This window comes from Balaenoptera physalus (assembly GCF_965194825.1).
Source record: "Balaenoptera physalus genome assembly, chromosome: X".
In the NCBI taxonomy this organism is placed as follows: domain Eukaryota; kingdom Metazoa; phylum Chordata; class Mammalia; order Artiodactyla; family Balaenopteridae; genus Balaenoptera; species Balaenoptera physalus.
Window position 1 is genome coordinate 18,666,651 of NC_138903.1, and position 549,382 is coordinate 19,216,032.

The 549,382-nt window shown below is 37.4% G+C and overlaps 4 protein-coding genes and 1 long non-coding RNA gene across 11 annotated transcripts; 1 reads left to right on the forward strand and 4 right to left on the reverse strand.

The window, feature by feature from the left end:
* Window positions 1-176,105: 176,105 nt before the first annotated feature.
* Window positions 176,106-184,710, reverse strand: LOC309652784 (uncharacterized protein; the record flags this gene model as incomplete). The annotated part of the gene is made up of 3 exons (XM_082446773.1): window positions 176,106-176,872; window positions 183,833-184,309; window positions 184,628-184,710. 3 exons carry the CDS (start codon window positions 184,708-184,710, stop codon window positions 176,713-176,715), a joined length of 720 nt encoding a protein of 239 aa, XP_082302899.1. The 3' UTR covers window positions 176,106-176,712.
* Window positions 184,247-443,180, forward strand: CNKSR2 (connector enhancer of kinase suppressor of Ras 2). 5 transcript variants are annotated; one of them, XM_082446965.1, is made up of 22 exons: window positions 184,248-184,772; window positions 236,617-236,780; window positions 245,018-245,220; window positions 257,933-258,020; window positions 280,955-280,996; window positions 296,324-296,443; window positions 302,769-302,828; window positions 306,490-306,558; window positions 322,051-322,197; window positions 332,365-332,498; window positions 337,151-337,362; window positions 354,630-354,719; window positions 356,330-356,544; window positions 379,227-379,275; window positions 379,695-379,867; window positions 381,913-381,986; window positions 382,280-382,351; window positions 389,154-389,221; window positions 395,716-395,816; window positions 398,151-398,697; window positions 438,714-438,910; window positions 440,516-443,180. In XM_082446965.1, the coding sequence occupies exons 1-22, from the start codon at window positions 184,709-184,711 to the stop codon at window positions 440,729-440,731; spliced, it is 3,105 nt and encodes a 1,034-aa protein (XP_082303091.1). In that variant the 5' UTR covers window positions 184,248-184,708; the 3' UTR covers window positions 440,732-443,180. The 5 variants fall into 5 exon arrangements, with proteins under 5 accessions (XP_082303095.1, XP_082303091.1, XP_082303092.1 ...); XM_082446969.1 differs by lacking the exons at window positions 438,714-438,910; window positions 440,516-443,180 and adding an exon at window positions 431,431-437,038 and having other exon boundaries at window positions 184,247-184,772; XM_082446966.1 differs by lacking the exon at window positions 354,630-354,719.
* On the reverse strand, window positions 356,551-479,408 carry LOC309652982. The gene is made up of 3 exons (XR_014258941.1): window positions 468,690-479,408; window positions 376,001-376,034; window positions 356,551-375,814 (listed from the first exon to the last, which is right to left on the reverse strand). It is a non-coding gene; the product is annotated as an uncharacterized lncRNA (long non-coding RNA).
* On the reverse strand, window positions 443,736-446,665 carry KLHL34 (kelch like family member 34). Its single transcript, XM_082447153.1, has one exon. The coding sequence runs from the start codon at window positions 446,084-446,086 to the stop codon at window positions 444,131-444,133; it is 1,956 nt and encodes a 651-aa protein (XP_082303279.1). The 5' UTR covers window positions 446,087-446,665; the 3' UTR covers window positions 443,736-444,130.
* Window positions 479,409-490,987: 11,579 nt separating the features above from the next.
* SMPX (small muscle protein X-linked) lies at window positions 490,988-542,998 on the reverse strand. 3 transcript variants are annotated; one of them, XM_082447332.1, is made up of 5 exons: window positions 542,789-542,995; window positions 538,384-538,440; window positions 527,482-527,568; window positions 521,157-521,305; window positions 490,988-491,416 (listed from the first exon to the last, which is right to left on the reverse strand). In XM_082447332.1, exons 2-4 carry the CDS (start codon window positions 538,420-538,422, stop codon window positions 521,171-521,173), a joined length of 261 nt encoding a protein of 86 aa, XP_082303458.1. In that variant the 5' UTR covers window positions 538,423-538,440; window positions 542,789-542,995; the 3' UTR covers window positions 490,988-491,416; window positions 521,157-521,170. The 3 variants fall into 3 exon arrangements, with proteins under 3 accessions (XP_082303458.1, XP_082303460.1, XP_082303459.1); XM_082447334.1 differs by lacking the exon at window positions 490,988-491,416 and adding an exon at window positions 496,205-496,518 and having other exon boundaries at window positions 542,789-542,998; XM_082447333.1 differs by lacking the exon at window positions 490,988-491,416 and adding an exon at window positions 499,974-501,185 and having other exon boundaries at window positions 542,789-542,998.
* Between the last annotated feature and the right edge of the window lie 6,384 nt (window positions 542,999-549,382).

The window sequence follows — 549,382 nt, forward strand, 5'->3', positions numbered from 1 at the left end:
ATACTGTATTGCATATTTGAAAACTGCTAAGAGAGTAGATCTTAAAAGTTCTTACTACAAGAAAACTGTAATTATGTGAGGTGATGGATATTAACTAAACTTACTGTGGTAATCATTTCACAGTATATACATATATCAAATCATTATGTTATACATCTTAAACTTATACAACGCTATATGTCAATTATATCTCAATAAAGCTAGAAGAAAAAAATTAAAATAAATCAGTCCTAGGTGCTGCCAGGGGAGTTTCAAACTTTAAATAGCATGTTACACGTCATTAGTTAGCCCACTGCCCTTATCTTGGCCAAGAGTCAGTGTCAGTCAGTGTCCCAGTCTAGCTGTAAAATAATTTTATTCTTCGCAGCGAGAAAATGCTGCTTAAGCCAAGTCTTGAATAAATAGGCATTTATGCTCATTGTGAATTTAGTAGTGCCAGATATTTACCTGATAGTCAATAAATATTAAATACTTGTTAGTTGCTATATGAAGAAAGAAAAATAATTTGACTAAATTCTATAGTAGTTTAAAATTTTCTTTCTTTAGCATTTGTATTACCTGTAAAGTCTTTTGGCAGCATGTAAGATTTTAATATCTTACTATTTTGGGAATGAGCTCATTTTAGATCTAAGAAGCAAGATTTATTCTTATCATAACAAAAGCTACCTTTTTTAGATCATTCTGTTAAGTGCTTTAAGTTTGTTATTTTACTGAATTTCGACAATCACCCTGTGTGGTATCTATGTCACCTCTGACTTGTTGATAAGGAATAGATCCAGAGAGGCTACATAAGTTGTCTAAAGTCATACAGCTAATAAGAAGGAGAGGTAAGCACCAAAACAAGATCAGCCTAACTCCATAGCCAATGCTCTACAACTATAGCAGATTCTGTCATGCCCCAGTCACATCCCTTTGGCACTTGTCAGCTACTCCATGCTTGCCCACGGCATTCCACGGCAAGGACCCATGATTTTCCACCTGCACAGGGCAGACCAGGAGTACAGGGGATTTGATGTCCCAGAGAGCAGTGCCCAGCCAGGAGGGATGAAAATGGAGGATAGATGCCCCTGCTTACTTACCCCTTGAGTAGGACAATTCTGAAATGTGTTCCAGAAGTCCCCAGTAAGACTCACATTCCTACCCTCCTACTGATACTTCCTGGGATCACCTCCTCAATAAACCACTTGCGTTCAAATCCTTCCCTGAGAGTCTACTTCTGGTGCAATCCAGCCTAAGATAATACCACATTCCCTTGCCTTCCCTTCCAGCTTTAGTTCAGAAGTAACCTGAAAGGTCCCCCAGTTCAGTCTCCCACCCACTGCAGTTTTCTACAATATCACTGACAGACAACCATCAGACTCTGCTTATAGAATTCCAGGAAAATAGAGCTGAATATCAGCACGACAATCTATTCTACTTATTTCTTACTTGGATTGAGTAGAGCTACCCTTTTGTGTAACTTAAAACCTTTCTAGAGCCAGGGCAAAGTATTTCCTCTTCTACTTGCCAGCCTTTTGCATATCTGAAGACAGCTATCCAGTCCTCCCCAAGTCTTCCTTACTCCATTATTTTTCAATGTTTACTTATGTAAAGCACCTGATTAAGAGAGAACCAGAACTCTGGAAACAACTTTTAAGAGTTATCTGACACAGTCCCAGTTCCTGAAGCAAGACTAGATCTAAGTCATTGAAGACAGATGGTAAAACTATGTAAATCTGTGCTCAATATAATTTTTTACACTTTTTTTCCTGGCCACTGCCCAGAATTATGCCCCCCTTCCCCCCATCCTCAGCTCTATTTCCTAATTATAAAGTAGAAAAAGAAGGCTAATTGGAATTCATCTATGGCATGACAATTTGCAGTAAAATATTAAAATTCATTTGTATGGAATTTTCAGTTTTAGGGTTTGGCAATGATGAAAAGCACCCAGATCTTGGGAAAAAAAGGAACATGATTGCTGTCTAATTCTGTGATCTTTCTAAGAGTAGAAAGTATGTCTTTTTCCTTTGAAAAAAACTGTCCAAATTTGAAGAACTCAAAATTAACATGAAACTACTTCTTTCATGAGTGCTGGCATTATCAGCTTTCAAAGAAATGAACTACTCTCCGTCATTATGTACAAATTTACATCATTATGTAAATGTCATCTATCCATCTCTAAGCCTTTTACAATGAATTCATCTTTTATTCATCTTGCGGTTGTGCACTGGGCATTATTTGTGCCATATCCATGATAGTCATTTTGGAGAGGGACATCTTAAGAATTTTGCTTTCCTGGCTTTCTGTTAAGGTCTTAGAAAATTGTTGGACTTAACTCACCTAACAGCAAAGTCCTTACTGTTAACTTTTCCAAGTATGTGTCCCTTAGGCTTATTCTAACATACCTCTTCTATTTAAAAATAGATAAACTGGGACTTCCCTGGTGGCGCAGTGGTTAAGAATCCGCCTGCCAATGCAGGGGACACGGGTTCGAGCCCTGGTCCGGGAAGATCCCACATGCCGCGGAGCAACTAAGCCCGTGCGCACAACTACTGAGCCTGCACTCTAGAGCCCAAGAGGCACAACTACTGAAGCCCGCGCGCCACAACTACTGAAGCCCGCGTGCCTAGAGCCCATGCTCCGTAACAAGAGAATACACCTCAATAAGAAGCCCATGCACCGCACGAAGAGCAGCTCCCGCTCGCCGCAACTAGAGAAAGCCTGCATGCAGCAACAAAGACCCAACGCGGCCATAAATAAATAAACAAACAAACAAATAAATAAAATAATCTTATTAAAAAATAAAAATAAAAATAAACTGTTGGGTTTCAAGTAAGCTCAACCCTTACCAAGGCTGTGAAGAGTGTACTGAAATCTGCCCATTCCCTCTGGGAGATGATGCCCCCTTTCTCCATCATTGTACATCAGGTGCCTTCTTACTCTCCCCCCACTCACCTGTTCTTATTAAATTATCTTGTATGAATCATTTACACCTTCGACATGTTAAAAGAAAAAAGAAAGAAATTTCTTTACCCTGATGTGAATTGAAAGGTCTTGTCCACTGCCAAATGCATTTTAAAAATCAACCCAAAGATATGTGAGATACTGGGAGGCAGGAGTGCTCTTTCCCCACCCTTAAAATCACCTATGATTACTCAGCAACCTACACAGAAAGCAGGTCCTGTTTTGAAACCTCTAAGGTGTTCACAAAACCAGTGCTGGGCTGATGGCATCAGGATTACAGGAGTGTTTACAAAATCCAAATCCGTGGGATGCACCACTGGAGATTCTGAATCTGTAGGTTTGAGGAAGGAATCAAGGGAGGGAGGGAGACAGGGAGGGAAGAAGAAAGTCAACAAATAATTGTGATAAACGCCAGGTCCAATTTTTAGTAATGATATATGGGCCAAGCTTATGAGATTTCCTCCTCCAAAGCCTGCTCTGAAAGTTCATCTGCCTACATATAAGGCTGTGCAGAAATGCCAGAAGTCTCCTCAATGTAACAAGCATGCCTATTTGGGGGTCAGGGGAGGTAAAGGTAAGAGGGGATATGATAATCATCCTGCTTCATAGAAAGCAAAGTACAGTGTTTCCCCAAGTCAGTTATCATTATGAGTCCAGTGGTTTCATATTTAAAACCTAGAATTCATAAAATTAACATAATGTTTAATTAAGACCCTGAGCATAGTTTTTAATCTTCAATTCTCTCCCAAATGGACATTTGTTGAGGTTTCTCTGGAGCCTCATATCAAATGGATTAGTTACAGTGCTCTTGCTATAGTATTTCCCAGACACTCTTGGAAAATGGAGCAATATTTTAGAGGCTTGTCAAAAATTCTTCAATGGGGATCAAGAAAACTCTGCCAGGGCTTCCCTGGTGGCTCAGTGGATAAGAATCTGCCTGCCAACGCAGGTGACACAGGTTCGATCCCTGGTCTGGGAAGATCCCACATGCCGTGGAGTAACTAAGCCCATGTGCCACAACTACTGAGCCTGTGCTCTAGAGCCCGTGAGCCACAACTACTGAGCCCACATGCCACAACTATTGAAGCCTGCGTGCCTAGAGCCTGTGCTCCAGAACAAGAGAAGCCACTGCAATGAGAAGCCCGTGCACCGCAACAAAGAGTAGCCCCCGCTCTCCACAACTAGAGAAAGCCCATGTGTAGCAATGAAGACCCAACACAGCCAAAAATAAATAAATAAATGAAAATTAAAAAAAAAAAAAAAAAGAAAAGAAAACTCTCCCATAACAGAGCTGAGGCTTCAGGCCTGGTGGTCTTCAGTTCCCTTCTGCTCCTTAGCTCATTCCAGCCCTGCCTGACAGTCCCATCCAGGTGTACACGGAGATATCCAACTAGAACTTTTCAAGTAGAGACCTGCCATGATCCAAGGCTTATTTGTGTGTGTGAAGGACATGCTACCTTGTCTCTGACCCCGCAGAGAATGTTCCCCTGTACTGATGATGAAAATGGCTTTATATTCACAACTTTAGTCTGTGGGTAAGTTTCATCATTACCTCCTCCTTCTACTCACCCACCTCTTCCCTTGGTGCTTTCCTCTTCACGCTTCTCTTTTTCTCTTTGCCCACTTGTGACTCCACCGTGTCTTGTTTTCCTGATGTTCCCGCAGCCTAATACTGTCTCCTTGTTCTTCATAGACCTTTCATCCCCCACCCCCACAAACATATCTCACATCTTCATATAACTCATGTTTTCCCCTTGGCCTTCCAAATTCTCCAAAAGGAAGCACTTTCGCAGCTGGGCGTCTGGCTGTTCTCTAGTCTCCAGTTTTCTCTGTGAACATCTCACAGAGGAGTCTGTTGTAACAATTCTGTTCTATGTTATTTAGTCCTACTGCATTTTCTTAGGAAAAAAAGCTCAAAACTCCATTATTCTATCTTGTTTCCTTTCTTTTTCGCCCACTTCTTTCATTAAATCATAATGTATTTTAGAGCTTCTTTTCATTTTCTAATAGTACAAACACAGGGGCAAAAAAATGCAGTGAGTTTTTTCCCTTCCTCCAAAAAGAACCCAGAGCTGATAGCATGAGAGATTCAGTCCAATTTAAGCTCTACTGAAAGTACAGTGTAGGCTTGTGGTGTTCTATAAATAACAACCACATTTCCCAAAGCTGTCTGTGGTTTATACAGAGGACCCCAATTAAACTCAAAACAGCTGAAGGAATAAACCTGTCAAAGAAAATGCATTTATAGTGTACCAGGCAGGTTAGACTACGGAATAACTCAAATTCTAATTTCCTTAAAGTCATTGAGCTTCCATGTTTTGGTGAGATCAAATCCTAAATAATAAACCCCTTTGATTTTACATACTCCCACAAACAAGCTTTTTATTTTACAGGTTCTTGGTAGCAATTTTTTGATGAGATCACATTTAGGGCAATCAAATGTAAATAAAATCTCATCTCTCTAACCCTGAAAGTACAAATCTACCCTTTCTATCACCTCTTCTTTGATAACTAATACATGGACCTCAACTCTGTAGGTAAACCTTTGTTTCTATGTTTCAAAACATTATATTAGGACCCAGGTCAAACATGGTGTGCTAACCCTAATCCCCTGGTATGTCTATGTTAGAGTGTGGGAGATGACAGTGATGAGCACACAGTGACTCTTGACTTTCATGAGCAGGTTTGTATCCCGATTTACCAAGAGTAGGTGGGCACAAATAATGGAGAAGAAACGTGGTGGCAGTGACCGGTTCATCTGTCGATGAAATCCAGCTAAAGCCAACATTTGCCTTAGCAGGCTGGGGTATTTCTACCTGATGAAATGTCTTAATTTGACAGTTGATTTCCAAATTAGTAACCCATCTTTATTAAAATTGTCCCTTTCTCTAGTTCTGGTGTAAAGAGTTAAGAAATTATTTTGCCTCTCAGCAGGGTTTGGATAAGAAAACTCTGTCTTCTAATAAACAGGACAAGTTCCCTGAGCAACGCCCTACACAATACACTACTTGAATCATTCTTAGACTTCTGAGTATGAGTCCAGGCTTTACTATTAAGCATTCACGCAAGAACTTTCCCCTTCCCTTCCAATACAATCACTTCTTCCTCCATTTGCTTCCCCAGGTTTATCACCTAAAAATATTCACAATAAAGAGCTGGAAATAGTAAAATCAAATCGTTTTCTTCCCTGTGTATGTTAGCATCATGCCATCCAGACTTCCCCTATTTGTATGCCATCTTTTAAACCAACACTATTCTTTCAGGGAAGGACGATGGACAACCTTCTACGTCTGGTCTTGGGTTTAAGAGCAAGTTTTCCAGAATGACCTCAGAGATGAGGTTGCCAATTCTTCCTACCCATTAGTATTTGTGTTCAGCGTCCAGAAAAAAATGTCCATTTTGCCAGTTAGTTCACACTCATTTGGACACGTATCAGGTGGGGAGAAAGATGTCTTCTAATGCACTAGAACTGAAGGACGAAAAAAAAAAATGGAGATGCAGTACCAAGTTGTGAATATTTTGGGACTCACTGTGCAAATTATTTCTAAGTATTCACCATAGCAGTTTTCCCCAAGATATTTAGTGGGCAAATAGTACAGTCAGTGACACCTGGCCCTCTACGCTCATTCACATGATTTCATTAATTTGTTTCATCTAACTTTGCTTATTCCTTTCATTTTGCTTCTATTAGACTACAGAGGTTTTTCCTGCATTTTACCTAGCTTCCAAACAATCAGCATTCATCCTTCATTCATTCAATTACCTTACTAGGTACTGCCACAATACCTCTGCCTTCAACTTCCTTTTGAAACATTCATTACCTTTCTCGCTGTTTAAAATTGTGAAATATTCTTGATATGCACATTTATCCTGAGGTAGATGAATACAGTTCTATAAAATGAAACAACAGGATGTGACAGTTCTTCGAAAAAAAGAAAGTCCTTTGAAATTAGCTCTCCTAGGAGTCTATTAACCCCTTATTCATATCTTTTGAATATTCTATGTAAAACACACTGCTAATATAATCTCTGGACTGTTTTATTCTTTAATGAACAAAAACTAAAACTGAAGGAGAAGAGAGATTATCCCACAGGGGCGATACTTGAGAGCATAGTTAATATTTTAATTTCTTTCTGAACACTGACAAGTTGCCTGTATATGGGGCATATGGTTTTTAACTCATTCATTTATTCAGAATGTTATTATGCCCCAATCCGAGCCAAGTACTGTGCTAGGTACTGAGGTATACAGTTATTAAAGACAACCCTTCACTCAAGTAGTATCTAAGCTAGTGCATAGAGAGACAAAAAAATAATTATAAAACCGCATGTTGTTACAAGTTACGAACAAGCTAAGGACCAGGCGCCAGTTTAGGGGTTGAGGAAAGGCTTCCTCAAGACTGAAGGAGCAAGAGTAGGACACGTCAGAAAGCGTGAGTGGTATTCCAGGCAAGGGGAACAGCATATGCAAAGGCACAGACACTGGAGGATAAACTGTATGTATGTGTGGGAATGTTAAATTTTAGGAAGGCTTCCATCCTCCAGGATGCTCAAAATTGCAATTGGTGTGCTTGCCTCGAGTTTCCCAAATAATTTATTTGTGATATGGACCAGTGTTAGAATAATGTATAACAAAACAGTAAGTTGGCTTTCTACTGTCTGCTTATAAGGATCACTTTAATCTTCACGTGCTTGACTACTTCCAAGTGGTACTTGTTTGTAGATGCGTTTGATAGGAATAGACAAGAAGGTTATTTACCTTCTTGTCTATTGAAGGTGAGACAAGAAGGTAAATAAATTTGAAATTGGTAAGCCAGAAAGAAAAGATATATTCTTTAGGAAAATTACTCGGCTAAGACCATTGTCCTAGACCAGTAGTTCTCAAAGTTCAGCATTCATAAGAATCCCCTGGAAGCCTTGTTAAAACACAGATGGCCAGGCCCCATCTTCAGAGTTTTGATTCATCAGGTCTGGGTAGGGGTGAGAATTTGCATTTCTAACAAGTTCCCAGGTGATGCTTATGCTGCTGATCTGGGACCATACTTGGAGAAGCTGGTCTACAGACTTCTTTCAAGTCATTGCAATCATAGAACTGAAAATATCAAGTCACATGGACTCTTACATGTTAACCATAAATAAGAGTAATGCTCTCAAAATAACAGACTGCACCCAAGATGTTTTCTAACTGAAGCCTAGAGACCTTAAATCTCATTCACTCCCCAGGCCCCCACTTCCTTAGCTTTGTCCTCTGGGCTTCGAAAAGCAACGTGATTTAAATAATTTATTTCCATACTAAAAGCCTTGTTTTTGACAAGCGCACTCTCTCCTGTACTCTGGTGCTTTCTGAAATATTCTGTTACGTAAGGAACAAATTACTCCCGAATTTAAACAGACTTCAACAGCTATTACCCTTGTGAAAGCTGCTCGTGAAAATGTGGAGAGTGATCTTTAATGTTTTCTCTTTCTGGTGAAGGGGAAATCAGGCAAAATAAATATCACTCTGAGGGTCCAGATACTTGCAGCTGAATTTAAATAATGAAATAAAATATCATTATTTTCAGGGAACATTTGTCTTTAAAAAAAAAAGGCTTTCTTTGCTTTCCAAACATATATGGCATTTTGACGAAATGAGCTTTTGCTACTATTTCCACTGAGAACGTTCACAGAAACCTTCAAGCGAACCAAGCCTCAAAGTAGCCTCAGGTTTTTTAAAATGACAAAATGGCTGTGGTTAAACAAAACATAAGCAGGGAACCTTCGTTTTCACCCAGAAGAGCTCCCCACTTGCCTTGTTATGGAACTCTGCTGGCTGAGGGAGCCTCCGGTACTATGACTCCGCAGTTATTTTAAGTATCCGCGTGGGAGGGATGGGGGATGGGATGGACACAAGGTTGATAAATTCCCTTACCTACCTCTGGAGGAGAGGAACTCTGGGCACGACGCTGTCTTATTTACACAGCGAAAAGTGGAATCCATTAGATTTGGCCTTGGGGTTAGGAGGGAAGGAGGAAAAAGAAAAAGAGAACATTAAATTTAAAATATTTCCATTTGTCCATAATTTTTGAAGCAAAACCACTCAGCAAGCAGTAGGATATTTTTAAAAAACATTTTAATGAATATATCACCATTCATTCATCTCTTTCCTGTCCCAGTGCTCTTGATAAATTGAGCTGAAATACCTGTGTAGCTCTTATCATCTGTGTGCAATTGGGGCTGTCAGAGGCATGATGGAGAGCAACCTAAGTCAATCCAAGTTAGAAGCAACAGATTTCACTCTGGGCAACGTTTTGTTTTTACCTAAAAAACACTACATATACTATTTGTGGATCTCTTGGTGAGGTGATTTCTCCTACGAAACTTGCCCACGCCAGAACTTCCCTGTGTCTAGCCACTTGTACAGAGACTCCCCTCTTCATGACTGCCCGCCCCCCATACCAGGTCGGGAGTCATAAGCCCTACGCTTTTTTCCCAAGCCCCTCCCAGAACATCAGATAAGACAGAGCAGGAAGAAACAAGTGAAAAGCCACCTTCTCAAACGTCAGGATCCTGACATCCAAATCATGTAATTTAAATGCAGCCGCATAAGTTTTAGACCCAAGCCATATACCTAAAGAATACCATAATATGGTAAATACCATAATACTTAAAGAAAATATCCCTGACAACAGAGAATACGTTTGTCAAATGCATAAGCATCAAAAATAAATGAAGCATAAGTGGATTAGTGTAAGTATCCATGCTATGGGCTTTTGAGAGACTGTAACCCAAAATATTATTTCTGTTTTTTAGTATACTGCAAATTATCCATAACTAATGGCTTTGTAGAATATATTAAACCACAATAACTACTGTATTTCATAAATTCTAAGGTGCAAATTTTTTATACATTTTTACATCTAAAAATCAGGATGCATCTTACAGTCAATGATGTATCATATTGTGGTTTCATTGGCAATTTTTAAAATTTAGTTATTTTATTTAGCAGATAAAACAACAATGTGGCTTACACTCAATCGTGTCTGATTTGGTGATATGCATAATTATCTACAACAAGAAAGAGCTTTAGCATGAAGCATTTCAACTAACAAATCATAATTTGAGTGACTTACTAAGTACAAGGCATTAGGTTTAGGTGATGGGGAGGCAAAGATAAATAGAATGTATCTCTGATTTCAGAGTTAACAGCATAGTAAGGTAGAGTCACATATAAGCAACTAAATAAGTGCAAAATTTAGTGCTGTGGGAACACAAAGGAAAGAGAAAGTCATCCTGATTTAAGGATCAGAGAAGGCCCATGGAGGAGGTGATTTTTGAGATGAGTCTTAAGAAAGGAGAAAGCTTCATCATGCACATTTGGTACAAGTAAATATAAATGTAGAAGGTTGAAGGAGTAGGATCTAACCTGAAGAAGAAGAAAAGCAAATCCACAGATTCTGAAAATTGCTCAAGAAATATCAGAGCTGTGCTATCATTGACTGAATAAGAAAACCAATTGGCAAGCCCAGTTTGAGCAAGGGGTGGGAGGAGTGAAGGTGGAGTGGAATACCGATTGGTTGGGGTATGTTAAGTTTGAGGTATTTATAGGGCATTGTAATAGGTATTTGCCATTTTTGAGTGCCCATCCCACACCAGGGAATATCCTCACTGTGTAAGTCTTGTTAGAAGGTAGAGCCCACTTCCCACTACAGAAGTTTAAAAAGCCAAATATTTGCTTTCCAGCTCCTCTTGCAGCTAGGGTACAGCTGAAACTAGCTTTCGCTAAACAGACATGCCCGTCTTGGGGTTTGAATCTGGAGTCAGTGATGCAAAAATGTAAGGCTAGGGGAGACTTCTTTTGGAGGTGAGGGCAGTGGCAGGATCCAATGTCCATTAGAGGCTGCAGTATCCAGCATTCAGCAGTGCTGTCTTTACCACTCTAGCTTTGCTGAGTAATTTTGGCCAGAGTCCCAGGTATGAAACCTCTCTACAATCTTGCCTGTTTTCCACCCTGGCTTTCCAGCTTTCCCAGGGATGCTGGGAGATAGGCAACATCTTTTCAATAGGTTGTTTTTCTGCTTAAATCCATAAGAGTCAATTTCTATGGTTTGCAAAGTAAGAACCCTGGGTGCTAAAGACATATATCAGAAGATGCCTGACAAAGACTTGGAAAAGGAGCATACAGCATAGGAGGACAGTTTACCTAGAGAACAAAATAGGGGAATCATTTGATTAGGACTGAAAATTAAAACAAAGAAAGAAAATACAGATAAAGATAGAGAAAAGAGGGAGGAAGGAAATGGCATTGTTTTGGAGGGAGGATGGAACAAGAACACTCAGCACATCTGAGAGAAGGGAAGGAGGAATCAGAGAGCCATAGAAAGCACATGTCCTGAGGGCCTACGTGTGCCAAGTATCTTGCATAAGCTAACTCATTTAATTTTTACAAATATTACGTATTGCTATCCTAACTTTACAGTTGAGAAAAATGAGATGCATAAACATTAATTAAATAACTTTCTGAAAGTTACATAAATAATAAGTGGTGTGACCGGGATTCAAAGTCAGATTTTCTGATTCCAACATCACACTGCCTCCCTGCCACCAGCTTTAGGTAAGGATTTTGACACAGAAGCCAAAGATAAGGCTTAGTGCAGGAGTTCTCAACTCCAGCTGCACATTGGAAACATCAATGGGGATATGGAAACTTCTAATGCCTGGATCCCACCCCCAGAGTTTTCAATGTAATTGGTTTGAGGTGCAGCCTGGGGATCAGGACTTTTAAAAGCTTCCCAGGTGGTTCCAATATGCAGCCAAGGTTGAGAACCACTGTGGTAGGTGCTATTTCAGCAGAGGAGTGAAATGGTTTGAAGAAAGAGAGGGAAATTAGGCTACAGAGGCAGCAAGTGGTGAAGTGAGGTATTGATAGGGGAACAGTGCAGTGAGGAGGAACAGGTTTGAGTGACACGAGTTTCAAGTGGGTCGAAAAGTAAATTGGAAGTGGACACAGGGAAAGTGAATGTAGACCATTCTTACAGTAATAACCATGGAGGTGAAGGGAGGTCGATAGCCACTCTCAGCTGTAGGTTGAGAAAATGCTTTGGAAGGATAAAAACAATGAGAACATCTGTAAGCTGAGAGAAAGGGGGCCCTAGCAAGTGAGAATTGCAGATAAAAGTGAGAGGGTTGGGGTCCTGGAAAAGATGGAGTCTGTATTCAAAAGGAGAGAAAGGTTAACTTCTCTGGAAAGGAAAAGGACAATTTTCCTTTAATAAAGGAAGAAAATATATATTTTTTTTGGTCAGAGAGGCTGAGATAGGTAGTGTGAAAGTAATGGAGGGAGCTTGAGGAAAGTGAAAGGGTGGGATTGGAAAAATGAATATAAGGAAGGGAATAAAGGAGTCTAAACAAAGGAATTAAATAGCTTTAACCTGATATCATATAAAAGGAATGTCAAGTGTAACTAATCATTAGGGTTACATGACTTTCTTAAACAATACTTGGGAGTTTTGAGAAGGTGAGAAAATGGATGAGGAAGTTTACCCAGAGCTGGGGATTGCCCAGACTGAGTGGGTGGTAGGTCAAGGGAGTCAGGAACTTTGGGGTGCTACTGAGATCACATACAGATACACATCTGAAATCTAAGCAAGGCTATTTACTTTGGCATGAAATTTAATATATTAAAATTTACACTAGCCTCCATCCCTGACTTGGCACATAAAATATGTGAAATCCACACGTTCATGTTGAAATCCAAATGCATTCAAAGATAGATAATGATGACTCGAATAGAGCAAGAAGTTGTGGTTTCACATCAAGAAATGGTTAGAAGAGATTAGAATAGTGACCAGAGCCCTAAATAATTAATTTGGTAATTCATCTTTCCTGCTTTCAGACAGGCCACATTTCAGGCACTGGCTAAAACATATAGATTTAAATATAGATAAAAATCAGCCCAATAAATACAGAGTGCTACTTCCATCGATTATGCCTTTTCTAATTTAACAGGCAAGGAAGTTTCTGAAATATTGCTCACGCTGATGCATCTGTTCCCTTCTCCTAATTCAGATCTCTGAAGGCTCAAACATCCCAGTTTCTCAAGCCTCATTCTAGCCACAAACCAGTTCATAATAAGTTTTATTTGTGACACAATTTTTAAGAAATGTTCCTCCAGACAAACATGGCATTGTGCTTAGTACTTTCTGCTCTTTGAAATGCTCTCTTTCAATTCTGAAATTTGGCACAAAAGGTCCCCTCTGCTTAGAATGCTCTCCTTCCATCCTCATCCCTCACCCCCCACCCTGCCCCCTTCCTTTGCTCTTTTGTTTAGACAACTCCTTCAGGACTCCATTGAAGTATTCCGATAGGCTTTCTCTAGACATATGACCCCATAATACCGTGATCTTACTTCCTATTTCATACCGTGCATCCCAGTTTTAATTATTTGTCTAGAGTCTGTCTGTCCTGCTAAACTATAAGATTCACCAGGCAAGGACCATGCCTGGCAGGTCATAAGTATTCAATAAATATTTGTTGAGTATTTCAATGAACAACTGTGACTGGAAAATGGGTTGTATGGGAGAGAAACCAAGGCAGGAAGGCTCACTTAGGAAGCTATCACAGTCAACAGATAGAGCAGACTCCACCTATACCCACTTCACTCTTTTACCATTTTCATGCACACTGGCCCCCAGTGTGCTTTCCCTCCCAACAGCCAGCACCTGCATCTCTCGGTCTGAGGACTGCCCCCAGGCTGCCAGAGCCCTCCTGTTGCCTGCTTCCAGAGCACGCAGGGCCTGGAAACTGATGTCCCTTAGGGGCAGCCCTTAAGTAACGACTGACAAATACAAAACTATAAATACTCCAGCTCTCATGCCTGTTTTCAAAAATAGGCAAAACTAAACAATAGGTTGTTTAGGGATATATAGGTGGCCAAAATTAGAGAAACGGGAGGGAATGATCAGCACAAAATTCAGGATAGCAGTTATCTCTGTGAGGAGGAGAAGGAGGATGTGATTAGGGAGGAGCTCTAAGATACTACTAATATTTTATTTCTTGAGCTGGGTAATGGGTGTATAATGTTCATTGTATTAGTTTTTGTTATATATATACATGTGAACAACAATAGCAACAACAACAATGGTCCAGTAGGTTGAAGAGAAAATAGAGTAATAGGAAGATTTTTTTTCATACTGGAGGAGCATTGCAGTGATTGTGGACAGAAGGCAAGGAAGAATAAGGAGTATGGAGAGAAAGTGTCGAGAGAAGTGAAGCAGACTGTGCTAGCCTTGGGGAAATGTTGGACTATATGACCCAGCAATCCCATTCCTAGGTGGAACCCAACAGAAATGAATGCATGTGTTCACCAAAAGATGTGTACAAGAATGCTTAGGAATGGAGTTCTGACACATGCTACCACATGAATGAACCTTTAAAAAGATCTAAGTGAAAGAACCCAGTCACAAAAGGACAAATATTATATGATTCCACTTATCTGAGGTACCTAGAGTAGGCAAATTCATAGAGACGGAAAGTAGAGTAAAGGTTATAAGAGGCTGGGAGGAGGAAGGAATGGAGAGTTATTGTTTAATGAGTACAGGCATACCTCAGAGATACTGTGAGTTCATTTCCAATAAAGCGAATATCATAATAACGTGAGTCACATGAATTTTTTGATTTCCCAGTGCATATAAAAGTTGTGTTTAAACTATAGTCTATTAAGTGTGCAATAGCATTATGTCTAAAAAAATGTACATACCTTAATATAAAAATAATGCTGTTGGAAAAATGGCACCAATAGACTTGCCTAGCGCAGGGTTGCTACAAACCTTTAATTTATAAAAAAAAAAAAAGCCAATGTCTGCGAAGTGCAATAAAGTTAAGTGCAATAAAACAATGTATGCCTGTACAGAGTTTCTGTTTGGGATGATGAGAAATTTCTGGACATGGATAGTGGTGATACTTGTGCAACAACTGTGAAGAAAATACATGTAAAAATGGATAAAATGATAAATTTTATGTCTATTTTACCACAATAAAATTAGTTTAAAAAGAGAAAAAAGTATGCTTATAATAACACTAGTCTTAATATCCTCAACTAGAAACAACCCTAATGTCCATCATCAGTATAATAGATAAATACATTCACACAGTGGGGTATATTCACACAATGAAATACTATACAGCTTTGAAAATGCGCAAACTAAAACTACACACAGCCACATGGATGACTCTCAACAACGTAATACTGAGTGAAGGAAGCCAGAGGCAAAAGAGGACATACTGTATGATTACATGTATATAGTTTATAGACAGGTAAAACTAATTCATTATAGGTGAGGGGGAAATGTTTTAACTGGAAGGGAGAAGGGCCTTCTGTGGTGCAGGTAATGTAATGCCTGTGTTCACTCTGAGAATTCATTCAACTGTACACTTATGGCCTTGTGATTTGTGCACATTTCCGTATGTAATTATACTTTAAAGTTTACTAAAAAATAAAATAAAAGCAACATAGGGATTCTTCTACCTCTGAGAGATATACAAAAGTGTGGGAGAAGTTTGACATCTATATAGCTTTTCTTGAATTCCATTTATATTGTACTGTTGCAGAATTGGAAGTCTCTAATTGTTGAAAATATGTTAAAACTATTCTTATTCCTTAGTTCTCCTCAAAATTTTTAGTATTTCCCTCAAGATAATTTATGTGAACCTAAGTTTCCTTGATGTTTCAACTTCATTTTTCACTTTTTATTTTCAGCAATCTAAAAAATATGTTAAAATTTAGCCAATTTCATATTATGTTCTATGGAGATAAATGGATAATAAAAAATTTAAGTAAAAAGTACAAACCAATCTTTTTGATATTGCTTTGAAAATAGTTTTTAATTGGCAAAAAAAATCTATTCATTGTTAATTGGAGGATGCTATGTGGCATTAAATGATTACAAATCTCATTATGTAATATAATTCAACTATTATAAAAACTGTTGGAGTTGGAAGGAATCTTAGGGTCACCAAGTCCAACCCTCAAACTAGATATAAAAGTCTTCTCTCCAACAGCTTGTGGTTCTCTGCCCAAATACTTCCAGAGACCCTCACCCAAGGTTCCCAAATTCACTGTTGAATCACTTATTGTTATAAAGTTCTTCCTTAGATGAATTAAAATCAGTCTTCCTGTAACTTCCACCACTGATAACAGTTCCATCCTCCAAAATATAGTGGAATAAGTTAAACTGTTTTTCCATATGATGTGATAGTAGAAAATAGCATATAGTGGAACAGCCATGGGTTCAAGTTCTATCTCTATCTCTTACTAACTAGCTGACCTTATTTTTCTCATACACAAAATGAAGTGAGAAGATCATCTTGCTAAGTTGTTGAGACAATTACAAAGATTATACATTAAGCACCAGGAACAGATCCAGTTCCTCATAGTAGAAGACCAATAAACTGTACCTTTCAAAAATTATATGTGAAGATAATATATTTTCCCTTTGTCATCTTTTCTCTAAAACCTTCCAATTACTTCCAACTATTCTTTATATGACATGCTCTCCAGGCTTTTCATAGTCTTGGATCTTGTCTTTTTGATACATGCCACTTAGCTACCATGTCACATGATACAGAATACATTACACCAAATATTATCTTTTTTTAAAAAAACTTTTTTGAAATATAGTTGATTTACAATGCTGTGTTAGTTTCAGGTGTACAGTAAAGTGACTCAGTTATACATATATATATATAAATAAATATATATATTCTTTTTTTTTACATTCTCTTCCATTATAGGTTATTATAAGATATTGAGTATAGTTCCCTATGCTATACAGTAGGTCCCTGTTGGTTATCTATTTTATATATAGTAGTGTGTAGGTTAATCCCTAACTTCTAATTTATCCCACTCCCTCTCTCCCCTTTGGTAACCATAAGTTTGTTTTCTATGTCTGTGAGTCTATTTCAGTTTTGTAAATAAGTTCATGTGTATCATATCATAGATTCCACATATAAGCAATATCATATCATATTTGTCTCTCTCTGTCTGCCTTACTTCACTTAGTATGATAATCTCTAATTTCATCCATGTTGCTACAAATGGCATTATTTCATTCTTTTTTGTGGCTGAGTAATATTCCATCACATATATATACCACATCTTCTTTATCCATTCATCTGTTAATGGATATTTAGGTTGCTTCCATGTCTTGGCTGTTGTAAACAGTGCTGCAATAAACATTGGGGTGCACGTATCTTTTCAAATTATGGTTTTCTCCGGATATATGCCCAGGAGTGGGATTGCTGGATCATATGACAACTCTATTTTTAGTTTTTTAAGGAACCTCTATACTGTTCTCCGTAGTGACTGTACCAATTTACATTCCCACCAACAGTGCAAGAGGGTTCCTTTTTCTCCACAGCCTCTCCAGCATTTTTTATTTGTAGACTTTTTAATGATGGCCATTCTGACTGGTGTGAGGTGATACCTCATTGTAGTTTTGATTTGCATTTCTCTAATAATTAGCAATGTTGAGCATCTTTTCATGTGCCTTTTGGCCATCTGTATGTCTTCTTTGGAGAAATGTCTTTTTAGATCTTCTGCCCAATTTTTGACTGGGTTGTTTGTGTATTTGATATTGAGCCATATGAGCTGTTTGTATATTTTGGGGATTAATCCCTTGTCAGCTGCATCATTTGCAAATATTTTCTCCCATTCTATAGATTGTCTTTTTGTTTTGTTTATGGTTTCCTTTGCTGTGCAAAAGCTTTTAGGTTTAATTAGGTTCAATTTGTTTATTTTTGTTTTTTATTTCCATTACTAGGAGGCAGATCCAAAAAGATATTGCTGTGATTTATGTCAAAGAGTATTCTGCCTATGTTTTCCTCTAGGAGTTTTATAGTATCCTATCTTACATTTAGGTCTTTAATCCATTTTGAGTTTATTTTTGTGTATGGTGTTAGAGAATGTTCTAATTTCATTCTTTTACATGTAGCACACCAAATATTATCTTAGTACTCACTGGACAGTACTTTGATTTAATGCTGCCCAATAGAACTTTCTGTGATGAGAGAAATGGTCTATGCCTGCACTATCTAGTATGGTAGCCACTAGCCACACGTGGTCATTGAGCACTTGAAATGTGGCTGGTGTTTCTGAGGACCTGAAAGTTTAATTTAACTTATTTTAATTTAATTAGCCACATGAGGTTAGTGGCTACCATTTTTGGACAGTGTAGATCTAGACATTATACTGCCATTAACACAACCTAAACTTGGATAACTATCTTAGAGTCCATTTCATACTGAGAGTTTGTGATTAGCTATTTTAGTTTTTACTTCATAAAAACTAACTTTTACTTCATAACAACTACTATTGATATTGATCCAGTTTTCCTGCACCCTGTAATTATGGAAACTGTTTTCTGATATTCTGAATCACATTGGAACCTAACTTTAGGGTACCTCAATTTCCTCATCTGTATAATAATGATTGCTTGTACTACATACCTCACACAGTTGACTTAGTGTCAGAAAGTTAATGTATGTGAAAAAGTTTGGAATGCCATAAAGTGCTTTACAAAGTCACAATTTCAGCATCATCACCACTGTTAAATGTTATCTTTCAGGCTATCAAGATATTTATTAATCTGGATGCTATCTTTTAAGATTACCTTTCTCAGTCCATGTTTCAGCTACATTGAGCCATATGCCCTCTCTTGCCTCTAGGTCTTCACACATGCTCTCCCTCCCTCTGTGCTCCCTACCCCCTCCTCACCTGGGAGAATGATGTAGTTCTTCTACTCTTGGGGGACTGGCTCAGGGGCTGTATTAGTCTGCTAGGGCTACCATAAAAAAGTACCACAGTCTTTGTGTTTTAACAACAAAAAGTTATTTTTTCACAGTTCTGGAGGCTAGAAGTCTGAGATCAAGGCGTCAGCAGGGTTGGTTTCTTCAAAGATCTCTTTCCATGCTTGTAGATGGCCATCTTCTCCCTGTGTCTTCACATGATTTTCTCTATGTGTGTGTGTGTCCTAATCTCTTTAGGACACACACACACATAGGATACCAGACATGTTGGATTACGGCTCACCCATATCATTTCTTTTTACATTAATTACATCTTTAATAGCCCTATCTCCAAACACAGTCACATTCTGAGGTACTGGAGATGAGAATGCCAACATATGAATTTGAAGGAGACAGAATTCAGCCCATAACAGGAGTTTTTATATCTACCACCAAGCAACTAAAAATTTGAGATTACATCTGTACTGGTCAGTTGAGATGTGTGGATAAAATTCAGGGGTTTTGTGAACATAAATGGGAAAAAAAATCACATCTTTATTTTCACAAACATCTAAATGAAATTTAGGATTTCCTTCAAATATGAATGTTAAGCAATAAACCACACTAGCCTTAGCTGTACCTGTGACTTCATCATCAATAAAAATCACAGATATTTTCATATCATATTACAGTTGTTGGAGATGTCTCAAATATTGTTTATGCTCATCACTACGTTGAAATTATGACAGTTTGCATATTCACTACTGGATCTTGGTTTTTAATGGATTGGTAAAGAAATACTATTTCACTATATCACAGACTTGTTTCATAAATATTTTGATAACAATATTTCAGTATAGTTGGTTTCCTTTGCAAGTCTGCATAATTTATTTTACACATTTAAAAACATTCTGAGAAGGGGGTTCAACTCATAGGTGTCATCATATGTCAAAGGGGCTCATGGCACAAAAAAAAGGGTGAGAACTCCTGACTGATGGACCTGACCATAGATGGCAGCCCTGTCAGATGTGAAAACAAGGCAATCAGCCAAGGCAAGATAGGCAACCCATCATGTTGGGTTTAAAGTCTTTAATACAATGTCTAATTTATTCATAATTTGAGATAACGGGTCCTTGTTCTGTGTATTGTGCCTGCCAAAACTTATAAACAGCAAGATCCATTTTCTTTTACATCAGCTCAATCTGGCCTCAACTGTACCCTCTCTATGAGGTCATCAGCTTAGGAAGTGCCTCCCTTCTTCCCAGGTCCTGGGTCCTGATTTGATGCTTTGGATACATCAGCTAAGCTTTGTCCCTGAGAAGGCCAATGACCCAGGATTTTTCTGAAGAAAATGAGTCTGTTGCCTGAGAGAGGGGGTTACTGAGAGAGATGTGTGTGGGGCCCCTTAAAGATCAGTTTCACAGCCCACACTCTAGCAAGTTTTCCCTCTCTGGCCCAAACTGGAAGTTTCTAACTACTTTCTCCTACCCCAGAACCCCTGGAAGCTATATTTATGCTCTTAGTGTCCTACTATCTGTGGAGTAGAGGTGGATCCAGGTTTTGTGGATCCCTGAAGCTTATACACTTTGGGGGCCCTTTTTGAGAAAAAGGCTGCAAAACTACAAATACAAAATTAAGTGCAGGGCCTTCAAAAGGACCTATGCAACTGAGGGGCCTGAAAGCTTAAGTTCTTTTCAGTACACCTGCCTTTGTAATAGGGACCTTGGTACAACAGAAAGAATAACAGAAAGAGTATTACATTTGGAGTTAGATTTTGAGCCCCTAATCTATTTTTTAAATTTTATTGGGGTATAATTGATTTACAATGTTGTGTTAGTTTCAGGTGTACACCAAAGTGGATCTGTTATTCAAATACATATATCCACTCTTTTTTAGATTCTTTTCCCATACAGGCCATTACAGAGTATCGAGTAGAGTTCCCTGTGCTATACAATAGGTCCTTATTAGTTATCTGTTTTATATATATATTAATAGTAGTGTGTATGTGTCAATCCCGATCTTCCAGTTTATCCCTCTTCCCATCCTTACCCCCCCAGTAACCATAAATTTATTTTCTACATCTATAACTCTATTTCGGTTTTGTAGATAAGTTCACTTGTAGCCTCTTTTTAGATTCCACATATAAGTGATAGCGTATGATATTTGTCTTTCTCTGTCTGACTTACTTCACTCAGTATGAGAATCTCTAGGTCCATCCATGTTGCTGCAAATGGCATTATTTTGTTCTTTTTTATGGCTGAGTAATACTCCATTGTATATATGTACCACATCTTCTTTATCCATTCCTCTGCTGATGGACATTTAGGTTGCTTCCATGTCCTGGCTATTGTGAATAGTGCTGCAATGAACATTGGGGTGCATGTATATTTTTGACTTATGGTTTTCTCTGGATATATGCCCAGGAGTGGGATTGCTGGATCATATGGTAGCTCTATTTTCAGTTTTTTAAGGAACCTCCATACTGTTCTCCATAGTGGCTGTACCAGTTTGCATTCCCACCAACAGTGTAGGAGGGTTCCCTTTTCTCACACCCTCTCCAGCATTTATTGTTTGTAGTCTTTTTGACGATGGCCATCGAGCCCCTAACCTATTACTTCCAGCCTAGAATACTTCCATGGTCAGAGAGGCTAGGGAAAATGGAGGACCCTAGCAACCCAGGAGCATAGGGACCCATGTATCTCCATAAGAACACCATCCTTAGAAGGGTTGTTTGAGAATCTATGACAATTGATGTGAAAGGACAATAAGCTAAATAGTGCTAATAAAACGTGAATTGTGGTTTTATTACAAGAAGTCTTCCTACAGAAGGTCTCTCTTTGCAGCTCCTTGGCCGCCAAACAAGAACTCAGAGAAGATGGCAGTGGAAGCCATGGGCACTGTCTTTCACCCATAGTTGGACCATGATAAGAGTCAAAGTCACCACTCCTACTCTTTTCTTCTTCATTTGCATCCAGAATGGTCTCTATACTAGCCAAATTTTAATTAAAAGGAAGTGGAATAGTAAGATATAATTTTCCACCTATAAAATTAGCATATAGGTGGGAGTATTACAGCTTTCTTGGAAAGCAGTCTGAGAGACTGTTAAGAACTTACTTAAAAGATGAACATGTATACCTATCCTAAGGAAATAATTAGAGACCAATGAATATTTCGATAGGATTATTTATTATTCTGAATAATTGGAAACCTAAATGTACAATGTCCAATATTATGTGAATGAATAAATAAAATAGCATAATAATTACAGTGTATTCAGATAATGGGCTAATATGCATTCATTAAAATAATGCTTTAAAATATTCCTTTAAATGAATATGTTTATGATATAATGTTATAAAAAATTATGTGCAGAGTAAAATCTCAAGTGTGAAAGAAAACATGTTTAAAAGTTAACACTGGTTATCTGCAGGTATTGGCTTTTGAGTAATGTTACTTCCTTCCCTATTCTTTTATGTATTTTCCAAACTTTCCACCATAGACACATGTCATGATTACAATCAGGTAAAAAATTAATCTAAAAAATGAAAGAATTTGATCTGAAAATGGAGATACCTATTGCTCATACGAAGCTTGGTTTCAGATGCACTTCATTACCAGTATCAGTTAACAAGACTAAGACTTTGCTGGCAAGTACCTGGGATCAGGTTTGCTAGAATTTTAAAAAGGCCTCTGTCTGTGAGCAGTAGACGGGAACAGCTTAGTTTTATAACATGGTAAAAGAATGGGCAAATGGAGCCTGATTCTACCAGCCTGTCTGGCTTTGAAATTGTGTGCTATTTGTGTAACTGCTCATGCTTGGTCGACATATCAAGGGGCACCCTGCAGATCCTCACATGGCAAGAACTTAGATGGTAATTTCAGGCCACAACAGGTGGGAACTGTAAGTGCAGAAGGTCACTCAAAATATTAGTTGCTTTATCTCTGTAGAGCTTTGAAGAGAGGGAAGAAGTTACAGACCTGCTATAAGATAGTGCATTTGGTTCATTCCAGAACACTCCTATCAGTATGCTTGAAGGGCAGAGCACATACAAGGGCAGAATTTGAGGTAAGTCATTCACCAAAGTCCACCGAGAACAAGGGCAGAGAATGACAGCCTGGCCAAAAGACTGTCAATGACAGCGTGGCCAATAAACATTGAATTAGGGGTTTCCATATACGTATAATGTCACAAGGCCCTACAAATACAAAACCTATTTTGGAAAAAAGCATGCTATACTGTTGTTCTACTTAGTAATTCAGGGCCTTAAATGATTCAGAATGCAATTTAAATGAAAAAAAGTTTAAAATATTGGTAACATAATACTTAAAGTGGTCAAATTTGCCACTGAAATGTTCTTTAGAGAGGAATTTTCCTTTTTAGGACTGAGATGGTGCCAGTTTTTATAGGCAAAAAGAAAGTGTTTCAGTAGTGGAATTAAAGTATGAAAAATGTTTTTCAGATCTTAATAAGATGATTGAGTCTATGAATAGGATACTTTTAAATGAGTAAAAAGTGATGAAGTCATGGGATGTGAATTAAATTTAGAATACATGAAACCAAGTGGGCTTTGAGGATCATGGCTCATATTTTTTTCCCCTGCCTTTAGCTAGATTTAATGAAGACCTCTGAAATTTTCATACCTCCATCATTCAAAGGGCCTCTCAAAATATGCTTCATTATAGAAGGGTGACACCATCACAGACATATAATTAGATAAAGGAGAATAACAAGTGACATATAGAATTGAGATTAAAAAAGAAGTAAAAATAAACCATTTAAAAGATGCTTGCTTTTAATTTAGAATATATTTGAAGAAGGAGTTATTAAAGAAAAATAGGCAAGCCTTTTATAAGTAAAAATATTTATTTATTGTATTTTTTGAAACATTATGTCTGATGTCTTGACATCTGCTATTTGATCTTCTAAATGGACTTTTCTTAACTGATTCATAAGCTATTTCTATAATAGGCAAATTGTTAGAAGAGTGAAAACTTTATGGATTAAGAAATGATCAAACTAAATGATTTTATGCTTAAGCAAATGAGACTCTTCTTAAGCCTTAATGCAATTATATAGAAAATCTTGACTGTGGATACACTTTTAGGACTATACTTCACAAAGAATTTGAAAGTTGGAACTTACAAACTATATGGACCACTCCTTTGAAGAAAGTAATTGTAAAGCACCTGTAGACTTGGCATGGGCTTTCTTATTCACTCAAGCAGTTTGTGACACTGTTTTGAGTGTGACACCAATGGAGAGGCTCTGTGTACATATGCTGTGAAGTTGAGTAAGGAGATGGAGAATTTCTAAATACATTCCTTCTTTTTGAGTATCTGTTCAATGTAGTAAACATTGGGTTAGGTGATTACCATGTGCTGGGAGACCATGATGAATAAGACAAAGTCTCTACCCAAGTTGTTCATAGCTCATGCTGGCCTGCCTCAGCCCCCAACCCACATATGTAAGCAAAATGATGTCTACTTTGCTAATCATTGCCTTACTTCTTAACTTCCTCAACTTAATATGCCCCATGACTCAAACCCCTGGCCACAGATGATTAGACCACAGATGGACACACGGCCAAGGCTGGGCCAACCAGTCAAATTCTCTTCTGGGCATGGGAATTAAGACTCTTGAGTGTTGAATTCAATTAGGGATGGTGGACACTTAAACAGAAAGAACATGTGAAGTCAGAATTAGAGTCAGCAGTTGGTAATTAAGCCTCTAGAATCAAGTCTAAAATTAATGACTTAACATTGCTTCCCACCAAGACATCTGACTTCTCTAATCTGGCTACCACCAAGAACAGCTATATCCGTTTATATCTATGGGTTTTTACTCATTTTTCTACCATTACCTTCTCCTTTCCACCAAAATCAAAATTTTCCCACCTTTCAAGGACAACCTCAAGCCCTACTTCTTTTTTTAAAAAATTTTAAAATTGAAGTATAGTTGATTTACAGTGTTGCCTTAGTTTCTGGCATACAGCGAAGTGATTCACTTACACATATATATGTATATTCTTTTTCATATTTTTTCCATTATGGTTTATTACAGGATATTGAATATAGTTCCCTGTGCTATACAGTAGGACCTTGTTGTTTACCTATTTATATATAGTAGTTTGTATCTGCTAACCCCAAACTCCTAATTTATCCCTCCCAACCCCCTTTCCCCTTTGGTAACCATAAGTTTGTTTTCTTTGTCTGTGAGACTGTTTCTGTTTTGTAAATAAGTTCATTTGTATCATATTTTAGATTCCACATATAAGTGGTATCATATATTTGTCTTTCTCTGTTTGTTACTTCACTTAGTATGATCATCTCTAGGTCTATCCGTGTTGCTGCAAATGGCGTTATTTCATTAATTTTTATGGCTGAGTAATATTCCACTGTATATATGTACCACATCTTCTTTATCCATTCATCTGTCGATGGACATGTAGTTTGCTTCCATGTCTTGGCTACTGTAAACAATGCTTCTATGAACACTGGGGTGCGTGTATCTTTTTGAATTATGTTTTCTCTGGATACATGCCCAGGAGTGGGATTGCAAGATCATATTGTAACTCTATTTTTAGTTTTTTAAGGAACCTTCATACTGTTCTCCATAGTGGCTACACCCACTTTCCACCAAAAGTGTAGGAGGGTTTCCTTTTCTCCACACCCTCTCCAGCATTTGTTATTTGTAGACTTTTTAAAAAAAATCTTAATTGGAGTATAGTTGATTTACAATGTTGTGTTAGTTTCTGCTGTACAGCAAAGTGAATCAGTTATACATATACATATAGCCACTCTTTTTTAGATTCTTTTCCCATATAGGTCATTACAGAGTACTGAGTAGAGTTCTCTGTGCTATACAGTAGGTCCTTATTAAATTATTCACCCATTTTTTTTAATTGGAGTATAGTTGCTTCGCAATGTTGTGTTACTTTTTGCTGTACAGCAAAGTGAATCAGCTCTATGTGTGTGTGTGCGTGTGTGTATATATATATATATACATATATATATACATATATATATGTATATATATATATGTATATATATCCCCTCCATTTTGGATTTCCTTCCCATTTAGGTCACCACAGAGCATTGAGTAGAGTTCCTTGTGCTATACAGTAGGTTCTCACTAGTTATCTATTTTATACATAGTAGTGTATATATGTCAATCCCAATCTCCCAATTCAGCCCACCTCCCCCCTTCCTCCCCTGGTGTCCATACGTTTGTTCTCTACGTCTGTGTCTCTATTTCTGCTTTGCAAATAGGTTCATCTGTACCATTCTTCTAGATTCCACATATACACATTAATATATGATATTTGTTTTTCTCTTTCTGACTTACTTCACTCTGTATGACACATCTCTGCAAATGGCACAATTTCGTTCCTTCTTATGGCTGAGTAATATTCCATTGTATATATGTACCACATCTTTATCCATTCCTCTGTTGATGGACATTTAGGTTGCTTCCATGTCTTGGCTATTGTAAATAATGCTGCAATGACCACTTGGGTGCATGTATCTTTTGGAACTATGGTTTTCTCTGGGTATATGCTCAGGAGTGGGATTGCTGGGTCATATGGTAGTTCTATTTTTAGGTATTTAAGGAACCTCCATACTGTTCTCCATAGTGGCTGTATCAATTTACATTCCCACCAACAGTGTAAGAGGGTTCCCTTTCTCCACACCCTCTCCAGAATTCATTGTTTCTAGATTTTTTGATGATGGCCATTCTGACCAGTGTGAGGTGATACCTCATTGTAGTTCTGATTTGCATTTCTCTAATAATTAGTGATGTTGAGCATCTTTTCATGTGCCTGTTGGCCATCTGTATGTCTTCTTTGGAGAAATGTATATTTAGGTCTCCTGCCCATTTTTTGATTGGGTTGGGTTTTGTTGTTGTTGTTGTTTCTGAGTTGTATGAGCTGTTTGTATATTTTGGAAATTAAGCCCTTGTTGGTTGCATCATCTTAAAATATTTTCTCCAATTCTGTAGGTTGTCTTTTTGTTTTGTTTATGGTTTCCTTTGCTGTGCAAAAGCTTATAAGTTTGACTTGGTACCATTTGTTTATTTTTGCTTTTATTTCTATTGCCTTGGGAGACTGACCTAAGAAAACATTGCTACAATTTATGTCAGAGAATGTTTTGCTTATGTTCTCTTCTAGGAGTTTTATGGTGTCATGTCTTATATTTAAGTCTTTAAGCCATTTGGAGTTTATTATTGTGTATGGCATGAGGCAGTGTTCTAACTTCATTGATTTACATGTATCAAGTCCTACTTTTTGATCATTTTGGACAACTTATTTCTCAGAAACTCCAGTAGTAGTGGTAATGATAATTATAATAACAATGGCAATAATTATGGCCAGCCCTTATTGAGCACATACTATATTTGAGGCACTGTTTTTGTTTTGTTTTGTTTTTAATTAATTAACTAATTTTATTTATTATTTTAATTTATTTATTTATTAGTTTTCGCTGTGTTGGGTCTTCATTGCTGTGCGCGGGCTTTCTCTAGTTGCCGCGAGCAGGGGCTACTCTATGTTGCGGTGTGCGGGCTTCTCAATGTGGTGGCTTCTCTTGTTGCAGAGCACGGGCTCTAGAGTGCGTGGGATTCAGTAGATGTGGCGCGTGGACTCAGTAGTTGTGGCTCGCGGGCTCTAGAGCGCAGGCTCAGTAGTTGTGGCACACGGGCTTAGTTGCTCCGTGGCATGTGGGATCTTCCCGGACCAGGGCTTGAACCCGTGTCCCCTGCATTGGCAGGCAGATTCTTAACCACTGCACCACCAGGGAAGCGCTGAGGCACTGTTTTAAGCACTATACATATATTACTTAATTTATAATAACCTTGTGTAGCTGGTACAATTATTATCACCATTTTATAGACAAGGAAACTGAGGCAGAAGAGGTGAAGTAATCTGCCAGCTAAGAGATGAAGCAGTACCTAAAGGCCATTTTATTTATTTATTTATTTTTAACATCTTTATTGGAGTATAATTGCTTTACAATGGTGTGTTAGTTTCTGCTTTATAACAAAGTGAATCAGTTATACATATACATATGTTCCCATATCTCTTCCCTCTTGCGTCTCCCTCCCTCCCACCCTCCCTATCCCACCCCTCTAGGTGGTCACAAAGCACCGAGCTGATCTCCCTGTGCTATGCGGCTGCTTCCCACTAGCTATCTATTACTCAGCCATAAAAAGAAACGAAATTGAGTTATTTGCAGTGAGGTGGATGGACCTAGAGCCTGTCATACAGAGTGAAGTAAGTCAGAAAGAGAAAAACAAATACCGTGTGCTAACACATATATATGGAATCTAAGGGAAAAAAAAAAAAGGTCATGAAGAACCTAGGGGTAAGACGGGAATAAAGACACAGACCTACTGGAGAATGGACTTGAGGTAATGGGGAGGGGGAAGGGTAAGCCGTGACAAAGTGAGAGAGTGGCATGGACATATATACACTACCAAACGTAAAATAGATAGCTAAAGGCCATTTTCGATTTCACATACTGTCTCATCTTTACATACACTATCTCCCTTAATCCTTATACCAACCCTATTAAGAAGGTATTATTATCCCCATGTTGAAGATGAGAAAACTGAAGCCCAGAGAAATAAAGGACATTGTGCAAGGTTACACAGAGAGTACGTGGCATTTTCAGATTGAAACCTAAATTGTATGCCTACAATGTCTTGATTCCTAAGCACTAGACTACTCGTAAGGTCCTGAGACACAGGGCTACATCTATGCTTTTGGATAAAAGAAAATAATTCAATAAACAGAAACTAAGATACTCTAAAAACATTTGTTCCAATATGGGGTATAAAAAGAAATATTGGAATAAGTTAGCCAAAACAATAACTAATTTTTTTGCTTATGATGAAAATGAAAATTACACCTTCCTCTGAAACCATAAAGCTTCTAAAACTTAATTAGCTTCGTGTTAGTATTTTGATGCATCTCTGCACTTCTTAATCTAACTGCAAATTATTATTACATCAGCCATACTGTCTGTGGCAAAATTAGGAAGGATAACACAGCCCCCAAGGTTGCTTATCCTTGAAAGATTTTCAGCTTGATATTTTGCTCTTTGTCTCTTGGCTTATTTCAGCCAGGATAGAAAGAGAGGAATGATTATTGTGTGGGTGTTTTTGCTTCACTTCCTTAGAAGTAGAACCATATTTCATCTACCTATCGAGGGTTGAGAAACCTCAGCTTAGAAAAGGAAGTAAATACAACCTATTTTCAATAGAAAGGAAACAGATCAAGTTACACCTGACATTCAAGGAGCCCAAGGGAGTGTATTCTCCACCAATTAGAACAAAATTGAGTCTAGTTCTTTCTGCAGTTATTCTAAAGGAAGGTTTGGGGGTGAAGTTTTCTGAACCTTCTGTTCTGTTGATGAATGATGGAGAAGCCATTCTTGATATCAAGGGATTAGTGGAAATGAGAATAAAGCATTGACTCTCAGAGTTGGAAGAGAACTCGGAGGTCATTTATGTTTAAATATCTTCTGCAATGTTCCCACCAACTAGTCATTGCCTATACTTAAAAGCATTCCAGAGAATGCTTGGATTCCAAATTGATTCATTCCATCTTTGGGTGGCTCGTCATCATATTAGAGCAAAACATTTCTTCCTTTCCAGTCTCTTCATAGTAATAAAGTATTACTCTAAGATTGCCATAACTAGATTTTATCATTATATTTATTACTGTTTTATACTTATACAAAATAATACCACAGTGTGTATCTACTGTACTAACAAGATATTTGACAAGTATTTCCCCCACATATAAAATCATGATAATAGATGCTGTTTATTGAGCCATTATAATAAGAGTTCATAAACATTAGTTATTTTATTATTATTGAGCACTTAGGGGATCTTTGAGGCATAATATTAAGCACATTACAGATACTTACTCATAAAATCCTCACAATCATATTATGAGGTAGATGTCATGATTTTTGTATTGCAGATCAGAAAACTGAGACTCAAAGAAATCCATAGTCATGTTCAGAGTCATACAGCTAAGTGGTAAAGCCAGGTTTCCCTAGGTCCTAAGTTGGTGCTCAAAAAAACTAGTCTGTACCACTTCCCAAATCAAGATAGTAACTCTATGCAAACTCTATGTAAACATTTCCATTCATTGAGTCAGGTAGGTCCACTCACAAGGCTTTACGTAGTATTGCAAAGATTAGCTATGTGTGTGTGTTAGCTTTTGTGTGTATGTCTGTTTAACAGTAGCAAAAAAAACAAAAAACAAAACAAAACCTAACTTCACAAAAGCATATATTTTGCCAATGTTACTAGAATCACTAGGGAAGAGTGTCCTCAGTTCTTGCCATATTGGCAGACAAGAAAATGTCACAACATTTATGGCCCTAGTGACTATCCTTTGTTTCAGCTCAAGTACACCCTGAATCACTCTTTTCCACTTTCTCTGTGCCAGAGGGCAGATAAACATTGATTTGACATGAAGTCAACCCAATATATCCACCCAGGGTGGCATGCACTCTCAGCATTACAAACAGAGTATAATATCTAAAGGTAAAAGAAAATAAGAGAAAGCTCATGTTCCACCTGATATCACACAAACATACTTTAAAATTTTGCTACATTTTGAAACCCTATTAAATATGTAATGGATCATTTTGATGTAGTTTCAGGTATTCTTCCAGCCACTATTATCATAAACTTGTCTCTATAGAAATTGTGTTTTAGGTGCCAATTCCACAAACCTCTAACTATAGTGTCTTAAGTCAATTTTTAAAATTTGATTGCTTATTGTGTTACTATACTGGACCTCATCTGTAAAGCTTGTTTAACTGTCTGTTGTGATTGTTTGCCTGAAAATACATGTAACCTACCGAAAACCTTACAAATTAAGGCAACTTCTTGGCAATTAAATTACTCTCCAAGAATGTTGTAAACACAGGAAGACTGTCTTTTTTGTCTAGAGATTATAGTAAAATTATACCAACAGTTCCTTTAGAGCTAAGGATTGAGCACAGTATCCAAAAGTATGGTCCATCTCCATTATCTAGTATCTTGGTCACATATCACATTCATGAGGAATCCTGGATGAGAAAGCTGCTGCTGAACCACTTCACACCCATGATGATGGCTATAATTTTAAAAAATAAAATAAAATAACAAGTGTTGGAGAAGTGGAGAAATTGGAACACTTGTGCATTGCTGGTAGAAATGTAAAATGGTGCAGATGCTATGGAAAACAATTTGGTGGTTCCTCAAAAGCTAAACACAGAATTACCATATGACCCAGCAATTCCACTCCTAGGTACATATACCCAAAGGAATTGAAAGCAGAGACTCAAAGAGATACTTATATGATAATGTTCATTGCAGCATTATCAACAATAGCCAAAAGGTGAAACAACCTAAATGTCCATCAACAGATGAATGAATAAACAAAATGTAGTATATCCATACAATGGAATCTTATACAGTCTTTAAAAGGAATAAAGTACTTGGAATTAACAGATACACACTACTATATAAAATAGATAAACAACAATGTCCTACTGTATAGCACAGGGAACTATATTCAATACCTTGTAATAACCTATAATGGAAAAGAATCTGAAAAAGAATACATATATATGTATAAGTGAATCACTTTGCTGTACACCAGAAACTAACACAACATTGTAAATCAACTATACTTCAATTTAAAAAAAAAAGGAATGAAGTACTGACATACGCTACGACATGGATGAACCTTGAAAACACTATGCTAAGTGAAATAAGCCAGATACAAAAAGACAAATACTGCATGATTCCACTTACACGAGGCATCTAGAATAGTAAAATTCATAGAGGCAGAGAGTAGATTAAGGTTAACAGGATATGGGGGAGGGGGAGAACAGAGAGTTATTGCTTAATGGTTTCAGAGTTTCTGTTTGGAGTGATGAAAAAGTTTTGGAAACAGTGGCGAAGGTTGCAAAACATAGTAAATGTAATTAATTATACTGAATTCTGTACACTTAGAAATGAAAATGTAAAATTTTATGTTAAATATATTTTTACCACAGTTTAAAAATATTAATAATGTAAAATACCAAAACCATTGAACGGGTGAGTTGTACAGTGTGTGAATTATATCTCAAAAAACCTGTTATAAAAGAAAAAAAAGTTGCTGCTGAATTAGCAATGGTAACTGTGATGATGATGATGAAAGACGATAATTCTAACGAGAGCAACAACTACCATTTGGCAAGCACCATCCTAGGAGCTTTACACAACTTTACCTCACAATAGTTTCTTAAGTTAAACACAACAGTATTGTCTCACTTTTCCATGAGGTGCAAGGAGCTCAGGTAGCTGGTACAATTTGTGTAGAGTCACAGAGCTAATAAGTTGTGAAGCTGGAATTTAAATTGAAGTCTGTCTGAATTGAAAACTCCTGCTCAAACTACCTCACCAGACCTACATCCCTTGAAATTTGGAGCATTTGCTGAAATATGGTCCTATAACTCCATTTGGGGGAAAGGGAAAAAGAAGGAGTCCTACTCTTTCACTCTAATAAGGGAAGTCAAATGCCTTCATGTGGGCATCTCAAGTTCCAGAACGATGCTGGTCTTGAGCCACATACACCTCTGTGAGATAAAATCTGAGTTGGGATAAAAGATATGGGGATGACTACAAGTATGGCAGCCTGATAGAGACTAATTAGGGAGACAGAATGTTGTTGAAGTTAAGAACTTGGGCTCTGTTGACAGATCGACTTGAAGTTCAATCAGCTGTCTGCCACTTTCTCTCTGTGTCATTTTGTGCAAGTCACTAAACCTCTCTAAGACCCACTTATCTCATCTATAAGATGAAACTAATACCTTTACTAAATAAGGCTGATGTGAGGATTAAGGGCAATAATGCTTGTGAAGCATCTGGAACGGCTCCTGGCATAGAATCAACACAACACATGGCACCTCTTATTGCTACAGTGTAGGACGGGATGGTAACTATAGTAAAATGGAGTAAAGAAGCAGAAACTGCATTAGTGAGGTAACACATAGAAATTACAAGATGAGGCAAGGTCAGTATCAGAGGAAAAAAAAAAACAAACAACTGTGTTTGTCTTGTGTTTTGCTCTAAACAACAGAAAGAAATTAAAGTTCTTCTCCAGAGATATACAGGACTAGATGGATCTGAGGGGACTTGGGGGAGGAGAAAAGGGGCAGAAGCCATAAAAGTAAGGGTAACTTTGTGTGAACTCTTAGGACTTTATGGAATCAGTACAAAATTATTTTATCCCAGCCACTATACTCAGTGTATATTGAAGATAATTTTATAACTTTCCTTCTCACTTTCTCTCTCTTTTATTTTTTATTTTTAGCAATGAACTGTGTGTGCATACCATCCCAAACATTACACATAACTAAGAGATAACTAAGGGGTTACAAATATTATTATCATTAACAGTAGGGAGCACCCAGATTCCACAGATGACTCAGAGTCAGAACTGAAGAACATATACTGGGTCCTCCTCAAGTGGTTCCCATGTCTCCTAATAATCTGAGGATGAGATGAAGGGGTTCAGTAAAGATGCCCATCCTGCCTCACTTTTTAAAATTATAAATATAATATTTACATATGGGAATAAAAATTAAAGCCATACAGAGATAAATAAAAGGAAAGCTTAAAATGTTTCTCCTTCCCACCTTTGTGCCACCCCTAATCCTAATCTCCAATTGTAACGGGCAGTTTTTATGTTTAATTTTTCTGGTGGTTACTTCCATTACTCTAAATTAGTGGTTCTCAAATTTCTGTGTACACAATAATTACCTGAACAGCTTGTTGCTTGCTTAAAAAGGAGATTCCTGGGCATCACTCCAAAAACATGTGGGGTGTAGCCAAGGAATCTGAATTTTTAAAAACTACTGTGAGTAATTTTGATTCAGGTAGTTTATGGGGTGAACTTTGAAAAATGCTATTATAAATTATACATTTATATCTCTATATTTTAGCCAGTCAACTTATTAGCAGTATTTTATAATGCAACGGTCACTTATTGATACTTTACATGGTATATATTGACTTTCACTGTATGGGGTAAGAAATTTAACCTCTGTTACTGTTGTCTACCTCTCATCCTTTCTCCACCTCCCAGCCCTCTGTCAGCTTTACCTTTACTATAATCAAATTTACTATGAAATGATTCTGCAACCAAAAGCCAATAAACATATCTATATTCTTATGATTAATGTAAATCTTATTTCCTTGTGACTCAAGGTGCATGATTGTACAATAAAGACATTTAAATATATGTCACAAAACCTTCGGCACTATAAGAACCTGTGCCACTGCTCCAATTGCTGAGATTAAATTGGTTTTCTTTTCTTATACTGTATGAATTGCTTAAAATCAAATCATGCATTAGTTTGCTCTATATTTGAGTTGTGACTTCCTTGTACACATTTTTCTTTCTGGAGAATTTCTTTTATCTTAATGAGCAGAAAATATGTACCTTTATTACTATGTCACTAAGATCATACAATTTCCTAGTCATACTACTACTTTCTGGGTCTGCTGCATTCTGGGAGCTTCTTTTTAGTATAACCCTATATTATTCTATTGCTTCTTAGAAGCACCCTCTTCTCAACTTCATGTTACTTCAAAGCAAACTCAAATAAGTATTTCCAGAATGGAAAATTATCTGAACCTTTGCAAATCTGAAAATGTCTTTATTTTGCCTTCATAAATGATTGCTATTTTAGGTGTATATAGAATTCTAGGTTGAAAATAATTTTCCAGTGCTACTTGAAAATTTAAAACTTCTGTGCATCGAAGGACACAATCAGCCAAGTGTAAAGGCAACCTACAGAATGGGAGAAAATATTTTCAAATCATATATCTGATAGGGAGTTGATATCTAGATATATAAAGAGCTCCTACAACTCAACAACAGCAACAAAATAACCCAATTAAAAGATGAGTGGGGAGTTCCCTGGTGGTCTAGTGGTTAGAATTTGGTACTTTCACTGCCGTGGCCCGGGTTCAATCCCTGGTCAGGGAACTGAGGTCTCACAAGTCAGGTGGTGCGGCCAAAATGAAAAAAAAAAAAAAAAAAAAGATGAGCAAAGAACTTGAATAGACATTTCTCCAAAGAAGATACACAAATGGTCTGCAAGCATATGAAAAGATGTTCAACACCACTAGTCATCAGGGAAATACAAATCAAAACCACAATGAGAAATCACCATGTACCTGTTAGAATGACTAATATAAAAAACAAGAAAGAAAGAAAAGAAAAAGTGTTGGTGAGGATGTAGATAAATTGCAATCTTTGTACACTGTTGGTGGGAATGTAATAAAATGGAGCAGCCACCATGGAAAACAGTATGGTAGTTCCTCAAAAAGTTAAAAATAAAACTGCCATATGATCTAGTAATTTCATTTCTGGATATATCTCCAAAAGAATTGAAAGCAAGTTCTCAAAAAGATATCTGTACACCCATGTTCACAACAGCATTACTCACAATAGCCAAAAGGTGAAAGCAACCCACCTGTTCATCAATGGACAAATGGGTAAACAAAATGGAGAATGTACGTACAATGGAATATTATTCAGCCTTTAAAAGGAAGGAAATTCTGAGACAGGCTTCAACATGGATGAAACTTGAGGACATTTTATTAAGTGAAATAATCCAGTAATAAAAAGATAAACGCTGTATGATTCCTTTTATATGAAGTGCCTAGATTAGTTGAATTCATAGAGACAGAAAGTAGAACGGTACTTGCCAGGAGCTGTGGTAGGGGGAAATGGGGAGTTATTGTTTAATGGGTATAGAGTTTCAGTTTTTCAAGATTAAAAAGTCCCGGAATTTGGTTGGACAATAATGTGAATGTACTTAACATCACTGATCCATACACTTAAAAATGGTTATGATGGTAAATTTTGTGTTATGTGCATTTTACACAATTTAAAATTTTTTAAGGCTAATAATAATAGTAATAATAATTTTCCATTAGAAATCTGAAGGTGTTTCTCTATTGCCTCCTAATAATTGACTAATACAATTTTATTGGATTCTTTTGTAGCTAACATGTTTTTTCCTCTCTAAAATATTTTATGTTCTTTTCTTTATCTTTGACATTCTGAAATTGCATAAGAATACGTCTACTTTATCTTGCTGGACATTAGAGGGGTTTCTTTGAATCTGAACATTAAATTTTTCTTCAGCTCTTAAAAATATTATTATATTATTTTTCCCATAATTTTATCCCGTCATTACCTCTGTCTTATTTCTAGGAATTTAGCATGGATCAATCTTCTTTTCCTTTTTCTCATATTTTTACATTCTTCGTCTTTCTCCTCTGTTACAGAAGATTTCTTTGATTATTTTATTCCTGTCTTTTTATTCATTTTATAATTTTGACAATAATATTTCAAACTTCTATGTTGCTCTTATTTGTACTCTGATAACTTTTTTCTTAGATGAATTTTGTTTTGTATAAAACCTCTTCTCAAATGTCTCTGATGATACTCATTAAATTTTTTTAAACTTCTCTTCTGTGAAATATCTGATTCCACTGTAGACTTATTTGTTCTGTTTATTCACTTTTGTGCTGTTGGCTTTTCTCAAATATAGGATGGTCCTTGGTTGCACATTTATTGTGCTCTAAAGCCACTTCTCTGAATAATCAAAGAGCTAACAACTTTTAGTTGTGAGTAGGACACCATTAAATGGCAGCCCTCACTTGAGGATACAGAAGCAAGGTAGCACTCAGGCAGGCTGGCTGTCGACACACTTTCCCTTACCAAACCTCCTTATACATACTATACATTCCCAGCTACCATTAGTATCTTGAGGCACACAATATAGGTAAGTCATACTTCATCATCAGGGTGCATGTACCTAAATCCATATTTCAAATAGTCTATCAAATAATTTTAGGGGTTGACTTCGGCCGAAACTGATTAAATTATCATTGTATTTAATTCTTTTCTTTTCCTTTTTTTTTTTTGGCCACGCCCCTCGGCATGCGGGATCTTAGTTCCCCAACCAAGGATTGAACCTGTGCCCCCTGCGGTAGAAGCATGGAGTCCTAACCACTGGACCGCCAGGGAATTCCCTGTATTTAATTCTTAAAGAACACTTCCATTTTCTTTTTATTCATTTGTGCCTGAATTATCGTTCTTGTTGTTGTTATTCTTCATAGAAATCTTTTAAGCTATTTGTCAATTTTGTGAGGGTCATCTGGACTATGATTAGATTAATATAATAGCGATTATAATTAGAGCACATTTAAAGTACAAGATATCACAATATATTGAAAATGAACAGATGAGTGAAAGCCTGTCTTAGTTTGGGTTCCCTAAGAAGCAGAGTCTGAGTGGAGGATTTGAGTGCAGGTAGTTTATTTGAGAAGTGACTCCAGGAAGCTCCAGGGGAGACAGGAAAGGGAAGAAGGCCAATAAAGAGTACATTATTGAGCAAATGACCACGATGGGTAACTGGGACAGAATCCTGCTGGGAATTTCTGGGAGACCACGTCGGTTATCCTGTAGAGTTATATACTACATACTTTAGAGTGCCCACCCACCGGTTTTCCACTTCTTCATTTTTGATGTCTAAAGGTTTCCCTCACTTACTCGCAAGCTCAGCTATGACTCTAGGAATGTTTATAATAGTTTACCTGTATTTTCTAACTATTACGCTGTAGGAGAGTTTTCAGTTTAATTTACCGTATTATCCAGTTCCCCACAAAAATAAATATTAGAATTAAAGGAAGACCAAAAAAATCAATAAATATATATTATAAGATGTAAATGTCTTAGAAAAATGCCTAGCACACTATGAGAGCTCATTAAATGTTGTCAATTGCTAATACTTAGATGGTAGTAATAGAAGCCATAGAAGTAGATGTAGTATCGGAAGAAAAAGAGTGAAAAATTGACGGGGCTGCTCTTGGTGTTCCTGAGAGGAAGAACAACAAGAGTGTTTGTCCCAACAGTGTTCTATTTCTATTACTCCCACTAAAATCCCATTCTCTGAACACGTCTCAGTTTGCATCCTTGAACTTGAACGACATATATGAATTATGTGAGAAAACATTTCATTTTTTTAGCAGGTGGTATAAGAACATTTTGTAGGGAAAGAACAGTTTTATTAAAAGGGGCTTTGATAAGCTCATCATGGAGTAGAAATAATTCTCAGATTGCTCAAGTTTCATCAGAAATGAGAGAGGGTCACTGCATATTAAATAAGAACAAGTTTGGGAATTTCCTGGGGGAAGGATCAAGGAGATGAGGCCCCTGACTGCTAGAGTGCCTGAAGAAAGATTTGGAGCAAGAATCAAAGCATCGAATAGAGACTTATTTCAATGACTGCTGTGTGTTGTGAACTAAAACTTCTCTCCTATAAGTCCCCTTTGAAATACTTGATACAACTTTCATTGTTCACTAATCAGTTTATGTGAATGGAGTTTCAGTTTGGAGGAGCTCAAAAAGACCTGAGTGATGGAATTCCCTGCAGGTCCAGTGGTTAGGACACTGCTCTTTCACTGCTGAGGATGCAGGTTCAGTCCCTGGTTGGGCAACTAAGATCCCACAGTGCTCTTGGCGCAGCCAAATAAAAAAAGACCTGAGTGACAATAGCAATACTCCTCCTCCTTGGAAGTGAAAGCAGTGAGATATTCTATGAACTGCCCCTCCACACCAAAGGACTGAACAGAGAGAAGAAGGGCATTCAGGGGAGAAGGAGCAGAATAAGCATCTTCTTGGAACTGGAAGCAGATCAGTGAAGATAGATCTCAGGGTACAGGGGGGTAATGAGGCAAGAGGTATGACCAGAAGAGAAGGCAGGGGACAATGAAGAGCCTTTAGTGCTGAGCCAAGGGCATAGAATGTGTAATATAGATGATGAGGACCACTGAACAGTTTTCAAGCTGGGAATGTATTCCCATTTAATAGGTAATTATTGACAGTTTGAGATAACGCTTTCTAGAGAAGTAAGGACAAAGGCAGGCCAGAAAACTAATTCAGGACTATTGTAGAGTCTCAGCCTAAGGAGAGTGAGAACACAGGTAAAAGAAAGGACAGCTGGACTGGAGGTGACGGGAAGAATTCAAGAGCTATCTACAAGACAGAATTGACGAACTTAGGAATAGCAGCGTATTAGTTAGGAAGGCTAAGTTGCAGTAAAAATAAATAGACCCAAATATATACAATGGTGCAAACAATATAAAAGTTTATTTCTTGCTAACTCTCTAAGAAAGATGTTCCTTGTCAGCTGGAGGTTCTCCTTCATTTGATGATTCAAGAATCCAGTCTCCTTCCATGTTATGGTTCCAATATCCATTAGAACTTCGTGATAGTCAGCAAAAGGCGAGGGAGAATGTGAAAGGGGCACACCCTCATTTGAAAAGCTTTGGCTAGGAAATGGCTCATAACACTTCCACACATATTCCACTCACTAGTACTTAGCACCATGGCCATATCTTACTGAAGTCTGGGAAATATAGTCTAACTCCATGCCCAGGAAGAAAAAGAAATGGACTTTGGAAAACACCTAGAAGTCTCAGCATAATCAGTGAGGGAAAGAAAAGATCTTAGAGTAATTCCCAATATTCAGATTAGCTAACTGGATGATTGGTGGTAGCATTAAGGAATATAGGTTTGCTTGGAGGGAGGTGGGGTAATGAGTTCAGTTTGAAATATGTTGAGTTAAAGATGCTCATGAAATACCTGTGGGGAAATATCCACTATATCTGTCTATGCACATCTTTAAGGATTAGAGACATACAACTTTGGCCATATGCTAATTTACTAAGTCTTATATAAGCTTTAAATGTGTACCCAACTATAGAAGATTTATGTGAATCAAACCTCTGAAAACTTTTCCATTGAATCCTTCATTGGTCTGTACTCACAGGCACAGATGGGAAAAACACAACTTAATATTATTCCAAAGCAGGAAGCAAACTGATTCCCCATGAAAGCTAAACGATACATTCTATTCACAACTGAATTATTACACAGTGCACAGCCATCCTCAATGAAAAGAAAAGAGATTGGGAGCATTATCCTGGTATGGCTGTGCTCGATTTCAAATCATGGGACTGGCAGAGGTGGGATTCTTTGCTTGTTTATTTTTCAGAGGTCTCCTTTTAAAAATATGCTCTATGCACTTGAGAAAGGTGAAAAGGAGGTATTAAAGTATCTGATGCTTTGAGAGTAGACTCACTTTAGTTCTGATTCTCTCAAAGTAAATAACCTCAACATGAAATCAACTCTCAGATTCTAAGGTACCATCTTCTCGCTGTCTGTAAATCAACCATTAAGACAAATCTGAGTGTTCTTGGGTTCACTTGGTAAATCACCAAGATTTCAGCGTCTTTGAGGATTATCTTGTGGTCTGAAAGTGTCTTGTCACCTCTAAACAGAGGTTTTTCACTTAATGATCCAGGTGACTGGATGAATTTAAATATTTCCATCTTTTTCACTTTTAAGAAAATAATAAAGTATGTATATTATTAATCATTAATATAATCAATATTATTATTAATAATAATTAATAAACTGGGATAACAGTATTTAAATTAAGATTTTCTGTACCTTTTATATGTCAAACTTTGTTTCATTATTAATTGTGTGATAATGGCACAGGATGGGGGTGAGATGGAGGCATTAAATGCCTCACTTGGTATCATCACAAAACAGTTTGGTGAGTCTACATATTTCAGCACATTCAGTCAAGGTCAGCTGGAATAATATAATTCAATAAAACATGCTTAAGAATTGTCCAAAATGTTGTCATGTGAAATATAGGAAAATAGGACAAAAAAACTGAACTATAAAATAAAAAGACTATGGAAACCTGTATATCACAAATACACCCAAGCAGTTCAAGAGAGAGAGAGAGGGAGAGAGAGAGAGAGACAGAGAGAATGTGTACACAATGCTTTTTGCCCTTGGAGGGAAAAAAAAAACTCTGGCAGTATAATAGTTTGAGTGTTAGAAAAGATCTCAGAACAAAATGCCAAAATGATATAAATGAAAAAGGCTCTCTTGCTTTTCTTCAGAGAACAAATATTTTTCTACTCATACCAATGAAAACCCCAGATACTACATCCAGCCAATCTGTGTTTACTTCTCCCTGTTATGTAACCTGTCTTTCCCCTAACTCTCATGCTCTACAGGGAAGTCAGAGTTCTACAAACAGCCTGAGATGAAATCATCATTATTATGGCTTTTGCATGCCGAGTTATGGCTTGGTCCCATAATTCAAAGGGCTAAACCCATAGAGACAAAAGAGATTAGCAAAGGCTCTTTGCCACTCTAGCTGTGGGAGTCCACTTGGAGGGCTTCTCCACTGACTAACCCCCATGGAAACCCAGTGCCAGATTCTGTATCACTGCAAAACAAAAGGTTGCATTACATACCTCTTTACGTGGATGCCAAACGGAGCTGCCAGTAGGGGAAAATGACTAGGTCTTGAATCTACTTCTTCTAGGGGTCCAGGAAAAAAGGAAAACCCATCACATGTCAATTGATAGCATGCTCTCAGTCCTTGTCCTTCTCCCTCAATGGGAGTACACTGCTTCAATTAATTTCCACCTCAATTAATATTCATCAAGTGTCCACAGTGAGCTAGGCCCAGCTGGGGGTAGGGGACCAAATAAGGACAATCACTCTATCTGCCCATATTACTAGTGTGGAATGTATTCATCAATATGGAAATTTCCAGCACCCCCACTGACCTTGAATTGCTGGTCTGCATGAACTCTTCAGAAGTAATTATTAAGCCATCTGCCTTATGTAGACATATATGACCCTAGAGGAATTCCAGTGCGAATAAGAGGTACATCTGTCTGATAGATCTGCCTTTGCCTGTGCCAAAGACCTTCTTATAGAGCTCTCTGCAATAAGATGTTTAGAGAATGTCAACAAACCACAATCCCCACTATAGAAAAAATATGCACATTTAATTTTCCTCTGCAAAAAAATGAAGAGCAATAATGTTGACACTTAGAATGTATTCGGCAGTTTCAGATGAATCTGATTACAAAAAGGAAGGCATAAAGAGATAACCCAGTGTCCTCTCAGATCTCTATGGAACAAAGCTGAATTAAAGGATTTCCAAATGCAAAGTGATGACAATTTTCTAAGTTTCCTTTGCTCTGAAATTTATTGCTTAATATTTCTCAGTGGCAGGCACAGTCAGTGGTAGTCCCATGTACACTTTTCAGGATAAAAGAGCAAACCTGAATTAGCACTAACCTATTAGCTTTAGAGCTACCTATATATGGAAATAAACTTTTACCTGTGTTTTCTATATTTGAAAACTTGCACATTGATAGGTAGACATGAATATTGCTATATAAGTCCACACCAAGTTTGAGGTATTTTTAAGGCTCTTCTGAACCATTCTAAATGATTAATTCTGGCTTAAGGGAAGTAATAAAAATTATTCAGTCTCCACAGGAAATTAATTTTGTTACCTTTCTTAGTAATAAAGGCAAAGCTCTTTGGATCCAGTGTTTTGCTAGTACCTTCCAAAATGTCCATTGTTTATTCTGCTTGTTTCAAATTGAAGGTAAAATGTTTGCATTACCAACAGCTCTTCTTCACAATTAATGGGCACCTCAATTTGTCTTAAATGGCATGCAACAGTATTCTGCACTGCAGTAGTACCCACCTTTGCATAATATTCCAGCTTTCACAGCTGGGCTATAACTAATTCATTTACTGATATCTGGGGCTTAGAAAGTCAAATGTCCTTTTCTAGCAATTTAGCTTGTAGAGAGCATAATACAGTGAAAGGTCAATGATCTGACATAATCTTATAGTCCACTATGGTGTGGTGTCCCAGGTTCCTACACTCAAACTGGGTAATGGAGGAGAATTTAAGGACTGGACCATTTACAAAGGTGTGGGAATCTGAAGCCTGAAGAAACAAGGGGAGGGAGTCATTACTAGAAGCTGGGGAGAGTATCTATATGGAGACAGCTATGGCCTGCAGTTAGAGGGAAGCAGTGAGCTCCTGGTGACTAGTCAGAGAAGGAGCCAGGGGATAAATACCCTCTTTTTTATTCCTCCCACTTTCCTATTTCTTGCAGGTGCCTCCTGTTGGCCAAATGGGAAGCCAAAGGGCAAGGGAACTTACTGAGGCAGTCTGCAGAGGTCAGCCTTCCTGGGCACAGAGTAGCAGGCAGAGTAATACAAGGATATGGGATATAAAAGGGCACAAGTAAGACATTCAGCCGAGAAGCCCTGCCTCACCATTGGATGTTTCTGGACATTACTCTAATGATAATGCCAAGACATCTTCATGTCATAATGTGAAAGGCAAGATTAATACAGCATGTACTCTACCATGAATATAATAATTTAAGTAAACTGTATAATAAATAGTATACTGTATTGTAAATACAGTAGTCTATAGTTATGATGCACTGCTAAACTATTATCAGAAAATTCAGCATCCCAGAACTATACTGGTTTAATAGATCACAGGTATTTACCAACAACACATTAGAGATGCATGAAGTAAAATAATCTGTTTTAGGAGATTAATGTGCAGTTCAGAGTCTACATTAATACATTTTGAAAAACTTAAATATATTTGTAACTTAATCTTTAATTTCTTATTATGTTTCCCAAAATGTCACTATGTAAATAGTAATTATAACTTTAATTTAATGCATTGTTCATATTAACACAACTGGTTTAGTCTTGACTACAAAAAGTCAATAATCTGACAAAAATGTTCACTTAACTCTAGATCATGAAGTTACCTGAATAATCAAATAAATACTCCATCAGATACTATACATAGAGAATCCTAAAGATGCTACCAGAAACCTACTAGAGCTAATCAATGAACTTGGTAAAGTAACAGGATACAAAATTAATGCACAGAAATCTCTTGCATTCCTATACACTAATGATGAAAAATCTAAAAGAGAAATTAAGCAAGCACTCCCATTTACCATTGAAACAAAAAGAATAAAATACCTAGGAATAAACCTACCTAAGGAGACAAAAGACCTGTATGCAGAAAATTATAAGACACTGATGAATGAAATTAAAGATGATACAAACAGATGGAGAGATAAACCATGTTCTTGGATTGGAAGAATCAACATTGTGAAAATGACTCTACTCCCCAAAGCAATCTACAGATTCAATGCAATCCCTATCAAACTACCACTGGCATTTTTCACAGAACTAGAACCAAAAATTTCACAATTTGTATGGAAACACAAAAGACCCCAAATAGCTAAAGCAATCTTGAGAAAGAAAAACAGAGCTGGAGGAATCAGGCTCCCTGACTTCCGACTATGTTACAAAGCTACAGTAATCAAGACAGTATGGTATTGGCACAAATACAGAAATATAGATCAATGGAACAGGATAGAAAGCCCAGAGATAAACCCACGCACATATGGTCACCTTACCTTTGATAAAGGAGGCAAGAATATACAATGGAGAAAAGACAGCCTCTTCAATAAGCAGTGCTGGGAAAACTGGACAGCTACATGTAAAAGAATGAAACTAGAACACCCCCTAACACCATACACAAAAATAAACTCAAAATGGATTAAAGACCTAAATGTAAGGCCAGACACTATGAAACTCTTAGAGGAAAACATAGGCAGAACACTCTATGGCATAAATCACAGCAAGTTCCTTTTTGACCCACCTCCTAGAGAAATGGAAATAAAAACAAAAATAAACAAATGGGACCTAATGAAACTTAAAAGCTTTTGCACAGCAAAGGAAAGCATAAACAAGACGAAAAGACAACCCTCAGAATGGGAGAAAAGATTTGCAAATGAAGCAACTGACAAAGGATTAATCTCCAAAATTTACAAGCAGCTCATGCAGCTCAATATCAAAAAAACAAACAGCCCAATCCAAAAATGGTCAGAAGACCTAAATAGATATTTCTCTAAAGAAGATATACAGATTTCCAACAAACACATGAAATGATGCTCAACATCACTGATCATTAGAGAAATGCAAATCAAAACTACAATGAGGTATCACCTCACACCAGTCAGAATGGCCATCATCAAAAAATCTACAAACAATAAATGCTGGAGAGGGTGTGGAGAAAAGGGAACCCTCTTGCACTATTGGTGGGAATGTAAATTGATATACCTGCTATGGAGAACAGTATGGAGGTTCCTTAAAAAACTAAAAATAGAACTACCATATGACCCAGCAATTCCACTATTGGGCATATACCCTGAGAAAACCATAATGCAAAAAGAGTCATGTACCACAATGTTCATTGCAGCTCTATTTACAATAGCCAGGACATAGAAGCAACCTAAGTGTCCATCGACAGATGACTGGATAAAGAAGATGTGGCACGTACATACAATGGAATATTACTCAGCCATAAAAAGAAACGAAATTGAATTATTTGCAGTGAGGTGGATGGACCTAGAGTCTGTCATACAGAGTGAAGTGAGTCAGAAAGAGAAAAACAAATACTGTATGCTAACACATATATATGGAATCTTAAAAAAAAAAAAAAGGTTCTGATCAACCTAGGGGCAGGACAGGAATAAAGACGCAGACGTAGAGAATGGACTTGAGGACATGGGGAGGGGGAAGGGTAAGCTGGGACGATGTGAGAGATTGGCATGGACATATATACACTACAAAATGTAAAATAGATAGCTCTGGGAAGCAGCCACATAGCACAGGGAGATCAGCTCAGTGCTTTGTGACCACCTAGAGGGGTGGGATAGGGAGAGTGGGAGGGAGATGCAAGAGGGAGGAAGGATTTCTGCTTCCTTCCACCTATAGGAAGCAGAAACTACACATCATTGTAAAGCAATTATACTCCAATAAAGATGTTTTAAAATAAAAAAAAATTAACTGGTGCATTTACAGAAAACAAAAAAAAAAAAGCAAAAAAAACCCCCAAAAAAACTCCATTGGAGACTTTCAGATAGAAATGCTTCCAGACACTATTCAGATGCATTATTTCTGCTGCATTAATGACTTTTGGACTCAACATATTCAACGAAGTCATGATGTTTGGGTTAATTTACTTCTAGGCTTTTGTCTCTCTCTTCCACTTCTTGAAGCATCTCTGGATGAATAACGTTTTGAATAACTCATTTACCAGTTGGCTATTCCGCTATTCTAATGCTTCCAGTTGATTCCCATTTCCTCTTGTAGACATGAATTAGGGAACTCCATCTATAAAAGCCCAGCCATCCTTTGAAATCCTGTTCATTGTATTAAATCCTTCAGGCTCCTCCAAAGAGTGCTAACTCTTCAAGTACTCCTCAAACAGAACACTTGGCTGCTTGGCTGCTAATGTGTTGCTGCCCAAGGAGTCTTTAATGGCCAGCCAGGGAGCCAGCCCTCCTGACTGACTCACTCTGCCAATCCACCAGTGTAACTCCTCATAATCCATTTGTGCACTGAGACAAAGCCTAGGTGCTAGGTGGCCAGGACTTTGTAGCGTCCTTAAAAGTGTTCCTCAACCTTTTTTTGATTATCACTCCCCACCTAAGGAGACTTTTTTAGACATATTTGCCCAAATAACCTCTCCACACCATGAAATTTTAATACTGGAGTCACTGTGTATCTGTTTATGTACTATGTGGCCCATTGGATGGCCACAAATCATTATAATATCTAAGATTTTTTGGCCCTACCAAGAACAAGATTGTGCCCCCTTGGAGGTGATATCACCTCCATTGAGAAGGCATGGTTTACTTGGAGGACTTGGAGGACTTGAAGGACTACTTGGAGGCCTCCAAATTACAAGATACTGGTTCACTTGATTTCCATTTTATCTGGAGAAGGAAGAAGAGTAAATGGTAATGGCAGAAAGGAGATGAAAATAAGACTACCATACTTTGACCTGAGGACTTAATCAATCAATCAATCAATCAATAAGTGACTTACTGAGTTCTGATCGTGCTGTGTAGGTATGCAGATACAAAAGATATAGGGTACAGTGTTTAAAATAAAAAAGGTTCTATTCTTTAAATATCCATTCCATATGCACAGGTCCTCTTCTGATGTGCCCCATATATTTGCCATAAATTTCAAATGTAATTACATTAAGACTTCATTCTGTGGAAGGCACTCCTGAAAAATACTTTCCTATGTACAGGTATGCTTACAAAGATGTGAAAAATCACAAAAATGCAGTGGAAACTCAGGCTTAGTCATTTTGCTATAGAGTCAGGGGAAGGAATGCATGATCTGCTTTCTAAACAGGAGCTTCTAGGTTTGATGCCAGCCCAGGAAAGAGTAATTGCTATGCCAGTGATACAATTCCCTTCATTTCCAATTTAGTAATATAAATATTCCTATTAATGCCTGCTCTGTCACCATAGTAACAATGAAGTCTTCCTGGACCTGAATTTAAAATGAGTACCTAAGAGCCCTTGGGTACAGAGCTATGTCCTGGGAAAGTGATTCCCAGACACAGGTCAGTTGACCTCTCACAACAGAATCACCTGCGGAGCTTGTCAAAAGTACAGACCCAAAGGTTACAGCCAGACTTCATGGAGAAGAATTACCAGAAGTGAGGCCTAGGGATCAGCAATGTATCGAATATTTTTTCAAAAGCTTTTCAGTGATTCTGATTCACAGCCAGATTTGGAAGGCACTGTGGGATAGTCGAAGGCATTTGTTTGTTACAGAAACAGAAAGAAATATGGCTAAATAGTATTCTGATTCAGATTTTGCTAGTCACTAAGTTTGTGACCTTGGGCCAAGCACTTAGAATTACATTGACTTCACTCTCTTCTCTGTATGTTTTCTAGTTCCTCCTTATTCCTACCTTCCTCTCATCCATGAGTCCCTCACAGTCCAAGTTGCCTTGGGCCTCTCTTACCAGCCTTCTCTTTGCATTTCTTTCAGATTCTGCTGCCACTAACAATTTCCTTGTTCTTTCCTTTTGTTTCTTATTCCAAGTAACTGAAGGAGATTAAATTGATTCAATCCATCACTATCATCCCTGATAGACAATGTTCTCACAGGCCACTGGGACTATTAGCAGCTCTAGGCCAGTAAACCACTAGATAGCCTATAGTTTGGCTGCTTTAGAGTTGGATGCTCTCCCCAGTCCAGGCAGCTGAGGCCAGGCGTATGGGAATCACATGGTACACAACAAGGTCATCTGAGCATCTGAAACTGCCTAGGCCATTTTCCTTAATAAACCTTATGATGGTCATAGTTGTCTAAAATAGTCCCTTTCTTCTTTAAAATTGTATACTTTTATTAATAACTAATATCCCAGCCAAGCACATGGATAATGACAAGTGTATGCTTGATGCAGTATTATAATCCTAAATAAGTCACCTACTTCTTAAATGAGCTTAAGGAACCATGAGGCAGCCATATTGTTTCTTATTAGCTTAAGGCCGTCCTTGCTGTGTGGTAGTCTTTCTTACTTATTCCTTAATAAATAAGAGGTTATTGTGGTATCATTCATGAATATTTAAAACAATTATATTTCCCTCTTTTTATTTTGCTTCTGAAGAGGGGGATCACTATCCAAACCTAACTCCTACATGTGCGCCATGGATTCCATTGCCTCCTATCAGCTTCAGGACCAGAACTTATCGATTATCCTTAACTGTCTTTATCTTCAACTTTTCTTTTCCCCTAGCTCCTTCCTTTCAGTCTATACCCATGTTCACGTCATTCCCATTTTCAAAAGCAAACTTTCCTCAGACCAAAATCTCAGTACAAGTGATGAGTCCATATTTTCTCCCTCCGCAATACTGAAAAAAATAAAAGTGATTTGCTCTCATATTTCTTCCCAATTTTACACTCACACTTTAATCCACTGCAATCTGACTTTTGCCCCAACCATTCATCTGAAATGATTTTGTCCAAAGTGACCACTACCAGCCTACTTTCTGAGCCCTTTAATTTGGGGGTGGGGGGAGGTTCTTACTTGAAATTTGATACTGCTGAACACACTTTCCTTCTTAAAACTATCTTTTACCTTGGCTTTCATGACATGATTCTTCTGTGGTTCTCCTCTTCCATTTCTAATGGATTTCCTTTACAGACCATTCGTATACGAGGCACCACCCTTTGACTACCATCTCTACTCATCTCATGGTCTGAATACTGGTGTTTCCCTCAGATATCTCAAACTGTTTCCTCTAATATTTTTTCAACTTACAGCTATATCTTGAGAAGCATTTAAAGATTCCACTTTGAGAGAATGTAGTCAGGGGCAGCAACTGCTTTCCTTGCTTCCCCTTTCCTCCCAAGCACTTGTTCTCAAGCCAAATGCATCAACCAGATTTGGCACAAGCTTGAAGATGTGTCCTCGGATCCATTCTGAGTATGGTAGGTACTGTGTTGTGCCATCTAGATCCCTCTTCATTCCCTCAGCTTCTGGTAATGCAGCCAAGGGACAGTCCTCAGTTGTCAGCCCTCTCCAAAAATTGTAGTTGGAAAGAGCTGCTCCGCTTAAGGTCATGTGTCTTTCCCGGGGGCAACCTGCATCCCATGAGCATAATGGGGAAGTATAAACACAATAGTCCCTTTATTGTAATGTGGGGCAGCCCTTCAGGGTTCAGTACTCCCTGTGGTGTTGGTTGAAGTCTCTTTTAAGACTGTATTAACACCCAAATTCTCCCTCTGCCAGGTACACTTCCTTCCCTTACCCTCCAGGTTTTGATGTGTAGAACACTCCCCAATAAACCTCCTGCAAGCTAATGTCTCTCTTAGAGTCTGCTTCCCAGTGAGCCCAACATGTAACTCTGAGTCACATAGGCAGTCAACCTGATTGTTCACTATGTCCAGCTTATCACCACCACATGTATGTACACACTTTGTATTTCAACATTCTCTACGTTGCCAGGCCTCATAGAAGCCCACCTCTCACTTGGTTCCCAGCAATTAAAAAGGTGGCTAATAATATTCAGTGCAGGGGGTAATGCATGTGGAACACTTTGAACAGGCATAAAAGAAACTTGAAAATGCTCTTTTAAGTGAATCAGGAAAGCAAACACATCAAAGAGAAGAACGGCATAGTGGCATAAAGCTCTGAATTAAGTGAAGTTTTAGAAAGAAACAGTCCTCTACAGTGTCCCAGAATTAGGATAAGCACACAGTGAACTTCCTGAGACAGTTCCCCAGACTGACAAACCATGAGATGGAAAAGTGTGGACAGAAGAATCAACCTGATTACTCATTCTACCTCAAACAAACTTTTAAGTGTGTGAAATCTACCAGTGGATGAACTCAAAGAAAGCCTAGCGTGGCTCTGGGAGCCAGGAGATCATGACTTGCCCTTTAAGAATTAATCCCTAGCCTTACAAAAGACTTAGTGCCAAATTTAAGGATGAAGAGATGGACAAATGTTCAAGTAGTTTCCAAATTGCCCTTGTTTGTTTTCTCTCTGTAGTCTGTGACCCAACCTTATACACTCTCCAGATCTACTTTCCCAGCTCTCAGTTGTTGCCCTTGATTTCATAGACTCTGAGGCTCCTCCTTATAGCCTACTGTCACTGAAGACTGGTATTCCTGTGACATACCCTTTGTGACCCAGTTTCCAGAATCTCCCTCATACTTGTATGATCCTTCAAGAACAGTGTTGACTCATTTTAGGCTGTGCTCTTTGTTTAATCGGTTAAAAAGAAAAAGTGTGGATAAGGTTATGCAGAGCACCACTCTACTAATGAAATATGCCTGATGGAATGTTAACATTCAAAGTATTGGTTTGAACCAATGATAGCTGTCTCCTCATGCTCCATATGCATGAGTGTTGAAAAAAATGACCATCATATGGCCAAAATCCAAATGTGAAATGGCTCTTTGATTTGCAGCTGTGACCACTGTTTGCAGAGTCACTTGGTTCTCTACCCTGCCTCTCAGAGACACTGCTGTCCTCGAGCTATCATTCAAACTGGGCTCTCCTGCACCTTTCAGATTTCTGCCAGCCCTGTCCAGCAGCTGCTAGTGTTTTCTAGCCATGCCCAGCAATGTTGTCCTCTCTTACAGCTGTGATTAACAGTGTTTTTTTAAAAGGTCCCTTTGCCTTCTCAGTTTGTGGTTACTTCAGTTCTCCATTCGATAGGGGTTGGAGTGTCTGTTGCCTACCATTGTATAGTAGGACTGGATTAGCACAAGCATTTCATCAGTGCAGGCAAACTGATAATATTTTATGGCCCCCTTTTTAATTTATTTGTTCATGTAAGTTCTGGCTGCCCATTACTGCATAACAACCACTCCACACTTAGTGGTGTAAACGAGCAAGGATCATCTTTTATTATTACTATTATTACTTCACATTTCTGAGGTTGACTGGACTCAGCTGAGCACTTCTTGCTCAGAGTTTCTTGTTCAGCTGCATGCAGGTAGTTGGACTCATCTCAAAGTCTTCCTCACTCACATGGCTGGTGGTGATGCTGGCAGTTGACTGGGACCTCAGCTGGAACTGTTGGCCAGAACGTGAACATATGACCCCTCTATATTGCCTAGAGTCCCTCAAAGCATGGCAGTTAGGTTCCAAGGGCAAGTATCCCAGAGAGAAAGAGCCAGATGAAAGCTCTATCACCTCTTATAACCTAGTCTTGGAAGTAATATGGCTTGACTTCTGCTATATTCTACTGGTCTATATAGCCATAGAAGTCCGCCTGGCTTCAGGAGGAGGGAACATAGACTTCACCTCTCAATGAGGGAGTGGCAAAGTACATTTTAAGAAGAGAATGTAGAATGGGAGATATTGTTATGGCCATCATTGGAAAATACAGTATCTGACAATATATAACTTTTAAAAATTATACAAATAATAATGTATTCATTGTAGAAAAAATTTAAATACATATAGGTAGTAATTACTTTTTAACATTAAACAGGACTTATAATCTGCTAAGGAAAATAGAAGCACAGTCAACTTTGGGCTGTTTCATGCTTATATGAAAATCATATTTTCTAATCCCCATTTTAAAATCCACTGGTGTTTGTGCTGCTTCCAGATGCAAAGAGCAGTCTGAGAGATAGTTTGAGTGCTTAAATATTGAGAATTTTGGACATTTGATGGTTAGTGGGTGGTCAACAAGACAGAATATATAAAGCCAAAATCATCTCAGAAAATTCAGTGTATGCTTATTCCACTTACAGGATATTATACAGAACTATTCCTTTTTAAAACTTCACTTGAGTCAGAGCTTTATTCCACTTTGCCTTTCTTACCTTTGATATGTTTACTTTCCTGATTCACTTACAACATTTTCAGAATTGCTTTCATGCCTTTTCAGAGTGTTCCATGTGTATTACCCCCATTTGATCCTCTGTAGCACTGTCAGTCATTTGTAATGCCAACTAGAACAATTAAGTAACTTTGTATTGTCATTTAAAATACTCATTTGCACAGCAGAATCTGAGAAAATAAAAGATGGTAAGTCAATGTCAAGGCAAATCACAAGGCCACTAAAATGGTATCTAAGAATATGTATTATAAGGGGAAATGTGCATAATATATTAATTTTAAAAATCAAAACTCTATGTATATACAGTGTGATATCTTTTGTTTCAATTACATACATGTATATAAAGAAAATGACAAGAGGATAGTGAGATTATAGATGATTTCATTTGCTTCTTTGTGCTATTCTGTATTTTCCAAGTTTTCGACAGTAAACATATATTAGAATTTTAACTCAAAAATAAAAGTTTATACATTTAAAAGCCAAGGTCAAAAGAAAATAGTAAAAGAAGAAATCCTCAACACTATCCATGATGAGGCTTGTACACATCCTTAGTTTACCTAATTTTCATTATATTGCTGTGCATCCAACCATTTAACCAACCCTGAAAAGTAGAGTAACTTCCACTTCATATCTTTTTAGGGGTACATTTCAATTGACACAGATATACCACCTGGATAGATCTCATTGAAACATAATGATGCTTACAAGAGAAGCACAAAGCAAAGTGTCACCAAAAATAAAAAAATTCAACTTGTAAAATTATGATGGTGGAAATGTATTACCAGTCCAAACCACTAAGAGTTGTGAATTTACACTTCATTCTGCAGTTGTATTTGTCATCAATATAAAAGAGTGGAATGCAGTTCTTTTTGAGATGGCTTAACCTGTTAAATTCATATTCCCACTTCAAATGACTCATTTGATGAGAGCAACAATGTCACGTGCCAATTTGAATGGAGAAGAGGGAGCAAATATAAGAATGGAGGAGATAGAAGTGGTACTTTATAATTTATCAATACAGTATATGAAAGCTTACAATTAGTTTTTATTTAAAAAATAAGTACTGGAAGAATAAGTGGATGCTGTGAATATGTGGTTACTTGTGGTATCAGACAGTATAGGATGGGAACATGGACTGTAAGGATGAAGCAACCATTTGAGCTGTGAGTCAAAGTGTAGCACATATACCTCTATGTGTGAGTAGAAAAACAACGCTTGTGTTTCATTCCTGTCTTGCATTGGACTCATTTAATATGTCTACCAAGTATTATAAAGGCAAATTTATATATTTTTAACCAAATAAATGCAAATAATTATAAATTCCAAAGGATACTTTCCAAGGATTTATGGGGGACATTTATTCAGTCAACAGATGTATGCATTTGATATAACTCATAGAGAGAGCACCTCTTGGTGCTTCTACTTATCTGGCAACTCTTTCCTTCTACTTATCTGGCAACTCTTCAATCTCCTTTACGAGTACCTCCTCCTCTCCCCTCCCCTTTAGCTTTTGCTGTTGCCACAAATCCACACTCTGTCCTCTTTTCTTTTCACTCTGGATAATCTTTTGGGGAGGTTCTACCTTCAGCCATGGCTTCAACCAATACTAATGACTAACATCTATGTCACAAGCCCAGATATCTCTCCTGTGTTTCAGACCCATGAATCCAACAGCCTCTAGACATCTCATCTGAAAGTACCAGAAGGACTTCAAACTCACAGAGTCTAAAACTGAGCTCATGATTTCCCAATCAAACATGCTGTAACTTCAGCTTCAGGCCTTCGTTTTTTCTTGCCCCGATTATAGAAAAAAACATCCAAACTACTCTCTCCACTTCCCATCTTTCAACTTTCAAATATTCAATTCAGCATTCGGGAATTTGGAGGGAAGCATTCCTTCATTTAAAATTCTTCATTATCTACCTATTATCTTCAAGATAGTTATTCTAACTGCCTAGGTCTCCAGTCATACTTCTTGCCTCTTATTTCAGCCCCTTACTGAACTACTTGCAATTCCTTGGACACAGGTGATGTTAGACTCTTTAGATTACAGGAAACAGAGACTAATTCTATCCATCTAAGGTATTCAGGGTTTATTGTAAAACTTTATGAGTTAATGTAGCAGAAAAGAATCTCACACAAAACTAGGAATAGCTGCCACTCAGGACGTAAGGCATCAAGCCATTTGGTCAACCCTTAAGCAGCAAGATTCTATGGAACTTTGCAATAGTGTTCCACCACTATTCTTTTCACTCCCTGCTTTCTTTATCTTTCTATATATCTTTTCTCTCTTTCTACTAGAAATTGTCTGATACTTTCCATTATTCCAGCTCAGATGCCAAAGGTACAACCTATGACTGACCCACTTAATTGTCATTACTTTTCTAGGTACAGTTTTTGGCCACAAATCTCCTCATATATTACTAGCCAGCAAACCAGGGTTGGCAGCTCTTGAGCCATATGTCCATTTCCAGCCCAAGATGCTCTTCACCAAGACGCCTTCCCTCAGTCTGGAGATTTGAGTCAGGTTATTCTCCTCAAAAAGAGATAACAGGCTTGTCAGTGACAACTAGCATGTACAGTGGATAAGATAGTTACAGACTACAAATTGAGGTAGGCTTGTTGAGAAACAGAGAAATAACTTCTATTTCTCTATAACTGAATTCTTATTTTGAAACTTTATTCTGCTGATAGCAAAAAGTTAGGCTTTGTTAATTTAAGGTAAGTCACTCAATTCAGGGTTTTCTCAGTCAAATAAGAGTTCTTCCCTTACTGCTTTTCCATACGTCTTAGTTTGGGTGACCCTAAAAGCAGCATCTTAGATGAGGAATCGGATTCTGGTAGTTTATATGAGGTGTATCTTTGGAAACTAACAATGAGAGAGCAAAGAGAGTGAGACATGGGAGAAGAAAAAACAGTAAAGAGTTTGTTATTGAGCTGTTGGCAACTGGGTCTCTATCCCACTGCAACCCCTTAATCGCTGGTTAGAATGCAATCCATAATTGCCTCTGAAAAATAGGGTGTTGGAACACTTATCCTCCAACTCTCACTCCACGTTGGTTGAGAATTTCCCCTGGAGGCATTCACTGCCCTGTACTTCTGCACTACCCTGTGTATGCAGGTTGAGAAAACCCCCACATCTTCAGAAAACATCCTAAGACAGTAAAGTGGGGTAGCCTGCTGACTGTATAAGAACCATCCACCGGAATTGCAGTTAATATCTGAGGATAGACAAGAGAATGTGGTATGGGACACCAAAATTTTCTACCCCACTCCAGGAGAAAAGCCATGGTGTACCACTGTGTGGGTGATATTCAGGTGTCATAATCTATCCAAGCTGGAATCTACTGAGACAATTAAGGCTCCACTTATCTAGTCTTTATCTTCTAGCTCTGCTAGTAGATTCTGAGGCATCCTCATTCCCCTCTAGTCTCCAATTGTCAAGGATATGCAGGGAAATCTGTGCCCTCCTTCCCATGACCATACAGCCCCACACATTCTTTACCCTCTCTCCACTCAGCTCCTTCTTCATTCCTCTCAGGGAGAGGCCTGGGATGGGGGTTTGAGGAGCAGTTCTCAGAAATGAGACCCGAGGTCCCATTCTCAGGGACACACACCAAAATCTATCTCAATATTTGTATCTCCTGATCCTCCACTCCTCTACACCAGTCTGTGAGAACCCTATCTAATTTAAGCAGGTGGGAAAAACTGACTTGACTCACTTTGTATTTTTTCATGTCTTCTATTTATGTCATAAACTTTGTCTCCTGAATCCTTTGAGGCTCTGACTTTTGATACTATTCAATTCAAAAGTTTTTACTCTCAACATTATCATCTATTCTGGGAGCTGTTTTGAGCCTAAAAAGCTGAGCATTGACTCCTTTCTTTCCCCTTTGTATTTCTTTTGAAGTAACTGTACCCTGATAGCAGTAAGTAGAGAATATTCTCTCATGTTGGGTTTCCAGAAGCAGACCTTGAGATGAGGATTTGTGTGAAAGTAATTTATTAGGATATGTTCCCCTAAAAAAACAGTAGAGGAATAAGAAATTAGAATACGAAAAGGAAGGAGGCCAAGCAAGGGTGTAATGTTAAGCTAAGTCCTGTAAGAGGGTATTTGTGGCTCTATTCCAGACTCTATCCCTGGAGACAATGGAGGTCACTCCTCACAGTTTTCCCCCTCAAGGGAGGGACAAGGGAGTTGGAATACTTATCCTCTCATGCCATCAGTCATTGGTTAAGAGCTGCCTACTAGGAGAGGAGGGAAGAAGGAGAGAATGTGGGGGCTGTGGCATAAAATCCCAGTCACTTCTGCAAATTATGTTCTGTCAGCATCTGTTAGGAATACCTTTACCATTATCTGAATGAGTGATCGGTTTGAGCAGCAGGAAATAGTAGGGAAAGAAACACAGGATAATGTTTCAGAATATAATCTTGCCATGCATATGTAGTAGGTTTAACTCCCGTGCCCTCTTGCACCACCATGAATTTCATAGGAGGATATTAAGTTTTGTGTACTCTTCTTTTCTTCCAGGTCAATTGCTCTTTCTGCAAAACTTAGTCTCCCCAGTCACAAGCTCTTTTTCTCTCTGCTCTCATAATACCCTCAGAGAATAAGTCTATCAAAGTTGGGTTTCCCCTATTAGAACTGGGAGTCCGTAAGAGCAGAGACCAGCTTGCTCTTTTCACTATACCCAGGCCTAAGTGCTCTGTAATGCTTATGAAGGAATAGTTGCAGGTGTACAGTTTACTCAGGGACTTGGAAATGTGAAGGCAACCCCTGCCTTGTGCCTCCATGCATTTTTGTTCTGATCAAATCAGTTTACAATGAACATTAAGGGAAATCATTAACGGGACAACATGTCAAAAATGGTGACAAGTGGTTTCAGGGATGTGTATGAAAGGGGAAAAGCTGGTTTAACCCACTTTCCTTTGATGATGAAAAGGCTGGCTGATTGAGGGTGGTTTGTTTATGAACACAAGGGTGGTTTTTAGCACTGACCAGGAAGGCCACCGCCTTAAGCTATCTTGACAAATGTGGGATTCACCCTAAAAGGGTCAGGTTGTTCTCCTAGATTTGCTACAGCCTGAGGATAGCTCTCCATGCTATCTCATGTGTAAAGATTAATAATGACATGAATAGATGAGTTGATGAGTAGATGGGTGGATGATGTGTAAGTACATTTGACTAGACTACCAAACTCTAATAGAAATAAGGCATTATTAACTAGGAAGAGGGTTACTTTTAGGACAGAAACTTAAAATCATGTAAAAATAAGATTTTTAGAGCTTAAAAAGTATTCATAGATTATGATAAGGCACTTATAAGAGGAAAAATGAGAAAGCTGAGCATGACGTGAGCAATCTGGTTTATTTAATAAATAGAGGGTAATTATTGCAACCGAATGATTTTCAAAGCAAACAAATCCTATAGTTGTCTCTATTAAACCAGACAAGAACATAATAATATGTTGTTATTCTAGTGGACTGTAAATAAAACTACCTAGCTGGACCCTTCATCTAATTCTTAGGATTGATGACATCTATGCCAACTTAATGGAGGAAGACATTCAGTGAGTGTTTCCCACACACCAAAATGTAGAACTGATGGATTTTTTTAATATCCTGTAATCCACATAGAATTTTGCTGTCTGGTCAACTTTCTTTAAGGGAATTTACTGACCTGTGTCATATTCTGGACCACACAAAGAGATTTTTGTACAGGAATTTTGTTTGTAGACATGAAAGTTGAGATGCACTCCCCTCTACATGCATTCCTCCAGGTCAGACTATATCTCTACATCTCAGTCCTTTCATTGCACTCTGTGCTTCTAGAACAGTAGGACTGCATCATATTACAGTTTACATCTATGTCTGTTTCTTTTGTTAGATTAAGACTTCCCCCAAAGTATCTAGAATTGTGTCTAGCACATAGTCTCTGTCTCTTCTTTTCTGTGTAGGGATCCCTTACTGATCTTTAAAGACTTAGCTCAAAAGTCAACCCTCATGCTCCTCCAGAACACTTAGTTGCTCCCTATGCTGAGCTCCCACCACACTTCATTCATAATGCTGTTAAGGAGCTTATCTCATTATACTATCATTTATATAGATATATGACTCCCCTATTGAACCATGAACCCCCGAAGGGAAAAATGTTGCATTTTCACCATTTTTCCCTTAGTGCCTAACATATTGCCTGTCACACAGTAGATACTAAATAAATATCTGTTGAATTAAAATGGAGTGAATAGTTTATCTAACAGTACATAACAAACTAAAAACAAAACTCCCTGAAATAGAATTCCAGTTCAAATTAGGAACTGTGAATAAATTCCAACTCTCAGGATAATGATTAGGGCTGAAGAAGAAATGCTCTTGGGCTTGATAAAAGGTAAAGGTAAAAAATTGCACTAGAAAATTATTGTGTGTGCTTTCATTTCTGGTCCTTTGCTAGGAGGTGGTCACTATGTTAGCATCATTTTGTAATATATATATTGTAGGAATAAACTCTTAATCAGGGGTCTCCAGAAAATTAAATCACTTAGCACATGTAAAAATCTAAAAACTAAATCTAAAAAAAAAAAATCCATTTTGCTCCTCTTTATTCTCTAAAACTAACATGTCAATGAGAATAATTCAAGTAACCTAGGAGTACTCACTCTTGTTTAATTAGACATCTACAGCAGATTTGGATTTTTATATAATTCAAGAAGGAATTTAGAGGACCCTTTGTTAGAAATATTTCACATATAAAATTTAAAACTTGGAAGAAGAGAATTTAAAAAAGAAAGGAGCTAACTTTAATCTAGTCATGATGAGATAGTTGGCAAATTCAAAGTAAGGAATAGTTTACAAACCAATTGACCTCTACTCTTCAAAAAAATCAACATTGTGAAGGTAAAATTCAGTCTGAAAAATTGTTCTTAATTAAAGGAGACTAAAAAGACTTGACAAATAAACGCAACAAGTGCCCCTGGATCAGAAAAATAAAATGCATTAAAGGACATCAGTAAAACAATTCAAGAAATTTGAATGACTATGGTATATAAGATAATGCTATTATATCAATGATAAATGTCCAAAATTGGATAATTGTATCATGGTTATGTGAAAGAATGTATTATTCCTGGGAGACACAAGCTGAAGTATTTTTAGGTCAAGAGATATCATGTCTATAATTTCTTTGCAAATGATTCTGTAAGCAATAACAATTATGAATATAGATTAATTTATTCTTGCAATTTCCCCATAGGTTTGAAATTTTTCAACATAAAAAATTAAAAATTATAAAAGTAAATAAAGGGACTAATCTAGAGAAACTCTTGTACATGTATACCAGGAGACATGTATAAGTTTATAGCAGCAAATGTGCTCTCATATCATCAAAAAGTTAAACAACCCAGAAGTTCTTCACTAATAAAATAGATAAATAAATTATGGTGTATGTATACAATGGAATACTACAGAGCAGTAAAAATGAATCAGCTAGAGTTACACATCACAACATGGATGAATTTCTAAAACATAAAAATCAGAGAATGAAGGAAGTTGGAAAAGGCATCATGCTGTATGATTCCATTTATTTAAAGTTCAAAAACAGGCAAAAGTAAACGTAACTATAAGGTAAAACTCTAAGAAAAGCAAGGGTAAAAAGGTCATTCGTATAAAACAATTATCTATCATTTGAAAAAAATAATAGCTTCATTTGGACTAAATACCTTGCTGCCCCTTACTAGTTGTTATCTTTTCCCCCCCTCCCCTTCCCCTCCCCCTTCTGGTCTTGTTAACTCTTTATGGGACTGTGCTCAGGAAGCTTCAGAAATTATGGTCTCATCATCACCTGTGTTAGCTCAGTTGAGGGTTTTTGTTTATTTGTTTCATATTTACAGTCATTCTAATGAGCGTTATAATTCATGAAAGAGGCTGGTGACAGGAAGAAAAACCATAAACTATCCTGCTGACATCCCTACCATATATCTATATCTATATCTATATCTATCTATCTATCTCTCTGTACATACTCACATCTAGATAGATACATACATACATAGATACATAGATAGATGTGTGTGTGTATATATATATACATATATACATATATATATGTATATATATATATATTTTGTTTGTTTGTTTTCAATCTCAGCACTGGAAACAGGATATACAAGGTTGTATTAGCAATTTGTTCCTAGGATCCATAATTCTTTCTCCACTCATATTCTCCATTCAGTGCCACGGCCTTTTCTTCTAGCATTGTGAAGTTACAGTGTTAAATATCTACATTCACTCTCAAAATAGCACCTCCCCTAGCAAAGGACAGAAATAGCAGCCTACTCATAGCCACAGCTAACACAGCCACTAATAAGTGCTTGGAGACACATTTTGAGCTTGGGGATAGAGATAAACAGACTGGAGGTTAAGATACCCAAAACCATATGACATGGTAAACATTTTAAAGAATTTGGCTATTGAGCTCTGGAGAACATGGGGGCAAGGGAAACACATTTGATAACACATATTTAACTGAATTCAAATATCTAAATAAGTGTCACACGGAAGCTGGATTTGACGTGTTCTTTATGACCCCAAGGGACGGAGCTTGGGCCAATGGGTGAAAGCTTCAAGAAGACAGATCTGAATCAACGTAAGGGAGAGCCACACAGAAATGTAATAGCATCACTGGGAAGTGAATTGCATATTTCAAGAAGCATTGTAAAACAAGTTAGCCAAGCAATGGGATGGGACTGAAGGGTAAAATGATTGCTTTCTCAGGGTTCTAAGTGTCTGGGTTCTGTGCAGGTTCTAGGTATGAAAGAGGATGCTGAGCTAGCAGTTAGGAGCCCTGAGTCATTGCCCTTGCTCACCAACTAACTAGCTGTATAACCACCATTTGGGGACTTAATTTCTTCTCTTCTAATGAGGTAAGAGTATGAGGAGACACTGATGTCACTGTCTTGATAGACAACAACCCCATATCAGGTTAGTTTGACACTGATGTCAGCCTTATGACAGGAAATCTGTTTCATTGAGGACAACCTAATTTACTAACAGTGGGAATCTCATGTAGATCAACAAGTTTTAGAGGATTTCCTCTCTGAGGAAACAAGAGTGAAAGCAGAATATTCATAACACCACCATGGAGTTAAAAAACCGATTTAATCAAAGGGAAAGATTACATGGGAGCTATGCTTGATGCTCAAGAAGAATCAATTTGCCTTTGAGAGGAATTACCCTCCAAGAGTAGTTTTATCTTTGGCGTCTATGAAATATCAGTATATTACCTGGAACAAAGTATCACAAACATTTTCTTTTTTATTATTTTATTGTGTTACTAAGCAGTACATAATGAGCAAAATTAATTGCTCACATATTGCTCACATTAGAAGTCTTGATAAGAGTATGCATGAATAGCTTACAGTATCCTTGATATTCCAGGAACCAGAAAGTCAGCTGTGTTTGTGTTATATTATAAATTTTACAGAGGAGGGAAAACTCTTTTTCTTGGCATTAAGATTTAGGACTATGGACAGGAAAGAAGCCTCATTTCCTGTCATACTGTTCCCATCCCTATATAAAGAATACAGTTATTCATAACTTTTCAACTGCATGGTAGTTTTAGCTACCATTTCTAATAAAGAAGTGTATCAGTCAGGGTTCTGGCAGGAAATAGAATTCTATTCAGGTGACTCAATGAGGAGATTTTCATAAAGGACTACTTTCAGATATGTGAGTGGAGTTAAGGGAAACAACAAGGAAAGCTGAGGTATCCAGAGATGGGTCATGGCTGGAAGCCATTACCAACCCTAGGACTGAAGAGGAAAGGGGAGGAAATAGTATTACAGAAACCACTGAGAATTGGAACCATGGAAGAGGAGACACCCAGAAGAAGCTGTAGTCATGTAGAGACTCAACCACAGTCAGAACCAAGGCACAAAGCTGGGTGGAACAGGGAAGAGATATCCTAACCTATCTCACTCTTCATGTTCTGTGGTCTCATGCTGGTGCCTCCCTTTAGCTGAGTCAAAGAAGCAAACTCAGAAACTCAGTACATGTTCATAATTGCTTGTTGAATGACTATCTCCTAACTCCCATTTCAGGTTTCTTCCCATGGTGGCATATTCTCATGGGGAAATGGTCTAGAAATATTTGGTGATGATACCCAACCTGTAATTCAGTCCATATGTCACTTGGAGAGAAAAATGATGCATGGGGCCACATTTATTGAAATTTCATCTTCATCTAAAAATTAATTCATTCTCTATTATATGGTGCTAGAGACAGAAATGATTTCAGACCTCATGGATCTTGTGCAAATATAAAAATATCTGGAGGCATTCTCAGCAAAATGAAGAGGGGATATAGACACTATATACAGATATAAAAGTTTGGCTATACAGATGTATCTGGGATATGTGTGTATGGATGTCTGTGTGTGCTTTTAGTGAGTATGCATATATATGTATATGTATACTGGATATCCTCCATTTCCCTTCTCCATATCCCTCCCTAGATCCACTCTCCACTCTTCTCTACCTGCTTTGTATTCTGGGAGACTGAACTATATAAATTATGTCAATAGGTTTCCTCACCCTCTGGCTTCCTGTTCAGGCCACAGAAGGAGCACCAGCAGAAGATCAGAGGGCAGTAAAAAAGAAAGGTCCGAACTCTTAGAGGAAAACATAGGCAGAACACTCTATGACATAAATCACAGCAAGATCCTTTTTGACTCCCCTCCTAGAGAAATGGAAATAAAAACAAAAATAAACAAATGGGACCTAATGAAACTTAAAAGCTTTTGCACAGCAAAGGAAAACATAAACAAGATGAAAAGACAACCCTCAGAATGGGAGAAAAGATTTGCAAACGAAGCAACTGACAAAGGATTAATCTCCAAACTTTATAAGCAGCTCATGCAGCTCAATATTAAAAAAACAAACAATCCAATCCACAAATGGGCAGAAGACCTAAACAGACATTTCTCCAAAGAAGGTATACAGATTGCCAACAAACACATGAAAGGATGCTCAACACCACTAATCATTAGAGAAATGCAAATCAAAACTACAATGAGGTATCACCTCACACCAGTCAGAATGGCCACCATCAAAAAATCTACAAACAATAAATGCTGGAGAGGGTGTGGAGAAAAGGGAACCCTCTTGCACTGTTGGTGGGAATGCAAATTGATACAGCCACTATGGAGAACACTATGGACATTCCTTAAAAAACTAAAAATAGAACTACCATACAACCCAGCAATCCCACTACTGGGCATATACCCTGAGAAAACCATAATTCAAAAAGAGTCATGTACCACAATGTTCATTGCAGCTCTATTTACAGTAGCCAGATCATAGAAGCAACCTAAGTGTCCATCGACAGATGAATGGATAAAGAAGGTGTGACACATGTATACAATGGAATATTACTCAGCCATAAAAAGAAACAAAATTGAGTTATTTGTAGTGAGGTGGTTGGACCTAGAGTCTGCCATACAGAGTGAAGTGAGTCAGAAAGAGAAAAACAAATACAGTATGCTAACACATATATATGGAATCTAAAAAAAAAAAAAAAAAAAAAAGATTGGTTCTGAAGAACCTAGGGGCAGGACAGGAATAAAGACGCAGATGTAGAGAATGGACTTGAGGACACGGGGAGGGGGAAGGGTAAAATGGGACGAAGTGAGAGAGTGGCGTGGACATATATACACTACCAAACGTAAAATAGATAGCTAGTGGGAAGCAGCAGCATAGCACAGGGAGACCAGCTCAGTGCTTTGTGACCACCTAGAGGGGTGGGATGAGGAGGATGGGAGGGAGGATCAAGAGGGAGGAGATATGGGGATATATGTATATGTATAGCTGATTCACTTTGTTATAAAGCAGAAGCTAACACACCATTGTGAAGCAATTGCACTCCAATAAAGAAGTTAAAAAAAAAATGTCCGGATATTTACTCCTCTGACTCTCTTTATTCCTCTCTTTATAGGGTCACTATGGCTGGCCACCTCCTCAACTGAAAATCACAATTTCTATCATGCAGTCTATCTTTCTCTCCAGGTTCCCTTGTCTCTTCTTCCCTTGTCCCTTCAGTGTTGATGGTACCTTGCTGTGACCATCTCCTGTAACTCTGTGGTTTCCCTGTACCCTGCCCACATCTTGTAAATAGTACCTTTATTAAACTCTTCTCAGATTACCCAATTTGTGTGTGCCATCTGTTTTCAGCAGAGACCCTGACTGATACAACATGCCCTGACAACTCACAAGGATTAATAGGGTTTTCCAGTCTGCTGCAACATTCCATGTTTTAAAAAATCATATTTGCTTGGTAACAATCTGGGTGTGTTAGACTGTAAGGTCTTCAAGAGCAGGGATCATATCATACACACGGTTGTAACATTTGCAGGTCTAAATAGCTCCTGCCCCACAGTTGGCACTCAGCAAATATTCTGAGGAATTGAATTGAACTAAAACACAACAGCTATTCCTAGGCTATGATCTTGAATGAACAAGATAAATATTATCTTAATCATGACATAAAAATCATGTGATCCTAAAGAATTTGGGGATGTTAACTTGCTGAACATAATACCCATTTTAATGTCTTCTTCATGCAGAAATAAATGGTGTTTAAGGGTATTATAGAGCTTGCTGTGTAATTACATTAATCAGAGAGTGCCTCTTCTGCTGGTTCCTTTGCTGTTGCCATGGTAGCGACTACATGTTTGCAAGTAGAGAGCACATGTAGAACCCATTCTTAATTACACGTGTAGCACTACATTTCAGAGAACACAATAAATACAGAGGTCATGGAGTGCATAGAAAAGAGATATGATGAAAAAAGATTTGTTCTCCAGCTTTTCTATCTCTTGGTTATTCCCAAACCCTTTATTAATATGTTCTGACTCCCTATTGCCCTTTTTCTTTCACCACAGTAAAAAGGCCTCTGCAGCCACCACCAAATTATAATCCTCTGTACCTGAAATGATCTAGAACTGTTCCTGGAAAAAAAAAGTCAGTAGGAAATTAAGTCCTCTCATAACAAAAATACAGTGGAAAGTAATTGTCCAGTGACAATTTTCTAAGAAAACTGACACTACATTCCATCTTTTCTCATATCATGGCAAAGCATCAAGGGCTTCCTTTCTAAGCAGTCTTTTTTTTTTTAACATCTTTATTGGAGTATAATTGCTTTACAATGGTGTGTTAGTTTCTGCTTTATAACAAAGTGAATCAGTTATACATATATATATGTTCCCATATCTCTTCCCTCTCGCATCTCCCTCCCTCCCACCCTCCCTATCCCACCCCTCTAGGTGGTTACAAAGCACAGAGCTGATCTCCCTGTGCTATGCGGTTGCTTCCCACTAGCTATCTATTTTACGTTTGGTAGTGTATGTATGTGCATGCCACTCTCTCACTTTGTCACATCTTACCCTTCCCCCTCCCCATATCCTCAAGTCCATTCTCTAGTAGGTCTGTGTCTTTATTCCCGTCTTGCCACTAGGTTCTTCATGACCTTTTTTTTTCCCCTTAGATTCCATATATATGTGTTAGTACACTGTATTTGTTTTTTTCTTTCTGACTTCACTCTGTATGACAGACTCTAACTCCATCCACCTCACTACAAATAACTCCATTTCGTTTCTTTTTATGGCTGAGTAATATTCCATTGTATACATGTGCCACATCTTCTTTATCCATTCATCCGATCATGGACATTTAGGTTGCTTCCATGTCTTGGCTATTGTAAATAGAGCTGCAATGAACATTTTGGTACATGACTCTTTTTGAATTATGGTGTTCTCAGGGTATATGCCCAGTAGTGGGATTGCTGGGTCATATGGTAGTTCTATTTCTAGTTTTTTAAGGAACCTCCATACTGTTCTCCATAGTGGCTGTATCAATTTATATTCCCACCAACAGTGCAAGAGGGTTCCCTTTTCTCCACACCCTCTCCAGCATTTATTGTTTGTAGATTTTTTGACGATGGCCATTCTGACCGGTGTGAGATGATATCTCATTGTAGTTTTGATTTGCATTTCTCTAATGATTAATGATGTTGAGCATTCTTTCATGTGTTTGTTGGCAATCTGTATATCTTCTTTGGAGAAATGTCTATTTAGGTCTTCTGCCCATTTTTGGATTGGGTTATTTGTTTTTTTGTTACTGAGCTGCATGAGCTGCTTGTAAATCTTGGAGGTTAATCCTTTGTCAGTTGCTTCATTTGCAAATATTTTCTCCCATTCTGAGGGTTGTCTTTGGGAGGAATCAGGCTCCCTGACTTCAGACTATACTACAAAGCTACAGTAATCAAGACAGTATGGTATTGGCACAAAAACTGAAACATAGATCAATGGAACAGGATAGAAAGCCCAGAGATAAACCCATGCACATATGGTCACCTTATCTTTGATAAAGGAGGCAAGCATATACAGTGGAGAAAAGACAGCCTCTTCAATAAGTGGTGCTGGGAAAACTGGACAGGTACATGTAAAAGTATGAAATTAGAACACTCCCTAACACCGTACACAAAAATAAACTCAAAATGGATTAAAGACCTAAATGTAAGGCCAGACACTACCAAACTCTTAGAGGAAAACATAGGCAGAACATTGTATGACATAAATCACAGCAAGATCCTTTTTGACCCAGCTCCTAGAGAAATGGAAATAAAAACAAAAATAAACAAATGGGACCTAATGAAACTTAAAAGCTTTTGCACAGCAAAAGAAACCATAAACAAGATCTAAGTAGTCTTTGTATTACTAAGAGTTCTTATTTGTGTTTAAATACGTTGCTTGGCTGTGCAATGTGGGTAATAGCTCTTGCCATTCACAAGGATATTGCCAAGATTAGCTAATTACTGCAAATTTTAAAAATAAACAAATCAAAAGGCATAGTAGCAAGGCTAAAAAGAATTTTCCAAACAAAGGTTTTTCATTAAATCAGGGCTAAATAATACTTTTTCCTTCTCTCCTTCTACTTTTCAGATATTATTTAAGGAAGATAACACATTCTTTGGAGAAATAAAGAGATGGTCTTTCCTTAATTCTAATTAAGTTCTCCAAAGAAGAACCATATGCCAACTCAATCTAGTTGAAAAACTTTCATTTATTTTAAATAGTATCACAGTTTAATCACATAATTTAGCATTTCTTTTTTCCAATAAAAATTAATCTTATATTTGCAATAAATTATTATGCAACAACATATTTGTTTTGCCTCTTTTTGGTCTTCAACTCATCAATGTTGATCATTTGTTTATTTATCCTTTCTATTAGCATTCTGCCAACTACTTATGTACCTGACATTTTCCCAGACTCAGAGGATACTGAAATGAATAGTTCCAACTCTCCAAAAGCTCATATCTACTGATGAGATGGACATGAAGTCAACTTGCAAGCCAGCTATTTATGATCTATGAAAGTCTTAGTGGGAACCACTTATCTCTGCTCCCTGTGCTTGCTCATCCTCCAGCAGCCTAGCCCAAGACAGTTTTCATGGAAAGGGGCAGAGAAAAAAAGAAGGGCATAAGGGCTCCTGAGGCCTAAGCTTGAAACTGGACCACTGTCACTCCCACTGTATCCTTTTCGCCAAGGAAAGTCACAAGGCCAACCCAGATTTATGGGGTAATTATATGGGCTCCAACTCCTGATAGAAGGGGCAGCAAAGTGTCAGTGCAAAAAGAGTGGATGCAGGGAGGAGTGAAGGATTGGGGCCATTTTTGCAATCACTATAGAACCAAATGCATAGTAAGACAAGTCCAACCGAGTGGGAATCAGAAAAGGCGGAATATAGTCTTGAAAGATGAGTAGAATTTTCTATAATGAAATACATTAAAAGAAAAATAAATACTTAGATTGACAGTGTAAAACAAAGAGTCCAAAACATATAATTGAGTAATACCTTTGAGGCAAGCATTCCCTTGTTACATTTCTCACTTAGCTATACCTCTGAAAAGTAAAGTAAGACCTTTTTTTCTGAGCTTTAGCTAAATTTAAACTCTGATTAAAATTAATTAAGATCTTACATTCCCACAACCTCTTCAAATGTGGGATTGTAATTCTTAAGAACACTTAAGAATTCTTATCTGTCAACAACTGAAGAATCACAAAAATTCCAGAGACTAGCCTATAGTGAGTGCCCCATAAGTATTTCTTTACTGAATAAATGAATAAATGAAACGATGAGTAAAGTAACTTTAAAAGACTTTAAAGACTTTATTAGGCCAGCCAGGCAGTACCAAGAGAGATGCTGCCACAAAACGCAGCCGATCTGGGAAGCCTCTTTATCCCTACAAGCTTGAGATAGAGTCTCCTCTCCCATCAAAAGAAACTGGACATCCCAACCTGGAGAAACTCTTTCCACCTCCTCAGGCACCACCAGCTGAGACCAGTGGGAACCCCAGTGGCACCAGATAAACCGAGCAGACCGAATTACTGTAAAAGCTCTGAAAATTGAACTGTCATTGGAACTAGAGCCCACAAAAGTAGAACAAAGCCTTCTTGCTAAACCTAAAGAGGGTGACAGCCTACTAAAATAAAAGATTTAAATAAGACTCTGAGTCTCCTAACCCAATAGCAAAATATACAGTACACAATTTAAAAATCACCCATAATTCCAAGAAGCAAGAAAATCACAACTTGATTGAGAAAAAACAATCACCTGATACCAACAACAGGATGAGTCAGATGTTGGAATTATCAGAGAAGGATTTTAAAGCAGCCATCATAAAAAAAAAATGTTTCAGCAATCAATTACAAATTCTCTTTTAACAAATGAAAAAATAGAAAATCTCAGCAAAGAACCAAAGTTATAAAAGAACCAAATGAACCAAATGGAAATACAAAACTAAAAAATACAATAAGAGATTAACAAAATACCTTGCTGGATGGGCTCAGTAGTAAAGTTGAGATGATATAAAATAGAATCAGTGAACTTGAAGACAGATCAATAGATTTACCTAATCTGAAAACCAGAGAGAAAAATAGACTGAAAAGAAAAACAAACCAAACCTCAGAGACTTGTGAGACAATGGCAAAGGATTCAAGTTTCCTATCATCAAAGTTATAAAAAGGGAGGAAGAAAAGAATGGGGCTGAAAAGTATAAGAAGAAATAATGGCTGAAAACTTCCCAAATTTGGCAAGACACAAACCTACAGACATCAGAAACTGAGTAATACTCAAGTAGGATAAATCCAAAGATATCCACACAAAGACACATCATATTTAAACTTCTGGAAACCAAAGAAAAAGAAAAAGTCTCTTGAAAACTCACCAAGAGAAACACCAAATTACCTATAGAGGAACACCAATTAAAATGATATCTGAAACTATGAAGGCCAGAAGGAAGTGGAAAACTTTTTCAAGCACCAAAAGAAAAGAACTGTGAACTTCAAATTCTATATCTGGTGAAAGTATCCTTCAAGAATGAAGGGGAAATAAAAATATTTTCAGATGAAAGAAAACTACAAGGATTTGTCACTAGCAAATATACCATTAAAGATTGGCTCCTTTAGCCAATCCGAATTTTATCTGAATTTCTTCAGATAAAAAGGAAATAATAAAAGAAGGAATCTCAGAGCATCAGGAAGAAAGAAAGAACAATGGAAAGAACAAAAATATTGGTATATAAAATAGATTATCATCTGCATGGGTGTTATAAATAATACTTGATAATCAAAACAAAAATTATAATACTACCTGATACTCAACACAATGATATTTAAAAGGGGGGAGTGTAAGTGAAATGGTAAATGGAATAATAGTGGTAATAGAAAATGGTAAATGGAAGTATGCTTTCATATTTCACTAGAAGTGGTAAAATGTTAATATCAGTAGATATCATATATATATAATGATTTAGATATCATATATATAATGATACACAGATAAATTGCTATAAAAACTATTACAGATATACATTCAAAAACACTATAAATAAATCAGTATAGAATCCTAAGAAATAGTCAAGTAACATGCAGGAAAGCATAAAAGAGAAACAAAAGAATGAGAACCAGTGAAAACAAACAGAAAACAAATAATAAAATGCCATACTTAAGCTCTAAAATATCAATAATTACTTTAAATGTAAGTGGGCTAAATAAAACAATCAAAAGACAGGGATTGGCAGAATCACTCCAAAAGCATGACCCAACTATATGCTGTCTACAAGAAACTTACTCCAAATTCAACAATATACATGGGTTGAAAGCAAAAAGATGGAAAAAAATATACCATGAAAGCATCAAAAACAGGCAGAAGTGGCTATATGAAATATAAGACAAAGAAGACTTCAAAGCAAATAAAACCACAAAAGATAAAGAGGGAAATTACATAATGACAAAAGGATCATTATACCAGGAAGACAAAATGATCCTAAAATGTATACATACCAAACCAAAGGGCCTCATAATATATAAAGCAAAAACTGATAGAGCTGAATGGAAAAATAAACAAATCCAAAATTATAGTTAGGTACATCAAAACACCCCTCTCAACAACAGATTAAACTAGTAGAGGGAATTCCCTGGCAGTCCAGTGGTTAGGACCCTGAGCTTTCACTGCTGAGGGTCCAGGTTCAATCTCTGGCTGGGGAACTAAGATCCCACAAGCCAGCATGGCCAAAACAAACAAACAAACAAACAAACAAAAACTAATAGAAAATCAACAAGGATATAGAAAATCTGTACAACACATTCAACCAATAGGTTCTAATTGACATATATGGAACATTCCACCCAAAAACAGCAGAATACACAAATTTTTCAACATCCAACATTCACCAGCTAGACTATATCCTAGGCCATAAAACAACCCTCAACAAATTTAGAAGTGAAATCATACACACTGTGTTCTCCTACCATACCAGAATCAAATTAGGTATCAATAACTGAAAGACAATAGGAAAATACCTAAAGCACATGGAAATTAAATAATGCACTTTTAAATAATCCATTTCCAAGAGGAAGTCTAAAAGGAAATTTAAAGATAGATTAAAATTAAAATACAACATGTCATGAAAAGAGGCTTAACGTCACTAATTATTAGAGAAATGCAAATCAAAACTACAATGACGTACCACTTCCCACTGGCCAGAATGGCCACTATCAAAAAGTCTATAAATAACAAATGCTGGAGAGGGTGTGGGGAAAAGGGAATCCTCCTGCACTGTTGGTGGGAATGTAAGTTGGTGCAGCCACCATGGAGAACAGTGTGGAGATTCCTCAAAAAACTAAAAATAGAGTTGTCATATGACCCAGAAATCCCACTCCTGGGCATATACCCAGACAAAACAATAATTTAAAAAGATACATGGACCCCTATGTTCATAGCAGCACTATTCACTATAGCCAAGACATGGAAACCACCTAAATGCCCATCGACAGATGAATTGATAAAGGAGATATGGTACTTATATACAATAGAATACTACTCAGCCATAAAAAAGAATGAAATAATGCCATTTGCTGCAATATGGATGGGCTTAGAGATTATCATACTAAGTGAAGTAAGTCAGAAAGATAAACACAAATACCATACAATATCACTTATATGTGGAATCTAAAATATGACACAAATGAACCTATCTATGAAACAGAAACAGACTCACAGACATAGAGAACAGACCTGTGGTTGCTAGGGGGGAGGGGGGTGGGGGAGGGATGGATTGGGAGTTTGGGGTTAGCAGATGCAAACCATTATATATAGAATGGCTAAACAACAAGGTCCTACTGTATAGCACAGGGAATTATATTCAATAGCCTCTGATAAACCATAATGGAAAAGAATTTTTAAAAGAATGTATACATAACTGCATCACTTTGCTGTACAGCAGAAATTAACACAACATTGTAAATCAACTATACTTCAATAAAAAAATAAAATACAACATGTCAAAATATGTGGGATACAGCTAAAGGTATTGAGAGAGAAATTTATAGTATGAAATGCTTATATTAGAAATGAGGAAAAGGGGCAAATCAATTAATCTAAGTTCCCACTGCAAGAAACTAGAAAAAGAAGAGCAAAGTAAACCCAATGCAAGCAGAAGGAAGTAAATAATAAAGATAAGAGCAGAAATTAATGAAATTGAAAATTGGAAACAAAAGAAAATCAATGAAACAAAAAGGTGGTTCCTTGAAAAAAGTCAATAAAATTGACAAACCTCTAGCAAGACTGACAAAAATTAAAAAGAGAGAGAGGACACAATCACCAATATCAGGAATGAAACAGAGGCTATCACGAGAGATAATGAGCCACCAGAATGATAATAAGGGAATAATACTGTTATGGTTGAATTGTGCTCCCTCCCCCAAAAGATATGTTGAAGTCCTAACCCCTAGTACCTCAGAATGGGACCTTTTTTGGAAATAGGATCTTCACAGAGGTAATCAAGTTTAAATGGGGTCATTAGGGTGGGCTCTAATCCAATGTCACTGGTGTCTTTTTTAAAAGGAGAAATTTGGACACAGAGATAGACGTGTACAGAGGGAGAATGATGTGAAAAGATACAGGGAGAACACCATGGAAAGATGGAAGCAGAGATTGGATTTATGCTCCCACAAGCCAAGGAACAACTGGGGTTACTAGAAGCTGGAAGAGTCAAAGAAGGATCCTTCCCCCACAGGTCTCAGAGGGAGCATGGCCCTGACAACATCTTGAGCCTCCAATAAGAGAGAATATATTTCTATTGTTTGTGGTACTTTGTTATGGCAGCCCTTAGGAAATCAATCCAAATATGAACAACTTTAGGCTCATAAATGTGACAACTTAAAAGAAACAGACCAATTCCTACCAAACTCAACCAATATGAAATAGATCATCTGAATTGCCCTATTCAGGAAATTGAATCTATAATTTAGAAGCTACTGAAAAAGAAATCTCCAGACAGTTGCACAACAGAATTCTGCAAAATATTAAGGAAAAATTAACATCAATTTTATATAAACTATTCCAGGTAAAAGAAGAGGAGGGAACACTTTCCAACTCATTCTATGACAACCAGTATTACTCTTATAGCAAAACTGATCAAATATAGTACAGAAAAAGTTACAGAAAAACTTCTCTTATGAACTTATATACAAAATTCTCAAAAATAAATATAAGCGAACCAAATCCAGAAGTGTGTAAAACATGACCATGACCAAGTACGATTTATTACAGTTATGAAAGCCTGATTTAACATTTGAAAATCAATGTAATCCACCATATAAACAGACTAAAGAAGAAAGGTAATATAATCATATCAAATGATATAGAAAAATCATTTGACAAAATCAAATATTCATTTATGATAAAAACTCTCAGCAACTTAGGAATAGAGGGGAATTACCTCAACTTGAAAAAGAGTATCTACACAATACCAAAAGCTAACATCATATTTTATGGAGAAAGATTGAATGTCTTCTCCCTATTATTGGTAACAAGGGAAGGATGACCATTCTCATCACTCTTTTTCAAAATAGTACTTGAAGTTAGATCCACTGCAATAATGCAAGAAAAAGAAATAAAAGGGTACAGTTTGGAAAGAAGAAAATAAAACCATCCCTATTTGTGGATGAAATGATTACCTATGTAGGAAATCCCAATGAATCTCCAAAAAAATCCTAGAACTAATAAGTGAGTGGGCAAGGTCATAAAATACAATATTAAGAAAGAAAAATTGGGCTTCCCTGGTGGCGCAGTGGTTAAGAATCTGCCTGCCAATGCAGGGGACAGGGGTTCGAGCCCTGGTCCAGGAAGATCCCACATACCGCAGAGCAGCTAAGCCCATGCACCACAACTGCTGAGCCTGCGCACTAGAGCCCGCAAGCCACAACTACTGAGCCCACGTGCTACAACTACTGAAGCCTGTGCGCCTAGAGCCCATGCTCCGCAACAAGAGAAGCCACTGCAATGAGAAGCCCACGCACTGCAACAAAGAGTAGCCCCCGCTCACCACAACTAGAGAAAGCATGCGTGCAGCAACAAAGACCCAATGCAGCCAAAAATAAATAAATTTTTAAAAAATAAGAAACAAAAATCAATTGCATTTTATATACTAACAAAGAAATGCAGAATTAAAAACATGATATAATTTACAATCACTCCAAAGAAAAGTAAATAGTTATACATTTACTAAAATGCATACAGGTTTTGTATGCTGAAGATTTCAAAATGCTGATAAAAAAATATCAAAGATGATCTAAATAAATGGAGAGACATATCATGTTTATGTATTAGAGGAGACAACAAAGATGCCAATTCTCCTAAAATTGATTTATATATTTAATATAATTTCTATCAGAATTCCATCAATACTTTTGTAGATATGAGATTATTCTAAAATTGATATGAAAAGGCACAGGCCCTAGAATACTTAAAACAATCTTGAAAAAGAAGAATAAAGTGGGAAGAATCAGTCTACCCAATATTAATACTTACTATGTAGCTACATAATCAAAACTATATGGTATCCACATTCAATATTCTGTAATAAACCATAATGGAAAAGAATATGAAAAAGAATATATATATATAACTGAATATATTATATAATATATATATTATATATATATAACTGAGTCTATTAATATAATATATATATATTATATATATAACTGAATCACTTTGCTGTACACCAGAAACTAACACAACATCGTAAATCAGCAATACTTCAACAACAACAACAAAAAACCCTGCACACCCCAAAAAACTGTGGTATGAGCAAAGGGATAGACAAATAGATCAATGTAATTGAACAGAGAACCTAGAAGAAGACCCAAATCAATATATCCAATTAATTTTTGACAAAGGTACATAAGCAAAGCAATTCAAAGGAGGAAAGATAGCCTTTCCAACAAACAGTACTACAGCAATTGGATAGAAATGGGGAAAGAAAAATCTTGATTAACCCTCACACATTATACAAAACTTAACTCAAAATGGATGATGTACTTAAATGCAAAATATAAAACTGTTAGGAAAAAACAGGAGAAAATCTTCAGGATCTAGAGCTAGGCAAACAGTTCTTACACTTGACATCAAAAGCACAATCCATAAAGGAAGAAACTTGATAAATGTATCCCCAAAATCACATCATGTCAAGTACATGAAAAGATGTTCAACATCATAGACCATCAGGGAAATGCAAAATAAAACCATAATGAGATATCAATATATACCCATCAGAATGGCTAAAATAAAAAATAGCAACAATACCAAATGCTAGTGAGGATATGGAGAAAGTGAATTACTCACACATTGCTGGTGGGAATGTAAAATGGTACAACCACTCTGGAAAATAGTTTTGGAAGTGTCTTTAAAAACTAAACATGTGATTACAGCACAAGCCAGCAATTTCACTCTTGGGTATTTATCTCAGAGAAATGAAAACTTTTGTTCACACAAAAACCTATACCCAAATGTTCATAGCAGTTTTATTTATAATAGCCGACAACTGGAAACAACCCAGATGTCTTTCAACAGGTAAGAAACAAACTATTGTATATCCATACAATGGAATACTACTCAGCAATAAAAAGGAACAAACTATTGACACACAAAACAACTTGGATGAATTTCCAGGGAATTATGGTGAATAAAAACAGCTAATCCTAAAAGGTTACAAGGTGAATAATTTCATTAATATAATATTTTGAAATGACAAAATTATAGAAATGGAGAACAGATTAGGTATCTGGATGCAGGCTGGGTAGGGGGAAATGGCTGGGCAGTACAAGGGATCCTTGTAGTGACAGAACTATTTTTTATCCTTGACCATAATAGTGAGCACACGTGATAAAATTATATAGAACTAAATACACACACACACAAGAATAAAGGTAAAACTGTGGAAATCTGAATTAGATTGGTGGATTATATCAATGTCAATGTCCTTTGTGATACTGAACTATAGTTTTGCAAGATGTTACCATTTGGAGAAATTGGGATTTCTGGATATCCTGTGCTACTCTTATGACTGTATGTGATCTACAATTATCTCAAAGTTTTCAATTAAAAAAAAAAAAGGTTACACAGAATCACTGAGAACAAGTGGGATGTAATCCAGGCATTCTGTTTCTTCCCTTAAACAGAGACCTACATTTTTGTTGGGATATGTCCTCAGGACTTTAAAAACCACTCATGTTGCCACCTGTTTTGCCAGCTCCTCCTCTCTGAAGTGAAATTTACATAAGGCTTTGAAGTACTAGAATTTCCAAGTAACAGTAGCAGAAAGAAAAATGTCTTCAAATACCTTGTCAGAGTAGAAAGTAAAGCAGCTAAGGGTCTAAACCAATCACCCATACTCTCTCAGCATAATATCAAACCTTCAAGAAACAGATTAGGTAGCAAATCTAAGAGAATTTTTTTCTTCTTCTCTTCATTTCCTGGGATAATTCGATTCTATGATTAAAATTTAGAATAAACAAGACAAAGAAGGAAAGATGAAAAGAGGCAGTAGACTCAGGATCCTGGACTCTAGTGCCAAATTTGCTCCTCTCTGTGTGAGTTTAGGCAGAACTACTCAATTTTTTTGAAGCTCAATTTCCTGGTAAAAATAAAATCATGAGCCCAAACCCCAAGATGCCTTCCAGCTTGAAAATATTCTATGATCCCATGAAATTTAAAATGTTGATGAAAATATAGTTGATGATGTTTTACCCCATTCCATCATTAGACTTAATTTAATAAGGTTCTCCACAGCAACTTAAATTGGCAATCTAAGCATTCCCTTCAGCTGTGTAAATGATGCCCCTCATTCCAGCATAACTGTTCAGGTTTCATTACCAAGTCTCTAAGTGCTAATTAACTTTGAAGCAGCTCTCCAATATGGGATCCATTACAATTCATACCAAACTGCTTTTCTCTGCTTCAGATTTTTCTGCTCAAATTTTTTTCAGACAATTGGAGTGTCATTTTACTGCTATTCCTAACCACTTCCTTTGCAGTTCCTCTTTTTCATTCATTCCAGTGAATGAAATAATTTTAAAGTACGAAGAGGACATCAATTACATAGCATCTTTGATACTTCTAATGCTTTGGGAGGAATCTTGCCCAATAGGCTTCTGGGACTCAGATATCACCATTCTCAAGATAAGAGCTACCCTTGATACAGTGCAAATTTTTCTTTTTTCATTTGACTATTGCTTTATTAGACTGCCCAGTCTCTCGAGAAAATCTAAGCTAGGAAAACTCTCAGTGGTACTCATCTCTTCTTACTACCTGATCCTCACTCCCTGGCAAAAACCTAAGTACCTTACTGAATCTCCAAGTCAGAGCCTCTTTTTCAAGGGGCAAACCTGGCTGTTGACCACAACAATGTGTAGTGTCTTCCTTCATGATGTTGTGAGGGGCCTACTATGAAACTAGCCTGCTGTATTACTCAGGTTTTTTACATTAATGCTGCTTAACGAAGACTTCTCCCTCCCCTCCCCTCTCCAATTCTCAGTGGCTTACAACCACAAATATGTATTTCTCTAGTACAGTTCTACAGTAAGGTCAGCTGTTAGTCAAATGGACTTGACTGAGCTTACCTGGCTTGGCTCCTGGCTAAGAATGACTGCCTGACTATTTTGCACATCTCTTCATTCTAGAACCAGCAGCTTTTCAAAAGTTCAAGTTCTTTTCATGACAAAGGATAGGTTTGCAAGGGGGCTGACAGAAACTTTCCATGTTTCTTTGAGGCCTGTAACTGAAAACTGTCATACTCTCAATTCTGCCCACGTTAAATCGGCTAAAGCGAATCACATGACTAAGCCAAACATTAGTGGATTGAGGAAGTACAATCTATACGTGGAGAATCCATGGCAAGGCAGGGAGGGAAAGAATCATAAACAAATAATACCATCTATCACTTCTGCTTTCTACTATAAAGAGAAAAAAGGACATGCAACTAGCACTACTCTGATATAAGTTGAAGGCATTTTACTTTTTCACCTTCCTATTGGAGGGTGAGAATCTGGGTTTTGGAAATGTGCTCTCAATTCTAATGATGTCTTCATTATTTCTCTCTGACTAGACCCAGAGGGCCTGATCAAAGAGCCTGTGCTGACATCACAGTGCTTCCAAGGCATAAGGTGGGAAACAGGCTCTGACTTGGAGGTCCAGTAAGAATTCTGAAGGTTTGGGGTAGGGTTTGGGAATCAGGTAGTGTGAGGAGAGTACCAGTGAGAGTTTTCCTAGTCTTGATTTTCTCAAAAGACTGGGTGGTCTAATAAAGCAAGAGTCAACAACAACAATGAAAAATTTTAACTATATCAAGGGTAACTTTTATCTTGAGAACAGTGAGGTCTGAGCCCAAAAGAATGTTGCACAAGATCCCCCAAAAGCGCTAGCAGTTAAGAATCTTGAAACTGCTATATGGTTGGAGAGAGTCTCTCTCCACCTTAAAATGCAGAATAGCCTTTCTGCACCCCTAGTTTTATTCCCATCCTTCGCCCTGTTCTCTCAACTGAGATTCAAAAAGATGTACTGACTTGCCCAAGGGCTGAGAATGCTAGTGTCAGAGGTAAAACAAACCATTGGCTGAAGTATATGGCTGATCCCCAACAATCATCAGGGCAAGAACTGCCAATAATGAGCATTTTGGTAACTTGAAGGGGAATTTTTAATTTTCCCAATGATCTGGGGATGGTACTGGCATTCGGTGGGCTAGGGATGATAGATATTGATTATCTTACAATGAGCACGACACTGACATATAACAAACAACTGTTCTAAACCCCACATGAGTTTCTAATGTCTTGTCAGATAGTCATGTAGATGAAAATTCCATTTATAAGTATTTACACTTAGAACCTAACTCACACAAAGTGTTTTTTGCAAAGTGTTAATTTGCACTGAATTTTCTAGAAATGCAACCACTGCATAAATCAAAGGAAGACTGCATTTTGTTTCATGAGTTTTCTTTGTAACTTTACCAAGAGTTGTTTACATTTCAGGAAAATCATATCCCTAAGGCAATGCTGTGTATGTATTTGAGTTACCAGTACAACACACCTGGATCTGTCTACAGCTGTAGCTGTTGTACTCACACTGATTATAATAATAGATAGATGCAAGCAATGGACATTGTCTTAAAGTGCAGTCATGCCTAAACACATACTGAAATATATTATAAACTACATATTTCTGTGTAATGAATTATATGTAATAAAATACATTGTTGAAACACATTACACATTATAAAACACATAATTGAAACACATTTACTATAAATTACTTTCCTTTTATTTCTCTTTATATTACAATTTGGATATCTTACTGCTTTTTAAAAACTTATTTGTGTGAAGACAGGATTAAGATAGCAGACTAGGAGGACACGGGGTTCACCTCCCCCCCATGAACACATCAAAAAAATCTATGCATGGAGCAATTCTCACTGAAAACAAACTGAATACTAGCAGAAAGACTCTTATGTCAATACAACAAAGGTTGTAGGAAAGATCCACATAGGAGCAGGTAGGAAGGGAAGAAAAGCAATCAGGTAGAGACCTGTGCCCCCAGGAGGGGACACAGAAGAGGAGAGGGATTACACAGGCGTAGAGATCCTCCCTGGGGAGTGAGCCCTGGGGTCTGACATCAGGAGGACATGCCCCCTTAGCTGGTTAGAAAACCACCGAGATTGACAGTGGGGCTGTAAAAAACCTAAACACCACTCATGAAGAGCGTACACATGCTGCTTGCTCCAGAAACCAGGTTGAGGAAGCAAACTGAAACTGCCTGAGACTCTGGCTGGTTTCCTGTGACTTCCCTGGAGCATGCCCCAGCCTGAACTGAGCAACCAACCCCAGCTCCAACCTCGCTTGCTATGTTATGCAGCTCGACACTAGGGTGAGTGCTGCCGTGGTTGAGGGGAGTGCGTGGCTGTGACAGAGCCACCTTGAACCTGGAACAGCATCCAGGACTCTGACTATGCTGGGACTGCCACATCCTGCACCACGACCCATGCTTAGTGCCTGCTCCAGCCCCTCTTGCACCACCACCGCTCTGGGGTGAGGGTACCTGTGCTGGGAGGGGGGAGAACACACACTTAGAGGGAATGGAGCCAGCTCAGACCTGATCCTCAGGGATTCTGCTCCAGCAACTTGGGACCCGCCCTCACCCCAATAGGGTGGTGTTGGCCACTGAGCAGAGGAGAAGGCTAGGCTCACACTTGGCTCTGGCTCTAGCCCCTCCATCTCCAGCCCCATCTCCTACCAAGGTGATAGCTGCCAGCACACCCTAAGGGAAGATATTACTTAGGCTCATGTGAGATCCACCTCTCCCACCAAAGCCACTGGGCACACAAAGAATGTATAGTAACACTCTTACACAAAGATGCTTTCAAGACCAGAATAGGTAACTGTTTCACCTAATCTCACAGAGACAGAGAAAGTTAAGCAAAATGAGAAGACGTGGGAATTTATTTCAAATGAAAGAATAAGAGAAAATCCCTTAAAAAGCAATTAATAAAACAGAAATAAATAATTAATGAGATAAAGACTTCAAAGCATTAGTAATAAGAATGCTAAATAAATTAGGGAAAAGAACAGATGAACACAGTGAGAATCTTAACAAGGAAATAGAAAATGTAAAAAGGAACCAGTCAGACTAAAGAATACAATAACGGAAATGAAAAATACACTTAGGAGGAATTAACAGCAGACTAGGTGATAAGAAAAACACATAACTAATCTGGAAGATAGAATAATGGAAATCAAATGATCAGAACAGCAAACAGAAAAACAAATTTTAAAAAATGAGAACAGTTTAAGGGACCTCTGGAACAACATCAAGTGTACCAACATTTGCATTATAGGGGTCTCAGAAGGAGAGGACAGAGAGAAAGTGGTCAAAAATGTATTTGATGAAATTATGGCTGAAAACTCTCCAAACGTGAAGAAGGAAACAGATATCCAAGTATAGGAAACAAAGGGAATCCCAAACAAGATGAACCGAAACAGACCCATACCAAGACATAACACAATTAAAATGGCAAAAGTTAAACATAAAGAGAGAATTCTAAAGGCAGCAAGAGAAAAACAAAGAGTCACATACAAGCGAACCCCCATAAAGCTATCAGCTGATTTTTCTGCAGAACTTCTGCAGGCCAGAAGGGAGCGGCATGTTATATTTAAAGTACTGAAAAACAAAAACCTGCAATCTAGGATATGCTGCCCAACAAGATTATAGTTTAGAATTGGAGAGATAAAGAAATTCTCAGACAAACAAAAACTAAAAGAGCTCATCAATACTAAACCTACCCAGACAGAAATGTTAAAGGTTCTTCTCTAAATTGAAAATAAAAGGGTACAAAAGAAGTAAGAATCTATAAGAAAAGGAAAAATCCCATTAGTAAAGGCTGTGGATCAACCATTTAAATAAGCTAGGATAGAGATTAAAAGACAAAAAATTATAATATCAAGTATAACTATAATAAGAAGTGAAGGGACAAACATGAAGATGTAAAATATAACATCAAAACACAAAATGAGGGGGAGGGGAGAAAAAATGTAGATCCTTCAGAATGTGTTTGAACTTAAATGACTACCAGATGTAGTAAAGGTCAACATATATAAACCCTATGGTAACCACAAATCAAAAACCTACAATAGATACACAAAAAAACTAGAGAGAAAGGAACACAAGCATACCACTAAAGAAAATCATTAAACAAGGGAAGAATCTAAAAGAAGAAGAAAAATACAGAGAAGAAGTACAAAAACAATCAAAAACAAGTAACAAAATGGCAATAAGTACATACCTATCAATAATGACTTTAAATGTGAATGGGGAGCTTCCAAGTTGGTGAACGTGTGCAGGTGCTGGCCGTGTGGCTGACAGGGTCTTGGTGCTCAGGCCGGGAGTAAGGCCTGTGCTTCTGAGGTGGGAGAGCCGAGTTCAGGACATTGGTCCATCAGAGACGTCCTGGCTCCACGTAATATCAAATGGAAAAAGCTCTCCCAGAGAACTCCATCTCAATGCGAAGACCCAGCTCCACTCAAATCAGCAAGCTATAGTGCTGGACACCCTATACCAAACAAATAGCAAGACAGGAACACAACCACACCCATTAGCAGAGAGGCTGCCTAAAATCATAATAAGGTCACAGACACCCCAAAACACACCAGCAGAATCGGTCCTGCCCACCAGAAAGACAAGATCCAGCCTCATCCACCAGAACACAGGCACCAGTCCCCTCCACAAGGAAGCTACACAACCCACTGAACCAACCTTAGCCACTGGGGGCAGACACCAAAAACAACGGGAACTACGAACCTGTAGCCTGCAAAAAGGAGACCCCAAACACAGTAAGTTAAGCAAAATGAGAAGACAGAGAAACACACAGAAGATGAGGGGGCAAGGTAAAAACCCACCAGACCAAACAAATGAAGAGGAAATAGGCAGTCTACCTGAAAAAAGAATTCAGAGTAATGATAGTAAAGATGACCCAAAACGTGGAAATACAATGGAGAAAATACAAGAAACGTTTAACAAGGACCTAGAAGAACTAAAGAGCAAACAAACAATGATGAGCAACACAATAAATGAATTTAAAAATTCTCTAGAAGGAATCAATAGCAGAATAACTGAGGCAGAAGGACAGAGAAGTGACCTGGAAAATAAAATAGCGGGAATAACTACCACAGAGCAGAATAAAGAAAAAAGAATGAAAAGAATTGAGGACAGTCTCACAGACCTCTGGGAAAACATTAAATGCACCAACATTTGAATTACAGGGGTCCCAGAAGAAGAAGAGAAAAGAAAAGGGACTGAGGAAATATTTGAAGAGATTATAGTTGAAAACTTCCTTAATATGGGAAAGGAAATAGTCAATCAAGTCCAGGAAGCACAGAGAGTTCCAAACAGGATAAATCCAAGGAGAAACATGCCAAGACACATATTAATCAAACTATCAAAAATTAAATACAAAGGAAAAATATTAAAAGCAGCAAGGGAAAAACAACAAATAACATACAAGGGAATCCCCATAAGGATAACAGCTGATCTTTCAGCAGAAACTCTGCAAGCCAGAAGGCAGTGGCAGGGCATATTTAAAGTGATGAAAGGGAAAAACCTACAAACAAGATTACTCTACCCAGCAGGGATCTCATTCAGATTCAATGGAGAAATTAAAACCTTTACAGACAAGCAAAAGCTAAAAGAATTTAGCACCACCAAACCAGCTTTACAACAAATGCTAAAGGAACTTCTCTAGGCAGGAAACACATAAGAAGGAAAAGACCTACAATAACAAACCCAAAACAATTAAGAAAATGGTAATAGGAACATACATATTGATAACTACCTTAAATGTAAATGGATTAAATGCTCTAACCAAAAGACATAGACTGGCTGAATGCACACAAAACCAAGACCCATATATATGCTGTCTACAAGAGACCCACTTCAGACCTTGGGACACATACAGACTGAAAGTGAGGGTATGGAAAAAGATATTCGATGCAGATGGAAAAAAATATTCCATGTTAATGGGAAAAGATATTCCATGCTAATGGAAATCAAAAGAAAGCTGGAGTAGCAATTCTCATATCAGACAAAATAGACTTTAAAACAAAGACTATTACAAGAGACAAAGAAGGACACTACATAATGATCAAGGGATCAATCCAAGAAGAAGATATAACAATTGTAAATATTTATGCACCCAACAAAGGAGCACCTCACTACATAAGGCAAATACTAGCAGCCATAAAAGGGGAAATCGACAGTAACACAATCATAGTAGGGGACTTTAACCCCCCACTTTCACCAATGAACAGATCATCCAAAATGAAAATAAATAAGGCAACAAAAGCTTTAAATGATACCTTAAACAAGATGGACTTAATTGATATTTATAGGACATTCCATCCGAAAACAACAGAATACACATTCTTCTAAAGTACTCATGGAATATTCTCCAGGATAGATCATATCTTGGGTCACAAATCAAGCCTTGGCAAATTTTAGAAAATTGAAATCGTATCAAGTATCTTTTCTGACCACAACGCTATGAGACTAGATATCAATTACAGGAAACAATCTGTAAGAAATACAAACACATGGAGGTTAAACAACACGCTACTTAATAACCAAGAGGTAACTGAAGAAATCAAAGAGGAAATCAAAAAATACCTGGAAACAAATAACAATGAAAACACGACGACCCAAAACCTATGGGACGCAGTAAAAGCAGTTCTAAGAGGGAAGTTTATAACAACACAATCCTACCTTAAGAAACAAGAAATACCTCAAATAAACAACCAAACCTTACACCTAAAGCAATTAGAGAAAGAAGAACAAAAAACCCGAAAGTTAGCAGAAGGAAAGAAATCATAAAGATCAGATCAGAAATAAATGAAAAAGAAATGAAGGAAATGATAGCAAAGATCAGCAAGACTAAAAGCTGGTTCTTTGAGAAGATAAACAAAATTGATAAACCATTAGCCAGACTTATCAAGAAAAAAAAGGGAGAAGACTCAAATCAATAGAATTAGAAATGAAAAAGGAGAAGTAACCACTGACACTGCAGAAATACAAAGGATCATGAGAGATTACTACAAGCAACTATATGCCAATAAAATGGACAACCTAGAAGAAATGGACAAATTCTTAGAAACACACAACCTTCCAAGACTGAACCAGGAAGAAATAGAAAATATGAACAGACCAATCACAAGCACTGAAATTGAAACTGTGATTAAAAATCTTCCAACAAACAAAAGCCCAGGACCAGATGGCTTCACAGGCGAATTCTATCAAACATTTAGAGAAGAGCTAACACCTATCCTTCTCAAACTCTTGCAAAATATAGCAGAGGGAGGAACACTCCCAAACTCATTCTACGAGGCCACCATCACTCTGATACCAAAACCAGACAAAGATGTCATAAAGAGAGAAAACTACAGGCCAATATCACTGATGAACATAGATGCAAAAATCTTCAACAAAATACTAGCAAACAGAATCCAACAGCACATTAAAAGGATCATACACTATGATCAAGTGGGGTTTATCCCAGGAATGCAAGGCTTCTTCAGTATATGCAAATCAATCAATGTGATACACCATATTAACAAAATGAAGGAGAAAAACCATACAATCATCTCAATAAATGCAGAGAAAGCTTTCGACAAAACTCAACACCCATTTATGATAAAAACCCTCCAGAAAGTAGGTGTAGAGGGGACCTACCTCAACATAATAAAGGCCATATATGAAAAACCCACAGCCAACATCATCCTCAGTGGTGAAAAACTGAAACCATTTCCACTAAGATCAGGAACAAGACAAGGCTGTCCACTCTCACCACTATTATTCAACATAGTTTTGGAAGTTTTAGCCACAGCAATCAGAGAAGACAAAGAACTAAAAGGAATCCAAATCGGAAAAGAAGAAGTAAAGCTGTCACTGTTTGCAGATGACATGATACAATACATAGAGAATCCTAAAGACAATAGCAGAAAACTACTAGAGCTAATAAATGAATTTGGTAAAGTAGCAGGATACAAAATTAATGCACAGAAATCTCCTGCATTCCTATACACTAATGATGAAAAATCTGAAAGTGAAATTAAGAAAACACTCCCATTTACCATTGCAACAAAAAGAATAAAATACCTAGGAATAAACCTACCTAAGGAGACAAAAGACCTGTATGCAGAAAATTATAAGACACTGATGAAAGAAATTAAAGATGATACAAATAGATGGAGAGATATACCATGTTCTTGGATTAGAAGAATCAACATTGTGAAAATGACTCTACTCCCCAAAGCAATCTACAGATTCAGTGCAATCCTTATCAAACTACCACTGGCATTTTTCACAGAACTGGAACAAAAAAATTTCACAATTTGTATGGAAACACAAAAGACTCCGAATAGCCAAAGCAACCTTGAGAAAGAAACACGGAGCTGGAGGAATCAGGCTCCCTGACTTCTGACTATACTACAATGCTACAGTAATCAAGACAGTATGGTATTGGCACAAAAACAGAAATACAGATCAATGGAACAGGATAGAAAACCCAGAGATAAGCCCACGCACATATGGTCACCTTATCTTTGATAAAGGAGGCAAGAATATTCAATGGAGAAAAGACAGCCTCTTCAATAAGTGTTGCTGGGGGGGCTTCCCTGGTGGCGCAGTGGTTGAGAATCTGCCTGCCAATGCAGGGAACACGGGTTCGAGCCCTGGTCCGGGAAGATCCCACATGCCACGGAGCAACTAGGCCCGTGAGCCACAATTACTGAGCCTGCGCGTCTGGATCCTGTGCTCCGCAACAAGAGAGGCCGCGATAGTGAGAGGCCCGCGCACCGCGATGAAGAATGGCCCCCGCTTGCCGCAACTGGAGAAAGCCCTCGCACAGAAACGAAGACCCAACACAGCCATAAGTAAATAAATAAATAAATAAAATTTAAAAAAAAATAAGTGGTGCTGGGAAAACTGGACAGCTACATGTAAAAGAATGAAATTAGAACACTCCCTAACACCATACACAAGAATAAACTCAAAATGGATTAAAGACCTAAATGTAAGGCCAGACACCATCAAACTCATAGAGGAAAACATAGGCAGAACACTCTATGACAAATCACAGGAAGATCCTTTTTGACCCACCTCCTAGAGAAATGGAAATAAAAACAAAAATAAACAAATGGGACCTAATGAAAATTAAAAGCTTTTGCACAGCATAGGAAACCACAAACAAGATGAAAAGACAACCCTCAGAATGGGAGAAAATATTTGCAAATGAAGCAACTGACAAAGGATTAATCTCCAAAATTTACAAGCAGCTCATGCAGCTCAATATCAAAAACACAAACAACCCAGTCCAAAAATGGGCAGAAGACCTAAATAGACATTCCTCCAAAGAAGATATACAGACTGCCAACAAACACATGAAAGAATGCTCAACATCATTAATCATTAGAGAAATGCAAATCAAAACTACAATGAGATATCATCTCACACCGGTCAGAATGGCCATCATCAAAAAAATCTACAAACAATAAATGCTGGAGAGGATGTGGAGAAAAGAGAACCCTCTTGCACTGTTGGTGGGAATGTAAATTGATACAGCCACTATGGAGAACAGTATGGACGTTCCTTAAAAAACTAAAAATAGAACTACCATACGACCCAGCAATCCCACTACTGGGCATATACCCTGAGAAAACCATAATTCAAAAAGAGTCATGTACCAAAATGTTCATTGCAGCTCTATTTACAATAGCCAGGACATGGAAGCAACCTAAATGTCCATCATCAGATGAATGGATAAAGAAGATGTGGCACATATATACAATGGAATATTACTCAGCCATAAAAAGGAACGAAACTGAGTTATTTGTAGTTGAGGTGGATGGACCTAGAGACAGTCATACAGAGTGAAGTGAGTCAGAAAGAGAAAAACAAATACTGTACGCTAACACATATATATGGAATCTTACCAAAAAAAATGGTCATGAAGAACCTAGGGGCAAGATGGGAATAAAGATGCAGACCTACTAGAGAATGGACCTGAGGATACGGGGATGGGGAAGGGTAAGCTGGGACAAAGTGAGAGAGTGGCATGGACATATATACACTACCAAACGTAAAATAGATAGCTAGTGGGAAGCAGCCGCATAGCACAGGGAGATCAGCTCGGTGCTTTGTGACCACCTAGAGGGGTGGGATAGGGAGGGTGGGAGGGAGGGAAATTCAAGAGGGAAGAGATATGGGGACATATGTATATGTATAGCTGATTCACTCTGTTATAGAGCAGAAACTAACACACCATTGTAAAGCAATTATACTCCAATAAAGATGTTAAAAAAAAAAGAACACAAATAACAAATGTTGGTGAGGATGTGGAGAAAGGAGAACCCTCCTACACTGTTGCTGGGAATGTAAATTGGTGCAGCCACTGTGGATAATAGTATGGAGGTTTCTCAAAAAACTGAAAATGGAGCTACCATATGACCCAGCAATACCACTCCTGGGTATATATCCCTTGTTTCATTGCTCCTTTAAAATCCATGCCTTTAGGTACTCACCATTCACACACAAAGTAGGTTATCAAATTTTCTGTGAAACAAGTAACTATCCACTCCCCAGATAAATTATACCTATACCTATCCCTTAGAGGCACTACTGTCTTAGTTAGTGCAAGTTTTAAATATAAATTATTTTGCATTTTTATACACACATCCCCCCTTCCCCTTCCCAAACACTTCCCAGTTATATCTGAACATCCATAAGGAATGCTTACAATCAGTTCATTTTAGGAAACCACTTGTCACCTTTGCCAACTTACTCAACTCTAAACTACTGCTGTTCTGGCATTTTTGTGAACCTTCACAGCCTCTTAGCACTGGCCTGTTCTAGGCTGCTTTCGCTCCCCAGGCTTGTCTGCAAGAGAGAATACATTCTCCTTCAGAGTTACTGGTAGTATTTACTCTCAGGATTCATGGACAGTCAATGACATTATAGAGTCTCTGCAGGCAGACTCCTAAATGGGCAAGAAAAGGGACAACTCAACCCACTTCACTGGGAGAATACTGAGACCTCATTATACACAGAAGTCACTCAGTCCTTTCTGATGTAGAATTTATATTCTTAAAAGAATACTTAGCATTACGGACTTAAGTATTTGGGTAACTTCAGTCATATCTGGACGCACCAAAGAAAAATGAATGACTGGTTACATGTGTCATTTGGGTTGTCATCCAATATGCTCTTAAGTCTCCACCACCTTTTAAATGTAATTTGATTATGAAAGAGACCAGGAAAAAAAGTAAGTCACTTGAAGAACTTTAGGAATCATTGTTGGAATTAATAACCCTTTATGTGCAAGTGCTGCATAATCTGGAAAACACAATATAAGTAATATAAATAAACATCATCTTATCCTAGAAGGAGTATGGGTTTTGGAAGTAAATGTATCTCCATCTTAAAGCTACTTTTTTGTTTACTTTCTGTATGACCTTGAGGGGATTACTTAAATTTCTTAAATTTTATTTCATCAAATAAAATGGGAAGAAAGATAACTGCTTTATATGGAGTTGTGCAAGGATTAAATGGGATTTGGTATGATAAGTACATTGCGTAACAAGTCCATTTTAGCTTTCTAATGTAAGCTAACAAAATTAATATTAAAAACTTTTATAAAAGAAAAAAAGATGAATGCATAAAGAAGATGTGTGTGTGTGTGTATGTGTATATATATGAAATGTATATATATAGTATTCCATTGTATATATATATATATATATATATATATATATATATATACACACACAATGGAATACTCTTCAGCCATAAAAAAGAATGAAATGTTGCCATTTGCAACAACATGGATGGACCTAGAGGGTATTACAATTAGTGAAATAAGTCAGACAGAGAAAGACAAATACTATATGTTATCACTTATATGTGGAATCTAAAAAAAATAAAACAAATTAATGAATATAACAAAACAGAAACAGACTCACAGACATAGAAAACTAACCAGTGGTTACTACAGGGGAAAGAAAGGGGGGAGTTCAAATTAGGGATATGGGATTAAGAGATACAAACTACTATGTATAAAAAAATAAGCGACAAGGATATATTGTATAGCACAGGGAATATAGTCAATATTTTATAATTACTTTAATTGGAGTATAATCTACAAAAACATTAAATCACTATGTTGTATACCTGAGACTAATATAATATTGTAGATCAACTATACTTCATTAAAAACAAAAAGAATCATATTCTTTCTCTGTCACAACTGATTATTTATTGTAGCCTTTTGTCTGAATTAGTGTTGAAATAACTAATATAAACTTTTAATTCTTATAAAAAACTTATCTGCATAAGTGGGTTATATTATATATGAATTTTATCTCAGGGTAATAAAGAGAACCTAGAAAACTATGTTATAAAAAGGGAACACTGGCTTTGATAAGTTTGATAGCCCCCTCTCTATGTCATCCTGCTGTTTCTCTTCCCCCTACCTCCTTAATTCTTGATAAATAATTTAGAATTTTGAATTAGTGAAATCAGATTCAATGAAGCAACCCTGATAAATGTCTAGTTTATCCTCAAATTCACAAATTCAAGTGTCAACAATTTTTTCTTTTAAAAATGTTTTTTACAAATGCTTTTTTGACCCCATTCCTTTTCTCCATGCTTTCCCTTCTCTATCCCATTCCATTATTATCTTACTCTCTTCTTAGCCCTAATCATGTGTTATAAGATCTTTCAGAAAAACCAAGAACTAACCTGTGTTTGGACCAGTAGAGAACTCATTCTATAACAATATGAGTGTTTAACAGAGTCAGACTTTCTGATTTCTTATTTCATTCCTTCTATTCATCTGTTATTGAACATTATATCTGATTTATTTTCCCTATCTCTGAAGAGATCCTATTCCTTTCTTACTAAATGTTTAAGTTTTGTGATCCTCTGAATTAAGATAATTGCTTTGGAAATAAAGCATTCTTATTCTATCTGATTCACCTATATGGGTCTCTACTCAAATTATGTTCCTCTACATTAGTCGAATTTATTACTATGTGCTAGGTCAAATGGTAAGCCCTGGGTGGGAGGGGAGTGAAAAATTAATAATCTCCATTTGTGATTTTAGGAGCTTACCCTCCAGGTTATACCAAACTGCTCCGCCATTTCTTAACCAGAAATAAAAAGAAGACAACAATATATGTACATATAGCAATGTCATTAAAAGTCCACATATCAACACATCAGCTTCTCACACATTTTTTCAGTTCTTAGTACCATGGTATGACATTTTCAGAAACTAAGTAGAACCTTTGAAAAATATATAAGACTAAATAGTGTCTATAAGTGTCCAAGCCCAGCACTTATATATTTTTTTAACATCTTTATTGGAGTATAATTGCTTTACAATGTTGTGTTAGTTTCTGCTGTATAACAAAGTCAATCAGTTATACGTATACATATATCCCCATATCCCCTCCCTCTTGCGTCTCCCTCCCTCCCACCCTCCCTATCCCACCCCTCTAGGTGGACACAAAGCACCGAGCTGATCTCCCTGTGCTATGTGCAAGCCCAGCACTTTTAAATGGAACTACATGCCATAAAGATACTGTCAAATAGAATGAGTTGAACTGCTTTCATACGTCATTCAAATTACAATTGCTTTGTTTTTCTGCTTATTTGCTGTTCTATGATTATATGTGAACCCAGGCCAAAGACATACGGTTCAAATAATAATTATTTCCTAAAGGGTCTCAGTTCTGTCATACAATAAACAATGGGTTTATAAAGATTACCCATGTATTTGTATGTCTTTGTCTGGAATTTCTGCCTTAGTCCAATTTATAAGCAAGAATTATGCCATTTTAACAGATGGTCCTACATGTAAATAACCAAAAGAACAGGAAGAATTGGAGGAGTGTGATAATGGCATGCTCAGAAAGAGAGAATAAGGAACAACTAGGTAAATTCAGAGAATGAGAAAAGCAGCACTACCCTGTCTGTACGTTAGAATCACCTGTCTGTGTATTAGAATCATTAAAAAATCTATACAGTGATTCAAATTTAGCTAATCTGGGGAATGGCTCGAGTACTGGGACTTTTTGAAAGCTCCCCAGGTGATTCTAAGATATAGCCAAGGTTGAGACCTACTGCACTAAACAAAACCTACAACTCAGCTCTATTACCAATCATATTTAACTGGATATTTAAAGTAATTATTTGAAAGATAGTTTTCTCAAAGCAAAAAGCAATTCTATCAGCATAATAAAATATTCTTCACAGCTGTAGATGATAATATATATATTTTCTTCTTGACCATCAATAATAATTCATTTTACCAAGATAATTTAGGTCAAAAAACTATGATGTATAATATATTTCTTTCTATCCTGGTTTTCAAAATATCTGAAATGGACACATTTAATTAAATGCAATAAAAACAGGTACTTAAAATTGTCAGTGAGTTGCTAAAACTCCATTATTATGCAATAACTCTACGTATGCATGTTTCTAACTGCTAAAAATTTTATGGACATATTTCATGCTGAGCGCTTAGGAGAAATTAGACAGGACAGCAGATGGTATCATGGCTTTCCTCAAACTGTTTAGATTACTGACACAACAATAAAGCAATTTTTTGCTTTTCTCTCATTACCCAAATCTGCGTCAGTTTAAAGATTAGTCATGTTAATAGCTAAGCAAAATAATCTTTATACAGGAAATCTTAAACAAAGGTCAGTGCAGTTGAGAGAGTGAAATAGGTGTGATGTATGCAATTCTAATTCAGTTCACCCAGTAACAACTCACTGAAGGCTAATTCCCTATAAATCTATGTTACACATAATGTGGTCTGAAGCAAGCAACATAGGCATCACTTGGGTGCTTGCTAGAAATGCAGACTCTCAGGCTCCACCCAGACCTACAAACTCAGAATCTGCTTTTTAACAAGATCCCCAAATGATGCACACTAAGGTTCACATGACCACCTCACCAAATTTGCTAAATTTATCAAGTTACCAAAGCAAGTTTTAAGGAATAGGCTTGAATTTATCAGTTAATATATTCAGTAATTATATGCTTCCTAGTAGCATTTTAAGGAATGTTCAGTTGGTCAAAAGCTAAGGGTCATACGGACTTCCCTGGTGGCGCAGTGGTTAAGAATCTGCCTGCCAACGCAAGGGACACAGGTTCGAGCCCTGGCCCCGGAAGATCCCACATGCCGTGGAGCAACTAAGCCCGTGTGCCACAACTACTGAGCCTGCGCTCTAGAGCCCGTGAGCCACAACTACTGAAGCCTGCACGCCTAGAGCCCCTGCTCCGCAACAAGAGAAGCCACCACAATGAGAAGCCTGTGCACCGCAATGAAGAGTAGCCCCCGCTCGCCGCAACTAGAGAAAGCCCACGTGCAGCAACGAAGACCCAACGGAGCCAAAAAATAAATTAATTTTTAAAAAAAGCTAAGGGTCATAGACTAGCATAGTCTTCAATGAATCTATCCTTTTTTTATCAACATATTTATAAGGAAGATAATTGTGAATAATATGGAGTAATTTTTTAAAATTCTCAAATGTAAATATATTAATAAAGGATATATTAGTACACTCATTTAATGTATATTCTTAGTCTTTGAATACAAATCATATTTTTTTTAAGTTTCTAAATTTGGTATATTTGGCAAATTGGCCATTTGGGGAAATAGTCATTTGACAAATTAGCTTCTGGTCAAATGGCATTTGGTAAATTGATTCTCAGGGATCAGCCTGCTTCCAATGGGTAATACCCAGCATGGCAAATCTATCCACATTTTGGCTATACTTCACTTTTTTCACTGTGGTTTTAAAACCTCAAAAGTAGGCTGATTAATATCCAGGCAACATTAAGTAGGATTAAAAGCAGACATGGGTTTGTGTACTACACCCACTCCCTGTATGATCTTCATTAAATTATTTAACTCTCTAAGACTGTTTCCCTAGTTCACAGGGCTATTGTGATAATAATACACAAGTCCCTAGTACATATTAATTATGCACTAATCCTTGTTTTAGTCATTCTATCATGATTTTTATTTGTTTTCAGATGAAGAAAATAAAATGAGCAAAAGTCATGCTGCTACTCTTCATTTTATTTCCCAACATGGAGAAATGATTTAATCCACTTCTTCAGAAAAAAAAAAATACTGGCAAAGATGATTGATGACCTGTGTCTTTTATCTTGTTTTTAATTTCCTTGGTTTGTATCTATGAATCCCTGCTCCAGATACAACATCTTTTCTAGGAGATTGTCAGTCATTCTAGGATGCAGAAGACAGTGCTGTTTGCTTTCAGCACTCTCAGCACACAATGACAGAATTTTCTACAGAATCTTAGCAAACAGGAGAATGGGCCAAGTGGATAAATGGGTTTAAGGCCAATGGTGTGACTTAGGATTGGAGTACCAAAAAAAATCTCAACATTTCAAAGTGTCTAACCCTAATGAGAGATAACTTTGCCACCTCTCATGTATTTTAATAAGGAAGATTTCAAGTAGGTAAGACAACTCAAGTTATCCATAACAATCTATACTATAACCAATTCATTATCTGTGTTTTCTTAGATGGTGTTGGGCTGCACCCGGAAGGCCTACAAGCCTTGTAACTGCCCAGCCTCAAGACCGAAGAAAGAGCCCACAGACAGTGACAAAGACATCAGTGGTTTATGGGATAGGAAATCTTACAAGTCTGAAACAAAAGGTCCTGGAGCAACACCCCACTGTGTAACACAGCAGGCAAGACATGGCAGCACTCTTTACTACTGGGGGAGAAAGAGGCTACCATTTATAGGGAGAATTGATGTCAGGTTGGCTCATTAATTACCAGGGAAACCAGCAGCTGGGGCAGGGAGCAAGCATGGAGGCAGTTACAGATTAAGCCCTATAATTAAGAGGATTGGATAGTCATGTGAGTGAAGCAGGGACTAGTTGAGCAGGAGATGTACAGAGAGCAAGAGAACAGCCATCTTGAATGGCCTGACCATACAGATGGGAAGACAGTGAAATGAAATTTCCTATCATGGAAAATAAAATTCTTACCTTCAGATAGCCAATGATATGGTAAGATCAGCTCTGGCGTTAGTTTTAAATTAAAAGTAAATTATGTAGGCTCTGAACTGATACCCTCTGTTCACATAATTCTTTTACAATATGCTACATCGAAGGCAGAGGAGGGAATTACCAATTCATGTTTACTCTTTGCCAGCAGAGTACATTACACAAGTCACATCATTTACAATGGCCCTGTGAGACAGATGTCATGACATTGATGAGAAATTAAGGTCAGGTTAAATGACTTGCCAAGGAATACACAGCTGGAAAATGCAAACTGAGCTCCAAACCCAGGTTTCTCTGCCTCTCAAGCCCATGCTCTTTGTAATGCCCTACACAGCTCTCAGGGCCTAAGGTATATTGGAGAAAGCCCATCTGATTTGTCATGGAAAGAAGGGAAATCATTAAGAGTTTTGGACTATCATCAACTAAAATTGTGGTCAAGCAAATTATTTTACCTCTATTTCCTCACCTACAAAATTAAGAGCTAGATTACAACTTCTTTAAGGTTTTCTGGCACTTCTAAAAGAGTGTTACATTATGTAACCTGGTGCATGGAACACAGTTCAATATACGTGCCTTGCTCATTCATTTAATCATTGATTCATTCATTCATTTAAAAAGTCATCATTAATTTATTTAAAAATGAATTTAACAATTATGTTTATCAAATACCCAGCTTTTTTCCCTTCACTGTACATACAGATAACATTTGTGCTCAAAGGATGTTTTTTAAACGTTTAGGAAAATGCCAACATAGATGGAATCTGTCCTGACTTAGTCTCTAGCTACCAAGTACACAAAGAGCTAGTTATGGGAAGTTGGGTTGCTTATTAATCCTATGGTACTAATGAAGCTGAGATTTCTGCTCAGAATAATAATAGTAATAATAATAATATCAATAACTAACATTTATTCAAGGTCCCTTTGGGGAAAATGCTTTGTGTTCATCATGTCATTTTAATGGCTTACACATCAAATGCTTTTTGTACTATTTTATAGATATTGGTTCAGCACAGGAATTTGAAAAAGGTAATAAGATACAGAAAGTAGAAAATATTACAGTCTTAAAATGTGCAGCAAATTGTGTCTTGTTCACTGCCAAGTCAAGGCATAAGTATTAGCTGTATTATGATGACAAATGATATATCTACTCAGCAATGCTTTACCTCCATTGACAATTCTCTTCTGATTCAACTGTAAAATTTTCATGCATTTAATATATGCATTTTGCCAGTGATATATAAAAAACATTAATAATTGACTTAATCCCTGTTCAGCTGAACCCCCAAAATCATAGCCTTGAGTAAATTAATTTCTAAGGAACAGACAGCCTTGGAGTCAAGTAAAGAAAGTCACTCTTGTATTATGTCAAAATATTTTAAGCTTGAAGCTGCCACCGCATTCCCTTGATGAAACAACAGTTAGCCAGTTCCTGCCAAAAAGGAAAAAAAGTAGTTGCAGGCAGCAACCAACGTAGCATTAAACACCACACATTGTAGGACATAGATTTGCTACTCATGGAGTCAGCAGGATGAGCTGTGTACCTGGATTAACAAATTTCAGGTTTTCATAGTAATGATTAGAGTTGATTGAGTGTAACAAAAATGGATACTTTGGTTGTGAAACTGAAGGCAGCTGGAACAGATTTTTCCTTTATTTCCATTGGAAAAAACAATTCTTGAAAAGGTAGACATAATGTAGAAAAGTTTCTTTTAACAAAACCATATATTTCTCTTCAACAGAAGATGTCCATAGTGTGCACTTTCAGATCTTAAACATGCTTATCCTTTGTTGTTTACCAAAATAATGGCCATATGTACAGGGCCAGCTTAATACCTAAACAAAGCAGGCAAGCTCTCCATTAAAGACCTTGGCCTCCCTCTCCAAAACATTGCTCCCACCAACCTAGTGAAGGGCTTGAAATTGCACCAGTTCTCCCTTTAAGTTAAAAAATTTCATCCTCCACAGAGTGCCTGTTAACATAACTCCAAGAGGTTAAAATATTAAATCATCAACAGTCTTTAGTCCATAAACTCAAATAAATTAATATGTCAAATCGTTACAGTAAGACACAGGGCATAAAACAGGTAAATTTTGACAAGAGAAGGGCAAACAAGGTATGAGGCCGAGTCTAAAGGCTGTAAGCTAACACAGTATACGTAATTTAATGGAGAGACTCTGGCAGACAAGGGAAAGCATGATGACCTATGTTCCCAATGGCAAAAGAGAGGCATGAAAAGGGAGAAAGAAGGAAGATGGAGATGAACTGTGCCTATATTTCAATTTTGCCTTAGGGAAGCACTGGCAATTCTGTTTGGATGCATCCATATCACTACATTCTGCTTTACATATTTTTAAAAAATTTAAACTGCCTCATTTGAAAACTCTGGCCTTTCTAATTTTTAAGTATGAGATGCAGAATGAATAACCCATCCTTATATTACAATATGGTTATGAAGGTACCTAGGGGAGCTGTTGGTTCAGAAGAGAGATGGCATGTAAAATGGCATAGCTGTTGTTTTGGAAGAAGAGATGCGAATGTCCTTTGGCAGTAGAAGTCTATTTTCTGCTGTCATTCAAGGGCACAAATGTGAATGTTTCTTGCTCTTGAGAGAGCCTTGGGGCTCTCTGTAAGCAGATTTTAGGGGTGCACCAATGGAAACCATGAAAGGGACATCAGATTCAGTCCTTGCCCTTAAAAAGTTCTTCCCGCAGAAGACTTTGATACATCATTAAAGACACAGAGTATCTGTCAGTTGATTACAGCTATTTAAAATTCATCTAAAGGGTCGTGTTTGATTCTTACAGAAAGCTTTGTTTTGTGTGCTTGGTTTGAGCGGTGTTCTACTATAAGTGAAACATAAAGTGACCTGTTTTAGCCATGGCTGCTTTTACCAGGGCACACTGGCAAAACAACACAAGAAGTTATCCTGGGGAAAAGTATGTATTATGGGGGAAAGTATGAAGGGTGACAAGCTAGGGGCAGTCACAAATGTACCAAGTTTAGATGTGACCCTCTTTTCTCAAAAACAAAAAATCCATAGGTCATGAAAATATGAGTTTTGCAGAATATCTCCTGAATTTGGGAGCAGGTCAACAATTGTTAAAGCATTAATTTAAAAGGCACCCACTGAAAGTGAGTGAGGACCTAGTAGCTCAACAGTCAGTAGCACAGAGCCTCTGGCCTCCAGAACAGAATGTCCTCCACAGTGACCACCTCCCGTTTGATTTTCTTTCCAAAAATGTGGGTTTTGTCAGGTGTATATGAACTAAGGGTAAAGAATTTGTGAAACATATGGAATTGGTAGCTCTATATTTTTTCTGTTAATTGTTTTTCAATCTTCTTGAACTAAGAATGCCAGTAAGAGATTTTGACCATTTCTTTGTTCCATGTAGAGTAGGAATTCAATATTTGCCACTAAGGGGGATATTGGCCTAGAGAGCTTTGTGAGAAGGGCATTCCAAGTACACTTTTTACCATATACCATTTTTATCCACGTTTTAATTTAGATACCTTAAATCTTTTCTGGAGCAACCCAGAGAAGGAAGGAAAGGAGGACGGGAGTGAAGGAAGAAGGGAGAAAAAGAGGAAGGGAGGAAAGGGGGAAGGGAGGAAGGGAGGAAGGAAGGAAAGAAGAAAGGAAGGAAGGAAGGGAGGTTTGTTCAAAGGAAGGAGGAAGGTTAGGGTATTACAGGTTAACCATTTTACCTATTTTTCAATCCTATAATTTTAGATGGGAGGAAGAAGTTCCACACAAGGGGATAATTCCAATGATAAACAGCCCCCTAAACCAAAAAAGGAAACTAGGATCTTACTCTCTAATGTTAAAAAGAACTGCCCTAGTGAAGTAAGTCACAAAGAGAAAAACAAATATCGTATATTAACGCATATACGTGGAACCTAGAAAAATGGTACAGATGAACCGGTTTGCAGGGCAGAAATAGAGACACAGATGTAGAGAACAAACGTATGGACACCAAGGGGGGAAAGGGGGGGTGACATGAATTGGGAGATTGGGATTGACATATATATACTATTGATACTATGTATAAAATAGATAACTAATGAGAACCTACTGTATGGCTCAGGGAACTCTACTCAGTGCTCTGTGGTGACCTAAATGAGAAGGAAATCCAAAAAAGAGAGGATATATGTATATGTATAGCTGATTCACTTTGCTGTACAGTAGAAACGAATGCAACATTGTAAAGCAACTATACTCTAATAAAAATTTTTTTGAAAAATGAATAAATCAATCAATGAAAAAAAAAAAGAACTGCCCAGTCCCCCATTTGATTTCCAGTTGACCCATGTCTTAGATCAGGTTCGCAGAAGCAGAGCCTGAGATAGAAATTCCTGTGCAAGTGATTTATAGAGGGAGTGCTCTCAGAAGGATCCTGTAAAGGAGTGAAGGAATCAAGATAGGGCAGGGGAAGAGCTAACCAAAGATGTGGTGATGTGGTGTCAGCAGGAGATTAGCTTCATTTTTAACCCCTGGGCAGTTCCAAGGTTTGAATTTCACCTCAAGACAAGAATGGTCAGGCTTTGATACCTCAGTTTCAGTCAGTCATTGCCCTCGGGTTGTCCCCTGCCACACAGGGAAGTGTGCTAGTCTCCCAGGCAAGGCAGTTCTCCTCTGCCAAGGTCAATTCCTTCCAGAGAAGGGTACAGCTGTGAGCCTTTAGCAGGCAACATTCACAGCAGCTGGCAAATGGATGCATCAGTTCAGTAAAGAGGATCTGAGTGAGGTAGCATCTACTACAACCCCTTTAGCTCTAAAAACAGACAGCTAGATGGGGCTAAGGGTTTAGAGCAGTAAGGACAGCCTCATCGCAGGAATGCTTTTGGACTAGTGCTGTTGCCTAATTTCCAGGACTCTTATTCGAGTCCTTATATGGAAAAATTTCTGACCAAATTATAGGAGCTATGGTATAATATGGCATTTTCCTATTAACCATACCTCTGCAGCTCATGCTATAGAAGAGGTACCTAACTGTAATCCCACAGGCATAATCTTAAAAATTATAATATAGTTTTGAACCACTCTCCATAAGCCCTATCAGAGGAAAGCTCAATAAGGATATGAGATTATGCTTTGAGATCCCTTTTACACCAAGTTGTAAAAGCAAAAGCTTTTTGGCTTTGTTTTTGTTTTTTTCTAACAGACCTTATTTCTGGAATGAGGGCTATGTATTTACCATCCCTTGTTTGTATTGTTTCTTCAAAGTCTTTTAACAAGATGTTGAAACTAAGATTGTGATTTGATTTCTCACCCTCAGGCCCCATAATCCCAATTCTGTGTCTTTCAATGAGAGACCTATTTCCCCCATTCTTCTCAATGGGCAGCTGTCATTAATCTTGCGTCATCTCTACCTTTGCTTTTTCTTATTTGCCATGTAAAATTTTAAAAAGAAAATTTTACATAACTGTGAAGAAGGCATGAGGAAGACTATCTTTGTTTATTTAGTTGATCCCCCTTCTCAATTCTTAATAGTCTCAGACACTTGTTGCCATGTTTTACTTAATCTTTAATATATTTTAATAAAAAAAAATGTTAACAGTACATTTTGGCCTGAAGTGGTCTCTCTGCTGAAATGCCAGGTGCTATTATTCTGGCTTTAAAAACAAAACCTTGAATATTTAATAAATCAAAACTAGAACCAGTTGCCATTCTACTCCAAACCAGCTAGCCTAGGGGAATAAGCCTTTCTATAAAAGAAGTGTAGTAAGCAACTTCTAAGATGGGCCCAAATCATCCCTGCCTCCTCATATCCACAACTTTATGTAATCCTCTCCCCCTCTAGAGTGGGCTAGACCTAGTAACTCACTTCTAATGAACAGAATACAGCAAAAGCAATGGTATGTCACTTTTGAGATCAAATTTCATAAAGATTCTTGCTCTCCCTTTCTCATTCTCTCACTTGCTTTGAGAGAAGACTGCTGCCATGTTGTGAAATGCTCTATTGAGAAGCTCATGTGACCAGGAACTGAGGAAAGGCCCTGGCCAACAGCCAGTGAGGGACTAAGCCTTCAATCCAATAGCCAGTGAGAAACTGAATCCTGCCAACAACTAGAGTGAACTTAGAAACAGGTAATTCCCCCAGTTGAGCCTTGCGATGACTGCAGCCCCTGCCAACACCTTGATTACAGCCTTATGAGAGGCCCTGAGCCAGAAAACCAAACTAAGTCATGTTTGGATTCCTGACCCATAGAAACTGTGATATAATAAATGTTGTTTTAAGGCATCAATTTTTGGAGTAATTTGCTATGAAGCAAAATATAACTAATACTCAAGGCTTTGGTAATTTTTTTTTCTGTTTAAATTTGTCCCAAATCCCTCTTCTATTCTTAAAATGAAGAAAATAGATACATCACAAGTATTTTCGGCAGGTGGTGACAAATGCTGACAGTGATTGACTATCTAGATTTAAATTACCATCACTATTTTCATAGGAAATATAAGAGTTTTATGTAAATGTATGAAGAAAGAGCCTAAATTTGATACAGAAAATTTCTAAAACATGAATTGAAGCTCTTTTGCCTAAAATACAGATAAAAGCAGTGTTCTTTTATGCCACCTTAAATTTCAGTGACTTGTTTGTATTATTACAACTTTTGAGCATCAGTAATGATATATTCATTTTTTCTCAAAGACATCCTGATGAAGCAGTAAGCATTTTCACAATGGCAAAGAAAAAAAATCAAATATTGCTGGAAAAAAAAGGAAACCAAAAGAAATATAAGAGGCTAAAAAGCAGACTAGTAAGTAGAATATTTGCAAGTCTTACATACCAACTATCTTTATGTTGTCTATCACCATTTGGCAAAAAGATATGAGTTCTTGTGATATTTTGAAAATTCTTTTTTGAGGGACTTTTAAATGCATGGTTCTTGAAAGTTAGCTTGATCCTTAACAATAATGAGAAAAGGATTGTTGAATAACTTTGGAATTTCTCTAATCCTGGTTTCAGCCACTCAAGGGTCAGATGTGGATATAGTCAGTAAAAGCCTCTAGCTACAGAACTCAGACCTGGCTACTAGATTATCTTTTCCCATTCCTACACAGTCATTCCAAAATCGAACAAAAGAAAATGGCTAACCTTTAAGAAAAGGATTCCAGAAATGAAAGTGTTCATGCATAGGCTATTTCATCCTGGTCCCTTAGGCAATATATTCACTAGATGTCAACAAAGTAGAGGTAACTTAAAATTGTATGTATAATAGAAAGAAACAAAAGCATGAAAAATTATCCATGCATTCATTCATTCAACAAATACTTCTTGAGCATTTCTATGTGTCGGCACTGTATTCAGTGAAGATATAAAATACAAAATGTATACACCACGGATTTCAAGATGCCAAGGAATTTACAGTGAGGACTAGGGGTAGGGCAAATAAATGTACAAATAAACATTAAAAAGGCAAAAAAGAGAGGCATATACCAATTTAGTGGTTTCAAATGGCAAGAAATAAGTTTTATTTAGTAATTTTATGATTGATTCTGACAAAATGTTCTACCATAAAATGAAATGATTAAATAGGTTTAGTACCATGTTGGAAATTTTCTACAAATAAGGTGGGTGCATTCTGTTGAAGACTATTATGTCTATGTACTAGAATTACAAAGATGAATTAGATATTTAAACAGATACATACAATTTAAGTATGGCCATGTATGCACAAGTACTTATACAACACTGAAGAGGAAGTCTTATTGAATGAGAAGTAATTATCCACATAAATGTTTGTGTTGGTTAGGGTGGCAGCGTTGAGAGCCTTCCACAAAGAGTTGACAGCATAAACTAAGGTTCAAAAGCAATAAACAGTATGCTACATTACAGGAATCTATGCCAGACCAAAAAACACAAAATTCTCTAGTAACCCTGGCAAATGATTTTCACCGGTTAACAAAGAGGAGCTAAAATTTTATACTAAAACTTCCCCTTTTAGCCCCATATAGCTGTTAGAGTTTATTGTTTATGTTTATGTTGAAATTTATCATAGTGAAGAACTATACATAAATTTCATGTAATTCTGAGGGGTTCAATCATTTTCAACAACTCTTTTGTTATATCCATAAGGTCTTGAATTACAAAACAACTCCAAAATTATAGATCACTATCTAGATTGGGTCAACCCTGTTTGAATCTTAGAGGAGGCAAACCAGGTAAACACCACCCACTGGAGAATACTTCTTCAGCAAGGGTTGTTTAAATTTCTGGATGTGTTGCAAGTTATCCAGGATTTCTGCAAGCATTTTCCTTATCCTATTCCAAAATATTGTGATTCTACTCTAGTGCTGTGCTTTTCTAAGGCAAAGACTGCCAATTCTACCCAAAATGTATTTCCTTAGCTGCTTGATTATTTCTCTGGCACGATTTATTATATCACGGCCTCTCAACTTTTACATCACACTTGGCAATGCCGTGATGGGGATTGACTCTCCTTGGGTTTGCATTTGGCCCAGAGAATAATTTCATGCTGAGAAATAGAAGACATCAGTGAAAGATATAAATGGAGTATAATTAAAATCCCCCAAATTTAGTGTTTGTTTATAGAAATTTCCCTTATTGTTTATCTATTTATTTTTGTCACTGCTCAAAAACATTATTTCTAACCAATTTAGTGAAAAAATGGTTGAACACATTTTTTTATTATTCATGAGCTTTCTAGTAATTCATTTTTCTGCTGTAGAAAGATTTCTTCGTTAGTTTAAAGCATTTTACCTGGAGATGGCAACTCTGTAGTATTTCAAATGTACTTTCATTAAAAGTAGTGTTGTAATTTAGAGATTTTAGTACTTCTCCACATTTTTAATAAAAAAAGAGGTCCATGTGTACTTTAATGAATTATGGCTAATTTAATTACTAGTATATTTCATGGAATAAAAAAATGAAATAAAAACAGTGCTGGGTTTCTTTTTCAAGACTCACAATATTTATTTCCCTTTAAATTGAAGGTGCCATATGAATATTACTGATCTTTTCATTAATCTATGAGGCTTAAGTTTGTAGAAAACAACCATTGCTAGCCCTATGTTTATTTTCCCTTTTGACTCTCAAGAAATGTGGAATAGAAATTTTATGAAATTTATGGGAGTTCAATTTATGAAAGCTTTGGATCTAACCAGGTGGGAATCAAAGTAATAATAATAAAGGTAATGTATTTTAAATGGGATATTTTTTTCCTTCCTGGGATGTAATACTAAAACTAGCAACAAAATGCTACAATAAACTATAGTAATATTTAATCAAGTATTACTCTTAGATTTAATTTTGCATTATAATCTCATTACTATTAGGTAGATGAGAATCATTTAGATGAGAAGTAAAATTTTATTCTTTTTTCCATTTGAATTTTTTTTAAAAAGAAGACTTACAGATTTACTAGAAATCAGGGTAAAAAAATGTTAACAAGATAAGAATGTTTTCTATTATATTTAATTGCAAATTATTTTACTATGTATATGACAGAGTATACAGACCAAATATATCTTGGAACTAATTATGGCCTTAACACATAAAAAAGGTAAAAATAGCCTGAGATCTGTCCCGATATCAGTTTTATAAGGGGTTTCTACTGTATTTGATGGGGAATTTACTTGCAACGGAAATTATAGTTCATCCTTAAGACAAGTAGCATTGATCTTATTAGTCTCAGGTGAAGGTTTTAACTTATACTATTTGTTTCTATGACTAAAACTTTCAAAGGAAGCAGAAATGACCATATATTTCTTGGAAGGTCAACTGCACTATTGAATTACTGGGGACTATAGCCAAGTGATTGCACATTTGCATAATTCCTATCTCAAAAATTCATATAAATGAATAAACTGAAAAAGAGAAGAAAATTCCATGTGAAGTAAAGCAATGGAAACCACCCCACGCCCATGCCACAGCACATGACAGATACTTGGAGAAATATCTGTCATATACAATAAAATCTGGATCAAACTAAAGAAGAATTCCAAGACTGATGCACAGTGTAGGGTGACATTATCAGGTAATAAGTGAAAAACTATTGAATAGTCATACCAAAATCCCTAAACCTGGAAATGAAGTTTGAGGAATATTGGCAGGCCATAGTGGAAGCATTCCAGTGGGAGCAAGTTTCTGCACAGCAGTATCACAGGGGAGACAGGGCTAAAGGAAAGTCCACCATGCAGTTACATGACTTTTACTTTTCCGTATTCCGCCTTTGAGCCAATCAGAACAGCATGAAGATGAGGTGGGAGAGAAAAAGACTAGGAAATAGCAATGTACCAAGCAAGTGAAATATGGTTAAGGCAAAAGGAGGCAACAATAACCTTGTAGCCAAAATATATAGCTGCTTAATAAAGTTCACTGAGCAGAGGTAAATAACACCAAACAAACAATGACAAAAGAAAGTCTTTGAGCATAAAGTCCTTACATAAAAATCAAGAGAAACAAAATTCTCTTTTCCATCCCTCCCCCTCCCAAATACTGAATAATCATCTGGAGCAGAGAGTAGAAGATTCCAAAAGTATGGTGAGGAACCATTTAAATTACTGCAGTCAACTTTCTGTTGCCTCAGCTCACCAGCCCTGTTTTTCAAACAACTGAAAGACTATATAAAAAAACACATATCTCCCAGTACAATTCTAACAGAATGATTCAAGTAGTGACCAGGAAAAGATGGTAGGATTAAGCAGAATACTCCATATATTATTTAGTGGCTAAAAAAGCCTGGATACTATTGCACCATTATTAGACACATATTCAAAAGTACTACAAAATACAAATCATACACTTACTAGAGGAAGAATTATTCAAGGAAACTGGGGAAAAAATAGCCAAAAAATAGTTTGCACTGTTATACAAATTAAAAAATTAATCCTTTGAAATAAGAAATCCAAAGGAATGTACAACTTAAGAAATTAAGACAATGAAACTTAATTTTTAAAAAGAAGCTGGTATACTTAAGGGAAGAAAGTGAAGAGAGAAATATAACCTTTAATAAATGAAAATCATATTACAAATAACTAATGTACAAAAAAGATAATAAATCATGGACAAATGAATTTATCATAGAAATGAAAGATTGGCTGACCATTAGAAAATTGATTAGGGGACTGAGAGATTTAAATATACATTTTCATCTTAACTGATGTAGAAAACATGCATTTTAATACTCAATATCCATTCAGAACAAAGTCGCTAAGCCAAAAGTTAAGAATTCTAAAAATAGCAAATTTAATATAATTTTTTAAAAACCCTACTGCAAATATCATTCTAAATGGTAAAACAGTAAATCACTTCACACATAGGTAGAAAGTGAAGGGATAATATAAAAGAATATCAAAGTGAATTGAGACAACTTTCACACATCAGATGACTCAAAACTAAAAATGTTAATTCTCTTTATATTGATGATCCATAAGCTCAATAAAAGTCTAATCAAAACTAAAATTAGGCATATTTTTTGCAGAACTTGACAAGTTTATTCTACAATTTATATGGGGAGACCTTCAAGAGGGTGGAGGAGTAAGACATGGAGATCATCTTCCTCCCCACAAATACATCAGAAATACATCTACATGTGGAACAACTCCTACAGAACACCTGCTGAACGCTGGCAGAAGACCTCAGACTTCCCAAAAGGCAAGAAACTCCCCACGTACCTGGGTAGGGCAGAAGAAAAAACAGAGACAAAAGAATAGGGACAGGACCTGCACCTCTAGGAGGGAGCTATGAAGGAGAGAAAGTTTCCACACACTAGGAAGCCCCTTTACTGGCGGAGATGGGGGCAGGGGGTGATGGGGGGGAAGCTTCGGAGCCACGGAGGAGAGCACAGCAACAGGGGTGCGGAGGGCAAAGTGGAGAGATTCCAGCACAGAGGATCGGTGCCGACCAGCACGCACCAGCCCGAGAGGCTTGTCTGCTCATCCGCCGGGGCAGGTGGGGGCTGGGAGCTGAGGCTCGGGCTTTGGAGGTCAGACCCCAGGGAGAGGACTGGGGTTGGCAGCGTGAACACAGCCTGAAGGGGGCTAGTGTGCCACAGCTAGCCGGGAAGGAGTCCAGGGAAAAAGTCTGGAACTGCCTAAGAGGCAAGAGACCATTGTTTTGGGGTAGCAAGGAGAGGGGATTCAGAGTGCCGCCTAAACAAGCTCCAGAGGTGGGCACGAGCTGTGGCTGTCAGTGCGGACACCAGAGACGGGCATGAAACACTAAGACTGCTGCTGCAGCCACCAAGAAGCTTGTGTGCAAGCACAGGTCACTATCCACACCTCCCCTCCTGGGAGCCTGTGCAGCCCGCCACTGCCAGGGTCCCGTGATCCAGGGACAACTTACCTGGGAGTACACACAGTACGCCTTGGCCTGTTGCAATGTCACGCTGGCCTCTGCTGCCGCAGGCTCGCCCTGCACTCTGTACCCCTCCCTCCCCCCTGGCCTGAGTGAGCCAGAACCCCCTAATCAGCTGCTCCTTTAACCCCGTCCTGTCTGGGTGGGAACAGATGCCCTCAGGCGACCTACACGCAGAGGCGGGTCCAAATCCAAAGCTGAACCCCAGGAGATGTGCGAACAAAGAAGAGAAAGGGAAATCTCTCCCAGCAGCCTCAGGAGCAGTGGATTAAATCTCCACAATCAACTTGATATACCCTGCATCTGTGGAATACCTGAAGAGACAATGAATCATCCCAAAATTGAGGTGGTGGACTTGGGAGCAACTGTACACTTGGGGTTTGCTTTCTGCATCTAATTTGTTTCTGGTTTTATGTTTATCTTAGTTTAGTATTTAGAGTTTATTATCATTGGTAGATTTGTTTATTGATTTGGTTGCTCTCTTCCTCCTTTTTAAAAAAATATATAGATATATACATATTTTTTCCTTTTTCTCTTTTTGTGAGTGTGTATGTGTATGCTTCTTTGTGTGATTTTGTTTGTATAGCTTTGCTTTTACCATTTGTCCTAGGGTTCTGTCTGTCTGGGGTTTTTTTGTTTTGTTTTTTTGGGGGTTTTTTTGTTTGCTTTTTTTAGTATAGTTTTTAGCGCTCATTATCACTGGTGGATTTGTTTTTTGGTTTGGTTGTTCTTTCTTTTTTCTTTTCTCTTTTTTTTATTTTTAATAATTATTTTTTATTTTAATACTTTATTTATTTATTTATTTTTCTTTCTTTTCTCTCCCTTTTCTTCTGAGCCATGTGGCTGACAGGGTCTTGGTGCTCCAGCCGAGTGTCAGGCCTGTGCCTCTGAGGTGAGAGAGCTCAGTTCAGGACACTGGTCCACCAGAGACCTCCTGGCTCCACGTAATATCAAACAGTGAAAGCTCTCCCAGATATCTCCATCTCAATGGTAAGACCCAGCTCCACTCAATGACCAGCAAGCTACAGTGCTGGACACCCTATGCCAAACAACTAGCAAGACAGGAACACAACCCCACCCGTTAGCAGAGAGGCTGCCTAAAATCATAATAAGGTCACAGACACCCCAAAACACACCACCGGACATGGTCCTGCCCACCAGAAAGACAAGATCCAGCCTCATTCACCAGAACACAGGCACTCGTCCCCTCCACCAGGAAGCCTACACAACCCACTGAACCAAGCTTAGCCACCTATCCTTCTGAAACTCTTCCAAAATATAGCAAAGGGAGGAACACTCACAAACTCATTCTATGAGGCCACCATCACCCTGATACCAAAACCAGACAAAGATGTCACAAAGAAAGAAAACTATAGGCCAATATCACTGATGAACATAGATACAAAAACCCTCAACAAAATAATAGCAAACAGAATCCAACAGTACATTAAAAGGATCATACACCATGATCAAGTGGGGTTTATCCAAGGAATGCAAGGATTCTACAATATACACAAATCAATCGCTGCAATAAACCATACTAACAAATTGAAGGAGAAAGACCATATAATCATCTCAATAGATGCAGAAAAAGCTTTTGACAAAATTCAACACCCATTTATGATAAAACCCCTCCAGAAAGTAGACATAGAGGGAACTTACCTCAACATAATAAAGGCCATATATGACAAACCCACAGCCAACATGATTCTCAATGGTGAAAAACTGAAACCATTTCCACTAAGATCAGGAACAAGACAAGGTTGTCCACTCTCACCACTATTATTCAACATAGTTTTGGAAGTGTTAGCCACAGCAATCAGAGAAGAAAAAGAACTAAAAGGAATCCAAATCAGAAAAGAAGTAAAGCTGTCACTGTTTGCAGATGACATGATACTATACATAGAGAATCCTAAAGATGCTACCAGAAAACTACTAGAGCTAATCAATGAATTTGGTAAAGTAGCAGGATACAAAATTAATGCACAGCAGTTTCTTGCATTCTTATACACTAATGATGAAAAATCTGAAAGTGAAATTAAGAAGACACTCCCATTTACCATTGCAACAAAAAGAATAAAATATCTAGGAATAAACCTACCTAAGGAGACAAAAGACCTGTATGCAGAAAATTATAAGACACTGATGAAAGAAATTAAAGATGATACAAATAGATGGAGAGATATACCATGTTCTTGGATTGGAAGAATCAACACTGTGAAAATGACTATACTACCCAGAGCAATCTACAGATTCAATGCAATCTGTATCAAACTACCACTGGCATTTTTCACAGAACTAGAACAAAAAAATTTCACAATTTGTATGGAAACACAAAAAACCCAGAATAGCCAAAGCAATCTTGAGAAAGAAAAATGGAGCTGGAGTAATCAGGCTCCCTGACTTCAGACTATACTACAAAGCTCCAGTAATCAAGACAGTATGGTACTGGCACAAAAACAGAAATATAGATCAATGGAACAGGATAGAAAGCCCAGAGATAAGCCCACACACATATGGTCACCTTATCTTTGATAAAGGAGGCAAGAATATATAGTGGAGAAAAGACAGCCTCTTCAATAAGTGGTGCTGGGAAAACTGGACAGCTACATGTAAAAGGACGAAATTAGAACACTCCCTAACACCATATACAAAAATAAACTACCAATGGATTAAAGACCTAAATGTAAGGCCAGACACTATCAAATTCTTAGAGGAAAACATAGGCAGAACACTCTATGACATAAATCACAGCAAGATCCTTTTTGACCCACCTCCTAGAGAAATGGAAATAAAAACAAAAATAAACAAATGGGACCTAATGAAACTTAAAAGCTTTTGAGAAGATCAAATACAGCATAGAGAATGGACTTGAGGACACGGGGAGGGGGAAGGGTAAGCTGGGACGAAGTGAGAGTGTGGCATGGACTTATATACACTACCAAACGTAAAATAGATAGCTAGTGGGAAGCAGCCGCATAGCACAGGGAGATCAACTCAGTGCTTTGTGACCACCTAGAGGGGTGGGATAGGGAGGGTGGGAGGGAGACGCAAGAGGGACGAGATATGGGGATATATGTATATGTATAGCTGATTCACTCTGTTATAGAGCAGAAACTAACATACCATTGTAAAGCAATTATACTCCAATAAAGATGTTAAAGAATTAAAAATTAAAAAATTAAAAAACAACAACAGCAAAAAACTCCTTGATATTGGTTTTGGCAATAACTTTTTGGATATGACACAACAGCACAAGCAACAAAAATTAAAATAAACAAGTGAGATTACATCCAACTAAAAATCTTCTGCACAAAAAAGGAAACTATTAACTACATGAAAAGGCAACCTACATAATGGGAGAAAATATTTCAAACTATGTATCTGATAAGGGGTTAATATTCAAAATATATAAGTAACTCATACAACTCAATAACAAAATAACAAATAACCTGATTAACAATGAACAAAGGACCTGAATAGACATTTCTCCAAAAAACACATACAAACAGCAAACAAGTATATGAAAAGGTGTTCAACAACACTAATCATCAGGAAAATGATGCAAATCAAAGCCACGATGAGGTATTACCTCACATGTATTAGGATAGCTATTATTAAAAAAACAAACAAGTATTGGCAAGAATGTGGAGAAAAGGGGACACTGGTACACTGTTGGTGGGAATGTAAATTGGAATGTAAATTGGTACAGCCTTTATGGAAAACAGCATGGAGCTTCCTCAATATATTAAAAATAGAATTACCATATGATCTAGCAATCCCACCTCTTGGTATTTATCCAAAGGAATCGAAATCAGGTTCTTGTAGAAATAACCGCACTCCCCCATGTTCACTGACACGTTATTTACCATGGCCAAGATATGGAAACAACCTAAATGTCCATCAACAGGTGAATGAATAAAGAAAATGTGGAATGTACATGCACCGGAATAGTATTCAGCCTTAAAAAATAAGGAAATCCTGCCATTTGTGACAACAAGGATGGACCTGGAGGACATTATGCTGACACAGAAAGACAAATACTGTACAATTTTATGTGGAATCTAAAACAGTCAAACTCGTAGAAGCAGAGAGTAGAATGGTGATTGCCAGGGGCTGTGGGGAGGTGATGATTAAAGGGGTACAAAGTTTCAGCTATGTAAGATAAATAAGCTCTGTAGATCTACTAAAATGCATAGCACCTATAGCTAACAATACTGTATTGGACACTTCAAATTTGCTAAGAGGGTAGATCTTTTTTTAAAATTAATTAATTAATTTATCTTATTTATTTCTGGCTGCGTTGGGTCTTCGTTGCTGTGCGTGGGCTTTCTCTAGTTGTGGCGAGCAGGGGCTACTTTTCATTGCAGCGCGCAGGCTTCTTATTGCGGTGGCTTCTCTTGTTGCGGCGTGCGGGCCCTAGAGTGCGCAGGCTCAGTAGTTGTGGCTCACGGGCTCTAGAGCACAGGCTCAGTAGTTGTGGCACACAGGCTTCATTGCTCCGTGGCATGTGGGATCATCCTGGATCAGGGATCGAACCCGTGTCCCCTGCATTGGCAGGAGGATTCTTAACCACTGTGCCACAAGGGAAATCCCTAGAGTAGATCTTATGTTAAGTGTTCTTAACAAGCACAAAAATATGATAACAATAATAATATTAATAAATGGAGTGGGAGGAAACTTTGGGAGAAGACGGATATGCCTACAGCCTTGATGGTGACGATGGTTTCAGAAGTTTATATTTATCTACAATTTCATCAAGTTGTATACATTAAATATGTACAGTTCTTAACACGTCAATTTTACCTCAATAGGTTAAAAAAATAGGCTATAAAAAAATACAGCCCCATCTTGTTTTATTGCGCTTCATTGTATTGTGCTTTGCAGATATTGCATTTTTTACAAATTGAAGGTTTGTGGCAACCCTGCATCGAGCAAATCTATCAGCACCATTTTTCCAACAGCATTTGCTCACCTTGTGTCTCTGTATCATGTTTCGGTAATTCTTACAATATTTCAAACTTTTTCATTATTATATTTGTTATGGTGATCTGTGATCACTGATCTTTGATGCTACCATTGTAATTGTTTTGGGGTGCCATGAACCTCGCCCATATAAGACCACAAACTTAATCGATACATGTGTGTGTGTTCCGACTGCTCCACTGAACAGCTGTTCCCCATCTCTCTCCCTCCCCTCAGGCCTCTCTATTCCCTGAGACACAACAATATCGAAATTAGGCCAATTAATAATCCTACAATGGCCTCTAAGCATTTAAGTGAAAGAAAGAGCTGTACACCTCTCACTTTAAATCAAAAGCTAGAAATGGTTAAGTTTAGTGAGGAAGGCATGTTGAAAGCTGAGATAAGCCAAAAGGTAGGCCTCTTGAGCCAGTTAGCCAAGTTGTGAATGCAAAGGAAAAGTTCTTGAAGGAAATTAAAAGTGCTGCCCCAGTGAACATATGAGTAATAAGAAAGCAAAACAGCCTTACTGCTGATATGGAGAAAGTTTTAGCGGTCTCGTTAGAAGATCAAACCAGCCACAACATTCCTGTATAACGAAGCCTAATCCAGAACAAGGCCCTAACTCTCTTCAGTTCTATGAAGGCTGAGAGAGGTGAGGTGCCTGTAGAGGAAAAGTATGAAGCTAGCAGAGACTGGTTCATGAGGTTTAAGGAAAAAAGCTGTCTCCATAAAAGTGTAAGATGAAGCAGCAAGTGCTGATGTAGAAGCTGCAGCAAGTTATCCAGAAGGTCTAGCTAAGATAATTCATGAAGGTGGCTACGATAAACAACATATTTTCAATGTAGACAAAACAGTCTTATATTGGAAGAAGATACCATCTAGGACTTTAATAGCTAGAGAGAGGTCACTGCCTGGCTTCAAAGCTTCAAAGGACAGGCTGACTCTTTTCTTAGGGGCTAATGCAGTTGGTGACTTTAAACTGAAGCCAAAGCTCATTTACCATTCTGAAAATCCTAGGGCCCTTAAGAATTATGCTATATCTACTGTGCCTGTGCTCTTTAAATGAAACAACAAAGCCTGGATGACAGCATATCTGTTTACAACTTGGTTTACTAAATAATTTAAGCCAGCTGTTGAGATCTACTGCTCAGAAAAAGATTCCTTTCAAAATATTACTGCTCAGTGACAATGTACCTTGCCACCCAAGAGCTCTGGTGGAGATGTACAATGAGATTAATGTTGTTTTCGTGCCTGCTAACGCAACATTCATTCTGCCATCCATGGAACAAGGAGTAATTTTGACTTTCAAGTCTTATTATTTAAGAAATAAATTTCATGAGGTTATAGCTGCCATCGATAGCGATGCTTCTGATGGATCTGGGCAAAGTAATTGAAAACATTCTGAAAAAGATTCACCATTCTAGATTCCATCAAGAACACTCATGATTCATGGAAAGAGCTCAAAATATAAACATTAACAGGAGTTTGGAAGAAGTTGATTCCAGCCCTCATGGATGACTTTGAGGGGTTCAAGACTTTAGTGGAGGAAGTAATTGGAAATGTGGTGGAAATAGCAAAAGGACTAGAATTAGAAGTAGAGCCTTAAGATGTGACTGAACTGCTGCAATCTCATGATAAAACTTTAATGGTTGAGGAGTTGCTTCCTATGGATGAGTGAAGAAAGTGCTTTCTTGAAATGGAAACTACTCCTGGTGAAGATGCTGTGAAGACTGTTGAAATGACAACAAAGGATTTATAATATTATATAAATTTAGCTGATAGAGAAGTGGCAGGGTTTGACAGGATTGACTCCAATTCCGAAAGAAGTTCTACCATAGGTAAAATGGAATCAAACAGCATTGCACGCTACTGGAAATAGTTCATGAAAGGAAGAGTCAGTTGATGCAGCATACTTCATTGTTGTATTATTTTAAGAAATTGCCACGGCCACCCCAACCTTCAGCAACCACCACTCTGCTCAGTCAGCAGCCATCAACATCAAGGCAAGACACTCCACCAGCAAAAAAATTATGACTCGCTGAAGGCTCAGATGATAGTTAGCATTTTTAGCAATGAAATATTTTAAAATTAAGGTATGTACATTGCTTTCTTAGACATAATGCTATTGCACACTTAATAGACTACAGTACAGTGTAAACATATCTTTTATATGCACTGGGAAACAAAAAAATTTGTGTTACTCGCTTTACTGTGATATTCACTTTATTGCAATGGTCCGGAAACACACCTGCAATATCTCTGAAGTACACCTGTATACATAAATGACCCTTTAAAACTCAACAACCCAATATAAAAGGTAAAAGTCATAAAGAGACATTTCACCATAAGAATAAATATGAAAAACATGTGAAAAACAGCTTCTCCTCAAGAAAATACAAATATAAGCCACATGTCATTGAATGAAGAAACGCAAGATGCAAAAGAACACAAAGTTATTATTTATTCAAAGTTCCAAAACCAGTAAAAGTAAACATATATTTTTCAGGAGTTCATATACATATGGTAAAACTATAAAGAAAAGTAGAGGACTGAGAAACTCAGAATTTCTGGTAGTGATTACTTCTGGTTGGGGAGGTGGGGCAGATAGGGGTTGTGTTCAGAACAGGGCACAGATAGGGCTCTAAGTACAGGTAAAGATATTTCTTAAGTTGGGAGATTAATACATTGGTGTTCATTTTATTATAAGTCTTTAGGACTTATATATAAATTATACATATTCTTTTATTATTATGTTTTATGATAAAGGTGTATTTTAAAAATCTACTGAGTTATTTAGAAATAAATTTAGTAAGGACTGTGAAGGATCTATATAAGAAAACTATAAAAGTACAGAGGGACATAGGACTCAACAAATAGAAAGTCAGACTTTGTCCTAGGTAGAAAGTTTCAATAATAAAAAATATTAATTTTGACCACGAAAATATAAGCATTTAATGAAACCCAGTCCCAAACCCCAAACCATTATAAAGTACATCTAGAAAAAGAAACTTGTGAAAATAACCAGGAATTTTCTAATTTTAAGAATAATAATAAAATACATAATGATGCACTTATCCTGTCAAAATGTAAAATATAATATATACCTTGGTAATTAAAATAGTAAGTTACTGATTTAGGAAGACACCAAGAGATAAAATGAATAAATTGGTTAAGTCTAATATCTATAAGAATTTAGCACATAAGAATGGTGAAATTTCAAGCCTAGAGGGAAAACATGAATTGTTCAATAAATGGAGTTGGGAACTGGCCAGCCAAGTAAAAAAGAAAAATACATGTTAAAAACAGTGCTTGCATTGAAATAAACTTAACATAAATATAATATTTAGATGTAAAATATAAAACATAAAGATACTAGAAAAAATTATAGAAGAGTTTTTTAATCTTGAGGTGATGCTAATTTGACACAAAAGCCAGAAACACTTTTAAAAAAACACTGATTGTGTGACTACACAAAAATGTGATTATGGATTTAAAAGAGAAATAAGAAACAGAGCAAAATATCTGTAACATGTATAAAGAAAAAGTATTTCTGCAAACAACAACAACAACCAACAAAAACCAGGAATGACAGCCAATAATAAACTGGGCAAAAGATGTGAACAGGTAATTCACCAGAGAAAAATTGGAAATGGATAATAAAACCACACCAATGATAAACAACAAACTAAAGCAAGAGTTTTCTTTCATTTACCAGATCAGCCAAAATTAAAATGTGTAATAACACCCAGTGACAACAAGTGTACAGAGAATCGGGCACTCTCAGACACTGTTGTTAGGGCTATAAATTGGTACAAGTGTTTGGGCAGCAATTCAGCATTTTCTATTAAACTATAAAATATGTATTGCTCATGACCCAGTAATTCCACTTTTAGAAATTTATTCTATAAAACTCTTGTGCCAGTGCACAAGAACATGTGTAATACATACTGCAGCACTGTTGTAATAGTGATTAATTATAATGTCCATTAACGGGAAGGAGTAAATAAGTTATGAAACAAATATACAATGAAATATTGTACCACCATTAAAAGAATGAGGGAGGGCTTCCCTGGTGGCGCAGTGGTTGGGAATCTGCCTGCTAATGCAGGGGGACACGGGTTCGAGCCCTGGTCTGGGAGGATCCCACATGCCGCGGAGCAACGAAGCCCGTGTGCCACAACTACTGAGCCTGCGCTCCGCAGCAAGAGAGGCCGCGACAGTGAGAGGCCCGCGCACCACGGTGAAGAGTGGCCCCCACTTGCCGCAACTAGAGAAAGCCCTCGCACAGAAACGAAGACCCAACACAACCAAAAATAAATAAATAAATTAATTAATTAAAAAAAAAAGAATGAGGGAGAGCATGTACTCTAGAGAGCGAGCGCCTACATCTCCATTCTTTGATCAAAGACTAAAGTTTTCCTTAGGGGGGAAAGAAAAAGAATGAGGATAGCTATATGTACTAATATGGAAAGCTGTCCATGAAATATTGCAAATTGCACCTATATATGCATTGTATGCACCAGTAAATGCTATATGCTATATACATGCATATGTATAAGTCAACAGGTTGTTCAGAACTGCAACAGCTATCTTGCCTCCATGGAGGGATGACAGAGAGAATCTCAGGAAAACCAAGTCAGACACAAATATGTCATTGAGCCACTGTAATCTGGAAAAATCTCACCTTCAAACTTCTGGTTATGTGGCATAATAAACATCCTAATTGTTTAAGTCCCTTTCAGTTGGGTCTTTTGCTACTTAGCCAGAAAATTTCTAACCATCACAGTTGAGTTATCAGCACAACTTTAAACCAGTGACATGATGATTTAAAATAAATTTATGGGATATTCTGGTGTTACATACACAGCCTCAGAAGTTTTCCAGAGCAAGGAACTCTAACGGAGAGAATGGAGAATGAATTTTACTTGCATTTTTCATTGTTTCTTTTCATTGGAATAAGATTAAATCAAGGGCTTCCCTGGCGGCGCAGTGGTTAAGAATCCGCCTGCCAATGCAGGGCACATGGGTTCGAGCCCTGATCCGGGAAGATCCAACATGCCGCGGAGCAACTAAGCCCGTGTGCCACAACTACTGAGCCTGTGCTCTAGAGCCCGTGTTCCGCAAGAGGAGAAGCCACCGCAATGAGAAGCCCGCCGGCACCGCAACGAAGAGTAGCCCCTGCTCGCTGAAAGTAGAGAAAGCCCGCGTGCAGCAACGAAGACCCAATGCAGCCAAAAATAAATAAATAAAATAAATAAATATTTTTTAAAAAAGATTAAATCAAGACAAATCTCTGAGATTCAGATATCATGTAACATAATTCATATAAATATAAATTATAAAACATGAAGAGTTATTATTTCTAAAATATGAGTAAAAATTACAGTATTATTTGGTGAAAGAGAAAATTTTTAGGAGCTATTTTTCCCTTAAAATTCATTTTGCTTAATACCACACATCAAACTTTATTTATATTAGTGATATTCTGAAAACTGTATATCCTAGCTTGGATTGCTCAAAAAAGCAGAGTCTGACACAAGGGCTTATATGCAGGTGGTTTATTTGGGGGATATGGGAAGGCTGAAATATGGAAGGAATAAAAGGAAATCAAAGAGTGCCTTTTTGAGCAAGGTAGTGCTGTGGGTAATTGGGGCTCAAATCCAATGGGACCCCTGCCAAGAAACATGTAGAAAGCACCTCAGATCTGCATCCCCAGGGGCTTCTTGAGGCTTCACTTCCTTCAACTGAAAAGTAAGAATTTGTTCTTTTCATGAATTCTAAAATCAGATACAGCTCTAAAATTTGTATTTATATATAGGCACAAATGCTGCTTTGATTGACCAAAAACAATACAACAAAATTCATACTGTAAGCATAAGTAATTTTATTCATGTATTTTGAAATATATGCCAAACTCCCAGAATATTGTTGCATATAATAATGTACAATGGGAAATGCAGTAGGAAAAAAAAATAACCTTCAACTTACCAAGGTTTTTTTTTCTATTTTATTGTAAAGAATCTACTATGCCCAGGCAGTACTGGAAATAAACCCAATGACTACAGTTATGACTGAGAATAGCTGATCCTTCAGTTGAGAATGTTTGGGATACTTTCGCTCTGCCAATAAATATCTCAATATATTTTAGCTATAAATTGATTCAGTCATAATAACTATGTGGAATCAAAAGAAAAGAGAGGAAACAGAAACTGCTATATCTAAAACAAGGGTTTTCTAGAGTGATCCGAAAGAGTAGAATAATTTCAAAGAAGCTCTATCAAAACTAACATTAAAGTATTTGGAATTGTTTATTCCAGTTGTTTACAACTGCTTTCTTTATGCATACACACACACACACACACACGTCACATCATTATTTAATTATTTCAATCCAATGTTACGTGTTCATCTTAACTTACTTTACTACTTACCACAATAAATGGGCACCTATTATAATTTTATAGGTTAGAATAATACTATAATGCCTTCTAATTTATTAATTCAACACTATATCTAAAATAGTAAAGCTTTTTTATTAATATGCTTATGGAATTTCCCCTTTCTTAAGAAACATAAAATCGTTGATATATTTTCCCTACATTTCAGCAATTACCTTTATAGTCATAACTAACAATGACAAGAGAAAATTTAAGAAACTTTAATTTTATTTTTATATTTGAATAATGGAAGAAATTTCACAATGCATAATATCATTTTTATAGTCAGAATTTATCAAACTATCTGATGGCTCTGAATTTATGTTTATATGTCTATGCTAAAATCTTAAAAAAACATATTTCTGGAGAGATTCTTATTTTCTCTAATGATTTCAACTGTGCCTATATTTTAATTATTGAATGAAAATCTATAAAATAATATCTGTAAAACTAGGCAAGCAGGTTTTATGTACTCTATATACACTTACACTGTAACTACTCAACTTATCACTGATTGTAATCAATTCTTTTTCAAATTACCTTTGAACTTTAGTGGACATTTTGTGTATTATAGGTAAGGCCTGAGTTGAATGTCCTAAAAAGTATTTTATTCTAATACCAACAGTCTCTGCAGTGTTCATGGTTTGTTAATATCACATACAATTCTCTAATGTGAACAGAAAATGTATACCAGTGTCTAGATACTTCACTTTTGAAGATGGGTGTAAGTCTTTTCTTAAGCAATGGAATGAACAAAAGACTTATCTGTTCACTGTGGTGGGTCTCACAAGATTTTGCCCCTATTAAAGTCCTTTCCCAGTGTTAATTCCTTGGTAATCCATTAGGCAACACAAAGTAGTCTGTGTTTTGGTTACTGTTTAAAGGGCCTCATAACTGAATTCATAAGAGAATTCAGAATTCTTTCATTTTTCTGTAGATCTGTGTTTTGGAGAAGTGTCACCCAGGGAATTTTGAAAAACAGCCTAAGTGTGAAACAAGAGTTTCCATCTCATCAAGAATTTGGGATTTTATATGAATTGTCTCTGACAAATGTTTGGCATACAAACATTTATATGTGAAGGTTAGGAGGGGTCATAAAAGGAAAACAGCTGTGTTAGAAACCTCTTAGTCACCTAACCACTGGGTAAATATAGACGTATTTAGACTTTTAGCAGCTCACTTCACAGCTTTGTAAAGATCAACACTTGTACAATCTAGGGTCTGAAAAGATGGAGACCCTTCCCCTTTGGAAGTTTCTCTTCTTATCACATAAAATTTTCAACCAAAATAAATTTATGCAACCAATAAATTTTCTTTTTAATTCCTCTCCCTACCTCAACCAATCCTGAATTACCCAATAAACAAATTAAGTACAGTTGGCCCTTAAATAACACGTGTTTGAGATGTGCAGGTCCACTTATACCTGGATTTTTTTCAGTAAATAGGTACTACAGTACTATATGATCCACAGTTGGTTGAATCCACGGATGCAGAACCATAGATACAGAGGGCTGACTGTAAAGTTTAAGGGGATTTTTCCACTGCACAGGTGTTAGCACCCCTCACCCCTGAGTTGTTCAAGGTCAACTGTATATGCTAGGAAACCAATACAACAGCAGTATCCAAAAACTCTTTATGTGTAAACATATTCCATTTTTTTTTGGTGAGCCATGTAAGAGTAGGTTTAAGTTGCAGATATCATGACCCTCCATATTTCAGCATGTATCTCTTAAGAATAAGAATATTCTCTTATATAACCATATTACAATGATCAATTCAGGAAATGTAACACTGATACTGAAGGGGAGCAAAATATGCCACCCCAAAATATGCCACTTTGGCATATTGATTATTTTGAATTAAAATTACTTAAGAACCAGCTGGTACAAGAAGGACACTCTGATCCTCCTTTTTCCCCCTGAAAGCAGAAAATACATCTCCCATGTGAAAGGTACCCTTCCTGTACCAGGAGGGTAGAAGGTACCCATATCACCAGAGATAGGGAATTTAGGGCCGAGAAGGCTGTATGAACAAACCTTGTTACTTCCTCAAACTTACTACCCCAAGCCCAAACTTGTCAATTCTTCACAAATTTATTGTTTCTTTGTCTAAAAGATATAAAAACGTCTTGCTTTGGTCACTTCTTTGAGTCTCATGTTTTTTATGAGCTCCCATACATATGAAATTATATGTTTTCTTCTGGTTAATTTGTTATATGTCAATTTAATTATTAGACCAGTCAAAAAACTTAGAAGGGAAGAAAGGAAAAGTTTTCCTTCCCTACAATACAATACTACTGTTTAATACCTAGTCCACATTCAAATTTCTCCAATGGTCCCAACAACGCCCTTTATAGTAAATATTTTCAATCTGGGATCCAATCCAGGATTGCATTTAGCTATCATATATCTTTAATCTCCTTTAATCTGAAATGATTCCTTCGTCTATTTTATTTTTTGTGATATTGACATTTTTGAAAAGTATAGATCAATTTGTCTGTGGAATATTCCTCAATTGTCTTAATATAGCCCTGATATCAACCATCTCTACCCCTATTCTGTAGGCCTTTGACTTCTTTTGTGGATGCCATAGAGATAGCTGAAGTTGTCTTCACTTAGAATCTCTCTTTGATTTAAGATAAATGTATTTGGATTTGTGGGGAAGCATAAAGGCAATGTGGGGAAGGAAACAGGGGTGGACACTCTTAAGTATAGGCTTAAAGTCATTAAGATTCAAACACTTAACATTTTCATTACAAGCTTTTTCAATTGCTTCTTTCTGTTACTATTTTTATAACTTCTCTTGACAAGTGCTCCAAGTAGAACATCTTAATAAGCAAGCATGTGTATCTGATGAGATTTGGTGAGCAAGCTGAGACCGTTGCTGTAACATACTAGTTTGCTTTCTACTTGCCCTAGGCCCTGTCTTGGCCTCTTAAATCCATCCTCCCACTGCAGTCAGAGGAACCTATTTAAAAACACAACTCCGGGCTTCCCTGGTGGCGCAGTGATTGAAAGTCTGCCTGCCAATACAGGGGACACGGGTTCAAGCCCTGGTCTGGGAAGATCCTACATACTGCGGAGCAACTAGGCCCGTAAGCCACAGCTACTGAGCCTGCGCGTCTGGAGCTTGTGCTCCGCCACAAGGGAGGCCGCGACAGTGACAGGCCCGCGCACCGCGATGAAGAGTGGCCCCCACTTGCCGCAACTAGAGAAAGCCCTCGCACAGAAACGGAGACCCAACACAGCCATAAATAAATAAATAAACAAATACTTTTAAAAAAAAGAAAACGAAGACCCAACACAGCCAAAAATAAATAAATAAATAAAAACACAACTCTGCCTATGCTATTCCCCTGCTGAAAAATCACCAATGAGATAACGTTCAAGTTCCATAGCATGACACAAAAAGTCTTCCATGATTTGATATATCCGAGCTACTGCTCCAGTTTCTCATATTTCTTTCTGAGCTTCCCAAAGAGGAATATGTATGTGCTCAGAGGTATGGAACAGTATGCTGGGGGGATCAGTATAGTGCAGGTTAGAATTGGCTACATATTTGCGGGGCCCAAAGCAAAAGGAAAACGTGGAGCCCCTCGTTCAAAAATTATTAAGCATTTTAAGAAAGCAAAAGCAGAGCATTAAACTAAGTGCAAGGCCCTTCTGAGTCCTTGGCCCTGTGCAACTGCACAGATCACATGCTCATGAAGCTGACCCTGCCTCAGGTCATGTACTTTCTCAGAGCTTCCAGGTGTTCTTAGGTCTTTCATACCCCTAGATAATTACTGTGAGGTGCTGAGAATTCCCCATCCTGATTTAGCACGGTGATTATAAGTCTTTATAATTATAGGTCCTAAGTAAAGGCTCTGCTCTTTCATTAAGCTGCTAAAACCATATGTTTTCTTGAGTATTCTCTTGAGTCTCTTGTACCATCTCTGAATGGAGCATTCCTGGCCACAGCAAAGAGGAAGTTTTTACTGTCACCTCAAAACAGATATATCTCATTCCCTTAGCATTCTTGATACTTGTTTGATTAAATTTGAATTAGAATGTTTTTCATATTGAGTAAGAGACAGTGTTTTGATGATAATTATTTCTTCACACAATATAACGCCTAAATGACCTAATGAATGTTAAAAGAAATGTGGAAGGCTGTCATTGTCGCTATTTCATTAAAATATAAGAAATACTAACAAATGTGTCTTAATACCCTATGAGCTTTTGATTCAGTTTAAAATATCATTATTTTGCCAGAGAGCTGCTTAAGAATGATAAAAGGAAGGTGCTAATGTTTCTCCTGAATTTAAAAAAGTGAGTTTTTTTATTAGCAGAATACAAAGAATTGGTCCTAATTAACTTTGGGCAAATAAATCGAGCATTGATTTCACTACAATAATAAATATTGATCATTTTTGTTCATAAACTGAACTGAAAAGAACTTCTTCCTGAAAGTAGAGGAAGTTTAAAACTATGTCCTTTATTGTGGAATATAATAGCAGCTAGCACATGGGAATAGGCATGGATGATGGAGGTGCAAATGTAGAGGAATGGAATGATTCAAAGATACAATAAGAGGGAACCATTTCATTGAACTGTCAGCTACCATAAATCCCATGACATGATTTCACGCCAATGACAAATGGTTTACTTTTAAATAACTTATGCCCTATACTATGCTTGCATTCATTTTAAACTTAGTTGGGTATGAGCTGAATACAAAATAAAATATAAACTTTTAAATCAAGGTATATAGATGTCAAATCTGTGCTTGAAAACCAATAAAATATAGTATTAAACAACTTTCATGAAGCTATCTTGTATTCTTATAATAAGGCATTTATATAGCCAACACAAATTCCTAATATTATGTGTAGTCAATTAGAATATCAAAAGAGCAGAATCTACTTTTATAATGACATGTCACCGGGCAATTCAGTGTCAAAAGTTATTTGCTTTGGGTCATCATCTGTCTACCCAAACATACAGAAAATAAATTAGCAGTAAATGCCCAAGTGAAGTGTGCCCTTACTTTTACTAACCACTGATTGTCTACTAAGAACAAGACACTTGTTTCATCTCTTAAAAATAATCATAATGCCTGCCCTCTTAACTCACCAGCTAATGAGATACAAATGAGAGAATAAATATGAAAAAAGTTTAAAACCTACAAATCACTGTGTGACTACATCATATTTGTATATCTTATATTCTCAGGACTGATTTAGTTCTGGGCCTCACCTGGAGTCTCTTCTCAAGCAATTTCTTCTTCCTTGTAGTTTCGGGATTATTTTTTGAACTATGCTGCCTCTGTCTTCCAACTGCTACCATAGCAAGATTCCTCACACTGTGAATAAGCATGTGGTGAGTATGATATCCCTCACAGGCATAACACAAAGCAATTCAAATTTTGTGGTGCTTCTTGGTTAACATGACTATTATTTACATAAAGCATTATAAATAAGATTCATCTGCATATGTTGCCTAAGCAAACAATCCCACCTAGTCACTATAGTTGAACTTCCAAGCTAAGTGAGTTAAGTAAAAGAAGAATGGATCTTAGCAGGCTGCATTTTCTTTGGAGAGATGACTCATTTCTCACATGGTGGTTGATTCCTTTGTGACACATGGAAGACAGCAGGTGAATGTGAATGAGAAAGGTCACTTTGTTCAAAGTAGGAAAAATAGCTGTGATGTGATTTTCCTAACAGTCAATCATATTTATCCACATAAATGTAGATAGTGACAAAGCCAATACCAAAATGAAACACTTCCTGTTGGATATCTAGGAGAAAAGGAAAAGGAACTTCTCCCTGAAGATCAATCCAGCCATCTCCACTGGCCATTTAGTTCTCATTCCAATAAATGGGACATTATCCGTATTTTAGTTACATATTGTAAATGTGGTAGGTATGCTTTTGGGGGAAAATCTGCTTATCCAAAGTTGTTCTATCATGATAGGCTGGATATGGTCAAATAAGCCCTAGCTTGGGCCTGAGCTAATTACAGCACCCAAAGAATTGGTGCCTGCTACTTGTTAAGCACTATAAAGAATATGCACACAGTACTGCCTCTAATTTTTTTCTGAATACTCAGTTTCATTTTCAGTCTGACATTACAACTTCTCATTCCAAAACAGAGTTTCAAGGGACAAATTTTTTTTTAATTTATTTATTATTTATTTATTATTTATGTTTGGCTGTGTTGGGTCTTCGTTTCTGCGTGAGGGCCTTCTCTAGTTGCGGCAAGCGGGGGCCACTCTTCATCGCGGTGCGCGGGCCTCTCACTATCGCGGCCTCTCTTGTTGCGGAGCACAGGCTCCAGACGCGCAGGCTCAGTAGTTGTGGCTCACGGGCCTAGTTGCTCCGCGGCATGTGGGATCTTCCCAGACCAGGGCTCGAACCCGTGACCCCCGCATTGGCAGGCAGACCCTCAACCACTGCGCCACCAGGGAAGCCCCAAGGGACAAATTTTTAAAAGGCAAAGATCACAGTCCACATATTATTACTTGGTCCATATCATAAAATCACAAAATACTAAGCTAGAAGAAACCATAGTGATCATTTTATTTATTTTAAATATATATATATGTGTGTGTGTGTGTGTGTGTGTGTGTGTGTGTGTGTGTGTGTGTGTATGTATATAGACACTAAGGCCTAAAGATTTGAAATGATTAATAGAGTAAGTCAACGGCAGAGCAGAGCCTAAACTTGGGCTGCTGAGATCCTAATATACATGTTCTTTTTCTATGAATTAAGTTGCTTTTATTACATTTGAAAAAAAAAGCTATTAACCTGTTTCTTTCTAGGATTTTGGTTAAATCGGGTAGAAACTTGATTAAATCCTAAATTCTGGATTTTTTCCAGTATGTTTTCTCCACCTTATACACTTGCACCATTGTAACAACAACAACACAAAGCTAAGTAATAAAATATTTTATATCATCCAAACCTCACCCTGACTCCTTCTTCCCTGAAATTGCTCTACTCTAGGGTCCATTTCAGCTTAGATTTCCTAATATTATTCTCTCTGGAGCCCATTCTGAGAAGAGGTAAAGAAGAAAGCCCTGGTTAGAGAACAATGGGGACCTGTAAGTGCATGAAGGCACTCTCAGTCCTCTCAGCGGGGCTATCTTCCTGAGAAAAAGCTATCAAAAGTTGTAATTTCTCCTATGGCTTATACCAGAGCTACCCAGGACATCAATTTAGATTGACTGTTTAGCTGGGTGGTTGTTATAAGTAGACTGCAGGGTTTCATTGACAATTGTAAACTCCACAATATACCATAGGACTTCTTTTGGCCCCTGCTTCTTGGTTCATACATCATTTCTACCCCTATCAGTCTCTTTCCAACAATAAGTATTTGGCAAGTATTTTGTATGCCAGGAACTGTGCTGGCAGTAAAGATAAAGGGATAAATAAAATAAACCAGGTACCATCCCCCTGGAGCTAATATCCTAATCTGGCATGAGAAGAAACAGAGATAATAACTGGTCTTGATAAAGAGTTTGAGGGAGATTAAAATGTTAATATGATAATGCCTGAGTAACTTACATGAGGTGGCTTAAGTTAAATAAACGGGTCAAGGAAAATCTTTCTGAAAAGGTAATATTTGAGCTGATTCCCTAAAAGGATAGCAAGTTGATGTGGCCGGCTAATAGTGAGCACAGGATTGCGGCATGAGATGGAAGTAAGAGGATGGAGGCAGGGCTAATCATGCAAGGCCTTAGAGACCATGGAAAGAGGTTTTGATTTTATTGTTAGTGTAGTAGAAAGACATTGAAGGACTATGGAGGGACTGACCTTTTTATAATCTCAATATATAAAACTGGAAGAGACCACAGTGATTATTTTGTTTAAATATTTTATTGTATTATAGCAATAAGGGCAGTAATGCCTAGACAGTCAAAGTGACTAATAGAGTAAGTCAATAGCAAAGCAGAGCCTAAACTTGGGTCTCTGAGTCCTAGAGAAAGACAAAAAGAAGGTAAAGTTCAGAAATGAGTAAAGAGGAGATTTTTTTTTAGATCATTATATAAGAGTAATGAATAACCATGGGACAAATATGATTTGGGTCATTTCTTCTAGATGAAGAAAATGGTCAGGCCAAAATATAGCCAAAGGGCTCACTTCCAAGGTCCAAAAACCTGTAGCACCTTTCCTCTGGCAGAGACAAGATGGGACATTTGGATGTTTTTAGGTCATCATTCTCAAAATGTAAGAAATACGCTCCCAAATAACCCTAGTTTCCCCTATTAATCAACTATGACTGTAATTAATAAGCTTTGTGCTATTACATTTTCTGCCATTACCATCTCCTATGATTCCACTTCCAAAGTTTGCTACCTATTATATATAACTCAAGAGTGATATTAAATAGGATTCTGAAAGTTTTCTTTAATTTCTTAAGCTTAGTTATTCTCAAACATGTTTCCAAATGCCACAACAAATGTATAACAATGACCATTAGTGCTCAATATTTGTTGAAGGCTACAATACACTAAGTATTGAAGAAAAATATATATTTTAAATAATTGATTGTTTCACACATTTTAAAGAGAACAAAGTTTAATTTAGCAGAAATTTATTATTTATTTATAAATTTGTTTAGATTTCTATAGCCCTTCATGCTATCAGCCTTTTGGGCAATCATGTTCATTAGTTATTTCTCAATACCTATAAGTACTTTAACACTTTACACATATTTTAAATATGGAAAACTAGGTTAGCAGGGACGGGAGTTCCTAGCATGAGTGTAGGATGTTGTCTAGCTGAAAAGCACTGAGATAGACTAGGATCCTTTCTGTAATCAAGAACAACCTTTGGTCTGTGAGTGCTGCCTTAACACACTGGAAAAAGCAAACTTTCTACATATCTGCACAGAAATGATCCACAACTTCTGACACATCCTTCCTTGGGAGTAATCTGGGAAATAGGCAATTCCTACTCTCATTCTCTTGCCAAGTCATTATGTCTTATTTCTAGGCTGATGAAGCATCTAAATGGGGATATGTACACTTCACATATTTGATAATAAAGTTTATGCCATTAGGATAATGAGCCGGTCATGCCATGGCTTATTTGGTCTGTCTTTACCTTTACTTATACACATTCTGCAGATTCTGCAATCGATTCATAACCAATTAAAATGGTAATTATTGTAACTGCTTGTTGTTTAGTAAGAAATCAGGAGTAAGTACAATGCTGATTATAGAAGAAAAAGCAATTCTTGTGACACCTTCAATACCAATTAAAGCAGCAAAGTGACAAATTGTTATTAAATGTATGCTATAAACTTAAGAACTTTATCCACTGACCCCAGTTAAGGCAATTCTAGGAAATTATCCCACAGATACAATCATACAAGTGTACAAAGATATATGTACATGGATTTTCACTGCAGAATTTTTGTATAAGCAAAAAAATTTACAAAAATCTCAAATAACCTTCAATAAAGGAACAGTTAAATAAATGATGGTACATCCATAAAATGGAATATTGTGCAGTCATTTTTAAAAAAGACTATGAAAATGTCCAAGCATATTGTTCTTGAGTTACAAAATAGTATCCATGGTATAACTACACACACATTAAAATTTTCATAGAAAACTACTAAAAGGGTTTCTTACTAAGTAATAGGATTATAGGAGATTCTCAGTTTCTACTATTTATATACCTGGTATTCTTTGAGCTTTTGTTTTTGTTGTTGCTCTTGTTTTTAATCTAGCCTGTACTGCTTTTGTAATCAAGAAAGAGTAAAGATTAAAATACAAAGTATCTGATTAAGAGTTGCTATATCTTAACAGTAAAATATAAGATTGAATATGTTGAAAGTTAACTTTGGAATTCATAGATAAAAATTCTATTTACTTAATAAAAAAACATGAATAGAAGAATTAGAAAATAGAGTTGAGGGGGCTTCCCTGGTGGTGCAGTGGTTGAGAATCTGCCTGCCAATGCAGGGGACACGGGTTCAAGCCCTGGTCTGGGAAGATCACACATGCCGTGGAGCAACTAGGCCCGTGAGCCACAACTACTGAGCCTGCGCGTCTGGAGCCTGTGCTCCGCGACAAGAGAGGAAGGGAGAGTGAGAGGGCCGCGATAGTGAGAGGCCCGCGCACTGCGATTAAGAGTGGCCCCCACTTGCCGCAACTAGAGAAAGCCCTGGCACAGAAAGGAAGACCCAACACAGCCATAAATAAATAAATAAATAAATAAATAAATAATTTTTTTAAAAAAAGAAAATAGAGTTGAGAAAATCTATGGGAAAAAGTATAAAAAAATAAAGAGAAAATAGAAAATACAAGAAAATTAGACTCCATGCTACATGTCTATTAACTGAGAATTAGGAGATCCAAAAAGAGAGAGGAAAGAAAACAGAGGAGAAAAAAAAGATCAAAGAAATAATACAAGAAAATTTGCCACAATCGAAAAACACAAGTTTCAGGACTTCCCTGGTGGTCCAGTGGCTAAGATTCTGCACTCCTAATTCAGGGGTCCCGGGTTCCATCCCTGGTCATGGAACTAGATCCCACATGCCGCAAATAAAGAGTTCGCATGCTGCAACTAAAGATCTCGCATGCCACAATGAAGATCCTGCATGCTGCAACTAAGATGTGGTGCAGTCAAATAAATAAATAAATAAATAAATATTTTTTTAAAAAAACAAACAAGTTTCTTCACGGACTAAACAAGTGTTCAACACAATGAATAAGAGACCCATATCAAAGCGTGTTGTAGTGAAACTTTAGAACACTGAGAATAAAAGGATGATTCCAAACCTTCCAGAGAGAAAATACAGTGCACTTATAAAAGATTGGAAATTAGAATGGCATTGCACTTCTTAAAACAATACTGGAAGCTAGAAGAAGACATTGCCTTCAAAATTCTGAGGGAAAGTTACTTCCAATCTAGATTTCTGTATATAGCCAATCTAATGTGACAGTTGTAAGAATTTTTAAAATGTATCTCTCATGTTCCCTTCTTCCAAAAACTACTAGAGGATGTGCACCACCAAAAGAGGAATAAACCAAGAAGACATGGATTCCAAGAGAGAAATTACTTCACACAGAAAAGGGATGAAGGAAATTCCCAGGATGATAAAGGGAAGTTTCAAGAGAAGACTGGGCAGCAAACCTAAAAAGCAACCAATCAGGAAGAGGGGGACAGTGGTTTCCAGGAAGGAGATCTCCAAGGGGGAAAAATAAATGAAGCTGATGGTTATCTGATGTGTTTGAATAAAGAGAGAAGATGAACAGATCTGTTAATTTTCTTAAATTTACTTTAGACCAAACTGACTATAAGTTTTGCCTAATAGACGAGTTACCTTGTCAGTCAAATGGAATTCACTTTGCTGTCAATTGTATGTTCTTAGAATGTTTTATTCTATGGTGAGTGACCAGGGGATTGGAAATGAAAAGTAGTTTGTGCTTAGAGTTACCTTCTGCTTTGCTGATGTGAAACACTGAATCCTTCACTGCCAGAGTTGAGGATCTTCCTGCGGTACTGCTAATTCAATGTCTAGCACTGAAAATTCAGAACTGGGTATTTTGTCTTGTCCTTTTAACTGAATGCTGATCATGCTCATTGTTTTCAAGTGTGTGTGGGGGGAGCAGTATTTGAAGAGGGGGGAGGGATGCTTGATAAACAGTTCTTTGTCCACCCAATGTCTATAAAGACTGTCCTTAAATTCTCAGCTGTAACAACTGAATTGTAAACATATAAATATATGTATTTACATGTGTGTGTGTACTCAAAACATAGCAATGTGACAACTAGTGAGCTACAAAAGGAAACAATAGCCAAATGCTCTCCCCTCAAAGACTTTACAGTCTAATGGAAAAAGTGATAATACATTATTATAAGCTTGATGAGTATAGTAAAAGAAGAAGAGCACCTAACAAAAGGATTTAACCTAATCTAGCCACAAATGCAAAACCGATTGCTATTCACAGCTCTGTCTCCTTAACCAACATGTCTACTTATGCAAAAAGCATGCCATGAATCAGCAAACAGGGCTAAACACTTTCTTTAACTGCTTAGTTTAGCCATCAGTATGCCCCAAAGTAAACATATTGACCCCTCAGAAATACAGTATTTGTACTCCTGGGCAATTGTATTTTTCACTGGATGTAGATATAGTCTAAGATCCACTGTTTTTCTTTTGCATATTCAAAATAATCAATCCAGCCTAGAATTCTATACCTGGCCAATCAAACAAGCAAGCGAGCAAGCAAAAACCTTTCTACATGTCTAATTGCTACAACCCAGATTGGTCTGTCTCTGTCAATATCTCGAATTTCACAGCTATGCTGCCTTACTATTTTAATTTGTGACTGCATAGTTTGATATTCTATACGTTCAAATAATATGTAATAGAATAAACCTTAATATAACTGACTTTAGGTGGAACTAAGGTACACTGAGAGATGTGCCAATTTTGTGATGGGTAGTAGGTCGTCTTACTTAGTGAAAACCATAAACCAAAAGAGTTTAAATAAACAATAACTAATACAAACAAAGATGATGATAGTACTGAGCATCTCTTCTGGCTCAGAAAATTTTCATTTTCTAAATCTTAGTTAAGAAAACCAGACAGATGATTTAAGAACAAAGGCTTGGGCGGTCTTCCTAATTCTGAAAACTTAAAACAATAATTTTGAGATTTTTTATCTCAAGGTTTTCCATTTCTACCAATGACTTTGATACCTAAGCTAGAACTTCAGATAAGAACAATGCTAAGGTAGTTCCCAAAATTAAAGAAATATATAGAATAGCTATTTCTCAGAAGAGTTAAAACTTCAATGCTGCAATCGTATTATGACACGTTGTTTTCATCCTAAAGCTATCATCCTGAATGAATCAATGAGTGAGTTTCCAGGAGAGTCAGATGGCAGACCGACTATCCTGGAAACTAGGGTAACTAGGGTAACTAGTTACCCTGATCTACCTCTCAACTAAAAAAGAACATCTTCTTAAATGTACTGATGAGCTGATACAAAAGGAAGAATTCTGTGGAAGTAAAATGAAGTGAAACCTTGGATTTAAGTTAACATCAAAGGCAGCCTTATCCTGAGTTTCTACTGGATCCTAGAGACTTTAGCCTTTTGCCTCGACAGTTGCATGGACATGGAAGGAGGACAGGAGATAAAGTCCAGATGCCAAGAAACCCCTCATAAAAATGGGACCCAAAGGTGTAAGGGTAAATTAGAAAGAAAAATCAGATAAAAACTAAACTAAACTAAAAAAAACATGTAGAAGGGACAGCAAAAAAAAAAAATTGCTGGTCTTAACCTTGACATTGGGTGGAATGGAAAAACTATCTCCCTTGAGAACTCATTCATAATGACAAGCTAGTTAACCCAGGAATTTGTAGTCCAAATTCATATTACCTGCATGATCAAAAAATATCTTGAGCAAAGAATATGATATAAAGTATCAACAGTTCAAAGTTGAAACTGCCCCCAGTTTCAACTTCCTCACTATAGGAAGGCAACACCAACCTAGGCTCAAGAGTTCTCACAGATTAAGTTTCAAGGATAAAACCCAATATCAATCTCATCAATTCCAAAGCACATATTTTTTTACACTTTACATCTCTGTAATTGAAGTGAATCTCATAATTGAGGTATTTTACAATTACTGTCAACCAGGCAGCAATTGGAATGTAGCTGCGACTGCCTATTCATGCATGAACACAAAAAGGGTCAGCATCAAGTTTTATAGAAAGAGAGTAAGAGACTTGGAGAAAGTCCTGGAGACAATAGTGAAGCACTCTTTTAATCCCTCCCAAACAAATGGTTGTATGGAGGGGAAGTATTGAATAAGAGTGTTCAACATTCAAAAAGCAGGTATCAAAAGACTAGTTCTTCATGAAGTACTAGAGACCCAGTACTCTAAGGTACTCTAAGGTACCAGTAATGCTATAGTATTTGCTGGGTAGTTTGTGAGATTCACTCATTTTGGGTGTAATAATAACTGGTTCATTCTTGTCGCTATATAGTATTGCAGTTATAAATGTACCAAAAGTTATCTATCGTTTCTACTGTTGATAGACATTTGGAGAGAAATAACCCACTCACACTTAAGGGGGTAAAGACATATAAATATGTATCTTCCTGTTCTTTTGAAGGTTCCCATCACTGAGATTATCTGACAGTTAGAAATGCCTTAAAAATAACTATTGTGTAGAGAAAATAGAAGAAGCAAACTCTGAGCTCTTCTGGGACCTGAATGCATTAGAGTGTACTTTTAGGGTTTTTTTAAAGAGTGATTCAGCTCACAGGCATAGCAAAATCACCTCACCAGTGATTCAGAAAAATTTAAGACAAAGTAAAAGAAAATCTGCAAAACCTCAAGAGTACCGTTCTTTCACTATTGGATTGGCAAATGGCTTTCCAAGTTTAATGTTCATTAAGTTTGGGAAGTAACTTCTCTCTAAACAAACTTCTTAAACCTTTAGAAGGAAATGCTCAAATCTGAAGAAGAGTGCATAAGAAATGTGGTAACTCTAAAGGAGTAAAAGTCAGCACAAAACTTAGTGCATCCACATAGGAAAAAGAATGTTTCACTTATTCAAGAATATAGTTATTTTGCTTTATAAAAACACACTAAGGCCAGAGGAATTCATACTATTTTTTAAAAGTAAAATTGACTTAATTATAAGTCTCTTAAGTCATGCTAGTATAGAACACAAAGATCTGTGCATTATTTTTTGTGCATCTCAGTTGAAGTGTTTAATTTTTCATCTGCTACCTATTCACTGAGTATGAAAAAAATTAAACTATAAATTATGAGAAAATATACTTTGCTGATGAGAGAAAATAATATTCTAGAAAAAATGTATTATATCTTCTCAGATGATACTGGACCTTACCAACTTTTGTTTAGTGGAAATGTAAGTAGTCCAACTTGAAGGAAGTGGACACATGAGTTCTGGAGATAAAGCTGGAAAAGTAATTTGAAGTCAGATTGGAAGCAGCTTGCTGTACAAAAGCATTTGAAGTTTACATTGATAGACAGTGGGAACCACTGGAACTTAGGAATAGGTTTATAAAGTGAGATGATTAAAGCTGTGGATTTAGGAGGATAACTTGGCAGCAATATACACGGAATTTATGAGAGAGGTAGGGAATGGAGAGAAGAATGGAAGAAGGATGGAGAGAAGGTGGCCTGTTAGGATACGTTACCAAAAGTAAGGGGTAATAAGGATCTGAAAGAGGACAGCAGCAGTGGGAATAAAGACAAGGAAACAGATGCCAATTATGTATGCAGTCTTGTATCATCATTACATCTACCATGGACTGGGCAAATATCTAGCCACTATCTTAAATAATTTGACCTCCTCGAACATTGGTGGACAATAAGTTGTTTTGTCTAAATTCTCCTAATGTGAGTTGAATAAATATTTCCTATAATGGCAAAAATATATGTTAAGGAGGAGTCTGGGCAAGATGGCGGAAGAGTAAGACGCAGAGATCACCTTCCTTCCCCCAGATACATTAGAAATACATCTACACGTGGAACTGCTCCTACAGAACACCCACTGAACGCTGGCAGAAGACGTCAGACCTCCCAAAAGGCAAGAAACTCCCCCAAGTACTTGGGTAGGGCAAAAGAAAAAAGAAATAACAGAGACAAAAGAATAGGGACGGGACCTGCACCAGTGGGAGGGAGCTGTGAAGGAGGAAAGGTTTCCACACACTAGGAAGCCCCTTCGCGGGCGGAGACTGCGGGTGGCGGAGGGGGGAAGCTTTGGAGCCACGGAGGAGAGCGCAGCCACAGGGGTGCGGAGGGCAAAGCGGAGAGATTCCCGAACAGAGGAGCGGTGCCGACCAGCACTCACCAGCCCGAGAGGCTTGTCTGCTCAGCCGCCAGAGCGGGTGGGGCTGGGAGCCCCACAGGGAGAGGACTGGGGTTGGCGGTGTGAACACAGCCTGAAGGGGGCTAGTGTGCCACAGCTAGCCGGGAGGGAGTCCGGGAAAAAGTCTGCAGCTGCCGAAGAGGCAAGAGACTTTTTCTTGCCTCTTTGTTTCACGGTGCGCGAGGAGAGGGGATTCAGAGCGCCGCCTAAAGGAGCTCCAGCATGGGCGTGAGCCGCGGCTATCAGCGCGGACCCCAGAGACAGGCATGAGACGCTAAGGCTGCTGCTGCCGCCACCAAGAAGCCTGTGTACGAGCACAGGTCACTCTCCACACCGCCCCTCCCGGGAGCCTGTGCAGCCCGCCACTGCCAGGCTCCCGTGATCCAGGGACAACTTCCCCGGGAGAACGCACGGCGCGCCTCAGGCTGCTGCAACGTCACACCGGCCTCTGCTGCCGCAGTCTCGCCCCGCATCCATACCCTTCCCTCCCCCCGCGGCCTGAGTGAGCCAGAGCCCCCAAAGCAGCTGCTCCTTTAACCCCGTCCTGTGTGAGCGAAGAACAGACGCCCTCAGGCGACCTACACGCACAGGCGGGTCCAAATCCAAAGCTGAACCCCGTGAGCTGTACGAACAAAGAAGAGAAAGGGAAATTTCTCCCAGCAGCCTCAGAAGCAGCGGATTAAAGCTCCACAAACAACCTGATGTACCTGCATCTGTTGAATACCTGAATAGAAAAGGAATCATCCCAAATTCAGGAGGTGGATTTGGGAGCAGGATATATTAATTTTTCCCCTTTTCCTTTTTTTGTGAATGTATATGTGTGTGCTTCTGGGTGAGATTTTGTCTGTATAGCTTTGCTTTCACCATTTGTCCTAGGGTTTGGTCCGTCCATTTTTTTGTTTTTGTTTTTTTACTTAAAAAAATTTTTTTTCTTAATAAATGTTTCCTTAATAATTTTTTCCTCATTTTCTATTTTTAAAAATTAAAAAATTTTTTTCTTAATAAGTTTTTTCATATTTTTTATTTTAAAAAATTTTAAAAATTTTTTTCTTAATAAATTTTTTTCTCAATAATTTTTTTCTTATTTTTTATTATAAAAAATTAATAAATTTTAAAAATTAAAAGAAAATTTTTTTTCTTAATAATTTTTTTTATTATAATAGCGTTATTTTATTTTATTTTATTTTATTTTATCCTCTTTCTTTCTTTCTATTTCTTCTCCCTTTTATTCTGAGCCATGTGGATGAAAGGTTCTTGGTGCTCCAGCCAGGCATCAGGGCTGTGCCTCTGAGGTGGCAGAGCCAACTTCAGGACACTGGTCCACAAGAGACCTCCCAGCTCCACATAATACCAAACGGCAAAAATCTCTCAGAAATCTCCATCTCAACATCAAGACCCAGCTTCACTCAACGACCAGCAAGCTACAGTGCTGGACACCCTATGCCAAACAACTAGCAAGACAAGAACACAGCCCCATCCATTAGCAGAGAGGCTGCCTAAAATCATAATAAGGCCACAGACACCCCAAAACACACCACCAGACGTGGACGTGCCCACCAGAAAGACAAGATCCAGCCTCATCCACCAGAACACAGGCACTAGTCCCCTCCACCAGGAAGCCTACACAACCCACTGAACCAACCTTAGCCACTGGGGACAGATACCAAAAACAACGGGAGCTACGAACCTGCAGCCTGTGAAAAGGAGACCCCAAACACAGTAAGCTAAGCAAAATGAGAAGACAGAAAAAAACACACAGCAGATGAAGGAGCAGGGTCAAAACACACCAGACCTAACAAATGAAGAGGAAATAGGCAGTCTACCTGAAAAAGAATTCAGAATAATGATAGTAAAGATGATCCAAAATCTTGGAAATAGAATAGACAAAATGCAAGAAACATTTAACAAAGACATAGAAGAACTAAAGAGGAACCAAGCAACGATGAAAAACACAATAAATGAAATTAAAAATACTCTAGACGGGATCAATAGCAGAATAACTGAGGCAGAAGAACGGATAAGTGACCTGGAAGATAAAATAGTGGAAATAACTACTGCAGAGCAGAATAAAGAAAAAAGAATGGAAAGAACTGAGGACAGTCTCAGAGACCTCTGGGACAACATTAAATGCACCAACATTCGAATTATAGGGGTCCCAGAAGAAGAAGAGAAAAAGAAAGGGACTGAGAAACTATTTGAAGAGATTATAGTTGAAAACTTCCCTAATATGGGAAAGGAAATAGTTAATCAAGTCCTGGAAGCACAGAGAGTCCCATACAGGATAAATCCAAGGAGAAACACGCCAAGACACATATTAATCAAACTATCAAAAATTAAATATAAAGAAAACATATTAAAAGCAGCAAGGGAAAAACAACAAATAACACACAAGGGAATCCCCATAGGTTAACAGCTGATCTTCCAGCAGAAACTCTGCAAGCCAGAAGGGAGTGGCAGGATATACTTAAAGTGATGAAGGAGAAAAACCTACAACCAAGATTACTCTACCCAGCAAGGATCTCATTCAGATTTGATGGAGAAATTAAAACCTTTACAGACAAGCAAAAGTTGAGAGAGTTCAGCACCACCAAACCAGCTTTACAACAAATGCTAAAGGAACTTCTCTAGGCAAGAAACACAAGAGAAGGAAAACACCTACAATAACAAACCCAAAACATTTAAGAAAATGGGAACAGGAACATACATATCGATAATTACCTTAAATGTAAATGGATTAAATGCTCCCACCAAAAGACACAGACTGGCTGAATGGATAGAAAAACAAGACCCATATATATGCTGTCTACAAGAGACCCACTTCAGACCTAGAGACACATACAGACTGAAAGTGAGGGGATGGAAAAAGATATTCCATGCAAATGGAAATCAAAAGAAAGCTGGAGTAGCAATTCTCATATCAGACAAAATAGACTTTAAAGTAAAGACTATTACAAGAGACAAAGAAGGACACTATATAATGATCAAGGGATCGATCCAAGAGGAAGGTATAACAATTGTAAATATTTATGTACCCAACACAGGAGCACCTCAATACATAAGGCAAATACTAACAGCCATAAAAGGGGAAATCGACAGTAACACAATCATAGTAGGGGACTTTAACACCCCACTTTCACCAATGAACAGATCATCCAAAATGAAAATAAATAAGGAAACACAAGCTTTAAATGATACATTAAACAAGATGGACTTAATTGATATTTATAGGACATTCCACCCAAAAACAACAGAATACACATTTTTCTCAAGTGCTCATGGAACATTCTCCAGGATAGATCATATCTTGGGTCACAAATCAAGCCTTGGTAAATTTAAGAAAATTGAAATCGTATCAAGTATCTTTTCCGACCACAACGCTATGAGACTAGATATCAATTACAGGAAAAGATCTGTAAAAAATACAAACACATGGAGACTACACAATACACTACTTAATAACGAAGTGATCACTGAAGAAATCAAAGGGGAAATCAAAAAATACCTAGAAACAAATGACAATGGAGACACGACGACCCAAAACCTATGAGACGCAGCAAAAGCAGCTCTAAGAGGGACGTTTATAGCAATACAAGCCTACATCAAGAAACAGGAAACATCTCGAATAAACAACCTAACCTTGCACCTAAAGCAATTAGAGAAAGAAGAACAAAAAAACCCCAAAGCTAGCAGAAGGAAAGAAATCATAAAGATCAGATCAGAAATAAATGAAAAAGAAATGAAGGAGACAATAGCAAAGATCAATAAAACTAAAAGCTGGTTCTTTGAGAAGATAAACAAAATTGATAAACCATTAGCCAGACTCATCAAGAGAAAAAGGGAGAAGACTCAAATCAATAGAATTAGAAATGAAAAAGGAGAAGTAACCACTGACACTGCAGAAACACAAACGATCATGAGAGATTACTACAAGCAACTCTATGCCAATAAAATGGACAACCTGGAAGAAATGGACAGATTCTTAGAAATGCACAACCTGCCGAGACTGAACCAGGAAGAAATAGAAAATATGAACAGACCAATCACAAGCACTGAAATTGAAACTGTGATTAAAAATCTTCCAACAAACAAAAGCCCAGGACCAGATGGCTTCACAGGCGAATTCTATCAAACATTTAGAGAAGAGCTAACACCTATCCTTCTCAAACTCTTCCAAAATATTGCAGAGGGAGGAACACTCCCCAACTCATTCTACGAGGCCACCATCACCCTGATACCAAAACCAGACAAAGATGTCACAAAGAAAGAAAACTACAGGCCAATATCACTGATGAACATAGATGCAAAAATCCTCAACAAAATACTAGCAAACAGAATCCAACAGCACATTAAAAGGATCATACACCATGATCAAGTGGGGTTTATCCCAGGAATGCAAGGATTCTTCAATATATGCAAATCAATCAACGTGATACATCATATTAACAAATTGAAGGAGAAAAACCATATGATCATCTCAATAGATGCAGAGAAAGCTTTTGACAAAATTCAACACCCATTTATGATAAAAACCTTCCAGAAAGTAGGCATAGAGGGAACTTTCCTCAACATAATAAAGGCCATATATGACAAACCCACAGCCAACATTGTCCTCAATGGTGAAAAACAAACCATTTCCACTAAGATCAGGAACAAGACAAGGTTGCCCACTCTCACCACTATTATTCAACATAGTTTTGGAAGTGTTAGCCACAGCAATCAGAAAAGAAAAAGAAATAAAAGGAATCCAAATCGGAAAAGAAGAAGTAAAGCTGTCACTGTTTGCAGATGACATGGTACTATACATAGAGAATCCTAAAGATGCTACCAGAAAACTACTAGAGCTAATCAATGAATTTGGTAAAGTAGCAGGATACAAAATTAATGCACAGAAATCTCTTGCATTGCTATATACTAATGATGAAAAATCTGAAAGTGAAATTAAGAAAACACTCCCGTTTACCACTGCAACAAAAAGAATAAAATATCTAGGAATAAACCTACCTAGGAGACAAAAGACCTGTATGCAGAAAACTATAAGACACTGATGAAAGAAATTAAAGATGATACAAACAGATGGAGAGATATACCATAGATATAGATATTTCTCTAAAGAAGATATACAGATTTCCAGCAAACACATGAAAGGATGCTCAACATCACTGATCATTAGAGAAATGCAAATCAAAACTACAATGAGGTAGCACCTCACACCAGTCAGAATGGCCATCATCAAAAAATCTACAAACAATAAATGCTGGACAGGGTGTGGAGTAAAGGGAACCCTCTTGCACTGTTGGTGGGAATGTAAATTGATACGGCCACTATGGAGAACAGTATGGACGTTCCTTAAAAAACTAAAAATAGAACTACCATACGACCCAGCAATCCCACTACTGGGCATATACCCTGAGAAAACCATAATTCAAAAAGAGTCATGTACCACAATGTTCATTGCAGCTCTATTCACAATAGCCAGGACATGGAAGCAACCTAAGTGTCCATCAACAGATGAGTGGATAAAGAAGATGTGGCACATATATACAATGGAATATTACTCAGCCATAAAAAGAAATGAAATGGAGGTATTTGTAGTGAGGTGGATGGAGTTAGAGTCTGTCATACAGAGTGAAGTAAGTCAGAAAGAGAAAAACAAATACAGTATGCTAACACATATATATGGAATCTAAGGGGAAAAAAAAGGTCATGAAGAACCTAGTGGCAAGACGGGAATAAAGACACAGACCTACTAGAGAATGGACTTGAGGATATGGGGAGGGGGAGGGGTAAGATGTGACAGGGTGAGAGAATGGCATGGACATATATACACTACCAAATGTAAAATAGATAGCTAGTGGGAAGCAGCCGCATAGCACAGGGAGATCAGCTCGGTGCTTTGTGACCACCTAGAGGGGTGGGATAGGGAGGGTGGGAGGGAGGGAGACGCAAGAGGGAAGAGATATGGGAACATATGTATATGTATAACTGATTCACCTTGTTTAAAGCAGAAACTAACACAGCATTGTAAAGCAATTATACTCCAATAAAGATGTTTAAAATATATATATATATATGTTAAGTAACATTAAAGATAGATGAGTAAGGCTACTCCCTGAGGAGCTGATAGTTTAATGGAAGGAATGTTCTAAATGCAATTGAGTAATAGAAGACAGATGAGAAATGATGCTGTAGTATAATATTTATTATTCCTGAGGCTTATCTTTAAAATTCCGCGATGTATTTTTACACCTGTATGCTTGTACATGCATTTCTCTGGAAGGAAACAAATAACTAATAATGGTGATTATCTCAGGAAAAAAACTGAGTGGCTATTGAAGGGTTGGAGAGAGACTTGCTTTTCACCACGTACTCTTTAGTACCATTCGAATTTTGTACCATCTGCATATATTATCTATTTTAAAATACTTTTAAAAATATATGATTCTCTAAATTCGTTCTTGTAGGATATTATGAGCACTTGGAAAAATATAACACATTCTATAAATGAGAGTGGTTATTACATTTTTCTATTCTTTTAAACATTGAGAGTGTTTTCTTTCCATCTTCGCCATTCATAGCTAAATTCATCTTTACAGGCAGAGAAAGAAAGTCGATTTGCCCAGATTTTGAAGTTATTCTCAAGTGTAAGATACATTTTATCAAAAATTACCAAAGTAAGGAGAGTAGAGAAAAATTCTAATAATCACAGTGTCTAAGAGTTGATCTAGGCTCCAGCACTTATAGCTTTATGCCCATGGCATAGTCCTTTACACACTCTGAGCCTCAGATTGACCTATCTATAAATTATATAAAAGAGAAAATAACACCTACCCTGTGTATTTTATAATATCATGTGTGGTAATACCCATAATAATCCATAAAGTGTATAAAGTGACTAAGAAATGTACACAATCACAGAAATCAGGTAGGTGAACATGCAACTTTATTTACTTTTCTAAAAGTAAACATAACCTAGATTTCTGGTTCTCTAGTTTCATTGATCGCATAAAACTTAATCTTGTTAATTCAGTCACTTTCAGATTTTTTCTTACCCTCTGTGTGTTAATCAGTCAATTCTTCATTCTCCCTCTTCCCCTTCTTCTTACATCTGGTTCAGGGTGATTGGAGAAGCTGGTGAAAGGTGTTGATCTAAGTTCTTAGAGAGGGTGAAGGAGGAGTCATAAACATATCTTTGTATCAGGGAGGCATGGGATATCTGATTCCCAAACCATCCCATCTTCACTAGCCTCTGCTGAGGTATAACTCATGTCATTTGGTTTTCTTCAAGGATAGGCTGGCATCTACTGATGTCTGCTAGCTTGCCATGGCCCTTAACCACCAGGTCCATCCATGTATTCTATGTCAATTCTGACCTCAGACTCCTCTCAGTAATTTAGTGTCCCAACCACCCTGAAGTGCAGAAGAATGCTGGGCAGCTTTCCCACACCACACTGGGATGCTTGTGGCTCAGTGAGGCTGCCTATCCCTCCAAAGTTAGCCAATACTATCTCCCCTATCAGCATCAAGCTGGAGATTGATATTCTCCAGAAGAATTGCCAGAGAATCATGATTCTGGTTCCCTCTATTCTTGGCTCAACCAAACTTATCTGGTGTTTTTATCAATCCTCTCAACTTAGAAGGGGCAGGATAAAGAATTCCCACATTCAGGATATGTATCAGGGATACACACCAAGGACTAGCTCTTTTATTTTCATCTCCTTATTCTAACTCAATATCAATTTCTCTCAGTGATAACCAGCTCTTATGCTAAAAGTTTCATGCTTCGGGTCCTCAGCCTTTTAGACTTTTGATACTCAATCTCTCCTACTTTTTTTTTCACAAAAAAACTCAGGTACTTGCCTTGGCTTTCAAGATTATTGCCGTGAGTCAAAAAAGAAAATATAAGTAATCATTAAGACTGTACACAAATTACATTTCTCCTTTTAGAAACATGGTAGGATGAACTTTCCCACTTATTTTGAAGTTAGGCTTAGCATAAGATCTGCTTTTGCCAATGAAATGCAAGAGGATGGTACATATATACAATGGAATATAACTCAGCCATAAAAAAGAAGGAAATAATGCCATTTGCAGTGACATGGATGGACCTAAGAGACTGTCATACTAAGTGAAGTAAGTCAGACAGACCAAATATCATACAGTCTCGCTTATATGTGGAATCTAAAAAATGGGTACAAATGAACCTACTTACAAAACAGAAATAGAGCCACAGATGTAGAAAACAAACATGTTTACCAAGAAGGAAAGGGAGGGGAGGGATAAATTGGGAGATTGGGACTGACATATACACACTACTATATATAAAACAGATAACTAATAAGAACCTACTGTATAGCACAGGGAACTCTACTCAATACTCTGTAATGACCTATATGGGAGTGGATAAATGTATATGTATAACTGATTCACTTTGCTGTACAGCAGCAACTAACACAACATTGTAAATCAACTATACTCCAATAAAAATTAATTTAAAAAAGAAAAGAAATGCAAGAGGAAGTAACATGTCACTTCTGGGCAGAAGTAAAAGCCAGTGTGCATTTTACTGCAACCCATTTCAATAGCCCTTAATATAGAAGCATGTGTTGAAATGGCGCCTCCATCAACCTGGGTCGCTGATTGCAATAAACAGAGCTCCTTCTCCCCACCTGTTCATGTTTGACATCTAGTATGAACAAGAATTAAAGTTTTTCTGGATTAAGCCACTGAGATTTGAGGGTTTTTTGTTTTTTGTTTTTTTTGCTACTGTACCATAATCTAGACTATCCTGAATGATAATTAAATCAATCTGGAACTTTAATTCAGCTGTATAAAAACCTCTACAGACAGTATAGAAATATCACTGATTTAATTTGGAGAGCCATGGAGCAAAAAGAAATATCTAGGAAAAAAAATCTTGAGTTATTTGGAAATATCATCCATTTGTATGTATGTATCACCCATTTGAATGTTGAATTATTTGGAAATATCACTCATTTGTAGTCACATCATATTTTAGGTATGAATGCCACCTTATAGGAAGAAGGTGATCATTTATAAAGGAAAGGTGAAAACTGTTTACCAGGTTGAAGCCTTAGGGAGTAGTTAGAGGAAAGTAGCTAAGGAGAATTTAAGCTGAGCCAGGGAGAAAGAATAAGAGCAGAAGCTTCAAAATAAAGTAACATAGTACATGGTATACAATGGTTGAATGACGCTGGAGGGACATTATGCTGCGTTATAAATCCTTGCTGGAAAATATGGAGAAGAGTCTATGCTTTTGTTCCCTTATTAACAGGAGACATCCATATTCATGATGGCCATTTAACTATGTCTTTCAGTCCCAAATTTATTCTTTTATACTTTGTTTTGTGATGGTGGGGCATGGAATCTGCAAACTACGTTTCCCAGATTCACCATGCCAGCCGAGAACTAGCTCTGGGGCACCTGCCACCAGAAGTCCAAACACAATCCATAGGTTACCCCAACCAGAAGTCTGAACAACAGAAGCTCCCAACATGGCACCATTCCTCAGCTGGACCACCAAGCAGGTTGATTATATGAGACACTTTCCATCATGAAAACAGCAACAATTTTCTCACTGGAATAGACATTCTGGTTATGGATTTGCTTCTGTGGTAGGTAGAATTCTAGGATGACCCCCGATATCCTCCAACTCCTGGTATATATACCCTGTATAATCTCCAGGATTGTGACTTTAGTGAATTTTACTCCTCTGATTAGGTTATGTTATATGGTACAGTTGGTTTTAAGAAAAAGAGACTATCAGAGTGGGCCTGACCTAATTACAAGAGCCCTTTAAAACACAGGATTTTCGGGACTTCCCTGGCAGTCCAGTGGTTAAGACTCCGAGCTTCCATTGCGGGGGGCACAGGTTCGATCCTGGTGAGGAAACTAAGATCCCCCATGCTGCGTAGTGCGGCCAAAAAAATAAATAAATAAGAGGGTTTTCTACCACTGGTCACAAGAGAGGAAGTCAGTCAGAGAGACAAAGCATGAGAAGAATGCAACACGTGCTTGCTGACTTGAAGATGCAGGGAACCACATCATAAGGAATGCAGGTGGCCTCTAGGAGCTGAGAACAGCCTCTGGCTGATAGCCAGCAAGGAAACAGGGGTCTCCATCCTATAGCTGCAAAGAAGTGAATTCTGCCAACAAGAATGGATGCTGAATTTCCATTGGAAGCTGAATTTCCCCCAGAGCCTCCAGATGAGAACTCAGTCCAGCAACGCCTTGACTTCAGCTTGTGACACTATTAGCAGAGAACTCAGCCACATCATGCCAGCTTTCTGACCCACAAAACTGTGAGCTAACAGATGGGTGTTGTTTTAAGCCAGTAAGTATGTAATCATTTGTTATGCAGCAAAAGAAAACTAATATACCTTACCTCTCGGCAAAGGCCAACTGAAGACTACAGCAGCAGTTGGAAGTTATAGTTGTAGTTAAAAAAAAATACCTGGTGAGGTTACTATAGTATTCTACAGGATGTGGAATATGCTTTGACCCAACCACAAATACATGACACTCTTTCTCCCATAGATTCAGAACACAGGAATCCTGGAATTACAAGAGGGGGCAATGAGAGTGGGTCCTGATTCTCTTATGTCTAATAACACAATTTGTGGTTCTACTGTCTACCTGAGAGGACAATGTTTCCATTCAATTGGAAGCTGAGACCATCACCTGGTCATTTGGGGCTCCTCATACCACTGAACCAGAAGGCAAATAAGGGCTAGGGTGATCAATCCGTATTACCAGAGGACATTTCTACAAAACAGGGAACAAGGTCTATAATTCAAGGATTCTCTGGGGTACCACTTCATATTTCCGTGTCCAATAGTAAAAGTTAATGGAGAACTAGAGCAACCCAATTAAGAAAGGACTAATAAGGACTCAGACCCTTCAGGAATGAAGTTTGGGATTACCTTACCATGTAAAGACCCAATCAACTGATTTTCTGTCTCACAGTAAAGCAAACATGGAAAGAGTAGTGGAAGAAAGAAGTTATAAATACCAACTATGACCTTCTGACTAGTTACAGAAATAAAAATGTAGTAGCTATGCATATTACTTCCTTGGTTGTTATGAATATATTAACTATATTGTTTTTCTTTCCTCTATTATTTTAATTAAAAGAGTTACTATTATCTGAATGGTTATTTCAACTTCCCCTTGTGCTCTTTCAGCCTTCCAACATCTAGGTTACCATTTCTCTATGTTAAATCCCTCGTTCAAACACCTAGCATGGTTTCTGTTTTCCCCATAGGACTCTGACTAACACATCATCCTCGCCTATCTTTCTCAGGCCTCAGTTGTTCTGACCATAGCTTTGCATTATACTTTCCCCTCCTTCCAAGTTATGTATCAATTCTGTTAATTTCTTTAATAAACAATTCACTATACATATTGTATGTCAACTTTCATGTGGTAATGCCCAGAACTGAATCCTTCAAGAACTGTGAATGATGGTAGAAAGGTGGTAGATGAGTGATGAGGAGACACAGTTGATGTGGAAGGTAGGTAAGGGGGAAATATGTCACACTCTGATATACTGGCATTGGTATTTGGACTTGGGCATCAATCAGGGATTTAAATGCTAACCTTTACACATAGGAGGTAGGGTTAGGGTTAGGGTGGTTACCAGAACTAAACTTTCTTCTTTTTCCTAAAAATACCCTTTTAAAAAGAGATTTCATAAAAATTTTATTATGCACAGCATATATAGAAAAGCAGTAGGTTTTTTAAAGAATCCTGGTAGTTTAATTTGGGACTAACTAAGGAAAAAGTCCAAGTTGGTTGCCTGACCTAATAAAATAAAATCACATAGCAAATCAAATTGCCTGTTTGATGAAGCCAGATTGCTTGACTTTGCATAAATGATATTGTTTAAAGAAATACTTTTTAATAGAAAACAACTGTCTGCTATATAATAAGTTTGTTTTCTTCAAATTAAAACAAAGGAAAAGAAAATGAAAAGTTATGCAACCATTCTGCAAGCTTATTGGCAAAATGAATAAATGTGTGTTTTGGTTGCTCTGCAGAGACGACTTGACCTAATTGAAAGAGAAATGTGTCTGGTGACAGAGCTGAATAATTGTCTTTTAGAAAAAGAGAGTGGAATAATTATCCATCTTTTATATTTCTTTCACATAGAGTTTATGATGACTATTTCAACTCTGTGAAATAACTCATACCGTAAAAAGTCCAAACCAGAGACTCTAATATTAGTAGTTTACTTCAGGGCCTTTACTAGTAAAACAAGTACTTCTTCACCACTACAATCACTGATGAATCAGGAACCGTCCTTCATCTAGAAAGGTGATGTACTGACTCACTATCTGTAAGACATGAACTTTAAGATTGTTTGGGGGTTTGGTCATTTGTTTTTATTTTTGTCTTGTGTTTTTGTTTTGTGTTTTTTTGAGTGTCTTTGCTTTTGTTTTCCCAGTAGCGGTTTAAAGTTTTTTCTTACGCATGCACAATCCCTGGCAGTTTTCCTCTTGACCAATGCACTGATTTGTTATGGGGAGTCTGTAACTAGAAACAGATTGATGTGAAACAGATATACAGAAGGAAAAAAATCCATCAACTCTGCCTCCCTACCCCATAACCAAAATAAGCTGCTCCTCCCAGTTATTTGCTCATTTCTCTTTAGGTCCCAGGAAAGTGTGAGCTCCTTTGGGAATTAATCTTGTTTATCTTTTTATTCTCAGTTCCTAGATAATGCACTCAATAAATTCTGGTGTTTATAGGGGATCACCTACCCTTCAGAATAGTGCCATTAAAAACGGAACAATATCAGTTATTTGACCAGGCTGCTAAATGAAGTTCATGGAAAAATTCAGAAGGTGAAAATGCATTCTTAATTTGCATTCTTGCCCTTATTGCCATTTGGAATGGTAGTTTTTCAGAAGCTTAATTTCAAAACCAGAACTCCATGCTTTATGCTCCTAAAAATGAGAGCTATTAATGTCCAAAAAATGAGAGCTATTATAAATAATTAAACTTGTTAAGGGGTCAGTTTCTTTGATGAGATCGGCTGCACAGAAGTAAAATCAACAACGACTCATTCAATTCATTTGATAAACATTTATTGAATAGCAGGTTGTGTGCTAAACATCGTGGATACAAAGATGAACAAAAGATAAATCCAAGTTTTTAAATACTACACAATCTTGTTGACCAAATAGATTTCTACAATGAAAGATAGAGTCATACTACAGGGTATTATGGGACAGCAAGGTGAGGGCACCTATTCCAGCCCAGAGGGTTCAGGGAAGGTTTCCTAAACTGTGCCTTAAAGAATGAGTAGGAAACAGTCAGGCAGAAAGGATGGCTTGAGAAAAGACATAAAGAATAGAAAGAACATGGCATGTAGGAGGAAATGTAAACATTTAGATGTCACTGAAGCACAGTGAAGAAAGGAGTGGCAGAAGATGGCAGAAAAGGCAAGCAGTATCTAGATAACAGAGGGCCAACTTTTCCATATTATGGAATTTGGAAGTAAAGGGAGCCCTTGAGGAGTTTTAAGAAAAGCAATGACAGGGCTAGATTTGCATTTTAGAAAGATGATCTGAATTGGAATGAAGATGGATTTGAGGAGCACATTATTGAAGACAGGGAAAACAGTATTACAATAACCTAGGTGAAAGATTGTGAGGCCTTGAACTTGGAAAATAGGGGATGAATTCCAAAAATATTTAGCAGGGTTTGGTGATTGATGGAATGCGAGCTGTGAGGAAGAGACTCCCGGGTTCCTAACTGGGACAGATAAGTGATTGTACTGCTTGCAAAGGAGTTACAGAACCAAAAAGAAAAGGGGAGGTGGTTTGGAGAAAGGATAAGAAGAATGTAAACAGACCTGCTGAATCTGAGATAATGCTGGGGTATATGATTGGAATTGTATATCAGAGAGTTAGATATGTAAGTATCCCTCCATCACATTTTGGCAGTTGAAACCATGAGAGTAGACCTGAGGGTAGAACAGAGAAACTGCTAAGAGGAATAGTATCAACAATAAGAAATGAATTTCAAGGAGGGAATTATCAACATGTCAAACACAGCAAAGAAGCTCAATTGGATAAGAACTGAAAATGTCCAGTCATATTTGATAATTAGTAGGTTTTGTAGAACACAATGAGAGAATTTTCAGTAGGGAATAAAGGCAGAAAGCTGACTGCATTAGCTTCATTGATAAATGATAGATGAAGAAGTAGAGGTGTGTTCAGACTTTTTAGAAGTTTATATGAGAAGAGAGAGATGATGGTGGCTCAATTTGTTCTTTTATAAATTGCTCTTTTGGTGTCATATCTAAGAACTCTTTGTTTAATCCAAAGTCACAAAGATATTTTTCTTATGTTTTCTTCTAGAGATTGTATAGCTCTAAGTTTCACCTTTAGGCTTATGATCCAGTTTGAGTTACTTTTTCCATAAGGTGTGAGGATTAGGTAAAGGTTTATTTTTTAGCATATTGATGTCCAATTGTTCCAACACCATTGGCTGAAAGAACTGTCTATCCTCAATTGAATGCTTCTGCAACTTTGCAAAAATCAGTTGGTTGCACTTGTGAGGGTCAATTTCTGGACTCTATTCTGTTCCATTGATTTATTTTTTTTAATATTTACTTTATATTGGAGTATAGTTGATTTACAATGTTGTGCTAGTTTCAGGTGTACAGCAAAGTGATTTAGTTATACATATACATATATCTATTCTTTTTCAGATTCTTTTCCCGTATAGATTATTACGTAGTATTAAGTAGAGTTCCCTGTGCTATACAGTAGGTCCTTGTTGATTATCTATTTTATATATAGTAGTGTGTATATGTTAATCCCAACCTCCTAATTTATCCCTCCCTGCTATCCTTCACCTTTGGTAACTATAAGTTTGTTTTCTAAGTCTGTGAATCTGTTTCTGTTTTGTAAATAAGTTCATTTATATCATTTTTTCAGATTCCACATATAAGTGATATCATATATTTGTCTCTGTCTGACTTACTGCACTTAGTATGATAATCTCTAGATCCATCCATGTTGCTGCAAATGGCATTATTTCATTCTTTTCAATGGCTGAGTAGTATTCCATTGTATGTATGTACCACATTTTCTTTATCCATCCATCTGTTGATGGACATTTAGGTTGCTTCCCTGTCTTGGCTATTGTAAATAGTGCTGCAATGAATATCAGGGTTCATTTATCTTTTTGAAGTACGGTTTTCTCCAGATATATGCCCAGGAGTGGGATTGCTGGATCATATGGTAGCTTTATTTTTAGTTTTTTAAGGAACCTCCATACTGTTCTCCATAGTGGTTGCACCAATTTACATTCCCACCAACAGCGTAGGAGGGTTCCCTTTTCTCCACACCCTCTCCAGCATTTATCATTTGTAGACTGTATCTAATCTTTCACCAATACCATACTATCTTGATTAGTTTTTATATTAAATCTTGAAATCAGGTAGTAGTGAGTCCTCTAACATTGTTGGGGGTTTTTTCCCCAAAACTGTTTTGGCTATTCTAGTTAATCTGCCTTTCAGTATAAATTTTAGAATCAGCTTGTTGATGTCTACAAAATAACTGCTGGTATTTTGATTGGAATTTTGTTAAATCTTTAGATGAATTGGGAGAGAACTGACATTTAACACTATCAAATCTTCCAATTTGTAAACACGGTGAACATCTCCATTTATTTAGGTGTGATATTTTGATTTATTATATAAAAATATATACTTGGTCTTCATCCCCCATTTCTGGCACAGAGCTCCTAAAACCCTTGTAATTTCCTAAATAATGAGAGTGATAAAGGAGTTTCTTTTCATGTTAAGGAGGTGACTTTTGGAATGCCCCTAGGTCACGTAAGGATGGGGGCTGGTCACCAGAGGAACCAACCACGTGATTGAAGCTTTCAGTTCCACCCTCCCCTCACCCCACCCCCAACTCCAGGGTGGGGAGAGGGGCTTGAAATTGAGTTCAATCACCAACGGCCAACAATCCTGCCTATGTAATGAAGCCTCCGTAAGACCCCAAAAGGACAGAGTTCAGAGAGCTTCTGGGTTGGTGAACACGTGGAGATTTGGGGAAAGTGGCATGCTCAGAAAGGGCATGGAAGTTCCACAGCCCCTCTCCATACCCTGCCTTATGCATCTCTTCCATCTGGTTGTTCCTGAATTATATTCTTTTCATAATAAACTGGTAATCTAGTAAGTAAAATGTTTGAGTTCTGTGAGATGCTCTAGCAAATTAACTTAACCCATGGAGGAGGTTGTTGGAACCGAAGATCTATAGCTGGTTGGTCAGAAGCACAGGTGACAGACTGGCACCTTAACTGGGGGAGGGGGGAGGGCAAACCCTTAACCTGTGGGATCTGATACTATCTCCGGGTAGATAGTGTCAGGATTGAGTTGAATTGTAGGACAATCAGCTGGTGTCCCAAGAATTGTTTGATGGTGTGAAGGAAACCCCCCTCCACACGCTGGAATTGGGTTCAGACCTCAGTTATTAGGTGTTCTTGATTTCTTTCATCAGTGTTTTAATTTTCACCATACAGATTCTGCACACATTTTGTTAGATTTGAACCTAAGTATTTCAACATCGTGGTACTGTTTTTTCAATTTTGTACTCTAATTGTTCATTGCTAGTATACAGAAATACAAGTGACTTTTTATATTGACTTTGTACCCTGCAACCTTGGTAAACTCACTTATTAGGTCTATGAGCTTCTTTGTAAAGTCCTTGAGGCTTTCTATATAGACACCATATCATTTGAGCACAGAGATAGTTTTGTTTCTTTCCTTATAATCTGGAGATCTTTTATTTCTTTTTCTTGATTTACTACACTTAATAGAATTTCCAGTATGCTGCTGAATAAGAGTAGAAAGAACAAGTACCCTTGTCTTGTTCCATCTGATGGAGAAGCATTAGTCTTTCATCACTAAGTATTATATAATGCTGGCTGTGGTGTGGGTAACTCCCTCAAATAAAGGGAGTTGCCTTTTATTGCCTGTGTGCTGAGAAAATTTTTTTAATCATTAATACAGTAGTCCTCCCTTATCTGTGGTTTCGCTTTCTGAGGTTTCAGTTACTCTTGGTCTACCACAGTCTAAAAATAATAAATGGAAAATTCCAGAAGTAAACAATTCATAAGTTTTAAATTGCACGCCATTCTGAGTAGCATGATGAAATCTTGCACCATCCAGCTCTGTCCCTTCGGTACATGAATCATCCCTTTGTCCAGCATATTCATGCTGTATATGCTACCCACCCATTAGTATAGGAAAAATATAGAATATACAGGGTTTGGTACTGTCTGTGGTTTCAGTCATCCACTGGAGGTCTTGGAATATATCCCCTGCAGATGTTAAATTTTGTCAAATGCTTCTTCTGGATCTATTGAAATGATATGTTATTTTTCTTCTTTAGTCTATTAATATGGTTAATTACATTGATTCTTTTCCAGCTTTATTGAGATATAATTGACATATAACATTGTGTAAGTTTAAGGTGTACAGCATGATGATTTGATACTCGTGTATATTGTGAAATGATTACCACAGTAAGGTTACTTAACATATCCATCACCTCACGTAATTACCATTTTGTTGTGGTGGTGGTAGTGGTGAGAACATTTAAGATTTAATGTTAACTACAGTTGCCATGCTGTACATTAGATCCCCAGAACTTATTCATTTTATAACTGGAAGTTTGTAGCTTTTGACGTACATCTCCTCCCCATTACTCCCCACCCTAGCCCCTGGCTTCCATCAATATACTCTTTCTGAGTTTGGCTTTTTAAAATTCCACGTGAGATCATACAGTATTTGTCTTTCTCTGACATTTCGCTTAGCATAATGGCCTCAAGTTTCATATATGTTGTCACAAATGGCAGGATTTCCTTCTTTACTATGGCTGAATAATATTCCATTATAAATATATACCACATTTAAATATACACACACATATAAATCCATTCATCCATTGATGTACACTTAGGTTGTTTCCATGTCTTGGCTATTGTGAATAATGCTGCAAAGAACATGGGGGTACAGATATCTCTTTGAGGTAGTGATTTCATTTTCTTTGGATATATACCCAGAAGTGGGATTGCTGGATCATATGGTAGCTCTAATTTTAATTTTTTGAGGAACCTGCATACTGTCTTCCACAGTGGGTGTACCAATTTGCATTCACACCAAAGTGCAAAAGCAAAGCTTCCTGAATATTGAACCAGTCTTACATTCCTGGATAAACCCCACTTGGCCATGATAGATTATCCTTTTTATATACTGCTGGACTCAATTTGCTAACATTTAGAAGAGGATTTTTGCATCTATTTTCATAAGGGATATTGGTATGTGGTTTTCTTTTCCTGTAATACCTTTGTGTTTGATATCAGGATAATGCTGGCTTCATAAAGTGAGTTGGAATGTGTAACCTCCTCTTCTATTTTCTGGAATAATTGTAGCATTGGTGTTATTACTTTCTCAAATATTTGGTAAAATTCAACAGTGAAACCATTTGAGCCTGGAGTTTTCTTCGGTGGAACATTGATACCTATAAATTCAATTTTTAAAAACAGATATAGAGCTGTAACAGGTTACCCATTTTGTATTTTATGAATGAGTTTTGTGTCTTTCTAGGAATTTGTTCATTAAATCTAATTTGTCAAATTTATGGACAGAAAGTTTTTTGTACTATTCCCTTATTATCCTTTTAATGTCTGTAAGGTCTGTAGTGATGCTCCTTCTTTTATTCCTGATGGTAATTCCTGATTGCCTTTCCTTTCTTGTTCAGTCTGGCTGGAGGATTATCAATTTTATTGATCTTTTCAACGAGTCAGTATTGGTTTCATTGTGTTTTTTCTATTATTTTGATATTTCGATTTCATTCATTTTTGCTCTTTATTCTTTTCTGTTGTCTGCTGGCTTTGGGCTTAATTTTCTTATTTTTCATGTTTTTTATTTTGGAAGCTTAAATTTTTTGAGACCTTTCATTTAATGCCAAACATCTCTTTCTATGCACTATTTCCCACAAACTTTGAAGTGTTATATTTTCATTCAGTTGAAAATAATTTCTTGATTTACGTTGAGAATTACTCTTTGATCCATGGGTTATTTATAAGTCTATTTTAGGGACTTCCCTTGTGGCGCAGTGGATAGGACTCCGTGCTCCAAGTGCAGGGGGCCTGGGTTCGATCCCTGGTCAGGAAACTAGATCCCACATGCATGCCACAACTAACGAGCCCTGGAGCCACAACTAAGGAGCCCACATACTGCAACTAAGGAGCCGATGAGCTGCAACTAAGGAGCCCACCTGCCATAACTAAGACCCAGCACAACCAAATAAATGATAAATAAATATTTTTTTAAAAAGTCTATTTTAAAATTTTTAGTTCTTTTTTTGAATTAATTTTTATTGGAGTATAGTTGATTTACAATGTTGTGTTAGTTTCTGCTGTATAGCAAAGTGAATCAGTTATACATATACATATATCCACCCTTTTTTTAGATTCTATTCCCACATAGGTCATTACAGAGGACTGAATAGAGTTCCCTGTGCTATACAGTAGGTTCTTATTAGTTATCTATTTTATATATAGTAGTGTGTATATGTCAATCCCAATTTCCGAATTTATCCTTCCCCCACTTCCCCCTTGGTAACCATAAATTTGTTTTCTACATCTGTGACTCTATTTCTGTTTTGTAAATAGGTTCAGTTGTATACAATTTTTAATTCTTTAGAGAGTTTGATTCTTTAGAGAGTTATTGATGCCTAGTTTAATTTCATTATGGTTAGAGAATATATTTTGTACCATTTTTTTAAACATCTTTATTGGAGTATAATTGCTGTATCTTTTTTTTTTTTTTGGCTGTGTTGGGTCTTTGTTTCTGTGTGAGGGCTTTCTCTAGTGGCGGCAAGCGGGGGCACTCTTCATCGCGGTGCGCGGCCCTCTCACTATCGCGGCCTCTCCCATTGTGGAGCACAGGCTCCAGACGCGCAGGCTCAGTAGTTGTGGCTCATGGGCCTAGTTGCTCCGCGGCATGTGGGATCTTCCCAGACCAGGGCTCGGACCCGTGTCCCCTGCATTGGCAGGCAGATTCTCAACCACTGCGCCACCAGGGAAGCCCCTGCTGTATCATTTTTAATCTTTTAAATTTGTTAAGGTGTTTTTATTGTCCAGAATAATGTCTATCTTAACGAATGTTCATGTACATTTAAGAAGAATTTCTATTCTGCTGTTGTATATAGTAGTGTATAAATGTAAATTAGGTGAAGTTCATTGATACTGTAATTCATATCTTCTATATCTTTGCTGATTTCCTGTCTACTTGTTCTACTGATCACTGAGAGAGGTGTATTGAAGACCTCAAGTATAATTGTAGATTTTTCTATTTCTCCTTTCTCTCATTTTTTGTTTCATGTATTTTTAAGTTCTGTGGTTAGTTGCATACATGTTTAGGATTGTTATGACTTTTTGGTAACTAAAGCCTTTCATTATTAAATAATGTCCCTCTTCTATGCCTGGTAATTTTCCTTTTTCTAAAGTCTACTTTGTCAGATATTAATATAACCACTCCAGTTTTCTTTTTACTAATGTTTACATGGTATACCTTTTTTCATCCTTTCACCTTTCTTTTGTAGATTTTTTACATATAGTATATTTATATTTGGTATCTGATATATTTATATTTTTTTCCAGTAGAAATAGTGTATTTATATTTGGAGTTTTTTCCAGTTTTTGCTATTATAAAAATGTTGCTATGAACATTCATGTATGGAATTTTGTGTGAATGTTAAGTTTTTATTTTTCTGGGATAAATGCCCAAGAGGACAATTACTGAGTTGCATGGTAGTTTCATGTTTAATTTTGTAAGAAACTACAAAGCAGTTTTACAGAGTGGCTGTACCATTTTACATTCCCACCAGTAATCTATGAATAATCCAGTTTCTCCACATCCTTGCCAGCATTTGGTGTCGTCATTCTTAATTTTAGCAATTCTGATAGGTGTGCAATATCTCATTGTGGTTTTAATTTGCATTTCCCTAACGGTTAAGGATTTTGAACACCTTCTCGTGTATTATTTGCTATCTGTATATCCTCTTCAGTGAAATGTCTGTTTCTGCCTTTTGCCCTTTCTCTAATTTTTTATTGTTGATTTTTGAGAGTTCTTAATATATTCTGTATACTAGTTCTTTGTCAGATATGTGGTTTGCAGTGTTCTCTCCTAGTTAGTAGCTTGTGTTTTCATCTTTATTTTTTAACATCTTTATTGGAGTATAATTGCTTTACAATGTTGTGTTAGTTTCTGCTGTATAACAAAGTGAATCAGCTATATGTATACATATATCCCCATATCCCCTCCCTCTTGTGTCTCCCTCCCACCCTCCCTATCCCACCCCTCTAGGTGGTCACAAAGCACCGAGCTGAGCTCCCTGTGCGATGCAGCTGCTTCCCACTAGCTATCTATTTTACATTTGGTAGTGTATGTATGTCCATTCTACTCTCTCACTTCATTCCAGCTTTCATCTTCTTAATATAGTGTTTCACAGAGCAAATGATTTTAATGAGGTCAATTTTTCCTTTTATGAGCCTTTTGGCATCATGTCTAAGAAATCTTTGCCTCAGCTTAGATTCTGAAGATTTTCCCTTATTTCTTCCTGAAAATTTTATAGTTTTACATTTTACATTTAAGTCTTTCATTCTTTTTGAGTTGAATTTTGTATAAAGTGTGTGGTTTAGGTCAAGTTTCATTTTTTGGCAGGGTCTACATATGTCCATTTGCTCTAGGCATCATGTGTTGTTTTATTAGTGCATTCCTAAGTATTTAATTTTCTTTGGAGTGATTATAAATGATATCATGTTTTTTAAGTGAATTTTTCATTAAGATAATTGTAGATTCACATAGAGTTGTAAGAAGTTATACAGAGAGCTCCTGTGTACTCTTTATTTAGTTTCATGCAAGGGTAACATTTTACAAAACTATAGTACAATATTACAACCAGTACATTGACCTTAATGCAACGCACTGATATTATTAAGATTTAGAGTTTTATGTGGACTTATCTGTGTGCATGTGTGTGTATTTAGGGCTATACAATTTTATCACATGCATAAGTTTATGTATCCACCACCACAATCACGACACTGAACAGTCTGATTAACAGAAGGACTGTTGTGTTGCCCTTTTATAAATATACCCACCTACCCTCACTGTCCCCTAACACCTGGCAACCACTAATCCATTCTCCATTTCTAATATTGTCATTTCAAAAATGTTATATAAATGGAATCATATAGTATGTAAACTTTTGGGACTGGATTTTTTCACTCAGTATAATCACCTGGAAATTCATCCAGTTGTCACATGTATTAATAATTTTCTTTTTTATTGCTGCCTAGTACTCTGCGGCATGTATGTACCACAGTTTGTTCAATCATTCAGTTATGAAAAACAACTGGGCTGTTTCCAATTTCTGGCTATTATGAATGAAGCTGCTATGAATATTTATGTACAGGTTTTTGTGTGAACATAAGTTTTAATATCTCTAGGGTAAATGACCAAGAGGGAATTTGCTGGATTGTATGGTAATTGAATGTTTAGTTTTATAAGCGACTGAAAAACTGTTTTCCAGAGTGGCTATACTATTTTATACTCCCACCATCAATAGATGTAAGTGATCAGTTTCTCTGTAACCTCTCCAGCATTTGGTGCTGTCACTATTTTTTATTGTAGCCATTCTGATAAGTGTGTAGTGGTATATCATTGTGGTTTAACTTGCCCTTCTCTGATGACTAATGATATTGAGCATCTTTTTATTCCTTATTTGTCTTCTGTGTATTTTCCTTGGTCTCTTCATATCTTTGCTCATATTCTAATTGTATTGTTTTTTTTTCTTACTTTTGACTTTTGCAAATTCTTTCTACATTCTAGATATTAGTCCTTTGTTGGATATGTGCTTTACAGATATATTCTCACAGTCTGTAGCTTTGTCTTTTCATCCTTTTCACATCGTCTTTCACAGATGAAAAGTTTTTAATATTGATGAGGTCCAACTTATCAATTTTACCTTTTATGTATCATGCTTTTGGTATCAAGTCCAAGAGTTCCTTGCCTACCCTAGATTCCAAAGATTTTCTTTTAAGATTTTTCTAAAAAGATTAATAGTTATAAAATTTATATTTAAGTCCATCACATATTTTGAGTTCACTTTTGCATAGGTGTGAACTTAAGGTTGAGGGGTTTTTTTCCTCTTGGTGTATGGATTTCCAATTGCTCCAGCACCATTTGTTGAAAGACTATCTTTCCTCCATTGGATTGCTTTTGGATCTTTGTCAAAAATCAGTAGGGCTTATTAGTGTGGGTCTATTTCTTGGTTCTCTATTCTGTTCCATTGTCCTATTTGCCTACCCCTCCACCAATACCATGTTGTCTTTATTACTGCAGCTATATGGTAAGTTTAATATTGGGTAGGGTGTTTCCGCCCAATTTATTTTTTCTTGTCAAGATTGTTTTAGGTATTCCAGGGTCTATTCCTATCCATATCAATTTTAGAGTAAGCTTGTCTATATCTACATATAAATTTGTGGGAATTTGATAGGAGTCACACTAAATCGATATATAAATTCAGGGAGAACTGAAATCCTTATTATGTTGAGTTTTCCAATACATGTATATGGTATATCCCTCCATTTATTTTGATCTTTTTTAAATTTCTGGCAGCAGCATTTTATAATTATCAGTACACAGATCCTGTACATGTTTTGTCAAGTGTATTCCTAAGTATTTCATTTTCTTTGGAGCAATTTCAAATGGTACATTTTTAATGTTGGTTTCCACATGTTAATATAGAGAAATGAGATTGATTATTTATCTAGATCTTGTGGCCTGTGAACTTATACCTTGCTGAACTTACTTATTAGCCCTAGGAGATGTTTCGTAGGTTCCTTGGGATTGCATTTTATTTCTTGATTTTATGCCTGCCAAATCTGTCCATTTCTGATAGAGGGGTGTTGACGTATCCAACTATAATAGTGGATTCATCTATTTCTCCTTGCAGTTCTATCAGTTTTTGCCACACATATTTTGATACTCTACTGTTTGAGAGAGTTAGGTGCATACAAGTTAAGGATCATGTGTCTTCTTGGAAATTGGACCCTTTTATCATTATGTAATGCCCCTCTTTATCCCGGATACCTTTCCTTACTCTGAAGTCTACTCTGAAATTAATATGTCTACTCCTGCTTTCTTTAGATTAATATTAGCATGTTACATCTTTCTACACCCACTTACTGAATCTAAATATGTCTTTATATTTCAAGTGGGTTTTTTGTAGACAACATATAGTTTGGTCTTGTTTTTTGATCCACTCTGACAATCTTTGTCTTTTAATTGATGCATTTAGACGGTTGACGTTCAAAGTGATTACTGAGATAGTTGGAATAATAGCTAGCATATTACTGTTTTCTATTTGTTGCCCTTGTTCTTTGTTTCTATTTTCATCTTCCACTCTTTTTCTGCCTTTTGTGCTATAGCTAGGTCTTATTATTTTATCCACTTTGACAGTCTCAGCCTTTAAGTGTTAGTGGTTGTCTTAGAGTTTGAAATATACATTTACAATAATCCAAGTACACTTTCAAATAACACTATACACTTCTTAGGCAGTGTGGGTACCTTATATTACCAATTCCTCCCTCTTGTCCCTTATGACGTCCCTTATCACTTCACTTATCCATAAGCTATAATCACCCATTATATTCATTTGGGAAGTTTCTATTAACATATGTTCAAGCTCACTAATTCTTTTCTCAGCTATGTCTAGTCTACTGATGAATCCACGAAAGGCATTCTTCATTTTTGGTACAGTGTTTGTGATTTCTAGCATTTCCTTCTGAGTCTTTCTTAGAGTTTCCATCTCTCTGCTTACACTACCTATTTGTTTCTGCATTTATCCAATCTTCTATTACAGTCCTTAGGATGTTAATGATCATTATTTTAAATTATCACTGTGATAATTCCAAAATCTCTGCCATATGTGAGCCTGGTTCTGATGCTTGGACTGATTCTTCAGACGGCTTTTTTGTTTTGTTTTGTTTTGTTTTGTTTTGTTTTGTTTTGTTTTGCCTTTTAGCATGTCTTGTAATTTTGTTGTTGCTGTTGTTGTTGAAAGCCAGACATGATGCATCAGGAAAGGAAATGAGATAAACAGGCCTTTAGTGTGAGGTTTTATGTTTATCTGGCTAGGAGTTAGGCTGTGTTTATTGTTTGCTGTAACTATAGGTATGGGAAGCTAAGATTTCTTCTAGTGTCCTTGTCTTTGTCTTCTCTGTTATCTTTGGGTTTCCCTAGAAGCTCTTTCTTAACTTCAGCCTGAGACTTGCAGTTCTTTCAGCTGTAATTCCCTATTATTATACAGAAGCCCTGTTGATATTGTGGAAAGACGTGGAAGAAGGAGAAGCATTATATATTCCTACCAAGGGAGCTTCATCTTTCACTTGTCCTGGGCCCCTGGGCTATAACCTTTGTGAGTGCTTCTCAGCTTTTTTCCTTTCCTTAGGTGAGACAGGAAGGCTAAAGGAGGATGGAGATGGGTATTTCCCTTCTTTCACATTGGTTAGTCTCTGGTAAAATCCATGTGGGTTAGGATCTGGTAAAATAGTTTCTCTTGAGAACAGGTCTTTGTTAATAAGAACAGAATGCCCTGGGCATATTTCAAAATAATTACTTTTCCCCTTCCCCTGCCAAAAGCAAGAGGGGATTTTTCTCCAACCTTCACCCTGAGAATCTGGTGGTGCTCCTGGAGATTTAACTCAGAAGTATGGGTGTCCCCCTAAGGCTGAGTCCCTAGGAGTTTTTAATCTCTCAAGCTAGTCTATGCTCAGTCTCCAGCAATGTGTTCCTACCAGGCTCCAGCTCCAGCTTCTGATCCTGGTAAGGTACAAGTCTCTGTATTCAATTGTCTCTCCAGTTTAGGGAGCTATGATTTTCCCTGTAACTTCAATTCGCTGACAGATCTAAGAAGAGTTGTTGATTTTCAGTTTCTTCAGCTTTTTTCTTGTGAGGATGAGAATGACAACTTCCAAGCTCTTTACATGTTGGACCAGAAACTGTAAGTGAATTGTGGGGGTTATTTTTAGCCATTCTGCCAATCTCTTTTTTAATTGGTGTATATAGACAATTTACATTTGTTATTTATTGATATGTTTTGGCTTAACTTGGCCATTTTATTATTTGTTTTCTGTTTGTTTTCTCTGTTTCTCATTCTGCTTCTTATCTTTTCTTATTTCTCAGTGGCATATTTGAACATTTTAAAGAATTCTCTCCTGATAAATGTATAGTGTTTTTGAATACATTTCTTTGTGTAGTTTTCTTAGCAGTGTTCTAGATATACGCAATATACACATATATGTGTATGACATAACAATGAACTGGTTTCAACATTTTACCATTTTGAGTTAAGTATAGAAAAATGACTTCCATTTAGGTCCCTTTATGCTCACCATTTAAAAAACATATTTTTAAAAAGTGTGTCCTCTACTTATGTTAAGCACCAAGCAGCTGGTGTTATAATTTTTGCTTCGGCCTTCAAATATGATTTAAGAAGCTCATGAGAAGTAGGATAATCTGTTATATTTACCCCTATATTTACACATTCCAATTTCCTTTCCTTTCTGAAATTCCACGCCTCCTTCTGTTATCACTACTTTTCTGATTAGAGAAGTTACTTCAGCCATTCTTTAATGGGAGGTTTGCTAGAAAATAATTATCTTAGTTTTCCTTTGTCCCAGAATGTCTTTATTGACCCTTCATTGCAGAAGGATGTTTTTGTCAGATATAGAACTTGCTGTTGACAATTCTTTTTAATTCAGTGCTTGAAAAATGTTCTGCCACTTACTCCTGATCTCCATATTTTCAGATGAGAAATCTGCTGTCATACCAATTGGTGTTTCCCTATAAGTAATGCAGCATTTCTCTCTGGCTGCTTTCAAGATTTATTTATTTGTCTTTAGTGTTCAGAAGTTTAATTATGATGTGTCATGGTATGGACTTCTTTGGGTTTATCTTATTTGAGACTTGTTCAGCTTCTTGGACCTGTAGGTTTGTTTCTTTTTCCAAATTTGGATCATTTTTAGCCATTATTCCTTGGAATAATATTTCAGTCCCACTGTCTCTCCCCTCTCCTTTTGGAAGTCTGATGATACAAATGTTCTCTTTTGTTATTCTCCCATAGGTCCCTGAGACTCTGTTCAATTTTTTTCCAATCTATTTTCTCTTTGATTTTCAGATTGGGTAAATTCTACTGATTTGCACCGTGGTTCATTTATTCTATCTCTATTTTCTCTACTGTACTATTGAGCCACTGAGTGAGTTTTTCATTTTGATTATTGTGTTTTTAGTTCTGTCATCACCATTTATTCTTTGTTATAGATTCTTTTTCTTTGGTGAGATTTTTACTTTTTCAAGAAAATTCATAATTGTTCATTAAGTCATCTTTGTGACAGCTGCTTTAAAAATTTTGTCAGATAATTCCAACATCTGAGTCCTTTTGATGTTGACATCTATTAATTGTCTTTTCTCATTCATGTTTGATTTTTCTGGTTCTTACTGTGCTGAGTGACTTTTTATTATATCCTCAACACTTTGGAAATTGTATTATGAGACTATGGATCCTATTTAATCTTTATTTGATCAGGCAGTCCACCTGTTGAGGTGTAACTCCCACACCAGGTGGAGTGTGTGTTATGTTTCCTGCTGGTCCCTGCAAACACTACCTCAGCAAAAGTGGGGCAATGACTCACACTGTCTCATTGCAGATAGGTGGGGTGGAAGGTCAGCTCTACCTTCAGTCCTGCTGACCCCTTCCTGGTGAAACTAGGATGCTGTCAGGTGGGTGTAGAGGCTCAGCTTCCTACTAGGCCCCCTTGACACCATCAGTGAGGGGACAGAAGTGTTGTCTAGACTTGCTTAGCACCACATCATTCAGTCTCACTGTTACTGGGTGAGTTTGGAAGTTCAACTTGGCACTGGCCTTGTTGACACCAGAGGCAGTTGGAAAGCAGGGTGCTTACTAGGCTTGACTTGCACCATTTATTTAGTCTCATTGATCTCAGAAGAGGTGGAGGCTTAGTTTGCCACTGAGTCCTTTGACATTGGAGAGGGGGTATAGCCCCACCTCCCACCACCTCGTTAAATCTTATTGCTGCTAGGTACAACTGAAGGCTCAGCTCACCTCTGAACCCCACTGAAACTACCCTGTTGGAGGAGTCTGAACACTGCCTGATTCTGCCAGGTGGGGAATGAAAGATCTGCTCCCCGCTCAGCCCCACTAATAGTACCTTGGTAGGGGAATCAGAGCGCCATCTGCTTCCATCAGGCAGGGGATGGGCAATCAACTGCCCGCTTGGTCCAATCATTACTACCTCTACAGGAGAATCAGATAATTGTTGTCTGCTTCAGATCCCCACTTAGCTTGCTAACACCACCTAGTGGAGAAATCAAAGTGCCACTTACTTGCGCCAAGAGGACTATCACTGAGACATACTTTTCCCCATGTTGTTTCTCTGGTATAGGGTGGGTCTTGCCCAAAAGGTTTTCTGTTCTTAGGCCACGCTTTTCCTGGTACTTTGGCTAGAGAGTGGGAATTGGCTTTTCTTGCAACTTTGTTTTATCTTTGCCTGTTGGTAGTTCTGGGTGGGAGGCTTCTGCCATACCCTGTCTCAGCCTGGATGGGAGGGGAGTTTTGTGGAGAATGGATACACATATATGTACAGCTGAGTCGCTTTGCTGTGCACCTGAAAATATCACAACATTGTTAATCGGCTATACCCCAATATAAAATTAAAAGTTTAAAAAAAAAAAAAAGAATATCTGGGAGACAACAAGGAAACCCAGGGAACTCATCACTGTGTCTTTCCTCAAGTCACAAGTTACCTAGACTGGGGCTTCCTTGGTGGTATAGTGGTTAGGAATCCGCCTGCCAATGCAGGTTACATGGGTTCGAGCCCTGGTCCAGGAAGATCCCACATGCCACAGAGCAACTAAGCCTGTGTGCCACAACTACTGAGCCTGCACTCTAGAGCCCACGTGCCACACTACTGAAGCCTGCGTGCCTAGAGCCCGTGCTCTGCAACAAGAGAAGCCACCACAATGAGAAGCCCATGCACTGCAATGAAGAGTAGCCCCCGCTCACCACAACTAAAGAACGCCTGCGCACAGCAACAAAGACCCAACGCAGCCAAAAATAAAATAAATTTTAAAAAAAGTTACCTAGACTGTCAGCCTTCTTTTTACCTTTCAGAGTCTATGATTGTTTGTTATGTTATGTCCAGGATTTTTTAGTTGTAAGAGGGAGAACCTGGAAGGAATGGGGCTAGAACTAGAGGTCTCCCCAAAAGTTATTTAAAGAAGACAATGTTTTCTGTTGTACCTTACTAGAATTTCTTTACAATAGGGATTGAATATTTAATTTTACCAAAATTTTTTCCGTTATATATTTGGAGGTTGACTTGTGTTTTGACCTTTAATCTACTAATTAGGGTTAGGAGGGACATTTAGGAAAACTTCACATAATGGCCTGAACTTTTTTTTTCTATAAAGGAGGCAAGGCAGTTTATTGACCACCAATTTTTAAAATTTAAAAATAGACTTTAAAATTCGCCAGTTTTGTGGAGAACCTGAAATGTGTACTAAAGGCTTTGATATTTAATGTTACTAGGATATATAAGTGAAGGCTAGAAGGTACTGAAGAATCTAGTAAACCTAGAGTCTTCCAGTGAAGCTGCAGTCTTCTCAAATAGAAGTATGTAAAACTTTACTGGTAACCATTTTAATACTTCTGTGTGGGATATATTAGTATGAGAGCAGCTGCTCAGCCAAGAGGCTCCCAATATTTTGCTTCAGCTGACATCAACATGCTATTCCTCTATATGTCATCTAACAACTGCTTAAAGCCTTCTTTATTTCTCAATGTTCCAGAAGTATTTAAAGATTATGATGAAGGCAATATTCAGTCTTTAATTGGTTCCTAGACAATGGTCATATGTTGAACCATCAAAAGTCCATCCTAATTTCCTGTATGTGCAAAATTATGGGATAGAATTTAATTCTTAGATTTAAATTACTTACCACAAACAGACCACAATTTATCAGCTAAATACATAGGGTAAAACTATGCCTTTAAAATCATGTATTAAGGGGCTTCCCTGGTGGCGCAGTGGTTGAGAATCCGCCTGCCAATGCAGGGGACACGGGTTCGAGTCCTGGTCTGGGAGGATCCCACATGCCGCAGAGCAACTGGGCCCGTGAGCCACAACTGCTGAGCCTGCGCGTCTGGAGCCTGTGCTCCACAACAAGAGAGGCTGCGATAGTGAGAGGCCCGCGCACCGCGATGAAGAGTGCCCCCACTTGCCACAACTAGAGAAAGACCTCACACAGAAGCGAAGACCCAACACAGCCAAAAATAAACAAATTAATTAAAAAAAAATCATGTATTAAGTAATTAAAATTAAACAGAATGTATAAAAACTTGATTCCTAATATTTCTTTTCAGGGATTTTTCGGAAACAAAAAAGAATGAACTATAGATCCATGTGTCAATATGGGTGAATTTCAAAAACATTATACTGAGTAAAAAGAAGCAAGACACAAAAAGTATACATTGCATAATTTCATTTACATGAAATTCTAGAATGGACAAAACTAATAACCTATGATGACAGAAATCAGATCATGGTTGTTGTGGGGGACATTCACTGAGGTGGGGCATAAGGGAACGGTGATGAGAATGTTCTGGGTCTTAGTAATGGTATGGGTTATAAAGTTTATGCATCTGTCAAAACTGAACAGTACACACAGAGTATTTAGCTATATTTAAATTGTACTTCAAAAAAACTCAAGATCTATATATAAGACTAAAAGACTTAGGAAGTGTACTGGCTAAATAAGTTTTCTACTCCCCCAGATTAAATAAAAGCCTTAGTGATGGAGGGCAAAGCAAGGAGGAAAATCTGAAGAGAGAAAACAAGAGAGCCACGTATAGTGGAGGAAGGGAGGGCTGCTCTAAGTGTGAGTATGTGAGACGGTATAAAGAATCCTGGGTAAAGGCCAAGGAGATGGCAAACCTTTAAGAAAAGTCCTTCAAACTATTAAAACTGCAATAGCTATTGTTTGCCCATATTGGAAAGGGCCAGTGAAAACCCACTGAATTTCCAGTGGGGTGGCATCTGAAAGTCCTGGAGAGTTAGAGTAGCTTTGAAGGGAAATAGTTAATGAGCCTATGAGAGATCTACAGGTGTTACTAATGACCACTAAACTAGAGGAATGTACAGCTGGGATCAAGACAGGTATATAGTTTGACTTTAGCAGACGTCAGCATGCCAGGGATAGGCCCAAGGATTAGATAGAAGAAGTCACATTACAGAGGACGTCAGTTTAGGACACAACCAAATCAAACATAACAAGTAGATGTGCCTACTTTATGGAAACTTTTAAATATTTAAGCTTCCTTCCAGCTTTACATCTACCTTGGGGAGGGGGAGAAGGCAAAACCCATGAATTTCTTTAAGAAAAATCTTAAAGGTGACCAACTTTACCTGGTTGTGACCAAATAAAACTTTCTGAGACATAAATAATTTTTCTGTCACTAGATAAAATTTTCTGGGCACTTGAGTTAGAGATTACATTTAGTTATATAAAAAGTAAAGCTTCTCTTTCTGTATGTGCCTGTGTTAAACTTACAGAAAAGTTGCAAAAGTAGTACAGGGAGAGTTCTCTTATATGCCTTATCCCTCACCCTGCTTCCCCCAATGTTATAACCATAGTTTGATTATCAAGAACAGGAAATTAACATTGATACAATATTATTAACTAAACTACAGACTTTATTCTAAATTCACCAATTTTTTTCCACTAATGTCTTTTTTCTGTTCCAGGATCCTATCCAGGATCCCACATTGCCATCACAACTGAATTTGCAGTCTGAGAAATATGTACTCATTAGATAACTGCAGACATTCTTCATTTCTCCAACACCTTTAAACTGAATTGAAAATTTGGGTTGGCTGTTATGAACATTTTCACTGATCATTATATGTGTACAAACGCCTCCCCAAAAGTCTATTTGTGATAAATACTGGGGGAGGAGCAGATTGCATGGTGATTTCTTCTATTTTAATGAAACCTTGCATTTGGTTTCATCATAGCAAACAACTTTCTAGGAGGCTTGCCTTCTACTTCAATGATTTTGCTTACTTTTTCTTGAAAAGTCTTCTATGTATCTCTATAGGTGGTTACAAATTTTTCTTGAATGCTGATGCTATGGCAGTAAGTTTTTCTTCTGAAACAATCAAACCTTCTTTTCTCATGATTCTGATATGTCACTATACTAACTCATTTCTCTTGAACAGCAAAATGTTTTGGCCACATATGTTGCTTAGATCTGAGGCATGAGAATTCACTGCATTTGATCACAAATCTATGCAACCAGAAGTGTTTTGACGTGCTAAATCAGCCCATCCCTATTCAAATTACCACTGATCATATTGGTCCTCCTTCCAAACTATTTGATGGTAGAGCTTAGCTGATGTCTATGTCTGAGGAAGTCATTAGGTACTGGTCAATTTGGAAACAGGTTTTGACTATACTCATTTGGGAAAAGAAAGATCATTAAAGTAGAACATCAAAGTCAAATTGTCATAAATTTCCTTGCTTGAGAATATTTTTCTAACAGTTCATGGAGAAAGTGACACAAGTTCCACTTACCTTGAGCTTTTGATTCTCTCTACCGATCTTAATATATTTCTTCCAGGCCTTGACTGTAGGATAATACGTAAGGTAATGAAAGGAAGCAAAATATGCCACCCCAAAATATGCTGCTTGGTATATTGATTATTTTGAGTTGAAGTCACTTGAAAACAGCAAATGCAGGGAGAGGCTTTCTCTGAACTCCCCTTATCTGCCTAAAGATAAATCCTCCTAAAGGAATTCAGTTATCATAAATCCCCTCCCTAGGAGTTTCATCAACCAAAGAGGGCTGACTCCTACCACAGGAGAGTCTAGAAGTACACACCACACCCAGACAAACTTTGTCACAAACTATCATACCTCCCATCTCTTCTTTTAAAGCCCCCATTCATCTTCCCTAAAAATCATTTTATCTCCCCTAAGAGGCCTACTACCCCCCTCCCCTTTCCCTATTAAGGTGGTGTTTAATCCTGAATTCTAAAGCCACCTCTCTTGTTAACCCATTTTTGATTATTGAGGTCTCAGCTAAGAACTCAGAAGGGTAGAGGGAAAATTATTTTGTCTCCCCTACAGTGATAATGGCAGCTATGTTAATGTGCAGAAACTGATTTCTAAGAAGCACAACTAAAGTGTTAGCAAATTATTTAATTCTTTGATCTATTCAAAGTGAATGCAGAATACAATTGTATAAATGGCAGGTATCAGTTGGAGTCATCTTTATCAAATGCATACAGGAACTCTTTGTATCAATGGTTGCTTTAGGTTGCTTCTTTTATGTGATTTAGTAAAACAGGTAAATTAGTACTAACAGATGTTTCATTTTTACATGGCTGTTGAACCAAACCTCCATAAGATCCCATCAGAGCCCAAGTATATTTTTCATACTAAAAATGAGGTACACTGCATGTTAACAGAACACTTCTGATTATACTAACAGTTTTTGAAAAAGACTTAATAGCCTGCTATTTTTACATATTTATGTTCTAATGGACCAAGAAAAATTGAGTAATCAATACAATATTAAAAAGCCATGATACAAGAGAAACTCACTGCATGTAGGAAAACAATATCTCTACCCCCAAAGCAAGATCACATTGGGTACCTAATATAATTTCTGAATAGTGTTTTTAAACTAAATATTGGATTTAGTTATTAATTCCACCATCTTTCTAATCTCCTTCCCAATTAGCTACAACTTCATCTTCCTGTTCAGGTATAAATTTTGCATGCGATCAGTCTTTCTTTTTCCGTGAGATTATGCATACCAGAAGTTGTGCCATTAAGGAAATGAGGTTCTATATTTTCTAAGCATGGTACAGTTTTTGTTTTTGCTTTGTTTTGTTTTTTGTTTGTTTGTTTGTTTTAGCTGTACCGAGAGGCTTGCGGGATCTTAGTTCCCCGAAGAGGGATGGAACCCATGCCCTCTGCAGTGGAAGCGTGGAGTCCTAACCACTGGACTGCCAGGGAATTCCCCATGGCACGGTATTTTTTTTTTGAGAAAAATACATATAATAATTCTATGACCTTTGCTTTCCCCTGCCATGTGAGGATTCTGACAATGCTATGTAGGAACTACAGGTACATAGGTTGGGAGGAAGAACATTAAACCACAGTTTACCTTCATCTAGCCTGCAGAAAGGGTATTTCCATAAATGGAAAGCAAAGGCAAGGTTTAATTTTTTAAGCCAATTTTGTTTTATTCAGGTATTCATTAAATATGTTGATAGTGAAGTGGTACTTCAGTAGTGCAAACATTTTTCTCCTTACTCCCCTCCCTTCCCCTTCCTATCTTTACTCACAATCTTGACAAAAGGAATAGTTTATAGGAGCTGACCTTTTATTTACCTTTCCATAACCACACAAGAATAACTGAATATTTCATATGTCTCATTTTACAAACATAAATTTACTTAATTATCTTGTGCTCTACTTTAAACTTTTGTAGAGCAGTATCTTAAACGAAACATGTAGACTTAAGATAGAATAACTTAGGAGCTTACATGGAAACACTATTAAAAAGCAGATAAACATATTCTTTTGAGAAACATAACCAAAGAAATGCAATCAATTAGTGTTAAGGCTTCAAACTAGTCATCTTTGGGATGATGATATAATTCAAAACATTTTGGGAACTTTTAAAACATTGCTTTCAGTAATTTTATGTGACTGCTTTTAAAAATATCTATTTTATAGCTCTTTTTTTTCTTAACCAAAAACAGTATTAGCTAATTGGAGCATCAAATTTACTGACCAGACATGGCTTCAGATGAATTTTGACTATCAAAGTTATCCTTAAAGAAAAAAAGGTTGCCAGTTTTGAAGATATTTAGAAGACTGTGCTACAAATTCTATGCAATTTGAATAATAACATTACCTTATATTTGTAAGTTTACAGTGATTTTGAATACATTTTTTCATTTGAGCCTCATGACAATTCTAATAATGGGAATTCCCATATTGCAGATGAAAATACTGAGGATTAGTGGAGTTATATGATTTGCCCAATATTGCAGAGCCTTGAACTTGAAGTTTAGACAGAAGGCCCAACTCTTCTCACTCCTAATATAGCTCTCTTTCTAAGTACACCATATCACTTTGCAATTCTACATGTTCTGGCAAGTTTATTTTTCTTATAATTTTATATGAAATATATTTTTGTATAAGTTGTAATAATATAATTATGTAGCTGCTCTATAATTTTGAGGACATATACTTCAGTGAAAACTAAAGTTTGCTACTGAAAACATCCTTAACTTTGCCTTTTGAATTTACACATTCAGATTAATAACTAAGCATATGTAAATCCTCAAATCATTGTTTCAAAATTTCCGGACATATGGTACTATAAGAGTCATTGCATCAGAACAACCAGTCCTTGATAACAATTTAAAAATCTGGACACATTCACAGGAAAATAAATAATAATGTACCCTTTCACTGAATGGCCATAATCTGCCATGAAATAAACCACAAAATAAGACTGTTTTCATAGAATATTAGAAGTAGCCACATGCCAATGGAAAAAAGCTTGGTAATTATGCCTTCAAACAGGACTTTTGCAGAAAGTTATTTGCTTGGGAAGCAAGAAAATGCTGTCAGATTCTCATTATCAACTGATTCCTGTTTCTTCTATCACATTCCAAATCCCATTAAAATTGGGTTAACATAATTATTTGACATTGGAAACAGTATATCTCCTCTAAGTAGAAAAGATGTGTGGCTTGAAGTCAAGCTTAGAAATAATATATTGCTCTAAAAATAAGGTTTGTGACTTACAAGACATATGGTGAATCTTCATGAAGTCAGGGAGAGAAGAGGAGTTGTCATGAAATGTGCTCCATTAGAATTGCCAGGGGGACAGACTGTACTTTCCCACTAACAAATGTCCCTTTTTTAATGTGGTTGCCCCTGTATTTTCTTATTACATGCACAGTCCTCTCACTTTTTCCCTGTGAATATGTGAAATACTTCCTATTTTGAATTCCCAGAATTTATGTTTCTGTTTACTTATTAGAACTCAAAAGGTATATTGTATACCCAGTGCATATAAAAATGGAATTTAAAAAAAAACATGCTAGAAAGGAGAAAATAATTCTACCCTTGGGGGTGGAGCCTGCTTGATCTGAGAAAGGCTCCACAGAGGAATTTACATTTCAGTAGGGTCTTGATCGGTGAGAAGGTACTTGAAGAGCTAACAAGAGAAGTAAGACTTTGTTTTCTGATGTGGCTAAAGCAAAGTGTTCTAGGGAATGGATAGAAATAGAGAAATGGATAGAAATAGAGAGGTAAAACTAGCCTGTAAATGATTTCAAACACCATGCAAGGGATTTCAGTCATTATGCTCTTATCAGTCACAGTAGACACTTCTGGTTTAATTAAAATATTTTTAAATGTTTACTAAAGTAATACACGCACAAGACTTAATAATCTAATGGTATAGAAGGACTTAAATGAGCAAACCATAGTCATCTTCCCCACTCTTAAGAACTCCCATTTTAACTCATTTAAGCCGATTGTCACTATCAATAAATTTGTTAATTTAGGACACTATCCATGGACTTTCTGCCAAGGCAGAAGAGGATTTAGCTAACTCATACCAAATCTACTGCTTCCTTAATTCCCCCCAATGTGATTATTTTCAGCTCCTATATTTCTTACCATTGTAACTTTAAGGAATATATTTACTGTTTATTTCCTTTTCATCAACTCTATAAAGTAACTCTTGACTCTTTGCCATGCAAAAGGAGTGTCCCAGCACTTCTATTTTTCCCCCTTAGTTTTCTTCCCTCCTTGAAGTCTACTTTATCTGACATTAATATAGGCACTTCTGCTTATTTTTAATTAATATTTGCTCAATATATCTTTTTCCATCCTTTTACTTTCAACTTGCCTATATTGTCATATTTGGAGTTTCTTGTAGACAGCATATAGTTGCATCATGGTTTTTTTCCCACAAATTTTTATTTCTTCAACAGGAGTATGTAGAATATTAGGTAGAATAATATGCTTTACGACATTAATTGAGAATCAGGTTGTGATATATTTTGTTTTACTGTGCTAATGAGGGTTCAGTGGAAAGGATAATGAATAGGATTTTTTTTTAATTGAAGTATAGTTGAATTACAATGTGTTAATTACTGCTGTACAGCAAAGTGACCTGGTTATACATATATATATACACATCCTTTTTCATATTCTTTTCCATTTTGGTTTATCACAGGATATTAAATATACTTCCCTGTGCTATACAGTGGGACCTTGTTGTTAGCTGCAGCATGTTTTTTTAAATTCACTCTGCTAATCTGTCTTTTAATTGGTGAACTTAGATCCTTTACATTCAAGGTAATTATCATTATGTTGGAGCTTAAGTCTGCCATTTTAATTCTTGTTTTCTGTTTGTTCTGTTTTTCACTTCTTTTTTCTTGTTCCTATCTTCCTGTAGGTTACTTGAATATTTTTAGAACTTCATTTTATAGATAGTTTTTGAGTGTAACTCTTATATAGCTTTTTAGTGATCGTTCTAGGTATAATATTATATATACATAACTTATTACAGTCTAGTGGTGTCATCATTTTACCAGTTCAATTGAAGTTTAGAAACCTTACCTTTCTTTATATGACTTTACTCTCCCTCATTTATACTATAATAGTCTTATATCCTCTACGCCCTATATCAGACAGCATTATAATTTTTGCTTCAATCATCAGCCATAATTTAGAAAATCCGAAGGAAAGTCTATATTATACTGTATTTACCCATATTTTTGCATACCATGTTCTTTCTTCCTTCTGGATGTTCTACCATTCCTTCTTTTATCATTTCCTTTCTGTTTAGAGAACGTCTTTTAGCCATTCTTTTAAGGTAGATCTGCTGGCAAAATTTCTTAGTTTTCTTACATCTGAGAATATCTTGATTCACCCTTCATTCTTGGAGGATATTTTTGCTGAATATAAAATTCTGGGTTGACGGTTCTTTTCCTTCAGTGCTTGAAAGATGCTGTGCCACTTCTTTCTGGATTCTATGGTTTTCCTTTTTTTTTTTTTTTTTAGTATTTTTTTTATTGTGATAAAATACACGTAACATAAAATTTACCATTTTAAGTATTTTTAACTGTAAAATTCAGTGGCATTAAGTACATTCACAATGTTGTATAACCAACACCACTATCCATTTCCAAAACTTACCAATTAGACAATAACTCCCCATTCTCCCCTGCCCCAGCCCCTAGTAATCACTATTCTCCTTTCTGTCTCTGTGAATCTGCATATTCCAGGTACTTCATATAAGTGGAATTATACAACAGTCATCCTTTTGTGTCTGGCTTATTTCACTTAGCATAGTGTTTTCAGGGTTCATCCATGTAGTAGCATGTATCAGAACTCCAATCCTTTTTAAGGATAAATAACATTTCATTGTATGTATATACCACATTTGTTTATAAATTCATCTGTTGATCAACATTTGGGGTGTTTACACCTTTTAGCTATTGTGAATAATGTTGCTATGAACATTGCTGTACAAGTATCTGATTGAGTCACTGCTTTTAAATTCATTTGGATATATACCTAGAAGTAGAATTGCTAAATCATATGGTGATTCTTTTTAATTTTTTGAGGAACTGCCAAACCATTTTCCACAGTAGCTACACCATTTTACATTCCCAGAAGCAATGTACAAGAGTTCCAATTTCTCCACATCCTCACCAACACTTGTTATTTTCTGGTTTTTTATAGTAGCCAACTAAATGAGTGTGAAGTACTACCTCACTGTAGTTTTCATTTGCATTTCCTTAATGATTAGTGATGGTGAATGTTTTTTTCATGTGCTTTTTGGCCATTTGTATATCTTCTTGGGAGAAATGTCTACTCAAGTCCATTGCCCATTTTTTTAGATGGCTTGCTTATTTTTTTGTTCTTAGGTTGTAGGAGATCTTTAATACTCTGGATGTTAATTCCTGATTGGATATATGATTTGTAAATATTTTCTTCCATTCTGTGGGTTGTCTTTTTACTTTCTTGATAATGTCCTCTAACACACAAAATTTTTAATTTTGACTAAGTTCAATTTAACTATTTTTTCTCTCATTGCCTGTGCATTTTTTGTCATATATAAGAAATCATCATCAAATTCAATGTCATGGAGATTGTCTCCAGTGCTTTCTTCAAAGAGTTTTATAGTTTTAGCTCTTACATTTATGTCTTGGATCCATTTTGAGTTAGTTTTTGTATATGGTGTAAGGCAAGGGTCCAAATTCATTTTCTTGCATGTAAATTTGTTGTTGTTTTTTTGCTTTTTTTTTTTAATGTTTCTGTTGGGGAACAAGAACTTGAAGCTTCCTAGTTTGCAATCTTGCTGACATCCTTCTGGATTCCATGGTTTCTGATGAGAAATCAACTGTCGTTCAAATTATTTTTCCCCATAGGTAAGGTCTTGTTTCTGTCTGACTGCTTTCAAGATTTTTGTTTTCTTTTCTTTTGCTTTAGTTTTCAGAAATTTGAGCATGACATGCCTTGGTTTGAATTTGTTTGGTTATCTTGTTTGGAATTCATTCAGCCTCTTGAATCTGTAGGTTTATGTCTTTTGCCACTTTGGGGAAGTTTTCAGCCATTATTTCTTTGAGTCCTTTTTCAGTACTGCCCTTTTTCTCCTTTCCTACAGGACTCCAATGACATGAATGTTAGATCTTTTGTTTTTGTGCCACAGGTCCCTGAGGCTCTGTTCTTTTTTTGTTTTGTTTAAGTCTATTTCCTCTTTGTTGTTCAGATTTGGTAATTTCTATTATACTATCTTTCTTTTTTTTTTGATTATTATTTTTGCCTGTGTTGGGTCTCTGTTGCTGCCTGCAGGCTTTCTCTAGTCGTGGTGAGCAGGGGCTACCCTTCGTTGTGGTGCACGGGCTTCTCATTGTGGTGGCTTCTCTTGTTTCGGAGCACAGGCTCTAGGTGCACGGGCTTCAGTAGTCATGGTGCATGGGCTCAGTAGTTGTGGCTCATGGGCTCTAGAGCGCAGGCTCAGTAGTTGTCGCGCACAGGCTTAGTTGCTCTGCGGCATGTGGGATCTTCCCAGACCAGGGACCGAACCCATGTCCCCTGCATTGGCAGGCAGATTCTTAACCACTGCGCCACCAGGGAAGCCCCTATGCTATCTGTCAATTCATTGATTCTTTCCTGAGTCACCTCCATTCTGCTGTTTCACCTCTACATTGAATTTTTATTCCAGTTATTGTATTGAGTTCCTAAATTTCATGTTTCTTTTTTGTCTTCTATTTCTTTGCTGAGCTTTTCTATTTTTTCATATATTTCAAGTGTGTTTTTAATTGTTTATTGAAGCTTTTTAATGATGGCTGCTTTAAAATCTTTGTCAGAAAATTCTAACATTTCTGTTATCTTGTTGTTGGCATTTATTGATTGTCTTTTTCCATGCACTTGGAGATTTTAACGGGTCTTAGTATGACAGGTGAATTTCAATTGAAATCTGGACATTTTGGGTATTATGTTATGGGCCTCTGGATCTTATATAAACCTTTGTTTTTAGTTGTGACACCACTCCAAAAGAGGAAGCAGGGGTGTGGCCCTCTTTCAGCCAGGTGTTGTAAAAGTCCAGGTTCCCCACTCAACCTTCATTGACACCTGAAAGTGGGGCTTCTCATTACTGTTGGACCATGGTTGGAGTTCTGACTTTCCTACAGACTTCCACGAATACCTCCCAGGCTGGGAGGGGTAGAAGTGTTTCATTACTTAAGCTCACCATTTGGACTCTGCTGACATCATGGGATGCGAGGTGGTATCATTATTGCTGGGCAGTGATCAAAGTCTTTACTCTCCACAAGGACTCCTCCAACACCACTACAGCAGAGAAGGGGATACTCTGTTACTGCTGGGTGGAAGAAGCAATCCATGTTCCTCTGACACTGGAAGTGGGGTGGGGGAGATCATTACTGCCTGGCAAGGATGAAAGACCCAGTTCCACTTTGGCATTCTCTGAAACCACCATGGCAGGGATGTTGGAGTGCCTTGCTATACCCTGGCAAATTTAAAGAAGTCTAGGTGCACCTTTGCTGGCAAAGGTGGGGGTGGGGTTCAGTTTTCCGTGTGGTGTTTGGCTGGAGTAGAGTGGTTACTGTCTCAATGTTTTCTGCCTTCCTAGGCTGCCCCTTTCCTGGTCATTTAACTAGAGAACTCAGGCTTTTCTTGGGACTCTTTTGTCTGTGCCTTTGGTGTTTCCAGGTTGCTAGCTTCTTCAGCTCTAACTCTGTGATGAACAAAAAATAAACAACCTGGGGAACTCACCACTGTGTCATTCCTTGGGTCTGAGTTCCCTTGCTTGTCTTCTTTCTTCTCTTTACCTTTCAAAGTCTTCTTATGTTTGTTTTATATATACTGTCTAGGGTTTTTAGTTGTATTTAGTGGGAGGACTAGGGAAATGTACCTCTCCTTGGTCTTTCTGTAAGTAGAAGCGCCCCTCCTTAAATTATAAACATAAATCAGATCATGTTTCTGACCTGCTTACAAGTCTTAAAGGTTTTTCACTGCACTCCAAGCTAGTTACCACATGGACTTAGAAGACCCTGTTTTTTCCAACTCCAGCCTATTTCTCTAGCCTCTTTCATGCCCTCGCCCATTCACTATGATTCACGCTGACTTCCTTTCTGTTCCTCAATCACATCAAACTCTTTATTGCCCCAGGGACTTTACAAATGCTTTTACCTCTCCCTTGAATGAGTTATTTCTGATCTTGGCCTGCCTGTATTTTTTGTATATCTCAACACTGTGCCTAAAAGTCACCTACTCAGAGAAGTCTTCTCTGATCACTGTAAGGAGTTTCCTCTCTCCCTTGCTGCAGTTGTTCTCTATCACTACACTTTGTACATTTCATGCCAGTATTTTTCATGATTTGCATTTATATATACATATTTTGTTTGCTTATGAGTGTATTGTATGTTTTCCACTAGATTGTAAACTTCACAGGCTCAGAAGCCATATTCATTATATTCACTAGTTTATCCATGGTGCTTAGCCAAGTCCCTGGTATACAGTAACCATTTAATAAAGGTCTGCTGAATGAATGAATGGAGACAAAACATTATACAATGTACAAATTACATTGCCATTTTATAATCTAGAAAGATGCTTATTTATTTATTTGGTATGCATTCATATTTTCATATTGTGAAATACACCAAAAACACTTTTGTTTGTCTCTGTCATTTTGCTTGCTACCTTATGTCAAAACTATCTATCTGTATGCTTTGTTTTGTTTATAGGATTCAAGGACAGCTACCATGTTTTACTCATTTTTGTATCTATATTCCTTAGCACATGGCCTATACCGAGTAGATGCTCATGATGAAAAATCAATAAATGATAGCTTCTGCAATGTGCTACAAAGTATTTGAAATAGTTCCTAAGAGACACTAAACAAACCAAAATATTTTCATTACTTAGATGACCCAAATAACTAAGTTTCCTTTCAAAATCAAGAAAATGTCAAAAGCAGTGACAAACTTACATGCCTCTCTCTCTTTCTGGATACAGTTCTTGGTCAGTGGGAATAAATGATTTTTTCCACTTGGTATGAGCATCCTTAATTTTCCAATCTTCCTAGAAGTAAATAAGACCCATTTGAGAAAAAATGACAATATCTATGGAGAAAGAAAGAAATCTTCTTTTCCCACTCCCCATCTTTATTCCTCTGTAGTCTGTCAATTATTAGCCAAGGACCAAACAATTTGTCTCCTACCTTAAGTACTTTTTATGTTTAAAATTTTTGATTTATAGATCTGTATTAATTTATAAATAGAATCTCTGAACTTATCTAGCACCAATTTTGCCAGTTCACATTTGCAACTACAAATAAGACTGCTAAATGTTCAGATGAAAATGGACCTAACATCTTGAATATGAGGGAATTCCCTAAGAGCTAGATGTTTTGTAAATAAATAATGTTAAAGCTCAGAAGAAAGGGTTTAGATCAGGGTTTTGTTTTTATCCTGCCATATTAACACAGAGTGTTTCTTTCATTAGTTATGGGGTTATCTTAGGGAGCCCCAATGATTGAAGCAAATGCAGTCTTTTCAAATTTGAAATCCAGCTCCTGCTGCTGCTGTTGCTGCTGATTTACTAGGCCAGGGCTGGACTGGCCTAGTTTATCCAGGCAGAGGTTCAGCAGAACTCACTCCTTTTGGGAGTATTTATGGACTTCCGAGATCAGATCTGTGCCAAGTGGTCAAGCAGTACCTAAGCAGCAGCGTGGTGGCAGCTGCTAGATTGGTTTATCACACCTCCATAGATTCAGCCTGTAAGGCAAAAATGACCCCAAATGAATTTAGAAAGTTTATTATTTACACAGACAGCAACACAATATCAGCATGGTGTCAACTCCCCATGTCCCTAGTCCCACAGGATGATACCAAACTGGAGGGGCCAGATGATAGATGATACAAGTGGTGGGTCACTCTGTCATTGAGGAGCCAACTCTAAACTATAGCTGAATGGTTCTTTAGTCTGAAGCTGTACCTGAAGCTGCTGTGAGATGGCAAGTCCCACGCCTCATTGGAACCAGGGTGGCAGATAAGAAATGGACTTGGGATAGCTCCTCACAGGATCATCTTGCCATGTTCCAGGAAAGATCACAGGGCATTTTGCCATGACATGTGTCAGACTGGTTGAGCCTTGCATACACAGCCTATGCAGAGATGTGCAAGATGACCAGAGTGCCATGGTAAAGCTGTTCTCCTATAATCTGATGAGGAGGTGAGGATTTCAAAGTCAGCCTAGTTAAAAGGGCCATCATTCTATAAGTGGTGAAAGTATAATCAGATAAGAGTAGGGATCATCAATAGCTCCTGGGATTTCATCAGAAAATAGTATTGCAAGTGGTAGTGGTAAACTGAAGAATTGTTACCATTCATCATGGAGCCATCTGAATAAGATATACACCTAGGTGGGTTATGAGGAAGAAGAAAAACCAACTTGTGAAAAAGTTGATGGCGTATATACCAAGCCTTCCCATTTTGACATCTGGTTCTTCCACAGGTATCAATAAGGCCACAAAGGATATCTAAACTGACAGAAACACCAGATTTTTCTTCTCAGTTCTTACTGGAACATCATTTTTGCATTTCACACAATTTTGCACTCTTTTCTATCTGAAACTTTTTTCATTGGGTTTCCATGACACTGCATTCTCTTGGTTCTCCTTATAATTTTTTTCTCTTTCTCTTCTGTGGGCTTCCTCCATGGGCATCTCACACTCTCCTGGTCCTCATTCATATTCTTGTTTTAGTAGTGACTTTCAAGTCTCTATCTTCAGCCCTTATATGTGAATGCAGAAACTGCCTACTGGAAAACCCTTCTCAGCTGTCCCATGGGTATCTCATGTTTAGAGTGTCCACAAGAGAATATCTCAGATCACTTTCCTCTTCCAAATCCACTTTTATTTTTTATTTTAGATGGAGAAGAAATAATTTACCCATTCACCAAAGCTAGAATCATGCAAATCATTCTTGATATTGCTCTTTTCCTAACCTTTCATATCCAATCAACCACCAAGTTCTCCTGAATATTTATTAAATTCATCCCCTTCTCTCCATCCTCACCTCCACTCATCTATTTCTGACCCAAGACATCTCTTCATTGGTCTATTGCTACATCCTTCAAACTGACTTCTCCCTCCATCCTGTCCCTCTCAAATCTGTGCTCTCCATGGCTGTCAGTCAACATAAAACATAAATATATAAATATGACCAAGTCACTTTATTGCTTAAAATCCTTATATGGCTCTATCTTTTTAGGTTACCTTTTAGTTTGAATTTTTCCCCCTGATCTGGCTATTGCCCACCCCTCCCACCTCATCTCCCGTTACCTCTTGCTTTGCTTTTCAACTCCAGCCATCCAGGCACCTCTACATAGTGCTCTATAACTGCTCACACATATAGTCTTCCTCCCAGTTGTTAGGTACCCTTCTGTGCATAGTACAGGGCACATCTATCATTGCACTTATCACATTATCCTATTAAATTAATTGTGAATGTTTCTGTTTCCCCTACCAATCTGTGAGCATCTTGGTCAACTCTGCATTCACAAAATCAAGCTCATTTTTCTGATTAAAGTATACAACTTGGGCCACCACATTGGTAGTGTTCAAAAAATGTTTATTTAACAATAAGTTTATATGTTTTTCATTAAGGGCTGCTAAGTGCACCAGAAACTTCCCTGGTGGGCTAGGGCTAGTTAAGAAAACTAGGTTTCCTAATCTTAGGTGGGCTCTGGGATTTTTATTAGATTGTGATTAATAAAAATCTAACAGCAGGGAATACCTGGAAAGAGCCCTACAAAAAACCCTATTGGGATAACTTCAACTCCAGCCAATTTTTCTTCACTCAGAGATGACTGTTGTGAATCTTGGTCTGGAAAGGACATGGCTTGATTTAATACAGTTTACCCTTGAGGCAGAACAGCAAAGAAAGGATTCTACTAATTTAATTATAGTCTCAGGGTGCTTCTCCCTGATAATCTAAAGGGAGGTTTGGCCCAGAGAAGCACACTTGAAGGCCCATTTACAGTTAAAGATCTCTTCCTACTTGCTTCTCTGACTATTGGAGGCATAGACAGATTGCTATCAGAGGCTTTAGCTCTTTACTCATAGCTATTAGTTGAATTATACTACAAGAAAATAAAAACATTGTTCCAGAAATTTTGCTTAACTTTCTCTGGAGCAAGTTTTATATACTGTTCCTGAGAATAACTTGTATCTTGTTTAATCACTACTAGTCTTATCAGAATTGCCTAGCTCATTTTTCTGATCAAGGTATACAACTGGGCCAGCACAGAACACCTGCTTTTAGAATTATAGGAAAGGTTTGGGCAAAACTAAGTGGAAAAAAGAGGGCTCCCATCCCTTCCTATCTTTTAGGACAGGGACGACCCACACAGCTGTTCTGTGTTGTCACTTCTCACTAATCATTCAAAAATGAAAGATAAAAGAGAGAAAAAAATTTCTGATAATATATTAATCATTAAAAAAGCAAGAAATCTAAACATTAAACAGAGAGCTATAGCAAAAACACAATCTAAGCAAACTGGGACAATCACCAGAAAGGGCTCTGCAAGACATTTTGTCTAAATGTTAAATAACTAAAAAACATTAAAATATGTCTTGCCTGGCAAGTCTGAGGTCTGATGCAGAGCAAGCTTCTTAGCAGAAGAAATAGGAAGTGAAGATTAAGGCCCCTATAAAAATAATCTAGGTTAGAAATCTTTAACTTGCAGCTCCAGAAGAAACATTCACATTATTTACTCCTGTCTTTGGCCCCAAAGAGACAAAGGCTTTAGGCTCCTTCCCCATCTGCCCTCATCCCTAAGAGTCAGAGCCATTGAGCACCTAGATTCTAGTCAGAGAACCTTTGTAAATTTCATATCTGAAGTACTTAGACTCATTACATATACTACAAAATCTTAACTGAAAATATTTTGGTCAAGAGATTTTAATTTTGTATTGAACTCTAGAAGGTCTAAAAGACAAAACAAACAAAACTATAACAATTGGGTTAAATGATGATTTAAAGTGGTTTATTTTTTATTTTTTTTAATTAATTAATTAATTAATTGGCTGCATTGGGTCTTCGTTGCTGCGGGCAGGCTTTCTCTAGTTGCGGCGAGCGGGGGCTACTCTTCGTTGCAGTATGCGGGCTTCTCATTGTGGTGGCTTCTCTTGCTGCGGAGCACGGGCTCTAGGCACGTGGGCTTCAGTAGTTGTGGCATGCAGGCTCAGTAGTTGTGGCTCGTTAAAGTGGTTTATTTTGATATGGTTGCAAACATCTCACAAGTTCTACGTCTCCAATTAATCAGTTTAATATTTCTCCTTTGCCTGCTTCCAAAAAGAATCCAAGTCTGCTTCCAAAGAATTAGTTTGGCTTTTATATCTAGACTGTTGAAGTATGTGTCACATATCATTTAGTGCACTGTTTTGATATGTAGTTTATGATAACATACCTTTTCCCCTAATCTTTGAGATTTGTTCATTAAGAGAAGGCAAAACTAAGAGGTTGAAGTTTGTATGTAATAACGTTATACTAACAAAAATGGGTCAAGACATTAACATTGTGAATAATAGGCAAAAAAATATAAAAGCCAGTTTATTTGCAAAGTTGTGGAAAGAAAAATGCAGGAACGATTTACCTGAGTCATTTGGAGTTAAGAATAAAAGAGTGAAGGCAAAGATGATTTAATCATTTTATTTTTCTTCTCCCCAAATCAAGACTATCTGAGTGAAGTCAGTTGTGTTCTTAACAAACTAAGTGAAATAATTAATGCCTATTATACTGTCAAAATCTAAGGCAAATTTTTGATATTTTGTATGTTTTGTAGGGGAAACCTCAGGGAGGAGGACTTGGGAAAAATACCTCAGGCCTTGGTGAACGCTATTAGATAGTATAACCCCACACTCACATTTTGGCTCAGTCATTCCTAGTTTTTACAATTACTTTTCTAATAGTTATCTCAGGTGATTATATTAAATAAATTCCTTACTGTAACATATATAGGAGGAGAACATGTACAACTTAATTCTGTGACGTAATTCTCAAAATCCTCTTTCTCTAGGACTGTTTTTTCCATCTTCTTTGGTACTGGTCTTTCATGAAATACGTATCTTTTATTTTTACCACATCCTGGTGTTTGGCATTTGTTTTGATACTCCATTCATTATGCAAACAATATCTCACTTTAAGCTTGCTTGCAATATGACGTAGTCTGGTTGCTTGTCATACAAGCACAGTCAGGATATACTGTTTGGTGTTTCAGCCAAATTTCTTCACTTCCTATATTCTCACAGTGGGTACCGCACAGGCACACTCATGGTGACTCTTAGCCTCCTTTGTAGTTAACTTTCTGATGAGACATATTCAGTTAACTTTCAATAGACCTTCACCTTCCAAAGTACTGTTCATTTTGGGACACTGATACAAACCGTTTTACTAGTTTTAAAAGTCATATTCTGGAATCACCTTAACTTGGTACTACAATCATGCATCATGACCTCAAATTACTTAACCTCTTTAAGCTTTACTCATTAACTTATTCAACATTTATTGAACTATGTGTAATAATAGGCTCTGGGGATAGGAAGTGAATGTGATAGCCAAGAGTTTCTCATCTGTAAAACGTGGCTAATGATAGAGCTGTTTTGAGGATAAAATATATGTAAAGTACTTAGCACAGTGCTCAATAAGTGTTCATTGTTATTATTAGCAGTATTATTTTGATCAAATTACTTTTAACATCTCCCTGTGACTGTAACCTCTAATGATTCACAATGCATCCATTCCATTACGTTTCTGAACATAAAGCTACTCCATAAAGTACTGATGCTGGAATTGATCTTTTCTAGAAATATTGATGCAATGTTCCGAGAACACTGGAATGTAGGCACTCCAAGATACAATACCTTTCACACCTGGTCAGCCAAGAAAAAAACTGTAAATCACAACCACGGTCTGGATTATGAAAGGAAAGTGCTATACCTGTACCGTCTGAGTGTAGACTTGTCTAGATAATCTTCTACATTTCTTTCCAAAATCTCTCATATACTTTTAAGTTTGTATTATTAGAAAAATAAACAACAAGCCTACAGACAGGCCATCTTAAGTTTTACTTGTTGTGTATCACTAGCCTGAAAAGATCAAAAATATTTTTACTGTGGTTTCAGCTTTTTGTGGGGGGGCGGGGGCAGGTGGGGGTGATGTCAACTCATGTTAGTTGAGAAAAGTGGCAGTTCTGCATCCCATGCAATTGAACTAGAGAAAATGGGTTACTGCAAGAACTGGCAAATCCTATTGCCATTATTGCAATGGTTATAGAAATAAAGTGAGTTTCTCTTTTACTCAGTGGAACTATTTAAGAATGACAAAGAGAAAACATCTACAACAGTGGCAGAGACTTTGCGTCCAAACATTCTAGGATGAATTATTTGTCGTTTAAATCGAGCCTCATTAGGCAAACTGTCTGTTTTACTAAGGACTGCACAGGAGCCTGTGTAAGATTTCGGAAGAACTGGAGTTTTGAAGAACCATGTTGTTTACACTTTGTCACTCATTTTCAAGCCCAGTGTTACCCTTCAGTTCTTATACAAGAATATCTGAAAACAAAAGGACATCCTCTAAAATGGGCACTGGGTGCTCTGAGCGTCAGAAGAGTTGGCCGAAAACCCGACACCAAGCCCTTCAAAAGGCACGTGGGGCCGAACCTCCCTCGGAATCGCCGCGGCCGGCGCTCGAAGGCTCCAGGCTCCGCGCCTGACTTCCCAGGGCCGGTGCAGCACCGGGGGCGGTCCGACAGCACCGGCCCTCCTGCCTCGTCATCGCTGCGTTTCTGGCTGGCGGAGCCCGGTCCCCGTCCGCGGCATTCCACGCCTCCGTCTCCGCGGGCGTGCGCGGGGCTCGGGAATCACCTCGGGAGCCCACTCAGCAGCGTGGAGGGCGGGCGCGAGGAAAGCCCGGGCTCCCGCTGTAACCCCCGCACTCAGCGGCGTCCCCCACCCCTCGGCGGCGGGGCCGCAGGTACCTCCTCAGCCGCCTCAGCAGTCGGCGCTCAACTGGTGGGCAGCCCGTCCCGCCGCCGCCACGTCCGCTCAGAGGCCCTTCGGAGCCGCGCTCCCGCCGCCGGCACCTGACTGACTGACTGACTGGCTGACCGACCGACCCGAAGCTGGAACCCGCGCCGCCGCCGCGGCCGCCGCCGCCGCGCACGCGCTCCTCGCCCGCCTCCGTCCCGGGGCGGCCCGCAGGGCGGGAACGCGACGCTACGAGCCGCCCGCACCTGCCTGACTGACAGGCAGACCCCGGTATCGGGCCTCGTGCCGGCGCGCGCACGCGCACGCGCCTGGCGCGGCTGCCGTCGGCCCCGGGGGCGGGACCGCGCGGCAACGAGCGGGCGGGGGGCTCGTGGTGCGCGCGCCCCGCACCCGAGGGCTGCGGAGAGATATTTTGGGTGGCAGGAGGCCCCTCGTCATTTCCGCCGGGCTGCTGGTCGTGCCGGGGGCTTCACTCTCGCGCACGAGGCGAACGGGCAAGTTGGCTGCGGGCGTGTGGCGGCAGCTCCTTCCCTTAGCGCTGCGACCCTCGGCAGTGCAAGCCATGAACTGAAGCCCCGAGGGACGGAGACCCGAGCGGAGTTGCGGAGCCACGGCAGCAGCCGCCGCCTCAGCGGGGAGCGAGCAGACCCGGCGCGGAGCCGCGACCCCGGCGCCTTTCCCTCCCCGTCGCCGCTCCCACCGCTGCAGCCGCGAGACTCGACACACAAAAGCCGCCTTCTCCACGCCGCCCGCCCAGCGAGGCAGCGGCCAGCGAGGGACCCCACCTGAGGGCGGCTCGGGCTGCTGAGTTCGTTTTGTGTCTGAGCTCCGAGCTCCGCGCCGCGCGCGGAACCGACCCTGTGCTCATGGCTCTGATCATGGAACCGGTGAGCAAATGGTCTCCGAGTCAAGTAGTGGACTGGATGAAAGGTAATGCCCGCTGTGCGGAGGGCGAGGCGGCCCTGGGGCTCGGGGTCCCGGCGCGCGGGAGGGAAGGGGCGCCCGCCGCGGCCGAGCCCGCCATCGGGGCTGCAGCCGGCTGATCGTGGGGCGCCGAGGGCGGCGGGGGACCTCCAGGGCTGACGGGGGCTCGGGATCCCGGTCTCCTATTGTCTCCAGTCAGTGGCTTCCCAGCCGGAGAGGGGCGCGGAGAGCGCGGGGGTGGCCGGGGCGACCCGATGGGAGGCTGGGAGCCGGACGGTGGAATCCCTGTCAGTCTTTCCGGCTCCTAGCTCCCCTTGGTGCCCCCAGGGAGGACGTGTCGACCCTACTTTCTCCCCTCAGGGAGGAGCCCCCAGGGACGGTCGCCCGTTCCCCGGCCCCTTTGTTCCTGGGAATCCTGACGCCCCCTTGGCGGCCGCCCCTGCCAAGTGCCTTTTCTTGCGCCAACTCTCCCTGCAACTTTTAAGCCCACATAATGGTGTCAGGACGCGGCCGCCGGGATTTGGACCCGGGGAGCTCCCCCTCTTCCCCAGGTTGGGCTGAGGATGCTCGGGGGATGCGCTGCTTTGGGGGAGAGGAAAACATGCTTCCCCCGGGACAGCATCTGCGCTGGTATCTGTGGCTCCCTCCTGTGCATCCCTCCGCGTCCTTTGCCTCCTCCTCTTCTGGCCGCTTGAGACTTTGAATCTTAAGGCTTTTTACTGGGGGCTCGACCCCAGGTGTAAGGTGATGCACATTCAAGTGCTCCCTCATTTATTCCATCTTGAAGACTCTCCCCTTTTTTCCCATGGGCAATTTCTAATAACCATACTTAAAGACATTCGCCCTCTTAATCTCAAACGTGGGCTTTTTCTCTGTCCCTGGGCTTTCCTGCCTCACTGTCTCCCTCTGTTGTCTGTTGTCTGAGTTAGAGGACCCTCTCCTCACGACCACTGCGCCCCCTCCCATCCCCAAGATTCCTAAGATTTGGGGAATGCTGACGAGATGGAGGGGATGGACAAAAAAGGATTGCTCGCCACACTTGGGAGATGTTAAGAGTTTTGCTCGTGGTTATTCCTAGGCACAAACTCTGGGTAGATTAATCAGGGACCAAAGGCTTATCATTTGCAAATGCCGTTCCAAAGATGAGGGAGCCCCTTCTTAGGGCTTGCTTAGCAGTCAGACTTTCTAAGCTCCAGGTACTTTAGAACGAAAGTAGGGTGATTGGAAGTGATTGAGAACGACAGAGGGAAACTCAGTTTTTTTTTTCTTTTTCCCCCGAGCCTTTTCAGCCTCTTGCTTGTCTTGTGGATTTTCCTTTATCCATTTGCTTTCCTTTTATTCCCTTACTTGCCCCTTTATTCTTCATTTATTTCGTTTTTCTTTTCTAATATGTGGAAAGTGCTTTGTAACTGCAAAGCGCAGTACAAATGAGAGTGTACTGAATTAAATCGAATTCATTATTTATCGACTGCCCCCCTGTGTGCGGTGCATTGTGCTAAGGTGCCATGGGTGCCATGACTAAGACAAAGTCCTGCAGTGGCTCATTTTTTTTTTCTGTTCCTTCTTCTGTTTTCATATTGCTATTGAAATTCCGCTCTCCTAGATTCCCACCAATTTTTCCCCCCTTCGCATTGTCAGATGCAGACAAACATCTGTCTTCTCTGTTTCTCAGTCATGGAAGAAAGAGCCAGAGCACATGCGAAAAGCAAGAATGCTTACTTAAAACCCTTTCTTTGAATTTGCCTAAAAGAGTACTTCAGTTTGAGTCTTGTTACTGAAATACTCAAAGAAAAGCTATCTTGGCTCCATGGGAGTCAGATTACCTTCAGAGACTACCTCTCACAAATTCCCATGATGCCTGTAGTGAGTGCTGCATACTCCATCTTCTTCACCTCCCACCCTCCCAGTACATTCTTGCACTTTCCCCACTCTCTACACTTTAGGTCCACTGAAGCACGTAGAACATATGATGTACATATTCTGACACACATTTTTAGTTTCTCAGTACACTAGTCCTTTAAAAATCTCTCCAGCCTAAAATGCAGCTTCTTTGGAGTTGGGCTAACATCATTAGCTGTGATTTTAAGTGATTGTTATATTTAAGTTGAATAACTTATTTTCATATCTGTTGGTGATGCATCTTAGAGCTATTTGAAAAGACAGAATTTGTGTATCTCTGTATACATTAGACTGGAAGAGAATAACTCATGTCATTATCTGTATACTTCAAGTCCCAAACTGCTTACTGCTGAAATTTCCATAATCTTTATATAAATTTGATTTGAGATATTATCAGAAAATAAGGTTTAAAAAAAATACTAAGATGAAACAAACATTTCCTCAAATTAATTAACTTAATTAAGGTAACTTACACTATTAGCTTAATTAATCCCCCCCCCACCCTTTTCCCCAAATAAACTTTACGAAATACATTTAAAAAATACTTTTCACCCTTTTTTCAGATGCACTAATGTTTAAAAGTCAATTAATTTAGGCTGTAGCTTTGGAATGACCAAACCTCATTTAGTGTTGTATAATGTATAGTGTTATAAAGGCAGTACCAAGGACTTTTGAACAACTGCAGCATTGTGGGAGTTCTTTAAAACATGCTTCTAATGTGACAGTTTCATCATCCTTAACATTTAAAGCATATATATGGCATATGCTTTCACCTAGTCACAATGGTAGATAGTTATAACTCTCTTTAGTAAGGTATATGCTTTATGCTCTTTCTAGGGTATTTTTTTCTTCACTAAACAGAAAAGGAACCATTAAGCATATAAGAATAGCATGGCCATATGTTTAATGCTTCCAGACAGTTTATTGAAGTGCTATAGAAACTCAATCAGCAGAGAGGGAAATGAAGGGAAAACCACCTGGCTGGCAAGATTATTAAGCTTTGGTAGAATATATTCAAGATTAATTATGAAGGACCATATATACACTGCAATTCACTTTAATTTGTTACTTTTTATTAAAATATATTTGAGGGACACATAAGTATTAAATTTATGTTAATTATTATTAAAAAACGCTATGAGGAAATACTTCCTTTTTTTTTTTTTTTTTTTTGCTCACCCCCAACTCCACTATTTGTGAAATACAATACTCATTGAATTTTCTCCTGACAGTAAAAATTTGATGTGACACAGTGTCAATGTTAGTGCCAGTAAATATATGAACTCCTCATGAGTCAGTAGAATAAGCATTTATATCCCACATTATCCTGATAGTACTTCAGGCTATTTGGAAATGTCTCATAGCCTTCAAAATTAATTTAAAAAATTAATTTTATGAAAATATTTTTTGAGAAAATCAAATACTCATCATTTAGTGCTTGAAACTAACCTTTTTCAGTTGGAAATTGCATTCAGTCCTCCTGTAGTTTTGACAAAATTTTAAAACATAAACCTTTTTACAGTGAATAAAAGCAAAGCAGTTATTAGGAAAAGCTATAGGTAGAAAAGTAGGCCAATAACTGTTTCTAATTTTTGCTCAGTCTGTTACTCTAAAATACATTATTTCTCAACTCCTGTCTGTTCACTTGCAGGGCCTGGAAATATTTCATAATCTGCAGTTGCTTGAGTCTACTTTTTTTGCCTTCTGAAATATAACAAAAACCTTTGAACACGTTTGGGCCCCTATTATTAATTTTATCATTAATTTTCCTTGTCCTTGTCACACCCAATAATTCCAGTTTTTTTCTCACACCTTTTCTGCCTTTTGAAATTCTTTCAAAATATCCAGATGTCTAAGATAAAGTTATTTTCCGGGGCCAGCTCCCTTTCTGACATTTTTTCCAGTGATCTTTAATCCCTTTCTGGATCAAATAAAATGGATTATTGTTTTCAGAGTCAACTGACAGGCCCCACTTTGCTGATCTTCTCTTATGGTCTCTGTGACTTAGCTCCATGCACTCTTATGTTATTATGATTCCTAAAATCATCTAAATTTTTAAGATAGCCTCTGAAGCCATCCCACAATTAACTTCTCTGGTCTTTCCTGTTTACTGTAAACCATTTTCTTTAAGAAGCATTCACTGACTTCTAATTTCTGCCCTGATGACTCAGCCTTCTTGAGGACAGAAAATGAAATACATTATTTTAGGTATTAAAAAACAAAGATAAAGCCAACGTTTTGCATGCAACCCTAAAAAGAGGAAAATGCAGTGATGAAATAAGGTCTATTTAGTATAAAAGTTTACATGCTCTAAAGGAAAATGCGTCCGATAATGGAAAGCAGTTTTGACAGGTACAATGCCCTTTAGTAATTTTTTTCCCCCTCATAGGACCCAGAGCTGAAGTTGAAATTTATCTTAATCAGGTGAAGGAAAATGTCAACATTTCGAGTTAAACTGTTTTGAGAGAGAGATCAGAAATAATTTTGTGGCAGGAACTTGAGAAGTATACACCGTAAGGGAAAAAAATATATGCTAAATGTTTAAATTGGTGCTATTACCTCTTTTCGAAAAATTAGTTTTTTTTCTCAATTGCAGCGTGACTAGATAGTAACCAACAATCACCTGCTTTGGATTTGACATTTTTGGAACAGGAATTCTTGTCATTTTATACAAAGAGGAAATTTACCTTTTTGATATATAGAGTTTAGTTCACAAGAAACGTTTTGTTTGTAGTGTCATTAACATTTGCTCCTTAAGGTAACACGCATGATGTAGTGCATAGTAGGAAAAAAAAGAGTATATTTATGTAGATGTTTTCTAGTTCTTAGATATTTACTTGGTACTTCAGCATGGAAGGTGCTTTGATGGATGAATTTAAATAATTCCCTGCTTTGGAGAAATTAGTCTCTAAGGGATGGCAGTGACATTGGCAAACCTATGCCAAGACAGAGACAGGTACCAACTAGTACATTTGGTAAATTTTAAGAGTTTGCATATGTATACAAGCACCAATGGAAAGAGAAGATGATGATTTTAGTAAGTCAGGAAGGAATCCGTGGGGAAGGTTTGAGCAACTGTTTAAGCAGTTTATTTATTTAAGGTATATTCTAAGAGGGATGTATTCTAAATGTAGAAGCAGAACAAGAGACTCCAGAGTTGAGATGGGGCGATTAACCAGAGGAGTTGAGTCTACGTTTGTCTGGTTGAAAGAGAAAGGTGGGCAGTACAGGGAAAGTGAGGGAGGAGCATGAGTAGGTGGCACAAAGTACAAGAACAAATCTGCATTTCACGAAGACAATAAAAGTCTCATCATGTCCTGAGTTTAAATAAATACCACATTATAAAACTTTGGCTGCCAAAAATAAGCCCATTTCTGTTTCTCAGGAATAATTTGGAAATAATGTTAAAATGAGTTATTTTGAAGATTAATTACATCATTAACATTATGTTGTTGGATATTTAGAATGTTACTGATCCAAATTCTTACATGAAGAATGCAGATTGGCTTTTAAATGTTGATGTTGTTCTTAAAGCAATGATAAATTATCATTTTCATTCATAGCAGAGTGACCTCAGATTAGAACCTAACATTTTCTTAATGACTTTTAGCTTTCTATATGACTTCCCTCACACACAAGGCTTATTGTGAAAGATGAAGCATTAGCTTCTCTAAAGAGTCCTAGAAGGATGGATCATCAGTACTAATTTAAAGGTGGGGGAAAGGGAGGGTAAGTAATTTGAAAAACAAAATGGAGTCTAAAGCTTTATGTTTATGAGTTTGTCATGGATTAGTGTCTGGCTGAAGAATAGGCTCATTGTTTTGAATAGCATTCAGTGAGTGAATTCAGTTTTCATGCATAGCATAGGCCTGTGCTACCCAAAATGGTACATTTCTCTGGTTGTGAAAACCAAATGATCAAAAGCCAAAAAGTTGATTTTTGCTAAGTATTTTAAAGTATTATTTTTATATTAAAATAAACATAGATATTATATTCATGGTATAGAAAGCAAAATTGGCATGATTTTAAAGATGAGACCAGAGGCTTAACAGGAAGTTTAGGCTTGCAGCAGGCTGTTTAAAGCTGCATTTCCCAGACCTCCCAGGGTTATGAGTACACTCTGTTCAGCAGTTATGGATACATCAGTGGAAAAGTTTAAGAAGTGGTGGTTGGGTTTAGAAAAGGTAAAATGTATGTACTCTGCTTCCTCTTTTTCTCCTCTTGCAAAGGATAAAATATTATCTTTTCAGTCAAGGTCATGATAATTACAGCATCTTACTTTGTTTGATCCATAAACCTGTGGTCAGGATGAACTTCTTGAGAATGATTCCCATCTAATCCTGTCCTCCCCATCAGCTTAAAAAATTTAATGGTTTCTCACTGTTTTTAGGATAAAGTCCTTAAAATGGCCTATAAGACCCTGGAAGGTTTGGCTGTTGCCTGTGAGGTAAACCTCATTGCTAGCACTAGCTACTCGGGCCTTCTTTCAGTCCTGTTTACCCAGCCCTTGAGACTTTGCACTTTTTCTTCACCCAGTTAAATCCTGCTCATCCTTCAGATCTCAAGCCTTCCCTCCTCTGCCTCAGAAAAGCCTTCCTGAATCCCCAAATCACATCAAATCCTCAGTTATGCACTCTCTTGGTACCGTGTATATCTTCTTTGTTCCATTTGCCAGTTTTATTTTTTACCTTGATTTGTATGATTATTTGATGAGGGCAGGGAACCCATCTTTTTGCATAACAGTGCATAAGAAAGTATCTGGTGAAAAGTAGGCACTTAGGAAATATTTGTTGAGTAAAGGAATAAATAAATTTATTCACAGATTACTGGTCTGTCAACAAATCTGCTTTCCTAAATGACGATGCACGTAAAGTCCCTTATAATGAAATGCCCTAATGGATACTTCAGAGACAAGTTGTATACTGTGTGCCAGAATACAGTGTAAGTAGGGTTGCTTTGTCCGTTTTTCATAGTTGTGTTGCTGTCTAGCCAATTCAATGATCTAAATCATGGTGTAGATTCATTTTGTTAAGAAATGTTAATTTCCGTGAATCTGTAACATTTCTGTGTTTATGCTATAAATATTATTTGCTGATGTCATTTCATAGGCCAACACAATAGGCAAACTTCTACTTAAAAAATTAAAACATACCCCTTTTCTTAAGTATTTTCTTTCATACAAATTTTCTAATTGTTTCTTCATTTTGGTGTTTTTAAAAGAACACCATATATTTTGGAATGCATGGTAGAATGAAATTGAAAAAAAGGCCTTACATTTTTCCTCTTAAAAAAGTAAAGAAAATAAAGTTCATATAAGAAATTAAAATGTATTTTTCTGTTGTGAGAAGAAAATGCCCTTTATTTGTTAATGTAGAGGATAAAATGAAAAAAAAAAGCCCGTTAGCTTAATGAGAACCATTATCTTCTCATTATATTTAATGTTGAATTTACATTTTTATTAATAGGAATAAAATTAAGATATTTAAAGATGCATCTTAATCAGCATTTCTTATATAACTTCATCTCACTCTGATTTTGAAAAATAAATTTTAATTTTTCAAGCCAAATATAAATTTATTTGGACTAATTTTTGAAGAGCACTCATTAAGAACCTATGTAGAGAGTTACTGTAAAGCGTAACTTGTTGAATACAGGTGCCTCATGTGGATTTTTTGTGAATTACATGCTACTGGATAATCACTAGTAGGCATGTTATAGAGATTTTTCTAATAAAGTGTGCCCCTCCCCCTAAATTTAGAATTGTTAAAACATAAATCAGAATAAGTGAAATTTTTAAGACTTTAACATAACTTTGCCTGTCTGTTAACTCTTAATAAAACAACACCTTCAGGCTTAAATGTTCTAGCTAGTACTGCAAATCAGTGGATTGCAATTGTGCCCTGGTTTGAATTACAAATAACCATTAAACATGCTAGAATTTTTTTTAACTTGAAAGATGTATTTAATTTCTTGTTCAATTTCAATTTAAATTACAATCATTAATTCTAATAGAAGTTTTCATTATCTTAATCTTATTCTTGCAATTTCAGGAAAGAAAGGGTTGTGGGTATTTGCATAAATTTATTCAATTTTAAATTTTACTAAAGTACAATAACTGCTGTTTTAGTTTTCTGTGTTCATCTATTGAATATTTTGTCACAACATAAAATTGTTTTAAAAACCAAGATTTGTTAAATAAACCAAAACTCACAATGGCATTAATGTATTCTAGTTTGCCACAGTAAAAACACTGTTACATAACTAATATCAAATGTAGCATACTTGTCTGTTTTATATTTACTTGACATTAATGTTCTTGGAAATTAGTCTTATTAGGTAGGTTGGATAGTCTTCCGATAAAATGATAGATAGGAAGAAACTGCATTGTTACTTGCTTTTAAAGTGTTACCCAATATCCTCTTGTTTGTTTGTTTGAACTTTTTATTTTGTTTCAGCCATATCTGCTATTTTTAAAATGGGCTTGCAACATGGTTTCTGAAGTAATATCTACAAGAAATCAATGGAAGGCTGACTTAGATCCTGGATTTTACTTTTTCCAACTTGTTTACACAAAGATTACGAAAGAATCTATTTTTTAGCAAGGTGTTAGACTTCTAATTAATTTATTAATAAAAAACCTTTGAAATACTGGTTTTAAGTAATTATGCTGAATGAGTAATTTCAACAGCATTAGCTGAATTCTTGTTATAATTTTGGTATGTTTTATATGTGTATGTGGGAGTTTATTTCAGCTATCCATATTATTTTCAAAATGTTTGATAGTCCTGGCGACTTGTGATTTTTTTTCACCTGGCTGAGCAGAAAATTCATGTTTTAATTTTGTGTAATTCACTTATATTTTGGCTGTGTAAACAAGGTAGTGAGGTATTAAAAATACATATATAAAAGAAAGAGTTGTAGAGTTGTTGCTACTGGTGCTCAAAATAGACATTGTAGTCCAGTTGCTAGTTTTCCTCCCTGCCTGCCAGAGCCTGTGTGGAAACCAAGTTCAGTGTGGTGCGAGCCAGCATATGGATGGCAAGGCAGGTTCTCTTTCCCCATTTCCCTCTGCATTGGTGACATGGTGAGTTTTGCGACAGACTCTGTTGGCACCAACGTTGCATTAAATTAATGACAGGTTTGCTTATCTAGAAGGCTGCTACCTTGCCTTCCAGCTGTCAGACCAGAGGCTTTCAATTTGATGTTGAATTGTGACAAGCAGAGAGAAGCTCATTCTATGGAATGTTTAGAGCTAGATAATTTTTCTTTCTAATCTGTCCCTAGACATAATGTTTTAAGTCTATTTATGGGAAAAACATGTTAATTCAGATTCTGTTTATTTGGGATTTGTGATAATTTGAGTAGGTTCCTATTGAACTTTACTTTTGATATGTGAGGAAAGGGCTTGCTGATCAATCTAATAATGTAATTAAGATTGGAAAGAAATTGTTTGACCCTGGAGGATGCGGTGTTTTCAAGTATCGTACTTTGCCAGGAGCCATTTCCATAGTGAAAATATGCAAGCTAGAAATGAGTTATATTTTTAGTTAGAATTTCTGCATACTTGGTTGGAATCAGTTTTTTGACTTTTTGGAATATTTTTGCAAACATCCTGTAGTACAGCTTGGTTCTTCCCCTCATTGGCCCATGTTATAAAGGTCTCATGCATTTCACATCTATTATTAGTAGTAGTACTTAAAAGTGAAATAAGGGACAGTTGTTAACACCCTTAAACAGGTAAGTTACAGAAGTTAAGCAGCTCAACAGAGATGTACAGCTGTTCAGTGATGGAATTAGGTTGAACATTAACTCTTTTTTTTCTGCCTACTGGATTGGATTTACACTTTCGTGGATGAAGAACATAGTTCAAGTTTATACGTAATTATCTTCAGACTTGACTTTTTAAAAGTTTCTGAATTTTCTACCTTTTAAAAATTGGCACCATTTAGTATATAATAAAGAGTACTTTGAAATCAGATGCCTGTGTTAATTATATCCAGGCTCCATTACTTCTTAGCTGTGTGATCTTAGTGAGGGAGAGTTTAAGTAACTTGCCAGGTTTTCTCATTTTTGTAAAATAGGGGTGATAATATTACCTACCTCATAGGGTTATGGTATGCGTAAAACGATGCCTAGCACACAGCAAGTGCATGATAAATGTCAGCTTTTTTTTTAATTAAGGAAGAAGTTTCATTCTATTGGTAATCTTCAGAGGCAGAACTGTTAATAGATAATATTTATTGACTGCTTACTATATACCATGTACTGTGCTAGGTGCTTTCCCTGCGTCATCTTATACTTATCCTAGCCCTGAAAGGTTGGAATTATCCCTGTTTTACAGATGAAGAAACTTTTTCTTAGAAACATTGAATCACTTGTCCTGTATACCCAAATATTTATCAAGCAGGTGTTCAACAAATATTTTGAAGAATGAATAAATATTAAGTGGAAGAAGCAGAATTTGAATGAATTTCTAACTGGTTCTAAAACATAATATGCTTACTTTGCCTTTCTACCAGAGGTAGATGTGACATGAGAGGAATTCTGGGAACATTTGCAAAGATGTTGACGTCCTCTCCGTCAGACCTACTTTCTTTAGTGTGTGGTAAGGTGGTTTGTGGTCATTGGGTTCTTTTGACCTCTATAGGGGTGTGTGTGTGTGTGTGTGTGTGTGTGTTGTGTGTGTTGTTTGTTGGTGGTAAAGCGTTTCCACTCAAAATAGGACTTTGGCCAGTGACAAAAATGCCACATACAACTATAGTATTGGTGACTTTTTTTTTTTTTTTTTTTGACCATGCTGCATGGCATGGGGATCTTAGTTCCCCGACCAGGGGTTGAACCTGTGCCCTCTGCAGTGAAAGCACGGAGTCTTAACCACTGGGCCCCCAGGGAAGCCCCTCATCTTTCTTGTTTTGAAGTGAACTCTAGGAGTTTGACGCTCTCCTCTTCTGAGTCTAGACCTAGGCAAAAGATCTACTTTAGGCTACTACTACTACCAGCCCAGTTCTGAGATGTTTTGTTCTCAAAGGATTGCTAATAAAAGTACATGGTGCCTCATGAATAGATGCTCAACATCACTAAGCTTCAGGGAAATGCAAACCAAAACCCCAATGAGATATCACCTCACACTGTCAGAATGGCTGTCATCAAAAATACCACAAATAATAAATGTTAGCAAGGATGTGGAGAAAAGGGAACCTTAGTTCATTCGTGGTGGGAATGTAAATTGGCACAGGCACTATGTAAAACAGTATGGAGATTCCTCAAAAAATTAAATAGATAGAACTACCATATGATCCAGCAATTCCATTCTTGGGTATATATCTGAAGAAAATGAAAACACTAATTAGAAAAGATACATGCACCCCAGCGTTCATAGCAGCATTGTTTACAGTAGCCAAGATATGGAAGCACCCTAAGTGTCTGTCAACAGATGAATGGATAAAGAAGATGTGGTATACACACACACACACACACACACACACACACACACACACACACACACACACACACAATGGAATATTACTCAGCCATAAAAAAGAATGAAATTTTTCCATTTGCAACAATATGAATGGACCTAGAGGGTATTATGCTTAGTGAAGTAAGTCAGACAGAGAACGACTTACTTGAAAGTGTATGTTTTCACTTATATGTGGAATTTAAAAAATAAATGAATGAGTATAACAAAACAGAAACAAACTCATAGATACAGAGAACAAACTAGTGGTTACCAGTGGGAAGAGGGGCCGGGGGAGGTACTGATGGGGAAGGGGAAGGGGATTAAGAAGTACAAACTACTATGTATAAGTTAAAATAAGCTACAAGGATGTAATGTACAGCACAGAGAATATAACCATTATTTTATAATTCCTCTAAATGGAGTATAATCTGTAAAAATATTGAATCACTGTGTTGTACACCTGAAACTAATATAGCATTGTAAATCAACTATACGTCAATAAAAAATAATAAAAAAAAATTTGTAAAAGAACTGATACTTCCAGTAAGTATGAATAAACACTTAGAGTATTTAAAAAATATATTTAATATGCACATATAAATTTAAAAATCCCCTCCCCCCCAAAAGTAATGGTGCCTGATAATAGATGTTCCTAAGGAGCGTTAACATTTTACTACGAATACAGGCATACCTTGGAGATACTGTGGGTTTTGTTCCAGGCCACGGGAGTAAAGCGAATATTTCAATAAAGTGAGTCACATGAATTTTTTGGTTTCCCAGTGCATATAAAAGTTGTGTTTACACACTACTGTAGTCTATTAAGTATACGATAACACTATGTCTAAAAAAGTGTATATACCTTAATTAAAAAATACTTTATTGCTAAAAAATGCAAACTGTCATCTAAGCCTTCAGCAAGCTGCAGTAGTAACATCAGAGATCACTGATCACAGATTATATTACAAATATAATAATGAAAAAGTTTGAAATACTACGAAAATTACCAAAAGGTGACACAGAGACATGAAGTGAACAAACGCTTTTGGAAAAATGTCACCGATAGAATTGCTCAATGCAGGTTTGCCACAAACCTTCAATTTGTAAAAAACAAAATGTCTACGAAGCACAATAAAGTGAAGTGCAATAAAATGAGGTACACCTGTAAGGGCCTTGGTTATATTCTGTTGTTTATATTTACCTAGTAGTGGTTAGCATTGTTATCTATTGCAATACATTTCATTAGTGTTTCTTTGAACAGCAGACTTTATTCAGTACATTTCTATAGCTTGGAAACCCTTACCTACCTAGTAAATGGTGATTGTTCTCCCCAAGTTATTTTGTTTTGTTTGGAAATTCTTTTATCATAGACCAAATTGTGATATGATACAATAGCATAGTGAATCACTCAAAAAACGTATATGCTGGAGAAAATTTAACCATTATCTGTCAAAAAACTATTGTGAAATCGTAAGATACAGAGTGGTCAAGTTGAGCTAGAGATGTTTGATCAATTGAGTACTTGTAAAATGGTAATGATAGGTACAGTTACATCCACATTATGTTTTAAAATGGTACACATGGTTTTGCCTGTGTATCTAAAATATATATTCTAGCATGTATTTTTGAAACTTAAAGTAAGATTTGTTCAGAGTAAAAAACACATGATATTTTCTGTTTCTCCTTATTTTCCTTTAATAGATTTGAGGTGAGTTTGCTTTAGGCTGGAAGTTTTAAAATAAGTGAAAACAACTTAATTGTTCTTTGGTTGTGGAGAGAATGATTTGAAATCTCTCACTTTTTATGAAAGCTACAATAGCCAGGACAATAGACATTTAAAAAATAACATCAACTGTGAACTGTGGTAATTACCAACTATTTTGAAGTTGCCTTAGCATTGTCCATTTGATTCTGAAGAAGCACTTTTTCTCTCGTAATGTGCTCATTATCTTTCAAAATCCACACAAATTAAAATTAATTTTGTTTGGGCATGTTTTTGAGAATTTTGTCACTTTTTTTGAAAAAGTTGTTGACATCCTGTGTTGATAAGTGGTCTGGTAAGAGATAGACTTTTAAATATGATAACATAATGACTCTCCATCTACATTAATTTTAAGATGTGTCTAATTTAATATTCAAACAAAATGTTTTCTAATTTTGAGGGGTTTTTTTTTCAGATGAGACTGTTTTGCCAGCTTGTTTTTACAGTTGTGACCAACACACACAGAGAAAATAAATACCAGTTTGTAGGGCAAAAATAGAGACACAGATGTAGAGAAGAAACGTATGGACACCAAGGGGGGAAAGTGGCGGGGGTGGTGGTGGTGGTGGTGGGATGAATTGGGAGATTGGGATTGACATGGACACACTAATATGTATAAAATGGATAACTAATAAGAACCTGCTGTATAAAAAATAAATTTAAAAAAAAAGAAAATAAATACAGCAAAATTATACCTAGGGATCTACTAACATTTTTCTTCCTACTGATGTACCAGTAATAAGATCACAAAAAATTAAGGCTGGTTATGTATCTCTAAAAAATAAGAACTTAAAAATATATACATCACACACACTCACCCCTACAACACTATTATTACACCAAAATTCATTTCTTAATATCAAATATTTAGTTAAAATTTCTAGTTTCATAAATGTCATAAACATTTTTACAGTTTCTTTTTTCCTTAAATCAGGATCCAAATAAAGCCCACACATTGTAGTCTACCTTATTTTTTTTCCTACATCAATCCTTTTGGACTCAGTACTCGCTTTACATGACAGACATTATTTAATGTCTCTTGAAATAAAATTCATAGATAATAAAACCTAGCTCATATTATTAAAAAATTCACTGTAATGCCTTTATTGTAATAAAAAGGGAAAATAATTTAAAAATAAGATAGGTTTCTATTGTATGTAGGTGCTTAAAATAACTGTACTATAAAAAACTATAATTGATATGTTTGCCTACTTATAATGAGCATACCTGGATTTAAGACAAGCAAGCAGTAAGTTCAGAAGTCATTCTGTAAGTACAAGAAAATGGAAGAGCAGATGAATTGATAGACACTGGAATAAAAATGAGTATTAGAACAGGTAACAGGCTAGACTCATTTGATATGTCACTCAAATAATTCCTGTTGAACATTTAAAAGTCATATTAAAAGGAACCTCAGCTTTTTGGAGAAATGGCAGATTCTAGAGCTGAGAAGGGAGAATTTAAGATGAGTCTGGAGCATCTTGTGTCAGAAAGTAAGGAAGTGCTCAGAAAACACAATGATGAGAGCACGTCACAGACTTGGAAGCCATTCTGAAAGAGCTCTCAGTGGCTGAAGCTGGAACAATTTGAGCAACAAAAACAGTATTGGATTTTAATTCAGTGCATAAAATAAATACCTATGAGTCCATACTGATGTAAATAAATGTCTGAATAAAGAAAGAAATGAGGGAGGAGAGAAAAATCTCCCATAAAGATAATTCCAAATAATTTATGTAGATACTCCCCTCTCAAGGAGGTGACACTTAACTCCCCACTTTTTGATGTGGGCTGCACTTAGTGACCTGTTTCCAAAGAGTAGAGTGTGGGAAGGGGAAATATAACTTCATTGGAGGAACCTAGTGAACCCTACGTCGGCCAGGTGATCAAGGTTTGCATCATCAGTGATAAGTCATGTTGATCGCATGTACCCTTGATATGATGTGGTGAGAATGGCACTTCACCTCTGTGGTCTTCCTCCCCCAAACCCATAATTCCAATCTAACCAGGAGAAAAACATTAGACAAATCCAAATTTATGGACACTTTACAAAATACCTGACCAGTACTCCTTCAAAACTGTCAAGGTCATCAGAAACAAGGAAAATGTGAGAAACACAGACCATAGGAGGCTAAGGAGACATGAGGATTATTTGTATTATGGTGTCCTGGATAGGATTCTGGGACAGAAAAAGTCTGATAGGAAAAAACTAGTGAAATCAAAATGAGGTGTGGAGTTTAGTTAATAGTGATATACCTGTGCTGTTCCTTAGTTGTGACAAATGTGTCGCAGTAATGTGAGCTGTTAATAATAGAATATGGATGACAGGTATGCAAGAACTTTGTACTATTTTTGCAACTTTTCTGTAGACCTAAAACTATTCTGAAATAGTTTATTTAAATAAAAAAATTAGAGTTAAATTTATTTTCAAATTTGGTTATACCAAAATGTAAGCAATATCTCATGCGAAATAACTTAGGTTTGCCCTTTTGTAAGTGTTAATAATAAACTCTTTCAAATGTAAACAAAAAAAGTCATGTGGGATACAGGCAGTTCTTCAGTGTGGGACTGTTGCATTCATTGGTCTAGCAATCATTCAGTAACCCGATCATTGTGATAACCTGAAACTCCTCACAATACTCAAAATGCATCCAAGGGACAACATTGGCCCTGGCCTGGCAGCAAGAACCTCTGCCTTACCTCTTCGCTCCTGTGTAAACCTCATGCTCTTCCACATGTGAAAAAATAATTCTTTGAATGAATGTCATACCTGGTTTCCCTTCAACTGAAATTAATCTTTTACTTGATTAGCTTTTGTTTTTAACTTTTTGCTAATCAGGAAATGTGTTTAAGGAAACTGAATGTACATGGGATAGGGTGGAGACCACCAAAATTTAGCTCCATCTCCTTACGTATTTTACTTCACTGCTAACAGATTTGCAGTTAAACTCTTGGACAGAAGAGTGTGCTATTCTAAACCTTGTTAACAAAGCCTGATTCCCAGCACTTTTTCTGATTGTAGTTTCTGTTTCCTGCAGACACTGTGTAGGAATGTTAAACAAGGCGTGAACATTTTTGAGCAAATAAATGTGGTTTATCATAATTGATTTTAGGCTGAATATATAAACGTGTATATAAATGTGCATGCGTATTTACGTAGGCAAGATATTTGCCTAGGGCAGATATGTTGAAATGGAATATAACCAAATGAACTTCTCTCATTGCTTTTCTACGAGAAAGTCAGCATTTTTCTTTTTGTCACTAAATGTAGCACCTTATTTTCATTGTATTATGGGGTCATGTAGTGTGTTTAGTAGTTGAGTTCTGGGTATGAGAGTGGCTGTAACTCAATACCTCCTTTGGTCACATCTCTAAGAAATTATATTTGATTTCAAAACAGAACTACTTTAATATTTGCACTTTATTCCTGTGTCTTTTTTATTATTATCTTCCTTGTTTTCTAGTTTACTGGCATGAAAATTCGAAAAGGAACAGGCTCTGGTAATAAGTAGATAAAATTGTGACCGGGAATTTAACGCATTAACCTGATGTGGGTTTTTTTCTCGCCACAATAAACTGAAATGTTATATGGATCACAATTTCATCTTATTTGATTCTTTGTTATTAATCCACTTCTATGAAAGTGTGAAATTCTGCTGATATTGATGTGAATGTCTTAGAATTGCCTCCCTGGCTTGTCCTGACTTCATGCTCTGAGTATCAGCCTGGATATGCATTAACGTGTTCTCTATGAAATACTTCTGTTTTTTGTACAAGGCATTTCTTAAGGTATGCTCACAAGAATGAAGGAGAGTTTATTTTGGTTTTTTCTGCTTTGATTTGTTTTAGTAAGGTAAGAATGTTTTGCATTTAAAGAAATCTTAAAAAAAAAAGTCTGTGTAGATTGTACATTAAATATCAAGGATTTGAAGCTGTCTTTGAATATGTGACTGGAAAAGATGGGTTGACTTTCCAAGATTCTCCCATATCTATCCCAGGATAGAATCTATCCCAGGGTAGGTGGGCAACATTTAGATTGAAATTGTTTTCACAACTTTCCAATGATACTTTTCATAACAAAAGTACACAGATTTAGGATGACTAGCTATTATGGTAATACAGTCTCAGAATAATTAAAAACAGAATGTTAGAAGCAAATTGTGTGATTTGCATGACTTATGAAATACAGATGGCAAGAAGTATACTTGGAAGCTTTTTCAGAGTGCAGATGGACATGAGTTCTTCAGAGAAGTTAATTAAGAGTAATCGTTGTATAGTAACCACTGTCTTGTAGGCTGCCATGAATTTAATATTCTACTTTCCCCAATAAAAATGCCAGATGATGCCTTTCAAGGCTGCTGAAAACATCTTTATTACCTGTAGCCATGCCAAAGGACTCACTCCCCTACTGTACCCCTCTCTTCCCGCATCTCTACATTTCATACAGATGAATAAAAAAAAGATTAAAGGGACAAATATCTAGTAGGAAGCACTGTATGTAGAAGACAATACAAATTATCTGTAGTACTGAGTTGGAACTGGAAGTCTCTCCAGTTGTGACCCAACCTAAATTCTGTCCCGTCGTGTGTGTTTAACTCGCCTCTTCACTTCTCAAGCCCTCCGTTTCTTTATCTGAAAATGAGGGTAAGGAAAATATGCTTTATAGGGAATTCTGAAGAATAGTCAACATGTAGTCCGAGTAGAAATGGAGTAACGTTTTGACACTGGCAAAAATAGTTTATTAATTACTGAACAGGATTTTTAAATGATATTTATGGAAAAGAATTTTTAAGTATTCCAATTTAGAAATAAATTGCTGGATATAGCTCACATATGTTTGCCTTAAGACAAAGAAGATTATACTGATTTTAAAATGTATTTGGAGTATGGATTTCAGGTGGCTGGCTCTCTCTTGGAAACGCTTTTCCTCTTACTAGCTTCTTTGTCTTGTGTGTAGCCACTTCTCTAACAGCTTTATTGGAGCCTTTCTCTCCAAATTTTTCCTTATGTGAGTCAAATGATCACTTAAGTAATTCAGCCTAATTATTAGAATGGTATATCTCACTCTTCCTGGCAGGAAACCCAATACAAAAGTCCTAAAGGCATTGCTGTTGATGCTCCACCATCCCTGTCTAAGTCTCGACCAGTATGAGCCTCATCTCAGTAGTAGTCCTTGCATATCATGGTTCCTCATACTTCTCGTCTTTATTTTACCAAAAGGTTCATGATCATTGAAATTTCATTTTTCAGCCATTGTCAGAAGATTGGAATATAAAAGTTTTATCAACACAGGCATATACAAGGTGATCAAAATTATTAAATACTGAATCTGTGCAATGAAAATAACAGGCACTTATGAGCACTAGAGCTCCATTTAAGTGGTAAGAATGTATTGACTTTTCATAGGAGAAACAGTCAATTGTAAGAAACAAATGAAGCAATTCATTTGAGCTTGGATCACTGAAAACAAGGGGGAATCACTGGCAAAACAATGCCTTTTCTCATTCATGTGTCGCAAGTGGTATTTGGATTGAGGACAATTGAGAAGCATTAAGACTACAAATTAGTTCCTGTATTTTATATTATGGAATGGTTGTTGGAAGGTGTACTTTCCCAGTGCTAGTATGCTAGATTTTTTTTTTTAATTACAAGCAGTTTTGTTTTTCTCCTTATGTTTCACATCTGCACTTGTGTTTTCCTTGGAAAAATGCTCCATATATCTAGCATTGGTGCACTCATGTAAATGATGTCAACTCATATATAAAATTTGGTTTAGAAGAATTTTTAAAATACAGAAGTTGATTAAGAGCCTCCTTTTAATCAGTGTAATAACAATGTAACAATGTTGAGTTTAAAGCTTTTGAGAAATATTTTTCTCCATGATTTTATTACTACTTTTCCTCCATCTTTTTGATTTTGTATGATAAATGACAGAGGACAATAATATGCCATATTTTATTCTTTCATTCAAAGTTTGAAGATCATTTGGATTTTTTTTGGTCACCCCTGAGCCATTTATAAGTCATTTTTTAAAACCATGTAAATTTTAAATTAAATGAATGTCTTTTAAAAAATGAGATCATGTGGTTGAGACAGCTATACTTCTATCAGAGTTACCTAGGGTAAATAATTTGGACTTCCGGTTTTCTTTAAAAAAAATTGGGTGACACGTTCTCCTTTAAAACTCTAAGATTCTCTGATTCTAAATTTTTAATTCCTTCTCATATTTGGTTTAGAAGCAATGAATGACGAGCCTTCTTGATTTTCTTTATATCTACTTTAGTGACAGTTGGGACTTCTGAATTTTTAGAAGGTTTAATTTTTTTCTAATCTATAAATTGAATGTCATGCATAAAACTTCATGTACTTTACATAAAGACTTGTTATGTAACAAAAGCAGAAGGTGTATTTTTGATGTTGTAGGTGGATCTGAATCCTTCAAGTCTGTGCCATCAGTGCCAGATCACTTTGACAAATTCTGGTTAGCAAATTCCTAAGATACTAGGTTACAAATCTCTCTCCTTTTTCCCTTTTTCTATAATCTTTCACTACTGAAAACTGTAACTCACAAGTTTAGCAAGGAGCAGATACCTCCTGGTCCCTTGGATAGTCTTAACTTCTCACATTCTTTCTCTGCCTACTTGGTAATATTAAAAAAAATTTTAAGGTAGCTGACAAGTCCTACTATATAAAAATAAAAGTATGAATTACAAATGCACTCACAAGACCAAGGAAAAAATAAATTAGAGTATGTGGTATGTGCAAGTTGACATGGAATATCTGGAAAAAAAACAATGCTTTTTGTTCGTGGTGTTCATTTTTAAATCATCCCTTTAAAATCAGGGTCTGTGTAATGTTCTATTAAGTGATTTCTAGATATGTGCAAATGCATCAAACAGATTTGTATTAATGAATGTAGTACAAGTACGTGCCTTAAATTCTTAGCAAAATTTACAGGTATTTTTATAAACCTTTAACGTTTATGGTTTTAATTATATCTGATAGGCAAATTCAAAATAAACTCAAATACAGTACTTATGTCCCTTTATTGAAACACATCATTAGTTAAAACAGCTTGTAACATTTCTTTTATAAAAGAACATGCTTAGTTTGTGTACACTGACACTCTTGTTCTCTATGAGATGAATTGATAGATGAATTGATAAGAAAGAACTTACAGAAATCTCTTGGTCCTCTGCCATCATCATGTTACATGTAACCAACTGAGCTCAGGTTGGTTAAAGGACTTGTCTAGATTCACATATCTTTCTAGTACCAAAATTACAAAAAGACAGCTCAGAAAGAGTATGATGCATAGATCTTTTCATTGTTATAAGGACATCTCTGGTAGGAACAAAAGAGAATGAATTCTTTTGATCACTGGTGTCAAAGCTAGAACACGTCTTGATTAACACATGCAACAAGCCTACTTCATAGAATAATCCCCTCATTAAGAATGTTTAGTTTAGATTTCATTTTATCATAATCGAATGTAAGATTCAGAGAATGCCAAACCCCATTTACAGGGAGTTAAAATGCTATTAACTGCTAGAAAAACTTCTCCTGATGGTCTTCTAATCTCTGTGTGCTATGACTCAGTGATTTTAAATGTCATTTTCTAAGGCTTTGCAGTTTGTTAGTATAGTCAAGTGCAACAGGATTAAATCCAAATCTGGACACACAGTAGATTTTGTGGTCTGTTTAGAGCTGTAAATGGTTTGCTATGCTGAATAGTCTATTACAGTTCACTGTGTATTTTTAATAATTTTCCATTTTAATTATGAACGGTATACATGTACCTAAAACTCTAAATGTGGAATAATTTTTGACCCTGTATTCTTTAACTATATAACTTAAGTAACCTCATTCATACTACTAGAATTAGTGTATTAAAATAAATTGGTCCCAACCAAATACAAATAGCTGTCTTTGATACATCAAAAAAGTGTATTTGAATGATCAAGGCCACTGAGTTATTTTAAGATTTGTTCATAGAGTTTATTTATTGTGTTGTCCTCCTTGTCCTCCTTGATGCCTATTTTAAACATTGCTTCCTTCTTCTATGTAGTAGATACTGCATCATTTATACGGTTCTCATTCCTCCTTTCTCTTTCCAACATTCCTATATCTGTGTTAAAGCCTCAACAAGTTGGAGTCCCTGACTTCAAAGAATATTTACTTATTTAAAATCTACAGTAACTTCACAGTGTGACATCTGTATTTATCAGTGGTTTGATAAGGTAAGTAAATTTCATGACCATAGTGAGATTTCGGTAATTATTTTTTAATAAATATATGAATGCCAAATAGGGAGAAGTGACTAAATAAAAGTATTTTAAAAAATGGAAACAAACATATTAATGGATTTTTTTCAAGTTTAAAATGTGTGTAGGTCTCTTGTATTAGGTGTGCTGTTGCGTATTCAATAACTAGATGAAAATGTAAGGTACTTTTTCTTTCACCACTGAAATGCCATTGTGTTTCCTATTCTAAATTTCTAGTGGTGTTTACTGTCCTTTAGGAATTACTTTCTTTTACATGTTAATTTTTAGGTATTCTATTTTTCAAGCTTTGTCATCCTTTTAAGAAAGGCAAAATTATGTAACTTAATCACTTGAGAATGAACTGTAGCGTTATGCACATTTTCTGATAGCTGCTGTCAAAGATGGAATAATAACACTTTTCCTGCCACTGTAAGAAGTGTGGTCACCTCAGGACAAGCACTGAGTCATACTTCTGGGGCCAGTCGGAAAAGTTCGCATCATTGGCAGCCACCTGGGCTCTTCATGTTCCATGACAAATGGCAAACTGGCACATGGTTAACTGAAATGTTTCTCAAATGTCTAAGTCCTAGGAAAAATTAATGTTAAGGAGTGTAAAAGCTGAAGTCTGTGACTTATTTTGAACCAACAGCTTTGAATTCTTAATTTAGTTATGCTTTCACAAATTTGTAATTGTGTTTTAACAAAATTTATACTATAACTTGAAATGGTAAAACTAAAGCACCTTGTATAGTGAAGAGCTAAAGAATTGGGTCTTGTTCCTATATTTTTTTAGTGTGTTAACCCATCTCAACAGCCCAGATAACACTGGAATATGACCTTAATGTTTTTTCCTATATGTCTGTCATAGATACACAGCTGTTAATTTAGCCTAGACATTTGCTGGACTTCTAATTTATGTGTATATCTAAAGTATTTATGCAGTTATGCAGAACAGTAATACAATAGTAGAAAACTTGGTTGATTACCTTCATAAATACCAATAAAGTTTGGAACCAGAAACTGCTCACTTCCACCTACTCAAATAGACAACCTTAAAGCATAAATGCTATTTTAGAGTATTTTACTAATATCATTATCAGTGTCAGTATGACTAAAATAAGCACCTTATAAAAACAAACAAAACCTTTAACTGAATGCCTTCTTTCTTTTTTAATGTACATCCTCAAGTTGCACCTTATATTTTTTATATGGAAGTTAATTGTACGTATATCCTTCAAATAAAAGGAAATTTGTTTTAGAGACATTTTTCTCTCTCTTTTTGTAGTCTTACTTGAAACACGTAATTTGCTAACTATATCAGAACTAATTCTGTGGGTTGGGTAATATTTTCATTTATATGTGGGTTGTTGAGTTTTTTAATAGTAAAATACAACATGTGTTGCTACATAATTACGTATTTTTAAAAGTTGCTCTGAACATTGGAGTCTAACATGAAAACCTTTTGGGATAGTTCAGTTATTTTTTTCCTTAGGTGATCAGAATGCCCCCATTCTAATTTTAAGTCTTGTTAGAATGTTTTTTACTATTTAATCACATTAATTTAAACTCCCATCAGCCTGTCCACCATCACCATCGTATAACCACCTCCAGTAATCTGCTCCAGTGGTCACTGTATTATACAGTCTACCCCGGTAGTCACTATATTACAGTGGCAAAAATGTAGGCTTTGAGGCTAAATATACCTAGATTCAAATCCCAGTTTTGCTACTTACCGGTTGTATGGATCTGGGCACATAATAACCTCTTTCTCCTTTTTAAAATGAGGAAATAACACCACCTACCTTAAAGAGCATTGAGGTTTAAATGAAGTAATCTATGCAAATGATATACCCCAGTCATTGGTACTTAGTAAGTTATAAATAAACATTGGCTATTATTATTTCCACCACAAACACCACCTATAAAAGAGGGTTGTAGTCAGGGGGTGATAATGTATGCAAAGATCATAGTAGGAGCTGGAAAAGTATTGGTTATTATTGTTACCACTGGCAATACAAAGTCATGACGCTAGCCTACAAATAATTAATTACTGTAATTGATGCTGAATGTAAATAGTCAGGTATTTTTTTGAGCCACTCCAATTTAACTCTACTGAAATAATAATTGAATTATAAGTATAATGAAACTGGAGAAAAAGAAAAGATTACTGAGAAAATTAAAATAGACATGAAGATTCCATAAGCACTTAGTTTACATTTGAGTCAGAATCAAGACTCTTGCCAGGAATGGACCATTCAACTCAACATGGCCTACTCATACAAAAATTTCTGATTATGTGGTTCATGCCTTAATATAGTTGAATAATCCTGTTCTAACCATGAAAAAAATCATACTTCTGAAATGTAGAAGTATACATATTTTCATTTGGTTATATATAATATATTTTTTTAATCAGTCATCAATTTTATACACATCATTGTATACATGTCAATCCCAATCGCCCAATTCAGCACACCACCATCCCCACCCTACCGTGGTTTTCCCCCCTTGGTGTCCATACGTTTGTTCTCTACATCTGTGTCTCAACTTCTGCCCTGCAAACCAGTTCATCTGTACCATTTTTCTAGGTTCCACATACATGCGTTAATATACGATATTTGTTTTTCTCTTTCTGACTTACTTCACTCTGTATGACAGTCTCTAGGTCCATCCACGTCTCAACAAATGACGCAATTCCGTTCCTTTTTATGGCTGAGTAATATTCCATTGCATATATGTACCACATCTTCTTTATCCATTCGTCTGTCGATGGGCATTTAGGTTGCTTCCATGACCTGGCTATTGTAAATAGTGCTGCAATGAACATTGGGGTGCATGTGTCTTTTTGAATTACGGTTTTCTCTGGGTATATGCCTGGTAGTGGGATTGCTGGATCATATGGTAATTCTATTTTTAGTTTTTTAAGGAACCTCCATATTGTTCTCCATAGTGGCTGTATCAGTTTACATTCCCACCAACAGTGCAAGAGGGTTCCCTTTTCTCCACACCCTCTCCAGCATTTATTGTTTGTAGATTTTCTGATGATGCCCATTCTAACTGGTGTGAGGTGATACCTCATTGTAGTTTTGATTTGCATTTCTCTAATAATTAGTGATGTTGAGCATCTTTTCATGTGCTTCTTGGCCATCTGTATGTCTTCTTTGGAGAAATGTCTATTTAGGTCTTCTGCCCATTTTTGGATTGGGATGTTTGTTTCTTTAATATTGAGCTGCATGAGCTGTTTATATATTTTGGAGATTAATCCTTTGTCCATTGATTCGTTTGCAAATATTCTCTCCCATTCTGAGGGTTGTCTTTTCGTCTTGTTTATGGTTTCCTTTGCTGTGCAAAAGCTCTGAAGTTTCATTAGGTCTATATATAATATTTTAATCAGACTTAGCAATGTCTGAGTTTCAGAAGACTTTAAGAGTTGTATCTGGCACATTCATACAATAAGTATTTGTGAATGAACTAATGAGTAAAATCACCCAAGCTATTAAAACCTGATCTAAGATAACTACTGCTCGTATTTAAATTTAGCTACAGGGCCAGGAATATTTTTCTTCCTCTCTTTTAAGACTTAAGAAAGATAAATTGTATTTAATTTCAGGAGCAGAGACTTTCTTTTTATCTGTTTGTATAAATTAAACATTTTATTGAAAGCTTTTCTTTTATGAACTGAAAGTTCAAAGGTTGTTGCCTGAATAAAAACCCAGATCAAGGGACTTCCCTGGTGGCACAGTGGTTAAGAATCCACCTGCCAATGCAGGGGACACGGGTTTGAGCCCTGGTCCGGGAAGATCCCACATGCCGCGGAGCAACTAAGCCCACGAGCCACAACTACTGCACCCGCATGCCACAACTACTGAAGCCTGCGCACCTGGAGCCCATGCTCCGCAACAAGAGAAGCCACCACAATGAGAAGCCCGCGCACCGCGACGAAGAGTAGCCCCCGCTCGCCGCAACTAGAGAAAGCTCGCACGTAGCAACAAAGACCCAATGCAGCCCAAAATAAATACATTTATTAAAAAAAAAAAGATCAAAATATATAAAGAAAATACTTTAACATGAATACATTTTCTTAATTATTTTTGGGCAAACTAGCCTGAATTTGAAGGATTCATTATGAATGAGAAGAAAGAGTGGATGAAATAACATTTAAAAACTTTTATGTGTTTTAGTCACTCCTTTCTTCCTTAGTTCTTTACAAGTGTTTTGCAGTGGTAGAAGTATGCAAATACATGTTAAAATCTTTTAGTCCTTCTTTTTAAGAACACTCTGGAATTTAAACCTACAGCTATACCTTGTTCAAGCTTGTTCCTTTTGGCCAAGTTGTATCTTTTCTGAGCAGTGATTTGCTAAATTAGGAGTTCTATTATAAGTGAGGATGTTTGCGATACTAATAGCATTAGAATGAATGAGCTTAGAAAACTGGGTTAAGAAATGATCAGGAAAAAGTAAGAAGGTTGGATAGTCCACTAAAAGGTTAGTCCAATAAAATTTTAAGCATAGACAGCAACCTTTTGACTTTCTATATTATGTGGTTAAAAATAGAGGGTTTTAAAATTGGAAGTAATATATGTTCCTATTTTTTTATATTTATCTAACTCTGCAAACACTTAACCAAAATTGTGATGGCATGAACTACTAAGATCTGGCTCAGAGATAATTCATTTTGGCCTTTTTCAAAACCAGAAAAATATTGCTTGTGGGTTCAGGGAGTGTGATATATAATAAGAAATATATATTTCCTCTTCCTTAGTTTCTGTCCCAGAGCTCCCAAAAGTCTTGGAATTTCCTAAGTGAAGAGATTAATAAAGGTGTCTTATGTTAATGAGGTGGCTTTTGGACTACACCTAAGGATGTGGGCTCCTTGCCAGTGGAGCCAACCATATGTAGAGGGTTGGAATTTTCAGTCCTACCCCCCAACCCCTGGGGAAGATAAAGGGTTTTGAGAGTTCAGTCATCAATGGCCAGTGTTTTAATCAGTCATGCCTATGTAGTGAAGCCTCTGTAAAACCCCAAAAGGACAGGGTTCAGAGAACTTTCAGGTTGGTGAATACTTGGAGATCTGGGGAGAATGGCCTACCCAGAGAGAGCTTGGAAGCTCCTCGCCCTTTCCCCGTATCTTGCCCTATGCATCTCTTCAATTTGGCCGTTCTTGAGTTATATCCTTTTATAGTAATGGTAGTCTGGTAGGTGAAATGTTTCTCTGAGTTATGTGAGCTGTTCTAGTGAATTAATGGAACCTGAGGGAGGGGGTTGTGGGAACTTTTGATTCATAGCCATTTGATCAGAAGCAGAGGTAATGTTACCAAAAGGAACCTGGGTCCACTCTCCCACCACACAGCAAAGCCAATCTACTGACACCGGGTTGTGGTGAAGGAAAGTACAGCATTTATTGAAAGGGCGCCAAGCAAGAAGAATGAACAGCTCATGCTCAAAAGACCCGAACTCCCTGATGGCTTTCAGGGAAGGGTTTTTAAAGGCGACATTTAGGTTGAGGGTTGTAGGGTGTATGACTTTCTTCTGATGGGTTTGTGGTGAGGTAACAGGCTGATGTTTCGGGAATCTTAATCATCAACCTTCTCGTTCCAACCAGTCTTGAGGTCTATGTGTTTGTGGTTAGCATGTAGTCACCATCTTCTACCTGGTGTGGGGTGGGGGTGGGGGAGTGTCTTAGTTTCTGCAGAACAACTCAAAGATTTGTGTCTGATTGTTATGTATATCCCTTGAGGAGGAACTAGGACCCTGTTATATCTCTGAACTATTGTTTAAGCTATTATTATCTTCTTGCTTGACAGCTTTTCCTATGTTTCTGCATTCCCTCACTTCCTTAATTAGTAACTGTTTGAGCCTGCTCTTTGGAATTCAAGGAAGGCCCATGAGACTAAAGCCTTTTTCTACAAACAAGAAATGGGAGACAAAGAGGGGCTTTTGTGCCTGGGAGGGCCCTGCAGGGTCTTACTCTATTTCAGTAACAACCTGGACTTGTGGTTGGCATCCTGAGTTAGAGGGGATCGTTCAACACTCCCAATTTGTAGCTGGTTGGTCAGAAGCACAAGTAACAACCTGGGCTTGCTATTAGCCTCTGATAGTGTCAGAATTGAGTTGAATTGAATTCTCAGACGCCCTGCTGATTTTGAAGGAGTGGTTTTCTACTCTGATAGCAAAAAGCACAAAAACAGGGCTGCCAGATTCACTTGTGTAGCTTTTTACTATCCTATATATGGTTGTGCAAGCATACAGTGCACAACCTGCACAACTATATGTGGTGTCCTTGGATAAGTAAGGACATGCAGTTGAAACCTAGAGCAAGTAAGGGGAAACTTCATAAATTTCCTGGTTTTGCTTATCTAAAAAAAATGAGAATATTAGAATAAATCATTAATATTTTAGAATGATTTAGTTTATGTTCATATTTGGTTTAGGTAATGTAAATGCTTATGCCAAAGGCTATATTTGGATTTATGATGATACGTAACAGGTTTAATAATTTTAAAGAAAACTTATGTTTATGATTTTTCCATTTCTAATCTAGCAACTAATCTGAAATTTAAATGGCAAATGATTACATAGATTATACTACATCTTACAAATGAAAATACATTTTTTAGTATTCTGGAACATGAAAATAGTTGACATTTAGTTAGCTCTTAAATATTTATGCAAACAAAAGTTAAAATAGGCAGTGAAATTTTTATATTTATTGGACATAATTTAATTTTTTGTGCTTGGTTTACCATCCTAATTATGTTTAGGACATAATTCTTAAACTAATCTGTTGAATCCTTAAGCTCATGATTGAGTATATCAATCATCAAACCTATAAACGTATAAAAAAAAGAAGAGCTGGGAAAACACGGAAAAAGAAAAACTATAAAGTGGGATTAGCTTTACGAGATACTAAAACATTATAAAGCTTCTATAATAAAAACAGCATGGTGCTGGCCCATAGACAGGCAAATATACCAGTGGAATAGAATGGAAAGCCCAGACCCCAGCACATACAGAAATTTATTATGTGATAAAGGTAAAATTAGAGCCATAACTCCTACCATACACAAAATATCCTCCAAATGGTTTACAGAGCTAAATGTAAAAAATGAAACTACAAGAGTACTGGAAAAACCAGATTTTAACCGCGGTCTACATTTTTAAAGAAAATTTCCATACAATAGAAAAATTTTCTTTTAAAATGGAACATTCTTTCCCTCATTTTGCAAATATGGTCATTTGCAGATAACAGGCATAGGGGAAATCAGTTTTCCTGTACTCTCAATCTTACCTCCCAGCATATGTATTCTCTTTTTAAAAACATCACTGTCAAAACTGTGAATTCATACTGGTATTATTTAAGAATAGATTCACTCCCAATGACCATGATATGTTTATATACATTAGCAATTCTGCCCTCAATTCTTTTCCCATGAACTTTAGTATGAACTTATCTAACTATAAAATATCAGTGACCACTCAGACTCCAAGATGGTAAGACAGGGAAAGTATGTTAAATTCTACTTGTGACTAGGACTGATGAGTGTAAAGTTCAGTTATAGAGAAAAAAGAGTTAACTGGTGATAGTTCACTAAATAAAGATTTTAGAAGGAGTAAATCTCATAAAAGTTTAAAAAACCTCACAAAACTAACTTTAAATCTGTTGAATTTTAAAATAAAGGAAAAGATATTTATTATGCAAACATATATTAAATACCTTCTGTTCTGGAAATACAAAAATAGCATATCGTCCCATAGCCGGTCTTACTAAGTATATGGAGTTAAATGTATAATCTTAATCCTAAATAAGGGTTATTATATTGACTCCAGTATAAAAGTTTCCATTCTTTATACAGCTGGTATATATTTCACTTAGACCACATGCTACTTGTCAGAACAAAGGGTAAACTGGAGCATTTTAAAGAAACCTGCTTCCAGAAAATAGCATTATGTAACATACTATTCCACATTGGATCTTCCATTGCAACTTCTGTATTCATAAATAGAAACATGCAGCAATATGTACATAAAGTAAACTAGATTTCAAGAATAGCTTAATTAGTTGAAAGAATCAATTGGTAAACCTCAATCATGTAAACTAAAATTCACATGGATAGGTTTGTTTCTGGATTCTCCTTTTTGGGTTCATTTATCTATTTTCTATTCAGTGCAGTTTTGAGTTAATGTTGCTTTACATAATGTTTATTATCTGAATGACAAGTCCTCCCCCCACCACCATGTTATGCTGTTTCAAATATTTCTTGGTTATTGCTTATTTTTCTTTTCATATGAAAATTTGGGTTCAGTTTGTCAAGTCAAACAAAAAAACATCGCATTAGGATTTTGATTGAGATTGCATTGAATTTATAAGTTAATTTGCGGAAAATTGATATCCATCCACTATTGGGTCTTTATATCCAGGAATGTGTGTGTGTCTTCTTTATTTACTTGAATCTTCTTTTATATTCTTCAGTGAAATTTGAAAGCTTTTTAAAAAATAAGTGTCTGCTACATTTTTTGTTAGTTTTTTTCGTCAGTACTTTGTTTTTATTCCTACTGTGAATGGAATTTCTTTCATTACATTTTCTAATTGGTTTTGCTGTGTATAGGGAAGTTATTGTATACTGCTCTTGTTTTTGGCCACTTTAATAAACTTGCTTATTCTAATAGTTTTTCAGTTGATTTTCTTGAATTTTCTAAGTAGACAATCATATTATGCATATGTATGTTGATAGTTTTTTCTCTTAATATCCGTAACTTCTACTTTTTCTTACCTTTTTATGTTGGCTAGAGCTACTGCTCAGTGTTGAATATTCTTGACCTTACTGAGAATGCTTCTTAAGTTTAACTTTTATGCTGATCATATGATTCTGAATTGTTCTAAATGTGTCTCTGCATTTAGTAAGGTCTGGTAAATTGACATATTAACCTTTAAATTTATAATTAAAATTTGTCATTAAAAAATAAATATCCCATATTTATATAAGTCATAACAATTGGTTTAGAAAAGTTAGTTTAAGGAAATGATCATTAGTGGTCTCTGAGGCTTAAGGATTTAGCTTCCTATCTTCTAGGAAGCAAATTTATGTTGAGGATGATTTTTACATATTTTCACTTAGTAACTTAGTTTATCAAGTAACTTGTTTTCATATGTTATAAAAATATGGTTTTAGCTGTAAAAATTAATTCTCTTGAGTTTATTTGAGTTTATTTATATGTACTGATGATACCATTAACATTTTAATTATTGAACCATTAGGGCCTCTGCACCCATTATTATGTAGACATTTCCTGAAAACTTTTTTGTATTCCTCTGGAAATGCATAACATAAAGCAAGCCTCTGAGAATAAAGAAGTGGAGAGGTGAGACTATTGGACCACTCCCTGTTGGGCCAAAGAGTATTCCATTGTTTCTGATCTTCCCCTTCATTCCTTCCTGTCAAGACTAGAAGAAATGGGAGTAGGAGAGTCAGTGTCATGTCTCTCTTCAGTTTGTAGAGATAGCGATTTGAAATACAAGTGTACAGTCTTCTTGAGGTCTTCCACATATGCAAGGAATATTAATCTGTTGCTAATGTAAGTCCTATTTTTAAAAAACAGAAGGTAAGTGTTGTCTGTGTTCTGCTCTTTTTCTTTCTTAAAGATCAAAATGTATAAGAACCATAAATTGAAACGTTTCATTGGTTCTGTTCCTCATTGTAATACTTTTGATTTTGTGGCTTTACTAGGTCTTAGTCGCAGAGTAACACTACTGTTCCTATTTGACAGACTCTGCCGGAGCTTTTAATTGTGGAACATTGTTAGAACTTTATTATTTTTAAAATAAACCTAAGAGCTGTAAGGTATTTTGAAGCAAATGTAAACCTGTAGTTAATGTTGTACTCTTAAAATTATTTGAAGGTGGAAATGAAGGATAAAGAAATAAATCTTATTCCAGGGGCTTTCCCTGGTGGCACAGTGGTTAAGAATCCGCCTGCCAATGCAGGGGACATGGGTTTGAGCCCTGCTCCGGGAAGATCCCACATGCTGCGCAACAGCTAGGCCCGTGCGCCACAACTACTGAGCCCGTGCGCCACAACTACTGAGCCTGTGCTCTAGAGCTCGCGTGCCACAACTACTGAGCCCGTGTGCCACGACTACTGAGCCCACGTGCCACAACTACTGAAGCCCATGCACCTAGAGCCTGTGCTCCGCAACAAGAGAAGCCACTGCAATGAGAAGCCCGCACACTGCAACGAAGAGTAGCCCCTGCTCGCTGCAACCAGAGAAAGCCCGTGCACAGCAACGAAGACCCAACGCAGCCAAAAATAAATAAATAAATTTATTTAAAAAGAAAAAAGAAAGAAATCTTATTCCAGAAGAAAAGCCCCTAATTTAGGTATTCATTAGCTGCCCAGGGTTAAACTAGTTAAAGTTAGCCTCAAGGCTGGAATGCACTGTATGTGTTGAAGAGAAGATGCCATAGTAAAGTACCTGGGCCATGTTTTCTTCCAGAGAGGACCAGTTTCTCCAGATTAGCTCTATTCTGTTTCCTATGGTAGTCTTTTAAATCATTTTTTTTTCTTTTTCTTGTTGTGTCCTTACAAGATAATCACCAACTGCATGTCTCTCCTATTCAAGCAGAAATAATTTTGGTTGTTTTTCTCCTCCTTTTTGGCAAGGTTTGGGATTGCTATGAAAAGTAATGAAATCAGCTTTTGACATGACACAGTTTGGGATAGAAGTGCAAGGTTTTATTTTGAATTCTTTACCTTTTATTGGTTTAATAACACTGGGAGGTCAGGATCAGAGTGCTTTGTTCATAACTAGAAGTGTCCAAAACTTTAACAAGAACTTAAAGTTGCCTTTATCATTATCGAATGAATCACACTCTTTCTAAATGACCTTTAATCTGTGATGCTATAACCAAAGAACATGTTTCCTGGGCGGCTGCTGACAATAAAAAGTAATTGTAGCTTTTCTTGCATTGTTACATATTTTAGTACAACTCGTATTTTCTTTCTTGAAATGAAGAATTCATATTCACCCTAGGTTCCTCCAAATTTTTTTCCATTTCTGGAAAAATACCTTGAATTCCACCGTCTGCTGTTAAAAGTTATGAGTAGTGAACTATTGCCTTCGAGAAAGGAGCAGTTTTGACTCAACTATAAAATTAAAATAGAAAGACAATATTAATTTTTCTCATATACATTTAGAAATGTCTGCCAGTATTTCTGTAGCTTTCACCGGGGTTGTTTGTAATGCTTATCACAATTAGTTTTACTTTTTATATTTATAGCATTTGCAAAAGAGTGCAGGAAATAGCTTAGTTTGTGGCTGCTCAAGATGACTCTTGGTAAGTGCTTGGTTTGTTTCACAGGTTGATTTATAGCTGTCTTGAGTATAGGCCTGTGCTGTAGTCAATGGTAGCATACTTATATGTATGCAAAGCTTGCATCCCTCAGGGTCTTTTTATTGAAATTAACCAATGGAGAGATTTGGGATTGAATTGAAATAAAAGCTTGCTAAAAGATTGTTTGCACAGCTGCTTTCAGGCAGTGACCAAAGTCTCATAGGAGAGTGTGTGAATACGCTCTTGTTGGACCAAGCTCAGAAGTTTTTGGGTAGTGCTTTGCATAATACAAAGTCATTACATGTGTTGGGTCTTTGCCCTTGCCCTAACCTCCCCCAGCCCTTACATTCATTTTTTCCCCTTCTTCCTTAGTCTCCTTTCCCTGGAAGAGCTGACTGTTTATTTTTTGTATCTTGTGGAGGTAATTTTTAAAAAATTATGTTCTCATATGACATCAGTATCTAGTGATCTTAAGTTAAATTTCATGTTAGGCAGTTTTTAAATTGTGAGAACTGAGTGAAATGATGTCCATGTATCTTTCTCTTATAAACTGCTGTCTATGAAACTAGGCTTGTGAGCAGTAATTTAATCAAAAGAATCACGAGACCATTAAGCTCCATTAACTGTTGGGTCGCCAACAATATGAATCTAGGATTAAATTTTGACTTGGAACTTTGCAAATGTCATCTAAAAGTTAATTCTTAAATTCCTGGCAAGTACTTGCCATCTCCATCTGCTAAGAAACAGATGTGATGGAGGTTAATTTGTGACTAGAGAAGCAGTGTTGTCTCTGCAGTAAGGAGTGAGGGCAAGATTAAGCAAAAAAAAAGCGGGTCTATCAAATTGTTTCTTTGACACAGTATTTAGCCAAGTCTCTGATGTCCTCCCTCTGTCTCTCCCTCCTCCCCTCTCTCCCAGCTCTCGTCTCTGCCTCCCTCTCTCCTTGCTCCCCTCTCTCCTTTCATTCACATACATCTCTGTAGAACGTTTTCCTCCTTCCTTTCTAATTTCTTGGTATTTCTGATTCTGGTCCCTGGGTAGGAATTTGGCATCTGGAAGGAACGAAGTGCTCACTGACACCATTTTCCAGTTTGGAGAAAGGAGGAACCCCACTTCCCTAACTGATGGTGATTGCGGTAGAATGCTATCACGGTGAAAGAGAATTTTACTGAGCAGAGAGGAATTATGAGAAATATTAGAAGATTCTCATATTCTAGGAGCTCTTTGAGAAATGCTTAACGATAATGAAACCGAGCAGGACCTGTGGGGCCCTCCCAAGTACAAATCCTTTCCATGTCCCTCATTTCTTATTTATAGAAAATAGGCTTCATTCAGCCTCCTAAGACCTTCCCTGAGTTCCAAAGGGCAGATTCAAATGGTTGTTAATCAGGGAAGTGAGGGAATGCAGAAACAAAGGAGGAGTAGTCAAGAAACTGTAGTGCAGCAATGAAAGCTGCGTCCTGGTTCCTCCTCAAGGGATACAGATAGCCTATATCTCTGAGTTCTTCTGCAGGAACTAAGGCCCCCACCCAGGTGGAGGATGGTAACTTCAGGCTGAGCACAAGATTCCTGGAGCATCGCCCTGTTAACCTCAACACCAACCAATCAGAAGAAAGTTACACACCCTACAGCCCTCACCCCAAATTTTGCCTATAACTACTTCTCCCTGAAAACCTTCTGGGAGTTTGGGTTTTTGAGCACAAGCCGCCCGTTCTCCTTGCTTGGCCCTGCAATAAACCTTTTTCTGCTCCAAACTTGGCCCTGCAATAAACCTTTCTCTGCTCCAAACTCCGACACACAAACTTGGGTTTGGTAGCAATAAGGAACATAAGTTTGTATTTTTTGTGGTTTCTTTTCGTTTTTTTGAAGAACTTCCACTGCACTCTTTTATGATTGATGATAATATTGTGAAGGATGAGACTAATGTGCTCATTTAGGCTGGTGAGTTTCTCCATAGACTTCATGTTTTGGAAAATTAGGACATTTTCTAAATACCTATCCTTAAAACATGCAATTAGGGATCTATTCAAATAAGCATAATTACAATTAGTTTTGAATAGCTTTTTTTCTTTCCACTTGGTTAAAATAATTTGCCTAAGTTACAGTATGAGAATTTGTTCCCTTGTGGTTTATAAATTTATGGCAAATATTTGTTGATCCTTGGGTATCATTATAAATATATTTCCTAATTAGGACTGGTAAACCTGTAAATGGCATGGCTAGATATTTAGCAACATAAGCCTACTTGTGTCTGTTTATGTGTATTACCGGTCATCATTATTGTCCTATTTGATAATGACCTCATCACTTGTTGAAAAAAATCATCTCTTTTTGCCTCTGACAAGCTTTGCTGTAGTAATGGCCATTGTTACTTGGGAGCTAGTTAGAAATACAAAATCTCAGGCCTCACCCTATACCAACTGAATCAGAATCTATAGTTTAATCAGATCCCTAGATCTTCTGTATGCACATGAAGTTTGAGAAGCAATGGAAAACTGACATTGTTTTGAGTTATAATTATTAGAATTATTTTGAGGAGGTCTTATGAATTTTAGGAGAAAAATCAGCCCCTCCAAACAGCCTGTTTTCCTAGGCAAAGTAAAATTTACATCATAGGCTAATAAAAATAATTTGGCTTTTAATATAATTGTATGATATTATGTATTGATTCTGATACATGAAGGAAAACAAATATAAAATTCAGTATCAGCACTTACGTTTTTATTAGATAACCCAGAAATGACTGTGGGATAAATGTAGGATTCTTTTTATCTTGAAAATAAATCCTTATGAATACACTTTAACTTTGTGTTAAAAGACCAAAAGTCATAGCTTTATTTTCATTTTAATATTCAGTAAAACTAAGTGATATAAGCATTAGATGGAAGGTAAATGTTGACTGAAAATTAAATTGGGTCTAATACTTTAGAACTTGTTTTAGGAGTCATAAAAATTTTAAAACACCAAAGGTTTCATTTTGGCTTGGCCTTGTCAAATTATTGAATGGTTAATAATGCTGACATTAGTTTATCGTGGAGAAACGTGTGTGTGTATGTGTGTGTGTGTTTACCAGAGGAGGAGGCTCCAAACAGTGGATTTGGAATGCTGAATAAGATTTGTTTTGCAATTAGGGAAGGATCATAGGAGATGTATTGAGATTAGGTTTACCAGTGGATGGTACCCTTTGTTTCTGCAGTAACTTTTATGCTAGAGTTTTCTTTTGTGGAAGTTATTTCAGTCAGAATTAATGAGCTGCATATGTCTGGATTAAAATGATCAGCTGTAACTTCTAAAGGCAGTTTTTTACTTCCCTATTACCATACTGTTTTTCTCGAATCACCAGTTTAAAAGATGTTTCTACCTTTTATCATATTTTTTCCATTGATTTTGATTTGTTATTCAGGAGACCATAGATATAAATAACATGGAATAGGTTCTACTTGTAGGTTTTTTCCTTACCTTCTGTTACCAGGAGACTAGGTGGTAGTGGGGGGATGTAGATAGCATGGAGGAATAAAACAGCCAAAGAAAGGACGTGTTTGGGAAAGCTGTATTCGACGCATAGCTGGAATAACCAATGAAGTGAAGGTACTGAGCAGGAAGATGAGTTCCTGCCAAAGATGATCTTTTCTTGGCAAAAGGCAAACTGGCCACAAGTCACTGTGCTACACATTGAAGCCAGAGGGAGCTTTTGAGAACACAAGTCAGAATGCAACTTTTAGTCATGCTGGCCTTCTTTCAGTGCTTCACACTCTCCATCCTGTCTCCCACCCCTGGGTCTTTGCTGTTTCCAGAGTCTAATGCTCTTCCCTCCCCCTTTGCCTAACTGACTCACACTCCTCTAGACCTCACTTCTTACCACACTTCTCCCAGAAAACCTACCCTTGAGTGTCAAATTTGGTCATATCCCCCTATTACAGGCTTTTGGAGCACCATGCAGATACCTTTCCTTCCCTTCGATTTACTTGTCAAGGTTGCTGTGTGATTCTTTACATAATGTGCTTCTTTCCCATTAAACTATTAGCTCCATGAAGGAAGAGACCATGTCTGTTTCTGCTTACCTTTTATTCATACTCCCTAGAATAATAGCTAGATCATAACTAGGCATTTGATAAATATTTGTTCAATAAATAATTGAAAGTTGGTATCAGGAATTGGAAAAGCACCTGGGAGGGATCCTAATATTGGGGACAGGAAGGGAGATATTCCTAGCTCAGCAAGCTAGTTGGTCAGAGGAAAATCATATAGAGGTCTGTGCTATGGTGGAAGTATAAGGAACAGTTATTGATTTAGGAACCTGATTTAAATCTGAAGAAATCAAGAGTATTAAGGGAAGCCTGGGGGCTGAGAGAAACCAAGATTAGATGTCTCTCCAGAAGTAAAGTTGCATCAACAAGATTTGCCCTTTTCAATGGCATGACTCAGGGTTGTCCCCACATCAACACTGCGCAACCCCCCGAACACACACACACACATACACACACACACACATACACACACACACACACACACACACACACACACACACACACACAGCTGCCCATGGACATGTCCTCCCTGGAGAAAGAAGTCTCTCCCAGCACTCAAAGATGACTGATTAATCCTTTGTGCTACTATTCCTTCAACATTTATCTGGATGGCATTTGGATACAAAATTCATTTCCCCCCTTGGTATAGCTAATGTACAGTTTTTTATAAAATTCAAAATCCACACATTGCTGAAACTTTGTGGCATGTCTTCACATTCAACAATATTTTTTAGACGTTAAATGAAAATAGTAAAAAAATGATAGCAGCTGTATTAAATCCCATCGTGATTAGGCTAAATATTTTTTCACGATGAATTAGCTTGGTTGAGATATACTGAGGAGTTCCATGTAAGATTCACTGAATTTAGTAAATCATTGCCTTTGATGGTTTCTTTGTAGTCAAAGAAAAGAAAAATTGTGTTTCTGTTAGAGAAATCTGATTACACAGGGACATAGCATTAGTAATCAGATATAAAATGGTAACTTACAGGTGTGGCTTTCATAAACCCATATGCCTCCCCAAATGCTTAAGTCTAATTAAAATTCGAAAGTAGCAGATTTAGGCTAAGATTAATTTGTTAGTTGACTTGTACTTTTTTATATATACATAATGTAAAATTTACCATTTTTATCATTAACATTTTTTAAATTATAGGGTACACATGACATCAAATTTACTATCTTAGCCATATTTAAATGTACATTTCAGTGATGTTATGTTCATTCACGTTGTTATGCTACCATCACTACTGTCTATCCACAGAACTCTTCATCTTGCAAAACTGTACCCATTAAACACTAACTCCTTCTCTCAGCCCCTGGCAACAATCATTCTACTTTCTGTCTTTATGAATTCCACTACTCTAGGTACCTCATATAAGTGGAATTATATAGTATTTGTCCTTTTGTGACTGGTTTATTTCACTTAGCATAATGTCCTTAGTGGTCATCCATGTTGTAGCATGTGTCAGTATTTCCTTCCTTTTTTTAAATTAATTTTTAAATTTAAAAATTTTTTTTGGCCATGCCAAAAAAAAGATCCCACAACATGCGGGATCTTAGTTCCCCGACCACGGATTGAACCCGCGCGTCCTGCATTGGAAGCACAGAGTCTTAACCACTGCACTGCCAGGGAAGTCCCATTTTCCTTCCTTTTTTTTTTTTTTTTTTTTCCTTCCTTTTTTTTAAGACTGAAAAATATTCTGTTGTTTGTCTGTTCATCTCTTGATGGACACTTGTGGTGCTTCCACCTTTTGACTATTATGAATAATGCTGCTATGAACATGGGTATACAGATATCTTTTTGAGACCTTGCTTTCAATTCTTTTGGATATATATCCAGAAGTGGCATTGTTGGATCATATGGTAGTTCTTTTTTTCATTTTTTGAGTAACTATTGTACAGTTTTCCATAGAGGTTGCACCATTTTACATTCCCATCAGCGGTGTACAAGGGTTCCAGTTTATCCACATCCTTGCCAACACTTGTTATTTTGTATTTTTTTTGTTTGTTTTGTTTTTTTGGATCATAGCCATCCTAATGGGTGTGAGGTGGTATCTCATTATGATTTTGACTCGCATTTCCCTAGTGATTAGTGATTTTGAACATCTTTTAATGTGCTTATTGGGCGTCTATGTATATATCTTCTTTGGAGAAATGTCTTTTAAGCCTTTTGCTATTCTTTAATCAAGTTGTTCTTTTGTTGTTGAGTTACAGGGGAGTTCTTTTTCTATTTTGGATATTAATCCCTTGCCAGATTTGTGATTTGCAAATATTTTCTCCCATTCCGTTGGTTGCCTTTTCACTCTTGTTTATAGTGTCCTTTAATGGACAAAAGTTTTTAATTTTGATGAAGTCCAATTTATTTGTTTTTTCTTTTGTTGCCTGTGACTTGTACTTTTTTAAGTTAAAATCTGTAAACATGCTTTTCGAGATAAGAAGTCTGACAGTAGGACTTTCTCATTTTCAGTTGTCATTAAATGAATATATAGTATGTATCCCAAAACATTTTAGGCACCTGTTGACAAACTATCAATTTTATGAAGATGATTCAACTCCAACTCACCTATTCATTTTTTTACCATTTTAAAAGAGAAACTGCTAGCTATTTTCTCCTTAGAATTAGAAGTTCTGTTGAGAAGTTGTAACATCTTTAAAGCCAGTAAATATAAATATTTTTCTGTCTTCATGATAATCAGTTACTGTTTGGTGTACAATACAATATAATTTTTGGAAAAATGTATTTCAACATTGCTGTAAGAGACTCCAGCTGGAACCTGTAGTTGTATTTATTGAAGGGGTTTATTGAAGGTGGTATTCATTACATCACACAAGGATTTCTTCCAGTGGGAAATCTTTTTTTGGCTTTAGTATCAGGAATAGACGGACTTCCCTGAGAAATTGGCTTGCTTTTATCTAATGAATATTTTTAACTGTGTACCTGATCTTGTTTTCCTCTTTATTAGCTTCTAGACAATTTACAGGCAGTGTTCTAGCTCCTCCCACACTTTAGCAAGTCTAATATTTTTCATTGGTATGAAATTTTTGTATTACCATTATTTCTGGCTCCCATTTTATGACTAATCATATTTTCCCTCAACCTTATTTTTCTCATCTACTTTTAATTGGTGTTATCCTGCTGAATTGTGTGCGTGTGTGTGTGTGTGTGTGTGTGTGTGTGTGTGTAAACGACATACTTAAACCCCTTTTGATACAAAGTAAAATTTAAATAAATGGATTTTAAAACAATGTCTTTAAAGTTTTAAATGGAAAATGGAAAAAATATTTTTGGCGTAATGTCTTTCTGGTATGGTACAGATGATCACTTTGGTAACAATCCCAATTCCTTCTAATTTAGCATAGGCTTTAAAGGTAGAGATTTGGTGTCAGATGGACTTGGTTTTAGACTTAACCTTACTATTTATTAAGCTGTGGGATCCAGGGCATGATCTCTAAATCTCAATTTTCTTATCTGTAAAATCAAGATAATGATATGTAATTCATAAGATTGTCCTACAGATAAATGAGAAAATGTTTGTGAAGTCCTTAAAACAGTGCTTGGCACACAGCACAAAAAATAAATGGAAGGTATTACTGTTAATCAGCATCAACTCTTCCATTTGGAAATAATGGAAAACTATTGCCAGCTTAGCATTTTCTAAAAGAAATTAGGACAGAGTAAATGAGAACAGACCCAGAAGAAAAGTGACCTTCTATTTTATTTGGTTTTCTTGGGAATCCTTGTGAAAAGAAATCATATACTATTTGTAGTAGAGGAACTGCTTGTTTGTAGAAGGAGGGTGACTGAAGGATGACATTGAAGAATATAAGGAAGAGGAGTTCTCAAGTCAGCATGTATTGTATTGGTTTCAGTGATATCTAAAAACTTGGCAGTGTTTCTCCTTTCATTCATTTGAATGCAGCTTCAGATCAAATGGCAACCAGGTACCCTACGCTGTTCGATTCATCAGAGTATACTTACATGGAATTCATTCCTTGGTAGTTTTAAATAATTTTTTCTTGTACTTCTGGAAGAATATGATTTTATTAGCCACTGTCCTATGTTATCCTTTCTTCATTTTAATAACCGTATGTTTCTGTCTAGCTCCATTTACCTCTTTCTTTTTGCAAGCATACAGATTATTGTTGAGGTCTGTTTTTCTCAATCTTGAAATGGTCTGATGTAGTCAAAACAGACTGGACTTCAGAATCCTCTGGGACTAGGTTTTAATCCTTGCTTTGCTGGTCAGTTACTGTGTACACTTAGGGAGTTACCTAATCTTGCAAATGGATAAATGGTAACATTATTCACCTTTAGGTCCGTTCACCATATATTCTTTAGTTCTTGCATGTCTAAAATTGGTATAACAATAGGCCCTTTGCCCAGCAAGGTACCTCCTTATCAACTCTCCATCCTCGCCAGTACCATATACTCTCCGAAAGGAATATTCTGTATGCAAGGCCTCTACTTTCTCACCCTTCAACTCCATGCTCTGTCTGGTTTGTTTTTACTATTATGATATTCTGGTTAAAGTCCCTGATAATCTCCTTATTGTCAAATTCACAGTGGGCTTTGAATTCTGGCCACCTGACCCAGAGTTTTCTTTTTTTTAATAAATTTATTTATTTATTTATTTATTTATTTTTGGCTGCGTTGGGTCTTCGTTGCTGTGCGCAGGCTTTCTCTAGTTGCGGCGAGCGGGGCTACTCTTCGTTGTGGTGCGCGGGCTTCTCATTGCAGTGGCTTCTCTTGTTGTGGAGCACGGGCTCTAGGCGCCTGGGCTTCAGTAGTTGTGGCACGTGTGACCCAGAGTTTTCTCTTACCACAGTCCTGTAACTGCTAGTCTTGAAACATTTTTTTTTTCTTGTGTTCACCTTCATGACACCACACTTTTCTCATTTTTTACCATTCCTCTCTGGCTGTACTTCTTCATGGTTTTTTTTGCCTTTACATTTAGTTTTGTTCTAAATCTTCATTTCACTCTATTCATTTTCCCTAGTTAACCAATTTTCTACCTATATACCAATGACTTTCAAATATATATCTCCAGAGCAGACCTTTATTTCTGACTGACTACTTAGCATTGCTACCTGGCTGTCTCAAAGGAACTGTAATCCCAACACGTCCAGAAGAGAGCCAGCTACTGTAAATGGCTTCTCCTTTGGTGTTTCCATTGTCTGTGAAAAATGTCACCATTTATCCATTTCTGTAATCCAGAAATGTAGACATCATCTTACCTCTTGTGGCCTGCTCTACCTAACACATCCAATCCAGCACCAAGTCCTGCACATTTTATCTTCTTTCCAATCTGTCTCTTCCTTTCTTGCCATCATCCTAGGACAAATTACTAACATTTCATACTTAGATTATTTCAAATGTCACCCAACCTGCCTCCCTCTTGGCAGCCTCCAATTCGTTTATCATACTACAGCTGCAGTAATGTTCACAAAACACAAAACACCTTTAATGCTACCTGTTTCAGACCCTTCAGTACCTTCTCATTGCTCTTAGAGTCATGATCAGGATTCTGAATATGGCCTACAAGACCCTGCATCGTCTTGCTCTGGCCCATCTCTTGAACCCCATGCTGCTCCATTCTCTTCCTCATCTCTGAATTTCAGTCACACAAACCTCTTCCAGTTTTTTTAATACACGTGTTCCTTTTGTAGCACAGCCTTTGCATATGTCTTTCTTTTGCCTACACTGTCCCCTCTCTTCCTCCCCTTTGCCTAGTTAACAGTGTTTAAGCTTATAGATCATAGTACAGTCATTGATTCCTCAAGGAAGCCATTCCTGACTTCCACCTCAGCCTAGGGTAAGTCTCCATTTTTGTTTCTCACAGTACAGTGTATTTTTTCCCTCATGATAGTTATCGCAGCTTGTATTTATACATCTATTTTGGCAATTAAATGATTAATGTTTGTCTTCAGTATTATACTATAAACTTCATAAAGTCAATAGCCATGTTAGTTTTTGCCTGGCATTGATTCCTAGTGCCTAGCACATAGTAATCACTTCAGTAAATATTGATTAAATGAAGGAATGACTGAATATGTATCAGGCGCCTGCTGTGCTCAGTGTTGTGTGAAGTCAGTGATGCTACCCTTCAGGGCTCTATAATCTATTGGGAGAATAAGACACTAATAAGGAGGTTATAAAAAACAGCATGGCTAATAAGTACCATAGTGTAAAATCCAAAGATATTAAGAGAAGAGGGATCCATCTGATTCGATGATCAAGACCTGACAGGATTTCAGCAACTAAATATGTAGAAGAGGATACTCTGGGTAACTGGGATCCCGTGAAGGAAGCAGTTGAGTTGTTCAAGTTGTCTGCAATGTAGGATATATGAATGTATGAGAGATAATGTTAGAAAGATAGGTTGGGGCCTGAATTTGGAGGTCATTGAATGCCAGAATAAAAGATGAAAGGCTTAGATGTCCTTAAGCTTCCTTAAATAAACAAACAACAAATGTTTACCTATAAGGTTATAAAATGAAAGACGTTACTAATCCCTAGGTTTGCAACTAATTTCTTATGCTGTGTCTCCCTGTGATTCATATTAAAGTTGTTTTCTGTTAATAAAATATTTTTAGTAAGGACTATGAAGACTTGAAAAGAGAAAAACAGTTTCAGTTTTAGCTAACACTGTCTCTGAAACTGCCTATTAATTTGGGGGACTAAGTGTGATCCTTTTAAAATTATTGTATATGAATTCCTAAGTATGTAATAGCTTTAAGCCCCATGACAATAGCAGGCAGTCTTTGTTTATTGAACATGTCTTTAAAATCATTTTAGACTTTGTTTTAAAAATTAAAATATGGAAGTGCAGCATAATTGTATAATTATTAATAAAACTCTAACAGTTTATTTCATCTTTACTTAAGAGCATTTAAAAGTTTGTGTAAGCTGTCTTAAAAATCACTTTGAGAAAAACTGCTTGTCCAGCTGATTTACCATGTTCTGAATCAAAAACTTTAAAAATTACAAAATTATGAAACCATTCAAACATTGCTTTGTGTAATATGCATTTTAAGGTTGCTATCTCAGATTACCATATCTCAGTATTTTAAAATTGAGCAGTTTTAAGCAACTTGATAGCATGTCTGTGGCTTTCTTTGCCCTCTTTAGTTGACCTTGATGTGATAAATCACTGGAGATATTTTAAGTACTTCTTTTGTGAATGTTCTGGTTTGATATGTCGTAACAAAAACCTAATTTTTGTATACTCAAATCTATGTCACGTTCTTTACTGTTTCTGGCTTTGGTTTGATACAGAACCCAGTTTTCTTCTAGTACCTAGTTTTTATTTTTTTAATATTAAATCTTTAGCCTGTCTATTATATGTTTGGCACTGTCTCCTAGTTTCAGTGCTGACGAAGTTTTCTTTCTTACTTTTGCTTTCTTTTGATCGTTTTCTAGGAGAGGGGAGTTTTTTTGTTTTTTGTTTTGTTTTGGTTTTTTTTGGCTGCGTTGGGTCTTCGTCGCTGCGCATGGGCTTTCTCTAGTTGCAGCGAGCAGGGGCTACTCTTAGTTGCGGTGCGCGGCTTCTCATTGCAGTGGCTTCTCTTGTTGCGGAGCACAGGCTCTAGGAGCGCGGGCTTCAGTAGTTGCAGCATGAGGGCTCAGTAGTTGCGGCATGCGGGCTTAGTTGCTCCGTGGCATGTGGGATCTTCCCAGACCAGGGATTGAACTCCTGTCCCCTGGATTGGCAGGCGGATTTTTACCACTGCGCCACCAGGGAAGTCCCTAGAGGGGAGTTTTAAAGCAGATATTTCTCTGAAATTCCTTTTAAAGTTGCCTGGCATTTAAAACCTGCTCTGGTTTAAAATGAAGAACCAGAAACAGATTGTAAAAAGGCTGAATTGTTTTGCAAAATGGAACAATTGACATATTACCACCCAGTCACCCAGTCAAGATCTGTTTTTTAGTCTCTGTCTTAAAGACAACATTAAGTTTTTCGAGAAAAAAGTTAGGTTTGAGGAGAAGAGTAGAAATGGTGATGATCAGTATAGTGGGGCTTGGCCATCTAAAAAGTCTTCTAAAGACCACAGGCACTGATTGATTTTCTACTGCATCAATCTGCACACCCTACATCATATACAGCTTCTTAGAGAGAATTCTGTTTATAGTGTCTCAGCACTGCTAATTAACAGCGTGAAGGAGTCTTTTCAAAGGTAGTTAAATGCATGAATGCACACTGCCCCAAAGTTAGTAGCAGGTACTTAATAAATAGTTGCTGAATGGATTGCTGGAAACATTATTCCCTGGTCTGGGTCTTTTATATCAGACACTACGATAAAATGATATCAGAAGGGAAATTTCTTCAACTAAAATTTTAGTTTAATAGTGTTTTCCAAATGTTATATAGCCTGTAGTTCATTTGTGATTTTTTTAATTTTTAAAATTAGCAGAGTAAAATTGACTTTTGGGGCATTACAGTTGTATGAGTTTTAATACGTGTATAGATTTATGTTACCAACACCACAATTGAGATACAAAACTGTTTCTTCACCCCAGAAAACTCCGTCCATGCTGCTTTATAGTCACAACCTCTTCGTTTTCCCAATCCCTGGCAACTACTGATCTGTTTTCTGCTGCAATAGTTTTGCCTTTTTCACTATATAATATAAATTGGATCATTCAGTAACCTCTTTCAGATTGGTCATTTTCACTCAGCATAATACTCTGAGCTCCATCCAAATTATTGTGTATGTCAGTAGTTCCTTTTTAATTGCTAAGTGGTATTCCATGGTATGGTTGCTCCACAGTTTGTTATTCTTGTTCACATTATTTCCCATTTCTTAAAGCAGATATTGTGTAATTTTTGTTGGAATTTAGAATTATCTAGTGGCATTAAATGCTTTTGAAGAAAAGTTTTTCTTATTTTTTTTGGTTGAACAAAATATAAATTTGAATATAGTAAAAAGCAGAGCAAAGAGTAAATACACTTTTACTTACGAAGTAAGAGTGTTGGCCAGCTTATTGCTGAATTAAATCAAGAATTTACATGGCTATATCATCCCAGAACTATATGGGAATTGTTAAAACAAATTTTAACTGCATGGGTTCTAGAGCAAAATCTCATGTTTCTAGAATGCTCCAGGAATTTGATTTATTAGATATGCTAGGTATCTGTTAAGTAGCCTATATATTGTTGTAGTTTGGTCAGTTTTCCACTAATTAGAATACAGTAAAATTCTCTTAGTGCTGAAATGCTACTGAATATAATTTCATCCTTTTTAGATGATTTAGGAGGTACCACAAGATCTTAAATGTGAATTATCTTTTGCTAGATCATTTATCATTTTATACTATCCTATGTATAGAAGAAAAAGATGGTCATATGAGCTTTCTAGCTGTTTATATTATAGAAAATGCTTGTATTGTCTATAGTAGATGTCACAATTAACAAAATAACATCCAGGACCAAAAAAAAAAAGTTTTAATAGTTAAAAATTTTTTTAAAGATCTTTGAATTTTAACCTTTTGGCAGGAGGAGTTCTTGAAGTTTTTGAATCAGGAAATGGCTTGATTGAAGAGTGTTTTTAGAGATCTGACTGTGATAGACTGGACAGACTGATGCCAGGGGGAGCAACTGGGAATCAGGGCAGGCTATATACAGCATGAGTAAGCTGGTGACAGTGTGATCAGAAATGAAAGGACAGAGCAAGAGCTATTTTGAATGAATAAATTATGTTCCTCACTAAACGACAAGATAAGGAATTAAATTGGGAAGTCATCATAAATGGCTCTGAGACTGGAAAAATGGTGGTAGAAATAAAGAAATAAGTTGCTTATAGGAAGATTGAGATTGGAAATGGGGCATTTGAATCAAGTGTTACCCATCATTGTCGATCTTAGCAAAAAACAGTGTCAGTGAAACGAGGGGGCCGAAAACTAGATTAAAAGTAAGATATTCTGCCTTGAATTATCATTCATGTATTAGAGTAAGCAAAAGGATATTGGACTGATGCATGTTTGTTTTAATAACTTCCTAACCTTATTTTACAGAAGTGGGACATAGGTCCTCACAAACCTTCATATGTCAATCTTTGTTCTTCACAGTGAATCGTGAGTGGCAATAGAACTCTAAAGAATTTACCTTTTTTTTTTTTTGCTATAAACATCAGAGAGTGTTCTGTTTTTAGATGAGAGCACGTGTTGTGTATAAAATGATGTAGAAAGTAAAATTTCCTGGAGTAGGGATAGACTCATCCTCTAACATCAATTTTAAGTGGGTTTTTAAGATTTTGAATATTAAATATAATAATTTGTATATTCTACTCTACTTCCACATTATAATGGATTTATGTATTTATTTTACTCCATCTTCTGTAATATCATTGATTTACTGAAAATTTATACATCCTTAGGATATCTCTCAGATATCATCATCATTTTGTAAATGTTTCATTATTTTTGGAACCTCTTTCTAGAGCTTAGATTATGTTCATTCCTTTCCCTGCAGATGGCAGAAAGCAGTATAATTTACTGAGAAAGTCAGAGATATGTCATAGTAATGATTCCAAGCCTTCCTTCTGATTGTTTTAGTGTATAGTTTGTTTAATATTTCAATTGACAAAAGTGCATGATTGTCTTCAAGGTAAATTTGTGTGGTTTAAAGTATGGATCAACACATTTTCTGTATGTTTTCTTAAGAACAATAGGTAGGAATTTGTACGTGGATGTTATAAATTTTACTTATAATTATTTAGAACATCAACAAAAGAGGGTAAAATTTGGTGGTACCTAAGGAAAGAATTCATACAACATTAAAGCTTAAAATCTTAGGAAAATGGGATGGATGATAATATTTTAAAAACCTGGTATATATTAGTTCTCATTTTATCTACTTAATAAATGTTACAGTGTTGAAGACTAGACACATAATCACTAAAGAACTTCTCCTTCTTGAAAATGGGATAGTTCTACTTTAAATAAAACAGTGTATGAGTGAGGGGCGTTTAAATGATCACATATGTGCTGCATAGATCCTAGAATCATGAGGTTCAGACCTTTAGCCCAATTTTGTAATGTATTCATTTTTGTGATTTTTGTAGGCAACTCTTTCTGGACCATATTTTCTCCATACATAGATGTGAGGTGTTGCTTTTGACCTTTCAGTCAAAACAACAACTCTAAAATATTATAAGGTCATTGATTACTTATAATTCAGTTGAGAAAAAAATACATATATGGTTCATAAATACATATATTGACATAAAGTGGCATTATTGTGATTGTATTATAATACCCTAGCTGCATATTTACCATATATTTTACATTTTAAATAGAGGAGCCAAGATACTTCCTATATTATGGGCTAATATACCTTGATAATTAAATTAGGCAGCCATTAATGTGATACTGGATAAGTCTCTCTTCCTTATTTCTACCCGGCCAGTTAGTATGTGACTTGGTCTGTAACTTTAATAATGATGCTGTCTTTGATGCTCTAGGAAACCCTTTATCATTCCTTTACATAGAGGAATTGTAAGAAAAGTCAACTCAAAATAATAACAGTCTATCTATCTCATATTATTCTGCAGTGTATCAAGACATGAGTGCTTCAAAATGCCATGTACCAAACGTTCTTTTGCCCCTCTAATTTTAGAATTAGCTCTTATTTAAAATGTTCCTTTTTTTCTGAAACTAGCACAACATTGTAAATCAACTATACTGCAATAAAATTTTTTTAAAAAAGAAAAAAAGTTCCCTTTTTGCTCTGACCAGGTTATATAGCATAAAATTAAATGTCTATTAATTTATTCAGTTTACACATTGAGCATTAGTCTGTGTCAGTCACTGTGCTATAAGCCCTGGGTTCTCCAAATTCAGAAGACACAGTGCCCAACTTCAAGGAATTTCCAGTCTATTTATTGGGCACACAGACATGGGAACAAAGAATTATAATGTGGGCATTGTTGTGATGGAGGTCTGTGGAGTGGTAGATTGGAAAGTGTGGAGGGTGTCTGAAATGAGTCTGTATAGGAAGGCAAGGTCCAGGTCAGGGAGGGCCTTGAACACTATATAAAGTAGTTCAGATTTTGTTCTGTCATAAATATGAGGAAACATTGGACATTTTTTTAACATCTTTATTGGAGTATAATTGCTTTACAATGGTTAGTTTCTGCTTTATAACAAAGTGAATCAGCTATACATATACATATATCCCCATGTCTCCTCCCTCTTGCGTCTCCCTCCCACCCTATCCCACCCCGCTAGGTGGTCACAAAGCACCGAGCTGATCTCCCTGTGCTATGTGGCTGCTTCTCACTAGCTATCTATTTTACATTTGGTAGCGTATATATGTCCATGCCACTCTCTCACTTCACGCCAGCTTCCCCTTCCCCCTCCCCGTGTCCTCAAGTCCATTCTCTACGTCTGTGTCTTTATTCGTGTCCTCCCCCTAGGTTTTTCAGAACCATTTTATTTTTAGATTCCATATGTATGTGTTAGCATACTGTATTTGTTTTTCTCTTTCTGACTTACTTCACTCTGTATGACAGACTCTAGGTCCATCTACCTCACTACAAATAACTCAATTTCGTTTCTTTTTATGGCTGAGTAATATTCCATTGTATATATGTGCCACATCTTCTTTATCCATTCATCTGTCGATGGACACTTAGGTTGCTTCCATGTCCTGGCTATTGTAAATAGAGCTGCAGTAAACATTTTGGTACATGACTCTTTTTGAATTATGTTTTTCTCAGGGTATATGCCCGGTAGTGGGATTGCTGGGTCGAATGGTAGTTCTATTTTTAGTTTTTTAAGGAACCTCCATACTGTTCTCCATAGTGGCTGTATCAATTTACATTCCCACCAACAGTGCAAGAGGGTTCCCTTTACTCCACACCCTGTCCAGCATTTATTGTTTGTAGATTTTTTGATGATGGCCATTCTGACCGGTGTGAAGTGATACCTCATTGTAGTTTTGATTTGCATTTCTCTAATGATTTAGTGATGTTGTGCATCCTTTCATGTGTTTGTTGGCAATCTGTATATCTTATTTGGAGAAATGTCTATTTAGGTCTTCTGCCCATTTTTGGATTGGGTTGTTTGTTTTTTTGATATTGAGCTGCATGAGCTGCTTGTAAATTTTGAAGATTAATCCTTTGTCAGTTGCTTCATTTGCAAATATTTTCTCCCATTCTGAGGGTTGTCTTTTGGTCTTGTTTATGGTTTCCTTTGCTGTGCAGAAGCTTTTAAGTTTCATTAGGTCCCATTTGTTTATTTTTGTTTTTATTTCCATTTCTCTAGGAGGTGGATCAAAAAGGATCTTGCTGTGTGAACATTTTTGAGATAGAGAATGATATCGGAATTTTTATGTTGGGGAAGATAGAGAGGATAATGACTAGCAGCAGGAAAACTGTAAAACTGTTTTAGGCCCACTGTTTGTGGCCTGATTTAGAAAGATGGCAGTGGAGAACGAGAGGAAAGGATATATATATATAAACGATGTTTCGGAGGACCAATTGTTCAGACATGGAGATTGGCTGGATGCAGGGATATAAGGAAGATAGATAAATCTAAAATGGTTCCCATGCATTTAGTCTTTATACTGGGATAGATGGTGGTGCCATTCATTGAGACGGTGAATGCAGCAGAGACTCCTCTGGAGGGGAAAATGAGTTGTGTTGTGGACATGTTACGATGTGTCAATTTGTAGGTCTGGCATTCATGAGAGAGATCTGAAATGAAAGTATGAGGTATTAGATCGCAGTTGAAGACATGGGCATGGATGAGATTGTTCAGTTAGAATGTAAAGAGGAGAGGTAAGGGGGCCAGGAATGGGTCCCTGGAGTGGAGAGCAACAATATTTTAGGACAGTTGGAGAAAACATCCTGAAAGGGTACGGAGAACGAATGGACAGAGAGAACCAGGAAAGAGTGATGTGCATATACCAATGGAAGGTGAAAGAAAGGTAGTATAGAGAGACTGCAGGGTAACTCAAGTTACTTCAAGAAAGTTTGAAAAGACAATAAGGACATGTGTGGCCTGGTACTAAACTATCCTATCAGGAACCAGGTGTCTTTTAGGAGTGTCTCTTTTCTTCTCTCAATGGCTACATAATTTCTGTTATGGGACTTTGCTTCCCTTTGCACAATTGTTGTAACCTCGTCTCTGCTTTCTCTACTTGCTTATATTTTCTGCTCTGTCATAATTTCAGCTGGGTCGTTGCCCATTATGGCCTTTCGTCTCCCTCCTTGACATATAATCAAGACCTTTTAGATTTTATGATTGGCTCATTGTCTTGGTATTCCTTACTTAAAAATCTGGAGAGAAGTAATCTTGTTAGTCCTGTTCATCATTTATATCAGGTCATTTCATAGGTGATTGAAGCCACCCAATCTGTAGCCTGGCCAATCACTTATGAAGTGCCCTGAGTAATCTTGAAAAACATATCCACTGTGGATTTCCATTTTTGGATCTGGGTAAATTCCAAATGATGGTGGATTAAGGAGTGCATTATAGGTGAGAAAATAAAGGTGTAAGGGGTTTGGCTCTGAAGGGAGTAACAGACTGGTGGTGAACACAGGATCAAGGAAATCAAGGAAAGATTTTTGTTTTGTTTTATTTTATTTTTTAAGATGGCAGAGGTTTGAACATAGGAGTCAATAAAAAAGAAATGGTTGAAATAGAGCATTTAATTTTTTAATTGTTGAAGTAGTGTTAAGGTGGCAGAAGATTCCAGAGCAGAGAAAGATTGATTAGCCTTGTATAGAAAGGATACCTCTCCCTCTGAAAGAAGAAAGGAGGAGTGTGGTGCAGATAAATTTGGAAATAGGGGAACCTGCGCATTAGCACATTTTGAGAAACAGGCAACAAAGAGAACTGCTGAGAAGAGAGGTGAAGACTTCCAGTAGCTGCTGAGGAAAATTCAAATAGGAACCTAACAGCTGGGATATGAGGAAGTGATTTTTTTTTTCCCCAGTGAAGCCCATATATAGGTTGAGGAAAGGTGGATGATTGAACTAGTCCAGAGCTGAAATGGACTTAACTTGTGACTGGGTAGGAGTTAGTGCTTGTTTTATTATTTTTAAAAATTTGTTTGGTTCAACTGTCTTTTTTTTTTCATTCTGGTCTTCCGTATTTTTCTTTTGCAGGTCTTGATGACTGTTTGCAGCAGTATATTAAGAACTTTGAGAGGGAGAAGATCAGTGGAGACCAGCTGCTGCGCATTACACATCAAGAGCTAGAGGATCTGGGGGTCAGCCGCATCGGCCATCAGGAACTGATCTTGGAAGCGGTTGACCTTCTGTGTGCACTGGTAAGGACATCATAAAACTGGTGGGAAGGGAAACTTTGCTTTTTTTTCCTTTAAAAATTTTTTCCTTAAAATTTGTTTGTCTCTTCTCCTTCAAGCAGAAAAAAAAAATCCCCTAATTATCAGCCAACTGGTTGTGGTGATATTTTCCTCCTTCATTGAATTTGATGTACTATGCAGTACCAAATTACAAATTAAAGGGGCTTATTAACTCAATTGGTGACATTTTTTTTAGCTACTTGAAAAACTAAGAGCTCACCAAGGGAGTTTTCACAGAAGCATTTGGGATGTACGATTGCATACAATCAGTTATAAAGTTCATTTCCTTCTAAAAGTTTTGCTTTAGTATCCCAAATATTAAGTAATCCTATTTTAGAAAAACCATCCTTAAAATAATTAAATTATTTTAGTGTTCTTTGTGTATACATCAATGAAAATTGAATATTGTACATTATATGTCTACTTTTGTGTGTTAAAAGAGCAGTGCCTAGTCAGACAAGAGAAATCAATGTGAAAAGAATCCTGCAAGATTCTGATAGTACATTAGATATTCTGAGAGGAACATAGACTTTTTTTTCCCATGTTAGGTAAGATGACACTAACATATGCCTGGGGCTAGAGCTACAGTGAAAAAGAACATGAGTCTTAAAATAATATGGGATTGAAATTTGACTCAGTCAATTACTGACATTTGTGGGCAAGTCATTTCACCACAGCCTTAGTTCTTTTTTAAAAAATAGAGATAATATCAACTACCTCTTGGTATTGGTGTGAAAAGCAAAGGAGATAGTGTTTGAATAGCACCTAATTCTGTGCCTGGCACACAGTAGGCATTCACTAAGTAGTCACTATTATTAAGATGATGATAATTAATAATAAATGTGTAGATAATTAAACGTAATTCAAGAATCAGTACAGTCAGCACTGTGTGTGTCAGATGTAAGATCTAGTTCCTGCCATCTTGAAAAGCCTAGTGGGGGGAGAGTGACATATAAATAATCACAATATTGTAGTATAATTACTAAAATAAAAGTATGAGCTGAGTATTAGGGGCACAGAAGTTTTGACTAAGATAAATGGGTTCATATTGCAAAAGAGGTGATCTTTAACAGCCTAGTGGAGGACGAGCATGTGTCCTAAGAGGTGGAGGGACAGAGGGAAGGAATTTCCAGGTAGATAAAACAGCACATACCCAGGCACACAGAATAAGGAGCATGCCTGGTGTGTATGAAAAATGATAAGCTATTTTCCCACCAAAAATAAGTGGGAAATAGTGGCCTAAAATTAGGCTTTAAAGATAGAATAGGGCCAGACTGTAAAGTACCTTAATATCCTGATAAGAGATTAGTACTTCTTCATCTGGGCACTGGAGGACTATGCAAGAATGATCAAATACTTGCTTAAAAAAGGTAACTGATGGTAGTGAAAAGGGTGGAGTGGACTGGGCATAGAGTGAAGACAGGGGAACAATTAGGAGATGTTTAAAATAATCTACTTAGGCTGTGATTAGGGCTCAAACTAAGGATGTGCAACAGGAATAGAGAAGATCTGGTGACTAGGAGTGGTGAGTGAGATAAAGGAAGTTGAGGAAGATTCCATCTTATTAGCTGCAGAGATAGAGTAGAAGATCTTCCAATAATGAAGATAGGCAATAGCAGCAAGAATAAATTTAGGTGGGAATATAAATTGAGTTTTGGATTTGTTGAATTTGAGGCATCTCTGGGTTATCCAGAAAGAAATACTCATCAGACAATTGAATTTATGAATTTAAAGCTGAGAAGTGGCTGAAGATAGAGATTTGGGAGTCTCAAGTATATAGGGATTGACTCCATAGATAGATCACCCAGGAAGGGCCTGTAGAATATAAAGAACAAAGGACACAACTTGACACTCCAGCTGGGAAGGAAGAAGGGTAGCCTGCAGAGGAGATTTATGGAGTAGTCAGAGAAGCGTGAAGACAACTATGAAAGAGTTGTCACAAAAGCAATGGGAACTGTTATTTTCATTAAGGAACACCAATAATGTCATCAAATTTCACTAAAAGCCAATAGAATAAGCAAGGGAAAAAGACCTGATTGAAAATAGTTTTTAAAGAATCTGAAACCAGATTGGTTGAATAGTACCTCCCACTTACACATTTCAATCTTACCTTAATTGTCCTTTCCTCAGAGATATTCCCTGATCACTCCCTCACCCTGGCCTGGTCTAAAATTGCCCCCCCACTGTTCCTCTCTTTCTTAACCCTCATCTCATTTCGTAATTATATACTTATGTGTGTATTTATTAGTTTAATGTCTGTTTCTTCTGCTAGACTACAAGCTATGTGGGAAAAGTGACATTGCTTATTGAACACCTAGTGTGTAGCACAAATGCCTGGCAATAGTAGATGCTGAATAAACATTTTTTGAAAGTGGTGATGAAAGAGACTTGACATATTTTTCACATGATAATTTGGGGACCTTCTTGTTTCCTTATTCCTGAGATAAGAGAAATTAATTCAGACCAGAGCATGCACTTGCACTCTCCCTTATCTGAATCCGATTGCAGAAATCATGCCTGAAATAAAAGCTAGTACTCAGGGTAAGGTAAGAGTCCACAGTGTTTTTGCATACTGGTCTCCAAATCTGAGTCAGAATGGCTATGAAGGTACAATATAAGTGGCTTGGAGATGGGTATCTGACCTAGCAGTCCCCTATTTGCCACATCTTCTGTAATAGTAAAGTTGAGTGTGTCACAGCTTGAAGTCTAGAGTGTATGTGTCATAAGCAGGGCTTCTCTTAGATGAACCACTCACATGCTGAGCGCCACTCTGCCGCTTTGAAGAAGGAAATAAGATTGGTGATTACGGTACTACCTACAGATAGTCTAGACCTGTAGGCTTTGGAGTTTGGCCTGGGATAAGCTCTGCTGACCTAGACTTACTTAAAAGGATGGTATCAGAGATACAGACCACTGCCATGCAGTTCTGGGTTTAAGCACCATAGTGTTGCATCATTTTCTTGGGAAAAAAATAAATCAAAACATTAAATTCATTCTTTCTACGTTTATTCCCCAAGGAGGTCAAATATTAAACTTCCTTTTCACTGCTTCCTAATGGCTATACATCAACATGTTAAAAGTGCACATATCTTACAGTTTATGCACCAGATGTTTTCCAGTGAATATAAAGCAAATTTCCGAGCAGTGAATTCTGATTTACTTCTACATGCCATTATAAAATCAGGAGGTGACATCCCTCTTCAGCAAGCTGAGTTGATTGCATCAGGAGTTGTGCTGTTGGCAATGGGGAACTATGTTTTGTCTCTTCAAAACTGTAATGTCTCTACTGACTCTTCTACTTTTTCCTACATCTACTGTATTTATTTCTTCTTTTAACTTATATATTCATGCTCATACAGTGCTACCACAGGGAATACAAAGATTAAAAAGGCACAGTCTGTGCTCTTAAGATGTATACAGTCCATTTTAGAGACTATTTTTTATTTCATTACTCATGAACCATCTAATACATGCTTTAGGAAGGATGTGGATGGACTGGTAAGGGAAAAGGAGACAATTATTTTTGCCAAACAGATAAACTTATTCCACATTAAAGATTAATGGATGAGTGTCTGTTATATATTTTTACTCTACCTGTCTATATAGAAAGAGTTTGAGTGAAAATTAACTGTAGATATTATACTCTGTCTTTAATACTCCATATTTTAAAACACTGATGTTAATTGTGAAAATTTCTGATCAGAAACTGAGAAAACTCTCATTGATTTTAAAGTGTTATCTAATAATTAAACTTACACCTTTAAAAAAAATGTATACAGTCCAGTAAAGACAGTCATTAAAAGATAATATAGATTTTTTAAAAAAATCCCAGGGGAGTGCAGAAGGAGATGATGAACACTACTGAGGGATCCAGGAAGTGTAAATGGGATTTGCATTGGGACTTGCAGGATGCGTAGATGTTTGCCAGATAAAAAAGTTGGAGAAAAGTTATCTAGGCAGAAAAACTATGTGTAAAGACAGAATTGTGAAAGAGTATGCAGTGATCAGAGAAAAATAAGAATTTTGATTTAGCTGCTGCAGAGTGGGAAGTGATGGGAAGAACGTCAGCTTACACTTTGTATCACATTATAATTCTTTGCTTAGGTTTTTTGGTCCTTGATATGCTTTCTGCCTAGTGATTAGCAAATAGAGGATATTAAATTAATGTTATCTTACTGAATGAAGTTCTCTGCCTTTCTCCAGAGAACTGTAATTTTTTTCTCTTGCCGACACAGCCTCAGACTCTGAAGTTTCTGTTCCTAAAATAAGGAAGACACAGAAAAATTACCAAATTCCTTTGTTTTTTTTGAGCAATGGAATATTTTCATCTGCCTTGTCTTGAAATTAGTCCTGATGGGGAATAAATGTTATGGCAGCTGTTGAAAATCAAAGGTTTATTTAGTAACTTGTTCATTCATGCAACATATATTTATTAAGCACCAACTATACTGTTTGTACCATATTATCCGAGAAAGAAATAAGCTTTTCATGATTTGGAGTTATATTAACTCTTTCAAGCTGTTATGCTATCATTTGGTGTGCTTCAATAGAGAGCACCTTGTATTAACTAAAATAGTAGAGCATAAATAAAATACATATAGTTTAATGTATACCCCTTAATTTATGTTTTGACAATGCACCTTTTATTGAGACGTACAAGTGAATCATTTATGACAGGATAAGAACAGTTTTCATTTCATTCTTCATATACTTTTCATGTAATAGGTATTTTGCAGGAAAAATTTGATGCCTGCCATTGCTAGGATTTGTTTCTTTGCAACATAATTGCTTGGTTCATTCATCTTAAAATAATTCATTTCTAAAAAAAATTCATTAAAGCAATCTTTTTAGGACTCACACATATTTACAAAGCAAAGTATTATAAAACCTAAACACCTGCTGCATGATGCATTCAAATTAAGAGCTCTGAATAAAATAGCATTGACATTGTAAAATACATGGTGCCAATATTTCCAGTTAAGTGTTTAGTGAGAATTTGCCGCTAGTGAGGGTATAACCAACTCGATTTTCTAAAATGTTGTTTCTTTCTTTCATGTGCTTTTGCATGCGTATAACTGAGAGAAGAACAGTAGAAACTTAGCACCAGTTCCTTACGATTAGACTGCCTATGTTGAATCAGTGTGGAGTCACACCTGGTTCCTGGCATGAATGTTACTGGCCACGTAGGTAACATATAGGATAAAGAAAGTCGCTAAGTACATTTCATGTCCAAGCTTTTGTTTACTTGATGTAGTCCTTTCTATACCAATAGTAATGCCTAGTTGTCCCATGCATATCCAGTAAAAAGCAAGTCTGTAGTGAATAAACCTGCATTTTTAAAAAATTGAGACAATACTTCTCATCTGCGTACCTTTGGCCAAAAGCAAAGGGGCACTTCATATACTTGTTGCTTCTTTACATGGTAGGCAGGGGAGTGTGATTTACTGGTGACTTAGTGAGTCACAACAAACCGTCCACTTTCATGAAGGAAAAAGCAAAAAGATATCTGTGTTGTCAGTAATTGATTTTGAGCTACTTAGAACTGAGAACTGTGATGATGAAAATTAACTTGAGAGATCGACTAATCCATCTCTTTTGTTCAAATAGTATCACACAGACACTGTTATATACAGAGAAGCTTCTAACCTACTTTTGTACTCTTCTAGAATTTTTAAATGCTTTTGAATTATTGATTTAACTAGTTATATTTGTTAACTAGAATAAGTTTTAAGAACTTCCTTCTCCATCCTCTACTACGCATTTTTTGTCTCTTCTCGCTACTGGAGTCCTCTGTGGCCTGTATTTTTTACCTGAAATTCCTCCATATAGGATATTTCTTTAGTAGGCTTCCAAGTTAGGAGACCTCAGGGTATCTTACCAGGTTTTGTCCAGAGATTTTTCTATTCTCTAATTCTTGAGTTGTATTTTTTTTTTAATGTAATGCTATCTTAAATTTTGGAATCCTCAAAGTATTTTTACTTTGCCTTCAGATTTTTATTTATGAGAAGATCTGTATTCTTTTAAAATCATTTTTACCTTTTCTAATAAAATATTTGAGATGGTAATATAGGAAGAGATAATTTAAATGACTCTTTTGTCGGGGCTAATGGCTACAGAGTTCAAGTTATGTTACCAGGTTGATTGATTAGGTTCCTCACTAATAAACTATTTAAATTTGAGTTTCTCTGAGAAATTTTTATAATTTGTTTGTAAACAAATATTTTCTCATTAAAATCATTAATACACAAAAATGAAAAAGGCAAACACTGTTGTACTTAAGGGAAAATGCTTTAACACAGGGAAAAACTTCTGAAAATACTTTCAAGTACTTCAGAAGTATCATTTTCAGTTTAGCTGATATAATTATAAGTTATCTAGTCACTATCTAGTCATTAGAGAATATCTCTTATAAGAGGATACATGCTGGATAAAATCTCCCAAATGTTTCACAAATAATCCATGCTCAGATGCAATAGAATTTGAATAGAATGTTGTTTTATTTGTGTAAACCAAACCTTTTAACTTGAGAGACTATTGCAATTCAAATTTAGCGGTGAATATATAATATACTATGTTTTTTAAAAAACAAATCCATGGCTCCAAAACAGTGTTCTTTTAGTAAAAATGTAAATTCTCAGCAAAGAACAATCAGATTTTTATCACTATTAAATCTTTAGTGGTAACATACATAACTTGCTATTAATGTTTATGCATTCAAATCCTCCTCTACGCCCTCCTTTTTTCTCCTCTAAGTTATTTCTTTTCTTAAATAGAAAAAATAAACCTAAATTTCATATAAACTAGCTACCCAGTGATTGTTGACTTGATAATATAGCTAAATTCATTGTGCCATTTTCTTCCCTTTTTCATTTCCCCCAGTATTTTCTTCCATTTTGTTTCACTTGTTTCTACTACCCTGCTTGAACAGGAATAGATTATTGGTGCTAAGGAGTGGGGGTAGAGGTATTCCCTCACAGGTGGCCTGGGGACTTGTAGTCCCATTCTGATTTCTGTCTAGTCTAAGCTCTGAGCTCTAAGCAAATCAGAAAATCACCCTGTGTCTCACTTTACTTAACTGTAAAAGGAGGGGATAAATCAAACTTAGAATTTATTTGGGCCTCAGAGGCTACCTAACATTCTTTGGGTTTTATGATTTTCTGTAAGTTAATAATACTTTTAATTTTACACATGACGGTAACGTACATGCTGCTAAGTAGTTTGATCAAGGTCATCCTCTGATCAGGTTAACAACTCACAATTATCTGTTTTAAAATTAATTGTGACTTGTGAAATCTTTCCCTAAAGTTTATTTGAGGGGATCCGACAATATTTTCCTATTGAATATGGTAAAAAAAAAAAAAGCTTATTTGTATTTATTCATATAAATCCTTTTTGCAGTAATTTATAGATAAAACATTTAGGGTGAAATAATATATATTAATAGAAATTGAAAAGTGAGACCAAGGAAAAGAAGAACAATTATACTTACCAAAAAGTCATTATGATTTCTTTAGATGTGCTTCATATTTGACTGTGAGCTAATGCAACCATGACAAAATTATAAATAAGTTTAGTTTTATAATTTGTATTATAAAAAGGAGAAAGCGTATTGGTTTCCCTGAGGATGCAGAGGTTTTCCTGGTATACCATATAATAAAAGAAACTTCTTATGTGAGTCATTATGAAGAGGACACAGAAGAAAAGTTATATTGTATATGATTTATTTTTTGCTATTTCATTTTATTGTTGGATTGTACTTTCTTTCTCATTTTGGGGAAGCAGAATTTTTCCTAGTGCCTACATTCATGACTATGCATATGCTAATAGAATAGATACTCAAAAATAATTGTTGATAATAATGAATTTCACAAGTAAATGAACTTAGGTTTGGGTTAAAAAAGAAACTGCTTATGAGTCCTTATAATCTTTCTGTCTTGGTTGGCATAATTCCAAGATATAATGCCCTCATCTTTCCATGTTCATATTAGTACTTACACATTTTCTTGTAATTTGTTTATCTGATGTTTCCCCAAATCCTCATTTGACTATGGGTTCTGCTAGGCCAGGAATCCTATCTTATTTATGTGTAACTCTTAATACTTGTTCCACTGTCTATACATATAGTAAAGTACTCAGTAAATGTTTCAACGAATGAATAAAATACTGACTTTAAGTATATTCTCTGTCTTTTTCTAATTCAGAATTATGGCTTGGAAACAGAAAATCTAAAAACCCTTTCTCACAAGTTGAATGCATCTGCCAAAAATCTACAGAATTTTATAACAGGGAGGAGAAGGAGTGGCCATTATGATGGGAGAACCAGCCGAAAACTGCCAAATGATTTTCTGACTTCGGTTGTGGATCTGATTGGAGCAGCCAAGAGTCTGCTTGCCTGGTTGGACAGGTAAAATCTTTCACATGTTTCATAAGATATCCTCCTCAGGCATCAGTGTGAATATAGCGTTATTTCATTTTTTTCTTGTGAAAGGATTAGATAAGTATGAGGAATATTAACAAATGCCTAATTATGATTTACCGCAATATAAGCATATCATCAAAGAGATACTAACTGCTTGCAAAATTTTATATCCAAGTAGCTAATCAATAATTAGTCCCTGACAGTTTCAAAATACATTTGCTGCTCTATAAGGAAAATCATTTTTGGCTGTCATAACAAGATTTATAATACTGCCTTGTCTCCTGATTTTCTGTATTCTTTTCATTCATTGGTCATATTTAAGGAAGTGACCATCAGTATTCTATTTATTGTTTTAAATGGGTAATTAGACACTGACACTTTCATAGCATGCCTTGTATGTCTCATTACCTTTGCTTTATTCCTTCTTTATTATTATTCACATTGTACAGTCAGTTTTGGATATTATAAACACAATTTTGGTCCTTTTTTTGCTAATTTAGTTAAGTTTCATTTGTCTTAGAACACATAAAATAACATAAAAGTTTTCATAATATAAAATGAAAAAAGTTAGATTAAAATTGTATATGTGATTAAACATTTAAAGGTAAAACATTACAACTATTTAAAAAAAACTAAGCTCTTTCATTTTTGAAAATTGTTTTGTAGGGGACATGTACTGTGTTATGATGGTTAAATAATCAAATCTTAAAAAACATTTTGTCTCTTATAAGAAATTCTGATATGTACAATTTTACTAGAATTCTTTCTTGAATAAATGTCAGTAGGATTTACATACATATACATATATATGCACATATATACACAGTGACCCTTGAACAACATGGGTTTGAACTGCATGGGTCCGCTTATATACAGAGTTTTTTCAATAAATACGCACTACATTACTATATGAACATAATCATCCATTGGTTGAATCTGTGGATATGGAGGGCTAACTATAAAGTTACACATGACTTTTCGACTGTGTGGGGTTGGCACCCGTAACCCTCTCTTTGTTTGAAGTTCAACTGTATTATATTTTGGCTTTTTAAAAATATGAGACTTTATATTAAAAACAAAGTATTTGTATGTCTAAGGTAAAAGTTAAGGTAATTTTACTTAATTCTATATTGTCTAAATTTATATATATTACTAATAACATATAACATGACAATACTAAATCCAAATCTGAACACTAAGCTACAATTATTAGCTTTTTGATAATTAATTGGTGGACAGCATATTTCTCTTGTATTATGACATCATGAAAATTCTCATAATTGTTTAAACCACATTTATCCATTGTATGAAGTAATTGCCGTTTAAACATGTAAATTCTACAAGTTGTATAATGGTCAATAAGTAAATATATTTAAAATATGGCTTATCCTTAAGTAACGTAATATACTTGTTTCAGGAGGCTTCTCAGTAATCAGGAAACTTATAGAAAATATATTTGATTTTAGTTATATCTTCTTATAACTATCACCTGTCCTATAATTGTAAATTAGCTCAGCCTTGATATTTATATTTGGTAAATTTCATTATTTTCTTTTTACACTAGTACTTGTTAAATAAATAAATAGAATGATTAGAGAATGTTTTTACTTCTTAATGGCAGGTATGGTTGTTTATAAAATCACATAATGGCTTCTAGAACACTATATAGTAGTTTCTGAGATTTTATTGTATTATATAATTTTTTATGGTGGCATTATTTTTATCATCTAATAAGATGTCCTTAGTAAATGCCAATTCATCTACAAACATACATGATTGTACACAGACATACATAGTAATCCATGAAGTCAATCAATGCTGTTTTGTGTTTGTTTCATAGAAAGCGAAAATGTGACAAAAAGTCCGAAGGAAATAATTTAAATCATCTGTTTGGCTTCCATTACTGCAAAGGTTCTCACAATGCTTATTTTGTGTTATATCATACTACCTATGGTGATCATTAAATCAAAGGCCATTTAACATTTTGATCATAAAAATAAAATGTATACTTAGAAGGAAAAGAAACAACTTTGTGATAACTTTAAAATCTTCTGCTGAGACTGTAAATTTAAAAAAGAAACTGAAGTTTACATTTTGAAGATTTTGCTCAGGAAAGTTCAGCTCCAGGCTGGCTTGTCTATAATGATTATGCTTTAACAGCTTTAGTTTTAAAAAGGAAAGAAGAAGGAGAAAAAGAATTCTTTGTCATTTTAAGGCATTTGGACTTCATGCTGAAGGCAATGGGGAGCTGTTTAGGGTCACTGTTGTGTTCAGACCTTTGAATTTTGAAGATTACTTGGGCTATAATGTTGGGAAAGATTAGGGAAAGAATAAGGCTGGAAGAAGGGAAACCAGTTAAGAGGTTGTTTCAGGAATATTTGTCCCTTGTTACCTGCCCAGGACCCCCTCAGATACCAAAACCCGAGGATTCTCAAGTCCCTTATATAAAATGACTTAGTATTTGCATGTAACCTATGCACATCCTCCTTTATATTTTAAATCATCTGTAGATTACTTATAATACCTAATACAGTGTAAATGCTATGTAAATAATTGCCTTGTACAACAAATACAAATTTTGCTTTTTTGAACTCTCTGGAATTTTTTTTCAAATATTTCGATTCGAGGTTGGTTGAACCCATGGATATGGAACCTGCCAGCATGGAGTGCCAACTGTTATCATGCTGCTGCTACTATTGGTGATTCTGATGCTACCAGCCACACTCAAAGCAAACCTAGGAGAGTTGTCTTCATTTTACAGATAGGAAAACTAGCACATACAGAGGCAGAAGTTAAGTTCAAAACCAAATAGGAAGTAAGTGGTGGTGCCAGGATTCATTCCAGGCACCTGACTACAGAGTTGATTCTCTCCATTGCTATTTACTGAGATCTTTAATTAGAGAAACAGCAGTGAAGATAGAAGACTGTTAGACAGAGAGACTAAAGAAAAAGGAGACACCTAGGGTGAATAAGAGGTATCTGACTTGGCTGACCCAATGGATGGTGTTGCCATTATCAAAACAGGAGGAATGGGTTATGGTGGAGGACAAGTGTTGAGTGTTGGCCATGATAGATTGTGAAAAGGTCTTTAGAGTATTGCTGCTCAGAAAAGATATACGGTGGATAGAGATTTGGGAATAGTTAAAATATAGGTGGTAGTTAAAGTCCTGAATACATTAATATGGTGGTGTAAGGAGATTTTTAGAATGGATTCCTCTTATCCTGCTCTATTTGTTTTCCATAACACAAGCCCTTCTAACACAGTATGTAATTTACTTATGTGTTATTATTGTTTTTGTCTGACTGCTCTATATATATTGTATGCTTCTGGAGAGCAGGGATTTTCATCTGCTTTGTTCACTGCTATCACAATTATCTAGAAGAGCTCCTGTCCTGTAGTGGGTGCTCAATAAATTTTTTTGAGTGAATGAAGAGAACTGAGAAAAGGAATGACCTCTGCAGACCACCACGAACCGAAGGATGATTAGAAGTTCAGCTTATGGAAAAAAATAAGACATAACCAGAGACTCCATAGGATAGAATTAGTTGAGAGTGGTGTCACGGTAGCAAAGGGAGTAAAGAGTTTTTTGGTGGGGGGTGGGGGGAGTGTTGATATTTTAGTATTATTTTTTTTTCCAACTTTATTGAGATATGAGCGATATATAACATTGTGTAAGTTTAAGGTGTACAACGTGATGATTTGATACACATATACATTGCAAAATGATTACCATGATAAGATTAGTTAATATAATCTATCACCTCGCATAATTACCTTTTTTGTGTATGTGGTGAGAACGTTTAAGGTGGGAATAAGGAGTTTTAGGGAAAAAAAGGAAGTGGTCAGTAGAGTCAAATGCTGCTGACAGGTTAGGCAGGGTAAGACTGAAAGTGTATGGTAAATTAGGGAATCAGGATATATGTGATCTTACCAACAACAGTTTAGTGTTTTTACTTAGAATTAATGAAAACTGGAATTCTTGGGTTGATTGTGAGTTAAAGGTAAGTGATAACTCCTCTTTGAAGAAATTTTTCTGTGAAATGGTTTGTAGTTCAGGATAGTTTTATATAATATTAACTTCTACTTTTCATAGACTCCATCTTTTAGAGGTGTTGGAAAAGAGGAAAGGCAAATGATGAGGGCTACTTCTATATCTGGGAACTTACTTTGCTTCCTTCTCTTCCATGGATTGTATGAATATCTTAACTGCTCCTTGGCTAATATATATTTCAAAAGGTCCCAAAATCAATTTAAATGTAATAGGATTTTATCTATAACTGTGCCAAGTGAAATGTTTACGCTCTTTGTTTTCCTGACAAGTAGCCCAGACTTTTATAAGAGATTGTTGTTAGTGGATGTGAATTTAAGTTATATTTTTATTCCTTTCAAAGAAAAAATGTTTTCTAGGTAGCAGCAAGAGCACAAGACAACATTCCATATGCCCTCTTGTTTCAGTGTGTTCTGCAAACTACACAGGAAGCAAAACACATTAATCAATGCTAGAAAAGCCAAAAGAGCAGTGTTCTCCATGACTGCTGTTGTGAATCCCTGCCGAAATGCATCGTGAAATAGTATAAAAGAACAAAGGGCTAAGTAAGAGAGAGTTGAGTTTCAGCTCTGCCTCTGGCCCTGTGTAACCTTGAACCTTAACCTCTGTTTTTATTTTCTTTTTAGAATAAGGATGTAAGACCTGCAGAATTTGAAGTTCTCTTCTGAGCACTAATATTCTATAAATCATTGACCTTGTTCACCAAAGCCATATGAGGAATATATTCGTCTTATTTCCCTTTGCATAATTTCAAAGAATAAACACTAACAAAGTTTGTTGGTGACTTGTAGAATCATGATTTAACTCCCTACCTCTTCTCTGACTAAATTTAGTTAATATTAAGTTCTAGACCAAAACTAATCTGTTTTTGTGCTTTCTTTATATAAGGTAAGAATGTATCTTGTCTTTTTTATTTTTATTTTGAAGAACTTAGAACTTAAGTACTTAATTATAAAAGTTCCATAGAAATTATATTGACCAAAAATTTTTAATATCTTGATTTGTCATGGTAGATTGCCTTTAATATGGAGGGTTTAAAATGGTCACTGCAATCGAATATTGCCAAGCATTGGATCTTTAACCTTAGTTTATTCCTTTAGTGTACAATATAGTATAACTCTTCAGTTGAAAAAGGAAAAATTCTGTCGGTTAACTATGGTTATTTTGATGCCAAACAACTGGCTTAATTTTTTAAAAATCTGACTTTTTTGGCATTAAATTTTTTTTACATTTTGGGGAGAACTTGCATGCACAGCAATATGATGAGCTTATTGCAATTTTTATTTTATGTCACTTGAAGGGGGAGAAAGGAAAAGAAAGAATAAGAAAAAATCTTTAATTTAGTTCCATACTGAACTAGACGCTTTACATGTATTGGCTCATTGAATTCTCACAAAGCAGGTATCATTATCCCTATTTTACATATGAAACATGAAGTAATTTGCCTGAAGTTATTCACTAGTGTGAAAATTATAATTTGAATCTATTTTTGTTGTGATACCAAAGCCCTTCTTGTTTCTCTTTTATCATGTTCCTTTGTCATACTACATCTCCTTTTGAATGTGGACGAGTTCTTAAGGATTTTGAGGAAGCGATTCTTAGGAATGCGGCATATATAAACATTTATTTGTACTTTGGTGTTTCTCCTCAAATGCTAAACAAGAATACCACTTTTCTTTTTCTGGCCTTGATACTTCAAATTGCTATGTAGAATTTTTTTATAGAAAGTTTATTTCTCATTCTACTTTGAAGACATCAGTGAGATATCTCTTAATATCATTGAAAACCTTTTGAATGTTTAAGGCAAAAGCATTAGGGTGCTAGGGAAAATGTTTACAAATCACAAAAACTGCAATTTCAGTGGCGCTTCCATTTAAGTAACATTTATTTTCAAAAATTAGCTCCTTACATTTCTTAAATAAAATAAAATCTAAGGCTAACAGAAATCCCCTTTTTCGTCTTATTTTAAATATTGACTTGAGTGAAACAACAGACTTTCCCAGAGGAAAAGCCTCAGAGGTGAATCACAGTTGGTAGCTTTACTGTTTATTTTCAATTCATGGTTTACTTGTCTATTTTTAACCTACATCCTGCTGTTTTTCACACCTCATCTTTCTTGCAGTTTTATATGGCTTTGCCAAATCAATCTATACTTGGAGGTTTCCAGATCGCTGTATGTACCATGTTGTACAGTAACATCATTAAAAAATATTCAAAAGTATTATATATAGAAAAAGTTTATTTTGCTATTTAAAATGAAAGTTTATTCTTTTCTCTCATTTTTAGCATTAATACCTATTTCTAATTGTTTCTGAAATACATTTTAAGATCATTCTGTTTTGAAAGCATCAATGAGATATCTTTTTAGATCACTGAAAACCTTTTAAATGTTTAAGGCATAAGGGTTAGGATGCTAAGGGAAAAAATGTATTCGTTGAAATCTTTTGCTTTATCTACGAAAGTGGTTGAACTAATTTCTTCTTCCATGATATGAAACTATAGGACAAAAATTATTTCTATACCAGGGAAAAATTACAGAGACAAAGAAAACTACCCCAAACACTACCAAATGCTGTGGCTCGTTGTTGTTTGGTCTTATTTCCTCTTGTGTGCTCAGTGCTCTCATTTGGCACCTCTTGTTCCAGAAATGAGCAGTGATGTTAGCAAGGCTGTTGTTCATAGAATGCCCCTCAGGCTCAGCAGTGCCAACCTGAGAAACAGTAAGGCCTTCCAGATTTCCTAATTAACTCCTTAGCTTTTCTTGTTAGCTTCTAATTTGTTTAGGATTTCTGAACCATTAACCTTTCCATAAATGCTTTTGTTTGAAAAGAATGTACAACAAATAATTTTTTATAGGGTCAATAACTTTTGCACTAGAAAGAAGTATAAGCATTTTATTATCCATATGATGATTTGAGGATAGTTGTGTAACTTTTAAGATCTAAGTAGGATGGTTCCTGTAATGGCCATTTATTAATGAGCCAAGGATTTTATCTTTTTTTTTTTTAACTTTCTGGCATCAAAAAGTTTTCCTGCCATGAATTTTATTTTCTTTACCTTGAGTCAGCCACGTGTTTTTTTCTAAGTAGCCTGAGCTCTAACTTGGGGTTTCTATAGACTGAGGAACAAATTCCTCTCTTAATTTTGTTTTGTTTTCAAGTTGATCATGTTCAGGTATTCTATAGAGATCCATTTCTTTATCTCATTAAGTCATGACTGAGTGTTCATCTTTGGTAACTGACAAAGATTGGAACCTGTCAACCTTCTTTTATTTATGTATGTGTATAGCCAAAATCATCATTCCAAACATTAATATGTGCTGGCTAAGAATGGTTCTTAGTGTGGTTGTATGTGATTTGCCTTTAAAATGAAAACTTTAGGGGAGTTCACTACAAGATAGAATGCATGTTTTCCTAGGTATATCTTAGATTTTTTTTCTAGTTTATTTTGACATTTAATCTTGAGCGAGAAGCTTGTCCCACTTGAAATATGAGTGCTCAGGAACGTGGAAAACACGCCTTAGAATTCAGTTTGCTACAGGCATTCAGTTATCAAATAGATTTTTCTTTTGGTACATTTTCAAGATCAAATGAGTCTTTTTTTAAGATTTTATGGAGAAAATCATGCTGTACTTCATCTCGTCACTTTTGAATGAAGCTTTTAGATTTTATTAACAGACTTTGACCTTTGCAAAACTAGGAACCCAAGCTCTTTCTAATCATGCCAGAAGCATTTTTGAATTCTTAATTAAAATGCCGATTTTTATGCTTCAATGCAGCAAAAATGGTCTTGGGGTGGTTTTTTTAAATGATGTTTTCCTAGAAGTGCTTATATCTTAACATCTTTTAAAAAATAGTTTTATTGAGGCCTAATGTACATTCTATAAGATTTATCCATTTTAAGTTTAATGAGTTTTAATAAATTTAGATATAGATGTGCAATGACTTCAGATTAATTACATACATTTTGTTCTAATTATCATTATTTGAATTCTTAATGACTCCTTCTGTTTTAGTAAACTATGTTGAAAAATATACCATTTCGGAATAGGAATAAACAGTAGTGGAAGACAGCACATAATAGACTGCAGTATATAGAATCATTTAGAAAACAATATGTTCAAACCCCTGGAAAAAGAAAGGGTCATTTAATAAGTGGAATTGGGGCACTTGATTAAGTCTTTGGAGAATAAATAATGATAGAACACTACCTGTTCACTAAAGTAATTTTAGGCATATCATTTATTTAAGAGGGAAAAATAAATCCGTAAGAAAACTGGAGAAAATATAGACAAAAAATGATTTCTAGATGTAGACTTATTATTAAGTATTTTAAAATATGGAATAAAATGCAATGAAATGTGCTGTTTGACTACATAAAATTGAAAAACATGACTAAGTATAAGACAGATGACAAACTGGGGAAAATACTTGCAACAAACAGTTATGAGAAGCAGAGGGTTAATGTGTACTATGTGAATATTACATTTAAATTAAAAACAAAGAACACCAAAGTGCAATAGATGAGCCTATAAATAGACAATTCAAAAAACAAGAAACAGAAACTGCTAAGATGTATATACCATACAATAATTTCAAAGTACTTGAAGCAAAAAATGACAGAACTAAAAGAAGAAATAGACAGATCCACAATTACAATTGGATACCTCATCTCCTCTCTCAGAACAGAAAGTAAGGATTAGAAGAGCTGAACAACACCAGATAACAAGATATAATTGACATTTTGAGAGCATTTCATCCAACAACAGTAGAATACAAATTCTTTTCAAGTGCCCATGGAACATTCATGAAGGTACACCATATCTGCATCATAAAACAAACTTCAACACATTTAAAATAATTTAAATCAGTTAAAATCTCTTCTTTAACCATAATGGAGTCAAACTAGAAATCAAACAACACACTTCTAACTAATCCATGGATAAAAGAGGAAATCTCAAGGGAAATAAAAAGAAATACATTGAACAGAATGAAAATTAGAACAAGTCATAATTTTTGAGGCACACAGCTAAAGCAATTCTGAAAGGAAAATTTGTAAGCACTGAATGCTTATATCAGAAAAAAAGAAAGATCTCAAATCAATTATCTAAGCTCTCATCTCAAGCAAGTAGAAAAATAATTGCTAATCAACAAACGTGGGCATAAAGTTTTAGTTAAGCAAGATGAAAAAGTTCTAGAGATCTGCTGTAGAACACTGTACCTATAATTAATAGTATTGTCTTTTACAGTTAAATTTTTGTTAAGAGGTTAGATCTCATGCTAAGTATTCTTAAAAAAATAAAATTAAAGAAAAAAGAAAGTAGAAAATAAGCCCAAAGCAGCAAAAGGGAGCAAATAATAATGATAAATGAACAGAAATCAATGAAACTGAAAACGGAACCACACTATGTTGAGAAGTCAATCAAAATTAAATGGATAATAAAGGAATACTACAAATAACTCTTTATACATACATTTGACAGCTTAGATGAAATGGACCAATTCCTTCAAAAACACAAAAACTACCAAAACTTACCCAAGATGAAATAGATTCTCTGAATGATCCTGTAACTATTAAAGAAATTGAATTGTACTTAGAAACTCTTTGGAGTAGGGGAAAAAAGGTCCAGGCCTAGATGATGTCACTGGTGAATTCTGTGTTTAAAGAAAAAATAACACCAATTCTACAGTCTATTTCAGAAAATAGACATAGAGGTAATCCATCCCATCTCATTTTATGGTACAATCATTATCCTGATTCCAATACCCGGCAAAGATAGTACAAACTTACATGTTATAATCCTCCAAAAAATATTGGCAATCCAAGTCCAACCACATACAAATAAAACTGTGCACCTTGACTAAGTGGGATTCATTCTAGGTAAGCAAGGCTGCTTCAGTACTTGAAAATAAATCAATGTAGTCTACCATGTTAATGTGCTGTAGAATAATAATCATATCAGTTAATGTAAAAAAAAAAGCATTCAGTAGAATCCTATACCCGTTCATGAGAAAAATTCTCAGCAAAGTAGGAATAGAGTAGTAATATCTCAACTTGATATAAAGCATATATAAAAAGCAACAGCTGACCTTGTACTGTGAAAGACAATGCTTTCCTCCTAAGATTGGGAATAAGGCAAGGCTGTCCACTCTCATCCCTCCTGTTATATCCAGTACAGTAGGCCAGAAAAGGAAGTAAAAGGCCTAGAGATTAGAAAGGAAAAAATAAAACTTTTCCTATTTGCAGATAATATATGTCTGTGTGTAGAATATTCCAAGATAGCTACAAAACATCTTTTTGAACTAGTAAGTGAATTTGGCAGGGTTGTAGAATATGAAGTCTACACAGAAAAATTTATCACATTCTTGTATACTAGCAATGTACAGCTGGAAACAAAAAGTAAAAACATGGTATAATTTACAGTTGCTCTAGAATTAATGAGATGCCTACATATAAATTTAGCAAAATATCTACAGGATTTGTATGTGAAAACTGTAAAACACTGATGTATAAAATCAAACAAGACCTAAATAAATGGAGAGACATACTGTGTTCATGGATTGGAAGACTCAACTTAGTAAAGATGTCAATTCTCAAATCTTCCTGTAGGTTTAATAAAGTTCACATAAAAATTACAGCAGGATTTTTTTTATAGCTACAGACAGTGTGATTCTAAAATTTGTATTAAGAAGTAAAGGGACCATAATACTTCACCAATTTTGAAGTTTTTTAATACTATTTTAAATATTATATAACTTCAGTAATCAAAACTGGTATTGGTGACAAGATAGACACAGAGAGTCCAGAACTTTATGCATATGGTTAGCCAGTTTTTGACAAAGGAACAAAAGCAATTCAGTGGAGAATGGTTAGTTTTTCCACAAATGGTGTTGGAACACTTGCATAGGCAGAGGGAAAAAAGTGAACCTCGACCCAAACCTCACATCTTATACAAAAATTGACTTAAAAATGGGTCATAGATCTAAAAGTAAAATAAAAAACTTTTCGAAGAAAACTTGAGTTAGAGTCAAGTGAAGATTTCTTAGATATAATGCTAAAGGTACAATCCAGAAAAGAAATTATCGATAAATTTGACCTCATTAAAATAAAAAACTTTTGACCTGCTAAAGATCCTGTTAAAGGATGGAAAGAGAAGCCATAGACTGAGAAGAAATTTTACAGGTTACCTATTCAACAAAGGACTTGCATACAGAAAATACCGAGAAGTCTCTAAACTCAATAGTAATACCAAAAATCTAAATAAAGAATGGGCAAAGGGCTTGAGCAGACATTTCACTAAAGAGTATATATGGATAGCAAATATGCACAAGTCAGCATAACCAGTTAGAAAATTATTAGGGAAATATAGTTAACGATTAAATATAAATAATATATAAATAGAGCAAATACATGTAACTTGGGGGAAATGCAAGTTAAATCTGTGATAAGCCTCTACATAGCTATTAGAATGGCCAAAATACATAAGTGAAAAATACGTTTTTAAAAAATTTAACCAATAAAGGGCCTCTCATATGGACCCCTGTGACAATGGGAGGTGCTTGAGTTGTAGAGTTTTCTAGAAGAAAGACAAGTTCAGTTTGTAACCAGGAAGTAGTCTTATATAATCATTTATAGTAAATTGCCTTAAGAGTTATCAGTAGAGAGATCCAAAGCACTAAAGTTCTAGTAATCTGACTAAATTTTTACCCCCATACCTTCTTTTTTATTTGTGATTTTGTTTTCTTTAAACTGGGCTTCCCAAATCATATAAGCTTTGGCCCCACAAAAACCTGATTAGCGTTCATAGACAAGAGAGAGGATAAGGACTAATGGAAAGCCACTGAGTTCATTTGGTGGCAAAACACTTGCTTGGGAAGACTGCTGCTGTCTACAACATTCTTGAAAATATAAACCTCGTACCAATATATATTATTTACATGCCACGTTGTTTGAAAAGGGATGTGAAGTGATGTAAGTAACATCAGTAAAACCTACTTAAGTTCATAGAGGTGGTATATTAGTGTTTAACTCTGGGGTGTGGAGTCTGGAGTCAGACTTCCTGGGTTTGAATACTAGCTCCACCACTTACTAGTTTTCACTTAACCTTTCTCTACCTCACATTTCTTATATGTAAAATGGGAATAATAATAGTGCCTATCTTATAAGAGTTGTGAAAATTATTTGGTACATGTAAAGCATTTAGAAAAGTAACTGGCATATAGTAAGTCCTCGGTAGGTGATAGCTGTCATTAGACTAGCTCTGAATTGTGACTATTTCAAGAAGATACTGGACTCAAAATCTTACCTTCATTTGAAAATAAACTAAAATGTCTTTGCTAAACCATGCCTTTTTGGTGTTGTTTTATTTTAGATGTAGTGAAGAGACCTCGTAAGAAGTACGAAAGAACTTTTAAATATTAAGCACTAAAAAAAGAGAAATTTGATGGAAAGCAAACATTTTTCTTGAATTCTCTTCCAAGCATTTCCCTCAATTTTCTTCCTTAAATATGTTCCGAATATTGTTTATCACTATGTAAACTTCAGAACAGTTCATTTCATATTATTCAAAATCTTATTTTAGGCTGTTGTATTTGGGGACCTTTCAAAAGCTGTTCCTATTAATCACAGTTTTCCTTTTTCCTTTATAGATCACCATTTGCTGCTGTCACAGACTATTCAGTTACAAGGAATAATGTCATACAGCTCTGCTTGGAATTAACAACAATCGTGCAACAGGTATTAGCTGGAAAATTTTTCTTCAGTTAATTTATTAGCTATCTCATATTCTAACAATGAGAAGTACTTGTATTTACCAAGAGTTTATAAAATACTGGTTTGGGATTTTTCTCATTCAAAGACAAATGGTTCAAAAGAAACCAAATACATAATTCATTGGAAAACTATGCATATAGCCCAGTAAACAAGAGTTTTATTTATCAGCAGATGTAAAAGTAATCTGAACCTCCAGAGACAGCTTTATAGTAAATAAGTCGGTTACTCTCACACTTTTAGTGGGGATGACTAAACTGTATTGCCTTTCACAAAATTAAATTAACCCATTTGAATAACAATTTGAGACTTTTGCTCTAAGACACCATTAGTTCCTTATTAGTACGACTATAGTTTCATTTATATAGGTATACATACAAACAGATATACATAATAGCCTTTAATTATCACCTTAATCATTTAAATGATCTATTTACATGACCCAGTTTTTTTACTTTGAATATTATTTAAGCCAGGGACTCCAAATCAAACGTGTTCAGTAGTGCAGCAGCTGATATAAATGTCCTGGCATAACATATGGAGAAATGGTAGAGGAGTGAATTGACTAGTACATATCCTGCAAAAATTTGTTTAAATCTAATAACAAAACACATCTGAGAGGTGTGAGGCTAGTGACCACCACTCTGTGTAAGCCTCATGTCAACCTATTGCTGCTACTGCTGCTACTTTCTCAGGGTGCCATTTTTTGTTAAACTATCCAGTGATGCAGAAGTAGGGAAAGCAGAGGATAAAATGTGATGATACAGAAGATTATTGGGGAAATTCATGATTTAATTTATCCTTCTACTCCCTGTCCTTTATGATGAGGGATAATTAAGTTTCTTAATATTGCCTGTATTTTCTCAAATAAGAAATTTTTTTAATACAGACTTAAATCTTTCAATATATTTTCTGTTATACCGTATAGATTTTATTAGCACCATTTCTCTGAAATTGCAGGTTTATAGAAAGGAGAGTAAGTTTGTGACTTTTAATTGTGGAATACAGCAGACATTCATCAGGATTATATCATAGCAGTAAGAAAGTCAGTAACTCACTGCTGTTAGTCACAAACATGGATGAAGATGATAAACATTTTATCAGCCTTGAAATGCTGTTGTCTCACTACATGTCTTCATATTTGTTATCAGTGAATTTTATTTCTGAATGTCAAAGATTTCAACTGGATATTAGGGAGAAGAGTGGCATTTTAGGGCAAAGGTCAGCAAACGTTTTCTGTGAAAGGCCAAGTTTTAAGTCTGTAAGGTTTTGTAGGCTTTAATGATACAGGCTCTATGGTGTTTGATCCAACTATTCAATTGCAAAAGCAGGCCGCAGACCATGTGTAAGTGAAATGAATGGACATGGTGATGTGCCAATAAAACTTGTTTTACAAAAACAAGCAGCAGGTTGAATTTAGCCCTGGGCCACAGTTTGCTGACTCATGTTCTAGGGCTATGCTAGTCCAGTGTGGTTCGTGGGCCAGTAGCATTATCATCACACAGAAACTTGTTAGAAATTCAGATTCTTGGCACATACTCCAAATGTACTGTGGGGAATGCCCAGGAATCTGCATGTTTACTAGTTTTCCAGGTGATTCTGGTTCTCATACACTGTTCTAGGGCATAGGAATGAAAGAACAATAATATAATCTATGGGTAATTTTTCTTGTAGATCTGTATTGTCAGTGACATTTCTTCAAAAATATGTTTTCCAAAGCTGTTTTTTTTTAAGCCATTAAACTTGACCAGAGATTTGAGATGTGGATAATAGACTATTAGTTTCTTCCCTTTTACCATGAGAGAAAGAAATTTTCTCTGCTTTAAGGGTACCTACTGCACAGTATTTATATGATAATCATTCATAGTATGTTAGATATGTGTTCAGTAGCAATCTATATGCCAACAGTCATAATAATACAATAATTATTATTATCCACTACATGACAAGATCTGTGATAACTAGTATATGTATCACTTAAGGTTTTCATTTATACATGAGACCCAAGATAATTGAAATACTGTGGAATTAAATGGGAGAATTGAGTTTATTTTTCAACTGTTTATACATGAGAAGCTCATACGGATTGTCCATTCTATGAGAATACAATCCATCTGATGTCACCCTCTAAAATAATGTCATTTCCATGCATAATTATGACAGAAAGTGGGTGTTTTTAATTTCTTGTGTCTCCTTTAAACATCTGGATCTGGATGGCCAGTTTAAGGTTAACTTTTGAGTAATTGGCCCACTCTTTGTTGCTTTGTAAACAGAGACTGCAATTCTAAATGGCAACTCTGATAAGTTTTCTTGAAAATCTTGAAGGAGAATCAGGTGTATTCATTTTCACTGAATTCATTCATACTTAATGTTTTCCCATATCAAAAGTAGATAAACAAAGTGATCTTTAAAAAAAATTACCTTTCTTTTTACTTTTACCGTAGAGTGAAGTCAAAAATGGAAAGTTTTCTATGTTTAGAACTCACAGGTTCCAGAACATACCTCTGTCACGCTAACCTTCAAATGTTACATTACGAATGGCTGAAATGATTTTCAGTGACTTAAAATTTCCTGTAGCGGCATGTGCAGGGGTGGAAGTGCAGTTTGTGTAAGGTAGGACTAACCCACCCATTCTGCTATTTTAAGAACCTACCATCTAAGTAACAAGTGATGCAGTTTTTGTTTCCAGAATGTATGAACACCTGCTATAGACATCTACTTCATGGAAAACATATGCCATTCTGATATTGCCCTCAGAGGCTTGTTCATGCTCACAACAGGACCTTTTAACAGCTGCCCTGTTTGGCTCAGCATTCTCTTTAGGAATCTTACGTCAAGGCATAACAGGTTTAAGTTTTGCTATTTACAGATCAGGAAACATTAGGTAGAATAGAGAGAGAGATACTTTTACAGATTGAACTTTAAGTACATTCTGTCTTGACCAAATAATTGAAATACTCCAAGTATACTGAGGACGTAGAAGGACTTTCTGTACCCTCGACCACTGTACACTCTGTTTTGAAGAGGATGCCTTGCCCTTCTTGGGAAGAGGATGCCTTGCCCTTCTTCTTGCCCTTCTTTTGAAGAGAATGCCTTGCCCTTCTTGGGTAACAGAAACATTACCCATTTCTGTTATTTTAAAGTTCAGTAGCTCATAACATTTCTCACAGTTCCTTCTACCTCACTCTCATTTTCCCATCACATATCCTGTCCCATGTGTCACCACCTTTAAGATGCTTCCAAACAGAAACTTCTCTGTATATGGGTGTTCTTGGTTCTTGCCTTGCCTACCCGCTCCCAACATGTTACCTGACTTGATATCTTAATTCACTTACTTTAACCAGGTCTTTTATGTGGTACCTTAAAGGAAATATTAGATGTAAATTTCTCTTAATAAAATACATCTTCATGACATTCTGATTTAATCTACTTATAAGTACAGAATGGATCACTTTCAGACTAGTCATCCCAAAGCCCAGCTCCAATTTTGTCGCTTTCAGCAATTTCCCCTAATTTCCAAACTGATTACAAATTCCTCTCTTTGGAATTCAAAGGACTCCAAGTAAGGTTCTAACATAATTTCAATTTTATCTTCTAGTACTCCTTTGTATCTTAATTGTACTCCAGTTCATGTGGATGAGTTATTGTTGGTAAAATAGATCTTGCAGTTTCATCTTTTTATGTTGTGAGGCCTCCTCAGAACATGTCCCATATATCTTTTTATCTCTGCCTGTCAAAGTTATGTCCCATCCTTTAAGGCCTCTAGGAAATGCCATCCCACTCATGAAACTTTTACTATTTCTCATAACTGTTTGTATATCCCCTACTTTGACCATTTATATTTAATCAACCGTGGTTGATGTGGTTGGGATTAAATTAAATATACCACCTTGCTCTTTGTCTTCTACGTCTCCAATCTGGTCTTTGTTCTTTTTTCTGTATTAATTATTTTTTATGATTCCAGTTTGTCCCCTTTGTTGACTTATCAGCTACAATTGTTTGTTGTATGAGCAAAGGTAGAAATCCCTTAAACTTACTTTACATGCATTTTACATCTTGTCAGTTATATTCTGCTGTGAATCATAATTATCTGACTTCCATTAGACTGTTATCTCCTTGAAAGTAGGAACAATGTTGTGCTCATTACTTACTTGTTAAAATAAATTGACCTGAGCCCCAGTTATCCCATGTGGTTAGCACATACTCATTTATACTCTTCCAGAAAAATCTAGAATTAAATGCTTAAATCGTTACTTATTTTTATTTCAACTCCTGTGTAAAAGCTGCAGTTCTGTCTCTGCTACTCATATCAAGAACCCCAGGGATATCCAGAGATACCCATCACTTTACATCTCAGTTTATTCATTAATTAAAATAAAAATATTATCCTCATAACCATTTTCCAGTGCTAGAATGAAAGTGAACAAAACTTCTGAAACACTATGCTGTTATATAACACTAACAGAATATATTTTTTAGAGGAAACTTAATTATAGGCATGATATGAATGTTTGTAAATCATCTCTTAAATAATCTATTATTTTTCTACTGTTATGTGATGTCATATCTTTGATACCAAGTCTCTCTGGGCTCTGTGGTCTGTTGCTACCTATCTTGGCAATAGGAATGAGGATGATAATTAAAATGATGAAATAAAACAGTTAAGTGTTTGCTTCTTGATGATGAAACTACAGGTGATTTTAGTTTATTTAGACTCTACGTTTCTGTATTTTTCAGATTTTCTACAATGAATTTGAGTTATCAGAAAAACATAAAATGAATGCTATGTTCATTGAAGAAATACTACTTTCAGTTTGATGAAAGAGCACAACATAGATGAATACTTATTATATTTTAAAATACATTACATAGTTTACAAACAGTCAGTGTCCATCTAATGGTCTCATTCAGCCATTAAATACACACTAATCATCTCATTCACTTGGAATTGTATGCAGTATCTAAAGACAGAATTAAACTTAAGCTGCCAGTAAAAGAGGCCAACTTGAATAAGCAAAGTGTAGATTTAAAAAAAAATATCTAGGGCATGCATTTATTACCAGGCTTTCAAGAAATCTCATCTGAACAGTTATGATGATAGTTATGCTTTGAAATATGCTATACTTCAAATTATTTTCACTCAACTTTAATTATTTTTATTCCCTTTGAGCAAGATGAGATGATCAATATCTAAAAATAAACTGTCACAAATAGCTTTTTTTCCCTTCTTAACACAAAGGAGTGGTACTATGAAGTAAGTGGAAAGTGCTTCTTGATATTGGCTACTTATAATTAAAGTAATGCAAACATTAGAGGAGAAAGAGAAATTTCTTTTAACAAGCTCTGTTTGGAAGAATTTATTTAATCTTACTGTATCTGTTTTTCTTATTTCCAGATGTGATGGGTTTAGACAGTTATAGTTGAAGTCTTTTAAAGAGATTCTTCCCCCCAACACCTCTTCCCCACATAAGATTGACTATAATAACACATTTGAGAAAAAAGGGAAACTGGTTTTAAAATCTTAAATGGGAAGAATTCTCACAAAGAACTGAAGCTTCAGATATTTAGAGCACTGTCAGCACCTGAAACAGAAAAATGAGACAGGTACCCACGCACTTCTTGTCAGCATTGAAATAATTGCCATGATGCCTACCCTAATGAGTATCAGCTTAACCTAAAATTATTCTACTGCACCATTTAAAATTTTTTCCAGTTCAGACACAAAAAATGATTAATTAGATTGTCACTAGTTAAGAAGTGGGTGCAAAAGTATCGGTCTGCAAGGTGAAACTTTGGTGGAACTTAGAATACTTGGGGCAAGGGACGGAGGGTGGGGACAGTGAGTATTGGGAGACTTGAGGCTTAGCCCTGTTGTTTCATGAGCATTTCACCTTGGGCAAACCATCTATAAACAGAAATAATTCTATTATTGTGAGAATCAAATTAGATGTATTAAAAATGGTTCACAAATGTGAAGTGAAAAACAAAAGTAAAGTAATATTAATTATAAAATGGATGAGAAAAAGACTTGATACAAAGAACTAGAATAACAAGTTTGTTTTAAATAATAAATGTACACAGATTTTTTTCTCCATTTGCTGTTAGTTTTCTTCAGCTGCATATACAGTGAAGGAGATACTGAGAGAAAAATTTCAACATGTGAAACATTTTAAATCAGGTTTTGAACTGTTAAATGCAAAGTGAAAACTTCCTTTTTTGTTTATTTAAAATTTTTTAAAATTTAATTTGTAAGTAAACTTTTTATTTTGAGATAGTTGTAGATTCACATGCAATTGTAAAATGAAGACTTCCTTTTAAAATTCAAGTTCTGCTGATATACTCTTACCTGAAATGGTCCCTTCTAAATTATATATTATAAAATGTTCTTGTGTTTTCTCATGGGCTTGCTCGTTTTTCATCCTTTTAAGACTCACTTTACCATGCCCTTGAATATCACTGATTTTCTGGATAGTGTTCGAAACATACTTCTTTCCCTTACCATTCCCAGCTGAAAGTTAGAAAAAAAAAAGATCAATAGTCTTTCACCTGAGATGGTTATAAATAATTTTTGAGAAGAAAAAATACAAAGAAAAGAGAAATTTTAGAAACCTTTCTAAAAACATCAATCTATTTTAAATATGTGAATTTTACCTACTGCATGGTCAACAATTTCCTTTCCCACCCTCTAAAATTTGAAGAAATAGCATGTACTGTTCAAAAAATCTTAACTGAGAGAATCTTCACTGAGAACTGGAAGTTTTTTTAGATGTTGAAAGAGAGCTTTTATGGTCCTAGCTTGTATTCGTTCCGTTGATGTTGTATGCCATCTGTGTAAAGGTTTGTATGTAGCACACTCTATACTCCTCTAATTATTTTCTATATTTTTTTAAATTATAAAAGCAGTGTAATATGCTTTATAGAAAAATTTAGAGTAATGAAAAGAAAAAAAACATTGCTTGTAATCTTTCCACCCAAAGAAAACGCCTGTTATCATTTTGCTTGTTTTACTTGCCATTTTGCCTGTTTTCATCTACATACACATATATATTTTCAAAATGGTCTTTTTCATTTAGTATTGTGCCATAATTTTTTTTTTAATTTTACTGCATAGTTATTAGGTCTTTTGTCCTTTAAAAAAGTTTATAAAATAATAATACTCGTTAATTTAAAAAATACAGAAAACCATAAAGAAGAATAGTTACTGTCATCCCAACTTAAGCACCAGAAACAACTGTGCCACTGCTTTGGTCTCTCCTATAATAAATGTCTTTATTTAAGTTGTTATTCTGACTTTCTGACAGTTCATTTGTTTGATTTTTTTTTTTCCATATTTACCTGTCTGATGTATTTTGTTTCTTGCTAACTCTTTGTTCAAGAAAATGGAAAAAATAGTCTTCAAAGGTCAATAGTGGAAATGTTTCTTTTTGATGGACATCTTCCTCTAAATTATGTGTGTGTGTGCTTTCTAATCACTTTTGTTACCTTTACACGGTTTTAAATACATATCAGTAAAAGTAAACTATTTATGAGTTATTCTTTAAATATACATTTTTAAATAAAAATGTAAGTGAACATATTGAGTATATAACCCTTTTTAAAAAATATTCCTGCTTGAATTTAATCTAACCTGTTTTATCTTAATCGGGTTGTTATTTACTCAAGATAAATACCCAAGAGAAAATAAGAGCTTTTTTAGGACTTAATTGAACTGGTATTTGTGGTTTAAATTGTTAGGGCATGTATTTATAAATAGTAAAAAATTAAAATAAAAGATTACAGAATTTTGTAAAAATAGCCTTAGAAATGATTTTTTTATGTTTTATTAAGGATTTAAGCAAGAAAATTTGGCCTATGAGTTTATTGACAATAGCTATCATATTTTACTTTATTATGTTTTATCTATATGAATATTACCTCCTTTACCTTCCTAGTTGACACTTTATATTATTTACTCTTACATTTTATGGCAAAATAGGTTAGTGGGCTTTGACATAAAGTAGATCTGAATTCATTATGGCTCTGCTTTTTACAAACTGTATGAACTTGGACAGATTACTTCATATCTCTGATAACTCTGTCTTTATTTGTAAAGTGGATCACCAACCACCTTGTTGGATTATTGTAGGTGAATTTATGTGAATATTGGAAATTGATCTAGTTCATGATCTGGCATTTTAGTGGGAGCTTAATAAATGGCAATTTTAGTTACCTTGTATAGCAAAAGATCTTTGGAAACTCTAAACTCAGTTAGTTTGTTGTTCACACAAAATTTAAAGGAGTGATTCTCTGCTTGCTTTTGGTACTGAGTGGCAATGAAGAAAGACCTGTTTCTACAATGAGTGATTTTTTAAAAAGAATTTTGGTTTAATTTCGGTTGTTTTTTAGAATTTAAGGCAAATTGGTAACTATGTATGCTTCATATTCTGGGTGATATTTTGAAATGTCCATGTTCAAATGGAATACAGAAATTAATTTTGGTTACTTGTGAATTTGCCATCCCTATCCACATATTCAAGCAACCTAGAGTTGAAAATGGAAAACTCAAAACTTGTAAAGGTAAAAGGCTAGTGTATAATAAATAGTCAGTCATACAGAATGTGTGTTGTAAAAGGGATATTAAGATTCAAGTAGTAGTAAAATACATGTAAAGTTCTAAAATGGGGATATAAATTATACTGGGGTAGGCAGGCTATATTCTGTGGTTCATGTAGTAAGTATTAAACCATATGAAAGCTCAGCCAAGACAGTCTATCATTCATCTCAAACACAGCTTTAAATACTATTTTTGCTATATTTTCAGGGTTAGTGTTTAAGCCTTCCTGAATCAGACATTCTAGGTGACCTGAAAAATGGACTTGGGCTCTTGGGATTTGAAACTGGTACATTTCAGACCAAAAACGAGGACAAACTTTATATGTAATTTTTAAACAATATGAATTACATTACTTAGCATACCTGTTGAAGGCAATATGAAAGATACTGTTTTCTTATTTTATATTTAAGCAGTATATTTTAGTTCAATACTCAGTCCTTTAAGTTTTCTTCAGTTGTTTCAGTTGATGATGAAGAAGCAAAGCCATTATCTTTTTAAACTTTTATTTATAATCCTAATGTAATGAATCAGGAGTTAGATATAGAACTATTAGGCATAGTACCCAGATAGCTTGAGGACTTTTTTTCTGAAGACAAATATAAAACTAAAAACATATAGAATTTGCAAAGCTGAGATTATGCTGTGTATATATGCCTGTATCCCTTTGAAGGCCTAGAATATAGCATTATAATCAGAATAGATATAAATACACAAACAGAGAGAAAGAGAAATCCTCATTCTTGATGTTAAAAAAAAACATGATTATTGGTAGCTGCAAATTTTCTGAAGGCTCAGACTGAAAGGTAAAGAAGAGTGATGAAATTATTACATGATAATAAGACTTTAGGAAAGCATCTTTCTGACACTTTTTTTGTGAAAAAAAAAACTTTAAAACTTACTATATATTATATGAAAATGAAATAGGCTGTTTTTATAGGTTTATTCTTTTACAGACCTAGACTATATTGCATGTTATCTGAGCATCTTACCAAAACACTTTTAAAGATGTAGATAGTATCACCATTAATAATAACAGAAGAACTAGATGTGTGGTGTAGTATACTAATCAAATTCTTTTAGATAGCAAATGACAGGATACTGTTTCTCAGACATCTGTTTTCTCACTATTACATTTCTAAATTTATGTAATATTATATATATACACAAAAGAATGCATGTCATATATATGTTATGAAGCATAAGAATAATCAGATACTCATAAATTGGCCATTTAATTTAATAACTAGAACATTACCAACATTGTCTTAGTTATAACTGTGCTCCTCCGCATCTCATTACCCTGCCTCTTCTCAGGGTGTTTCTTTTTTTTTTTTCGTAAAATAGTTGCATACATTTTCTAAACATCTCATTTAGTTATGCTTGTCTTTGAGCTTTATAAAAATAGTATCACTCTGCATATTACTTTTTTCACTTGATGTATTTCTGAACTCATTCATGTTTTGTTTAGTCACTGTAGTTCATTCACTTTCACTTCATATAATACTTAATTGTGTGTATATACTCCAATGTGTATCCCTTCTCCTGACCGTGAATATTTGGATATATACTTACATTTAATTATGTATGTAGGAGGGTAATTGCTGGCTTATACAGTATACACATGCTCATCTTTACAAATGTACCACATCCTGTTCTCCAAGTTTTATTGCTTATTTATGTAATGTACTTTCATTGTCTTCCTACCTTCTGAATTACTATATTTTGTCTTATTATGCAGTTCACCTTTTGAGAGGCTTTTAAAATTTTCTCACAAAGACTCCAAGAAGATAGAACTTTTACCATTATTGCTATATTATATACAAGGAAACAGATGTAGAAAGATGGGTTAGGTGATTCTTAACCCTTGTAGGTGGTCAGTTTTTCGGAAGAGAATCCCTGATATGCTCCCATTTGTAATGTACTGTGATGATTCTTTTTAAAGAATCAAGCCAAAAGTAATACTAATCCATTTAAGAAAAGATTTGCAGTGGTGAATGCAAGTTGTCTGCCTTTTGCACCTCTGTGTCTCCAGTGCCTGGCAAATAAATGTCTGTTGAAAGAATGAAAGGATTAATTTTCCCCTTAAAATTTCACCTAAAAAAGGGTTACAGGATTTTAAATGTAGCTGCTGTAACTCATTCTGATGCTGATGAAAACCTGAGAGAGAACTAAACAGAAAATACTGTTTTTTCAAAGTTGATAAAATCCAAGTATATCATGATTATTACAGATACAAAATTAGTCCTTAAAATTTTAAGGCTGCTTTTTCCTATTTCTTCTCCTTTTAATGCTTGTAACTCCAGGGAGATGAGTTGGGAGAGACAGTGGTGATGGCACCAGTCTCCTTGTGAAACTAGTAATGAGCTAGTGAATTGGGGAGGGGAGGGAAAAGAAATTATTGTGGAGAGGATCAGAAGCTTGGAGGGGAGGGCTGGTTTTGGAGCTAAAAAAGGTTCCTATTACTGTCCAGTCTGCTTCCCACACTCCCCAAATAAATCCATGTGTGCATTTCTGAGTATCATTTAGAATGCTTTTGTAGCTTAAAAATTCCAATTTTGATCTGATAGCAAATTTAGAAACCTGAGCCCTAAAGGAATATAGAACATGATGTTACTGGACTATGCAATGCCATAGCAGGAGTTATCAAAGTACCTAAAGGGAAAAATCAAAAGGCTTGATTAGGTAACTTTATTGGTTCTGGTTCTGCAGATATTTTCTTGTGTATCTTGCTCTTATTTAAGTGCTATCTGCAAAGTTTTTAATGCCTTTTGAAATGTCTACCCTAGCACTATTCAGCAGTTATTAATACCATAACTATTAATTTCCTTTTCAGTGTCTCACTGTTTTCCACAGCCCTCCTCACGCCACTAAATATCTCACTAGGCCTCCTGTTTCCTCCCATTTAAACTGTCTGCACAAATGTTCTCCTGCCCTGTCTCCCCACAAAGATTCTGAACTGCCTTTTAAAATTGAAATGTATTCGGCCCTTGGCTCTTCTGTTCATCTTTTTAACCCCTCCCTCAAACCATATCATCTGGATAAATCCTATTCCTTATGACATTTAAAAAGTATTAGCAAGGAAAAAAGGGCTATATAAAGTGTAATAGGCAGGCAATAGTATCATTACTATTTTGAGGTTGGCAAAATGCTTTTACAATATGTTATCAGATTTGTTCCTCACAATAATCAAGTGAAGTAGGTATACCAGATGTCATCCCAATTTTGTAAATGAGTAAATGGAATTTTGGAGAGGGACAGTGACATAGTCAGTTAGTGACATGGCCAGGACTTAGATCCAGGTGCTTTGACATGGTTTGTAATACTTCTTGCTGATTGTTTCTCAAGTTTGGCCTCATCTTAGAATCAAGTAAAGAACTCTTTATTTAAAAACACTGATATCTGGGTCCCATCCAAGACCTATTAAATTAGACTCTCTGTGGTGGGGTTGTAATCAGTATTTTTTAAATGATACCTCAGTTGATTCTAATGTGGAGCCAAAGTTGATAACCACTGTGATATAGTCACACTTTACTGGTTTAGTATGAGATGAACGTGAGGTGGGAAGAAAATGTATGTGATCAAGAACAGTGTTTACCAATGGTTGGTCCATGGACCATGATTCACCCAGGGAAGCTTGCTAAACATGCATGTTCCCTGGACTTTACCACAGCACAGTATGAATGACTGAGAACTATGGATCAGGAGGTTCAACTATTGATAGGTGATATCAGCCCAGAGCCCACACTTTTATAAAAGAGACTAGTTAAAGTTTTGAATTTACAACTGTAGTTATCAATTCATAGTCTATCTGTGCCATACATGCATATCCAAAAGGATTAGACTTGTTCTTTGAGACATCAAATATAAGTTATTAACAAAAATGGTCATTGTGCATTTGTAATAAGGGGAGAACCAGTGCTAGAAACTAATGTGGTGTCAACAGACAGAGGCAGGAACTGGAGTTACTAAAACTGTATAGAGAAGGAATAATAATGACATTTTTAGCATTTATTATGAATCATATTATCATACAATCATATTATGCCTTACATGGATTATATCATTGAATCATTACACAAAATCTATGACATAGATTTTCATACTTACATAAGATGAATGCAGCAAATCAAAGAAAATATAGAGCTACTAGTTATAGGCACTGATTTTCTGAGGCATTTTGCCCTGCTGCCGAAGTAGTTTTTAATAACCCAGGCCTCTTGAGCTGGGTCAGAATAACCACCAACATCAGATAGGTAATTCAGATGAAATTAGGCCCTAACACAAGTGAAATAATGGATTGAAATTGTAATTGATAGTGGCAGGTTGAAGAACTGGTCAGAATTAAGTAATTAGGACAAGTGAGCATGAATCAAACTTAAAAAACTGAGGCAAAAATTCTCCAAAATACAAGATGGGAAAAGACTAGATTTGCATGAAGGTAGCAGAATGTAATCTGAGGTTAATTGTGAATTACATTGTGTGAGGAGTGATATAGCACCTCATATTTCCTGAAATGAAGAGGTACAGTATGTAAAATTCAAAGAATAGTTATTGCATTAAACTCTGCATTGGTTAGGTCTTCATTTGCTTGAGTGTTCTGTTTTTCCCTCTTTTCTTTTATGGAGGATTGTATCAGTCAAAGGAAGCTAGATGATGCTGTACTAACAACCTGAAAATGTTAGTGGCTTTTAATAATACTCATGTCCAGTGCTCATGTTCCATGTGCATCCTGGGTTGCTATAGCTGTTCTGCACATCCTCTTCCCTTCAAAGCTCAGAGTAGCCTCTTCTTGAACACTGCTGGCAGAGGGAAAAGAGAGCATGGTGAACTATGTACTGGTTCTTAAAGTTTCTGCATGGAAATAAGACATAGCACTTTGGCTCACAGTTTGTTGAACAAAATAAGTCATAGATCCATGGCCAACATCAGTGGCTCCAGGAAGTTTACCTTTCCCTTAAAAAAAGAAAGTATATATTTAGAAATCATAATACAAATCTGCTACAGTAATGAATCTCTAAACAATTCCAATATAGCATTATACTAGAATTTTAAGGACAACAATATTTATTTGACTATAAGGAAAGAGACAATAAAATTAGGTGCTGAAATTTTAAATATCAAGAAAACAGCTTGGTAAAGGTTGAATTTGAAGAATTTCTTCTTTTCCCTCAATGGTGTGTTTGTATGCACGTGTGTGTCTCTTGGTATTTTAAGTGTAATCTACTGGAATATGGGGTGGTAGGTTTGGTGGGAGGCGGAGACTTCTCGAATTTTTTCAAAGCATAAAATTCTGCCTTATAATCACTCAGTGTTATGACTAGGAAACACTAAATGGATACTGATTCTGTGTAATATCTATTTTGAAGGTGTACCACGTTAAGCCTAGATTTGAGCTAGTAGTATTACTCGGACAATGTAGTATTTGCTAGGATTTAAATAGCTTATCATCATCAGTGATCTATAAATATTTATTGAGTGCCCAGGTAAGTGGCACTTTTTCATATGTTGGACACAGTTACTGAAATAAATGGTATCATTTTGTCCAAGAAAGTGCATTCTAAGTAGATAAAAAGGACAAAGATACATGAGCTTAAGGAATTTTTTAAACTAATACTTAGAATTTGTTTCACATATACTATAACTTGCATTTATTTTCTGGCAGCCAAGTGTATGATCTTGAATTGAAGAATTAATATTTAATTTATATGTTTATTTGTAATGGGGTGTGGTATTTATCTTTGCTTGAACTCTTTAGTTGAATTTGTCACAAGGGAAAAATTGTCTCCCAATTTTAGACCCAATAGATTTTCTTTTCATTGTGATATATTAGATGGTCATTACAGTAACTAACTTGAACATGTGGAAGCTAGAGAGACTTACGAAGAAATTTTAGCTTCGTTGAATGAATATAAAATTCTTGATATCTTTTGCATAATGTGAATCTTCATGCTGAGAAAGGCCCAATTATTTTTGTTGAAAATATCTGCTGAGATCATGCAGATTAAAGTTTAAAACCAAACTCATGTTTAAAGTTATTTTAAAACTGTGAAACTCTATTTTTGTACAAAATAGGAGTATGAAGAGACTAAGTGTACTGTACTAGTTTGTATAGCAGTTAGTTTTGTTTTAAAAATATGGCTTTAAAAGTTTCATTTTTTTACACCTAACCTATAAAACCAGTGTTAAATATTTACTGTGGAATATGAAAATAGAGAATCAATGGAAGAAAATAATCATAACTGATAAATTCACATTTTATTTATAGAGTGTACAGAGCACCTTGAGAAATTAAAGAGACAGTGCAGTTGAATATAAGATTCCTTCTTTGAAAATATTGACAATCTAATGGGAAAGACTAAGACTAACAAATAGATTACTGATGGAAACATAAAATATGTACAGTTAGTAGTTATCTGATTGGCCATTCAAAATCATTTAGGTCTTGACTGAAGACATGCAGAATAAACAAACTTGGTTCATAATGGGGATTAGCTCATTCACTGCCCCTTCAAGTTGTCAAAACAAAGCTATTAAAGTTACAGGATCACAATCTCACTCTAATGAGTTTTCTAGTCAATGCTACATTGACTTGACATTTTTACCTTTTATGCCTTTTGACAGTTCAATCTTGAAAAGCCTCAGAGGTTTTTGGATTTGTTGGAGGGCCATTTAGATGCTGAAAAAAACAATCAGAGTCACTTCTGCTTGTACCCCCAAGTCTCTATATGCTAAAAGATTAGTTTCCACACCCATTCAACTGTTGGAACTTTAGTCTTTCATTGTCAAGTGGAAGGCGAGAGTGATTAGAGTCAAATGGGGTTTCATTTTAGATGACCTCCTGGGGGAGAACTGGAGCAGAATTTTGAAGAGGAATATGATCCAAGATGCAGAAGAATATGGTTATGTTCACCAACAGAAAGACTAAGATGGCCTCTAAGGTCGTGCCCACCCACACATTCTCCTCCCATTCTTTGTTAATTGCACTTTTTATGTTACAACTTGTAACCTTATTTAACCTAATGAAAATCTTAGCTAATTCTTTTAAAAACTGGTCATTTTAAAATTTCAACAGATACCATCCTTCATGAACATTCTTCTCATTCCAAAATAACATCAGAAAGACTAACAAGTATGTGGTCATTGAGTCAGTCACAGTGGTGAAGGGATTGCCAAGGAGGTAGTTGTGGGGTTATTGTACCTCTGCCTTGTTTGCCAAGAACATTTATCTGAAATTAGAATTAAACTATGGCGTTTTGATAACACGTTCAGGAAGGATGTCGATGCCTGTCTATTCACCGTGGACATTCTTCTTTGCACTCGGGACACTCAGTCAGCTTTCTGTCTCTGATGAATCTTTATTTAGTTTCGACTTTTATCTTTCATCCATTGTAAATCTTTTATCACTGGCACTGCTTTCTCTGTGCCCACAAAGCTATGTGATGGGTACTTTGGATTCATTTTCATGCTCTTCCATATATTATCTTACAGAGAGAATTGGTGTCATTGTACTGTGTGGCTACTGTAGATGTCATAGTAGACTGGAATCTGCCCTTTGCTAAAGGAAAAAAAAACTGAAGGATCTGGTTAATGACTGGGAATTAAATCCCTTTATGTTTTCTTCCCAGATATTGCTTTTACTGTTATTTGTTTCTTGGTAAATGGCTTCTCCCAACTGTTGGATGGACTATAGTATATTTCTCAAGACCTGCACTGCTGTCTAACATGGTAACCACTAGCTGCATGTGGCAATTTTTGGGGTTTCTTTGGCCGCACCTCGCGTCTTGCGGGGTCTTAGTTCCCCGACCAGGGATTGAACCTGGGCCACAGCAGTGAAAGTGCAGAGTCCTAACCACTGTACTGCCTGGGAATTCCCTGCATGTAGCAGTGGAAATGTAAATTTAATTAAAATTAAGTAAAATTATAAATTCAGTTCCTCATTTGCACTAGCCACATTTCAAGTGCTTAATAGCCACACATGTCTAATGACTATTGAATTAGATAGCACAGACATAGAATATATTATTATAACTCTATTATCACTATAAGTTGTATTAGATATGTCTCTGTAACACCACTTTCTCCATTTACTCCTGGCCACACAACTAACTCTTCTTCCATCTGGCTCTTAAACATAAGCATTGTCTGATCTTGTCCTTAGCTATCTTCTCACTACACATATTCTTTTTTGATGAATTCATTGTTGTTTGTTTTTCTTGTACCTTTAATTGTCTCTTTAATGTAAATATTTCCCAGATCTGGTTGTATTCTAGATCAAATTCAGCTTTTTCAGCTACTTGCTGGACAGCTTTGTATATGTCCTCTCAGCAACTTCTAATTTTATATGCCCAAAATAGAATTATTTTATTCTCCCTAAATTCTCTCCTCCTATCATCTCTACAGTGTTATTCATCCATTAGCCCTGGGGTAATGTTTAACTTTCCTCTCCCCATTATTCTCTGTATGTAATGAATCAGTCACCCAATTCACTCATTCCTGGCTACATGTATGTCATCCACCTCTTCTCATCTCCCCTTCCACCATCATAACCTCAGTTCAAGTCCTAATTACATATCACATTTTCTATTGAAAAAGTATTGCGACTGACCTCCCTGCCTCCAGCTTTTCTCCCTTCCAAATCCATGCCTTCTTCCTCATCATTTTCGTAAAAACATACGTTTGATCACATACTTCCCATACTCGCACATCTGTGAGCACTCCCTTGTAGCAGAGTAAAGAGCATACTTCTTCATCCTCCCTAGAGTTGAAATGTCTACTTGGTATGTCTAGAAAGGTACACAACTTTCCAGGTCTCTTCCATCTGAGACCTGGCACCAAAGTTACTCCTGTAACTAAAGGAAAGGAACAAGAGGAAAGGAACTATGAGAAAAGGAACAAGAGATGTCTATTTGAGTTGTTAAGCTAGACCAGAGAGTTTGAACTCCGCTCCCACCCCGCCCCACCTCACCCCTTTATCCCCCCAGCATACACACACACACACACACACACACAAATACACACACACACACTTATCATTCACATTGCTGTTTAACACCAACCATGGCACTAGGTAAGCTACCCTGACTTCAACCTCGCCCAAATGAAAGTCACAAGAAGTTCTCAATCAACTGAGTTAAGTCTTTGCTACCCTAATAGAATGGGTCTTCAAAATAGATTGTTATACAAAAATAAAGCTTTTATTCCCCTTAAAACAACAAAATTCCTCCAGCCTATCATTAGTAGCTCTCCACAATATGACATTATTTTCTAAGCTTTCTTTCTCACTGCACTCACCCCACATACCTTACAGTCTAGCCAAATTGGTTTGCTTACTCCTGATTGTGCCTTTGTTCAGTGTGTTCACATAATTTGGAACAATCTTTCCTCATGAACCCCCAATTTCCAGATTTAAAAGCTATTTAAGGCCAGCTAAAATATCATCTCCTCCAGAAGGTCATTCCAGAGTTAACAAGTAAGGATTTATCTCCTTTTTTATGGGATCTTCTGTTAGCATTTATCTTGTTTACCTTGTATTATTATTTGAATAGTTTCACCTACTTCTCTACTAAATAATGAAATAATGGCCAAGGACCAAGTTTAATTTATCTTTGATCACCCAATAGTCCCTGACAGTGAATTGCATTTAGAAGATGCCAAAAAAAAAAAAAAAAAAAAAAACCTTTTTGGTGAATGGTATTGTGACTTGAGTGAATGAATGAATGAATGAATAAGAGTATAACACTAACTTATTACATGAATTAATCACTGAAGCAGCATATGAAGAAATTTTGATACCTTAATAACAGAATATGTGAAATATTCATTATGCAAGTACCATTATCAAAGGATTGCATAGATGGATTATTTAAATATTACTTGTAAGCAAAGCAATATTTTTTATATTATTTGTATAAGTGTACTATAATATATGTACTAAAAAGATACAGATGAAAATTTATAGCATTTATAGTTATAAAGTTCCATGGAATAGTATATAACATTAGAGACATACACTATTTCTCTTCACTCTCTCTTTATGTATTCAATATTAATAACCTATGTACTGTTCTTGTGACTATCTATAATACACGGTTGATGAGAAATATTACTTGTACTGAGCATCCTAATCCCCAGGTGACAAAGTATTCAACATTTATGGTAAAATATAGGATGGAATTTTTTTATGTATTCTGCTCAGTATAGCAACTGGATCATTGTTTCACAGAAAGGGTAACTGATTATGATCCTGTGTGGGTGATCTTATTTTGCTAAGAAAAAAAGGGATCAAAATTGAAGAAACACTCCTCTTTTTTATGAATATTGTCATATTAGGAATTTGGGGTATTTAAATGTACATCACATGGTTTGTATAAGCATTATATGTAAAAAGGATAAAGAAGAAATGCAAGTGTTATTTTGCATGTACAGTAAAAGACAGCATGAGCTACTGAAGAAAATTCCTGGGAGTATATAGTGGCATAGCTCTAAATCCAATTTTAAAAATCTAAATTTAATCGTAACCTAAAAATAACTAGAACGTCAGAGGTGTACCTTTCCATAGTATGAATAAGTTCATAAAATGGAGATTTCTCTATATGCAGTGCGATTTTATTTTTAAAACTTGGGGGTATGACCTTTTGGGAAAAGATTTGGCCCTAAGTGGTAACAAAACCCACACTTCAGAAGCAAATACTTTAAAATCACAATTTGATGGAAATAAAATAACTTACTGATAAGATGACTCCCTCAAAGTACCTAGGGCTGTTTAAATATTTAGCATGATAAAATGAACTCCAAGAAATTATAGCTTAACTAAATAGAACATAGTAATTTAGTTTCTGTTCTTCTCCCTAATATAAAGCAGCAGGTTAATATGTGCTTTTTGTGTTGTTCTGCTTTATTGTTTTGTTTTTATTATGCTGTGTCTCAACCTTTGTGAAAGCCTTTGGTTTTCAATAATGAAGAGGCATTCTGGCTGAAAGAAGGTAGAGATACAGACAAGTAGAAGCAGCATTCAAAGTAGTAAGCTATTTAAAGAGAAATAAGCTTACTAGCAGGAAAAAAGAAAAACCAATCAATAAATTGGGGGAACGTGTAACCAAAACACAAAGCTCTGAGAAGCTGAGAACTGTTTAGAGTGAGCTAGCAGATACTGTTTTTAAATCAGTTTACTGTTTTATGGATTCTATATATTTAATCATTTTTGGTTTGATTTGGTTTGGTATTCTTCTATCACATGATATCCTATAAAAAAGAATACGTGTTTCTCAAAATATTATCTTTATCAAAATCATCTTGAGGACCCGTACTCCGGATCTACTGAATCTCTATTTCTGGGGATGGACCTGGGGATCAGCATTTTAACCCACTCCCTAAGTGATTCTCACATGTATACAGAAGTAAAATCTGAAAAATCACTGCAGTAGCTTAACTGTGTTTGGGTGTACTTTCATTGCTTTTGCAGTAATGCCTTTATTTTCTTTGCCTAAAAGACGTACTTTTTCTAAGACCCAATTAAAAGCCACCTTTCCTGATTTTATTTTAAGGCAAAGTTAAAGTTGTTTCCTCCTCTGTTTCCCCAGCCCCATGATCCTGCCTTTATTATAGTAATTATTGGTGTCCCAAAAGTCTTAGTGCATATTTAAGCTTTAATAACTTCACATATATAAATATGGTACAAACATCATTTGAATTTTAATTATTTCAATTTCTTTTACAATCATTTAGTTTTATTTCAAATGGTAAGTTTTTAATTTTAATATTTGTGTGTGACAGTTTTTTAGACCCATGGAAATACTCGGCCACCTTAGTCACCTGATGTAGCTCCCTTAGACTTTATCTTGTGGGGTCATCTCAAAATTGTCAAGTATGCATCAGTACTGCATTCTTTGAATAATACTAAGGCCAGGATCACAAATGTAATCCTTTTAGTTACTGAGGAGGAGCAGCTGATGAAAGTTTTTACGAAGTTTGAAATTTGACTTGCACAATGTATAGCCCAACACAGTGGTTTTGTTGAATTTTAATAAGAAATATATTAATATTTTTAAATTTTAAATAATTGACCTTTCATATGTTGATTTGTGTAACTTCATGGCATTTATACTTCTAAAGTTATTAAAACTTAAAACTGCATGAAGACTGTAGAATTCTACATATTTTAACTTATTTGTGTGAATGCCTATCTCCTTAAACTGCACTTCTCTAAGCCATGTTTTATTCATCCTTACATCCTTAACACAGATGATTAATATTTGCTGAATCAAGAGAAGTACATCTATTATACATTATCCAATTGGTTTAATGTATTCAATATTATTAAACTGTTACTAAATATATTTAGATACATTTAGTATATTTAAAATTTAGCTTCAAACATATTAATATACTTAATATTCAGTAATATTTACTGTTTCCATCCATTACAGTTATCCTTTTAGATGCTCAAATTGCTCCATCTCTGGCCAGTGAGAATGTCTTCATGTTGGCTTCTGAGTCCTACTGACACAATCCTCGTAGTCTTTAATAGCTTCTTTCTATCTTGTGTCACAGTATAATCCGTGCTCCTCTTGTACAGTTCCTATCCCAGATCTGGTATTAGCCATTTTCCAAGAAGGCTTGGGAAATGGTATTTGAAGACCACCAATTGTGGGGAGTTCATTTATTACTAAATTGGTCATTGTTTCTATGCTTTTTCAGTGGACAGAACTAAGAGAAGCATACATACATACATAATACATCAAGAGACTCTAAGGTTTTTACCTAACTTCTTATATATGTATCTGCTTTCTCCCATGTTAAAATTACTTACCAATGTCACCAAGAGTGATAGAATGATACTGTCATATAATTGTTCAATTGCTTCATCCTGTAAAACACACACAACAGTTTCAACAAAACAGTAACGGAATAACAACACTACTACCAACAATATGGTTACTGAAAATAGTATAAGATTTTGGTTAACAGTTCTTTTTCTTATATCATACTAGGGATGTACAAGTAGAGTATATTTTAAAGAGACTTGAAATAGTTACTCTGTGTGATTATTCTATCACTAGCAGAATATTCATTTAGATCATATTTACTTTTTTCCTTGAGAAGAATCCCTTTGAAGTTTGAACATTTAATCATATCCTCCGATTCTAGGAAGGTAGGTAATTAATGAAACTTGCATCCATTACAGCTGAAGCTAGCTGTAGAGGCAGCATGGGGAAACTGGGCAGCTTCCCAGCTTTTCCCAAATCGTCTCTTCCCAGTGTAATTGTGTTTGAAGTTAATTCTGTAAAATTGGACTCTTCCAAATTCAGATGTAAGTACAAATGCACTTTCCAAATATAAATGTTTTATCTACACCTTGGCTCCTCTGTACACATAACTCATAGTTAATTATTAAGAGTTGACTTTATATAGACACAGATATGATGGTGTTTGTAACAAACTTCTCCTTTGGCACAGAATGGCAAGGCCCAATCCTTAAGTATTCCTATTAGTCTGTGAAATGAATTAGCCCAAATTTAACTTTAAAAATTTTGGCCCAATAAGAATATGTACTTCTTCTGACAAGGTATTGTGGTGAAATGGCATTACCAAAAGCTATGTTGAGTAAGATTCCTTTTTGTCAAAATTAAATTCAGGGGAAAAAATGGCGTGGATTCTCATTCCTCGAAATATGCAGTATTGTGGAATATGGATATTTTTTTCAAAGTTAGATAGCCAAATAATAACTTGTTAACTTTATATTTTAACATAAAACTAATTAGTTTAAAATTTTTAAATGATACAGAGCAACAATAATTCATAGTTAAAATGTATTTATCATTTACTGTATGCCAGATAGTGCTAAGCCATTTATTTCATTTCCTCATTTGATTCTCACACATCCTTATTGGTTTACTTATAATATCATGCCCATTTTATAAATTCCTTGAGTAAACTGAACCATAGAAACACGAAGTTTCTAAGCAAAGATCATTTTGCTATGTTACTGCTTATTGTAAGTCTAGCAATTGCAGATAAAAAGACAAATCAGTATTTGAAATGTTGGAAATATTTCAACAAAATACATTTATCACATGTAAAAGTTTAGACAGGAAATGATTATAGTAATTTTTCCAATATTTGTTTTTATATCTATTCAATGTATATTGTCCTTTATTATGTGTGTTTAAAATTAGTAAAATTAGAAAGCACAGTTAAGCAAAAATTAAAATATCCCTGTAACTGACCATCAGAGCTAACCAATGTGAATATATTAGTTAAAAGGAATGCTTGATTTTTTAAAATTAATGTATATGTTTCTTTTTTTTAGGATTGTACTGTATATGAAACAGAGAATAAAATTCTTCATGTGGTAAGTATACTTGGATTTATTTTCACCTTCATTACAAAATATGTATTCCTTTGTTTAACTAGCTATTAAGTAAAAAGCTACAGCCTATAAAAAAGTGAGCCCTGTATATTTTATAGGAAAAGTACAAAAAAATCAAAACATAACAGGTTATATTAGTTATAACCATTCTGTTGTAACTTAATAGAAAAATGTGACACAGTACTTTAAGATTGTAGTATGTAGCAAGGTTAAAATGCAATAAAATAAAGAATCTAGAGAAAAGGAAATTTGAAATAAGAATTTTTCACTCTTGACCGGTGACAAAAAGAGATCAGAGAAAAGTATTTGGTTGTATAACAGAGATAATTTACCTCTGTTGTCATTTGGATGAAGTACTTCATAAAATAATCAAACTGCCCTTACTCTGATTCTGTGTTCACCAACCTTCTAAATTTTAGCTTGGCCATATTTATTGAATCAATTCATGACTTTGCATGTATTTTATTTTACTACTAGAAATACTGAGTATGAGTACATTATACTTTGTAGAAAGGCATCTTCTTTCTTCTTAATGAAGTTTGCTGCTTTTCTTTTTTTTAAAATAAATTTATTTATTGTATTTATTTACTTTTGGCTGCATTGGGTCTTCACTGCTGCGCACGGGCTTTCTCTAGTTGTGACGAGCAGAGGCTACTCTTCGTTGAGGCGCACGGGCTTCTCATTGAGGTGGCTTCTCTTGTTGCAGAGCACAGGCTCTAGGCGCGCGGGCTTCAGTAGTTGTGGCATGCGGGCTCAGTAGTTGCGGCTCGCAGGCCCTAGAGCACAGGCTCAGTAGTGGCGCACAGGCTTAGTTGCTCCACAGCATGTGGGATCTTCCCGGACCAGGGCTCGAACCCGTGTCCCCTGCATTGGCAGGCAGATTCTTAACCACTGCGCCACCAGGGAAGCCCTTGCTGCTGCTTTTCTTTGTTAATCCGTTTCGTGGTTGATGCTCATCTGCCCTAATAACTTCACCTCTATTAGAGATGAGTGACAACATAAATAACATTGAAGAGGTTTAGAAATGAATGCAATATATTTACTTCGGCAATTCTGCGTTTCAGCTAGTGAGAATTTAAAGATCTTGTCTGATAATGATTGAGACAGTGGATGGCATTAACCAATCAATTCAGCTCAGAAAGCACTTGTATTTTCATATTATTATTCCCCTGCCCTTCCTGGCCTTTTTATGCAAGGATGGCCCAGCCTTCACTAGAAGGTTGTATACTTGTATATTACTTTTCTCACAGTAAGAATTATTTTTTAAAAATAATAAAATAGTATAGTATTCCACTTGGCATGTAATACTGGGATACTTTATTTTTATTTATTTATCTATTTATTTTTGAAGCATAGTTAACTTTACAATGGAATACTTTCTTTAAAACAAAATTTTCGGAAAAGTCTCTTTCTAGGTTTCCTGTAATATAGAAGAAATCACTTGGAGTCTAAAAATCTGTGTCTGAATCCTAGTTCTATCACTTTCTATCTCAGTGACCTTAGTCAAGTGATTTAACATTTTTTGAGCTTTTGCTCTTTTTTTAAGGTAAATTTTAACAATTAAAAAAAAAATTACTGAGATAAAATTATGTTAGTTCCAGGTATACAACATAATGATTCAATATTTGTAAGAGACTTTGTTCTTAATATGTAACGTGAGTATGTGTACTCATATAACCTAGTAGAGATTACAGTAGCTTGAGATATGCACTAGAACATAAACCGCCTCAGACCAGACCCAATATCTTTATTTTGTCTGGAGGGTAAGGGAGGCATTTGTCAAGAGGAAGGAGAACTTATCACTTATGAAAACCTGCTCTATCCTAGGAATTCCAGAGGCAATACAAGCATCAGAGTGTTCTTCAATACCTGGGCAAACTGAGATAGCTCAGGAAAGTTGTGAGGTGTGTCTTTTCCTGACATAGATCTCTATTTAAAGTTGAGTAAAGAAAAAGAATGGGAAAGAGAAGAGGAAGTATTCTCTCATATATTAGAAGAAAATCTTTCCCCATGAAGTAAGTTTATTAAGAACATGTATTTAATGTTCTCAATGAGAACTAAAAGAACATTGTTTTATTAAAAATAGAATACCATACTATAAAGAAGGTAAGGCCACTATAAACTGAGCATAATATGGACTAAGAAAACAGTCTCTAAAACTCAGAACATGGAAAAAGAAATTAAACCATGCTGAAAGCAGCAAAAAGCAGACTGGATATTGAAGAAAATTGAAACAGTGAGACACAAGATAAACTTTAATGATGCTCAGATATTTAGTAAATTAATGAAAAGACAAAAAATGAGAGAAGATAATAGCTATAGAGTATAGATTATGGTTAACCCACCTTCAATTAATTGTTAGTTTCTAAGAAAGAAAGTAATAGGAAACAAAGATATAATAGAATAATTTAGAAATAGAAGTAGGGAAATTTGGATTACTCAACAAAGTCAGAAAATGTGTTGGAAAGATAACAGTTTCAACACAAATGAACTTATATACAAAACATAAATAGAACCACAGACATAGAAAACAAACTTATGGTTACCAAAGGGGAAAGGTGGGGGGAAGGATAAATTAGGAGTTTGGGATTAACATATACACACTACTGTATATAAAATAGATAACCAACAAGGACCTCCTGTATAGCACAGGGAACTATACTCAATATTTTGTAATAACCTATAAGGGAAAAGAATCTGAAAAAGAATAGATATAAATGTGTGTATAGCTGAATCACTTTGCTGTACACCTGAAACTAACACATCATTGTAAATCAACTATACTTCAATTTAAAAAAAGAACAATTTCAAGATATTTTCTGTAACATTTTACAATTTCTATGGCAAGAAGCAACTTTACATTCATTCAACCAGTGGCAAGAGAGAGATGTGAGGTTTTGACTTCAAAGAAACAAATTTTAGAGTGTATTCACATATTTACTCTGAAACCCTAACTGCCAGAAGACAATGGAACAAAATCCATAAGCCTTTGAAGCAAAACTGTTAATATCTAACTAAATTATCATTCATAAGTGAAAGTAATAAAAAGATATTTTTAGATCAGCAAGATCACTAAAGGACCATTTTGAAAAGTATACTTGAATATGTTTACCAAATAAATGAAACAAAAGTTGAATTCCAGGATAGGAAGGTTGTGGTAGCAAAGGCCTGAAGGTGAACAACAAAACCAGATGAGATGGTGTCTTAGTTCATTCCTGCTGCTTTAACAAAAATACAATAGACTGGGTGGCTTAAACAACAAACATTTTTCACTCTTCTGGAGGCTAGGCAGTCCCAAGATCAGGGCACCAGTAGATTTGGTGTCTAGTGAGGGCCTGTTCCCTGATTCATAGAGGGTCTTCACATGGTGGAAGAGGCAAGGGGAGCTCTGTGGGGTTTCTTTTATAATGACTCTAATCCCATTCAAGAAGGCTCCAAACTCATGACCCAATTAGCTCTCAAAGGCTCCACTTCCAGATACCATCACACTGGGGATTAGGTTTCAGCATATGAATTTGGGGGGGGGATACAAACTTTGAGTCTATAATAGATGGAGAGGAATAAAAAAGTATATGAGTTCTAACTACTATTTTTTAAATGAGGGTTTTTAATGATAAATCAAAAATATAATGCAAATATCATTGAATTTATTTATTTTTTAAAGAGACAAGCTCTGTATTTCTAAATTAAACCACGAAGACTAGACTACCATTACTTTCCAGTGGCAGTTATCCTCAGAAAACAAGGATTTCCTGTAAAACTAATGAAATACAAATTTTCACCTATCGATTCATAAACACAAATACACACACACATACACACACTACCACACACTAAAAATATCCAAATGCTGGTGAGAATCTGATGAAATTAGAATGGACACACCGTCTTGCTAGGCATGTATGTTCATAAAACCTTTTTAAGTTTTAGTCAATTTCAAGGCTCAAAAACATTAATACTGTACTAACATTTATGTAGTGTTTAACATATGCCTTAGGCACTATTTTAAATGCTCGGTATAAACTAACTCATTTGGTCCTCATAACAACCTTATGAGGTAGGTATTATTACTATCATCTCCATTTTACAGATGAGGAAATGGAAGCATAAAGAGGTTAGATGACTTTTGCCAAGTGACACAGTTGGTCTGGCCCCAGAGTCCATATTCCTATACTATCTTGGGAATCTAGTCTAAAAATAAATTCTAAAACGCAATAACGTTTTCTGTAGAAAGAGTTTATAGCAGAATTATATGTAATAATGAAAAATAGGCAATAATAGGTTAATGCTTCAGTAAACTATGGTGCATTCACAGGATTAAATATTCATACTATTTGAAGTTGTATTTGTGAATATATGATTTATGAATAAATTATCCATAAATAAATTTATGAATATACCAAAAATATTTTGTGACAATATTAATGGAAACATTCTAAATGATAAGTAAAAACCAGATTCAAAGCATTATAAACACAGAATAAATCACCATTGAAAATTGAAAAAGAAAATATTCTATATTAATATTTACTGTGTTTATTTGGTAAGATGATAGCTGATTTTTTTTTTGTTCATTTCAAGTGTCCTCCCAAGTTTCTTCAGTTAGTTTATGTTACTTTTATAATTTTTCTTTATAAAAGTAAATATTTATTATGTTTATAATCCTGATGGCCTTGAATGTGTAGTTTTATTCTCTACATAGTGAAATAGTCAAAAGAAGCTTGGACAATCCATAGGTTACATTTCCTGTTCAGCTTTTTTATCTTTAAAATTGGAGAGAGTTGTTTATGAGAAAGTAGTAGACTCTGAGGACCAAAAAGCTGGGTAGAAAAGAGGGTTGGTTGGTTTCAGTGGTAGACAGAGATGTCTATTAATATGAAATGTGAGAATGAATAAAAGGAGACTGGACAGCTTTGGGTTTCCTTGGAACTTGCCGTTAAATATAATGGAACAGATGGCAGAGTGTGACCGTAAAGGACGAAAGGAAATGCAGATATCAATGTACTATATATCTGAGTGCTTGTCACCTGATGATAAAGAGGAATATATTTCACCTCTCTTGATTTGATATTTCCTTCTCAGTTAGGCTTTGTCGCTGATTACGCGTTCCCTGGCATGCTGGAGCCCATCTGTTTTTGCTCTGCACAGATCCTTGTTTTATACAGGAAATCAGATGCAGGGAATCTGGAGTTCTCTTCAGTTCTGTACCCTACTTTCTCCTTACTCCCACCTTTCACTACAATCTTTGAATCTGGAGAGAGAAGCATTCCTGAGAAGCCATTTCAGACCTTGTGCTTTAGCAGACTTATTCTGCTTGTCACAGCTCTGCTGCTCTCGCTGGTGAACCGCAAACACTTGTCAGCTTTGATAAGCTCATGGAAATCCCAGGCCAGGCATTGATCATTAAAGTCACATTGTTTAAATCAGATTGTACTGAACTCAAATACACCTTTTACATTAACCAACAGTGTGATCTTGTATATGGCACTTGCTTTGTGCTAGCATTTTACCCTCATCGTTTTTATAAAGATAATGAGAGGAACAAATGAAGTAAATGCCTATTTTATTATTTTAGTGTTAACACTATCTTTTCATTGTATAGTACTTTACAGTTTACAGGGTATTTTCATGAATGCTCTCTCTTCTCTCTCCTCTCTTTTCTCTCCAAGCTATTTTTTTTCATTACTTATTTAGGTTTGATCATGAATTAGGCTTATTTTGGCTTGTTAACTATTTGTTTTATTTCATGAAAATTTTGTATGTACTTTTTTCCTTCCTATAAGTGTATGCGTTCTTTACTCCTAAGCTCCATTTGGGCTGAGATTATTGTTCCTTCTCTGCTATCTAGACTAGAAATGGCTAAAACCGCATAGAACCAACAGTTAGGTTAAGAGAAGAGCCTGGAGGAGAAAATTAAAAGGTCATTTTAGACTTTGCCCCACCATCTATATCATATCATTTATGTAAGCATAGTTTCCCTCTTCTAATCTCCCAAAACCTTGCGGATGTAAGTACTAGGGCAGCAGCATGCCCCATAATAAAATAAAAGTCATCATATTAATATTTTATCTTTAGAGATTTCTTGAAAACAGTGGTGGTCTAATTACTTTATAAAAATAATCTTATATTGGTCCCTGAAGCTGAAATGGCAGCTTTGCCAATTATAGACTCTTCTCTTAAAGCTGTGATCTTGGGCCATTGCAAACTGAATGTTTTTGTATGGTTGACATTTTGGTTGTAACTGTAGCATTTGAACATACAAATTATGGTCAGTCTCATTAAAACATGAATTCTAATACTGAGTTTTGTAGATAGAAAGCATTAGGATGCTTCTTTATTTTGAAAGTTAATGTGACCCTTCTATTTTGGCCCCCTTCACTGTCTTTGTGGTCAATCTAAAGAAGCACGCTAACTCTATTACTGAAATAGGCATTGATTTCGTGAGTGTCGTATTAGATTATCTTCAGGTTTTGGCAGTTTGGTGCTTTATCGCTTTATAAATTTTTTAACTGTAAATTAAGTTCTCCACAACTGTTGTCTTGTACAGGAATGAAGGCATCCAGATAGAATATGATGGAGTTAGAAGATGTTTGTCTTTTATGGGACAAAAAAAAAAATGTGTATATACTAATGGGAATGTAACCACACATAAAAAAATCAAAATAATCTGTTTTCACTGTGTCTTTATGATTTGGATAGACAGTATGTAAGTTGGTATATTATGGATGTTTTTGCTAATATCACATTTGCTGAAAACATTTTGCATTGTAAAATGCTTTCATATTCAGATTGACTGAGTGTACAATCCTCGCTCTCAAAGAGTATTCATTTTAGTTGTTGAGTCAAGTGAGGCTGAGTAATGTAATAGAAAGAGCAGCAATTTGAGAGTTAAAAAGATTTTGTGTCCTGACCCCATTCTGGCACTTACTAGCTGTGAACAAACTAAATTAGCCTTTCTGATTACGCTGGGGGATTGGAGTGTCTGTGATTTCAAAGGTCTAAATGCCATAAATCTTTGGTGACTAACTCACAAGATCAGTAGAAAACAGTATGACCACATAAAAGAGAGAGATTGAAGGACTATCTTAATCTAAGACCATTCGTTATGTGATCAAAGACACTATGGATTTTTTAAAACTATAGTTATTGTCACTGTAAATGTAAAGATTTCTTCAAAAAGGTAATTGAATCAGTCTGGAGATGGATATCACATGGTAACTTAAACAAGGGAAGTTTAATCTAAACTAAACTGCGATAGAAGAGTACCGATATAGATGTAAAGAGACTCTAAAAGCATGCCCTAGGACTGGGGGAGAGTACCCAAGGAAGAACAGCTTGAGGTGGACACCTTCCCCCACACTGAGGGTCAGAAATCATTAGAACAGTCAGGTTGCGGCTTCACTGAGTTGCCTAAACCAGAGCTGGTCCAGACAAGCAGGAAACAACCTTCCAGGATACAGGCAAGTGATGCTGGTAGGAGAGCTCACAGAGAGAGTGGGGTGCTGCCGTGGGTATGAGGCTGAGAGGGCCACAGGATGGTGGTCACTGAGCCCAGGCTGACGCTGTGAGGTCACTGAGGGACTGCATAGTCTGGGCATCACGGATGTCCCCACACACATGTGTCACTGATGGACGTTGTAGCAGAAGCAAGAAAAAGCAAAACACTGCCCAAAGGGAAGAGAAGCCTCCTTCTCCCTGCAGTATCCCTCCAGCACCCTCTACTGGCACAAACTTAACATTGTCCTTACTGTGAAGTAGAAATATTTGAAGAGACCTGCCTGTCATCATAGAGCAGACACTGAAGGGTGAATTTGGAGCTGACAACCAGTAAACTAATAGCTGGTACAATGCAATTAGCTCTTTTCTCCATAAAATCATATATGGCAACTTTGAATTTCTCTACTATATGTAAAGACATTGCTCCCAGGTCTCTGCTGTTTTTCCCCTATTTGCCCGTAAGCTGTATATATGGTGCCTGGATTTTCCAGAAGCTCATCCAATCATAATGAACAGCTTCACTCTTGCTGTTTGAATCTAAAGTAAAATGAAATTATCTTCCTAATAACCTACATCTTATTCGAGCCACTAATATGTCCAGACCCTTGTTAATCTTGAGCCTGGAAAGTAGTGTGCCCACGAGTGAGTACTCCTCTCATCTGTCAGGGGACTCCCTGCAAGCCTGCCTGGCTCTGCTTCCTGCCCCTGAGAGAGCAGGCAAATAGGGTGGAGACTTTCCCAGATCCAGTTCTGGTTTCCAGCTGACTGTTTCCCTATCAGAAATCAGAGGAGCAATGGAGGCTCTTGTCCCAGCTTTAATTCAGACCAGGATGTCTCAGGAAAGTAGTTGTAAGTTGGAAGTGTCATGGGTCCACTTCTTGCTCATCAGTGTAGGTGCACATTTGGGACTGATGTTCTCTCACTGTTTGGTACTGACTTCATCATTCTTAGATGACTATTATTTTAAAGTGTTATTGCTTCTTTTCTGTGATCAGGAACACAAGGACAGCATGGTTAATGTCAGTGATGTTAAGGACAAAGCCAAATACATCACCGGAAACACTGTCCCAGGTTGAGAAATCCTTGAGCATAGCAGTGGCATTTGAATCATGGAGCAGATACTCAGTGATTGTTGAATGAATGAATGGCTTAATGAAGCAGTGGTGGTGGTGATTTCTTTCCATTTTGCTAATTGTTTTGTTATGTTTTTTTCCCCACCATCAGAGTTTGAAACCTAAAGGGATTGCAGAGTTTTCCAGGCCTTGTTGGAACAAAGTTCATATGACCTTTATTATTTATTTGCAAATACAGTTGCTTGCTGAAGCTATTGGAAACTCTTTAATCTTTGCTGTATACAAATATAATTTTTACATGGGTTTAAAGTTGAAATTTTATTCTGTTGTATTAGTTTTTTAAGTTTAAAAAATTGTTTCTATTCAATTCTCTTTACTCATATGAGCAATAAATTCTTCCTGTGTTGGGGAATATGTATGTAGATTAATACTTTTTAATATCAATTTAAATTCTCTTTATGAATTTTACCCTTTCAGATTTACCTGTGATTGTTCACTCTTGTGTCTTTTTTTAAAATTTTTATTTTATGTTACAGTATGGTTGATTTACAATGTTGTGTTAGTTTCAGATGTACAGCAAAGTGATTCAGTTATACATTTATCTATTCTTTTTCCCATTTAGGTTATAATAGAACATTGAGTGGAGCTCCCTGTGCTATACAGTAGGTTTAGGGTACCATTATAATTAGAAATGCAAAATTGCTAGCTCAACAGAGATCTGGCAAGTACTACAAATACTGTATTTCTGAATGAGGCTTATATAATTTAGAGTTCTCACTGTTTAATATGGAATAAATTTGCACTATTTTATAAAAACAAAGCCTCTCTTGTTCACCAAATATGATGCAAATATCATGCTCAGTTGGCACAGAGTTGCATGATTTATAATACTGAATTATACTAATATATAAACCAAACAATAAAATAAAAATATGCTCTGTCCTCTAGACTATTTTAATTGAACTATTATTTATATCAATAACTTTTAATATGTATACACTATTTATCAAAATTAAACTTTTGTTACTGTTTTCCATGTTACTGATAAGAAACCTGGATTATTTAAGCTATACTTAAATTGTAGCTTTCACATCATTCTTGCCATCTTAAAATGCATATTCATCTGTTTATTATTTCCTCAGTTTATCTTGGTTTTATACTCTTGTCCCTTTTATGTATGTGTATATCTGAAAGTAGAAATTTCCTTTTGTAAAACCTTTTGTTAAGCTTATGAACCTGAGGTTCTTTCCTACGTCAAATGAATGTCTGATTTTTGAATCTAAAGATATTTCCATTCATTTCCTCCAATATACTCAGAAGAATAGCCAGTATTCCACTTATTTAGAAAAACATAAATAAAAATACTTTAAGTAGCTCAGTCATGTCTGGCTGAGTGTCCTCTGAGGCTAAGAGGCTAACTTAAGACTTCTTACCTACTCCTTAGCTTTTCACTATTGTTTGTACTTAGAATGCTTTCTACATTTCCTTTTTAAAATACAAAAGCTAAAACTTCACATATTAATCTAAAAAGTGTCTGATAAATTCAGTGATAATGAAAGAATGCTGTTCAGAGATAATGAAATAATGCTATCTGCTAATTGGTTAGTATATTAATGTAGGGTTGCTGTTTTTCGAATCTTCACGATGACTAAAATGTTGCTTTTATGACTTTTTAAAAACCGCTGTTTATTTTATACTAAACGTGCTATGTTCAGATCTTTTTTCCCCTTAAGAACTTTTAGATTTGAGTGAACCAGCCATACACTATATGCAAACCTATATAAAATATAGTATGTATACAGAACAGAGTATGAAAACGTCCCATTTCTTCCTGAGAATATGCTCTATAATTATATTAATTCATATTTGAAATTAATGTAAACAACTGGAGAGAAAAAAAAAGACAATACCATTAAATCCAGCCCATGACACTCTTCTGTTTTAAAAGTTTCTTAAGTCACAGCTAGCCCTCTCTGTTAACTGCTATTCAGTCACAAATCCTTTGTCACCATTTTGGGTAGTATAAACAGAATCCAGAGGATCAGTTATAATACTCATTGCCATTTTATGTTCCCTTTAACTTTACTAAAGACATATTATTTACTAGGCTTTAATTTAAAATTTAAAAATTTCCTTCTGCTTTTAGAACTAAAGATAAATAGAATTTAAAATCCTTTGGTATTTATATTGCAAAAATAGCAGAAGAATCCCCTTTATACAAGTGGTTACCAGTTATCTTCTTGCTAGGAAAGAGTTGTCCTTTTGCTGTTAAAATTTCAAGTTTTCCCAGAGAGCTGTGTCTTTCATAGTCTCAGATCTACTAGTCCTTATCTAAACTGCATTCTAAATTGCAAGAACACTTGCAGGCTCACCTTATATTTCATTATACTGTGTAGTTTAAACATGTTAATACAACATCCATTTAATACTGACATAGCTTTTAAACAATACAAAAATGAAATTGATCAGAAACAAATGGAGATTTAAGGATCGAAGTAAGAGATGGTAAGCATAATGATTAAGAATTCAAGTTGTGGTTTTTTTTTTTGCCAAGGCAATGACCTTTGTCTGTTTATTTAGCCTTGCTTTCTCATCTGCTAAACTGGCTATAATACTACCTACTTCAGGAAGTTGTTAAAAGGATACATGAAATAATGAAGTATTTAGCGTTGTGCGGGACACATGGTAGGTGCTCTATAATGTTAATGTTAACTTTTAATAATAAAGGATACATTTTTCTTGCTATATTATAGTTAATTTCTTTTTTTGGACTATTAGGTAGCAATAGATAATACTGTGTTTTAAAACAACGTAATACCACAAATTCACTGAAGGAAAAAATTCACTTTTTACAAGGATGTGGAAGGCATTGTGCTAAATGAAATAAGTTGGACAGAGAAAGACAAATACTGTACGATGTCACTTATATGTGGAATCTAAAGAATACAACAAACTAGTGTCAGCTGAAAAAAATGCACAATCTAAAAGCTGAGAATTGTGTTTTATTTGGTGGACTTTCTGAGGACTCAAGCCCTAGAGGCAGCCTCTCAGATAGCTCTGAGGGACGGCCCCGAAGAGGTAAGGGAGGGGCCAGTATATGCATGGGTTTTTGCAACAAAGACCAGGTAGTGGGAACATCAAAATATCATGTTAATTAAAGAAAACCAGACATCTCAAGTTAATGAATTTAGTACTTTTCTATGTACGGGAAGATGCAAGAGCCTGGGCTCATTGAAATCATTCCTTTGATATGTACCTTAGGCCAGTATCTTGTTCTTTCCCATCCCGAGTCACCTCAGGGTGCACCTTTGAGGATGGCTGCAGTGGCTGAGGGCTTGGTAGTGGGCAGCCCATTTGTCTCCATTCTGAGTTCCCTCAGGGCTCACTGCTGGGGGGCAGCAGTAGTGGCTGTTGGCTTGGTGGCCTCAGCATCCTTTTTATGCTGATATGGCAGGCAACATTTTTCATTCGCACTAGTGAATATAACAAAAAAGAAGCCGACTCACAGATATATGGAACAAAGTAGTGGTTACCAGTGGAGGAGGGAGGGGCAGTATAGGGGTAGGGGAGTGGGAGGTACAAGCTATTGGGTGTAAGATAGGCTCAAGGATGTATTGTACAACAGGGGGAATATAGCCAATGTTCTGTAATAACTGTAAGTGGAAAGTAACCCTTAAAAATTGTATAAAAAAAGAAAAGGAAGTTCTAAACCCTACTTCAAGTTCAATAAATAAGTAAATAAATAAATAAAAATAAATAACTTCCCTGGAACTTTGCTGTAGTACCCTTAATGTGGTTTCCTGCAGTGGCTTGATGTATGATACAGTAATGAGTATAGAATTAGCATTTAAAGCCAGGCCATTTTATACCCCTTCTAATTGGCTTATTTAGCCAAGTGCCAAATTGCTACAGTATAAAAGTTCTAGTACATTGTCTCTAAAACAGGCAGCAAGGTTCTAATGGAGTTTCTTTTCTAAGTCTTTCTATTATTTTTTCCAAAATCTTTAATCTGTTAAATCCTGATAGCTTTGCTGGTAAAGTCAGTGTTTTGCTCATCTTTGGTATTCCTGGCAGACTTAGCACATTGCAGGCATTTGGCAAACAAAATTACTCAAGAAGAGAAATCTGAAAAAATGATTTGCAACTTAATACAGTAGATTTAATTGGTTTTTTTTTTTGTAAAAACACCTACAATGTAGTATTTCTGCCTTTCTTCCTTCTACTCCACTTTTAAGTGCTTCCAGTGCTTGAATAGGAGAGCTACTATTGCTCATTACCAGCGTGTCATATGAGGCCCTGAATGTTGTAATGCACGCGTGTTGAGCCATTTTTGTATATCCATTACCTTCCTATTTATTTATGCGTTGGACTCTTTTGAAATATGCTTCAGTTTGTAGAAACCACAGAGCGTTCTTTTTAGCATACTGATTTACTAATTTTCAGATTATCATGCAATTTAAGTATCCTATATAGAAACCCTTCACATTAGCATTGTTTTCCACCCCCTTGAGATAAAGAGAAAATAAGAATGAAGATGAAACCACATATGGAAGGAAAGGAATAGTTACAAGATTTAAATCGGCCCCAAATTGTTTTTCTTCCTGCCAAACAGTAGCAATTTGAACTGTAGCCAGTTTTTGTAAAGTGCTGCCGTTCTGTCTTTGCCCCCGTGGCCGCTGATGAATATTTTCAAGAGAAATTTAAAAAAAAACACACACACACACACAGAGACTGGGGTCCCAGGATGGGCTATATAATATGGGAGTGCAAAATGAAAATATGGAGCCCCTTGTTCAAAAACAATTAAGAATTCCAAAATGGTACCAGCAAAGCATAATGATAAATGCAGGCCCTTGTGCACAGGTCACATGCCCATGAGGCTGGCCCTGTAAGGTTCCCTATTTCTGAGAGGTGGTCTTCCTGTTGGCACTTTGCTTAGCAGCTCTTGAATGAAGGGTAAATACCTTCATTGTATCTCCTGAGAGTGCTGAAACTTGAATATCAGAGAGAGTGAAGAGATGTGAACTTCCATCATGACCATGCAGTGTGATTACTGGTCATTGTAAGATGGTCAGCAAGGCCATGGCATTAAGAATATGACATAATTCATCCCATGAGTAAGAGCTGAGCCCTTTGAGCTTATGGAAAGCAACAGGGGAGAATAAGCATTTATTTGGTGTCTTCTTTGGATAGGAGCCATATCAGACTTTTTTTTTTAATACATTATCCTGATTAGTCATGTAAACCATATAAAGTAATCTTTATTACCCCATTTTCTACATGTGTAAACTGAACCTCAAGGATATAAAATAACTTGCTCACAGACACACAGCAAGTAACTGGCAGTGTGATGATTGCCTACATCTCTTCATACCAAGCCCATGTGCTTTGCATGCTGTCCACTGTCTGTCCTTAGGAGCTGATAGCCACAATAAAAGTGCAGCCATGAGAAGCAAAGAGCAGGACTGCAAGAAGGGGGAGAAATTTAGCCTGGCAGTTTCTGTGGGGTGAGGAAGCTGAGCCCAGCAAAGACTGAGGCCATGGACCATGTACAGAATGCAGCAAATAAAGAGTCCTGACCAGAAGGAGGGGACTGTCTCCCTTACAGTGGAGTAATGCAGTGGTCAAAGAACAAATGTAACATGTTGGAGATGAATACAAAGTGACACCTTGAGTGCTGCAAAATTGTAGCTCCTCCTACAGTAAAGGCAAGAAAACAAAAACAAAACAACCTCCAATGTTGGACAACCAGGCTTCAGTAAGTAAATGAGAGTCTGTGAAGCATCCAAGGGCCAGAACATTTTAGAACAGTATATTCCAAGCTTCATTCACTTATGTTCTACTTTCTTCATGATTTTACCATGTCTCAGTCTTAACCATACTATTATGGATGTAACATACATTAAATCTATTATTCTCTATCAGCATGAATAGATTTATACTAACTAAAGCACTAGCTTTCTGTCCTCAATCAAGCAAGTCTACTAATTGTTAAAGCTCATTCGCTCTTCAGTTTATTCAACTCATATTAATTGCCTTATATGTTCTAGGATCTGTCTACCAGGGTTAGGGGAGGAAGAGAAGTCAGAGATGAGTAGGACATGGTCCCTGCCTTAGAGAGCTTCAGAATGAAGTTATCATACGATTTCAGACTGTTCATAGAACATTGAGAAAGCAGGATTGAGGGAGTGCCAAACTTTGCCTGGAGTAAGGGGGAGCTTGGAAAGGTAACCTTGAGCAGGAGAGTCTAGACAAATGAGTGGGAGGAGTTCACCAAGCAGATTTGGAAGATTCATCTTCCCTGGATTTTGGCTGGATTTTTTTCTAAACTTTTCTGATCATGAAGTAAAAATCATCAAGGTTTTTGAACTTATTGAATTCACTTCCATCTAACGGTTGGCATCAAGAAGTTTTCAGATTATTAAGATTGTTTAGAAATAATCATTTTATTTTAGGTCTGATGAATCAAATAATAGAAACAAAACATAACCATAACTTTCTTGAATATTTTGATGTATAGTTCTTATATCCATAATTTAGAATATAGGTGTGTTTTATGTGTGGGTATTTCTTAACCTGAATACCTTTTTCATACAGACTTTATAAAATAAAATGCAAACTACTTTCTTCTACTGTTTTTTATTTTTCCTTGTAAAAAATGTTATAATAAAAAGTGATTTATATGTTACTTACAACATGTATTTACCATAATGTTTTTTTGCTTTTTGTTTGCTTTCAGTGTAAAACTCTTTCTGGAGTCTGTGACCACATCATATCCCTGTCATCAGATCCTCTAGTTTCGCAGTCTGCCCACCTTGAAGTGATTCAGCTGGCAAACATCAAACCAAGTGAAGGGCTGGTAAGAGATACCATGTTTATCAAAGCCACCACCCATCAACAGACAGCTAATGGTATGGGCAGAGCAGCCCCCAAACATGAGAATCCCTGAATTTTAACAAACTTTGAATGGTTTGGGGTTTTTTTTCCCTAGAGGAATTGAGGTAGTGGGAGTCAGTCATGATAAGAAGTTTTATAAAGATAAATGAAAATGAAAGAGAATTTAAAATGGTGATTTCTGAATTATCCTGTTTACTTTGCTAAATAAATTAGCTTTAATTACATTTTTCACCCCCTACCAAAGTTCCTTAGGTTTAAAGGAAGTTTAAGTTATGAGTTTTATAATAAGAACCACAGTGTTACCTGCCCATGCAAATGAGTGTTTTGTTTATTTTGCTTTTGTTTGTTCCAGTTTTAATAGGTCTCTCTTCCCTTAGGTTGTGTAAGCTAAACAAACCCGATATTCTTTATAATTCTACTCTTTCTTTTAAGGGTGAGTAAGCAGGTGGATATTGCTAAAACTAGGCTAACATCTATGAGATGTATTTTTTATTATGTCATAATAAAGATAATCATCTTCTATATTTTGTTCACCTGATTAAAAATTGTATTGGTTCTAAATTTAACCCAAGGGAGAGCTTTTCCTTTAATGAGCCTCTAGAAAGAAAGCGTATAATATTAATATTAATGAGGGAGAGACACAAAACAAGAAACTGGCTGTAGAATATCTTACCTACTACACAACTATTACATGTTAGTTTGGTGCTACAGCGTTTCTACTTTCTCCCTAGAGGTGAATTTTCCAAGGATACTATTAATGATGTTTAGAAAGTAGAAATCTTGAAAACTAGTGTTAACAACTTAATTCAGATAATATATTCTTAAAGATCTCTATGCAGGTTTAACTTTTTATGTGGCCTTTCTTCTTCAGCTGTATGTATGTGTGTGTGTGTGTGTATAACTGTTTCCGAGGGCAAAGCCTTCGTTGGTCACCAGTGATTTTTTGGTTTGAAGCCCTCTATTCTATAGAGTGACTTTTCTCCTGTTACTTAACAAATTACTTTTGGGTAACTGTAGCTCCTTGTCTTGTTGTGGCTTTTATCTGTATTTTCCTGGAAAGATGGAACTCAGCATCTCAGACATAGCCAAAGTATGTCATCATTGTAACCTATAAGTGTTATATCTATGTTATATCTTTGATTAGTTTAAAATTTTTATTTTAATGTTTATAAACTTATTTGAAGTAATATTTATGATTTAAATTCTTACTATTCTTTTTGGTCACATTTACAACGTCCAATTTTATTTAAAGCATCTTTCCACCCATAGTATTAAAGATTTTCCTTTCAATATCTCCCCTTTCAGTAGTTCTGAAGGAAAGAAAGCTCTCTAAGCATGATTTGCAGAGTGGAAAATTATGAACTAATTAGATTAGGAGACAGAAAACCTGGATACAAATCACTTACATAAAATAGAGCTGTGAGTGTGATCTGGGGCAGGTGAGGGAGTAAATTTAACTTCCTTGGCCTTGATATTTCCATCTGTAGAATGTTGGGGGTAGGAAGGGATGGACTACATCCTCTTTAAAGCTCCCTCTAGCTCTATGAGTTTGCAGTTCTGAGGATGGTATTGTTCTAAGAAAAGAGCTTGTTTTTTTCCCTCTAATTACCACTGAAATAATGGGGGAAAAATAACCATGTGAAGTGAGTCAACACATTGCTCATTAATGGACTTGATGAAATCTTGATTTTCATTTTCAATGAAGGTATAGCCCTGGACAGGTCTTTTATTTTTTAAATTTCAAGTACATAGAGCTGGGTCTGCTCTTTGAAATAGTCATGAACTTAAAATGCTAAGAACCAGATTCAGTTAGTCTGGAAGACAGCTGGTAGAGAAAAGAGAACAAGTGAGTGCCTACCATTTTCCAGGTATCATCCTCACAACTCTATAGAGTAGGTATCCTTACCTACTCACAGATCCTTACCAGTTTGCCGTGTATGACATAGAGGTAATATACAGTAGAGGCAGGGTTTAAATCCAGGTAAATCTAAATGAGGTACAACTTAACAAAGATTGTTCCATTATCCCACATTTAAACTTGGGATTGCTAAAGGGAGGTATGAGATGTTTAGGAGAATGACTTTAAAACTAGAACTACTTAGAGAAATCCATTTTAAAGGACGATCAGCAACACTTCATTGGGAAAATAATTCCAAGGGAGGAAAAGAAAAAGCTAACGTGTTGAATATTAATAAAAAGAGTTAAGTGTAAAACCATTTCTTGTGATTCATGTTAAAGGGGAGATGACTAAATGGAAATTTTATATGAGTTACTCAAGGCATCATTTTAAAAATCAGCCACCTTTAAGTAAGTTTAGTCAGTCACATTTGAAATAGATTTGAGGATTTCGGTAACATTTAGCATGTGCTTAGCCATAGGAAGTGTTTAAATGAAGGAAAGAAATAGAAAGATGTGGGAGAATACCAAGCTTTAATGAAGTTTAATCAGCTTAAAACATCTGCAGCCGGTCTTTGGCTCTTTCAAAACAGAACATCTCACATAGGTAAAAGGTAACTGCTTTGTTCTTGCACTGATAAACTGGATAGATTGTTCATCAGCTTTCTACCTAATTAGTCAAATCTCCTAGGATTTCTTAGTTTTGAGAGTCCTGAGCATTATAAGGAATGGTGGGAAATGTGCTTAGTAATGGTTAAAATATATCAAACTAGCTTCTAAAATGCTTTTAAACAACAATAATTAGCAGAAAGTTAAAGGAAGGAAAATGAGAGCTATTGGAACATATCAAAACTAGATCAGAGCCAAGAGATAGGTTGAATAGAGAGGAAAGGGCTTGGGGAGCATCCTTGGGGAAGCCTCTTTGCCTCAGAGAGTTCTTTTGCTGTTTAGGCACTTGGACTATCTCCAAATATGCCTTCTTCCATTGACTTGACTGTGAGGTGGCTTTGGCTCCCGTTGGTTAACCGCCATTTGGAGATGGTGAAGCAAATGTCATTTTGGCAAGCTGAACAGAAGAGAGGGAGCTGTTGGAGTCAGCTCCAGAATTAATTAATTGGTTAAAAAAAAAAAGCAAGAAGGAAGAATGAAGATTTTGATGAAATGGAAGACCAGATTTATCTCAGTTCCAGAAAAAGAGCCATTTGAATTACATGTCCTCCTGCTGTTTGACCCTTTCTCAGAGGTGACCAAGTGATCAGATGTATTTCTGTGGACTCTTCATTATTCAGAAGATGATTAGTTTGAAAGTCATCCAAGCAACTTGTTTCTTCTCTTACTTTCTTTTGGTGCCTGACTTTTGGCCATTTTTCTCATTAGTACTACCAGAGGGAGATAAAAAATCTGAAGAAGTCAGTCTTGATTATTAAAAGCAGTTAAAACTAATGGTTTATTGAGGTTAGAAATGAAAATACTGCATAAAACAAAATATCTTCATTCTTTGTGGCATTTTAAAAATGTGCTTTATTTCTATTTTATTGCTCATAACTGTGAAGTTGCTAGAACTGAACTCTGTATACATAGCTCTATCCTTCTTTATTTAAGCATTTAAAAAATATTTTTTTCATCTGAAAAAAATTAGCTTTAATATAAATTACATAACATTTAATTATATATAAATAATGATGAAATCCTCTTCCTATAACTAATAGATACTTGCTTTATCTTACAATTGCCATTTTAAAAGTTCCTGGTATGTGCAATAATTACATAGGAATTTTATTTCATTAGTCATAACTAGATTATCTCCATGAGTTCTTATGATCCCAATGAATATAATGACTTTTCTAAACATTTTTCTTAGGAGACTAGACTTTCTCTATGACCCAATCATTTTAAGAAATTATATAGAGCTTTTTGTCCAGCACCTTAATTCATAATCAGTAATGCACAGTGTTGAAAGAAGTGTGGAGAAAAATATAATAAGCTTTTGCTTATAATTGTCAGAAGAGATGGGTGATTTAAATAAATTTGTAAAATATCAAACCCAGTTACTCTTTTTTTTTTTTTTTTTTTTTTTAGAGCTTTTTTTTTTTTTTAAGGTTTTTCTAGTGTGGACCATTTTTAAAGTCTTTATTGAATTTGTTACAGTATTGCTTCTGTTTTATGTTTTGGTTTTTTGGCGCAAGGCATGTGGGATCTTAGCTCCCCGACCAGGGGTCGAACCCGTACCCCCTGCATTGGAAGGCAAAGTCCCAACCACTGGACCGCCAGGGAAGTCCCCCCAGTTACTCTTTATAACCACTTTGCACGTAGTATATGTGTGCTAGAGAGGTCTTAGTCTTTTTAGAATAGATGTTAAACAGTGAATGTTTGACTCAATATCTAGTTTCCAAATATTATGTTCTAATAAGAAAAGTGAAGGTGTACAACTCTCTTGTTAATAAATCTGTAAATTAGGAGCCTCATGGTGGAGAGTGTGGTTAGGAGTCAGATTGCCTGGGCTTGAAACCTGGCTTCACCTCCTTTGGCAGACTCCTCAGTTTCCTTATTTCTGAAACAGAGATAATGACAGTTTGTACCACACAGGCTATTGTGAAATAAATGTCAAACACTTAAAACAGTCCTTAGCACAATAGAATTCACAGATAAATTAACATCTTTTAAAATTACATTCATTTTGTTTCACATCAGAGATCCAGGCTCAGCCATTTTTCTAGGTACCAACATCTTAGACATATGACATTACTGAAATGACTTTTCAGAATTAAAACCTACCCAATGACTTCTTAATAGTTCCATGCCATGAACTTACTGCTTCTTGTTTTTATTTGTTACTTATTTTCAGTGAAAATACATGTGTATTCAGGTATAGAAATATATAATTGACATAAAGTTATAGGAAATTAACATAGTAATTGTCTACTTCACATAATTGTTAAAATATATGCTTTTTCTGAAATGATTGTTGTTAGTTATTAAGCCCCTTATGTTTCAGACTTCAACTTTATTAAAATTAGTACTTTTTAATTTTTGAAGTCAATATTTTGAGATGCAAAGCACTTTTTTTTTTTTTTAACATCTTTATTGAAGTATAATTGCCTTACAATGGTGTGTTAGCTTCTGCTTTATAACAAAGTGAATCAGTTATACATATACAATATGTTCCCATTTCTCTTCCCTCTTGCATCTCCCTCCCTCCCACCCTCCCCATCCCATCCCTCTAGGTGGTCACAAAGCACCGAGCTGATCTCCCTGTGCTATGCGGCTGCTTCCCACTAGTTATCTAGACGTAAAACTCAGTTAATTTTTACCCGAAGAGAATTTAAAGTAACAGAATCGTCCTTAAACAGGAAAAAAGGCCATTCACAGAATCATCTATTTTTGTTCTGATTTACTTAAGTGAAAATATTTCAATATTTAAAATGTGAATACTTTCTTGTGATTTTTTTTTTAAGGTCCTGTCACTATGCATAATTTAAAGCTTTCATTTGCTCTTAAAGCTTGCACAATTTGAAGGTTTCTGGATAATCTTTAAACTTTAATTAAGCTTTTTCTAAAATCGCTTTATTTAAATGGAAATGGAATCTCACCCTCTTTGTTGGAAGGAGGGGTTGCCACACATTACCTCTGAATTATTTTTTTTAATTTTTGTTTAGAATTAAAAAAATTTTGTGGGGGCCCACTGTGAGCCTTGTGGGATCTTAGTTCCCCGACCAGGGATCAAGCCCGGGCCCTCAGCAGTGAGAGCACAGAGCCCTAACCACTGGACCGCCAGGGAATTCCGCCTCTTAATGATTGATATAGAGATGATTGGATGTAATTATTAAAACTTCATCAATAAGAAATTAAGGCAGAAAATGTAGGATACCACAAAAGAGGAACAGAAAAAAAATTTTATATAAACAATATTTTATCATTCTTCTGTCTCCAGTATTTCTGTAGTGGCTCTGGAGAAACCTACTTTTTATTGTGTAATATGAATCAAGTATAATAAGCTAATAACATCCCAATATTTGAATTTCCCATTGTAACTTTTATTTTGCCACAGAACATGTAGTATGGATTTTGAGGGGAGTGAGGTGTGTTATTCCTTCAGGATATTGAATTACCATGCTGCATTTCGTAAGTTTCATAGGCAGTGCACTTTTCAAGAAATCATTTGATTAAGCTGAGTACAGGCTTCTTCAGGCAAACTTTAGAAGCCAGAACATTCAGAGAGGAATTTCTTACCAGTTTAAAGACAGCCTTATTGGATCATGGATTCATCCCCGGGGCAATGGCAATTCTAATTTGATAGGGCTTTTTTTTTTTTTTTTTTGTAAATGAGGTTATAATATACTTGAAAATATTTCAGTTGCTTCACTTATTTTTCTATGCTGTCTTTTTCTTAGGGTATGTATATTAAATCAACATATGATGGCCTCCATGTAATTACTGGAACTACAGAAAATGTAAGTATTCTAACATTTCATATTTTGGTGTGTGTTTTTCCTTTTATTGTTAAACAACTTATATAACACATAATTGAGGTTGACTTCTGAGGACATGAACAGATTAGGATATAAATTAAAAAGACATATTGAGTTAGTAGGCGCTTTTTTGGGGAGAATTTCAGTCATTTTAGTTAGTTTAGAATAGCTGTTTACCTGAAGTAAATCGGATGTTTTTTGTTCACAGCCAGAGATTTGTCTTTGTTAAGTATTTTCTGATTCATGACAAGTTATTGTGACATCTAAAAGAATCCACTTCCATCTGTCAGACAGTTTAGTTTTATTAGGAAACTTAACTCATGTAAGAAAGAAACATCAGATAAGTCAGGCTTTCTGAATACTTGAAGTATAATTGAACTTAATTCAGTGGAGGGGCAGCATGGTATAGATCAGTGTGTTTTCACAGTGAGGTCCGTCCCTGGACCAGAAGCATCAGCTTCCCGTGGGAATGCCCCACCCCAAACCCACTGAATTAGCTCTGGAGACCAGCCTGTTTCTTAATAAGAGATTCTGTTTTAACAGGTGGTTCTGAGACATGCTCCAGTTTGAGAACCACTGCAAGCAGTGGGTCAGAGTCCCTAGGCCTAGGCCCTACACCCAATTTTGCATTTTAAGGGCAGTGTAATATTTGGCAAGTCATTTACTCTATCATTGCTTTAATTTCCTCAACTGTAAATTGGAAATAATATATCAAATAATATATCATCTGCATTACATACCTCACTAGGTTGTTGTGAAAATCAAATAAGCTAATAAATATGAAATACTATGCTATAAAGAAAGAGCTACAGAAATGTGAAGTGATTGTGTTGGACATTAACACGATCAGTGTAATAGATTTGAATTTCATAGTAAGTCATTTTTTCTGCATTTGGTTGTCCCAGATTTCCATCCCACTCTCTTAAGCAGGTTCTGAGCTTTGAAATTTTTTCTTTTAGAAATTCTGACAAGTTGCATGTTTATACCATGTTCCTTCAAAGAAGACTGAGGTGGAATTAGTTAATCTCAAGTTATTATTGTTCTCAACATTTTACCAGCATTTTCTCTTTAAAAAGACAACATTCTTTTCACCTGATTCACCTATTACTTTAATCATTTATTGATCTTTTTCCCCCTCCACTTCGCTTAGTTTCTTGTGCATGGTGAAACATAATATACATTGCAGTTGGATTGTTTTACTGGCTTCACATTGATATTAAATATGAGAGTTATATGGGATCAAGAATATCAGTTATATGCATATTGTCAACTATTTAAAATTTTTAAATGCAGTGAGATGCTGTATAAACTATGCTTCTGTCACTGATTGATCATTCTCATTGGTGTGTACATTCCCCTGATACTTTGTTTATTCATTTGTTCATTTAACAAACCTCTGCCTCATGTCTGCTGTGTTACAGGCTTAGGACTAGGTATTGAAACAATTTTTAAGTTAAAGTAGCTTGCTGCCCCTAAGGAGTAAAAGTAGGGGTTTATCTGTGTAAACAGGTAGTGAAATTTGCATAGATAGACAAAGGAAAAAACAGTAAATGTTGCCAAGTGAAATCAGGGAAGGAATCACAGAAATGGTCATTTTGAACTAACTGTATCTTGAAGTATTGATAGGAACATATCTCTCTATATTGTATGGAGTCTGTAAAAAAAACTTGAGCCCTATATGCATTGCTTATATTACTCGGTAATATTTGATAAATGGATGAGTGACCAAAGAAAGATTGATTCTATGAGTAGTTCAGATATAAACCATATATTAAGAGGTATCATTTAATTCTTTTTTCTTGAAAATATTTAATTATTTTTGGTACCCTCAGTCATTTATCATTAGATCTGTGTTGAGTCTTAGTAAAGCTGCTCACTAAGTGGGTAAGTTATTTTGCTTTGCTGTGCCCTAGTTTCTTAGTTTTCTCCTATGTAAAATGAGGGGTTTGAATAAAATAGCTCTTTTAACACTGAAAGTCTATAGTTTGTATGAATTATTTCCTTTTTTACTCATCCGTGCAAAAAGTTGTTTCAGTTTCTTTGAATTTTATGTACCAACTGTCATTTTCTTTTACATCATGACTTAGAGCCATTAGCTTGATTTTTTTTTTTCATACTCTCCTTTAGAAAGATCAATTGTGAGCCAAAAGCACAGGAACTGACTCTATAGTTACAGCTCGGTTTACAAACTTTTCAGAAATGTTACATGGTACTTGTTTGATTTGGTAGGTGCTGCAAAGTAAATACTTGTTTTTTCTTGTTATGACACTATTCTTAGGGTTGGGTTCACATCCTAGATGAACTACCCTCTTAATCATATGGTTGTGTTATTACTTCAGTAACTGGAATTCCCTGAGATACCATCTAATCTCGGATTCCAGCCTCTGACAAATAATTTTATTGTGAATTTTTAAATTCGTTGAATTGATTGTTTTAAGACGTATTTATTTTGGAAATAATTGGAAATTGGAAATGAATAAAAACTAAAGGAACTGGAAATCACTTTTAAAGAAAATCCTATTCCAGTGTCTCAAAAGTAGCATTTTACTTTGCAGATTGCATCACCATATCATTCTTCTTTAGCTTTCAGTAGATACGAATGAGTAATATTACAGTATTTATAGTTGTGTTTGATAACTTAACACACATATGAATACCCAAATATATTTTTTCATAAAAACACATCTGTATATTCAAAAGTCCATATGCATATTATCATTAAAATGTCTAATAATATGCATAATCAATAATCGATAGTCACTAGAGGGAAAATAAAGGATAGAATTTTAAATTCATTATCCATACCTACAATATTATAAAATTTCTGTCTTAAATCTCATTTTAGTTTCCTAAAGACTTCATAAAACTTCTCAACATTAGCTTACCAAAGTTGTTTTTTGCTTGCCTTTGTTTTTAATGTCTTTGGGGAGTAAAGGAAAAAAATGATAAAATTGTTACATCCTGTAGAAATGCTGGCATTTTAGTTTATTTAATGTGATTTTATTTGCCTATACGTTACACTGTATGAAACATAAGAAATAGGATTCTCTTGTAGTTAGATACTTAGAGAGAGAATGTTATATAATGTAACTTTGAACAAATGGCAATCCATCTTTTAATTTGCTTTTCTCATTTATTCAGGATTGATGGTATTAATGATGAAATAAATTAGCAATTTCATCATTAGTTGACAAAGCTTTGATGCCGATCATAAGCATGTACTTGAAAATATGTGTTTGCTGACGTTAATGTGAATTATTTGTATTAAATGAAAAAGATCAACGTTTAAAAAATAATGTTTTGACATATATATTTTTGAACCAGTTGCCCAATAGAGCCTGAGAGGGTTGTCTGTTTAAAGTGTGCAATTATCATTTTCCCTTAATGCTGTCAGAAACATATTGGTCTTTTACAACATAAATGCCTATATATTGTTTTACATTCCTGCTTTCTATCATTAGTTATACGTAGAATACAAATAGTATATCAAATATTAGTAACCATTTTTGCTAGTTTATTTTCTTGAAGATTATAATTAACTCTTGATCTAATTTAAAGGGGTGAACTTACTGTAGTGTTTCCATAGAGAAGAAATGACTGATAAAATTTATGCTCTTTATCATTTCCTTTATGTTAAATTTAGTCACCTGCAGATCGGTGCAAGAAAATCCATGCTGGTGATGAAGTGATTCAAGTTAATCATCAGACTGTGGTATGTATAAATTACCTTACAAGTCAGTGGGAGGAACTAATATAAAGATTGCCTAAAGCTTTGAAAGAATACCAATGGAATGAAAGGCCTGTTTGTGTACAAAATAATTGAATAGCCTTTTAAAAAATAACTATTTTTCTTAATTATCTGAAGAAATGTAAGGCATAGTTTTAAAAGAACATGAGGAAATATTGGTGGTGGCTGAGTTTAGATGTACATTTCTATATGGACAGGTGCAGGATAATATTACCCTATGAACTGGGGTGATCATTTTGGTATAGAAATTAAAGTGACAGTGCATACAAATTCAACCTTTTCCCGATATAACTTTTAAGTTTCATTTTATAAATTATCAAATTACCTAGTAGATATGTTTTGTAACAGCATACATTCATTCATCTACTTTAACATTGATTTGTTCATTAAAGTGTCTGGCAGATTGGTTTATTTTAATGTCAGTTTTTAAATTTAAATTGGAATAGCTGAATTGGCTTTTCATTTCCCAAAAGAGGACTATAGCTTAAGTTTTAAAACTATTGCACTTAACTAAATAAGTTCATATAATTTTTTTGCTCTATGAACCTCACGATTCCCTTTCTAGCTAAGAATGACAGTGGCATTCTGTGCCTACGGTAGATTTTCAAGGGCAATTTTTCTTAATCTTAGATTTAGAAAATGAACATCATCTGATTTTCATTTTGGACTATTTTCTGTCTCAGTTGATCTATCTCTGCCAAAATAAAGTATAAAGTTTTTAAAAAATGAAGTTAAAATTAAAATAATCTGATTATTGATTAATAATCCTCATTTTAAAAGAAAGTGGTTTTTTTTCCTGGTAAATATTCTACTTATGGCTCACTAACTCTTCAGAGTGAGTAATTATTTCCTGTTGTACCTTTTAACTAAATTTGGTTTTGCATGTTCTAGTCATAGAAGAAAGGCTGTATTTTGGGGGTAAGAAGACTCATGTGAAAAGTCTGATCTTTCTCGGTGATTCTGATATTAAGGCAGACGCTATTTCAATTTTGGTTTTGAATAAACTGAGAAGTTTGTGATATTTTGGAGAGGCTCCTGAACACTGATAATTAAAGTTATGATGTTTCTTCAATGAGTTCATTATCTAAGTGAATAAAAGTTAATGAAAGTTTGAAAAATTAAATGTGTGGGTGTAAAGTTAATACTAATTATTGTTAGTTAATGTTAATTAATGGAGAATATTGGTCATCGACAGAGCCTGTCTACACTATGACAGTTTTGATGATAAGTTCTCATTACTAGAAACTATACAAAGTGATTGTCTTGAGTAAAGTTTCTTGTCCCCTAGGATGAGGATTTTGGGCAGTGGGATAAAGCAGCTGCTGCTTCTAATGTTCATGCTGCCTCCATTTCTACAATGTGACCTTAACAAATATGACATCTGTTGGATAGTTGGGCCTATTTCCAGTTGGTCAATTCTAAGAGGATAGAGATTAGTCTCTAATGAAAAATAAAATTGTTAAAATGATACTCTTTGTGGAGCAAAGATTCTCATGTCTATTGTATATGAAAGTCTTTAAAAGACTTCAAGTGAACTAATAAAATCTCTATGGATTGGTGATATTTATATACTGTGAGAATGTGTCAACACATCTTTGCATCACAGGGATATTCTAAAATATTAAAAACTACACAGAATGATGGTTGGGGGAACTTGCTTTCGGTTTTTGCTCTGAAACTGACTTATGGTTTTAAGTGAGTCGTGGTAACTATTTAACTTTATCTTTTTAATAATAATAACCATAGCCAACACTTACTGTGTTCTTACAGTGTGCCAAGCATCATGCTAAGTAGTTTACATATTTTATGTCATTTACTCCTCACAATAATCCTATGAAGAAGGTGTAAGTGGAGATTGAATGATTATTTAACCCACCCACAGCTCAAAGCTCACTGACTACAAGGCCCATGCTCTTACTTCAGTTTTATTATACTCCCTCCCCAAAGTCAAATTATAAAATTATCAAACAAAAGAGGAGGAATTCTAATAATCCTGTAAGTAAACCCCAGGATTCAGGGAGAGACTACATGGAGCCAAGGGTAGAGAAGAAGACAGGAAGTGAGAATTTACGTAACTGGGGTAGTGCTTCAGCTGAACTGAAATTAGAAATGGGGTTGAAATTTAACTTGACTGCCACTTCTTCACTCACTCCTTTCCTTCAGATAGACAAGATATGTAAAACACAATGCCAGGCACACATTAGGAGTTCAACAGAAACTAACTTTCCAACCTCCCTTCCTCCCTTTTACCTACTACAACAGTTGGGCCAATTGGAGTCCAGTTCCTTGACAGACTGCTACTACAACCTACAAATTGATTTTGGTTGATAATAGAGACATTCTCTGTCAGGAAATTATGTTGAATTCCATGAAAGTAGCCTTCCTTAATAATGTGATCAATTACCAGATTGTCTCCTTTGTGTTCAAGTAGAGGCATAGTTGTGCAAGAATGGTACCTTTCATTAAATGCACCCTACTCTGTCCTCTTTTTCTTGCTATTGCCTGCATTGTGGTCTGTGCAGTGCTTTTAACTTCTTACCAGACAATATACAGACGTGGGGAAATGGACATTATCTGAGTTTTATTACTATGAAAGGTTTGATAGGTTGATAAATTAGTTGAAACAAATATAAGTTAATTGCAGTCTGCAATTACCCCTTCTGTCCCTGCATTCATAACCAGGGACATTAGGGGTTGGTTATGAAATAATAATTACATTAAAGTATGGCCTAATACATCTGAAATACATATTTAATGATATTTTAATCCAATAATTAACTGACCAGAATAGTGAGATTTTGCCAATATTATTCTATACCAATCTAGATTCAATAATGAAAAGAGTAATATTCAATTTTATATTTTGAATGTTATTAGCCCAGTTAGTAGTTTTCTGTAATTCTAAAATTTCCTACTGCTACAGGTAGTAATGTACAATATAAAATTCGATAACTTTTCTTATTATAAAATACCTGTAAAAGCAATGTGAAATTTTTCCCTAAAAGTCTGAGAAAGTTAAATAATCACAGATGAATTCAAATACTATTTTTTGAAATTGCTAGTATGGTATATCTTCAAGATGTCCAATTAGATGTGTGTGTTTGTGTGTTTCTAGTTTGCTCTTTTTTTAAAAAAAGTACATTTTCTTATTTGAAATGAAACTGGAAGTTTTATGTCCTTTTTCACGTTGCTATATTCTTTATTATAAGTGGCTTTTAAGCTTTTCTAATCAACATACTTCTGTGGCTGAGAAACTGTGGCTGCCAGGTAGGAAGAAGAAAAAATCATGAACATCCAAGCAAAGCAGACTGAGTCCTATTGCATGTCTTCCCTGCCAGTGAAGATCCAACTCCTCAAAGGCTGCTGGAATCTCCCAAGATTTTTTCCACTTCATCTGCCACTACATTCCTCTCTGGGAGATACCTCGGCATAGTTTGAACCAACAACTCTGCCCTCATGATGCACTTTTAACACTTTTTTTTTTTTTAGCTGATGAGACTACTTACAGTTATTAAATCTATCTGGGCATATTCCTAATGAATCTGTTAAAATTTCATGTCAATGCTGTTTTTGGTGTGTAAGTGTTATAAAGATTCTATCCATACTAAAAACAGATATTTTCTTCTTAGGGATATCAGTTGAAAAGAGTGAGGTATGTGATGGTTGAATCCAGCATTTGGAAAATTTTCCTTTTATTTTGTGTATATACTAAAACATATTCACTATTATTTTGGAAGGTCTTCTGGAACCTGGTGACTACATTATGGCAAGAAATGGTTCAATAGATGGGGCTATAAATCCTACTGGGAAATAACGGGGTTGGGATAGTCAAGAAGAATATAGACTACAACAAATAGGGTGTTAGACATTGATCAGTGAGAGATGGAAGATGAACACTGTAAACTAGTGTGTTTTGTTACCCCCAAATGGTAAACGTTGCTGAACAAGAATGCAGGTGATGGCAGAGTGGGTGGGGAGAAGGGAACAAGTTAAAGGACTATTGAGTTATCTTGAAAGGTCATTCTAACTTCATTTATGTAACTCTCAATGGCGTCTCCCTTATTCTCTCTTATTCTCACTCTAGTCTCTCATTTTTTACTCTTTCTTCACCCTCTTGTTCCTTCAACCCCAGAACAACAGGCACGTATTGTTTGAAAGGGAAACCAACGTAATCAGAATGGATGGAGAGTGTGGTGACCCATTAAAACCCAGCTCTCCCTTTCCCTCCCTCTCACCCTACCGCCCTGCCCCTGGACTTCAGCAGGAAGGAAGGAGTGGCTCATTGAGTGGAATCAGTACCACAGTATTGGCTAATAACACTGATGTGCTTTTTCTCTCTCTTTTTTAATTTGTTTAATTGTTGTCTTTATTTTTTTAGGTTTTTCTTCTAATTCAGTTTTCTTCTCCTTTCCTTTACCATCCTCATCTCTTCTCACTTGACTATTTCTCCTCCATTCTTCACCTCTTTCAGGTTTTTTTTTTAATTCTTGCCTATTTTCTTCTGTTCTCCTTTCTCAAAAGAGAAAGTATTTATCTTATGATTCCTTATAACCAGAATATTGAAAACTGAGACCTCAAATGGCAGTATTTGTGGTGCACCTCCTTTCTTATTCCTGTAAACACAAGATGTTGTTGGAATACAGAGATTAAATATGTTAGCATGGTGTTTAACATATTGCTTAATAAATGGTTATGATAATACCCTAAAATAACTCCGTTAGGATACTAAGAAATTGGTATTCTAAAACAGAGCACGTGAATTGTTCTCTTTTGGAAGGGAAAAATATCATGAAGAGACACTTACCAAAAAACTGAAAGAAATAATGCATCATAGTTTTTAGTTACTCATAGTAATATTTTATTTCAGGTTCTACCTTATATAGTATGTCATTTATGAGATGGTGGTAGATTGTTTTTCTTTTATTTTACCTTGAATATCGTGGATTTGATGAGATGTGTGGAAACTGGTTTTGAATTGCCACATATTGATATAAGTTATATATTTTATTTTCCCTAGAGAAATCAATTCATTACTTTATTATCCAATATAATATTTTATGATTTTTCTGTTATCAAACTACAATTATCTTAAGTCTTTATATAAAGGAGATAAGTTGTATGATACCTTAACATTGGTAACTTCCTGTGAACCAATTTATTTTTTCTGCAGATCTCTGCATCCTGATTTCTTTCGTATTTATGCAGTTCTTACTAGCTTCACCAGGAAAAGACTAATTGGTTTTAAACATGATCAGAGCTAATTTATTTTTATTATTAGAAACATCTTTCAGTGTCAACATACAGTTAATATGGTTCAGTTATTTTACATGGAATTTTAAAAGGTTTCCATATTAAGTGATTATTTTGTATGTTTCAACTGTATCTGTTGGCTGATGTTCTTACCTACTCTGGCTTATTAAGTGTGCAACTCATTTGCAAATCAGTGTCAATAACTATATCCCTTTTCCTACATCTATCAGAAAGGCAAAAGTTGGCCAGTCACAATTCCCTGATTTACTTTCTGTCTGTAGTAGGGGTGGGCAATTAATAGATAACAGTTAACTGCCTAATGAAGATAAAAAATTATTGCATGAAAGGGAAACACATTAGAACATCATAAAATAGGAAATTCAAGGGATAATTATAAAAGTCTCACATTCTTTTCAGGTTATTTAGCCCTAGGATTTAAATATATGTTTCATCCACTAAATTAATATTCTGATCAGCTTGGTGGCTGAAATTTTAGGTAATGTAACCACTGATCACTTTCACATTCCCTCTCATCTTATTACTCTAATACTGGGCAATAAGGGGAATTTAAAATTGAGACAAATGGCAGAGAGAGTTCACTGTGGCCCCATTTAGAGCTGACCCTGAGTTACCTTTTTTGTCTGAGTTGTTGCATTTCTGATAAAATGATTTCTAAAGATAACTTCTACAGTGAAAGTATTTATAACCATTATGGAAGTTCTTAAACTAAAACTTTTTATTAATAAAGATGTAGAATGCTGTTTATTTAGCTATATAAATGCATATATACACATTCTTTGGTTTTGTTTTGATAAATATAGTCATCTATTGCAATATTTGCTAGTATTTTCAAATACACATATCTGTTAAATGTCTACCAGTAAATGACATTATAAAAATTCATAGAAAAGCTGTAGATTTTAAAACATGTTACTTTTTGAATACTAGGGCTTTGGTTCCTTTTAATTACGTTTTTCGTTTGGATTCCTAAATTAAATTTAAGCTGAATTTTTTCATAAGTATAGACTTTTTTTTATTCTTTCTCAGAATTCTTATAAATAGGATCTATAGATTTTTAGATAACAATGCTTTGTTTCATCCCTTAGCTTTGGTGACTAAGACTCTTTATTTTAAAATACACATATTTCCAATGTCTTTGCAAGGAGAACAGAAATGAAACATAGGAAGGAATGGCTGAAATGTGATAATTTCCATATATATGCAAATACAAAATGGTGTTAAAATTTAACCTATGCAAATATCTTTATAAAAATTTTAGTTAAAAACCTGTATTATTGTGGTTCTTTTAAAATAGCTTACTGATTTTGGGGGGAATGAGGTTCTATGATATGACCAAAGATTCATCCCCACAGTCTTTCACTGTGATGTGATTGTCTTCCTTCTCCACGTCTCCCTAGCAGGATCTTTCAGACTCACTCAATTTTATGTTTTGGAGAAGTTAAAGAATACCATGAATGATAATGAAATAAAAATAAATGGGCTTCAATTTAGTTTTCTATAGCATATACGAATGTAAACCATGAAGCCCCCAAAATAAACTTTTGGCCTTCAGAGGCCAAAATATTACCAAATAGTGTATTGAGCTGGAAGAAGGGTGAGACAAGCAGTAGGTTCAAGATGCTAAACTATACCCATAGTTTTTAAATCAGCTTGCCACAGAAGCAGAGATACCAGCAATACAAAGGCTGCAGTTAATATAAGTGTTGGTAACAGGAGATAATGCAAGTAACAGGATATGGAAATGTATCACCTTTGGTGAAAACATTGTGGGTGATTTGTAGAACTTAATGGAAAAAATTATGATTATTATTTTCTTCCTCCCATGAGCTTCCTCATGAGCCAATCAAGAAATTCTGATTTAACCCTCAGAACTTCTTGGTTACGGAGAAAGACTCCAGGAAGGTGGTGTACAATAGGTGAGAAACAAAGTACTAGCTTCTTGTAGTCTCCAAGTTGGCTTTCTCTCTTGGACTGCCTGTCCATCTTCAGAAGTGAGGAACTGTGTTCTCTATGCTTTCTCTTTAAATATAACACACACACACACGCACACACATTATATATGTGACTGTCTGTGAAGTGCACATGAAAATATTAACTACCAAAACATATGTTTAAATTCAAATTGTGAGCAGCTCAACACAGTCCAAGTTTTACCGTAAAATTAAGCCACATAAAAAACAAATGCTTTGATGTATGCAGTCTTATTTCACTGGATAAGTGCCTTTTAAAGTTAAGGAGACTGTGAGGTGAAGAGTGGCTCAGTGAATAACGACATAAAATTGTGGAGTTTTTCCTCTAATGAAAATAAAACTTTTTAATTCCCATATTCCTTCTTTTCGAATGTTTGTTCCTTTCATGTTCTCCCAAGATTATCTCTTCTAATCATGTTTGTAAAAATATCAGTACTAAGGTTTTATTTAAAATAGATAACACCTTGGGTCATTTCTGAATACTCTGAATTACCTATTTAAATTACTCCATGTTGGAATTTAAGGTCACTTTTTTTTTTGCATTTAGTTAATTAACCAAATGCATACCTTTCAGCTTATATTTCTTTATATTTGAACCGTAGGTAATTCTTTGTTTCTATTCAGTAAATGAATGATTGTGGAAGAGCAAAATTAGGATATCTCCAAATATACTATAGTTTAACATTGTAAGACTTTATCATTAGTATTATGTGAAAAAAATAAATTTAGGTGAAGGTGAAGTTTGTAGATTGGTACTCAAATTTAGTAGTTCTAGGATCTTTGAAAAATATTGTGTATCAAAATTCATTACTTCTGAAATGTTTTTAAATGTTTTAGTAATGCAGGGGAACAGAGCACTATAATAAATATCTCAGCACCAAAAAATTTGGCAAAAACAGTGTCATTAGTCTCAGGGTGATGGGTTGTATATTGAATTAAGTCTCTTCAGTGCTTTTAAAAAGAGCAGAAGAACGTTTGGGTATAGTGTGACATATCATCAGACATTCATATAGGCACACTTCAAGTCTCTTTGAAATTTCCTTTGTGAAGAGGTATCATTTATACATTACAAACTGTTAGTAAGAGCCAGTGTATACACAGGAGCGTGTGTAATTGTTAATGAATGGATCTGTTACTTTGTCTTCTGAAGGATAATAACTTTGAAAATCTGTTAAGAATGTCCTATCTTCCTGCTTGTATGTGTAGAGATGTTTTCTTGTAACTCCAAATACAGTTGTGACAAAGGTAAAGAAGGTCTAAGTTGATAGGCTTACATTCTTACCTTTATGTTTATTTTTTAACTTTGCCTACTTGGGACCATAGAGTAGAGATTCTTTTCATATCTTGGTCAAATAATTCACCAGCTATTGTTTCGAAATCAGATAGGCTAGAGAAAGTCCTAAAGGGGTCAGAGACAACTTCTTCCCTGTATGTACAAAGAGGAAAGGAAGAGTGTCACCTCTTCAGCACCAACCCCAAAGTGTTTTGTGCATCTAATCTGGGCAACCCATTGTCCAAGGACCTGCCCACTTATGTTGTGTTAACCCAAGAACCCCTGGTATCCTCTTCAGCCTGATCAAAGCAATTACAAGCCCCATCTACAAGAAAGCAGAGCCTCTGGCTTTTAACTCTTGGGATACCTTAAAAACTTTCTTGGACAATTTTAATCCTGTTTGTGTTGTATATAAAATGCATTTCAATGTCCAAGTTGGGGATTACATTTAACTAGTAAGACTTGCCATTGTTTAGGGACACTGACTTTTGCTACCTGGACAATCAGGAAGGTAATAGTAGTAGTTCGGCATATGTGAAAAGCAGATTATCTTTAATAATAAGGCATATTTTGTGTAACATGTATAAGTGGGTTTTTAAAGGTTCATTCCAATCCATAAACTTAATGTGAATGAAATATTCTATTAAAATATTGAGAAAGAGAAACTTGGACTATGTACAACCACTACAAAATATTTTTCTAGAAGAAAACTTTCCTAACAGTGTTTATATAATAATAAAGCAGAATCTTTCTATGACAAATAGCAACTATATCCACGGTTATATTCCTTGTCATAAATCACTATGACTTTAGGTCTGAAGTATCCAGGATATAAATACTGTTTTTTTTTAATGTTCATTTATAAGAAAGTATGTTTGGTAATTTGAGGGAAACAATGTCTATTATAGCTTTAGTATCAAGTATATTACATTTAGAGAAAAATTTAAAACTACATCTTGGTTTTACATACAAAACTAAACTCCCTTTGGAGTTTTAAGGCACTTTATTGTCTCTGAAACATTTACATTCTCATGTCACCATATCGTTTCACTAGTTGAGTTATCAACAAATACTGATTAAGTCTCTGCCATTTGTAAGGCATTGATTGCAGGTATATCCAGACAAATAAGACTCAGTTTTTATCCTAAAAAAAAAAAAAAACCCTCAAAAAGTTTTGTGAGGGTAGATGAAGGGGGGGGTGAGGAAAAATATATAACTTTAATAAGAGGCAGTGCATGAAAAAAATGCCACTGGAGAGATACAAACAGTGTACCATGAGATCACATGAGGAAAATAAGGTTCTAGCTGTAAGAGGCTTTATGATGGTACTGCATTTAATAAGTGCCATTATGGATACGTAAGATTTTATAGGTGGGAGAAAAATTGCAAGTAGAAGGAAGAACGCTTTTGCAAGGATATAGCTGAGGAGAAAAGCACAGTGTTCGAGGGGAACATAATGCTAACTTCACCAACTCTTCCACCCATACTGAACTACCGAAAGTTGCTCAAACTGGTTTTACCTTGTCTCACGGCTTTCTTCACTCCCTCAACCTCCACATCACCTTCACGTGTCCAATTCCTAAGAAATTCAGCTTAGACTAATAGGAAACCTTCCCTGAACCCTCAAGAATGGGTTAGATGCCCCTTTGGGAGGTTCCCATTTCACCCTGTATCCATTCTATTGACGTACTTCTCTTAATTTATTGTGAATGTTCATTGACCTGCTCATCTCTCGCCTGTTCATTATGCTTTTTAATGAGTCACAGGTTGCACTGCAAGTACCATTGTATCCATAATAAATAGAAGGCACACAATAAATACTTAGTGATTCTATAAGTTATAATATCTAATCTTAAAAACATATTAAAATATTCTAGACATGAGCAAGTCACTGCCTTCAAGACACTCATTGTCTGGTATAGCTGTTCTTAAAATGTGGTTCCCAGACCTGTAGCATCAGCATCATTTGGGAACTTGTGAAAAAAAATGTAAATTCTAGGGCCCCACCTCAGACCTACTGGATCAAAAACTCTGGGGTTTCTAGGAGATCCTAACATTCTGAAGTTTAAGAACCACATTAAAGAAAAATAATATGAGACAGCTATGGCCATATTGGCAAAGGACCTATTTGAGGAATTGATTCTTTAGTTAGGCCTTTGGAGAGCTTTTCAAAGGTTTTGAGGGGAAGAACACTTCTATACTGTAGCAGTATTTTGGAGCTGCAAAAGATCAGAGTAGAAAGAGCTGTTAGGACTCTGTTTTAAGTCTAACAGTCAGGTATCCACGCCAGAAGTAAGGCAGTGAGAGGAAATATTAATTGCTAGAATCTATTCTTTAGGATACATGTGGATTAAAAAGAGGGGGAACTGTCAAAGGTGACTCCATACTCAAAACTTGAGAGGATGATAGGGAACTTTTTGTTATTGCTGTTGAATGAGAACAGGGAGCTGAGTTTGGTTTTTAAAGTGTTGCATTCATTTGAACTACCACTACTACTATGTTTGTAATCTTGGCCAAGAAAACTTAATCTCTTTTTGCTTCAGTTTCTTCACATGTAAAATGGGTTTAATAGTTTACTTCCTAGGGCTGTCATAAGAATGAAAATATAAGTAAAAGGAATGTAATATAGACAGAAGAATCTAGCATAGTGAATTACTGGTGCTTGATTATTCAGTAGCTATTAGTATGGATGAACTGAACTGTTGGAAATATGTCACGAGTTCTTGATAGGGAGCAGGGATGATTAGAAAGATTTGGGATTCATGCAGCAAGTTGTTAGTGGAAGCTCTGGGAAGAGAAGAAATTATTGTAAGAAGACAGCATGAAATATTAGGGGTAGAACACTTAGCCTAGAGGAAATACCTGCATTTATTGGTTGTAAGGAGGAAGAAAAGATGGAGGACAAGTAATCAGAGATGTACCAGGACCACATCCTTTTACTAAAGCTCATCTCTGTTGTCATCTATTTGCGCTTTCCTACCCATTCTGTGTATTAGAGTTGTAATGTATTGTGATTTTGGAAGTCTAATCTAATCCTTTAGCCTGTGCAAGAATATTTAAATGTCTCTTTTGGTGTTGAGTTCACTTTTTCACAAGTCAGACAATTCCTTTTCGGATGTCTTTGATTATTAAAATGTTTTTCTTCATATGTATCCCAAACCCATTGTCTCTTAAAGTTTTGTATCTTATTTAATTCCTTCCTGTGTTAGGATCCCACTAGGCTCCCTTCTTCCTTCTTTCAAAGCTCCCTGTATCTCCTTGTACAGAAAGACTTCCATTGCACCCAATGTAAAGAATACTTTACAATCATTTTTCATATTAGTGTTGTATCTTCACATGGCTTTTCATTCAGGTCTATCACACTTAATACTTTAAAATCATAGCCAGAAACTCAAATGAGGAAATGGAAAACTAATCTTGAAAAATGATTAATACACATTGATATATTTTACCTATTTGGACATGTATGTACCATTACATTTAGCTCCAAACACGGGGCTCCCAAATTTCTTGAAGTTGTAACCCGTATACTTGCCTCATTTCATCATACCATCTACTCATGTCCCCCTATAATCTGTCAACCATAAATATCTCAATAACAGTTAAAGAGAAATAAATTTATTTCAATAATTCATTACATTTAATTATATGTTCGAAGATATGTGAGGGTATCACAGAACCAGAGCTGAGAATTATTTTTCCTGGAGCTCTAAGACCATGCCATATTTGCCCTTGAATAGAACGTGGTACAACCCAATAAATGGGGACAGTTGTTAAGAATAATATGCAGTAGAAAAGATAGAAAGTAATGAAGAAATGATCCAAGTCAGGGAGCTTGAGAAAGGACTAAGGAAAAAAGGATTATTCGCATGAGAGGCATGTTGTCTGGCTGCTGTTTATATGTATGCAAGTCCTGGGATGGGACTGATATAGCTAAAACCTACCTGTTATTAAGGAAAACGTTACACATAGGCTCGGAATTACTCAGCCAGCTTCATTCCTATTCAATAATTTCCACATGAACCTGAGTTAACACTTAAGTGAGGTATCTACTGAAATCGTTCATTGAATAAAAAAAACAACAGATAATGTAGTTCTTGACTTATTGTGCACAGTTGAATAATAATTTTGTTTTTCTTTTGATAATTATATAAAAGTATAATGCCCAGAGCAGATGTCATTTCCCCATCACCACCTTTTACTGTTTTAAATAGTGTTATCTTTCTGGTTCTGTTCTTTTTTGTGGGAATTTTCCATCCATAACAAACAGTCCTAACTAGATACTTCATAAAATTCACGATTTTCTAACTGGAATATTACTATTCATACACTAGGTCCATTTATTTTATTGATTTTATTGTTTATAAAAATAACATGTTTATTGCCAAAAGTTCAGGAAATAAAAGAATAAAGAAGAAAATATATATTGTAGTCTGTACTCCCCTTTAATGTAACCATTGTTAATGGTGTTGTATAGCTTTCTGTGTTTTCTATATTTATATAAAATTTTTTACAAAAGTAGAATTGAAGTACATTAGCTACTTTTAAACTTTTTTCTACACAATTTTTATACCCCATGCTAATGGGCATTTACATAATGTACAGTTTTTCATTGGTTTAAACAGTACTGCAACACACATGTTGCACATTTATCTCTGTGCTCTTATCCAATCATTTTCTTTTGGCAGTGAAAGTAGAATTTGGGAGTCAAAGATAAATACTTCATATGGGTCACTTTTTTAAAGATATTGCTAATCTTATGTTAGTGAGTGTGGGAAGGTTGATTAAAAAGTAGTAAAGTTATATAATTTTCTGCCATTAAGTAACATTCAGCTATAAAATTTAAGAGTAACCAAATTATTACTTTCTCATCAAAAAACAATTTCACTTTCTCATGGAGAAACAATTCTGGTTTTTGGAATTGTGTATTCAAAAAGAGCATAGAGAAACTGAAAAACCAGGATGAATCAAATTACACTGAACGTTACACTGGAAAACACCATCTAGCCCTAAAATTTTCAACTCGTCACAATGATTATGTCATACAAGAAAATGGAAAGAAATTGGTGGGTAGAAATCAATGTGTAATTCGTTGTCAAGAGTAGATAGGCTGAAAGAAGGGTGCAGTCATCATATTGACTGCTTTAGTATAGTTAGCAATTATTTGAATTGCTTTAGTATAGTTAGCAATTATTTGAATAAATAAAGTAAATGATAAAAAGTGGTTATACTCTTTGTATAAACAGTATGTTTTCTCTCTCCAAACCTGGAACTCAGAAATCTGCTCGCATATTTTTTTGGCAAGCAAAATGAATACTTGGATTTGAACTAACTTTACTTTGACTCTTGGCTCATAGAAATGGCTGTAGGGACACTACTTAGCTATCAGAAGAATCAGAATCAAAGTAATGTACCTTTGGGGACATAATAATCTCCACTTATATAGAATGGGAGACATTTGACCAGTTCCATTACTGTAGCTGATCCACATTAATGTGATTTTTCAAAAAACTGGCAGCCTCTTATTCGTGGTAGGCAAGTATCATAATGATCATTTTGATTCATATCTGAGACCCCTGAGGTTTTAAGTATTATAATGTCTTGCTTCTTTTTTGTTCTAACTCTTTCTCTTCACCATCACTCAATTCAGCTATAGTAGAGGTTATAGTTTAAATGAATGGTCACTCATATAAACTAAAGTCTCCCATTATCCTACAGTGGCTGTGGTCCAGAGTACCTCTTCATCATAGTCTCTGGGATCTGTGCTTCTTTTGATGGAAGTGCTCATTCTTTACAGTTTGAGCATTATTTTCGAGGCAAAAACATGATGAATAATAGGCAAAGGCACCCATTCCCTTTCATTTAAGTACCTAGGAAGAAACTAGATCACTGTTCAGACCATTTGCTAAGTCCTGCTTGCAATCCAGGATAAATTTTGACCCAAAGTATTTATATAAAACACCCTGGAAAATTCTAATCCATTAGTGTTGGAATAAAAGGTTATTCTCTCTTTTAAATGTGAAGTGTATTTCTTAAACCTTGGAATAATAGATATTTTTAATGTGTTTCTTTAAAGCATACTTCTAGGATTTCAGATAACTGCATAACCAGCATGTCTTAAAAGCAAAGTAACAAAACTTATTCTGTGTTCAAAAATTTAAAAGGATGATAAGTAATTTAACATGGATAACAGTAGAGCCAGGTTTCAGGACATTTATCAAGTACTTCTGTTTAATTATACAGTATGTTTTGAGGTGATATTCAAATAGAATGGCTTCATTAAATTTAGCACATTATATTTTAAGTTTATAGGGTCTTTTGGAACACATTTCCAATAGCTGCTGCATTAGAGCAGCATTACCTTGTCGTTTCTTATTCTATCTTTATACCGTGGTTAAAGGTTTATTTTATTGATGCTGTCTTCCCCGCTCAGAATGTTTCCTTGGTGTGTCACTACCAGCTACTGGTAGTATAATGTCAGTCTAACGTAGGGACACTTATCTCTAAAAGATGGTGATGAGAAAGCATGTGGTGTAGTTCTTAAGCTCAGGACATTGCCAAATCCTTGTTTCAGGCATGCGGATTTTTAAATTGTACTTGTGAACAAAGCTTGGATCTAGACCTTGTGCAGCATTAATGATGACATAATTTCTTTAAATTCTAAATTACTCCATTGGTAGGATACCATTTTAGTCTCTGCTTCAACTGGTAAATGTCCATTATGTTATCTCATAATGATATGGACTCTAAATGCAATAACATGGTTAATCAACTCAAAAATAAAATTTCTTTCTTGAGTTTTTATCTCCTGAAAATTGATAGGATGGTACACCAATTATGTGATTTTCTTTTTTTTTCTTACTAATCTTATTAAAGGGGGAGAACATTAAATCTTTGAATACTGTACCTCAATTTTATTGTAATGATTTTGCTGGTTACCAGGTGGGGTGGCAGTTGAAAAATTTGGTGAATGCACTACGAGAGGACCCGAGTGGTGTTATCTTAACTTTGAAAAAGCGACCTCAGAGCATGCTTACCTCAGCACCAGCTTTACTGAAAAATATGAGATGGAAGCCCCTTGCTCTGCAGGTAATGAAGCTTAATCATAAGTCATACACCATCATTTTAGCCATAGATTATCTCAGTAATGCTTCTTTATTGTGCCTCATCTCAGCAGCATATAGATTAATCTTGTATGCTTTTGAAAATTTGTTTATGAAATGATCTCTTCACAGCTTATCCTAATAGGCTTAATTGTGATGAAATCTCAAAGTTACTATAATTAAAACCCAAATGATAAAGAACTCTGCCTTAATTTGTAAACATTTAAAGCATAATTCAAAAAAACCACAAGTTCTTTGAAGCCAAAATGTGGATAGAAATGAAAGTGAGAGGTTTCACTTTGTGATACAATCTTCTATTTAAAAGTTTTACCCGCATATAATTCTTGAGGAAACTAGATGATAGTTTATAGAATTTTTTAAAAACAGGTCATGAGATAAAAATAGTTGTTTATAAACAGTAGGTAAAGAAACTTAGATAGTAATTAAAATGTACCTATTCATTCTTCCTGACTGATCATTTTTCTCTTTTCTACCATGTACGGAGGCAAAAATAGGGAAATTGATGCGTTAGAATTTCTGCATTTTTCTTCAATGTGAAGCGTCACTCCAAAATATTACTCTGGATGTCAGTAAATTACATTCATTAAGAACCAGAGGTATCTAGGAAGTTATAAAAATATTATTCTGATTGATAAAGACAAGGAAGTAATACATTTTCTTCCATTTCAGTCAGGCTATAATCTTTAAACATATCATAGAAGAAATTCTTGTTCTTCACAAGACCTGCACTTTTAAAATAGAAGACCATCACCTTCCATAGAAGGTTAATTTTTAAAAATTAAAATTGCCCATTGAAATAGAACATTGCCTGTTGTTCAGATTAAAAAGAAAAGCAATAAATGAAAATGCCATTGTTATCACTGCTATGTAAGTTGTTCTATATTAGTACCTTACACCATTCTTAGATTTTTTTTCCCTAAAATCCTAAATTCTTCATTACATAAGAATGGCCTTATAGATTATAATGATTTCTCATTGTTTAAAACTTTCCTACTTCTTGGCCTCAAAGTTGCGTTATACTTAAATAACATAAAAACATATAAAATATACTAACATTACGGTCTTTAAATTTTTAATGTGAATCTTTCTATTTTTCAAATATATGTAAAACTATATTTTAAAACTATATTAATATGTCCAAATGCATTTGACTTGCAGTATATGTTTATTATCAAAGATTTTTGGTGGTCATTAAAGTTGAGAGATCAGTGTTTGACTCATTAATTCGTAGATTAGCAGATCAGACCTTCCCATCACATCATTTTATTTTCTCGCTGCATTATAAGTTGCTTTGTTGTTCCACTCTGTAGTTTTCTATTGACATGTCTTCCCCAAAGATGCTTCTTCAGAGTCCGAGAGGTGGGAACCCTGAAGAAGAGACCCCTTTCAGCCATTAGGTTTCCTTCTCTATATGTGTGGTTAAATTTAACAACTTCTCTCTAGTACCTTCTGTTTCATGGTGAACACCAAAAAGACACTAGTTTCTTGTTGATCCGTGAACTCTATTTGAGGGAATATCTCTAGAAAATAAATTGGTGATTTGGTCCTCTTTTAGATTCCTTTCCACAAGCACAAACTGGAGAATTAAGGTAATGATAATATCTAGTTAAGAAAATTTTATAGAAAATGCTGACATAATTGAAAGACCTGCATTTTTTTTTTTTTGCTACACATACATTTGGTGTGTGTATTCAAAGCTAGAGAACAAAGACTTTAATTTTTTAAATTACTCTACATCATTCCTTAATTATAATAGATGTTTAAGGCACTGTTTCTAGTTTCATTCCTAAATGCCAAGAAATGTGCCTCATCAAATCACTAATTATATTTATTTCTCATTGCCTATTCAGTTACTCTGAGTATATTTGTAAATTTACTTTTTCAGAATGCTGAAATCAGAAAAAAAGAAAATCAGCATTTACATAAGTGCATATATGTATTGACGTTTTTGTAAATTTGTTATTTCAACTGAATTTAGTTCACCTAAAATGTATTGTCCAAGTTCAACACCTTATAGATAAACAATACTATTAGTGGGGGTGGGGGAGGACCCTGCTTTCAACTTCTTTGAAAATTGACTTTTTACAGAGCAGAAGGAAGAGTATTAGTTTTAATTAAGTACTTTCAAGTGGTGGTAAAACAAAGTCTTAGGAGTAAGGGCAATGGATAAGTACTCTAACATACCACACCACCAGCACCAAATCTCCCTGGAATCTATTTTGAAGACCTGAAATTGTACCATTACAGAGTTCGTTTTTGATCTTAAGGCTTTGGCTTGTGCTAAAATGCAAAAAGAAACCAGGAGCATAATGGAAGCTATGTGGTCGGAATTTTTAGAGGATGTATACAACCAAAGATGGACAAAACTTGAGGGTTCGCTTCCAGAAGGGGAAAAATCAAAGAAATAGTGGGATGAGAAGGTCTTGCAGGCAGTTCTGGATTCTTTGTGACTTTGCCTGGGGCCACATATTTTTCCTAGTGGCTAAGAAAGGACCTGGGATGTGAAACATAAGTGCTTAATGTAGCAACAGTCCTCTGTGCAGACATAAGTACCATTCTTACTGTATTGCTGCTTCTGGTATGTGTATGAAGACGTTGGAGCTAAAATGCCCATTAACTCACCTAAATATAAATTTTCAGTGTTCGAGCCTGAAGAATTGGACATTAGGTTATTCCTTTTTTCATAGGCTATACCAATAGGTTACTAAGAATTATTTAAAATAGAGTTTACAAAAAGAAACAATCTGTGGCATTTATTTAACCTCAATATGTCTATTTTATCTTTTTCTTATACAATACCAGGCTTAGCATTTTCAGATAAAATATGGCAAAGTTTGTATAATGGGGAGGTAGATACTAATACATGCCTCTAAAAAAAAGAACAACTTCATTCTAACAAAGGAGTAATTATTTTTTAAACTAGTAAGGAAATAATTTGTACCTGTATAACTAAAACATAACCTTATCTACCCTAAGCTACCCTAAGGTAGAAGATTTTTGAGGAATATCACATGTTTTAGTGGAAGTTCTAGAGCAAATAGTAGCTTCTATTATTAATTAACTGCAATGATAAATTTTAATTTGGATTTTCTTTTGAAAATCATTCATGGAATTATAGCCAAATAAGCAAAAGCATACAATTCAGCTTCATGCTCACAGAGCAATTTCATTAGTACATTTCATGAAATTTGGCAGCTCTTTTGTTAAATTCCTGACTTCTCAGACATTTTGCAATAGAACTGAAGGACTTAAAGATACTTTAGTCAAATACTACAAGCAGATTTAATCTGGACTTGAATTCTGTTGTTATCGGCACCCATTCATATATAGTAGAGATGTTTTACCTGAGGTAGAATCTTTATTGTAAGAAAGCAAACTAGCAATTCCTTGCTTTCTGAGAACTGTTTTTAAAACACGTCCTTAGTAGCACCCTCTACTAATGTCCTGGATTTTGGTAAGCATGGTGATTGCTTATGGTCAAGTTCTTCCAATTCAATGACACAAATCCCGGGGAATTATGGATAGCCCTCAATGTATATTTTTTGATGTTTGTGGTTTTAAATTAGTGTGCATAGGTCACCATCTTGCACGGGTGGTGTCATTTTCTTCTTACAAGAGATGTATGGGAGAATTAGCTGGACACTGGCAAGAATGTTGATTGAAATCATCACTGGGAATCAACAACTTTTAAAAACATTTAGGAACCCAGCTTTTTTTTTGGTGAGAATGCATCTCAAAACTAATCACTAAAATCAATGCTGGAATTCGATATACTGATATAGGTTTCATTAAACACATTTTTAATATAAAATGATATAAAGCTGTATCATTAGAATTGCTCCTAAACTGTTCTAATCCATAAGTCTCTTAAGTCGATGTGATAGTTTCTTGTGTGGTTTTTGTGCTTTTCACTTTAAATTTTATTGCTTAGCATTACTTTGATGCCATTTTTACAGGACATTTAAATTAAATTTGAGCAGAAAAAGAAATGGAAAGCAAATAGTCATAGGAGTCAATTTTGTCTTTCAACTGGTGTAATGACTGAAGAACATTAATTGATTGTTGCATTTCAAATACATACAGATATGAATGGTTAAAGTCATTCTGTAAAAATAAAAAACGTAAGCAATAATAAAATTTATTTTAATATCAAAGTTACAGGTTGGGGTGACTGAAAAAAACATTGGTAGCAAAGTTTATATGTTTCTGAGAGTTTTGTTTTAAAAGCATGTTTTGAAGAGGAAGACAAGTAATATTAGATATGACACGAGAAGAAAATAAGTTTTAACTAGAAATGTAACGTGCTGACTGGGAGGCAGAAACAATTATATGTTTTACATGCTCAAATTAGTAAATAGCTGCAAGCAATTGTCACATTACATTTTTGTTCACCAGTGTTTAAGCAAATTAATTAAAGGATCTAAATCACATTTGTGTTTTTCAACCAGATGCTTTCAAAATGTTAACACTGACTACAAATAATCACCTAAGATGAAAAATTATTTTTAGTTTCTTTATTCTTTAGCTTCGTATTCTTTCTTTAGTTAACTTCCTAAAAATGATGCTTACTGTAAATTGAAAAAAATGCAAGTCCAGTTTCAATGTTGCAGTATCAACTATGCCAATAAGAGTGGACAGCAATAAATACACTAGTGGTAGTTTCAGTACAATGTGCAAATTTTGATGATTAATTGGAAAAAGCCATTTTGTAGTGTGACACTAAAGTCTAGATTAGTTGTACATTGTGTAACTACATACTTACTTTTAGGCCCATATATCTATTTTTAACTTATATAGATATAGCTTCCTGATCAAATATATGCTTGGAAAAAATGTTTGTTTTCTTTGTAGTCTGATAGGAAAGGGAAGATTACATGCTTAAAAAAGAAGACTCAAATCTTTTGTATTTATAACTTCGGATTCTAGAAAAAGCTGTGAAAAAACTGAGTGGGAGAATTTTGAATACAAGTGTTTCTCTTGCTTAAGCTCTTTTCAAATAATTTACTACTTAAGAAAAGTTTGCCCAGGAAAAATTATGCCCAATAATTTTCCAAATTACATCTAACATTCTTTACATGATCAAGAAATTTACGAGATTGTATGCAACTTCTTGCCTCCCAAAATCCAGAATGCATTTTCTCTGGAGCATTTGTTTAGATGACTCAGAGTTGCTAACATAAAACAATATTTTGGTACTTGTATTGGGAATTATAATAAAAACGTGTTTGAACTGAATAAGGACTTGTGTGAATGTTCTGTGCTAGAATAATGGGATATTGTGATCCATTTGAGTCTGTGCTTATTCCCAAGAGTGAATAAAATAAATGGCCAGGTTTTATACTTGATGTAATCATTCATATTTCAATGAGTATTTTCCCCCCGGAAGACAAAGCAAACTCTTTGTGATATTTGCATTAGTGAATTTTAGAGATAACTACATAATGTGTAATGCACTGTTTTAATCTTCAACATGGGGCTGTCTTTATGTCATTGGTTTCATTCAAGACTTTATATAGCTCTATGAAAGCTGGGTCACTTACCAGATAGAGGACAACTAAATTAAGATACGCTTGCCAAGAGTTGTTAAAATGTAAAATGTTTCAAATAAAACCTTTAACATCAGATGTAGTTTTTAAAGTATAGACGTTCTTTTCTCATAGTCTTTAAAACCGTAGTGTTTTCAGAGGTACATTAATACCTTCCAGGTGTGCTCAGTTACCTTAGAGATGTTAGAATCGGGGACACAAGGAAAAGACCTGAGCCATAAGAGGATTTAACGTGAGATTTCAGTGATCCCTTTCCAAAGCTGAAAATTTTATTTTATAATAATCACAGTCTCCCAATGATGTTTAAACTGGATGAGTAGGATATTATCACTATAGTGAGTCATCACTCATGATTCAGAGGAAGATTTGTGCCGTACCATATTGTGGGATACAATTTGAAGGTATTTATGTAGTTTAAACGGACAATATGAAAAATGTATGTGTACGTAACCTAATAAATTTCTGAGTCCTGTTCACAGTAGTAAGTTATCATTAATTGACCTAAGGTTATAAATGTATATTTGAAGAGATGCATATGATCATTTTATTTAGGATTTGGATATTTTAAGAGATGCATGCCAGTGCCCCCAAAATCTATCATAGATTTATTTTAGAAGAGTAACAACATATGTGCAAAATGTGTCCTCCCTGTTGGAGCCTCATTGAATCTGGAAGGAAAACTTTATGTCAGTAGGACGATTTAGATATGAAAAATAAATTTTATGGCAAGGTCTTTCCAGGAAATAAACCCTCTTGGATAGAATCCAAAATGGATCCATATCATACTTGATTGCATGCCGTAGTGGATCAAGTTATACTGAAGCTTCATACTTACTTGAGTAAGAAGATGCAGTCTTAAAATACCCTTGTATTTTATCCCTAAGTGATGATAGCTCTTAATTCTCTTCCTATGCAGATATTACCAGTTAAGAGAAAGAATCAAAAGGCAAAGTGGTAAAATAAAAAAGTATTACCCTTTAGTTCTATTTTTTTTCCTTATATTGGAAATTCTTTATAGTACAACGGTAACTACTTCTCTTATACTGTGTTACGAAGAAATGATTAAAACTAAATGTTGCCAAGGTAGGAAGAACTATCCTTCTGCACTATTATACTTACATATTTAGGTATTTTTTCTGAAACTAAGGCATATGTCTATTAAATTTTGAATTAAACGCTGAGAGAATTTTTTGATTTGAGGGAAGCTGTATTTGTCATTTTTTGTGTATTTTCACGTACTTGTTGGTTATCGGTAATAGGTGTAATTTTAATGGCAGTTGTTACAACTAGGAATTTCTCACTGATAATTTCAGCTTATAGCATCATTTATTCTGTGCTTCATTTAGTCACATTTTGCCTATCTTTCTAATGTTCTTTAATGCCTTCTTCATTCTTTTAGTCATTTAATTTTGTACCCTTTCAATTCTTGTCCAAAGTTAGAACATTTTTAAGACATTATAATTTTAAATTATCACAAATTTCCTTTGGGGTTAAGTAGCTATTTCCATTTTTCCATGAAGCTTCTATTTTACCGTATTTTATTTTTCCATTGCTTAATGTCTTTTTTTAGATGAGATTCTCAAGAATAATGTTTACTTTTTAGCTTGGATTAGCTTGACAAAAATAGTACAATTAGTAGACAAAAATACAATGAATATATTTAGTATCTACCATGTGTTTTACTTGTACAAGGGATACTGATTAGCCAGATGATATCTGCATGATAAACCAGTTTAAATGTTTTCTATGATTTACCAGTTAATAAAATAACTAGCCAGTAAGAGTTAAACAACACGATTGACTAATTTCTTCTTTCTCTGAAAGAAGTTGTTTTTTTCAGCCACTTCAATTAATTGAACCAGCTGGCACAATCAAACCTGTTATCTGTTTAAGCCTATCTAAGAGTCTTTTTCTTCTACATTTTTGCTAATTTAACTAACTGTGTTAACTGAGGACATTAATAGCAACTCCGTGTTGAAAATAGAAACCTAGAGAAAATATCAATTTGAAGGAAGTTGACAAGGCTAATATTTAAATTTCCTGGAACGAGAAGGAACAAGTACCCTAAATAGACAATCCTGGTAATAGTCCAGGCAGAATAAAATATTTTGTTGGTCCTTACCTCACACTTCAGAGGTATTTCAAATATACTTGTATTCATTGACTACTACTTCTCCTTTTTTCCTTTTTTCCTTCCTTCCTTCCTTCCTCTTTGTTTGGGGAGGGCAGGGATAGGTACTAACCAGGAGAAATTACCTTTAGTTCTACAGGTGGTAAAATAAAAGGAGAGAGGTCTTCAAAATAGAAGTAGTGACCCTAGAAAAGAAGAAAGAGAATAAAAGTTTGTTAGATTATTTTTTTAAATGCTTGTGTTTTTAGAACTTGTTTTTAAGTTCACTTGTAGTGTTAGGATATTTTAAAATAAGAGCATATTAGAGCATTTTAAAAGCATACTGAATATAAGTTTTTCTCTCACAGTGCATCTGTTATAGAAAGTTTTGGCAAGTAATGTACTGTGTAATGAATGTTTTCTTTACAGTTCTATAATGATTAAATTTTGGTTAGACTTGTTCTTTAACGTCATTTGTATTTAATACCAAGATGTCCTGACAGAGAGGAAACAATTACAAACAGAGTCACATCACAGATCACACTTGATCTAAAGGTCCTATCAAACCTCATAAATACACTACCATGTGTAAAATAGATAGCTAGTGGGAACCTGCTGTATAGTACAGAGAGCTCAGCTTGGTGCTCCGTGATGACCTAGATGGGTGGGATGGAGGGGGAGTGGGAGGGAGGCCCAAGAGGGAGGGGATATAGGTATACATATAGCTGATTCACTTCAATGTACAACAGAAACTAACACAACATTGTAAAGCAATTTTACTCCAGTTAAAAAAAAAAAGGTCCTATCATTCAAAGATCTGTTGTAGAGGCATGTAATACATCCTTAGAAAGAATATAATTCTTTATTTCCTCAGGCTTCATGGTGTTCATCTGTATAGGTAACTCCTGATTACCTATATAAATTTCAGGATTTCCCATTGCCAAAATTTTTGTTTCTAAAAGACACGCATAGTTAAACATAACAGTCTTTACTGTGTACTTTCAAAATATATCAAAATTCCTCAACATGTAAACTTCCTATTTTTTTACATCATATAAGATAGAATATTGTAGAGTCCCAAAATAAATTATCAATTATTTTTCCCTTCTCTCTCTCTTTCTTTAATTTCTATTTCACATAGATTAAAACTTAACCGTCATTTTGGCAGGATGTGTGATTTCGAGCTATTAAGGTGAGCTGTGTAAAAAGGAAGGTCAAAAACCATGAACTGAGTCATAAACTATGTAGCCTACCCCAGTGACCTACATTGTACATTGTATTTATGCTTGGATTTTTGAACAAATTTTGTTTATCTGTACAAAAGTATTGTCACAATATAAAATAGTTGTACTATGCCATTTTTTGAGTGTCCAGCAATACGTGTTAAAGTAATAGAACTATGGGTCTATATAGGTATGCTAAAAAGTGTTTTCATACTGGCTAAAATGGCAACATCTTGTCATGTGAAGATACAGTTAATTTTGTGATCATTACTTTTGTTTGCAATTGCATTAAAGTTCTTATTTTTTAATATGTTATTGTATATGTAGCTAAGCAGTAAGATCTGTAAGATAAACATGAAAATTTGTGAATTTTAGTTTCACTTTAGAATAATTTCTCGAACCACAATATCATTTCCAAATGCTGTGACGTTTAGAATTGGGAGTGCTCGTAAGTTAATGCATCCTGATGTATTGCTTCATTCAGTATATAGAGAATCTTAATTTTTTAAAAAACTTATTTAATAAGTAAATACAGGCATGAAAATGAGATCTATAGGTATGCAACTAAAAATTATTTTAAACAATGGTAAATGTGTGTGCCTATGAAAAATGAAATGATTGTGTCACACTAATCACCATACTTTTGAAGATGTACCATAAAATGACTTTGAGAGGACAGTATTGTTTATATTTATGAAAAAAGTACATTTTCCTAGAAAATATTCTCTCGTATTGGCCTTTCATACTCCATTTTTGTAAACTTTTTTGAGAATCTGTCACATTCTACTGACTTAGGAGTGTAATGTATCTTTTTTGGGAAACGATCTGAATTATCTTTCTTGTATACCAGTCAGGATGTGAGTGAACTAATTTTTTTGGAAGTTACTCTTTATTATCTTTCTTTCAAAAGTGGGGATTCTAACAAAGCAAATTTAAATACGTTTCTGACTGTGAGATAAATCTCCCCATTATGAAACACTGCATGATAGATTTACCTTATAAATAGCTTTTACGCGGTTATGCCATACAATAAGGTGAGTTAGGAACTAAGTGAAAACCTCTAAAGTGATAAATTTTTTGTTTTTGGAGACTCAAAGGAATATCCATGTGCTAAATAACATGCTTCTTGATTTCAGCCAAGTTCAAAAACTTTGTAGAAATAGATCATTTAAAAATGATAACTATGTGTCATTGTTGTTGTTGTTTTGTGTGTTGTTTGTGTGCGTATGTATTTTCTTTTTCATTTTAACCAGCCTCTTATACCTAGAAGTCCCACAAGCAGCGTTGCCACGCCTTCCAGCACCATCAGTACACCCACCAAAAGAGACAGTTCCGCCCTCCAGGATCTCTACATTCCCCCTCCTCCTGCAGAACCGTATATTCCCAGGTATAAAACTAACCATCATGTTGTTCTACATAGCTTCTAGCTGAAGACTAACCTAAGTGCTTGTAAACTGTGAAGTAAATTCTCACGAAACACCTTGAACATTTTCTCAGTTAAGAATTCTGAGCACATTCTGGAAAATCGTTGCATTATAGAGACTGTGCTCTAGTTAATAATAACAATAACAATAACTAATTTGTATTAAGCACTCTACATTAAATATCTTATAAGCATTATCTCACATAATAGGAAACTAATATAAAATAACAGCTAGGATTATTTTAGTAAGGAAAAAATAAGTGAGGCTCTTTGGTAAGAAGCCCCAGGAAATCTCAAGTTACTTTGAAGCATTTCATACTTTATTTCTAAAAGAGAAAGTTAGAGATAACTTCTATGCTTTCTTAAATGTATGTAATGAGGAAGATTTTTTTTTCTTGGATGATGATGAGGGAGAGTGTTTCTTCCCCCAATACCTCTGTATCTACAGTTTCCACTTGGTTAGTTCATTAGTGTTTCTTTCAGAAAGTAGAGAGAGTTTGCAAGAGAATGAGTTGCCTTTAAAGTCTATTTTCAGATTTCTGGAGGCTGTATCTCCATTTCATGTTCCAAATTCCTATTTGAAATTCTTGGCAGGTGGAAGACTATAACTTTGTGCCATCATGCATTTTGTCCAAAAGCATTATGATTTCCAGCCTTGTGGAATACAAAAATTATGGAAAAGGGCCAGCACTAAATGGGGATAATTAATACCAATCACAAAGTATTTGATTCAGTTTTTAAATTAGTTGTGCAGTCATTCAAAAACAATAATTTAAGGTCTCTTGTTTTCAAGCTATACTTAATATTAAAATTCTTTAATAAATAAAAGTACTGAAATTCCTTGTTTTAATTAATTTTCACTATTCTTTACTTTAGTACACCTAATGTTTCATTCTGTTGGATATGATGGTACTGACATTTTACCATCTAAATGCTACATGACAACATGGCATGTCTGCAAATACTGTGTTGTCATCTAGTAATAAAACTGCAGTCAATTTTATTAACATTTTAGGTCTTTTTTTTGAGAATTAAATGTGGTTGTGAGAACATGGTTTGTGAGAAGATACAATTTACTAAGCTGGTGTTTCAAAAATCGTTCTAATATATAATTTACAGTCTTATGTTAAATTTACAATCAGATGTACAAATTCATCTGATAGCCTAGTCAAATTCAAGTTGAATTTTAATTCTATTAAGATAGTGTCAGACTTTTTGAATACTCTTGTAAGAGGAGCAATAAAAGCATGTGTGTTTCAAATAGGAAATGACTCTTTTGGTTTGTTTTCATTTTAATGGGAAAGATTTTTATTTCAGTGCAAATGATTATTTAAAAGACCTTATTCTTCAGAGGGCTACATGTACAGATAAACATCAGAAAATTATTTTTAGCAAGTCTCTGCAGTTTTTTGATGTTCTTTCCTTGTCTCTTGGATAGGGAGGAACTTATAATAAAGAGAGTATTTCCTAGACAGAATGTATTTAAAATGTACTTCAGAAGACAAAGGAGTTAAAGAATCCAGTTCTGTCCTCTAAGTGTGGTGCAGATATGATGAAGGCAATATATTGAAGTCAATAAAAAGCTTTAAACATGCTGTTTACAAAAACAGGAGAATGCAAGAGATTGAAGTATCAGCATAGTGGTACTTGTTTTGGTAGTATTGCTTGAACGTTCCATACTTTTCAGTAAAATTCATAATTAGGGTATTATCTGTCGCCTTAATTGATTCTTAGTCTAGTGTGTAATTTAACAGAATGTTCTAAATACTTTTGAGCCAAATTATTAGTTCCCTAGTCACACAATCGTTTGATATAGCCCAGTTAGAAAATATGTGCGTGAGAGTCCCTTTGTACCACAGCCTCATATAAATTATCTGCATCTTCTGGTTTGACTTGAAGTTATAGTCATAAAACTTTTTGCATTTGTCATTCTTTTATAGATACAGCTGTGGCTTTTTTTTTCTCTTTTTGAGGATGAATGAGGCTCACCTAATTTAACTCATCTGAACGTTTATTTTTTCCTACATTAAAAACTTTTGTTTATGTAAGATAGGCATTTTGGTGATAATTTGAATTGTAAATAATAAAAGCTTTCTCATCTTAAAACCAAAAAACCTTAAAAATGGTAGGACTAGTTGTCAAATTAGGTAGACTTTTTTTCATGTGATTATAATTCTTTGAACACATTTATTCCAGAAAAAGAATGTGATTGCAAAAGTGACTTTTTCTCTAAAAGAGAAAACACTCATGTATGTGAAGTGAGTGAAATTTGGTCAGTTTTTTATTATATGACTGTATACAGTTTCATTATCATAGTATACAGTGAACTTTTATACTTAACCAAATTTCTTTTTGTTTCATGAAAACCAAGAATTTGTAGGTCTTGCACAACTATGAAGTTTAAATACTAATTTCTCTTATTAATTTTACTGTGAGCCATTAAATATAAAGATAGTCCAGTGAAGCAGTGCTCTAACTTTCCATCTGTTCCCTTAAATCCTTTTTAGAGCAAAAGTGTAGATTTATTATATATATGTATAGATGTATAACATTAATAAAATTTTTATAGCAGTACAAATTAATATGTTGAGTTATTCAGGGCTCATAATGTGAGTACATATACACATGGGCACACCCACTTATATACGCAATACATGTACCAATTCATTCTACTGCAAAGTTTGGTTTTGATCTGTACTTTTCTTAATTCAACTTTATTGAATTCATTCCATATAGATATGTCTAATAAATCTTCTTTGTTGGTAGAAGGCCTCTCTTTCATATCATTATGGAGTGAGGAATACCAGCCCTTCCCATTTTCTACCACAGGGTGTGTCCTTATAAGTAGAGCATGGTGAATTAACTAGGGCTGAATCACCCTCTGATCTCAGCTGCATTAACATTCATGTCACAGGCCTGACAGAAACGTCTGCCCATTTATGGATAGGCATAACCTTCCCCAGTGCCCCAAGTTCATTAGGGCTGTTTCCAAGCTAATTGCAGTGTCAGTTTCTTTTTGCTAGAGGACTAACTAACAAAAAGCGCCAGGCAATTTGTTCAGGAAAAGTTTTTAGCTAGCCGAAAATAAAATTGTGCCTGGATTTTATATTCATTTTCTTTGTGTTGCCTAAGAACTACTTTCATAGTTACAATTTGGTAATAAGAAATACTTTTATTTAAAAAAATAAAAGAGTGACAGCTTGCTGATTCAGTCAGTCTTGAGAATATTATTTACTACTTTCTACATAGTTCAAATATTAGGAATATAGTTCTCTTCATTTGGACAAACCCAACCTAGACATTTGTATACTGAGAGAGAAGTATAGTATACTGTAGTGTAAAAGTATAATATTTTTGCTGAACTGAAACTCATATTTTAGAATTCACATTAGATTTATAAGCTCATCACCATCTCATAAGACTTAATAGGTCACTTAAAAATTTGTTATTTTTGTCTGTCTTGTTATAATTCAGTTTATTCTGTGGATTTAAGATTTCAGTCTTGGCACTTAAAATTAAATTTTAGCTGGTTTGATAGTATTCATGGCACTGTTTAGGGTAGAACTGGAAACAATTAAGAACTAGGAAGAAATAAAATTAGTGATAAACAAGGAAAGAAACATTGCATTTACATCCATAGTCATGTTCTAGAATATGAGCTTTTCTAACAGAAATTTTATAGCTAGTCAGTGAAATTATCATAAAATAAGCAAGGTTCATTTTAACTAATCCTAAATGGAATATTTCTACCAAAATACCACTCATTATTGTCCCAATCACCTGGGCTGTGTGATTAATATTTACTATGTGTGAGTAACAGTTTTAGGGATCCCATAAATTTAAATTAGAGATTTTTCACTTCAGAATCCTATAGAAAAAAAAAATCAACTTGCCATCATCTTAAATCCCATTTTTAAACTCTATATATGATAAGGTTTCTCCACCCTCTCTCCACAAGAAATGTTGCTGATGTGTAATTAAATTTTGATATATCCATTTAGAATGAGTTCCATGAACATATCTTTTTTTACTATTAAATGAGATAATACCGTTTAAATACAGAGAATAATTCTTTTCATTAAGGTTTATTTTAAATTAATAACAAGCTGTTTGAAATTCATACAACACCAGTTTATATAGTGCTAACTTTGTTCTTAAGGTCACAGTACCCTCACAGAAGTGGCAGTTCTTAAATACATCTTTGTTTTTAAGCAGTGCAAATATTACCATGAATCAATTAGATAAACTGGCAGAAGAAAGCTACATTGTTAACATTGTTAACATTATACCTATTTTCTTAAGCACTAAAAGCAATTTATGAGCTAAGATGATTTCTTTTATGTGCCATAGTATTGAACATGGACTAGAGCAGGAGTTAGAAGATCCATGGCCCATGTCTAGCTGTGTAACCTTTAGGCTAGTCATTTAACCTCTCTGAGCCTTGGCATTTTTTTTCCTGCAAAACAGGAATAATTTAAAGTTGCCCTATAAACCTCAAAGAAAGTTTGGAAAGATCAGAAGATATATAGGAAGGATATTATTACTACTTTAGACTGTCTCTGTCATTTTACCACTGTAACACTTTTCTACATCCTTCTCCTTTACCCTTTCTTTAGGGATGAAAAAGGAAACCTTCCTTGTGAAGACCTCAGAGGACACATGGTGGGCAAGCCAGTGCATAAGGGATCTGAATCACCAAATTCATTTCTGGATCAGGAATATCGAAAGAGGTTTAATATTGTGGAGGAAGATACTGTCTTGTATTGTTATGAATATGAAAAGGGAAGATCAAGTAGTCAAGGAAGACGAGAAAGCACCCCAACTTATGGTAAGAGTTCTTCTCTTACATTGACGAAAGAGCTTATGTCTGGTATGGGAACCTCAATTTCTTTTCCTAGGCTTTTGGGTTGTGAAAATTACTTGATAGCTTTTGAATCTTTATAATTGATCTGTGTCTGTCGTGTGCTTCCAAGTGGAATCTCAACAATATGAGGCATGACGTTAAAAATTATTCTAAGTTTTCCAAAAATAAGCAAGAAGAGTAGGTAGCATTTTAACTCATTAATGATTTACGGAAACTTTTTTGACTCACATGTAATTTTTGTAGATCAGGTGTTGCCAAACTGGACTAGTTCAAGGGGTTTTTCCCCTTTCTTTAATGAATATTTACTGTTAACATGACTTATTTAAAATAAAATTTCCTTATTTCTCAGGTATTAAAAAATCTTTAGATGGACTTTTCTGGGTAAAATCTCATGTCAATTTTTGTTTTTTATAAGAAGCTGTAAATTTTGAGTGGATTTTAAATAGGAAGGACATAATGTATTTAAAGCAAAGATGGGCCTAGAGTTACCATGTCCCAGGATTTTTTATCTGACTCCTGTTTTTCCATGCATGACCAAGAAAGTAACCCAGTCACAAATACTTAAAATTGATATAATGTAGCTGAAAGATTTGCAGATAAAGTTGCCTAAAGTTAAAGTAGTAACACCTATGGTCCTATTGCAAGAATGAGTGTATTGAACTGGAATTCTATGCTCCTTCCTTTTCAGTTTTGGGGGAGGGGCAGGATCCTTGCTGATTAGTCCAGACTTGATCAGTGGGAGCTGAGCAGAAGGAAAGTTGTTTCTAACTTTCTCTTTCCACCTGCCTCCCTTACTTTTTCACTATGGCCATATGCCTCCCTCCTGTGGTTCCGAAAGATTACATACCTTATTACCCACGCCCTATTTCCTTACATCTCTTTGGTAATAATTAGGTATGAAAAGTTTTGGCCAAACCGATCCTAAATAATAGGAACCGTACCTATCTTGCTTTGTGTTATTCTCTGTACATGTGCTGTTTTATCATGTGCTCCTCCTCAATTATACTACTCTGGTGGCACTTATTTTGAACTGTCATAAATTGAAGGTATTTGCACTTTTGCTTTTCTCCACTATTATATTGTAAACCTCTGCAGTATAGAGGCCTGCCATCTTTTTATCCCTGCCCCTGCCCCATCACATGAGATTTTTATTTTTGTTCATTCGTTCCACAAGTACTTACTGACTACCTATTATTGGATAGGCACTAATGTATATCAACTCTTCTTTTGTTATGTCCCAGAATTTTCTGGCTATTTTCTACTTTTGTTGAAGTAGATAAGAATGTTTAATTTAAGGGGAACTTATAGTCACCAGATGAAGTTGATTATTGACAGCTTTATAAAAAAATAGTTTACTAAGTGCTTACTTAAATGGCTATGAATTGTTAGTTCCTTCAGACTATGGTTTAAAGCACCTAGTGCTATCATGTTCCACAGATCATATCTCTTCCAATAAAATAGAATACCATTTAAATTTTAGAAAAAGTAGATATCCTATAGATACTTGATGTACTTTTATAAACCACTTAAGAGAAAAGAAATGTATATATGCTTAAAAGAGGGATAAGGAAGTAAAAGCAAAAGTTCTTTTACTTTTGGTCATATAGTCTGAACTTTCACTAGAGATACTTATAGATACTTCAGTAGATATTCCCTGGCACAGCTTGAAAGTTGTTCCAGGTAACTAGCAGTTTAATGTATATTTACCTTTTTAAAATCAGCTCTTAAATAATAAAACTTACCTTTCACATACGTGAATTTGTGGCCATAGTATTCCCAAAGATTAATTCATTTGTTAACTCATTCAGCTAATATTAGTTGTGTACATCAGGTCAGCCAGGCACTTGGGATGCAAAGATGAATAAAACATAAATCTTCCCTGGAAGGCAGTCACAATGCAGAGGGAAAAAACAAAGAGATGCAGTGCAGCCACTTTAGGCAAGTAGGAAGGTGTGAACAGAGTGCTGCAGTAGCCTGGGAGCTGAAGCCCCAGAGTCTTCCTGGGAAGTCACATAAATAAAAGTGACATTTATGCTGAGTTTTCAATGATGAATAGTCATCATCCAGGGTTTCTAAATGCTAGTTATCCCCACTAAATACCTGACACCTTCTCAAACCTAGATCTGAGATCTGAGGGTTTATATAAATCTCCCAGCCCAGACCCTAAAGGCCCCAAGTAACTTCAAACCTTAAAAAGCAATAATCAAAAAAAAAAAAAAAAAAAAGCAATAATCGATGACAACTTCTCTATTTAACCTATAAAATGGTCCCATTACATGGACCCCCAAGTGTGACAATATTCTCTTGGATTTAAAAACAATGATAATGAAATACTTGATCCTGCTGAAGTATATTGGAAAAAAAAAACCTGAAGTTACAAAAAAGTCCACATTTTATATTTTCTGAAAATGACAGTAATTTAACCTGTTAGCACTTGTGTAATGCCTTAAAAGGCATTGTATAAGTCCTTTAGCCTTGCAGTGTTCAACTTAGTTCTTAGTTACAAATACCCTTATCTTCAAGTATGTGGACTTAGTCACCATTACTACCTATTAACTTCCCAGCTTACCTGTTTACTCAAAGAGGTTTAGAGTTATAAGAGTCTAAATAGGATTTTGAGAAGCAAAGGAGAAACATGATACAGTTTTTAGTGTGTGCTTTTGGTTTCATTCATATGATAGATATATAAGACAAAAATATTTAGGGAAGCTCTGTTATTAGACACTGTGACAAAGAAACAGATGGAAAGAAAAATACTTGAAAATGTCCTAATTGTGAGCTTTAAAATGTATTGATTAACCAAGGTTCTCATTTAATATCATGAACCCACTCTTTGTGGCTAAGAGTGAATTAAAAGATCAGTTATTTGCCCTAAGCTGTAAGATAAATACAGTATGGGTAGACAGTGGATGGCCTGTCTAGAAAATAAGTAAATAATACCTGTTGAGATTTATGTATGCCAGGCACTCTTCTAAGCATTTAAAAGTCATTAACCCATTTAATCCTCACAACAACCCTGTGAGGTAGATACTAATAGAATCCTCACTTTACAGATGGGTTAAATAACTTACCCAACTAGTAAGTGGTAGAGCTGGGATTAAATACCTATGGATATTTGTTGACTCTACCAGTGGTACTAGATAACTAACTATTATGAAAATAATTTGCAAAATTGTAGGAAAATAATTTGCAAAAATTTCATTACCCCTTCCAAATTCAAGCATTTGATTTCAGGCAAGCAGAACTAGATCTGATTGTATATGTTCTTCTATATGTTTTGTATTTCCTGACACTATAATAAACATGCATTTACATAGACAGGGCCTTAACACACCTTAGGAAAAGATAGCTAAATTGAGGGGTACAGTTAGCAACAATGTGTATGCCCTTTTTAAATGACAGAGCATATAATAGGTTTTAATTTCCTAAAACAATAAACAAGAATGATTTCTGGAAATACAGATATAGTAGGTGAGGCAACCTAGATTAGTGATTGCTGGCATTGGCTTTATCATCAGCCATACTTGGTAATCCTGACTGCCATCTAATTACTCCAGTGTGACCTTAGGAATGTTACTCAAGGCCTCAATTTTCTCATTTGTTAAATGAAGATGATAATATATGCCTCATAGACTTTTTGTGAGAATTTAATGACAACACACTGTAAATTGCCTAGAAAGTGCCCAGTATGTGCTAGATATTTCTTTTCAGTGTTGTCATTATTACATAGAGACTTCAATGTTGCTGAGAAAATAGATCTTGAGTGTTTTTACCACAAAAAAAGGGTAACTCTTTGAGATGATAGATGTGTTAAATAGCTTGATTGTGGTAATAATTTCACAGTGTTTACATATAATATCAAATCATCATGTTAATATATGCAATTTTTATTTGTCAATTATACCTCAATAAAGCTAGGGAAAAAAACAAAGAACTGAAATATCTCAACAGATAAATAATAATAATATGAGCCATTTAAAAGTCTTTGAAGAATAAGATGGAGTGAATAAACAGAAAGTTCAGGGGAAAAAAAAAAAGAAACTTTAATGTGAAAGTAAAAGGGTGAAAAAGGAAGGATAGCATTAAATCACTTTAACTATTTGGTCTCATCTGCTTATGCTTCAAAGGCAAAGGTTCAAATTTGATGAGATCAGTTGCTTGGCAACTTTTCAGAATGGTAATATTTCCCATCAGCTTTCCCTTTTCACTGTTCACAGACTCCTTGCCCTTGCTGTTCCATCACAGCACATTTCTGTGCATAGAAACCTGCTAAAAGGTAGACACAGTTGGCTGAGTCCCTTTGTGGTTGTGAGTGGTCATATTTTATAAGACTAGGATAAAAACATATTTTTTACAATAATATTATAGAATAGTATTGGTTTGAAGGAATTCAGACCTTTTCTGATTTATTGAAAATCCAGGACCTCACAAAAAGCACATGAACGAATGCAAGGTTGGTATTTTACAAGTGCTCCTCAGAAATGTTATTTGTACACACTGTGCATTGAGGAAAATTAATTTCTGTAATATTATACCTGAACATTTTCCACCGGAGTAGTTGGAACAAGAGAAAACCAAATACCATGTCCCTTTTATCCACATGAATAGCAAATGGCTTCAAGTGATTTAACAGTAGCATGGTGAAGGACTTATGGGCAGTGATACTGTGAACTGAGTTTTATCAGTGTGAGGTAGGGATATGGTCTGAAGGTTCCAGAGTCTCTCATACTTCAAAATCACCTTTCTCTGTCTTACAACTTCATTCCATCTTTTGGGCAATTAAATTATAATTAATAGCATTATTTCAAACATTTCTTAAAGGTACACATAATACATTCGCATTTCTTTATTTCCAAGTAAAAACTTGTTCCCTCTCCTGTGATTTTTGAATATAAATTATCTTCCTTATCAAATAAAAGTTCAGCTGTCATTCATCAGCTATGCTAGAGAGAAAAGAAAATGGGATTCTAACCACAAGAAATTTCTGTGCTCAAGTAAAACGCACTACTTCCAAAGCAGAACTAAACATAGAAATAGAAATTAGTGAATCAAAAATTCAGAAATATGAGATATGTACTATACTCACAGGAATTCTTATTCCTTTGAACTTATTTAATACACTTCATAAAGACTGCATGTTAGTTAGCTTCACAAAATAATTTTGAATATCAAGCTGATGGTGATAAGGGACCATGTAACTGATGGAAAAGTAGTTCAGCAATATTTTGGCATAGAAATAGAAAATAGTCTGTTCCTAATGTAAAAATTAGAGTAATCACCTAGGGAAGGCACTCTTCTTTAATTTGTATAATTTTACTGATAGAAATAGAGCATGAGTTTTGAGGTCAGATAGACCTGAATTTGGCGCCAAGGCTTGGCCTTTAATAACTGATTGACCTTGTAATTGAGCCTTAGCCTCACTGTGTTTTTGTTTCCTTATCTGTAAGATGGGATAGCAATACTACTTTTAGTGGTTTTATGAGCATTAAATGAGATACTATATCTCAAGTACTTAGCACTGGTCTTGCCTCATAGAAAGTACTCAAGAAATGGTGCCTAGGGACTTCCCTGGTGGTCCAGTGGTTAAGACTTTGCCTTCCAATGCAGGGGGTATGGGTTCGATCCCTGGTCGGGGAGCTAAGATCCCACATGCCTTGCCGGCCAAAAAACATAAAACAGAAGCAATATTGTAACGAATTCAATAAAGACTTTAAAAAAAAAAAAGAAACCATGCTTACAAGAAATGGTGCCTAAATGGCATAATAAATTACTGCTGCTCATAAATAAAAGTGTCTCAAAGATTCTGAAGTGCTGATGGATCAAATTAACACTTCCTCCTTTCCTGTGGAGGGACTTAATAAAGAACAAAAGGAATGGAAGTATTCCCTCGGTTTGGACCCTCTACCTACCCAATAAATAACCAGCCATTTAAATCGTACCAATTAAAAGAAATATACAGTTTGCTTGTCTCTTTTGGTTTGGTTTTGAAAAGTAGAAGGAAGAGCATCAGATAGCTCATAACACTAGAAATCTTCGTGATCCAAGTCTTCTTTTAAGTTCTGTTATTGAAATCACTACCTCATATGCTAGGCAGAAGGGCCTAGTTATAACCTCTCAGCATCAAAATTTTGAAAACAATTCAAACCCCACACCTTTTTAAAGTTTAAGATTAGTTGCTTTTAAAAAAGGATAGTGAAAATAATATGTGAAATAAGTTAAATAGTTGGAGACTTTCAAAGAAATGAAACCTGGCAAGATCAGATTGCCCTGAAAGAATTGAAGGTACTAGGTAATAGATAAAACAGTAAGCTTAAGAAAAAAAAAAACTTTTTTAATAAAGTTCCAGAATATTAATATGTGGATAAAAAGGAAGGATTAGCAAACCAAATCAACAAAGCTGATGCAACTATTAGAGGAAAAGAAAAACTCTTCAAATGAATTAACACAAAGATATTAGTGCTTCCCTTAAAGACAAAATGGGAAAGCCAAGAATAGAAACAGTCCAACTCAGAGATTCTCAACTGGGGTCAGTATTGCCCCCTAGGGGCATTTGGCAATTTCTGGGGACATTGGTAGTTGTCATAAATGGGAGTCGAGGTGCTACTGGTATCTAGTGAATAGAGGCCCAAGATGCTACTAAACATCCTACAATGAATAGGACAGCCCCCAACGATAAAGAATGATCCAGTCCAAAACATCAAGAGTGCTGCTGTTGAGAAACCCTAGCTAAATTAAGAAGAATCAGTTGCAGACAAATTGAATACAGAAGCAGATGTATATGACTAGAAAATCAAAGAGCCCTTGTATGACATAGGGCCAATTGCCTTTTTTGTATTCAGAGTCTGGGAACTTATTGCTCTGGAAAGATAGACCTGCATTTACTCAAACTTAGCGTATTCTCTGAGCAGAAGTAGTATAAGGTTGTGAGTATCTGAGATGACTTACCCTGCTCTATAGTAGAAAACCTAATCCTGACATCCCCTGGAACAGGAGGGAACTCATTGTCCCTAGTTGAAATCGGAATGCATTTTCCCTCAATGGGAAAAAGATATAATAAATGACAGCAAGGTGAAATTTAAATAGAGTGGTTAGTGTCTGCTTTCAAATCACAATGTGGCTTAAGTAATCCAGCATTTTCCTATGTATGTTCTTCAGATCACTAGTCCTGAAAGAGAATCTTTGTAAATGAAAGAGGTTACGTGGTTAAATAAGATTGGGAAGCTCTTGCATATTTTATCCCCCTCTTGGAGATTAATAAGTGCACATTAGCATACTAAAGGCTTTGAAAATCTTGTTGAATTGGGGTTAGCTTATTGTTTCCCACATGTATTTGTACATTGCATCTTTTTTGGTTTTGGTCACAAAATACTTATTAACCTCCCAATGGAACTAATGTTTGAGGAATTATATTTTGTAAAGGCTGAAATAGAGTTTCAGCTCCTCTTAAAGACCCATATACCAGTGATAAAATTTCTTTGTTTTAAGTTGCGAACAGCTGACCTAACAGATAAGCATTTGGAAAAGCCTCTATTCTTAACTTGAAGTCTGCCCCAGCAGACAGCTTGGTGAATGTCATCTTCATTTTTATTGTGCAGAAAAGCCATTTTCTAGAGTAAATCTTATTTGTGATGAAAGTCCAAACTAAAGTAATAAATATTAACTGGAAAGATCAGTGCATGGCTCCTCATAGAATTACTGGTATCACTGCAAAACAATTTGCTAGAATCATGAAGGAAATAGAACCCTGGGGATAGAAAATGTCAAGTGTGTTATATCCAATCTTGTTAAAAGAGAGATGACGAAAAACTATACACTGATTATCTTAATGACTGGAGACATTAGAGGAAATAATTAAAACAATATACAGCCATTTAAAAGTATGACAACCTAGCATCACTTTATAAATAACACATCATGTCAAACCAGTTTATTTTCCATCTTTTTTAAGGGATGGACAACAAATACAGTTACATCTACAGTTTATGTTCTAATCCTCCATTAGTTCTTTACCTAGCCTTTAAGAACTTTTTGCAAGAGTTGCAAACTGGCTGGGAGTATACCTTTTTAAAAAGCAGTAATCATACATGTCAGTGAATTATTTTTGGAGAAAAATGAATTGGATTTTTGTGTAATGCAATGGGCTTGAATTCATCACTGAGGCAATTTAATGCAGTGAAAAGAGTACTGAAATAGAAGTTCAAAGTCTACATTCACGGGCTGACTCCAAAACCAATTATCGGTGAAATCCTAAGAAATTAACTGTGCTGTGTGCGAAGTTTTTCATCTCTACCTTTCTTGCTAACTTCACTGACTAATATGATCCCAAAGAGAAAAATATGTGAAAGGAATTATAAAGTTATTATGTCGTTTTGTTTATTTCAAATGAGGGTCTTCAATTGACGGTCTTAATCATTGTCCTTTTCGCTTTTCATGAGAAGGGGTGACTGTCTTCTATATGTTGATAAGATTTTCAAGGTACTGCTTTACTAAGATCTTTAAAAATAGTTTGCTTTAATTGTAGTTTTTAACTTGAAAATGGGCTGTTTTTAACCAAATACTATTTACCCCACATCATCTTTCTTTCCCACAATTGTATTGCTGAGCACAGCAGGGGGCAAAAGTATTTAGCAGAGCTCATTGTTTTTTTACCCACCAGAGCCTTCAGAAGAGAACCCAGAACTCTTTTGCCACTTAGACAGTATTTAAACCATCTGAATCCTTCCCCGTCTCTATGCACAGTGGCAACATTTCGACTAAAATAACCTTTCTGAACTCCAGTGTGTACAGCACATTTGCTCTCTTGGTAGAACGTAATTTGATTCAAAATGTAATTAGCCTTGGAAGCAAGTGTTAAAAGTTCCCTATAATTTTTGATGCAGTTCAAAATTTTCTCCTTCAACAATTTTTATGTGACTCCCCATTTAAAGTCTAGATCACTTTTAGGAAGCGATAGGAAAATTCACAAACAAGATGTAGCTTATTCTTTGAAATGAGATTTTAATTGTTTTTGTTCTCCATTAATGCAACTGAAACGATTTCAAATTAATAATCATTAGGTTTGTATTTGATTTATATTATAAGGCATTAAATCCAGTACTTAAATAATCATCACATTGTGATGATTACAAGCCACTTTTTCCCCAAGCTCTTTTATCCAGAAATGAAATTTTAAAAATATGGCCCTAGGGATCAAAGTGCCCATTTTTACTTATTTTACTAGATCCAGATATGTTGCCTTTATCCTTAAAAAATTACTGACTTTCCATTTAATTCAATTTTACTCCTCTTTAAATGTGTGATTCTCTACCTTAAATAATCTCGGGATGTTTTCCTAGAAATGCAGTCAACCATCTGAAAGCAATTTTTCTGTCTGGTATGTGGGGAGTTTGATGGGTGTATGTGGCATGCTTATAGCTTAACATTCCTTAATACACTCATTTTCATCAAAATATTGGCTAAAATATTCAGAACAGATGTGTATATGTGTGTATGTATATATTTTTTCTCCTTAGCCTCTAGAGAAAGTTTCTTTTGTGAGCATTAAAGGATATATCAGACGTAAGGAGAAATTTCTCTGCAGTCTTTTTTTTCAAGTCTTTGGCAACTGTAATTGAGAAGATCACTTCTCAGATGCTGTATATCACCCTGAAACTTAATGATTTTAGCATGTTGGGGACAGAGTTTTAAAAAGGTAGGGGAGGGATACAATTGAAAAAGGCAGCAATTCAGTAGTATTTCAGCATATATCATGGGTAGCTTAATATGGGAATGTTTCTAGATAAGAAATCAGGAGGCAGGACTTCTAGTTCTGGCTTGATTACCAAACAGCTCTGGTTAGGCCCACTTTGTTAGAATAATGAAAGTGGTTGGTTAGGTTCTTTAGAAGGAAGTGAGGGAGGGAAAGTGAAAAGGAGGGGAATGGAAAGTTGACAGGAAGGAAGGGGAAGGAAACTTTGAAAATAGAAACTAACGGTATAGCTTGGACGTTTTTAGTCCAATGTATGAGGAAGGTCCCCTGTTTACTTTCTTAACAAGTAATCAGTTAACAAATATTGAGCTGTTACTATGTTTAAGGCACTGTGCTAAGTGCTGGAAATACCACGGTAGACAGAGAAATTTTTGTTCCTTTGTGAAATTTACATTCTAGAATAGGGACAGAATTGAAGCAACTAATTTTTTTTTTAATTTATTTACTTATGGCTGTGTTGGGTCTTCGTTTCTGTGCGAGGGCTTTCTCTAGTTGCGGCGAGCGGGGGCCACTCTTCATCGCGGTGTGCGGGCCTCTCACTATCGCGGCCTCTCTCGTTGTGGAGCACAGGCTCCAGACGCGCAGGCTCAGTAGTTGTGGCTCACGGGCCTAGTTGCTCCGCGGCATGTGGAATCTTCCCAGACCAGGGCTCGAACCCATGTCCCCTGCATTAGCAGGCAGATTCTCAACCACTGCACCACCAGGGAAGCCCTGAAGCAACTAATTTAATAAATACTTATTTGACTATAACTGGCATGCTATTTAAAAAAAAAACTACAAAAGAAAATAAAAACAAACATAGAGGAACCCAACCCTAGAACAAGGTCAAGAAGAGTATCCCTGAGGAAATGACATTTTTGCTTAGCTCTGAAGGATGCATGTGAGTTTAGGAAGAGAAGAGGAGACAAAAACCAGAGGAAGACAGAATCCTGGGTGCCAGGTAAAGAAAGTGTTTCAAGAAGGGAATAATCCTCTGTGTCAAATGTTGCAGACAGATCAGAAAAGTCAAGGGTTCTGAGAATTGTCTATTGGATTTAGCAACATGGAAGCACTAGTGACGCTGACAATAGTAGTTTTAGTGGAGTTTAGGGGGCAAGAGCTTAATTAGAGAAGGTTCAAGAGAGGAGGAAATTCCACATATAAGTGAGATCATACAGTATTTGTCTTTTTGTGTCTGGCTTATTTCACTAAGCATAATGTCCTTCAGTTTCATCCATGTCATCACAGATGGCAAGATTTCCTTCTTTTTATGTCAGAGTAATATTCCATTGTATACATATACCACATTTTCTTTATTTATTCATCTATTGATGGACACTTGTATTGTTTCCATATCTTAGCTATTGTGAACAATGTTACAATGAACATGAGAGTGCAGATATCTCTTAGACTGATTTCATTTCCTTTGGATATATACCCAGAAGTAGGGTTGCTGGATCCTATGGAAGTTCTATATTTAATTTTTTGAGGAACCACTGTAATGTTTTCCATTGTATACTTGAATTTTGCTAACAGAGTAGATCTTAAGTGTTCTCACCACACATAAACGCGCGCACACATGCAGATGGTAACTATATGAGGTGAAGGATGTGGTAGCTTGATTGTGATAATCATTTCGCTGTGTGTGTGTGTGTGTGTGTGTGTGTGTATATATATATATATATATATATAATCACATTGCAAACCTTAAAAAGTCATGCTGTACAGCCTTAATGTATAACATTTGAATTTGTCAATCATACCTCAGTAAAGCTAGGAAGAAAAAGAGAAGGAGAGAAATTGGAGACTGAGAATAGAAGTGAGACTTCAGGAGTTTTTCCCTAACGGGGACCAGAGAAATAAAGTGGTAGCGGGGTGGCTGTTTATTGTCGAAGAAAGGTTTTTTTTTTTTTAAGGTTGGAGAAATTACAGCATGTTTGTATGCTAGTGGGAATCATTGGGTCGATAGGGAAAAATTGATGCTACAGGAGAAAGTAAGGTAGAATTGCTCAAGAGATGCCCTTGAGTAAGAAAGAGGGAGTAGAATCCAGTGAACAGTCCAGTAATTTGGGATCTCCCTAATGTCTAGCATCCTTTCATTCAAGCATTCAAAAGAAATTTAATGAATACGTGCTCTGGGTCAGAATCTTTGCCAGGAACTTCCATAACAAAGATATATAAGCTCCTGCCAAAAAGTAGAAAAACCCATAAACAGACAGATACAATACAGTATAATTAAGGATCATATATACCAAAGGCACTAAGAAAGAGCTAAGGGAGCCCAAGAGAGTGAGCAATTAACTCTGCCAAAGAGCACTGTAGCATTTGTAATAGCATTGAAAATGCTTTACTGTCTAAGGAAAAAGTTGGTTTATTTTTAAGCAATTCTGTACACTAAGTATTAAAACATAGCAATTTCATATTAAAACAGAGTATTAGATCATTATAAGGCATTCCATCACATCAGTATTCTTTTTTTTTTTCTTAGTAGATTACCAGTTTATTATAAAAGGATATAACTCAGGAACAGCCAGATGGGAGAGATGTACAGGGCAAGGCATGGGGCAAGGGCTTGGAGCTTCCATGCCCTCCCTAGGTGTGCCACTCTCCTAGCATCTCCACCTGTTCGCCAGCCTGGAAGCTCTCCAAACCCTGTCCTTTTTTGGTTTTTATGGAGGCTTCATTGCATAGGCACAATTGATGAAATAATTGGTCCTTGGTGATTAAACTCAATCTCCAGCCCCCTCTCGTCTCTGGAGGTTGTGGGGGGGTGGGGGATAGGACTGAAAGTTCCAACCCTCTAATCACATGGTTGGTTCTTCTGGCAACCTGCCAATAATTGGAATACTGACCATTGTCTTTGCTTCCAACAGTGGATCCCTGTCCTACCCTATCTTGTTAATATCACTACTCTCCTGAATTATCTATTTATTGTTTCTTTGCTTTTTTAGAATAGTTTTTATCAATTTATATATGTCCCTTATAATATGCTGTTTCGTTTGGCTTGTTCCTGGACTTTCTAAAACTCCTATCTGCTTTTTTTTTTAGATTTAATATATCTTTATTTTATTTTATTTTATTATTTTTTTTTTATTATTTTTTTTATATATATATATTTTTTATTTTTTTTGGCTTTGTTGGGTCTTCGTTTCTGTGTGAGGGCTTTCTCCAGTTGCGGCAAGCGGGGGCCACTCCTCATCGCGGTGCGCGGGCCTCTTCATTATCGCGGCCTCTCTTGTTGCGGAGGCCAGGCTCCAGACGCGCAGGCTCAGTAGTTGTGGCTCACGGGCCCAGCCGCTCCACGGCATGTGGGATCTTCCCAGACCAGGGCTCGAACCCGTGTCCCCTGCATTAGCAGGCAGACTCTCAACCACTGCGCCACCAGGGAAGCCCTCTTTATTTTATTTTTTAACCATTTTTAAATTGAAGTGTAGTTAATGTACAATGTTGTGTTAGTTTCAGGTGTACAGCAAAGTGATTCAGTTGTGTGTGTATATATATATATATATATATATATATATATACACACACACACACATATATATACATATATATATACATATATATATGTATAGATTCTTTTTTGAATTCTTTTCCATTATAGATTATTACAAGATATTGAATTATAGTTCACTGTGCTAAATAGTCTTTAAATTATGTTTAAGGTTCTGTTTGTGTTTAATTGCAACTAAATATAGTTCATTATTTTTAAAAAGCTACTTGCCATTAATTTCAGAATAAAATTCAAACAAAATCCAAAAGTATTTATCTTTGACCTCTTGTACATTTATTAGACTACAATAAGAAATACAGTGCACAATTCCTGCCTCTATAGAGATCTCAGTTAGAATGCTCCAGATGTGCAACAGATATGAAAAGCCAAGTAACAGAATAATAATTTAACTATGAGATACTAGCACAGATTTATCACAAGGTTTATGATGGCGTGTCAAATGAACTCTATAATTAATAAATGTTTCATGCTTAGAGGAATAAAAAATTTCTGTAAGAGGAAGTGGTCAGCAAAATTTTTTTTTCTTTTTTCTTTTAAAGTTTAATTTTTTAAAATTTATTTATGGCTGTGTTGGGTCTTCGTTTCTGTGCGAGGGCTTTCTCTAGTTGCGGCAAGTTGGGTCCACTCTTCATCGCGATGCGCGGGCCTCTCATTATCGCGGCCTCTCTTGTTGCGGAGCACAGGCTCCAGACGCGCAGGCTCAGTAATTGTGGCTCACGGGCCTAGTTGCTCCGCGGCATGTGGGATCTTCCCAGACCAGGGCTCGAACCCGTGTCGCCTGCACTAGCAGGCAGACTCTCAACCACTGCGCCACCAGGGAAGCCCCCAGCAAAATTTTTAAATGGGCTTTTATCTTCATGTTTTTACTATATTCCTGAGTATTATTAATTTTTATTATGAATTAGTAAATAGCGTTATTACATAAAGAGATACCTTTCAATTTTCCAAATTATTTTTCAGAGATTTATTACTAATTTATGTACAATTACGTCGGAATGAGTTAGATGTGTTTAATAAGCCTTAAAAGGTCATACAAGCATAAAAATACTTTGCCTGTATTAATAATAGTATACATTTGATTTAAATCTAGCAATAATAATGCATGTAGAACTCTTTTTCTTAGCATCACTATAGCATAAAACCATAAAGATTTTTTTCCATTTGAACTTTGCTGTTATGAAATTAAAACACTGCTATAAATACACAGTTGCAAACATTTCCAAGCTGCAATCAAAGATCTGTATATTTAGAATTAGAAATAATTTAAGCCATTGTCTATTTTTTAATTTGCCAAAGACTGTTGTTTATATAAGAATGCTACCTTATGTTATTACTTTAACTGTTTTATTAAATCTATTTCAATATTTTAGCACAATAAAAAATTTATAAAAGCATTGTTTATAAGCAACATTATTTGCTATAACTAAACAAATAATACACTTTACTTTTAAAAATACTTATTTTGATTTTCATTGCTAAAATTCATAGCTTTATAACTAGTAAAAGCAAAAGCTTGATGTCCTATAAAAGTAAATTTTAATTAAGACTTTTTATCTCAGTTTTTTGTCTGGTTCAATATATTTTCCTCAATTTTGTATCAGTAATATACAGTATACTTCTGCTTAAAAAAAAAATCACTCCATAAAAAGTCTGTTTAAATCTTCTGCAAATTTTTTTCCTATGGTGAGTGATATAACCAGACATAGCAAAGGCTTAATTACATCCTTTCATGGCTTAGTTCCATGAAAATCTCAGAGAATATGATGTAAAATACAACGAATACAATTATATATTTCGTATTCTATGTGAGAAGTTTCTTCTTGTTTTTGTGCACATATATTTGACTCCAAACAACCAATCAATTCTTCAAAAACTATCAGACTATTTTCTTTCTTAGCGAGAGAAAGTTAAAACAACTGCTTATTTGTTGGATTTTTCACTTTTCAAAAGATTTTCTTGGTGACATGTAGAAACAGTGTTAGAGCTGTTCACTATTTCAGTTTCAGTGCCCATGCTAAAATGGAGTTTATCCTTAAAACCAGATTCTAAAGAAATGAGTTGTAAGAACTTTGAAAATATAGCACTCATAACATTGAAAAGCTGGAGGACTGATTTTGGAAAGCAGTTGAATAGACATGACAAAATGAGACCTTTCCTAAAACCTTTATGCCACCCTGGATGGGCAGAATATATTGACCTGCATCAGCTTACCCAAATTCCCTCTGTAAAACTGCAGAAATCTACCCCATGAAAATTAGGAAACTGAGGTGATGATTTATAAAGTCGTTTGCACACCTTGAAAGGAAGCCATTAAATAAATACTTCGTTGGGGGGCTCATTAATAATTTTATCATGTCTAGTTCATCCTCAGACTTTCAAAGAGCTTAGGAAAATACACTAAGTAAGCTGTATCAGCATATATAATAAAATGCCATAAGGTTGGCACATTTTCCTTAAGAACATAATGAGAAAGAAGTATCTTGATGGATTTTTTTAACTCCATGGAGTGTTCATAGCAATTTGATTGTGAAATGTATCTGGGCAAGGAGGGAAGTGAAGAGGACGTGCAGTGACCAGGAGGTGTTGAAAGGTGGGAAGATTGGTAGATTAAAGGAGGAAGAATTGTTGGACTGCTGTAGGGGGCGTGCTAAAAATACAGAAGGTGGTAGGAAATTGGGGTACTGGGAAAAATTACAGCCTTTGCAGGTGACAAGATTAAGCATATGACCACAAGAATGGGTGGAGGAGAGAACCTCAATAAACTGAGAGGCCAAAATATTGGAGGGTGAATATTGAAGTCACCAAAAATTACTACAGAAGTAGTGTTTGAGTGCCTGGGTTTGAACCCTGGTACTACACACTTACCAACTGTGTGTCCTTGGGTAAATTACATAACCTGTCCCAGGCTCTTCATCTGGTAGAATGAGGGTAATAGTATATTTCTCATAGTTTTGATAATTAAACAATTTAATACTTATAAAACCCTTAGACAATATGTGGCATATGGTAAATGATATATACATGTTAGTACTATTATCATGATCATCATAATCATCATTATTATTATGACCCAGTCCCACATGAGTCTTTAATTTTCATTCATTCAGAATTTATTAACCTTCACAAAGACCAACCATAATGTTGGTTAGTAAATTTATATGCCAGGCATTGTGCTAAGTATCCTTTTTAAACTTTGGTATGATTTTCTTTTGGCTGTTTTGTACTTCAAGAATTTCAAGTTGATCAGAAATAATACACTGCAGCCTCACCGAAAAGCTATCCTTAAAGTCTGTGCCATGAGTTCTGCTTGCTAAAGTAAAATTAAAATGCTTTTTAGTAAGAACACAGACCCAGAGGGAAATGGGACAGGCCAAAACAGTGATTACTTGGAACTAGAAACTAGAGTTCACAATAGGAAGAGATGCTTGGGGCAGACCCAGCTTTAGGCCATAAAAGAGAGTATAGCCGTATTGCTGAAGAATGGTGGTATCCAAAAAGCAGATAGGAGTTAGGAGGCAGTGAAGATGGGAAGTTAGTAGTGTGGTGTTTCAACATGAAACGATGGGTTAATGTTCTGGCAGGCAGGTTAAACACAAGGAGCTACTATCTTGGAGACTGGCTATCAAGATAAAGACACTTGGGCATTGGGGAATAAGACAGATCCAGTTATTGAAAATGAAGTCACTAAAATGATCATCCTCTTTGTAAAGGGCCACATTCTTAAAGCCTGGAGCTCCTAAGAGAGCAAACCTAGGCTGTTCTTTATTATTTATAAAAAGTGCCTTAAGTTTGCATTATCACCTGGCCAATTGCCACAGGCAGTTTCACCTTCTGGCTCAAAACACACATATTTTTCACCTTCACAAATGCCAACCATAATGTTGCATATGAGTGAGTGTGTTTTGCAGACTGTAGCTAAAAGTCCGTTTAAGTTTGAGCGGACGTGGGGAAGAAAAACAATGTGATGTGAACTTTGTTCTCTGTGTTTAGGCAAGCTACGACCTATATCTATGCCAGTGGAATATAATTGGGTGGGGGACTATGAAGATCCAAATAAGATGAAGAGAGATAGTAGAAGAGGTAAGTGTTCTAGAATTTCAGTGTAGGCTGGGTTGTTGAAACAAAAAGCAAATTTAAATGTTTTTTAAATAGGATGTTGTGGCTTCAGTGGAAAACTGTTCATTCTCTCACTGACTTTATGATACACCCAAACCAACTCAGACTAACCTTTAACTATCTTGATCTGTTATTAAGTAGATATCTTCTCTGAATGCCTCCTAAGGGATTCAGGGTAGATAAGTACAATGTAAAAAATTAATATCTGAGTGTTATTTGAAAGTTAATACTTGGAAAACAAGGTCAGAAGTGTGAAACTGCATAAAAGAATTAAGTTCAACAAATAGAAAGAGTTTGTGATCAGTCCCCATTGGTCCGCAATGCCAACCTCACTACTTTTGTATTAATATAACGTTAAATTGAGCTTTGAAGCACATGGGTAAAAACTAATAGAAACTGGGCCAGTGACTCTAATGAAAACCATATAGAAATGGAAAAAAAAACTGCTTTGCTTTTTTTTCTCTTCTGTTTGCTGTTCAGGGTTATCTTCTTACTTGGGGGTGGGCTACACTTGAAGTATCTACCAAAAGTAAGTTTTTATGTTCACTTATCCTGCCATTGAGGTGAGCAGTAAAGAGAGCAACTGGAAGTTTTGCTACTAAATGGGATTCGACCAAGTGTGGATATGGTGGGCCCAGTGGGTCATGCTGCTACTTCCATTTTCTGAAATGAGATCCCTAAGGTTATAGATGAAAAATAAAATTATTCAAAACAAAGCAAACAACTTTTCATAGAACCTAGTCACTAAGCTTCCTTTATAACATGTTTAACCCACTTGCCTGTTATTTCTAGCCAGTGTGCAGAAATTATTTCATTAATACACAGATCCACAGACTACACAGGGATAAGTAAGCATGACTATCTGCTTCATTAGACTTCTTAACACTTGTTTCATGGAGCGAGAATTTCTGAAAGTGTTGGTAAATATAGGAACATTGACAGATTCCTTTACATCTATGTATTCATTCCGTCTTCCAGACTTCAGTTTCTAACCTCATTTGTTTTATAGAATTAATCAAGAAAAATATAAAAAGGGAAACACTTATATGCCTTCTCTGAGTCACTCTTTTGGGAGTTGATATCATAGTGACATCTTGGGGGGAAAAAGGCCTTATGAAGCACTGTACTAAGTTCTGGCTATCAATTTAAGCATAGGTTTTATGAACTAAGTTTCCTCACTATTGGTCCATAGTGTGGGTTTTAACTTCTCCACGGATGCTCCCTAGCCTGCCGTAGGTCAGTGTTTGTCATCAAATTTTAGCAGAATCTCCCTGGGGGAGCTTGTTAAAAATTTTATGAGCCGCACACCCAGAACTTCTGATTCAAGTTCCGCAGGTGATTCTGATATAGTTTGTTCAGACCTAAAACTTGGAGAAATAATCTATAGGCTATGTATTTCCTGTTTCCCTATGATCCCAAATAATTAAGATCCTCTATATTTTCACTACAAAGGTATTTCATAAATGAAGTCAAGTTACATTTCTGAAACAAAATCTCATAGTACAATTAAGGAAGAATAGAAAGTTTGGAATATTTGCGTATTTACATTGGTGTATTTATCTTCTTTTATATAGAAAACTCTCTACTCCGATATATGAGCAATGAAAAAATTGCTCAAGAAGAATACATGTTTCAGAGAAACAGCAAAAAAGACACAGGGAAGAAGTCTAAAAAGAAGGGTGATAAGAGTAGTAGCCCGACTCACTATTCATTGCTACCTAGCTTGCAAATGGATGCACTGAGACAAGATATCATGGGCACACCTGTGCCGGAGGCCACACTATACCATGTAAGTAAAATTTCAAAGACTGTATGATAATACTTTCATTGGCAGACGGGCAAATGACTCTTTTTGGTAAATTCCAGATTATTTATTTTTATCCTCTTGTCAGATTTTCACAAAAGATCCTAAATTTAGATTTTATGCCCTGAAAAAAACATTTAAAAACAATGATGGCTTATTGATTTGTTCTTCAGTTCATATGTTCAATGAGTTCATGTGTTGTAGCAGGTTATATTTTTAATGAAACAACTTAATATGCGCAGAATTTATGGAGACTAATAATTAATTAGCTGATTAATCATTAGTGTGATAATACCCAGTAAATGAATAGCTGTAAAGTTCAACATTAAAGATAAGATTTTTAATATATTTATGATATCATTTAAAAATGAACATCTACTATGCACTAGACTTGGAGCATGGTTCTCGAGGTAAAAATGAGAAGACATAGCACACCGTAATATGGAAAGAAAGACACACCGAGAGTCCCAATACAGTTTGTAATGGGTGGGTGCAAGAAGTGTAGGAGAAGAGCGGCCTTTGCCTTCTTGGGAAGTGAGAAGAGGCTTCAGAATGGGGAGCATTTGGGTGAAGCGTGAAAAGCAGTGTTTTTGTGGGAAGACGTATGAAGGTGTGCCACAAATGTGTGCGAATATGGCATGTTCCAGGGACTTCATGTGGCTCAAAATTACTGGTTCATTAAAAGTTGAAGGAAAGCATGTGAGAAGGGGTAGTAGATGGGCCCCTGGAGAGGTAGGTGGGGCTTAGATCAGGAATTTTATGATAAAGTACTTAGGCTCTTTCCTGTAGTAATAAAGAGCTACTGAAGAATTTTGACCTGGGGATTTGCATGATGAGATTGGCCTATAGGATCTCTCTGGTGCAGAGCATCAATCAAGAGATGTGAGGCCAAAGGCAGGGCCATTAAGGCCAGGTGGATGATGAGAAACTAGGACAATGGTAGTGTGGAGGCTGAGAATCTTGTTAGCCAAAACATTCAAATCACAAAATCAACCCATTTTATGACATTTTGGTTAAAAGGGAGTTTGTTGTGCTTCTTATTAGAAGCCCTTGAAAAACATGGACTACAGGTTTTTAAGTGAGTTGAACAACTGTGCTTAGTGTACACAGCATCAAAAAAATTTAATCTGCCACTGCTGTGGAAGACAGACCATCTAGATATACAAGATGTGAAAGATTTAACAACTCATAGTTGAGTTGCTTTCCTGAGTATATCTTTTAAATCATCTAATTACTTATTCGCTAGGTCTCTCATAAAACGAAAATGAAGAAAAATGTTTTCATATTTGGGTTGACATAGGAGTGCAGTTAGCACTCTTGGGTGCTCGTTCTCTATCCTCTCCTGTCCCCAGTTACATACCACCAGCCTCTTCCTCTCCAAGAGAATAATGCCCATATCAAAACCTGCTACTTTGAATAAGTGGCAAATCAGGTTATTATTTTTTCCATAGACATTTGCAGTCATTCTGAAATCAATACTTGTACCTGTATGACGGGGGCCACTTTTGCTGTCACTAATCAGAAATGCTATCGTCACACTGAGAAGCTGGTGTTCTAGTCAGAAGTAATAGCCTGAACAAAGATCTAAACATAAGAGACAGCTGGCCTATTCGAGAGGGAAGTTGGTAGTGAGAGATGAAGCTAGAGAGGGAAGAAGAGGCCACTTCACCCAGAGCGTGTAAACTATTAAAGTGTTTGGATTTGTCGTTAAGAGGAGCGGTAAGCCATTGAAGGCTCATTTAAACACTCAGCCTGTGTCATCCTGTCATGCACGTCCAGACAGGAATATACTGTGTGAGGAAGGAAAATAGCTGAGTCTTGTGGATTTTGAGTAATTAAATTATGGAAGACAGTAAAAGGTAAAACTGCTAATCAGGAATATTGTGAGTATTGGCTAGTATTGTCTATAAGTTGTTACCAACTTTCTGAAAGGCATTATTTAGTTAAGTGTGCAAAGAACCTGGTCTAGTAACTTCACTTCTAGAAGTTTATTCCAAGAAAGAAAGCAGAGCCTACCTTTGCCTCCTATTTTTATTCTATATCCTGAGTCTGTAACAGGGTATTTCCCAGATAGATGATATTTATCCCAACTAATTTTTAACAGAGAGACAGCACAGGGTAAGGAATATTGTTAATCATGGAGGAGGTCCTCCCATGTAACACTAACCCACTAATTTCAGAGTGAAAAGCTGGACATTTTCTAACTATTCTCTGGTTTAAAAGAAGCTAAATAATTGTTAGCCCCAAAGTGTATGTTCAATGTCTATAACCAGTGTTCAAAAAGAAAGAACATTCATTGGTGAGATTTTTATTAGACTCTTAAGTTCCTTAGAGGACTTTACTTGCATTTATTTAGTACTTTTACAGTTATCAAGGGAGTTTCCACATTTGTTATGTCTTTTAAACCTCACAACAACCGCGTTTGCAAATGACAAAACTCAAACTCAAAAATGTTAAGTGATTTATCCAAAGCTGTGTTGCAAAAAAGTGTTAAGAGTAAGGACTAGAACCCAAACCACCTACTGCAGGGATCTTTCCACACTCTGCCCTGGTCCTCCATGCATGGTAGGCATTGCACACACAAATGAATTTGTGCTTTAATAACTAAATGAGTGAATTTTGAAAAAGTTTCACTTGAAGAAACGTGTGCGCTCATATGTTGATTTTAATAACATTTCTGGTAGCTGGATTGATTTCTACCCAGGTTTCTCTTTTGCTCTATATTACTATTTTTTATTAGGTTCAGAAAAACATACAGAGCTACTGCTGTTATAAAACACAAGTAGTTATTCAGCATGATATATTACTGAGACTACAGGGTACTATAGTTAAAATTGCCTGGACCTGGGAGGCAAAATAAAATATATTTAAATGATTGCTTTTTATATTTCACAGGAATTTTTTATTTTTTAATCTGTATATATGTACTTATTTAAAATAAAAGGATGTTTACTTATGTTAATTTTTTTAAAAACACAAGATCAGTATCAATATGTACTCCAGTCACCTTCATGATGAACCATTAATCTTCATTCTTACCAATTATTCCTTTGGATAGCACAACTATTTTTAATGAAATAGGACTTAAGTGGAAGAGGATTATAAAGATGGAATACTGAGTTTCGTAAGGCAGCTATCTCTGCTATAATACTAGCTCCATGTGGTCTGGGTCGAAATTTAGAGAAAATTTAGTTGAATTTAATAGCAGGATCATATCAGCATTAAATACCCTTAAACAATTTACTAAAGGTGTGTGTGCGTGTGCAGGGTGTTCCTTTTTAAGCTCCTAGATTATAATCCCCATTCGTCTATTCTGGAAAGCAGCCTAATAAAAATACACAAAGCCAGGCAAGTACAGTTTGACTTCAGCATGACTCATTCCTCTTAGCAATTATAGCAGAAATGTTTATATAATAATAAAGAAGATTTAGAAGTTTATGGTATTGTAAAATACATAATTTTTTAATTAATTCCATATATTTGTTATTCCAATTTATGTATTTTTCTTAAACTTATTTGAAAAGAAATTATTCACTATGCTCTAACTACCCTAATTATCACCAGTCTTTGCCACCTCTTTCCTTTTTGACATGTCCCTCCCTCTACTGAGAATGCTTCTACCCCGTCTTTCCCCCGGCTGACTCCTATCTAAACCTGAATTTGCAGAGACTTTCCCTGACCACTACACCCTAAACTAAATCAGTTTCTCCTATTATAGTCTCTTAGCACCCTGTATATGTACTTCGAAAACTTTCTTATGATTCATAATTACGTATTTATTTGTGTGATTATCTGCTTAGTATCTTTCTTCACTATACATGGTAGGGAGGGCATGTCCGTGTCCATGACAGGAAAGGATAGTTTCTCCATTTTGTTCAGCACTATATTTTAGTACCTAGTCTAGGTCTAGTACCTTATAAGTGCTCAATAAAAATGTGATGAATAAATGAATGAATGAGTGAGAGAATGTGACAGGAACTTCAATGCCTTTCTCAGTATCTCTCAGTTGATATCTTCAGCCTGCAAAAACAAGAGCCACCTCCATGACCAGCCCTGCCCAGCACAAGCTGACCTTCAGTTGGGGTGTGTTCATAGTGGGAACCACCAGGAACCTATTACCATAGGCCCAGTGTCCCATGTGCCTGGGGAGAGGCATAGGGCTCCGAATGTCTTCTATCATGTTTGTCTAGTCCACATGACTAAATTCTACTTTGTTTTATCGATTAGGTTTCCATTTCACTCCAAAGATGGGAACTCTGCCCTTATTGGCGCCTCCTCCAACGAGGGTTTGGCTGCTTTACTGATACAGACGACAGACCATGTGGAGCCTAACTCTGACCACCCACCCATTTAAAAGAGTATTGGAAGCACCTAGTAATTTACACTCACCATGTTGGACTCCCTATCAAAGCAGGTCTTAAGTTTGTACCTTTAATCAGGGTGATTTACAAGACTTCTCTGCTCCACAGGTGCCACCAGGGCAACAGGATTAGCTCCCCCTCAGCCTGGCCTCATCTCCTCCACTCCAGCTAGTTCTTGCCCTTTTCCTATCACTGCCCTCTCATTATGGAGGTCACAACATGCCTGTCAGCCAAGCATGTGATGGTATTTTTCAAAAGAGTATAACTTTATTTTACCTACTCACTGGTTCTCTGTGAGAAAATGTGGGAGTTGTTAGCTGCCAAAACCCTCGTCTGACCTGAGAGCACATGAAGCAAAGGCAGACAGCAGTGTCTGGTGTGTGTGTGTGTGTGAGAAATCCAAATGTAGTGAGGAAAGCCTTTAGATAAGGGATGATTAGATTCAGGACTTTTTTTTTGCTTAATATGATATACATATGACACCTTGCTCTCACATTAAAGCTGCTGAACTAAATCCAAAAACAAAATAATGATATATTTTAAATCTACATGCTGAGAAGCCAGAAAAGTAAAATTTGATAATGGATCTAGGCAACATGCAGGTACACTTTCATAAACTGAATAATGTGATTTTAGGTGGCTTATTTAAAACAGATTTTGAGTAGGTGTTAAAAAATCTGGATGATTTGTTTCATAACATTCCAGCATTTGCGTGGCTTGTCTTAGTTATTTAGGATATAACTGCAAACACTCAGTTACTATTTCACTTCTGATAAGTACTTTTAGCCATTTCCATCAAATTGTGAAAGGATTTTTGGTGGAGCTTCTAGAGGAAGGAGGTGGAGAGCTGTTAAAAGACATCTTATTTTTAAAAATTTAACAAGTAAATAAACATTATGAAACAGACACTATTCTAAGTAATTTGCAAATTTTAACTCACTTAATCCTCATAAAAAACCTATGAGGAAAGGTGCTGGTATTTTCCCCATTTTACAGATTAGGAAGCTAAGGCACTAACAATAAGTAGTTAAGTGGTGGAGCTGGGATTTGAACATTGGCAGAGTTTCTCTCTCATACACCAGATGGGCAAGACTACCATCAACAGTAAACTTGTTCAATTCTATGCTGTTATTTCATGTAAATGGAAGATTTCTTGATTTAATATTTACTCCCATTACCATCTTACCCCACTTACTCATGTTTAGATATTTTCTCTGCCTACACACAATAATGAGAAAGTAAGGGAAAATACTTTTCTTTGTGAAATATTTAAATCTCAAAGTCTTTTGTTTGTTTATTTAAAAAATTAAATATATAGAAGTATTTATCATTTATCCCAAGTGTTTCAAATTGCCCCTCAAAAAATAACATAATTTAGCAGAAACTCAACAGCAATTCTAGTAGTGCCAACTATCTTTAAGGCCCAATAAGTGGTGTAGAATATATATAAATGATAATAATATTGCCACTGCTACTACTAATAATAGCTAACATTTACCTATTGCTTACTAAGTTCCTATGCTAAGAACTTACATACGTTATCTCATTGAATCTTCAAATTGACCTTCTGAGGTTGCTACTATTATTATATCTATTTTGAAGAACTGAAGCACAGAGTTTACCTTGCTCATGGTCACACAGCCAGAAAGTAGCAGACTTGAAATATGAGTACAAGCAGTCTGACTCCAAAACTCACATTTTTAGATGAATAAAGCCATGTCTACTCATAAGGATTTTACCATCTATTAGAGAAGCCAGAGCTATTATTATCACAAAGATGAAAAATATGCTATATTGTCAGCCTATAAACATTTATAATTAAATTTATCTACAGTTATAAAGACTGATTTGTCTAATATAGGCCTGTCTTAGCTGCATTGTTTCAGGATCAATGTAGCTAAAATAAGAGGGCAGTTAGTTTCAGTGGCTAGATAACCATCTCTGAGCTAACAATTGTTTATAATAACCACTTTCTCCAGGCTTTGACTTTACTCACCTAGATGGCAGCCATGGTACAGTGTGACATGATGTTTCTCCTCACCGGGGTGCATGCAGATATCCATTCTAAATATCATTGTATTCATATCATATGTATTCTCTGGTTCCTGTGGATGACTTCACAATTTCTAGAGTGTTAATGCCAACTTCGTAGTAGCACTGGCAAAGCCTACGTGGGAACAGCCGGGACTGTGACAAGTGTTTCCCATTGGAGCACTTCACTAGAGTAGTGATTCTGAAACTATTGGGCTGTCCTTAGCAAACGGCTCCTGGTGACTGAGGCTTTATGCGGAAATGGCAGTCCTTCCTTTGATTCTTATGGGCAAATAACACATAATTTCACAGACTTTAATTTTCACTTGTGACTAGATATTGCTTATTAGTAACCTACTAAATGATTTTAAAAGGTTATAAATTGAATAATCATAAAATAATGCATTAGTAGAGTTTAGTGAATATTCTAATTCACTATTTTTCCAAGATGCCTAGTACAGTACAGTTGTGCTCTTATTGCACAAGCCCAAGTGTAGATGGTTCTGGTTCCCACAGTTTTCGGGAGGAATGCTATATTGGTACATCATCGGGATTTTTTTAAGTTACCTATAGTTTTCAGTTGCTTTTTTTATTATGAATTATCACTAGACTATTGACTTTAGTTTGCTTTAGGTTGCTTGCTTTACCTTCTAGCATGTTGTAATTCACATTACCCAGATTTTCTAAAAGATGATACTATGAATTATCCATACCCTACAGTACTTACAGTCATTTTCTATTGGTATCACCTAGTTAATTTTCCATTGGAAAGTAGGGACAAATGGACCACAGGGCCTACTGGCCTAAGAGGGTCACAATCAAAAATTGTTGAGACCCACTGCCTTAAATACAGTTATGTGGTTTTAAAAAGTAGAAGGAATGAAATCTTGGCTTTTCTTGTCTATAAATATGAAACAGTTTTATAGAATGCAAGTCCATGAAGAAGTCTAGGAGGAAAATTCACTTGTGTTTCCTGACCCATTTATACTAATAGTTATTTTAGTGAAAACCATTAAAAAAAATCATGCTCCTCCTCCACCACAACAGGTGTAAAAAGCATCTATTCACTAAGAAGGCATAAAAATGTTAAATTTTTTATGCATCTTAAATCTTATATGCATCTTAAATGTATATGCATTAAGAGATTCAAAATACTAGAAGCAAAGTCCAACAGAACTGAAAAGAGAAATTGACAAATCTATAATTATAGTTGAAGTCTTGAACACCCCTGTAAGTAATTCATAGAGCCACTAAACAAAAACTCAGCAAGGGTCTAGAGTGCTGAACAACTACCCACCAACGGTATCTGACTCCCCAAAACATCAGAATACACATTCTTTTCAAGTGTGCATGGGACAGTCATCAGGATAGACCATATCTTGGGTCATAAGATAAACCTTAATTTTAAAAGAACTGAAATCATACAAAGTATGTTATCTAACCATAATGGATGGAATCAAACTGGAGATCAATAACAATTAACAAGTAAGTCTCCAACCTCTTGGAAATTAAAGAACGCATTTTAAAATAATCCGTAGATAAAAGAGGAAATCTCAAGGAAAATTGACCTGAATGAAGATGAAAACACAACATATGCTTAGGGGAAAATTTATAGCACTAAATACTTATCTCAGGAAAGGAGAGTGACTTCCCTGTTGGTCCAATGGTTAAGACTTGGCGCTTTCACTGCCAGGGCCCGGGTTCAACCCGTGGTCAGGGAACTAAGATCCCGCAAGCTATGTGGCATGGCCAAAAAAATAAATAAAAGAAAATGAGAAAGTTGTCACCTCAAGAAATTAGAAAAAGAACAACAAGAAATAAGCAAGCATAAGGAAGACAATAGAGAGAAGAAATGAAATTTGAAAACAGAAAACATAGTAGAGAAATTCAAAAGCTGTAAATTTTTTTGAAAAATCAAAAAAGAAATTGATAAATGTCTAGCAAGACTGACAAAGGGAAAAAGGAGAGAAGACTAAAGTTACCAGTATAAGGAATGATAGAGGGGTTATCACTACAAACCTCATAGACATTTAAAGAATAATAAGGAAGTACTATGAACAACTCTCTGCACTTAACTTTAACAGTTTAGATGAAATGGACCAATTCCTCAAAACCCACTAGCTACATAACTCTCCCAAGATGAAGTAGATGATCTGAATAGTCCTATAACTATTAAAGGAAATTAATCAATCATTAAAAGACTTCCAAAAAATAAGTACAGAAATACTGAAAAAAAGACCAAACATATTGCACTTTTATATTGCTTAAGTGCAAGAGTAATCCATTTGACTTTTATTATTATGTTCTGTGGTGCCTTTAAAGTGTTGGCAGCATGTAAAATATTTGATGTATAGGGCTTGTGACTTAATGGAATTCCTAGGAGACTGATTAAAATTCATAACTTTTATTAATTGTGAAAATATTGTTTAAATGTTTGAAAAATTTGTTTCATAAATTTTTTTAAGTTTAATAAATTAAGCATTATACAAACAAACAAAAAGATTCACTAATACGCCCTCACTCTTGAGAGAGGTTTCCGCTTACACTGTATAAAACAGATTATTTAAAGCCAGTCCTTTTCAGTTTTATGCTTGAACCAATGGGGGCCTCATTCTTCTAGTTCCTGGTTAGATAATAGCTGCCAGGAAGGAAAACACAAAATCTGGCTTAATTAGTGAGGCATCATGCAAAACAGGACACAGAAGAATTGAATTTGGAATTTATTAAGTTGAAATTTATTAAATTCAAATCTTATTACAAATTCCTTGTTGCCTTCTAAAAAATAAAATAAAACCTAAATTCTGATGAGAGGCCCTTGATCAGAGAGGTTAAAGAAACCCCATTCTCTTTCATGTTGTAGGCCTGTCTCTCCCAGTTTTATAACCTCAGAAAATTTCCTCAAGTTTTGTTGGGAGTAGACCTTTTTGCTCCCATAATCACTTCTACCCATATTACCTCACCACCATAACTCATTTCATCAAGCATCTCAGGGTTAATGAAACTCCAGGTAAGATTATTTTATCCCTAGAACTGCTTAAAACCTCTTCTGATTGAAGGGCCATAACCTATATCAAATTATCTTCTTCACTCAACTCCTAAAATGCGTTACTTCCTAGATGGTTTCAGCACCATCCAATTCTACAAAACTATAGGCCTAATGATTTGCTGTATATACCCAAATCTCATCCAAAGATTCCTCTTAATACACTACATGCCTGAGACTCTTGGCCCAGATCTCATGTGAGAATGAAGTTTAAGGCACAATTATTGACTACTGTTACATTCTGGTTTCTTGAAGATAACTTCCAAGAACAATGTTAAATTGTTTGCAGCCTTCAGGGATTCTTCTTTGGCTTTTGGCTCAGACAGCAACTGGCAGCAGGCCAAGTGCATGAGCTCAACCTAGAGTCTCAGTTCTAAATAATACTGCTAAATCTGTTTCTTAGCATCTCTACAAGTATCAGGTTAAGCCAAAACAGTATCCTAATAGACCTGAACCCAAAACAATCTGCAATGTTGAGAAATAGATGTGTTTCAATCCCTGTTCTTTATATGCAAATAATTTTAGATTAACTAGATGCAAACTTTCCTGAAACTCAAAATAGAATAATTTACCTTCTTGTGTTTTCTTTTATTATCATAAATTCACAGTGGCCTCAAGAGACAATGACTGTTGTATCTAACCACCTCCAGGTAGAAGGGCCCAACATTAAAGAAAAGAATTGTCTTTTCTAAGATTCAGATGGCCAAGAATAATGCTGTAGTTAATAGAACATGAGCTGTTTGAACTTAGACATATTTCTGAATCTCATTTTCTCATCAGTATAAAGAGGATAATAATACTTAATTCACTCAGCTATTTCAGAAGTAAATCATACACTGTATATAAAGTTTGTTCCACTGTGCTGGGCACATAGTAACTATTCTTAATGCCATACAGAAAGGAAATGGATTCATTTACATGGATGGGGATTTGCTTCCTGATGAGCAAATCAGAAAGGCTTCTAGGACTAGAACATCTGTCCTCTTTGGGCGTTAATGAATGTATCGGCTAGGGTTCAGTCAGGGAAGCAGAAGCACTAAGTGGCATGGAATAAAGGACTAGATCTTACTCCGTTGAGGAGCTGGTGAAGAACCTCAGCAGAGCCAGTGGTCATGAAGAAAATCTAGATGTGAAGCCAGGGAGAGCAAGACAAACTGGAATCCATGAGCACAGACTGGAAGCCTGCCTCCAACTTCAAAACGAAGCTGGTGCCCTTTGCCATGGAGATTTACAGGCTCCTGGTCCAGGACTTAGAGGAGCTGAAGGAGTTGCACACCTGGCTACTGACCCATCCCAGCAAGGTGAGCCAGCAGAAAAGTGGCAGTATGTGTGCGCTGGTGCAGTGACTGGCACCCTACGCTGACCTTCAGGGCAGAGAGGCTGCTGCTTCGCTTGTATTCTCCAAAATTCACACAAATTTACATTGGCCAGCCCTAACTAGCACCAGACAGGGAGAGGAATTCTGAAATAAATAGTTACAGCTTTGCTAAGTTGACATAGTAGATAACCACCACACTGAGTTTTCCTTTTCTGTTGGCACCACAGGTACCTGCCAGGTAAAACCTGCTTTGAAAATTCTAGTGACAGTCTGTATGAGGATCAGTTGTAAAGTGAAAAATTCTAAATGATCATAAATTTGGAGTGGACTCAAGGTGCAGCCTACCTCTATGGAGGTATCATCCCCACAGCCTACTTACTTAATTCCCCAGAGCATATAGGAAAATATAACTTCAAATTGTCTTTTATCTATCTTAAATCAAAAGATTGACTAGTATAAGTAATAATTAGGATAAAATGTCTAATTTACCTAAAGAGGTTTCTACTTGCTAAAACACGTAAGGCAATTCTTTAAAGAATTTCTTTGCATGCTCTGTTTAAGGAAGAGTACCAGAAAGCTATGTACCTACACCATCTTATCTTAGCCAGTTGTTGAATCTCCTTCACTTAGTTGCGTTCTAGCATCATGTCCTCAATTTTTATCAGATGGCTGGTACAAGAAACAGCCATATGAAATTCACTTCTTTGTTTGCTAGTAAAATATTTTTGAGGAGGTTGTATTTTTCCCTTGTGCCCCCCATATATATTTTTATAATTGGGTAAGAGCTTTGGCTCCCTGTGATTATGATGTATATAAAGTATCTGATACAGTGTCTGGCACTATGGTAGTGCACAAATATTCTTAGCATCCTTCCTCCAACCATACTACCAAAATATCCTCACCAGTGGGCTGAGAACAAGCCAAACCCTAATCTAGGTGCATTTGAGGCAACGAGTTCTGCAGAAGTGGCAGCAAACATCAGGCCCTGCAGAAATCTAATTTTTCATATCTGAGCTTGCATAAATTGCTTGCTTTCTCTTACTCAGTTTTCTCATTTACAAAATGAGCATGGCACTGCAAAGAGGACTATGGAAAATGCCATCTAAATTGACAGCATCATGATGATTTGATTCCTGTTGCAAACACAAATTTTTTTTAAAAATCTCCCCATCAAGTTATTTTTTCTCTTCTGTTAGATAAAACCAATTTTGCTTTTTTAGTCTTAAAATCATGTCATACTAGATGGTTCAGTATGGAAGAGAAGGAAGAGTATGATTTATCTCTCTGTTATTTTACTATAAAATGAATTGCATATAGTGACTTTTGAAACTTTCTAAACTTAACTTTGATTTTTATCCAATATTATCTTTGAGAGATTTTCTGTTACGGAAAAACAGTCTCTGGATCAAGAAAACTGCAGCTAAAACTAGCAGATGTAGAAACATTTGAAGTGGTTGTCTGGGAGAGCTTATCTATTCTATAAGAGCAAAAATCTCAGAATAAGAGCCTGATAAACATACTCTTAGCCATAAAGGTATTTAGAGAAAAACTGGCATTCTTGGAACGAATTACAATGACATGACAAGAATTCCATGATGAGAAAATATGTACAACCTATCAGAGCAACAAACCTAGAAATGAAGGTGACCCAAAACTCTTTAGTTTCAGATTCTTTAAAATGAAGCCATAAAGTCAGTAGCCAGAAAATTTTCCAGTAATTTTGATTGTCATAAAACTGCTGACAAAATTATCATGCCATATACATTGACTTTATTTGAGATTCTTAGGTTTTGTACGTTCTTCATTAGAGGTGATTCTTTTGTATTATTTTTTCTCTATTTTCTTTTACATATAATTTATTTCCTTGTCATTTAGTAGCCTTCAGGAGGCAAATCTGCTTCTCTCAATTTTTTCTGGTCATAAACGTTTCTTTGTCATAAAAGATGGGCAAGCCTACCCTGATTTCTCTGACACCTAGATGTCGACATTTTGTCAAACAGAAGTGTCAGGAGCAGGCACTGTCCTAGTTCTGCTTTTCACCTATTTGAACTTTCTGCCTCTGTCTCATGTTGTACACATTAATCAAGCACCCCAAAATAGCTGTATCGAATATGGCTGGTGATAAGTACTTTCCGTACATGGTGGAGCTTAAGCATAAACTAAGTGCCTTTCAGTGAATAATCTAGCATTGTGTTAAGATTGACACTGATTGCAGGTGTATATAATTCCTACAACATCAGTAATTGGGTGTACATTGGTAACTAGCCATTTTTCCCTTTAAGTCAGGATCATGTACAGTTAGTGCTCTGTGAGATATTCTAAGAGCATCTGGTCCAAGTCTCTGGTCTCGCAGATGAGGAAATTGAGGTCAAGATTAGTTTCAGTGACTTGTCCATAGTCATATCGCTGGAATATGGAGAAGTAGAAGTCAGGTCTCCAGATCACTACCACAGTATTGTTCTCCTGGTACTGCGCATTCCATTCTTGCTGAAACATAAACATTCAAAGTGTATCACTCCAGCTGGTGTGTTGAGAATAGGCTGGAGGTGGCTGGGGGTAGTGTGGAAGCAGGAAGACAAGATAGGATCTGGCCAATTCAGGTGAGAAGTGATAGGGGCTTAGCCCTGGGTGCTAAAGTGGAAGAGGTGAGAAGGGCATGGACTCTGGATATGTTTTGAAGGGAGAGTGGACAGGATGTGCTGACAGATTGCATATGAGGTACCATAACTCATAGCGTCACTGTCCGCACACATAGGTGGTCAGTTAACTGTTTGATTCATGCTTTCAATAGAAAATTATATGTCAGGTCCAGTGTTAGGAGTTGAGCAGAGAGTGGTGAGCTAAGCAGATGGTTTCTGCCTTTGTAGAAGCTAATGCAGTAGTTAAAAACCACATGTTGAGAAAGTGAACCAAGTAATTTTAAGGCATTGCATAATAATCAGCAGTGTATCAAGTGAAAAATTGCATAACACAATGAATCAGCTCCAAGAGATTTCTCCTGTGTAAAGAATTAGTGGAGAGGCAGGCTTGCCTTATTTGGATCACTGATTTCCTCATCAGTATTGACATAGGGCTTTATGGTTGTGCTGAGTTCGATTAACACTGTTAATAGGTTTGGAATAAAATATGATTGCAGTCCCATCCTTGTCTAACTTGGCTGAGCCTTATTACCTTTCTGTACCTTAGTTTCTATCTCATTTGCAAAATTAAAATGTTAACATGAGCCTTCCTCTCATGAAGATATGATTAATGGTTGCCAAAAAAAAAAAACTGCAAATCTTTTTTTTAAACCCACAGAGCAGTATAACTTGCTAATTAAAATCGACAAAAGCATGAAAATCAGAGATTGATAAGATGTTACTGGTTTGAATTATCTCCATTAATATAAAAGTGTCTTCCTAATATCTTTTTATTTTATAGAATCTTTCCATATAGCAATGTACTTATATCACATGGGAGGTTTTCATAAATGGGTGTCTTCATGTCAGAAGCAGTTTTTCTTTTCTCTCACATGGTTACCATGACTACAGAATATTTGCTTGAGAGGCAGTATTGCACAGAGTGGTTAGAACGGGTTTTGGGATTGATAGACCTGGGTTTGAACTTTGACTCTGCCACTACCTGTGAGCTCCTGAGCAAGTTGTTTACTCTGTTTTCACCTCTTTGAAATGGTGTTAATGATCACCACGGAACAAATTTATTGTAAGGATTAAGATTGATAACTGATATAAAGTCCCTAATACTGTGCCTCACACATAAGCCCTCAGTAAATGATAATTATTACGATCCAAGAATGACAGTTCCTGTTTCCCAAGGGTGGTGACTTTTGTAACCCTTCCTGACCATTCACCACTATAATCGCTCTTCTTCCCACCTTACCACTTACTGTCCAATAGGAAAGGGGAATCGCCTTATGGAATCTTGTATAAGATTCACTTACCTCCCTCCTTCAGAATCTGATATGCATGATATTCTTCTGATGAAACATTGACCCTGCCCAACCTGAGTTTGACCTTCTCTAAATTCCCCCCAATTACTGCCTTTTTGTTCTTGTTTGACTCATAATTTATTAGAATGCTTGTTATTTTTAAAAGCATGCTTATTTTTGAGTGTGTGTAGAGCCATTTTCAGTCAATATAAAGTCAGGTTAACTTTATTGACAGAATCCAGAGCAAGCTCACCCACTGTCCTCAAAGACCCAGCGTGCATGCAGTGCCTCATCCCCACCCCGTTCAGCGCAGAGTTTCTCTCTCATGCGCTAGAATGGCAAGACCACCATCAACAGTAAACTTGTTCAGTTCTATGCTGTTATTTCATGTAAATGGAAGATTTCTTGATATACTATTTACTCCCATTACCATCTTACCCCGCTTGCTCATATTTAGACTTTTTCTGCTGACACACAATGAGAAAGTAAGGGAAAATACGTTTCTTTGTGAAATATTTAAATCTCAAAAGCTCTTGTTTATTTGTTTATTAAAAAGATTAAATATGTGGAAATAGTTGTCATTTGTCCCAAGAGTTTCAAATTGCTAAGCACCTTTTCTTATGTATAAGAAATAAGCTATTGGTTTGACTAGTCACTGAAGAAATCTTGGAACTTTGCAGAAGATTACAGTAAGAGGAAGTTGCTATATTGCAACAAGAGAGTATTTTGATTGCAAATTTTTCTGTAAGTGTGGCAATTTGCAACTTGAGAAGAATTTAATAGTAGCTGAGCTTTCAAAATGTAACACAGAAACTGTCATTTTCTTCCACAATTAAAATAAGTGCTTCTGAAAGTTTCAGGATAAGAATGACCCAAATTACCCTCCCCCTCACTTCCTCATCCAGAAGAGGGGGGAATAGAGTTTGAACAGAACATCTGTGGACAAAATGAAAGACAAATGCTCTTTTCAGGCAACTGTCTGAAAAAGGAATCTTTTATAGCCAAACAGAATACTGTTGCATGCATCGCCATGGTTAAGAAGAGGATCAACAATGCTTTCATAATGGCCTTTTATTTTAGCACATTCTATTTTTATGGATTGAATTGTGATTTCAACACATCCATTCATAATTCATCATATAATTATATGCATAAATATCTTTTGACACATTTAATGCGCTTTGCCCACCACATCTTGAATTCAAATTTAAACTGTTAAGTGCACTAAGACAATCTCATTACAAGTAATGTTAAAGGAGATTGGATAAAAAGGAATTTTTTCTTATCTACCAAAAGGAACAGTCTACTAAAGAACAGAACATCAGTAATATGCTGTACGTGGATTACTGGAGAAAAGACACCTGGCTTGTTTATTTCCCACTGAAGGGCTTCAGGTTAAAACAATCAGTTAATTAAGACTACATCCTGTGTTCTTTGAGGGTGGTTTGTTCAACTTTTATGCACTCAACCAGTATTTATTTAGTACTTCCTCTGTCTTACACAGAGGAAGTACTAAAATCCCTGTTCTAGTCAAAGGATAAAACAGTGCATAAAACAGTCAGAATTCCTCTTCTTTCATATAGTTTATATTTGGAGGGAAGGCTGAGTAATAAACAAGAAATATACGTACTTTTGGTAATGTTAAGTTCTAAGGAAAGAAATAAAGCAGGGAAGGAAAACAGGAAGTGTTGAGGATGATAAGGATAACAATTTTAGATAGGGAAGCCTGGGAAGAATTTACTAAAAAGGAAGCATTTGACTAATGATCTGAAGGAGGTAAGGGAGTAAGCCACAAGAGTATTGCTACCAAACCCAGGTTCGGCTGCTTGCTGCTCATAAGCCAATAATTCGAGAGGCAAGTGTCAGTAGAAAGGAAAGGTGCTTTAATCAGAAAAGCTGGCAATCTGGGGAGAAGGTGGACATGTGTCCAGAAACCAACTCTGAAGATTCTGGTCAGCCATGACAGTTTTTAAAGGGAAAAATGGGGCTGAAGAATCTCAGTGAATCATCAAGGCAGGAGGTTGGGTTCTGCATCATTCTCCATTGGGTGCAGGCTGGCTGCCTCTTTCTTCACATGTTATCTTGCCTGCATGATCTGCCTGCAGGATTGCTAAGGGAGCTTTTGGGGGTAGAGAGCGAGTCATTTTTTAACTGCTTAATTCTTCATTCTTTCTTCTTTTTATCTAGGAAAAGAATCAACAAGTTAGACAAGGCATGGTGTGCATTCAGGAGAACATAGGTCAGGAGTTAGTTTCAATTGCTTAGTCATCTCATTCTTATAATTAGGTTATTTTAAGGTTAGAGGGGAACAGAAATGGGCCAACAGGAAAGGGGCAAAAGAGCTGCTTTCAGTATCTGAGCAAACATTTCAGACAGAGGGAACAGCAAAGGTATAGGCCCTAAGATGGGACTGCACTCAGCAGAATCTAGGAACAGCAGGTGTGGCTGGAGCAAAGTTAGTAACAGGGGCCAGGTCATACAGGGCCTTCAGGGTCAGTGGAAGGATTTGGGCATTTATTCAGAGTGAGATGAGAAGCCATTGGAGAGTTTTCATGATCAAATCATATTTTAACAGGATCACTCTGGCTCTTATGTTAAAAATAGAAGATGTGAGAGCAGAGGAAGGGAGAACAGTGAGGAGATATTTTAGTGATGCAGGTGAGGGATGATGGTGGCTTAGACCAAGGTGATAGTAGTAGTAGAGATGGTAAGAAAAAGTCATATTGTAAACATACTGTGAATACAGAGCTGATACAGCTTGCTGGTGGATTGACTATGGGCTATAAGAGAAAAGAAAGAGTCAAGATTGACTCTAGTATTCTGGGTGTGAGCCACTGTGGGGAGAAATGGAATTGCCATTTACTAAGGTATAGAAGACTAGGAGAGGAGCAGATTCGGTTGATGGGTGGTAGATATCATGAGCTCAGTTTTGTACACATTAAATCTGTTGAGTTAGGCAGCCTGCAGCTCAGTCAAGAAATCCCAATTGACAATATAAATTCATAAGTAGCTAAAGCTCAGAGTTTGTAAACATTCTTAGGGAGAAAGTTCAAAGAATTTTCACCCAGATGCTCACTACAATAAACAGAATGTGCTAGTGATGGTGTTAGAAAGATTTTATTGAATGATGATTCAGGAAAAAAGATAAAAATATGTTTTTTAAGAGAATGGACCTTCACAAATGTTTACAAAAGGAGTCTATTTTTGGTGGTCAGTAAGCCTTATGAGCTTATACTTTGAATTCTCTCTCTCTCTGTCTCTCTGTCTCTCTCTCTCTCTCTCTGTCACACACACACACACACACACCCTACCCCAAACACAAAAAGATACAGTCATGGTCAAAAACAAGATCTAGTCTCCAAGGACTAGAAGAAAGAACAAAATTGCACACAACAATAAATGGGAACTAAAGCCATATACCTGGTAGGCTCTGAGTCCAGAAAGAGCTAGAAATGACTGGGAGTCTACTCTAATGGGGATCAGAGAACAAATGGACCACAGCTATGTCAGGAAACTGAAGATTGACTCACTGGGTGAAACCAACTGGGAAGGCAAGAAGAGCTTCCTCACCCACGAGTATAAGGAGGTTGAAAAAAGATACAGCAATTGACCAGAGTGCTGACTCGTATAAAGGTGATTCTTTCCTTAGTAAATGGAAATTATGGGAAATCCAGAAAACCCCTTAAAATAAAATTTGAAATAATAACAAGATGATTAAGAACACTGAATATTCAGAAGCACTAATACCAACTAGACATCCTGGATGTGTAAAATATAGTCAGTGAAATAAACACTCTGTAGGTAAGATATACTTCAGACTGTATAAAATCAGAGAGAGAATTAGGAAATTGGGAAACAGAGAATGAATTCACCTAAAAAGCATTGCAGAAATATGAAAGATACATAGATGATAAATTGAGAGGTACCAACATAAGTCTAGAGACAAAAAGAGAGAGACTAGTAAAGAAGGCCCTTTGAAGAGATAATGCCTGAGAATTTTCAGAATTGAAGAAATAATACCTTCAAGTACAACACAATGAATGTGAAATGGGATTAATTAAAATCAGTTATAACCTAGACACATCATAGAGCAATTGCAGAATATCAGGGATAAAGAGGAAAATATTTTAAAAGCTACAGAGGGACTAAAGACAAATTATAACTAATGACAGAGTAGCTACAGATTTTTTTAAAATTTATTTATTATCTTTTTTTTTTTGGCTGTGTTAGGTCTTTGTTGCTGCGCATGGGCTTTCTCTAGTTGCGGCGAGTGGGGGCTACTCTTCGTCGCGGTGCATGGGCTTCTCATTGCAGTGACTTCTCTTGTTGCAGAGCATGGGGTCTAGGCCTGCGGGCTTCAGTAGTTGTGGCATGCAGGCTCAGTAGCTGTGGCTCGCGGGCTCTGGAGTGCAGGCTCAGTAGCTGTGGCGCACGGGCTTAGTTGCTCCACGGCATGTGGGATCTTCCCAGACCAGGGCGTGAACCCGTGTCCCCCGCATTGGCAGGCAGATTCTTAACCACTGTGCCACCAGGGAAGTCCCTAGCTACAGATTTTTTAAGGGCAATGATAGATGCTAAAAGAAAATAAAGTGATATATTCAGAATGCAGAGGGAAAATTATTTTCAACTCAGAATTCTATACCCAGCTAAGGTATTATTTTATTTAAGAGTAAAGGGTTTTTATATTTTCAAACATAAAAATCTAGAAGTGTTTGCTACTCACAGACTGCTATGAAAGAACTTCTAAAGGACATACTTACTTGAGCATGAACCAGGAAGAAGGGTGATCTGAAACTAAGAAGAAAAATACAGAAATAAAATATATTACAAATTTTCTGTCTCATGAGAAAAACATTCATCATCATTAAAGCAAAGATTCCAGGCCTCTTTCTTTTTTAAGTTGGTCATAATACCTTATATGATCTGCTATGTTATCCATTATAGTCATGTATCTGTTCTTAATGTCTTGCTCTTATTAAATATTTCATGATATCACTAGAAACTGGGAAAAATGATACCAATTAAATATCTGTCACTCAGAATGAATAATTCCATCAGTTCTACTAGAAAAGACTACACAAGATTGTAAATCTGCACCTCAAGGTATTTAATCATACTTGCTGATAACTTGAGGAAACCTTCACTGTCAGGATTTATTTATGTGTATGAATAATGAACAATTTCTGATACAAGTTTTTAAGGAATCTTTGAAAATGAATCTGTTTCAGGGGTCCCCAAATCACCCACATGTCCAGTGATTCACTAGGACTCAGAAGCCTCAACATATAGTTGTACCCACAGCTAAGATTTTATTACAGTGATGTGGCAAGGGTATACAGCCAGATCAGTAAGGAAAAAAAGATACCCATGAAATCTGGAGAAATCCATGTGCAGGTTTCCTGTGCTCTCTCCTTCTCATGACAGATCATGCAGAGGGCACACTTCCCCAGCAGCAAAAATACAGTCACATGTGTGTAGTGTCTCTGCCCAGGGGAGCCCATTGAAGACTCAGTACCCAAGGATTTTAATGGGTTGGTTACATAGGCATCCTCTGCCTAGCAACTACTTTTCCTTTCCTGAAATGAAAGCAAGTGTTTAGTCCCCAGGTGGGCAAAATCATCTTATCGCTTAGGGAAGCTTCATGTCAGTACAGGGAACTGTTTACCAGCCAAGTTCCCAAATGTCAGCCGAGGGCCAACCTTGCAAGCAGGCCTTTCTAAGATAGCAGCCTCAGGCCTGCTATATTACTCTTTTCTACACAAAGACCTATTTCCTTAACGGTAGTTTTCATTGTTTTTTCCATTACTTTCGAAAGCATATAATTCAATTAACTCTTTCATTTTAGAAAATGTCACATCACTTGGAAAAATAATGACGTCTCTCTTAAGAGAATTTCATTGTAATGTTTACAATATTTTAAAAAGACAGCTAAAGCTTTGCTTCTTTGAATGATGGATAAATCTGTATTGTGTGCCTAGGAGTTCTTAGGTTCCAACAATATGTATACTGATTATGCTCTGCAATCATGATCAGTATGAGAATATATTCTTATAGGGAAAGAAAAGATAATCTTGTTAAAAAAGAAAACCTGGAGAGCATAAAATATGTTTTTGTGTAGATTTTAAAGTAGACCTTCAGGTTCTAAGAAATAATGTGCAAAAAGCATAGGAAGTACATTATATAACTCAATTCTTTTGAGCTGTCTGTTACCCATGTAGCTTCCTAAAAACAAACCACCCCCATCTTTGTCATTTTTAAAAATAATGAGCTGTAAAATTATAATGATTACTTGTGGGAACACAAAGGGAAAAAAACCCAATCAGTAATTTTACAGCCAAACAATTTAGGGAAAATAACTATATGTAAATTAACTATACTTAAGCACACTAGCCTGAGTTATTATTTGAGTTATTATTTTGAAGCAAAGTGCACTCAAGAAAATTAACATAGCATGATGGCTTTTATCTTTTATGCTCTGTCTCCAAAATTGATTGTGAATTTCTGTAGCCATGGATCCTGCAAAGTTTTATACACACACACACCCCCGCATATATATGTATTTATATTGCTTTGACAATTGGGTGATTATTTCTGCGTTACACTGAATGTCAGCCAATTATCTGACCCTTATCTTTAGGACTAATATCCACCCATAATATTATATTCCTAAGAATTATGTAAACCATATATAAATCATGAAAATTATTATGTAAGTAGAATGTTATTTTACAAGCAAAGATACTAAATAAGGAAGTATGTCACAGAATACGAATTTACTTTATAAAACCAAGGCCAGCAAATTTTATGTAGACAAAATCCAATTGCCCCTTACAGATATAAAGAAGAATCTGTTACCTAAAATTCATTTTGAAGGATTATCTGTGAATTAAAATTACACATGCTATCTCTCTACCCTGTTAGCTAGCTAATCATATGAACATAATTAACCTTATTTAGACCAGTGAACAATCTAGTTTAGTAGACTGTCTGACTGGAACCAGTGATTTATAGTCATTAATTGAAAGCTAGACCAGTCATACAGTTGTGGGTTTTTCTATTAAGACATTACGCTATTCTGGTCCTTAGAGTGGAATAGACTGATATGTGGGTTTAACTGGGATGGTTGTTAGCTAGGCAAGTATGATGCAGGAAGTATATAGCTCAAGGAAATGGTTATAACGATGTCCCATGGAAAGCAAGTGGAAGAAGAGAAATAAAGGCACAAAAGGTGGTAAAGTCAATAAATTGGATGCCTCAATGAAGATTTCCTAAAAATTGCTGGGTTGGAGGTATTATACTATGTAAAACGGAGATAATGGAGGCAGTTGTTGGAGTATGCTTAAGAGTAACAAACATAGGGTCATGGGGGTGACCCATGGAAGAGTGGAGAAGAGTGGAGAAGTAAAAAACATTGGAGATGAGGGACTGAGGAACCAACATACTGACATCACCTACATGAAGATTAGTTCCCCATAATAGAGACAGAAGTAGGTGTGAGAAGAAAATATTGATTCAAGTGCTGAAATATTTAGCAACTGAAGGAGATGGCCCAGGAGATCAGTAGCTGATGGTGGCTTATGGAATATAATGAAATTCAAAGGAACAAGTGATAGTCATACTTGCTTGACAACTTCATAAGATTTTGTGAGAATCAAATGAGATATTGCCTGAGAAAGCACTATAAACCCCTAAGAAAGGTAGTGCTCTGCATATATGAGCCCTCAGTTTCAGGCCTGCTTTGTGTCCCTATTTCTCTGCCTACAAAATAAAGACAAAGATAATATTATTCTCTCCTGCTTCATGAGAAATTAGAAAGTTTAGCGGCATGATATATATGAATTTGTTTTGAGTCTTTGGAAAAAGAAGGTACTTTCGCTGACCGGGGTTCAGAGTCACCGTTCAGCTTTTGAGTGTTTTCTGCAGCTTGTTGGCACTCCGATGGCACCCTGCATATCAAATAACATTCTTCCCTATCTTTGATTTCAGACATTTCAGCAGTCTTCTCTGCAGCACAAATCAAAGAAGAAAAACAAAGGTAAGAAAAGGAAATGAAACATTTAGCTGCTTAGTTTGCACTGGGATAATCACCAGCACAGTTCACCCATCCTCTCTTGCCTGAGCCCAGTGTGGTTTGGAAGAGAACAACCCCCTAGCACAAGAGCCACCAAGACCGGTTTCTCCTTCAGGTCAATTATGATACAAGGTACCTTTTGCAACACATGGTCTCAACAGGTTTTCAGGCTGGGATCACGCACTTCGGATTAAATTGTATGTCACTCATGTGGGTGAAAAGGTATTAAAATTTTCCATAGTTTTTTATTCTGATACAATGAGAAAATAAGAATTTTTAAGGTTGTTAAGTATCCAGACTTATTTTTATAATCTATAGATTAATCTTCTACCTTCACACCTATACAAAATTTAAAGAGCATTTTTACCCACTATTATCTTTAGGTCCTATAGCCGGCAAGAGCAAAAGACGGATTTCTTGCAAAGATCTTGGCCGTGGTGACTGTGAGGGCTGGCTTTGGAAAAAGAAAGATGCGAAGAGTTATTTTTCACAGAAATGGAAGAAATACTGGTTTGTCCTAAAGGATGCATCCCTATATTGGTATATTAATGAGGAGGTAAGACAAAGCACATTTTGTTTTCTCATGCATTTTATCTTTAACCAAAAGAATCATCGTTTTGAGACTTACATTTTAAAATCATATAATCACCTTAAGGCTAATTCAGGAGACTTCTGCTGGTTATTTTTCAGTCTGCCTTCTTAAAATGGTTGCATTGTGGGGTTCTGGAAAGGCAGTTGTCTCAATTATTCTAATGTAGCAACATATCTGAAATGTAGATAATGTACAGTAAAATTCTGTATATCTAATTAAAAATACCAAACTAATTCAAGCAAAAGCTTACTCAAAAGGATTATACATGGAAATTTGATAAAGATTTTTAAATGTCTTGCTTTTGTTCAAAGTTTTAAATTTTTTTCTGTTTGCTTTTTTGGGAGGAAGTCCTTTAGTAAGTTAAGTAAATTAAATTAATACCACCTGCATTTGTTTCAGTTTTTCTTAAGGAATAAATGAACTAGTAGACTAGTTTCAAAAACCTTCAAGTATTCATTTCATTTGGCCCAATAGGGACAGCAGGGGGAGGGTATATAATACATGCAAATTGTTCTTATGATTTCCTGTTTCATTTCCAGTAAACAGATTTATATCCAGAGTAATTATGTAACCTGTCACATATCACAACAGATATACAGTATACCTTATTTTTTGATATTCCCTTAACTCTACATTTGCTTCGTTTGCCATAGCCATCTATCAGTTCACCTTAAGTTTTTTAAACAAAAATTTCTATTGTTAGCTTGTTTTTTCATAAAAATGTATGTGGTTTAATGTAGTGTGCTGGCTAAAAACTTTTTGTATGCCAATCAAATAGTATAAAAACATAACGTCTTTATGTTTCTCTTTATTTTAGATCACTTGTAGATTGTCTGCTGAATGCTATTCTGTCTTTCAAAGTTTAATGGAGAGATCATAACTACCCCAAAAGTATTTTAAATTGTTCAAAATTTTTAATTTTAACATTAAAGACATCAAGGGTAACATAACACAAATCAAAGTTAAGAAATTTGAGACTACTGTATTTACCCTAAGATTGGAAGAAAAAAATGCTCAAATATTGAAAAATATTGGAAGTTATACTGCTCTTGCATATAACACACACATTTTAGTCGCTATCATTAGCATCAAATTTTATTAAGTTTTACATATAAACATACACACACACACTAAAAGAATTGAGAACCCCTATTCTTTTTCTTTGAGATGGAAGATGGGAGTATAATGTCTCTTGAACTTGATATATAAGGAGCCATGAACTGGTACAGCACAGATCAAAGTTTGGGAGTAAAAGTCTGAGGAGTTGGCTCATGAACATGAAAGGGACAACAACATTTAAAGGGTTTAGCCAAAAATAATCTTAGCCTAGTTGTAATAACTTGCATCTGACGTAAGATTTTAGATAATTCTCCTATCTTGTATTCCCATCCCACATTAGGGGGAGGGGCATTTTATGGATTTCATTCAGTTTTCCAAGTGAAACATGACTTTTATGTATGTATAGCATGTAAACCAATTCAGATATTTGAAAATCAAATTAATCTCTTCATTTGTAAAATCTTGAGCACACAAAATAATTATTTAATTCAGGTTTAAGAGATTTTTTTTGGAGACAGAAAAGGAATTGAATTAGTAAATGTCCCTACATTTTATATCTGAACATTTAAAATGGTAGAAAATTGAATTGTAAATGTGGACTACAGTTATTTTATATGTTATAAATGTGTATATACATTTTGAGGGAAAAATTACTTATAAAACAGGTTTCACTTTGAGAATTAAAAATTTTTCTATCTTTACTTTAATATAAAAAGGATTTTTAAACATTTCTGTATGTATTTTAATTTGTACTATTCTAAATGTTCAAAATATACCTTCAATTTAATGGACTATAACAGGTAAGACTGAAATTCTGATCTCTAAAATGTCTAATTTAAAGGATTAAATGAACTGATTTATTAGTATAGATATTTAAGGCATAGTTATATAGTAGCACCAGCTTCAAACCTTTGTATATAATACCCTAAACAAGAGTGTTGCCTCTTTAGGATGAAAAAGCAGAAGGATTCATCAGTTTGCCTGAATTTAAAATTGATAGAGCCAGTGAGTGCCGCAAGAAATAGTAAGTTGATTTTATTTGGGGCGAGGGAAAGAAAGGAAGGATAGTTTGGTTTTTTTTTTAATTTCTAGCTTTTAAATTATAGGTTGCTTGTCTAATGCTTTCAAATTGAGGTAATAAGAAAGTAGTTTTGTGGGCAGAAAATTGAATTTTTCACTCATTTCTGTCATCACGGCAGAAGCATTATATATGTGAACTCAGATTAGATCTGAGGTAATTTTTATCCATAAAAATTGTTTGGTTCTAACTTATTTCCCAATTTGAAATAAATAAATGTACTCTGTTTCCTTTTGCAGTGCATTCAAAGCCTGTCATCCTAAAATCAAAAGCTTTTATTTTGCTGCTGAGCATCTTGATGATATGAACAGGTAAAGTTACTTAAATTTCAAAATACTTAGAAAGTCAGTTAGGCTTAGAATTCTGTTTTCCACATCAATGCCTAGAGAATAATGTCACTGAAGTTTCTAGATCAGTTTAAAATAAAATGGACCCAGCCATAACTCCATGTAGCCATACCTAATTTTAAAGAATGGCATTTTAAAAAGTCAAAATAAACTCATTGACTTTTCGTCAAGTTTACCAAAAATGTGCCAGAATCCATACATAAGCCAAAAAAAAAATCCACTGTAGAAAAAAAAAAATTTTTAAGTCCATTTCAAGAATGGAATGGTCTTCAAATTTATTCCCAAGTGAGGAAAAAAGGATACCCACAAAAAAAGCTGACTTTTCCAAGTGCTGAGTATTTATGACAGAATATCCATCTCAATAATTCAGGCATAGGTGTAGTTGGTATATCTCTCTGTCACCTTTCTTCTATCACTGGACAGGATTGTGCAGCCAAGTGATTAGATGGCACGTGGTTATTTGGTGGCTCTGGGAAAATCTGGATATATATTTTTTCATTATCTGCAACATACTGCTTCTTGTTTCCATTTTGGCTCTTATGAGTTTGATCCTTTCTTTCTTTTTCTTTCCTTTCTCCTTTCCGTTTTCTAGATTTGTAGAAATTGGATTTAAGATTCAAAATTTTCCCCTTCACAGGTCTTTAGTTGGCAGTGCATGTTACATATATGATGTGCCAACAGTTAGGAAGACGCAGAATAGCATAGTAGTTAAGAGTATGAACTTTGGAACCAGGCTGTCCAAATTCCAGATGTCCCACTTAGTAGCTGTGTGACCTTGGGTATAGAACTTAACCTCTCTATGTCAGGTATTAACTCTTTTTAAAAAATGGAGATAATAACCATCTCCATCCATAGAACTTTTATGAGGAGCAAATAAGAACACATAAAGGGCTTAGAACAGTACCTGCTAAATTGTAAGTGCTATATAAGTGTTTGCTTTCAATATATATTCCTTTTATATACTTTGGGTTCTCACGCCATATAACTTTCTTTGTATATCTCTAAAGAGTTAGTGTTCAGATATTTGTAAGCACAAAATTTTGCAGCTTCATAAATGTGCTTGAACTTGCTAAATGGACACTTAATATGCTTTTATAAATAATCTTGTTCTTTGACACTTCAGAGTATAGGAGTGATTTTTCCAAACCAAGGATATGAATACAAGGAGAGGGCAAAGAAAGGTGTTGAGAAAACTTAATAAAATCTTTTATAATTAATAGGAGAACTGAGCCTTTCTTTTATTGAAATATAATTGATTAACAATGTTGTGTTAGTTTCTGGTGTACAGCAAAGTGATTGTTTTATATATTTTCTTTTCTTTTCCATTATGGTTTATTACAAGATATTGAATATAGTTCCCTGTGCTATAGAGTAGGTCCTTGTTGTTTATCTATTTTATATATAGTAGTGTGTATCTGCTAATCCCAAACTCCTGGTTTATCTGTCCCCCCCTTCCCCTTTGGTAACCATAAGTTTGTTTTCTATGTCTGTGAGTCTGTTTCTGTTTTATAAATAAGCACATTTGTATCATATTTTGGATTCCACATATAAGTGATATCATATGGTATTTGTCTTTCTCTGTCTGACTTACTTCACTTAGTATGGTAATCTCTAGGTCCATCCAAGTTGCTGCAAATGGCATTATTTCATTCTTTTTTATTACTGAGTAATATTCCATTGTATATATATATACCACATCTTTTTTATCCATTCATCTGTTGATGGACATTTAGGTTGCTTCCATGTCTTGGCTATTGTAAATAGTGCTGCTGTGAACATTGGGGTGCATGTATCTTTTCAAATTGTGGTTTTCTCTAGATATATTCCCAGGAGTGGGATTTCTGGATCATATGGTAGCTCTATTTTTCGTTTTTTAAGGAACTTCCATACTGTTTTCTATTGTGGCTGCACCAATCTGCATTTCCACCAAAAGTGTAGGAGGGTTCCCTTTTCTCCACACCCTCTCCAGCATTTATTGCTTGTAGATGTTTTGATGCTGGCCATTCCTACTGCTGTGAGGTGATACCTCATTGTAGTTCTGATTTGCATTTCTCTAATAATTAACGATGTTGAGCATCTTTTCATGTACCTATTGGCCATCTGTATGTCTTCTATGGAGAAATGTCTACTTAGGTCTTCTGCCTATTTTTTGACTAGGTTGTGGGTTTTTTGTTGTTGTTACTGAGTTGTATGAGCTGTTTGTATATTTTGGAAATTAAGCCCTTTGTCAGTCACATCATTTGCAAATATTTTCTCCCATTCCTTAGGTTGTCATTTTGTTTTGTTTATGGTTTCCTTTGCTGTGCAAAAGCTTATAAGTTTGATTAGGTCCCATTTGTTTATTTTTGCTTTTATTTCTATTGCCTTAGGAGACTGACCTAAGAAAACATTGCTGGGATTTATGTCAGATAATGTTTTGCCTATGCTCTCTTCTAGGAGTTTTATGCTGTCATATTATATTTAAGTCTTTAAGACATTTTGAGTTTATTTTTGTGCAAGGTGTGAGGGAGTGTTCTAACTTCATTGATTTACATGCAGCTGTCCAGCTTTCCCAACACCACTTGGTGAAGAGACTGTCTTTTCTCCATTATGTATTCTTGCCTCCTTTGTCAAAGATTAATTGAGCATAGATGTGTGGGTTTAATTCTGGACTCTCTATTCTGTTCCATTGATCCATATGTCTGTTTTTGTGCCTATACCATGCTGTTTTGATTACTGTCGCTTTGTAGTATTGTCTGAAGTCTGGGAGTGTTATGCCTCCAGCTTTGTTCTTTTTCCTCAGGAATGCTTTGGCAATTCTGGGTCTTTTATGGTTCCATATAAATTTTAGGATTGTTTGTTCTAGTTCTGTGAACTGAGCCTTGTATTTGGTTTCCATAATCTTCTCTTGATTTGCATGTTACCAATCTTGAAATTTCACACTAGCCAATCAGAATTTGGAGAGCTTATTCTCAAAATGAAAATGTTTATGTACTTGTTGGGGAGAGGTGGTACTCTATTTTGTGTTTTAACTATTTTATAATTCTACTGTTGTAGTTACTCACTATCCATTTTACCACAATTGCGCTCAATGCCCTTAGGATAAATATGAAGGATTTACATCATAACCAAACAGAAAATAAGTGGTATATATAATCATGTCCTCTCCTACAAGATAGATCCACTAGAACACAGTTACTTCCATCCAGGAATTAACATAATTTAATCATTTGTGATACTTGCTAATCAGGGTCTTTTTAGGTTTAGAAAATAGCCTGTTCAAAAATGCATTTTTATGAACTATAAAACCATTCTTGATCTCCATTCTCTACCCTGTGTTAGCAATAACTCAGAAGTGTATGATGTCACTAACTCTTCCCTAATACTCCTGTGGATGTATCTGGTTCAGGATATCAGAGAAGAAGCTAAACCAAACCCATATGTTTCATTTTGTTGCCTTTTCTAAGCAATGGGTCAAAGAAAAAAATAAATAAATCTGATCAAGTATGTCATCTCCACATGGTACATTTAAGAGTGCTGTTTTATGTAAGCCTTGCCATGGTGTACTACAACCTTCAGAATTAAATTGTCCTGAAATACTGAATCTTTTTTTAAAATTTAAGTATAGTGGACTTTTATTGTTTTGCCTTGCTTTTTATTTTTTGAATAAGCATATTCCTAATGTCTACTTTCAATAGGCAAGTTTATTAAAAATTACTTGTCAGTAGGACAGAAGAGAGTCAGTGCTGGCAATATTCACAGAGGATTATTGATGGGGAGAGACAGCCTCCAACAACTTTATTTAATAAACTGATTGTTACATAACAGCAAGATGATCTGGGTGTTGGTTCATTCTATATGTAGTCCTTTGAAGGCATGTACCTAAGCCTTCAAAAGATGATATAGTTATAAATAATTATAATTATATTATAATAATTATAAATAAATGCCTTACCTGGTTATTTCATACTTTCTAAAGTATTATCATATGTATTTTTTAAATGTAGTGCTAGTTTTGACAGGACCTAGTAACTGGAATGAAAAAGCAATCCTTAGATTTAATTTTCTTCTGTAAAATCCGCATGTGTGTATACACATACATATGCACACGCATACATGTACATATACCCAAATATATATAACTTAGAATATTAAAATCTCACCATCTATTTTTTGAGTAGCTTTAAGTTTGATTGTGAGGTAATCTGCAAAAATACTTTTGAGCACCCTACCACCAATCCATCTGTTCCATCCTCAGAAATGAGCATTGAAACATTAAAAAAAACTTTTTTGCCAGCCTGTGTGAAATCTGTGGGAAGAAAACAAAACATCATGTTTCTCAAGTATTCTGAGACTTATTTACTGAATTCACTTGGCCTATGTATTCCTTTTCATGTCAGCACATATGTCCTTATAATTGTCAGGACTCACCAGTTTCTGTTTAGTGTGATTATTTTACATTTCTTCCCTAGTTCTTACTCTTGTTTCCCTCTCAGTACGTTATTCTGTGTCAGCTGTTGACAGCTTCATTGGAACATTCACCATAGGCCCAATCCTCTTATCCTTAAATATTGTCTGTCTCCCTCACTGAAGATACAGGCATCATGAAAACAGATACTTTGTTTCATTGATCTCTCTCTCTCTATCCTCAGTGCCTAGAACAGTACCTGGCACACATTAATATTTCTTAACTCAATTAATGCATATATATCTGCTGTTCATAATAGCATATAAACACCAAACCATAACTGCAGCAAGTGTTTGGATAAGCATCTTCTAACTGAGGCCTAAGGACAACTTTATCCAAGACAGCAACAACAGTTGTGTAGCATTCAGCCTTTTGTGTCTATACATACAAGTTTATGCATACACTTTGTAAAGAGTTTTTATCGTGGACAGAATTTTTCTTCCTAAAAGTAGTTTAATTTTTAATTGTCTTGTGGAATTTAGGAATCCTGGAGCTCATCCAAAGCAGAAATTATGTCTTATTCATTTTTGGACCCCCAAAACGTAGCTCATTGTTCAGCATACAACAGGCATTTAATAAATGTTGTTGAGCTGAAAAATTAAGAAGCCTCTTTTTAGTTTCCTTATTCATCTCATGAAGACCTCACTGCTCTTAAGACTTCTGATAAAATGAAATTTCAGTGATATATTAAAAAGTAGTAAATATGAAGTACTGAATTAAAATTCAATAACAAGTGTTCCTCTAGTGGTATCAACATCATTTCCACCCAAAAAGCACCAAGCCAGTCTTTCCTAAGAGTGCTAATATTCACCTTGTAGTACAAATTCAACCCCTTTCTTACTACAAATGACCTATAGACTAGATTTTAATTTTGACCTTTTACTAATGATTAGAGTCATTTTTAAAAGGTTATTTGTCATGAAGTTAACTTCTTGACTTACAGTTTATAATTTTCTGGATCGTGTGTATATATCATGCTACTGAATTCATTTGATCCATTTTTTTTTCATTTCTGCTCCAGTCCCTTCTTTACTTCCCATAGTTGAGGTGATCATTACATTAGGTGATCATTACATTGTAGGCTTTGTCAAAATAAAGTTGTGCTTTAAGTGACTTATTCTTAAAATTAAAGCTTAAATTTCCATGGATGTGATTTTGTCCATTAGAGAAACAACTTTCCTCCCTCCCTTTTCAAGATATTCTAAGTATCTGATGCACAGTTAACACCACTTGGCATAAATGATGAAACGTATGAGTCACTTCAAAGAAAGTCATCTTCCACTTGACAGGGGAGATAATCTCCTAGGAGAAAAACTTCTCAAACACAGTTTTTTCCTAAAAACGTTTCGATCAGATTATTCCACAACTTAATGATGTTAACTATACTAGTGATTCCAAACTTACTCAAGCTAGTTTGGAAGGTTGATTCTTCCTTACTTTCTTATTTGGGAAAATATATGGATCATAGCTCAGGATTGACCAGTGGGAAACTGTCAGGTGAGTTTAAAGATTTTGTGATTTGATAATCTGATGCAGTGTAAACAGTTATCCAGAATAATGAACACAGGGAGTGACCTGGTGGGACAAAAGACGGAGATTGAAATAGTGCTTTGCTTCAGGCAGTTCCCTACATTGGCAATAGCAACTCTACTGAAAGAGGAAAGAACTAAGATTTATTTTTAAATTACTATTGTTCATGGAAATAAATTTTCAAGATCTAAACAGAGGTTAAAATTGTATATGCTCGTTTTGTCTTTGGAAAAACCTAATACCCTTGTATTTAGAGACAAATTTCCAAAGTATACTACTACTGAGATGTGTTTCCCTTTGGATCATTAAACTTAGAGGAGATTCATCAAAACTAATATTTCATAGTAAAACATATTTTGACAGGCAAGGTCTATAATTTTTTCCCTTCTCAGGACAAATTATATCTGATATTGTTTAAATATCTCTAAAGGAGCATTTGTTCTGAAGAAACAGAACAGCAAAAATATTTGGAGTGCTTTTACATTTAGAGCAACAGAATTAATAGGGCTTTGGTCATCTCAAAACCCTTTAAGTTACAGATGTTAACAGGTTTGCCCAAGACTTTTCTAGTGAAATAGCATCTTTAGTGTGGGAGCAGTCTGTACTACAGCAAATTATAGCTCATTGAAGACTCCATGTGTTAAGAGTAGCAAAAAAACACACCCTTTATCTAGGATTATTCCATAAATTCTTATACATTTTAAAATAACTATTCCCAAGAAAATAGTTAAGTATAAAGTATAAAAAATTCAGTTGCAATGTTACTGATTTTAATATTTGTTTTTTCAGGTGGCTTAACAGAATTAATATGCTGACTGCAGGATATGCAGAAAGAGAGAGGATTAAGCAAGAACAAGGTAAAGAAATACTTTTTTTTTTACTATTGTGTTACACTTCTTTTTTCTTGCTGTTTTCCTATACAGTGATTCACTGCTATCACTTGAGAGAAAATGCGTATGTCAGTCTGTGGTTATTTCTCTTCTGTGCACTTTGAATCCAAACCATAGCATCTTATGGGTAAGGTTTAGTAAATTAAACAGGAAATAAACCCAAATTTTTGGAGCAGCTAATGTGGAGCTCATTCCTGTTTGTTGCCATCTTCTTTAGTCTACTTCCTATGGAGGAAAAAAAATCTTAAAGATTAAAAAGCCTAGGGTGGGAGGGAGGGAGATGCAAGAGGGAAGAGATGGGGGGATATATGTATATGTATAGCTGATTCACTTTGTTATAAAGCAGAAACTAACACACCACTGTAAAGCAATTATACTCCAATAAAGATGTTAAAAAAATAAATTAAAAAACCTAGAATTGGTCCTTTATATTGACCCAAGTCAAGGTCCTTGGTGGTGAGTTGTTTTTTCTACTTAGTGGTTTCACAGACATTTAAGTGCTCTTTTATGCAGAGAGCTCAGATGAATGATCCCTTCTTCCATAGATTATCTCATTTGCTTGTGTTCTTCAGTTCTGTTACTATGTTAGCTCTGTAATCTTATGGAACTTGCCTTAGTATTGACCTCACATTTATGAAATACAGTATCCTGATGCAAAATTGAAATCTTAACAAAAGTTGTGGTCACCGTTCTAAAAGTAGCTTCAGGGCTTCCCTGGTGGCACAGAGGTTAAGAATCCGCCTGCCAATGCAGGAGACACGGGTTCGAGCCCTGGTCCAGGAAGATCCCAGATGCCACGGTGCAACTAAGCCCGTGCGCCACAACTACTGAGCCTGTGCTCTAGAGCCTTCGAGCCACAACTACTGAAGCCCGCGTGCCTACAGCCCGTGCTCCACAACAAGAGAAGCCACCACAGTGAGAAGCCCGTGCACTGCAACAAAGAGTAGCCCCTGCTCGCCGCAACTAGAGAAAGCCCGCGCACAGCAACGAAGACCCAACGCAGCCATAAATAAATAAATTTATTTAAAAATAAAAGTAACTTCACATTTCCCAAAGAATGTTTGCTATACATCCCTTGGAAGCATAAATAGTTCTTTGAAAACTTTTGAGACATCCTGAAGTTAAAAGGATTCCACACATTGATACACATATTTCTAGTTGTGTCTCCAGTGGACATAACCTGTTGGTCGACATGAAGATTCTGAAAACCTACTGTTTCCTCACGGGGAAGACTTTTTAAAACATCTCAAAACTAACGGTTAGAGAGATGTAAAGAAGATAACCAGATTCCAAAACCAATCTTTCAGCAAATATTTAGGTCAGGGGTCTGCAAACTTTCTGTAAAGATCCAAATAGTAAATATTTTAGACTTTGCAGGCCTTAAGGTTTCTGTTGAAACTATTCAACTCTGCTATAGACACATGAAGGGAAGTGGCTGTACTTCAATAAAGCTTTATTTACGGACACTGAGATTGAATCTCATAACATTTTTCACATTTTGAAAAATATTCTTCTTTTGATTTTTTTTATCCACTTAAAATGTAAAAACCATTCTTGATCCACAGGCTGTATAAAAACAGGCAAAGAGCCTCATTTGGCCTGCAGGCCACAGTTTATCAACCCCTGGCTTAGAGCCATGGGGTGAGAGAATGGGGGTGACTAGAGCAGTGAAGGGTGAGGAGATAGGGCAGGAAGATTTCCAAGAAAGAGCAAAATATGGTTACTGCCAATGGGAATTCAGCATCTTATTGAGACTCTAAAAATTTCACACTTGAAATTGCCTAAGAAAAATTAAAGAGCAACATAAAGTAAATGAGTACTAATTTTTGCACCACATGCAACTGATTTAAAAAATTGCTAAGTGGCTGCAAAATTTTTTTAAAAACCTGAGAAGGAGGCAGGATTAATGAGGAAATACTTGGAGAAAGTAATCAGTGAGCCTGATATAAAGTTAGCGGTGAAGAGGCAGAGAAGATATTTTGTTAAATATTAAAGTGTTTCTGAATAAGGCCTTCAGCTAACACTCTAATTGTATTAAGGTGAAATAAGCACCCATCCTGCCTGAAATTACATTGAATTCTAGTAGAAAAGATACTCTTAGTACAATATGGAAAGTGAAACATGGGAAAGTACAAACCAAATTCCATGGGAATGAGGCTGGAGAGATTCCTTCTAGGAGGGAAATGGGAAAAAAAACATTATGTGGACTCATTATCTGAACTGTTCTCGCAGGATGAGAAGTAATAAAATAAAACATTCCTGGGAGTGGAAACAGCATGAGTACTTCCACAAATAACATGGAAACCATCTCTATCAAATCACTGTGCACAGGCAAATCCCGGCCAGGACTATGAAGTGTCAGGCCAGTTATTGTCACATTTCTTCATTGTTAAAAGTTTATTCTCCACTTTCATACTTCTACTTAATTTATAGGCCTACAATTATAGTAAGGGAGCTAAATACACAAACACACACACACACACACACACACCAGCCTTCCTTTTCAAATTACTTTAAAAAGCATGAAAACTGTTCTTTAAAAGTGCATATAGATTTATTTCTCAGTTTTTTAAGATGCAAGAATTAGAAGTGTGGGCAATGTGCCAATAGGAGAATGAATCTTGAAAAAAGTCAATTTGCATGAATAAGGAACCTTGGATTTTCAGGCTTCTGTATTTTATCACTCAACATTGCTTTGAAGCTGAGCATGGCCTTGATTTTAGTGGATTTCCTTTGTACTTGGCATTATATAACCAAATTTCATTATGGATGAAAGAACTGGTAAGTCATATTGCACATGCACGTTCCAAAAAATACTCATTCCATGGATTCATGCTGCCATAGTCTGTCATGTGAGTATTTATTTTAGTGCCTACTGGAACGTGGTAGACAATCATAGGTAGAAGCTAATAGTTACAGTTCAGGTCTCTACAACCAGAATCTCTGAAATAATTTAGATTTCCACCTAGAGTATACATTCATCAGGTACTCTAACATAGGTCAGAAACATATTAGACTTCCTACCTTATGCAGGATTAGGTCTTACGTATTCTATATAGACAACTACTGGATGCGTGTGTCTGTTCCACACTTCTATAGAATTGTTTGACATCTAAGTACCATTCTCAGTAGTGAAGTTAAACTTGATACAAAATATAGCTCTTTGAGAATTGGGAATATTTCAGAAAGATGCAGAGGAATAACTGCCAAACACTGTTTCTATTTAAATACTCAGTACAGCTTGGAAGTGACTCTTTCATTGACTTAAATAAAAGTTTAGTGAATTGCTGTCTTTAACTACAGAAGTATAAAGGATATGGGGTTCTTTTTCATTATGCATTGTTTTACTTAGAGAAAACAGGGTTACACTAAATTCTGCCAAGATCATAATTTAGCTAATTGTCTGCTAATCATTTTTCTATATTTTTCCAGCTTCAAATCAGACATTCATGACACATTATTTTCAATCACACACGAGGTCTTTGTAAAGCTTTAGTTACATAAAAGTGAATGAAATACATTGTATTTCTTTGATAGTTCTAGATGAAAAAGTCAATTTCAAATTATCCTTTTGTATCAACATGAGAAATAAAGTAGAAATTTTCCTCTTCTATTGATGGCACTGTTTATTCATGATTAGTTACTTGTAAAATTGAATATCACTGCAAGAGACATTAAAAGTATCCATTTATTTTGTGCTAAATAGAGAGCTAAGAAAAATAAATTAATTTGCTCTTAGAATGAAAATCAGACTGGTTTCAGCCTTTGGGCAGCAATGTGCCTGTAATTTTCCACGCAAACCCAAAATGCCTAAATTTTCTGTGTAGCCTCTTCCCTGGCATTGCTCTCTCAAAGACACACAGCTTAGTGTGTGAAATGAAGTTAATTTGCAAAGTGGTATTTCAGCCTTTTCTTAGGCAACCCAAGAAAACTTTGGTTTGATGGTGTTTTTTCTTTAATAAACCAAGAATTACATCAAATAAAGGATTAGAATTCTTCCTAATTTAGCAGGGGTTGCGGTGGGGGGGTGGGGGCTGAGGAGAGAGAGAATCTCCTAAATCTGCCACTTGTAATGATAGCTATAGGGATCTTGATAAAATGGTGATCATCTCCTTCTCAGTGTGCTCATAGGACCCCTTGAGGTGCTAACTCCTTGAGACCCAAGGTCTCAGTGCAAAGGTGAAGGGGGAGCTCAGCACAGGTGCCATAGTTTCTGGAAATAGTGGGAAGGGTAAGAGCAGAATGATCTTCACAAGCCTACTGCTTGGGAGCAGGGTGAGGGGGTGCTTAGTACCTCCACCTCCAGCAATAATTTCCCAGTAGTATTTCAAGCTCCCACAGAACTACCCAACTGAGGCCCCAGAGCTCCAGAATTCACTTTTCATTGCTGGAACTTGCTACAAGAAAAAACTAATGTCTAAGAAGATGAACACTAGGCATTTATCTCCTGTGTGATCTGGGTCAGACTGTCCTGGCATGCTACCTACAAATCCACCCAATATTAGGGATCTTAATATTTATTGAGTGCTTTCAAGATGCAAAGCGCTTGAATATATGTTACCTTAGTAGCCCACTCACACAACTCTGAAAGGTGGTTATTATTAGCCCCCTTTTACAGATGACAAAACAGACTCAAAGAGATTAAGTAACCATCACAAGAGCACAGAAATGGTAATTGGTACAGCCAAGCACTGAACCTACATCTGCGCGAGTATATAGTTCATGCTTTTCCCACCAGTGTTTACTGGGTCCGTTTCTGGGCAACTATATCAATTCATATTTGAGGGGGAGACTTAGTATGCTGCCCATCACTGATGTGACCCAATGTAAAAACCAGATCTCAAATTTAAGTTAACTAGTGTTTGCTTATCCTTTACTCAAAGGGAATAATTAAAGTAGGAATTGGATTTTCAGAGACCTTGTATTTTGAGGCCTGAATATAATAATCTCTATTGCTAAAGAATTTTGAGCAGCAGGAGGAGGGGGGCTTGAAGGATCATGAATATATGTCACATTAAATTCTCCCGCTAAGTCGTACAAAGAGTCCCAGTGACTTGGCCCTTCGAGGCTTAGAGCAAGGCAATTTCTTAGTTCAAACCGCAGTTCTACTACTTTCTATTTGGCATATTATAGTAAGTACTCAGTAAATGTTAGCTGTACTTATTAATCAGCACCACAAGGAAAATATATAAAAATATTACAATATGGGAATTCCTGGGTGGATAAGGGTACCTGTAAAAATACGTGCCATGATTTTTCACCTACATCTGAATATTAGTTAAGGTTCTTTTGTGATTTAGATTTTCATAAGAATAAGGAAACTTTTGTTTTAATAACTTTTCTTTTATCATTTGAAATTCATATGGATAATACTTCTAGGTTTTTCCTTGTAAATCACATAAAGAATTAACCCAGCAGTTACAGGGTGGTTGAGATATTGGTAGAACAGATTCTGATGATTGGCCTTTGTGCTGTATTTTACTTACTTGACTAATGTATCTCTCGGAGTTTTTCCCCTTCCCTCTTGCCTGAGGTCTGCCAAGTCACTTTGTCTAGAGGCTTACATTTTCTACCCTTTTAAGTAGTTCTAGAAGTTTGAAACTTACAGCCCACATCAGCAGATTTGCCCTTTTGCGTTTGGCAAGAATCAGGGTTTGCCATGTGTTTCCAAGTAGAGGTGGGAGTATGGTGTTATAGAGATTCATGTCAGCCTGACTCTGGAAACAGCGACTGTTAGATAACCAGTGAACTGAAGCCACAGAAGAGGATTGAGAACATTATGTTTGAAGCTGTTTATACCTGTAGAGATCTACAGCAACCTATGTATTTCTTTTTTTTTTTTTCAACCTATGTATTTCTTCTTTGAGTGTTCATCTTTAGGATAAAATGATACACCTTTAAGAGGCATCATGTGACATCATTCATTAATTGAAGCTTTAAGTAATTTGGTCTGGAATCTAAAATACCCTAAACCTTATTTGACTTATGCAGTGTCTTTGTCTTAACTCCTTTTTTTTTTGACGATGACAACAACAGAGCAAAATTTAATTTGTAGTGTTTGCCAATTTCCATGGTATAAGTACTCCCACCACGGCTGATTCTGAACTCCCAATGCAATATCAACCGTTGGCAAAATTCCCGAAAATTTAATAATCAGCCTTCTCAGGCTGTGACAAGTCAGCTCCAGCACCCCACTGGAGGCATATTGCCCTACCTAAAATTGTGGCTATGTGTAATTGCTTGCTTTAAAAGGAGGTTGGAATTAGGTGATTGTACTCTTCCTTCCTCCTCAAAACCCAACTGAAAATAAAAGTTGGTGGGCCTGGAGTAGCGAGTGCTGGGGAGCAGAGTGTCAGAATGGAATTTAAACTTCCTTTTGTTAGCTGGTAGTGTGTGTTCCTGAAAATATGGCTAGAAACTTTTAATGGGATGTTGATGTATCCATGTGTGTGAATTTTCAGATTACTGGAGTGAGAGTGACAAGGAAGAAGCAGATACTCCATCAACACCCAAACAGGACAGCCCTCCACCCCCCTACGATACATACCCACGGCCTCCCTCCGTAAGTTGCCAGTAGGAATATACTCAATATAGCATCAGATTCTTTGACCTGAGACATCCCCTTTGTATGTTAAAAAACATTATGTAGTTAATTACATGTCAGACCTTGGTGTTTTTAGGGGGAAAGAAAACAGGGAGTCTAAAAGCAATAAGGGAAAAAAATTTTAAGTATACAAAGAATATTTAATCAGGAGAAGCAGTCACCACAGATTCCACACTAGTAAATATCTTACCAGTTTTATTAAGAAAACATACCATTTGTGTCAGAGTAGCCTTCATGAAAATATCAACAACAACAAAAAGTCTTCTTAGAAAAAGATATATAAATTGACCTTATCTATTCTACACTAACAAAGTTAATTCCTATGTCCTTTAGAAGCAATTGTAAAAATTTATATTATATCTGTATTGAACATGTTTTGGCATGTAGCTTTTCAGGCAGCCATGGGGTCTGGTTTAATGTATATGTGTTTATGTGGTGCTCTTCTTCTTAAGACTTCTTAAACCTGTGTAAATTATTCTGTGTATAGACTGTACCTTGATCTTTACAACTGTCCTGGTTTGTTTCATGCCCATTTCCCATCAGAATTACCGAAAGAGTCTCAATGCTGTCACATTTTAGGCAATACATTGCATGGTCACAGTACCATAAGAGTCAATTCTGCCTATCTTGAGACTGAGTCTTCCAAATAGGAAATGGAAGCTGGATTTAAGTGACAACAGCAGCCACCTAATTCTACCTCCGTATTACTCCAGGGGATTTTTAACAAGAAGGGTGCTATGCAAGATGTTCATATAATTCTAGGCCACTTCTCAACCTTGGCTGTGCATGAGAATCACCTCTGGAATGTTTTAGAAATGCAGATGCTCAGGCCTCATCCAGAGATATTAAATCAGAATATTTGGGACTGTGAACAGCTCACTGGACTGGACTGTGAACTTTTTGAAAACAGGGACCCCCTTCTATTCATCTATACATCCCTATGGCCTGGCACAGCACTGGTACTTATTTATTAAGTGCTCAATAAATATTTCTGAAATGAATGAATGAATACTTTTGGCTAAGGACTAAAAGGGAAGTCACATTTTTAATTGAAATGTTTGATGACAGTATCTCTTACCTAAGGGAAAAAGGAGAAAAGTAGACAGAAATGCAGAATTGTTCCTCTCCATATACACATTTCCTTAATAGATGCTGCAGTGTACCAAGTGCAACAGACAAATGAAATAATGAAGTCAGTAACAAGGTATAGTTTATATCATATTTTCCCTCTTTCCCTAAAACATCAGGGTCTAAATAGTTCCTTTAAAATATTTGTAAACGTGGGAGAAAGGGAAACTGCAGCTTGACCAAACCGCTCTTTAATCATAGCAACTTGTGAATTTCAAGAAGGAAACCACTCATATTGTGATTAACATGTGGGAAGAAAAACTGGCTGCCCACAGAAGATGCCACTTAACTTCTCCTTTACCCAGAGGGGAAGGTGTACTTTCACCTTAGTCGGGCTTTTCCTGGCCACAACCTCAGCCTCAATCGTAATGATCACATCTAACAAATCTGGCTCCTCCTGCCTGGAAGGGGCCTGGGCTGGTCTGCTAGCCCCCAGAGCTAGAGTAAGGCTTGTCCCGGTAGGGGTGCCTGCAAGTCTTTTATAGCATTCACTTGATGCCTGTCCTTTTTCTTGGTTGTGCTTTGTGCTGTAACATATATTCCCAAACTTTAAATTCCAAGGAGAAGAATATTCCATTTTTCTTTTGTGTTTATGTGCTCTGAAGTGGCTATGCTCAAGGCAAATGCTAATTCCCATCAGGGTGTAATCTCATCCTTCCTACATTTTTAACTCTCTAGAAAGTGCCACAGAACTGACAAGACTATAAGAAAGCTTATCCTTGACACTCTAGGAGGAGACATTCACCTATGAAGAAGAGGAAGGCCTGTGTCCGATTAGAGGCACCTTGTTTTCACATCCAAAATCCTGTCTCCTTGCTCTCATCCCCAGACTCCATAAAATCTGGAAATACGAATTTGGCAACAATTCTTCAGGATTTTGAATGCATAGAGATTTCAAAACTTAGGATTTTTTTTTCTTTTTAGTTGCTAAATATTTCTTACATAGGCACTCATGTTGCCTTATACTTTGTTGTAAAAGTTTGCACTAGTATGTCACATTTTTCACGAGAGCCCAGCGTAGCTGTATTTCAATACATCCACGTTTCAGTCTCTTAAAGTGTCAGCTGGGGCCTGACTTTGAGATGGTGGAAATCAAATGTGTTCCTTGGTGACAGGCATGGTCTGCTATTTCTGTGGAGACTGATCAGAGGCTCCTTTCCACAGATGAGTTGTGCCAGTCCTTATGTGGAAGCGAAACACAGCCGGCTCTCCTCGACAGAGACCTCTCAGTCGCAGTCCTCCCATGAGGAGTTTCGCCAGGAACTGACTGGGAGCAGTGTGGTGTCCCCCATTCGCAAGACAGCCAGTCAGCGCCGCTCCTGGCAGGATTTAATCGAGACGCCTCTGACGAGCTCAGGGTTACACTATCTTCAGACTCTGCCCCTGGAGGATTCCGTCTTCTCTGACTCCGCGGCCATCTCCCCAGAGCACAGGCGGCAGTCCACCCTTCCAACTCAGAAGTGCCACCTACAGGATCACTATGGGCCGTACCCCTTAGCCGAGAGCGAGAGGATGCAAGTGTTAAATGGAAACGGGGGCAAGCCTCGAAGTTTTACTCTGCCGCGAGATAGCGGGTTCAACCACTGCTGTCTGAACGCGCCGGTTAGTGCCTGTGACCCGCAGGATGACGTGCAGCCCACAGAGGTGGAGGAAGAGGAGGAGGAGGAGGAGGAGGAAGGGGAGGCAGCAGGGGAAAACATAGGAGACAAAAGTAAGTATGCTGATGGAGATTCTCAGCCTGTATACACACATTCCTAACCTTTTCAGACTTCTTATTTTAAGAAAATAGAATTTTGTTTCCCTTTTTTCTTAAAATAATGGTTTTGCTGCATAGGAAGTCAGGTATCCCTTGGTGTCCCGCTTTCAGAACTTGAGTAAATTGGGGGAAAAAAAGATGAGTAATGAAGCCTACATCCCAGGACACCCACAGCTAGAGCAAATAATTTTTTTTTTGGCCCATCTGCCTTTTAAGGTTGATGGCATTCATTTGTTTTTCTTCCTCCTCTTATCCACTTTCTTCTCACTTGCATGCATCATCCCTTTGGTCCACAGTTGTTGCCCCCTGAGTTTGGGTTAAGAAGCTATAAATGCTTCAAGCAGGGTGTTAGCAGAACCTTGGTTGAATAAGTAAGTGAATACACATACACACACTCACACATACATACATATAAAACTTCCCTTTTCACCATGAGAAGATTGAAAGGAAAAATCCAAAAGAATTTTTCGAAGAAGAAATTTTACATAGCATTTCTGTCAACTTCAAATAGCAGAATCTGTTTCTAGAAACCAATTTGCCAAAAGCATCCATTTACTTTCTTGGTATGTATGTTGATTGCAAAGCTCAATTTATGTGAATCAACTCTTGAGAGAGACAAGTAATTAAGTAACCCTCTGATTGGCATTAAAAGAATATGTTTACTAGTTATCAAGTTATTTATCCAACATGCCATACCAAGCTTCTGTTTATAACTAATGTGATATACCAGTCCAGAAACCCAGGCTAGTTTAAGAGAAAGGCTATAACTCAGTTATTTTACTTAGAAAGAAAATCTAGTTCTGGCTATAAGACTTGAATATAAAATACCCCCAAAAATAGTATAGAAGAAATAGTATGAAATCTCTTTATTCAAAATGAAGTATGGGCCAATTAGTGCAGATCACCCAAGCCGGTGCTGATGAAACTACAGTTACTGCTTTGGTCCTACTAGGGCATTAGACTTCTCTTTTTAAAGGATACAAACAGACTGTATTCTTCGGCCCATTTCACACAGTATGGAGACTTTGATTACAGGATATATTAGTGTAAGTTCTTCTTTACAACTGGAAAAACAACTCAAAGCTCACAGGCTACCAGCAGGTCAGAAGCCTCATGTCAATTTGAAGCTTGGCTCATTTAAAATGAGGGTTACTTTGGAGATAATCGACAAGAAAATACAGTGGACCTTTTCTACTATCAAATTATGAGTTGCTTATAATAAAATTCATATGTTAAAGCAGTTTCCATGTAAAGTATATTTTAGCCATAATCTCCATGAGGAGCCTTATAAAAGGTATACTGTTGGTTCAGGAAAGGTGATTACCTGCCACGCCCTCACAACACTCACGTCTATTAGAAATTATAGAAGAGTCTTGTGGAGGAAAGATCTAGGAACCCTGTTAGGCCTCTGTAGGAGTTCTGGCAAGCACGATAATATATTTTTAATATTAAGATGATTAGTATAAGTTGTTTCCTAAAACTTAACTAAGGATGCATTAGAAACCTCCTTTCCACTGTTGTCCAGGTGCTGCACAACTGCTACAACTAAGTATGTGAGGTTTATTCAGCATTCTACAAACGCATTGGGGAAAATACTTCATCTCTGCCATTTTAAAATAAATTGTGTTGAAATTAGGCACAACCCTCTGAAATAGAGAATCCTGTTCACAACACATTCCATCATTGCCACGGGTACAAGTCTTTGAGGCTGTCTTTTTCAACTGGCCAGATACTTAGCAGTTCCTCCTGGGCGTTGTGTAGGGAGGACTAGAATGGAGAATACGTGCCCTAGGACCTGAAAGGCAAACCTAGCCCTGGGCTCACCCTTCCTTCAGGCTCCACTAGCCCACAGAGCATCCCTAGTTAGATGGCGTTCGATTATTTTTTCTTCTAGTGTCTGTTTTTTGCTGTTTTGTTGATTGGATGTATTTTTAACCATACAGATGTACTCCCAAGTTGGTGGGTTTTTCCTTTAGGTTCCCAAATGAGTCAAGTGGGCAGTTATTCAATACTTTCCATCTTTTTCAGCAGGCTCTCTCTTTGTGGAATGATTGCGATAAGGCAGAACCACCCTAGGAAGTGTGTCGGTAAACTTGGTATTATTGCACATTCTGTCTTTGCGGTTCGATATCGTGGGGTAGTTCGTGTTATTTCAGTCGGATCTGTTTCACTAAAGGTGGCCTTGCACTACCTTGCAGGGCCCCATTTCTTTCTGGGTATTTTTCTATAATCTTGCCACTTGATGTCTCAGTGTCCTTTAAACCATTCTCAACAGGGCAGTACGTTTCATGCTTGCCTGGAAGATGCTTCTTAACTTAATGGAGTACATGTTCGCCTTCACAATGATGGTTTTTCTGCATTACTGTTTCTAATATTTAGGAGTGTGCAATTTGATGAGCACCTCCTTTGGGAAATATCAGCTCTAAAATCAGTGTTTTCAAAAGAATCTTCAAGGTCTAGTTAAGGAGTGTCTTGTTCATGACTGCCCTGAGTCGGCCATTAGGAGTAAGTATTCCAGGCTGCCTATTCAAATCAAGCTGTTTGGTGTTCTGTCAGTAGAGTCAAAATTATACATGGGAAAGAAGCACACTTACAGCGTGCCCTCCGCCCGGAGCTCTCACTGTGCTACCGCTCCGGTCAGCAGGCTCCCGTGCTTGTTAGAATCAAAGACCAGCAGTGGTGTGTTACTAACTGTCCTGCTCGAGGCCAGCATGCACTGTGACCTACTAAAGCGAATTTGCACTAATCAAGTACAGACCTGCAGAGCAAATAAGTTTCACGTCCCTAGCTCCAAACATTTTTCTCAGTTTGCCAAGAAATTAAAAATACGAAGTGCCAGGCAAGTGAGCAGAAGGAGCCATGGGAGAAAATATGAAAATATAGCTTATCTTCAGCTTTAAGGGTGAAGAATTACGTCACCAACCAAACCCCTTTCGTGATCTATATTATATAGTGCTTATGAGTTTACAGAGCAATCTAAGAAGCAAGATGTACCTAAATCTGTGACCTAGATGTTTTTTCATTTTCTTCGTACAGGTGGAATTTGGCCCTGCTTCTGAGGTGTAAATGTAGTCTTCTTTAGAGCATACTTCAATCTCCGTTCTCATGGTTGAACTACCTTTTGTCTTATTTTGAAATTCAATTCTTTAACTGAGTCATACTGTGATTTTTCTGAGGCTGAACTCCTTTTAGTCTAAAGTGGATGATACTAAAAGTACACAGATGAGACCTGTTGTGTTTTCCTTTGACAGAAAAGTCAGCTTGAATATTAATTATCCTGACCTACTTCACTGGCATTTGGGAGAAGACAACTAATTTCCTATTATCCCAATTAGCAGTTTCGAAGCTGACTGAGGTATAGGCCTTATAATACCTCAGTGAAATTAAATTATAAATTGTGTCAGCCTATGCAGCTTTCAAGGAGTATAAATCATAAAAGTGTGGGACAAAATATAAAGATATTATATTTATTCTTTATTCAGAAATCATCTGCCATAACACTAAAATACGGTTTTGGTTAATGCAGCTTGAAGTCTGCTTCTAATAGTTCTCTTTCCTTTGCCATACTAGGCAGTTTAGGTGAGGTTTTTGAAAGCTTTATCCCCTAATCCTGCTGATTTCCCTCTTGGCAGTTAAAAGAGTCCTCTTTTCTAGCCATGCATTCTTGGTGCCACCATGTACTCAATGAAGTTATAATGTGCTCTTTTTCATTGCCTTAGGGATAACCTATCAGCATTCTTACTTAATTTACACATTTATTAGCTTGGTCTTAGAAATCTAAAGCAAAACCTAGGGTTTTTTTTTTTTTAGGGGGCTGAGGGTGGGGAAGATAAAATGTTACCTAGTAGCTACAGTACATATCAGGTTATCTGGCTAAGATATTTACTGATGCTTTCAAAATGAAATCTGCCAAGAAATGTATTTTAAATTTATTTTTTTAAATCTAACATCCATTGCACACCATCGGTAACTTAAGAGCTGTACAAAATGTGCACCTCAGTGCCCTAATATCTTAAATTATATAGGCAGAGAGCCTAGATAATGACTACCAATATCGTGCAGAAGAAGATAGATTAATCTTCTTCAGTCATTTTAAGGGTCTTAGAGTAATTTCCTGAAGAGTTTCTAAAAGCCATGAGTTTTATTTTTAAGAACATTCAGGTAGGAAGTATGTGGGCCAGGGGAAGATATTCCCCGAATATGGAATTGTGTTAAAGGAAAAAAAGGAGCAAGCTGAAAATAAAGAAAAATGTTGCAGCACTTTTTACTGTTTTATTTATTGTCTAGATAAATTATGTTCAAGCACGAAGAGTTTGGAAGAGCATAATCATCAATAATATCTTAAATTATAGTTCAGGTCTAAAGGGAATAGATGGAAAAGATATACAAGCAATGTGAATAAAAAGACATGCACCAAAAAGTCAGAGAAAGAATAGTAGAGAACCTTAAATATGTCACTTTTGTGAAGTTTAAGGGCACCATTCTTCGCTGGTTATGTAACAAGTATATATTAAAAAAAAAAAGGAAAAATCTAGAAAGCAGTAAACAAATATTCTCTTAATACTGTATTGTCTGATTTTGAAGAAAGATTGTTAGGGAGACAGAAAACACTAAAGACTGGATATAAAGTAGAATGTAGCTATAATTTCAATATTGGTTACAGGTTGTGTTTTTAATCACACACCTCCCTTGCTTTTTGTCTTAAATAATGAGGAAAAGCTAATTATCTAACTTACTGAAAGTTCAGAGGTGGGGTTGTTCTGGAGTAAATGTCATGGCTCTGCAGTGTCAGGACTCAGTTAACTTTTCTGTAATGCCAGCAGCTCTGAGCATCACTTCTCATAAGATAGCATCCCTTCTCATAAGATAGCATCCAAAAGAGCCAAAGACCAGGCCGTATTCTTATTCCTTTTTGTAAAGTCAAAACTTCCTGGATCCTTCTGGCAGACTTGGCCCTAGATTTCATTGGCCAAGGCTGCATCATATGCCCCTGCCTAAACAGCAAGGGAAATGGAATGATTATGAGTTTAGACTAACCTTGATTTGTTATTAAAATCATGAAGAAAAGGAATATACCAGACTGCCTATCATTACTATCTACATGAGCCTCTCTACTATTATGCATGTTATATCCTCAAATATATTTGTTCCAGTAATGTTTCACTCTTTCAGTGTGTATATGCAAACATACACCCCAGATCACATCATTTAAAAGTCTTGGCCCTAACGAAATGTTAGATAACAAAAGGGGGGTATATATTATATAACCCTGAAAATATAGCAAGTTAGATATAATTATTGTTGACCTTTGAAATGAATAAGCATGTTTTCCTATAAACACTAAGTGATCAGAGGTTAGAATACAGCCTCTGGAGACATTCCTCAGTTCACATCCTTGCTTTGTCACTCTACCACTTCCAAGTGGTATGACTGATCAAATTATTTAACACCTCTAGACCTCAATTGCTTCGTTGTTAAATGATGTGGTAACAGTACCTACCTTTTGAGGTTGTGTGAGGATCAAATGAGGTAATGCCTGAAAGCACTTAGTTTCCATTTCTGACACTGTGAGTCTATCCAATAAATGTTTTATAATTATGTAATTTATGTAGATTTCATACAGATTTGGATTTAAGCAAAAAGGGCAATTACAATACTTAAATAGTGAATTAGTCCTGGCAAACCTCACTAAATAACATTTACCTGACCACATGACCTAACTTTGTTCAGCTCCAGCTACTGAGTTGAACCATATGAATTGAGGTTTTTGTAGCTCAAAATGATGAAATATCAGCAATTTTGTATATTTCAACACAATATATTAGCTGTGCTCTAGGAGCTAAAATAGAAATGTCCCTCATTTCACATTATTATCACTCACTCTTCCTTTCCTTTTTGACTTTAGACATTTGGGAACTCAAAAGAAACTTTGTGAATTCCAAATAGTAATAACCTTCTCATATATATTTATTGAAATATGTATTTATAGACCTTGCCACTCAGGTTCAGATATTTTCCCCTTGGAGAATTCTACCCTAACAACCTGGTCTGACCTAGATGCCCCTTCTCCCGCCTACCCCACCACTATTCATCCTTGAGTATGTTACCCTGTTTTATAATCTTCGCAGCTTTACAATTTGGGTATAATATCAAATATTGTTTGCTGATTTATTTTCCATTTCCACTCACCAGAGTATAAGTTTCTTAAGAACAGGGATTTTATTCCTGTCTTGTATACCCAGTGCCTAAAACATTATATGGCCCATAGTAGGCCAGGCACTATTGGATGAATGAGTCAGTGAGTGAATGAATAGTAGCTAAACCCTTTTATCACTTATTCTTTTCCATTTTATTATATAGTAGTTAAAGCTAAAGTTATTTTTTATTCATTGTGTGACATAAAGTCAAAACATGACAAAATTCTTTATTTGGGGTATTTTGTAAAGGGGAGGACAGGACTGCATGTGTTCAGCATATCCTCTTCATGCTGGGTACCACAGAGCTAGGATACTAATAACTAGAATCACTGATCTTTGTATTATGGCTCATTTATAGTCACTTTCTCTATGCTGAAATCATTTTCTTACTGTTCTATTCCCATTTCAAAGATGAAGGCCACAGAATATGACATGTGAGATAAGCAATTCATTGTTAGAAACTGGATCTTCCAGCACCCCTAGGCAGTTGATTTTCCTACCAAAATCTGCTGCCTATCGAAGGAAGTCTGGCTCCCTCAGAAGTCACTCATCACCTAGCTTCATCCTGATTCATTTGTAAAACGTGTTGAAATTGCAACTTGTACTTTAACGAATAACCAATAGCCCGCATCAGCCAGGAAAATGTTCTCAGAAGTTTTATAATAAGTAATGAAGCCAGATTCAATTGGCAAAAGAATGAATTCTAGATGCTACAGTCATACCAGCAGAAGATGTGGACAGATAAGAGTTAAAGCTCACATAAAAGGATGACAACCCCTCACCAGTATAGGTAAGACAAGTTATGATTTACAGTTTGTTTTACCAAGAAATATGATTAGATTCAGCCATACTGCTACTTGTTACTATTTTCACACATCAAAAAGGCAAACCACTTCCTTCAGATCAGTGGTAGCACATAGTCAGTTTCTCAGCAGAGTTTGTTCTAGCTCATTTTATGAGAACCTGTTCTAAGTTTAGACTCCTTTTACCTTGGTCACCCTTGCCAGAGAAAGCTGAAGGTCACAAATGCCTCCTTTTTTTCCCTCTACATATGAAGTCTACCTCCTGTGGTTACCAACTACTGGAAGATAGTAGGTTAAAAACATAATAGGAATGTACCATAAAACATGCCTTGGAAGTTTTTAAACTTCCCTACATGTTTTTCTTTTATTGTTTAATTGAAAAGTAACTTGCTTGTTGCTAAATAAACAAACAAATTAATTAATTAAAAAACAGTGATGACTGATGAACATAGATGCAAAAATCCTCAACAAAATACTAGCAAACAGAATCCAACAGCACATTAAAAGGATCATACACCATGATCAAGTGGGGTTTATCCCAGGAATGCAAGCATTCTTCAATATACGCAAATCAATCAATGTGATACACCATATTAACAAAATGAAGGAGAAAAACCATATGATCATCTCAATAGATGCAGAGAAAGCTTTCGACAAAATTCAACACCCATTTATGATGAAAGCCCTGCAGAAAGTAGGCATAGAGGGAACTTTCCTCAACATAATAAAGGCCATATATGACAAACCCACAGCCAACATTGTCCTCAATGGTGAAAAACTGAAACCATTTCCACTAAGATCAGGAACAAGACAAGGTTGCCCACTCTCACCACTATTATTCAACATAGTCTTGGAAGTGTTAGCCACAGCAATCAGAGAAGACAAAGAAATAAAAGGAATCCAAATCAGAAAAGAAGAAGTAAAGCTGTCACTATTTGCAGATGACATGATACTATACATAGAGAATCCTAAAGATGCTACCAGAAAACTCCTAGAGCTAATCAATGAATTTGGTAAAGTAGCAGGATACAAAATTAATGCACATAAATCTCTTGCATTTCTATACACTAATGACGAAAAATCTGAAAGTGAAATTAAGAAAACACTCCCGTTTACCATTGCAACAAAAAGAATAAAATATCTCGGAATAAACCTACCTAAGGAGACAAAAGACCTGTATGCAGAAAATTATAAGACACTGATGAAAGAAATTAAAGATGATACAAATAGATGGAGAGATATACCATGTTCCTGGATTGGAAGAATCAACATTGTGAAAATGACTCTACTACCCAAAGCAATCTACAGATTCAATGCAATCCCTATCAAACTACCACTGGCATTTTTCACAGAACTAGAACAAAAAATTTCACAATTTGTATGGAAACACAAAAGACCCCGAATAGCCAAAGCAATCTTGAGAACGAAAAATGGAGCTGGGGGAATCAGGCTCCCTGACTTCAGACTGTATTACAAAGCTACAGTAATCAAGACAGTTTGGTACTGGCACAAAAACAGAAATATAGATCAATGGAACAGGATAGAAAGCCCAGAGATAAACCCACGCACATGTGGTCACCTTATCTTTGATAAACGAGGCAAGCATATACAGTGGAGAAAAGACAGCCTCTTCAATAAGTGGTGCTGGGAAAATTGGACAGATACATGTAAAAGTATGAAATTAGAACACTCCCTGACACCATGCACAAAAATAAACTCAAAAGGGATTAAAGACCTAAGTGTAAGGCCAGACACTATCAAACTCTTAGAAGAAAACATAGGCAGAACACTCTATGACATACATCACAGCAAGATTCTTTTTGACCCAGCTCCCAGAGAAATGGAAATAAGAACACAAATAAACAAATGGGACCTAATGAAACTTAAAAGCTTTTGCACAGCAAAGGAAACCATAAACAAGACCAAAAGACAACCATCAGAATGGGAGAAAATATTTGCAAATGAAGCAACTGACAAAGGATTAATCTCCAAGATTTACAAGCAGCTCATGCAGCTCAATAACAAAAAAATGAACAACCCAATCCAAAAATGGGCCGAAGACCTAAATAGACATTTCTCCAAAGAAGATATACAGATTGCCAACAGACACATGAAAGAATGCTCAACATCATTAATCATTAGAGAAATGCAAATCAAAACTACAATGAGGTATCATCTCACACCGGTCAGAATGGCCATCATCAAAAAATCTAGAAACAATAAATGCTGGAGAGGGTGTGGAGGAAAGGGAACACTCTTGCACTGTTGGTGGGAATGTAAATTGATACAGCCACTATGGAGAACAGTATGGAGGTTCCTTAAAAAACTACAAATAGAACTACCATACGACCCAGCAATCCCACTACTGGGCATATACCCTGAGAAAACCATAGTTCAAAAAGAGTCATGTACCAAAATGTTCATTGCAGCTCTATTTACAATAGCCAGGACATGGAAGCAACCTAAGTGTCCATCGACAGATGAATGGATAAAGAAGATGTGGCACATATATACAGTGGAATATTACTCAGCCATAAAAAGAAACGAAATGGAGTTATTTGTAGTGAGGTGGATGGAGTTAGAGTCTGTCATACAGAGTGAAGTAAGTCAGAAAGAGAAAAACAAATACAGTATGCTAACACATATATACGGAATCTAAGGAAAAAAAAAAAGGCCATGAAGAACCTAGTGGCAAGACGGGAATAAAGACACAGACCCACTAGAGAATGGACTTGAGGATATGGGGAGGGGGTGGGGTGAGATGTGACAGGGTGAGAGAGTGTCATGGACATATATACACTACCAAACTTAAAATAGATAGCTAGTGGGAAGCAGCCGCATAGCACAGGGAGATCAGCTCGGTGCTTTGTGACCACCTAGAGGGGTGGGATGGGGAGGGTGGGAGGGAGGGAGATGCAAGAGGGAAGAGATATGGGAACATATTGTATATGTATAACTGATTCACTTTGTTATAAAGCAGACGCTAACACACCATTGTAAGGCAATTATACTTCAATAAAGATGTTTAAAAAAAAAAAAAACAGTGATGAAAGTGAAAAGCAACCCTCTCTCCTCCTTATTCTCCAGAGGTAACTTCTGTTAAAAGTTAAAGCTTTAAAAATTCTTGTATGAATTTGTTTTTCTCATATGTCTTTTTCCTGTAACTCAATGTGAGTAGCGAGGTGAGGTATGGTTTAGTTGGTTTCAAGTTAGTGTATTTCCTTAGAAATTTTTTTAACATCTTTATTGGAATATAATTGCTTTACATTGTTGTGTTAGTTTCTGCTGTATAACATTTTTTGATGTGACCTTAGTTTATAATACAAGCAGCAGTCTTGTGAGATTATTTACATACCACCTCAGAACCCAGCCCCAATCCCAGCATATATCACCCTAGAAAATGCAGCAGTTACATGTTGACTATTTCAAAAACGATGGAAGAAATGTGAGAAGGAAGAAGTGACAATGGCTGTATATGCACGCTTACACCCTACACACACACACACACTCATAGTCATGTGTCAGAAGCTTCTTGCCTACCTGCCTAATGCCTTAGTGCTCTATGACTTTTGCCCACCCTCCTTTATGGGGGTCTTCCAGTAATGTCGACTTATCCCAAAGCTCTGTGATGAAAGCAGCTAAGCCAGAGCCAACTAGCTAAAAAACATAGCAAGTCTAGCCTTCAAAAGCCAGAATGTAGAACTCAGAGATGGGCTTCAGAACCACTGTGTCCGGTGGTCAGAGCGTTTTCACCCGTGACTTTGGCGTTAAACCTTTTACTAAACCATCTCCCTTACTTCTTTTTTCCAGCGTTCTCACTAGTTCCATTCTTCTGGCCTCCCAGACTTTCTTATGTTTAGCCATAGGCACCTTAGACCTAATATTTGGTCTTAATGGCTCAATCTATTACACTCTGAAATTTTTCCTTTAATGTGAAAATATTCTCATTAATATAACATCCAATAAGGGAAAAGTACCTATTACTATGTATTTTAAATGCAAAAGTGACAGTTGGTCATTAAAAAATATTTTAAATTTTTAAACCTCATCTTTGAGAACTTCTAGAAGGTTCTTGTCTCAGGTATGTACTATGACAATTTCATATATACTTGTTTCTATTACAAACACAGAGTATACCAATAAAATCAACTTTCTAGGCTATTTCACAGAAACTTAGAGTACTTGAAAATAAGAGTGACAGTTATTAAACTCATGGATTCATTTCACAGTTATAAATTCTTTAACATTCTTAGTCATGGATTCCCTAATATTTCAATATCTACATTTAGCCTACTAAAATGTAAACTAAACCTCCATTTTGTACTTTTAGTTTGCTGTTATCAATATATACTCCAATTAGTTCTAAGCATGGATTTATTCATTCATTCAAGAGACATTTACTGTTTATTTACTACGTGCCAGGTACTATGCTAAGAGTATATCAAGCTCTTCCATAAGTCTACTTACAACAAAAATTTGTAAATAATCTTTGAAAAATAAGAAAAATCTTTCTGATAACATAAAGCAGAGCAAATAGTTCAAATTATGCAGCCTCTTTGTTACGTTGTGCCAATAATTTCCCCTAATAACCAGTTGATAATATTATAAAAATGATTCTTTGAGAGCTAGCACAAGGTATTCTATGTTCACTTTAAGGTACTTATCACTTATACAAAATTTATAAAACTGGTTAGAATCGGATGAGATCACTTTTAGAGCTACTTCTGATTTGGCTCATTCCTTAAACATTATGGTTGGGGCAGATACATCCTGGTTACTCAGATAAGCTGATTAACTCAAATCAGATGTCTAAAAATCCCCATTGATTTCTATAAAATTAGGAAGTATTTTCTCAATCATCAAAGAAATATCAATCTATGGTCAGTATAACATTATATATAGGCCATGATATTATACTGACTTAATACTATACTGACCACAGATAAATATTTCTTTGATGATTGAGAAGATGCTTCCCAGTTTTATAGTACAACTAATATGGAATTTGATTATCAGAAAAACCTATTATTAACCAAATGCAGAAAATTATACTGTATTTTGAATGTCTATTTTAGGGAAATTTGAACCTTAACATTTTAAACAGAGTTTTTCACTTTCTTCCACATTTATAATACCATATCTTCCATGATTCTGAATCTGATATATTTATTGTGCTATTTCTCTTTTGATAAATTATCTGTAGAGTTTATTGACTTAATACCCAAGATCTATTCATTTAAGACCTCTGAATTTTCTCATCCATGACTTTATTGGTTCCTTTCTCTTAATATTTTCCTTAAATTGTTGTTGTTGTTGCCCTGATTTTGAGTCTATTCTGTAACCTTATGAAATGGGTATTTTAAAGCAGTCATTCACTTTAGGATTCTTGGTGAGAAAAAATAGCCCATAACTTCAATACCACTAAACTTAAACTTTACTCTTTTTCCTCTAGCATCTCTGCTGTTTTCTCCTTGTTCTTTAACAATGCCAACAAACAGGGGTTTTCATGCCTTTTCTAAAAAGAACAGGGAGGAGGGACAGCTTGGAATCAGTGTGGCTGCAATATGACTCACTGCCAACTCTGACAGTAAGCCCCACCCCTCACTTTGTATTCTGTTGTCTTATACCCTATGTGGTTGCTGGGCAGCCATCTCTTGATTTTAGCATCCTGGCTTCTAAGACTCATGATAATCTTTTATTAACCTAATTAGAAGGATTGTGCCTCAGCACTGGAGGTAGGAAAGATGTTTACCATTCCAAAAATAATTCTGTACAAATGTTGAATATCTTTGCTGAATCATTAAGTGAAAAGTTAGCCTTAACTTTGAAATCTTCTTTAAATGTATAACACCTTTTTTTGTTTGCTTGTGTTACTGTGAGTAGTGTCTCTCTGGTAAATGCTATAAAACCCATTTTAAATGCTTTATATTAAGGTAAAGAATTCATTTAATAATAGATAAATTGTTTTTTATTGGAGTAAGCATATAACATGTGCCACACTATGTGTAAATATGCATAATAATTAGCTATTGCACCATAGAAATTAGAGTTTTAAATAATCCGTCCTCCCACCCAATACGGAAATACCTTTTACTCACTTGAAGAATTGTTATTGAGACTCTGCTTGAATGTTTTAGGGACTTAGAGCTTAGTGCCCCCAAAGACAGGGCATTCCATGTTGGACAGCTCTAGTTTAAAAGGTGTTCCTCGTAGTAATATAAAAGCTGACATAAATTTTCTACTCGTTTGTCGATCTTGACATTGAAAATTGGAAAAATACAGAGCAAGGATTTGAAAGGCTGACATGTGGAACAGGGATGAGATAGTCTTTGAAGTTCCAGAGGACGTAATGGGTACAGGGATGCTGATTTTAGATTGATATGAGGGAGAACATTCCAATGGTTGCATTTACCCATGACTGTAATAACTGGTCTTTGTCAGTTTAGAAGGCTCCCCGTTACTCAGTGTTTAAGAAGGGGCTGAAAACCAGCTACCAATCAGGGCTTCCTGAGCCAGCAGGACAGTTAAACATGATGGTTTCTTCTAACTCTAAGGTTTTTATGGTTCTCTTCAGCATAATGGCCTCACCTTTGCTCTCTTGTGTGCTCTGCACATTGTACATGTTCAAAACTATTCAATGGAATTGTGTTATCAAACATAATTTATGTTGCCTCATCTCTGAGCTGAATGCATATAATCACCTTAACTTTATAACCTGTGGCATAAGTTCTAGATAACTCATGATCCTGGTTACCCACATCTGTACACCTTGTTTCTCTTTAGTGTCTCCAGGCCAAGTGTACTGGAACTGTTACAGTGATCTAGACAACATATTTTTGTGGGCATGATTACCTTAGTTATAACCTACTCACTGTTGATTCATATGATGCTTTTATTGTTACCAATATGTTACCAAGTTGCAAGTTAGCATCCCACACTTATTTATTTTTTAACCTAAATGCAACTATTTATATTTCTTTCTGTTAAAATTTTAACTTCTCAGCTTTTCACCCAGCAATATTCAATCCTGTTAAGAAAGTTTGGACTCTTAGTTTTATTATCCATGATACTAATCATTCCTCCTGTTGTTGAATAACCCTCCAAAGTTCTAAGTATCCTTTCTATGTTTTTAACTGCTTCACTGAATAAGGAAAGAACATTTGTAACAAAACATTTTAAAGAAGAAAGGAGCAAGGACAGCTGTGAAGCATTCAGTCTGAAATTTTACATACGTTAATTTCATTCAGTCATTCAACATCCTTATCTGGATCCAGCTAATAGTAATATCACTGAGTCCACTTTACAGCACTTTGTTCATAAAGATATTATGCAAAATTTCATCATATGCAAAGCATACTGCCCTTGGCTTTCCGCTTGTCTCCCAACCTAGAGATACTGTCCAGGAAAAAAAGCCAGTTTAAAATGCTTCATTTTTATTGAATCCATGTTAGTCCTTCAATTGAAATTAAAAAATGAAACTCCTCCCAATAATAATCTATTCTAAAACTTTACCATGTATTTATATCAGGTTTATCATTGTGTTCTCTGAAGAACCCATGCAGGGTTTTGTTTGTTTGGATAGGAGAACTCTCCCTTTAAACAATAAGTCTCAAGGCATTCTGATGGTGGCCCTGAGATAATTTCCAAAAAGTTCATTCAGTTCCTAAGATTATTCTACTAGTTCAAAGAGACCACAAAATGAGTCTTTTGATAAGATAGTCCCTTATCTCAAGAAGCATGTCTTTTAAACTTCCTAGTGTAAAGACTTTTCTCCTTGCAGGAAACACCTAAAATATCATTGAAGTCATATACTTCCACTTTCCTTTGTCATTCTTTTTTCTTTAAAAAAAAATTTTTAAGCTCTGTCTTCAGCTTTTTCACAATCCTCAGCTGAACATTTGCCTTCCTGGCACTCTTCTTACAAGCAATTGATATTATTTTCCACTCGTTCATTTATAGTAGCCTCTTCCATCTTTTATAGAAATCCTCCTTAAAGCTTTTTCTAAGGAATATCCTTGTAACTGTCTTGACTGGAGCTGCATCTCCTTTCCTTCTCTCATTGGGACAGTTTATGTTTGTATTACTAGAATTGCATTTTTTAAAACTACCGATCATTCAACATTTATATTTGCCTGTCTGAAGTTTTAAAATCATATTTCTTATCATCTAGGGTCCGTATCCGACTATGTGTTTTCTCTCCTCACCATTAGAAAAAAACAAAAACAATTAAGTTTCTTCTAGTCACATTCATGTCTAGAGTGCCACTTAGTTCTTCCCTGTTGTTCAGTGTTAGATTCCAAATAGATTTTACTCATTTCTTTATATTTTTGAGACATGAAATTACCAGGGCTTTAATGCACTCAGCAATTACAAGTATTAATCTCGTTTTTAATGAATTAAATCCTATAGTTAGTAAACTGGTGACAAGCAAAAAATATTGGAGCTCAGGTTATATTGTTTCATATTTTTTCCTCTTCAGAAGGTTTCATAGAAGCTGATCGCCAGTTTTTTTATTCTGCAAATAATTGGAAAACCGGAGCTATAAAAATTAGGTTACTTCATTAGGACAGTTTGCAAGATTTTTAATCTTTTGTTCTTACATCATTCAGTCAATACCAGAATGTGCCAGGATAGAGTATTAGAACCACACAGACCTTGGCCATTTATAGAATCCTAGGAAGAGTAAGTAAATAAGAATACCAGAGATTTCTAATAACTTATTTTTTTAGCCCAGAGTCCTATCCCTGATCAGCCATATTCCTTGGTCAGCTGCAATCAGTGGTTCCTGAGAATTAGCATTTCTACACTGTAACTAACTCACATCTTCTATCAACTGTAGCTTCAAATTACAGAAACAAGCTGCATTCAAACCTCTTCATGTTAAGCCCTTTTATATAAAATAATAATATCTTGGTAGTAAAAAACTGTACTACCAATTTCTGCTCTAAGCAGTTTATGGGGTGACACTTTCATACTTCTGTTTATTGGATAATCTTGCTATAATGTGCTATCCAGTGCTAGATATGTGGTGCCTGTCTATAAAAGACAAGGATATTTCTTGAAGATGATTTCTTTTATTTTGATTTTTAGAGAATACATGGTAAGATTTCATGTGTGGTTTAATGAAAAGTAGTGTTGAGCTGCATTGTCCATGTTCCTTGATATTTTCACACATAGTGATATATCTCTCCTATCTGAATAATTAACACAATAATTAACGAACAAACTAGATTTAGCCCTTAAAAATTACTTTGCTAATAGTTCACTGAACATATGTGTATTAAACAAGGTTTATAGCATATACTTCATTGTCATAGAACCAAGGCTACAAAGATACTGAATAAAACTATTTGGAGGATTTATAGCTTACAAAACACTGCGTGCTGTTGGAAGAAGAAAGGCACGGGTATCCAAAAATTGATTTCTGATTAATTATAATATGGAGAATAAAAAAAGGGAATGGAATAACTATTCTATAATTCCAGCTAAAATTTAGCAATTCCACCTATTATTTTGAGCAGTGATCTTATTAATAACTTTCGGGCTTTTAGAGTTTAATACATACACCCCAACAATAATAATGAGACAGCCAAACTATATGAATGACTCACTGTTTAAGCATCGGTAATATTTCCACTGGTGACTTCAAATCACTCTTCAGTTTCTGAAATATATAGAGAAGTCCTATGCATTGCTGACATTCAGAACTATCTTTTTAGTATATTGAGATGATTGACATCAAACTAGGGGCTTTCAGCCAGTTAAACTATTTTCACTAAATGCAGAGCTATTCTATTTCACACTATATCTTAAGCTTAAAAAAGAAAAAGAAGGAAAAGGGACATAATGCAGTTTGTTTTACTTGACAATCATCAAAAGCCTGCTATGCAGGGCTTGGTTATCATCCCAAAGGTAAATCATAAAAACAGTAAACTGGATGTTTTTAACAGGTCATATATCTGACCAGTGACTAAAAACTCAAGAACATTTTATTGTATCTGCAATTGAGTTTAGTGGAGTTTAAATGATGAGAATTGTGCCTATGAAGTTATAATTCTTATGGCTAAAGAATAAGAGCAATCTGGAATCCTTTCATAGTTTTCTATCATGACTTGTTCCATTGGTTTCCAAGTTAAGTAGAATTATGATGTATTAATTTGTCTGCCTAACCAAACTTTTATTCTATTCATTGCTCAGTCTCTAAAATCAGAGCTTGTCTTAGATTTCAGATATCTGACAAGCTTGTATATTATACCCAGTAGCTCATAATTCAGGTGGTTATTGCCCAATTAAATGAAAGTGTGAGTGATACAAGCCATTAGGTTTCAGAAAGGTAGAATACTAATTTCTGTGTTATCATTGTCTCTAATAAGATGACTGAATCTTTAGAAAAGCCATTTAATTGATCCAGTGGTACTATAATAAATCAAGTATTTTTAGTGATTGGAGAATGCTTTTTATTCATTTAGAATTCATTTAATTGTAAATGGATTAAAACAATCTCAATTAGGTTTTCCAAAAAGATTATTAAAGTAAAAGCATGTTATATTCTAAAAGTTTAAAAAAAGGAATAAACAAATAGGTAAATCATTGAAATATTTGGGTAAATTTTGGCTACTCTTTATCTGTTAATTTTTTAATATTTTACAGAAATATAGAGATGAATCGATATATAATATGGCATTTTTAACTGTTAAAACAGTAACTAGTGGTTGTGTTATAATGGTATCTATTTTGCCTGATCCATGTGGTATAGAAACCTAGCCATTCAAAATCTTCTTAAAGGACTAAGTTTTGGACATAGCAATAAACCCATATCAAGTAATTTGGCTGCAACACCTTCCAACATCTCTCCCAAGTTAGCAAGGTGATAAGATTTTTTTGCAGTAGTTCCTTCTAATCAGCCTCTGTGAACAGAAGACCTTTTGAGAATGTAGTTATAGGCTACATTTATAATTAAAAGCTAGCTCATCCTGAATCTTAGTAAAATTTTGACTCATCTCATCTACTCTGAATATGAATGACATGTGAATAACTTGACAATCTAGGTCATTCAAAGAAAACACCCTTTAGCAGTGGTTAGGCTATCACTTCATGTAAGGTCTAGATCATTCTTCTTTGACATAACAGTGCCATAAATGGCATTCTTTGACCTCAGTGACCTATATTCCTAAGGTTTCCCCCTCTGCCACATAATTCACATCAGAGACTTGAAGTAGAGACATATATACACTAATATGTATAAAATAGATAACTAATAAGAACCTGCTGTATAAAAAATAAATAAATAAATAAATAAATAAATAAAAAGACGAAGTAGATCTTCTTACTAAAATGGAAGATCGAGTGAAGTAAAGCATTTTATCTAGTTGTTTAATAGAATACTTTATTCAGTTTGCACCTCATATACTTAGACATTAAATTAAAATTATTTTAGTAACAATTCAATTTAAGTAATATTTATAGAACAACCACAATGTCCTGAGAACGCACTCTGCTAAGTGCAGGAAAAACAAAGATTTTTAAAAATCAAAGAATCAGTAAGTTTGCCATCTAATGGGAGAGAAAAGCATCCACATGTAAATGTACAGTATATTAAGTGTTTTAAAAGATGGAACATGTTAAGTTCCACGAAAGCAATTAAGAGGTCTTCATTATTTCTACCTTGTGAAATTAGACAAGGTGTCAGAGAGGATGTGACTTTTAAGCTTGATGAAAGATTTCACCAGGAGGAAAAGAAAAAAGTGTTACATTCTATGTGGTTAAAAAATATATAGCATCAGCAAGGGCAGAAATGAAGAAAAAGAACAATTTAGAGAAATATAGTATAGGTGAGTAGAGATGAGACAAAAATTATGCAAGAACTAAATTATAAAAGTCCTGGTATTCCATGCCCAGAAGTTTGGATTGTATCCCAAAAAACATGATGGAGAGCCTTTGGAGATCTCAGTAGCAAAGTGCTGTAATCAGACGTCAGTTTCAGAAAGGTCACTGTCATGGCAGTACAGAAGATGTATTGGTGTGAGAGAATGCAAGTGATGGGGAGACCAGTTAGAAAACTATTTGAGCAGTCCAGATGAAAGCTATTATATCCCCTCTACAAATGTGGAGGCACATAGTTATCTGTTCAAAGGAAGATCCACAGGTAGAGAGTACAGCTTGAAGAATCTAATGGAAGCTTGGAGCACCCCAGTGGGGAATTGGAAATTGAGCTAACCAAGCACTAATAAGAGGTCTGCCAAGTGGTCCTGAATAACCAAAAGTCAGAAAACCCAAATTTAGAATGGTGCCAGTCGGCATGGATAGACAATTTTTTCTAGCAATGCTCAGTGGCCAGGTAGGAATAAGAAAGCGGGAGTTGAATACTGGAAAGTGTATGGGTAGTTCCTATCCAAGAGGGTGAGGAGATTGAGGGTTCTAGTCAGAGTGGTTCAGGTTGGATAAGGAAGTGAATGCAGGAGGGGGGGCTGTGTTCTTAATTAGATCAAAGATTAGACACAGTGGAAAAGATAGAAGAAGAGAAAGCTGTAATCAGGGAGAGCTGTAATACTTCAGAGGTGACATGGTTCCCCATGATGACAAGCTGAAATATGTGTTTTTGGATTTGACAGTAAGAATCCAACACAGAGGGCACTTATTTCAAAATAACTCTTCAATATCCCTCTTTTATGTTTGTATCTTGAAGAAAAAAATAAATTTTGGAACACTTTGCCACATTAGTGTGTAAAGTAAGCTGTCTAATGGTAAGAGGGAAACACCCATTGATATGGGAAATAAGTTCCATTTGTATTAATATGGTTTATTATATCTTTCAATTATTTGGTGAAATATATTTAATGAACATAACTTGAATTATAAGGAAGTGAAAATTGAAGATGTTTTAACTTGCTACCTCCATTCTAAGTAAATCTCAATTCATTCTAGTCAAGTTTACAACATCATTAACTGACCAGTCTTTGAATAAAATAATTTTAAATGATATCAAGGACATTCTGAACAGAATGATTGGATTATATGTACTTGTCCTTTTACTTTCACTGTTGTCTTAGGAAAACTCTTTTCATCTTTCCTGTGGACTATACCAGTCTGTTGAATGAAAGACATTTTAGTGATTTACCTTTTCTATAAAGGTATGCTACATAGTCTGGACCTGAAATGCAATCTGCAAAGCTAGGCATGCCCATAAATCTGAATCTTTCATTCTTTTCTCACGTAGAGAGAAAAGGTATTTTTCGACATGGAAAAAATACTATAATAGAGTTGCCTTCCCTAAGGTAAAGCTAACATATCTGTAATATGGTGCATTTAGTTTAAATCTTGTAGGCTTATTGAATACATTAATCTATCACAAATAATAGGTAACATTTTTTAATGAGTGCTAACTATTCTAAGGCATTAGTCTAAGGACCTTGCCTAATATAACCCATTTAATCTTCACAACAACCCTAAGAGGTAAATACTATTATTACCCTCATCTCCTAGATGAGGAAACTGAGTTTAAATAACATGATCCAGGACTCCTTGATAGTTAATAGCAGATCTGAGATTCAGACTAAGACATTCTGACAGCAGAGTGAATGCTCTCAACCACATATTGCCTCTCAGATCTATCATTTTAATTCAGGCTAAAATTTAGCAAAATGTTTCCTTTTTCTGTATATATATTAGACATATATAAAAGAAACTAAAATGTTTAAGTTTTATTACAGCAAGTCAGCATCACCATTAATATGCTCTTTCAAGTAAATCAAACCCTGCACACCACTTTACCCTTTATTACTAAAAATTGTAATTAGTGTACTTGCCAATTTTATCTAATCAGTATCCAAAAATCATGTACCTCAATTTGTATAAATAGTGGAACAATTCCACCACTTGAGTCAAAACTCATAGTATTTTAAACTTTGACATGATTCCTTTTATAGCTAGTTTGTGTCAAGATAATACTGGGATATTAAAAAAAGAACTAATTCCAAAGAATTAAGTCTTGACACCAATTTGAAAAGTATTTCACGTGGTAGACAAAGTTACTTCAGTTTTTTCTTCCAAGTTCCACTTTATCCATCTTCTTTGAAACAATCCAAATCTTTCTGCCCTTTTTTTTTTTTTTTGGTATCAGCTAAAGGATCTTTTTGTTTATTAATTTTTTTAATTTTTTGGTGGAGGTAGGGAGTAGAGAAGCGACAGATTTAGGAGTAAGATTGGAAGATGCCACTGATCTTTCCAGTTCCTACACACAGGTACCAAATCTGATGTATTGTGGATTACTATGTTTTCTCTCATGATAAAACATTGCTTCCTATCACCTCTTACAAATCTGAAAAGTTGATTCATGTGCCCTGAAAGGAATTATTAAAGAATGCACCATTCACACTTTCATCTGTTTCCAACTTCTAATTTCTCATTTGTACTATGCAGTATGTAGTATGTAATGAAAATTCATTACCAAAGTGAACTCTAGTGAAATTCTCATATTTTCCACATCTTCTTTGGAGATATTGCATATAAAAGCACTTTATAAAGTGGAAAGCAAAACACAAATATTAGTATCATAATTGATTTGCCTTCAGAATATTTACACTAAATTGAGGAAGAGTAAAAGTTGTTCAGGGCTACTTCCTAGAATTTTTTAAAATACTAATTAGATTTTATGAATTTTGTAAAAACAATGCCAGTATTAAACTCCTAAATCCTATTTAAGAAAACCAAATTCAGAACTAGTTTTAACCCATATGTTCTGGCTTTTGATTTGATGTCTTAGTAGTAAATGATGTGGGTATCTGAAACCCGCCTTTCTTAGCAGATTGCCATGGTAACTCCTGAGGTAAGGTACCATTTCACTGGAGCTTCAGGCTTTGTCAATGCTAGATACAGAAGCTGCATTTGATTTCAGCTTGTCTTGTTTCTACGGGGAGCAATGTACTACAGTTCGTTCCACTTCCCAGGCTGACTTTTTCATCACCATGGAGACCAGATCTTCCCACACAAGTAAGATCTGCAACCATTCCTAGTATGGCTAAAACTAAGGCCTTGGAAACCAAGGCCTTCTATAATTAAAGTGTATTGTTTTGTTAAAGAAGAGTTCCTGCTTCTGCTTTTGCAGTATTTATTGATTTTCTACAAAGAGAAAACAGGCTTTCTAGTGCTGTGCTGAAGATTTACAATAAGGAGAAAGAAAATGTCATCATGACATTTTCCTTGGTCAAGTTCTGGTTTTGTGTGTATTCATGGTGTATACTCCACTTAGTTACTATGGAGGAATGTTTCCTTTCAAATTAAGTGACAGTTTTCCTAAACAGTAGTAAACATATTTAATCTACACTTCATGGTGGTCTTAAAATGCTGCTTTTAATTTTGGTTTTGGATTGTCTAACTTTGTTTCTAAATCCAGTATTGGAGTCTTTTAGATTAGTTCTGCACTTGGTCACAATAAAATCAGTATGAGAAAACTTATTCTAGGACCTTGATCATAACTCTACATGGATTTAACAAGAAAGGATTGGTATAATGTATCACTGTAAATCCAGTTATAGTACATCCAGATAGAGCAGCTCAACTATCTATAAAAGATCATATACACCACTACAACTTATTGTAATGTGTTCTCTTTTTTAATTTTATTTTATTATAGTAATAATGTATTCTTTTATATATATAAATTAGTATCAAAAAAAAGGGCCAAATTTCTGCAGAGTTCTTTGATGGTCACATTTGTTTAGGAGATACTAATTACACCGTAGCTGCTATCATTGTTTCCTCACCTCCCCCACAAATGGCACCAGTCAAAAGAGATGGTAAGGAGGTCTTAAGTGGAACTTGAGAATTCCAAATTCACCCCTTGATTTGCACATCCTTACAAATTCACATATCTAGTTTGATGGTTGTTTTTTCACCTGAGAGAAGACAGCATGGTCCTTGTTTAATATAAATACACTAAATAGGAATTACAAAAAAGCCTGACTTCAATTAAATATGGAATTGTCCATAATTTTTAAAAGATATTATGAATAAACTGGCACCATAAAGTTGCTGTAAATTAATTAATTTACAAATGGAAAACAAATTTGTTAATATAATTGGATTTTTTGTTTTGTTCACTAGCGGGAAGTTAGCAATTCATTGCTATATTTGAATACAAATTAAGTTGTACAATATGGAGAACTTTCTGACATTTCAAACATTTGAATTTTGCAAAACGAGCTCTCACCCTAATGAAGTCCCTGTATGATTCTAGTTTTCTGTAATTACACTGCGGAGTGTGAAATTCAACATATGATGCTAAATGTTAAACACAGATATAGCTAGAAACCTTTTGCAAGAGCTATAAAGTCATTTGTATTTTTCCATAAGAACACTGAGAGTCAGCATATATCCAACTCTTTAGTAAAACTTACTTTCTTTAAAAGGGCAATGCTATACAATTTTGTCAGGAGTGGAAAAAATGAAACACATATATAATAGGGCATTTTATAAAAAATATGTTCTTAGATCCCATAGTTTTCCATCCCAAATGTAAAATGAGCTTGTTGGTGCAAAATGTAATAACCAATAATTTCAAGACAACTAAGACTGAGTAGGAATATTCATTATTCTAACCTCTGAGTTTTTTGCTAAGATGGATGTTTGTGCTAATTTGCTTACATCCATGCTGTATTTCTAATAAACATGATTTTATAGTGGTTTTTACCAAAATAATTTTTTCTTCTTATCATGTACACAATACATTTTAAATACCTAAAAATGTAATAATTTAAATATTACAGTATGCAGATGACTCTAACAATGGGGATTTATGAGAATAGTCTCTGATGTAATTATTATAGATGGAGAAATCAGAGAGAATATGAAAATATTGATTAAGTGGAGAGATTAGATTTATAACAGATTTGAGGTAGAGAAAAATATGAATTCTGATAAGTAACTGTTGAGATAAAATTTTAGATTATTACAAACGCCTTTTGAATTTTCTTTTTACCTTTCTTGTCATTTGCTTTTCTGGGGAAGGTATTTTTGGTTGTCTTTATTGCTAAGAAATTCAGTTGTCAGAACCCCCAAAGTAGCTCCTTCTTGCCAGAGCTGTTAATGAGCAAATGATCCCAAATGTCAGGCTGGTATGCCAAGGAGGTGAGTAATAAGGCATTAACATTTAGAAGTTATAGAAGGGGGAAAATCAATATTGCAATTTTTTGTAATATTGTAAGTTCAGCCAGGAGAAGTAAGCAGAAGTCCATTTCAAGCTTCTATAATCATAAACAATGTTATAACGTGAGAGGAAGTAGTGTCTTTAAACTTTTAGCATAAGAATCACTCCTTTTATTACTCTACTCCCAACCCACACACATGCACTCATACACCCATTGTTGTACTCTTGTTGAAAAGAATTTATTATTTCACTCACTTCTGCAGATCAGTACCTCTTTTTCTCCCTCATTTAGTCTGGTGGGATATCATGATACTGGAGCTGATACTGAATGATATTTTTTTTTTAAAAAGTAATCTCACCAAAATCAAGACGGCAGTACTTAGAGGATAGTATATGAATCTAGTATGTGAATAAGAGTAGGGTGGAACTCTATAGAGCAAAAGTTCTCAAAGATCTATGTTACTGTTAATTTGAAAAAAATATATGTAAGTATTTATTTTAGATCAAATTTTCAAGAATTAAGGAGTTATGCCATTGACTGTCTACTTTTAGTCTACCTTAGTAGCAAGCTGGGCAGTAAATGCACAATTTGTATAGCATCAGAATTTACCGATCCTAGATCATGTTTGCTGATCAGCAACTTAGAAGAGGACATAGGGCAAAGTCCTTTGTTTACTTTGAGTAGGTTCTGATGGACTCAACATACTAAATGTATCTTTACAACTCCAGTCCCCCAGGTACAGGTACCCTTACCTGTTATTCCATCAGAATGTCCAGTTTGGAGAATTCAAGTCAAGTGCAATAGGCAAATGAAATAGTTTGCGTCGTGGAAGTATAATCAGCGTTCTGAAGACATTTTTACCACCCAGTTGCGTAAGTGGTTCAAGGTTCAGATGACATTGGAACTGCTTTTTAGAGTGCCTATCAGCTAGGAAAGAGAATGCCCTAATAGGGTTGGAAGGACCAGAGAGGAATCTATTGAAAGAAATAGGCAAGAAAACAACTGAAATGTAGTTGGTCCAAATTTACCTTTTCATTTCGACAGACCAGACATAGTCACAGACGAAGTGTTGTGACACATAGGATTTACATGTTCACCCCATTGGCAGTTCTCATCACTGAGTTACTTCACACTGATTATCATCCAGACTGAATATCATCTATTGAATTTCATCCTTTTAATATAACCATGTAAGGTGGTGGTAGAGGTTGAAAATTCTCATAAATTAAAAATATGCATTGTTCATCTCTACATTATTGAGAGTAAAAAAGTCTCCAGCTACGTTGCCTCTGTAGCTATTTCATTTAGAAATGAGTATTTTAAAGAGATTATTTTAAAATAAGTAACTAATCATAAAATAGGTTGCAACAGCAACCCATTCTGCCAATAAGCTGCCATCTATCCACGTTGCTGAAAGTTATTTCAAAATAACTTTATCTATGAAATACATTACTTCATATTTAAATATTTTAAAATATGGATGACTTAGGATGGAATGGTTTAAGACTTGATTTTAATGTTTTATAGGGAAAGAAAGAAACTTTTCCTCTACTCTGTTAGGTTCTTTACCTGGAGCCTGTGAACTAAACTGACAAATGACAGATTAACAGGAGAAAAGGCATATAAATTTTATTGTGTTAATTTAATTTTTATGTGCACAGAGGCCTTCATAGGAAAGAAATGAAGACCCAAAGAAGCACTTAGACCTGAGTTTTATACACCATTTTAACAAAGCATGATAAATTATGGAGAACTGACAAGATAACCGGAAAAGGGGTTTGGGCTTCTAGAGCGGTAAATTTTGGAAAAGTTTATATATGGGGAAACTAAAAGATAAGGGCTATTTTAGTAAGATTTGTTTGTGCAGACCCATCTTAATGCCAACTTCCTGTCTTTAAATGTTAAGGGTTGTTCTCCTGGTATGTAAGAGGAGAGGAGGAACACCTTCACAGTGGGAAATTTATGTCCTGCTTTAAGGCAGATAGGGGGATGGCCAAAGATCTTTCTATGTCTACTGCTTCTTAATTACCTTCAGCTAATCCTTAGGCCAAAATGGCATATTTTGAGGTGGCGTATTATGATCCCCTTCAAGTTTTTTTTTTTGAAGTTGGTTTTGTTTTGTTTATTTTTTATTGAAGTATAGTTGATGTACAATATTATGTAAGTTACAGATGTACACAGTATAGTGATTCACAATTTTTAAAGGTTATACTCCATTTATAGTTATTATAAAATATTGGCTATATTCCCTGTGTTGTACAGTATATCCTCATAGCTTATTTATTTTATACATAGTAGTTTGTACCTCTTAATCCCTACCCCTATATTGCCCCTCGCTCCTTCCCTCTCCCCACTGGTAACCACTAGTTTGTTCTCTATATCTGTGAGTCTGTTTCTTTTTTGTTATATTCGCTAGTTTGTTGTATTTTTTAGATTCCACATATAAGTGATATTATACAGTATGTCTTACTCTGTCTGACTTATTTGACTTAGCATAATGCCTCCAAGTCCATTCATGTTGCTACAAATGAAAATTTTTCTTCTTTTTTATGGCTGAGTAGTATTCCATTGTATGTATATATACCACATCTTCTTATCCATTCATCTGTTGATGAACACTTAGATTGCTTCCATATCTTGGCAATTGTAGATAATGCTGCTATGAGCATTGGGGTGCATGAATCTTTTCGAATTAGTGTTTTTGGTTTTATTTGGATATATACCCAGGAGTGGAACTGCTGGGTCACATAGTAGTTCTAATTTTAGTTTTTTGAGAAACCTCCATACTGTTTTCCACAGTGGCTGTTTCAATTTACATTCCCACCAAGTGTACGAGGGTTCCATTTTCTGCACATCCTCACCAACATTTGTTATTTGTGTTCTTTTTGATGATAGCCATTCTGACAGGTGTGTGAGGTGATATTTTATTGTGGTATTGATTTGTATTTCCCTGATGCTTAGCAGTGTTGAGCATCTTTTCATGTGCCTGTTGGCCATCTGCATGTCCTCTTTGGAGAATTGTCTATTCAGGTCTTTTGCCCATTTTTTAATCAGGTTGCTTGTCTTTTTGATGTTGAGTTGTATGAGCTGTTTATGTATTTTGGATATTAACCCCTTATCGGGTCATATCATTTGCAAATATTTTCTACCATTCAGTAGGTTGTCTTTTCATTTTGTCAGTGGTTTCCTTTGCTATGCAAATGATTTTAAGTTTAATTAGGTCCCATTTGTTTATTTTTGCTTCTGTTTCATTTGCTTTAGGAGACTGATAAAAAAAAAAATTTGCTATGATTTATGTCCAAGAGTGTTCTGCCTGTTTTCTTCTAGGAGTTTTATGGTTTCCAGTCTTACATTTAGGTCTTTAATTGTTTTGAGTTTATTTTTGTATATGGTGTTAGAGAATGTTCTAATTTCATTCTTTTACGTGTAGCTGTCCAGTTTTCCCAGCACCACTTATTGAAGAGACTATCTGTTCTCCATTGTATGTTCTTGCCTCCTTTGTCATAGATAATTGACCGTAAGTGCATGGGTTTATTTCTGGGCTCTCTATTCTGCTCCAGTCCTCTTCAGTTTTAAAGTCTATTGTAAGCATCAAAACTCAGCTGTTTTATATCATATATATATGTATATACACACATACATTCATATTTTAATGATCTTCTTTAAATTTGCCCTAAAATTCAAATATAATTTATTTTCTGTGTATTCCAAATATACTTATCAATTTAAATTAATATATCCATATAATATATATCATTAATGTAATTATACGTAGTATAATTACATATAATATACATTGTTAGGGTAATGGTATAATTACATTACAGTCGTATAATAGAATCTGTATATATGTATGTATGTGTATATATATATATATATATATATATATATATACACTAATAAAGTAGAGCTTTATTTTACTGATAATCTGTATAAACTATAAAATTATAAGACAGAAATGGGGAAGATACAACTATACCATGAACTCTTTGAGGTCAGACTGTCATCTTCGTATATTTATCCCTAACATTTGATATAGTATATATACCCATAGGCACCCATTAAATCCTTATTGAACCATGCACGTCTATAAAAATGAATTCCTCCCATTTTCTGTTTTAAAATCTGAAAGATGACATTTGGGATGACAATATAATCTGGCAGAATTCCACAGTACATTTTTCTGGTATATCTATAGATGCTTCATTGAAAATAAACTCGGGGTAAATTGAATTAACGTATTAAGTACTTCTGTGACTACTAAATATAAAAGACCTTTTCAATTGTTGCTAATATGTAAGCTTCAGTTAAAGGGTATTTTAGGTGTACCTTTATTTCAGATAGTGGTTTTAATGCAGACAGAAAAAGCCAGAGTGTGTGGTATACTCATAAGTCCTAAGTGCTCTCTAAGGTCATAATATAGTGGTAAGTAGTTTAAGATGAGATACTACTTTCATAAGGAAATACTCTGTCTCCCGTGAATCATACACAGAGAATGGAATTGTTATTTGGCAATTTAGAGGAACATTCTGATCTGCAAACAGTATTTCCTTATCTGTTTTGCCTGTAGCTAGGTTCACCAAATATTTTTATTTTACCTGGAATTTCTAATTAAAGATCTCCATAAGTGTTATAAGTATAATCACAAACTATATTACTTTTTGCTATTTATCACTTTATTTTGAAAAAGAATACTTTATTATTCATAAAATAAAAGACTTTCTAGTTCCTTCCCCCATGGTATTAAAAATAAGCAAACAAACAAATTTTTTAAAATCTGATATTCTGTCTATTTGAACTCCACCTTTACAAGAAAATAGGCCCTCAAAATTTGGACAGCTACCACTCAAGCCACAATTAAGTCTCTCTCTTGGTCCGAACATTCTGAACCTAGGTTTCAGCCCACTTTTTCCAAGACTTTCACTGAGAAAAGTAATTATCACTGACGGTCAACTCCTGGTGTTAGATACTCCTGTTTTACAAAAAGAAAAACTTAAATCTGAACACATACATTTAGAAGAAGGGGGAGATCCAGATAATTGTGATAAATTAGATTTTTTTCAAAAGCACACAAAACAGTTCTACTCTCCCAGGAGCTCCACGTGTGTTACTATTGACAGGCTTGGATGTCTGCCTTGTTATCTGCAAGCAGCTTAAGACCAGTTGTCAGTGGCTTTGCCCTTAAATTTGCCCTCAAGCTCACTGATAATGGAAGTGGAGTATATGGATCCAGTGTTCTCTTAGAACTCAGAAGTAGGAATCTTTGAAAATGCTGTTCTGGCTTAAGCACTTCTTATTTCCATTTTCATATATTTTCTTCTATTTCATTCATTAAGGAAAACATTTTTTTTTACCTATTTTGTATTCAAACTTAATCATTCTCTTGCAAATGTTTGTGCCTCCATCCTTACCCTATAATCTAATAGTCAGGATTTGATTGAAGGATCATCAGCCCTTCCTAGCAGGTACACTATTAGAAGCCTGATTACCTTTCTAAAACTTATGTTTCTAGAATTTCTATTTCTGCTTATTATTTGAGTGGAAAGAGTCTTAAATTCATAAGACAAAAAGGGAAAGAAACATTCTTCTCAACATATCCTACATAGATTCAGTCCTTAAAGAGCTTGCATGAGAAGTGGATCAACACTGGAAGAAGTCATCCTATACATGACTCAACATGGCATTACATCTGGGTGCACCATTCAGGTCTCGAGGGGTTTAGTAACAGGGAAACAGGATCTTTTTCTTTCTGTCTGGCCTGGTGGCCTCACAATTGGGGGTTTCAGTGATGAATGGAAGCTCAATAAATATTTAAGTAAAATGCCAAACAGAAGCATTACTGATTTTCTTGGGGTAGCATAGATATGTTGCTGTTGTTTCAAAATGTACTTGATTAAAAGCTTGGTAAATAGTGAGGTATATTTTAATAGGAAGTAGGAAATATTTTTTATAGTCAGGATATTGACCAAAAGAAAACAAAACAATCAAGAGCCATATAATTTAATTTTTAGGGTCTTTAAGAAACATGCAATTTCCACTGGTCCTTTAAAAAAAAACAGGCATAAAATTAGTCTGTCACTATAATAAGTAATTTTAGCTGGTTTGAATGTTTTGACTATTTGAGTAGGGATAAATGAAGTTGTCAGCTACAAAGGAGAAGAGTAGAAATAGGGAGAGAGAGAATGCCCAGTGAAAACACAAAGGGAGAGAAAAGGAGTGTTGAGAACCAGAAAGGAACTTGCAAAAATTTAAAGACACATAAATATAAGATTCACGGAAGTCAAAGATAGGCTTTCATCAAACAGTATCTTTATGAAGTGGGTTTTTGTGTTTTAGAGATTTCATGTAGATTAGCCATACACCAGTCCATCATATCTGACCCTCCTGGCCTGCCCATGCTGTTCATACTTGGGATTCAGAATGCACACACCAAGACGTAGAGTTGATTCAACGGGCTTGAGTCTGGAAGTATCTGTATATTTGTTCTGTTTGCCTCAAAAATAAAGAGGAACTATTTAATGCTACCTAAAAGCATAGCTTGAAAGAATTTATTCAAGCAGTTTACCACGGCCTCTTTCATTTTGCTGTATTCTCAGTAGACCTGGATATTTCCATCAGATTCCTCAGCAAAACCTTGAAATCATTTGAGTTACATAATACAATGTTATACCGGTGACGAGACTAAAAATAAAGCCCTATGTGACTTGCCCAACTACAAAGGCTTCTGACTTACAGACTACTTATATGTGTAATACAAAAAATTGGCATCACTCCAACCAGCCCTCACAATGTGACTGGCCTAAAGCAGGAGGTCTCAAACTGCAGTGGGCACAAGAATCACCTGGGTTGCTTGCTTAAAATGCAGATTCCTGAGTTCCACACCCAGAAATCCTGATTGAGTAGATTAAGTGTAGGGCCCAGGAATCTGTATTTAACAAGCCAGCCTCTGCCCCTGAGATTTGGTAGCCAGTGGTCCTGACCACTGCTAGTTGAAGAGACACCTTGCTGAAGAGAGTTATCTTCTCTTATGTTAGTACATACAGACTAGGAAATAGCTGTAGTCACTCTGAAATAGCATTCCACCCCCCACCATCCTGCACTTTGGCAAGGCCTCCACTGAGGAGGTGTTTCCAGTCTCTTGAAATAGAATTTACCAATCCTATACAGTGTCTTTAAATGTAATTAAACGTGACTTAGTTACCAAGGCTCTAGTTCAGGTTTAGTATGGGTTAAGTGCACTAGAAATTAAACCATTCATGTGACATTGTTTCTGAGGCGGAAATGTTTGAATTGCATAGATAAACTAGAAACAGCTTAAATTTAGGAATGACCTTGTGCCCAGCATTAGATTGCCTCCGATTTTGCAGTTTGAAGTTCCATGACCTTATGAAACAAAGTAGTAGAATCCAGAGCTAGCGTTCCAGTATTATAATTTTCTAAAAAATGAGATGTTATCTTTTGTTTCATTTGACCTACCTATGAAGATTGCTTAGTTCCCAGCCCCTTTTCTGCAAAAGAAGGTTATGATATGATAAAAATTAGTTCTGCTGATTTCTGGACCAAGCTGCATCCTATTTTCTAAATACTGTGCTATGGGCAGCACACTCCCTTCCCATTTTCTGAGGGAGCTAGTAATGAACAACATGCTGTCTCTGTTCCCTCTCCCATTTTGTTCCTTCTTCTTGATGTAACTCAAAAGGTACTACAGGATGTAGCAGATAAAGATCTGCCCTAGGCTAGAAAGTAAAAATATCACTGATTTGTGCCTGGTGACAATATTTGCATTCCTCAAAATCCAAAATAAAATGAACTAAAAGAGACTAGTTTATTTTAGCCCAGTTGTTCTTAGTGTCCCAGGTCATTCAGAAATTTTATTCTCTTCTAGTTTCTTAATTCCTTGGAATGTGGCTTGTGCGCAGGTATCAAGTCACCCTTTCATCACGTTGACCCTGTGAAGCTTTTCACTTCTCTTCACTTTGTGTTGGTCAGCATTCGGCCACTTCCTTGGAGCCACACTAGCTGGGCTTTTCTATCTCACCAGTTAGCACCTGGTAGCATGTGAATCAGGGTAGTTAGATAGAAAGTAGACCAGAAAACTTTTCCTCATACTTCTTGATTGGATGAATTTGAGGAAACATCTTGTATAGAACTACAGTTTAATTTTCTTGAAAGACTGATCATTTTACATGTGTGTGGAGAATACTATTAACATAAACTTTTCTGATTAAAATTATAGATATGCATATACAGGTACAGAGGCAGGAAAAGATGTATCTGCACTGTGTATTATTTTGTATACATAAGATTGGCGTTTCCAGATAACCAAGCTTAAAACAAAAAGTGTCCCATTTTTGGCCAAGTAGACTTGCATGCCAACAGAAAGACATTATGGTATTAAAACCATATGCAATTCTAGCCATATTTTTCTCTTTTCTCTTCATGGGTATTGCATGATGGTGTTTCTAATACAAATACTAATATGCTTTGGAAATAATGGCACTCGCAGGTCTTTCATCATATTGTATCACTGCTTTATCATATTAGGCTAATACACTGCGAGAGTTGGTAGAACCTCTCCATGCCAAATCGGATCCACTTCTGTTGGCACTCAACCCATTGGACTCACAGATTGATAAGCTAATGTTTAGAGAATTTAGATCGGAGAGAGTCGGCACGACGCAGACTCAACATCAACCTCTTGCAAGCAACTAAAATGGCCTCGTCCTTGCTGTTTATAACAGAAAACAGACTTTTAAAAGCTTAGATCATCAAGTGTTTTGGATTGGGGGCCTCCCTAAAGGGATATTAAGAGGGACAGGCCACTCTTAAGAAGAATGCGAGCTTTCTCCACTGGGACTAGCATAAGATCAAAGCCAATCAAGATGGAGCACAGTGACAGAAAACTGCTGTTTCTGTGGGAGAACAGAGGGGAAGGGTATTATTGACTGGGGAAGGGCTCAGTTGTGTTCTCCTGACACAGGAAAGGAGAGGGATCAGCTCCAATAACTAGAAAACCCTGGCTGTTTAATGGACTCTTCGGTGGCCTCTTTAAGGCAAAGCAGAGAAAGCAAATTCTGTGTATTAAGTGTATTCTGCATTTTTAAAACTTGACGTGCTGTATTGTACTAAATTAAGTGTAATCTATTAAGGCAAGGTATATACAACCTGCTCTGAAACTTACTATGTTTATTCTATTATAAAGTGTATTCAGGTGCAACACAGAGACTGCTTTCAGTGACACTAATGAAGAAAATTCCACATGCCAGGCTTTATTAGATTCCTCAGCTAAAATCCTAACTTTCTCCTTATTTCTTGGCACTTGTATACAAATGGTGTTGCCTCATAGGACAGGCATGAGCTATTCTTTTCTGTAAAATTTTCCAAATCTATAGGCTGTGGTTTTCACTTTTGAAAAAGTATTTTGTCTGGTTGTCTTTCAAACTAGCTTCAGATATTATTTAATACTATGTAACTGGGTCACTTATGGCTCAATATTGCTTATTTTTCTTCTGTAGTGGATGTGAAATTTCCTTTAGTTGGATAAGATACTCTGTAATAATTTCAATGCTAATTAATGGATATTTCATACTGTGCAATGAACAGATAATTTAACATTGTATTTGAAAATGTTTTTTTTTCTTCCTGTCACCACAGTGTGTAGTATTGCATAATGTGAATACTTGTAAAAATATAAATTACGTAAAAATAAAAATATGGCCAATTGGTATCAGATCTTTTTAGATAGCTAAATAATTTGCTAAGTATGCTTGATAGTAAATATCTTTCTAAAGAGAAGTAATCTATGCTTCTTTCTCACAAATGGAATTTGTGTTGTGAATAAAATCACATTGATCTGCCTTACAGTTGCCTCTGTGCTCTAACCATTTTAATGTGTTTTTTAAGTATATATAAAAATGATGGTTCTGGTATATAGAAATGCATCAAAAAGCATTTTGTTGGCATTTAATATTAGTGGGATTGTCTTGGGTCATCCTCCCTGTTTGTCATAGTAAAATTTTATGATATGAAGAATTTTAGTTTTTTCTCATTAAAGAATATGGGGACTCCACATTAATTTTTAAATATGATCATCTCTTAGCTTTGTTTTTAAACTGTCCCCTTTATGAATTCCTGCCTAAGAACCAGGTACCTTGACCTCCATGTCTCTATTAGTTAAGTTTTCTAAATTCTGTGGGCAAATATAGAATCTGTCATTTATGTTTGAGATTGTCCTTCAAAGAACCTTCCCTTTGGGACAATAAATCAATGCCAAGGACACCAAGATTTTGCCATCTGAACTATTTGTCATAAAAACTACCGTAATACCCTGAAAATGCAATCACTGTCATATATTTGTGGCATTAAACAACATAATTCGGCAGAAATTACATGCTTAGAGAATGAAGTGTAGCATAAGCTTCAGCTCTGTGTCTTTTGTTAACTCTTTATGGAAGTAAGCTTTACTGTTGTGCAGAAGGAATTGACAGACACTGGTATGGGCTGTACTTAATTTTGGTGAAGCACAAGGTCATTCGTACAGGGATGGGTTTCACATGTTCTTCTGTAAAAATACACTTAGCAATATTGGTGGACTCACTCAAGCTGTCCTTTCAAAAGAAGGGTTTTTTCCTCAATTTTTTTCATCAGAGAAATTATTGTTATTTTGCCTAAAAGAAAATAAACCAATTACTTCTAATTATGAAAAGGGTAGTTGATTACAGAGTGACAAGTAAAAGCCAGGTTTTAAAATCTTACGCTTTTTTTCTGATATAACAAACTGCCCTCCCCCAGTTTTACAATGCAAGGCATAGCTAGTTGACTTATATAAAAACATGAATTAAAGAGAGCAAATCTTTAATTATAAAACAATTCAAATTACAGTGTAAACTCCTGAATACATAATCATCTTTAGCATAAAACCTACAAACATTAAACCTATCTACATTAAACCCATTAAAACTTTAATTGTCACCTTACATATAAATAAGTTGTTCATTATGGCGCACTGGTAAATTAGTATTCACAGAAAGTAGTCCCATGTCTCAATACAAATGTTAATTGCCTTTCATGGCGAGAATAGTGCTCCACATACGTGATGCCATTCGTCTGGAAGCCTTGGAGCACTCTGTGGCCGTACAAGACCGAATGCCTCTCACACTTGACTGGTGACTAATGCTACTATGTCCAGCCTTCTCTCCACTTGTGACTTAGCCTTTCCCAACCTTCTGTGCTCATTACCCAGCTGTGTTGTGGAAGGAACAACTGTTTCCACGAGGACATCATTGTCCAATTTTAAAAGAGCACAGTTCCCTTCCAAAACATGTACCAGAACTGATTATTCATTGTTGGCTTGGTTCTTCAAGAGCCCAGTTGGTATACTCGTTTTGTTTTGTTTTGTTTTCATTTTTTCTCTCCTTCCACACTATCATTGCAGAGGCAGGGAAACAGCAAGGACACCAGAATGACATTTTAGGTCGCCACATTTGTATTCTGCTCTCCTTAATTTTCACCAAAGAAACATGAACGAAATTACACAAGAGACTAGCGTACAAATTACACAGTCACCTGGTAGGGAACCCTCTTTGGAGTACTTAGTGTCTAAAGTAGAGAAAACCATCACTCAGTTTAAACGTTGGGTGCATGAGACACCATGCCAGGTAGAAGATTGGGAAATGCAAAGGAGAGCGAGGCGTATACGCTCAGGGAAAGTCACAGTCTAAGTCTCTGAAGGAGGGTTCACATGGGGTGAGGTACAGGAAGAAAAAAAATTGGGATTTCTCCTCAGGCTTCATATCTCATTTTCTCGAATTTCTTTTCTGTGTCTATCTTATAATAGGCATATCTATTAATATAGAGTAATACGTATATGTAAGTTATCAACAGAAGTGTTTTAACTGGTGAGGGTGTACAATCAAAAAAGTTTAATAACCACTGGGCATGAATGTAAGGAAATACATCAACCAAACACCTCGTAGTATTTGAAGAAATGCATTATCATCTGCTAATAAGCCATTTGCAAGAAAGTTCCAACCGTTACTTTGCATTGGCTAATCTTTTCTTTGGGCTTTTCTTTATCACTACGTGGAGGTCATATGCAACCTGCAAGAACCAGACAACGAACTGTTGTGATGCTCAGCGTATTTCTAGCCTCACAGTGTTTCATGGTGTAGCTAGAGTATAAATGAAACCAGAAAGAGGATCTTCTTCCAGCCCTGCCACTTATGACACAGCCAGAAATGACCCTCCCTTGGCTCAGAGTACAAGTTATCAATAACTTCACTGTGATCCTCAAATCTGTCAATGACATTTTATATAGGAAAGAGAACCTTATATGTTCTCTTCGCTTTAATAAAATTGGAATAGAAAAGCGTGTCATCTGACGCAGGATAAATGTAAATATAATTTGAGAGGGAATTTACTCCTTCATAGGCCCAGAATTCCTGAATAAGTTAGATACAAATTAAAATTTCATTGTAGCTGTGATACACTTCCTCATTAGGAATCACAGAAGGTTCCTCTATATGTCCTGTGGTTTGCATGTGGTCTTCAACACTTTGCCAACTTGCAGAAAACATTCATTCAAATTACAAACGAGCTGGGTTTGGGCCAGTGCTCCAAGGGCTGAACTGGCACGTTGAAAGAAAGTCAATCAGGAAGCAGACCTGACCGAGTGCTTGCCTCCTCTTCCAAAGCAAGCCTCTTCTAGAAGAAGAAAAGCAAGGGTTTAAAAGAGAGAGAAACCAGAAGAGAAGTGAGAAGGAGACGAAGAAGAAGAGGGCAAAAAGAGAAGATAAAGGTGCTTTCACATTTTCAGTTGCAGCGGTAGCCCCAATTGACTTAATTGGTATTCATCTGAGAAAAAAAAATGAAGGAAACCAATTGAAAATTATAAAAGAAAATAAAGGTCTGTTTTCGTCTTGAATGTTGAGTTCTGTGTTGTTTTGACTGTTGAGCACAGTGAATCAGATTTATAATGTGACTCTGCCGCTCACTCCCCCTTCTTTGAAAAGAAAAGGACTCTTTGTCAAGTCTTAAAATGTTAAGTAATTGGTGGCATTTTGTGGTAGCCTGGCATCTCAATCCTTCATCCTTCCTCATCCCACTACTGTGTCTTGTGTTGCATATGTGTATGATGTGTAGGGGTGGGGGAAGGGGGCCTGACTTATCTCTAATATCTCTATTCCATTACTCTACTTGGAAATGTTTCTGTGTTCCGTCTCATTGTGATTCCCTGTTCAAATGTGCTGCCCAGAGATAAATCCATACTCGATTCTTCTTATAGCTGTCAAACCAGGTTCTTTGTAGAATTATGTTGTCCTTTGGTTGAACGCTTTTTCCCCCCTTAATGGCAAGAAGGAAAAAAAACTTCCAGTTTTTAGCTATGTTTGTCACTTTTTATATTAAAGCTTTACTTACACTTCTAGAAGTAAAACTACATTGAAATTTTATTTAAAAATCAAGCACCTGGCTCAGTATTCCACAAACTATAAGAATTGAGGAGAAAGAAAACTGGGTAAGAATGTTTTTTCAACAAAATATATACTCCCTACAGTGTTAGGTAATATGGAAGAAGGTTATCTTAAAATAAAAGTTTACTATGTGAAAATACTTCTGCCTCCTTTAAATCCTAAAACTATAATCTGAATCCCTTTTTTCTTTACCTTCCTTCAAGAACTGAAAAACTAATAATACATTAGGCTACCTGATACCTAGACTACTATAATTCACATCTGTTAGGCCTACCATTTCTCTCCCACCCTCTGCTCTATGAAATTACATCTGGCTTAAGATGCAGTCTTGCCTTGAGGCAGAAAGAATGGTAACTACTAAATAATTCCTCAGGATTCTTTCCTGGCCTATGATTTTATGAAATGGAATTATGCCATTCAAAAGTATCCTTGTTTTTACAACTCCATTTAGCTACTCTGAATGACGTTATAATTTTGTGCCTTTCTGGCTCCAAACCATTCTCGGTTAAAATTCCTTATCTCATTTCAATCTTCTTAGCCCACAAGGCAGTTCCTCCTTTTTACAGTCCTCTGTCCCCCCACCCCTCAAAATCCTCTAGGTGTTGCAAACATTGAAGGATGAGCCAACAGAGAATTAAAACGCTGTTTAAAGGGATTTTTGTATTTTTAGATTATAGTTCTAACTTAGATATATGATTAGGAAGTTAAAATTTGTTATAGAGGAATTAGTGATAGCAGGTGCTGATAACAAAGAACTTTCTAATAGAAGGATTCAACAATCATACTTACCAATAGTTGCCAACCTCAGCAGCAGAGCCAAAAATTGAATATGAAACTTAAATGAAGTTACTTTTTCATCCTAAAGATGATCCCCTCAAGTTAAGGTACTGTGTTGGTGGGCTTTGGGGGCAGTTTTAGGTATACTCTTTAAAAAAGTTTTTTTTAGAATGCTGCATTTTAAGCAAGTGTCACAAATTCATTAACATCTACTGTTAAATACACAGCTCAAATGATTCCTGACAAAATTGGCAGTCTAGAATTCTTGTTAAAATCATGGATTCTGGAGCCAGACTGCCCAGTCGGAATTCTAGCTCTACCACTTACTAAATGTGACCTTGAGCAAGGTACTTCCCTGCTATAAAATGAAAATCAAATAGATCTAGTTCTAGTACTGCTGTGAGGATTAAATGAGATCATGAATGTTAAGCATTTACCCTACTGCCTGGCACTTACAAATGTTAACTACATTATTACCAATTAGGGCGTCTTTTTTTTTTTTTAACTATGACAGAAAGCCTAAAATATTTACATGGACCATGGTGGAATGAACAACATTCCATATTTACTTCTTGGGCCAATGTAATTAGTATTCCTCAAAAGGACTCTTAAGCTCTCTATTAAAGGAAATGTGATATAACCCTAATCCTATCTCCCAATCCAAGCAAAATCCAAGTTCATCTTTGTTTATCATTGAGAAAGATATGACATCAGTATATTCAGACAATTCAAGAATAATATGGGAGTTTTTTGATTTGTTCAAATAGATCTAAGATCCTTTCCTGAACCAGTCTCTAATTTTTTTTTTCTCAAAAATATTTAATTGGAGTGTTTTCTTCCCAGGTCTTTCAAATGTTAAGTAGCTTCTTTTAGTACATGCCAGATTTTTGCTTACATCTGCATATAAACATTCCCATATCTCATTCTAATTAAAGCATTATTATTGATGATAACTTATGATCATTTACTATATTTACAATGTGGCAGGCATTTCTATGGCAGTCACATGAAACCTAATAATCCTCTACGGCACACTATTAGAAGATTTTTACAATGATATATACTCCAGTGAATGCCATTCCATCTTATGAAGTCTGGAAAAATGTAAAAATCAGTTCATTCAGTATTGCTAAACCAGGAGAGCTCTGTTACTTAGCACTTCTATGCTTATCAGTATAATGATAAGGGATATTCACTAATGTTTTAAAATATTAAATTACGTGCAGGATTGTTTCTGTGTTGTGTACCTTTTGTACTCTAATTCTTTGAACTTAATGGACTCAAGATATGTACAGTGATTTGCTACTAAGAGAATATTTTCTTAATCAAAGCATCCTATTAATTGATCATTCTAAAACAATTGGCTGCCTGTAGCTAGTCTTACCCAGTATAACTAGCAACTGTGGGTTTGGTGGGGTTTGTTGTTGTTTTTTTTTTTTTTTAATGTAAGAGAGTGTTTTCCCAATCATTCATTATCCTGTTTTTCAGATTTTTTTTTTAGTAGATTTTTGGAGTGTCAAATAACTGTTTATTACACTGGATTTATTTCTCTCTTATTTTTTTTTTTTTTGGACATTGCAGGTGAAAGTAGGGAAGAAAAGTTAGGAGACTCTTTGCAAGATTTATATAGGGCATTGGAGCAAGCCAGTCTGTCACCACTGGGAGAACATCGCATTTCAACCAAGATGGAATACAAGCTATCATTTATAAAGAGATGTAATGATCCTGTGATGAATGAAAAACTACACAGGCTAAGAATTCTCAAAAGCACTTTAAAGGTAAGATATGAAATGGAAGGAGAAATTCCTTTTAAGAGATTCATTCCTGAACTCAAAGTGGATTATCAGATACTCCAGGGGACAAAATACAAAATGGCGGGGGGTGGGGGGAGCGGAGGATAAACATACCGAATGTGAAGCCGAAGCCGAGCTGTTTCTTTAGCGTAATAAGTGTATTTGGCCAAAAGGAAATAATGTTAACTTTTTATTAACATCTCAAAGCACTGACTAAATGTTATATGACTTAGTTCTAGGAGAAAACAGGACGTAATTAATTTTTTTTCCAAAAATGCAGGGCTGGTGTTATTCCTCAGCCTTTTGTTTTCCTAAGATAAATACGCCATGTCATGGAATTAATATAGTTACTAAAAGAACACAGCATGCATGCAGAATGCAATAGTGGGTGCTTAAATTGTTTGAGATATTTTGTGAATATCTCCTGCAGCACATTTGGAGTAAAGCCACAGTGATTCATGTTCCATGTAGAAATTTTATAATTGTTCTGTATACACCATCAGTTCCCAACTCACATGTTACTTTCTTATTATACATTTCCATAAGCGTTTACATAGCCTCCAGTCTTCTTATGCCACCCCCAGATTGGGGAGGAGGTGGTGAGGAAAGGGAAACAGAGGCAGGAAGTTGAAGAAGGAGCCAGAAGAGTCAGCCCCCTCACTGTGTGTGTATCAGGGGAGAGGGTGTGCCATACACACTCTCCCTAAGCAGACCCTGCACCCTGGAAAACTCAAAAACAGAAAAGAAATGTCATACAGACTTTGTGACGCAGTAATTTCAGGAAACAAAAGGTCAAAGAGCTCCTTTGGGAAATATTGCAGATCTGTAGTATGCTGCTGAGGTCTTGTGATTTTTGAAACAGAGGTGAATACCAAAGAGATAAACAAAATAGGAAATGCATGATTTGAAAACATTTCTGGTAGCAGGTAGCCAAGTTTTCAGTCAATTAGCTTTCAGTTGGTATTCATGCGAATACTATTGCAAATCCATGGGATAATTTAATGGCCTATTGGTAACCAAGACCAGAATTTTTAAAAGAACTATAATATTCATAAGAATAATTCCAGTGCCCAATTCTAGTCCAAAGATATCCTAACCCTCCCTCCTCCCAGAGCCACACACCCTACCCCTATTCAGGTCCAAACCACCAAGTGACCATCTAGCAGAAGGAAAAAGGACAGTGCAAAAGTAACTCAAGACATAGAATGTGGTAAGTCCACTCAACAGCAGTGATCAAGTGTTACGGGGACTTATTTAAATGAAGGAGAAAACATTTTTTCCAGTTGTCGAAGGAAGGCTTCAAGAAATGAGAGGCATATGAACTGGATGTTAAAGAATGAGGAAGGTTTCCGAAGGCAGAGATGGGAAACAGGACAGGCCAGAAGAAAAAGTAAACCATACAGAGTGGGCAGTACGAGGCATGCCTGCGTGTAGGAAAAAGTACACTAGTATTTGAGTCTAAATAGCTGAGTTTGAGTATACCAGAGCTCTTTCTTGTGGGCTTCTTAATAGTTTGCCTATTAACTTTTTATTTTGAATTCGAAGAACAGTCTGTCTCTATTGTAACTGTTGAATCCTTTTGCTTTTCAGGCCAGAGAAGGGGAAGTAGCCATTATTGATAAAGTCCTAGACAATCCAGACTTGACATCAAAAGAATTCCAACAATGGAAGCAGATGTACCTCGATCTTTTCTTGGATATCTGTCAAAACACCACCTCAAATGACCCATTAAGTATTTCTTCTGAAGTAGATGTAATCACTTCCTCCCTAACACACACTCATTCATACATTGAAACGCATGTGTAAGTGTATTCTGCCCTCTGGCCATGTGGTACCTTCTGGTACTTTGAACAAGTATATAAGGTAGTTTTTATATCAACGTGTGGGACACTTGACAAGCTATACTTCAATGTTACCAAAACTATATGAAACAAACCCTATATGGTCATAATACCACTGTCTTTAATGAGCATTTGTATATTTTATATGCAGTTAGTGCTCAGCTTATGTTTACCATGTGCAAAATCAACTGTCTTCAATGACTTAAAATTAACTTTTGCAAACAACTCTGAAGACAGGTGGTCTTCAAGTAGAAAAAACACAAAAAGGTGGTTTTCTATCTAAGGTCATCTTTTCTCCCTTTAAGTTAATTTTATATAAACAAGACTTCAAAACTAAATCACATTTTTTCAGGTGCAGACATCCTTGTGGGTGGGAAAGAATTTAAACCTTTTTTATATTTATTAAAATGTTCTAAGAATTTTCTTAAACATTGCACAAAGTTTAATGCTGTAGTTTTATTTTTGTGAAATGTAGATGCGCATACAAGAGTTAAGCAAAACAGAAGAGCATCAACATAAGAAAAGTTCAGGTATCTAATATTCGTCTTAACAGTCTATTAACTTGTGAAAGCTGGTTAATGGAAATACTATTCCAAATCCATGGGGACACTTAATGGTGTATCAGGGCAAAGCTTTGTAAGATGTTTTTGTAACTGAGACCAAAATTGAAGATAGAGCTGCTTTATTTTCTTGGTTTAAATCTTCCTTTATTTTTGTAGTGATGAAATGCTGATTGTGTATAGAGGACTTTGAGAGTGGATTTTTTAAAACACACTTAACTCACCCAGAAAGGCAGCTAACAATATATATGTGTATATGCATATATATGTGTGTGTGTGTATAGTGTGTGTATATATATATATATATATATATATATATATATATATATATATATATATATATATATAAAATTTCAGCCCAAACTCATGTTTTTAAACTCCAACTTCTAAAAAGCTACAAGGTATAAACGTAAATGAATCAACTTCCCAGTTAGGGTCAATTTTCCCCCTAGTCCATTAGTTAAACTTTATATATAATTATACTTCAGGCAGGGAAGTAAAATATGTTTACTTACAGGCTGATGTATGTTCTAATATAGAAAACAATGTTGAAAAAGAAAAATGTACCTCTCTCCTGAGGAGCAAGAGGATGATGGTCATTCAGAGATATATTACATTGAATTATACGAGAGAAACAATTTTTAGAGGTTTTTCCTAGTTTCATGATTTGTTCTATAGAGTGGATGAAGTCTATGAAAAAATCCTCTTCATATATTTCCATTTATAAGCATCTCGTTTTTGAAAGTGATCACAGCATGATAATGACTGTGCTGCTTTTTAGTGTCTGGCTGCATAACGTATAAGTCACAATTTGCTGGTTTGGGGTTTTGTTTTTTTAGGAGGAGGAAGAGACCCTCCTTTACTATTCTATATCCTAAAATCTACTTCTAATCAGCTTTATACTGTTGCCTGTACAGCTCAGTGAATGAATGTACTTTCATCTCTAAGAGTTCAGATATCTGCCAGTGAATATTTTTGCTGTAGAGGAGAAAGTAAAAACTCCACAGCGGGGATCTTTTCCTTTGCTTTTGAAACCACCATTGAATCACTATCGTTTTGCAGACTTTGCACAACTGTACAGGAGAGTGGCCTTTCTACAGCACATTTTCAGTAATCCTATATTTAGTCAAAATGGATGAGAAATCATGTATTAATGTTTGTATGGAATTTTGGGTCCGGTGTAATATTTTTATCATTTAAAAAAAAACTATTTGTAAAAACATTTATTTACTGCATGGGTATTGACGCACATTAAATTTGTGGGATTTTGTATATGTAAAAAAACAAAAACAAAAAGCAAAAAAACAAAAACCTCTTGTCCTAAAATGAAGTGTGCTTGTTACAGGTGTTTAGACTTGTTAATGTTTACTAGACCAAATGTGTACATTTACTTAAAAATATCTGTACCTGATGGATGTGTCGTGGATACAGTGGCCAGGTTGTGCCCTGGAAACAGTGAGCAGTTGATGGAAAGACTAGCTGTGTTGCTACTAAGCGGCTTTTACTTTGGTAAAGTTGGCTCTGTTGTTTTAAATGGTAAAAATTAAACTAATGAATTTTAAAAGACTCGTGGCTAGCCTAGCATGAAAGAGACCTTTTAACACTATATATCTGTACATTTTATTGCATTAGTTTCAAATCTAGGAGAGAGGCAGCACTGTAAACTGAAGTCAAATAAATTCAGCTCTTAATGAATCCTCATAAAGCACCTATTTTATTCATGCAGTCCTCATCACATTTCTTTGTGACCTAATCACACAGCCGCCACCACCCCGCCACCCCACCCCCGGTTACAAGTTTTAACTTTGTCACTCCATTGGTGGTACAAGCCAGAAGAAGCACCTGTCCAGTGTATACAAGAATCTTCTCTGAGATCCTGCAAAATCAAGCTGGTTTCCCATTTACCTGACAGGAACTTTAAAATTTCACCTACTCCTCTTTCGTTTCTCTGTGATTCTTTTGGGAAGGTGGGGCAGAGGGTGGGGGGTACCACTAAAAATAAACTTAAAAAATATTTTTTTACAAATATTACCTACAGCATGTCTGCAGAATGAACATTTAAAGAGGATGAACGAAATAGGGTTTTGATTTGTTTTTGTTAGGTGTTCCACTAAACCAAGGAAGCCTGATTATTATGGCTAAGGGCTGCAGAAATAAAACTTAAAACCAATGAGCTGCCAAAAGCCAGGGCAAAAGCAGACTAGGGTAAGTAAGGATGAAGTACAGAAAAACTTAACCTAGGTTATTTTCTCAAAAATAAATGGTGCTTTCTTAGAGATTTTTTTCCTCTCAGTTCCGTATCTATATTAAACCATCAGAGCAGAACTATAACCATGATTCTGGATCATAAAATCATAGTTCTCCCTACAATGATTGCATGTGTTTAACCAAGGCACTTTCCCTTCACTATTTATTCAGATAAATATTTATTTATTCAGATAATGCCATCTTCTAGAACCATTTATTACAGTCTTTATAGCTAACAATTTTCTGGTCTTGTACATAACTTCTTATGGTACGTTTTTTGGCTGTTTGGCACAAAAGTAATCACTGTTTAGCGCCTGGGAAACACTAACTACAAGAGGGAAAATAGGGTCATGTTTTATTTTCAAAGTCCATCTCTAGCCCAGCATGAGAATTTCTAGAAATCCCCAGTTCACTGAAGATGATTCATATATCCTTCTAAATTTGACCCGTCCTGTCTCCCATTCTCAGAGTAAGGGGAAATGTTCCTCTTTGGCCAAGCCTAAGGAAAAGCCCACGCACGGGTTGCTCTGTAAGCCTGGTCAGGCGCGACTTGCTCACTAACCCATTAAGCCCAGCACTAAATCTGGCGCCTCTCCGGGCTCTCCCTCCCTCTCCTCGTCCCCACCCTCGGCCAGCTGCAGCACTGCGCACTGCAGGCCGCTCCAGGCCCAAGGCAGCGCGCAGCCAGTGTCCTCCCAGCGGTCCAGGTCGAGGTCATAACCCACCACGTTGCGGGTAGGCACCTGGCGTGAGTCCCGCCACTTCAGGCCGCCCAGCAGCAGCACCGTCTCCTCCACCACGGCCAGCCCATAGCAGAAGCGGTCGTAGTGTAGCGGCCGCAGCCGAGTCCACTGGTCGGTGCCGGGGTCGTAACGCTCGATTTCGGAGAAGGGCTCGTAGCGCCCCAGAAAGGCGAACACCGCGCCGCGCAGTGCGGCCATGTGGTGCCCGAAGCGGGCCGTGCCCATGGGCGCCCTCTTGCTCCACGCCTGCTCCCCAGGGCCCAGGGAGAACACGTCCCGGAGGCTGCTCGCGCCGCCCTCGCCTCTCCCCGCCTTGCCCCCGGAGATGTACACGACGCCGCACTTCCCGACGGCCCCCGCGTGGCCGTGCAGGGCCCGCGGCAGCGCCCCGGCCGCCGTCCAGCGGTCCCGGCGCAGGTCGTACATCTCCACTGAAGCCAGCGCTTCGCCGCCCGCGCCCAGGCCCCCGACGGCCAGGAGCCCCTCGCCCACGGCGCCGCACCAGAAATGGGACCGCGCTTCCCGCATAGCGGGCACAGTCGTCCAAGCGTGAAAGCGCGGGTCATAACGGTGCACTTGGGCCGTGACCGCCCTCAGGCCGTCGGCTGTGGGGGAGGAGCCGCCGCCCGACGGGCTCTCCCCGCCGAGGACGAACAGGAAGTTGCCCGCGGCGCACACGCTGTGCCCCAGTAGCGGAGCGGGCAGCCGCGTGAGGCTGCGCCAGCGGTGGTTGTACACGTCACAGGCCACCACGTCCTGGGTAAGCTCCCACTCCTCCTCCTCCTCCGCCTCCTCCTCCACCTGCTCCTCTTCCTCCTCCTCTTCCTCGGGCTCCGCCGCGGCGCCCCTCCCCCTGGCTGCCCGCCGGGGGACCACGACCTCCTCGGTCACCACCTCCCGCCCCCTGCACCCCCCGACCAACAAGATGCGGGTTTGGGGGCTCCGGACGCTGGTCTGCTCGCCCTGCATGAGCGGCTGGCGGGAGGGCGACGTGTGGTAGTTGAGGGCCTGGATGATGAGGCCCTTGACCCGGGAGGGCAGGGTGAGGCCGGAGCCCGAGTACACGCGCCGCAGCACGTCGGTGGGCACCAGGCCGAAGCGGACGCGCTCGAGCAGCGCGGCGCAGTGGGCCAGCCGTTCGGCCTCGGGCTCCTGCCTCAGCCAGGCCAGGGCCAGGCCCAGCAGCCGGGCCTCGGGCACGCGCGCCACGTCAGGGGCACCCAGCACGGCCCTCAGCGACTCGGGGTTGAGCTCCAGCAGCCCGGCGGGGCCCGCGCCCCGCGCCAGCAGCTCCCGCAGGTGGCTCACAATGCAGCGCTCGGCCGCGCCCAGCGTGTGCACCAGGCCGAAGCGCGCCGCCACGTTGGCGGCGAAGCAGCAGTTCTCCAGGCCTAGCTGGCGCTCCAGGTAGCGGCCGCACAGCCCCAGGGCCTCGGTGACCTGCAGGTAGCTGGCGGCCTCCAGCGTGTCCTCCACGGTGTCCATGGAGAGCGGCAGCCAGGCGGTGTAGATGAAGTCCAGCAGGCGCTGCAGGCCGGCCGCGGACGGCACATACAGGTGGATCACGGGCGCCCGGGATTCCCGGGTGTGGCTCTTGAACAGGGCCCTGAAGTAGTCGCTGGAACACGCGAGGAGCGACCTATGCGCCGGGAACTCGCTGCCCTCGGCCTCCAGAGTCACGTCGCACAGGAAGCCCTCAGCGCGCAGGGCCTGGTAGCCGGTGAGCAGCGCGCCGCCATGAGCTTTGCAGTAAGACAGGAAGTAACTCATGATGCCCAGGGCGGGAAGTGGCCGGGCCAGGGCTGGGGCCAGCAGCGCGCGGCCGGAGACATCCCGGGACACGGCGCCGCCGGGTCCCCCGTGCGAGCCGAAGAGCCCCTAGCAGGGGCCCATTTTTGCGTGCTCAGCTTAAATCCCAGGTCTCCTTCATACAGGTCCGCAGATCTCCCCTTCCCCCTCTCAGAGCAAATCCGGTCGGGGAACGGTTTCCAGAAGCCCCTAGTAGCGGAGGACACGGAGTTTGGAGTCTTCCGGGAGGTGCAGGGCTCGGTTTCGGCGGCTGCCGAGGCTGCCAGAGCGTTGCCCAAAGCCCCCTCCCCGGCCCAGTTTGGGGAGCCCACACCTGCGCGCCAGGGGCCGCAGTGGCCGCGCACCATCACCTGGAAGGGCGGAGCTGCAGGTAGACTGACTCCAGGGGGGTGCTGGATCTCCGACGGCCCAGATGCGCAGATGTGGCCCGACTCGGGCCGTCCGGGGAGTGCGGGGCGAGGGCTCTGACCTCCTGGGGGTGGACAAGGAGGGTTCTGCGGGCACCCGCGAGGGCCGGGGACAACTAGCTACGGGGCAAGGGGGGTGAGCTTGTTCCGCGCGGAGGATCAAATCAAAGCCTAGGGGATTAGGGAGGGGGGCCTCGAGTCAGCGCGGAGGGTCGGAGGCGTGATTGGGCGCCGCACATAACATGCCGGTAGCTCACAGCGACAGGAATAGCGCGCGGCCTCGGCCTCCCCGGCGCGCCCCGCCCCGCGCCCCGGCTGCTGGCTAAGAACGGAGGGCCGGGACACGGGAGTAAGCGGCCCGGGCCTGGGACATGACTCCGGCGACCCCACAAGCCGCCGGTCACCAGGTGGTCCCGGGAACCCGGCTGGGGTGCGGGAGGCGCTCACTGGAGAGGCGCGAGTCGCGAGGACCCTGTGCCTGGTGGTGTCTGGGGAGGGGCGCCCGGCTGGTCTGGAGGAGTGTCGACCCCCCGGTGTCTCTGCGCCTGGGAAAGAAGCCCCTGGGTCGCAACTTTCTGCTTTGAGGAGGCCCTAATTAATCCAGCGAGAGCGGGGATTAAGCGGTGATTTTGCGCGCTGACACCCAGGAGGCCACTGCGCTCAGAGGAGCCACTGGCGGGAATCACGCCGGGGCGAACCGAGGCTCCTCGCCAGCGGCGCTCCGGAGCACGCCCCTCACCTGGACTCACCCTTGCGAGATGCTGGGCCTACTCTGCGCCCTTCCCGAGGTCTCCCTGGCTTGTCTCACATTCCGCTTTCAGAAATTTGCTCCCACCCAGCTCCCCGACCCCGGCTGAGTTCCCCCTTCCTGTTCTTAGACCCCGCCCGGCCCATCCCTTGGCAAAGTGGACAAGGAGATTGTAGGTGACTTGGGTTTTCTGCCTTTGAATGACCACTTCATTTAAGAAAACAGTTCTTTCCAGTTTGTCTCCCTGACTTTACAGACTCTGATGTAATTACTGCCTGCTCCATTCTCTGCCGTGACGTGATAATGGGCAGTAAGTTTGCAAAGCTCGGTAGAGGCTGGAGTTTTGAAGGGCCCATCTTCATGAAGTTGTTTTTATAAGATGCACCCAGCACGGAAATGATGACTAAAACCACACCAATCTTGAGACATCAGGAAAGCATTTCTCATCTCTGACACCCTGCTCTTAAATAATTAAATGATTAATATAGCTGTTCTTTCTTGCCAGTTTGGAGGGTTCTGTGTGTTTTGCTTTCATCTAGAATTGATTTTTCTATTTTCTAATGCAACCCTTCTGGTAATCTGTTTTAAGTGCACCTTTTGAAGGCATCTGAAATAACTTGAATTTCTGAGAGTTAGGGTTGTATTTCATTTAAAAAAAAATCCAAGGAAGGATAAAAGTCATCATTTTCTGCCTGGTATGCCATCGGTACTTACAGGGTCTCCAGTTAGAAGCAATTCTTGAAGTACATAAAAATATTAGTAAAATGATTTTGCTTTGTTGTTAAAGATGAAACTGATTTATGATTTAAATTAGTCAAATTATAAAATGCAAGCAGGGGCTCAGGTTAAGGGCTTGCTTAAACTCCAGAGACTAAAAATACTGCAGTTTGAATTCCTAATGTTAGAGCTACAGACTGGGGGGGGGGGGGGACAGTGCTAGTTGGTTTGGGTTTTTCTTTCTTTTTTTTTTTTTTTAAAGCACTAAGATTCTTAGTTCAAAAATAAAATACCAGTTTGGTTCGTTGTGCACAGATGTGTATGGTGAAATTAAATGGCCTTTACTCAACCTGATAGAATTTTGCTAGAAGGGATATTTGAGATCATTTAGCCAAACCCTCTCCCTTTCCTCCCCAATTTCTTGTTTTTCTTTTTAAAAATGTGGCAAATGAGCCCCAGAGAGAGTACGGTTTGTCTGGGTGACTTGGATATTGAGTTACAGAGTCTGGACCAGAATCCAGGGCTCCCTCCCCACTATATTATGTGACCTCATGTATGATAAAAATAAAATAGTGCAACACACAGTCAGTTTATTTAAACCAAATTTCAGAGAGATAAAGTTTAAATACAGTTTTTTAAACAGCATATTTCTCACCCTGAAATTGGACCACAGCCCATCAGATCTGTCCATCACCATGCATTCAGTCTGAATCCAAAATGTCACACTTACTTGCGAATAGAGATGCTGTGGAAGATTTTTAACTCTTGACATCAAAAATCCAGTTTTATACAACAAGTACCTGTTCATTGCTGGCCCAACATGCCACCTCAACATGTTTTGCCATTGAGGATATGATGAAATGTGTTAAGTGAAGAAATTTTCATATTAGATGTGTCTGCAAGGTCTTGTTTAGAAAATGTAACTGTCAATCCATCCAAGAACATTCTTGTCCTTTGAGTAATGTTTATGGAAAGTATTGATATTTTAATTTCTGGGCAATATTAACTAGGATGTGATTGTTCTGTTGAAAATGATCTGCTTCTAAGTTGTCCTCCCCCTTTAGACTATGAACTCCTTGAGGCTGGGGACTATTTCTTGGTCTTTGTATATCCAGCCCCTGTCACAATCTTTGGCATAAATAATGTAGAGTTGAACAGATAGAGGGAATGAGACTGTCAGTGGGAGGAGTAAAGGGTTGTTAAGAGGAATTTGACTGAGACAGTTACTTCTTTCTCTCTGCTTCTCTTTCTTCCCTTCACACAGCTGCGGTTGCAGACACACCCTGGTATGGCCATGAGCTAACATCCCTAGGAATCAAGTGGGTCACCATGGGTGGCCTGCAACTGAGAGAAGGCCCTACCACTTCATCCAGCCCCCTGCTCTACAGCCCTAGTCCTTTACCAAGGCCAGCCCCACATGGCTCTTGGCATCCAGTCAGACGCACTGCTACTCCTCCTCCCCGGACACAGGGCCCCCGGTGCCCCAGCAGCCCCTCCACACCCCACTTTGTATGGCCAGGCTTCTGCCGAAGGCCCAGCTACACACTCCAGCATGCCTGTTGGGACCCTGCAATTTATCCTGAACCCCCCACCCCTTGTCAGGACTGTGACCTGCTGTCTTTGATCCCTTCCATACATCTGCACCTCCTGTGACAGAGCCTAGAACTGAAGTCCTCCAAGCACCCGCCTCACTTCCCACATCAAAGTGGCAGTGCTGGTCAGCCGTGGCACTCCACTTTCCCTGACTTGGCCCTACCTAGCTAAATGTAAATTCCATAGCTCTCTCCTCTAAAATAATTGTATATGTCAAAAAAAATTGAAAACTACAAACGTCCATGTATAATAGGCACTTAAAATTTTTTTTGCAAATGTAATGTGCTTTTTTTGGTAACAGCTTTGTTGAGATATAATCCACATACCATACGATTCACTCATTCAAAGTGTACAGTTCAGTGGTTCTTAGCATATTTCCAGAGTTATGCAAACATCTCCAGAGTCTCATTTGGGAACATTTTCATAATCTCAAATAGAAACCCCGTGCCCTTTAACTCTCGCTTCCCTGTACCACCTGTCCCGCAAGCCCTAAGCAACCACTGATCTATTTTCTATCTCTACAGATTCTGGATATTTCACGTAAATGGAATTATGTAATACATGGTCTCCTGTGACTGACTTCTTTGACTTAGCATAATGTTTTCAAGGTTCATCCATTGTAATGCACTTCTGAGGAAAAGAAGGATTTGTATAATAATAACATTGGGAACCTTTTCTCAAAACCACAACATTCTAAAAAATATGCCCTGTGATATTTAGCATACAGTTTTTGGCAGGTTAACTCTTTATCATCTATCATTACTGACTCCTTTCAATACCAATATACTTTCAACACACGGCTTCTGGCATCCTCCATAGAGAGCTTATTATTAGAAATTGACACATTAACTAAACTAATTGTGAAAACATGATTACAAACAATAACAGACATGCAGTAGAGAAAAAAATCCCATGTTAACTTCACCCAGGTTAACAAGACCATTTTTTGTGTATGTGAGATGTTATTTTATCTTTGTGACATGCAGTTCAAGTGAAAGGTTTCCAGGGGGTGGAGTGTGTGCGTGTATGTTTTAATCATGAGTGACTTTGGCATTCTGGCCCAGCTGACAGCTAAAGAAGCAGTGTGGTAGGTGGGGAAGGACTGGGCTTTGGGCTCAGGCAGACCTGAGCTCCAATTCCAGATCTGCCCCATTAGACTTTAAACAAGTGACTTAAGTTCTGTGAGTGTCATTTTATTATTTTTAAAAGGAGTATACCGCTTCTACATTCATAGCACTGTTAAAACAAAATTAAGTTATGTATCTATGACCATTCCTGGCCCGAGTATACACAATAGATGTGAGTTTCTCTTCCTTCTCCCTCTCTTAAAGCCTTCTGAAAACTCATAATACCAGAGGCCAAGCAGCCAGGAAATGTAATAAAGCAGTGGTTTTCAGTGGTCCTCCTGCAGCATCACCTGGGAACCTGTCAAGAAGTGTAAGTTCTCAGCCCCGCCTCAAATCTACTGCATCAGAAACCCCAGGAATGGGCCCAGCAATCTGCTTTGCAACAAGCTCTCCCAGTGATTCTGATGCACATGAAAGTGTGAGAACCGCTGTCATAGAGAATTGTTCATAATTTCTGCTACATCCCGAATTCACTAGTCTCACTAACAACTTGTTCTGGGCGTAATGTCAACATTTTCCCCCCAAAAAAGAGAGGAAGCCCACTAGCTCCAAAAGGTCAGAGGTTGGAGACTTAGACGGGAAAATTCAGTGGCTGTGCCCCACATCATATGACTTTAAAATAGATTGTGGACTTGTTTGCCCTTCCCTACCCCAGACAAGCTGACAATATTAACAACGATCTCTGTGGCATGAGATGATTTGGTAACTGAAGCATTTTCTCAACACTTGATTGAATACTCAAATCAGAATGTAACTGTAGCCAGTTTTCCTATCTGGATGCCACATGTTAAGAGGCCCTTTGATGAATCAGGGAATGCCCAAAGAGAGCAACCAGAAAGAGAGAGTGTCTGGAAATGTTCTTTCTCATGGAGAGAGCAGGTGAAGGAGCTGGAGATTTTAGACTAAGAGGAAAGAACCCTCTGGTGAGTTAAATGATTGCTATTTTCAACTTTCTGAAGGGCAAGAGGCACAGAAGGCAGACCCAGGACCAGTAAGTGGAAGTTACAAAGAAAAATTTTGCCACAGCATAAATAAGAACCTTCTAGCAATAGAGAACCTTGAAAGAAAACATACAAGTAGAAGTTGAACGTGCCAGGCCATAAGAAGAGTTATCTGAGGCTCTGGGAAAACAGGAAACTTGTCCAAGGTGACGTGATTTAGCACACCTTGTCAGAGCCCTGCCCATATCCCCTCGATCCCTTTACCGTTTTTGTGCACATCAATCCCAGTGGCTTTTGCTCCCAGCAACCAGCACCTGTGTCCTTTTGTGGGCAGGCACCCCTGGGCTGCTGGCGGCCACCTTCCTTGTGCACATGAACAGAAGCAAAAGTGCCCGCAAATTTACATCTCCCAGGGGCTACCCTTGACCAACGACTGACTGACAGGTGGAGGGCAGCTCCCTTTCCAGGTGTGGCTCACACTGTTTCCAGAGCTCCCCTATCCGATTGAGCTACAGCTATCTTCTGTGGGACCCTGTTTGGTGTCACACACTCGCTTGACCTCCTTCCCTTCCCTGTCTCACATTGCCAGCCTCCTGCCTGTCTTTTCTGGGAATACTTCCTAATAAATGACTTTCACAGGAATCCTTGTCTCAGAAGGAATCCCTGCCTCTGGGCACAATGAAGTGGGTTTACTCTTAGTATCTGACCCCAGAGGGCCAGCTGTCAGCACATGCAGGTGTGTACAGGCAACCAAACCTATAACTTCCCACGGTCAGACCTTCTTCAGAAAGATGAAACAACGTTCTGACATCAACCTCAGAGTCTTTTATACATCTTTCCACATGAGTGCATAGTACAAACCAAGTCATACAATGGGAAGTGGCTCAGATATGTCATCTGAGCACAACCAGAACTAAAATCGTAGAACACCCTCGGGGTGTTAATAAATTTCTCCAATCACCGGCACCTGTTTAAGGAGTTGTTGAGCCTGGGACTTTAAATGCTTTTTTTTTTTTTTAACCAGTACTCTTCTATAGAGATATTATACCCTTTCCTGAATTTTTCTCTGTCTGACCCATGGCCAGCATGTCCACTGTGCCAGTTACTTCTGCTATGTTTTCAGAATCTCTTTCTAATGATGCTGGTCAGTGACTAACAGGGAAAAGTTCTACACAAGATCTTGCCAGCACCAGGGAGCTTACAAGATAGTTTTGTTCTCAACTTCTTATAATTCGTAATCTTAACAGCCTGAAAATCTTGCGGCATTTGTCCATTTGTTAAGAAACATTCTGCAAAAGTATCTACTAAGACTTACCTATAGAATCATGGGCAAGAAACTGTCATTAAACAAGTGGCTGTTCTCTGAGTAACGTTTAATGTCGTCACTCAGGATGTTTCAGTTTGAACCCTAAGCAGGAGACATTTCCCAGTAAGCAGTTGGATCTGCCCTGCCCTGTCACCCTGCAAAGAGCACAGTGCCACCAGAATATGAGGACACAGGGGCAAGAGCAGTGTTTCCAGAGCCTACCCACTGTAGGAGGGCCACTCACAACCATTCAAGGTACAACAAGCATAATCCCCGCCTCAGCCACCTGGCTGGCCCGAAATCTTCCAGCTTCCTTTAATAGTTTAGTAAAAAAATGGCACCAGCCGCCTTCCCATGGATGGTGGGAAAAGCCAGCATTGCTCCAATAACTTTGAGGAAATTCCAGGGGCTTACAACTCTCCTAGTAACTCCTTGTTTCAATTCATGCTTCTGTTGATGCCCCATTTCACTCATGTTTTGCTTCTTGGGGTTGTTCCATGCTCTCTACTCTGCACTTACCCACCCAAGGAACAGGGCCCCTAAGCCTTTTTTCTCTCCCTTGACTTCCCATACAACCTGTGATGGATTAAAAAATAAATAAAACTTTTACTGAAGACTTGGGTAGGACAGACACAGAGAAGCAACAAGCATAAAATAGCAGATAGAATTTATAGCTATTCTTGTTTTTAAAAGTGCCCACCTGTCAGCTTTTCCTCCCTAGGGGCCACTATGCCACGTTGCTGGCCCTGTCTCTTTGCCCTCTCCTCTTTTACCCTTCCCCCACCACCCCCCTCTCTCCCAGATTGTTCTCAGAAACCCCAAACATATACCATTTCATTGTTTAAAACATTTTAGTTTTCTCTTTCTCTGGGTAGTTTTGCCTGGCTAGACCTGACCGTGTTGTTGGCATGGGGTGGGAGGGGATTCTTCAGGCTTTCTACATAGAAGATCATTGTATCTGTGAACAGAGATAACTTTTCTTCTTCCTTTCCAATTTGGGTGCCTTTTATTTCTTTTTCTTGCCTAATTGCTCTGGCTAGAACTTCCAATTCTATGTTGAATAGAAGTAGAGAATGTGGGCATGCTTGTCTTGTTCCCTGACCGTGTCTTGGGTCTCCCTTTTCAGACCCAGAGGAGCCTTCAAGGAACTTTTGTACGCATATCCCTGACTGACAGAGCCTGCACTGTGCAAAGGGGATGTAGGAGTCTGGCAGAAACTAAACACCAGGGCAGACTTGGAAGCAATCTGAACTTTGAATGCACTCCTAGCGCATGGAAGTGATTTTGTAGGAAGCGTTCCCAAGAAAAACACTAATGTAGAGGTGAAGGGCCCAGGAAGGAAGGAGGCCAAGCAACGGTGCAGCAGCCACCAAAGCCCACGGAGGGTAACTTGGGCTCAGTCCTGAGGGAGCTCTGAGGACAGTGGAGGTCACACCTCAGTTGTCCCCATCAGGAGCACAGAGGCTGGAGTTGCTCCTCCTGGACTGTCAGTCATCCAGTTCTCTCTTTGCACAGGCAAAGCAGGTGCCAGCAGCTGGGGGTGGTCCTCCAGAAGGGAGATACAGGTGTTTGTTGTTGGGAATGAAGGCACCTCCACCAGAAGCAGGTGGGCACAAAAATGGTAAAGGGGGCCAAGGGATATGGGTGGGCACTGACTGCACCTGCCATGCCACATTGAACTAACAGAAAGTCAGCGACATCTACATACATCTAGGGAGGTTCTGAGACCCCAGCATTCCCACTCCAGGAGAAGACTGGATGGGTATATCTGTGGTCCCAGGAGCGTCACCTATTGATGGTATCATGAGGATCAGACACATCTTACCAAGGTAATGCTTGGCATGAAATGCTGAGTAGACCTGTTGCCCATTAAGCATTGAACAGACTTGTCCTCAGGGCTGCGTAACTAAAGACTGGTGATGCCAAAGATGCTGCTCAATGCCCAAAGATCAGTAAATAGACAAATCACAGGGCCAAGTTAACAGGTGCTGCGAGGGAGGTTGGAACATACTCACTTTCATTCTTATGCTGTCCACCACTAGGGCAACAGTCATCTAGCATCTCCCAACCCTCACCCTCCAGGTGGACATTGTGGACCACTGAAGGATGGCAAGCTCTGGGCACATTCCTATCCAAATTAGACTCCTGAGGGTGACTACGTGGACCTGTCCTGCTCTTTCTCTCTCATCCCAATCTGTCCCTATCTCCCTCATTGATATTTCTTATTCCCCTGAGCCTAGCAACCAGTTGTGACTCCCTCAGTAACTCATCCCTTTGTGCTTTTACCTACAGAAAGAAATACATTTAGTACAGTGTTAAAAGGGTGGGCTCTGGGACCAGCATGTTCAGTTTCAAATCCTGGTTCTACCATGCTCAAGCCATTTAATGTGGGACAGTTCATGTGACTCCCCAGTTTCCCCCAGTTTCAGCTTTCTCATCCTAGAAATACATAGGACAGGAGTGAGGGGTATGTTAATAGCACTGGGTGCAATGTAGATAATAAACATAGATAGACATTCTCCCTAAATACATTAGGGAAATATACATAGTCCTGGAAAAAATGACTTTCAGTGTAGAGTTTACCGATATTGTTCATTCTTCCTCAGGCAAAATATTCAAGCACCTTACAGAAAAGCATAGAGTAACCCTTGAACTATGGTATTTAATAGCAATGTGCTGGGAAGCACACAACATGAAAAATAGCAGCAAGTGAGGGTATCCTTGCAATCGTGTTCTCGGATTAAAATAAACAGCAGAAAGGGATTTTGCAAAGCATTTCTTTCAGCCAAAAATCCATGAGGAATGAGTTTGTGTAGTACAGATGTTTAATAGACAGTAAACGTTGAATAGTTTTACAAATTGGCATTGTAAGGAGAGCACATCATATAAGCCTGTGACTGTTAATTGGAGGGTGCACCTGACACCATGGTGGCCTGGTAATGACGTTCTGTGTCAGTGTTCAGACTAAGGATTATGCAGGAGATCAGCCATCTTCCTGTCTTTATGGGCATGGAACCACATTTCTTACAACTGACTCATTGCATAATAATAGATAATAAATACTGTTTGCATTTTTCTAACATACACACATTTTCCCCTTAAGTAAACTATGTTGTAAATTTTCCCCATCTCTCTTCAAAGATATAGGAATTTCAAAATCTTGAATGAAACAGAAAGGAATAACAAAGCAAAAATGCCAGAAGTCTTTCCATTTAGTAACCACTAACACTGGTGGGATCACGCCACGTGTGCTATTTTAAAGTCAAAATTTTTACTTAACTATATGTTTTGAGGATATTCCCAAGTAAATGTTTATGGCTATAAATACCCTTTCTAATGTTTGTATACTGTTATTTAGATGAATATAGCAAAGTTTAACAAATCTTCTAATAGATATTCAGATTACTTCCAGGTTTTCACTCTTTTTTTAAGTTTTTATTGGCATATAGTTGATTTACAATGTTGTGTCAGTTTCAGGTGTACAGCAAAGTGATTCAGTTATATGTATACATATATCCACTCTTTTTTAAGATTATTTTCACATGTAGGTTATTACAGAATATTGAGTAGAGTTCCCTGTGCTATACAGTAGGTCCTTGTTGGTTATCTATCTTATGTATCGTAGTGTGTGTGTGTGTGTGTGTGTGTGTTTGTTTGTGTGTGTGTGTGTTTTCATCCCAACCTCCTGATTTATCCCTCCCCCCAGTGTTTACCCTTTGGTAACCTTAAGTTTGTTTTTGATATCTGTAAGTCTATTTCTGTTTTGTAAATAAGTTCATTTGTATCTTTTTTTCAAATTAGATTCCACATATGAGTGATATCATATGATATTTGTCTTTGTCTATCTGACTGACTTCACTCAGTATGACAATCTCTAGGTCCATCCATGTTGCTGCAAATGGCATTATTTTGTTCTTTTTTATGGCTGAGTAATAGTCCAGTGTGTGTGTGTGTGTGTGTGCGTGTACCACATCTTCTTTAACCACTCCTCCGTCAATGGACATTTAGGTTGCTTAAACATGCCTTTGCTATTGTAAATAGTGCCGCAGTGAACACTGGAGGGTATGTATCTTTCCAAAATATGGTTTTCTCTGGATATATGCCCAGGAGTAGGATTGCTGGATCACATGGTAGCTCTGTATTTAGTTTTTTAAGGAACCTCCATATTGTTCTCCATAATGGTTGTACCCAGGTTTTCACTCTTATAAACTAAGCTGCTGAGAACATCCTTATACAAACATCTTTGCATTCCTGTGTGATTATTTCCTTAGGATAAAGTCCATGAGTGGAATTCCTAGATTAGGAAGAATGTATTTTTTAAAGGTAGGCATATATATAAGCACTTGAATATGCAAATAAAAGTCTGGAAGGGTAGGAGCCAGAATATTATCAGTAATCCTAACTGGGTGAACTGTAGGTAATTTTTTCCTCATCCATATTTTTAATTTTCATATATTTTATCATATATTTTAATATTCATAGAGCTATTAGCTAAAACCTAATTATGGCTATAGAGAAATACTTGGGACAATCATAGGAATATAGATGAAAGGATTAGAGATGAAGACAATTAAAAAGAAGTGAATATATGTGTAAGACAGATAATGATGATCCAATATAAGGATAATTGACATCCCTGAAATAGAGAAGCTCAATAATGAAAGAAGGTATATTCATGAGTATTATACAAGAAAATATCCCTGAAATAAAGAAATAAATGAACTTGCTGATTGAAAGGTTACACTTCATTCCAGGGAAATATGATGCAGAACATCCAACACTGAGATATAGTCTCTTTTTAAGCTTTTGAACTTTGAAATAAAGAAAAAACTCAAGTATCCAGGAAGACAATGACAAGCATCTACAAGGGGGAAATAATTGGGCTGCCTCATACTTACTCATACCCATTACCCAACAATTCTATATCTAGGAATTGAATCTAAGGAAATAATCAGATGAGTATACAAGATTTACATACAAGGATATTGATTATCATATTATTTAAAAACATTTTTTCAAATATGTGAAATTCAAGAAAGATCCAAATGGCAGAGCACTAGGTCACCTTTAAGATTATTTTTAGAAGAATATTTAATGACATGGGAATATGCCCAGAATATATTATTGTCAAGTGAAAGAATAAGGTTACAAAAGAATAACTGCAGTATTAGTCTGACTAAATCTGCACACATATATAGAGAAAAAAAAAAGACTGCGAGGATATACATTTAAATGAAGAGTAGTTATATCCAGGGGAGTATTACAGGGGATATTTTTTCTCTTTGTGTTTTTCTACATATACCAAATTCTCTACCATGACAAGTATTACTTCTACATTGGGGAGAAAGTGATCAATTTTATTAAAAATATTATCAATAATAACAAAGACTCTTGCCTTGATATTGCTATAACAAATCAGAAAGATTTAAAATGTAGAGTTACGACATTTGGGGACAGTTTCTTTGACTGGACTTTTGGAAAACTCAGCTGATCATATTTGTGAGCAACTAGCCTAGAGATGTGCTGATAAAGAAAGCTTTGAAAGCTTCAAGTTCTGCACCTGCTCTGGGTCATCATTAACCAGCTTTACTTGGATTATGCATCAGATGAAACTTCAGTCTGGCTGTAAATTTAAGCAAGCTGTTAGATGGGAACATGGAACATCACTGTACATTGAGATAAGCACCATTTTCTTCATGGTATGAAGACATATATCTATAAGATGAACTTCTTTTTAAAAATCAAGTTTCTGACCATCAGGACACACACCATTAGTGACACATGGTGCAAGTAAAAAAATAGCATTTATTGAGGGAAAATGTATAAAAGAGGAGATGGAAAGCATGTGCAATCCCTCCAAACTCACTTTGTCGCATTGCTTGCCATGGCCAGTGTTCCACTAGAGGACCCTTCCCTCCCCAAGATGCTCCACATACTGTAGTTCTAGGGTCAAGAGGCCAGGAGACATTGATGCAACTAGTTAACATAGTGGAAGCCTCCTGGGTGGACGAGTGGCCTTATTAGAAAGGGGAAGCCTCCAGACCCAGTAGCTGCTATCAGCCTGTCCCCTTCTTGAGTTAACTAGACCTACTGAGACAGTCTCTCCCTAAGCTCCCAAAAGTAAGGAGGACATCAGCCTTCAGAGCCATTCGGATGGGTCTTGTATCACTGACCTTGGTGGCCTCTCCTGGCGATATTTTATTTATTTATTTTTAACATCTTTATTGGAGTATAATTGCTTTACAATGGTGTGTTAGTTTCTGCTGTATAACAAAGTGAATCAGCTATACATATACAGATATCCCCATATCCCCTCCCTTTTGTACCTCCCTCCCACCCTCCCTATCCCACCCCTCTAGGGGGACACAAAGCACCAAGCTGATCTCCCTGTGCTATGCGGCCGCTTCCCACTAGCTATCTGTTTCACATTTGGTAGTGTATATATGTCAGTGCTACTCTCTCACTTTGTCCCAGCTTACCCTTCCCCCTCCCCCTGTCCTCAAGTCCATTCTCTACGTCTGCATCTTTATTCCTGTCCTGCCCCTAGGTCCTTCAGAACCTTTTTTTTTTCTTAGATTCCATATATATGTGTTAGCATACAGTATTTGTTTTTCTCTTTCTGACTTACTTCATTCTGTATGACAGTCTCTAGGTCCATCCACCTCACTGCAAATAACTCAATTTCATTTCATTTTATGGCTGAGTAATACTCCATTGTATATATGTCTGGTGATATTTTAAATTTCCAAACCATTTCAGTCATTTAGTCAGTCCTTGATCTGCTGTCATGAATCTGCTGTTTCTTTGATTTGAGTCTTGGGATTTTACGAAATAATTTTCTATTTGTTTATTGCCTTTTGGATACTTCTTTAACTGATTTATTCTTCCATAGTGAAGCGATGTACTAAACTTGAACTGTGCAGAAGGGCTTCTTTCTCAAGATTGTTATGCCCTAAAAATCTACTGAAGACAAAAGCCCCCTCACAGCTCTCAGTGGCCTTCCAAAGACAGTACAGAGTTGTGTTTTTTCTTCTCACAAGAATTCCTTTCATGATAAGCTTAACATTTCTCCAAAGAAAATGTTACAATACCAGAAACTTCTAAGTTGACATTTACTTAGTTTTTACAAGAGGGATATTTAAAATTTACACAAGTCTTACATCTGAACATCTTCAGGTTTTGTAGGTATAAACCTCAAAGGGTAACTCTAAAAACAAAACTTAAGGCCACCGCATTTTCACAGGTAAATAGAAGCATGTCCATATGACTAGTTCTAAGTCAATATGCTCAAATCCTTGGAGCTTCATTGTGTTATCACCCCAGATGGCCACCTGCTTGCCAGGGGAAGCATACTGAGTGAGCCATGTATCCAGTGTGTGATTCACCCACGAGAAACAACACATGGGAGCAGTGAATTATTTATATCCCTGTCCCATCAAACTTACCCATAGACTCCCTCAGGAATTTTGCATGAGTAGTTTAAAGGGGGCTGGGCCATGAACTCACTCCCAGCCTTTCATTATGAGGCTCGTATTGCAAAGTAAAAACCTTTTACAACCCCTCACTTAATAGTGGTCCTACTCTTCAAATTGTCCTTGGGGAGAAAAGAGACAAAAAGCTCCCATATCCTCAGCAACACAAAAAACAGTTTTTGAAAATCTAACGAAACAAGAAAGTATAAAGGAGAAAATAAAAATTGTCCATATTTACACATCCAGAATAAACCTCTGTTAATATCTTGGCCTGTTTGATTATGGTTTCTCTTTCTCTCTCTCTTTTTCTCTCTCCCTCCTCTCCTTTTTCTTCTTTCTCTCTCTTCCTTTCTTCGTTTCTTTCTTTTTTCACTTTTTTTTGGGTGGGGGGTTGTTTTTTTGTTTTAATTTTATTGGAGTATAGTTGATTTACAATGTTGTGTTAGCTTCAGGTGTACAGCAAAGTGATTCAGTTATACATATACATATATTCATTCTTTTTCAGATTCTTTTCTCATATAGGTTATCACAGAATATTGAGTAGAGTTCCCTGTGCTATACAGTAGGTCCTTGTTGGTTATCTGTCTTATATATAGTAGTGTGTATATGTTCATCCCAAGATCCTGATTTATCCCTCCCCCGCATGTTTCCCCTTTGGTAACCATAAGTTTGTTTTTGATACCTGTAAGTCTGTTTCCGCTTTGTAAATAAGTTCATTTGTATCATTTTTCAAAAATCAGATTCCACATATGAGTGATATCATATGATATTTGTCTTTCTCTGTCTGACTTACTTCACTTAGTATGATAATCTCTAGGTCCATCCATGTTGCTGCAAATGGCATTATTTCATTCTTTTTTATGGCTGAGTAATATTCCATTTTATATATACATATATATATGCCACATCTTCTTTATCCATTCCTCTGTCGATGGACATTTAGGTTGCTTCCATGTCTTGGCTATTGTAAATAGTGCTGCAATGAACATTGGGGTTCATGTACCTTTTCGAATTATGGATTTCGCTGGATATATGCCCAGGAGTGGGATTGCTGGATCATATGGTAGCTCTATTTTTAGTTTTTTAAGGAACCTCCATACTGTTCTCCATAGTGGTTGTACCAGCTTACATTCCCACCAACAGTGTAGGAGGGTTCCCTTTTCTCCACACCCTCTCCAGCATTTATTGTTTGTAGACTTTTTGATGATGGCCATTCTGACCGGTGGGTTTTCTTTCTTTCTTTCTGATTTTTTTATTTTTAAAGAAAAATTAGTCTTCTTTTGTCAACATAAAACATGCTTATTTTGAAGAATTCAAATAGTTTAGAAAAGTACAAAGTTAAGGAAGTTGACAGTAACCCCCAAAACACCATCCAGAAGCAATTATCACTGATATTAGGAGAGTTCCATTCAACTACCTAGGCTCATGCAAAAAGATAGATTAGTAGAGAGATGGACAGATACAGAGAGGGAAGCTTTTTTAAAAAATGCTGTTTCTTAATTAAAGTAAGAATAAAATAGCTAAGTGCTATTTTAATTAAAATGTTACTTTTAATTTTACTTGAATATCATAGAAGAAAAGAAATTGAAGTGAAACTGAAGAACTCCTAATTGATATTTCTTCACCACGAGATAGTATTTTCTAAGACGTTCCTGAGTTTAAGAAAAAAAAGATTCAGAAATATTCTTAAGTGGTTGGAGTTAGAATGTTTAAACTACCTGTTTAGACAGTATTGACTCCCTGCTACAAACAATGAGGAGGCTCATACTTTCACACCACCTTACACCTCTCTTTCCCCACTTTCCAGTGTTTGATGGTTGTATTATTCTTTTCTCAATGGCGGTTTAGAGCCTTCTCATCCTACCCTGTGATGGCTGAATAGGTGAGAAGTCTTGCTATTGACCCTTCGTGAACTCCTTTTTTTTTTTTTAACATCTTTATTGGAGTATAATTGCTTTACAATGGTGTGTTAGTTTCTGCTTTATAACAAAGTGAATCAGTTAGACATATACATATGTTCCCATATCTCTTCCCTCTTGCATCTCCCTCCCTCCCACCCTCCCTATCCCACCCCTCTAGGTGGTCACAAAGCACCGAGCTGATCTCCCTGTGCTATGCGGCTGCTTCCCACTAGCTATCTATTTTACGTTTGGTAGTGTATATATGTCCATGCCACTCTCTCACTTTGTCCCAGCTTACCCTCCCCCCTCCCCATATCCTCAAGTCCATTCTCTAGTAGGTCTGTGTTTTTATTCCTGTCTTACCACTAGGTTCTTCATGACCTTTTTTTTTTCCCTTTAGATTCCATATATATGTGTTAGCATACTGTATTTGTTTTTCTCTTTCTGACTTACTTCACTCTGTATGACAGACTCTAACTCCATCCACCTCACTACAAATAACTCCATTTCGTTTCTTTTTATGGCTGAGTAATATTCCATTGTATATATGTGCCACATCTTCTTTATCCATTCATCCAATGATGGACACTTAGGTTGCTTCCATGGCCTGGCTATTGTACATAGAGCTGCAATGAACATTTTGGTACATGACTCTTTTTGAATTATGGTTTTCTCAGGGTATATGCCCAGTAGTGGGATTGCTGGGTCATATGGTAGTTCTATTTTTAGTTTTTTAAGGAACGTCCATACTGTTCTCCATAGTGGCTGTATCAATGTACATTGCCACCAGTAGTGCAAGAGTGTTCCCTTTTCTCCACACCCTCTCCGGCATTTATTGTTTCTAGATTTTTTGATGATGGCCATTCTGACCAGTGTGAGGTGATATCTCATTGTAGTTTTGACTTGCATTTCTCTAATGATTAATGATGTTGAGCATTCTTTCATGTGTTTGTTGGCAATCTGTATATCTTCTTTGGAGAAATGTCTATTTAGGTCTTCTGCCCATTTTTGGATTGGGTTGTTCGTTTTTTTGTTATTGAGCTGCATGAGCTGCTTGTAAATTTTGGAGATTAATCCTTTGTCAGTTGCTTCATTTGCAAATATTTTCTCCCATTCTGAGGGTTGTCTTTTGGTCTTGTTTATGGTTTCCTTTGCTGTGCAAAAGCTTTTAAGTTTCATTAGGTCCCATTTGTTTATTTTTGTTTTTATTTCCATTTCTCTAGGAGGTGGGTCAAAAAGGATCTTGCTGTGATTTATGTCATAGAGTGTTCTGCCTATGTTTTCCTCGAAGAGTTTGGTAGTGTCTGGCCTTACATTTAGGTCTTTAATCCATTTTGAGTTTATTTTTGTGTATGGTGTTAAGGAGTGTTCTAATTTCATACTTTTACGTGAACTCCTTTTAGGAGGGGTTTCTGATGTTCCTGTTGCTCCTGCCCTGGGTCCCTGGCTTCCCACCCGCTGCACTGTGTCACTGAAGCCCCAGCTTCTGGCCGCCTCAGCACCGCTACCACTAGCCCCTCATGTGCTGGTGGTAGAGTGGGGACAACTCCTTTAAGATGAGGGGAACTTATTTCCCTGCCATTTTTTCCCTGTCTCTTTGTTTCTCAACCAACTGAATAAAGCATCATTCAAGACTTTGGAGGCCAGGGACTTCCCCAGTGGCGTAGTGGTAAAGAATCCGCCTGCCAATGCAGGAGACACATGTTCGAGCCCTGGTCCGGGAAGATCCCACATGCCGCGGAGCACCTAAACCCATGCGCCACAACTACTGAGCCTGCTCTCTAGAGCCTGCGAGCCACAACTACTGAGCCCGCGTGCCACAACTACTGAAGCCCGTGAGCCACAGCTACTGAAGCCCGCGCGCCTAGAGCCCGTGCTCCGCAACAAGAGAAGCCACCGCATTGAGAAGCCCACACACTGCAACGAAGAGTAGCCCCCACTCGCCGCAACTGGAGAAAGCCCGCGAGCAGCAACGAAGACCCAACGCAGCCAAAAAATTAATTAATTAATTATTTTTTTAAAAAAAAGACTTTGGAGGCCAAAGCCTCCTTTCCTTCTGGCACTTTCCATAACTCACTGCTGCGGGGCTTGTGTCTTTAAAGAAAAATAGGATCATAAGAAAAATATGGCTTAGGAAAAGTATGTGTAATATTTCAAAGGGTAAACGCAAGCAGTTTACCTAATAAAGGAGATTCCTGGTGATGTTCAAAGCCCTTCATCAGGGGAAATTATAGGTGAGTGCTAGGTAACAGGAAAATATGTAAATAAAAAACACAGCAGGGGAAAGGAGTCTCAGGAGGATCAATGACAATACTTTTAAGCTGATGAACATTTTATATTTACATGCAGCAAAAACTAATACAGGACATCCTTCCCCCTACCTCCCTGCACATGTGGTCCTGGGATGGATAAAATTTAGTCCCTAATGCCTTTTTAAAATGATGATTGACTTATTAAAATGTATGTTTTAAGAAATATCTGCCCTCAAAAATAAACAACAAAAATGTCCAGCAATCACAATTTCCTCAAAGCACTCACTTTTTAGAAAGTCAAGAAAGAATGACTCAGAGATACTATGGATCACAGTAAGCCCAAGGTTTGTTTTCCATCTCACTGAGAACAGCCTGTTTTTGAAGGACTGTGACACTCCATTCAGAACCGTGTCCTTGGTGTGGTAGGCTGCTTTCTAAGATGGCCCTCAGTGATCCCCACCTCCTGGTGTTTATACTTTAGTGCAGTCCTCTCCCCTGGAGTGTGGGTGGGACCTCTGAGTTGCTTCTAACCAAAAATATATGGCAAAGTGATGGGATGTCACTTTCATGATTAGGTGACAAATGATTGTGACTTCTGTCTTGCTAACAGACTCTATTGACTTCTCAATTTGCATGTTTTGAAGGAGCACGTGGCCGTGTGCAAGAAGCTGAGAGCAGCCCCAGCCAACAGCCAGCAGCGAACAGAATGCTTCCAACAACCACAGAGTGAGCTTGTAAACAGGTCCTTCCCTGCTGAACATTCAGATGAGACTGAGACCCTAGACCACCAACACCTCGATTGCAGCGTCGTGAAAATCTATGAAGCAGAGGAAACAGCTACGCCATAACTAGACTCCTGACCTACAGAAACGGTAAGACCTTAAGCGTGTGTTGTTTTAAGCCACTAAGACATGGGGTAGTTCGTTACACAGCAAATATAACTAATACACTTGGATTCACGTATACTAATACACACCACCTCCAGGCAATTCACCCTGATGGAGCATTACTGAGCCAAGACAAAGCATGTGAGAATGTCAAGAGTAGTTATGGGGAGTTTACAAAAAGATAGTGAAGTTAATGTGGATCACATTTTTAGTTCAATTGGCTATGACAGACCACTGCCATTTAAAATTAACGTTCTATCTCAGTAATTTACGCCCTGTTTCTTTTTACTCCTGACTCTTCTTACTGTGTTTTCAGTACAACCCTTTAAATTATTACTGGAGTTTCTTCATGAATTCAGTGTAAAGCTCTCTACAGATAAATGACCAGTCCAGGACAATTTAAGATAGTTGTAGCTTTAGATAGTAACATTTGGATGCTCTTGTTGACTTGACTTCTTGAAGTGACTTCCAAAAAAATTTATTTGGGTATATTTTTCTATTTTTTTAACTTGAGTTTTCAGTACATCTTTTATCTTCAAACAGTTCAGTTCTAATACACTTTCTTATAACATTTACTTCAAATTCCCATCCTTCAAATGAGGAAAATAATACATCTTTCAAACATGTCAAGGGTATTAAAGATGATGCTTAAAGTACCATAGAACTGAAAAGTGCTATTAAATTCATTTTTATCAAGTCTGCTCTTATGAGCCATTATCACATCACACTTTTACACAGGCTCTGGATTATCTACTGCCACCCAGAGAACAGGGAGTTCAGGCTTATTATGTGAATCATTTGGTGCTTATATCAATCAAGGTCCTTGGCTACAAGCAACAGACACTCTGGCTCACTTAAATGCACAAGGAATGATTAACTGGTGTCGGGTGGCTCATAAAATCCTCAGTAGGGCTAGAAAATTAGGCTTGGGAGGCTATGCAGCTAGGAGAATGCCTCAAATCACACCCCAGGGCTGGAACCACATAGATACTGTTAGTGCTTCCCCTGGGCTTTGATACCCTGTGCACGGCTGCCTGCTGGACACCACCATGAAGACCACTGCCTTCCTTAGAGAAATGGCTGATTCCAGGCACGGGGCAGGTACAAAGTGAGCCTGGAGCATCCTCTGGTGCAGAAAGCAGGGAAGTGCTCAAACAATGGGGACACATCCGAAGGACAATGGGCTGGCTGGAAGGGACTCCCACTGGCTAAATTTGGGATAACTTGAGGATCACAATGAGTAATGATAGTAATGGATTATAACAAAAGGAAATCAGTGAGTCCATAGTAATACTGTACACAAAGGATAAAGGTGGGAGGAGGGAAAGTTCTTCTTTACAAAAGGATGTCCATTGAGACATATAGAAGGAATGATAGAATTTGAAAATCACCATTTCACAGCCAACAGTGTAATGATTGATTCAGGCAAAAATCATCAATGAATACTAAAACCAATGAGTGAGAGGTTATTGGGGAACAAGATATTCATATAATCTCAAAGTATCACCTCCCAGATTACTTATTAATTTCAAAGGGAAAAGTTATCTTCATACTAGAGAGATATGGTGGACGCCACCCTAAACAAATGATCAAACTTAGCACGTCCAGTAATGGGACAAACTGATACCATGTTCCTCCTGATATGATGCAGTGGAAGGACACAGTAGAATTATGTAGAATTCTTGTCAAAAATGTTTAACCAATATCTAATAGTGAGGAAATATTTAGACAAATCCAAAATTTCAGTAGTCATGAAAGATGAGTAAAGATGGAGAGACTGTTCTCAATTAAAGAAGACTACACACGATAGCTACATGTAATTTGTGATCCTAGACTTGACCCTAGATTTTTTTAAAAGATACAAATGACATTTCAGGGACAATTGGAGAAGTTTGAATGTGAAATGGATATTAGATAATATTATTGTAGCAACATTAAATTTCTTGGGTGTGACAGTGGTCTTGTGGATATGTAAGAGAAGGTCTATTTTTACGAGATGCATGCTGAAGCATTTAGAGGTAACGTGCCATGATATCTACAACTTACTTCATTGTCTGCAAAAAGAAAACAAAACATTTGTGTGTTGAGGGGGGAGGGGTAAAGATTAAGCAAATGTGGCAAGATGTTAAACAATTAGTGAATATAGGCATAGGTTATATGGAAATTTAGACTCACTTACATTGCCCCACATTTCACTTATTCTCTGTTCCTTTTTTTTTTTCCATTTAATAAAATTCCAAAGAGGGAAGGACCATTCCTAAGTAAGGAGAGATCAGCAACTGCTTTCCTCCCAGAGGGCATTTGCCAAGTGTGGGTAAGGACTGAGGATCAAGCCTGCCGTATGCAGAAAGACATTGTAGGGGTAAAAATAAATGAGGGAACCTTCTAACAGTTGTGTGGGCTGGCATGACTGACTGGAATCAAAAGGAACCCCAAACATATAGCTAGTTTTCTCCAACAGGCCTTTTGCTGAGTTCTGGGGCAGTGAGGGAGGCTGGGGAATAGAGTCAACTTGGTAGACTTAAACCCAACTGAATCATAATTACATTAAATATAAATGGACTAAACACTACAATGAAAAGACAAAGAAAGACAGCCCAGATGAAAAATTCAACACCCAATTATATGCTGTTTATAAAAGACAAACTTTAAATATCAGGGCACAGCAAAATTAAAAGTAAAAGGATGAGAAAAATACACTGAAAAGAAAATTCTCTGGCTATGTTAATGCCAGACAAAGTAGACTTTAAGGAAAGAAGTATTACTAGAGATAAAGAGGATGGTCCATAATGATAAGAGTTGACTCAACAGGAAGGCATAATGATCTTAAATCTGAATGAAGCTCTAATAACATAGCTCCAGTATATAAAAAGGAAAACTTGACAGAACTAAAAGTAGAGATAGATCAACAATCTTAGTTGCACAGATTTAAACTTCTGTCTCATTAATTGCTAGAACAAGTAGGGAAAAAAATCAGTGGAGATATAAAAAATTTAAATATACCATTAACTGACATGACCCAATTGACATTTGCAGAACACCTGTGGAAATCTCATGGAACATTAACCAAAATAAACCTACATTCTAGGGCATAAACTAGTCTTAATAAATCAAGGGTGGAAATCATACACAGTAAGCTCTCTGACTACAGTGGATTAAACCAGAAATCAATAGGAGAAATATACCTAGGGGAAAAAATAAGCAAAAGCTTACAGTTGATGAAAAGCATTTGGGTCCTTCATGCTTCTGCCACAGACCAGAAGAGGGGAAGCTGGTTGAATGATGCATGTGGGTCATCATTTTTCCTGCCTGCAAGTAGAGTAGAGTTCCTGAAATGGGATACATGGGTAGCGTGACAAGATATGTGCCTTCAGAGCAGCCTGCAAAGAGGAGACTCCCTAAATAACACCACCAGGTAACTTTCTGTTGTCACTGTCTGAGGGAATTGAGAGGAAGGGTGGTGAATTTCCTATCCAATGATAAGAGCCCTCTACATTCTGAAAATTTATAAATGAAGTGGAATTTACTTCAAATTCTTATGGGAGGGGAGATCTGAATGGGTATATAGATGAAACAAGATCAGCCACAAGTTGGTAATGGTAAACTAAGTGGCTAGGTACATGGGAGTTTGTTATACTATTCTGTCTGGTACATGTTTTAAATGTTTCCATAATAAAAAAGTTTTTTTAAAAAGAAAAGAAAAAAATCACAAAGAATTGGTATGGATAACTGGTTTGAGCCATGGGGGTGATAAGTGTCTCTTAAAAACTGTCCTGGGCAGAAGGCAAATGAGAAGGGACAGTTCCCTTCTTCCTTTTTCCACATCCAGAAATATAATCCACAGGAGGATGATGGGAGAACAACGGAAAGATACCAGCTGGTTCTGAATGAGAATGTATGGGTTGCACTCTGGGATGAGACTGGTTTCCAGTTGATTTAGAAATTGATTCCAGGGTCAGGAGTTTTAGAGGGAGCACCATAAATAACTTGCATAGTGGAACTTTGTGTAATAATCACTCTTTTGACATTTTCTCCTTTCCAGTTTTTATTTTTAAATGTATATAAAATTTCTCAGCCATGGGCCTAATGTTTTTTCCCTTCTTGCATCTGGTGCTCATGGTACTTAAAAGGCCAATTCTCTATTTTTAGCTTCTGTGGGTTTCAGCAATGCTTCCAGGTTCAAGGGATAAAGATTGCTCATTAATATTTGTTTAGAGGATGAGGTAATTTCACAAACCAGGCTGCGAAGATCAACAGTGTATTGAATCTGATGAAATTATGAATATCAGGTCTAGTGAGGAGAAGAAATTCAGTAGAATTATGCAAACTTATGGTGACATTGATATGATATATTTTATTAATCTCTTACAAACTGCATGAATTATTGGAGCATGTATATAACCATGTGGGCCATGCTTTAATAAGCACAGAGTTGGAGGCATAAATCAAAATCAAAATAATGGCGATTTCTCCACTCATGTTTGTGAAACCAAGAGATGCATGCAGCTTAGTGGCTGTATTAAAACACCCTTCTATTTATTCATGCTTTTGTTCACTTGATAAATGTTTATGAAGTCTCTATTAGTAAGCCAGCCACTTTATTTTTCAAATTAATGTCCAATTTGCAAAGATCTCCGATACCCTTCTTTGAACCCTAAAAAAATTAGTAAGGGGAGTAAAATTTCACCCATGAAAAAACTGAATGTTAGGATTCAGTTTGGTGGCAAAGCCACCTCTAACATTTGCTACCTGCTTGTCCCACCCCTAACTCTGCAATGGACTCATTGGGAAGGATAAATTGTAGCCTGGCCCTTACAGAAATCATGATCTAAAAATTGCCCAAACTCTTAAATACGGTTGACAGGGTCCTTCGTGATCTGGTTCCCAGTGCCTCATCAATGATACCAAACCAGCCATCCCCACCATCAGTTAGCTTTCTGTACTTCCCTCAGGTCACAGAATATTCCATTCTCTTTCTTGCCTCCTAGACTTCACACATACTGCTCCTACCTGCAACACTTTTCCCACATCCTCCTTCCAATGGCTAACCTTTGGCTCTCAGTTAACTTGTGTATCAGCCAGGATAGGCTAAGTCATGCCGCAGTGACAAAGTCCCAATCTCTGTAGCTTAAAACAACGGGGGGTTGTTTCTCTTTCACACAAAGTCCTTTGCAGGCCTAGCCCACCCTTTAGGTCAGCTTTCCTCCTTGGGCTGACCCAGCACTGCACCTCCATATCAGCTTGGGCCTCCACAGTCACTGTTGCAGGGGAAAGGGAGAGCTGGGTCCCCTACCAACCAGTGATTGCTCTGGCCTAGAAGTGACACATGTCACTTGCATTCACAACCCATTAGCAGAATAGTCACAAGCCCAAGGCCCTGCCTAACATGCAGTGGACAGGAGCATAAAATCTTTCTAGGTGCCAAGAGTGACAAAACCCAGAATTATCAATAAGATGCACTAACACTTATTACAAGGTACCACTTCCCATGAGAAGCCTTCCCTTGCGCTCTAAACAGATGGAACTGGTTTATTGAGGGGTCTCAATTTGTTCGTTTGGGTTTTGTTCAGTTACTGCTTCCCCCTTCTCTACTCGGTAGCAGGTCCTTTAAAACATCTTGACCAGTCACTTTTGATTATCAGAACAGTTTCCATTCAGCTTAAATACTCAGTCCTCTTCACTCTCAAATTTCAGTCTCGAGGTCAATTTCAAACTCATCTGATTCCTCTACCCCCAGGTCAGGCTTGGAATAGAGAGAGGATGGTGCAGTCTCTTTGTACACATTCCCTTCCTCCCTGCTGTAGAGACTAACTTCTCCATGTGCTCATTAAGTATTTTTTGACAAGACCAGGCCAGGTAACTTTAGTGTGGGAAGGTTTTAAGAAAAAGTTTTAAAGGGATTTGAAAGATAAGATGTACCTGTTTTCAGAAAGAAAATGGAAGATATTCCAAATAAGGGAAATAATTTGAGGGGTAAGTGTGCAGATAGAAAAATACTGCGCTTATGAATAGAGTTAGGTTTGTTTAAATAGAACAAAATGCTGATTACATACTGTATCAAGAAAGGACAAGTGCTTTATAGAATATATAGTTTCATATTAATTTTGTAGAATCAACTGCCTCCATTGTCTATATCTGGTGGAAATATAATAAGCTGTCAATATCAAGACATATGGTCTCAATTGTTATGGCAGGACTAACCTCGACCCACTTCCAGAATTCCTGGAACAGATAGACTTTCCAGGTAGAGATAAAGAGTATTGCAGTTCATTCCTTACAGCTATTGATGCAATCAAGGTTTGCCGAACAGTATAATTACCACTTTAAAGTTACTGTTGGTTCCCTCCAGTAACTCAGTATATGCTGAGTGAATTCTGAAATCATTTAGGGCCACACATTTGGTCATGAAATAAATTCCCTGACCATAGTTTATAACTGCCTAATTAAAAACATTATTCTTGCTGAAATTCTCTGTATACCTCTGTTCGGTGTTGCCTATCCTGGGTCCTTTTGTGAGTATTCCAGACCAGATGTAATTTACCTGGACTGGATAGGCATTTGTAAGTTATTCTTACAGAGATTTTCCCAGAGTTAGGGGAAATGTGTGTATGTGTTGAACTATGTATATTTGAAACAGAATGGTAAAGCTGATTTTCTGGATCACCTGTCTCCACAAGAAATTCTCTTCTTGGACCAGGCTATGCTGTTTGACTCCTTTGGAACTTTACATAATCAGTAGACTGCTTCATGTCTGTTGGGAGAAATGGCAAGACTTGAGTGTAGACTTAGTTAATGTCATCTGCCCTTGGAAAGTTGCCAAGTGGTGCTCCACTAGGAATAGAGTTTTCTCTTAGACGTGTCCTTGACTGGCTGTGGTTGATAGAGACCTGCAGAAATAAGTTATTTGAAGAATCTGGTTCACATCATTTCTAGTTGCGAGCTGCCATTCTCTCTCCATCATTACTTTTTGGAGTGAGAATTTGAGCTGACATTTTGTGCAGCCTTGAGTTTCCCTTGGTGTTTTCTTGAACTCTTTTTTCTTAAAATCCTAAAAAGTCATCACATATTTCCCCAAGTATTTCATACCACTGCCCCATGATTTTCCCTCTTTGGCCCACGTATATGTTCTATCATGAGGCAGTTACAGACGAGGCAAGAAAGGGTCAGCCTTTCAACGAGACAGGCTCTTAATGCTGTGAAGGAATTCTTGGCTTATGCCTCTCAAACTTCCAACATTCCTTTTATGAATGCAGACCTCCCTTGCTATCTGAATCTAATCCATTCCTGAAAGCATGTTGGATAGCAAATTTTCAGATAAAGGAAGCTTATAGTCTATTATTTTAAATGGCAAAAATAATAATAATAATAATGTATTCCCAGCCCACCCAAAATCCACAACCAATTTTCTTAAATATCACTAAAATATTCTTAAAGCCCTCTAAAACCATCCACCAAGGATTTCTACATAATGTAAAAACATTTAAAACATCAACTATCTGATTTTTTGTGTACAATACTCCATTATATAGCAGGGCTTTTCAAACTTTGGCGTACATCAGAATCATCTGGGGAGTTTGTTGAAGCATGGAATCCTGCGACCCAGAGTTTCAGATTCAGTAAGTCTGGGTTGGGACCCAAGAATTAGCATTTCTAATAAGCTCCCTGGTGATACTGACACAGCTGGTCCGGTCCAGGACAACATTGAGAGGAGGAATGTTGTGGAATAGATGAAGTTCATCTTTCTTCGAACTCAGTGAATATTACTGAAACATAAATAACTGTAGTGGAAATAAAATGTTCAAGATACTTTAAATAATGAGTGAAAATTTCACTTAGAAAAATAAAATGAAATAATATGGTAATTTTCAAATTCTGGTTATTGACCAATGGAAGAGTTGCCTGAGCAGTGTCTGGTGGCCAGAGGAAGGAGATGGAAGCTTCAGTCGCAGTTGGGGTTTGGGGTTGAGTGAAAGACTGAGTAGAACGGTAGATGTGTCACATCCTACAAGTCCAAACACAAGGAACTGGGGACAGCTATCTCTGATTGGCATGCAAGACTCTGGAAGTGGTTGTGGCTCTGACCCGTCATCTGGAGCTGTAGATGAAACAGTGTGTAGGGGGAAAACTCTCAAATGAACATCTGTTCATATTCTCTTTGCTGAAGGTTATACAGCTCCCGATAGCATAAGACAGGGCTTGTCATTGCATTTCTGGAGTGCGGTGCTTTCTTTGATATCATGATCACATTCACTTGGCTGCAGCAATGGTTTTGTGCGTGTGATCGGCTTTTTTTTTTTTTAAATTCCGCACATGGATCCTCTTCTTCCCTTTCCTCCAAATGATGATGAACATGAAGCTGAATGAGTACTACTTTCTGAGAAGACATTTTCACTTAATAACTGGGAACGCTGATCACCTGGATGTCGGTGGTACACATTTAAATAAGTATCCGTATCAGGCAGCCACTGAGATAGGACTGCAACATAATCTACATTCTCTTACCTGGACTCACTTGCACCTTAAACAAGCTTTCTGGCGTTTGTTTGCTGGTATGCAATAACAGGTTTTGATTCAGACAATAAATCTGGAATTTTTGCAAATCATTTTAGTGGGTAGCTGGATAGTGAGTTTAGATAATGAGGGACACCTGGGTGAATTAAACCTTTACTGCATGGTAGGCATAGGCCTGGGTGCTGGGTGTATCGTAATCAACACAATAAATATGGTGCTGCCCTCATGGCCTTACAGCTAGTGAGAGAGCAAGAGAGAGAGAGAGACAATAAACCAGCAAACAAATAAAATGTAAACCACTGCAAAGTGTGATAAAGACCAAGAGAGGAAAATAACAGGATGCTATTAGAGATAATAATGTAAGGATGGGGAAGGGGAGGGGAGCCCTTCTGAGAAGGTAACGTCTTATTTTTGCTTTTGTTTTTATGGAACATTTTGTTTTGAGGTTTCTATGGAAAGGTTTAAAGTGCAAAAAAGTACCAGGAAGAAAATAACATCCACCCACATTCCCACCATCCAGAAATAACCTCTCAGCATTTTGGCTGTGTTACTTCCAATTAAAGCTTGTAAAAGATGTATTTTGCTGCTGCAAGGAGCAGTGGATTTAATGGAGAGATCAGGGTTGCCTGGCTCAGTAGTTACTGCGGCTGTGGGGTAAAGGGAAAGTGACAGAAAGGATTTGGTATATACCCGGGCTTGGGGATGATTGAGTAAGTGGCTGAGAGTGGGAGAAGGAAGCAAATAGGATGAGTCCCAAGTGTTTGGCATAATCAAATAGCTGATGATGATGTCATTAGGGAGACAGGAAAGGGGTGTTCTGATTTCATTCTTTTCCATGTGGCTGTCCAGCTTTCCCAACACTACTTGCTGAAGAGACTGTCTTTTCTGCATTGTATATTCTTGCCTCCTTTGTCATAGATTAATTGACCATAGGTGTGTGGGTTTCTTTCGGGGCTCTATTCTGTTCCATTGATCTAAATGTCTGTTTTTGTGCCAATATCATGCTGTTTTGATTACTGTCGCTTTGTAGTGTAATCTGAAGTCTGGAAGGTTATTCCTCCAGTTTTGTTCTTTTTTCTCAGTATTACCTTGGCAGTTCTGGGTCTTTTGTGGTTCCATATAAATTTTAGGATTATTTGTTCTAGTTCTGTGAAAAATGTCATGGGTATTGTATTAGGGATTGCATTAAATCTGCAGATTGCTTTAGGTAGTCCAGCCATTTTAACAATGTTAATTCTTCCAATCCAAGAGCATGGAATATCTTTCCATTTCTTTGAATCACCTTCAGTTTTCTTTATCAATATTTTATAGTTTCCAGTTTATAGCTCTTTCACCTCCTTGGTGAAGTTTTAGCCAAAGCTTAATAGAAGTGGTGGGAAACCCCATCTTGGGATTCTTTGGCCAAGACTGATGGTGAATTACTGTGGTAGGCAGACTGTCCCCCCAAAGATGTCCATGTCCTAATCCCTGGAACATCTGAGTATGTTATCTTACATGGCAAAAGGGGCTTTGCAGATGTAGTTAAGACTATAGGCCTTAAAACAGAGAGATTATCCTGTATTATCTTGATGGGTCCAGTCTAATCACATGAGCCCTTAAAAGCAAAGAACCTTCTCTTAGTGGAGGCAGAAAAGATGCTGCACCATCACCGGAATGAAGATGGAGAAGGCAGTGTGGCGAGGGATGCAGATGGCCTTAAGGAGCTGAGAGAGATTGCTAGGTGACAGCCAGCAAGGACATGGGGGCCTCAACCCTATAACTGTAAGAAACTGGATTCTGCCAATGACCCAAATACTGGAAGCAGATTCTTCTCCAGAACCTCCGGAAGAGAACTCAGGCCAGCCAAAAATCAAAGTGAATGTCACTAAAACTGTTTAACACAAACCACAAGTTGAAAGATGAGAAACCTGGCAAGTTTTGGTGTTCAATTTACTTCTGGAACATTTAGCCTGACTGTTGACTTGCGAAATATGAGTTGTGATGGTGACAACTTAGATGATGTTCCTTTCTACAGAGTCCTCCAACATAATAAAGGGAAATGCTGATGGGCATCAGAAGTTATTACTCCTGGCCAGCCCTGTTGTAAAAATATGACACAGAGCTATGACTATTGCAAAAAAAATGTTCAAAATGAAATGAATATTTGGAAAAAAGAGGTTTAACTATCATCAAGACAATTTTCTTCTGTAATAGATGTATGAGAACAGCAGGGACTTTTGAGCAATTTATCTTGGTCATTTCCCATGGATGTTAGGCTAAACAGTTGGGCACATCCACAGCCTTAATGCTCTTCTCAATTTCCCAGCAACAGATTTCTAACCAGGAGTCTCATTAGGAAATACCTGCATTTTAGAATCATGGTATGATCCTTTAAAAGGCTTCCATCTGGGCATATTTTATTAACTCGAATAACAGAAACTAACTGTACTTAAGCAGAAAATGCATTTATTGCAATAATTTATTAAATAGTTCACAGAATTAACAGGAAGATTTGGAGAATCAGCTCTGACAATGAGCAGTCAACAAAGGAAGCCAAGCAGTTGGATCCACCGCTAAAATTACATCACAGGAAAAGTCGATTAAAGAAGCCACTTCTGAACCACCAATGCTGCCCACCCACCCCCTGACTGTCACTTCTGGAAGCTGGCTACTGTGGCTGCAGCTGCAAAGAATTCTGAACTGTTCCCCATTATCTCCAGATCCAAAATCCCAAGTGGACAGATTTAATTTTTCTCAGCTTAGATAACATGCAAAAAATTTTAGCCACCAAGGGTCAGGAAAAGCACATAATTTGAGTTTCTTCAGTAGGAGGCAGGACTGTTTTTCCCTCCAAGACTCACACTGTGGGCCGTTCCCCAGACATAGAAAAGGGTGCAAGGTAGACAGAGCTTTCCACCCCTCCAGCTGTCCAACACCCCAGAAGACTCATCTTCTCATGTGTCTTTTTTTTTTTTAAGAGCTCCCACTTCAAATAATGCAACCTACTCTATTTCCAAAGAAAATATCCTGCTATTTCATCAGTCACTTCTTCTAGCCCTCGCCCAGGGCACCTGAGGGATATCTGTTTCTCTCATAATCCCTTCTCAACCACCATCACACTCTCTGTGCATTAGTGAAGTAAAGGAAAAGGAAAGAAAGGGCAATCACTTCAAAATGTGTAAATAAATAGGTGGCACAGTGAGGAAGAGAATCTGGGTAGAGGCTATGGTCCTTGTTTCTGCACCTGATGATGAGGTATTTATGACTTCCATCCGCTATTACCCCTTCATGGTCCCATTATGTTCAGCCCCACCTGGGCTGGCTGCAGTGGTATGCTGGTAAGGCTTAACCAGCTCTCTGAAAAAATAGATATTCATTACAAATTTTACTAATATAGAGGATGTTTAGCACACACTTTAAAACTAATAATAAAATATACAATGCTCTTTATTATAAATTCCATATAGCCAATTGATTGTCAATGGTTGGGGTTTTTTTGGGGGGGATGGTTGTTTGTTATTGCTGTTGTTGTTTTTACCAGCCTATGGTCATAGCTCAACCATGATTTGACAAAATCAGAGTAGAAATAAAGGCTTGGGTACTGTCTGATTCAGTCAGGAAGTTGCTTGAGTCATCAACTAATGAGTGTAGTTCTGACATGGATATTGGTTGATCATTCTGTTTGCATTAACAAGTAAGATGGAAGTAAAAAAATTGAAGATATATAATGGAACTTCATTCCTTCATCAGTGACATGAATGACTGCTTTACTGGATCAGATAAGTTTTGAAATATTGGAACAATATTTCCTCAAATTTGTGTGTGTGTGTGTGTGCGTGTGTGTGTATATATATGTATAATCTTGACTGGAATTATAAATTTTAAATATTATCTCTAAGTGTTAAAATATTCTTCTGGATTAAGTTATCATTAGAATTATTATTTGTACACAGTTGACCAAAACAACATAAATATAAATGTTGACAATCATAAGACACAAAAGCAAAATGTAATTGAAATTGAATTTCTTAGTTATATGGAAGTGGCTGACTTTTAAAAAATTAGCTCATGTATCCATGGATGAATATGACTTATTGCTAGAATGAGGCAGGGTTCGGCAACAATTCAACAGTTTATTCTATTTTTTCATTGTTATAGATGTGAGTTCTGAAATCTTACTCACACAAATAAGTATATAGGAATGGAAGAGTTTTGCCATACCAATGTCACTCAACTTGTTGAACTCTTTCCAAGTATGTGCTAAGTGTTATGTGGTGATCTATCAACAAAAATTATTTTTAATAATGTACCAGCTCCCAGCTCATAGGATTTTCAACTTTTTTAAAAGCAAAAACTTAGAACTATATGACTTGAGAAATTGTCATCTACTCTTTGCATCATTTACTTTCTCCATTTCAGAAAGTATACTAAAAAGACATTACTACGACTTAGAACAAGTAAAATTAATAGTTGTGTGATTTCTCCAACAGGAATCTCCTTTAGAAAAGTTTAGCAAGTTCTTTTAACTATTTTTCACCACACTATAAAGTGCTTTTATATTGGCACATGCTTTAATTACATTTTTACCAAAAGCTTGAAACTGCAGCTTTAGCTCATTCAAGTTAAAGTGTCTGCCATATCATCTAAGTGGGAAAGCCCATCCTCATTGTCAAACCAGTTGGTCAAATCAGACTTGTCTATGTCTTTTTCCACATGGCATCTCATGTTGACTTGGGCTTCTCCCAGTGTAGTGGTCTCAGGTAGTTGCTCTTCTTACAGGGCGGCTGCCTTCCAAGAGGCAGGAAGCAGGAAGTGCCTGGCCAGTTAAGGGTTACACGTAGAACTGGCATGGCGTCACTTCTGCCCTATTCTATTGACCAAAGTAGTCACTGGGCCCACCCAGATTCAAGGCGGTAGAGAAATAGACTCTTCCTCTTACTGGGGTATTTGCAGGGTCACATTTTCGAACACCATTGGGATGGGAGATAGCATTGCAGCTATCTTTGGAAAATAAAATCTGCCACAGTTGCTGAGAATATGTTTCATCAATACTCAGGAACTGAAGAAACAACCTGGGGGTGGGTTCAGTGTCTCAGGTATCACCATGGGGTGGACTCCTGTCCAACATCCATTTATCTTCTGACAAATCTAACTAAAGAGCCACAGTAACTCTCCAGGTCCTCAGGAATTAGTGTTATCTTACAGCCAGTGTCCAAAAATCCCCCAAAGATGTATGTGAGTCCCTTTTCCCAGCATGTATTTACTATGGTAAATGATGAAGTCTCTCGATGAGGGCTAGAAGGAAGATCCAGGAGATACTAGGGAGGTCTTTGCAGGGTTCCTTCTTGGTGCATGCAGCCTCTCCTTCGTTCAAGGAGCTCTGGTCTGGGAGCTGGGTGACTCAGATTTTAGAACTGGGTGAGAGGTCTCAACTCAGTACTTTTATTTGGGGGCACATGCCTAACCTCTGTTAAGTGGATATGGAGTTTTGTTGTTGTCATCAGAGTCAAATAGGGCCTTGGTAGACCACCCGTGATCTTCAGACCTGGCAATCCCATGGTCATTCCATTACTGCCAAAGATGCCTGTGGCTCAGACCCTTCTGATTCCCACTCTAGTAACCATGATCATCTTGCTTCTGATGGTTAAGTAGTGCCCCTTGGCCTCTTGATAGTAGGACACATTGATATCGGGAAGCCCATTTCCACATATCATCTCCTGTCAGTAATTCTGGCCTACTGAGAAGAGCACTCCCCTCACCAGTTGATTTCTCAAGGCCATGGGAAGGGACTGTCTTCTGGGTAGTTCTCAAGTGACATTAGTGGAAACACACCAAAGAATGAACTCAAGCTTTACTATGTCCATAAGTCTTTAGAATCCTTGCAAATCCTTGCATCTCAACCTCATTTAAGGTGAGCCCCAATTGAATCAGGTTTTAGTCCACCAACTAAGTAAACTATTAGAACTACTTTCAGCTTCTATTTTTTTTCTTTTTAAGAAATTTTTCTTTTTTAAATTTATTTATTTATTTTTGGCTGCATTGGGTCTTCGTTGCTGTGCGCGGGCTTTCTCTAGTTGTGGCGAGCAGGGCTACTCTTCGTTGCGGTGTGCGGGCTTCTCATTGCAGTGGTTTCTCTTGTTGCGGAGCACGGGCTCTAGGCGTGCGGGCTTCAGTAGTTGTGGCACGCGGGCTCAGTAGTCGTGGCACGTGGGCTCAGCAGTTGTGGCTTGCGGGCTCTAGAGCGCAGGCTCAGTAGTTGTGGTGCACGGGCTCAGTTGCTCCGCGGCATGTGGGATCTTCCCGGACCAGGGCTCGAACCCGTGTCCCCTGCATTGGCAGGCGGATTCTTAACCACTGCACCACCAGGGAAGTCCTACTTTCAGCTTCTTTAGCTAGGCTACAGGATCCAGAATCTCTGATAACTGGGCCCATATTGATGAATTCAGCCTAATATAAAGTATGTCTTTCCGTTTTTGGTCTAGCGCCCTCATTTCTAGATATATTCCCCAAATTTTTGTGAACAATCTACAATTATTTTGGTGTATAAGCCTTCTTCTGGGGTACTTGATCATTGGCTACCAGAACATGCTGATCTGACTCTAGGGATCAAAGGAGTAGAGAGTGAGAATTGGTTTTCTATTGAGTTGCTTGCTTTAGAAAGTTAGGAGACAGAAACCACATAGTAATTTGGGGGGAAATTTGAAGGATTACTAACTAGTAACAGGAGATTAGGTGCTAAATAGTATGGAGATCTTTAAAGAATACAGGAATGGTGGATATAGGGAGCAGCCACTACCTCTAAGCTAAGACAGAACACCCAGGGAAGGAACAAATCTGGAAGAGGCTCCATCCACCAAGCCTGCAATTCAGACCTTGGTGGAGGGAGCATGACTGTAGTCCTGGATTGCAGAGAAGTTCCCTGAGATCTGCAGGTCAGATGGGGCAAGCAGGAAACAACTGCTGGAACGTCAGTGAAACTCGCTAGGAAGCCAACTGTTGAGATACTGGTGGAACCTTCTGGAAAGCACCAGCAGGGGTGCACTGAAACTTGCTGGATAGTGAGCCCCACTGGGTGTCTTGTACTTCAGCCACTGGATGCTGAAGAAACAAGGCAAACACACCAGGATCAGGAAGAGAAGCCCCTTCCTCCTGCAGTGCACTTGCAGTACCCCTCTACTGTCAACCCTTAGGATCATACTAGCTAGCAAAGGAGAAGTGTTTACAGGGTCCAGCTCTAGAAGACAATGAATGGACAAATGGGTAATTGGCACCAGAATGACCTTGTCAAACAAATCCCTGAACTAACTGGACCTACAGCCAGTGATCCTACCATCTTTTCATATTTCCCTTTTAGGTCCCCATTGTCCTTTCTATCCAGCTTAATTTCTTTGGTCAATCACTCCATTCACCTACCCTGGTTAAATCCAGCTGTCTGCCTAGTCCATTTCTGTGCTCACACAGCTTAATGTGGCTGGATTGTTGCAGTCTGGGTCCTAAAGGAAGTAAGCTGTAAATACAAGAGGTGATGGTCAGAGAATGGATCTTTGAATCTGAGACTATGGAGGAGTTGCAATTTTGGGTGACTATTTTAAGGTCTGTGTATGAACATGAGAATGAGTGGCTGAGGTAGTGTGGACAACGAGAGAGGTCAAGGAACTGAGAAACTAGGATATAGAAAGGAATATACCAATACACATACATCATATACCTGAATCCTCAAGAAAGACAACAGTACTGGAGAGAGCAATAGAGTCAGGAGATAAAACCTTCAATAAATGTAGGAGAGTGGCCACCTGCAACAAGGAGGGCTGGTGGGAATGTAGTCTGATGTGAGACTCCAATTTGGAGGGAAGAGGGAGGAAGAATGGTCTGGAACTGGCCATGAGGAGCAAAGAAGACATCTAGGCATCTCCATGCCCTGTGCTGTATGAAAGATGGGGATGAAAAAGAAAAACAGCCACCATTTGAAAGGGTTGCAGAGGAAGCAATGTACTCATGCAAAAGCCCTGAGGCTTTCTAACAGTTTCTGTTAGAACATGCCCTGTGCTCCATTGGGGAACCCTGTGCTAAGGGGTCATTCAGAAAAGAAACTGAAGCCAAGGGGGTTCTGCTGATGACCAACTAGGGGTTACAGAGGGCACCTCGAAGGAGCTGGGAAGGGGTGGGAGGTGGGATCTGAATAGGGGATATGCAGAGCCATGAGGGATTGAAGCACAGAAGATGAGGGTGATGTGGCAGTCTGGGCTTCCTGTGATGAATGAAGGACACAATGAGATTCGTCCCGATGGTCCTAAGGCAGATAATGGTAAAGGGGTGTGAGTAAGGGGAGGGCGAGAGAGATGGGGGCCTAGAGCTGCTTGCCTCATCTCTCCTGCCAGGAGAGAAATGATTCTTCTCATGAGGGAGGGTTTCACTCTTGATGCTGCCAATGGAGATGTGGCAGTCCAAGGAGGAGCACGTCTTCAAAGAGGACATTATTCCAGGTGACCCTAGATGAGTAGTTTGCTCGTTTGCCAGTGGCTGCCACAGTCCCACCCCTTAACACTGCCTTCAGACTCAACTAGGACAAATAGCTCCCTTCAGATAACCTCCATTTCCCTAAGGCTATTTGTTGAAACTCATGCCCAGATACCAACTTATGTGTGAGTCAAGGTTTATGATTGTAAGCAGTAGATACTGACCCATCACTGGAAGGATATTGGATAATTCACATATTCAGTGGCAGTGCTGGAGAAACAGGCTTGGAAAAACAGTAAGAGAAAGAGGTGAGCATGACAGAAAAACATGCCATAGAAAAGTTTGGTTAGGACATCAGTGTACCACTGCCCCGTCCTGAGCCTTGCCTCAGACACTGCTGCTATTAGACTGGGCAGGCCACTACCATCAATCTAGAATGATTTCTAAATAAATTCTAAACTGTTCACTGTTCCTTTTTCCATACTCAAATGGCCTGCCTTCACGCAGCCCACACTCTAGCTCCCTATGGAGGCAAGTATTTATCCTTTCTGTGTGGGAGGCAGGGAGAGATTCAGAATGACTGCACCTCTAAACGAAGAACTGGATACGGTTGTTGGTCAAAAAGGGAAATCTGTTTCTAGTAAATAACTTGCAGGATCCCATATTCATTTCCATGGAAGAACAGCCAAAATAGTTTATAGCTAATAGTTTATATTAGTATATAGCTAATAGTTTATATTAATATATAGTTAATAGTTTATATTAGTCAAAATAAACTTCAGCTCTGAGTAACAAAACCCCCGAAGGACAAGAAAGTGGTTTTGTTTTCTCCCTTCAGAAATGTAAGCAGCCCAAGTCTACTATTTTGGCTCTATGGACCTAGGCTCCTAACAACATGCAGCTTCTACCTCATGGTCCAAGATGGCCACTCCTGCTCCAATAATTACATCTGCATTGCAGCTAGAAGGAGAGAGGAAAAGAGGAGGAAAGAAGTAGCTGACCTCTCCCTTCAGGGACATTTACCACGAATTATAAATACTGTTTTGCTTAATGACCCTTAGCCGGAATTTAGTCGCAGGGCCACCGTGATCTGCAAGAGGAGTACTTGTGCAGCCAGTTGAAATTCAGAGGTTTCATTACCGAGGAAGAGGAAGGAAAGTGAATATCAGTGGACATCTACCTCTCTCTGCCACTTTCAAGACATTTTTACATTTAGAGGTGAAACTACCTTCTCCCTTTTCTGTGCTCCCATCACCCCCAAATCACCGTGGCAGGGAAGCCATTCAATGGAAGAGACTTGCTTGCCACCCTTCAATCTCAGGGCATCTCAGGATATCATATAATGATATACTCAACCACATTTCCATTGCTGGTGCTTTCATTTCCTATTCCTTCTTGATGCTGTTACCTCATTTGCCATTTTCACTGCAGAGCCTAGCAGGCTACCAAATCATTGATATCGATTACACATTATATTCAAGTTCTCTTTCTCTTTTGCTCTTTTTATCAATTTATTCAAGGGTGCTTTCTTATTGAACTGATACTTAAGCCCCAAGTCGTGTACAGTTTTGCAATGACTTACATAAACAAGACTGACAGTCTCCAGTGCTTTGGGGTCATGGGGTTTAACCATGAGGATATTTTATTGGAGCTTTCAAAAAATCCTAATAGATGAAAACATGCTGCTTTTACAGAAAAGGGAAATCTGGGTCTAATCAACTGATTTCTAGGGATACATCTATTTTAAAAATAAAAACAAGCCCTCATACTGATAGTAATCTTGTGTGTTAATTGTATATGGAGAGCAAGTATTGTTAATCATGTAATATTATCTATACTTGTATAGGTATGTTTTTTAATATATTTATGTAGAACTATATTTACTATAGATAGATATAGGCTTCCCTGGCTTTATTGCTATAACGTTTTGATGAAAATGTAGTTTGGAAAATATGAGGGGATGGGGATATTTGTGAAATTAATTGACATAGGATGCCCTGTAGAATTTCTAGTTGTTAATTTATTTTCATCGTGAATACTGTTTCAAAATGGTTACCCTTGTAGGAAAAAACAAGGATGCCACTTCTCTATCCAAAAGATATTCTACCCCTCATTTGTAAAGGGAAAATACCAGGAATAATTCACTTTCTGATTTAAAGTAATGATGTATATTTAGCCAGTTACATCTTCAGTAGAAAATGTCTATGATCTACAATAAGAATTTCATTTTTTCCATTTGTACCCTGTACCTCACCCATATCCTCTTGGCTTCCACATTTCATCACATGACCCAGCTTCCAACCTGCCGGTCACCACATAACCTTTGTCGTGGGGCTTTCCCTGACCTGCGAAGTGTACTTTGCCAGCTGGTGTGGCAGGTGGCCCTCAATCAGTGATGGATGGGAGCTGGCACCTAAATACTCCAGCTTCCTCGCTCGAGCTGGGACCACTCTGGAGCGTGTGTTCTCTTCAGACTCTGAGAGCTTCCCCTGCGGGATTAAGCGCCAGTTACCCGTCATTATAACTAGCTTCACAGCCTCCTTCTTCAGCTGCCTCCCCTGCCTTATTTCATCTTCCCAGCCTCTGCTGGTATTTCCTTCCCTGCCCAAATAAGCTACCTTTACTTAATTCCTTGTCTCAGAGTCTGCTGCTGGGGAAAGAAATGAACACAGAAGCAAACAAAAAGAAATGCTTATTGATTTGCTTATTACCCTGGAGGAATCTGGACTGTGGGGGATTTAAATTAAATCAAAATGACTTGAAGCATGACTTAAATCACTAGATGGATAGATTGATTCTACATCACTGTTGATAATTTTTTCCCTATAATTTAGCTCTCCATATACTCATCAAACATGGCACTCAGTGTAGCCCTCAGACATACTCATAGAAACTCTGGAAGTGTCTGAGTGAAGGGACTCCACACTGCAGTATTGTTTGCTCCAACAGGGCCTGGCCCTGTACTGGATCGAGGCTCATCGGGTTGTAGGCTTCGTTTTGAAAACACATGAAGCATTTTAAATGATTGTTTCTCTTTCTAATAGAGCATCCAGGATTGAAATGCAGATCAGCCTCAGTTCAGAGACCAGACTCTTGACTGTGCAAAACCTGGGTACTGGCCCCTGAAAGCTAAGAGCAGGAGGGAGGGCTGCTCGGAGCTGCTTGGCGGGCCAGGGCTGCGTTAATCTAGCTGGAGTAAGGAGAGCAAATAAGGGATTAAGAAAGGGCTGGGGCCTGAGTCACCCCAGGGCAGTTCCAGGTCACATGTGCATTTGAGACTATGTGACATTTAAATGTCTCGGGTCACCCCAAGCCAGATTATCTTTTAGTCCTCGCTTGGCTTCACCACATGCACTTGAAAGCTCTCCCACATCCTCCTTAATACCCTTCAGAAGAAAATAGATGATGAGTGTTCGATTGTGCATGAAACAGATAGGCTTCCCCTGCTCAGCCAGACCGCAGAGAAGCCACGGAATCTTCTTCGGTCACCTCTACTTTAGAGCAAGTGCACTCACACTTTCCTCCTCTCCCCTTCCTCTCTCTCCCTGTCTCATGTTGTTTCATTCTCTCTCTCCCTTCCCCCTTCCTTCCTACTCACCTTTCTCTTTACTGCCTCTTATGCAGCAAGACAGCTCTGAAGTTTAAAAGCAGATGTGCTTTGACTGTCTTTGTTTGGGTGAAGTCGTGTGACACCAGGCCGTTCCCCACTCCCCAACCCCCCACCCCGGCCAGCCCCCCTTCACAGCTCCCACCTCTCTTGGACCCGCTGACCTTGGGTCTGGGTCTCTGTAGAGCTCCTAGTACATCAATAATCAGGTCGAGTGCAATCAAGCCTCCAGAGGAGAAGTCAGTCGTTCTGAAAATCTGATTCCCAGAACACAGCAAGTGATTTCTGCTTATTACTGGGATCAAAAGTTGGCACATAACCATGCTGTCCGAGGACGAGAGACTGTTACATAATCATCCTTCGGCAGACACAATGAGGTCACATGTTTGCCCATCTAATCGCTGATCGGAGACATGTTTGATTGCAGATAATGTGCTTGCTGGCCCACAACTTAATTACTGAGTGTCTGAATCAACAAAGCTTTCAGATGTAGGTCTTGCCTAATGGTGCATCTGTTAGAGATCATTGCCTCTGTTCGGCCTCTAAATGAAAGGTCTGGGGGATACCACGGGCCATTGCCAGCGCTGTTCCCCATGACCTCTCACTGACAAACATGCCAATTCCCACAGTTTATTTTCCAGCCAGCAATAGGCATTACTGTTTAGATCCGGGGCCAAATGGAACGAATGACTCCAGGGTGGCAGATACTGGTAAAGCCTCTGGTAGAAAGAAGCACGCTCTCCAAGGAAATTAATGCCACAGTCATTTTGGTATAGTATCTGCAGCTAGAGTCCAGTTATACAGATGGGAAGGTTGCAGAGCCACAGAGAGAGTGGGGTTCCTTTCCCAAACTGGTGAAGAAAATGTCGGGAGAAGTCTAGGGAAATAAGCAAGCAATGAGTAAAGTAGGGTCACAATGTTGAATCTATAGGTTGGGGGTCCCAGCAGTTCACCACGATCTAACTACAGAGTTTGGAGCCCATTGGGTCTCTCATTAAGCGACATCTCTCTGGCTATTTCCTCCTTGTGAATTACCCACCACGTGTGTGTGTGTGTGTGTGTGTGTGTGTGTGTGTGCGTGTGCGTGTGTGTGTGTGTGTGTGTGTGTGGTTTGCCTGTATTCCAAGTGGAGCTCCCACCCTCCCCCTCCTCAGCCATCATTATCACAACCATGATACCTGGCAATGACTTCAAGATTTGGAAAACACTAAGTTTGGGGCGGGGTGTTCGTCTGTTTAAGATTTAAGGAGTCTTGGTCTATGCACAATTGTTATTAATCACTGTAGACGGCTATGCCTGTTTCCTTGCCTGCAAGTTTAAATAAAGGCGACATACCATTTTCAAGACATTATAACAAAGTTGGACTCACCCAGATGATTTTAGAACACTAGGCAAAGGCCTAATTTCCAATACTAAGCAGAAATGTCCATGCGCTGGTGGGTATCCAGCCCCCTAGAAGTGGGTGAGGGAGGGTGAGAATTGCCTGAACCCAAAAATCTTTGTGTGGCTGGAGCCAGAAGACACAGTATAAAACAAAGCTGTAAATAAACCTCAAAACCTTCCCCATTTTTGTTTTGTTGTTGTTGTTGTTGTTTTCGTGGGGTTTTGTTTTGTTTTTGCCTAAAACCTGCCATTAGCTGTAAGGCAGTGCGGCTTGTGTGGGCGGGTGGATTGAATGTCGGTGTGTTCCAAAATGCTTCTGAACAGAAATTCCTCCAGGACCCTGCCTTGTCTAGTGCACTGTAGCGTCCTGAGCAATATTAAGGAGCAGAAGGGGTTTGCAGAGAAGCCTAGAGCCGTCTTTCTGTTTGTCGAGAGCAGCCCGCCCACCAGGGTGAAATCCTGCCTGCGCCTCCTCTCCCCGTCGCTCCGCCCAACTCGCGATCGGATTTGAAAACTAGATGTTAAGAGTGCAGACCTGCTTTTGCTTTGTAGCTCATCTGCAGGTATCTGAAGCCCAAGGGTAGAGCCCCGTTTCCTCCTGGACCCTGCTTGTTGACTGTATCCTCATTGAACCAGGGGAAGAGCAGGTCATAAAAAAGAGCCTTGTTATAGTGCCGTCTCTCGTAGTCCGGGGTGGCACTGAATTATTTTGCACTGAAGTCAAATGCTATGGGAGTTATTTTCTCCTCTAATAAACAAGCATAGGGTCGAGAGATATGAGGCCAAGTGCTTCCCAGAATCTGAAAATGATTGCTCAGTTGAGGTTGTTTTTCTTTCTCTGAAGAACACCTTTAGGTGATGGTGTTGTTAAGGCTATAATCTTATTTTACAGCCGAATTCCCTCTTTTATAATCAGCACATTTTTTTTTTGGACAGTATGATTTGCCTTCAGTGCGGGATTTGAGCAGGTTTGGTCATTTGCTTAGAGAAAAAATGAACTCAGTGTATGAGCTTTAAGGGTTTTCTTCACCCAGCAACATGCTGGCAGGTCGTGTTACCCTGAATGGTAGCACTGTGCGTGGCTTGTTGACTGAATACACGATCATGTCTGAATGTTAGGACAATTTATCATCTCCTTTGGAGAAGCACAGAAATTTCACTGATGGTGTGTGAGGCAAGGAACTAGCTGTGGGCCCACTGATGCATCTATTCAACAGCAGGTTGAAATCCCAAGGGAACATCAATTACCAAGTTAAATGCAGTTTCTATTTTAAGCTAGAGACTGCAAAGCAATGGGAGAATGCCACATTGCCTTCTAAGGGAAGTTTTAATTGATCAACCTGTGGTCTTTGAATCCAAATGAGCTCTGTTTTCATTCCCCTTGAAACTTTCCACGTCTTATCTCAGAGGGGGGGACCCTAATTCTAGGTTAGCCCAAGAGTGTAGGAGAGGGAGTGTCACAGGATAGCACAGTCACATCCCGCTCCTTCTGGGGACCTAATCATAACAGGAGGCTTTGTGTAAATCCTCTAACTGCTCTAGTTCAAAATGAGCCATACATTTGGGTAATTATCATCCCCCTTGCCCTGGGCCTCACTTTAAAAATTCTACTGTGTCATTCAGCTACTCAGGAAGTAACCTTGGAAGCAAAGCTAATTACCCTCCAATCTGTGCTCTCGAAATGTAAAGATCTTAAAAAGTGAGTGGTTGAGACGATTCTGCAGAGCCTTGCTTGTTCCAGATGGCTTCTGCTCCAGAGGGAGAAGCTTTTCAGGTGTTCTGCGCAGTCCTGGACCCTGTGGGGCCTTCTCCTTTCACTCGGGCCTCAAGCATAGAACACAAAATCCCGTCCCGGGGAGGGGAGAGACGCAAGGGGATGTTCTAGGTGAAGGTGCTGTGTTCCCCCCAGCACTCCCTGTGGAGCCCGCCCGAGGTGGGCAGCCAGCTGAGGCGGGTGGAGGGACTATAGTTTGCCCTCAAACATCCTCACCTGTCAGCAGAGTCGCTGATAGTTGGACCTTTATATAGCACGTGCACTAAAAACGCCATTGTACCTGTGCTTGCTTTTTATTACTCAAACCGGTGTTGTTTCTAGTTTTTTCTCTCTCTCTCCTAACAAAACTTCAACTACTTGTACCTTGTTCCGCCCCCACGGAAAAGCTGCATAATAATCAGTTGTTTACAAGCCTGTAAGATAAATAATCACACTGCTTCAGTGTGATGTATGAGTTTTTAAAGAGGCATTTAGCATGACACGTGTGAATTTTTAAAATTATAACTTCATTGAAAATAAAATCTGTCTTTCCCTAGATTATATGTACTGTCCAATGACTGATAGACTATGGAACTTGCTAAATCCCATAAAGTGAATTTGAGTCTTAACAAAATAAAATACATATTAAGTGAAAAACTTTTTAAAAATACATTGAATTTGTCTAATGACTCTGGTCTCTATGCTGCAAATTTGACTTGGGAGACTGCATTAAAATATGAAGACGGTTTTTATAACATGAAACCAGAATTTAATTTTGAAACTGAACATGGATCATTTATATATAAACAAAAGGAACACTGGGGCAAATTTTGTAACCCTACCCAACTACCCTAATTAGGAAGGAGTGGAAGGCCTGAGGCAACACGTCACCATATTACTTAGGATCTGTTCTGTTGACAGATGATGATCTGGTATATTTTGTTCTGCTTGATATTCCCCGCCCCGTATGTCTACATTAGATTTAGATCATCAGGCTAAGCCACAGCCCAGCGAGGTGCCTGGGACCCACGACCAGGTGGGCGCCCCTTCACAAAACCTAAGCTCATCAGGCCCACCTTAATCTGCAGCCAGTCACGTGTGTGCAATAATAGCCCTGCTTTTGGAAACCTATCTCTACGAAACAGAAAAGCTAAAGACTAATTTGTGCTTGGGATGTTTGAAAGGACATCTGGTTTTTTTGTAATGGCAGGCAGTGAAGTGAGGAAAAACGTCATGGTGTTGGGGTGTCTGCCTACCAAGTGGGTGATACACTTGTCTCTAAAATGGTGTGATCTCGAGAACCTGGTCCCTCAAATCTTCGTATTGTGAAGTTACAGGGGCATCTGGGAAGATGAGCAGACTCTAGAGTGGCATGGCTAATTCTTCTTGGCCTGTGATTGTTTCATAGAGACTCTCCATCTTAGCACCAGGAGACACATTTCATCTTTCTTTGGATAGCTAAGGCATGAGCTGCCCCTCGCTTTCATTCTGATCTCTCAGCTTTACTTTATTGTGCCTTATAATGGACTCTACTCCATCTGGCCAAAGGGAATTTCTGAGCGTCTATGGAAGTAAAATGCACTCACCATAAAAGCTGTCCTTGGAGGAAATGTCAGTGATGCCCAGTTCCTCAGGCATTATTTAACTTAATTTGCAATGATAAGTCAGCCATAGCTTTACCCGTGGTCCCCAGTAATTCAGAATGAGAAGCCCCCACTTAGGCAATGTGGAATTTGGTTGGCACTTACATCTCATTTCTATCCATGTGGGGGAATATGTAGCTATCTGAAGGTATGAAAATTAACGTAGTCTAGATTCACATTTTACATTTACTCAAATATTTATTTGAACTCATAAAAAGTTTATTGACATAATTTAGAAGATGAAGAACTAAAATACATTCCAAATATTGACCAAAATAGTGTGGGAAGTAGCTCAGAGAACTTTCAATCAAAATCATTGCTATGCATATTGCCATATCCTTCTCCATAGAATCATATCCCTCCTCAAAACCACACCCTCCAAGTGGTGAATTCTTGAGCTGATTTGCTCTGCAAGCTGCCAAACGTGAAGATAAAGTAAGTTGTGCAGCCAACTAGAAGGAAGAGATATAAATGTACAACCAGGACGTTTCTGCTAGAGTCTTAGGCATTCGGGAGGTACATAATCTTCATACAAATATATAAAACTTTTCAGTGAGCTATTTTCATTTGAATCCATTCTCTTACTCTTCAATTCTTCACATCAAGCCTGCAAAGGAAAAAGCAAAGGAACCGTTAGTTTAGTTTCCATGAGATACTTTTAGGGACAGCTTGTAAATCAATATGACAGGTACAAGTCAAAATTGAAGGCCTCATTTTCACTTGAAAACTTCATTTCTCGATTCCATGAAGGTAAAGTGAACTATGAGTAGAAGGTGTGACCATCAACTCTGGCTCTAGTGATCTGAGTAATTCTAAACTAAAGGAGGATGGCTTCCTTCTGAAGGATTAGACTATAATGCCGACCTTAGGATTATGACTTGCAAGACCTTTGGTGCCTTGGTAAATTTGCATTCATGGCTCCCATCCTCCACCCCTCCCTAGAGCCACCCCCATTGCCGTGTAACTTTTTAGTTTCCTACCGTCATGAGTAGGGTAGGATTCCTCATGCCTGAGGTTAGCCATGTGACTTGCTTCGGCCAACAGAATGAGGTAGAAGTGACGGTGTGACAGTTCTGAGCCTGAACCTCAAGAGGGATCACGTGTTTTGGTTTTCCCTCCTGCACGTCTGCCATTGCCACAAGTAGGGTATGCCAGGCTTGCCTGCGGGTCCCCGGAGAAAGGTGGGCAGCATGTGGAGCAGAGCCCCCAGCTGACACCGATATGTTAGTGAGCCCAGCCTAGATCAGCTAAGCCACAAACACATGAGCCAGAGTAATAAATGCTTTTGTTTTAAGGCATTGGATTTGGTGACAGTTGGTTATGCAGCCATAGCTAATTGATACGGTGCCATTTCTTTTAAAGGCTCTTACAGTGCCGAGATGGTTGAACATTATTCACCCATTTGTTTTCCATTATTCTTTGCTGCCTTTTCTTGCATGTTTTACTTATGTGGATGGGCTGAATCTTTTCTAAGAAATAGAATGCTTACTTTTTTTAGTACCAATGGCTGTAGAAACAAAGCTCCACAGACAAGGATCCCCCCACCCCCGCTGAGGCAGTCACTATGACTTGGCTCTCTCCATATCCATTCACAATCCCCTTCTCCCTTGCTTTTCTCTACTACAAAGGCTGGTAGCCAAATACTCTCTTTCCCAGTCTCTCTCATGGCTTGGGGCAGCCATGTGACCCAGTTATGGCCACTGAGCCCCGAGGAGAATTCTGCAGCAGAGGTCTTTTAGAAAGTTTTGCTTTCCTGTGTATTTCTTTAGAGATTACAAAGCCTGTTGCATCACTTAGCATTTATATAGCATTGCTGTGATGCAGGTTGTATTATACTCATTGTTGAGATGAAACACCTAGAGGTTCAAAGAGCCAAGTGAGTAGCTCAAAGTCTCATAGCTGGTAAAGAGAAAAGCTGGGATTTGAATTCCTGTGTCCTGACTGTAGGGCTCCTTCCACTCTGCTAACGGGAAGGTTTGGATGGTTCTTGAACCGGAGGGGAAGGTAGGAAGGCATCACTGACTGCAGAACTGAAAATGTTACCAACAGCTGTCAGCACTGGCTCACGTATTTTTTCTAGCATTTATTTCTCTTTTTTAGAAACTCAATTTTTAGTCCAGGTCATTCACCAGGAAGAAGCAAGACACCATCTCCTTCCCAGCCCAGGATTTCCTGGCTGAAATGTACTTTGTTGACCAGCAGCTTCCCAGCGTCACCAGGGCGCCCTCCTCCCCATGCCAGTCTATTTCTCCCTCGCGCACCCTGAACCGAGTCTGTTGGACACTCACTGCTTGTGTAACGTGATTCAAGCCTTCAGGCCACTCCCTCTTGCCTGATAACTTTTGACTAAAATCCTCCCCTCCCCCCATGGCTCTCCACATCATAGGCTGCGGTGTAATTAGTTGCCTATATGCATCCTCTCTCCCCGCTCTTCTCTTTCCCGCCATAGCTGTCCTGCCTCTAGGCCGTGACCTTCTGAAGGGTATGAACATGCCCTATTCGTTTTTGCATCCCATTTCCTATCATGGCACCTGACACAAAGCGAGAGCCTAGGGATTGGTGAGGTGGAGCGCTGGAGGGGTGAGAGCAGGACATGAAGTGGGATCGGAGTGCTGGTGAGGCAGCAGGAGTGGGCGAGGGGCCGAAGACGCAGGAAACCGGCAGTGCTGATGAGCTGCGCTGCGTCCCCACTGTGCTGTCACACCTGTCCTAGGCCCCAGCCGTAGCCCCATCATGGCCAGCGTGTGCCCAAGCCATCTTACTGCTGTGGTCACTGTGCTGGGTGACATATGGCCAGTCTGTCTGGCCGGGTGAGAGGCCCAGCACAAGCTGCCCTTGAAACCGAGACATTCCTTGGGCTTCTCTGAGCAGCATGGAAGGGGTGATGATTCACAGTAAATTGTCACTGAAGCCTGTTCTATGAGGTGGCATTTCTCTCCAAGAAGTGTCCAGACTGTGAAGCCTCATCTGCAACCAGAAATAGGAACCATTTCTATGACAGGCTTGATATGGACTTTGACCCCCACGCATCTGTCTCACATCGGTGGAATTATAGCTATACTGAGAAAGAGAGCATGAGCCATTTGCAGTGACCCTCCAGTGACTGTTTAAAAGCCCTAAGATGCCCCTCGTGACCGGCTTCAGCTTGTGGACCTCTCTGACTTTAAGACCGTTTTGGAAACATAAGGAAACCTTGATGCAGTTTGCCCAGACCACCATGGCCACTGAGATCACCATATTATTTAGGAAAAGCAAATGCACAATTCTTTATGCAGTACTAGCCCCAGGGGAACTGTGCTTCATATGGGGAAGGAGGAACCACTGACTTTACACAGTAACCTCGTTTAATCTACAGAGTGAGCCCTGGTCTTCCTTGTAGAAGGAACTGGGCAGGAGGCAGCTGATGGAACAGAGGAGTCACTGCAGTTGTCGTTCTGCAGACCACCCTTCCCTCCCCCAGCTTCCCCTCTCCCTCCCAGATCCCAGGAGAATTTGAGAGGGCCCAGCAGCCCTGGACACAGGACACTGCTGATGGCCAAGGTCACAGATGGTCCTTCCAGGAGTGCAAGGCCCCGAGAGGACCAGAGTCTCTGTCCTTGGCCTGGTGGGACTCCAGGTGTTCTCAGAACGCCTTTATGTTACCGGAATACCAGAATCCAGGAATTCAGAGACCTGGGTGAGGGCTCGAATTTAAAAATGGGAACAATGGGAAGCGATCCAGAGCTAAAATTGCCCCTGCTGTAAAGCACACTTGTTTGTCAGGGTGCTGGAATGCAAGTGTGTTGGGCGGTGTCCCGGGCCACACTGCTTTGCTGTCTAGACAACAGCTGTCAGCTATTCTCCTGTGTCCTGTTCTCCTGTCGGGGACACTGGTGAGAATGATGGCGAATGCGAGGCCCCCTGTGGAAAAGTCACTCTCCAGCTACTGCACACCCCTTTTGTACCCAAAGCAAAAAAGTTTACATTGGGAAAGGCACACCTTGGCTGGTGCACGGGTGATATGCCAGATATCTCCCGTGTGTCACTCTAGGTCCAGGCTGAGCAGCATGTGATGTTTACACCTTGCCCGACCCATTTATAGCTGCGTTACTCATACTTGGCGCAGCCCCACACACATCATTTAGGAAATGGAGTCCACTCAACACTGCTCTGCATTTGGTCCTTTAACCAGACACTTGGGGGCGGTGCAATGATTACTTCCTCCTATGTGGTGCTAAATCATAGAGCCATAAACACAGTGGCACTCAAATATGTCACCCAGCACAGTGACCACAGCAGTAATCGAGAGAAAGGCGGTGCCTCGTGTTCCATCTGGTTCCATATGCAATGACTGACCAGGCACCCAGAGCAAACTGGTTGAAGCTTTGGAGTTTGTTAGAGGGCATTTGTGGAGTCCCCTAGAGCTCCTACCACACCTCCACGCCAAGGTCGGGGACACGGGAAGTGCACGGCGTGAAACTGCACCCGGGTAACTCCAAACCCAAGACTATTTTATCCCCACCAGCCACTCATAAAGTAAAAGAAACAAAGCTCTAAGTAAAAACTTCTAAAACTTTTTTCTTAAACTGCAAAATATTCACCCAAATTGGGTTTTGTGCATCATGAAGCCTTTGGTGGCTAAAATAAAAATGGAAATGTTTCTACCAATAACTAGTAAAAGCAGGGAAGAGCGGAAAGACACAAAAAGCAGGACATTTTTGGGGTAAAATTCTGCTCCTAAAATCTAGAGTCAACAGTGTTACGTGCTGGGTGAGGAGAATTTGAGTGACCTTAAGGAGAAGGCAAATTGCATGTCCAGGTCAAATCATTAAAAATAAGCTCAAAAGGGGTTTTTAAATCCTACTGTATTGAGAGTTTGTTGCCTTGGATATCAAGTCAGGGTCCGGCAGGTGAGACAACATTGAATTTGTTTGGGGAGATCTTGGTGGAATAAGGGGTATAATCCAAGACCAGTCACCACTGGTGGCTGCTCGTTTTGTGGTCAATTTCTCCATCTCTCAGAGCACAGACCTCCCTGTTTCTAAAGGGGCCACGGATTTTACTGGAGAAACACCGGCCGGAGACTTCCTAGCAAAGCAGAGCTCAATAACGCGCAGAGGTAGACAAAGTAATGAACAAGTCGAGTAGACTGCTGTCTTAACAAGAGGTTCCAAAGATGGCAAAACCCTTCTATGTTGTTTAGGCTTGAGCATTTGAGACCTAGGGACAATGGCGCTTACATCAGAAATACCCAGTATCCTCTTAGAACTGTCTGGCACGGTCTCTGGCAGTCAGAGGTCCTGGGACATCCAAACGGAAAAGCAATTTCTTGACATAAAGTTAACATATGAAATAAACGTAGGCCTCCCTGTCTCTCTCTAATAAGACATCCTGGAAAGCACATTGTCACAGAGATCCCCTTAGAGCTGATTGACATTTTGTTTGTTTATTTTTACAGTAACAATTATGGTAGTTAGTGGTCCATAGTCTCAGTATTCAAATTAAAAACCTGGCCGTTGGTACACCATCAGGCAGATATAAAAGCTTTATAATCCTCTAAAATAGTAAAACTGTTTTCGAAGATGAATGGAACTTGAGTTTTCTTATTGCTCCTCCTTTTATAAATTAGGAAATTAGGGAATTCCCTGGCGGTCCACTGGTTAGGACTCCACGCTTTCACTGCCGAGGGCCCGGGTTCAACCCCTGGCCAGGGAACTAAGATCCCACAAGCTGCGCAGCACGGCCAAAAAAAAAGAGAGAGAGAGAGAGAAATTAGGAAATTAAAATCCAGAGAGGTTGAATCCAAGGTGAAGGTCCAAGGTCGCACAGCTAGTTAATGGCTGGTCCAGGACTAAAAGCTTGTCTGGAGCTCTTAGCCCCTACAATAAATCTTTACATGTTGACGGTATTAGAGGCACCTTGCATGAACAACTGATACATAGAAATGTATCTGTAATGTAAAAATAATTTGACTTGGCATTCTTGTACTTGTTCTAATGAACATCCAATTTTAATTTCAAAAGATATTTTTGCCTTGTCAGAATTTAGTAGAGTTTTTAAAATATTTTTATAGAGTAAAATGCATAAATCTTAAGTGAACAGCTTCATGAATTTTTTTATGTATGTATATACCCATGTATGGCTCTTATTTTTACATAACTCTTAAATACTACCCAGTATGCCAGTAATATATCATCAAGGTTTTGTTTGTTTGTTTGAGAAATACTAGTTCCAAGAGACGATAAAACAAGTTTCACCTTTGAAAGAAAGGGAGGGGAGGGGAGGGGAAAAAAATCTTTCCATGGTCAGATAAATTGAGGAATACGGGGTTAAGCAGAGATAAACCATTTTCTTAGTTTTAGAGCTCCTCAGAGCTTTAAATATACAAATATATATTGTGTATATTGGGTGTGAGGATGATATCATGTAGCATTTCAAAATTTACTTGATTACTGAATCATTTATCCAGTTTTCTACTGTTTGTATTCTTTTTCATTTATCATTCATTATAGCACAGATAGTGTGCATACTATTCCATCAGGTGGATATATGAGAGTTGAATTAATCGTAATCCTATTGTTGGACACAGGTTCTTAATCAATTTTGCTATCATAAGTGAACAAACCTTTTCCCACACGTTTTCTTTAGGATGGTGTCCATCAAGGCCTAAGTGGGTTGGAGGACATACAAATCCGCAATGGCTGGAACTTTCTCCATTTACTAAGCCCCACACCCTCATCATCTAGACTGGCATAGTGCCTGCTGTACAGAAGACAATATCTGTTGAGGGAATGAGCAAGTGTCCATTTCATGATCATTTTCCCACTTATTTTTGTGAATATTGCAAGAGAAAAATTGCTAACTCTTTTTTTATTGAGTATCCCCCTTTGAATACTAATGAGGCATATTTTCTCATGGCTTCTCTACTAATTATACATCTACTTCTGTGAATTGTGAGTTCATTTCCTTTATTTATCTATTAAGGTGTTAATGTTTTGCTTCCCAGTTTGCGTGGGCTCTTTATACAATTGTACACTTCATGCAAAACAGTTTTCTTGATAGAGTTCACCATTTAATGTTTGGGTTTTTTTTTTCAAGTACAGAATTGATTTTTAATTAGCAAGATTTTGAGGGATGATTTTGATGGCTCTTCTTTAAAAAGCTATCTGGGCAAGCTTTAATCAGTGCCCTCGTTTTTTTCCCCAAATCATTCCAACCATTATTTTTAAAGTTATCTATAGCCAAATCCTCCCTTTTGAAGCCATCATCAAAGGCCTTTAATTTTATCACCTTAAAAGTGATAAGAGGTCAAAAAAGAAGGATGTTCATGGAAAGAAAAGCATCGCCTTGGAGATGTGGGGTCTTATTTAGAAGCTGTGGTAAATCACTCCTAAAGTTGGGGAGGGGGTGAGTTTTTTTAAACCCCCCAGAACAGGAGCTCAAACTTGGCTACACATTAGGATCATCTGGTGAGTTATTAAAACTTCCGAGGCCCAGGCTGCCCCAGAGCAATGACATCAGCGTCTCTGGGGGTGGGCTCAGTATTTTTTAAAGCTCCCAGGCCTCTGATGTGCAGCCAAGGTTGCGAACCGCTGGCCTAGAAGCACTTCTCAGACTTTAATGTCCAGAGGAAGTACTTGGTGATCCTGTTAAACTGCAGATTCTGACTCAGGAGGCCTGGGATGGGGCCTGAGGTTGTACATTTCTAGCAACCTCTCAAGGGATGCTGTTGCTGTTGGCCCATGGACTACGCTTTGAGAATCGAGGGTCTAGAGCAGTGGTTCTCAATGAAAGGGATGGTATTTTGCCCCCCAGGGGCCATTTGGCGATATGTGGAGACATTTTTGGTTATTAAAACCAGGAGGAGGGAGTGCCACTGACATCTAGTGGGTAGGGCCAGGGATGTGCTAAACAGCCTACAGGCCCCAGGACAACCCCCACTCCAAAGAGTTATCTGGCCCAAATGTCAATAGTGCTGAGGGTAAGAAACCCCACTCTAGAGAGGGCTGGTTCTGTGAACGAAAATGATCCCAAACCTGAGCTGGAAGGCTGTCTGCTCTGGTGTGATGAGTGGTCCCTTCTGAGAAGCATTTCTGATAAAACATACGAGTGATTTTTTTCTGATCAACTTTAATGAGATTAAGAGCCCCTTGTGGGAAATTAGATTTACCTGCCTCACTAAATTAGCCTTGTGACAGAGTTTAAAGACCACTTGTACCCAGTCTAACAGTGTTATCTAACCACATTTTTTCCTATTCCAAGTTTTTGAACTGGCTTTTTGAAGCCTCTTTAAGCAGCTTTGAAATAAAGCTTTGACATGTGCTGGCAATGAATTCATCAGAGAAATTGCTTCAACACCATTTGCCTTGCCAGCCTCCAAGCTGCTTTCCAGGTGGACCCTGTCTATAAATTCAACTGTTTACTGAGTGCCTTCTGTGGAGACATTGTAGTGCAGACTCTGCTTTCAGATCCCAGCAATCCTACTTTCTAGCTGCTTCACCTTGGGTAAGTGTTCTATTAAGTACAGGGAAGTAACAGTACCAAACTCCCAGGGCTGTTGTGAGGATAACATAGTAAAGTGTTCAGCAGAGTGCTTCCCACATAGTAAATGCTCGATAAATGTGAACTGTTACTATTACTCCAAGCTGAAGACCCAAAAAAGTTTATAGATCGATGTGCCTGTCCCCCTCCTCTGCCGTCCAAGCAAGACTGAGTCTTTGTTGTCTTGGCGTCAAGCTCTTTGGGGTGATGGTTGGTGGAGGTCTAAATGGGCGGAGAGCACTGAAAGTAGTGAATTGAGTTGAAATTACAGAAAAAAGAAGGGCTGGAGCAATCAGATAACCGGATTCTGGGGAAAGAATGAAGAGACATTTGGGGTAAGAAGTCTCTAGGATGAAGGACTTTCAGGCTGATAATGAATCAAGAATGTTTATGTCACTTTACAATGTTAATCATAGGTGAAAATTTGCATTCCTTTTTGACACTGCTTTCAATGATCAATTTATGTTTCTTTTGGAGGAGGCTCTGTGCTTAAATGGTCTTAAAGGTGGAAACCAGATGCCTGGTTTTATTTTAGTTACATTACATGCCAGAAAATGTATTAGGTAGGCACTGTGGATACACTAGTGGGCAAGTTATCCCCCTTCATGGAACTGAACATCTAGAAGGAAAGTCAGACAAGAAAATAAGTGATGGCAATCTATTCCTCCATGGTGATGGGTGCAGCTGTGATGGGGCAAAGGCAGCTGTGGATGCTTTATCCAGTTTAAGGGGCTATGGAAAGGCTTTTCCAAAATTGTATTTAAACTGAGACCTGAATGATGGGTAGGAGTTAGCCCGCTCATGGGTAGGGGAGGAGAGAGATTGGAAAATAATATTCTGAGCATGTATAAAGGCCTAGAGTCAGCATGACACCTCCCAGAACTGGCTTGGAGCAAGGGATGCCCTGGGTGGGCAGAAATGCCAGTTGGGAGAACCTGGTGCGTCTGAGCCAGTTAGTGCAGGCCCTGGGGGCAGTGGGGAGCCACTGAGGCCTGTTCTTCAGGGCCGTGACATGATCACTTTTGTGTTTTTACTTTTTAAAAAAACCTGTTTACTGCAGGGCTCTGGTGACGAAAAACAAGGGAGAAAAGGCTTTAAGGAGTGAAGGGCAGAGGTCACTCTGACAGCTGTGGGCTATTAATGCTCCGATTGTTCGGTGAGGTCATGTGCGTGGCAGCAACAAGCATGGTGGATGAATAGAGTTTGCAAACCTTCTTTCAAGGTGAAAGAGGGGTCAAACATTTCAGAAACTCACAGCACTTATCCAAGGGCTCTCGCCTGAGGATTGAGAGAGGCAGCCCCTCACCATCAGCAAAGGCCCAGGGACTCCCCACCGAAGGATCTCTGCTCCAGATCTCAGACTTCCAGCAGGGGCTTAGGAAAATTCCCACGGGCCTCCCACTTTACTTGGAGAACTAAATACGAGACAAATCACAAGTGACCACAGACTGCCAGGCGGGCTCTCACCTGGCAGTGCGCAGTATTTTGTGGGCTAGGAAGAATCTGAGCTTAAACAAAGCAGAAATGGACAGTTTCTCCGATCCCATGGCTTAATTTATTGAACAGGGGAAATAAGCCTTGGGAGGAAGAAGGACCCATTCCTAATGATTTAACCATTAATAAAGCCCTACTATAAATGGAACTCAGGAGAGAAGGTAGCTTGTCAGAGGGCGAAGGAGTGGGCCCCATTAGGCAAAATAGGTCAGGCAGGGAGAAAGTCGTCCTGTCTCCTGATAGTTACGTTGATCAGAGATGACAAGCCTTGTTGTTTTTTAACTGTTTGAAAAGGGATAGAGAATAAGAGGTTTCTTTCTGGTTGGTGTCCTTCTTAGAAGATGGCTGTTTCAAAGAGGATCCTGAAAAGAGAAGAACTGATAGTATTTATCACAGTTTTGAGTTTTGTGCTTAAAAACCTGTGTGTATGTGTTTTCAGAAACATAAGTTTTTACCGAAAAAAATTCTGTGCTTCTCCTAGGGAGTCCCTATGGCTGATCACTGTCTTTCATTTGGGATTAATGAAACAGCAACTCCTAAGGAGGGTGGCCTTTCCACTGATTTTTGGTGTTACTCTCTGCTTTTTTTCCACCCTCGGAAATCAAGAGAGAACAGGAAAACTATCACAATAGGAGAACAAAGCGAGGAGAGGGAGTAGTACACAAGCTAAGATTTGTCCCTCCAGCCCTGACTTTTTAGTTTACTTCTGGATTTGCCCTCCCTAAGAGGTTCCACTTTCTTCTCCTTCCTTTTGGAGCACCTCCTCCCTAATGACTCAAGGAAGTGAAGAAAAACGTTTCCCAAGTGCTCAGAGTTTGCACTTTGCTTATATGTTGTCTGGTTTATAAAAGCTTCTGCTGTTAAAAACATCATGGAAACTGGCTTCACATTTGGAAATAATCTTTCTAATCTCCCCAAAGATAAACAACATTTGGTGTTTTAAATAAATACAAGAACTTGTGGATGGTGAGGATCAGTAAGGTTAAAAGAAAAGCAAATACTGAAATGTTAAGGCTGTGTGACTTTGGGCAAAACCTCACTTCTCCAGACCTCAGTTTTCTCATCTGTAAAAAAAAGAAAAGAAAAAAGAAAGAGAGGTAGGCTGCTGTTTAGGCATCCTCCCAGATGGCCCCCAGTGAGTCTTGCCACCTGGCATTCTTACCCTTGTATAGACCTGTCCAACACCAAGTAAAGCTGACTTGTGTAATCAATAGCATATTACAGAAATGACAGAGTGTGACTTCCGAGACTGGGTCATAAAAACCAATGCAGCTTCCGCCTTGCTCTCTCTTGGATCATTGGCTCTGGGGGAAGCCACCTGTCATGTTGTGAGGGCACTCAAGCAGCCTAGTGGCGCCAAGGCCTCCTGATAACAGTCATCACCAATCAGCTAGCTGAGTGTGCCAAATTAAAAGTGGATCTTCTGGTCCTAGTCAAGGGTTTAGATGACTGCAGTCCCAGCCAGTATCTTGACGGAAACCTCATGAGGGATGCCAGCCAGAGCCATGCAGCTCAGCCACTTCTGAATTCCTGACCCACAGAAACTCTGAGATAATATTATTGTTTTAAGCTGCTAGGTTTGGGGTAATTTGTTATACAGCAATATATAACTAATACGGTTGCCTTAAGCCAAGTCCAGCTCTTATATTTTATATGTCAATGAATAGGTGTTATTTCTGGGAATCATGAAAAATTGGCATTTCATTTATGTCAAAAACCAGATCCTAGCTGCACGGTAGGACTGTATTGCTTCAGGCATTTCTAAAAAGATGAGTAGCCAGTCTCTAGGGACCTGGCATCCTGAGAACTCATGGATTCAACTTTGTGGAAGCAGGCCAACACAGCTGGCTGACCTTGAACCAAAGCTTACAGTACGATAGTTCAGCACCCAGCAATTAGTCCTTAGCACATTGTACCAAAAACGTATCCCACTTATATTATGTTTACACTCAGACACTGAACTTGTTAAAAAAAACTTCAGTGGAATGGGGACTTACCTGGGCTCTGTTCTTAATGAGTCACTCCAAAGGGTGCAACTGGGATTATTTGGAGGGAACAACACCCGTAGCAGTTTTTAGTGTGAGATGAATTGGGATAGGGGTTAAAAGTTGCTGAGTTCATGGTTAAACTCAAGTGACTCTCCAGGGTGGGGGGGTATAGAGAGGACCTCTGCATGGGCCTGGACCTTGGTTAAACTAAGTGGCATCGATGGTGCCCTGACCTGTGAGAATATGACTCTACGTATCTTGGGATAGACACACATCACGACAGTAACAAGGCACAGCACACTCACTAGGGGGAACCAGCGTGTCTTCAGCCCCTTCTAAGCCCCTCTAAGCTATTTTTTGGACTCATGTGGCAGTCTGGATAACTTAGTATCTCTTCCCCATGTCCTGTCCCAAACAGAGGCTGTGGCTCACCACTGGATCACCCTCTGAATAAATGTACATATATGCTGCATGGCTTTCCAAGAACGTGTGGCTTTTTTCCATAGTTAGAGACTTTCATCCCAGCCACCTTGACATTCAACCGAAGAAATACTTTTCCAAACAAGAAAGATTTCAGTTTGGTTTGTCCGTGGAGGATCTGAGAAACATTCCCTAACTCAGTCCTTCTGACCTGAGTTGCACATTAGACTCACCCAGAGGTCTTGTGAAACATACCCCTCCCTCAAGGAATTATGGGTCAGGGTGGGGCATCGGCAAGTCCAGGTGATCCTAGTGTGCAGTCAGCACTGTGGATGGTCTAACTGTACCCAGCAACTTGCTGCTGCCTGACTCCAGGACTAAGATAACTAGAATAAAAATAAGTGATTCTCACCCAAAGCCCAAGGCTGGACAACTCAGTTGTTCAGAAACTGGCTTCAGTTCTTACGCCATAATATTTGAGAAAAGCTATACAACTGCCTATCAATCAGCCAGGTAGCTGGGATCCTGGTCCTCTCTTGTATTGGACTTGAAAGATGTTCAAATTTAGAACATCTTCTGTGTTTTATTTCCACTACCTGGACATCCATAACAGTACGCTTGAATGAAGATGATCAAACCTGGCTTTTTGGTCTCTGCATATATTTGAAACTTGGCGAGGCCTTCCTTAGAAATATTTCTATAGAGATTGGAAAAGTGACTCCTCTTCTTTCTTCCCAACCGCTGCATCCAGAGGTCTCTGTATTATTGCTTACAATTGCATGTGAATCTAAAATTATCTCAAAATAAAAAGTTTAAAAAGAAAACCAGGTTGTGGGGTACATTTGGCCCCTGGGCCCTGGTTTGCCAACCCTTGGACTGTAGCAGTGTTAGAACTTAACAGTTACAGAAATTAATATTGTATCAGTGAGATTAAGTGACTGTTAGGTAAGTTGATGCCACTAGCATTCCTCATGCATTATTATTAGGATTGTCCCTCATAATTTACACAGTACATTTCACCCCCATGGAACTTTATCTGCCACATGGAGAATCGGCCTGGGGCAATGGTTCAGAGTCAGACAGCCTGGATTTGAATTCTGGCTGCCCCACCGTCTAGCTGTGCCACCTTGGGGAGGTCATGTAACTTTTCTGTGCCTCAGTTTTCTAACCTGTAAAATGGAGCTCTTATGTATACTAACTCATTTAAGAATTACAAGGTAAAGTGCTTGGAACAGTGCCTGACCCTTGGAAGCACTGTTATAAGCACTAATGATTGTTGCTTCATTGATGCATTATGTATCTGAATTTCAGCAAGAAAATTTGACCTAGTTGCTCACTATACCTTTGGATACTAGCTGTAAAACCGTGGACCAGATAATGGGATAGTTAGGGGATTTGGAATGTCCAGACCTAAACAATCTAGATTGATGGCTCTAGGTCAGTGGTTCTAAAAGTGTGGCCCCTAAACCAGCAGCAGCAGTCCATGGGTACTTGTCAGAAATGCATATTCTCGGGCCTACCCCAGACCTACAGAATCAGAAACTGGAGGTGGGGCCCAGCAATCTAAGTCTCAGGAAGCCCTCCAGATGATGCTGGTGTATGAGAAAGTTTGAGAACCACTACTCTAGGCCAATCTGAAGAGTTTCCATTGCCACAGCCCACAGGATGCTGTCCTTGGTGCTGCCTTGTCCCCACTCTCCTCAAGACCTCAGTTAAATATAGGAACGAGCTTGCTTCTCAAATTAGCAGATCAGAGATGCAAAGCCAGCCTGGAGGAATAACTACACTGTTGGATGCTGGAATGTGGACCTGAAATGATCTCAGTTGGTTGGAAGTGCCAGCCAAAATTCACGAAGTTGTTGTGATTTTTAATAGTGCTTTATTTTTACCTAACGCAAATTTCTAACTCAAGTTTCTTGGCATTTTAACTCCTACATGTTCAGTGAGGTTGTCAGCAGTGATGGTGGGTATCCAGGCACCACATTTCTAGTTAACACCATGGCCAGGACTGTAGGATTGCAGCAGGTTGACCCTGAGTACAGGAGCGAAGCCCTGCCCATCACTTCTTGGCATTTCATAATTTGATCACCTAGTGAGAAAGGGTGCCAGCCAGGAGAAAACACAGTCTACAGTCAATTATGAAGGGATGGCAATGAGATGGTGGGGAGATTCGGGATCATTCTAATGCAGCTGTATTTGCCATCTGTTCTGGTCTCTGAGCATTATCAGCTGTTTTGTCTTATCTGGGCCACATGCTCTTCCCATGCACTGGGATTCCCTGCCAGCCAGGGACTCTAAGACCAGCTCGGTGGTGTAGCCTGCTCCTGGCAGTGGAAGCAGGTCTATAATTGGCCCATAATTGGATTCGATTTGGCTCAGAATGACTCCCAGGCTGTCTCTCCCCTGACAGATAACCAGCAGTAAACTTCGTATATAATTCTGCAGGGAATCTGGGATGCCATTTCTTGGCTGTTGCTGACAATGGAGAGCTTTCCAGAAGAGTTGACCTTTAGGGTGATGATTTGGGGCTATCTTAAAGTGAAGTTTTCCCCAGGCTCATTGGTTTGCCACCTGGTCTTTCTGAAATTAAGACATTTCAACCAGATTTTCAAATTCCATGATCAAATATGTGTGTGTGTGTGTGTATATATATATAAATGATACAGTATGTTTTTTAATTAGGCAGCAAGAAAACAGTAAATAGAAATGGAAATTGAGATAGTACCTTTCCTTTGAAATATATGTATAGATCTAAGTGGGTAGCTTAATCCTAGCTCTCTTTCTCTGTCAGTGAGAGAAGTCCCTCTGGGTATAAGCAGAGCCATTACCTGTCCTGTTCTGGACCACAGCACAGTTTGTAACTAACCCCTCCTTGGCACCTGCTGCACACTGCATTGGTGGTCCTACTTTTCTGATTAAAAGGGATCACACTCATTTTCTACAGATGGACTTGACTAGACTTAATTAATAATTAGTCTTAGAACAAACTTCCTCTTGAGGGACATGATGATACATCCCACAATCTTCCACCCTGGGTGAAGTTGGAAGTCACATAAGAATGAACTGCAAATTCGATTCCTGCCCTACCTGTCTCATGGAACTGTTGTGAGCCTTGAAAGAGAAGGAACACAGAAGTATGGTGGAATTCTTAAAATCAAGGGCAAGGGCTTGTTAATACAAGTAGGTTCTAGTTAAAAGATGAGATTTAAAACTTGCCATAAAACTCCAAATAAACCTCTGTTTCCTCATTGCCAAGTTCATGACTCCCCCTAAAGTGGCCATTTCACAGCCTCTCCACGCTGCCATGTTATGTGGCACCTGTTTTTATTACTGACTGCCTACCTGTTTCACTCTTATTACAAAGTAGACATGACTTAATTGTCAAATTAAGTAACATCAGAAAGAGGCAGAAAACACTCCTGGAGAATAATAAGATGGGGAGATTGGATGTGAATGGGGCATAAGCCAGGACAGGATGTCATGGAGCAGACACAAGGGCACTTCTGGATGTTTAGATCGACATGGATCTTGTTTTAGTTTCTGGACCAGACTTCAATAGTACACAGTCTGTGTACAAAAGATTACTAAAAAGATGAGATGCCTCTTTTTTTGGCCATCAAGCCCGTTCAAAATGCTCAGTAAAATGGTGTCTGAAATGCATTGTTTCACTTTTCCTTGATAGTAAGAGAATGGCAGCTTGACTCTTTAAATATTTCTTTAACTGATTTTCTTCAGTGAAAGATCAGAAATTGCAAACTGGACATATTTGGTAGTTAAAAGTGGCTGGGGAGGGGGTAGAGATCCCTTGAAGTCTCCAAAATCAAATGAAAGTGCTGAAGTGAAATACTTGTCATTTTGCTGGCTTTGGAAATAGGAGCTACTGCAGGTTTTGAAAAATGGGACTGCAGTGCCTCCTCCAGGAGAAAGGTGGTAACTTCAGGTTAGAAATCATCTCAGGAATGCTTCAAGGAGGGGTCCTCCCAGGTACTTAAAGGGTCTCAGTGAGCTCAGATTAGTCACAAACAATTAATGAGTTTTCTTTTTCAGTGAGCTTTTTCATATTCCCTGGGGAAATGTGCAGAGCCACTCTTCAGAGAGTATTTCATTTAAAAACCAACCAACCAACACTTGGCCTTGGAAGAAAGGGGCATGGGCAAGTTGTGGGGACAACAAAGGGAAGGACATTTTCTGGATGTCACTTTGTGCCAGGTGCCCCATCTGAGTCAACTCACTGTCTTTATGGTTGCCTCTGAAGTTCGGGATTATCATTTCTGTTTATAGACGTGGCTCAGAATGGTCAGGAACTTGCCCAAGGTCACAGACTTACTACGTGACGTAGCCGGAAGTAGAGCGCAAGTGTGTCCCACTACATCCAGCACGTCCAGTGCTCAGTGTCTTAAATTAAGTTGGTAACATGCTATCGTTAGTAATAATAATAGCACCCACTGCACTGGAGACTTTGTACACACCATGTATGTTAACTCGGTGTTTCTCACCCTCGACACTCCTGGCATTTCTTGTGGGGGGCTGTCCTGCACGTTGTGGGATGTTTGGTGGCATCCCTGGCCTCTACCCACTAGATGCCAATAGTACCCACCCTGCGTTGTGACAACCAAAAATGTCTCCAAACATTGCTCAACGTCCCTTAGGACGTGGAGCGAAATTGCCCCCGTGAGGTAGGCATTTCTCTCATTTTTCAGAAAAAGAAACAGAGTGCTAAGCCAAATCACAGACCGAGCGAATAACAAAACCAGGGCACGAACCTACTCCTGCATCACCTCTAAACTGTGTGCTCTTCAACCTTCTTTCAGTAGAATATTTGTTTGACAACATCCTGTCTAGAATCTCTGTCACTTGTATTCAAAGGCCATGACTTGTTTCTTCCTTCCTGCTGCAGCTGTTATGTGCTAAAGTCCCCTCTCACATTCACACCCAACTAGACTGGGAGTCCCTCGGGGGACATTGTCTTGTATCGACTACCGTTAGTGTGATAGTGCCTGGCATGGAGTAGGTGCCCAGATGTTCACTTACTAAAGGAGTGAATTCATTCCAGTACTTTAACCCTTCCTGTTCAAACCCAGTTTATTCTGTTAACTTGTTTTATGGAGAAAAAGGTTAATTCGGCCAAAGTAAATTCCAGGTAGCCCAAGTACAAAATGATTAGGAAATGAAAATTAATTGAGTCTGAATAAATGGATGTTTGAACACTCAGAATTTAATAACTCCGTTTGGTAAGTTTTCAGGAACTGCTGCCTCTGGAACTAAAGAGCAGCCATGGTTCCTATCATTTGTATCTAAAATTGGGCGTCAGGCAAGAGCTAGGCAGAAAAATGTGTATGACGTGTTAAGGATTCGGCTGCGCGTGTGACACGTCACGGAAGGAAGTGCCACTGTCCTTTCTAGAAGGCATCCAGTGACTTCTGGGTGGTAAGACAGGCTTGCTTTCTGCTGTTTTTCCAGCAGTCAAGATGAATGGTTCTGAGCAGTCTTTGTGCCACCTGCCTAGTCAAAAACGACTCCAGTCTGTCCGCTGCTTAAAAGAAATTGTCCCTCGGTGAGAAGCCAGTTGACTGTCCCTGCCTGGGATTAAAGCAGCCACCACCTCGCCATCTGCGTAAAGCCCTAAACCGGAGGGTGTGGAATGATCAGTTCCCGGGCAGGGAGCCGTGGCGAGGGAGTACAAGTTAAATGTGCAAGTCTCGATTTCCCCCTCCTGACTCTTTCTCCTTCTCAAATGCCACAACGTGCGGGGGGAGTTAAAACGAGCAGCGTTGTCACGATGCAGCCAAGCCTGATTAGACAGCCTGGAATTCACTTCCCCAGTTTTCTACGTGGGCTGCACACAGCGTGAGAAGGAATGAAAGAAAAGGCTTCATGGGTAGGAGACGGCTGCCTCTTGATGACACAGAGACGCCTGCCAAGCCCTCGCTCAGCCCAGGAGCAAAGGAGGGCTCTGCAGAGGCCTGGCCTTCCTCTGCTGCAGTTTTGTCAGCACTGGGCTAGGGCCGCGGCCACCACTGCTGCTGTTCCATCCCCTCTCCTTCCTCTCCTCCTCCTTCCCTTCCTTTCCTTTCCTTCGCCGCCTTGGCCTTTCTCTCAGTGTCTCTCTCATGCTTTCTCTGATATTTACAGACATTAATGAACCCTTCTGTTTGTCCAAGACCCTTAAAGAGAGCAAATTATTTGTGCTTCCAGGCAATATTCTGCCCCTTCACCTGGCCCCGGCTAGACTCCCTGATGTGTATTTGAATCCCCAAAGCTGACAACCTTGGCGCCTGGTGCATGCTTTATGCTCACTAAATACTTGTTCAATGACTGACTGAATGCATGCATGAATTGGATAAATGAATGAGCAAACGAATGAACGAGTAAATAAACCAACACGTCAGAGTTGTGGTGTCACCTCTTTGTGGAGGTGACAGTTTCTGCAGCCTCTTTAAGCCTTTGTTTGTTTTTACTGTGACCTAACGCAGTGAAATATTGGAAAAGCCCAGAAGACTACAGTTAAATAACATTTTTAAAGAATGCAGTGGGTGCTAGTGATTAAAAGGACTGGCTGTGGAGTGCGGCAGATGACAGTTGGCATCTCACCTCCGTGACTTACAGGCTGGATGACTTTGGTCAAGTTACACAAACTCTCTCAGCCTTCTTTTTCCCCATAAATGAAATGGGCATCACAGTATATACTCCATGCAGTCAGCATGAGGAGTAAATGAAATAATGTATGTGAAGTGCAAGACACAGTGTCAGGTATATCACGAACATATAATAAATGCTAACGATGACAATAAAAATGATGACATTGATGTTAGTGCTGCTGATTACTAATACTTAATGTTTAACATTCATATTTTAAAAGACTTGATGAGAGACTTCCCTGGTGGCGCAGTGGTTAAGAATCCGCCTGCCAATGTAGGGGACACGGGTTCGAGCCCTGGTCCGGGAAGATCCCACATGCTGTGGAGCAACTAAGCCCGTGCGCCACAACTACTGAGCCTGCGCTCTAGAGCCCGTGAGCTACAACTACTGAGCCCACGTGCCGCAACTACTGAAGCCCGTGTGGCTAGATCCCATGCTCCGCAGCAAAGAGAAGCCACCGCAATGAGAAGCCCGTGCACCACAACGAAGAGTAGCCTCCACTCACCGCAACTAGAGAAAGCCCGCCCACAGCAAAGAAGACCCAATGCAGCCATAAATAAATAAATAATTAATTAATTAATTAAAAAATAAATAAAAGACTTGATGAGCTGCTGAGATAACCTACTGCTTTCTGATACATTTGCGGTGAAAAAATAACCTACCAAAAATAGTTGTGTTTAAGGCCTAATATGTACCATATACCATAAATATATTTAGTTTACCAATTGACAAGAGAATCATATTTAAGAGTGGTTGATTCCTAAGTCTCTGATTAATGTGAAGAGATTATAAATATTGGGCAGTTAATTACTATTCTCTTTTTATTAATGTTTTGATTTCTGTAAAATGCAGTGCATTGATTGCTTGGAAAGGGACGTTTGCAAGTTGGTCCTGACATCAACTTTTCAAGTTGATCAATCAGGGTTACTTAGTCTCAGCACAACTAACATTTAGGACTGGATAATTCTTTGTTGTGGGGGGTGGGAGCTGTCCTGGGCATCGTGGGACATTGACCAGCATCCCTGACATCTCCCCACTAGGTGACAGTGGCAGCCCATACCTCCCTCAAGTTGTGACAACTCAAACTGTATCTAGACATGGCCCTCTGCCCCCAGAACCACTGGGTTAGGGTAATGAGTTCCATTGCATTGGGAGCAGGGCAAGTGCCAGTGGTAACTGCCCTTTAGCCCGTGGAAATCTACCTGCCAGAGTACAAGGTTCTACAAAATGTGGTCCTGAGTCACCTCTGCCTTCTAGAGAGCTGGCCGGAGCAGATGTGCTTCTCTGGGTTCAGATCTGTTCTCACCAATTCCACATCCCTACTGAGAATTCACACACTAGGCCATCCAGATCTCTGTTTTAATAGAAACCATCCAGGTAGCTTCTGTGTGTTTGCTGTAGAGAGGCTCTTAAAGCAACTGCCACGATCAGCTCAAAGGCTCCTCACGTTCGCCCTCAAGAGTACTCTACACCCACACAGGCTGTAACCAGGGCCTAGAACAGTAGCTTTGCCAGGCAGGTTAACAAATGAATAAAACCTTGATGCAGTTCAGAACCACTGCAAAACTCATCTTTATCCTAACCAAGTGGGGAGCAGGAAAAAAAAGAGCATCACGAATCAAAAGAAATGTGGCTTCACTAGAGAGTGAAAAATCTCAGCATAAAACCATTTCCTTCAAACAAAATGAATAGAGCTTCTGTAATTGGGTCAAAGCAGGGAACATTCCAAAACTGAGGACAAAAAATTTCCAGCAAACCACAGAGAAGACATTTGGAGAAATTGTTGGGTAAGTTTAGTTCTGTGTAAAACAATAAATCAGTCCTCCGTCTTCTGGCAGAGGGAAAAGGTTATGAAATCATGATAAGTCAAAGACTATGAAAAATAAATCATCTTAATTCTGAAAGCTACAAAGCAGCATAAAAAATTCTTATGATAGAGAAAGACAAATATTATACGATCTCACTTATGTGTAGAATCTAAAATGCACACACACAGTCATAGAAAAGAAGATCAGATATATGGTTACCAGAGGCAGAGCGGGGGAGGGGGAATTGGAGGAAGGTGGTCAAAAGGTACAAACTTCCAGTTACAAGACAAAGAAGTACTAGGGATGTAACATACAACACAACACAGTGGCTGTAGCTAACACTGCTGTGTGGTATACAGGAAAGTTGTTAAGAGAGTAGATCCTAAGAGTTCTCATCACAAGGAGAAAAATGTTTTTCTTTTTTCTCCTCTTGTTTCTTTTCTTTTTATTGTATCTGTATGAGATGATGAATGTTAGCTGAACCTATTTCTATAGTAATTTCACAGTATATGTAAATCAAACCATCCAGCTGTATGCCTTAAACTTAGGCAGTGATATATGTCAATTATTTCTCAATAAAACTGGAAAAATATTCTTATGAGAAAATGTGAAGTGGAAAAAGCAAGATTCAAAACCATACATGTGCTATGAATGATGCTCTGTAGGAAAAAAGTAAAAGGAGAACCAGTTCCCATTTATGTGTAGTTATTCTGTACCAGGTGCTATGCCTAGATGTACTTCTTAAAATACTTCTCCCTAATCCTTCACATCTCCCTAATCCTAAACCCTATGAGGGAGATACCATTTTCTGCTTTTTATGAAATGAGGAAATAGAGACATAGAGCTCAAAGTTGCAAAGGTAGAAGGTAATGAGACCAAGTCTTCATGACCTAAAGCCCCATATTGTTAGCAACTTAGTTGTATTGCATTCCATATGTAAACCCAAGGGGAAAACTGGAAGGGAAGATATCAACTTGAGTATTATGATAAATGGTGATCTTACAGGTGATTACTTTTTATTTCCCAGCTTCTATTATGTTGTTACAGTGTTTATGTAAATAGATTGTTTTAGCTTATTACATTTTACCATTTAAAAGGGCTGATATTTCCATTCATGCATCAGTTTAATCATTTGCCATTTATGTAGATATGGGTTAAGCTTACTCTAAGATGACAAAGGGCCTGGTTCCCAAATACGGAGCTGCTAATATTGATTTGATTGGTTGGTTATTGATTTGATTGGTTGGTTATTGATTTGAGATCTTTGTTCTTTTTTAATATAGGCATTTACAACTATTAATTTCCCTCTAAGCACTGCTTTTGCTGCGTGCCACAGTTTGGTATCTTGTATTTTCATTTTCATTTGTCTCAAAGTATTTTCTAATTTCCCTTGTGATTTCTTCTTTGACTGATTGGTTATTTATGAGTGTTGTTTAAGTTCCACATGTGAATTTCCCAAACTTCTTTCTGTTCTTGACTTCTAATTTCATTCTATTGTAATCTGAGAACATACTTGCCATGATTTCAATCCTTTTAAATTTATTGAGACTTGTTTTATGGCCTAACATGAAACAAGTCCTGGACAATGTGCCATATGTGCACTTGAGAAGAATGTGTACTCTGATGTTGTTGAGTGGAGTGTTCTGCTGATGTCAGTTATATCTAGTTGGTTTATAGTGTTATTCAAGTCTTCTATTTCTGCTATAGACTGAATGTCTGTGTCCCCCCACCCCAAATTCATATGTTGAAACTTAATCCACAGTGTGATGGTATTAGGAGGTGGGGCCTTTGGGAGGTGAAAAGGTTATGACGGTGCAGCCCTCGTGAATGGAATTAGTGCCTTATAAAAGAAACCCCAGAGAGCTTCCTTGCCCCTTCTGCTGTGTGAGAACACAGGAAGAAGATGGCCATCTATGAACCAGGAAGCAAGTTCTCACCAGACATCAAATCTGCTGGTGCCTTGATCTTGGACTTCCCACCCTCTAGAACTGTGAGAAATGAATTTCTGTTGTTTATAAACCACCCAGTCTATGGTATTCTTTTATACTGGCCCAAAGAGACTGAGACAGTTTCCTTGTTGATCTTCTGTCTAGTTGCTCTATCCATTATTGAAAGTGGAGTATTGAAGTTGCCTGCTATTATTGTTCAATTGTCTATTTCTCCCTCCAATTCTGTTAGTTTTTGTTTCATGTATTTTGGGGGTCTGTTGTTAGGTGCTGAACACACTTCGTCAAGGGTCTGAGTACATCAATTTGCCCTTCTGCTAACACTGTCAAAATTAGCCTTTGAATCAGCAAGAACACTCATGATGCGTAATGCTTAACATTTAAGAGTAATGAACACCTTATGTTCTCCTCGATCAGAGATGGCATCTTTCTCGACTGGTTGGTAAATATGTCTTATTTGGACATAGATGTTCTTTGAAAAATAAATCCAAAGAATTCTTGAAAATTAAATGATTTTCTTCTGGATTTACATATTTTTCTCCCCTTTTGAGGAAAATGAGCCAACCTTGACATTTTCCCTAATTATTCAGTTTCCCAGAGGAATAAAGTTATAATCAATGAATTAAAGTCAAATTTCTGAGCCCTTTACTGATCGCGGTCAACAATGTCACCTTCCGTCCTTGACAGAAAAGGTAGTCTTGCTTTTAAGTAGTAATCTCCCTGAGAATGCAAGGACTTGGAAAGTCTACAAGAACACATTTCTAGGGGACACCAGGCTTGCTGTGGTCAGGGCACCAGTAATAAGGCATGTGTGCTCAAGATGTATCAGATGTGCCCTAGCCTTTAAGAAGCTATATGCTGGCATCATGAAGAAGATTTAAAAAGCAAATGAATACATCACTTTGGTAAGGATTGTGACAGCATAAACAGAAGATGCCAGAGTTGGGGCAAAGTGCTGGATGGAGAAGGCATGCCTCCCCCAACAGGGCATTATAATGGTTCTTTTCCAAACTACAAAATCTAGAATCAAGGCTGGTTGGCCAATGTGGGGTATGGGATAGAGACTAACTTGAGACCATGGGGCAGCGTATGGGTGTACAGGAGTTACAGATCATTCCATTTCACTCTCACTTATTGCACTATAGCAGTGTTTCTCAAAGTATGGTCCAATGCCCACTGGGTGACTTCGAAAGACTGCCTGATTCCAAAATGCAAGTACTTTCCTCAGTTCTTACAACAAAATGGAGATTCATTCCATAGACTTTCAGTTATATACATGGCCAAAAGCTACTAAGTGAGTTATTAAGAATCACTACAATTTTGCATTTTTCTAAAACCCTGGTTTAGTACATAATCATCAAGTCTGGCTGTCGCACAACACATGGCCATGCTGCAATGTACAACACAGAGAGGAGTAATTCCTGCCACTTTAGAAGGACAATTTCTTTCTAGTGCTTCATCACTCCCAGGGCTTTCAATTGCTGCTATCTTTGTGTTCATTAACGTAATTGTAGAATTCTTCTTAGGGTTTATCTTTGTTAATCATTCTTCTCATAACTGCTGCATTGCTGCTACTTTGATACTTATTTTTTTCCTCTCTGATTCTTTGTAATCACTGAGTTCTTTTACTGCTAGAAAAAGAGAAGAGATGATGTGGGCAGGTTGTGGAATCTTGTTTTGCTCTGCCCCAAAAGTCTAAGAAGTATTGCCCTAGAGGAACTGTTTGGTCTCAGCAGGCTGGCCCAATAATGGTGCTCTGGACATTCCCTACATCCAGAGGTTATCTCTGAGCCTCTGTTTAAACCATTCCATTCCCACCACCTCCTTGAAATTGTCCCTGATGCCAAATCATTGTGAGTTCCCCCTCTCGTAAGTCATAACCTTGCTTTGCTCTACTGCCTACTTGTTAGTGGGTCATAAACAACCATGGGGTATCTTGAATCACTGAGCTGCTATCTAGTTCTTGAATTGTTACCTATCTTTTGAAGTATTTTATTTTTATCTTTCCATCAAGACCTAAGTATCCTGAGAGCAGGGACCAAGTCTGACGTCTATATATCTTATAGCACGGAATGAAGAAAATGCCTACGGTACAGAAGCTAGTTACAAAGGTTCGTTACTGGGCACCTGTGGTCTGATCTGGGCGTTGAGAGTGGACACAGAATCTGTTGGACACCCGCCCTTAGCAGTCCTCCAGGTTCCCCAGACCCCTGTCCGTGAAGTCTGAGGTGGCATCTCCTGCAGCTACAAGCAAACAAGCTGACAGTGGCTTTTGATGGTGGACATGGGGTGGGGGATTCCTGATCATGCAGCAAACAAGCAGGCATGCGAGTGTGGGAGGGTTCTTGGTTTTCAGACATTGCTGCTGGTCCTGTCTCTTCATCTGGCTCCTGGGCTTGCTTGAATCACCATTTGGCCACCTTAAACCACAGCCAGGAGAATCCTGAGAGGTACGGGGCTGAACACCTACCTTTCCCTGCCCCAGCCTGTTCCAGCATGGATTAGGACCCCATTTGGGATTCTCCCGTGTCTCTTGGTCTTGACTTGGTATGTGCTGCCTCTGTGTTGCCTGGTTCTGGTTCCTGATGAGGTCCAGGCCCTAACTCCTTTGCCACAAGCCGTGATTACTGATCTCTAACGGGCTAGTCATTGGCCTTTCTGATTCTTGTTCTATAGTGGGGTTTTTTTTGTATATTTTTCAAGACTTTTTAATGTACATATCTGCATTGTATGGTATTTTACCATACAATGGTAAAATATTTTACTCTATCTTTATGTTAAGAATGTCATACAAATTCTTAAAGCATTTCTTTCTTCTGAACTCTTATTGATGGTCTATTGGGTTGACTTACATGTGTACAACTATAATAATATTGTTTTTTTTTTTTTGGTTTTTTTGTTTTTTCCTTTTTTTTTTTTAATCAGTCATCAATTTTATACACATCAGTGTATACATGTCAATCCCAATCGCCCAATTCAGCACACCACCATCCCCACCCCACCGCGGTTTTCCCCCCTTGGTGTCCATACATTTGTTCTCTACATCTGTGTCTCAACTTCTGCCCTGCAAACTGGTTCATCTGTACCATTTTTCTAGGTTCCACATACATGCGTTAATATACAATATTTGTTTTTCTCTTTCTGACTTACTTCACTCTGTATGACAGTCTCTAGATCCATCCACGTCTCAACAAATGACTCAATTTCGTTCCTTTTTATGGCTGAGTAATATTCCATTGTATATATGTACCACATCTTCTTTATCCATTCGTCTGTCGATGGGCATTTAGGTTGCTTCCATGACCTGGCTATTGTAAATAGTGCTGCAATGAACATTGGGGTGCATGTGTCTTTTTGAATTATGGTTTTCTCTGGGTATATGCCCAGTAGTTGGATTGCTGGATCATATGGTAATTCTATTTTTAGTTTTTTAAGGAACCTCCATATTGTTCTCCATAGCGGCTGTATCAATTTACATTCCCACCAACAGTGCAAGAGGGTTCCCTTTACTCCACACCCTCTCCAGCATTTGTTGTTTGTAGATTTTCTGATGATGCCTATTCTAACTGGTGTGAGGTGATACCTCATTGTAGTTTTGATTTGCATTTCTCTAATAATTAGTGATGTTGAGCATCTTTTCATGTGCTTCTTGGCCATCTGTATGTCTTCTTTGGAGAAATGTCTATTTAGGTCTTCTGCCCATTTTTGGATTGGGTTGTTTGTTTCTTTAATATTGAGCTGAATGAGCTGTTTATATATTTTGGAGATTAATCCTTTGTCCGTTGATTCATTTGCAAATATTTTCTCCCATTCTGAGGGTTGTCTTTTCGTCTTGTTTATGGTTTCCTTTGCTGTGCAAAAGCTTTGAAGTTTCATTAGGTCCCATTTGTTTATTTTTGTTTTTATTTCCATTACTCTAGGAGGTGGATCAAAAAAGATCTTGCTGTGATTTATGTCAAAGAGTGTTCTTCCTATGTTTTCCTCTAAGAGTTTTATAGTGTCCGGTCTTACATTTAGGTCTTGAATCCATTTTGAGTTTATTTTTGTGTATGGTGTTAGGGAGTATTCTAATCCTATAGTGTTTTTTATCCATTTTCATGAACAATTCTAGCCATGACACAGGGCATGGAAAGACTCTGAAACCCCACTTAAAAGGAAGTGCTGATCTTAGCTAGAAGGAGGTGCTGCTCTGTCTTATGTCTAAAGTATTGTAATAGTTATATCCTAGACTTTAAGCCTTAAGTCTTGTGGTTTTCATAGTTTGGTACTATGGACTTATTCACTCAGTCTTCAAACAATGACCTGTTTGATTAAATCATTGAACAATACATGGTGAGGGCAGGTGATGAAGTGGTGGTCCAAAAAGGAGAAAATAAAATCCAGCCAGTGAGGGGCTAAATGATGGCTGGTCCAGGGTATTTACTGTTTATGATTCTGCTGAATCAATCAACGTTAAGAAATGTTCTCCCTCTGTGACCATAAACCATGACCATGGAAGTCTCAAAATATGACAGATTTGCAGGAGAAGAATTGATGAGTCAAAAACAAACCAGCTCACTAACTCTCCTACAAGAAATAAAGATCACTCCTTGGGTCAAAACAATGACTGTCCTCATCGGGAATTCAGATCAATTACCTGGACAACTTAAGTTTTCACATTCCTGTAGAATAAGGACAAATAGGCCTCTCCAAGTGGTTTTGCATTATTAGAATTTGTTCAGGAGAGAAGAATCATTAAAGTCTTCTGTGAGAAAATGAAGTAATAAAAAATGTATTCTGGATACTCTAGTACCTTTTTGCTATTTTATGGAGTTGGTATTGTTCCCCATTACTGTAACCATAGATCCAAGGCTACAGAATCAGCCTCGCTGCTGAATAACACCGCAAGATTCTCTCTGAACTAATTTTATTTTATTTTTTTATTTTTTTGGCCACTCTGCGCGGCATGTGGTATCTTAGTTCCCCGACCAGGGATCAAACCCGCACCCCCTGCAGTGGAAGCGTGGAGTCTTAAACATTGGACCGCCAGGGAAGTCCATCCCCTCTCTGAACTAATTTTAAAACAGCATTCCTTTGGATCTTCAAAACCAAATTCTTCTGAAACTGGAACTGGGGTTAAATTTAGGTTGACAAGGATTTCATAAAAGCAAAACCCTTTAAAATTTGCATTAGGGCTTCCCTGGTGGCGCAGTGGTTGAGAATCTGCCTGCCAGTGCAGGGGACACGGGTTCGAGCCCTGGTCTGTGAAGATCCCACATGCCACGGAGCAACTAGGCCCGTGAGCCACAATTACTGAGCCTGCGCGTCTGGAGCCTGTGCTCTGCAACAAGAGAGGCCGCGATAATGAGAGGCCCGTGCACTGCGATGAAGAGTGGCCCCCACTTGCCGCAACTAGAGAAAGCCCTCGCACAGAAACGAAGACGCAACACAGTCATAAATAAAAATAAATAAATAAACCCAAAAAGTTTAAAAAAAAAAAAAAGCTGCTTCATAAATAAAACTTATAGAGGGGGGGAAAGGAGGGACTATTGAGCTACTATTGATTTTTTTTAATTTGCATTAAAAATTCATGTGTCAGGACTTCCCTGGTGGCTCAGTGGTTAACAATCTGCCTGCCAATGCAGGGGACATGGGTTCGATCCCTGCTCCAGGAAGATCCCACATGCCGTGGAGCAACTAAGCCTGTGCACCACAACTACTGAGCCTGCGCTCTAGAGCCCGCGAGCCACAACTACTGAGCCCTCGCGCCAGAACTGTTGAAGCCCACACGCCTAGAGCCCCATGCTCCACAACAAGAGAAGCCACTGCAATGAGAAGCCCGCTCGCCGCAACGAAGAGCAGCCCCCTCTCGCCACAACTGGAGAAAGCCCGCACGCAGCAACGAAGACCCAACACAGCCAAAAATAAATTAATTTTTAAAAAAATTCACATGTCTAACTGAACAGCCTTGGTTGGGTGATGATAATAAATATTCCCAAAAGTTCATTTCACTTCTGCAGGCTTTCTCACAAGAAAGTTCTGTAGCTTTGTCCCAAGGATATTAGAATATTTCATCTCAGCTTGGCAACACAAGCAGGACTGAGTATAATGATAGTCATCAGTTTGCTTCATTCTGTCATAATTAATACCAAGTGTGTGTGGCCATGCTTCAGGTCAGTTCCTGCTCACGTCACTCTGTCCCCATCCAGGTTCCTGGGATTCACTCTATGGTCATAGAATCCACTGTGTTTTTTTCTTACTCCTTTGTTCTTTCATGTAACTGTGCTGAAAACACTAGATACTGTTCTGTTCTTTTAACTCAAACTGGCTCCTACACTATGAAGAAATCTTTTTGGCAGAACTTACTTGCACATGTCCTAGTAAGTCAGCATAAGCGTGACTCCAGTAACTTTGCCATCACGTGTGGGATTGTCTCACAGAACGTCTGTTCTTCATTATGTTTACAGAAGACACTGTAGGGCCCCATTGCTGTGCTTGCCTTTGCCATCTACGTGGTCAGAAGATGTCACCCTAATACCCACAGGGAGTGTATCATGAAACTTAACAAACAATAGATAGAATGCTCCTCACACCATATCTGTCACATGATAAGTGATCAGTATATGTATCTAGTGTTCAGTACATAGCAGATACTCAATAAATATTGGTTTCATAAACGAATGACTGGATGAATGAACAAATGAATGGACAATCAGCCAGATAAATACCTGTTTTATGTTGCCAATATAGATTCCTCTCCTCTAGACTTAAACTTCTGCTTAAGAAATGGAATAAACTGTGCGTGGTGGCCTTCAGTAATGTTGGACAAAGCTCCCAGGGTCTCATAGGAGAAAGAGCCATGACTTGGGCCAATTCCACAAGCCCACTGCTGACAGAAGTCCCACACCAGTCTGCAGGCATCAGGTCTGCAGTGAAGGGTGGGGCTGAGCCCTCAGCAGGGGATCATTACTGAATAGAGCCAATGAAAATAGAGTCACAGGCCCTGCTTGCAGTGCCTCTTCGGGTGGCAGGTACAATTTTGAGCCTACCTTTCCCTCCTCTACTTACAGAGTCATTACCAGGTCCTCTTGGTCTGCCTTACACACACCTGGGTTACCACCAAGCCTCCTCAGCTCCTTGCCCCTCTGATCCTCCAGCTCAGAAGTAGCTCATCGCTCTTTGGGGCATCTGGGTAGGGAAACTGAGGCATGGAATGATGGAGGGCTCCCTGCGCCCGAACATCAAAAGCTCTTCAAGGCCCCCTCCCAAGCATCTTTCCTCTCCCAACCCCACCCTTCCCCAACCAAGAGGTAACCAGCAAGGGGATGGCAGGCAAACATCCTCAATGGCCCTCTGACTGGTTTGGGAATAAGATAGGCTTAAAAACTTGGCTTTACATACCAGAAAAACTTTGCGCCGGAAATACTGGTCTAACTTGAAGGTCCTGATCCTTAGTAAACACTTCTGGAAGTCCAGACTCCTTCGGTGCAAGGCTTCCATAAACCATTTTTCTAGTGGTCTTTTTGAGACAAAGAAAATAGTTTTTCACTCACCTTTTTTCTTCCAACTACTGTTCAGCTTTGGGGACATACTTCAGTTCACTTTTAATATTCTGGATCTCAGATAGGTTGACCGCAGGTCCTGGAAGTTTCTTAGCTCCTGGAATTGGCTTCTTCTCCTCATCCAAAGTGGGAGGAGCACCCTGAAGAGAAAAAAAGGAGAAAGATTTAGCTCACCGAAAAAGACATTTGGTCTCTCTAGGTCACAGACATGAAGCAGAAAACAATTAAAGCAAAAATAATGTCAGAGAGGAATTCTAGCAGAGTGACTTTTTCTTGTGCTGTTGGGATACCCTCAGAGTTTCAAGAGATCTCCTGAAGTTTATAGAGGAATAAAGTTGGAAGAAGAAAACAAGTAATTTCCGCATCACTTAGAAAACACAAGAGTACTGTTCAGTGTCTGATAGCTAGTAAAAATTACCACTAGTTAAAAGGATTTGTGTTGTGTTTCCAAGAGAAGCATCTTACAAGATCAAATTTAATTTGGTATCATAATATCATAAGACGCCTGAAAGGCAGAGGTTTGTAGACTGTTAGTGCATAGCTACCTCTAACAATGACTTGGTCCAGGAGTTTTCCGTTCTTTTGTTTGGGGTGCAGTGGCTGCCAGCCTTTATTCCAATGACATTTCTGGGAAGCAGAAACAAACTGAAACTGACATAAGCAAAACCTCTTTGAATATGGGTGGGATAGGATGGAGTGGCGGAGGAGGCCCAGCTCTCCCCTCCTGCTTTGGAAAGTATTTTACGTTTCCTATCGTTTTATGTTTTTCTGTTGTTGTGGCTTTAGGGCAGGACCACATCCTATACTTTTTTCTGTGGCTCCTCCAGTGCCTGGTACAGAAGTACACAGGCACACTTGTTGATGGTTGTTTAGCTGATTAAGCCTGAGAGTGTGCCATAGTGACAAATCTATGCCTCTATGTACATACACCAAACACACGTATTAACAGTGGCTGTAAAACAGTAAGATCCGTTGCTGTGTGTGGCTCCTAGAACTCCAGTTCATTACTACAGACAGTTGCTGGTTAGCTCATTCCTCCTATTTTCTAGCAGTGGGGGGCATATTCCCCAGGGCCCTGGAACGAAGGTGTTGGAGGAACATTTGATCTCTGTGGCAGCCACAGGAGCACGCCTCTCAGATCGGTCTCCTGCAGGGAGGATAATTGAATGACAGGCCCAGCTGCTTCACCCTGAAACCCGCCCATCACCACGCTGAGGTCACACTTCCCACAGCTGCTTGTGGCCAATGACTTGAGTGTCATAGGATCCTAAGGCGGGCCTGTTCCTGGGAGACCTGGGACTCCTCTGAGAGGGACTTGGGCTGAGAATTTTCCTTAGAACAGCACTGTTGTCTAAGATGCTCCCGCCCAACCCTCTGTCCCACTCTCCTTCACCTGCATCACGGTTTGAGGACCCTCTCATTTTTCCTTACAAGTGTTTTCCCCAGTAAATGTTTTGCCCATCGAATCCCATCTTTGGATCTGCTTCTTGGAGGACCCAAATTAACAGGCCCCCTATGAGACTGGCAGAGCTCCACCTGCTGGGCCAGCAACTGAGTGAACCAATACAGTTCCGGGAAAAAGAATAAGAAACTGCACGTTTTTCTCAGGTGCAAGCCCTGTGCCCGTATGTGTTGCCGGCCTAACTAGGCAGCCCTGTAACTTGGGTATTAAAGCCAGTGCCGTGCTTTAGCCCCCATCTGGCTCCTACATCTAGTTCTCAAATTGTCTAAACCCTAAAGGAAAAGGGAAGAAAATGTTCAAGCTTCCCAAACTTTAACAAATTATTTGGTAGATGTGTCCTTTACAGAAACGTTTTTAAATTGCTTATTTGAGGGGCTCATGGTTTTTCCTATAGTCATTTTCTTTGAATCTGACCCAGTGCTGATGAAATAGCTAACATGTCACCCACACGAAATGATAGAGTAGTTCGATGTAGACTGTACCTGTTGTAAATATTTGTTGTAAATATCTGGAAAATGTTGTTTCCCTGGGTCAATGTACAGAGCCATAGGCTCAGCTTCCTTTCATCATGCACGCACATTCATCATTTATAAATGCAGATTTAGAAGCAATAGTTAAAACTGTTAAACATCCACTTGGAGGACATGGTATTCCAAAATGTTCTTTGTTGGGCTTTTGGAAAGAAATTTTAAACAAGGCTATAAAGTGCTCTTTTTAAAAAAAAAAAAAAATATATATATATATATATATATATATGTAGTGGTGAAATGAAAAATGTTTCCTCACTTATAAATGTTCCCATGGTTGTTAGGTGGGTAGATCTTAATAAAGAAGTATGAAGGAGAAAAATGTTTCCAATTCCTTCTGTTAAGTTCCTGGGTGAGTCATAATCACTATCTTTCTAATATCAAAATGTGCTATACTGGCACAATTAACACAGAGAACCAGCGTGTGCAGTTATGTGTCTGTGTGCAAAGATTTACTGTGCAAGCATACACAGTTAAAGGATGAAAATACTTAATATTAGGCACTTTCCTTTAAATTTATTAAAACCTCAATGCACTGTGTTTTTTATTTATCAAGGTAAAACTTTTAACACTTGATTTGGTAAGGTCACATATAATGGAAAACTATAAGTGGGTATATTTAAGAAGTAGGTTTTAAGATATTGACTCAGGAGGGGGTTAGTGGTGGTGCATATTCTTAACTGAATCTTCTCTCACCTTTTAAAAAATAATGCGAATCAGATTCCATTTTTTTTCTATGAATTTGTTATCATAAGAATTATAATACATTAAGGCATGAACAGGCAGGGTCCAGATGGCCCCATTTGGCTAAGTACGCTCTCTTTTCTTTTGTAAGTAGATATTTGAATTGAGAAGGGATATGGAAGACATTCTTTGGTTTTAGATAAAGAAAGCTTGAGAGAAGGCTTATCAGCCCCGCGCCATTCCCAGTTTCAGAAATGGCTATTGTCAAAGGGAAATGCCCCCCCTTGGGGGGTGACAGAGTATTTGTAAAATTTGGCAAAATGGTGAACCGTTTCCCAGCTGTCTCACCTTCATCTCCCTCTTTACTACCAGATGCCCTATTTAGTTTTCCCCTAAACTCTCTTCTGTACGACACAACAGCCTGATGTGCTTGTTATGCTCATACACTGGAGACGTAATAATAACAGCAAACACACTGCTAGCTCTTCTAAATTACACCTACTAACTCATTTAATCCTCACATCAATTCTCAATCCGTGGGACTTCCCTGGTGGTGCAGTGGTTAAGAATCCACCTGCCAATGCAGGGGACACGGGTTTGATCCCTGCCCCGGGAAGATCCCACATGCCGTGGAGCAACTAAGCCTGTGCGCCACAACTACTGAGCCTGCACTCTAGAGCCCGTGAGCCACAACTACTGAGCCCACGTGCCACAACTACTGAAGCCTGCATGCCTAGAGCCCGTGCTCCGCAACAAGAGAAACCACCGCAATGAGAAGCCCGCGCACCGCAACGAACAGTAACCCCCGCTCACCGCAACTAGAGAAAGCCCGCGCGCAACAATGAAGACCCAACACAGCCAAGAAATAATTAATTAACTAATTAATTAGTTAATTTAAAAATTCTCAATCTGCTACCATTATTATCCCTATTTTACAGTTGAGGAAACTGAGGCACAAGGTGGGGGGGGGGGGGTAAGAAACTTGCCCACGGCCTCACAGCTAGGAAGTAGCAAGACTAGAATTAAATAGTGTGTTTGCATCATGTGAAGGGATCAGGTGGAGAGGGAAATAATTAACAGAAAATCCCAATGTGCTGTTTTGTGGCTTAATAATGATGAAATTGAGAGATTTGGGAGGCAGAGCAGGGGCTTGTCAATACACTTCAAATCACTTTAATCAAGCAGCTGCCTTGTCTTATGCAGAGCAAGGGCTTACAGAGACCGTAGGTGAGCAAGAGACTCAGCCAGTGCTCACAGGCCTTGTCAGATGGCCCATCCTGGCTTCCTGCTGGGGTCCATCTTCTTCACGTCTGAGATGGTGGCGGGTTTGAGATGGGGGAGCTCCTGGCTGTGATAGAGGTGGCCTGTGCTGTTCAGGAGTGGTTTGTTATGCCTTCGACTTTAGACAGTGATTATCTTAATGCTAAGCTAAGCAATGAATCCCAAATCTAAGAAAGTAAGCAATTCCGAGGTTTTAAACTGGATAGTAATAGAAAAGCGGGGCTCTACAGGTTATTTGAATTCAGATTCCATTTTCCCATTCAAATTATGCAACCAAAGGTGGCTGGGGCCTCGTAGCCAAACCAAGCTGCCTAACTGCTCCCCTTGCAATATTGTTTCCATGAGAAACTTACTCCAAGGTCCAGCCCAGAACTTGAGTCATTAGATCCCACCCCTCCGTAAGACCCCACAAGTCCTGAGAGTCCCTTTCTGCTCTCACAATAAGGGAATACCACCCCTCACCACCCTCCCGACCCGTGAGCCCCACAAGAAAGGTGTAGCTCAATTCAAGAAACACTCCTGGGGTCTCTGGATCTCTGTGGATACCTCGCTCCCTCCATCCTGAGAAGAATGTTGGTTGGCCATTTGTTTATGTGGTTGGTCATAAAGTAAGTTTTCAAAACCCAGGCTGTATCAGTTCTTAGTTATTTTAGAATGTGCTGGAACCATCAGGCTGGGGACAAGGCAAGAGTATGAGCAGAGTGCTTTCCCAAGCTCCTAACTGGGACGCTTGTGTGGAGGAAAGTACCAGTTGTAGAGAAGAAGCGAGGGCCATCTCTACCACAGAGGAAGATGGATGCAAGCCTCCAAAACAACAGTCACATCAGTCAATTTAGTGTGAAAAGAGAGTCAAGCTACCTTCCAACTGATTGCCAGATACAGTGACACACAACTTACCACGAAGCACAGGAAGAAAGCCTAATTACAGATGAATGGAGATGTAGAAAGAATGCCTTTCTGCCCTCCCTTCTACCTCCCTGTGCTTTTTTCTTACAACATGTGAAATAATAGGCCCAGGAGTCCTTCATAAAAATTGGATAATTCGATCAATCGATAAACAGTCATTTATTGAATACCTGACTCTTTCCTCACAGCAACCCTCTGAGGAATGGACGGAATCGTATTTTGCAGGCAGAGACTCTAGATACTTGACCAAAGTCCCAGAGGGAGAGCTCATGATCATGAGCTAACTGGGTGGCCAAGTTAGCAGCAGCAGAACTTGAAATTATGTACCATCAGAGCCGAGTAGGGCCAGGTCTTTTCAGCTTGTATGTTGAAAATTTGTTATTCATCAAGGGTGACTTAGTGACTGAAACTCCAGAACTTGGCAATGTCACTCAAATACTCTATCTCCTCCTTTCAAAAATTATCTTTCTATTTATAGGAGGCTGGAACCACTAACTTAGGACCACATCAGGAATTATTTATGAGAGAAAAAGGTTAGATGCAGGACAACCAGTTTTATTAGCAAATACCAAAAAGGTCACCTACAAAAGTTTAAAAAAGCCTTTTCACCTTTTAAAAAAGATAAAATACAGTTTGCAATGCCCTGTGGCTTTATTGCTCCAAGACCTTAACTTTTTTTTTAGAATCAGACCTTCCAGGTTTCATCAGAAAAGTCAGAATTGAGGAAAAAATATAAACATTTGGGCAGGGAACTATGTTTATTGCACCCATGATGAATTTTAGCCCCCATTTTAGAAGACTGGGTATTTGAATTTGGAGGAAAGGAAAAGAATTAAAGGGAGGGAAAAATACAGAAATTGATAGACTCCTTTGCAAGTTCCTCTTTTCAAAGGAAATACCCAGAGATTGGGGCTTTTTGTTTGAATCCGCAAGTAATTTCACGTGCTTATTACCTGCGTTCCCACTGGGGTTCATCACTCATCAGAAGCTGTACTACATACATCCAGCTAGATTGAATAAAAGCTTCAGAGTGAAAACTTAGCAAGCTACTGACTGTTGCTGAACCAAGAGCATCTGAGAGGTTCCCCCTCCCCCTACACACACACACACACACACACACACACACACACACACACACACACACACACACACACACACACACACACACGAAGACACACGCAGTCAATCAATAAACTAGATGCTAAACTCAGCATCTTCAAGTACCTGGGCCAGGCACTTAGATTCGGCTGGAGGGAAGTGAGGGTCAGTGTGTTTCGTGGCTGATTGAGCAAGACAACCAAAGAAATGTATGTACTACATGATGACTCCTTGACCCACATCCATTTGTGCCCTCCTTGTCCTGGAAAGCTGGCCCTCGCCTTGCCTCTGCCCTCCTCTAGTCAGGATGTTGGAGGAGAAAGATGGTGCTGAGCTCTGCCAGCTCAGTTTTCCTCACCTCCTCCGTTTCCGGAGTACATTCTTTTCTTCTGGGGGGTTGCCCAGCTCCTGGCCGAAAGGCTCCCATTGGGATATTGATATTTGCCTAAAAGAGAAAACAGGGAAGATTTAGCTTAAGGAAAGTAAGAAATTGCAGTGACATTCTGAGATGGTAATCATTGTGAGGCAAAACAAATCTGAAAAGTACGTCTTTAAAGCTTTTTACCTCAAGAAAATTGCTATAATGACAGTACAAAAATATGCCAAGGAAAATTTGACTTCCATTTATTCCAGATTTCTTGTACTCATCCTTAGGTCTGTGCAGTGATTTCACAGTTCCCTATTGGCTGGAAGAATTGGAAGACAGTTTGTTCTGGCTGTTGCCCTCCTGTGGTGCCTAATATTTTCCACTCTCTGGGATGAGGAAAGAACACATAATGATAGGAAAGGAGGCAATGGCATTTGCAGAAACCATCCCACATCTTAGCCCTCCTTCAGCTTCCTTCATATTTACCACGGTAGGGGGGCAATCATGCCTCCTAAACCACCTCCTCCTTCCCATAATGTCCTACGGCTATTCTAGCACTTCCTTAGGTCTCTGTAATTTGACACTCTTTTACTTTCTCCCCGACACACCACTGTGTGGGTCAGTGCGTAAGGAGAGTGCTGGAAAGTCAAGTTCATTGGTATCACAGTTCATAGATTTTTGTCCTTTATTAAGATGCAATACCAATTTCTACCCACAGTAAACATAAAATACCTTCTAGAAAACATGAAATATGCTAGACATTAAATTATGTAAGGAAAATACCGACATAGTAATTCAAACTTGGGAAAGAGAATATGTAAATTTGAATTTTGTCCATACTTCATCTGTTATCAAAAGGCAAGAATGTTTAATGCAGACCAAAAACATCTTCACCCAGGAGTATCACTCACATAAAACAAGCATTAAAACTTTTTTTTAAGGCAGAATGTATTTTTTTCCACTTGAGATAAAGTGTTGCCTTATGAGTAGTTGGATATGTGGGCTTGAAAAGTTGAAATTGCGCTCTGATGTTATGAATGAAAATGATGCCTGAGCAAAGGGAGCAAAATATTTTGTTACCTTATGACTCAGTTTGGGCAGTTTTGGTACCACACCAAACAAAATCATTGGGAAGTGTGGTATTTGGAACTGCCTGATATGAGCTCTGTTGCCAGGGGAATGTTTAACTCAAGACACAGGAAGTATCCAGTGTCCGTGTTCATGCAACATGGTGGGTCTGTGTTCTGCTCCGTAGAACAGGAAGTGACTTTTCCCACATAGGGCTTTAAAACTTTCTTCCCTACTAGAATAATGATGATCCCACAGAAAGGAAACAGATCCAAAGTGTTTGTGGTGGGTATCAAGAGAGGTACATCACCATTCCTAGGGCCAGCAAGCCAAGAAGTATTTGGGGTCAGTATGTATCATATATGCTAAAATATAAGTGCAGCACAGTTTTAGAGGGAAGCATTTTGGAAAAACTAGGGCTGAGCCTTCTATGTTATTCCTCTGTTTAATGGAAATATCAGGTGGCCTAGAGTGGGGGGAGGAGGAGGTATAAGACAAGGGGGGAAACATGTCTTCTATGGTGGCAAATATGGTAGCATACTTCATGAAGTCCAAGATGCACCTCTTTTAATATCTCTGAAATCAGAACGTGTCTTACAGTCAATGGTATCTTAAATTTTTAATGGGCACAGTTGTTTTGTTTCTTAGGACATAAAATACTGGTATTTTACAATTGACAGTGTCTTAGATAGGATGAAATATCATTAGGGTCCTGAAATAAGATCAAAACAATGTAAGTAAGACTCACTGAAGATGATGTATATTGAACCAATAACTATTTCCATTACTACAGTTTGGATGAAAGAGGGGAAAAGTTGATATTGGGACTATTTGGAAGACAGTTAACTGGCTAAAAGTTTAATTAGATCACCACTACCCTGACCCATTTATTAAGCATCTACAGAGGGCATCTTCCTAATGGGAAGTTCAAGTTAATGTATTGTTTCTGAAAGATATGATTGTTAAACTAACCCATTTAATCAAGTGTGTATGCTCTATGGTGGGTTGTAGTTTTCAGTAATGGAACATGTAAAAATCATCCAGGATGATGTATTCAGTAAAGCACATGCTATGGAAATACCACCTTTTCTTGCTCAGAGATTGATTTTAGCAATGCATGTAGCCTCTCCATGGTACCTGGGTGGCTATGGTAGAAAAGAGCCCAGTGCTAGGAGTGGCTATAGATTCTCTGTACTTGAAAGAGTGACAACTGCTCTGGGTCTTGTCTTCCCCACTTGATTAATGTGAATGGTAGGCTTCACTAATGGAACCCTTCTTGGCCATGGAATCCTTCTTTTAAGTAAAGTATTGTGAGAATATCTAAAATGCAAACTAGGTGGAGGTGGAGCTGCTCTGGCTAAGGTTGTAGGGAGCCCACACCCCATCTGCTTCCCCCAAGCCCTGGACCATGTGCAGTTCCAAGGAACTTGGGGGCCCAAATCTGACAACCATTGAAAGAGATCACCCCTAAGTGAATGAGTATTGATGTGCATTTAAGATGTTCACTCTGCCCACTGTTAAGATGTCTGTAATTTACTTTAAACTTCTTTAGCATAGACAGTGTGATATTTTATACACACAGGTTGGTTTAAACTACAACTGTAGGGAACACTGTTGCTCTCATTGGGAGTTCATCCTCCTGGGGGGGGTTAGGTGGTAAAATATCGCTAAGACCACATTCCCCAGATTGCTGCTCCAAGTGTTTTCTGTTAGGTTTATCTCCACCAATAACCGAGGCTTTAATGTTTGCATAAATGGCAAAAAATCAGTGAAATAATGGAATGACTATTAGAAATGGCTTCTCTTGATGAAGTTGGAGGAGGTTAAGATATGTAGAGTGGTTAAAATATTTTGGAGACAATTCCCACCCTGCTGAACAGAGTGTAAGAATCTGATGCCTATAGCTTGCATCTTTAGACAGAGCTCAGAGGAGTGGTCCCTAAATGGGCCTGTCTCCAGTCATTGATAATGAGGATTTCTAGCTGGCTGCTGCCAACTAGGGGCAACAGAATCCCCACCTGCCTCCCATGAACCTTTTATGCAAACTGGCAGTCACTCGGAGCATTTAAAGGGACAAGAGCTGAGGCTTCATCAGGCTCACAGACAGACTGTATGGATGGTTTCCGCTTGTTTGCTAACAAATGCGTGTTTAACAGAGTGGCAGAGTTGGGTTGGGACTAACTTTCATCTTAACCTGGTGGTGAGGTTGTGGAACAGTAACTACCCCTCCCCACGTTCACCACAAACCACCCTTATCCACCCTAAAACCCCAAGATTCAGCTAGGTTGTCCTAACACCTTCATCCTCACAACAAACTTCTGAGGTGCAGACTATCATCTTCATTTTACTCATAAAGAAACTGAACCTCAAAGAGGTTAGGTGATTTGCTCAAGGCCACACAAACTTACACCTTGAGAATGGCCTTGGAAAAGGGGCACGCCAAATGGATAATTCTAGAATAGGCATCAAAAAAAGCCACATGTGAAAAATGAGCCATTAGCTCACTGGCCTGATGCTTTTTCATCTTTAAGGCATGACTCAAGAAACCCGGAACCTAAATGGTTTTTTTGACAGCAAATATTGACAGGATCCAGAGCAGCCTGTGAATGTGTCAAGTATCCAGTCATTAATGTACACCTTAAGGGAGTGTCAGAGGATTGCTTTGTAACTGATTAGAAACGATTCATTAATATAATTGTAGGGCGGTGATACTTGAGTGACAAATTATAGGCTAAATTAGAACCATAAGAAAAATTCCTTATAACTTGAATTTCATAGAAATGTGTAGACCTATATAGCTCTCTGTTTTTGTTCCATCGGCCAGAGGATTGGTGTCATATTCTTGTCTCTTTCACTGACTTGCTGTTTGAACACAAACAAAATACTTTCTCAATGACTCGATTTTTCCATCTGCAAATTGAACATGGTATTCGCTACTCAAAATGGGTTTGGAATATGAGCTACGCTTTTATGAAAGAATAAACAAACAGAAATCAATGACCTGGAGTTGATATAAGGTTGGACTTCCTTCTCTATATAGATTCTGTGTAAGTGTAAAGGAAGCAGGCTTTTGTTTTTTCCTTTTGTAACACCTTCCCTTGCTTTTTTTCCCTCCTTGAGATTTATTCATCTTAGATATTTCTAAATATGCCCCTGACGTAGCAGATCCAGTGCATCACTTTCCCAAGCTATACATACTTTGTTACATCCTCAAAGTTGGAATGGAAAAAATCTACTAGATCATCTTTTGCCAGAACAGGATACAGTTCCCTGATAATAGACCTATCTGATGTGAAATGAATACTGCACTTGATCTCACCAGGTGAAGAAAAGCAGAAAGAATTCCCTGTAAGTTAATTCCACGAGTCCCTTAATTATTTGTATTGTTCTCTTGCTTGGCTCCAGGCTTTGAGCCCGAGAATTCTGGAAACAGTATTCCCTCCACAGCCACTCCTGTGTGACTTACAGTGCAATGGCATCTTTCCCCAGTGGGCTGGATTCTGTAGCTGCTAGCCACTGGGTACTGACAATCCCACTCCACTTTGCTTTCCAGAGCCCTTGTTCTCTTATCTCCCCCTCCCTTTTCGTCCCCACTCCGTCTCTCCTTTTAGAGCTCAGGCTTTTGGAGTTTCCTCCCATTGCATATTTGTTTCAGATGACTCCCCATGGGTTCTATCTTTAGTTTTCCAAGGTCTCCAGCAGCTCCTGCCAGAATCTCTAGCCTCCCCCATACCTTTCTCCCAGCCGCTCGAAGAGGAACCCCTATAGGGTTGCATTTTACAGTATTTCTTTCTGTGCTTTCCTATTCTTACAATCCTGGTCCTTCTCTGAATGGAGCAGGATGTGGCATTTTGAGATTTCTAGCATCTTCACAGAAGACTCTCAGAAAGAGGGGTGTTTTCCCAATAGCTAATTTTAAAAGATTTCTTATTTGATATATTAGCCTAAATTAGGAAGACAGACAGACAGACACACAAACACACACACACACACACACACACATACACACACCAACTAAAATATATCCCACCCATTTTAAAATAAAGCTCTGTATCGCTAGAATGCATAACTTCTTTGCCTTTAGGGATTCTTGAAATGTGAAATCGATTCAGAACACACAGAACTTTCCCACTCAATACAATTTTGAGAAACTCCCACTCAGCCACTGTTTTTCACCCATGATGTTTCATAGTGAAAGGTTGTTTTTTTTTTTTCCCCCTCTGTTCTCAACACTTTTTGTTCTCTTCAATAATTTCCTGAGTGACTCAACTGTAGTCTTGTCATCCAGGGGAAAGTAGATTTCAATAATGTACCGTACAGCTATTAAGAGAATGTCTACAATCGGTTGAAGGCAGGTTATATTTCTGAAGTACTTGTGAATGTCAGCCTCAAAAAATGACATCCCTTAGTCAGTATATGTCACCAATATGGAGCCCTGGCAGAGCAGCAAAGATCACCAGCTGGAGGTAGCTCTAGAGTCAAACTGCTACATTTCAAGTTCTGGCTACACTTCAAAGAAACCAGCAGTGGAAATCATAAACAATGTGTTATAGTGGTTTACCTAAGAAAGACACAGTAGATCCAAGGTCAAAGGAAAAACATGTGACAAATGAAAGTTCATATTTTATCTTTCGCATTTAAATGCAATAGTAAAGGAAGGTATGTATCATCATTATTATTATTAGCTTTAATAAATGTATTTGATTAACTGACCAACCATGGGTGGTGATAGTCTGTTCCTTTGTACCCAGGATTGTCATATACCTGAAATCTTTTTTAAACTGGAAATCCTAGATGGAATTAGAGTCCCTAACAACTGTCTGTAAATATTTTTGTCGGGCTGTTTTCTTCTTCCACGGAGCCCTTATGCCCTGAGCAATGGAGAGTGGAAGAGCAATGGTAACAGGTGGGGAAGGGAAAGAAGTACTAAAACTCAGGGCATCACGATATTCTGTTCTACGCGTGGATTGGGTGACAGTGGAAACTTCCCATGGTAGGAAGCCACACACTAACTAATGATGCAAGGCTCATATAATCATTCCTCTAAAATGAATGATAAAGGAGTTAGTTTTAGTTTCACAAGCAGCTTGATTAAGTCAATTAAGCAGAGAGGTGGGATTCAGTGGCCATGGTCATTTGCATTTCAAGACCATGTTTGTTACTGAGTCACTTTACTTTGTACTTTTCACTCCTAGCCGACTTACGTTTAAGATGACTTTAATCAGTGTAAGCTATTAGCTGCTTCTGCTGAAATGCTGACCCCCTTTCTGAATGTCAGTTGAGGGCTTTAAAAGGGAGGACCCAGCATCTGTAAAATGGTAATTGTCCTTCAAGTAGCCTCGGTAGTTATGATTACACTTTAGGTGCTCTGCACCCACTCCTCCATCTTCACTCTCGGTGCCGGGGTGGAGATGGTAAGTAATGAGACTAGTCACTGTTGCAAAATGGTTCCAAACATGGGCTTTGGGATCAGGCAACTCGGGTTCAGTTCCTGACTCTCCTACTCACAGGCTGTGTGATCCTGGGTGAGTTTTTTTGCTTCTCCAAACCTTTCATTATAATCCATGGAAATCCCATTGCACTATGCCAAGTACATAGTAAACCCTGAAGAAACTGACTATTATTATCGTCCTAATAATAAACCTTAGAAGTTATTCTCAAGAAGTTCATGGACTATTAGAAGCTGGACAGAGGCTTACAGGTCATTTAATGCAACATCCCCGCCCCCTGCCCTTTGCAGCTCATGAGGACCGGGGGGTGAAGTCACGGAGCAGAGCTATGACTAAGGCACAGGACTCTTCTCCGTTCAACCATGAAACTCTCAGATCTCACGGGAAAGGACAAATAATACTCAGCTTACTTTGATCAATGGTGAAGAGAAAGGGCCAGTGACGACTCAGAGGACATTGGCTCTGGGTGGGCTGAGGCCCTGGGGAGGCCCATGGCAGTTGCCAAAGGGGGTGTGTTCAGGAAGAAGGGGAAGGACAGGCAGGTGCTGCCAGCGGTCAGTGTCACTTGGTCTCATTAGACTTACCAAACAGATCGCTGCTGGGATTAGATTTCCCGGCAGCTCTAGCTTTCCCCACCACCTGTCATGTCAAATTCTTTCATCTGAAGGGATCAGACCCACTGTGCCTAGTGTGCTGATGTTACCTTGGTTGCAACTCCATTCCCATCAACAGTGGGGGTTTAACAAGCAGCCTGCAGAGCACAGAACTGGGGTCAGCAAACTCCGGCCCATGGGCCACATCCAACCTGCCACCTGTTTTTGTGAATAAACTTTCATTGGCACACAGCCACACCCATTCATGTATGTATTGCCTATGGCTGCTTTTGTGCTGTAACAGTAGAGCTGAATAGTGCAGCAGAGGCCCAGTGATCTGTAAATCTTAAAGTATTGATTACTATCTGGTCCTTTACAGAAAAGGTGGGCCAACGTCTGATCTAGAGCCTTATCAGCTGCTTAGGAGACAAAGGCCCTCTCCAGACTATGGAAGAATCAGCTGACTCCTTCAGGATATTTTTATGTCCCTGGAATAAATGAGATTTCACTAATACAACTGAAAAGTAATGCAGACTTAAATAGAATCCCCTTACAATTCAAAGGCCATCTCTTCTTCAGTGTGGATGTGAAAGACAACTGTCCATCTCCCCTGAGGGTGGGTCTGATTCTGGCCTCCCGCTTATTCTGGGGCAGGGAGGAGATGGAAGCAGCTGAAGAGAAAACAAGGCCATTCCATGCATTACTTGGATAATTAGAAGAGCCATCTCTTAAGGACTTTGTGTGCTATAAACTAGGCACTTGCCATACATTATTTTGTGTATTCATTATAACAATCCTGTTAAGTAGTATGATTGTCCTCATTTTACAGAAGGGTAAACTAAGGGTGAACTAAGGTCACAGAGTTAGTGAATGGCCAGGTAGAGATATATAACCATTTGGCCCCATGTTGTCTGGTGTACATAGGTGCAGTAATTCAACTACCTATGCCTGACTGTTAGAAATATGGTTGACAGAGGCTTAAATTTGCTCAATCCAGACAAAATAGAGATCTAAGTCATTACTTCTAGAAGTTTGCACTGCAAAATACTATCCTACAAGATACTCATTTAAAAGATCCAATATGTTTAGAAAACATTGTATACATCACCGCCTTCTTGGAAATATATGAAGCCATTAGCAAGTTATGGACTCTGAGAAATCCTGCAGTAAAGATCCTATTCAACTTTGCTTAATGTTGTGTTCCCAAACACTTTAGCATGGAACCCTTTAACTAACAACATCCCATGCAACTGCTATTCCAGGAGACGCACTTTGGGAACTGTTGAACCACATGATTACGATGATGATGATTGATGATAATGGCTAATATTTATTGAGCAATTACAGTGAGCCAGGAACTGGCCTGAGCACTTACAAGTATTGATTCATTTAACCCTTGCAGCAACCCTATGAGCTCACATGTTATTAATTCCCCACTTGACAGATGAGGAAACCGAGGCACAAAGAGGATAAAACAACTTGCCCAAAGTCGCATAGCTAGTGAGTCCTGGAGACCATGAGCTCCTCAAACTCAAGGATCAGGTTTCAGTTCATCTTTGCATAGCCAACACTTAGTATGGTGCCTGGAACAAAGTATGCACCCAGAATGTGACAGTTGAACTGAATTGGAAATGACATCCTAATAAAAAGAAGTGACTAGAGTGTGTTGAATGGAACATTTAAGATCTTTAGTATTTATACAACAAGGGCACTCCTTCATCAGCTGGGGTTTCTATTTGTTCCACACAAGACCATAGCCTAGGTAATGTTCCTACTACAAAGCATTTTGTATAGAGTAACCATTTTCATATTTTATTTAATAGACCCTACATTTAATGCAGAAATGATAGGAAAATATCAGATAGTGCAGATCCTATTTAGCCACAAGAAATAGTATTTCATTTGAAGGTGCATTAAATTAGGCTTTCTGTCTGGCATAAAATATATTGAGAGAGGCAATACCACATCCATAAGGAAGCACTGCCTTTGTTGGTAGAGTAGATGGATTTTTTTTTAGATGCAGTATAATAGCAGCTATTGAGAACAGTCAATAGCAGCTTTTTAAATATTACAGACCCAAAAATATATCAAGGTCAAAATTAATAGATAAAATACAGGTGAATTTTCAGTGTAGATTTGAGGGAGGCCAGGAAGCACTAAGGAGGAAAAATCAACACACTTTCAGCTATAAAAGGAAGAGAATAAAAGGCAGCCTGAGAGACTATGTTTCTGTGTCCTGCAAAATAAAAAGGAAATTTTATGTTTAGCACTTTGAGAGCTTCAAATGCAGTGATTAAATGGTATTATTTTTTGTCACTTTAACACAGAGCATTCCAGAATGATAAGTATTATAGTAACAATGTGACCCTTAATGAGGGCTTACTGTGCTGTTTTAAGCATCTTATACGTGTAGCCCTAGGAGGTGAGTACTGTCCCCATTTTACAGATGTGGAAACAGAGGCAGAGAAGTAAAGTAGGTAAAGTAGTGTTCCCGTGATCCCACACCAGTACAAAATGGATTAAGGATTCAAAGTCCACTAATCTGGCTTCACAGCCCATGCCACTAACAGCTGTACACACTGGGTAAAAGAGAAGGTTCAAAGGCTCAAGGATGCTCACAGGCCTGGGAGGCAAAATGAATTCTACCAATGTCAGGGTACGTACATCAGAAACTCACTAGGTGGACACCAGAGGGCCAAACATGGCAATGCAGAGTTGAATCCTTGCCAATAGGCCCTTCCTTGGTGGTTTGTTCTGTAACAGGTTTCCAGAGGTTGTTATATATCTTACCACTTAAGAACCCCATCCATTTAAGGCTATGCATTAGTCATGACGGGTAAAGATACGTCCCTCCACCCACTTCCACCACCGGTGTGTGCTAGGATTCCTCACCCCACAATCTGACCACATGCATGTCCCTTCAAAATACAGTCAATTGCTTATGAGTAGGTGTATGTATGATGGTGCATCAGACCCCAAGTATTCAGAAACTACCATATGCTGTGCAGTATTCAGGAAAGCCCAGGGAAAAAAAGTTTTAAAGTTCCTTTAGAGAAAGTACAGATGGCTCCATCTTGATGGAAAGGAAAGATGGAATTTTACAATAAAGCATTGTGCCCACCGTCTCAGTATGGGAGCCACTTGAGAGCTAAACACCAAGCTCTTAAGAGAAATAACAAATTTAGTATTGAGTCAAAACAAATACTAAAATTTTCTCCGTAATTGTATTTGTGTTCCAAAATGCCTGCTTCCCCCTCCCCTTATTGTGGGTAACACTTAAGTCAGATGAAACAACCAAAGAATTTGTTTGTTGAGAGGGCATGAGGAGACATAATAGCATACGGACCTTAAAAGATAAATACCCAAGCCTTGGAAAGAACACTTGACAAGAAAAGGATGTTATTTAAAGAAAGATGTATTCTAAACAGATGAGTCAACAAACTCAATTGGATATAAAAATGGAAATTGAATTTTTAAATTCCGATTGATGAGCATATCAAAAACTTACACATCAAAAAGCATATCAAAAAACATACACACTGCATTTTTGTAGAAGACCATTTAATTCTCATTTATAAACTTTGACTCTCTTAAAAAAATAACTTCTCCCTTCTCAATTGTACATTACCAGCCTTATATCCTTCCTTAATTGTACCTTACACGAGTCTTTCTTTTCTTTTTGAAGTGAATCATCAGTTGGGGTGAACAGTCACATAAAGTCTGATTTATTAAGCAAACAGACTGGAAGTTGCTGATGTTAAAACACAAATATGTCTACTTACCTGGATGGCTCTGACATTGGAAACTGGCTGTTTCGACATATTGACAAGGTCTTATCCCTAAAAAAACAGGTAAGAAACTGTTAGAGGTGGCGGCATTCAGATTCTCAATCATGATAAATTTGAATTTAACTCATGATTCAACTGGGCAGTCACCCCTTTCACTGGCCGTATATTCTTTCAGTCTCAGTTTCCGGTTACTTACAGACTCTCTTTCCTAATGCCTCAGGGAGAGGGAACACTAGAGCGCTGGATAAATCATTCAGAAGGAGAAATGCTGAGATGCCTCGCCCCTGATGCTCATGATAGGCAATCAGAAACTTGAAAGGCGCTATCATCTCCTTCCCTGCCCTCTTGCCCCCCTGCCAAGAACAGCAAAACAAAGAGGTTGTGGGAATAAAACACCTTTCTTTGGGGCCTCAGAAGCTTTCTGCTTGAAACTGAACTTTTGATCTGAACCGAGTTGTTGCCAGGGCTGCACATCAGTCCATCGGCACCGCCTCGCCTCCATCAAACACCCAAAGAGAAATGGCCCGTACCGCGTTCTTACTACTGCGATACTCCCTGCTCGCTGTGCACGTGTCTGTTCTGCACAGAGACCTGGGGGACATCGGCCGCGTCTCCCTGCTCTGTGCGTCCAGAGCCTGGGCTCTGTAAACCAGGCAACTGGCAGGCAAGCCTCACCTCTGTCTTCTTTTCTTTTAACGAATCAGTCTCAGAAGGCAAATAGGACTTACGTGACCATGTCAGATCCCTAAGAGGTAGCAGTGCTTCCTTCCCAAAGGACCTTTGCTTTCTTTCAGTTTGTGAGACCTGACTTAGAGCCCAGGGACTAGTGGCCGAGGTTTACTGGGGCTCGGGGAGCAGGGAACAGCCCAGCTCTGTACAAGTGATGTTATAGCTTGGTCTATTAAGTGTCGACAGGACGGAGTGAAAAAGTTTGAAATTCAGTGAATTAAAAACACGCTGCTTTTTAAACCCAAACGATAAACTGGGTTGACTAGAGTTTCCTCAGTTGACTGGTGTAAGTGCGTGGGCTCACTGGTGAGTCAATGAGCACAGAGCGCCGTGTTGGCATTTGCCGCACGTCCGGTGTCCTCTGGACTACGTCAGTCAACATCTCTAGGCCCATTTCCTCTTCCTTAAGTTTCACCTGCTTCACAGGTTGTGGTACGAATCAAAATGACATAAGGTTCCTGAAAATGCCTTGCGAACTGTAAAGCATGGTGCAAATATGTATTGTTTTATTGCCATTGCCCTTAGCTGGAGACTTTTTAGTTCTATACTGGTCTACAACTCTAAGTACAGAGTAAAAACTGCTGTAGTGATGCCCCACACACTTTAGAGATAAAATTTATGAACTGAGAACTCTGAAAAACTTCCTTTTTTTTTTTTCCTGAGGTCTTCAAAGTCTTAGGCTCTACTATATGAAGTTAAACAATTACGTAATTTTTTAAAATCTCTGTAATTAGTATACTCAACTATATAGTCCTTGCAGTCACATACATGAAAACAATGGGATTTTGTTTTTAAAGTTTCACCTGAATGTTTTGGTAATATACAGATACAGCCTCCATGCATAAGGGTCTAGGTAGAATTATTTTCAATATGGTTAAAAAATTAGGGACTTCCCTGGTGGCGCAGTGGTTAAGTATTTGTTTTTATTTTTATTTATTTATGGCTGTGTTGGGTCTTCGTTTCTGTGCGAGGGCTTTCTCTAGTTGTGGCAAGCGGGGGCCACTCTTCATCGCGGTGCGCGGGCCTCTCACTATCGCGGCCCCTCTTGTTGCGGAGCACAGGCTCCAGACGCGCAGGCTCAGTAATTGTGGCTCACGGGCCCAGCTGCTCCGCGGCACGTGGGATCTTCCCAGACCAGGGCTCGAACCCGTGTGCCCTGCGTTGGCAGGCGGATTCTCAACCACTGCGCCACCAGGGAAGCCCGGCACAGTGGTTAAGAATCCGCCTGCCAACGCAAGGGACACGGGTTCGATCCCTGGTCCGGGAAGATCCCACGTGCCGCGGAGCAACTAAGCCCGTGCGCCACAGCTACTAAGCCTGCACGCTAGAGCCCGCGAGCCACAACTACTGAGCCCACGTGCCACAACTACTGAAGCCCAGGCACCTGGAGCCCGTGCTCGGCAACAAGAGAAGCCTGCGCACCGCAACGAAGAGTAGCCCCCGCTCGCTGCAACTAGTGAAAGCCCGAGCGCAGCAACAAAGACCCAACGCAGCCAAAAATAAACAAATTTATAAAAAAATAAATAAATTTATTTTTTAAAATATGGTTAAAAAATTAAAAAGCAATAACAAGTTGAACAATTAGGAATGCATTTTTGCTCTATGATATGTTTCAGATAGGTTGCTGTCTTTCCTGCAGTGTCAAAAAGTCAATGAAGGATTTTTAATTTTTGGATCTAGGACACACAGCTCAATTTCAAAAGGAAAAGCTTGGCAGTTTAATTTTTAATGTTTCTATTCCTCAAAAGCTATTAGAAGACATGCAAAGCAATAATTCTCACAGGACTTTAAATATCTCATCATATAGCATTCTCTGTATGTGTACAATTAAAGTTTAACTAATATCACTTGGGAACTTTAAAAAATTTATTGTATGTCAGTTTGAGATGTGGGGATTAGGAATTTCTTTATGTTATTACAATCGCAAGTTGAAATGTGGAAAAAAATCAGGCAATGAATGATTGTGTTATTTATACCGCATTGATTTTTTTTTAATTAGGCTGATTTTTTTTTTTAATTAGGCTGATTTTGTTTTTTCGCTAAAGTCCTGGATTGCTTTGTATTTTGTGGACCTCTCAGCCTAGCGGATGGATATTCCTTGGGCCTTGTATAGCATTGGTATAATCTTATTTGCATACAAATTCCTTCTTAACATATACGTCAATCTGCGAGACAGACACCTCTAGAAAGTTGGTCAGATCCCAGCTCTCATTCCTTGCAAACAAGCTAGATAACGTTTGTGTAAATCATTTCTGCAGCCGTTCCTGCTGTCCTCATTATTCTCAGAGAAATCAGGGCAAAGCACACTGATGAATAAAAATAGACAGTGTTCCCTGGCTCTTTCCCTGGCCCTGCGTTCACCTCCATTAGGGATGCAAGGTGTAGAATGCACCTTCCTTCTGTATCTGCATGCCTCATCCCAGGACCAAAAAAGAAAGCTATGCCTTAGATGCACAACTCCACTCACACCGGGGCCACAGCTTTTCATCCAAAGAGGTACTCTTTAAAGCACTCTATTACTGTGTCTCCTGGTTCTGGCTACAATTTGAAAACATGGAAAGTTTTACCAGGCATATACTGACTTTTACAAAGCCTATACTACAATGGAAATGCTTGCTGGCTTAGCACAGTTGAGTTTTCCTGGCAGTTCTGCAAGTCAGTGGGGATCTTTAATGGTCCGTATGCTGAGTCATGTACTATATACCTCTGCTGGTATTTGATTGGACAGCATCTAATATCTGACTTCTAAGTAAGACTTTCACTTACTAAAAATTTGTCAACATTAATATTGCTAATTTAATAAGCAGGGATTCAGAGGAAAATAAATCAATATATGGAGAGAGGGGGCTTCGTTTGTTCTTTTTAAAGGTCAGTTAAGTGGCTACAGCTCAGTTTCACAGGGAATTATCTTCTGTCTGCTGCTAAAAATAATTCCCAAGAAGGGTGTAGAAAGATGTTCAGCTGTCCGAACTAAGTCTTTATTCAACTCTGCCTGAGATATGCCGAGAGGGAAGAGACACTCAGCATTGCCACGTATCAGAATCTGGTGCCCACATAGGGAGAGACAGGGCTGCTGCCCTCTACTCTGCTGGGTATGGGGAACACTGCGATCGAAGTCGGGCTTTCAAAAACATGGGTCTGGATTATTAATGGATCTATAGTTTGATAGAACTTTATCACTGAGGCCAAGCCTGGTGCTTAGGGAGAGGAGAAAAGCATTTTAAACTTGTACTGTGTTAACAACTCTGGCAATAATTTGCATTTAGGTAAACCAAAGAGCTAGCATTATAGCTTTTCTCTGCCCCAAATTCTCCTGATTATTTCTAGGCTTACAGCCCGAATCAGTCTGCAGCTGACTGACTGTAATCCTGGCCATAAGAATCAAAATGATCTCATGTTCAGGGTCACAGTCATCATATCTGGACCGTGGAAATTTTCTTAATGTCCCTATCAATGAAAACTACTTTTAGTTCAATATTCTTTCAACCTCCCCACCCCCCCAACAATTTATAAAACAGAAGCAGCAACATCACCAATGAACAGTGAATTTACAAGGAAGCTACACCCACTGGTTACAAGCCTACAAAGTTATAAGTAGCCACTTCAAGTTGGGTAGCAGGGAAATTTCCTTCAGAAAGCCCAGTTGCCTGAGCTGGGTCCTCCTGCTTACCTGCTTTATGTACTTGCTTCCTGCCTGAGGAAAGTTCCAGGCAGCCAGGTGCAAGAATACAAAGCTCCTCAGTGAGTGGAAGGGACGCCCGGTGTCCTCTGAGCTGCGATCTCAGTTCCGATGCTTTTCATGCGGCTGAAATAGCTCAAGTGCTCCGTGCCTCACCCGGTATTGAGAGCTGCTCCTGGCTCGGGGCTGGAGGGGAACTCGGTTTAAGGATAAGTGTTAAAGAGAATTCCTGTCATAGCTCACAGTTGTTCTTCCTAAATATAGAGTTTGATACAAGCCATACGCTGCCTCCAAAAGGCTTGACCGTGCTGAAAGCAGGGCTCAAATGTCAGCCGGAAGGTGGCTCCGGAATCTTACTGCCTTCCTAATCTTCCAGAAGATGCTGGTTGTGTTTTCTCACAACTTCTGAGGGGGCACAGGAAAGTTTGAGAAGTAGGAAAAGTTTCTATCTTTAGCTTTATTACCCAGAGGTGAGAAGACCCAAAGTGTTCAATGAAAATTGGAGAGAGGCGGCATGGCACCACAGACAGTGTTTGAGTCCTCGCTTGGTCACTGAGGAGCTGAGAAAGTTACTTCATAATCAACACTCAGTCAGATTATGATGAACTACCAGATATCATCCTTTTTATCGGTCAAAAATGGTCACAGATCAACTGACTCGTGTGGTTCCAGGGCCCAGAGTCCTTGCTCTCTCTGCTCTATACCGCCCCTACTCGTGGCAATGACTTTGGCCCTACAGCACATGAGGCAACAGAACAAAACAAAAGAGAAAATATCTGTCTTAAGTATGACAAGGGCCAGGACCAGGTATGAGGCAAAACACTTTTTAAAGAGAACACTGCCAAATCCTAAAGCACATGCTCATTATTTTTAACACTACTTTTATTTTTTTATTATTATTTTTTTTTTACTTCTATAGCCTCTAAAACTACCTTTGCGTAGAACTCCCCTTCAGTAGGACCAAGCAGAGTGGGCTCACTTATAATTCATCCAGTGGATGAAAGTGAGGGATGACTGAGTCCCTGACAGCACGGTCAGCTGCTGACCCATCACCAGCAGCCAGTCCTCTCGTTATGTGAGGCAAAGAAGCTCCGACCTATATGAGCCCTTAAAGTCAGATGTGAGTTCCCTGCAACTGAATGCATTCCAAGCACTTGATTTCAGGTCAGTAAAGAGAAAACCAACTTTCCAGTAACTTAGGAGGTCAGCAGATAATTGTGCATCATCTCAGTTTGGGGCTCACCTAAGTTCTGTTCATGTGCTGTTTAAAAGAATTGTGTCTTCAAAATTCAGTTTCGACAATGTACTTTGAGATCATATGGCACCAAAAGTGAGTTCTTTACACACTGGGGAAGAGATTAGGGTAGGCACCTTAATATTTCCCCAGATGTTTGGCTGCTTCTCTGTGTTCAGAGCCCTTCACCAGACAACAAAGAGCCATTTTTGACCCCTGGCTCTGCAGCCAGCCCATACATTTTGCCACAGTCCTTTTGCCCCCACTGACCCCTCAGTAGCTACTGGTGTGGCATATGTCAGGGAAAGTGCGCCTGGCGGCAATGCCGTGTACCCAAGGCTGGCCCAACATGGATGTAGCTGCCTCTGTGGGAAGAACTGAGGTGAGCTTCATAATCGGGACTTCTGTAGTCATAAGTGACAGAAACGCAAAGTGAACTAGTTTAAGCCCTGAGGAGGTGTGGCAGACACTGTTGATGTCTTTCTTAGTATTGCTCTGCCCACCTGAGTTCTGCAGCTATAGACAGTCCTCAGGACACTGTCAGCTTCACCCCTCAAAAACCTGAATCTCTCTGCTTTTCCGCATTGGGGCTCTCTCCATCTCCAAGGCAAAAGTTGCCTGGGTGTGCTGCAGGCATGACCCAGAAGTGCCAGGGAGCAGACACCCCTAGGGACAAATCTCAGCCGGTGGGGATGGAGGTCGGTGATAAACGCCCCACCTCCCCATCCTCTGGTGGAATGACTGTGAGATATGGTCCAGTTTCCAGAGGTCCCCAGCAGGACTGAGCCTCAGTTGCCCACAGCAGGAAACGACTTGCTCGTTATTACACCCTTATCGGTTTTTTCCCTTCCCTCTCTCACTTCCCCACTCCCTCACTTACGTTCTCCGGGATCATCACCCAAATACACCACCAAACAGACAAGACCAAGTCCTTGTCTCCGTGTCTGGATTTGATGCAACCCAAACCAAGACAAGGGGGTTCACTGGGAAAGCTTCATATTGTGGCAGGAAAGGCATGGGGTGCAGGTGGGCCTCAGAAATAACCAGAACCAAGAACTCAGACCTCACTAGAGAGTGCCAAATCTATTTCTCCCACTCCAGTTTTTAAAATCCCAGGGTTCTGACTGCCCCATCCTGAGTTAATCACCAAACTCCTGGCTAGCTCACCTAGCATACAGGAAGCCATTGGGGTGCACACCTATGGAGGAGGTCCTTCCCAGAGAGGGGAATAGTTGTGACCTGAACAGCCCTCCCAACTGAGGTCCCCAAAAAACACTAAGAAGCCAAGTGCTTTTCCGTGATCTACTGTTGTCACCCCATCAGTTTAAGGCCTCGTATAACAGAGGAAGCCCCGGGCACACACCAACACATAACTGCATTGGTGGGCAACAGTTAACTGGGCCCGAGGTGACGGGCACAAGATGAGTCCATGTCTTATTGGGGAAACTGAAATGGGAGAAGAAGGAATAAGAAAGCATCTTTAAGTATGAGAAATGGAGAACTAGACAGTACTGGGCATTGAGGGGACAGCTTGAGACCTTTGGGAATATTTCAGTGAAGATCATGAAACAGGGGCAGCATTGGGGGTTGTTGGCAAAAACCAAATTCACTTAAGTCATTTCTACCTACGTGCCTTCATCCCTCCTCCACGACAGTCAAACAGCAGGAGGATATCTAAGAACACCTTAGGTCTACATAGCCCTTGTGGAGTTGCAAAGCATTTTCATTTGTAGTTATTATTTCATTTAGCCCTCCCAACTACACTGTGGGTTAAGTGGTATTATTCCCATTGTATAGATCAGTAAGTCGAGGCTCAGAGTGTTAATTCAGAGCCAGTTATCCCAGCTTTTTGACTCCCATATTTAGTGTTCTCACCTGTTACACCAAAGTCCTCAAGGAAGCACACTCACATGCACGCTCCCACATAAGCACTATGCACATGGTATCAGGTAGGATGCATTTAGTTGCAAGTAACAGAATACCTGACTAGCAGTGGCTCAATCAATAAAGTTATTTAACCATCTCACAAACCTAAAAACCTGAAGTGAGGTAGTTCCAGATTGGTTCAGAAATTTTATGAAGTCAAAAAGACCCAGGCAATTTCCAGTTCTTCTACTCTGCCACTCTCAACAAGTCAGATTTTCATCCTCACGCTTCTTACCTCATGTTCTCAAAATGGCTGCCACAGCTCCAAGAATCAGGATCTTTCACTAGCATCCAAACAATACAGAATGGCAGTGATGGTGGGAAAAGGGGCTTTCCTCTTGTCAGGGAGGAAACTCTCCCAAAGCCCCAGCAGACCTCCCCTTACATCTCGTTGGCTGGAACTGGGTCTCATGGCTGCAAAGGAGGCTAAGAAAATAAATAAGTGGTGGAGGGTGAATGGAGTAGAAATGATTAGCTAAGCTCAAATATCTCATATAAAATCAGGATGCTCTTAGCAATGAAGACAAAAGAGAATGGTAGTTATATAGACAAGATACACACATACATACAGAGTTTTAGAGTGGAAAATGTGCTTTCACACACAGAATCTCATTTAATCCTTACCACTTTGTGAAGCAGATGTTGTTTTTAGTTATCTCCATTTTATAAATGACAAATCATCCTGAAAAAGGTAAACTCACGTGCCTAACAAGTGTCCAAGTCAAAACCCGAATCTAAGTCTTCAGGGTCCAAATTCCATGGGTTTCCCCTTGTTCCTCTACATACAAGCCAACAGAGAGAGCCAAGCTGCTCATACCATTGCCCAGCCCCTCAATGCCCTCGTGGGTAAGACTCCTATCATGTACCCCAAATTACAGGCTTCTTTCAGTTTCCTCTTTGCTCAGTTCTTCTCTATCCTGGGCCCACCTACAGTTTGGGCAAAGAGGAAAATAAATCATAATATGAACACTTTTAAATGAATTAACAGATAACTATTTGTACCATTATGTGTAAACAGGTAACCGCTCCCCACAAAACAAACAAACAAAAAACAACAAAAAAACTGTGTAGGCCGACAGAGAGAAGAAAATATTAGCAAATGAAGAATGATTAGCTAGGAAAAAAGAATTATGAAAAAGAAACTAGCTATGACCTTTGAAAACACTTTATTTTCTCATAGCGTTCACTTCTGTGTTAAATTTAAATTTTTGACCCCATAACTATGAACAAATCAATGCTTGTTTTTCATGCAGGAGAGCAGGTGACAAGGCTGGTCCCCTGAGGTACATACTATGTGATGACTTCCTTCCTTACCTGATTGTGTGAGCCAAGCCACTTCTCTCCTTAGCCCCTGTCGTATGCCATGATGCAGTGGCCATGCTTCTGTCTCCTTCCTTGGAACTTAGCTTTCTTCCACGAGTACCCACAGAGAGGAAAAATTGTTTTTCTAAGAAGAAGTAATGTGCAGAGTTATGACTCTACCCATAGGAAAAAATCTTTTATATAATTATGCAGAAGAGTTTAGCATCTCCTTGTCTACAAACTTCTCATTTCAAAAAGAGACCTCTGTTTCACCTTTGTACAGCTCAAGAGCTTTTTTTACCCAAAGTATTTTCCTTGCCCAAATAAAGGGGCTATCTAGCCTCAGAAGTGAATTCAGACTTCCATCTCCAGAAGCACAGTATCTGCTCCTCTGACCTCAGAAAAATTGCCGGCCTCCACCTCTCAGTTACTCCCAGCTTTTAGCTAAGTCATCCTTTCCCATAAGAATACTATTTCACTCATTTTTTCATACATTCATTCATCACGTGCCATCATTGTATCAAGTGCCTACTATGATCCAGGCATAGCGCTAGACGCAGAGGGTTTAAAAATGAGTAAGATATAGCTCTGTGTTCCAGAAGCCTGTTCACCATGGCCTGGTCAAGGAGACAAACAAGTAAATAACCGCATGGTTATTGGACTTATGTGCTATAGACAAACTGTTACAGGAACTCAGAAGAAGGTGCCCCTAACTCTCCCACGATGCTGAGGGCTTCACAGAGAAGGAATGTTTGTGCTCAATGTCCTGCGCTTCTACTAAATGCCAGCACTGTCCTATCCCCACCATCCCTGGGGAGAAAACAGTGAATAAGCATATGTTCCTGCCTTCAGAGCTTACAACAGGGAGTGGGTAGCAGACAAAGCTGAGTAAACAAATAAACAAGATAAATCCTGTTAAGTAATATGAAAACAGGGACTTCCCTAGTGGCGCAGTGGTTAAGAATCTGCCTGTCAATGCAGGGGACACGGGTTCAAGCCCTGGTCCGGGAAGATCCCACATGCCGAGGAGCAACTAAGCCCGTGTGCCACAACTACTGAGCCTGTGCTCTAGAGCCCACAAGCCACAACTACTGAGCCTGTACGCCACAACTACTGAAGCCCACACACCTAGAGCCCCTGCTCCGCAACAAGAGGAGCCACCGCAATGAGAAGCCCGTGCACCTCAACAAAGAGTAGCCCCCGCTCGCTGCAACTAGGGAAAGCCCGCACGCAGCAACGAAGACTCAACGCAGCCAAAACTAATGATAAATAAATAAATAAATAAATAAAAAGTAATATGAAAACAAACGATGGGAATTCCCTGACGGTCCAGTGGTTAGAACTCAAAAAAACAAAAACAAAGACTGAGGAGAAACTGGGGCAGAGGGGGAGTGGCAGGAGACGCATCTCTGCAAGAAGAACTGAGATTGATAGTGTGAGAGAAGAACACTTTAGGCAGAGGAAACTGCATGTGCAAAGGCCCTGAGATGGGAAAGTATGTTCTCAGAACTCGCAGAAAAACAATGCAGCCTAAACATGGAGAAGAGTGGCATGACATGAGGTGAGAAGGAGGCAGAGGCTGGCTGGGCCTTTGTAGGCCATTTTGGCAAGAGGTGCTGGTTTTCTTCTCAGTGTAGTGGGACTCCTTGGAAGGTTTTAAGCAGTAGAGTTGCCTGGTTTGAGCTTTGATGAGCTCACTATCACTGCCATGTGGAGAATGGACTGTAATAGAATAAGCAAGGAAGAGCGTAGAATGTTTAAAAGGTTAGAGATGATGTTGACCTGCACAAAGGTGTTGGCAATGGAGATAAAGACAAGAAGAGAGGTTCAAAGTGTATTTTGGTAATAGAGTCAAATGCGTCCTTGCCAAGGGATTGGATGCAGGACGATGGAGAAGAGGAATGGAGGGTGTCTCTTAAGTTTTCAGACTTGGATCATGAGGCATGAAGGAACGTGGTCCCTGGGCAAGGAGCAAAGGTAGCAGTGACAATAATGAGATCCACATCTAAAGCACTCGACACAGGGCCTGGCACATAGCGAAGTCTTAAGATAGGGCATGAAGAATTAAAAGCCACTGTTGACTCAGAGAGAAGAGTTTCAATGGATTGAGGGGCTGCTTCAAA

Bases quoted from the DNA above. Each gene is read 5' to 3' on its own strand.
- CNKSR2 (XM_082446965.1), top strand. From the start codon at position 184,709: ATGGCTCTGATCATGGAACCGGTGAGCAAATGGTCTCCGAGTCAAGTA. The intron at 354,720-356,329 runs GTAAGTGTTCTA...TCTTTTATATAG, and splicing joins GAAGAGAGATAGTAGAAGAG to AAAACTCTCTACTCCGATAT. The intron at 382,352-389,153 runs GTAAAGTTACTT...TTGTTTTTTCAG, and splicing joins CATCTTGATGATATGAACAG to GTGGCTTAACAGAATTAATA.
- KLHL34 (XM_082447153.1), bottom strand. From the start codon at position 446,086: ATGAGTTACTTCCTGTCTTACTGCAAAGCTCATGGCGGCGCGCTGCTC.
- SMPX (XM_082447332.1), bottom strand. From the start codon at position 538,422: ATGTCGAAACAGCCAGTTTCCAATGTCAGAGCCATCCAG. The intron at 527,569-538,383 runs GTAAGTAGACAT...TTTCTCTTTTAG, and splicing joins CCAATGTCAGAGCCATCCAG to GCAAATATCAATATCCCAAT. The intron at 521,306-527,481 runs GTGAGGAAAACT...TTTTCTCTTCAG, and splicing joins GTACTCCGGAAACGGAGGAG to GGTGCTCCTCCCACTTTGGA.